Consider the following 490,457-nt stretch of genomic DNA (forward strand, 5'->3'; position numbering starts at 1 on the left):
GTGTCTCAGATATCCAGGTTTAAATAATATAAATTTCATTTAAAGAGGGTCCCATACTAGTTGCGATTACAAGAACAGGAATATTATATTACATGTAGTCCCAGTTAGAGAGGTTATGAATGTATGTATCTCAGTTACAGAGGTAAATTTATTTAAAGTTTTATTTCAATAATTTACAAGAGTTAATTAAAACATAGTTATTGTCTCTGCTATAGAGATAAATACATTAGATTTCTCAATTATAGAGGTAACATTACCATTCCAATATATAATAAGAATCCCATTTAAAGAGGTTTGCTTTGTCTCACTAACAGACGTAAACAAGTGCTAAAGTGCCGGGACCTCAGCATGAGACCCAGATATGGAGGTTTCCCACTTATCCAGGTTTCACTGTATTTTGAACCAATCTAACTTAGTACCTATCTAATCTAATTAATCTGTTTTACAACATCGATATCGATCAAAACATCGCACCGCCGCCGCGAGTCGCGTCGAGTCTGTTCATTACGTACTTACCTATAGCTTCTCCGACGACCATAATAATTATAATAAGGAGAACGATGAAGAAGATATTGCAGTGTTTACAAAATCTTTGGCCGTTCCAGTCTTTGCAGAGATAGGCAAGCTATCTCTGTTTCTTAAGTCACCCTTTGAAGTTGATGCAGTCGCCGAATGGACAGATGTCTGCCAAGCAAAAGTCCTTGCTGCCAAGTTATTATAAGTACCAAATGGAAATAATCGATCTGCAAGAAGATGTGTCTTTACTCTTTGCAAATATGTAAAAAGGTGTCAACTGAAGAATTTTGGGTCAAACATGTCCCAGAAAATATCAAACTTGCCATCAATTTGACGACTATGTTATGTAGGACATACATATGCGAAACATCTTTTTGAAAATTTTCAGAATTTTTTAAAAAAACGACTATTGTTTGAGATTAACAGACGCTCACTAGGGTGGATTCGTCCAAACATCACGTTACACGAGAATAACTATACCGGAATTAAAATTATACGCGAGTAAATATCTAGGATAAGTACATTTGCATTCTACCAAGTTATACCATGATTAAATTGAATGAACGAGGAACGAAACTGTAATGCAACTAAAATAAAAATAGCTGCGTTTCAAAGCATGCAATAGAAATGACATGCCAACTTAGTTTGAATGGATTATAAAAGTATGAAATTGTTTATGTTTTAATATTTTATTCGCTGTTGTTATTCTGAGACTTTGCCTTTTAACGTACTTTTGTTTATGTTTTGACAGATGTGTTTATATGTCATTATGACGTTTTTCTAATCAGCTGATGTGCTGCCGCCATTACAAAATTACTCTCGGATAAGCTCGTTACACGGTCAATTTTGGCGGTATAACATTTTATTCTTGGGATAAGCTAGTTATCTTGGTTTCAGGTTTGGTAGAATGCAAAATCTGCTTACTCGCGAGTAACTGGTACTTTACTCGTGAGTAAAAAGTTACTCGACGTTGGCCGAATCCGCCCGAAGGCAATCTTCGAATTAGCTGTTCCAAACTATAAAAACCTGGCTCAAGACCACTGATGCAATTTATCTCACTAATTTTAGTAATAAATATCTGTACTTACTTAATTATTATCAGTTGATTTTTTTTTTCTGGACCTTTTAAAATTTTGTCGACTAGTATCCGGACTCTACCTGAAACTACTTGCCGACCCCTGGACTAGAATATTATAACTGGAGAAGAAGAAGTCTGGTGAAGAGGCAGACTTAAGTATTAGATTCTCAACAACTATCACTCTATATTAATTTTTAGCGATGGTAAATAAAAATTAGTACCTGCTTCTGTGAAAAAAAAAGTTATTTAAAAGAATAACAAATCATTATTGAAATATGATACCGGTTTCCGGTTTCGTAACGATATCATCCGGAATACCCACCAACGGCCCTGAAAGGTCTCTAGTGGTTACCTCTCGTCGTATAGTTGGTAAACTCGCTCCAATAACTTCTGAAGTGGTCAAAGTAGGTACTATTGTACTGTAACAATAGCACTAATCATAGCGGGTACGAGTTCCTGTAAGTTTGTCTATCTCGACTTATTCAACTTCCATTGCCGACTGGATTAAAAGCTGATTGGAAATTAGGTAGGTATCTGCATACCAAATGTTCAATCAACATAATTATATTATGTTATTATTATTAATCCTAAGTAATAAGTTTGTAGATCGATTTGATTTATAATAATATTATGTAGTAGGTACTTAAAAAATATTTTTGGTTCAGAACTTCCATATATAGTCTGTAGTAAAGTAAACCAGTGCCGATGTGAGCCTCTAGACACCTAGCCAGTCCGTTACCCTGTGATATACTTAATAGTCACAGGGGATGCCCCAAATATGGAACCTGCACTTGAGCACGCATGAAACCGCCGCAAAATTACATGTTGATTGTACAGGGTAAAGTTTTATCAGTAAACGACCCGAAAGCTGACCATTATTGAAGATTGATCGTCTTTTCTCACCAATATTAATGAAGAATTGAATTTACACCCCCAAAACAAAATATTTATAATACCTGACATTAATTACGATCCAAAACAAGATTTATTTAGATAAAGTGTACAATTCAATTAATAAAGTGTAAAATATTAGGTAATTTGTCCGCAGTAACCAATTAAGAGAAGGTAATTAAGAAGAAAAGCGTTTTACTTTGTGTCGAGGCGGCGGCGGCGGCGCGGGCTCCACGCAAACAAACTATAAGTACTCGTCATTAGTAAGTTAAGTAACTTTATAAAATAAACTATAAATATACCCAAGTACTTACTTATAATATAATACCTATACAGGGTGTTGCAAAAAGGGTATACTAAGCCGAAACCTACATGTGCAGCATGGTATAACTAAGCCCGAAACTGAAATCAGAATTTCAAAATTCGCGAAAAAAAAATCATTTTCCATAGAAACTTTGGTCACGTGACTTTTTACTATGGAGAATTTTTTTTTAGCAGCTGAACACAAAAGAGTAGAGATTAATGTTTTTGGAACTAAACAGATTTAAACCTGGCAATAAAAAAAAACTTGTGATTTGTGGTCTGTTTCTATGGTTTGAATGTCAAACTCGCCCTGTTCCTGTATAAACAAATCGAATTTTGCTTAATTTTGGAGTTTTGTGGATTGTTGAGTTTGTTCACGAAGTGAAAATGAATAAAACCATTCGCAGCGAAGCTAGACAGATGATTTACAGCGTTTACCTACGATGTTTGGCGGAGAATGAGGCTGGAGAAGTATTAGTCAATATATACGATGTTTATGAAAGAGCAGCGTTTTATACTGGTGAGTAGGTACTTAATTTCTAACCATTAACATACATTGCTTATATTTCTTGTAAAAAAGTACTATTTTGATGTAATAGAATGCCTTTCAATGTGTATTTGTTATTCTTATAGAGGTTAGAAAATACTAGTGTCAAACGTTACATGACATCAGGGTCTGGATGCTAATGTTGTCAAAACATCAGGTCTAGATACTTTTTTACTAACCCCCGACTCAAAAAGGGTATCGATAAGTTTTACAGCTGTAGGTGTCTATGTGTGTCGGTCTCTCCGTGTAGAGTACCTATTGTAAAAATATGTGTAAGAATATGTAATGCCGAGTTGCAGCAAGGGACTTTAAGCTAATGTGGACATTAAATCTATGTCTGTCTCTTTCTGTCCGTATACTGTCAAAGCAAGGCAACAATACATTTAATGCCGACATTAACTTAAAGATCCTTTCTGCAACTCAGTGTAAGAGTCGGTATAAATTCTCCAGGGGAACACCCCAATATTCCGAAAAACATTTTTCCGAATTTGATAACCCCGAATATGTAATTTACGAAATATTGCAATACCGATTTTTTTAAATACCGAATTGTATTAATCACGAAAATTATAATTTCGAATATTATAATCACGAATATTGTTATTACGATTGTTAAAATATACGATTACTTTAATATACGAAAAATAAAATACCGATTTATTATAATCTCGAAAAAGTCAAATCCCGATCGGAAATATGATAATTCGTGATTTTGACAAAAAAACATAAACGTCTTTAAAACTTTAGAACCAAAACCAAAAGATAGGTGCGACGACGAGCAAAGCGAGGAGGAGCGTGTTAGGTGCACATAGATATCGAAAAACAAAGCGGAGCGCAGCGAAGCGGAGCGGAGCGTTTCAAATTTAGAGCAAAACAATTGCTAGGATTTTTATGGTGTTTAAACTTAAAAACCTTAGGACCTAAACCTAAAGATAGGTGCGACGACGAGCAAAGCGAGGAGGAGCGTGTTAGGTGCACATAGATATCGAAAAACAAAGCGGAGCGCAGCGAAGCGGAGCGGAGCGTTTCAAATTTAGAGCAAAACAATTGCTAGGATTTTTATGGTGTTTAAACTTAAAAACCTTAGGACCTAAACCTAAAGATAGGTGCGACGACGAGCAAAGCGAGGAGGAGCGTGTTAGGTGCACATAGATATCGAATAACAAAGCGGAGCGGAGCGGAGCGTTTCACATAATATAGCTTAAAAAATATTGTTTTTATACGCATTATGCTGCATTATTCATATAACCATTTTTTGTTATCTAAGAAACATTCGGGAATTCGTATTTTCGGAATATTAAAACTTCGGGATTCGTAATTTTAACAATTCGATATAATAAAAAATCGTACTTTTGAAACATCGAAATAATAATATTCGGAAAATTGACTTTCGTCATTTTAATAAAGGTGTTGTTTGAAATTTCGTTTATAAACTATTCGTGATTTTCGTTATTCGGAAACTTAAAATTCGGGATTGTGAATTATTCGGAACTATGAAATTCGAAATTTTAAAAATCGTTATTTTCATATTCGTAAAAAAGTAATTCGGAATTATGTAGTGTACCCATTCTCCAGACATAATAATTTGCAAGTCACTGCTTTTCTGACCAATTAAATAATTTGTTGCAGGAAAATCGGTAAACACAGTTTTAGAAGAATTGCCGGGGCACATTTGAACTTTTTCCTGAGCAAGAAAAAACTGTAATAAAATATCGATGTGTGATACTATCACTTTTCTCCTATAGTAATTACATAATGGGATAACCAACACATGTTTCAGTGCAAAAAAACATTATGAAATACACAATGAAATAAAAGTTACAGTTGATTTGATTTAATGAAATTCATTCAAGACTGCCCCCCTCTCCCCTACTAATTTCTTCTCTTAACATAAACCTCCCCAAAAAGTCGCATTTTATAATTAGTAAATATTTGAAACATTTCTCGTTTTGATTTTTTCTGCTAAAGTATCGTGATACTTTTGTCCGTTTTCTATACTATAATAGTGTGGCCACTTTCTTAGATTGCAACGCCCTCAATTATTCTCTACTCTTTTATGTTCCATTGTAACTATTTTATTCTCTGTCCTTTATCTTCAAAATAAGGTTCTTACGAGAAATAATCATCAACACGTCTTACTTTGAAAAGTAAAAATTAGTGATTCTGAAAGCATATATTGAATTTTGCTTTCGTTGCATAGCATTTGCGTATGTGAAAATAAGGAGGTAATTTAGTTCCATCATTATTAGGTATAGTACGTACCTTGCGAGCGGTGGTAGCTCAGTTGGTTAAGCGCCCGCTTCTCACGCCAGAGATGCGGTTTCGAATCCCGGCGCTGACACGTACCAATGAATTCTTTGAATTTAAGTAACAATGTATACCATCGCTCTTACGGTGAAGGAAAACATCGTGAGGAAACCTGCATATCTAGATTCAGCACATCTAGATATGTGAACCCACCAACCCGCAGTGGACCAGCGTGGTGGGAAATATTCCAAGCTTAGGAAGGCAGTTTAGACCTTGGGGATATGCACAAAGGTTCCACTCGAGAGAGCTAGGTGCAGGTACGATCAGTCCGTACAACCCGCTTGTGTTGGCCTCTGAGATCAGCTTTTTTGTGGTGGCTATCTCAGTGCGCAGTAGAGCATTCTCACGCTCCAGAATCTCCACTCTAGTATTAGTATTCCCAAGGTCCCGCTTCATATCATCTTTTTGTGCAGACAGAAAGTCTGTAGTTTTCGTAAAATCCACTTTTAACTCACTTATTATAGCATTCAGCTCCTTAAATTTGACATCAAACTTGATATCCAGCTTAGAATCTAGCAGTCGAGCGAACTGATCGTAGCTGAGGTCTACATGCTGCAGGTCTGGGGCGGCCTTGCGTGATCCTGTCACTGGCGGGGGTGTAGTGACATTTGAATAGTCGCATGGGTCATCTGCTTGGTTTTGCCCGTTGTCATCGAGGGACATATTAGTGTTTTCAGTCACAGTACTCACAGTGGGAATGTTGCACACGTCGACTGATGAAGCCTCGTCATTTCTTCCCTTACGAGCAGTTACGTTCACACACATATGGCATCTCCAGGATGTTTGATATTCCCTTAAGTTATCATGGTAGCGTGCTTTCGTGATGTTGAGGCAGGACAAGTGGAAGCACACCTTGCACATGGTACATTTCACGGCGTCGCTTTTATATTCAATAAGCAGGTTGCATGAAGCGCAATTATTATTGCTCATTGTGATTAGAGCCAGAGGAATTATTACTGCAACAAATTCCACAAACTATTGATGTGAAAAGCAATGACGCACACCGGGTGATTTTTAGGTTATGTGCCGAGAAAACAGTTTTTATAGGCAGTATTCGGTCTTCACACACTTTTAGCACAATAAGATATTTACTAAACTGATTAGTGATTTATATTTTAGCACTTAATGTTAGTTTAGGAAGCTTGCAACGGAACAGAAAATATTACTGCTGAACAACAGAAAAACACTAATTTAATGACGCCTTCTGCAATATTTAAGCACATGGAACGGTGCATCAGAATATTATCAACTAAAAACGTAAATATTTTTTTAAAATTTTCCACGAAATATTTAAAAAAAACGCGGTTATTTGGTGTCTGCATTTTGTAAGCGGAACTGTTTCTACTGTACTATAATGGCCGGTTCATAAAAAACCTATAAGTAGGTAACTGGCCCATTTCATTATACCCATGTATAAAAATTACTACTAAAAATAGAAAATCGTTTTAACAATAATAAAAACCGAATATAAAAACTAGGTATAAAAGTTAATTAATTAAGTAATGTCGAAACACTACTACGCGTTTGGCTTAGCGCTACGACCCTCGCTACGAGTCTCGCGTAGCATCGGGCGTAGCAAAACCGAGCGTAGCGGGGACAAGTGAAATCCGAGCCAACTTCCAAATTGATTGTCCAACCCAACCACTTGAAGCTAAATTATTACACTCGCTTTGCACTGAAAAAGTTCCACCTGCCATTGATGTTCTTAGATGTGTCAATGTCAGTGGAACTTTTGCATTGCTCGTGAGTGTTTTCAGTTATTATCTCGACTCTACTACATACTAACGTGAACAAAACATCACATATTACCTAGATGTTTTAGTTTAAGTTAGGGGCCTCTGTCCCATCATCCCATCATTCATAATGGGGCTAAATCTGTATTACATACTGATAGGTGATTGTGTAACAAATTCATCGTTTGGTCATCGTTGAATCCTAACAACTTCAATGTGAGTACATAAAATATATGAAAAAGTCATGTTTTAATGTAGGAGCATGTACGGAACATACTAGAATCGCGTCGCATGCGTCATCCAAACAAGATTAGCTACCTATATCAACTAAGACTTGGCACAGTTCTTAATTCATGCGTCGTAAGAGTCAGTTTGCTACTGAAATTCAGCCATATAGGCAACTGTACTCTATGCACACTGTACGCTGTAAGCATGTAAGTATATACGAAGAGTCATCAATCTAGACTTTCTTTAGAAAACAACACAAAAGGCAATGGAATTAATCCACCGATTACTGTCAGAGTCAAGGTGAAGAGTATAAATCATGATTATGTTTTAGATATCGAAAAGCGACATAACGTAGAGTTTATTTTCGTTATAGGCATATAAAACAGCAAAATCTCTGAAAAAAATTACAAGGTCCTGTATTATTTTTTTCCTTGAACGACAAGAGGTCTGGGACAATATGTATTTGCCGTTTCTTTTCTAAGCCGAGTTTCTGAAGACCCTTTAAACTCAATTCCTTTTGTGAAAACATTCATTTACTTACTTAATAAGTTTGTTTTACACGTTTTACGTAACATTTTTATAAGTAAGTTAGTAACGTATGTACATATTTTTTTAAAGTACATTACGTTTTAAATGACGTGATTTGCATTAAAGAGTGTAAGTTATTAATTATTTATAACATTAATGAAATACCCCACAGGAACCGCAGGTACAAAATAATTGCTTTCCTGTAATAAAGACAGACATTTCAGTCACTTATACCTTTTCCTTTCCATACGTTACCATTAAAGTATCCTTTTATGGACCCTCCCCGCACTAATATCCCCCAGTGAATGCTAAACTGTATCTACACGCGTAGAAATAAGAATAAGGTAAAAAGGAAGGCAGACTTATGACCGGTGAGAGTCAACTTTCCACTACTTACGGTACTAAAAATACTTGCAGTTGTTTTTCACTTAAGAAGCCTAAAGTTTTATTTTTACATAGTTGAATTATAGATGCTAAGATTGTAGAAAATACTTAAACTTATTTATATTACATACAATAAAATACATAATTTTACAGCCATGAACGATATTATGCATGATATTATAAATATGTTATTTTGGAGCCGGAACAGCCGTAATACTCCTTATAATTTGATTACATTATTGTCTGTTTACACGACAATAAGCATATAGTCAGATATTGATTAAATAGGAATTCAGCGGATGCCCTCCTGCTCGCTCTAACGTTTATTTATTTTGGCCGTATCAATATTGACTTGCTGAATCATTTCATTTGCTTTATTCATATTAGTAAGATATGCTTGAGTAAACGTTACGACAATCTCAACCGAAGTAAGAGAACAATAATTTGGATTTTGGATAGTTATTTATACTTACTTATTACTTATACGCTTTATAACTTTATAAGCAGGTAAGTATATTAAGATACAAATACTTACATAACATTTTCAGCATTACAACAACTAATACGTTTTCTTGGAAGGAGACAGCTTATCTCTCTATCATTTATTGTCATTCAAGTCTTACAGCAGCGTAGACGCACATTTGACGACCGAATGGTGTAGCGGTTAATGACCGTGACTGCTATACCGAAGGTCTCAAGGTGTTCGATTCCCGGCCGAGCAGATATTTGTGTAAAGACAGATATTTGTACTGGGGTCTTTTGTTTTAATACGTATATAAAATTTATCCATCTGACTAAGTATCTTTGTCTATTTTCCGCCCGATACCCATATTTCAGGCTCTGCCTATTTTGGGGTTGGATGGCCGTGTGTGATATGTCCCCAGATAATTATTATTATTCTAGCACTTCTTCCTTAAATAAAGTATAGTAAGTAAGTTACCACAACCACACAATTTACAATCAAAAGCCAGTGGGGTGACATTTTGTGGTCAGCATTAACTCGATCGTGTTTTTTCCCACTTTGCGGCGTGGGCTGCGATTCGTGCTTTAATGCTCTTATCGCGTCGACATTGAGTCGATTACTATATTTTCCTAATGGAAATCGATACGCCCGCAATCTTGTGGAAGGCATTTATTCACTCGAGCTGTGCAAACACTCACCGCCGGCCCGGCTTTACGTGGCTTTGGTCAACAATTAACTTTTTGGGGAAACGTACACAACACATAAGTAATATGTATATATTTCTCGTGTTCTTAGTAATTTCGCACGCAGCAGTATTTTTTTATTTGCGGTCTGATTCTTTTTTAGTTAAGACTGTTGATTATTTAAGTTAAAAGTAGAATACATAATACATTGCGGTAAGCATAAAAACTGGTTACTTGCACCAGTATTTATAATTTTGGTATTATTAAACCTCATCGATATATTCATTCTACGTGACATGACCCGCAATCTAAGCTACTAATCCCATGTATACGACACGCTACATAAGTGCCTCTACATAGATTACAACCAGCATCTGTTATGAAGACTGTTTAATTTTAATCCGCGTCAGGTTGTCGGCTTCACAAACGAGAAGCGCAAGCATGTGTGACAGACGCGCCACGATGTGCTGACGCCTATTGTGAATGTATAGCTTTACAGCTTTAGTGCCAATTTCTCCATTCTCAGTTAGAGGGGGTAGTGGTTAACTTTTGACACATCTGTCATGAATTTTATATGGAGATGACGTTTAATTTATTAATCAATCCCTGTCGGTTAGATAACCGACAATTGAGAAATTGGCACTTAAGTTTGGTTCCCACGGGGCGCAATTCAACGGATCCGCACGCATAGCGAATGGCCACGAATGGCAAGCACGCTGATCTAGTTCCTGTGCTAATACAGACGAGACTCTTCGACAGCCGTGGCAAGCAACAAAATTTATTTTCTCTACATCTAGGTTCAATCATCTCATAAACTTTACATGTTACAAATACAATTTTGGCGGTATTCCTGTACCCTAACACGTAACCTAACAGCGTAGGCTTTGCAAGAGGCACAAGCAGACCGTCTGGGCCTCCTCCAAGGCAGGACAGATGTTGTTATTTGTACTCTGGTAGAAATTGTAGAGCTTTTGTAGAGTAAGTTTTGACGGAATACACACGTAATACTTCATCATCAGCCAATAATCATCCACTGCTGGACATAGGCCTCTCCCAAGGAGCGCCACAACACTCGGCCCTCGGTCTTCCTCATCCAACCACTACCCGCCACCCGCCTAAGGTCGTCAGTCCAGCGGGCAGGAGGGCGTCCCACGCTGCGTTTGCCTGTTCGTGGTCTCCACTCGAGAACTCGTCTACCCCAACGGTTATCGGTTCTTCGGCAGATATGACCAGCCCACTGCCACTTCAGCTTGCATATTTTGACAGCTATGTCGGTAACCTTAGTCCTCTGACGAATAACCTCATTTCTGATACGATCCATCAGAGAAACCCCAAGCATAGCTCTCTCCATAGCACGCTGGGCGACTTTAAAACGTAATACTTATACTTATGGAATTAATAAATGAAATAATTAGTAAACTCGCAAATTCAAAACTTACCTCTAATAAGCTACCCGTGCTGCAAAAAATCATACTTAATTGGTTTATCGTTTTAATGTTCGATCGATGTTTGTGTCGACCGTAGTGGGCCGACACTTCTGGGCCTATAGGTACCTCCACTGGACTGGGCTATTTACGAATTTACGACTGCAATGAGTTTCCATGTGTTGCCGTCGACTGGACGGAGTAGTGGTTTCAGACCCTCTATACCGAACTTGCCGAAGGACCCGAGTTCGATTCCAGATACTTGTTTAAAGAAATTGTTCTCGGGTCTTGGCTGTTAAATATTTATCAGTGTGGTGTGATTAGGTATATCTAAAACCCACCTAAAAAGCGTTGAGATTATAGCAATAACCCTGCAGTTTTGGAGGAGGCCTAAGTCATGCACAGTATTATTAATTATTACGGGCTGTGTGTGTATACTGTGTATTGCATGTAAGGCATTCTACAAGTCAGCCCCCGTAAATTATCCTCTTATAACTATCATTGGACACCGCTCGATATCTCTCATAGTGTGTCTAATTGTTAAGGTTTAAATAAAGCCTAACTATCACGAAGTCTTCATATCAATCACTGTACCTATAACTACCTGAGGGTGAAAGTTTGTATTTAGTTATCAAACCAATGTGTTGCTGAAGTGTAACTTTAATTATGTTAATCAAACAAAACCAACCTAATTAATAAGTAACTAGTAGAGTTAATGTAAACCAATCCATCCAGACTTGGGGTGCATGAGTGAGACAACATTGATTAGGTACATACAACTTACTACAAATATAGAAGGTATTGCAGAACGTCAAAAAAGAAATTCTAACAGAAAAGAAAACTCCTCAATCTAAACAACGTGTCGTTTTAGGACGTTTGGATACACTTTCCGTACTTACACTTTATTTACTCAGAAAGTGACTGACCTCTGGAGTAAATACTAATGACGTCAGCCCTTGATATAGTATATTTGCGAGTATAATTTGTTGTAAGGAAGATTGTAAGGAAGTGCGGCCCACGCTTCTTTATGCACGAACGAGATTTTGGTACAATGTAGAGGTGTATATGCCACAGTATATATATATATATATATATATATATAGGTACAGCAGAAGGAAAATTCTTTCAGGAAAGATCGTATCTGCTCATAGGAACAGCGCATCTATTTGCTCGTATCTAGTGTGTACTATGTCATAATCAGTCCACTGCTGATGATATTAGGTATATTTTTATTGTTGTTAAACACAAAATAACACAGAACTTATTAAACATTAGAAAAACTGTACCTACCTAAAAGACCTACATCCTATTACATTAGCTTGGGACTCGTATGCCTGCCCCGCACGGGATTACAAGGGTGGGTTTTCATTTAAACCTTTGTTATCTAGGTTGTTAGTGCGAGAATCCATATTTCAGCTCAGCAATGCAGAATGTGGGGCCAACACTCGAACAAAGCTATGTCAACATGCGAAGCCGCTGGCAGGTCATTTGCGTCGGCATACAAGCCACTTTGATCCCCATTCAAAATTGAAAGGCGCCTCTCCGCTGGTCTGTGGCAAATGCCAGTCGATAGTTTTGCTTAGAAAGGATAGAATGGACACAAACTATGAACACACTTAGCCTGAAAATTTCGAATACAGTCATGTTTCATGAAGTGTTTCAGAATTGATAGAGTTGAGCATTTCACTTTTCCTGTAAAGACCTTAACTAGGTTCTTGGGAAATTTATTATACATTGGCGCTTCAAAAAGGTTCTAAGTATAATGTATTAATAAGGAAAAGGAAGGACGACGGAAAACTTTTCTCAAGTAATTTTAGCAGAGCATAATATAATTAAAAAATATACCTAATAATAGGCCACCTTTAAAATATTAATATAGGGAGATGTAAGTGAAAAAGTACAGAAATGTTATGTTTCCCTTTGATAAATTCGTCAGCAAATTTGAGAAAACCTACCAAGTTCGAGTTAGCAAAGTCTGGGTTCCGTTGTATCGATCGAAGATTTAACAGTAGTTCTTATATTAGATAGATATATTAGATATAATATTTTTGTACACAAGAACAGAATTTATAAAGCTTATATACAAACACACAGGTACAAAAAAGGCGGTCTTATCACTAAAAGCGATTTTTCCAAGACATCCTTTGGGTGGAAGAATATTTATGTTCAAATAGGGTCAAGTGTACTAAAAAATTTACGAATAATATTGTTTAAGAATTATTAATAAATATACCTACAAACTAAATAATATACTATATTCAGTTGTATATCTACGCAACGTAACTTGAAATTATGTATACTTAACAGGTTTTTACTCACAATACTAAATTACTACTGTTCTAGTTTTTTTTTTTTAGAATGTAAGTAGGTATTATCCTAGCACATGTACCAGAGTATCTTACCATATAAACCTAGAACGGTTGAAGGTTTGACTGAGGTGTAAATAATTAAAGCTAAAAGTAGAGGGCTCCTCGTCGACAGAAACGCGCTGATGTTGCAGGTGTCCATTTGCGAAATTAAAATGCGACCTCCGTTTATTTGTCCGCCAGATTCTGCCTCCGAATATTTCAGATATGAGATGTGTCAGCAATATCTAGGGGTCAGTCTTTCTTCATATTTTTAGTTTATCTTCATTTTCCATTGTCCTTCACTTCATTTATAGTTTTTGAGTGCTTATGAAAATGCATGGAAATCACGTTTTACTTGCTTGTTGCTGAATACTATTTAATTTCTAAAGTTATAAAAGTCACCTATAAAAATATAATAAAAAATACTCGTTTCATTTTCCAGCGAGCTGCATACAAAAAAGCGCATCAAGCGAGGCCGCCAGCTAACCTGCTTAGTAGGCTGCAATAAGCGCTAACATTACAGATTAGGGACGTGAAGAAGGAAACGGCTCATACGGCTGTAGCCATTACGTGCCGCGTCGGGAGACCGTAATGAGGATGTAAATTGTGAGGCAGGAGGTCGCGGGGGTGCGGGCGGGGGGGGGCGCGGGGCGCGGGCAGCCCGGGCCGCCCAACCTGTGGCGTATCTGTTGCGCCGCCCGCCGCGCCGCCCGCCGCCGCCGCGCCGCAGTCTCGCTCGCACTCCCGAGGCTCGCGCCGCCCCGCGCCGCTCCGCACAGCGCACTCTCCAGCAAAAGCGCGCCAATTTCAACACGTCTTTTGTGCGCGCACCCGAACGAGGGCACGTGTTTAATTGTGTTAACAGCATCAACCTTTATCTCGTGACGCGAGTGTTCCGCTAAATTTTTCAGTGATTTCCAATTAATCTCCAAACATTTTTGTTTGTAGTGGAACGGCAGAAAAGTGAATTGAGGATTTAACTACGTTTTTTCGGTTTGCTGGTATTTTAAGATAAGATTAAGCGTTAACGAAGCCTAGATTAAGTTTATTTAAATTGTTTTCTTGTACTCACTTAACTAAATTAAGTGGGTACTTAAAACCTGAGTACTTCAATATTTGCTAAGTACAAAGTAAAAACTATAAGTTACGTTACCAAAAAACCGCATCAAATATAACCATCATGAATTTAGGAATTTTAATTGATTAATATTCCAGGATGAGATTCATGAGATAATACTAGTTAACCTCCGGAGGTTAACTGGTAGATACTCGTAACTATCTCTACAACACTGAAAAACGTTAATTGAATAAGTGTTTAATTATTTATAAATAATTATAATAATATATGTATTTTAAGTATAGTATTCTAATAAAATTAGGTAAGTACGTCTAATGGAAAGATGTTCCTAAAACTGAGAATACATTGTACCTAAGTAATACGAATTCGTCCCAAATGCTCTTAATATGGGTCAAGCCTTTGGAGCCGCGGTCATATTTCTTATATCATTTGACGAACAAACCTCTTGGCAACCTCTCTTCACATTTACCTTCACAGTATTACACACTTACCCTTTCTCTTTTACGACTTTAGTTTATATACGACGGAGATTTTCATTGCACTTAGCGTTTTCAGATTTAGTTCGGAAATGGAAATAGTTTAAGTACAATAAGTGTATATTGAAGGATTAATAGACCATTGTGTGCTTTCTGTACACAGTTGTAGGGAGAACTGCTTCTTATACGGCTTATAGGTACCTAACTGCTACTCGAAAAAATATACTGTGTTGTCTCACAAACAAATTAAAATTCTACAAAAGCATGGGGTTTTGCCAAATACAGCGCTATGTATGATTGACTCAGCTATGCAATTCAATTTGAAAAACGGCGTTCGATGAGGACCAAAAGAGAAACATATTTGTATTCAGTAAGTATATGTATTTATCTATAAATCCATATGTCGTAGTGTAGTAGCACTGCTCTTGCAAGAAATCACTCACTTTTGCTTTCGTCTAGCTAGGGAGGAATACTGAATCACCCAGGACTTCAGTTTATGCTTAGGTAGATATACTGAAATGAGAAACAGGTCCAGACTCTAGTCTAGAGATCTATCTCGGACTGGTGCTGCATACCTGCGCGACTCGCTGCAAGTCCGACTGGATTATGTGCCTTAATTAAATACCAACACCAGATTTATACGTGCTACTTGTATTAGCGACACACATATTTATACAGAATACGTGATCGTATGTATGCCATTATTTAAGTATGTATATCTAAATACATAGGTAACTACAATGACCTCATAAAGGACGGGTATAGAACCTTTTATAATAAATATTGTAGAACCTACGATGATTTTCTTACAGAATCATCTTCAATCAGCTGTTCTAGTGAACTCAGCATTTTCATGCGGTACCTACTGGATTACCATTTGAAACTTTAGGCATGAAAGTTGATATAGGCATTACAAATTTACTTTTAATGCTGAGTTATCGTAGATCACCTGATACTTTGAATACTTATCCTTAAAATATAGTCATAACATAACTCCGCAGGTTTCAACATTAACTTGTTGCGGCATCGACAACTCAACAAGAAACTTAATTAATTAAAGTCTGATTGATGAAAACTTTTAACACGGTTACGGCTTGATACACCTTCAGTTAATTGCTTCAAGTTTTGGGATTTTCTATTTAAAGGTATTGCATACTAGCTTTCCGGCCGTGACTTTGTTCGCAGCTTGCGATGTAAGTATATACTCGTATACGCAGATTGTTTTTCCGGGACAAAGTCAAACCCGTGAAGACTTAAGTAGGTACTCACACAATCTTGGGATTACCTCGTGCAACCTCACAAACTTTACGTAAGTCTTTTAAATACATTCATAGTCAAGTTAAATACCTACACTTCTGAAATAAAATGGAAAGTTATTACTTATATATAATTTTAATTAAGTGCCTACGCTATAAAAGCTGCATTATATACTGTATCTGTATACCTAGTCAAATACATACTAAGCCGAAATGTGTTTATCGTGGAATGGTTTGATAACTAGATATATTTTCATTTTTCAATCTTACTGAAAAAAGCTACAGAAAACACAAATCTTTTATGAAATAAGAATACCTAAGTACCGATGAAAGCATAATGGTGTCATTCCTTAGTACATAAGCACTTACTAGTTAATAATTACTATCTGTTTAAATGTGCATTGATAAGTAACGTGCATTACGAATTTAAGCTTAAGATAATGAAATATGACCTACATAATAAAAACTAAAAATACCGATAAGTTAATACCACATTTACCTACATAATAAAGTACATACATACTCTTTCGCGGAATAATCTACTAAAAGAATTTCGTTGAAATTTTACAGTAACGCAAATTATGAAATTTTATAAATATAGCTACTAGTTTACATGAAAATAGATGGTATGTGTATCATAAATATCATTTAGGTGCTGTATTTTATTTTATGAAATATAACATATAGACTACTTTTTCACGGGAAGTTCGTTCAAAGCGAGTAAAGCCGGTCATTGCTTTCTATTAACAATATTTACATACAGGTGCAGTAAAAATATCTACATGATAATATACTTACATAATACTAGAATAGTTACGAGGTAAGAAGGTATTTCATGGTGAAGGGGCGTTAAAAGAAAAACCTCATTAAAACGTCACTCTCGTTTCTTCACAATTAGCACTAATTACCTATTTATAGCTATTATTGGAAACTAGGCTGAATGTGGATCACCTGTGTCAGTAAATGCAAATCCGCATTAGCATAACCGATGCTGATTAAAATTGAAAAGGTATTTCCCGCGTAATGGACTCCGAACTAAACAAACACTCCTTTCCAATTCAAATTTGGCACATTAATTATATATTTACTCATTATCATTCAAATAAAACCTACTAACTATTGCGTAGTCGTAAGATCATAATCGGTAATTAGATAGTATGTAGGTAGTTAGGGTGCTTTTCCACCAGAGATGTGCTATGCAGCTATGCTGCGAAGATGTGATATCTACGCTACGAAAATATGTGACCGTTTCCACCAATACTACGCTAGGTAGCTGTGCGAGGAAGATGCGCTACGAAGATGCGCCGCCGCAAAGTAGCTGTGCGAGAAAGATCTTTCAGTGAAAAACGCGGGCATACTGTAGGTCTGCTCTGCACATACATAGCTACACCACTCGCGATGGTCCATAGCACATATCCATAGCACGCATCCATAGCACACATCCATAGCACGCATCATTCCATACAAAAAACATATCTTAGTTGAATCCGTTTCCACCGGTGCTAAGCTATGTGCACAAATAATATGATTGGTGGATATCAAACGCATCCATAGCATCGTAGCATAGCACATCTCTGGTGGAAAAGCACCCTTAAAGTGCACAAAAGTAGTGAGATTGTATTATTCTTTCTTATTTTTTATTAGAAGAGAAGTAGGCAAGTACTAAAGTATTCGTACATTTATATATTATGAAAAAATATAGTACTTATAGTAATTACCTAAGTAGGTTCTGAAACCCTGTTCCTATCCAAAACTGCAGCGGGGTACATTAAGCTTGATACATACATTGTCCAGATCTCTACATAAAGAAACTCATTTCCGGAAAAGTTATAAATCATCGTAATGCTGATACCTACCTATAACATATCCAGATTTTCTCGTGGGTTGATGTAAAAATCTTAAATATAGCCATACATTTTATAACTTTATTGGAAAATAATTTATCATTATTTTATGCTAAATATACTTTTGATGCCAATCACAATTATAAAAATCTTAATTACGTAATCATTAAAATCCGATAAAAAGCTTCCCAGATTGAGGTTCAATATGAAAGCAATTAATCCTTAGCTGTAATGTAAGTACTCAATAGAAACGAAGAGGACATCAAAGAGGTCCTTAAAATTTAATGATGCAAGAAAAACAATAAAAGTCCGATTGAGGACAGACTCCGAGTGCCTTCATTTATCTACGAACAACAACAAGCATTATCTGATGATGATCTAAAGTTGTGAGTCATTATTCTGGGCATGACCTTGCGCCGCGCGGCCCATTAGGATATCGCCTAAAACTTTACCTCTGCCACTTATCACACACACCTACTCACTATCAGGATTGATATACCAACCTACTCGTGCAAAGATAACGGCATTGCACAGATATATGAAATATTTACTGAATTTAAGCTTAGCGTAGTGAACAGGTACATTTTCTTCTATTGCAGCAAGATTTCAGGATTGAAAATATCTTCATGGGATTTTGTCAATTTAAAAGTGCAAGGTGATAGTGTAACATTAATAAAGTGAACATTGGTCTGTGTGTAAGCTGTTAAAGTGAGGAGCTGCAGTGCTGCTGCAGTCAGCTAGGTCCATGGCCGGCGGCGCTGGCGGCGCGCCCGGGTAGACCGAGCCCTGGGACACCTACTACCAACACCACTATTTCTGTAAGTATTTAAGGCATTATGCTTCTATATTTTCCTACAATAATTTTTTATTAAAATATTTATTTACGACTTCTACTAATGATCGTTTGCCCTACATATTTTACATAAGAACTCATACATTTAGTACTGACAGATGGCAGGCGATATCTGCAACTAGCCCGCCATGGTCATGAAGGAGATATGGGGCATCCTGTACATATGTTCTGTAGTGGACTTAATACGGGTTGTGTGTTAGTATTTGGACTGTCTTTTGTTCAGCGGTAGATAGTACCAGCTATCTACATCATCAAACCACAGACCCCAGTGGCTTGAAATACCTATCCAGATTCCAATTTCGGTTTGTGGAAATGGGACTCGTAAATGTAGCAGGTACTTACTTAATTACAGCGTAAAGTGAAACATTAACAAGATAGACGAATCAACGCGGCACCTCGTTAAACTAAGCGCTGGGCAAATAAAATAAACCATTTAGCTCAACTGTGTGGATTCACTGACGGAAACCTTGTTTATTGAAACTAGCATATTTTTCCTAAATAAAGTGGGATGAGTTTATTGATTGGGCTGACTAGCTCTTGCTCTTCCATTTCGGAATTTAAAGAATGGAGAAGTAACTTGTACCCAACTTGACGAGTCTACACAACAATTTAGAACTTTCTTGTAACTTATATTAATTCGATTTTCACCATGCCAAGAAATATATTATTGACGTTTGAAGTTAAATCATGTTTCTTTTCGAAGCAATCGAAAAATATTTTATAAATAACTTTCTAGAAACTCATTTACGATCAAGCTAGACGACCAATTTCACCGCTTGTGCGATACTCGTAGGTGTATTGAACTTTTGTGTTAGGTACTTCTACTGGTATTGATGTAAAATCTGAAAGAATTTAAGCTAAGAAAGTATTTCTATATTATACAATGCAATAAAAGCAGGTAATTCAGAAGATTGAATAGATTTCATGAAGGTTTAATGGCGTCGATGATGCAAGTATTGCATAATCATTACAATATTTATGTCAGAGAAGTTGATTAACGATAATAGTAAAAAAACAATAAGTAAGTATATAAAGTAAAAGTATAAGTTGAATACCTATGTCAGCAGGACCTGGCTCAAACTGTAGCTTTATGTGCCTGAAGGCGGGCGGATGGATCAATGTCCGGCTCTGAAATTAATTATGATGGAGGAAGGCAATGAAAGGCTTTTTAAAATGTAATGTATCCATCAAATTAAGAAAACATATATCATGCTCACGGCTGTATAATTCCCGAAGATATATTAGGTCAGAGGTGACTCACAATTAAATCGACATTTTATACTCACGTGATAGGTCTAGAGCAGAACTGTATACTAGACTACTGAATTTTGAATTAATACAACACATTCCTTTATTGAAAATAACTCTAAGGGACATGCTGGGATGTGGAATATAGGTAATAATGATACCACGTTTAAAGATCAAAAAATTAGTAGGCACCAACTAAATACGTGCACTCTTATTAAAATAATGGTGTAGCTATACCTGGCCCAGTGGTCGGTAATTGTTGAGTTTACGCTTTCAGCGGCGGCGGTTATCCACCAAAATACACTTTCACCAAAACACTGCAATAATAAAGCAGCGTGGCCTCTATTTATTTACTCTAAAAACTGATGTTCACTACTCGCCGCTGGTGTAGAAACATTTACGCTCGACTGCGCACGATTAATCATATTTTTACACCCTGTCCAGGGTGAAATTTTATCAGTTATGTTCCCGTTGTTAGGTCAATTTACCCGACATACTGATACTGATCAGCTTTAAACAAAATCCCCGGAAAAGCAATAGAAAAAATGTGCTACCACAATGCATTTTGGTTTATTAGATATTTCCTAGCTTGCCCAGTATGACAGGTAAACTCTTCCGGCTATGGGAGCGTCACTGAAAAAAAATCACCCTGTATTCTATACAGTGAGGACAGAAGGTTGATTTAGGGCTCGCGGTTAATAAAACTGTCCTTTAAGGTTACCTACCTACATAGAAGGTTATACCGACCTACATTGTGATTAAGTGTTTATGATTTAAAACGATGGCGTCATTAAGTAGGTAAGCGGAGAATGGCAGATTGGTCAAGTACAGCCAGACTGACCAAAGTTTGGTCAGAGTTATTCTACCTGTACCTGTATAGCAGTCAGATTGGCTCGCCTAGTCAATATTCCTAGCTAATAGTCTCTTGATGAAAATATTTTTCGCGTCGTCATTCATCATCACCTATAAGTAGATACTAAACTAAAACTGTAACTCTACGATCAAAAGCTTATGTTTGTTTTGCTATTGCTAGGTACATCGGGTGCATCCAAGAACCGAACCTTTTTTGTCTCTAATCTGGCACCAAACCTGGGTCTTTCGGTACAACGTACAAGAGTCAGCAGCTATACCTGTCTGTTGTTAAATTGAGTATGTGATTTTTATATCAACTTGACATGAAAAACCTTACTATATTTCGCTATGAAGCTTGAACTACAAAATATGCCTTAATTAAATTCTAAAACTCTCCGGCATCGTAATTCAAAATACTCAGTGCGCCTTTTCTCTCAGCGATGCGATGTCAAATTTAATCCAATATTAAAACAACAATGTATAATGCTCTTTACTAGCGAATTTAGTACAGGATTCCCGTGAAAATTCAGTTTCAAATTTTATTTCCTGAGCATCGCATGTTGTTTATTTATTAAAGGTGAACTTCATCAAACGAGCTAGGATTCCCTGTGTCCGCCGGCTGCAGACTACACAAGTTGAAGCACTTTCGAGCCAGAATTTCTTTCTGCGCGCACATGTTTAATCATTTCGGTACAGACTACGTTTTTTAAGCTCAGCAAAAGCTACATCTGGGTTCTGAAACTTCTTTTTGACTAGATACCTATACGGGAGGACTGAGCTAAAAATTCTGAACTAATTCGTGAAAATAAATCTACTCCCCATCACGTGAAGGACAAAGAATCTCCAAAATGAGACACAGATTTTTAAATGATATTGTTTTGTTCTTTCCTCATGTTTGTAATAAATAAAACCGGCCAAGTGCGAGTCGGGCTCGCGCACAAAGGGTTCCGTAGCAGCAAAATTACAGTTAAATCAACCTATCTCAAAAACTATAAGAGATACTTTGATCAAACCAAAAATCGTTGAAAGAGTTAATTAGCATGCATCACCTCTATTTTTTTTAGAATTTTATACCCCGTAGTTATAAAAATAGAGGGGGGGGGACAATATACTTTTTACGACTTTGAGAGCTGATATCTCAAAAACCGTTCACTTTAAGAAAAATGTTTTTTAGAAAACTTTATATCATTTTAAAAGACCTTTCCATTGATACCCCACACGGGTATGTACATCGAAAAAAAAAATTTCATCCCTCAGTTACATGTATGGGGGGGCCCCACCCCCAATTCTTTTTTTTACTATTTAGTGTCATATTTTTGTAGCGGTTCATACAACACATATTCCCATCAAATTTCATCACTGTAGTACTTATAGTTTCCGAGTAAATCGGCTGTGACAGACGGACAGACGGACAGACGGACATGACGAAACTATAAGGGTTCCGTTTTTGCCATTTTGGCTACGGAACCCTAAAAAGACACTATTTTAAATAAGTATAAAATTCGTGTTACATTGCTGGACGGCTGAAACGGTGGACGCTTGAATACTGCTATTAATATCGTCCAATATAAGTAATATTACAGATACTCATTATAGCATTTTAAATACAATATTCGTGTCAAATTGCAATTGCAGCTGAAATTCAGAAACCCAACCACATTAGCACTAAACTATCTCTGAATATTACAGGCGATCAAGCATATAACTACCATTACAGCATTTGTAACATATTATAATTATGTAAGTACATACCTAAATACTATAACTAATATTAATATTATTAATACGCAGGATATTCTTCACAGTATTGAAGAATATTTTTGTATGATAATACAAACTTCAGAGGTGGTGTCATGTTTCGATTTTGTTTAGAAATGTATGTACTTAGGTACCGAAGTATGAATAGTTGGTATATTGATTTGTGAAGTATTTTAGATACTAAAACGTGTTTCCTCAACGTTTATTAACAGGTTTTAGTTCGTGGCCATTCATTTCAAACTTAAATCTATGTCTATCTCTGTACAATATGAAGAGCGGCTGTAAAATTGGAATACCTAAGTAAGTATGTTCCTTAGTTCCTCATTTTACTGCAGAATCGTTGCAAATCCGCGATGAGAGCGGGCGACAGGCTCCGAGCAATAACTCATTAGCCAGGAACTCGGCAAATGAGTTTCTGTTTAGTAGGTAACCTACATGTTCGTTTACTACCAGTTTTAAACTTGATACAATGTTAACGCTTTGTCAATTTTCTGGACGGGTATTTTCGTTTCAAAAAAGGAAGTACGTACCTATTAGTTTCGTGCCGCAAAAGCGAAGCAATAAAAGAAAAGATTACTGGGAAATACGAGATATTTAAGATCGAGCCCAGGCAAGTGGAAGCATCAGCGACCGACCTTGGTCCGTCACTCTCTGTTCCGCTGTCAAGCCACTGAAGCTTATGAATTTGTTAAATATTTGGTACGCGAACAATTGAACATCTTAGGTTGAGTAGAATGTATCGGTTATCTATGTTTGATTCCTATAAATAGCGGTAGAGTAAAGTGTAACACAACGCCCCCGTAACATAATAACAAGCGTGTATAATTTGTTAACCGCTTCCATAAGTACACATTAATATCAAATTAATTCACAAGCTTCAAAATACATAACGTCCTTTGTTCTTGGGTCTGTTGGTATTTTAATTCATGAAAATATTTATTACATTTCACGAGAGTTTTCCTCTCACCAAGTGTAGGTATTAAACAATAAAACCTTTGATTTTAATTAAATGCGAGAATTTATTAATAAGGCATCTTTGACGCTGAAAATCTCATTTCAGTAGGTTTTATCTTCCTCATAAAATTAAAAGCTCTAAGGACCATGAACGAAGCAAGCCTCAGGGAAAAAGCATTTGTAAGTAAGTAATTTTTTTTATTTATATACATAAAACCGCCTAGAATCATTTAACATTGTAGGTACATCCAAATATGAGTAAGTATTTACAGCATTTAATATTGTATTCGTGGTCGGAACAACCCGGAAAGTTGTGTTTCTCATGATGCAGAGGCACTTTAGAAATGGGCAATGATAAACGGCTGACAAGATTAATAAGGGTTAGGAAGGGATAACTTGTAAATAAGACGCCGTCATAATATTATTGTTTCTATTTGTTTAAATAACATCTTTTACCAGTTTCGCCTTGCCTTAAATTTTTTTTTATTGTATGGTATTCCGGCATAAAAAGCAACGTGACAATAAAATATTATGGTGTTAGTACTTATATTATGTTTATTGGCTGAGGTATACTTCAAGGTCCTGAAAATATAGCTTGATTAGCTGACAAAGCTTTCAATAAACAAAATTTCTGAAGAAAGAGATTCATGAATCAAACATGAAATTTCTATAATCTAAATCTATAATCGGTATTTTACGCTAAGTAACTTTGCTTTCCCCCGAATTCTTGTTTGTCTTGTCGCTCAAACAAAAAGTTTTGTGAAGTTGAATCTTACGAAAAATTCAATTTGGCGTTGAAATGTGTTTCGAAAATAAGTTTTGTAATCTCCTCGAGTTGGTGGTCGCATTTCATTTTGAACTTATATTAAATAGCCAACACGAAAAATGCATTTTTGTTCGTGTTCTTTAAATCCATAAAAAATATAATTAATGTAAGTTTAATGATAAAAAACTCCGTATTTTAAATACGGAGTTTTTTATCATTAAACTTATATTACTTACGTTACGGTACGTTTTTATACAGCAAGACGTCGAAGCATATAGATCGTATTTTACTACAAAAGCATGATTTGCGCACACATACGGTAAACCATGCAAAACCGATATAAATTACAAACATCGTCTATAAACTGCTTTGTTGTCAAAGGAAACTGCACGCATTAGCTAAAATGAACACTCACAGAGAACCCAGTACAGGCGCAGGGAGCCGGTACTAAGCACCTATAATGTGGACGTTTAGCTTTCAGATTTTCAGATAGGCATTGCGTTGTAATTATGGTTCAGTTATTCTGTTATTTGATAAATAATACACCATCCATAAGTCAATGGAATTTTTCATTGCTCGTGATTGTATGCAGTGACCACTCACGTATCTGATGGCAGGTATCTGATCCTGGACTAGATAAACAGAGTGCTTAGCGCAGCGATGGTGGATCATAATTTGCTGTTGATGATGCCATTAAATTGACCAATATAATTTATACTACCGACGCTATTTTTTTCTTAACGTACTGGTGACAAACACTAAAGCTGGGCAAGAGTTTGTAACCAACACAAGTAAGCTTAGCCCAAAAGGTATCAAATACCGCACGACCAACAGGTCACATTAGAATAACAAATGAAATGGGGATTCTGCCACGTATATGCGATAAATCAACGACACTCAGATTGATGTAGAGCTTCTACCTCTAGGTATATAGCAGTCACTTGACACATCAATCATATAACAAGACACGCTGCTATATGTACTCGTAGGAATAGGCAACATAATAATATGTATATTACTCACACACTTGCAATTTAATTTCATTATATTACTTATAATATAATATGATATTCCAGATTTAACTTACCTATGTGTTAAAATGTATCCTATGTCACCTCTTCATAACTTTATACAAGTAGAGGTAGGTTCTTATGATTAACTTTAAGCTGGTGCTACAGGGCCATAACATATTGCTGAAAATGATTCACTTTATTATGGATAATAAATATAATAATATGTACGGTGGCCTGCGCCTAAAAGTATACAGGCGGAGTTTTTAAAATAGCGATCCCTGATGATGAAGGGACCAGCTACATCTGTTATAAATCCGGGGACGTGTTGTGTGTGATGTGTGTAGCAGTGGTGTTTATGTGGATGTGCTTGAGCAGCATGTGAGCTTGAGATTGCTATTTTAAAAACTCCGCCTGTATACTTTTAGGCGCAGGCCACCGTACTTAAGGGGACCCCTATAGGGAATACATACTCTAGCTATCTATGTGTACCATTTGTATACCATAAGTATCAGTAGTTGAGAATTATGGAAGACAGACTGCGTCTGGGTCCGGTCTGTATCCGGATCAGCGATGATATACCTAAATATAGAGTGGAGGTTTTTATTACTTCCACCCTAGTCCCTAGATTAGATAATATTATGAATTGGCTGATTTTCTGTCTGGTAGAGCGCATGATAAGATCTAAGGCGCGGGCGTTATTTCAGTTCGGTTACCTATGTATAGAGCGTTACTTATATTGTCTGACGATAATAATGGGTTCTATTCTGAGGAGTTATTAGCCCATAAACAAGCGAACCGCGGAATGCTGAGGTTTATAAGCTAAGCGCCAATTTTAAAATTTTATTGCCTTTGAAAAAAAGGAAACTAATTATTAGCGAATGAGTCAAGGCAAAAGCCATTGTATTCCAGAAGTTGGCAAGCAGCCGAGCTGCCGGCAGGGCTACCGGCTACCATCGAGATTTTTAATTACGACTTAATTAAACCTAAATGTTTTATTTTGTATTTACAAATAACAACGAATAAACATTGGCGGGCGTGTTTTAATTAAGCTTGCAAAAGATTCCAAAGTTACAGGGATGTCTGTAGCACTGTAGCGCTCTCTGCTAAGCATTTGTGTAATCGATTTGTGAGATTTATGTTGAGACATGAATAAATCACAAGAATTACTTTCATTTTTTCCCAATGGCCAACCCTACCTCATCGCTGTGCAATGATGCCGAGGTACGTGTTTGTGGCTATCACAGACTAAAGTAGTAAGGAGGTCTTGTCGCTGCGGTCCAGTTTACACCACGCACCTACATAGGCACTCGTATGTATTGTGTGCGGGCAGGCATCCAATAAAACCTAATTCATGTTTTACTGCATGTGGCATCGTGTCTGCGTATTGACAACCACTAGGTCGTTGAACTCCCGGGACCATTCAAAATTCATAAGAGTAATAAACATTACAGATAGTTACATCACAAATGTTACTTGACTATACTTAATACTCCACAATCAATTTCGTTGAATCTTGAACAGAGGACAACATGTACTAAATTTATATTTATTTATCATTTATGTTATATGTACAAGAAACAATATTTTTCAGTTCAAAATATCCTGATCCAAATATATTCTGATGACTGAGGAATTCCTACCCTACCTTGCAAGCCCTCAGCGCGGTAAGTCATAATCATAACTTGCCAACGAACTAGCGAGTCGGAATGACCAGCTAAGGGTGCTTTTCCACAGAGAGTGCTATGCTACGTTGCTATGGAGTTTAATATCCACAAATCATAATAATATACTTACATAACATTGGTCCATATAGCATAGCAGTAGTAGCAACGGATTTCTTCCACATAATCGTAGCATATAGCTGCACAGCACATCTCTGGTGGAAAGGCACCCTAACGCGCGGGTCGGGTGGAGTCATCAACTGGCGACCGCCGCGGTAATCACCACGGTCACATTATGTGCAACTCATTTAGTTAAACGCGGCTAGCGTTAAATAGCTTACAGTAATATTAGCAGCTTAAATGAATACCTAGCGTTTATGTACTGACAAATCTAAATGGCTTTCTGCCAACAGTTCCTGCCGGTACTGCGGAGTTAAACCCACTGGAGACTCTATTGTTCCACACTCAGATCTTTACTGTGATGTCAAAAGAAAGGATCATGTCTACCCTTTTACGTACCTTAAGTAACGTGGAATTCCCTAAGCAATACCAATAAACATAAAAGTAAAGAATACCAGAATGATAAGCTGTATCTGAAGCCTTAGAGACACATTTTTAGTCCATGCTGATTAAATAGACGAAGGTTGTACATTACTGGGTATGTTTAATAAAATTTGCATAAATTTTGAAGCCATCTTACATAACCGACTACTTATGTACGTCTAATAATCACTTGCATTGAACAGTGTGTGAATAAACCTTAATACAGCACCTACACAATACAGTGTAAAAACTACTAAAATTATGTAGGTACTTAACTACATTTTAACTACAAATTAATCCTGTTGTAGTTTACGGAAGTCACGGTCCCACTGCTGCTCGTAGTTTTCAACTATTAAGTAACAAGTTTTTACAGCCCTCAGCTCACATAGATACAAAGTATCTTCTTGCCAACATTTAACTCTCAAAGGCGAAAGTTGGTCGTTCGTCTTGTTTCGTCTTACTTCGGATTAATTAACCACTTTGTATCAGAACATTCAGGACCCGGCTATGTTATATAAAGTAAATGGAGACATTTCAGCATAGAATACTTTCAGAAATACAATGGACTTGTTAAATCGTATGCGAGCTGCATGTAAAATTCATAAATTAATAACTTACGGAATTGTGGCCCAAAATTATATAATTATATATATACCCTACTACTTAAACTTACAAACGTCGTAGGCAATACGTAGCGCCCACCTCGATTTTCAACGAGGCGTATCACCATATAAAAACCATAGGCTTTATCTAAGCCCGAAACTGAAATCAGAAATTCAAAATTCGCAAAAGCAAAAATTAATCATTCTCCATAGAATATAATACCATGCTGCACATGTAGGTTTCGGCTTAGTATATCCTTTTTGCAACATCCTGTATAAGAATAGTATCGCTTCTGCTGTAGATCCATATAGCGGGGGCCGAATGAAAATAAACTTAAAACTCCATGTACCTATATGCAAATATTGTAAATAAATGCAACCAAGTTATTATTCTGTAATGCAACGAATAAGTTCGATGTCCACATCGCATCGCAAGTGCTGCACTCGGCCGCTCTGTGACATCACATAGTACACGCGCGGTAGTTTACGAACATTTTGTTTACAAATCAGTCGCAATGATTTCCGATTCTAATAAATTTTTCTTGAAGGTAAACCATTATATTTCTTTTTTCGTACCGTTTGGTCCAAAACAGATGTTCGTCTTGAAATTTGTAAAAATAGATGTGTACATGTTGCGGTATACATGTGTGCGTGCGGTGAACGCTAAACAGTGACAAGAATAGTGTCGTAAAGTACAAAGGAAAGTGTTCATAAATCATGGTTCGCCTGAAATTTAGAAAAACGGACGGCCAGGCTGTCTATCGGTCATGATGCGGACCGGTCATTCAGAGACATCCAAATATGACTTTTCATCATTTTATATTGATTCGATGATGAATAATTGGTAATAATTGATTTTTACATTCATCTTTCCCTCACCAATATCTCTATTTATCTCAATCTCTTGTACAGAATCATATTATGACATACCTACCTACCCAGGTGGATACATATAGGTACCACCGCGCCGCCAGAAAAAATGTGGATTGGCAGCACCTAAAATAAAAAATAAGGTCCGGTACCTTCCTGTCGTGAATAACTGGAATTATTCCATTTATACTTCGGTATTTACAGAGTTTTAGGAATTTCTGTAGATTTTTGTAACTAGGTACTTATTTAATTGCTTGATAATAATACCTCTTATTCTATCAATGAAAATCTAGATTATACAAATTTAATGCATACAAATTTCCCTTAATGTAGGAATTAATTTGTTAATTGCTGATAGATATGGTGGCCATTAAACCTATTCAAAATAAAATAAACTGGAATTCTCTTTGTTTAAAAAATCCTGCCATCATTGTGCAGGGAAAACGTTTTAATTTGCGCTGTGTCGATGGCCCAGTCGGTCGCAGAGAACAATATTTTAGTTAATCGATGTCCGGAAAGCAATTTACCGGAGTGAATGAATGAAGGTTGTGTGCCGTGTAGCGCCGCTACAGCCTAGGTATGGATCTACGTATAACTCTACTTACCAGATTTCAGACAACTCAACACGTTTACCAATACAAATGGTCGTGCTAAATTGGTTATCTCTATCTTTCGATCTGTTTGGACATGTTAAAGGTCCACTTCCGAGCGGAGTGGCTCCGGCGACACTGACGCAGCGACAGTTATATTAATAATGTAGGTAATATCGATATCGGTAATTTTCGTTCAAGTTTCTCCGAGACTCTCTCCTCTGTCTATTTCCAAATCTATGAATACCAGAATATAAAAATCTTCTTCAACTAAATTCTATTATTTAAGTGCGTAAATATTAATTGAAATTTCTAGACAAATCCCATATAAATTGTGTCACCGTGAAGGTATATAGCCGCCTCCGGCTGACGCGGCAGTCGTGATCACGTGGCCACTCGATCGTGAAAGCTTATGATAAACCGTTCGATCGGTTTGGCTTCCATTTCGGGTTTTCGTCTAAAATATGTTTAAAAACGATGTAATATGTGGGGACATCTCAGACACGGCCATCCGACCCTAACCTAGGCAACATATATCTGCCCCAGCCGAGGATCGAACCCGAGACCTACAGCATAGCAGTTAGGGCTGTTAGGGTCACTAACAACTCGGTCGTAATTTTGTTATTGTTTTACCTACTGAGCCGTAGCTCGTGATATTTTATTGCAACAGTTACAATAGCAAGCAATCGCAATCACTTAGCTTTTATAAAAGTATCAACGTTCAATTATCAAAATTAGTATAAGTACATAATCGTCGGATTAATGTCTTTGTGATGTATGTACCTACCTAGCGATTAATTAACCTAGCGTTAAGCTAACAGAAATTAACTTGCTGACAGCTAATTAAGACGCGCCTGCTGAAGATCAATGATCATGAAGCTGAAGGGAAAACAATCATTTCAATGATCCTTCCAAGTGAAATGGAACCCATAATTGTGTTAATTAAAATAATTATTAAATCCTTGGATCTCTGAGAGGTCACGAATCCGGGTTCGTGACAAATCACGCAATCAGTGCTATGATTGGTAACTGGAACATTCTTTGTGGGACTGAGCAAATATTTTTTTGTCCAATCACAGCCATCTATTTAACTAGTACCTGCTTATACTTACCTAATTTATATTTTTGTTTCTAACGTGAAATAGAATATAGCTAGGCGATTCGGTGAGAAACTCATAAAGTAGTTCATGATGCATGATAATCATGATACACATTACAGGAACATTTAATTTTATGTAAACACCTGTACTTACTATAGTTTATTACATCTTACCCATAGGTACTAGACAGCGCTAAAATCTGTTTAACCAGTGTCTACTTTTAGTGGAAACACCGTAAGCAACTGAACATGTTTATCAAGCTGGCAGAAATAGAGAAGCGTGAATGGTAAAGTGGTAGCGGCGCGGGCACCCGAGTAGCCGGTCCAATATAATAATAATGAATCCTATTCGGCTAAGCTCCCTTACTAACTAGATTTACTATGGCGGAACTTTTCTCCGAGAAACCACCAGACATGTAACAGATTTTAGTACCTAAAGAAGTATTGCTATTAGGTAGGTATTATCGGTGTTAATAAAAATAAATAATATGGAAATGTAACGTGTAATGTAACGTTTATGCCTATTACAAATGTCCACATAATCATGATAACTAGCCCGATTCAAGTTAAGTTTGGACATCCATCATTGGCTTCTCTTTTTTTACAATACGTCAAAATTCAAACTCGGCGAAGTTATGGAGCCTTAGTTTGGACAAATTCTCGTAATGTGGACGAGTTACAATAGCAGTGTGTGCTTTATAATCCGCCGCGGACCGATGATCCGATCCGGCGTGACGTCATCACCGTCTTGCTTTGTAGATCTGCCAATGTTCGTGCGGATTACAATGAATTCGGCGCCAAAACAGCGATAACCCTCCCACCACACGAGCAAACGCCATCACTGTCGTAGACTCGAGCCGGAGCGCCGGTGAGTTATCGCGACAGCCTGCCCAAACAATAAACAAACTGAACACCGGACTCCAAAATAAACAGGTTTACGGGTATAAAATTATTGTATGTGGTAAAGCATAGACTTAATCATTTGAAGATTGGTAAATAGTTTTATTAATTGTATGTTTTTAGTCTTTCCTTGTACCTAAGTCGTAATATTAGAGGCAAACATAATTTATGTTAGGAGATTTACAAACTCGAAAAAGAGAAATTAAAATCTTATATTACCCACGTTCCTACATTTGAAGAGGTGCTTAGAGAAGTAAAGAAACCTCGTTGGGCGCCAAGAGAAGGCCGCTTCTAAATGTAAAGACGAAGTTTGAAAAATAATGAGTTAAAAAATACTTGCCGACTTCTCACTGAATGGTCTAAGCGTGAGGTTTGAAAAGAATTTAAATATTTCGCTCCCTTCAGGCACATTTCAGTTAGAAAATAATGACGGTAGATACTTGTGTAAATGTTTTTTCCTCGTTGGCTAATTCCTATTAGAAAAGCGAGCCAGTGCTCGGTTTGTTCATTTATTTTCGGTCTCAGAGAAATAAGGTACCCAACCGTAGCTCTGAAAATTTGCAAAGTGAAGTGAGCGATACGAGTGGAGATCATAAACAGGCCAAATGCCTGCGTCTCGCTGGACCGACGACCTAGTACGATTATTCCTGCTCCACTACTACTAGACGGTCGGGTTTGCATGAGGAGAATCAACAACCGATAGACAATGGGATGGTGTGTTTACATTAAAAAATACTGAATATTTTACTAAAAGTTTATTATCAGAAAAACATCAGTCGTTCTAGTGATGTGCTGCTACAGCAGTTGAGCTTCTAGCAACTTATCAACGTCTGTAGAACGTTTCACAAAACCTAACTAGAACTTCCAGCGAAGGTATATAATTAGAGCATCCTAAATAAATAAGAGCTATGTAGTTGTGAAGTTAGATATCAGTATATGTATAATAGTTCTAGTTACATCATGTTAAACAGTGTGAGTTTAATCTCTGTTTTCAATACCACAGTCAATATGTTTTCAATACAAACTTACTATCTTAGGTACATTTATACATATATATCGACATTTAGCTACACTAACCGTTGTTCACGCTTAGCCATTGTGCCGGGGTCACCGGCCATGCATCATACGGAATGTATAGCGAAATGTAAATCCGGCTCAACACCAGATTTACCTGTAATACGTGTATTGATTGCAGTCAGTTGGTGCGCGATTTTGTCAAAATGTAGGTTAAAGTTTTGTAGGAAGCTCCTTTCATGCACCCTGTAGGTAACCTTCATGAAAACTTACCCCCTTATTCATAGAGAAGTTACAAAACGTTTTAACTGATAAACTGTTTTGTCCCTCTCTGTCAAAGAACAAATTGTTCTTTGTTGGAGAGGGACAAAACAGTTTATTAGTTAAAACGTTTTGTAACTTCTCTATGAATAAGGGGGTTAGCTTATAGCAATCAATCTTAGATGAATATTACTTAGTAGTTTTTTGTAAACTCTAAGGGTCAATTTATACTGGGGCAGAGTCGAAGCGCAGCGAAGCGTCAAATTCTTCACAACTAAAGCAAAACCGCACGAATGGTTGGTTGCGTTGGTCACGCGTAGACGCGCGAATCGCGAAGAATGCGCGCGACTTTTTAAAATCTCAGTAGCAATGTGTGCGTTATGCTGTGGAGTTAATGTTGTATTTGTAATGTTCAGTATTGAATAGACGCTTCGATGCGCTTTGACTCTGTACTAGTATAAATTGACCCTAACTGTCACTCTAACCACCAACCACCAGAACGGGGACACATTTAAAGTCGCTCAGCGTGCTACAAAAAAAGGAAACTAAGGCATAGTTCTTAAAACCTGTAAGCTGAAGTGGCAGTGGGCGGGACACATCTACCGAAGAATCGATGAAAGTTGGTGTGTGGTGGTGGTGACGAGTTGACTGACAGTCCAACGTGGCTGGACCATCGGTCCATCGACCTTAGACGGAAGTGGTTGGCTGGTTGTGGTGCTTCTTGGCAGATACCTATGTCCAGCACTGGGCGATATCGGGTTGATGATGCTGTGACTGTTTGAACATATGTACCTACCATACCTTGAAACATTTTCACACATTTACCTTTATCTTTCTAAGTCATATAACATTGGAGTGGAAAATGTGTGGAGGTACCGCATTTTATGAACATAATTTCTTACACTCAATTGACTCTCAAAGATTTTTTGTTTTCAAATAGAAAGATACAGCAGTAGTAGTAGAATATATTAACTACTCGTAAAGTTATTATGCTGGTTTTATAAACGTAGTTGTTTTAAACGAAACCGGCGCAATATATTTTTTAAATAATGATGAAAAAGTTTTGTTTTCATGTCAAGACATATAGAATAGAATAGCACATACACCCTGGATTAGACTACGTTTCATCCCGGATTTCCCACGGGAAAATCTTCAGTAAGTAGGTTCCTACTATACTACTAAACATAAAAGATAATTGTTTTGCTTATATTTTCTAGAACACATAAAACTAAGAGCTTTTTGTTTATGTCTACAAAAATAATAGAGGTTAATATCTAGGTCAAACGTGAACTGAATTTAATACGATAAAAATGCTTTAGGTTTGTAAATTAATTTGCTGTGCCCGACAGGGTCCATAAAGTTCTTAATTTAATGTATTTAACACCTGTAAAACTTACTTATGGATGCAATAAAAGATTGGGTATTGAGTATTGAGTATAGGTACTTACTTATCTGGACTCACTAAATAATTTAATTAACACGTGTTTCCATGCGATGGCCGAGTCAATATATTTATTTATTTATGGAAAACCAACAGTTACATATAAAAAAATAATTTAGACAGAAAATTATAACTTAAACCAAAAACAGTTTCCACTTATAATATAACTTAGATAGTTAAGACAGTTTAAAACATATATATATATTACTATATTTTAATTTTAATTAACCTACCGATATACAAAAAAAAAACATTAAGAATAACTTAAATTAGGTATGTCAGTCAGTATGTAAGTTATTTTATCTATTTTTAAATAAGGTATGTCAGTCAGTACGTAAGTTATTTAATCTATTTTTGAAAACATTGCTTGATAGCATAAATAAATCTAAATCTTTACAAACTTTATTACATAATTTACTAGCTCTGATAAGAAAAGAATTCTGAGAATAATTCGTTTTAGCATTTGGTATTGAAAACGTTAAACATGATCTAGTTAACTTAGCCGGACAATTAAAGTTAATCTTACTCAATAGAAAAGGTGTATCCAACAAATTGTTAATAATCTTATGCAAGAACATAATATCACTGTGCATTCTTCGAGTTTGAAGTGAAGTGAGCTTAAATTTTTCATCACCACATAATCTAAAGTTAACATATTTAATAAATTTATTTTGAATTTTTTCAATCATATTAATATAGATGTGATACTGAGGACTCCAAATAACAGAGGCAAATTCCAGCACACTCCTTACGTATGCAAAAAATAAAATTTTGTAAGTTGCTGGATTTCTGAAGTCCCTACATGATCGGAGCACAAAGCCCAGCATACTATAAGCCTTGTTGGTTATATGCTCAATGTGGGGAACAAAAGACATCTTCTCATCCAGAATGACACCCAAATCCCGAACCCTATCTACCCTTTGTATATTTTGGCCATTGAGATAATAAGTAGTAAACGTGGTGTTAGTTTTGCGAGAAAAGGATATAACATTGCATTTGGAGACATTCAGAGACAAATGGTTCACCGAGCAAAAGACACATAAATTATTGAGATCACTCTGCAATTGGTACAATCCTGAGGCTCCCTGATTATTTTAAATATCTTTTTATCATCTGCATAGAGCAAGCAATCTGAATGATGTAGATAATATAATATATCGTTAACAAATATATTAAATAACAGAGGACCCAAATGTGAGCCCTGGGGTACACCAGAGTGGACTGGCACAAACGCAGAAGTAAATCCATTTATAGCTACAGCCTGACATCTATTACTTAGGTAAGATTCGAGCCAACGTAGAAGGTCCCCATGTATACCGACTGCTTCCAGTTTACGCAACAAATGAAAATGTGATAGTTTGTCGAACGCTTTGGAATAGTCAGTATAGACAACGTCCACTTGATGACCATCCTCCATAGCCTTCAGTACAGTATGGGTCAACTCGCAGAGATTAGTTTCCACTGATCGACCAGACACGAAGCCGTGCTGGTTGTTGATTATAGTTGGACGAATAAGGGGATAAATAATGTCGTAAATAATTTTTTCGAACAATTTTCCAAGGACACATAATTTTGAAATTGGGCGATAATCAGTGACTTTATGCCTACTACCTGTTTTAAAAATTGGAATTATGTTCGTCCTCTTCCAAATAGCAGGAAATATACCTTGTGAAAGTGATTTATTGAATATAATAGTTATAGGTATGTATAAAACACTAGCGCAGTTGACCAGAAAAAGGGGATGAATGCCATCAGGGCCCATACACTTGTTAATATTAATGTTTTTAAGATATATTAGAACCTTATCCTCATTTAGGATGACTTTCGATATATCTAACTTTGAATCAATGTGAGTGAGGTCCGGTTCTATCGACAATGGAGGAGGTTTCTCATAAACCGATTGAAAGAAATTGTTAAACAAATCACAAATACCTTGAACATTGGCGGCTGATTGATCACCATATACCATACTATTAGGTAATCCATTGCTGCTCTTTTTATTCTTAATAAAGTTCCAGAAAAATTTAGGGTCACATTTAATATTTTCTTCACAGTGGGCAATATATTCTGAGTAACATTTATTCTGCATAGCCTTTTGACGCTCACGAAGTAAGGAGAAGGTGCGATAGTCATTTAAGTTCTTATATTTTTTCCATTTTTTATGATATTTTAGTTTTTCTTTTATAATTTTTTTTAATGATTCGTTAAACCAGGTAGGGTATTTGTGTGGTTTTTTGATAACTTTAGTGGGTACGTGGAGATCAACAGCATCATACAACTTATTATAGAAATATGTGCAGGCGGAGTCCGGGTCAAGACAGGCTAACGCGTCGGGCCAGTCTGTTTCTGCCAGCCAGGACCTTACAGAAGTGTAATCAGCCTTGTGAAATAGTTTCACAGTTTTATTAGGGCATTTTAATGAGGGTTTGACATTAATATCAATTAAGATATCCAGAGATGGATGATGTCCATCCTCCTTTACTACTGGCATAGGGCATCTAGATACTGTGCACTTGACAGAGGACAAGATCAGATCTAACATTCTGGAATTGTTATTGGGTATTGTATTATATTGTAATAAATTGGTATAATTCATTAAACGATTCAGTTCTGTGACCAAGGGGGGTGATAAATTACCGAAAATTAATTTACAAGCGCCATCTGGAGACGGTTCCCAGATCGCGTGTGCAATGTTAAAATCACCCAGTAACAAAAAATCATCATCAGGAAATAAGTTTCTTTGTTCCTCGATAAAATCTAAATACTTGCTTAAGGATGTTAATTGTTTATTACTCTGAAGTATATAACAACAATAAATACGTATACTCTTAAGGCAGTTACCAATGTCAGAGTACTCTAAAACAAGTCCCGTGAGCTCGATGTCGGGTAGAGAGCGGGGGTCGGGCAGCGGCGCCGCGCGCGTGCGGAGCGAGCTCCGCGCCGCCAGCAGCACGCCGCCGCCGCGGCCCACCGACAACCGCTCGTATGGCCTATCAGTACGGTAAACTTCATATCTACTATCGAAAAGTTCTTCGTTATAAATACCAGGCAAAAGCCAGGTTTCTGTAATGCATATTAAATCATAATTGGAACTCAATATACTACATTTGAATTCACGAGTTTTCGTACGTAGGCCGCGTACATTTTGGTACAGTAGTTCCAGAGTCATTTTAAAAAGAAAACCAAAACACACAACAAATAAATACAGTTAGTTAATGTATTTGATGGGGTCAGCGGGATCCTCAGAATCAAAACATCTTGTACATAATATATCATAACATTATAAAAATTCGTGTCGAATATGCACAATGATATAATTACAAAAATTAAATTCACAATTGCTATTCTCAGACTATTCACATTATCAATAAAACTCATCATCAAACAATACACCTCATAACATGATTCAATGAAATTCCGAATACAGACAGACAGACATATTATTATAAAACATTAAATATTTTTAAGATTGAGATGCGTGCGTGGATAAGACTTGGTATTACATGGTTCTCACAACTTTTAACCGTAGAACAACTGAGTTACGAGACTTGTTTTTTTTTTTGACAAGTATTGTTTTTGATGGGATATATTTATCATGGACACATGATAAGAATTAAAAAGAAACTGTGTATGACCTAATTATTTTTCAAAATTTATGCTCACGAAATCACCACTTTAATCTCCAAAGGCTCGCAAGCGAGTAACGTCATTTGCTTTTTGCTGTACATTTGCACTCACGTGATAGGTCGCCGTATCGCCGTTCTGTAATGAGTATAGTGCATTTAGGGTACACATCTAGAAATCTAGATGTGCAGGTTTCCTCACGATTGCCTTCATTGGTACATGCCAGAATTTGGACACGCGGCCTCTCGATTGAGACTTTCAGAGTCGAGCTCTAGCTATACATTACGAGCCAACACGGCACTTTATTTTGCATCTGGATATGAATTTAAAAAGAGTAGGTAATTACAAAGAAAATTATTCATACCTTGTAAAATTTTATTTAATTCGGTAAGTACATGTTATGTTGTTGATAAGAGGCAGAAATCCGGAGTTTTCGACGGGGGAATATTCTCAAAGGAGCTTGAAATGTGGATGTGACGTCGCCTCATAGTCGTTGGCGGGAACTAAGTTCATTTGTCATCATCACTAGCACGCGGCGCGCCCCGCCTCCTGATAGTAAATAAGTAGATGCAAAAAGTATAAAAATAAAAATAAGTAGGTATATGTTTCCTTTCAGTACAAAAGCTACTTATTGATGGTAGAGTAAAAGGAAAAATAATAGTCTTCCTTATTTAAGTACTTAGTTATTAGAAATAAAATTAAGGTACTTTATCAAAATAACAATATTTCGTTCTGCGCTCTGCTCTACACATACATTTAAGTTACAATTTTTATCAGTATCATTAAGTATTATCATTTGACTTACATGCTTTAGGGAAAACACAAAAAAAACTTCGGAAAAAAAAATACTTAAGTAGGTATATGAATGTAAAATTTTGGTATATTTCACAAGTGCCTAAATTGAATCAGCAAGGCGCGGGGGGGCCGTGACGGCTTGTCTTTGACTTAAATTATTACGAGCCCTAAAGTGAGTTTTCAGAACACGCTGATCTCATATAAATCCAACGTCTTTTTGTCAGCATTTCCTTATTTCCTCTTATGACAGTTTTATATTACAATACCAGCGTTACAGCAGCTTTGTTTTTTTTAGTTCTCACGTTTGTAAGCCTTGAAATATATGTACTCATATTATAATTGTTCGTTGTTATATATTATTATAATTCTAAACAAAAGTCAAATTTCAACTACTCTCCAATACGCATTTATGCGATAAATTAGTTTTATTGGTTCTGCTGAGTTTTTTTTTTCAATAAATACGAATATTTTTTGTATCGGTGCAGAGCCTGTGAGTACCGCAATTCAGTTCAGAATTTCATATCTGTTAGAGTTGATACTTGAAGAAAACTCAAACAGGAATACCTATATGGAATATCAAAGTTTTCAATTACTTTGTCAATAGAACTCCATTGGAATCAGTTGAATTCTGTCAACAAGCTCAGAAGTTTTCCTACCTACGATTTCAAATACATTATTTCCTACTTGTCACCAATTTCTGTATACTCACGGGGTAAATTCTAAACGTATTGGTACCAATATTTATATAAGTACATATAATTATTATGTAACCGAATTCACTTACGAGAACTTGCATTGATTGAATTCAATTATATTACATGTAGTACTTACATGATACTTACTAATATCATAAGCCACACATATGAGACAACATAGTTTCACGACACAATATTAAAATTAAAATATTAAGGGCCTGTTCCACAATGTCTGGGTAGTGGCTACCTGTCGGGCAAAATACATGCTGTCACTCTCTGTTATTATTTTTTTGACAGTGACAGCATCAACTTTACCCGACAGGTAGCCACTACCCAGACATTGTGGAACAGGCCCTTAGTATTAAAAGTTACTTAGGCAAAAAATATAGTTCCTTATTCAAATATACAATATATAATACTCAAATACTTTGCATAAACTTGTGTGATATCTGAAATTGGCGACGGCAGCGAAGTCAAAGAAATATTCTACCTTTATTAAATCTCTATTTGAAATTTATATTGCATAAAAGATAAAAGTATGATAAGTTTGCTCGAAACAATAAATAAAGGCTCTTTATATTGCTCGTTAGTACCTTTATAGTATGTAATAAGTACATCATGAACCGTACTTGACCCTCCTTTGATACTTTGAACTGATAATAAGAGACTCGAGAACTCAGCTTTAACATCACACTCACAATAAGTTATAATAGATATTTATATTTCTGTAATTATGTATTTTTTTATTTATTTTTAGTTTTTTCTTCTAATGGATGTTGTTGCAGTAGGTAGGCGGTAGTTGGGTTAAGACTAAGTATTGTTAGATAAGAAGAAAGTTTTTGAGTTTCTTTCTTCTTATCTTACAATACTTAGTCTTAACCCAACTACCGCATACCTACTGTAACAACATCCATTAGAAGATTACCCACCACTAGAATCTAATCATAAACTTAATCACTAAGAATATGGAAACTTCCATAATTTTCTGCTTAGTTGATCAATTTGAGTCTATTGTAATTTACACTAATTAGTAGCGCAATTCTATGAATTCAGTGGCGCGTGTGAGCGAGCCATTAGGATCCGAGAGAAAGGCCTGGCGGGGACGGGTACACACTGAACAATAAGCGCACGCTATTAACTCATATAACTGCAATTATTCATTTTGCAGTCTATTCTTCGTTTCGCGTAAGATATGCACACCAATATTTACTAAATAAATTCGTGTCTTTGTTTAACTCCTCCGGCCGCGTGTTTGAAATTTTGAATCCCGCTCAAGGCACTCTAGTAGGCTAGCTGTTTTTATGTATCTATACTAGTTGTCCCCGCGAGCTTCGCTTTGCCTTAAAATAGGATTCCCACTTTAAAGTAAAAAGGTAGCGAATAAAAGCGACTAATGAGGTTTTATATTCGCTACCTCGGTTGTTGACTCACGCTGCATGATTGTGTTTTTGAGTGTCGCTTCAACAACAATTCAGGCCGTATTTCGAATTTTATTTACCTCATTTTATGTAGGGCACGGGGAGCGCCATCGCGAATGAAGTAGTCAGTTTATGTAATTTTCAGAATCATTTGAAGTGCCAAATGTTCTAAGGAAGTCATTACTATAACAATATACGATGAAATATATTAATTAAGTTACGGTGATTAACTTATAAACTATTAAAATGGTGATTGATATTGCTGTTTTTAGAAAAAAACTCGCTAAGATATCGTACCGCAAACTATAAAAAGTTATACCTATGCACCGTTAGCAAAAGTTTTATATGTACACATATATTTTTTCAGAAAATGCAGGATTCTGCGTATATTAAAAAAATTGATTCTTTTTGTAACCGAACTGCAGTTTTATTAACGAAGAGCTACACTACCTTTACAAAAAATTTGTGAACTAGATATTTCATGCAATCGGTATATTTAACAAAACGACATAAAGTCGCAGTTGGCGCAGCAGTGATCGCTCCGAAACTTAGCATAGAGCATAGACTAACCCTCATTCATAGACAGTATTTTAAATTTACAACAAGATCATCATCTTTTTGACTGAAATAAAGAGTCGAAATTCATGTGTTAAAATTGACATTGAAACACATGAATTTCGACTCTTTATGTCAGTCAAAAAGATGAAATTCGTATATCACAACGTCAATTTTAAAGCCTATTGTAAAGTGTCAATAAGCTCTATGAATTTGGGGGTTAGTTTTTCTTAAGCTAGAGTTAACCTCCTGTTTGCAGATACCTCCAACAGGCCAATGTGAAGCAAACACTTTGATGATATTCAATATTGATCACTTATTCGAAACAAATAAGAAGCCGATTTATACTCGACTTGAATAACAATCAATGAGCGAAAAGCTCTCAAGATTATACAATACTGAAAAACATTACATTAAATTGTATAGGGTGAATTATATCAGTGACTTTCCATCAGCAGGTCAATGTACCTGACATAATGGAAAACTTTCGTAATGAGAAATATGAACCTTAAGGTCTCGTTCCCAGTAGGGCAACTGATTCTATTTTTTCTATTCGTCTGTTTCTATGCGCGCGTACCTAAAACTTGCTAACTGTGAACACTGGGCATATTTCGCTAACTTAGTCAACGGCAAACAGTTTGCATACTACGAACGCAGTCTTAAATTTAAATAAGCTTCATTACAGTTACTAAATAATTCTAACTTGTTCGTTCGTTATAGAGCAAAGTAGGTATTCCCGCGTATTTTCTATCAATTACAATTTACTTAACATAATATTTATACAAGCTTATCTCCGTAGAAAATAAATAAAACAATTTAATGTAGAAGATAGTAAACACAATCAATGTTTTGTAAGCCGAGTATATCCTCATATACGTTGTGAGTAAATTGAGAAAATATTGTACATTTGAGTGAATGCCCGCTACAAAATAACATCTGGAGGCTCCATGGAACAACGCGGACTCGAGTATTTATACTCAATGGTATGTACCTACATTGTACATAATATCCCCTGTGTTTTTATACTGCCATTCGATTCAATTTGTTTACACTGTCATAACTTCATGAGTGTACATAATGATCTGACTCACGAGTATGAAAACTCTAGCTCCGTATGTTCTTAGTATGCTCATGGCCAGTAAAACCCCATTAATAACATGAACCCTCTAAGCGCGAGTCGTCAGATTAATAAAGAGGGTGAGCCATTGCCATATTTAGCGATCCCAGTAGGCAAACTGCTACGACTGAATTATCGGCGTAACGGTTAAGTTTGCCGAGTAGTGTTGAATGTAATGTTTACCGAGAGTTAATTGATAAAAACTCACCCTGAAAACATATAGATCGCTATTTTTTCTATTCTATTCTATTCTCTGTGGGGGTGTAAGTACCTGCACCTGGCTATCTCGAGTGGAACCTTTGTGCATGTACCCAAGGTCTTAACTGCCTTCCTAAGCTTGGTCCATTTCCCACCACGCTGGTCCACTGCGGGTTGGTGGGTACACATATATGTATAGATGTGCTAGATCTAGATATGCAGATTTCCTCACGATGTGTTCCTTCACCGTAAGAGCGATGGTATACATTGTACTTAAGTTAAAAGAACTCGTTGGTACATGTCAGCGCCGGGATTCGAACCCGCATCTCTGGCGTGAAAAGCAGGCGCTTACCCGATTGAGCTACCACCGCTCTATATAGGTCGCAGTATATGTTATAGGATACAGATTTCGCTAATAGTTGCAAAAGAAACTGACACAAAGCCGGACGCGAGGTTGTTCAAAGGGTCCTTTATAGTGGCATTAGAGACGCATTACTTGTCGCGCTAATGACAAACCTTTATTGGTCTTGCTTGTCCTTATATATGTATAGTTGAGATAATCCTATTGGTATAGTATGGATGACGGAAAGCTTAATTATACATATAGTAGGTATATACTAGTAATATAATATGTTGTATAAGTGAAACTAGATTCTTGAAACCACTTATGATGATTAACAATCGATGAAGTCTGTTGTGTATAATATATTACTGCAATATGATCTTGAATGTCCACAACGTAAAAAAAAAAACAATTTTTATAAGTCCATTTTGTATTAATTTTACATATATGACCTGAAAATTTCAATAACTTTTCACAGACCGATTTCACTGCCGAACAAATCAACTTTCTAAACAAACAATAAAATGTATGCAATATTTCATCTGAAGCCGCTATGCCAGACACACGCTTCCAATTTCCGTTAAAACTTAAAAGAAAACATAACCTACGTCCTACGTATATACAACTATAGATGTACATACGTAAGAATAAATATGGTTTTACATATTATGTGTTTTATACCTAATATTCTGACTCTTCTGTCATTGCAACTAATCCCGAGTACATGTGGCTGTATTCATAGCAACCTCTCTGAGCACATAATCTACGGGACCGCTATATAAATTGGGGTTGTCGTTATCAAGCCACAACGTATCTTGCATAGATTTACACCAGTTATTATTAAACCACTATTAATCCGAAAGGGCTAATAAAATCACCCGCCACATTTGGTGCTTAGGCTGTGTTAATTAAGGCCTCTTTAATGTGTTATTATATTAGCGAGTTTATGAGGAGTTATTTATGGCGTTTTCATTAGCTAAATATTTTGTAGATATACCTACGTATAGTTACCACATAATATACATATTATATGTATATTAAAATGAGTTTGTTTTCTCTCTAAGATGAAATATTTCATACAAATTTACATTTCAGATTCTGAATATTCATGTAACTTCACTAAGGTCTATCTTTTAGAATGTTAAATTTAGAAGTTTTTTTTGTTAAGATTATTTTTTGTAACTTGACTGTTGGTATATAAAGTTACTTATAACTGTTATAAGTGTATATGCCGTCTCCCCACGCCAAGCTGTCGGCTGGTACCACACAAAGTTTTTATAGGGTTTGAAAAGTAAACGAACTTCATTTCCAATAGCTACCGCCCCTTACGATATTGACTTCTGAAGTTGGATCTTTGTGAAATTGTGAATACAACCAACATTTTGATGCGTCCTAAAGTATACATAATATATACGTTTAATACAGGATAGTACAAAAGTGATATAGTAATTCGAAAGGGGGTTACTCAGGGGATCATCCTGGACCACTTTCATTAACTATACGACTTCTGGAAATACGCGGTACCTTTTTGCAACACCCTGTTTAGTTTACCCGCTTACAGCTCACAAGTTCCATTTACATAATAAAGGTTCTTAATAGAATGCAAACTACTGAGATAAAATAAATACAGTTTGAATAGTGTACCGCGTTACCGCGTTTTCCTACTCTAAACCAGACTTCATATATTTTTTTATAAGTATAACCTAATCAAATAGAGAGCACTTACTAAAGGGTGACTTTAAATCAACTTGATTATTCGATCGGCGGTTAAAATAATAACAGAGGGCCTAGTGGGGGTTGTCCCTCGCCGTTCAAGCAGTGAAAACTAAGTATGGAGCTGAGGGAATACAGTGCATGCACCGCTAGGCTGCTCCTGTGCCATACTTTGACATTACTCTTCACAATGTGTACAATACGTCAAACGTACAACAAGATATTTAGTCCCATGAGTGAACGCTAAGAGGATGATATAAGTTTCTCTTTAACAAAGACAATCGTCTTGTGATACTGGTAAATTCCCTCGGTATTATTCTATTTATGCTTCAAACACAAATTGAGGTTTACTTTAAGGTGTATTATTCAGAGTGGTGTTCATTTGTTTACTGACAAAATATACATCAATCAATTTAAATATTATTGACAGTGATGTACTGGTGTATTTAAATAAATATTGAGTTACAGCAAACTTATACATTAAAATGTACATAGGTACTTAGTAATTTATGCACAACTTATTTGATATTAGTACTTTTAATATAGACATAAAAGGTGCTCAACAAAAATATATTCAAAGGTTCATACGCGTAACATTTATTTAATAACCAACTTACTAGAATTTACTTCTCATGATACTTATCTTCAGTGGAAAAAGTGTCTTAGTACGAAAATATTTGACTAAGTAAGTGTGTACCTACTCAACTATTTTACAGCCAACCACATTTTCCTACATACACGAGCTTTCCTCAAAAACTTCCGCCTTGAATATTTCACCTCCACAATGTACGTTATAAATCAGATTATTACGAAAGTGTTTTAGGATTGTTTGCGTACTGAAGTGAATATGAATATTTTGATATTCACATAATACCGCAGAGAGCTCTTACTCATGTAAGTTTATGAAACCCCCTGTGGCTTATCAACTAGCTTTGAGGTTTCTTACTGTACTACGAACATGTGATGATACTACATTACTTAAAATATATTATGTGAATGTATTTTTGGCTTCTTTTGTTGGATTTTGTAGATATTACTAAAGCTAAACCCGCACTTGGCCAGCGTGGTGGACTAGGCCTAAACCCTTCCTTCATTGGAAGGAGACCCGTGCCCCAGCAGTGGGGACGTAATGGGTCGTGATGACTAAAGCTAAATGTATCAGTTACGGAAAATACCAAACGTTGTTTAAATTATTTGTTCTATACGTTTTTGATTGGATATTATTCTCTTCGGGTTATTAAATTAACTTCAAATTGCTAAATAACCTCCATTATACACAAGCACAAACATATAATATAAATTCTAGATTATATAATATACTCAATAAATTAACCAACTAAATTTGTCTTTATTACCTAAAAGTAAGCATGTACTTACGTTTATACGTTGACGTAGTACTTACTTTAATCCGGTACCCTAATGAATTTAATATGAGCTGAGGAAGAATGTAATTTACTCTTTGACTGTTCACTTTTGTTAAAGTCAAACTTGTTAAAAGACATAACGTTAGTTAGGAAGGTTATAACTTGTTTATCTCATTTTATTATTTAATGCTAATACGACGTTGTTTCAAGACATCTTCAAGCCCTATTCTACCGACTTACAAACTTTAGTCAGACAGACACTGAAGATATCTTCAGACGTGCCTTATTAAAATAAAGTTTATCAAAGAAGGGAATCTGGAAAAGGCCAGAGGAACAGTCGCATAAACATTATTTAAAATATAATTGAACGTTTCTTATATCGTTCTAATTTTTTATTCAATAAACATAACGTAATTTTACAAATACATTGTAAGAGTTCGTAACCGTATCAAAGCTTACAATTTAAGAGCTAAGTAGCCACATAATGGGAAAACCGATAACGTAGCTCTTTATCCGCTTTATAAAGTAAATAGTAAAAGTTTATGTAAAGCTTTGTTTACTTATATGCAGTAGCTTTTAGTAGATTACGGCTTCGACAAAGCTCGACGCTCGCCATCGCGAACAATGTGCTCGCAGCGCCTGGAATGCAACCTACCTATGTACCTACAGTGAATACTCACATATACTCACTCTATGCATGTACATATACGTGTGTAATTCTATATACGATGGTATGTAATAGTTGAATGGGTTGTGGTTGTGGAGCTCAGCCGGTGATTCATGGTTTGATACCATTGTTAGTTAGTGAGGAGGAGGAGGCTTATGGTTCTGTGAACAAAGCTTTTTTGGTTCACAATAATAATTATATACCGAAGTATATGTTTAGTATATTAATATGGTTTATATTATGGCTTAAGTATATTATATGGTACATGCGTAGATTGATGACGCGCCGCAGCGTGTCGAACCCCATCACAAAAATGTCTCCAGTACTTACATTTTATATGTATAATAATATGAAGTATCGCACACTATGCCGTGGCGCACCGGGCGTAATGCCGCGCACAATGTGGACAATCCGTACAAGTCGGTCCAGTTAAGTACTGGTACGTAACTCTGCAATGTAGAAAATATTTAAATCGATATTGTTTTTCTTTCGGATTCTTCGCTCAGACTATCTTTGCATCTAACAGAAACAAAAGAATCAGTTCATATCGGAGTTACTTAATGAAAATAGCAAATAAATGCTAAGGAAGAACGGAAGTATGAGCTTAAATAATTATTGTATTTCTAGCTATAGTGGCTTCTGCCTGCGAAGTTCGCATATTTTATACAATTGTCTCATGATCGTATCTAAGCGATGCGGTGTTTTTTTTACATTAATTCTACATCAATAATTTTTTAAAGAATCACATAAGTAGTTGCAGAAACCCACATTAAAATTTAAAATTAGCTATTGTGTTTTTCACGTTAGTGATATATTTATATTTTGTGATATTTTCTATGATATATAATACACTCACGGGCAATGAAAAAGTTCCACCCACAAAATCCCGACACCAAACAATCCCAAATTTTTCACAAAATAATATTATTTGAACAAAATATTATTGTTTTTAGTTGGTAATATCGTGATGCTCTGTTAAATGTACTTTAATGTTTCAGAAGGCGTCCTTAAGCTAGCCTTTTCCGTTTAGGAGTAATTAGGTGCTTTTCTCAGTGGAACCTTTTCATTGGTCGTGAGTGTAATTACCATTTTTTGATTGATACATTGTACAATTGTTTGCTTTTCCTAATAAAAATAATAATAACTTCAAGGGACAATCAATTTGGAAGATGGCACGAATTTCACTTGTCCCCGCTACACTCGGTTTTTCTACGCCCAAAATTGCTACGCGAGACTCGTAGCGAGGGTCGTAGCGCTACGCCAACGCGTAGTAGACACCCTCATACGGCAGTCAAATTCACAACTAAGCGCTCATTCGTGACCACCGATGGGAATTCCGCGTCTGACGATTTATTCTTCACGTCATACAATTTGTACACTCTCGAAAAAAACAAACGTGTGTAGGAGGGCAAATCATATTTATTTACTAGGCAGGCTGGCTGCGGCAGCCAGTTAAACATACGACGTTGTATGGGAACCCGCGCACTAGCTAAGCAGCCACGAACCAGCCTGCCTAGTGCGCGGGTGCCATAAGGGTGCATATCCACCTGAGCGGAGCGGTGTGCAAGGCAATAATCGTCCAATGAAATTGTATGAGCGGAGTTTCGGCAATTTAATTGATCGATGTTTCCTCGCACCCCGCCCCAAAACAAAACGAAAAAACATATACGAAGTAATTATATGTATACTTAGTGCCAAATTCAATATCCGAATTTGAAACCGAAAATCGTTGTCAAAACAAGTTCACGATAGGTCCACAGGTGGACTAGTGATATTCTATAGCCCGCGGCGGCGGCGGCGGCGGGGGCGACTCGCCCCGCGCTCGGGCCGCGGTGTCGACTGACACTCGTGTTCCCGCCTCCGAGACTTCTTGTTTATTCATAAACAACATCACTTTTGTTTTCTCTTGTTCCCTCCTTGTTTATTGTTTGTAGGAAAACAGTAAAAATAAAGATATTTAAAATCGTCTAAAGTACGCTTTCTCTCGTTGATAAGAGTAAAAAGGCATATCGTTTTATTTACCAAGATTAGTTCTTTTTTTCATCATGCAAGAACATTATTCTTTCATAAAAATATAAGGGTGGCATGGATTGGTACGTTACCTAAAGTTGAACCTAAAAAGGTGAATGTATTTTATATAACACGTTACAAAATGAAATCGTCCTTCAAATTTCTGGTCCTCAAAAGGAATCGGATTCGTCCTAATTAGTAGTAACCAGAATATTTAATTGAATTGAAATGTTGTAATGTTTACAAAATCATATCATAATATAACTGAATAAATAATGTATCTGTATAAGATTTGAACAGTAATAATACAACATAAAACGTTAATTAACAGCTAATAGTAATTTTACAAGTAGTTTTCTGACGTTATTTTACTTGTAATATTACATTATGGCTAAAAATGGTGTACGTAAATATCAGCTCAGCCACATCCGGATACAAAGGAAAGTCCATTATTCGAAGTCACAGAGACTCATAATAACCAGCAAGGGTCTTATAGCCGTTAAGATAATGCATTGATTTACGTGAAAAGTTATTAGATGGCCGGCAATGTGATTACAGCTGAAAGCTGAAAGAATATGGCTTACAAAAGGACGCAGCCTAGGACGCCATTAATTCATATTTACTGCTTCACATTTATGAAACATAAAATGTTTATGAGAAGGTGGATGCTGCAGGCATATTCTATCGTTTAACGTGACCCTAAGAGCTGTAATAACACCACCAGGTTGATTCATCGCGTCGCCATTTCAACTATTCCACTAGTCGCATAAATAGGTCACAAAAAAAACGAGATGCTAGAACCTAGACCTGGTGGCAAAAGTGTATTGAGCCATATGTAAATCCTCAATCAGCAGTTCATCTGATAATCACGGTTTGTAGTGAAACAGTTGGTATCAAATAACTGAAAAGTACTTAGAGGTTTGCTTCTCAATATATTTTCACTGGAACACAAATTTTTAAACTTTTGTGTTCAGTGTACGGATGTATAATTTTCAGAAGCTTTCATGAAACCTTTAATTAAGATTTGTATGTATTGTTTACATTCTTCTGATTCTGAATAATACTGGTTTCTAACGAGCTAAAAGTTAGACAATAGATGGCCTGAGTTTAACATTTAGAATTGGACTTTTCGATTATGATAATATTTAAATACCTACGGTGTAATAAATTTGAAATCCTGGGTTTACTAAGTTGTTCAGAATGACCCCACTGTTTCAGCATACTACCTTACCCATTCATTTATTATTACTACCTCTCATATTACCTTATCCATTTTTTACTGTTATCACCTGTATTTATACAAGCTTTACCAAAAAACAATCAATTTGTAGGATTCCAAGTAAATGTATCGCTGCGAATATTATCGTAAGTATATCGTCGTATAAGTATACGCATACTTACTACTAAGCAATGTGTGATAGCTTCAGAAAAGTTAAGTTTTTATACTCAGATAAAATCTTATCGTATCTGCATGGTATGTTCACATAGGCTTTTAGAGCAAGATAAACTTTTCATAAAATATTGCGTTCATATACTTACTCACAAATATTTGTTTTGATCAAACGATAATTCGTTTTCAATCGGCACGTTTCGACGCCGTAATCCAACATATGTAATATGAACGAAATACGTATGAAATGGACTCATACAAGGCCGTATTTGTGCTGCATTCGATTCAGTCGATTCGGGGAACTTCATGAATCGTTGAGGTTAGTCAATACTTAACTACCAACAATGGAATCAAATTATATTCCGACAATGTGGGTTTTCGTTGTAATGTCGGATTGCAATCATAATCTGTGCCAAATAAAATACAAAAAAAATTAGAAAATATAAATGGCTTCTTTCAGGCCAGATAATTACGGTAGGTTTTTTAACCATTAAGGCCAAGTTAAGACCCCGTGATTGACCATTATCACCTTTGTAAACTGTGCAGCAACTCAGCAAGAGAATAAAGAATGGTATTGAAAATGGAAATGGTAAAGGTACATTTAAAAAAGGCTTAGTTATGCCGTACACCGGTATAATGCGGCCAGTTTCCGGCGATCTGTTGAACATCTTCTCCCATTCTATTTTACTTTTAATAGCCTAATTTTAAAAATGTAACATGGTACATGTTGTCATCAGACGGCTGCGGGGGTGAGGCGAGCGCGCGGGGATGCCGGCGCGGAAGGGGCTGCTGGCGCCCCAGAACACCTTCCTGGACACCATCGCCACGCGCTTCGATGGCACCCGTGAGTACTGCTGCACACTGCATGTGGTGACATCTCATACACGGCCCTCCGACCCCAAACTAGGCAGTGGTATAATATGGGTATCGGACAGCTGATATATCTACACAGATATTTACTTGTTAACACCCAGGACCCGAGTAAAAATATCCGTCTTACAAATATCTGCCCCAACCGGGAATCGAACCCGGGATCTTCAGCATAGCAGTCAGAGTCACTTACTATTCGTAGTCTCAGAACTGGCTGTTCACGGGTTCGAATCCCAGCCAGGACTGATATTATAATATATAGCCCTATAACAGCGCCCATATTATGGTATAAGTAATAAATCGAGAGGGGGGAGGGGCCTGATACTTTCAGAGAGCCCGCGAGATTCTATGAAAGTATCAGAATATTCAACAAATAACTTTCTATGATTGTCATTTGTCATATTTTAAAAAATACAAAACCTAACTTAAAATAGTACTTACAAGCAATGTTTACCTTACATAGGTAAGAGTGTGACATATAATTCTGAATAAACAAAAAATGTAGAATAATGTAAGCACTTACGTATTCGTAGCGAACAGGCCCCAGTGCGACCAACCATAAAATTACTTTTTCCACCACAAACTGTATGCTTTGCTTATATACAATACGTAAGTAGAAGTTACAGATATATTTTCCTTTATTTTCGGTTATTGCGACGGTACTTACAACAAAGTTGACAATGTATTAAAATATGATATGATACTTTTATGTGATGTAACAATAGGTTTGTTACATCACATAAAAGTATCATATCAAAGCAATCGAATTTATTTAAATAAAGAACATACATAAGTACTTAATACAAAATATGGACACTGCGCTGCGTCTGTAGAAAGAAAATTATCATCTAAAGTCAGATAGAATTAAACCAATAAATACTTGTTTTCAAATCTTTAAACAAAAGAAACAGAACAGTTTATACCACCCACTATATTATTATCTCATAAATAAGACCTATAAAAGGATTTAACGGAATCTGGAATGTTCTATTAATACGGAATATCATGCTTGTTAGGTATCTTGGAAATGCATAAAGCTTGCGAAATTGTAGATCGTTTTCCAGTACGCTGAGCTTTCTATCGCATTCCAGCAGTGATGCTGTAAATCAACTGAATGTCATACTGATATTGCACAAAGTGTAATTGAAATTCAATGCCGACATATTATTTGTGGAATAAGCGTACAGTAGATATAACTTATTTGTAGTTTAGGTATAATATAAAAATGGCCTACCAAATGGTGCACAAAATAAAGAAAGAAAAACAAAAATATTTAGTCAATAAAATTGTTTCGCTTCCTATCCTTAAAGATTCAATTTATTAATTACCGGCCATCCTGTGTTTATGTTAAATTCAAGTTTTGAAAGTAGGTATGTACGTTTATAAATTACTTATAATACAATAAATATTGGCAAGCTGAAAGGCGTGAATAGAATTTCTCCGATTTATTTGTGTAAGTACAAGAAGTTGTAATAAAGCGGCGGCGGCTTCCGGCCGATATTAACTGGTGAAAGGTAGGTTTTTCAAAAGGGAAATGAGAAACGCCTAAAGAGGGCCTCATTGAATAGGCGCGACAGAGGCGCGGAGAGCCTCCAAGGGGTATTCTCAATAGGCAATCATTATTTCTTTTTCACTCAGCAAAGCCGCGGTATCATTTCGTTAAGGATTAACTCGGATACAAATACCAGCTCTACACTTACGTATAGCTTGAATGGAGCGGAAAAGGTCACATTATCCTGTAATGCGTGTATAATGGACCCTCGCGGACTCACCTTCAGGGACGCATAACACGGGACCCTTGTTGGACATGAAACATTTCACGGTAATATCAATCCCGATGACCTTGTTTACTTCCAATTTTCTAACAAAGAAAGCTTACAATAAAAATCTAAACAGTATTAGACCTAAATCGGTCTTTGTTTTACGAGAGATTTGCTAAAAGTCTGCCTTTATTATTATTTGGTCCGTGTCTCTGTTAGATCGTAATCCTCATTCAGCATATATTTTGTAAGCTAGCAGGAAAATGCGAACTGTTTCATATTTTCATTAATTTAAAAGGGAGGAAAGGAGAGGTATTGTACTGAAGCTGTCAAACAAAATCCATTTTCGTAATTTATAGGTATTTAGTACTTATCCATGAAAAAAAAACCATTTCAAAGAAATATAGGATTTTTATTGAGTTTGTAACATGCAATTTTAACCTTTAACAATATTCTAAAATATCCCAATCAAGAACATAAGAATATTATAAGAATAATAATATAAAGATAATTCTAATTTATAGCAATTTATGATTGATTTCATCGTCACTTTTTTAAAAAAGAAGGTAAAATTTTAACTGAACATATCGTTTTATGATACGCTTCTATCTCTTTAAATCTAAAACCCAGCTATCTTTCATTTCAGTGAGAGTTTCTGAACACATGCGACTACAATAACCGTAAAAGCTGAAACTTTTCCGCAGAATGAAGTTGTGTGCACAATGTTAAAACGGAAACTTATCTATAAAAATGTAGTCGTTTATTCAAGTCGGCAGCCGTAAAATTTAACTCGTTACTTGGTGTATTTTAACAACCGAACTTTAAAAACACAGTTTGTTTCGTTTGCTTTTGCCATACTAATTTATTTTTGGCTGTCTTTTATCAAAATGGCGTTTTTGTCTTAGTTGTAAGTTGCCGCTGCAAACATAACTCTATTTCGTAAGTAGCTGCATAAGTAGCTATACACTTTTGTACCTTGTCAAATTGACAAACTGTCATTGACGGTTTAGTATGTAGGTACGTGGTAGGTACATAATTTGACAAAGTACAAAAGTGTATAGCTACTTAAGCAGCTGACCGTACCTACAGATTGCGGGATAGCTATTTTTTTTTAAAGCGAGCGTAACCCACATGAGACTGAGTTACATGTACATCTAGCTATACCAACATGCTAGATGGTAGTACGGTTAGCTGTGTAAACACTATAGCACCGTACAGTCTCAAGCAGCGAAATAAAGCTAAAAGACAAATTAAAAAGCTCGCCGCAGCAACTTGCCTCGCGACCTGCGCTGTTTGTTTCAGACAACAGCTAGCTTAATATTTAACGAGGGTTCTTAGCACTTTTAATTTAAGATAACGTGATATTTGCTTAGTAAGGCATTAACTAAATTATTATGTATATGTGCCTGTACCTACATACTGAATACAATTTCGTATATTAAGGAAATTTATAAGACTCATAATATGAAAGCTAGTCTTCCGGGACAAATAAGTCGTAACAAGATAAGCTCTCATAATATTACATTACAAATAAGCATTTTACGACACATACTATAGGTACGTATTATGTACATGACATGACCATGCCGACACGAAACAGATTCTAATTAGATGAGATCTTAACATGTTCGTAATAATGGCTATTGTTCCAAGCATGCGTGATCTCATCTCATTTCCCGTGGCTGATCCGGCGGCGCCGACTGCCGGTATTTGGGTTCAGTCGCTGAAGTGCAGGCGCATTGACCGGACGTCTCTATAATTAGCACCAGATTGCAGCGATATTCTCCAGAGGTGACCGCGATCGATGTAGGTAATCGCAGAGGCGGATCATCGGCTCATTTCGTGTATGAAGCTGATCTAAATTTATGATTTAAGCGTGCATTGTTGTCAGTCAGCATAAAACACTAAGACCCCCCGCAGACTGCAGACTTATAGTCGGCCGATAGTTTGGTCGGGCTCTTAATCAAATGTCTAAGGTGATCCTTTATGATAATTATGATTTAAGTGTGTATTGTTGTCAAGCAGCATAAAGCACTAAGTATAACATACATTTACCTATATGTTCAAAACAAACGGCAATTTGCGTAAATCATTCATGCCTCTTGAAATTAATTATAACAAATTAACATTAAAACTATGTTATTTTAGGTTTTATAATTATTAAACTCATACAATAGTAAGTAAATTACTCGCCTAACGTCATAGTTATACATAAGGCATAAGTTGTTCATAACAAGAGTAGGAACTGCTAAAACGTAGGTAGGCACTTTGCTGATAAATGAAAACATTAAGTTATTCAGGTTTCACAAAATACAGGTTGTAGAGTTATACAAATTAAACACAGTATATCTCGATCTTCTTTCGTAAAGCCACTAATCCAGTTTCTGAATGAAATTATATCAGAAATGAATTGGAACATGTAGGCTCGAGCCGCGTCTTAATCAATTAAATGAAAGATTACTGTATTATACGAGTATTAGCTCTCTCGTTCGAACAAATCCCTTTGGCTCTGAATCTTATATTAGATATTTATACCTAGCAGGAATTCCACCTCTATGTTAGAACCTTATCTGTTGTGTTGTAATCCCCAAATTAAAGCGAAAAAACCCAAATGCTCTTTCTTCTTCTTCTTCTTCTTCTGGTGCCTCTCCACTACTGGAGGTTGGCGGTCAGCTCTGCATACTCCTCTCTATTCTTCGCCAAGCGCATCAGCTGTTCCACGCTGGCCACTCCCGTCCATTCTCTTATATTGCGGAGCCACGATTTTCTCCTTCTGCCCACACGTCTTTTCCCCTCTACCTTGCCCATCATAATGACCTGAAGAAGTCGGTATCGATCGTGCCTGAGCACATGTCCTAGATAGCTTGTCTTCTTCTGTTTTATGGTCAAGGTGAGTTCTCGGGATCTTCCGACGCGTCGCAGAACTTCTTCGTTCGTCACTTTATGGACCCAACTTATCCTCAGCATTCTTCGGAAACACCACATTTCAAAGGCGTCCAGTTTTTTGCAGGCTGTCTCCTTTAGGGTCCAGGCTTCGCAACCGTACATAACTACTGGCCAGATGTAGCATTGAAGCAGTCTAATTCGGAGATGAATATTTACGTCCTTGTTACAGAGCACCTTTTTCATTTTGGTAAAGGACGCACGAGCGATTTCAATTCGGGTCTTTATCTCAGGTTCAGATTCCCATGCTTCAGTCACCCATGTGCCTAGGTACTTGTACTTAGTCACTCTCTCCAAATTAGTTCCTGCTATCGAGATTGTTGGGTTGAAGTGTTCTCTTCTAGAAACCACCATAACCTTCGTTTTAGTCAGGTTCATTGATAGCCCCGCTTTTTGACTGCACTCATAAACACAATCAACTATCCTCTGAAGATCTTCTGGTGAGGATGCTATAAGAGCGGTGTCATCGGCGTATCTCAAGTTGTTTATTACTTGCCCATTGATTTTGACACCCGACTCTTTCTCTTCCAGTGCTTCGCAGATGACAGCTTCTGAGTACAGATTAAACAGGAGCGGGGACAGAATGCATCCCTGTCTCACTCCACGACATATCGCTATAAGATCGGTTTCGTCACCGTCCACTCTCACAGTGCTGGTTTGGTTCCAGTATAGGTTCTGTATTATCCTCATGTCCCTGCTATCAATTCCGATTTCCTGCAAACGACGCATCAGTACCTCGTGTTTAACACGGTCAAAGGCTTTTTCGTAGTCAACAAAACATATGATGACGTCGTTCTGCAGGTCTCTACATTTCTGGACAAGTACATTCAACGAGAACAGAGCTTCTCTGGTTCCTAGTCCAGATCTGAATCCAAACTGACTCTCAGATATTTCTGCATCGCACTTGACTCTAATCCGCTCATGAATAATTGAGAGGAAGAGTTTCAGTACCTGACTCATTAGACTGATTGTGCGGTATTCTGTGCATTTCTTAGCTGTTGGTTTCTTCGGGAGAGTAACAAACGTTGACACTAACCAATCCTTTGGCATGGCCCCAGTTTCATAAATACAGTTGAAGAAGTTGGTAACTGCATCGACAAGGTGCTCCTCTATTAATTGTAGAATCTCCACATGGATTTGATCTGGCCCCGGAGATTTACCGGTCTTCGCCCTTTTCAGGGCTTTTAATACCTCTGCTCTCAATATTGGGGGTCCAGTATCTTCGCATTGTGTCGTTGCGTTTCCTCTAGTAACATCGGCAAACATGTTTTCAACGTAGAGTTTCCATGTGGATTTCTTGCTCTCTTTGTCTATCAGAAGATTGCCACTACTATCCACCAACGTATTTGGATTAGTCCATTTCCGCAAACCAGCCATCTCTTTAATCTCTTTGTGAAGGTTAAAGCTATCGTGTTTGATGCTGAGTTCTTCCAACCTTTCACATTTGTTCTCATAGAATTTAGACCGAGCTGTACGAATTTTCCTCCTTATTAATTTGTTCAGAGTCTTGTACCTACTTAAATCTGATTGTTTATACAGCCGGCGTTTTTCCATGAGGTCTAAGATTTCATCTTCCATCCATTGTTGCCGTTTATTGTTCTGTGTCGGACCCAAAATAGTTTTATTAATATCGGCGATAGTTTGTATCAGACCAACATTCACTTCCTCCACAGATGCTGTAGTATTTATATTATTACTGGCCCAGCGGTTTATAGCATTGGAGACTTTCACTCTTTTATCCGGATCTCTTATGCTACGGATGTCCGGGCGACAGATAACTTTCGTCTTTTTAAGTTGTTTTAAATTACACGACATTTTGACAACAACCGGATTATGGTCAGAGTTGATATCAGCACCAGGATAGGTTTGAGCACTTTTAATCGAGTTTTTATATCGACTATTTATCGCTATATAGTCTATCTGGTTACGAACTATGTGATCTGGTGTGTGCATCGGTGATGTCCATGTATAGAGTCTCCTTGGGTGATGTTTGAACAGGGTATTCGTGACTACGAGGTCGTGCTCTTGGCAGAACTCAATGAGCTGTTCCCCGCGCTCATTTCTTACCCCAAGTCCATACGCTCCGATCACTCCAGGTACCTCCCCTGAACCCACCTTTGCGTTAAGATCCCCCATTATTATGTTAATGTCATGTTTTTTCGTGTATTGTAAAAGTGTCCTTACTTCCGCATAGAATTCATCCAGCTCTTCCTGTGGCCGCTCAGCTGTCGGGGCATACACTTGAATTATGTTTATGTTCTGTGGTTTGGCTTCGAGACACACAAGCATACTTCTATTGGAATGCGGTATAAAACTGCGAACAGACTTAGCAGTTTCTTTTGAAAGCAGGACTGCCACCCCGTAAGGTTCAGTAGATGCGTTATCCTTACCAGAGTAGTACAGCAATTCGCCCTCTGTGGTTGTGTACCGGTCTTTCCCTGGCCATTTAGTATCACTTATACCCAAAACTCCGATGTCCAAGCGTCTCATTTCCTTGATGACATTATGTAGTTTCCCATGCTGTTTAAGGCTTCTCACGTTCCATGTTCCTAGCCTGGTCGTATGATTTTGTTTATCGTACCCTCCGGAGATTCTTCGCACCCTTGTCCCATTTAAGGGACGCCGGAGACTCAGGGCCGTGGCAGTGTTTGTACTATCCATGATTTGTGATCAGAGCTGATCAACTAGGGAAAAATTATGACGGTGGTATCCCGTTGCCTTCCGTCATCGCAGCTTACCGCCGTACCGCTGTCCTAGCTCCGCCGATAAGTTTCAATGCTGAGCCCGTCGCCGGCCTTAACATCGTACTGGTCCTACTGCTGCCTAGCACCAGGCTGATATATAACGCTCCACAGCTGAGCTTGCCTCCTCCGCCGATGTCGCCGAACCAATCTACTAGATCTACGCCTTCACCGCCGTTAAGGTCTTCACCTGTAACCCTAGGTAGGGGACCACGTTATTCCCCGCAGCACTGGGTCCTTCTCCGAACTCGGCCATTGAACTGTCCCGAATCTACTAGAACACTCAATGCCCACCCCCGCGGCGTGGACGCGCCGGAGAAGATTTACTCAAGTGTGCATCAGAGAATGTGACTCTGATGCCCCTTGAGCCGGGTTAACGATTTTGTATGAGACCAAAACCGAAATGCTCTTTACATCGATAGATTGTATCTACTCCTGATACCCCGCCACCGCCGGCAGTTCACACAAACACCCAACAGGGAGCTTTAAACTAAAGCCTTATTGCTTCTCTCTCGAGACTTCGCACTAACTACGCCGGTTATCATTATAACAGTTATAACTTCTGTCTTTTTGATCCTTTGTAAACGGGTACAAGTTTAAGCTTTTTGTTACATCATGACGAAACTGTTTATGTTCATAACATCTCTTCGAGCTTTCGCTTCCATTCTCGAATGTTATTTTCAGAGAGAAGTAAGAAAATGTATTCAGATGTTTTTATATTTTGTTTGTGTACATGTGAAGGTCTTAAATAGGCAAATAAACATTAAACATACATGTATACTTACGTGACAAACATTACATATTTCATAATTTGAAAATATTTACGCATATTTTCACATTAAATCCCGATGAAACCTATTCAAGGAAATGGAGGCACGCCGGAGAATTTTAAGGCCATAATATTATAATACAAAGGGTATTTGATACTTCCATATAGAAAGGTTATTTCTTTTTTACTGATCACTTTCATCCGCTTTATTTATATCAGGAAGGATAAAGGTATTTTTTATACGAAAAACATAAATTCTCAAGTATTTATTTATTAATTAATTTTACTTTACCAACTAGAAATAAGATAACTTGTTGGATAAAGATATAAGTAATTTCGTAAGTATAGTATACAATAGCAAAAATTTAATTTCTGCCGAACACTTACATCTACCGTTTTACTTACCTCCCTATATTATATTCATAGAACGTTATCTTTGATATCCCTGGGGATACATGTATTCCATCCACGTACAACTTTCATATTTAATTGTTTTCACGAGTTGAATAGAGGCGAGCGAATAATGTGAGTGCCGCGGGCGGGCTGTCCGCAGCCGGTATAGCGAATATTCGGTGCAAAGCGAGCACCTTTCATTTTTTTCTACCCGTGAAACAGTAAGCCGAGCAGCGAGAGCCGTGTTTTGCTCTACACTTCTATTCTATTTTTCTAGCACCTCAGTCGGCCGGTTGAAGCCATTCATATTTCATCGCAACACTTTTGTGTATTACTTTTTTCGTTTGCCAGAGTAACTTTGTTTACCATATTATAGTCACCGTCACTACTCAAGTCAGCAGCGATTCGTATTTTCACCATCTCTTTGATAGCGACATAAGAAGTTAGCGCGGAAAAACTAGTAGATTAATGTAAAATATCATTGAATAATTCTGAATTATTTGCATTCTAAATGTGTGTCGTCAAGTATTATAGTGCTATAGTGCCGGTGCAGGTAGCACCACCACTACACCGACATTAAGTCTCTGGCAACCGCCATGTGAACCACGAACTATTTCGTGACAAAATAGTTGAGTTTGCTCGCTTAAATAGTAGAGTCACTATGTAGTTTCGCCATAGTGTAGGTTTCGGAAGTTTCTGTGGGAAATTTGTTTAATAGGGGCTGAAATGAGAGAACGAATTTCCCTCGGTTTCCGACATTTACTAGAAAGGTTAAACCGAAACCGTTTAGTTCCATAAAGTTTGTGTCAATAAGATCATTTTGATAAGTGTGGAGTGGTTCCCCTTCAAAGGTTAGTTTAATCCCGGAATGGAAGCACTTTGACTTTTATCTTTTCATTTATACCTAACCTAACATTTAATGTAAAATAGGAATAAGGGTAGAGCATCAAGGTTTTATTACATAAGTATTAAAATGTATGTTAAAATCCTTTAAAAATCTTTCTGAATTAATTTTTAACATCCATGAGTTAAAAATGAGCTTTTCCCATCAATTTAAATATAGGTAGGTACTTTTATTTTGTCTAGAATATTAATTATTATTTTTTTTAGCTTACGTTATAAGCTGATGTAAACATAGACTTCCATGATAGAATAATAAATGCCGGGCCGTAAATAATTTAATTACTGAATATGTTAAAGCTTTAATCATTGCCAAATAAATTACGTTTGATCAATCAATTACCATACATAAATATATTATCTGACGACACATTATGTACCTACGTAAAGATACAAAAGCGAACAAATTTGTATGTTAATTTTTAAGATCAGTGGCGTGATTTTGTGACTTTCCGCATAAAGGCGTAAATAGAATTAATTCAAGGATGTGAGTGACCAGGGATTTAGTAACTCAATTTTAGGGATAGGCACCTTATAGGATTACTTTGTTGTCTGTCTGGCCGTCCATTTGTCTAAAGTCTTTTATCTTGGCAACGCGTAAAAGTCCCTTGAATCCACAGATAGACATACAAACATAAATTACACAATACCTATCTCTTCGTCAGGGGTTAAAGAGAATAAAGAACTTCACTGGCAATCTCTATTTGAAATCCAGGTGAATGCTCATCAAACTCAAGTGAAACGAACAATTCGAGTGGCTTTCACTTCCCCGTGCGCCGATGAATAGGATGCCTCCACACTTTTATTTACCTTTTATTCAGATCTGAATCAGCTAATTGGACTAGACCCTGAAATATTCCATCAAAATGAAAGAGGTTTCTTTATTGAAATCTGAAATATTCCGCGAACTAGCATTATGGAATTTCATTGGGTCATTAGGGGTTTTGTTCATTCCATCGGAATAAAAAATACACAAGCTGGAACATAATGTAGAGTGTCCATAGTCCTTTGTATGGTTTATTATGATATAATTATTATAATTATAATTACGCTTAATACTTACTTATAAATGCGTAATCTAGGTGGTGAAGTGTGCAGCGGGGATGCTTGTCTACATTTATGGCACCCGTAAATAAATATAGTACTATTAGAACTCATATTACACAACCCGAGAGAAACAAACTATGTACTTAAATGAAAAATTTCCAGTAGGAAAAGTACTAAAATACACACCTTGCCGCCACATACAGCATGTGAAAAAAGTGTGGGATAATAGTAGTTCAGTAAGACCAACTGACTCACCCTTGCTGCTTGCTGCCTGCCCGTTGCTTTGTCATAATACAAAGTTACAAATATGTTTTCATTGGTACCTACTCTTTGTATGTAGAAACAACATAGTACTCGCAGCGTCACACGCTTGGTATCGCGCGGTCATTACCCGTGAACGTTACGTGCGGCCTTTGTGGCCAGACCGTAGCCATAATTAACTCTGTATTTCAGTGTTTTTATGTCATTCATTCACTGTGTTGGTGATCAAAAGTAGGTGGTGTATTATTGTAAGGCCAGCAAAAAGTAAGTAGGTCTAATTGGAGTCTAATATTTATGGAGATGCGAGATATCCTTTAAATAACATTGAATTCCATTTGTCCAACTCCAACCCATGTACTTAATGCTTATCTGATATATTATTATTAACTTTCTTACACCAACTTATTACAAATATTTACCTCCGCTACTTTGATCGAAAAATTCATTTATGAAAAAAAATATGAATTTCCTATTTGGCTGAGGCATGCATGAATAAACCTGCGCTGTCATCAATCTGTTTTAGAGGAGGTATTCTATCAATCGCCAAAGTTATCCTCCCGCTCCCGGGCGCCCTGGATTCTATGAAAACCCCTATCAATTGGGATCCGGATATTACGGATTACATTGCAAATAGACTGGAAAGATTCGCCACAATAACCGCGGTTTGATTACGTCTCGAGACCCTTTCAGATACCAATAACATTCTCGTTACTCCGCTTCTTATAATTGATTAATACAGATAAGTATTTCATTTGTAAACTCTGTTTTTCTACTCGGTTGAATAAGACAGCTGATCTGATAAAGACTGTAGATCTGTGTAAATACAACGCACCCCGGGGATATAGGAATTACCGTAAAATGTATTAGAACTGTTAAAAGTTGAGAAAGGTTATGAGTAAAGTTTGTACATGAAAGTGTTCGGTAGAAGAGCGCTGCGGGCCCCGCGTTGGCCCCCGCACGCTGGCCCCCCAGACCAATCTAAACTTTATCTTTCTACCTAACACTAGTACCTAGTGCAGAATATAGGTAGCAGCTCATCCGGGACCAAAGCTAAAGTAGCAGTAACTACTGACATCCAGGAGGCAACACATCGTGATTGAAACATAGAAGAACTTTCTTCTAAAGTTTTGATAACTTTTAACTCACTGTCGACCGTCACGATAGTAGAACCGATCAGAGTTTGTAACAAGTCTGTATTCAATCTTTCAACATCATTATGAGTAGCTGCAAATTGAAAAAAAAGTGAGGAATTGTTCTGCCGAATTCCCCTTATTAATTTAATAGCTAAAGCAAAGGTCATCGCTCTACAAATAAATCCGAGTCCGGTGACAAACGGTCCAATTTACAACCGTTTGCCATTTCCGGAAGGAGGCGTTTGAATTTTTCATCCCACGCTCAATTTTATGCCATACATATTTTATGATAAGTATAATCTACAGGAGGACTTTTTCTAGAAAGATTGCCTGTATTACATAAAGTGTATTGGAAGAATAAACTTCGCGAATAACCTGACAAAGCGGAGAAGTGAGTGCATAAATTTCACATAAGGCATACTTCACCCTCTTTATCAGTAGGAGCTTATTGTATCACCATCTAGTAGAACCATACATATACGTACTATTAGCTTCATGAAACCGTCCATGTCCAAGTGGAAACTTTCTTACAAGTACACTTTCATAACATCTTAGTTGCTACTTACTCAATTTTGTAAATTATTTTAGTTTTAGTAAAAAGCAAAAAAAAAAAATATGTTAACACATACTTACACAATCCGTTTATGAGTTCGACAAGGACCAAGACACAAAAGTGTATAAGTATTTATATACTACTTATTAAGCTAACTGTACATTTGGCGCTCACCTTGTCACCTCTTGTCCCCAGACAGCAACTTCGTGCTCGGCAACGCGCAGGTGCCGGCGTACCCCATCGTGTACTGCTCGGACGGGTTCTGCGAGCTGACGGGCTGGGCGCGCGCGCACATCATGCAGAAGGGGTGCGCGTGCAAGTTCCTGCACGGGCCCGACACGCGCGACGACCACCGCGGCCAGATCGACGCCGCCCTCGACTCTAAGCACGAGCTCAAGCTGGAGCTTATATTCTATAAGAAAAATGGTAAGATGCAGTTTAAGGGTGTGGCCAGACGAGATATAATATACGCGACTCAAAACTCTCCAAATTACGATCGTCTGGCCTCACCCTAAGATTATTACGCGGTCGGTATTCGACATTATAGTTAGCGGTATTCAAGTTTCGATGCGCGCTTGCAAACTTCTAATAACATCATATTTTTCTCATCTTAGTATCAGTATTTATATTGAGCGTCTAAGATTAGACCATAAAACCCCCTCATTAAGAGTTACAATACGCAACTTGATTTTATCCCAATAGGCATGAGATCGCTGATATGAACTTAAAAAAGAAAATCGAGTAGAATAAAGATAACATTGTTGTTGGCAAGGGACATTATCGTAGTTATTAATCCTAAATTATTCAAGCCCTATATAAATAGGTAGGTACAGTCACAAATATAGCGTAGTCCCTAAGTTTTCTCCCTACTGACCTTACAAGTTACCAGAGATTTTTGCCAATAAACAAACCGTCACGCATGAATTTGTAGAGCTCTAAATAAATCACCTCCTATGTATCGGATCGTGACTCGTGAGTAGTCCGGTTCTACTTAAATTGATTTATCTCTGAGAAGGGTTGACTGTTTTGCCGCCGTTTCCTTCGGCCGATTGAGATTAAGGTGTTTCAAACATTTGGGATTAAGCTGGCTTTTAGAGTTCCAGAAACTTCGGTTGGACATGGACATACTTTGAGATAGAACGCTTGACTAACTTTCTCGGACGTGGTCACAAATTGATGAATATTGTAAGAATGCTTGACGGGTGGTGATACTGAAACCTCTTTAGATGTCACAAAAATGTAGCCGTATTCTTTTCACTTACGATATTTATCTGATCGCTTGGTACAATCTATTGCCAGCCCTCCGTTTACTTATCGACTGGTGCTACCGTCCACACTGGACGTAATTTCATTGGCTCCTTAGCTCCCTGGAGAGGAACCGGCCACGCTCTATTATGATAAGATTAAACGCACGCCGCAGAAGTTGTTTCTACAGGGTGTTCCCTATATTCTCAAATATTATTTGAAGCGGGTAGGTATAAAAATAAGGTACTTATACCAGTCTAGTCTAGTCTTCCCAGTCTAGATTGAAGTTCAAAGTAATACTTACTTCAATAGTGTAGCGATAACTGATAGGTAAGTATCCCTCACTTCTATATGCGCATACATTTATGTTGTGAGCGGTGACGTGGACACTATTGTACGGCAAGGTGGCTCTCTGATAACGTTAGTGTAACGCGGTCACGTCATGTTAGTCTTGAGAGATGAGATTAGCTAAACCAACGTGGCTAGTCATACAGCTCGTTAGAGAACCCAAGCTCAAGGTGGTGTGAGAAGTAGTCAGGATATTTTCACCATTGCCATTGCGGGACTTAGGTCACCTAGGCTTATTTACGAATATCATCCTACAGAGATAAGTACTATGAAGCCTTCCTATTTATATATGTACATACTACAAACTTACTTTTATACTACTTATTACTCTACAGGCTCTTTCCATAGCTCGGTATGCGGTACTTATGTGACTTTTAGTTGGTAGTAAGCCCACATGTTACGAAGCATTCACTAGGAAAATTAGTTATCCTCACTGATCAAAGGGTTTTGACTTTAGAGTTTGGGTATCTGTGTTGCATTGGGCATATCAAATCCAATTAAAGAAGCCTTTGATTCCATTTCCAGTAAATTTAGTTTATTCATAATCGAACTGTAACTATACAATAACGAGTACTGTACTTGTTATTCTATGCTGTAACCAAGATCTATTAATTAGATAGCTTAGAAGCCAGATTCTCGCTTAAGAAGTCGGACGCCATTCCCACATTAATGGCATTACAAAACGTCGTCAAAGCTGCAATCGTAAACAAAAACCAATAAGGGTTTTACGATACCATTCGACAAAATTAAACTTTTACAAGTACCCGGCCGTATGTCGTCATCAGTTTACTGCCCGCAGGAGCGAGCCCGAAAGCCACTAAATCTGAAACCGCTTAACAATCGTTATATACCTACATATGCATGCATACATAATGCTTTGTGTTTCAGAAGGATGATCTGAAAAAGTTGTGTAAAATTCCAACGTTGAATTTTATTTGCAGGTTCGCCATTTTGGTGTTTGCTCGACATCGTTCCAATTAAAAATGAGAAGCGCGAAGTGGTTTTATTCCTCGCTTCCTTCAAAGATATCACCAATACTAAAATGGCCGCCATGAACACAAATGAAGACTTCGACAGCGGTAAGTCTTTCGCAGTTCTACCAACACTCTATATACAGATAATATATAACTCACTGTACGAATGACACTGAAAAATGTATTGATGAACCGCATTTTAATGTTTTAACGAGCACGAAGTTTAGTGCCATGGATATTGACTGATAGAACCTATTAGAGCCCCAGTAGCACCCAGGTCGTCGCTGCGACGACAACAGAGCACGGTAAACTTTGCTCCTCAACATTACTAGTAGTTGGTACAAGTTTGTATTGAATTGATTGATTAAATTAGTCAGTTGACTGCACAGTCTCCGTAGAATTAATTATGATCTAGGTAATCTAGGAAGTACTATAGCTATACGTAAAACGACGATCTAAAACATATTTTATAGAGGTAGCATAGTGACTATAAAGTATACGTAGTATTTGATATTATAAATAGCTGGAGAACAAATACTTAAAAAATATATATTAGGGAATTATCTAATTCCCTTAATACATTATAATTATTATGTCTATAATTAACGTGTTAATAAATAAAATTACCTACATTGTTCTTCATCTACTTAAATAATTGTATGTACTTAAGTAGCTCTAAGTTATTTTTAAATAGGTACACTTTATTAAGTATTTAAGTACTTACCTATACGTATGTAGCTGCATACTTATTTAACTGGAATTTATTATTTTAGCTAGAAGAGTATTATTAGGTATGAAGTTTTAAACCACCCTGTTTTGCTAATGTTTTCATGATCATGTTTGAATTCTATTGACCTTTCTTTATCGTAATATTTTTAAAATATTTTCCTATCAATAATTTCATGTCGCCAGTATTCCATTCCAAAATCATAATACCTACCTCACAAAAAACCTCCATACAATTACAAATTCGGTGCATCCACATTATAGTTCTTATAAATATTTAATTTGACCTACATCATCATACATTTTAGGTGTCGGTGTAATATTTTTTGCATGTTTAGTATAGTGCTTTTACCTATCCATTTGTTGCAACTGCTTGCAACTATTGGCATGGCAAGAGTATTTATCATGAATTCATCAATCATGACATGAAGCTTCTGTCAAATAATTAATTTATAATTTACATTAATTTAATTTATAATAGCTATTTGTTTACTTATATTATGTAAGACATTGACTAAGGATGGGTTGCATGATATTAAAAATACAGAGAGTACAGATTATAAATTTTAATTATGAATAACCAGTAAAACATTAAAGTACTTAATTATTTACTTGTACGGACATTACCTGCTTAACCATTTTGGTATGGCAACATGCAACCCATTACCCAACTATACTACACTGCTTTTGCCTTTATATGCTATCGCTTCAGTGCGGGCTCACCCAGCCTTCAGTAGCTATAGTGCTTTACCCGGCATTGCCTCTGCCTAGCTGGCGACATGACTACAACACGCGGCTTCCATCACTTCATACAAATATATTATCAATTTACTGAGGCAACCAGTGAAAACATTCATATTTGTGTCTGAAAATTCAGTCAATATTGAGTACGACGTGGAATATTTCTCTTATTGCTTGTCTCATCATTCGGTTAACATTCCGGTTCACGTATTTATTCCGCGAATTGTGTTTCTTATGCTGGGAAGGGAGCCGCGTGTTTGCCACTTGTATTTCATTTTATTAATAATGTAGTGTCATTTTACCTTTTAATATCTAGGTGCTTTTGGGCGGAATGGTAACAGGGTGGTTTGTGGCTACAGGAGCCGCGGTGCGGCCTTCAGCAGGCGTGGTCACTCTAGCGTTATCCCCATTTGTACCCGCAGCGGCTCTCTTGGGCGCCCGGTTCCGCGCTGAATCTAGTTGCCTCCTTCCAGACCCTAGTGGCAATCTGGACCCCGAGGCGCCCTCGCCCGCCAACATGGGCAGGCGGCGCTCTAGGGCCGTCCTATACCAGCTATCAGGACATTATAAACCGGAGAAGACGAAACTTAAGCTGAATAATGTTAGTAACTATGTTTTTTTACTGAATTTAATTACTATATTTATTTATGTTAGTTACCTATCCTGTGTATAACGAGCAGAAAATTTAAAATTAAACATACCTTCACGTCAGCCACCGATCAAAATATGGATAGGTATATTTTTAACGGACGCAGGGGTCGCAACAGTAATTTGATTGGGGTTCTAATTATTGCGACCCTGTTGACATACCTGTATTATCCTCGGTGACGATGACGATACGATAATTTAGGTCGCATATCTGGATACTGATAAAACATAAAATATATTCAACGTTATACTCAAATAAATTCCTAAGTCATGAAACACTTGAAACTTAGCCAAACTTCGTCTAACACCACTCCAAAATTTGTAGAATCTGCTTCACTCGTCGGACCCGCCTTTACCGGAATACAAAACGTCTGCCATAAAGCGGTCCCGGCTGATCATCCCGCACTACGGGGTGTTCAAGACGTTCTGGGACTGGCTGATCCTGATCGCGACGTTCTACGTGGCGGTGGTGGTGCCGTACAACGCCAGCTTCGTGGACGAGGGGCACCCGCGCATCAGCGTCACTAGTGATGTCGTCGTCGAGGCGCTGTTCATTGTTGGTGAGTCGGCGTGGAGAGAGAGGTGGGACGAAAGATTCTTAAGGAATGTAGTCGTGCAAGTGAAGAAGATTGTTAGGAAGGGTGTTTATTTAGGGATAGTTGTAGGTACCCATTAGTGTCAATTCGATCCTATAATTATTATAGCGCAGATATTTTTTTAGGTGAATATGATAATATATAATACCAGTTACCACATTATAATAATAGATACCACTTCTACGCAGTTTTCAAGTTATAACTCTGCTGAAACCATATTACGAAGTGAAAGCAGAGTTCTGAAATATTTAGTTCTCCACCCACGTAAACAGCCCAATCTAGAACATATAATTACGTATAAGTACCGAAACGAAATATTGCCTATTATGAAGCTGTAATTCAATATTTCAGATATCGTCCTTAATTTCCGGACTACATTTGTGAGCAAAAAAGGCGAAGTAGTGTCGGACTCAAAGGCGATAGCACTTAACTACATAAGGACGTGGTTCGTGGTGGACCTGCTAGCCGCCCTGCCCTTCGACCTCCTGTACGCGTCTGACGTCTACAGCGGCACGGTAAGATGCACTGCTCATTAATTTTAACCACACATATATTCAGAGTTGCCTGCTTAACATGCAGAGCTTTGAACGTTCGAATACATTTCCAGCTCCTACTGAATACATTTATGTCTCTTACATAATCGAATAACATTATACGTGAATGATTGTTGTAACTTGTGATGTAGGTGCAATATCAGTACAAACATACAAAACGTATAGCATTTTAAATTTTGGACAGGGGCGCAAAAGATGACACGACTTTGACGGGAAAAATAGCACATTACGGAGTACGGCAAAAATCGTTAGTATAAACAACCAAGAGCTCACTCAGTCTCGTAGTTAGATTTAAACATCTCTATAACTGCTTAGTCGGTAGTTCATTTAGCTTGCCTTTGTTATTTTTCATTTTATCTCATTAGCCTAGTCGAGTCTATAAAATCTTTCCCTTCTCTTAGTCAGGAGATAGTGAAGTATAAATGAGCACGCTCTTTCGCTCCTAAGTAGATCATAAGTAGAGCACTGCGATGGTTAATGAAAGTTCGCATCCAGAGTAATCCCGGTTCCGAATAGCAAATTTCACAAGTGCACAGTGCAACTTACTGTGACCTACTTGCCTTATTGTTCGGAGCCATGCTGCGTTTTCCGAATAAAAAGGCAGCTATGAAATGTTCATTTCAGTAACCAAGCGTTTGTGTCCTTCCTCACTTTCAATTTTAAACTCACCACTTATTCATAAAAAGATAAACCCTCTCTTGCAATAAGAATAAAATTGTGCCCGTGTCTTGAATTAGTTATCATGGCAGTAGAAAAGTCGGAAAATATAACAACGTACTGATCGAACAGGGTTAACTATTTATGAATAAGAGGGGTTACTCTTCAAACAGCATGTGTAGACATCCTTGGGGGCAATACAATAGGCAATAATAGCACACCATCCTCTCCAATAAACCACTCGTATTTGAAATTCGAACGCCGAGTATTGCCGCCAAGGTTCTCTCCACATTTTTTCTTAAAACATTGCTCACACGTGTGTAACCGGCCAGGAGTCGACGCACGGCAACGTGCATCTGGTGAAGTTGACTCGGCTGTTGCGGCTGGCGCGGTTACTGCAGAAGATGGACCGCTACTCGCAGTACTCGGCGCTCATACTGACACTTCTCATGCTGTCCTTCTCGCTCCTGGCGCACTGGCTCGCCTGCATCTGGTTCATCATCGCGGAGAAAGAGATAGAGCAGCATAAGGAGGATAATTGGGACTTGGGTAATTGTCTTATAATTAATAAATTACCTATGTCATGTTAAGCTACTTACTACTTAAAGTTTAACGACATACCTACTGGCATATGCATAAAGCAATAAAAAATAATTGTGTTTAGTTTATATCAAAAACATAACACTTTTATCACCTGTTGATTGACCTGAAACGATGTAAGGATAAGGTATGCCCTATTAAACAATCCGCGTCCCTCCTAATAAAGTATTGATTATCTAGCGCCACGATTAGGTTTTATGGAGCGGCAAATTTATACCAACACAAGCGCTCTGCTGCACCAACACTTTGCCAAAGCTATGTTTAGGTTGGTCCACTTTATTAGGGGGTGAAGCTTTTTCCATTTTACGATCACAACCCCAAACTCGGGCCAGTAAAATGTCCTTTTTATCAACTTATAAAAGAATCGAGAATCGAACGTAGAACTCCATTTTTATTTCCAACTGCTGCTCCGACGACTATTTAAGTACACCAATTGAACAATTATTTACAGAAAACTGTTGTTAACTAGCATATGTTATTTTCATGCTGTAGTTGAGATTAAGTATAAACCGGAGGGAAAAGTTTTTTCCTGTGTACTGTCTCCGGTATAAAAAGTTTTCCACTCTTCTCGATAGATGTAACTAAGGGTATTAATATGCTGTAGTACTCGTAGGTATCAACAAACTACTTTTTACAACAGAAACACTACATGTAAAACTTTTCTCTCAATGCAATAAGTCCTATTACAAATGTCGTGTACACCTATAATAAAGCTTTTACAACAAAATCATAGTTTTATATTGCTCTACATTTAATGTTAGTTGTGGTATTTCTATTTTTATAAATAAATATATCGCGGTTTATTCGCGACGCGTATCTACAGGGTGGATCAACAACCTGGCGGAGCGGCTCAAGGTGCCGATCGTGAACATCTCTCACAGCGAGAGCTACGTGACGGCGCTGTACTTCACGTGCTCGTCGCTCACCAGCGTGGGGTTCGGCAACGTGTCCGCCAACACGCTGCCCGAGAAGATCTTCAGCATACTCACCATGCTCATTGGAGGTAACTGATAGGTGATATAAGATGACAAAGGCCATACCAGGCGGAAATGAAATTAATTAATTATATTCTATATCCCCATTGAACAGGGAAAGATATCTAATACAAATAGAAACTACCCTTATTCGAATGTAATAAGGGTCAGATGTCTTTCCCCGTGGAATGGGATATAAGTTATATGTATTAGGAGGTAGATTGGCGATTTACTTAGCACGATTTTTTTTCAATTGGCTGCTCTAGTTTGCCATAAGTTTAGGGAGTCGTAATGAAAATCATTAGGTATGTGATGATGTGAGATATGAAAATGATTACTTTTCACCATGTGTTCATACTTTATAACTTCCTACATAAAAATAATAAAACATAAAACAATAACTTTTAACTTAACGCACAGCGCACTTATTACGCAATACTGAATCACCATGCCGCGTCGAAACACGACGCAGCAACGTCATTACTGAAGCTCAGTCAGTGATAATCGCATCATAATCGTGATTGTTTCAGCGTTAATGCACGCCGTGGTGTTCGGAAACGTGACCGCCATTATCCAGCGCATGTACTCGCGCCGCTCCATGTACCAGACCAAGTGGCGGGACCTCAAGGACTTCCTCAGCCTCAACCAGGTGCCCAAGGAGCTCAAGCAGCGCATGCAGGACTACTTCCAGACCATGTGGTCCTTGAACCACGGCATCGACATTCATGAGGTAACTCAGAAGTAATAATTTGGAAATCGAACAACTATGTGTATTAAAGGAGCCCTCTATTTAACCTCCCCCAGTGACGAATCAACTGCGTATACTTACGTGTATCCTGGGCAATCAGCCACTAAAAGTTTATTTCACTGGCTATGGCGAATTATTACCCACGCACGGTGACAAGTCCAGGCTCTAGTATTTGTCAGCGAACGCTAAGAAGAACAAAGTTTCCACCATAGAGCAATCCAATTAGCCTGTCCCTCGGTACTAATCGCGTCAGGGTTTCTCCTCTCGCCGTATATAAACATTAGTTTCGCCGCCGCAACTTGCCTCGAGTATAAAATTTCTCTTTGTTATTTCAACTAACAAGACAGTGTTTTATTGTTAGCAATTTCGCTCTTTAAAGCCACGGTGTGGGTTGCTTTTTAATTCTGTCCGTTATTATGTTAAATTAATTGCGTTTTCCCGCCGGATTAACTCCGTCAACTCTCTCTCTCAGACGAGGTCTATTTTTTGTTTTTTAGACGTTAAAAGAGTTTCCTGAAGAGCTCAGAGGGGACGTGTCTCTGCATTTGCACCGGGAGATCCTGTCGCTGCCAATATTCGAGGCGGCGTCGCAGGGCTGCCTCAAGCTGCTGTCTCTGCACATCCGGAACAACTTCTGTGCGCCCGGCGAGTACCTGGTGCACAAGGGGGACGCGCTCTCGTATATCTACTACATCTGTAATGGGTCTATGGAGGTCATGCAGAACGATATGGTCGTCGCCATTCTAGGTAAAATATCCGTATCATTCTTTATGTTGATATAACTACATAACATATGTATTTAACTCCAATAATAATTTTACTATTTCGATCACTTATGTATTACCTAAGTAACTCGTTAAGTACAGTATAATAAAATGCACTAGCGTATAAATGTACGCCATTTACACTCGTAATCTATGAACAGGAAAGGGCGACTTGGTTGGAGCTGATATGAACGCACACCTGCAAGCGCACAACGGCACCGGCACGAATCAATCCTCCAACAATGACGTGGTCGTGAAGTCCAGTAGCGATGTAAAAGTAAGTTACAATCAACATATAGGTTTGGCCTGTAAATATACTTGAATACTGGCTACATTTTCATTGATGGCACAGCACTATACTAAATCACATTCTCCACCAAAGGTGTGATACTATAAAAATTAGAGATGGGCCGAGTACTCGGTTTATACTCGGTACTCGGCGTACTCGGCGGGTTTTTTGATACTCGTACTCGGCCGAATAACTCGGTGTCTATGCCGAATAACTCGGTTTGAATCCCGGACCGAGTAATACTCGGTCGGTACTCGTTACTCGGCAAAAGTGTAATTCGGCCCATTTCTAATAAAAATCCACCAATAGGTACATTATACCTGCCTGTTGTATAAAATTATTTAAATCCCCAGGCGTTAACCTACTGCGACCTCAAATGCATCCACATGACGGGGCTCGCCGACGTGCTCCGTCTCTACCCGGAGTACCAACAGGAGTTCATCCACGACATCCAGCACGACCTGACCTACAACCTGCGCGAGGGCTACGAGGCCGAGGCCGAGTCGGACGGAGGCCACGGGCCCGCGCTCACGCTGCCTAGTATATCTGAAGATGATGAGAACGCCGATGATAACGCGCTCTCGCCTAAGAAGCCTCTGCCGCTGGCTACGGCGAGCAGTCCACGGCATGCCAAGTTTAGTAGTAGGTAAGTAACATTTTGAAGGCTAAGATACATTTATCATGACATCCGGGTAATGTAGTCCTACAGCCAATAGGAGGACCAGAATAAGTTCATCCACGACCTGACCTACAACCTGCGCGAGGGTTACGAGGCCGAGGCCGAGTCAGACGGAGCCCACGGGCCCGCGCTCACGCTGCCTAGTATATCTGAGGATGATGAGAATGCCGATGATAATGCCCTGTCGCCCAAGAAGCCACTACCGCTGGCTACGGCGAGCAGTCCGCGGCATGCCTAGTAGTAGGTGAGTATGAGGAGGAATCTGCAGAAAATTAGTTTTTTTTATAACTTACAGGTGTAAAATGTACCTACCAATAAAGAAGTAGTACTTAAGTAGGTACATTTTTGTGTTTTATATGAAGATAACTAAGTTATTTATTGCGAATCTCATATTTGCGGTAATCCCTAAAGTACCTGCCTATCCCATCAGCTAACTGAAAATACTCAAACATACATTTTCAGTTCTCTAACTCCATTTGTCCAGGTCGGACGGCCAGCGCCTCACGCACCGTGAGTTGCGCGAGCGCATCGAGCGGCAGCGCTCGGTGGCCACGCCGAAGGTGACGCGCGCAGACTCGCTCGAGGGACTCAACCTGGAGGTGCACAACACCAGGTCCTCTGTCGACCGACTGGACACCCAGGTCTCCAGCTTGCACCATGATGTCGCTACGTTGAGTATAGAGGTAAGTCTTTTACAAATACTCTTGGAATCCTTAATCCACTTGCTCCACTTGCAGTAGGTAATGCTAAACTACTGCATTGCATGGCTTTACATTAAATGGTAACATCATCTTGTCTACATCATTCCAAATAGCGATAAAGCTCCATAGAGCGTAGTCTGCCCGCGCCTCATAACATCAGCAACAAAAGTCCAAGAGGACGTCCAAGACAACTTCTTCCTACCTCATGAATTCCTCATCAACTCCCGTAGGTCCGCAACGCGATCCAAGCGCTGCAGGAGATGGCGACGGGCCCGGCGGCGGCGGGCTGGCACGCGGCGCACTCCAACCCCGACCTGCAGTGGGGGTCGCCGCCCAACCAGCTCGCGCGCAGCTGCAGCCACCCGCCTGACGTCTTCTGCTGGGACCAGGTTACTATATGAGCATGCTCAATCTTTATGCCAATATGTGATTTTGATTATTTATTGGTATTATGTGTTTACCACCAGCCATGAGTTTACTCAACTTCTTTTCTAGTTAGAAAAAACTCTTTATGGTCATTATCTTAGGAACCAATATGATCAGTCAATTCATGAAAGAACAAACAACAAAGTACCTTACCCTTTGGATCACCTCACCGCCAAGATTTTGCCTCATTACAGCAGGAACGTCCGCTCTCGCCGGAGAAGCCAAAGATCCACCGGAGCACGCAGACGGAGCCGTTCCTGCACCTCGTGACGCAGTACATCATGGAGCACCCGGGCACCGTGCTGCTGCTGCTGGGGCTGGACCCGCGCGCCGCGCTGCCGCCCGTGCTGCCGCCCGAGTACTACGAGCCGCGGCGCCGCGCCAGCGCGCTGGAGCAGATCGAGGAGGCCGAGCCCGGCAGCGCCACGCCGTCCAGCGGCCCCACCCCGCCCCCCGCGTCCCCGCCCCCGCCGCGCCTGCCCCTGCGCACGCGCTACTCCGCCAGCGACCTCTGCGAGGAGGCGGACCGGCTGCTCGCGCGGCCCTCCCTGCCCAGCACGCGCAGCCTCAAGTTCAACGTCAACAGCTAGGTCCACGTTATTCCATTTAGTCCACCCTGCTCACTAGGTAGTCCACGACTGTAACGCAGTCTTGATTGATATTCAATTAAGTATTATGTAGTGTAAACTACCCTTTTGTATTTTCATCGTTCCCTGTACTAGATTAATGGTATTTATGAACGAAATCTGTGTGATAAGTCTATCCAATAATTAGGATTTTACGATTTATAGTTATGTAGAGATGGTTATTTATAAAAGAACCGAACCCTTGTTCTATTTACAAACTTTTGTACATATCATGAGCATACTTAGCGTGTAAGCAAATCAAAGTTTTATTGTTACAGAGATACACTATCTAAAAAATATACCTACCTATGTACTTAATCTACTTTATTTATTAGTTAAATTAAGTCAAATAAAAGTCTAGTCAGTTGTTATAAATAAATAATAAGTAGATACGGGACGGGTAGAGTGGTTTCGAATTGTTTAACAGTTGTTGATTAAAAAGCTTTTATTTTTAGTATTTTTATCTATTAACATGTTGGGAATTTGTAGCCGAACTACCTCCACGTGAAAAGAAATAGTTGAATTGTTTTCTATAAAGTATCTGTTTGTGTGGTGAATCAATTCTCAGGTCTTCCCATTAATAAACGTACTATTATTCATAGTGCTCTACCTACCAGCAGCATTAAGGGCTTGCACTTGTAAGTGGGTGCACCTTGGCTCACGAAGTAAGTATCTATTACCCATTAACTAGATATCAATCCAACCTTTTGTCGATTAACTTCGGTACCTACTACCATTGGTAGGTACCATTTGATAGAATGCATTGTTGTAAAATTTAATGAGATTTTTGATGTTATTTAACTTTACATACTTAGATAGTTAAGTAGACTACTACTAGTACTAGTTCTTGTTCTAAGTGATGATGTAAAAATATGAAAAATCGGTAACAAAGATCGGATTCGGAATAAGTTTTAATACAATAACTACTAACTTAAAAAATATTTAAAAATTGAATCTATGTAAAGACATTACAGGTACAGCTTAGACTCTTCAAGTTTTTTCTGTAATGTTGTACCTACAATATTAGTAATTAAATGTAAAATGCATAAAAGTTGGCTTCAGTGGCTAAAATAAATCAATTAAAAATTATCCCTATGTAGAGTGGAGCCTGTACCTTATATAAAAAACAGGACTAAACAAATTCCACAAAATGATAATCCTATTCTTCCTTCTTTGCTATAATAGGTCCAAAGTGCCAAAGCACCTATGCGCTTATAATTACTACCTATCTAATGTTGTATAGGTTACAATTTTTTATGAACGATGGCTAGTATCGCTACCAAAAAGTGGAATTATGACGTAACGTACATAAGAACGTTATGAACTAAGCAAAAACAGTCTGTAGTCCCCGCGCAGGATATTTTTAATATCTTCGAGATTTGCTGGACGTGCAAAATACGAGTTTACCTAAGCAGATAAACCATGCCATGCCGCGGGGACAGAGAACGACACCTTGTAGGTATACATAGGTACAGGGATGTTCGGAAAATGAATAGAATAACTTTTCGAGTTTATAAAGTCATTATGAACCAACCTGAATCCTGAGTGGAAATTCACCATAAAAATATATCATACACAAAAAATACCCTAAAAGTTTAGGTATAGGGGCAGCATAGTTACCTTGAATATCTACGATGCTTAGAAGGGCCCTATTATACCCGAAAATATCCGTGCGCCGAACAGCCTGTATCGTAGGTAAAGTAATAACTTGTCTAGAAATGTACTTGTTACTAAACATAATGTTAAATAAATTACATACATTACTTAAAAATCATTGATGATAATAAATTTATATAAGAACGGAGACGCTTACTAGAATAAATTAATAGGGGTGTATGGAGAACTGTGTGATACCGACGTTGAAATAAAAACAAGTGCAGTGCCTAAATTCTCATTTCTTGAAACTGTTTTCAATGTGAATTTAAGACAAGTATTCTATTTCTATGGAAAAATTACAACAACTTATTTTGTACATAAATCTATTCTGTAGTACAAACTTTATGAATTAGTAGGTACAATACAAATGAAAGTAATAAAGACGAATTGATGTTAAAAACCTCTAAGTTATTTTTCCCTTCGTAAACCCATTAATAAAGAACCACTAAACGTTTATATAAGTTCCGTTTATAACAGTTTCAGAAACTTTATTAGTGTCATCATCGTCATCATCATCATCTTATCATCCCGTACTACTGCCGCTGTAAATTGCTGCACCACCACAACACTTTCCTAGGCCTCCCTCAACAAACTGCTACCAGCCTGTCTTCGTTTGTCCTGAAGGTCTCCAACCTCCAACCGAGAAATCGTAAAATTATCCAGTTAAGTACTTACTTATATTTTATTTTCAAAATGGCATATGGTTATAGAACGCGACACACGGCAAGAGGTAATTAATTATTTAGAGAGGTAAGGTATTAATTAACGACATTTCCAAACCTATAACGTTCGATAGCAAGTATTGACTCGTAACATCGCTACGTGTATAATACAGGTACGTAGTTAGAACTGCCACCCATGCACGGTAAGTAAGCACAGCCGTTACCTATGTCATTAGGCTAACGAGCTTCCGTCCCGCTGCCGGTGTAGGCCAGTTGCAGTAGCAGCTCGCTCGGGCTGCTCGAGTTGCACGCTCGACGCGCTGCATGATTCGATTTACTAGCTACGAACGATGTCAGCGACAGCTACGAGTTACTTAACTTCTAAATTTGGTAGGGTTTCCCTCATCTCGTTTAGCGATTCAAGATTATGCGGTAATGTACTTACTTACATATAACCAATTAGTAGGTAATTAGATAGGTATTACTATTTATTCATCACAATAAATTATTGTTATTTATAATGTAACCTGCTAGTCCTATTCAGAGTATCCACGACATATGAAAATCTGTGGAATACTTACTTATATTTAAAAAAAACTTTAAATATTCTTACGTACGCCACAAACGATAGTACCTACGATAGTAGGTGAATACTATTCTATTCTATTCTATTCTATTCTATTCTCTGTGGGGGTGTAAGTACCTGCACCTGGCTCTCTCGAATGGAACCTTTGTGCATATCCCCAAGGTCTAAACTGCCTTCCTAAGCTTGGACCATTTCCACACCACGCTGGTCCACTGCGGGTTGGTGGGTTCACATATCTAGATGTGCTAGATCTAGATATGCAGGTTTCCTCACGATGTTTTCCTTCACCGTAAGAGCGATGGTATACATTGTACTTAAGTTAAAAGAACTCATTGGTACATGTCAGCGCCGGGATCGAACCCGCATCTCTGGCGTGAGAAGCGGGCGCTTACCCGACTGAGCTACCACCGCTCTAGGTGAATACTAATAATAGAATAGAATTCATTCAGGGTTGTAATTGAGAAAATAATGAATATTTAGAATAACATTAAAAGTATAGTTCAGGAATGATTTTCGTTTTATTTGTACATTATAATAGGTAGTTATGTAACAGTACTTACTGAAAATGCAGATCTACACAATAAGCCATGTGAACATACATTGAAAATCTGCATTCTAACATAAATAAGTTTAAGTACTCACTAAAACACTATACCTATTTCATTCACAACAATAAACATAGTACCTATTTACAATTTCTTACGCATATTGATTATCTCAACAGCATTCAATAACAACAAGATATTAGTATGCGAAAATAAACACTAAGATATCCATATTTTTTCATTTATATACCTTAGGTACATCGATCGTCGATCGTTAACATGACGGTTCAAAATATACATATAACTTTAACATTGGTACACAAGCTATCCGTTACATCATTGCGAAATCGATAGATATGCAGTTTAGTAATCTACATCTTATATTATTAAAAAGGAATGCAAGAACTAAAACTACACACAGTGTACCTACGTACTTATAAATTTCATTAATTTTTTTCATTTCTAAATAATTCTGATAGAACTAAAAGTGGGTCTTTATTTTTTATTACAGTACATACTTTTAATTATGAATATTAGTCGACAAAAATAAAGATAAGTAAATCTGTATTTTAAACCACACAGCACCTATTAGAAGATAATACATTATACTTATTGAAAACTGAATTGAAAGTGAAAATAGTGTAAAATATAAATGAAGAAGAATATGATATTTAAGTAAATTTATATTTATTTTAATCCCAAAACAGTGTCGAATACTGATTATTTAATAGGTAGGTATATCAGGAGTGTTGTACATGAACTTAATACGATCTAGAATCATAGCTGTCCAATAAATTTAAAGCCAACATTACTCTGTATAAAAATAATTAAAAAAAACTAATTGTGTATTATTCAAAAATATGTATTTATGTTATTATGTATACTGCGTAGCGCTATGTACGAAGACGAAGCGTTATTCCATTGTAGGTACCCAATAGGTAAGCAACGCACAGCATGATCAACACAATAAACCGTAAACTTATACTGAGGGTGGTATACCCACTACGAGAAGTAATAACTAAAATAATTTTATTACACACCAATGCTTTGTTATATTGTACAACTAAACAGCTATAATATTTAAAATTATAGCAAACATGGTAAGTAGATGCCGATAGATTTGAATACCCATGGTTAGTTATATAGGAATAGCGCGCATCTAGAACTACAAAAATACAGGGTGCGGAGCACAGACCTCTCATAAAAATATTTTTTTCTACTACAGTGATGCAAACAATGTAGTATTTATTATTTATCGTAATATATTACGTCGATTTTTTTCGATATATTATGACTCGATTAACTTGAACAACTCTATCAATAACGTGATACACATACAATACATTACTCTAATTAACTTACCAAAGTTATCACTTAAACACAATAATCTCCCTTAAAATTGAACCCAGTTTTGCTGATTTCCGGGAGTTGTAGCTTTCTGGTCGGCATTACTGGAAAGAAAGATTTTTATTTGGTTTAAAATATTAATGAAACTGCAATATCAATGTATACTTAAATCTGGCACAAGCCTACTCCTATAATATTAAAAACGTGAATGTTTGTAAGTATAGATAAATCGATGTTTGTTACTCTTCCACAAGAAATCAGCTGGAGCAATTTTTATGAAATTTGTTATGTAGAAAGGTATGACTTGGATTAAAATACGGGATATTTTTTGTCCCGGAATTCCCACGGGAAAACTTTTTAAGGAGAGGCTCAGCTAATATAATACAAACATCAACATTTTATGAAGTTAGTAGTTACATTTCAAAACAAAAACAAACAAACCTGGCAGAGTTAAAGTCCCCCCAATCGGAATTGGCAGTGGCACCAGGAGCAGTGGGGGTGGGCGCGTGCTGCGGCGACGGCGGCGGCGGCAAGCGCGAGGACCCGGCGCCTGTGCCTCCAGGCGGCGGCGGCAGCAGCGACCCCGCCGCCCCGCCCCCGCCAACCCCGCGCCGTGGCCGGGACCCTTCGCTACCATCTTTCTTCTGCAAGTTAATGTTGACACTTATAAATGCATTGACAGGACCACCTAAAATAGCTAGGTAATGTTCTGTGGTTAATTGATGAATGAGCTGAAACTTGTGGGCATGAAGAGATTGTCACTACTGCCAAAGAAATCTTCTCAAATTCATTTATGCCTGCTGAGTGATGTCAGGTTGATGATAGAAGGTCCAAAAGAATATAGGTAAGAATGTAAGCTGATATAATGAATAAAAACTATAATGAAATGTCATGATTCACCTTTGTAGTGCAACAAACAATGATAAGGCTTCTAGCACCGAAATAACTTACAGTGATCTTCATGTTTATCTTTATAGTCTCTCCTTCTTTGAAGCCGAGGTCCAGGGTCTCGGCTTGAGGCTGCTCTCCCTCCTGCTCCTTTCTTAACCACTTGAAGTGATCTTGCAGAGCAACATTCAGATCAAACGAATCTGATCTATCTCCAAAACCAAGCCCAATGTAAGCAGCTCTTCCTGCAACATAGAAACAATATTTAATGAGAGATCCAAAATTGTACCACTACAAATCTGCCACATCAACAAAATTTTACCACTTACCATTATCATCCTGGATTTTCGCAACAAAGTATCGAGAGCTATCAGTCACGGCCTCCAGAGCTACACCCGGGTACTTGTCGATGGGGCACTTCGCGAACAGCTCTCCTGTCACCTTGTCTTCTAGTTTCATGATCAGCTCCTCCCCCTTTCCCACAAGCCTCATTCTCCCAGTCCACTGAGGTTCCTGTAAGTTCCAATCAGCAGCCCTAAAAAGAACATTTCCTTTTACAGTTCACATAACAAGAACAGAAGTAAATATTAAATGATTCATATTAAATTCAGCCTACCTGTAGCCCCTGTTTGTTGTTTTAGGGGGTATTTTAAATACGAACACTTCATTTTTTACAAGGAGTACACTTTCGTAGGTGTCCATTAGATCCATATTAACTTATGATTATGCACGGCACACCAAAAAATATAGGGGAAATGCAAACAAGACTTTTTTGATATCAAAAAAGGGGAGGTAGACGTAGAGAAAGTGAAATTTGTGACACAATTTCAATCAATGTCAAAAACACAGAACAAATCTTTGAACTCATTTATCATTATTTTATTATTTAATCATTATTCTGAGATACTACTTCTTAAATACTATTTATTTAATAAAGAACTCAACAGCATGTTGCGAAGAAGAAGTGTGACTAAGGGCTTGTTCCACAATGTCTGGTTAGTGGCTACCTGTGAGATAAAATACATGCTGTCACTGTCAAAAATATAATAACAGAAAGTGACAGCATGTATTTTATCTCACAAGTAGCCACTAACCAGACATTGTGGAACAGGGGCTTAGTGTGACAAAGCAGAAAGCCTGTTAGCATTTACCGGTGGCTGTGTGAGCATTTAATAAGCAGTAACGATAACGGAACACAGAAATGCCTAGATATCGTAACTTTATCGACCCCATGCACCCAACCCTAGTCAGGCAAACGTCATTGTCAAATCTGTAAATGCTGCCAACTTAAAGACAAAACATAAACAATCATTGATCATATTCTTTGGTGTATTATCCAATTGAATTAATTAAATAACTCATGAAATATAATCATACAGTAGTTTGATGTCGTATTAAAATACGCTATTTGTGATTTTGCCGAAATTCGAACCATTTACTGAAATACAACTACATTCCTCAAGTAAGTACCTACCTAATTCTATTAACTTATTTTAATAAATTTATTCAGCCTTTTATGATTTTATTTTATAATTACACTGCTATATACATAATATGATATTTACAGTTATGCATGGTTCCTAAAAATATGGGCCAACTTACTTTTGAAATTAATTATTGGAGAAAATTTCACAAGCAAGAATGGAGCGAAGAATACTTGCAACTCTCAACTTATTTACCTAAAATAAAGTAATTTTGTATATTTTAGGGACCCAGACATCGTATTCAGTATCACATTGAAACCAGAACTTTTCTTGCTGAAATGGCTTATGTGAGTATTCTTTGGGAATTTATTAATAACATAATAATCAATGGTCCCTGTTTAGTAGTAGTAGTAGTAGTATAACTTTAGTGTAAATAAAAACCACTGACATTGCACATTGGTGACATTCAAACTAATAACTAAAACACAATATAGGCGGCCTTATCGCTACAAGCCATCTCTTTCATGAACCCTTACATTTTATATTATAAATAAATATAAATTACAATTGAATACAATGAGGTAGTTAAAACAGTATAAACATGAGGAAGTTAAAACATTCCGAATGAGGGAATGTTTAGTTCTTTTTTAAGTTTTATTATATTTTATATATCATAGCACAAGGAGCTCTCAAATATATGCATAAGTACATGATTTCAGTTCTACAAACTAACTCTTCATGCACGCTTGTTGGTTTCGGAACTCCTTATTTTGCCATTCTTGAGTATGTCGTCTAATAACAATAATTTATTTGTGTGGTTAACTAGCAGATATCTTTCTGAAACAAATAACCACCAGTTTGCAAATCAAAATGGGTACAGCAGTCACATTTTCTAACCACTGTGATCCCACATGTTTGTTAGTCCAATGTCCAATATCCAGCGTTGGACAAATATGGGCTGAAGATAAAATGGACAAAATTCGAAATCAAACATGTGATATCTATGTTTGGAACAGTTTGGAATAAACCACCATATAAAAACTAAAAAGTGTAGTACATTGAACTAATATTAGGACAAAGGAACCTTTTATAAATATTATTATATAATTTAGTTTGTACTTAGTCACTTTGAGAACTTCTCGATAGAGCTTAGTAAATTTTATTATATTTATTCTTCTTCTTCTTCTATCTATTATATTTATGTAGAAATGTTTTAAAAATCAAACTTTTACACACTGCCTAGCTTAACGTTAAATCCTGCGTGAATGCGTGATCAAACATCTCATTTTGTATAGAAAACACGCACAATCCCACACACCAAAAACGCATAACTACACGCGCGTTAATCCAGATCACGCACATGCACCGCTGCTGCGCGTACGCGTAAGTGCGTGGTGCGTGACGAGACGCAAGGTACCTATAGCATCCCATGCGTGATTTTGAAAGGGCTTGACATGACGCGTGTTTTTGAAATGTTATTGCATTATGACGCAAAACAGCACTCCCGCAAGTACGTGCGTAGTTGCGTCGACACGCAACATGCTGCGTGATGCGGGCCATAATGTTTGCCAAGTTGTAGAAGCTGTACCCTTTTTTACGAGGCATTTTATAATATATATTTCTCAGAATAATAACGACTAATGCTCACAGAATAGTAAATTCCACCGTGTAAAGTTGGATACAATGTTGGAAAAATAATGGATAGTTGGATACTATGTTGGAAAAAGAATTAGGTCGTAATTTTGACCCAAACACATGATCACAGACAACTACTATTACGGAATTCAAAATGGCAGCCGACATTGTAAGCGTAAATATGTCGAACTGTTTTGTGAATTATAATGTGCTTAAAAACCCCTATAACGTGCGTAAATAAGTGATTCGAAGTGCCTCAAAGACATTTTACATGATGGGATATACCTGATAATAATGCAAGAATCAAGACGGTTATTTTGTGTCAATCCGTAAATCAATCAGCCAGCTATCTACCCAAATGCATAAAAATGGGAGACATGCATTTGTTATTGTTTGTAACTATAATCTTATTGATACGATTATCTTATCAAACAGAAAATGACGAGTGTCCTCACAAATGCGACTGTCTGGAGAAGTATGTTGATTGTACGAGAAAAAATCTACAGTCGGTGCCAAAAATTCCTATGTGGGTGGAAACTCTCGATCTAAGCTACAACAAATTGAATGAAAATATTACGCAGAGTTTTGAACGACTCACTAACTTGAAAGTCTTAAAACTGGAGAAGAATCGACTTCTAGCTATCCCGAATCTCACACAACAAAGCCATTTACAAGAAGTGACACTAAGTAGAAACAACATTACAACAATAGATGCAGATCATTTTTCGGCCAACTGCTCTATCAAAGTGTTGAATATTAATAGTAATCAAATACAAAGGATCAATGAAGGAGCACTGAACAATTTAACTAATCTGTCTATATTGAAATTGAATAAAAATGAGATAAGATCTTTGCCTAACCATTTGTTCATGTTTCAAGCCGCTTTAAGAACACTTGAGCTGAACCATAACAAGTTACATGTGATAAATGGATTACTATTCCAAGGATTACAAAGTTTAACTACATTGAAGATGAGATTTAACAGTATTGACAATATTATGGATGGTGCCTTTTTTGGATTTAAATCAATGAATTTATTACAATTGGACCACAATAGAATAAGAAGTATTTCAAAAGGTTGGATGTATGGATTGGAATCATTAATAACATTGTCACTTTCTAACAATTTGGTGGCACAAATTGATGTTGGCAGCTGGGAACTGTGCACCAACCTGGAAGTGCTTGACTTGTCCCATAATTACTTAACAGAAATTGAAGGACGCACATTTCAACATCTGATTAATTTGCGAACACTGAATCTAAGTGGAAATAATATATCTTCCATTTCACAAGAAGCTTTTAGTCATATGGTACGATTACAGACATTACATCTAAATAACAATAAAATATCATGGACTGTTGAAGATATGTCTGGACCATTTTCCAAGTTACAAAACCTGGTTCATTTTAGTTTGGCTGCAAACCATATAAAATCTATTCATGCCAGAGCTTTTGAGGGATTGAATAACCTTGTGGAATTGAACTTAGCAGGAAATAACATAACATCTATACAACAACATGCTTTTGCATCTATGACAAAGTTGAAAAAACTACACCTGAACTCTACCTCCTTATTGTGTGATTGCAATTTACTCTGGATTGTTAAATGGATCCGAGACAAAGCAGAACAGAGATACATCACTGCTACTTGTGCCTACCCTTCAGAAGTACATGGGGTATCTATAACTAAACTCAAAGAGGAAAACTGTGGTGATTCACCAAAACCGAAAATAGTAGAAAATCCTAAAACACACCTTGCAATTAAAGGTAGATCTGCAAACTTATTATGCTCAGCAACATCAAATCCTTTTAACAACATGACGTTTTTATGGAGGAAAAATAATGGTAACATGAGTAACCCTGTTGTGTATGAAAACATAACAATAACTACTATGGGACAACCCCGAGCCACTTCAGTATTAACTATACCAAATGTGAGCCATGCAGATTCTGGAAAATATCAGTGTGTAGTCACTAATAATTTTGGAACAACTTATTCAAGTAAAGCAAAGATCAACATTGTTACTTTTCCAAGATTTATCAAAACTCCAACTAATGTGACAGTTAAGACAGGGGAAACTGTAACCCTAAATTGTGCAGCAACTGGAGATCCTCCACCAGAAATATCATGGAAGAAAGATGGAGGCAATGACTTCCCAGCAGCAAGAGAGAGAAGGATGAATGTAATGCCAACTGACCATCTCTTTTTTATTGTAAATGCTAAAACAACAGACATGGGTATTTACAGTTGTGCTGCAAAAAATCCAGCTGGTACAATTATTGCAAATGCCACACTTACTGTATTAGAGGAGCCATCATTCATAAGAGTAATGGAAAACAAAGAAGTAACAATTGGTGGTTCAGTTGTGTTCCAGTGTATGAGTTCTGGATCACCTAAGCCAGTATTAAAGTGGCTTAAAGATGGCGCCACAATAATTGCTACCGAACGTCATTATTTCACTGCAGATGATCAGTTACTCATAATAGTAGGAGCTGAGTCAAAAGATGCTGGTACATATGAATGTGAAATAACAAATGAATTGGGTACAAAGAAAGCAATGACAGAACTAAGTGTGTTACCCCCTGTTGCTATATTAGTTAATGAAAAAGACATGACTGGTATAATAATTATAACTGTAGTGTGTTGTGCTGTAGGGACATCAATTATTTGGGTGGTGATAATTTACCACACCCGTAGACGCATGGCAAATGCAGTTCCTACATTTCCCGCCGAGACTATGAAAATGACTCAAATTGTGCACAGTGACAGTGATTCACCACAAATGTTTCCAGACAATATTTCAGAACGCTCTTCCTGTAAAGATAGTGGTACAGGTGATTCTGCCAAACAGACAAGCTTTGATGGTGTGCCTACTGATAGAAGTGATCAAGTACATTTCGAAAGTGCAGTGTGTCGAAGTTACTCCCCTGTGCAAGAGGCACATACTCTTCTTCCATCCTCTTTTAAACCAACCATCCAAGTTTGTGTTAATACTTCTGCAAGTCCTCCTACCTATAGTTTTTCTAGTCACAGTGGTAATAATAAGCTTTGCTAGGCAAAGCAACCTTTCCTAATATTCCTAATTTACGTAAAATAAATCATAATGATTAATAATATAATACAATTTGGAGTTAATATCATTTTCTGAAGTATATTTCTTTATGAGATTTGACACTACAAAATACAGTAACGTATTATGTACCTAACACAAAGAGATATTGATACTCCACATTCATGTATACATGTATACCCATTTTTTTACTAACTTATATACACTTATTCCCACCTATTAGATTGATACAAAGTTGGTGGGAGGATTGGCAGATTTTTTTTTACCTTGTACTGTTTTCATATAAATAGATATCAATAGCACTTTTAATTATTTTGTTTATATGTTTTGTATTATATTCATCCATCATGTGCAGTGAATAATATTATATTATAAGTGTGTGTAAGATAAATTATAATGTTTTCTATAAAACATAATTTACTAGTGTTCTTTAATATAAGATTAATTTCATTTTCTTAGTACAAAGTGTAACAAACTTGCCAGTATTGGTTTTTTCATATATAAGACTGAATCTGTCATTTACATGAAGTGTAAATTACATTCTTATATTAAGTATGTAGTACATAAAGTAGAGTAGATACAATTAACTATTATAAAGTAGTGTTACAGTGTACATAATTTATAATTATATATTTATATAAAATAGATGTTAGATAATTATGTTGGTACAGTTGTGGTAATATTAAGAATGAGTTAACATTTAAAAACATGTCCAAAATAACTAATACATAAAAATTCATGAACATTGCATTTACATGGATTGTCATCTGATTATGAACCTTTTTCGCTATGGTATTTAATCAGTTTATAACTTGATTTAATATTTTTTTACAATACTACAAATAGAAAATAGCTCAGCAATTTGAGACATTAGATTAGATCCACTAAATGCAGCAGTGGCCCTAAATAATGTTTTTTAGACTTTCTTATTAAATATTTTTGATAATTCAAGATTATGGGCATAAATAAGAGTTGAGCACCGCGTTAAACCGTTTTTACGCCTTCAGGCATTGCACATACAGTTTATAAATAGTATTTTTATTAAAACTTCTCATCTCTTATCTTTCCTTTCAGTGTAGAGTGACCCTCTTGCTATCAAATATAATTCTTTCAGCACATTATGACTGAAAAATGGTTTTCTAAATCTATGGTGATAATCCATATAAATTTCTAGACCTATACCGACATTATAGATGTAGATAAACTTAAAGAATTTGCCTTACTATTAGTAGGTATATGTATAATTTTCCCAGTTTTACTTTTAATAACATTGCTCTTTCAACAATATTGGTAAAAAATTACGGAAATTAAATATATTATTAAGTAGATTTTTTCGATCGAAATAGAAAAAAGGGTGGAAGGAATCTCGCTAACTAAAAACTGGGGCACCCTAAGTAAGTCAATTTCTATGTTACGACGAGCCCAAAACACACACGTTCGCCGTCGCGCGTCAATCACGTCGCACCTACGCACCCACACACTCTCATGTCGCCGCCATTGTGGTGCCTCACTGTTTTAGTAAGCCAGATTACTTCGATGCATTTCGGTATATTTTAAATCAGTTAAGCATAACGATTCTGTAGTTAAAAACCTATGTGTCTCTTATCTCATATTCTCTATAAGTATTTAAAGTTATAACAGTGATCATTGATCATATAACTAAAAACTATATACTTACCTACTTATTTGTTGTCTTCAGCAGCTAATGAAATATTACTTGATAAAAATAAAACAGAAAGAATGAAATAGTAAAAACTAAAATTCTGATCAAGGCAAGATAACATAAAAAATACCATTCAAGGTTTCCTAATTTTAGTATTGTGTAAAGTGTTGTGATTTGTAACTTGCAGCTAACTTAGCAAATTAACAACATATGTACATTAATAACTCGCACACAGAAGTATGCTTACGAACACTAACATCGTAAAAACCCAGAAATTTTGAATACCATACTTCTATCTCAACTGAATGTATGTATAGTTGTATACCTACTGAAATGAATGTAAAACTTTTAATTAATGTATTTATATTCGATTTTTGCTAAAAAAAACATAAGGTACCACTAATTTTAATGTATTAACATAACAGTCCCCTTCATACCTACATTGTTCTATGCGTATATGATACATGAGCCAATAAATAAAACCTGTAAAATATTTATCTACTTTTGATTTGGGATAAAAATGCAACGGCCTTGCATATTGAGTGTAATCGTGAAACGCCTAGAACTTCCATAGGATTCCGTAGTAGTCCCGATACCTACTAAAGTTAAACCTTTGGTACCGTGAAATGGGGTGAATGGGGATGGTTTTCAACTTTGAGTGCCAATTTCTAATGAATTTTGTACTAACAACTTTTAGTTTACCATATTAAAAGTTTAGTCTTGACCTGTATTTTATGAAAATGCATACGAAAATCTTTGATGGTCAGCCAATTTTATGTAAATTTATAAAATATATGATGTCCCTATTCATACATGTATAGGGGTTAATCGGGACGGTATTGAGAACAATAGAGAAATATAGTCATGGTTGTCACAACCACTAAATATTTTTTTTCAGTAATATGTAGTAAAATGTACACTATACCTCTACATATTTCATTGCTTTCCTAGTTAAAACTTTAAAATCAGTTTTTGTAAAATTAGGTATATATTTTAAAAAAATACCTGCAAAAAGTACCTAAATGTCCCTAAACATCGAACTAGAAAATAGTTTTTTTCTACTTGGATGTTCCTAAGTATAAAAATTTATTAACACACTATTATGTAATAAAAAAATAATTTTATTGTATAAGTACAGATACTTACTGGCGATATAGGTAAGTGACAACCCTATCAGTCCCTATCCCTATCCGTGCTTTAGTGTCCCTTTTCATACAACTACGTCCCTAGTTTATGGGACTCTTGTCCCAATTCACCCCACAGTCGTCCCAATGATATCCTGTAGGCGTCTCTATTACCCCCATTTTTAGAGAAATTTACCAGGTCTTATTAATTTTCAATTTAAACTAAAATTAATAAATAAAATCGCAGTAACTTATTTAAATTGGATAGAAAACAAAATTACTTTTCTAATTTAGTACGATTTATCTAATAAAAATAACATTTAACGTCTCTTTTTCCAAAGTTTCTGAGGAACAAAATTTCGACCTTGTGAATGGCGAACTTCAGATGTATTTTTTTCTCACTTGTAACCATCTTCACATCAAAAAAGTGTTACTATCAACAAAAATCAATTTTCTACTTTAAAAATCATAAAAAATCTGACCATTATTATTTAATTTTATAGTAGATTTTCTGCTTCAATTTCGTTCATCGATAATATCCCTATTGACCCCTGAATTCCTATTCACCCCGTTTTACGGTACAATTTGGTATTGTATTTATCTCATTTTACACTCCAACACTAAAAGGTGAAATTTACTAAAAATATAAATAATCCTTACATAGAACAATAATATAAACATGGCCTTATATTATTATAGACTTATAATATGCCTTAGAATTAGCATAGATATATTGTGTATGTACCAGTATGTACCTTTGCCTACAAGTTTATGAAAATCTTCATATTTTATACCATTATAATAATATGTATTCTATTCTCTTACCTGAATAGTTTAAGTAGGTATGTATGTGACTCTTTGTAACTCGAACTAACAATCCTTTTGTTGCAGTTATTGGTCAGAGACGTAGTACCTATGTAGATATCCTTTTTACGAAAATGTATGTATGTGCATGTACCATAAACTATAGAATAGTCCTGAGACAGCTACACGTTATATTTAAATTGAATAAATATACTGACCTACCTTACCTGTATAGATCTATTTATACTTATGGAATAAAATATTTGAATAAACGTTGTCTAAGAGCTAACCACATTATTTTAATTCTCCACCGAGACCCCAAACTAAATTCTTATATAGATCAGAAGAAGGTTATAAGCCGAAGGTGTGTGAAGTTAGCAGCCTAAAGTTAGCAGCCCTTTGAATACCCGACCAAATTAAGATGGTCACTTCAGTCATTGCATACTTTATCAATTAAAACACGTAAAAAGCCCCAAAAACATTGGAATAATAATGCTAGGTATTAATATAAACACTAAAATATGTTCTAAAATAATTCTAAAAAATACGACGTTTACTTACTGACGCTCTTGTTGGTTGATGGATATTTTGTATGGGGGCACCAAGATGCTATAGACCTGCCCGCATCTCACCTGGTGTATTATTTGTGATGTGTCATTAGAAAACACTGACAGAAGTTTCATCAACATTGAAACGGTATAGCAGGTGTCCAGGAGCCACTTTCTGACAGATTTTGGGTGAAAAATTGTCAATATTTCACGAATATTCAAGTTTGCAGGTGGAACCTGAAGAGATTCAGCTGCAAATGATAGTTCATATGAAAGGTATTATTAATACCTAGAAACGGTTTTCAGCAATTTCAGATTAAATGACTTTTGGTGACTCTTCAAGGTGAAAATCAAAAAATAAAACTTAGCAGCCCAAGATTAACATTTTGTATGGGGGCACCAAGATGCTATAGACCTGCCCGCATCTCACCTGGTTTATTATGTGTGTTGTGTCATTAGAAAACACTGACAGAAGTTTCATCAACATTGAAACGGGATAGCAGGTGTCCAGGAGCCACTTTCTGAAGGATTTTGGGTGAAAAATTTACAATATTTCACGAATATTCAGGTTTGCAGGTGGAGCCTAAACAGGTACAGCTGCAAATGATAGTTCATATGAAAGGTATTATTAATACCTAGAAATGGTTTTCAGCAATTTCAGATTAAATGACTTTTGGTGACTCTTCAAGGTGAAAATCAAAAAATAAAACTTAGCAGCCCAAGATTAACATTTTGTATGGGGGCACCAAGATGCTATAGACCTGCCCGCATCTCACCTGGTTTATTATGTGTGATGTGTCATTAGAAAACACTGACAGAAGTTTCATCAACATTGAAACGGTATAGCAGGTGTCCAGGAGCCACTTTCTGACAGATTTTGGGTGAAAAATTGACAATATTTCACGAATATTCAAGTTTGCAGGTGGAACCTGAAGAGATTCAGCTGCAAATGATAGTTCATATGAAAGGTATTATTAATACCTAGAAATGGTTTTCAGCAATTTCAGATTAAATGACTTTTGGTGAATATTCAAGGTGAAAACCAAAAAATAAAACTTAGCAGCCCAAGATTAACATTTTGTATGGGGGCACCAAGATGCTATAGACCTGCCCGCATCTCACCTGGTTTATTATGTGTGTTGTGTCATTAGAAAACACTGACAGAAGTTTCATCAACATTGAAACGGGATAGCAGGTGTCCAGGAGCCACTTTCTGACGGATTTTGGGTGAAAAATTTACAATATTTCACGAATATTCAGGTTTGCAGGTGGAGCCTAAACAGAAACAGCTGCAAATGATAGTTCATATGAAAGGTATTATTAATACCTAGAAACGTTTTTCAGCAATTTCAGATTAAATGACTTTTGGTGACTCTTCAAGGTGAAAATCAAAAAATAAAACTTAGCAGCCCAAGATTAACATTTTGTATGGCGGCACCAAGATGCTATAGACCTGCCCGCCTCTCACCTGGTTAATTATGTGTGTTGTGTCATTAAAAAACACTGACAGAAGTTTCATCAACATTGAAACGGGATAGCAGGTGTCCAGGAGCCACTTTCTGACAGATTTTGGGTGAAAAATTGACAATATTTCACGAGTATTCAAGTTTGCAGGTGGAGCCTGAAGAGATTCAGCTGAAATTATAGTTCATATGAAAGGTTTTATTAATACCTAGAAACGGTTTTCAGCAATTTTAGATTAAAAGACTTTTGGTGAATATTCAAGGTGAAAACCAAAAAATAAAACTTAGCAGCCCAAGATTAACATTTTGTATGGGGGCACCAAGATGCTATAGACCTGCTCGCATTTCACCTGGTTTATTATGTGTGATGTGTCATAAGAAAACACTGACAGAAGTTTCATCAACATTGAAACGGTATAGCAGGTGTCCAGGAGCCACTTTCTGACGGATTTTGGGTGAAAAATTTACAATATTTCACGAATATTCAGGTTTGCAGGTGGAGCCTAAACAGAAACAGCTGCAAATGATAGTTCATATGAAAGGTATTATTATACCTAGAAACGGTTTTCAGCAATTTCAGATTAAATGACTTTTGGTGAATATTCAAGGTGAAAACCAAAAAATAAAACTTAGCAGCCCAAGATTAACATTTTGTATGGGGGCACCAAGATGCTATAGACCTGCCCGCATCTCACCTGGTTTATTATGTGTGATGTGTCATTAGAAAACACTGACAGAAGTTTCATCAACGTTGAAACGGGATAGCAGGTATCCAGGAGCCACTTTCTGACAGATTTTGGGTGAAAAATTGACAATATTTCACGAGTATTCAAGTTTGCAGGTGGAGCCTGAAGAGATTCAGCTGAAATTATAGTTCATATGAAAGGTTTTATTAATACCTAGAAACGGTTTTCAGCAATTTTAGATTAAAAGACTTTTGGTGAATATTCTTGGTGCCCCCATACAAAATGTTAATCTTGGGCTGCTAAGTTTTATTTTTTGATTTTCACATTGAAGAGTCACCAAAAGTCATTTTATCTGAAATTGCTGAAAACCATTTCTAGGTATTAATAATACCTTTCATATGAACTATCATTTGCAGCTGTACCTGTTTAGGCTTCACCTGCAAACCTGAATATTCGTGAAATATTGTAAATTTTTCACCCAAAATCCGTCAGAAAGTGGCTCCTGGACACCTGCTATCCCGTTTCAATGTTGATGAAACTTCTGTCAGTGTTTTCTAATGACACAACACACATAATAAACCAGGTGAGATGCGGGCAGGTCTATAGCATCTTGGTGCCCCCATACAAAATGTTAATCTTGGGCTGCTAAGTTTTATTTTTTGGTTTTCACCTTGAATATTCACCAAAAGTCATTTAATCTGAAATTGCTGAAAACCGTTTCTAGGTATAATAATACCTTTCATATGAACTATCATTTGCAGCTGTTTCTGTTTAGGCTCCACCTGCAAACCTGAATATTCGTGAAATATTGTAAATTTTTCACCCAAAATCCGTCAGAAAGTGGCTCCTGGACACCTGCTATCCCGTTTCAATGTTGATGAAACTTCTGTCAGTGTTTTCTAATGACACAACACACATAATAAACCAGGTGAGATGCGGGCAGGTCTATAGCATCTTGGTGCCCCCATACAAAATGTTAATCTTGGGCTGCTAAGTTTTTATTTTTTGATTTTCACCTTTAAGATTCACAAAAAGTCATTTAATCTGAAATTTCTGAAAACCGTTTCTAGGTATTAATAATACCTTTCATATGAACTATCATTTGCAGCTGCATCTCTTCAGGTTCCCCCTGCAAACTTGAATATTCTTGAAATATTGTCAATTTTTCACCCAAAATCTGTCAGAAAGTGGCTCCTGGACACCTGCTATCCCGTTTCAATGTTGATGAAACTTCTGTCAGTGTTTTTTAATGACACAACACACATAATTAACCAGGTGAGAGGCGGGCAGGTCTATAGCATCTTGGTGCCGCCATACAAAATGTTAATCTTGGGCTGCTAAGTTTTATTTTTTGATTTTCACCTTGAAGAGTCACCAAAAGTCATTTAATCTGAAATTGCTGAAAAACGTTTCTAAACTTGAATACTCGTGAAATATTGACGACCGAATGGCGTAGTGGTTAGTGACCCTGACTACTAAGCCGAAGGTCCCGGGTTCGATTCCCGGCTGGGGCAGATATTTGTTTAAACACAGATATTTGTTCTCGGGTCTTGGGTGTTGATATTTATATTTAGTATCTATCTATCTATGTATTTGTGTAGATATATCAGCTGTCCGACACCCATAACACAGGCTCTGCCTAGCTTGGGGTCGGATGGCCGTGTGTGAGATGTCCCCACATATTTATTATTTATTATTATTATTATTATTATTATTATTATTATTGTCAATTTTTCACCCAAAATCTGTCAGAAAGTGGCTCCTGGACACCTGCTATCCCGTTTCAATGTTGATGAAACTTCTGTCAGTGTTTTTTAATGACACAACACACATAATTAACCAGGTGAGAGGCGGGCAGGTCTATAGCATCTTGGTGCCGCCATACAAAATGTTAATCTTGGGCTGCTAAGTTTTATTTTTTGATTTTCACCTTGAAGAGTCACCAAAAGTCATTTAATCTGAAATTGCTGAAAAACGTTTCTAGGTATTAATAATACCTTTCATATGAACTATCATTTGCAGCTGAATCTCTTCAGTTTCCACCTGCAAACTTGAATATTCGTGAAATATTGACAATTTTTCACACAAAATCTGTCAGAAAGTGGCTCCTGGACACCTGCTATACCGTTTCAATGTTGATGAAATTTCTGTCAGTATTTTATAATGACACATCACACATAATAAACCAGGTGAGATGCGGGCAGGTCTATAGCATCTTGGTGCCCCCATACAAAATGTTAATCTTGGGCTGCTAAGTTTTATTTTTTGGTTTTCACCTTGAATATTCACCAAAAGTCATTTAATCTGAAATTGCTGAAAACCATTTCTATGTATTAATAATACCTTTCATATGAACTATCATTTGCAGCTGAATCTCTTCAGGCTCCACCTGCAAACTTGAATACTCGTGAAAAATTGTCAATTTTTCACCCGAAATCCGTCAGAAATTGGCTCCTGGACACCTGCTATACCGTTTCAATGTTGATGAAACTTCTGTCAGTGTTTTCTTATGACACAACACACATAATAAACCAGGTGAGATGCGGGCAGGTCTATAGCATCTTGGTGCCCCCATACAAAATGTTAATCTTGGGCTGCTAAGTTTTATTTTTTGGTTTTCACCTTGAATATTCACCAAAAGTCATTTAATCTGAAATTGCTGAAAACCGTTTCTAGGTATTAATAATACCTTTCTAGTTAACTATCATTTCCAGCTGAATCTCTTCAGGTTCCACCTGCAAACTTGAATATTCGTGAAATATTGTCAATTTTTCACACAAAATCTGTCAGAAAGTGGCTCCTGGACACCTGCTATACCGTTTTAATGTTGATGAAACTTCTGTCAGTATTTTCTAATGACACATCACACATAATAAACCAGGTGAGATGCGGGCAGGTCTATAGCATCTTGGTGCCCCCATACAAAATGTTAATCTTGGGCTGCTAAGTTTTATTTTTTGATTTTCACCTTGAAGAGTCACCAAAAGTCATTTAATCTGAAATTGCTGAAAACCCTTTCTAGGTATTAATAATACCTTTCATATGAACTATCATTTGCAGCTGAATATCTTCAGGTTCCACCTGCGAACTTGAATATTCGTGAAATATTGTCAATTTTTCACACAAAATCTGTCAGAAAGTGGCTCCTGGACACCTGCTATCCCGTTTCAATGTTGATGAAACTTCTGTCAGTGTTTTCTAATGACACACCACACATAATACACCAGGTGAGATGCGGGCAGGTCTATAGCATCTTGGTGCCCCCATACAAAATGTTAATCTTGGGCTGCTAAGTTTTATTTTTTGATTTTCACCTTGAAGAGTCACCAAAAGTCATTTAATCTGAAACTGCTGAAAACCGTTTCTATGTATTAATAATACCTTTCATATGAACTATCATTTGCAGCTGTACCTGTTCAGGCTCCACCTGCAAACTTGAATATTCGTTAAATATTGTAAATTTTTCACCCAAAATCCGTCAGAAAGTGGCTCCTGGACACCTGCTGTACCGTTTCAATGTTGATGAAACTTCTGTCAGTGTTTTCTAATGACACAACACACATAATAAACCAGGTGAGATGCGGGCAGGTCTATAGCATCTTGGTGCCCCCATACAAAATATCCATTAACCAACAAGAGCGTAAGTAAGTAAACGTCGTATTTTTTAGAATTTATTTATTTTAGAACATATTTTAGTATTTATATAAATACCTAGCATTATTATTCCAATGTTTTTGGGGCTTTTTACGTGTTTTAATTGATAAAGTATGCAATGACTGAAGTGACCATCTTAATTTGGTCGGGTATTCAAAGGCTGCTAACTTTAGGCTGCTAACTTCACGCAGGTATAAGCCGATAGGGAGTGATAAGGTGATCACGAACAGTCTCTAGTCACAACGAAAGTTGTTTTGGTGGAAGCACACCCCTTCTGTTCTCTAACTAAAGATGCGTACACACCGGGCCAACGAACGCCAACGGTTATCCCAACGATGGATATTTATCATACATAATACAGGGCAGATTGCAGAAACGAAGGCCAACGAAACCCGTTCGTTGGGCCGGTCTGTACGCAGCTTAACTATACCATAATTTTTAATCCTTTGTATTGACTATAGAAGCGAGAATAATTAGGTAGAAGCTCAAAGTGATTAGTTGTTAGTTAGTCTATGGTTGGAGATAGACCTACGTATCCAATAACTGATATGGGTACCTATTGTAGGTAGGTAGGTACACGAGCAATGCTACCACTCGATAAACAAAACAAGTGATTAGATCAAGGTAAAAAAGTGTATCGAATGAACAAGAGCTTTGATAAACAATAATCTAAGCTTGAGTGTTTTACCCATTTGTAAAGTGTAGTTAAGTACCTAATTAGGTAGGTAAATGCAGGGGGGGGTCACTGCCTTAATGGCTGAACTTTTAGTAGAAGGTAGCGGCATCTCTTTATATTACTCTTATTACCAAAAAAGATGTAAGATGGCGTTATGAACAAGACCATAGAACAATAACAAGACACATAGATAAGTAGTATTTGAATGTCAACATTGTCATGATCTATGGCTATTATGAAGAAATTGCGTGTCAGTGTCAGTTCAGTTGTCTTACAATGTCTCGCAAATAACATTTTTGTAATAAAAGCCTATACTCTCGATATACTTATCGTTATTTATAAATTTTATATACCTACAAATAAAAATAAACATGGTGTGTTAAGAAAAAGCATCTTTATCCACAAAAAGTGTTTTTATGAAATTCTTGTGACCTGACAGATTCCATATGGATCCAGGTTCCATGTGGTTCCACGGCACTGGCAAAGAGCGATCGACATCTTCATATCCGCTGAAGATTAGAATACTATGTGTACCAAACTGATAAATGTCGTCAAAGATTTGCCTCGCGAGGATAAATGATGCACTATTGGACGAAATGACTTTATCACCACAAGTGACAAGATTTGCTTCTCTTGGGAAACATAAACTAGCAAAACATGAAGTGGTTTTCATGGTGAAAGGAATAAAAAAGGTATACACACACCCACTCGCATATTATTTTACAAGTGACATGAACAAAACTGAACTGAAACATTGTTATATGCGAGGTAATAAAGAATTATATAATAATTTGTTTTTTATTTATTGTTGCATGTAGGTAGGTACATAAATAGATTGAACTTACATTTAGCTAATAAATGTAATAACTGTTGTGTGGTGTAACTACGTTAAGGCAAATATGTCTTATATCTTTATAGATTGAAGTTAATAGCCGGATCCCCACCAGACGATCCAACGCGATCCGATCGCGCGATCCAAGAATTCTTACATACTAAACTTCTTGGATCGGGTGATCGGATCGCATTGGATCGTTTGGTGGAGATCCGGCTATTAACTTGTGATAACAATATCTATATATATATACATACAGGGTGTCCCAACAGGGCACCCTGTATGTATGTACAATGAGGCTGAGAAATATAAAGAGATGGCGTGGCGCTGTTCAGTATGACGTATAGAGTATGACAAAAAACTCCTCGAGATGCCACTCTTTTCAGAATTGTTTATTTTTTCTCTATGGGTAAATGTCGAGTATCGTAAACTCTGGATGAAATTTACATTTTGTACTGACAGGTGACTAAAACTAAAAGGTTTAACTTTTGTAGAAAGTCCGACAAGGATTATTAAAACTTAATTATACTTTGTTTCAGCAAGGATACGGACAACCAGCTGGCTACGGCGGCGGGCCCCCGGGGCCTCAGCTGGAGATGGGCCACGGGCCGTATCCCTCGATAGGGCCGGGCGGCTCGGTGTCCCCGCAGGTGCAGCAATGGTTCCGCGCAGTCGACAAGGACCAGTCCGGGGCTATCACTGCCAATGAGCTGAAAGCGGCGCTCGTCAACGCGCAAGGGCAAACGTTTTCCGAAACTGCGTGTAACCTCATGATCGGTAATTATTACATAAGAAATACAACTCGCTGTAGAACATGGACCTTCTGCAAGCCTGAACATACGTACTGGCCATAATCTCCAGGAGGAGCGGTGGTAGCTCAGTCGGGTAAGCGCCCGCTTCTCACGCAAGAGATGCGGGTTCGAATCCCGGTGCTGACATGTACCAATGAGTTCTTTTAACCTGCATATCTAGATTTAGCACATCTAGATATGTGAACCCACCAACCCGCAGTGGACCAGCGTGGTGGGTAATGGTCCAAGCTTAGGAACTTGCACAAAGGTTCCACTCGAGAGAGCCAGGTGCAGGTACTTACACCCCCACAGATAATAGAATCCCGTCTGCTTACATACCTACCTAAGAAACCTGAGAGAAATGTTTTTTTTTACTTTTACAGGGATGTTCGACAAGGATCGATCTGGTACTATAAATGTAGAAGAATTCGACAAGTTATATACGTACGTGAACCAATGGCTAACGGTATTTAAAACCTACGATACTGATCAATCTGGCCACGTTGACGAACAGGAACTGACTAAAGGTAATCTTCAATCAATATATCACTGTTTGAAAATGGCGGCCGTTATTTGACTCGACCTTGACGACCGAGCTAACTAGAGCAAGATATCTCGAGTTCGTCCGTCGTATTGTTTCTTTATTCGCATTCTCTCCTTCGTCTATATTTAAATTTCATAGTGTCTGGACACAGTGAGACTTTATAAAAGTGTGTGTCATCATCACCCTATAGCAGTCCACTGCTGGTCGTAGTCCTCTCCCAAAGCACGCCACTGGATGCGATCTATAGCCGATCTAGATCGAATCATTACCAGCCTTTCGCAAGTCGTCACAACTTCTAGCCGAAGGGCGTCAACCTACGCTTATGCCTGCAGATCTGTATTTACTGAACTGTAAATAAAAAAAGATTTATGAATAAAGTCATTTATTGTTTTTTGTTTGTTACAGCATTTACACAAATGGGGTTTCGCTTCACTCCGGAGTTCATAAAGTTTTTGGTTAAACGTTGCGACCCAAAAGAAGGCAAGATCTCAGTGGACCAGTTCATTGTCCTCTGTGTCCAGATACAACGTTTCACGGAAGCTTTCAGAGTGCGGGATACGCAACAAAATGGAACTGTCACTATTGGATTCGAGGACTTCCTGAATGTGGCACTAAGTTGTTCCATTTAAACTGGCGCCATTCCCAAGTTTCCACTCCGTGTCAGAACTCTAATGACTTATCTGCAAAAGAAACATATTTTTATTACGTGAGAAGAGTATTACAATGAAACACGAGTGTCAGATTATTTTCATACAAGGCGTTTAGGTACTTGGCCGTGTTTGATTTGCTTTGGCCCAGCTATGGCCACCCATACCAATTAATTGCAGTTACAATATTTGATTTCTGAATCTCGCTTTAATTAAAATACACCGCTGACTTTTTATATCAATAAATTGCTATATTTTTGATAAAATTTAATTTTATTGTTTAGTATTTAAACCCATATAGAATTATCTCTCACATAAACCTTTCACATGAGTACAAAATTAAATGTACAGCATGGAGGATGGCTCGCTTGCAAGTCACCTCTGACTACCTTGGGGATTACAGTTGTGAGCATAATGTATGTGATATAATCATCGTTCTTATTTTTAATTTAGTCACAAAAAACTTACTATTTTCACTTTTTCTCCTGAGTGCTTCAGTCTTTTCCAGTGAAAATACTACTTCTTGGAAGACCTTCACTGCAGTCCTCATATTTGCTTGATGTTTAGCATTCTCAGCAGCACTATCATCCAGTAAAGTGTAAATAGTAGGGATTTCATCTAGATTCATGTTCTTTGCATTGTTAGGTTTAAATGCAACTGATACTTTTCCAGTCTTTGGATGAATACTGAATGGAGATTTCAGCAAATGGTTGAATCCTTTTGTTACATTGACATCCAATCTTGGATAGCAATATTGGATCTTTATTTCTTCTATAAGGTATTTAAATTTACGTGAAAAAATCCCATTCTGTAAAGAAAAAATATTTACAAAAGTTAGGTAATATCCGCACATAAGTATCACAATATAAGCAAAGTAATCAGACATTAGCTACCTCTCGACAGTGTGATTCAAAGATGTTTGTAAGAGCCTTAAACCGTTCTACAGAGGAATCTGGCATTTTCTCTAATGTTTTCTCTACTAATGATTTAAATGCTTCATCTGGTATCAATGCCAAAAGTTTTTTCAACCCATCTGGATTGGCAAAGAATTCTTGATCTTGTAGTATATCCAGAAAATATTTATCAATGACATTGAGGGCTCGCCTGTAAAATATAAAATGAGTGTTATTATGATTTATTTACAAATAAAAACAATTGATTACTCCACCACCTTCCTCTGCCATAGAGGAAATCATACTATGAACATCATACCTGATACTTGTGTGAAGATTATCACTTCCTAAATGGACTTTTTTACTTTGATTGTCTCCACCCATGATGAGGCAAAGGTAATCTGCAACAGCTCCTCTCCCGGGGCTGTCCAATGTGCGTGCTTCATAGTCTGACACCCAACAATGTACACCTCTTCGTCCAGAAAACACCCAAAGAATGCTTTGGAATCCGAAATCATCTGAAAATAGCAAATTATTTGGTAAGTATATGCAAAATTATTGAAATTTGTTAGCAAGTTTATTACTTATTTATATGGAACAGGCCCTGTCCAGGAAATCAACCTAGGTCCACTAGGCACTAAACTGAACTTAAGGAATCTAACTTACAGTGCATTTCACATAATTTCTAGAGGTTAGAAAACATAATACCAACCTTTCAGAGCCACGTCAATAATTTCACATGCTATAACCATAAACTTCCAACATTTTTCACAAACTTTGGCTTCTTGGCAACATGTTCTGACTTCATCATAGTCTGTAAGATCTATGTCAAAGACTAATTCTCGAGATAGAACTACTGAGCCATGGCGAGCTATCGAAGGCCTGAAATATTAAGACTATTAAAAAATTGTAATAATGATCTCCGCAATTAGTAAACAGGGGATCAAACTACACTCCCTTTGATGCAGTTTGATTAACCACTTGCAGCCTGGTGACCCATTGGTACACCAGCCACAATAGATTTTTAACTGTCTCTGATTTCCCGGGATGTGAAGTGAAGTTGTGGAAGAATAACTCTTCAGCAATAACAATTTAAAAAGACATAAGTAAGTACCTTGTATTATACACTGCCCCAATATCAAGTTTATGTGGACACTTCTTCTGTAGTAATGTTTGAAGCTCCTTCTGATTGGATATAGACAGGTACCTCAAGTACACATCATCAGCAAGAGTAAATGATAGCTCCCTGTGTGCTAAAGGCTGGGGATGACTGCCACAACCCAGCCATCTACAGAATATGTTTTGAGGGAACAGTCTCGTATAATATATGGGAAGCATATCGGAGAGTAGATTCTGGTCATATTGAGCCTGTAAATTGAAAATGTATTATCAATTTATTGTAATACAATTCCGAATGGTTCCCAGTAAATTCTAGACAAGTAGCTCCCAGGACATACCATAGTGGTCCAGCAGCTAGTTTTGCGTAGATCTAAATTTGGAAGTACACGGTTGTACACAAAATTATAAATATCAATTCAAAGTGTGTGAAATATTTCGAAGCTTCTTGATATTGTGTACACAGTCACAAACTCACAAGTCTTACTAACATTATAATAGTATTTTAAACACTACACTGCTATACACTAAAGCAACTGTCATACAAGACAGTTGTTTCCCGCGCTAAACCTCAGAATAATCCACCAACCCTCGTGCGAGCTCAAGGAACATAAATACTTCCGACCGCTATTATTCTGAGCATCCCAGCAAACTTATTTTTTTCAATCATTCCTATTTGTTTGTTGTTTAATCCGGAAAAGGGTCAACTCGCCACACACTCCACCACACTCATTACTTACTTTATTGCATAAAGTAATGGAATGGATTTTAATTTTGTTAACCGACCATTATTTTGAAATAGTTAGTTTTTTTTCTAATAACTAAGTACTAATATTTGCAAAACATTCGCACAAAATTATGCGAATATGCAAAAATGGTAATATTCACGAATACGAATATTCGTTAAATCACTAATATAGGGTCATTATGATATGGGAAAAATCACGGGAAAATAAACAAAAAAGTGCAGGAGGCGCACAGGAACGCCAACATAATTATACCTCCTTGACCATGGAACAAACTAATAACTACGCTAGTAATATTAGTGCAATGTACTTGACAGACTGTAAGCGGTCCATACTTAGAAAGATAATACTAGGTTTTGGTTCAATGTCAGTGGAATGAGGGTAGGATAATAATATATAGTTAAGTGGTACGGTACGGTAGTTAATTAAATTTTACTCATTCGATACAGAAATAACATAGAAGGACTCAAATTTATTTAATACAGTATCAAACAGAAAGATAACTTAAACAAGGATGGAAATTAATATCAATAATGCTTTTTACATGGCAATAAAGTTTTCATGGGGTAAGTTCAATATAGTATACATACACACCATTATGAACAGTATAAATATAACAAAACGTGACACGTTTTTATTCGTATTGCATTTTAAAGTTGCTTTTGACAACTCCTAGTTGTCAGTTCGTTACAGTCAGTTACAGTAATAGTTTGGCTCGAATCTCGAATAAAGCCTAATAAAGCAGTTTTTTAAAACGTCATGATCATAACGTGAACCGTTTATACGCAAATTGACACACAAGTCGGTTTTTAAAAATGTATTATTCTGACATATACATATTAATATAGTGCCACAAACTTATCTGTTCCGGTGACAGCTCAAATAAATCTCTAATATTTCTTAATTCTATAAGATTTTAAGTTTGCTCGTATTGTTATTTCGCTCTTGCGGTGTTAATAAACCCATCTTATGTTTTAAAATATACAATTCATTAGTAAGTAATGAGATATGGATCAATTAAGTTCGCTGTCACCGGAACAGATAAGTTTGTGGCACTATACAGTTTTCTCCTTACTGAATACAGGGTGTTGCAAAAAGGGTATACTAAGCGAAAACCTACGTGTGAGGGCTTAGTATACCCTTTCTGTAGATACTTATATCTATAAAAAAACTGTTTATAAATCCACGTTAAATACCTATAGTGCCACAAACTTATCTGTTCCGGTGAGAGCGAACTAAATTGGTCCATACCTCATTACTTACTAATGAATTTCATATTGACATGACATAGATTATATGGACCAATTTAGTTCGCTCTCACCGGAACAGATAAGTTTGTGGCACTATACGAAGCACGTACTTCGTTCTTTTTTTTATTTACTCACTTTAGTCTAGAATCTTTATGCTAGAACCTAGATTACAAATAAAAAAGTTTACTTTATTGCAGAAATAGATGGCGCTGTCAAAACGAATAAAAAATATCAAACCCTCAGAACAAAGATTTTGTGTTTATTCTGAGAGGCTGACAGTATTGTTCTTCTTTTGGCTATCTTTTGACTAAAACTAAACTCTCGACTAGAGCATTCAAGGAAAACAGATTATTAAAATTTTAAACAATGTTTTTTTTGTTTCAGCTCCATACTATTCGTGCTATGGAACATTAAAAGATGGTACCAAAATATTAACTGACAAAACAGTAATTTTTCTGTTGCAGCGACCTGCTTTTACAATTTTTATTGTTTCAATCGTGCTATTGTTCTTTGTTCCAGTTATTTTTGTATCACTATTATTATTTAGTGTTGCATCATTGGTATTTTTTTTTCTTTTAATTATAGAAGGTACATTGTACATTATTTATTAATATTGTGCTCCAGTTATAATATTCTAGTCTATGATTGTACTTATAAGCCTATACTCTGTATCTTCAGTGTCATAATATTTCATGATCCAATAAACATGGTACAAAAAGGCATAGAGGAAGTTAAACTACGTTTAGGATATGTAACCAAATATTATTCTCATAAATAACGAGGTACTTATTTCATTTTTTAATTGCTGCTTTTTTGTTTCAGGTTTGGCTATTATAAGTGTACTCAGTTTTATCACTGCAATTTTTTCTTTGATAACCTTTTTATTCGTTTTTGTTAACCTGAAAAATACTCATGAATGAAGAAAGTACACATACAGTCAATATTTTTTGGAGCCACCATGTTCAACTTTTTGTACACACAGTCACACACCACACATATTATATGGCATTTTGAAATCTACCTACAACGCATTTTTCCATTTAACTGCAACATAATTTTTTCATGAAATAAAGATTTTATGATGTTAAAATGAGATATTATTTAGCAATTTTCGTTCCAAGAAACTAGCGAGGAGTTGCGTGCTTAACTTTTAATGTAAGTTGCATGCTTGTTTAAGTTTTAATGAAAGTAGAAGTCATAAAATAAATGCTTTCCCTAAATAAATAAAATAAAACAAACACAGACTTTATTATTAAAGCTACGAAGGATTATAAGGGACATGCGACGCCTTAGATTGGACAAAATCTGTGTTCTTAGCGTTTGACAGTTTTGTTCAAATCTATTTCTCCATGTAAACTTTCATAAAAACCAATTAAAAACCCATAGCAGCATAGACCCCATAGACCCTACACACAAAAACCGTAAAAACATTGGTAAAGTAAAAACCCATAGTACCTACTAAAAAAAGTTTGAAAATTTTGAAATACCCAGAAAAAACTAATTTTCCACAGAATGCAGTGCAAGTTCTGTCAATCTTTCTAGTCACAGAGTAGTCTATTCTTCCACCTCAGTCAGTCCACAGAGTACACTATATTATTCTGAGTCAGTCACAGTACTTTATTAGTTTATTTATGGTTTATTTTGTACTATTGTTTTTTCAATATATTTTGTAAACAATAGTAATTTATTTTCGTCATTCCATAAGAATGTTGAATAAAGTATTGCTGGCTACGGACGTGGCTTTGGTGTGTCTACAGCATGCACTATCCACAGAAAAAGAAGAAATTATGGGACTTCTTATAGGCGAGGTGGGTTTGTGTAAATTCTGTAAATATAACATAGGTATCGACACTACCTAATATGTTTAATAATTTATGTATTTGATATCAGGTCCTTAACGATGGCTCCATAGTGTCAGTTGTATCCTCTGTTATTTTGCGACGTTTGGACAAAAAGCCTGATCGAGTTGAAATATCCGAGGAACAGCTTGTGCAAGCAACCATGAAGGCAGAGGAGTTGGCTACAAAATTCAGACGGCCTCTGCGAGTCGTTGGGTGGTACCACTCCCATCCACACATAACTGTGTGGCCTTCCCATGTTGGTAAGACAAAAAAACTATTTTATATTGGCATTTTTGGGCTTTTTCATTTAAGTTAAATAACATATTTTTTCCTTTAAATTAAAAATTTATTTACAGACTTAGCAACACAATCAATGTACCAGAGGATGGATGCTAGCTTTGTTGGAGTAATATTTGCTGTTTACCTGACTGAGCAGACAACAAAGGCCCCATCGGTAATGATTTTATATTATTAATACAATCACAAAACTGGGAAAAATATAAGTAGGTATCCTAGACACAAAATGTATGATACAAAATAAATGTTATTAGGCTTCAGATGTATAATTTTATTGTTATGTTAAAATAAATCAATTGAAAATGGCTATAGGTAAGGCAAATAGATGATGATTGTAAAATTCTATTTTACATTTTGTGTTCAGAATTTAACAAATGAATAATAATATGTGGGGACATTTCACACACAACCATCCAACCCCAAGTTAGACAGAGCTTGTATTTGGGTATGAGACAACTGATACAATATATTAACACCCAATACCCAATTAAATATAGACAAAAAAAACTATATGTAAAGTATTAATAGCTTGTTTTTTTTCAGGCCCAAATAACATGTTTTCAATCAATTAATGAGGGTTCCAGCCAAAGCAGACGGGAAATTGAAATGGAAATTGTGAACCAAAATGATTCTTTATCAGCAACCAACTTTAGCGTAAGCACTTAAAACTGCACATAAGTATATATATTTTTATTATTTACAATAAAATTACTATCCTATTAAATAAAAGTATGTGTCAACAGATGCTAACCCAGCTACCAACGATATTGAAAGAGGAGGAGGATGAAGCATATAACAATGAAGCGGGAAGGGGTGTTACAGACGACATCATCATCAAGCAGCACAATGCAGCGGTCCGCACAATCGCCATAGGCCACATTGTTGAAAAAGTGAGAATTAACTTTTATGCTATGTTAATAGCACTTATAGAGTGTCCACTGTGTAATTGTATTTTTGACATTTCCTTATGTCTGGTAAGTAAAGTTGGTTTTTCTTTGTAGTCGTCAAATATGTATGGGATTTCGAATGTCAAAAAAACAATAGTATAATGGACAGAGTATAGTTGGAGAATGATAAGATACTAAAGATTTTTTCATTATAAACATGACAGATCACAAAGGTAAGATGATATTAAAGGATAAACTAAAACTTTGTAGGATAGGGATCTATAAAAAGACAAACAACCACTTGATGGTAAACAGTGCATTTGTATGGACTGATGATAATGATGATGAAGCATGTTAATGTTAACTCTAGCTAAAAACCTTGGGAGAGGTTTTAATTGAAGATATTGTTATGATCCTCTAATTTCAGTGCAGAACAATAATTTTACAATAGCACTTATATACAATTTTGTTTTCAGATGTCAAGGCCGATGTTAGAAGCTCTAGTGGCACGCAACGCCATCCAACAAGTCCGATTGAAAGCATTAAAAAAACAACATCAATACCTCATGTCTAAACTGGAGAATATGTCTTGTAATGTGTAAAATCTACAAGTAAATTAAATAATAAATTATATCGATTGAGTTTAATTTAAATAAATAATTCAACTTTTTATAGAAGGTCACTCTTATCAATCATTTCAAACCCATCAGTAGAGTCAACACTAGATATGCGTTTGCGCTTTTTATCATCCAATGCCGACGGTGCTACATAGACACTGGCCACAGCACCAGATATGTTTCGAAGAACATTAAAAGCCGAGGAACCCCAGTTGCCTGCTGGTTGGACTTCTTCCAGAGTTGACTGCAATTGATCATTTTGCTTGACTGAAAAAATATGAAGCATAAATTTAGTAAATTCTCAATAATATGAAGTCAAAACTTGAAAATAATGACAATGCAAAAAATGTTTATAATATATTATGTGTTTGTGTACCTACCTAAAGGAATATATTCATCATCACTTGAATCTGAACTTTCCACATCTTTGGGCAATTTTTCCATTGATAAGTTAGTAACAATAGAACTGCTATTATCTGAACTGTCGCTCGCATCATCTGCTGCCAAGTCTACAGGTTTCCAGTAGTCTGATGATAATAAATACATTTGCATTAGTGTTATTATGGCTTACGTTAGTAGTCAAATAATTGCCTGGTCCCATTCATTATTATTTTTTTATACTGAAACTTACCAAGACTTTGTTTCTCATCCTTAATTGGCTCTGGCTCAAAGGACAACAGTTTTAAATCTACTTCTGACACATCTGGTATTAGGTTCTCAATTTCATTGTCTGATTCTGAAAATTTTAATAGGTTTTATTAAAAAAAAAATATTGTGCTCACTTCTATTTCAGTCAGTAGGTACACCCCTACACTATCCTTTTATAATAGTAAGCTAGTATCACAGTAGAATTAGCACCTATTCCAATCAAATGACTTAAAATATCTCTATTTGCTTTCATTTATGCAACATGGAACTAACCTGCATTTTGTTTTATTTTCTGGCACACCCTGTATACAGGTGGCGCTATTTTGTGAAATGTAAATGCAAGCATCAACACACAGTAAATGAGAACATATCCATTTATAAACTGGCTCATAATAAATACAAGACCAAGTATGATATTAGCCAGTAGAAAAGCCTGAAATTTAAGAAATTACATCAGTAAATTTGTATAGTCAGAAAAAGATATTATGTGAGCCACCCAAGCACAAACAGTTTGATCCTAAGATGTGTGAAAGATAGATAAATCAAATAATATTTTATTGATACAATAAATCTTTCATATCATGTAGGAACAGTATGGGTCATAAGATTAAAGTGTTAGTGCTGGGGTGGCATTAATATATCTTTACTGATTGTACAAGTAGTTATGTACTAAGTAATGATGTTTAATTAAATTATTAAGGTAAACACAAACAAATATAAAAGGTAAAAGTAAGAATATGAGATGGTTGACTTCCCACTTTACTATATATAGTCTGATATGGGTTGGTTATCATTAGGTAATGAGGTGGTGTTTGCCTTATTCCTTACCTTAGTGTGATTAGTTTCTCGCAAATAAATAAAGTTCGATAGTTGATATTCCATCCATGTTGTAGCTTTTATAATATTGTTGACCAATATGGAGCCATCCTGTATTGCAAGTTTTTTCAGAAAAGATGTCCTATGTTTGTATATTAGCCAAGTCTCAAATGCATCGGCCATAATAATAAATATAAATAGTTTAAGTACAAATTCCAGAAAAGTTACTTCAAAGTATGATAGGGTTCTGAAAAATAAAATATAGTTACCATAAAACTTAAAACGTATTGATTTAATATTGTTGTGTGTCCGTATTTCTATGTTCAGTCAAGTACCATAAAATATAATCAGAAGTACTTACAAAACAACAATGTTGACATATAAAATACATAATAAAGTAAACCACGATTGTCTCCAAAACAAAGCTTCTTCAAGTGCCCCCATAAAAATCTTCAGAAGAAACGAATTGTGAATAATGTTTGTATCTGAATTCTTTGTTGGATTCCATTTTAATCGTTTTACAATTTTTTTCGCAAATGAAAGCATTAGACGTTATTTTATACAGGTAAATAAAAATATTTCTTCAGTAAATTTTTTTCAGTATCATGTTTCTCTGACATAAGCATGTGTCATCTGTCAGTGTCAGAATAGTCATATGTCATAGGCATAACTACAGATTAAAATCTCGAGCAAATGCTTATTTGCTTGGCTGTAAAATCAAATATATATTTATTATTTTATTAAATACCACACTATTTGATAATCTTGGATAAGCTCGCTTTCTTCTATTTTTACAGAGGTAAATAAGCCATGTTTTCAAAAGTTTATACACAATATTTAAAACTATTCGTCTGTCAGCCCCCGTATGAGGCGTTTGTTAAAAAAAAAAAAAAGTTCCTTTTTGGAGAAATAGATGGCGTTGTCTGGGGTTGTACCAACTTTCAAACCCTCAGAACACACTCAGATCACAATATGTTATTCTGTGAGGCTAACGAAATGTGAAAGTGACGTAGGTAGGTAGAATTGTAGTATTATTTTCTCTATGATGTCGATGTCACTGTTGCTTCAGCGTTCAGTGCGATTGTGCGTACAGCCGTTCTTTTCAAGTTTTCTCAGTTTCCTTGTGTTTCTCCTGTATTAATTGAGTTGTAGTTGAGCTATCTGCTCCTCCTCCCTTGATACTGTAGAGTTAGTGCACTTGAGATAGTGACTCTTTTGAGATAGTTTGAGTTTGAGTTCTTATTCTGAGTTTAGTACTCTTTGCTCTCTATGTAATTTTTGACAGTTGATACACTGCGTTTTCACGCCATCTATCCTCTTACCCAAAAGCTCAACTGACAGCTGTCAAGGAAAACGGCTCATTGTGTAACTCCGAGTGGGGTTGGTTGGTATAAAATGGCTGACAACTTAGAACATTATTAATTAATAACTTTTTACTGACTTATCTGATTTCACAAACGTTTATGTTGAATGTAAGGATATATTGGTAGGCTTCTTGCATATTTGTTTCACTAAGATTTTTGGTGTTTTCGGTTAATAAGTCTCTAAGTTGATACCAATTATCACCGGTTGCTAACTCTCAAAAAGTTACAAAATACGGGGGCAGGACATGTCGGTGTCCAAAAAGTGTGAATAGTTAATAAGTGCTGCCTGCCCCTACACCATTTCAGTGAACAACTGTACTTGCCACTAAACTTACTATCCATAAGCGTGTACTATTAGCTGTTCTGTGTTCTGTACTCATTCATTGTAGAACTGTGTGGAAAAGCATGTTGACCAACGTAATGAAAATAATAAAACCGATTTCCGGTTATAATTACATTTTTTAGCTACAGGTTTAAATATTTATTCATTTATCTAATTAATTTATTTGATTTATTATATTCACAATTTGTATTGAACGGACATTACTATACAAATACAAGAATCGGCCTTCCAAAACAGTTCTCAATTTGACTTAAAATAAAAAGAACATGGCTGCTACTACGCTTCACATTGAAGATAATTCGAATCCATTGAACCTATAATAATTTCCTTTTAGGATTTTTCAAATGTGTCTTGTTGTTTTTATTTAGTTGTGCGTTTCACACTGTTTTCCAGTATACATACATTTAGAAATTTTCATTGATTTTGGTAATGCAGAATCGACATGGCGGTCTGGTAATCGACCAATGAGAAGCAAGCATCAAAGCGTTTCAGAAAATTGCTTGTATTCATTTTCGCGTCACAGAGGTTTCGTTTCGAAGGTTTGATTGCCCAAAAAACTATATCGAACTTTAGTGGTATTTTTACGTTATTATTACTTTTGGTGAGAGTGAGAAGTGTTTATTACAGGACATTGTGAGTGCAGTGAGTGAAGCACGAAATAAGACAATTTATCATAATGGCTTTGGATTTAGGATGAATTGAAATGCTATGAAATTGTGTTGTTTTGTTTTGGTAAACAAGACTATGTTCGCGATAGAGAGATACACACGTGAATATAATAATTGACAGTTCATTTTAGAATGACGGGGAGGGGGGCGAAAAAACGCGGGAGACCCCCTAAATCAGGGAGCTTTGAAAAAAATAAGAAATTTCAGTATCATTTATTGAAAAAACCGAAATACTTACAAGCACAAAATATTGGATCGGGATCTCTGGCAAGCACGCCAACTGCTTCGAGGGCTTCCTCGCCTCAGGGTAGCGACATCAGCCGACGAAGTACGAGGAAACAGAGAGGAGGAAAAGCTCATAAATCGAAGCGTGGTGGATTATCCAGTGCTTATTCTAGACGTGGATATAATCCTCATGCTGCTGAAGATCATGAATCTGAATATCATTATGGATCCGATTTTGGTGATGAATACAGCGACCGATCAGAGCCCGAGGAGGAGCGTGCGAGCGAGAGCGGGTCGGAGGCGAGCGCCGCCGAGGCCGCCGCCAGCGACAGCGACTTCTCCGTCAGCAGCTTCAGCACCACCAGCGGAACACCCAGGAAAATGGCCTCCAACCCCCTCAGGCCACCAAGTCCAGATCCACTCTGGCTACAGGACGAAAGAAAAATACCCCCCCTAGAGTTACCACCATCCTCTGATGACTTGATAATGCCCCGAGAGCTTGTATTACAAGTTGTTGGAATATATGAAGTGCTAAGACGATTCAGACATTTAGTAAGGTTGTCTCCATTTCGTATTGAAGACCTCTGTGGTGCTCTTTGCTGTGAAGACCAAAGTAATTTGCTAGTGGAAGTGCACATGATGCTACTGAAAGCTTTACTGAGAGAAGAGGATGCTCAACAAACTCACTTTGGTCCCTTGGATCATAAAGATAGTGTAAACATTACATTGTTTCTATTGGATGTCATGACTTGGTCAGAAATATTAAGGATATACGTGGAGAGTGATAAATCATTTGATCAGAATGTTGTTAAAATCCTCAACTCATGTGAATATCCATTTACTAAAGTAGAGGATCGAGTTGCTGTTCTTCAGTTTCTTTGCAACCAATTCTTGATTACAAATCCTGTACGAGATGATTTATTGAGTGAAGGTAAGAAACTATATTACATAGGTATTATTTGTACCTGCTTGAAGTTAGTCTAACAAAAACTCCATTCATAATAATGTTGAATCTATTTGAAGATTTAGAATTTTACTGTGAAGCTGTCTCTTCATTGCCTCTCTCTGATTGTGCCTTTCATATGATTTGTTCTTGTGTTTTTTCTAGTTCCTATACATTATGATGACCACTGTCGAGTCTGTCATCGATTGGGAGATCTCTTATGCTGTGAGACATGTCCAGCAGTGTATCATTTGGAGTGTGTAGACCCCCCTCTGGTGGATGTGCCTTCAGAAGACTGGCAATGTGCATTATGCAAGCTACACAAAACCACAGGAGTGACAGATTGCTTAACTGATGCAGAGAAGCAGGGCTTGTTGTGCAGGCATGAGCACTTGGGATTTGATAGACATGGCAGAAAGTATTGGTTTATTGCCCGTCGCATATTTGTGTAAGTAATTTGATATTTTATTAACTTATTGATGTTCTTATTAGTAATAAATAAATATAACAAAGTATTTCCTATTACATGTGTATATCCATTAAGTTTATTAATTATTTGCTTCTAGGGAATCAGAAACTGGTGATGTCTGGTACTACTCAACTGTATTACACTTTGAGGAACTGCTGGATATCTTAGATTCTAATGAAATGGAGGCTCCACTAGTCAGAGAACTGCTCGAGTTAAAACATGAAATTATGAGGCAAATGGAGTTAACTGAGATTTTGACAATTCAGGCCAAAGGCAACCGCAAGTCATATTTAGAGTTAGAAAATAGCAACATAATGAAACAACGAAAATTAAGAAAGGAACAGAAAAAGAAACTCACAGGTGCATTAAAATTAGATGATACAGAGACATCCATGTTGTCCGATGGAGAAGTCTGTAACGAAGTGACTGTTGCTAGTGAAGATATGACAAATGATGAAAGTTTTGACATGGACACAAAAGAAGAAAATGATGATGAAAAAAGATTAAAGAATAATGGAGCAAACAAACTCAAGATAAATTCAAAAAGAAGTGATGATGGTATGTTTCATCTCTAATTACTTTAACCCAATATTATGGTATATTGGGTTTAAGGTCCACTGTCGGAAATTCTAAAAGTAAATTTTAATATTCTGTTTCAGGTACTGAAAGACTTACAAGACTAAAATCAACTCAGATTTCAAATGGAGCATTTAAGCTGGGAAATGAAAATAATTTCAAAACATACACAAATCAGTACACCATCAATCCACTGGCTCTGAACAAGCCACAGAGAAATGAAGAGAGAGATAAGAAACGCTATATGTCACATAAATTCTCCTTATCATCAGCTCAGGACTTCAAATGGGTTGGAATGATGAATGGTAAATATTTAAGAACATAATGTAGTTTTCATATTATGTTACACTTTTTAAGTTTATTTTTAACATTATTTCTGTATTCCAGCTACAAAAACCATGTTAGTGTCGACCATGAGGCAAACACTGCTGCAGTTGGAGTCCAACATTGTGGTGCAGTTCATGCACCCCAACTGGCCGCTGCTGCGGAAGCCATGGGTCCACGCTGTGCAACTTTGCCAAGCCCCCAGAGACTTTTCTCGCGCCCTCTGTGTACTTCAGGTAAGATTCAGTTAAATAATAATTTAACTGCTTTCAGGCATGCCTATAGTCATGAGACTAACCACATATTTGTTATTGTATTTGCTTAGTACTTCTTCAGCCTATGTCTACCCACAGCTGGGTAAAGGCCTCACAGTCTAAACTAAAAGTTGCTGATAATGGCAATAATAGATCTGTTAGTGCATTACATCAAATACCCCTGATAAAATTGAAAAAGTATCTAATCAATACTATTATTACTTATATTGCAGGCCTGTATTAAATCCAGTGTCTGGGTGCCCGCCTGGCACGAGCAACTAGGCCACGTCAGGTTACTACGCACCACGGCTGCTGAGCGGGAAGAACGTAAAAAACTTGACAAGAGAGAAAAGAAAGAGAGGGAAGAAGAAGAGGAACGATATCGCACGGCGTACAACTTCGTCAAGTATGCACTTGGCCTGAAACATCAAGTAAGTATAAGCGTCAATTCACACGTACCACAACCACACCACGTCGCAGCGACAAAATGTGGTCAAGCTGTGGTTACGTGTGAATTGTGTGACAGCGGCTTTTTGCAGTTGCGTTGTGGCAGCGACAAAATGTCGATGTGGTTGCGTTGTCGCTGTCATTGCGATGTGGTAACCACGTCGTCGTGTGCAGTTAATACGGAAAACAGGTTGCCGCGGTGCCGCCGCCGCGTGGCGACGTTGCCGTTGCGATGTGGTTGCGTTGTGGTTGCGATGTGGTCGTATTTCACAGGTGGTCGATAACAACGGCAAAATGTGGCACGTGTGAATTGGATTATTCATTGTCAATACAAAATATACGCCCGACCACATCGCGTGGTTGTGGTGTGGTTGTGGCTGTGGTGTGGTTGTGGTACGTCTGAATTGACCCTAACCTATATTGTGTATGACATACACATACACTGTATGTAATATCATAGTACAATTAGATAGTAATTACAACATACTTCATGAATAGGGGTATAACAGCGTAAGGAAGGTCAATAAAATAGTTCAACATTGAAATGCTTGTTATTCCCCAGGTTTGGAAACAGAAGGGAGAGGAATACCGCATTCACGGGCAATGGGGTTGGCTGTGGAATTCAGCCACGAGGAAATATAAGAAATACAATGCAAATCATAAAGCTACACTATTAGATGGCCCAGCGAAAATAACCGTTCGAGTGAAAGAAGGAAATATAGTGAAAGTGTTAGCTGTTGAACCAAAAACATATGATTACCTCATGTCAAATGATAGCAGCAATACCGAAGTTTTGGAGAAGTGTAAGTAAAGTAGCTCTAAACAGATGTATGCTATTATTTTTGGATAAATTACCAGATGTTATGACTTAATATTACTGTTATTATATTATTTATGTACAATATGTTAAGTATTATTTATTCTACTATTTCAGTGCCACCGGCAATGCGTAATTTGAAGCTTGAGAAAGAAGATGAAGACTTTGAGGAAATTGATGTCGAAAAAGCGTTAAGTTCTTCAACAAGAAGGTTTTATCCAAAAATAGCGAGAAAATCTAAACTGGATGACTACTTAGCTCGCCGAACTTACTTGAAATTCATGGAAGAAAAAAAGCTAGCAAATCTTATTGCTAATGTGAAAAAAGAAGAAAGTGACATAAAGTGTGAAGAAGATAAAAATATAGATGTTGAGAATGATGAACCAGAGCCAGAGGAAGCAACCATGAGTGACATCCACACTGAAGTGAAACACAAGGATTACTCAGACCGCACTAACAAAGTAAACGCCAATATTGATTCTCTAAGAGATCAATATCTAAAATTAACGCGATTATTAAAACATTATAAATGTTACTCCTACACATGTAACAATATTGACATTGCAAAGATTACACAAAGTAATTTAAAAATTAATTGCTATTCACCTTTGTGCATACAGAAAGGCAATATTCTATCAAAATTACTAAATGTATTAAAAACGAATAATACTAGTAACACCATTACCGTTACAAATAAAGGAAATACGAACATGTCGATACTGGAGCAGTGCCTACTCGGAAAGAGTTATAACAGTTCGGAGTCAACAAGTGAGAACATACTAAGCGACTTGCTGTCGGCCGTAGCGTGTGCGCAAGAGTGCGACAACAAAAATACTGACTGCTTTGTCAAAAGAAAACTATCAAATGACTCCGATACAACTATAAAGACTGAAAAATCGAATAGTTTAGATGGTATTGTTAAATCCGAGACCACTCTAGAAGAGTGTGCTGTACCGGCTGTGGGAAATGAAATGGACATTGACATAAGCTGCAATAACAATGAGGACAATGTAGAAATAGGTCCACTCAAAGAACTTACAGACCCAGAACAGGAACAAGCTGCTGAGAATACAGTAGACGTAGATACAGACGAACCTCGACCACCAATACCAAAATTAAGAATAACTAGAGGTAAATCAAAGTCCAACCAAGAGGCTGCTTCTAAAGCTGCAGAGGCAAAAAAAACTGATTCTTTCAAATGCTCTGTCCAAAAAGATAATAAACCTAAATATAGAGCAACAGTCAACAGACGCTTTGGAATGCCGAGAACTATTAAAAGAGAAGACAAAACAATTAAAGAAGAGAAGGTGGAAGGTGGAATTGTTAGGGTTTACTCTGCAGAAATTCCGCGCGGTAAAGTTTACTTGAAAAGAGTACAGACATCTGCAGTGGAAAAGAAAAAGAAAAGGACCCCAGTTAAATACCCTCCATGCTCGACATTCCATACGAAAAGCAAAGCCAAGACGGTTATGGTCTTACCTGTCCACGAATTACGTAAGATGTGCAGGCAGGCCGGCCACAGCTCAGTTGCTGGATTCAGCCATAGCGCCAAACCGAATCAAGCTGTGTGGCCGTACCCTTGTGCTAGACCGCTGTTCAAAACATGCTGGTTGTACAGGACTGTCAATTTGCAGTGGCTGACTAGTGCTGCCCTCCAACTGCGGATCATGTGGGCCTGTCTGAGATGGGACGACATGGCCGCCAAAGCTGCCACAGCTGACGGCAAACATCAACTCACCACTGATACGGAGATCGTATCCCTGGAGCTGTTAAAGCATCGTCACTTGGGTCCTTTCTCGGAGCGCACCCAATATTTACGTCGACGCGTGGTGATTCCTCTGGAGCTGCCGAAAACGGTTCGCGAGGTGACTTCGATCCGTAGCGGTTTGAGGAAAAGGAAACGTGCGGAGTCTCCACAAAACACTGAACCACAGGTGGGTCAACCCTCGAAAGCGTACAAATTGAACTTAATAATTTAGACAAGAACAAAATGTGACATAATATTTGCCGCAGGTGTCGGAGGAGTGGGTGGACGAGGAGAAGCTGGAGCTGTGGGAGGTGCGGCAGTACGGCGAGCGCGCGGACCGGCCGGCGCCGCAGACCAGGCAGAGCACGGGCAAGCTGCCGGCCCGCGCGCCCGCGCCCGCGCCCGCCGACCTCAAGGAGCGGCTCGAGGCGCAGCTCAGGGAACAACGCGCCGCGCACCAGCAGAAGCGGGCATTAGAGATGGCAGGTCAGTCTACCACACTTGAATTATTCATTAGTGTACAAATAAAGAGTAATCTATCTAGCTATCTTTATTTTGTGGACGCTCTTTTCTGAGTTTACAAGTTCCGTTATTACTGTAAACTGGTGGGAATAAATAATTCATTATCATGTCTTTTTACACAACAGATAAATCAAAGGGGACGCCGAACCAAACACCCGGTAAAAGCACACTCACGTCTCTTCTCACTGCCGATGCAACGACTCCAACAGGGCAGAAAACTGTTATTGGCACGCGGCGAATAATTATGACGAAGGGTGCCGACGGAACCACTAGAGTCGTCACTCAACCTATAGGCAAAGCTGGCGCCATTGACTCTACGCCAGGAAAATCTGGAACACCGACTGGCAAAGATGGACCTCAGAAGGTTCAAATTATACGCGGCCCGGACGGGAAGCTCACAGTGAGGGGGTTGCTGCAGGGACAGCAGCTCATCCAGATGCCGGACGGCAAGCTGCACGTGGTGATGGCGGGGCAGCAGAGCGGCGGGCAGCTGCTGGGCGCCGCCGTGAAGCCGGCCGACGACGCGCCCGCCAAGCAGGACGAGGTGAAGGTGGCGCCCGCCCCGCGCCTCGCGCCGCCGCCTGCCGCGCAGCAGATCATGGTGCAGGGCGGGCGGCAGCTCGTGGTGCAGGGGACGTCCCCCGCGCCGCGCCCGCGCCTGCAGACCGTGCTCGTGCAGGGGCAGATGACCCCGCGAGCCGCCACGCCGCGCGCCGCCCCTGCCCTGCGCCCCCGCGCCGCGCCCACCCCCGTCGTGGCCACGCCGTCGCCCGCCGCGCAACAGATCGTCGTCAACAATCCGGCGCTGGTGCAGCAGATCGCCGCCGGCAAGATCCAGCTGGCCACGGTGAACGGGCAGCAGGTGCTCATCCGCCCCACCGGCAACAACCAGGCGCAGATAGTGGCGCACATCGGGCAGGGCCCCGGCGCGGTGGCCAGCGTGCTGCCCGCGCCCGCGCCGCGCGCCGTCGCCCCCGCCCCCGCCCCGCCGCCCGCGCCCGCCCCGCAGCCCGCGCAGGCGCGCCCCGCGCTCACCGAGGACCAGATCATGGAGAAGCGACTGTTGGCCGGACAACCACCCGGCACTGTCATCAAAACTGTCACAGCACAAGTAAGCTTTCTGGTTTTACCATTCATTTTGCTGAATCGGAAGCTTATTATAATTAATCATTTTAATTATATAATTATTTTTTTCAGGTTATGCAGACGAGTAGTGGACCGAGGATAGTACTTCAAGGTCTGCATGGCTACACATTGACCCCTCAACAGTTGGCTCTTGTGCAGCATCAAGTAAAACAACAACTTCTGAAAGGTATGTTCCTTATGCGCTTATAATACAACCAGTGTAATTATCTAAAGGTCCAGATGTGATAACCGATTCAATTTTTCAGCTCAAGAGTGCACGGGCAAGCAGGGAATGTTGGGTCCTACTAAGATGTACCTGGCGGTGCAGCCAGCGCCGGGCGCGCCGCCGCCGCTCGCGCCTGTCGCGCCGCTGCTCGCCGCCGCAATGGCGCCGCCCATGCCGCCGCCCGCACAGGTAATCTATTTCTACTAGGCACCGAAGCGACTTTGTACAAGCTTAAAGAAGTGGTCTTGCAGTGGGGTCGAAAGCGTTTCAGGGCTATATTAACAAAAATACCGTTTGGAGACTGGCCTGTGTGTGTCATGATGTATATCAGCATTATAAGTACTCCCTGTGGAAACATTTTCGCTACCCGCTTCTGTGCGCCATGGGTTTTAAACAAGGTGGCGTTGCAATAGTAGCCACGGTGCGCGCTGATATATTGTATTAGTGACGCAGGAGCGAGCCCCGGATTTTCGTAAGCGATGCATTTAAAAGTTTTGTAATTATTTTGTCGTTATTAGAATGCAATTTGTTGTGGAATACGTCCAATTACAAGTATAATAAGTTAATAACGGATGCGCTGCCCCAGTAAAATAGTCTTGTAAAACGATTTGTGAGCGTTTTTTTATACTCTAATAAAGTAAATAAGTAAACCTCATGTTGGCGATTATCTCTGGCCTGTCCGCCAACTTTCCATAAACTATTGCCTACTTGTAATTAAGTTATAGTTAACTTATATTAGCATGTTTCTAAACTTACGAAATAAAGCATTATGGATTCAAATACTTTGCTTGCCTGGTCCATTACCTATGTTCCTAAGCTCAGACTTGACTTGAATTCTGGAAAATCAAAACAATACTTATATTGTTTGTTCATCATTATAGAAAAACTTGCTCAAAAATATTTGACATCATTGAAAAAAATTATATAAAATATGTATACCAAAATTAGTCCATTTTTTGAGAGCTTAATTTATTCAATATTCACCTAATAAATGGTTGGAATATTTCGTGGTTGGTTACCAAAACCTGGTAAATAACACTAACCACACTAAAGGCCTATTTTATTGATACAAAAAAGGGAACTACTGAAACTGAGGTTTTGCTGTGAAAATCTTCTTTGCCTCCAAAATACACCAAAGATAGAATAGTTTCAATTAAATTTGTGAAAAAAAAACAATTTATTAATATAAAATCTACTAGGAAATTATAATAAGTCTCTGGTTATAATTATAAATAAGTAACTACTTATTAGTGGATGGTGTAATATCCAATGACTTCAATATCTAATTACTTTTATATTTTTCATGTATGTACGACATCAATGTAAGTCATAAATTCGGTTCTACCTTTTTTGGCATAAGATTTTTTTGCCTAATCTCGTATTGCATAGTAACGTTTGGTCACAGTCTCGTTACGCCGAAAATCGTATGGCATAAATCTCGTTTAGTAAAAAGTTATTTCGCATAACATTGTTTAGCCTAATAATGGTATGGCCAAATCTTGAATAGCCTAATAATAGGTTTATAAAAAGAAATAATATTTGATTGGCTTTAACTTTGACGGAGCGTCTCTCTAGCGCAAACTGGTGCCTTGTATTGTTTCCGCTGTTTGGAAAACGCTCCGCTCCGCTCCGCTTTGGTTTTGATGAACATGTGCACCTAACACGCTCCTCCTCGCTTTGCTCGTCGTCGCACCTATCTTTAGGTTTCGATCTCATGGGGTTTGTAATAATTATATTGCTCATTAACTTTCGATTTTTTAATCATTCAATATCGTGATTTTCGGGATGTACGAGAAAAATACCACAATTTGTACATTTACTACAAACTTAATATATTATTTATTAAGATAACATTAGGGGACACAAGATTATACATAGGTATAGACGAACATAAATTTGAGCAAACGAAACTTAGGTGTTTAAAGATTGTGCCTAAAGAGTTTTAGACGAAACGAGCCTTATGCCACATAAGTCTAGGCAAAGTGATGGTTCGGCCAAAAAAGTTTTGACCATACGAGTTATGCGAAATGAGTTTTGGTCAATAAAGATTATGCCAGATGAGCGGAACCCCATAAATTCAGGGGCATCATGACTTTGGATATGTTATCGCCGATAGACAAGTCTGTTTTCTAAGACCTTATTTCAATTGAATACTTGGTGGTGGCATTTTAATATGGAAAAGCATTAACAAAACTGCTGCCTGATAATGATGCTGATGCTCCTAGCGTCCGCTCAACGTCCTCAAACATCCCATTACAGAGGTGGATCTCTCTGCGATAACATTTACAAAGCTATGTTTATTACTCGAATTTAACCAAGACTAGTCCAAATGAACTAACCTTCGTTAAACTCAAGTTAAATTCGTATGTCAACAAAATATCATATAGGTCAGATAAGTTTTAAAGAATGCATTTATTTAAGTTCGAGTTATTTATTATTTATATTGCCTACTTGTTTTAGTCACGTACATTTATTGTGATGCAAGTAACACATAATTATTATTACTAAGAGCCAGTAGTAGACGGGGTACTCTCATACACACATAGTAATTTTTCTAATAAATGTGGCTAATAATTTCACGAATCTTAATTTCATATTAAAATAAAAACGAAACTACGTTTGTGTGCGAGTGGCCCTCTTCGTAAAGTCCGAAATTGTAGGGAACTTTCATCAGTATACCTATGGATAGATTGTTAATTTGTTTCAGTATTATTTTTTGTAGTAAAGGTGTAATTAACTACATGATACGAAATGAAACTTAGCGATAATCGAAATTGTAACCTTTTTACTACGTTATTACATTATTTACTTGTTTAGGTAACTTTGTGATGAGTTGTTGATGGCATATTCAATTTGATGTAGTAGGACTATTTTATGTTATTGGTAATTGCTCATACACCACATGTTAAAATTCTGAATTTGTTAACCGAAGTATTTACAAACGGATAGTGCAATAATATTAGCTGAATAAAATTTTGAAAATAATGCGACTTTTATTTAGAAATTGTTGTAATATTTTTCGTTATTATTTTGATTTTTGGTATCGGTTTGTGGGGGTGTATGGGCAGTCCAAAATGAATAAAATGTAAACTTTTACACGTGTATTTTAAACAATAGTGTTATTGTTAAATCGATCACTGCATTCATCGTAAACTTGCTATTAATTACCGACATATTCCCACAAACGGATGATTCATTATTTTCGTTATTTTTTTTATGTTTACCTATATTGTATACTTGGTACTAGTAAAGCTAACGTCGAGGAAAGCCATCATATCCAAGGTAATAAATAGCATTTTTTGATAATGGAGTGATCATTAGGTTTAGCATCGATTACTAAATCTATTCCTTTTTAGGAGTCCGTAGCCGAGGACAGTGTAACCAAAGTAGAGGCGGCTTCGCTGCCCAACGGCGAGGACGCGGCGGCGGCGGGCGGCGCCGACCCCGCGCGGCCCGACGAGCCCCGGACCAGCTCCAAGACAGACATTGTAAACGCTACACAAAATGCAGTCAACGCCGCTAACAAGTTCGTGCTGACGCCCGATTACATCCAACAAAGTAAGTTTCGAATTAAACCGTGAAAATGTTACTTGGAAGAAGTAAGAATGGATTACCTAATCAAACCCCTACATTTTTTTCAGCAATAAAAAGTGCCTTGAAACAAGAGAATCTAAACCCCGAGATAGAAGAGAAACTGCTACAGCTTCAGCGCTACCAGGAGAAGCGCATGAAGCCGGAGCCGGCGGTGTGCGCGCGCGAGGCGGAGCGCGAGCTGGAGGCGTCGCCCCCGCCCCCCGCGTCCCCGCCGCCGCCGCGCCGCCGCCCGCCGCCCGCGCGCCGCGACGACGACGACGAGTGGGTGGACGCCAGCCCGCGCAAGCGCAGCCGCGGCCGCGCGCCCTCCCCGCCCGCGCCGCCGCCCCCGCGCGCCGCGCCGCCCCCGCCCCGCCCCGCGCCCGCGCAGCCGCCGCCGCCCGCGCCGCTCTCCTCGGTCGAGGAACGGCGGCGCGCGGCCACCAACCACTCCAGATTACAGATGCTACTCTTCAAACACAAAGAAATGCTTAAAAAAGATATCATCAAAAAGCGAGGGTTACTTGAAAAGGAGCTAGGAGTTGAAATACAGGTATATTATTATATATATTTTTACTGATAGTGAAACTACCTATGAAGCAAACATACCTTTTAGCGTATTGTCGCAAAACCACCCCATTTAAATTATTGTCTTCATTTATTACAGAAGGAATTATCGGCCGAGCTTGCGTTGCGAACGCGGGCGGAGCGCAGCAAGCAGGAGGAGGTCCGCGGGGGCGGCACCGCGAGCGCGGGCGGGGGCGGCGGCGCGGGGGGCGGCAAGAAGCGCTCCACCTCGAGCTCGCTGCAGTCCCCGACCACCCCCGGCTCCGCGCGACGGGGCGCCGGCAAGAAACCCAACAAGAAGGAGAAACTGCTATGTGTCTGCCGAACTCCATACGACAACACCAAGTAAGTCGTACTTACAAAATCCGACTTTGATCCGACCATTTCATTTGCCAACCATGATGAAGAACAATTCAAAAACATAGAGCGCCTTATCTTACACCCCTTCAGTCATTCATGGACTTTGATCTGTCACCACATTCGTGCATTCCTAACAAGCAACTATATTTGTCAGGTTCTACGTGGGCTGCGAGCACTGCAGCAACTGGTTCCACGGCTCGTGCGTGGGCGTGACGGAGGAGATGAGCAAGAGCATGGAGGAGTACGTGTGCGCCGAGTGCCGCCGCGCCGAGGAGACGCAGGAGCTGTACTGCCTGTGCCGGCAGCCCTACGACAACTCACAGTCAGTGACATTGTGTTTACTATGTTTTTTAAAGTATGGCGTTGATAGAATGCGTTTTTGACTTTTGAAATCCTTTTGATATTTTAATACTGCAAAGGGAAACCAACTTTACTTACCAGACATAAGCTAACGACAAAAACGCATTCTCTCTACGGCTATACTATATTTTATTTACATGACGTGGCCGTAGTGAAGAAATGTGTATAACACTTGTGTCTTTTACAGATTTTATATTTGCTGCGATCGTTGTCAAGATTGGTTCCACGGTCGCTGCGTGGGCATCCTGCAGTCGGAGGCTGACAATATAGACGAATACATATGCCCTAATTGTCAAAAAAATAATTCTGTAAATTACGCTAACATGAAAGAACTGACACAAAAAGATTTCGAAAACTTGAGAAGGCTTATGAAACAGATACAGTCACACAAAAATGCGTGGCCCTTCATGGAACCCGTGGATCCGAGGGAAGCTCCCACGTACTACAAGATTATAAAGGAGCCAATGGGTACGTATATTCTGTTCATCTTCATACAAATATATTTCTACAACATTGTTTGTATATAAAAATAGCCAATAAGATTTTAATATTTACAATTTATCATTTCAGATCTACAAACAGTGGAACGAAAAGTGAATGAACAGACTTACAGTACATTGAGTGATTTTATTGGTGACATGACAAAAATATTTGATAACTGTCGGTACTTTAATCCTAAGGATTCAGAGTTCTTTAGATGTGCAGATAGCTTAGAAGCATTTTTTGCACAAAAAATTAAATACTTTCGTGAAAAATTATTTGAAACAAATCAATGATAGTGCCAGTGTACAGGACGTATTATTAAGTAAGTTTATGAACTGAAGAAGACATTGCAGTGCTTGTTTATATGTTGATCTGTATCGTCTGTATAATATACACTATGTGATGTAATTTTCAAAGAATAATTTAAAATTAATTGCTGCTGGGTTCTAAAGAGTATATCAATTTTGTTTCCACTTAAGTATTTATTGTATATTTATTATACGTTTTTATATAGGATTAATGAAAGCTGATGCCTTTAGATCTAGAATATAAAGCATGTATGTATAGGTACATTTTTGTTAGATCATTTACTGATATGGTAACCTAGCATCTTTAATTTACTACAATACTATTTAGACTAAGTAAACTTATTGTATGTAAGTAATAAATTTTGAATAATATTTGATTCTATTTCATTTCATCACTCAATTTACACGATAGAAAGCATAATGAGCTAAAGCCTCTGTATTGTTGATCCACGCTATCTCTGCTCAAGTTAGCTCCGGTCAGACTGAAAAATGATTTTGTTACGACAAATCTATTACCATTTCGTCATAAAGTATTTATTCCATATTCAAATATAATACTTATTCCCAATTTCCGCTGGGGAAAGGGCCGAATTTAAATATAATGCTGCAATGAAATAAAAAAAATGTTGAGTTGTAAATCATCTATTATAAATAAATAAATAGCCAAATGTGGTAGCAGCATGTGGTCAGTATATTCGCCAAACTTATAACCGTATTTATCCACCAGCAACACACGGAAGTTTAGGCAAATACGAATAGCGAAATGGGGTATCTAGCAGCATCATGCTGGCACCCCACTTGGCTTTTCGGCGGTAACGAGCGAGGGTGTGTTCCAATATCAGCTGTACTGTAAATAAACGCATTTTAGCTTCGCTCCGTGGTCCGCGTCACTCAAACCGATAACCGCGTAGTACTAAAATAGCCTAGAGACCATAGACAACATTTGGTACCTTTTTTTACTAAAGCCATAAATGACCATAGAGATGACTCGCAATATTTGACGGAGACAGGTTTTCGAGGTTATGTTTACTGCATTATTTGTCGAGTCAGTTATCTAATTTTAGTCTTCAAACTTGTGTATTATCTGAAAGTCATTTGCATTTTGCATAAAAATGTTGGTTACTCTAAAAACTTTGCAACAGCAGACATTTCAAATTGAAATAAATCCAGACGAAACTGTCAAAGCCCTCAAGCTCAAAATTGAAGTCGAAAAAGGTAAAGACTATGCTGCCGACAATCAAAGACTTATTTATGCGGGTAAAATACTTGTTGATGATAATAAAATGAGCACCTACAACATAGATGAAAAGAAATTCATTGTTATCATGGTGACAAAACCAAAAGTTCCTGAAGCGGCCGCTTCAGCGTCGGCGCCCGCTGCAGCGGAGAGTGCATCTACTGAGAGCGGAGACGGCAAGGACACCAAGCCGGCGGAGGAGGCCAAGCCGGCGCCCGCCGCCGAGCCCGAGCGCGCCCCCGAGCCCGCCGCCGCGCCCGCCAACGAACCCGAGTTTGAAGCTACTGTTCAGAGTATCATGGATATGGGTTATAGTCGCCTACAAGTGGAGCAAGCCTTGCGAGCCTCTTTCAATAATCGCGAAAGGGCTGTTGAATATTTAATAACAGGTATACCGGAAGATCTACTCCAAGAACATGATATTGAGGAAGGTACAGATGAAGATCCATTGGCATTTCTTCGTGATCAACCTCAATTCCAGCAGATGCGATCAGTCATTCAACAAAACCCAAACTTACTCAATGCAGTGTTGCAACAGATTGGGCAAACTAACCCGGCCCTGTTACAGGCCATTAGCCAGCATCAGCAAGCCTTTGTCAGGATGCTAAATGAACCTGCTGTGGCATCGTCTGGCGGCGGCGGCGGGGGGGCGGCTCCTGTTGTAGAAGACAGTGCTATGGAGGCCTTGCAACCTCCTACACAGCCACAGAATGTAATCCAAGTTTCACCCCAAGATAAAGAAGCTATTGAAAGGTTAAAAGCTCTTGGGTTCCCGGAGCATATGGTAATACAAGCTTACTTTGCCTGTGAGAAGAATGAAAACCTTGCAGCTAATTTCTTGCTTTCACAAAATGACTGAGTCGTTATTTCTATTAATTAAAGCTATTGTTTACAGTGGAGAGGTAAAGATGTATGTATGTGCTAAGTTACATCAATAGAAATAGTTCACTGCTCATATAATTTCTCTTATATTTTTACAGAATTCAAAAGTTATTGGCTGATAAAATTCTTATTGTTCAATAAAACTTTTCTTTGTGACTACATTTGTGTTTTTCTTCAATTCCTTGCAAACATGTTACTAAATAGGCAGCTTCCCAAGAACTTGGCATCACTGAGGCAGAAGAGAAGATTATTAGGAAGTATAAATAATTGATTTATGTATAGAATTGACGTTTTTTCACTGCATGTTCGGAAAGTCATATTGTCCATGTTGAAGGCATCAGGCAGGCAACTATGCAGTTGCTGTTAGGTATATAGAGTTAATTTGTTTAGTTGGTGAAATATGATACAACCACCCACCATAATTAAACTATGTTGGAGATCTCAATGATGATAAATTCTATGTTACATACGTTATACTGTTGAGTAGGTATGTATGACCCATAAATTCGAATATTATCAAAATCGGTTCAGAATTAAAAGCTTGTGAGAATGATTGATTGAATGAATAGGAGATTTGTGAGTTAGAGATGGTACAAAAGTGTATAGCTGCTTTTGAAGCTTACTGTACCTTTGGTTCCTACACAACAGTTTACTATTCAAAATCACCTAATTACTGGACATAATAGGCCATGGAGAAGGTCACTAGTTCTATTTCAGACTGTACTTTCCTTTAACGAAATGATAAAGAACAGAATGCACTATGCTAATCATCATCTATGTGATTTGTTAGAGATAATTAATACAATATTTATTTACATCAAACAATAAATTTTATTAATAGATATAAATAGCATTAAGTTAAACATAAAAAGCTCTATCAGTATAAACTTTATTCCTTCTAATTAAAGGCACTTCCCACAATGTCAATCTTAACTTGCCATGGCTAGACCATTTTATTGGACAAATTATGCAATAACAATATATTTTTATAATATTTTAAAGTTTTAAACACTATGAAACGTACCTACATTATGATTTATCTTACATCTTCATCAGTTTAAAATTTGGTTTTAGTCAAAAATATTATTCGAGATATTTAATTTTTATAGATTTAGCCATGGCAAGTCGATATCAATTTATGATATTTACATTTAAATCTATCGTAGTCAACTAAAATTACCCTTTCACAAAAAATATATTATTTTTCAAATTCTGTGAAAATAATTATTTAGGTAAAATCTTCACCTATTCATAACTCAAAAACGTGCACTGATTACATTTTATCCTTCTGAAATTTCTGATTACAAATCACGGTTTAAAGTTATAGAATAGGATCCCAAGATAATAACTGGTATATCGTAATTATTTGCTCATGGTCGGTACATCGCATCCAAACCAAAATATGAATATAATCAGATAAAGAACATTCAATTTGATATCCGCATATAATGAGAATAAAATATATTCTGAAGGCAGTAACAGTAATTTAGCTGATACTTAATTAATACAAATTTAAGTGTTGCTGTGCAAAATGACAGAATTTAGAAATTTAAAATGCCCTCAGATAGCCACTAAAATGTATTTAAAAAACAGATGCGTCCTATAACAGCGCGATTTCCAAATGTATCAAATCTTTCACACAATTCATTTCTTAATAGACATTTATTGATATGGAGTGGCTTCTGAACCTTACAATTACAATCGATGGTGTTATTATTGTTTCTAATAAAAAAATATTTTAAATGGAAATGCGAGATAAACCATTCCTCCCCCCTTAGACTTTTATTTACAGAGAATTTCATTTTATTTTTACACATACTTTACATTAATTTTATATTATCTATACACAATGTACATTTATTTCTTGTGAATAAAACTTTCACGAACAGCAGGAATACATATCTGTACACCGCAATATACTTATTGCACAAAAACTAAACATTTAACTTTGGCTTACCCATTAGAACACCTGTCGAGGTGATTAACACTATAAACGTCAACTTATGTTACAGTGAAATTCATTTCATTACTTCTTACTGATTAGACTCCACAATCTTGTAATATCTACGCGAAGATCAAATTAAAACATAACTTTAATAACAAAAAATATGCTTTATGAAGTATAAATCATGTTTTAATGAATACAATTCTAGTTACTGATTTAAGTAACAAAGTTAAAAATAGTTTATTATAGTTGAGTAGAATTGTGTATTTTGATATTATACAGCATTACTCATACCTACATAACAAAAAGTAATATGTGTATACATACAGGGTGGGATATATTACCAATGATCAACCATAACCATTACATCACTGATAAAATTTCACCCTGTACGTTTATTTGAACAGATCTGACCACACATACTCTATTCGTGGTATAATGTTACAGTTGCTAAAGGTAATAGAAACTCTTATTGTAAACAAAATACATAATTACTAACAATTCAAGTTGAAACATTCCGTGTTCCAAAAAGACGATGGCACTTAACATTACCGATAACATGTCCGACATGATAAGAAGTGGAATGATCTTCCCTATATAATGAAAAAAGAAAATTGAAACTTAATCTGATGGATAGTGAATTATGAAATCTATTAACAAAAGAAATGTATAGGTACATAGAGATGTAACTATTAAACATATAAAAATCTAACAATACTTGCAAACATTAATGGTAATCAACATTTGGACAACGTGAGTTGCCTCGTGGCCGCGCGGGGGGCGGCGCGCGGGGGGACTCGCCGGGGCGCTGCGGCCGCCGGCTAACCGGCTGGGCCTCAATCCGTCTTCTGTTGACAGTACAGCTCTTTTAAAGCTTTCAGTTCGTCAATGAGTGCTTTGTTTTGGTTCTCGAGCACGGCCACTCGGTTCTCTAGACACTTTATGTACTCCTTCTTCTTGCGTCGACACTCCCGCGCCGCTTCGCGGTTTTTCAACAGACGCATCTCACGTTTTCTTGTTTGATCTTCATGGACAGGCCCTAGAGACAATGAGATCCATTACTTTTTAAGCAGAGATATTTACTTGTACCTATGCTAACGCAGTGGTAAATGAGATAGTTGATATTAAGCTAACAATGGTCCACTGCTGGACATAGTACCTAATGCCTCTCCTATACACAGATAGTGTGTCTTTCGATGATGACAAGTGCATAGTCCCAAGGCACCCAACACACACATGAAACACAATATAGACCTGTGACAGAGCATGTGTGGACATGTCTCCATTCCATACATCCTTCGCTGGATCTATAGTGTGTACTTTATGAAAGTGGCTCAGTATGGCTGTTACATTCACCTGCTAGGTAATAGGATAAATCCCTCCAAAACTTTTTTATAGGTTGTCACATGTCCCACAGCTTCCACTGCTAGACAAAGGCCTCACAACTCCCATTGTTTATTCGACCTTATAATCGATTATTGAACACAATCGGAGTGCGATGCTCTTACCGGGCACGAAGAACTGTCCGTCCTGGTTGGGCGCGTACTGCACGATGGCGCCGCCCGCGCCGCCCGACACCGCCAGCGTGTGCAGCCCGCTCTCCGACTGCAGCGCGCCCGCTGGAATCACTACCGCTGCTAACATTAATACCAGGCCTGGGGGGAACTTGCGAGTGAAGTTTTGAGTAGGGGTGGGAACTGTAGAGCAGCTGAGTTAAGATTCGGAACGCTGCTGTGCTAACCACGACACGACGACAGCTCCCGTTCGTTAATTATTTTGTTCGTGATTTTTTAATTCGTGAGGTCATGGGTTCGAATTCCACCAATGAATTCTTTAGAAATAAGAATTTTTAGAGCATTTACAAGACAACATCATGGGGAAAACCTGCACATGTCGATTTCTAGATCAGTTCTCTGAGTGAATTGTGCTCCCAGAATGCTATCAAAGTTGTTTCTTTTTTGTCTGGACAAATTTAATTCACATGTTCACTGACATGAAAGAAGAAGAAGACCAAAACAACGATACGGCCGCAACCTATCACGTGAGTGCAAATGTACAGCGAAAAGCGGGTGGCTTGCCAGTAGTTGCGAGTCACCTCTGACTACCCTTTATGGAATTACAGTCGTGAATGTGTGTAATGTATGTTTTACCCTCCTCCCTCCTGATCCTGACATGTAATCGGTACATTCGCAAGCAGATGAAGTCGTGGTTGGCTCAGCAGCGCATCTAAATAATTATAATTTTCGAGAAACTTCGAATTACCGAGTGTATGGTTTTGGGTTCGATTCCGAGCACTTAGTAATAAAGCTCTTGCCTCTTACTGGGATGTTTGGAATTTAGCTAGATGTGTGGCAATATTGCAAACGCCCTTTCAGTGATTAAACTATACTTAAATAAATACAAAGATTGTGCTTTATCATTTAAAACAATACAGTTACAAAGTGCGACTTTTCTGCTTTTACCCGATTACGAAGTACCTGGTAGTATTGTAGCGATGTTTATTTTGTCGGCAAGCAACACAAACGGTTTACAATATTAAAACAAAAAACTTTTTTTTATCATAAAGATGTGATGTTGCATAATTACAACTCAATAATAATTTCAAATACAATGAGTTCCAAAAGCGAACAGCTCTCTAATAAATATTTAACTTCGTTGGGTAAACTAATTATTTGCGTATTCTTTCAGTTGCACTCGACCTTATAATGCAACTTGTAGTTCAAAATGCCACTTACGATCCCTTGACAAACATAGAAAGTTATAAGTTCTCAACGAAATCCCACCGCCACTGTACCTACCTACTTTTAACAAGTTTATAGTAAGGATTCAATCATTTTTTACAACAGAAGCCTTTGAAACTCTTTAATATCGAGAACTTTAATGTTTCATTTGAAACTTACTTGTTTCAAAAACAGTGTATTGTTTCTCAAAAGCAATTAAACTGGTTATTGTGCTATGATGCCATCAGACTTGCAATGACGTCATTCCAGAAACATCGACTACATTATACGAGTAAAGGCAGTTTACACCTACAGTCCTACATACATAACAAATAAAAGACAATTTAAATGTATTTATGTATAGTAGGTAAAGTATAATTTCTAAGGACAAATTTTAAGTGGTTTTTATTATTAATAAAATTATAGTCTATACTAGTAAAAAAGTGTTTGTTTTTTACCACATTACTTTTATCACCAATACCAAACCTTACATGTATCATATGAGTGTTAAATATTGCAAGATACAATTGTTAATATCACACTTCTTGTAAATAGTATTCATGAATATGGTGCAAATGTCAAGGACTAAGGCAAAACTACATGTTCTTCATTAGACATTGTTTTGATAATGATTCCCCATCCAAAATGAGTATTGAGTTATTTTAAATTAAATGAAAGACTAGCATGTTGACCAAAGCCAGTGAAGAAATTAAATGATAATCTCACAAGACAGAAAGATGAAGAGAATTGGTGATGATTAACTAAGTTATTGGATTGCTGGTTGGTTAGTGACATGTAACACACAACACATTGAGGTGTCAACGGCATCACATTCAACTGACCTGGAGTAAATGATAAAGGGGATGGCATCAACAGTTCTGCCTCACATGCTGCTTTAGATCCCATCCGTTCTGCAATGTCATAGGTAGCTACTTGTAAAATACTTCTATTCTCCCAAGATTCTAGTATGAAGCCATGTTTGTGAACTAAATGTGTTCAACATTCAGATATACATTTGAAAGTATCTCATAAACATTAGCCCGTTGAGTTTTTCACTCTTGCTTGCCTCTAATAATATGTGTGTATGTAATGTGTTTCCAAAAAATGCCTGTTTTTACAAGTGAATATAAAAGACACTTTGGCAACTTTAAGAACCCTAGAGACCTACTTTACCTTTAAAAAGTCTAAAGATGAATAACTATTAACTTAACTGATTGTATGCCATAATAATTAATATAGTCTCCAGTCAAGGTATGCATTACAGTTTACAGAAAATCAGAGGTTAAATGTGATTAGTCAATCAGCACAATCTTTCTTTATATATAAAATGGCAATAAATAAATCCCTCACCTGCTATTTCAGCTCCTCCAAGATCATTCAATATTTTGCGGTATGATGGCCGGCGAGTCAGCATTTCCCGGTATTTTGATCTCTTTGGACTGTCATCGTCACTGCAGCTGTCATCACTGCACGACTGTCCTTGACTACTCAGTAAAGCAGGTTCTGGCTTTATCTATAACATACAAGAAAACCATTAGGTTAAACATACATTCATTTACATTAAGTACAACAAAATAGTAATCAAATTATACATACTTGTAATGTTTGTAAAGTCCCTTGAGTGGTGTGAATAACAGAGCTTGGTTTACTAACAAGTATAACATTTCCTTTTGGCAACTGTACTGATTGTACATTGGACGCGGTCTGTATGACGGATTGTTGGTTTGGTTGGATGACTGACTGAACCTGAAATTAAAATAAGGTCTAATGTAAACACAGTGTTAAGGGAGTTCAGTAAATATTTGAGATTATATTGTTTGTAAATAAGCATAACATTTTATTATTAAACAGTCTTGGAAGCCACATGTTTCATGATAGTTTGATACAAGTGTGGGTTGTTGAAGTGTGGTATAAACAATGGTGGTACCTGTGCGGAGGGGGCCTGCGCCGGCACGGTGATCTGCACGAGGCTGGCGGGCGCGGGGAGCGCGGGCGCGCCGCCGCCGCCCAGCTGCTCCGCGCCCGCGCCGCCCGCCGACCCGTTCTCCTCCACCATTCCCTCCATGCCCACAGAGGCCACCTAAAATAGTCAAGGTCAACTATCTGTGTCCAACTCCATGTCACTTCTAACAAACGGCAAATGCAAGAATAACATTAACGTAAACACACTACCTAATCATTATATCGAGCCGTATACAACTGGCTATGTAACCCTATCACGGTATCAGCTCATTAAACTTCTAGATTTCACGAATTGCGTTTTATATTTTGTAAGCATAAACGCAATATATTTTGTCATGCTACTGAGTGTATTGGGAGTCGTAAGTTTATCTAAACTGGGTGATACGTCCATAATTATTGTGGACCCGAATGTAAACCACCGTGACAGGTCACAAGTTTCGTCTTCGGTACAAGCACTCACCAGTTACGTATTCCTCGTCACCGTATATGCTGCGTCCGGAGTGGGCGAACGGGATGGTACGTAGTAGCCACGTCAACTGCGAGAGGACTCGTCACTGGCGGAGACCTCTGATCTTGAATGCGTCATAACAATATGGCCGAAAACTGTCAGACGCATGCGCTCTTCACTTTAGCTACAAAAACAAGCCACAGTTATTATCACATTGCATTCTACTCCTTTGGCAAACGCTCCATCAAGTGGAAAAGGATTTCAAAGACCTATTTAAAAAAATTACCAATAGCGATGATGTCATCGATGATGCACTCATCCCCTCCCTAATCGACCCCTTCCTTTCCTTTTCCTCTTTTTGACTCTCTGTTTTTGACTTACACACAGAATAGAATAACATTTCAAAATTTATTTGACTTTTGATCTTTGGCCATAGATAGCTCCTCTCCGCGCCTCCGAGCTCCGCTTCGCACCAACGTGGCAGCAACTTCCGAAAAAACCTCCCCGAGCTTTGACGCTGGAATGAGGAATCTGAATGAAGCATCAATGCTTAAGTAGCTCAACCAACTCAAGTGATGAGTACAGTCTTCTTAGCACACTTTCATTAAGAGTTTGTGGCGGCCAGTATTTTTATTAGCTTTATGCAGTATAAAAAGAGAACTAAAAGGGATAAGATAAGTACATCTTCATAAGTCAAAGCCACCATTATACCATTATTTTTAGAGAGTGCTGAGGTTAGTGTTCTTTTTCCTCAGTGAGATTGGGTATGAAATCCAATTATTATTCGGAGATTTGAATAATGAGCAGCGATGAAACTTACCCTGTGTAACAACTGTCATCAGTCAGTGTCACTTACATCTGTCAATTTTATTTAAAAAAATATCCTCCTCTCCTTCGATTTTACATCAAAACAAATGTGAAAATTTATGTGCTGAATTATTAAATGAATAGATAAGCTAGTGAATTTATAGTTATATTTAACAATAACATATAAGCTATGTCTAATGATGTTTACGAGAAATGTGGGAACACGGGTCACACCGAGGGTGCTCGACCATACAAATGTCGGGACTACCCAAGCAAAATGTCTACGAATTTACACCATTTTAAAAGGGATGGAAGGTTTTGTGACATAGATTTAATATCTGGAAGTACAAAAGTGAAGGTATTACTGTCGCATATTTACCACCATAGCTACGTTATTCTGACTGTTATGTTTGTGCAGACTAATCAAGACTTGATGTTTTGTAGGCGCATCGGGTGGTGCTGGCAGCTAGCTGTGCATATTTCGATGCCATGTTCAGTGTTGGTCTGCAGGAAAGTCAGAAAGGACATGTTTCCCTCCCAAGTGTTCCACCAGATATTCTTCCATTGATTATTGACTTTATTTATACAGGTATGTGAGAAAGTATTATACTAATTTGGTTGAAATAACTTGTAAATACTTGGTAAACAAAATGTTGAGATCAGTCTATAAAAATTTATAGACAAGTATTGCACATTTGTGCTGATTGTTAAATTTCCTAATTTAGAACTTTAAAGTCAGAAAAAGTCAACTATCTATATCAGTTGTACATTACATTAACATATATTAATAAACTGAATGTGCACAATTTCCAGGAGAAGTGTTAATAGACAAGGCGACGGTGCAGCACCTGATGATAGCGGCGGACATGCTGCAGCTGCGGGAGCTGGTGCGGGGCTGCGGCGAGTACCTCAAGAGGGAACTGCATCCATCTAACTGTCTTGGAATCTTTAGGTAACTATGGTATAATTTCTATGCTTGCATAAAAGTAATTGATTTGAGTAACATGTAATAACAATATTGCCTGTTGAGTTGATAATGAAGGTTACATAAGTTGGACTGTGATGCTGCTATAATTTTAATAACACTCCTTTTGAGCCATCCGAGAATTGAATAAAACCAGCTAAAAGCAGTAGTGCCTTAATGAATTTTGTTTGTTGTAGGTTTGCAGAGGCCCACAACTGCACAGAACTAGCAGAAGAAGCCCTGGCTCATGCACAGTCTAATTGGAACAAAGTAGTGAGCGGCGAGGAGTTACTGGAGCTCCCGCTGCCGCAGCTGACCACATTGATATCATCAGAGCTTTTGAGTGTTGACAGTGAAGCTGAGGTATGTACATACCTCACACTGATCACTGATATAATATAAATATGATTTTATTTTTGCTTGTGTAGTAAATAAAATGTGATAAACAGGCTCCTATGTATTGAATTTTAAAATACTGCTGAAAAAATTCATAACATAAAAAGAATAGAATACAATTCATGAAATCCATCCTAATTACTAACTTTGATGACTCATAAAACTAAGTTTTTAGTCCTTTCCTTGAAGATTGCGTTATTTAATGTTTTACCTACATATTGTAATTTTTCAACAGGTGTTATACCCAGCATTGAGATGGCTAGAACATGACCCCACATGCAGAAGGAGGCATTGCTTTGAAGTATTAAGTCACATTCGTCTTCCGCTGATATCTCCACAAGTCTTAGATGAAGCTCTTAAAAATGTACAAGACCCATCCATTGCTGTTGCTTTGAAAACTGTCAGAGTAGATATGGTAAGCAATATCTATGAAATGATAACTCTGTTTCCTTTTTTATGAGTAAGGCTGCAAACCCAGTAGGCAAGAGTTTGCCTATTTCTTTGTGAGTAATGCTGTAAATTGGTTGGAGCAAGCGCAAAACTAGCATACTATCAACACTTGGAATAGTATAACAATTTGTCTCAAACTCATCAACAAGCTTGAACCCTACTTGATATGACCGTCGCAATCTATTGATTGCCAGTAGCTGCATACATACATATAAGTATTCTTCTGATGAAGACTTAATGTCGTCTAGACATCGACTTAACTACATAACCATTATTTCTCCGTGCTACAGAAGACGGGCCGCGGCGCGCTGGTGGCTCTAGGCGCGGAGCCGCGGGCGCGCGCGCGCCGCGTGCTGCTGGTGGCGGGCGGCTCGTGCCACGACCCCGCCGCGCGCCCGCCCAACAACGCCGACAACTTCCTCGCTAGTGTGCTCAAGTTCGACCTGCATAAGAGGTGAGCATTGTTTAGATAGATAGATATTCTTTCTTTGTACACACGGACAGGAATAATTCAAACATATCTAGGTACAAAATGCGAAATAATCATGCAGAGCGATTACTTCCAGTCAACCATTGGGTGTTGGTTTAGTTGTTTACTCAAGGTTCACTTTGGCGGTTACTGCCACTGCCTCGTAGCTTCTTTTTTGCCAGCGTACAAGAGTAGTCGAAACTCGAAGTAGTTGAACAAGACGTAATTTTTTTCTTATGTACGAGTATATTTCCAGTTTATGCTTCATAATAGATGAATGTAGAAAGAAAATGCTCCAAAAGTAATTGGTTTGCCCCTATGGAATTTAAATACCTAAACTCAAAGTTATTGCAAATCTTTCTACCTCACTTAAACTATGTTTATATATAACTGTGGCACATGTTGCAGGGAGTGGTCGGAGGTGTGCCCGATGCGCATCGCTCGCATCCAGCCGGGCGTGGCGGCGCTGGGCGCGCGGTTGTACGCCGTGGGCGGCGAGCAGGGCAGCCAGATACTCGCCAACGGGGAGGTCTATGACCCACAGGTAGATTCCACAGATATATGTAGTACTGGTAGTTAGTGTTTTTTATGAACGCAGGATTGTTGTTACTACAGTATACATAATACATAGATATAGCATAGGTAGCTCAAGTATCACTTTTCGTGTTGAAACCAAGCTCAATGGCAGATCCAGCCAGCTATGTAAAAGAGAGCATGCGATGGTAAACTACCTAGTTCATTTCCGTCCGAACATCCCAAATATGAGTCGGCGACTAGGCAAACGTAGTGTGGGACGCTCTCCGGCTAGATGGGGTGACGACTTGCGAAAGGTGGCTGGTTATGATGGGATGCGGAAAGATAAAGATCGCATCCAGTGGTGTGCTTTGGGAGAGGCCTGCTATATGATGATGATTATCCGAAATATTATTGGAATCGTCATTATTATAATTAGACATCGCCATCCATATAGCAAATGCAAATTATCTTAGCGAATCAAACCTAGGGTTTACCACTTTGGTGAAAAGATTGGCATGTCAGCTTAGCGTCTGCTGACTCGCTGACTGACACCAAAAGCTTCTATCTACATTTCCATTTCCAGACAGACACGTGGACGGACATAGCGCCGATGAACGAGGCGCGCTCCGAGTTCAGCCTGATCGCGTGGAACGGGCAGCTGCACGCGTTCGGCGGCTGGGTGGGCTCGGACATGGGCGCGTCCATCGAGGTGTACGACCCCATGCTGGACGAGTGGACGCTGTCGGGACGCATGCCCGAGCCCCGGTTCGGCATGGGGGTCGTGCATTTTGAAGGTGAGTTTATACTAAAAATATAAATATAACAACAGCTACCGTGTCACCACCGACACATTAGCAGCATCACGTATCTGTCAAACATCCGTCAGATCCATATAAGTTAGATCAGATTTGACAGATAAGCGATGCTATTTGAAAAAATCTATTGCCAATTTCCGGTGATGGTAACCCCACAGTTCTTTTTCGGTCTCTGTCGACCCATTTCTGGGTTTATTTGAATAAATGCACGCGTTCGGCGGCTGGGTGGGCTCGGACATGGGCGCGTCCATCGAGGTGTACGACCCCATGATGGACGAGTGGACGCTGTCCGGACGCATGCCCGAGCCGCGGTTCGGGATGGGGGTCGTGCACTTTGAAGGTGAGCGGTTTTTGTAGTGCTTTACACATTCTTGAACTTTTCTCTGAATGAAATTTTCGACCACGACACATAAATGGAACGAATAACTCGTTTTTGCAGCACACAATTTTTATTTATGTCAGCCGCTCGGCCCGACAATAGAATTCCATAAGACATTATAATATTAAAAAAATAACACACCCAAAGTACGGTCAGCTGCATAAGTAGCTATACTCTTTTTTACCTTGTCAAAGTGGGTACCTACTAAACAAAACGTGAACGTTTGAACGAATGGATTATGATGACAGCTTGTGAGTTTGACAAGGTAGAAAAGTGTATAGCTACTTATGCAGCCGACTGTACACCAGTGGTATCTTTAATCCAACACCACTCTCCTTGCAGGTCTAATCTACGTAGTGGGCGGTTGCACGCACACGCGGCGTCACACTCGCGACCTGCTCTGCTACCACCCGGCGTCGCGACAGTGGCGCTCGCTGACCCCCATGCGCTACGCCCGCTCCCAGGCCGCGGCCGTCGTGTTGAATAACTATCTCTATGTGATAGGAGGGAATGCGCCGCGCCGCACCGTGCTCAGCTCGGTGGAGAGATATAGCTTCGATGATGTGAGTTCTTTATAATCTGTCTGTGGCCATAGAGGCCATTTTATTTAACGCAATGGCTACAGAAGCTATTAGCCCGCGTCGCGACAGTGGCGCTCGCTGACCCCCATGCGCTACGCCCGCTCCCAGGCCGCGGCCGTTGTGTTGAATAACTATCTCTATGTGATAGGAGGGAACGCGCCGCGCCGCACTGTCCTGAGCTCGGTGGAGAGATATAGCTTTGATGATGTGAGTGCCGATTGTGTCTATGATGTTTTAAGTCTATGATGTCACAACCTTGGACACAAATTGGTATTCTGGATAGAGCAATAGTATTATTCTATGATCTATGAGAAAGAGTTTCAGTGGCTACATAAGATAAATATACCTATTAGGAAAGTATGTTTTTCTAGGTAGATGTAATGCTACCACCCTGGCGCCATAAGATACTCAGGCAGGCGCAGAAGTATAAATTTCAAAAAACTCACTTTTAAGAGTTTTATGATACCTAGGGCCACTTGCACCAACATATTAAATCTAGATTTAGTGTCAAATCTTGATTTAAGAAACGTCAATCCATATAAAATTTGACACTAAATTGTTGCGAAGCGGGACTGTATACGCTTGAATTATACGCTGATTATGTATTTTACTGCACTTTTATTAATTATTAGATGATTAACAATGCACACACGTAGGTAGGTGGGTAGAGAGAGAGAGAGAGAGAGTATTGCCAGACGACAAAATAACAATATTAAAAATATACACTGTGTTGGTGTTGCCAACATGCTGCCGCCTACAATTATTTGCTAACAAATAGTTAATGAAAAACCATTTTTAAAATCTGTACCTACTACTTACAGTTAGGTTACACTTAAGTTACAATAGAGACATTGACTTATTGGTATGTACGGTCTATACATGAGACACTAAACACATTAAATTATTACACATAAGGAAAACACACATTAAGTACATAGTAAAAATAACAATTATACATCTAAAGGAAGAGCACACACTTTTAATATTGATCGAGTATGGGTTTTCCCATTAGCAGTTTTTACTTCAACGGCCCTAACGTGGCCGTCATGACCAGGGTATGTGTTTACCACTCTAGCCATTGGCCAGAACATGGAGGGAACATTATCCTCCTTTAAAATTTCCAATGTACCTATCTTAATATTAGGAGCAACATTTAACCACTTAGGTCTATTTTGTAACACATTGAGATATTGTTTGTGCCACATTTTCCAGAATGATTGCTTTATTTGCGTACATAACTGCCAAAATTTTAACCTGTTTTGTGGAACATCTGTTACATCATTTTCTGGGTACATTGTGAGGGCATTTCCTATCAAAAAATGACCTGGGGTCAGATAACTATAGTCATTTACATCACTTGAAGACATTGGTAGCAAAGGTCTAGAATTAAGTACACATTCTATCTCTACTAACACAGTATTCAACTGTTCATAGGTTAGTTGGTGACTCTGTACTACTCTTCGCAAATGGTATTTAGTACTTTTTACAGCACCCTCCCAAAGGCCTCCGAACGTCGGTGAACGACTGGGAATAAAATGAAAGTCAATCCCTTTTTCAGCTGTAAATTGCATAACTTTACTTTGGTGGTCTTTGGAAGAGAACAACTTATAAAGTTCAACCAACTGGTTCCTTGCCCCCTTGAAGGTGCTAGCATTGTCAGAGTAGATTTCTTTCGGCAGGCCTCTTCTTGATATTAGTCTACGTAGGCACGCGAGATAGGTATCGGTTGTGAGATCTGAGGCTAGCTCTAGATGTATTGCCTTAGTGGCAAAACAAACAAACACACAAATGTAGCCTTTACCTATGACTGATCGTCTCACGCGCGAGAGCTTTACATTTATAGGTCCTGCGAAATCTACTCCAACTTTCTCGAAGGGACGGCTCAAAGCAGTCACCCTGCCGGCCGGCAAGGAACCCATCAGCTGCTTGGAAGCTGTGGCCTTCTGCCTGAAACATTTTATACATTTATTTGTAATTTTCTTAACATACAATAAGCCGTTAGTAATCCAGTATTTCTGGTTTATATTTGACAATAACAGCCTAGGTCCGGCGTGTAGTAAGCGTTCGTGTTCTGATCTTACCAAACACTCTGTGACGTACGATTCTCTAGGTAATATAGCCTGATGTTTTTGTGCGTACGGTATACTAGCGTGGTGTAACCTGCCGCCTACACGCAAAATACCTAGGTTGTCTAGAAACGGATGCAAATTTAATAACGAGCCTTTGACGCATTCATTTTTCTTTAAACTTTCAATTTCATCTTTAAAATATAACTCTTGTTCATACTTAATGAGCAACATTAGCGCAGAGTTTAATTCTGTACTCGACAAAAAGTTATGCGAGACCCTACTGCCTTTTAAATTATTAATAAATCTTAACACATAGGCTAAGACACGTACCATTTTTTGGATGCTAGAATATTTGTGTATACCTTGCAATATGTCGGTCACTGGACGAGCCGCAGACCCTACGTTGGAGGAGATCGCTGCGCTGGCTCTGCTCTCAGGTAATTCTGCAGGTAACTCTATATTTTCATCAAACTTGTACTTACTGTCATGCATAAATCGAGGCCCATGCCACCACATATCGCAGCCACTAAGCTCGTGTGGACTGACGCCCCTGCTTATATAATCGGCGGGGTTCTCCTTGGTGTTGACATACAGCCATTGACAGTCAGCAGTATTGTTAGTTATAGCTTTCACTCTGTTCGCCACATAAGCCGTCAACTTCATCACTTCAGTCCGTAACCAAGCCAACACGATTTGGGAATCAGTAAACAAGTAAATTCTACTTATCTTTAGTTTCAATTTAAGCGTGTTTGTAACCTTAGCAATCAACACAGACAAGAGTAGCGCAGCGTTTAATTCTAAGCGTGGCACGGTTAGGTTTTTATTCTGGAGAGGGTTTATGCGGGATTTCGAGCAGAGCAAATGCATATGTACTTTACCTTCATTGTCGGTGACGCGCAGATACACACAGCAGCCGTATGCAGTCGAACTGGATGCATCAGAGAAGCCTATGAGTTCAACTGTATCTGAATCAGAGAACTGTACATTTCTATTTATATAAATCGGATCCATTTTAGCAAGACTAGATAAGAATTCTGTCCACTCTGATTTAATGTTATCGTCAGGCGTGGAATCCCAGTCTGATTTGCTGGACCATAATTTCTGCATTATAGACTTAGCCTGTACAACTATAGGTCCTACAAAACCCATCGGGTCATAGAATTTTCCTATGTACGCCAATATTTCACGTTTCGTAATATTATCTGCATGGCATGATTCTGGACTTACTATCTTAAACTTGTCCTGATGCACAATCAACTGTAAACCTAAGGTTTTTATACTACAGTTGTCATTTTGAAATTCTAACTCGTCAAAATGCCGTTCAGTTGAGGGAATATCTTCTAATATTCTACTGTCATTTGCTGACCATTTATGTAACTTGAAACTGCCTTTTTTCAGTAACTGCTGAAGCTGTGATTTTGCTTCTACTATCAAGTCTAAATCACTATTTGAGAACAGTACATCATCTACATACGTGCAGTTGTTTAAAATGAACGAAGCCAAGGGCAGTTCGCGCTCATTATGCATAGCAAGTTCTTTCAAACACCGCGTAGCTAGATAACTAGAGCTCTTCAGCCCGTAGCTTACTCGATCCAGCCTAATGCACTTGATGGTCTCGTCGGGGCTGTCTCTCCATAGAATGTTCTGTAAGGAAGTATGCTCAGGTATTACGCGGATGTTGCGGAACATTTGTTTTATGTCCGTAGTGAACGTATAGTTACCGAAACGGAACAAGAGCAGTATGTCGAAAAGATCTCTCTGTACGGTCGATCCGTTTAGCAGTAAATCGTTAAGCGATACCTTCTTGTTTGTTTTCATTGAGGCGTCGAAAACAGTACGCAACTTAGTGGTCTTACTGTCAGGCTTGAGTACCGCATGATGCGGCAGAAAGTACACTGCGTCCTTACTAAGCTGGTAGCTCTCAATGTCTACGAAGTGCCCGTGATTTAAGTTTATGTAATCGTGTATAAACTTCTGATACTCTATGAAAAGGTTGGGATCTTTGTGCAATTTCTTTTCGAGGTTTAAAAACCTTTTTAACGCGAAATGAAATGAATCTCCGAGAGCATCGTTTACATCTTCTAATGGCAGTTTCAAGGGCAAAGCAACCTCAAAACAATCATCCTTCAACTGAACAGTCTTTTGAAATACATACTCGCAGAGCTCTTGCTCTGAAGACTTTTCATTATAAATTTCTGGAACGGACTCACTCTTCCAAAAATTCGTTAAATTTTCATTAATATCTGACTCACATGTGCATTTAAAAACTGCTACCTTATTGCAGACTTGTGTAGGCAGGCTTCCCCCGATTACATAGCCGAACTGCGTGTTGATGAGCTGTGGATGCCGGGCACCTGGCGCCGAGGGCTGCGCTCCGCTAGGCGGCGCTGCAGACTCGTAGATCGTCGACTCCGGTGGCAGCATAGCCTGGAAAAAACAGTCCGCTCCCATGAGTAAATCGATTTGACTGGGGATGTTAAAGTCTTTATCTGCCAGCCTCACATATGGTGGTATCACAAAGTCTGAGATATCAAATTTTCTCTGTGGCAGCTCACATGTGATCCTTTCGACTACATGACAAGTAGTCGATAATTTAAATGGATTGACTAACGAGTGTATATCGACTGGCACACAGCGCTTCACGCTGGCCTGAGTGTTGACAATCCCTACTATATTAATATTACTCTGCAGGGGCTTTAAATCTAGCAGCTGAACGGCTCTTTCAGAAATGAAAGAGAGCTGCGAGCCACTGTCTAGTAAGGCTTTGAAAATCATCTCTGTGCCATCTCGAGCGAGAAGCTTTACTTGTGCTGTGGGCAAAAGTACACTATTAGCATTATTTTTTTTATTTGCCGCCAATGAGGCGGGTGACGCAGCGGCCTGCGGTCCCTCCACTTTATCATTATCGCAGTGTAGCAGAGTGTGATGTTTCTGTTTGCACTCTGCACACCTAAAGTGGAACCTGCATTTTCCTGAATGCGTACCTAAACATACATTGCATATTCCCTTTTCCTCTGCAAACTGTACCCTTTTAGTGGCAGGCATTAACTGGAAGCTCTTACATAGATATAACTTATGGTTTGACTTACATAGTAAGCATGATGCCTCCTGCGCTGCAGTGTACGCTACCGGTTTGCCCGTGGATGCTGGACGCTGCTCCTTGTGCTGCTGCTGACTGGTGTGTCGTGGTGGTTGTGACTGGCCACAGGCCGGCCCCACATTCTCCAATGCCAGTGCTTGCTTGTCAATAAACTTGAGCAGCTCCTCCACGGTAGGGTCCATGGTGGTGTCCCTCTCCATTTGGTAGGCTCTCGATGTTAGGAGATCTAATTTGCGGCAAAGTATACACAAAATTATAGCATCCCAATATTTAATGTTAGGATCTAAATTTGTTAGAGCAGCAATCTCTTGCCTAACATTTGAACCAAACTCCCTGAGACCTGTCTCTGTCGACTTTGTTAGAGGCCTCAGATCCAACAGTGTGCTAATGTGCTCATTAATTATCCTAAATCTATTGTTATATCTATCATCTAACAATCCTAGTGCTTTTTTATAACTTTCGTGCGTCAAAGGTAAGTTTTTGATTAGTTGCAGGGGCTCATCCCTGAGATATGCACGCAAATAATACAATTTTTGTACATAGTCTATTGACTCATTGTCATTTATCACTGAGTTGAACAAGTTGATGAATGGTATATACTCAGTAAACTTACCACTAAATATAGGTACATTGATAGGTGGTAGTTTTAATTTGGAAATTGGAGCAGATGGAGCTGAAGGCTTTGGTTCCTGGCTATTGCGTTTGTTACATTCTGCATCAAGTGTGGCTAAGATGTGAAAATACCTCTCCTCCACCACAGAAACTTCCTCATCGTCCTTCTCGTCAAGTTGTAAAATATCGACATTGCACTTTTCATAGCTCGAAAACGATTCCAAAGCACGGTTCTTTTTGACGAGTAGAGCTTCGGTTGTGGAGTTTGCCACATCTTTGTCACTGCTAACAAAGTTATAAAGCCTAGTTATGTTACCTTTTGTGTAACGCCTTCTTGACACAAGCTCTTGTAACTTCTCCATTTTTACTTATTTACAAACAACAGAACACAGTTAAATCTTTGGTTATAACACAAATACTTAAGTTCTGAACAAATTTACACAATATAAGTTACTTTTTCAATGATTTAAATCGCAAAAACTAATAAATTAACTTCGACGCAAAGTTGTTGAATCCAACGAGAAATTTTTTGACAAGTGAAGTGAAAAAAGTAAACCGTCAGAATGGCCGCCGATGTTCGCCGCTTGGCCGCCACGCGTAGTTCCAAGGCTCGCCGCTGGCGCTAGTTGTCGAACTTGATGTCCCTAGCGCTCAGAATATTCACCCTGCTTGCTTGACGTGTCGCGTTCACAGACTATGAATATGAACCTCGTAACTTGGCCGACACCACTAGCCGACACGAAATAGCGCGTTCGCGCCGATTCACCGTCGTAATGGCGGGAACCTAATGATGAGCGCGAAGTCGTCGCGTCGTCAACTCTGCCAGATTTGATGTCTTTGTATGATCGTAACGGCACTAACGCACTGCACTGTCTAGTTTTTTATGCACTGGCTTGCTGGACCGACACGAAATCGCGCACTCGCCGAACCGAAGACCCGTAGAAATAGTGGCGGGAACGAGTTGGTGAGCGCGTCGCGCCGTATTTGTTCTGCCAACAGCTCGTGATTTGTGTATCCCCCGTTGGATCCTTTAAAGCCGAAGGACCATGTTGCGAAGCGGGACTGTATACGCTTGAATTATACGCTGATTATGTATTTTACTGCACTTTTATTAATTATTAGATGATTAACAATGCACACACGTAGGTAGGTGGGTAGAGAGAGAGAGAGAGAGAGTATTGCCAGACGACAAAATAACAATATTAAAAATATACACTGTGTTGGTGTTGCATAAATCTAGATTTAATTTGTTGGTGCAAGGGGCCCCTAGAAAGCAAGTTTGTAAATCTCTTTCTCAAGATAACTCTTAAACCCACACTAAACCCCAATTTCCCCCTCCAGCAATCCTGGGAGGAAGTGACGCCCCTGCGCACGGGGCGCGCGGGGTGCGCGGCGGGCGGCGGGGAGGGGCTGCTGGTGGTGGCGGGCGGCGACAGCGAGGGCGGCGGCGGCGGCTCCGCGTTCTACCGCGCGCGGACCACGCTGCCCACTGTCGAGCTGCTGGACGTGGCGCATGGGGGGACTTGGCAGGTGGGTGCTGGTTCATTAGTTATTAGTTACTAGCTGTTCCCGCGAGCTTCGCTTCGCCTTAAAAAGTTTTCCCGTGCGAATCCCGCGACAAAAAGTAGCCTATGTTCTATCTCAGGGTCTAGACCACTTATACCAAATTTCATTCAAATCCGTTCAGTAGTTTTATTTGGCGTAAAAGAGTAACAGACAGACAGAGACAGTTACTTTCGCATTTATAATATTAGTTAGGATAGTTGGTCGAGCTGCTGGACGTGGCGCATGGCGGGACTTGGCAGGTGGGTGCTGATTTGTTAGTTGATTGTAGACTGATTTTGTAGTAATAAACAGTGCTAGTTTATTTCTACGGCGGGGAGGGGCTGCTGGTGGTGGCGGGCGGCGACAGCGAGGGCGGCGGCGGCGGCTCCGCGTTCTACCGCGCGCGGACCACGCTGCCCACTGTCGAGCTGCTGGATGTGGCGCATGGGGGGACTTGGCAGGTGGGCGCTGGTTTGTTAGTTATTAGTAATGATTCTAACTATTCTAACTAATATTTGTAAATGTGAAAGTAACTGTTTCTGTCTGTCTGTTACTCTTTCACGCCAAAACTACTGAACGGATTTGAATGAAATTTGGTATACTAAGGTCTATCCCCTGTGAAATAACATAGGCTACTTTTTATCCCGGAATTCCCACGGGAAAACTTTTTAAGGCGAAGCGAAGCTCGCGGGAACATCTAGTAGTGTATAAAACTATTTAATATTTTTTAACCCCAGTAAATCAATTCACAAGCAAATATTAATATACGATTAAATGGGACGCCCCGCAGCTACGCTGAAGACGTGTGTGAATAGTATCTAGTATCTGATGCACAGACACTTGTAAGTTTTTGAGCGTCAAAATTGATGCGACAATTTATGGATGAAAAAATGTGCTCTCGAATTTCCCCCTTATATAGTACTCTAGATACTAACCCCCTTATTCATAGAAAAGTTACAAAACGTTTTAACTAATAAACTGTTTTGTCCCTCTCCGACAGGGAACAATTTGTTCTTTGACAGAGAGGGACAAAACAGTTTATTAGTTAAAACGTCTTGTAACTTCTCTATGAATAAGGGGGTAAAACTGTTGTTTCTTATCCAGGAGGGTCCCCCGCTGCCGCACTCGCGCGCGGAGGCCGGCGCCGCGCTGCTCTGACGCCGCCGCCGCGCCTAGTCAGCGTTTAGCGCGCCCCGCTCGCGCTTCCATACCGTCACGCGCATAGAGAACACGGCCACTCTAGAACTGTACTTGAAGCTGCATTCCGGACGAGCCACGTATTGCTGTGGTACTGTGGTGCCGCGGCCGGTTAACAGTGAGGGAGAAATTGATCCGGAGACAGATGTAGTAGGTGATGTATTGATTGTTCTGAGCGTCATACATGGCAATGCCCACAAGTGATTGTAGTTGGGATAGATAAGTTGGTATTGTATGTTGCGCGGCGTCACATGTCAGGTCATCTTAAAATATAGCGCGGGTTGGATAGCGATGACATTTTTGTCACAACATGTCGTGCGTTCCATGCTGCGGCACCATGGCTGCTATTGTATACTATATGTGCACGCGGTAACTTCATGCTAAAGAGCTAAAGAAGAAGGTAGTGTAAGTACACGGAACTCTTTCGTGGGTGCCGTAGGGAAAGACTCAAAACAAAACTCACCTCAGCAGAACGAATACTATGAATGCAATTAAATTATTTGCCCCTATCTGAATTGGCAGGCTTCGACTAACATAAACGAGGAGCAATTCGCGTTTAATAGTTTCTTGGCAGCTAAAGAACGTTATTCAGCCCAAGTATCATGGAGCGCAGAACGTGGGCTGTTCATAATTTGCCGATCCTTTCTGTAAGAAGGTAGTATGAGTAGAGATTGGAAAGGATATAAGGCTGATGAGTACTCATAGAATATGCTACTGGAAATAGATGCTAAGTTCATCGTCATAAGCATGTGACTTTGTAGGTAATTAAATGGATGGTGTTTGTGAGTAACAAAGTATGATTGATTTATATGGTAAAATATAATTATATTAAAATAGAATTGTGCCGTTTTGACTGCATGTCTGTCCAAATTTTCTAGGTCTGTCGTCTGAATGTTATGTGAATTAAATGGTTCAGTGTTCACCATATCTACCCGTAGCTTGTTCAGCACTACTTGTATGGTGTTATGTATGAATTAATAAATTATTATAACGGGTAGACCCTGTAATTACCCCAATGTCAATACAATTACGAGTAATGTTAAAAAGTCCAAGCTTTCGTTTCAATTATTATACTTATGTACATAGCCAAAACAGATGTTATTCTCCTTGCTTGACTCAAACAATATCGACCTCCATACCTAATCTTCCTAACTTATTTAATATCACAATATTTTTGTATATTTTACTCGGCGTCGTAGGTGTAGACTTGTATTAGAATGTCGTGTCGTAACTCTCGGTGTCGTTAATCTTTCACCAAAATGTTTATTGAGAATTTTAATATGTTGTTAGTCTTTAATTTGAAATTATTATTATTAATTAAGGATCACATAACCTATTTTGTTAGATTTATAGAATAGTCTATATAGGTGTTTTATACACTTTCGTTAATTAATAAGTTGGTAATATGAACGATTACATTGGCTTGAAAACATGATAACAAGCGTTGTGATATATTTTGATCTTATTTTAAATTTAATCATTTACAATTAATTTATGTAACAAAACTGTAGTAAATGACTACTTACATCTCTTATCACAATAAAGTGACCAGACTAACCAAAACGTTTTCCCGTAACCTAGTTATGTAATTGCAAATATTTTTACAAGCATTGCATTTGTAAGTATATTCAATAAAACGATATTTCAAATTTTCATTATGTTTTATTTTCCAGTCGGTTACAAAATGTATCATAAATTAACAGAAATCACTAATATGCCAGCTATTGCATTGATTACTATAACAACCAGAGAAAGAGTCGAGACTTTCAATAAGTAGGTAGTTAAAAATAATCTGTGATCTTTCCTTCAAGCACACACTCCGCATCTTATCACAGTATTTAGTTAGTAGTCTCGTTTGTGCCAGGCTTTTAGGATATCCGTGGAAAACAACATGCCCGCTCGCTCTTCGGATATCAGCTCAACGCAGCTCTCAGCTCTAATCACAGTTCGAAGGCGGGGAACTTGGCCGTGTCCACGTGGTTGAGTTCCTCGGCGAGGTACAGGCGGCCGGGCAGCCCCTCGAACAGCGAGGCGCGGCGGTCCGGAGCCCGCGCCTGCGACCCCGGTCGGGCGGACACGCACCACTCCATGAAGCAACCCGCGCGGTATAGGTGGACGGGGTCCTGGGAAGAACGGTGTTGGGATTAATATTTATGCGTTTTGTTTTAGAAATACTTCAGCTGAAGTGTATTTAACACAAATCAAATAAAAAACTGAAAAAGGCCTTCTGATGAAACAGATAGTATAAACAATTTACTTTCTTTAGCGACCGTGCTTTACTCGATCAAGTTATCTTAAATTGGCGCGTAAGTGTCGCCATCTAGCGGTACCGATTAGCTCCATAGTTTTTGGCTCTGACAGAGTTGGTGAGTTGAGTAGTTAGTTTGTAAGTTTATAAGGTATAAAATAACTACTCGGTAAGTATAGTGGAAACAAACCTTGGTGGCTTGATACAGCTGTATGAAGGTGTAGGCGTTCCCGGCGACCCCGTGGCACAGACTGAACCCCTTCGCGCACAGCCCGCGCCGCCACACCACTTCACCGCATTCCTTGGCGATTTTCAGGTATTTATCATTTTTGAAATACTGGAAAGAAAGATATAATGTAAGAGTAAGACATGAATAAAATGTACGCCTGGGGAAAAGAAACCTAACCCCTCTCAGAGTGACAATGCTACCTGAGAATGGTAAAATGTATTTGCAAATAGCGACGAATGCCTCAATATAATATATGAGCTGAGTACCGCATAGCATTCTGTAATGGCCGCATTTTTAGGGCGCCTTCAAATTAGTCGCTAATTGTCGCGCGGAAGCAGCGCTGCTGTCTAAATTCCATATAAATTATTAACGCGCGACTGCAGCGCTGCTGCGGCGCTGCGATCGCGCATCTTTTAAATTACAAAATTTATATGGATTTTGACAGCAACAAGTAACTGTAAAACTTTATTCTATTCTATCTTTACCTGATGCGCCAGTACACACAGCGGCACGAACCCCGGGGCGCCGTGGCACCACTGCACGAGGCGGTCGCGGGGCGAGCCCAGCGACGACGGGTAGTTGCCGGAGCCCAGCCGCTGCCGCAGCAACCACTGCAGCGTCGGCTCCACGTAGTCACTCATGTCTAACGGGTCTACGTAGTCATGCGCCTGTGGTTAAATATAAGAATATGTTTTATTTTTTTGGCAACAAAATATTTAATTGTCTTTTTTATAACAATGCTGAATGGTAATGGGGAAGTAGAACTTTACAATCTGTCCATTTGTGAATTGGTAGGTATTAGGGCAGAAGAGACCAACTGCCAGAGTTCAAGAGAGGAAAAAAGGGGAGCTTAAGGGCTAAAGTTAATGGGGAATTAAGTTAAGACGGTCGAATGGCGTAGTGGTTAGTGGCCCTGACTGCTATGCCGAAGGTCCCGGGTTCGATTCCCGGCTGGGGCAGATATTTGTTTAAAGACAGATATTTGCTCTCGGGTCTTGGATGTTGATATTTATATTTAATATGTATCTATCTATGTATTTGTGTAGACATATCAGCTGTTCGATACCCATAACACAGGCTCTGCCTAGCTTGGGGTCGGATGGCCGTGTGTGAGATGTCTCAACATATTATTATTATTATTATATTATTAATTCTTGAAGCTATGGGGTATAACTTGCACTGCAACATATTACATACCTATCATACTTTAAAGTTTTGTAATAAGTATAGGTCTCTTGGCATACCTGCAGCAACATGTACAAAATTCCGGCAACTCCGTGGGCAGCGCCGAGGTACACTTTGTCATGCCACTGCCAGAGAAGTGGACTTTCAGACCCCACTTGGGTCGAGTAATGTCGGCCAGACTTGATTATAGCTCTTACTACCTGAAAGATAGTAGACCATTAGATTTATTCAAGGATGAAAGGGTTGTTACACAGTTAATTGTGTAATAACAGAAACTATTAGGAAACCCTATTTTATGTTTTAGAAAATTGGTATAATAGGACTGAATACCTATTTACCTTTTTTATGTGGTCAGGTGGTATCACTGTATCATCTGGTATGTATTTCTTAACAAATAGCAATGCATATAGGTATCCTGCTTTGCCATACAGAACCTCATCAGGGCTTTCACTAAGCAAGGAAATCAGTGCTAATAACCTGAAAAAATATTAAGTATATTTTATGTAGGTAGGTATGTTTATTTTTTTTATTTTGATAATGTAATACTCATGTTTTATTTGTATGGCAGTTCTTTGGTATCTAATAAATAAATGATTGTTAACTATTTCTTGGTGTACAAATAAAGAGTACTCTATCTATCTATATTCTACTCCGGACCATACTAGGTTGTATTTTTTAAAATTCAATATCTATTGTCTTACCTTTCAGCTATAACTGTGTATTCTGGTAATCTATATGGTTTTTTGGTGACTCTATTGCCCAATTTGTATGATATAACTGTAGCGAGAGCCAGGGGTCCCGCATCACCACACAAAAATGAGATTCTTTTACCTTTCAGCTGTTTTTTTATATTTATATAGCTCAATGATTGCTGTAAAACAATATTTAAATAAAAATGAAACTTGCTTAACTTCTCTTGTAGGACAAGCAAAAATCTGTGCAATGCATAATCAATTAAGTTGATATCATAGAAGTAAAACTATTACCTTCAAAAGCTCATCATTTTCATCTGTGATTGCACACATGAAGTAGAACAAACCAAACCCGGCAGAGCCAGTGTACACAGTTGTGTCATAAAAAATATCATTTTCCATTTCTGTATTCATGAAAACTAACTTGTTCTTGGTAAAGGCTTGCAGGGTTTCTTGAAATGAGCTGGAAAGCTGTAAAAAATATCCAAATTGATCAGTAGTGCGACGATGTTATTGTATAGCTTACTGGATGATCATCATAAAACCCAGAACTTACTTACCCCATTGCGACCCTCATTGAGAATTGATGGAACCTTACTTGGCGAATATTCTTCATAGGAGTTTTTGAGATAAGAGCTTTGAGAAGCCATATCTGAATGAGTTAAAAATTTAAGTGTGCGAAGACGACTTACAACAGAAAGTAGATGAATAATTCCATTACGTAGAACAATATAATGCTTTATAATAATTTATTTTTGTGATTTTTGGTTTGAATTTTGGTTGGCGTTTTGTTTGTTTTTAAACTTTGGCCATACTTTGGCACTTTGGCTGCTTTGGCAGCCTTCTGTCGCTGTCATATTACCCACAGATCATTTTGCGCGATTATTCCGAGACCAGTATTTATCTGTGTCAGTTGTCATTGTCAGTGTCATCTGGTGTCATCATATTTTTTACAGGTTCGGTTTCGGTAAGATTTTCGAGTTTTATTCTTCTCATCGTAAATTATCATTAGAAATGATGTACCGTATGAAGAAAATAATCACTTACGATGAAGAAATACCACTACCAAAGTGCATGTATATGATTAAACCCATAAACGACCCGATCGACAGTCTCAACCAAGACGAAGAAATCAATATCAGCCAGCAGGTTATCAAGTTTCTTCAGGTTTATTTAATTTTATATGAAAAGTGGATTGCTTTGTTTATTATGCTATAAAAACGTGGTTTCACATAAATAATTGTTCTATTATCATTTATTACAGGCTCCTAACAAAGAAATGGCTGAGTTAGTAACACGTCAGGATCAGCTTCTCCTAAAATTAGACCTTCTCTACGAAAAAATAAAGGCTATAAGTTCTTCATGTAAAGCGTCTTCCTGCCAGCAAATCAAATCGAAGCAATTAAAACCTGTGAGTTTGTACCATTTAAGATTTAGCTAATGAAATTTTGTTGCTGTGATTTTCATACTAACCTATATTCCCCTCTGCAATGTTCATAAACATCCTAATCACTTTATTAATCCTTAGAATGTAGGCACAATATAATTAATTTAAAATTGAGTCTGATTTCCCAGCAAAGAAGCTGTTAATAGATTACTTTGTAATTTGCGAGGCTAATATAGTTACATAGATTCATACTAACAAAATCTCAAATGTTTGTCAATCAATTAGCAAGTAAGGCACATTTGTTTAGAAATAGGATTTTGATTTGCATTGATTTGTTTTAGGATATAACACCTGATGAAGTTGTACTTACTGCAAATGCGGAGAACCTTCCATGGTACATTCATATAATATTGAAGAAGATCTCTGCGTCAGTCAAGATTTATTGGCACATCCACTCATCTGTACCTACTCAGAAAGTGCCCAAAATCAAGTCATTTGTTCAAACATTACAATCTGCTTCAAATAACTCTGGACCAGTTGTAAGACTGATATTTGTAAATGGTGAGTTGTACTGTACACAATTTTGATAAAAAATATTCAGTTAATTGTAATCCATGCATGTTAAACAAGAAACTTATTTTGTAGGAGATAATAATATGGTTTTCAAAACTCAGCTACCATGTGTAGTTTGAGCTACCATACTATTGAATTAAGTTTTCCAAAACTTTACCTTAAATGTTTCTATTGCAGATTCAGCAGACCCAGAATTAAAATTATCATCATTATCTCTGCCCATAGTTGGCAATGTAAACATATTGAGGTATCTATCACTGGTCTTTCCGAATGAAATACCATATGACAATGAAGACTTCACTGCTGATGCTTTACTGGACATCTGCCACAGTCAGTTGGAAAGAGCAAGTGAGAAGAACAAAGAAACTGTAGTGAAGAAGCTGTTTGCTGAGTATGATGGGTGGGTTTACAGCAAACAGTTTACTATTGTTGACTTGGCAGCATTCAATGTAATCAAACAATGGAGGAACTGCCCAAAGTATGTACCAAAAGAATGGTTTGATAAAATGAGCCAATTGTAATACAGTTTTTTTTAACTATGTTCATTGTTTTATTCGTTCTGCTAAGCTACCTAGAGTATTGGTATGTTATTCAGATTACATAATAGTAAAAGTAAGTTTGTATATAGGAGTGTAAGCTATAGGTGTGTAATCTCTCAATCTAGTGACAAACTAAAACATCCCCATTATATTTTGTGAGTTGAGTAAAGCAACTCCGAAGCCAGTCAATATAATAAAACCAATTTTAATTGTTACTACCATTTGTCCTTTATTTCAACTAATATTATCAAAATGAAGTCTTAAATCTTCCAGAGACTTCAATGGCACCTACTAAAAGTTAAAATGTAGACTTTTAAATCAGTATTTATCAAAATCAAGTCAGCTTGAATATTGCTTAACTATATATTCATGAAAAAAATACTTGAATTACTGTATAGTGCATCTTATTACAAATATATAAACCTATTTCTTATTAGTAAAGTATTGAAGTTAACATCTATTATGACGAAAATACCCTTGATAGATATACTAAATATAGTAGAAGTTATGATAGATCACAGTTTTAAAAAAGAGTTGTGCCAAATGTATTTGTTCAATCATGATTAAGGTAATTTATTTACAATTAAAAATATAAATTGTATAAAACTATCAGTCAATTTTCTATATTATATACAAGGAATAAAGCTGCCTAACTTAAAATTATATTATGACTACAACATAATATTGAACTGGATATGTTAAACAAGTTTAACAAACAATACTTGTTTCAATATACTATCATTTCATTCAACAACACCTACCAGTAAACTGTAAATTGCCATTTCATGAAGATAACTTTATATAGTTTCATAACGGTAAACATACGATAGAGCTGGTTTCTAATATACAACGTAGGCTATCATATATTTCTTTAAGAACGGAAAATGTTAACGCAAAACTTATGGTCGTAAATTGACATAGGTAAGTACCTACGGAAAAAATCGACGGCGGCCTGTAAAACAAATATTGTGGCGTACATAGGAAACGAAAGCACCAGATTAGAATAAATCGAGGTTAAATGTTCTTTTAAAACTACTTATATGACACAATTTAGGGAATTGCATTTGGATGAATGTAAATCGATCGAGATCTCATATTTTTATACTATAAAATAACCTTAAATCTAAACTAAATGCGTCAGCAGTGGTTAAAATACAAGTCGTATTGTAGTTATTATGACAACAGTTTAATTTGAACACAGTCACTTCTCATATTTTGTGAGGATTGTGACGTAAAAAGTTAAAGCTATACGTAGCTTTCAGCTACAGTGGATTGGCTACAGCAATTGAATTACCCTAAAAAGTTAAATAGTATTACTTAACAATTACTGCCTTGAATTTCATATTATACAAATGTGCTGCCGTTATTAAGTACAGTATCGTTTAAATTCTAAAAATAGGTGTCCTTAGCCTATAATACGAAAGTTTATTATAAAAATCATTCTAAAATTAACTGGAATATGGGAACAATAAATTAAATTAAGTAGGTACATTACATATAAAAATGTTGCTAACTCGATGGCAGTGTTGGGTGTGGGGAGCGACCGTTTAATATCCAACGTATTTACACCAGAATCGAGTGGTGATAAGTTGGATACTGGAAACGGGCATAGTTGACACGTCAGTGTGCCGTGGTGAGTGGCTGCAGCGTGGCGGGCGACAGCGCCGATTGCTGCTGTCATACGAAGGAGGAGAAGCCGGGCAGCGGCGCCCGCGAGCGCGCCATGTTGTTCATGACGATCTGGCCGCCGTTGAGGCTGACCACCGCGCTGCCCTCGGGCTCCGAGTCGGTGTAGCTGGAGTAGTTCCTCACCGGCCGCTGGCGCTTCCACGACTGCCGCAGCGTGTCGTTCACGTTGGCGTAGTGATTCACGAACGAGTGCGGCTCCGAGCGCGCGCTCTCGTTATCGCTCTCCGAGTTCTGTAAATGATTTTAGCTTAGTTTAGTTAGAAGTCTCTTAATTTTGTACCTGGACTAATGGTTATGAAATATTATAGATATTCAATAATGTTACTTTTGATTTAAGATGTGTTTGAGTATCTACATGATTGGTTAATTATTAACAGCCGTAATCATTGACTTTTATGTTTAGTTATAGAAATCGACATTATAATTTGCTTCTGTAGTCTTTATAAATTTAGAAAGCATAATATGGATAGGCAAATAATATTTACAAAATTAGCTGATGACTAAATATATTATGTACGTGGGAAGACTAAACTTACCTTTTTAAACCCTGGTCGAATCGAATTCAAAACGTGAAAGAAATAGAACGATCTACACGGTGCTGATGTAAAGCGTGGACAATTAGAACATACAGACATATCAGCGGTGGTGTGATGTCGTTGATATTTACCGTCGCGTTTTCCGATCGTTAGGTTAGTGGGGGGGAAAAAATGGTTATTAAATAAGGCGAAGTACGGCACACGTGAGTATTAGACGACGCTGATCTTGATGGTGATCACCTGTGAGTCGGAGGAGCTCATTTCTGAGGGTTTCTCGGTGAGCGAGGAGTCGTCTTGTTGGTCCTCGTAGGCTCGTAGGCTCTCCTCGTCGCTGTGGTAGGCGACGGAGGCGGGCGCGGGGCGCGGGGGGCACTTGCCGGCGGCGGGCGGCTTCCCCCCGCGCCGCAGCGTGCCCCCGCCGCCGCCCAGCCCCGACGCCGAGCACGCCGAGTTCACGCGCGACCGGTACAGGTCCATCGCCAGCGAGCCGCGCTCCTCCGTCTCTCCGGCTAGAGATTCTTCTAGTGTCTTCTGCGCCTCTTCTGTTTTAACATGAATAAAAATGATATGATAAATAAATAATAGGTAATTATGTTATATTCAAATTGCTACTTTATGATATGTAGTAGATACTTACTTTTATACTTATAACTCTTGCTCTTGACACAAAGTATGGCGATGACCATGATAATGATGATGACGGAGGCTGCAGCGAGGGCCACCATGAACCATGGGCTGCGGTAGAACGGGTGGTACTGCAGGTACCCATACTCGAGGTACAACTTGGAAGGCGTCACCACCTCCTCCTTGGCATACGCCGGGGTGCTGATGCCATACATGTTGTAGGCAATCAGCCGGATCAAGTAACTGGTAGAGGGCAGCAGACTCTGGTACGAAATAGTGAATTCTTCTAGAATGCCGTTCGTTGTCTTCGTTATCGGCTCCCATCTGGGTTCGTCTGTCAAAGATAGTGTAAATAGTTAGTTCTTTGACCTCTAGGTTGTTTTAAATAGAATACGAGGAACATCAGACTTACAAGGTAGCCACTCATTTTCCTTGGCTGCGTAAAACATACAAAAATATTACTTTCAAATGTTTTAAATACTTTATTTGGTAGTCGCTAAAAACCTTACCAACACATTTTACACTAACTCGAAGTTGGATCAATTTTAGCACCCAAGCCCGCGTTGTTCTATGCTTGAAACATTTTTTTTTAGTAGCCATATTAGTGTCCCACTGCTGGGAAAAGGTCTCCCCATGTTTACTCCACACGTCTCTGTTGTCGACCACCTGACGCCAATTGGGCAAAAATCTGTCCGTCGTCCCGCCATACCTCATCAAACATAATTATAAGTTACATTTTCATGTAGGTAGGTATAATATCAAATAGCAGTACCTTTCTTCCTGGCCTCGATGTAGTATCCGAGCAGCGGTCCCTTCCCCGAGGCGCTGTTCTCCCAGCGCAGGTGAAAGGCGGCGGGCGCGCGCTCCAGCTGTAGCCCGCGCGGCTCTGAAGGTGACCCGGCCTGGGGGTGGCAAAGGAGCGTTGTGAAAACATCATCGGTTTATAAATTATAAATAACTAGCTGTTCCCGCGCGCTTCGCTTCGCATTAAAAGTTTTCCCGTGGGAATTCCGGGATAATAAGTAGCCTATGTTCTTTCCCAAGGTCTACACCGTATGTATACCAAATTTCATTCAAATCCGTTCAGTAGTTTTGGCGTGAAAGAGTAACAGACAGACAGACACAGTTACTTTCGCATTTATAATATTAGTAAGTAAGGATAAGGATGATAATAACAATAGGTATGTATAACAGTGCTAACGTTACCTTGACAGACTGTTGGTATTGGGTCTTTATTTTACTACGGTTGCTTACACACTATAATATTCATTATAATTTGCGCGATTATCCAAAAGGACCGTAACTTGTGTAATATCAGAACTTTCTGTTTTCTTGTAAATTATAAAAGCTAAATGAAATATCATATGAAAATACCTGAGGGCCGGTGATGACTCTCGCCTCGCTGGGCGGGCCGGGGCCTATCGTGAGCGCGCGCACCGCAAACACGTATTTAGACCCCTCTTCCAATCCGCCCACTTGCAGGCGACGCTCGCTTACTTTCTGCTTCACTTGCTTACTGAATTCTGTTGAAAAACGGAGCATATTATAGCTAGGAATGATTAGATTGTTTTTTTATTTAGTATCATATTTCACAAGTACATCATCATCATCAGCGTATAGCAGTCCACTGCTGGATGTGCGCCTCTCCTATAGCACCCCATAGGATGCTATCTATAGCTTTCATTTGTACGAAGATTTCACTTGGAACTAATAAATCTACAGCCAAAAAAAAAACATATTGAACCAATAATCAATAACCAACTCACTCTCATCCTGCTCAACCGTCTCATAGGTCACCAAATACGAGTGCACGTGTCCGTTGCGGCGCTGCGGGGGCTCCCACGCCACGACCAGGCTGTTCATGGTGATGTCCGTGAAGGTGATGTTGCGCGGCGCACTGGGGAGACCTTGGTGCGTGCGGACTAGCACAGCGGATGAGCGTGGACCGTCGCCCGCTGGGTTGAATGCTAGCACCTGGGGGGTGGAAGGTTGAAGTTGAGGATGGTTTTGATGAGTTCGGTGGTTTACATATAATATTGTGTATAGATAGGTGCGATAAATTGGTGTGTACCGGTGTTGCCCTTGGAAGAGCTAGGTCACAGATACCTTTATAAAAACTTTAAAAATATCGCATTTCGTCAGACGAAACTATATTAAGGTAGTTCTGCAACTTGGTGATGGTTTTTCCGATTGATTTTGACCATGGCTCCTACGCTACCTTCGCTGCTGGCACGTGTACACTTTCTGATTGTCAATGTATGTAAAATGTTTCACCTACATATATCAGACATATATCTAGCAGTTATCTAATAAATACTGACCTGTATCCGGTACTGCGTGTACTTGTCGAGGAACACGAGCGAGTGCGCGGTGGCGGTGGCCGGCACTACTTCTGTTTCTTCCTCCGCGCGCCGCCCCGCCTCCTCCGGCTCCTCGGGCGACTCGGTCATTAGGTAGAATATCTGTAGGGTGGATGAGTGTTATGGTTACATTACGTACGTGGTTTAAGTAGTATGTGTCTGTTTTTTGGTATTCAATAAACCTGTGCAGCGATTACAAGGTTTTCGAAAATCCGTTTACGTTGCGTATCGTCAACTGTCACTGTCAAAATGTAAGGTAAATTATGTTAGTTCCAAAAGTGACTGTTGGCGCTCTTCTTTTTCCATATGTTTGTGTATTATGAAATTGCCACGTTAGCCCGTGATAGGCCCTCTGATAATGATAGTGATTATCAAAACGATATCCAAATTACGTCACCCAGACGCCATCCATATAGGTCATAGCTCTGAGTGTTCAACAATGGCAGCCAGGCGCCTTATCAAAGTGTAAGGCTTATAATCGAAGACTTTATCCCTCATTGTCAAAAGAATGCAGCATAAAACGTAAGCAAGTAAAGTACTTGTCAATTTATCTATCCACTCACCTTATACCCCAGCAGATCCCCATTCTGCTGCGCCTGCAGCGGCGGCCGCCACGACAAGGCCACCTCAGTAGGCGACCTCGACTCGGCCTCCACGTGCTGCGGGGGCGCGGTGGGCACGGCCTCGCCCACCCACACCACGGCCGGCGTGCCCGACGGGCCCGAGCCTTGCGAGTTGACCGCGTAGACGCTGATCTCGTAGTTGCGGTCTAGGGCTAGGTCGGTTAGGACCACTTCTTCTGTCTGTGGATGGAGAGACAGGGTGAGAGTGGTAGAGATGGGATGTTATTATGGTTAGTTTGCGGGTTTTGGTTTGAAATCTGTCATGGTCTGACACTAGATATGGAATACGGGGAGAGTAAGACGGAGGTATCTCGAGCCAGCTATGAAATAAGCGATCGGGAAAGCGGCCGATGGCCTACATTAAAACATAGCTCGCACGACAATTCGCACGGGATATTGTTTTGTAATCGGGCCAGGAGGGTTTTCCTCGATGGTACAACCAAGTTCAAGTAGTTTAACCCCCAGTACCTCCAGCTGCAGTGGGGTGGAAAAAACTATAGTGTTCTTTCATAAAATTCACACAAAACTCTCGCAACATGTACCTTAATCCCGGGCACCTCCTGCTTCATGGTCTGCTGCAGCCGCGTTTGGAAGTCAGAACGCTAACAGTAATACCTACTGCAGCCTCCTTTACCGACGCTCATAAGAAAACAACTCCAATAATTCTCGCAATAAAATAATTACCTTAATCCCGGGCACCTCCTGCTTCATGGTCTGCTGCAGCAGGTCGAGAAGTCAGATCGCTAATAGACACACAACAGCCTCTTTCACTGACGCTCATAAAAAACCAGCCACTATCACACTCGCAACAAGTAGGTACCTTAATCCCCGGCACCTCCTGCTTCATGGTCTGCTGCAGCGGCGTGGGGAAGTCCGTCAGCGGCTGGTAGAACACTCGGTAGCCGCCGGTGGCCGTGTCGCCGCTCAAGTGCTGCTCCGACAGCGGCGACCACTGCACGCGCACGCTGCTCGGGGTTATCGGGACTACGTGCAGATTCTCTACGGCTTTGCTTGGCGCTGCGGGTGGTGACCCCCTTCAGTAACATTGTAACTCTGGGATGCGATTCTTTGCTCCAGACTTGTATTATCAGGAAATCAGCCAGATAGCTATACTATAGAAAGCTATATCCTTCTTTCCTAACATTCATAAGAAACCAACCCCTATCACTCGCAATAAATACCTTAATCCCGGGCACCCCCTGGTTCATGGTCTGCTGCAGCAGGTCGAGAAGTCAGATCGCTAATAGACATACAACAGCCTCTTTCACTGACGCTCATAAAAAACCAACCACTATCACTCTCGCAATAATTACCTTAATCCCGGGCACCTCCTGCTTCATGGTCTGCTGCAGCGGCGTGGGGAAGTCCGTCAGCGGCTGGTAGAACACTCGGTAGCCGCCGGTGGCCGTGTCGCCGCTCCAGTGCTGCTCCGACAGCGGCGACCACTGCACGCGCACGCTGCTCGGCGTTATCGGGACTACGTGGAGATTTTCTACCGCTTTGCTTGGCGCTGCGGGTGGAAACGTGATGGTAATTGAAATCAGTAATTTATAAGAGGAAAAAAGTTGACTAACTGCGACGTGAATGGCGTATTTTGAATTTCTTACTGATAGATTGCTTTAGAGCAGAAGTAAGTTACTTATAATGAATTCTTCGCAAATGCATTAAGTACCTTCAATACTAAATATTATAAACGTTAAAGCATGATGTATAATTCAGTAAATAAATTGTGATATTATTATGGTCTGGTCACACTATACTTATGTAGGTATGTTGATGCTGATGAGTACCGAACCTCAATAATCCAGCACCAAAAAATTTCATAAAAGCACAGCTAAGGCAGTCACTACACAAGTATACATGTATGTAGGTATGTTAGATACTCTGCCAATATCTTTCTCACATAAACAATAATCAACAACTTACCGGCCGGCAAAGTCCGTACGCTTTCAGTCGAATTACTATACCGACTGGGCCCGATGTCGTTGGTGGCTCGGATGCGGAACTGGTAGCCGGTGTACGGCTTCAGCCCCTCCACAGTGAAGGAGGTGGCGAAGGGGTCCACACGCTCGGGGATCGTTTGCCACGTGCCGCCTTCTTCCTTCTGTTGTACTGTGTAGTATCTGGAGATGGGAAAGGAAAATATAGATTTTGGGTTTTGCTTGCGACTGAAATAAACGTTACTGATAATAAATTGAAAATGACTCACTTTATTCTGCCTACCGTGTCGGAGAAAAACATATGGCATGGCTATACTAGGGTTTGTAGCTCAATGCTACAAACCCTAGTCTAGCCCTTATGTTTTTCTTCCCTTTCTTTTTTTTCGCGAATTTTGAAATTCTGATTTCATTTTTGAACTTAAATATACCATGCTGCACATGTAGGTTTCGGCTTAGTATACCCTTTTTGCAAAACCCTGTACAGGCGCCAATAGCACACAAAGGTATGTCTAAAAGTGCGTACCTCAGCGGCGCGTATCCATCGTCGCCCGGCGTCCACGAGAACGTGATATGATGCGGCTGCAGCAGCGACCTCTGAACTAACGCGTGCTGCGGCGGCGCGGGCAGCGCGCGGTTCCCGTAGTGAGCACTAAAGCTCGAGCAGTGCCGCCCCAGCCGAGCTGTGTTTGCGTACTCACCGCGAATAAGCATAGCATAGGAAAGCCGACGTCCTTTTAGCTTCTAGAAGACTTCCTTCCATAAACAAAGTCATCAATTGAGCTGCGTACAGACCGGCCCAACGAACGCTTAACGATGGATATTTATCATACATAATACAGGGCAGATTGCAGCAACGAAGGTCAACGAAACCCGTTCGTTGGCGTTCGTTTGGCCGGTCTGTACGCAGCTTAACACAGTAGCAGCACGAACCTCAGCGGCGCATATCCATCATCGCCGGGCGTCCACGAGAACGTGATATGATGCGGCTGCAATAGCGACCTCTGTACTAGCGCATGTTGAGGCGGCGCGGGCAGCGCGCGGTTGCCCGTAGTGAGGACTAAAGCTCGAGCAGTGCCGCCCCAGCCGAGCTGTGTCTGTGCGCGGACTGTGAACACGTAGTAGCGCTCTGAGAGCAGCTCCAGAGCTCTGAAAGGGAAATTATGGATTAGTATTCCTCAAATTACGAAAAGGGATACTGGATACAACATGGCTAGTATTTTTTTTTAATATTTTGCTTTTAAACATAAATTTTGGCAAAATTCTTAAAAAATCTTAAAACTTAAATAACTCAGAAATGGTTGAATTTCGGATAATGCATTATGGGGTTCAATCGACTGGAAACGCCTTCATCTACAACCCCTTTAAAGGAATACATCGACTTTCCAGTCACCCTGTATAACTTACTTGTAAATTGTGATTATTTACGCACCTAAAAGTCCTATCAGAAGACTGGAAATCCTTGGAGTACTGGTGTTGAGCGGTTCCGTTGAGATGGTACGTGACTTTGTAGGCGAGGATCTCTCCGTTGGGGTCCTCGGGCATGTCCCAGATGATGCGCGCCGTCGTGAACGTCACGTCTGGGAACGACACGTTGGACGGAGGCCCGGGCGCTGTCAATGTAGAGGAGATTTAAAATAGCTGAACATAGAACAACGCGGGTTCGGTTTTACCCTCTGAATGATTTTAAGTTTTGTCCAATGAAAATCAGACACGTCATGGAACGTCTATCTATTGTGTTTATGTATTTTTATAAGACTTTTTAGACCTTGAACTGTGTACTTGTGTAGACTTAAATCTCATCCGGACTATTAGTAGAGGAGCCTCCGGAAGGCGTATCAACACTGCCTTATACACGTACGGCGTACACTGGCCAGTCAGCAACTGATAACTAATCTGACTGGCTATTCCTTTAACCGCTCTGTGACAAACACTAGTCCAGCTATACATATTGTCACCGAGGCGCTAAGAAGACAGAAACTATTTGATGACCTTTCTAAGTTTAAGCAATATACAGATCAATTTACTTACTGTCTTCAAAAGTCCGCACTTGAATAGGCGGGTCGCTGAGCGCTCCATCCCCTAGCCTTGTGTAGGCCAGCACTTGTATCTGATACACTACGTACTTTCGAAGTTCCGTCAGAGTGATCGTGTGCGTCTGGTTTGAAGGTATGGCTTGACATTCCACCTGGAATTTAAAGGTTTTGTGAATTTGGGCTTATGCCACGAAAGCCTTGTTTTTTATACCGCAAGGAATTCTAGTTTAATACAAGTACAATATACTCAACATAATCTTTATTCAAGTTACCCCTTTCCGATGCTGTTAACCACTAGCAATGTGTTAAATCAGACACCATTAAAAAGCCATCGAACCTACAAATGAGTCGCTGGGATGTTAGACGATTTTAGAAGCTTATAAAAGAACAAATTAATTACACACACCCTTTTGTAACTTTCATAATCTTTAGTTTAAATAAATATTTTTTCATTTCATTTATCATTTTCAATTAATGTAAGTAATAAAAGCTCACCTTCTGATGGTCCTGCCTTGGCGGCGGCTTGACGGCCGCGTAGCACACCTTGTAGCCCTCGATGAGGCCGTTCTGGTCCTGCGCGGGGATGTCGCCCCACAGCACCACCACCGTCGTGGACGACGTCGCGTTGGCCGACACGTCGGATGGTCCGCGCGACGGCACTGGAAGAAGGGTGGGGTTAGGAGGGCCTATATCTTCTTAACCAATCGAGCAGTGAGAATGTCGCAGTATGCCGCGTAGCTAGTGCAAGAAAGTAAGGTACATCCCGCCCGGATTTAACTAGGCACCTGGCCAGCTTAACCTGATAGTATGTCAGATGTACAGGCTTGACCTTTGGCTCAGTTTGAAGTTGCCAGTTGCCAAGTAAATAAACCCAGGTTATACTCGTAGGCTTATAAAATTTAACACGTCTTAATTACAGCTGCATCTCTATGTTTAACGACAATTCAAAGCTAAATACGTACTATAAAATCTTTATTATTTTTTGCCTAATACTTATAGCTATTTCCAGTTTTTAACCGACTTCAAAAAAAGGAGGAGGTTCTCAATTCGTCGGGATATTTTTTTTTTTTTTTTTTTTTAATGTATGTTCACCGATAACTCCGCCGTTTATGAACCGATTTTGAAAATTCTTTTTTTGTTGTATTGGGTTGAGCTTCCAGGTGGTCCCATTTTTTTTCAGAATTTTATCTCATCCCTAAGGGTGGGTAAAGGGGTAAAAACAGGGTATGAATTTCCATTTTGGACACATATTAACCGATTCTAATGAAATTAAGAACGTAAATATAGTTCTTATAACAATAAAATATGATGGTGACCTTGAGCTGATCTGATGATGGAAACGGAAGGCAGTCAAGGGAACTCCTCAACGGTATATAGCAACTACCTCGTGTATAGGCTTGAATGATTCGTATTGATTAGTAGGACTTTTTGGTATCATTTGCATCTTACTTTTGATTAAAAATTATTGCAAATAAACTAAAAACTATAAAATAAAATAATAATTTAAAAAAATAAAAAACCGACTTCAAAAAACCACTAAAATGTAAGTAATAATTTAAGGTTTACACAAATTATATGTGACAGTACAAATATACCTAAGCAGGAACTGTTCTTTTTTGAAGTTGGTGCCATATTTCTTCAGATTACTTTGTCACTGCACCAACATCAAAAAAGAACAGTTCCTGCTTAGGTATATTTGTACTGTCACATATAATTTGTGTAAACCTTAAATTATTACTTACATTTTAGTGGGTTTTTGAAGTCGGTTTTTTATTTTTTTATTACCTACATATGACTCTATACATTTCTAGAATGGAAATAGCTAAATCTCAGGACTTCAACTTCACGGCCTCTCCATCACAATAAGACTTATTTTATAACTTATCAGTACACATACCCGACTCCCTGGTCCGTTCATTAGCCGTGGGGCTGGTGGCGGACGCGCCGACCTCGTTGATCGCCGTCATGTGTATCTCATACAACGACCACTCCTCGAGGTTGGTCAGCACGTGTGAGTTCGCCGTGTGGTCCTCGATGATGCTGAATAGCGTCTCGTTGCCGCCGCAGCGCGAGTACGTGATGTTGTAGCCTTTAGGGTTGCCGTACCATTCCGATTGTTGGAGCGGCTGTGAGGGGAATATAATAAAGTTACTTTCTGTTGAGTTAACATACCACAGTACTTAGTTCAAATAGCTCGTGTTAGAGAACAATGACTGCCAATATTTATTTGCTTTTAGTGACGATAGATTAAAAAGATGTCCATATAGAGGAATTTCATTTATTGTCATTGTTTCATGAAAACAAGGATATACTTATTCCTAATTATTTAGGGAAGTATAAACCTTGAAAAAAAAAACACAAGAATACTCACAATCCACCGAACCCTCAAGTTATTCGCGCTGACAGCCCTAACAGTGACGTTTCTCGGCGGGTGCTGCGGCGGCGCCTGTATGGTCTGGAACTCGGGGCAGGGCTCGGACGGCTGCGACGACCCCGCCACGTTGCTCGCTATGAGACGCAGCTGGTACGTGGTGAAGGGAACCAGGCCAGTGACCAGGATGGACTGGGCGTCGGGAGCGTTGACCTCGTAGATCGTCATCCAAGATGTATTGCGCGCGGTTTGGGCCTGTGGGTTTGATGGGTGTTATTTTATGTCGTTTTACAGAGCACAGTTTGGAATCAGAGGAATTTATTCCTATAGATAATTTAGGTATGTTTATTTACAGTTACAGCATAGTTTTTTTTACAACAGAGCTTTGGAGTAGGTATGTGAAGGCGTTTGCCAATAGGGAATATGCAAGAGGTTCAAATAAAGGTCAAATATTATTTATAATAAACTTTGTTATTTCATAACTACGCCTCCATCAATATTTTTGATTATAATTTATTTTTGAGCAAGTAAATGAAGTTGAAAAGTACAAAAAAACTTCGGTAAATTCTAACTTCAGAGAAACGTCACCCATTTTCTTAGGGCGGTTGTGACGTCAAAATTCTTTATATATCAATCTCAGAATAATAACTTCTTTGCGTTTACGGCGGAAGTTAAATAAATGTCAAGTGTAAACAAAGAAATGTTAATGTCACCGAGTGTTTGTGATGCTCGTTGTGATCAGATACGATGGATCACATAAAAATTCTTCCAATAGATCCTAGCCTCCTATAACCTCTCCACTTCTTGTTTGATATGCTTGTTTGTTTGCAAAGTTTAGGACTTTATATATATTTTTTTGGTAGTGTATAGGCTGCCACTAGTTGTTCTATTGTAATGAGGCGTAAACAGCCATTCGCTAGTCAACGAGCCACTCAAATATGCTCCATATTGCAACACAATAAAATTAAATTTGTATTGTAAGTATTATGACATGAACATGACACAAGTTGCTCTTTCTACTTCTTTCTACTTTTAGGTTATAATGGCAGTCGTTAGTATATTTTAAAAGTTGTTATTTTTTTCTAAATTAAGTTATGGAAGAATTCTCGTAATCAGAAGAACTGGACACATTAAATTTATTACGCAGTATGAACGAGTAAACTGTGGCCAGCAGCGGAAAATATTATAATAAATAAAAGATAATATGTATGTTATACGTTATTATTTTTGTAGAATTAAATTCGGGGATAATCATGTAGCATGTGAAAGAAAACATCGTGAGGAAACCTCAATATTTAGATTAAGCACATTTAGATATCATTCCGCAGTGGACCAGCGTGGTGGGAAATGGTCCAAGCTTAGGAAGGGGGTTTAGACCTTTGAGATATGCACAATGGTTCCATTCAAGAGAACCAGGTGCAGGTTCTTACACCCCCACAGATAATAGAATAGAATGACCCACTAACCCTAGCCTCTCTTACTGAGAACCAAAGTTACAGTAAGTACTTACATACAATACAAATATTACTATTCATATTGCCATAATAGCGTAATATTGTGTACAAAGGTCCTCTGGTTTGCGCGCTCCCATTTTAAAAGAGCTACTAGTAGCTATTTACGAGCTCCCATTACAAAACAGCCACTGGTCACACTTTATTACCATTACAAAACAGCCACTGATCACACTTTATACACTTCCTTTTTCGTTTGTTACCATGACAACATTGGTTTGTTGAAAATACAAAAGTACTCTGTGATTACTTGATTAGGTAAAAAATCTATGCCGACTGACAAGACTCATTATTCTGAGCCGTGAAATTAAAAGATTATGACGTCACACCAGCCCGCCATCCTGACGGGAATTTCAAAGTGGTCGTGATGGTTGTAATTTTTTAACTTTCTTTAAAATACCTTAAATTACTTATTTTGGCGTTGAATTTTTTTTTACTATAATAAAGTGATGTAAAACTATCCAATAAAAGTATTAAAAAAATTTATGCATATTCCCTATTATATTGGTACCCAAATCAAACTTATAATTTAAATCATCATCATCAGCCAATAGCAGTCCACTGCTGGACGTAGGCCGCTCCCAAAGCATGCCACTGGATGCGATATTTAGGTTTCCGCATCCAATCATAACCAGGCACCTTTCGCAAGTCGTCACCCCATCTAGCCGGAGGTCGCGGCCTCCACTCCAGGTTCCACAACACGTTTACCCCATCGGTCATCGGTTCTTCGACAGATGTGACCAGCCCACTGCCACTAAAGCTTACTAACTCGGTGAGCTATGTCGGTGACTTTAGTTCTTTGTCGGATTACTTCGTTCCGGATGCGATCTTTCAGAGAGACTCCAAGCATAGCTCCTTCCATAGCTCGCTGAGTGACCTTCAGTTTGTGAACCAGTCCCACTGTAAGTGTCCACGTTTCAGCCCCATAGGTCATAACCGGTAGGACACACTGATCAAAGACTGTAATGTAAATATCTTTGCCTAAACCAACCTGCACAGTCCACAGCGATATCGAAGAGTTTCCATCAAACCCGGGCGTGAACTGCAGCAGCACGGAGAAGGCGGCGATGTTGGACAGAGCGAGGTTGCGCGGCGGGTCGGGCAGCACTGGTTCGACTCCCGACTGGATCACCGCCTTCCTGGGAGCCCCTTCGCCGACCGCAGTCAGTGCGCGCAGCCAGAATGTGTAGTGGGTTGTCGCCTGGGAATTGTACGTATGATATATTATTATGCATATGGTTGGCAGGTTAAAAGAGATCCTGAGATTGAGGAAAGATCTGAAAGGTATTTGATAAAGATTTTGTTTTGATTACGTATATTTTTTAAAGATTTTTCTCCGAAATCGTCTTTTTTCTTTGAGGTTCTACTGAACAGGTACATTTCTATGATCTACATAATTTAAATACATATATGCATACCTGTAAATGCTCCACTCTGATGCTTGTAACATTGGGAGGTAGAATTTCTTCCTTGAACGTATCATCCTTCTCTTTCACTTGGTATGAAAGTTTGTATCCAATCAATATACCGTTCGACTTCTTAGGAGGCGACCAGGATACTCTGACGGCGCGATCAGAAATATCGTCAAACAATAGATTTGATACTTCATCGGGTACTGAAAACATATTTAAAATTAGACATCAGTTTTACAAAAGCTTTTAATTAAATGACTAAGGCCAATAAAAGTGCCGTGAAAGTACCAGCCATGTTTGCAAGATACAGGCATGCCAATTAGCGTATACACAATGATGAAGCTGGTATGCAAGTGTGCCAGCAACGGGCATGTGTAGCCGCTGAAACTATAATGATGGCACAAAGGAAAATCGATAAAATAAGCAAATAGAACTCACAATCTTCCTTAGTCCTAACAAGCACGAACTCGCTGCGCGGCCCGTCGCCCGGCTCGGTGAAGCACAGGACTGATATATTGTACTCCGTGAACTTCTCCAACCCGCCGATAACGGCCGACTGCTCCGTCAGAGGATCCAGGAGGTTCGGAGGAACACTCATCAGTTTTTGTTCAACGTTAGCGTTCTCGGTTTCATCCCAACGCCATGCTTGTATTTTGTAGCCCTGAAATTATATTTTTTGTAAAATATCCGTACATTGAAGATACTGTGAAATTGAGGTTTTAATGGAAGCGCTACGTACCTGATTGATACCATTAATATTCTGCGGATTAGGCGGTATCCACGCCACGCTGATAGCGGTAGAGTTGAACGGTTCGCACTTGACTTCATCAGGCGCAGCTTCAGGTACTCCCTCCTTCGTCTTTATCGTGTAACTGTCTGTAAACACCCCTACTCCTTTATCATTGTACGACGCGATCTGAACGTTGTAATCCTTCCACGTGATCAGGTCTTGTATGAGGTAGTTCCGCTGCGCTTCGTTGGTGATGTTCTGATTGGTCCAGGGGCTGTTGTCGTAGCCCTTTAGGCGGTATCTGATGACGTATCCGAGGATGTGTCCATTCCTGTGTTCTTCTAGCGGCGGCTGCCATTGGGTGATGATCTCGGACGAGGATCGCGCCGAGCCCATGAAGCCCACGGGAGGGCCAGAGGGCGCTGCAGTCATTAGAGTAAAAGTTAATATGATTATAGTAGAGGGGAAAGACACATGCTTACGTATGAAAAAGGTGTATCTAGATGTTTCATGCAGTTGCTTACGGCTCTCCAGATGAATGATGTAAGTTGGTTATCATTGTGTCGTAGAATATTTTAAACTGGAGGACTTTGTTGGCAGTTAAATGCGATTGGACAGATATATGTTTATAAGCATTTAATTGCTAACAGCAAACACTTATACATACATAACACTTAGTTGATAAAAAATCGTTGCAGCCAACTTAATAATAAAAAACCAGTAACTCAAATATCATCAAATAAAACACATTCACAAAACATTCAGAACCGATAATTTCACATACACGATCAAACAAAACTGGTAATTATCACCTACTATCAAGTTTTTCTGCATACCTTGGCAGCAAATTAGGTCGCTGGCTGCTTGATAGTACAAAGAGAACATTTTAATGTGATGAGGAACAACATTCACATGATCAAGATTATGTTACAAGTACATCAAATATTTAGGTGTAGATTTGTGCAGAATGAGTCGAGCCAATGTAAGTGTGTGTACATTTTCTTGCCAATGAGAAAGTGATATTTTTATGAAATTTTTATGGTGACATCAAATTGTATCTGATTAGCACTGTCGATGTAATGAAATTATCTAGATATATAGCTAGATTACCTACACAGTACGCATAGGGGAGTGTATAAAGGGATTTACTGCTGGACATGGGCAATCTCTCACAAATAATAATATAAGTAGGTAGAGCGAGTTGCTATACTTCTACAATGTTGATTTTACTGAAAACCTGTGCGCCATGTTCATTCACTTAAATATTTAACATTTTCGAGGAATTATGCCGTTTTCTATTAACATAATTCAACAAATGTTTAAAATTAACATCACATTATTTATCACAGAGGCAAACATCGTCAGAAAACCTGCATTGATTCTTAATTTGCATAATAATTGTTTCCTTTCGCAACGCAGCACATATTGAATTTGAATACAAATAACTAGCTGAGGTATCACACCTGGGGATTCATCGATCATATTTACAACTGACTATAGCAGTATGCTACTTAGCAGTCTCTATGTCTAGCTGATTTTAACGGTCAAACTACATAGAAGAGTCTCAATATCTTGCTGACTTTTAAGATAACTAATTTCTATCTTGCAGTGTTTGTTTCACCGTCAATCACATCTCATCATACCTTCTTGCGGCAGCGTGAGTACATCGGTGGGGTCGGAGGCGGGCCCCTCGCCCACGGTGTTGACAGCTGACACTCGGAACTGGTAGGACGTGGCCGCCTTCAGGCTCGTGAGCAGCACCCAGCGCTGCGTCGCCGATACGTTCATCGGCTCTGTCACCCAGTTGAGCAGCGGGTCTGGGGTAGGACCTGTAGGGGGAATTATTGTTATGTTTTTATGAGTCAGAAAAGCTGGAAAGCAGAGCTTTGTACTGTAAATATCACTGGCTATAGCCACTTACGAAAGATATGTTGTCCCAACTGGTCCAAAACAAACGATTTATAATAACAAGTTTTTGAAATTACAGAACCTTGGCCCCTGTATAAAGTTGAATAAAAGCTTACCAAACTCAGGCACAACACGCCGCTGCACAATAAACTTCTGTATCGGCGAGTTGCCGTCAAAGCCCGGCGTCCAGGACACGTTGACCGCTCTCTGGGACACATTCTCTATCCTCGATGCCCGCACGTTGGTGGGCGCGAAGGGTAGCTCTATGACGGAGAGGAGCGCGCGGCGAGTGTGGTTGCCGCCCGCTGACGTCACGATGCATGTGTATTCTCCGGCGTCGCTGGCTCGTACGGCTTGTACTTGCAGCGAGCCGTCCGCGCCCACCCACACGCGGGAACCCACCGTCATTGGCCTGGAGGGGTGAGGATAATGTTAGGGGTTTATTCATGTATCAATGGTTGTATAGTTGGCCAAAACAATTATAGTTTGTACTAGTGGCGCCATTTTAGTAAGTAAACTTTTTTAATTTTCGCTAACTACAACTGTACAGGTTTATACTATAAACCCTTTGTACGTTAAGTTCGGATAGAACCCGGATGAAATTGTATTTCGGGCGCATCGTCATGCTATATTAGTATTACTAACAATATTCCTATTCTGGTGGAGACTGACTCATTCAATTTACTGTCATGAACAGCTACATGCTCTAGATTAGGCTTTGTAGAGTAATTATATCATCGTATTACGTTACAGCTACTACGCACGATCGATCACACATAACATTATACACCTGTTTGAGTTGGAGCATAATAATAACAACACCACACCTAGGTAAAGGTGAACAATACATTAAGGGCAAAGGGAATCAGAATAGCATGAATTTTCACTCATTGGCCGAGGTTTTTAACTTCGATTATACAATACACTCACGAGCAATGAAATAGTTCCACTTACAAAATAACCCCAATTTTTTTTTACATTTAATTTTTATCATTGAATTTTATCAAAATATTTACGTTTTTAGTTAGTAATATTCACTTTTTCATTGCTCGCGAGTGTATTTATTCTTTATTTTAATATGTAAAACTAGTAGGTATGTAAGTAGGTATTACTTACTGTTTGTTATGGAACCAGTCGATGTTGTATTTGACATTGGGGTCGCTGGATACTTTACACTGCATGGTCGCGGTGTGACCGAGCAGTACCTTCGTGTCCACCGGAGGAGCCACAATTTGAGTCCTCACTGCGAAAAAAAAAACCATAATTATTTGACTTTGAACTATAGTTGTTTAGAATGACGACTTTTGTCACTATCCTTCGGATGTGCACTTTATAGTGGGACACCTGTATATTCCTAATATTATACTAAATAATAATAAGAAGGAAAAAATATGGTATCTATTACATTAATAGCAACTAAAAGCTTTGCCCAAAAATATTCCTATGGTTAATTAATGTAAAGATAGTTCATATTATTCAATGTAAATGAAGTCAGTTTGTTTCAACCTGTTTGAATGAAAAGATTAAAGAAACAAACAAACTTTAACGTTTATAATAAAATATTATTATAACAAAAGGAGCACTTTGACTGGTAAGCTACCTCGTTCGAGACGATATTAAAAAGCTATTCATGGTTGAGTTAACAAGAACAAGCATTTTACTCCAGGGGACCCACTCTTTAAGTATTTTATTTTATAGTATCGAGATAATTTATCAATGACCTGGTTAAGAACTAATGAAAGCATTCCGTATTTAGGTATCGGTTGGTTGGTAAACCGATTTGTTTGAACAACTCGGATTATCTTTGATGTTACGAGATCCAAATTCTGTGTAACATCTTTTTACGACAACCGTGTCGGTTTCCGGCAGTATATGTAACTATATGTATGTACCCTGATTATGTTTTTCTATGATCAACGATCAAAGCTTATTATAAAAATAAAATATGTAGTCCTATTCCTAACAAAAAACCATCAATGTTCATTCGGTTAATTTTTTGCTCCTTTTTTTATACACTTGATAGTGATAATAATAGTAGGCTATGTTACCAGGCACTTTTTTACACGGGATCAAAAAATACGGTTGTCCCAAGTGATATGTCGCAGGTAGCTTTAAAATAGATGGACCAATTAGACTGGTTTTTACATATATGCGAGACGAGTTTCTCGAGTGAGTATCGGTCACATTTCACTTCGGTTTTATTCATTTGTTTCAAAAATCTAAATAAAGCCTCTCTGAAAGATCTCATCCGACAGAGAGCTAAAAAGTCACAGACACCGAATTCACCGAATTAGGGATTGGTCACATATGTTGAAGAACTGATAACCGATAGGGTAAACGTGTTCTGGAGTGGAGACTACGATAAGGCAAACGGTTATAGGCTGATGATGACGATGATGATGAAAATCAAATCTACATCTCCCCACACATACATACCAAGAAGATTAAAGTAAGCCCACATATGGACACACAGTAAATACTTATCACCTAAAATAAACCAACATATTACACATACCTAGAACAGTAAGGTAGGCCTCCCCGCTGACCCGGCCCGCGTCGTTGGCGCGAACACACGAGTACTTGCCGGAGTCGGCGGCCGTGGCGCTGGTCACCAGCAGGTCGCCCTCGTCCAGCGCTTGCAGGCGACCGGAGAAGTTTATTATGAGGGAGTCTGGAAGGATGGTGTGAAATTATAGGTGGGTACTTTAGTTTTGTAGGCGTGTTTGGGAGGTTTCGTTGAGATGTTGACATTGAAGTCAGTCGTGGATCGGGAAGCGTGAGGATTCTGAAGACGATGGAAATCCTAATGACTCAAGTACCACAGGTCACGGGTTTGTCTCGGCCGGGTAGGGCATATGTTTACTGATAGATGATGAGGGTGTGTTTCTGTGTAGACTATGAAAAGGCGTTCCGATGTTCCTGCTACAGTTTCAAAAACTCATTGTTTTTTTACCGTTGGGTAAAGAGGGGTTAGGAGCAGTTGAATTGAAAATGAAAGGAAATATTGCATCGTGAGCTGGTTCGAAAGTAGTGCGATCTCGCTCACTCAAGCCGAGACCAACGAAACAGAAAATGCTTGTGGTTTTGTTGTTAACCGCAAGCACTCTATGCTGATGGCGCGAGCTCACCGACGATCGATATGCATTACACCTAATACTATTTTACACTGTAAAGTGTCTGCATTGGATTGAAGCATCTCGTTACACGGTACAATATAGGTAATATCATCAAATTGTATACAATAAAATTTAAGGATGTGCATTTGTACAATCATCTCACTAGTTTCTAAAGGGGTGATCAAATTCAGCAATAAATTTGAATCAATATTTTTGTAATAAATCTAATTATATTTACACATCTATCTATGTTAATAGAACACAAAAAAATACACAAAGCATTCACCGTTTCACTAACTCACCGTTGAAATACCAGGTGATATTAGGCGTGGGCGCGCCGATGGCCCGGCAGGAGACCGTGGCGTCCTTCCCGTCCAGCACCGTCAGGTTCGCCGGCGCCGCCTGCATCACCGGCGACGACGCTACGACACACGCACGCACACACGTTAGTTAGCTCTAGCTGCTACGGGGTATTACACTATACGGTACTAGGTATACAAGCTTTTTTTGTTCTATTTTTGATTCAAAAATATAGGGTAAAATGCGACTATAGTTGGATATGTGCATGAAAAAAGGTTTGGTGTTTTTGTGCTTCTAAATTTATGAATGTAAACTGCCGTTACTGTCGCGATCATTAGTGCTATTGTACACGCGAGCTAAGCGAGTAAAGAGGGAAACTTTGATATGGATAATATGCACTTTTGACCCCGACTGTCGATCGTAATGGTGAAATACGATCTACAATATAAGGTGATCAGATCAGTGATCATGATCACCTAGCTCCTATTATTTATAAACACTTTATTGTATAATAATAAAAACAGTTACAAAAATGGACTTAAAAGTAGTAAGTATATACAGAGGCGGGCTTATTGCCAAGAAGCAATTTCTTCCAACCAACCTTTGTTTGGTGGAAAACTAAAGATTTTAAGTATTATGTATAGTGATTGAGATTTCTTCTATGCTACAGTACTGAGTCTGCATTTGTATCGGAACAGATTGCTACGGATTAGTATGCAAAAAACAAATTTAAAACATGTTAGTAAGTAAACTCTCAAATTGCATGCAAAAAATACTGTTAGAAATATCTGTCGAAAGTGAGAATTCTAGTCGCATGCTTCATACGATTTTCTAAAATGTCTGAGTATTATAAATGAGAGAATAAACGGTATCTATTAAATTACCATCAGACAAAACTACCTGCAAAAGAAATAGTGAAGATACGCAATTACAAACTAACTGGAAACCTCAACCAAGAAACAATAGAATAGCAAAATTATACAACACACTGTGCAGTAAAAACAAAACTGCTATAAAATGAAGTGCACAATGACGACAACTTTATTATCCTTACTGCCAGTATCGAATCGGAACGTTTTAGCCTTTTTATCTGCGGTCCTCATTCTTATTAACTTCATATGACTGCGAGGAACTCGCCTAGTTTCCTGAGCTGTACGACAGTGACAAGCAACAATGGATGAGTCAGTATACATTGAAACTATACACATTAAAATCTATAATGAAATAAATAAAAACAGAACTCACTTTTGATCTTGAGCCAGGTATGCATAGAAGAATCGCCAGCCTCATTGCTAGCTATGCACTGAAATATACCCATGTCTTGCACTTTGAGGTCGGTGATGGCGAGCGAGCGGTCGACCTCGACGCGGTAGCGGCCGCCGCCGTCGTCCACGTCGCCGGCGGGGTCGCCCGCGCCCGCGCCCACGCTCGCGATCTTCCTGCCATCCTTGTACCACGTGATGCTGGGCAGCGGGATGCCCTGCACGTCGCATTCCAGCTTTATAGACGTGCCGAACTCCCCGAACGTCTCGGCCTTGAGGCTGGTCTGGAAGACAGGCTTCTCGTACACGGTGACGGTGGCGGAGGCGGAGACGGTCGCGAAGCCGCCGGTGCGCAGCCGCGCCTGGCACGAGTACTGGCCGCTGTGCGAGAGGTTGGCGGAGATGAGCCCCAGCGTGCGGTTCCAGGGGTCGTTGAGGTCATACGTGACGCCCGCCAGGTCGATCAGCAGCCCGTCCTTGAACCACAGCGTCTCCAGCTCGTGCAGAGGCCGTGCGTTCGCGATACAGTACAAGTTCGTATTCTCTTGCCCTTTCACTATTTTCGTGTTTTCAGGCTTAATTATTATTTCTGGCGGTATTTCTTTATTATCATCTCCGAAAACGTTAAGTTTTATGTATGGGCTGTTTTCTACTTTTCCTAGTTGCGTGTTTATTGCTCGTACCCTGAAAACACAATACATAAACGTAACAGAGGAAAGTAGCCTGCAAAGTAATTATTTGAAGTTTGTTATTTGGGAACTTATAATGCTCGCATTAAAGTCCTTTAGGTGTGTGATATGTTGAAATAAGCTACTAAATGGCTCAATATAGCCAACAATAACATTCTAATCACCGCACAATGCCCAGTCAGCTTTTTATGGTTCGACGCATCGTGAAAATTATACGGTTTCAACATTTGTGAGGTGTCATATTCCGTACAGTAAACTAACTCTCATATAACCGTGTAACCGCGGCAGAGCTTTCGCTGTTATCTACGAGAGTCGACGTGATGAGATGATTCAACTGTCATTACGACATTTTCGTGTGAGTACACCATAATGGGCGACAGTGTTCCGTAATTTGGGTCAACATGATATTATTTTTATTATTATCATCATTATCACATAATACTGCTTGAAAGTAACAGTTTTAAGTAAATTATCTTTGTAACACCAACATAAGAAACTAAAACTTAATTACATTTAAACAATGCTACTGCGTACCTGTAGGCCCTTTCGTCGTCTCTTGAAGCGGACAATATCACAAGCTGATGCTTGTCCGTGACTGCGTACTTGTGGTCGTAGCGCAGCGGTCCGTTCTCGTCCTGCCAGATGACGGAGGGCGGCGGCTCGGACTCTATGTAGGGCAGGTCCAGGATGGCCGCGCCGCCCGAGTCCGCGGTCACCACCGTGTCGCCGGCGTCCTCAAATACGCCCATATCTGCAATACCATTACTCTTGTTAATCCGGGAACGATAAGAAGGCTGTATCGGTGTGTCTCTGAACACCTAGCACAAAACGTAGCGTAAAATGACTCTTTTTGTAAAAAAAAACGAATTCTAAAAAGTCGTATAACTACCAAGTTACCATGGAAAAGCTTGTTCTTGCAAACTTAAAAAAAAGTTCTTGAAAAAAAGTTGTTCAGAAATACCCCTGCGTCACCTCATTCATGACAACCTGTATTAAAGTAAAATTTGTGTATGCATTTTACAGTTAGATACAGTAAAAACCGGCGGCCTTGTCGCTTTATGCGATCTCTTCCAGGTGGCCTACAAAACCTATCGACGACGCGTTCCGTTGCTTCCAGAAACGAAGGCTCGTCAATTATTCACAGAAAAACCGTTTGACCGAATGCCGCTTGCAACGTTGGAGACAGATCGATGTACTACATGCATATGTAATAATTTTCAAAGTATTTACTGGTGCATGCATATCGATCCGGGGATAAAGCTTATTAGCCAGGGTTCGTATGTAGCTTGTAGCGTTATGCTTCAGTAAGCGAATGCGTAGTGCCTAATGCGAATATGTAATATATTTTATGACAAATATTGTCGTTTTAATAGTAATTTACATTATAAAGCCTTTTTAAGATGACGTAATTCTTGTTTGCAGCGGCGGTTTCGAACATTGAGCATTGGCATGGCTAGTATTTAGGTACACGTTGTTGCAACACGATTGGTCCAAGGTCAACAATAGGCACAGGTTCATAGACAAAGGCGAGAGAAACCGTGGACCGTGAGTAATTGTAACAGCTAACGGTTCAATCCCGAGAGTGTTACCAACCACATACCAGTATCAAATTCATACGCTACTTTACTTTTTCAGCGATTGAAACAAGAAATTCCATGTACATTTTGCGCGTAGTGAGAACCTATGTTACAATAGGCACAATGGAATCGAGAGGAGAGTGAAAAGCGGAACATGTCCGTTAATAAGGCCAGCCCAGTCGTGTTTCCAAGCTTTAAAACAATTAGAGAAATTTAATAGAACAACGAAAGAGAAAAAGGCCGGAATGTTTCTGACATGAATGCCCTCGCTCGCAGTCCTCCATCAGCCTCCCTTATACGCTTGTTAAAGATAATGTCGCTTCACTTTAATTTATCCACTTTACATTTACTAAGTTTTATATCATTCCATAATTGCTTTAGCTAAGTGCCTTATCCTTATGCTTACCATAGATTGTCTGATATGCGTAGTCAATAAAATACTTAACGTAATTGGGAAAGACGTTCCCCTTTTCCTGATACAGTTCCTCTAGGGAGTTGTTTATTCAAGGTCGAGCGTTTAGCCGGGAAGGTACTATGTTAAATGAATGATAGGGGTAAGTGCGTGGGTACTCACAGGCCACTACAATTTGATTCTTCTCGCTGTAGACGGCGCCCACGTCGTTCTTAGCGATGCACTGGTAGGCGCCGGCGTCCTGCCGCTGCGTGTTGTGGATCTTGTAGAACAGCTCCGACGAGTAGTCGCCCAGGGGAACCCCGTTCTTCAGCCATCGGTACATCGGTTGCGGAATTCCTGCGATTTTCAACAACTGTTCATATCTCTAATCTTGCCCGAGCATAAAGTTAAGACATGTGAGTGGAAATTACTGCGTATTTGTTCCGAATAGCAGGTATTAAGATACCGACTTTCAGTTCCCTGGAGCCGCGGCGAGCGTCGCCCGTTGACTTACATTCGGTAAAACGCTCTCAGCCGGCTATAAACTTATTAAGACATTACGTATTTATGTACGTTTCGATGTTGTTTTACATCCTCTTTTCTGAAAAGAATACTTGTATGTGGAATTTTGCGAATATTTAGTAAATATTTTTCTTATAACAAACCTGTAGCCGCACACTGTAGTATCTTGGTGGTCCCTTCTCTGACGATGCTATTCGATGAAGACGGCTGCATACTAAACCGTGGTGGTTGCATTTGAACTGAAACAAAAATAAAAATAGTTTTAAAAAACAGGTAGGTAGGTAGTCACTGTCTCAACATGGCCTACACCAAGATAACATCATGACGAACGCCTTGTTATCTAAAACAGTTGACCTAAATACACTTGTAAGATCTTACGGAATTAAAGATAAGCCTGAGGTGGGTTGTTAAAGGAGTTATCATATAACTTGCCCCATAAAGCCGCATCTTGAAGTGACAAATTTAATGAAAGGTGTAAATATACATAGAAACTTGATCAGTTTGCCGTAAAGCGTAACTGTACCAAGAGCATCCGACGCCATTGGGTATGAAAGCCAATTTGCGGATAATGCTGGCCTAGATGTCTCGCCTAGGTTGAGGTAGCAATCCTGATTTATTATGAAGATACAAGATTAATATATTGTTATAATTTTATTACAAACAATAGAAAGTATTCACTTCCATTTTAATTTAAAAGGGTACGAAAACTATCTCAAACTAACTTGCTGAAGATGAGACTCATTGAACAATAGATATTTTATGTAAGGTCTTCCTACACTATGTGTAGTATGTACTTACGACTTATTAATGTAATTTTTTGGACATATTATTATTTAAAAAGAATTACAATATACAGGTTTATTTAAAAAATAAATTTTATTCATCGGTACACGATAATCTTAGTCAACAAAATATTTTGGGCCAAAGAATGAGCAACATGCAAGTAGTAAGTTAAACTTTACGAAGTGGTTGAACTGCGGCGTTAGTCCGCATAAAGTGCACGTTATATCTAAAGTGGCTAAGACTCGAGAGACTTTAATGCTCATTTCCCAAGGCTGCTAAAAGCCTGAAACCACGCGGGCCGTTCATTCAAAATAAAACCGTGTCATTAGAAATTATAATTTATCAAGTGATAACGACAATCGCAACGTTTGGGCGCGGAGCTCGTTTAATGATTTTATCAGATTTCAAATGACTGCAATGCCCTAAAATTTGTATCGAATCACCGTCAATAAATGTAATGGCATTCTTTCATATATTTTAGCCAAGCAACTTTTTTTGGTAAGTGCAGTGGCGGTCTTGTTATTTGCTAAACATTATGGATTCCCTGAGCAACTATCGCAATTCGTTTAACAGATTCTCATCCAGGTAACTTCTTAACACCAAGCAAAAACAAAAGACGCTTCTTGAGAAATAAGTAACACAATAGACATTATAAGTGGAGTACATTGTTTTTAAGATGTTCCAAGACTTTCAAGATATTTCTGCAAGTGTAAGACTTTTATTGAAAGGAAAAAATGACTCCGCGTTTTTCTCTTAATCTTTTCAAGCCAGTTGATTGTAACAAACAGAGGCGTCATTGAAAGGATTTCAAAGATTTAACCCTTTTCCACTATAACTGCCCCACTGGGCCCACTGGGATATCTCAAAGGGAGTGTGCGTACACATAAATCTGTACGAATCCTTGTGGTATTAAGGTATTGACATTCAAGAGCAAACGGAAATTTGAAAATACTATTCCCCATTTAGTAACTGCTAACGTTTTGACATCAGAAACTATTTCATTCGCGGTTGGAATAACTTTAGTTGGATTAGAATAGTGCCATTTAATTGAAATTTTGTCGTTTATTGTTTTATATAACTCTACTGGGATGTTCCATTTGCTCTGTGATTAAAAGTTATGCTGTAATATCGGCGGGAATCATTACTATTCTCAGTGGTAAAGTTCAGAGAAATTTACGGTAAAATGTTTATTGGAGTTGTCCATTAGCGGGTAGATGGAACAGGGGTGGCGGGAGAGTTATGTTGGGGGCATTATAAAGTAATTTAGTGTGCCTGTCGCATCCTCTCCGTTACTCAGCAGTCCAGCGCCGGTACATCAGCTCGTATTCAGAAACAATGACTATCAAAACTCTACCTAATGGAGTTCAGTCTTTTCGCTCGTTTTGCATTTTTGCGCGGCACTCTGCAGCTTTGGAAAAAGCTTTGAGCTTTTGCTCTGTGAAATATAGCTTGTTGAAATTGTTATAAGTAATTTATCATTAAAGCATATTTTCTTATTGATATTAAAAATAGATTTCTCCAAATATAATTTATTGTACTGAGTTTTGTATTCCATTCACACGTACACGTATCTAAATTAGTTAATAAAGAAAAAAATATAGTTCATGATTTCATGTAATGAAGTAAGTAGAGGATGAGGAAGTTAATGCCAGGATGTAGACTCTTGTTTATTTTTTAACGTGAATCTGACAGCCTATAACAAAGTTGCCCCAGTTAACCGCACGTGTTTAGTATCATGCACACAAACGGGTTGATAGAAGGCGTGATTTCGAACTACGCGTAAACATGTTCAAAGAACAGCCTAATTTAAACCCAATTATAGCGTTACATCTGCCAATGTGGGGCGTGTTTCTATCTAGCACTATGAATGCCTGGGGGAGCGGTGAATAACCCCTTATCCATCCACCCTCGGCTCTATCGTGGTTTTTATATTATAATTGAACATAATCCACTGGGCACTTCAGTTGCGTTTTATAATAGCTATTGCCATTTGTCCCAGTTGCTGCATGGAGAAACACAATTGTATTAAATTACACAAACCCGGTCCCAGATGTTTTCTTATAAACTTTAGAACAAGTGCCGTTAAACGGGGCGTACCAATTCTTGTAAAGATTGAAGATATTGGGTCGTTCTTCGGTAACACTCAAGGTAAATGTAGGGAATGCATCAGGCAGTAGACATCAATCTCGAAGCAAGTTGTGTTTCCGTTACGTGACTCACACCTATGGCACGTCTTCGGAGCTACGGTCACTAACATACTAATAGAATGAGGCTGGCTGGCGCAACGTTTTTTTAGTATTCTGGGAATCCACCACGAATCAACTTGGGAATAATAAATGGGCGTTTGAAATCGTTATAATAATAAATCAAATAGCAACGATTCGTTGTATGATAGAACTAAGTTATACCGTTCACGTGGTACGAAAGTTATGCGCTAAGAGCTAAAACAGCTAAAGTTTGTTGTTTCGACACGACACTCCCACAAATGCTTACTTCCGTTTGCGTTGTGCGGAGCCACCGCCTCGGTCTCGGTTCGACAGTTGGTCTGCCTGTAACATGAAACTTGCTTAGTAGTTAAGCGCAGTGCTCCGGGAAGCCTTTCGTCCTTCTAGCTCTCAGGCGGCGCTCGGCGCTCGATTTGTATAAAGAAACCTTGCAATGCTCGCCGGCCCCGCACGCCGCTTGGGGATTATTCATATTAATCATCCGTTACTACTTAGGTCATCGAAGACGCTTTGTTTTTAACCCTCGATCGTAAAAAGGGGTCTTATATTTTTTATGATTGCATCTATCATTATCGTTAGTGTTTCATATAGGCACTAAATTATTATGCTAACAAACCTTCATTACATCATTATTATGCTAACAAACAAACTTGCATTACGTCTTTGTTAAAAAATAAGTTCTTTAGTTTTTAATAAAATTATTATTAAATAAGTTTTTTAGTTTAGTTTCTGGTTTTGAAATTTCCATTCAGTTCCATTTTAAAGATCATTATTTAGTATAGTTAATTAATTCTTTCTATATTCTAAAAGAGGATGGGCAAAAATATATGGGAGCTGGGACCACCCTCCAATAGCAATAAGACTAACATCGTTGGATAGGTCTTGTCAAAAGGAATAACTTTTGCTTTGACAGCTTTGTTGTCACAGTTGTCCGTTCAGAGATATATGAATTTTAAGTTCCGATACTCGTCAGTTCATCTTACTGCTATTGGAGGATGGACCACCCTCCAATAGCAGTAAGACTAACGTCGTTAGATAGGTCTTGTCAATAGGAATAACTTTTGCTTTGACAGCTTTGTTGTCACAGTTGTCCGTTCAGAGATATTTGACTTATAAGTTCCGATACTCGTCAGTTCATCTTACTGCTATTGGAGGCTGGACCACCCTCCAATAGCAGTAAGACTAATGTCGTTGGATAGGTCTTGTCAATAGGAATAACTTTTGCTTTGACAGCTTTGTTGTCACAGTTGTCCGTTTAGAAATATTTGACTTATAAGTTCCGATACTCGTCAGTTCATCTTACTGCTATTGGAGGATGGACCACCCTCCAATAGCAGTAAGACTAACGTCGTTGGATAGGTCTTGTCAATAGGAATAACTTTTGCTTTGACAGCTTTGTTGTCACAGTTGTCCGTTCAGAGATATATGACATACAAGTTCCGATAGGGGGTTAATTAAATATTTTCTTGGGAAATAATACACGGTGATTATTTAATTATTTATTATTATAATTACACTATCTACACTATCAGACGAGATCTGGGCATATTGGATGACAATAACTGACGATTAAAAGCAAAAAGGGCCGCGGTGGAGGTGTATTCAGCCCGTAACTTCTGTTACGTCGTCTGATAGTGTAGATAGTGTAATTATAATAATAAATAATTAAATAATCACCGTGTATTTTATTTTATATTTTTTATTTTCCCAAGAAAATATTTAATTAACTCCCTATCGGAACTTATAAGTCAAATATCTCTGAACGGACCACTGTGACTACAAAGCTGTCAAAGCAAAGGTTATTTCTATTGACAAGACCTATCCAACGACATTAGTCTTACTGCTATTGGAGGGTGGTCCAGCCTCCAATAGCAGTAAGATGAACTGACGAGTATCGGAACTTATAAGTCAAATATCTCTGAACGGACAACTGTGACAACAAAGCTGTCAAAGCAAAAGTTATTCCTATTGACAAGACCTATTCAACGACATTAGTCTTACTCCTATTGGAGGGTGGTCCAGCCTCCAATAGCAGTAAGATGAACTGACGAGTATCGGAACTTATAAGTCAAATATCTCTGAACGGACAACTGTGACAACAAAGCTGTCAAAGCAAAAGTTATTCCTATTGACAAGACCTATCCAACGACATTAGTCTTACTGCTATTGGAGGGTGGTCCAGCCTCTAATAGCAGTAAGATGAACTGACGAGTATCGGAACTTAAAAGTCATATATCTCTGAAAACGGACAACTGTGACAACAAAGCTGTCATAGCAAAAGTTATTCCTATTGACAAGACCTATTCAACGATATTAGTCTTAATGCTATTGGAGGGTGGTCCCAATCTGCCCATTGTCATTTATTAATAATCAAAACTATACAGCAATAGCCTAAAAAACTATTTGGGTAGCAATATTGAAACTCAACCATAATACAATATAGAATAGAATAGAATAGAATAGAATACTCTTTATTTTGCACTTGCCATATAGTTATTCAACAAACGAATAAAATGTTAAATGAACGTTTGCACACCAATATTCCCGCCAATGCCAATTAATATTTAGCCATCGGTAAATTTTAAACGGGTCAGGCTGTTGCTTCAGTTTAATCATTGCATTTTTGCGAAGGCATTTTTAGTAACTGACCTAACGAATACGGCCTTTGCACTTTCCCAATTGATTGTAACCGCTTTGCATGAATCAGCGCTCAGTTGTTCGCAGATGCTAATAAACTGTTGGAATGAGAGGCAATAAGGCGAGCCACAGTGGCCACAGTAAGAAGGCACGCAATATTGTGCATTCTCTTAATGACGTCGGCCCGAGTTCCCGATACTTGACCGCTCACCCAAGAGACCACAACCGGTTCGTAGTACACCAAACTGGCATAGCGATAGCAGAACCACATTTACTTATTCAGTTATAAAGATGATAAAGAGAGTTGCGTCAAATTGCCTTGTTCCATTTTACACGAGCAATTTAAAGGTAAAAAGCGCGGGCCACATTTGTAAAACTTTCTTGGAGCGGAACGATGCTTCTCTACGGCTCGATAAGACGCCTAAATGCCGGAGGGAAAGGGCTTAGTGCAAACGACACTCTTTTAAGCAAAAATCGGAGCTGGTGTGTTCGCGTAATTAGCAGGAAATGAACAGGAAACAGCGAAATGTTTGTTGTAGCAACAAGGATTCAAGTTATTTGTATTTTTATTTCAACTTTAAAAGCGAGCTTTCTGTACGAGCTTCTGTTGGCAAGTTTCGAGACAGACGTGTAACAAACAATAGAAAATATAAATGTGTGGGAAAAATGATAGCGCATTGCCATCCTTGAAACAATGGAAAACGAACATTTTGTTACTCCTAAATTGTGTTGGATGGGGCATTTCTTTAAAGCTGGAATAAATAAAGTTACCTGATTGAAACTCAACTGTGCTTTCCTTGCATAAAGGATGTAAAATCGATCGCCAGCCTTGGTTGAAATGTGCTACATACTAGTTATGTATAGACAGTGTACTATTGGACAATGCAAAACAAATAATTGCCGTCGGTTTTGCCAGCAAATAATGAGATGTGGTAGTAAACTAGTACTGGATACAAAAGAAGCTCACATACAAGTAAATGAACTGGTCATAATTAACTCAAACGAAAGAATAAATAGCTACACATGCACATGCAGTATGTAGTGAGTAACTTAATACATTTAGTAATGCAACGCCGGCTGGCGGCTCTTACCCGGGGCGGTGTGTGCTTATTTCACAACCGAATGGGACATGCGGAGTCTAATCAAGTTTTTGTGGCGTCCCCGCGGCATTCTCTCTAGGGCATGCTTTTATCTTGCCCAAGGCCATAAACTAGATTCATGGACGTGCGACGCACGTCATGCCAGTTCTTATATCCGCACACACACGCAGTAACCATGCTTTGTTCTATAATGGACTCCCTTGCGGGGTAGGCAGACGTGCGTTGTGGAAACTACTTTCCGCCTGTGCCATGTAAAGCCCAAGTCATTGCTTGATATCTTTTTCAGTGCCATTCATACAAGTTTTTGGACCCGAACTCCAGACTTTGCGAAAAATGCAAAATTCAGGTTGTTTATTTTGAAAATCAATTTACTGGAAATGTCCGCCTGCGTTATCGGAATTTAGGAAGTATCTGGAGATCGTTTAGCAAGTAAAATGGAGATTTTTTGCTCTGCACTCATTGCTTTGCGTTTGTTTGTCCAATCAAAAATTGATCCGTATCACTTCAAAATTGGCAACATTGTATCAAATGACCGTTTTTAGGGTTTCGTACCTTTTCACTCGATTCCTGGTCCATCTATGTATCTAGAAGTGGACTCAAATACAACGGATATGTTGATTAATTATTTACTTACATGGGACACAGTCCGCACCTGACGCTGAAGTTGATGGTAAAGGTTAACTACCGAACTACTGTGATGATACCCTATGTGGACGAATACGTCCTTCCTGATTTATTTTATTGTAGGGTACTTTCTACATAAAATAACATAACTAGGTACATAGCAGATCCTTTTTATAATTCAACGAATAGTCTATACCAATAGCAAATCAAAAAAAATATACAAGTTAACCTAACATAGTGGGATTAATTATCGACTTATGGCCCTAAAACATCAATTTAAAAAATAAATAACTCTTTAAATTAATATTGTGTGCACAAAATCAATTTGCTACCTCAATTAATGAGTCGACATAATGTAGCATTTTATAACAGCAATATTAAATTGATTGTAAGTAATTTTTTAAATCTAACACAGAAATGCTTTCAGAAAAGTAATAATTGTTCCTGGATGTCCTTTATTTCCCGAGCTAGGCTGGCGACGGGCGAGCTGTACGGTGAGGTATAAATAGAATTTAATCGATCCTTTAAACCATGTCAGCTGCTGCCCCGTAACCTAATCAGGACCCGGTTGAATACATCATACCTGGGCCCGGTCACGAGATGTTAGCGCGCTAACCCTATTGTGTTGGTTTATGCACTCTTCGAGCTACTAGAGGTACATTCCGGTTTACTGACAAATTATTATATAAGTACTACAACTTTTTTTTTGTTTTCATTGGATATGAAGATGTAAAAGAGGGTCGTTAAGACATGAAATATGATATCCTTATCTTCCTAAAACTCAAACAAGTCAACCTATGAAATCATTATGCGTGATAAACTTAAGAAGATTTTTCGTTACTACAAGCTTCAAGTATAATTAAAACGTCCTGTAGTTGGCCATCATAAATATTTCGTCAAGAACATTGTTATGATCCCGCTCATGACTCTAAATGATTTATTAAACAAATTATAACAGCATAATTAAAACTCCTTTAATTAATTAGTCCGTTTGGCGTTTCTAAAGGATTGCTATTTAGCGAGGAACATGACGGAGGAAAATCGAGAGCTCAACGAGCAACTAAGTTATTAGAAACATTTAATAATTTATCGTCGATTACTTACGCACTCGGGGAAATAGCACACGTAGCGAGTGCCGTAAACTTCAGCGAGCGCCGCGTGAGCTCGATCCGCTTCTTACAAAGTCTTATTACCAGAAAAGGTAGATTACTAATTCAGTGACAGAGCTTTACGTACCCTTGGTGAATTTTGTTTTTTGATACATATTAAAATTCAGTGTTAAATTTCTTCGTACGATGTTTGCGTACATTTTGAATGTGGGAGAGATTCAATCTGAACGCGTATGCGGTCGTGGTGGCTATAAAATCACGGATTTCGGTGGTGCTGCTGAATAATTAAATTAGGGTCACACACAAAATGTCATCTCCACTTGTAGATGCTGTCACGCAGAGGAATCAACGGTACTGTCCGTCGGGTATACCGAAATGAACCCAAACATAAAACAGAAAAGTTACGATCAGAAATCTAACTTTCTATTATTAGATCAACTTATTTTTGTCAACTTTCATGAATACTTCTGTCACATGGGGTTTCAGCGGTTTCAAAAGGTCATACGTGAACACTTTTAGAAAAGGATAGGTAAGTACTTCCAAAATATTTTTGTTCAGAAAGTGCCTATGTTTAAAAATAATGTTCTAAATAAAATATTAGCTCGGTTATCCTCCTTCTAACGACTCTTTTTTTGTATCATACATTTTACACTTATGTACATTAAATTATGTATGTATATGTGTTAGTTTGACTCATACTCTATTACTACTCATACATACATATTATACATACATACTCCTATACATTATTTTTTTATATTATCCTATTTAGTTTCCCACTGCTGGGCAAAGGCCTCCCCTTTTTCCTTCCACACCCTTCCATCCAGGGCACTCTCAGCCCAGTTATTATCAAACTTATCCAGGTCGTATCCTATACATAGTGATAATAATTATTTAGCTCTAGTATTTACTAAATAAGCCATTGAACTTCCATACTACAGAAGGACCGAGTGGTGCAATATTCCCTTATCACGTCGCATGTTGTTTTCATCAATCGTGCCGTGCTCGTGCTACACCATGGTTTTTTAATACATTGTATAAGGGGTCATATAGGGGTCACAGTAAATTGAAATAATACTTATTGCACTTTGGAAATGTATACTGCATGGCAAAAAGCCGAACAGCTGGGGAGGGGGTATAAATGAATAATGTAAATTATTAGACCTATTCAGCACTTCAAACAATCGCCCACTGCTGGACATAGCTCTGTCAAGTTAATATGTAGACGTTATGATGCTCCTTGGCAGAAGCCTTCTTCTTAAAGACTTATGTTGAGGGAACTACGATGAAGATACCATATACATAGCTAGAAGAAGGCTAGAAGATCCCTTTATTTGTTTTGGACAATCTCCCAAAAGTATGTCCATATTAAAAGAAAACATAAACTTGAGTAATACCTACAGCGAATACGTATAAAAGCAAACGAGATTTAATTATAAAATTTCACTGGACAAAACATATTTTTGTGTTCGATGTATTAACAATGGTAAGAATTCGTTTTTAACTGGACTATGGAAACAATAGCTCACTTGGTTGTTGGTTTACCGGTCTACATTTCAGTTTATTCAGCTGAACCTCCCTGTACATCGTTTTGATTGCCGTTTTATTTTTTGTTTTGATTTATTTTCCTTTATGAAAAAAACCTAACTATCCGCAACCATCATTAACTGAAACTGCTGATATTGAATATTACTTTTATATATATTATATATACTATACTGCTTTTCCGTTTAAGATTCGCTTAAAAGTTCATCTGTGGAATTTTCGAAAAAAAATATCCTACTCCTTTTAATTATTTAAATATTGCAATTTAAGCTTTACTGTAGAGTTAATTTAATTTACTTTGCTTAGTTGTTTTTGGAATTTACACAATTTTGCATTAATATCGTATTGAATAAACATTAACGATTGAGAAGATTATTTATTTATTTAACTCTTTATTGTACAAATATTAGAAATAAAAGTACAAAGGGTGGACTTAACGCTAAATGATTATCGATATAATATGTTATGTATATCCAGTCCTGCCCCGCTATCGCGAGAGCGCATTAGGTGTCTAAAGATGCAGCGCACTGAGGCAATGAACCTCAGCCCAGTGTGTTGTGAAGCGCAGCGGTTTCATTGGCACTCGGCGTGCCGGCGTTTAATATTTATAACCCCATACAAGAGGAGTCCTGCCTCAGCTCCTTGGGCCGTGTGAGCCGTGTTTGTGTTTACCCTCGACTCTCGACCTACCGCCGTGTGCAGCCGACCGATCCTCTTTAACAAAGTGGTGTTATAAGTTTGTCGGCTGCAACGGTTTAGCGATGGAGGCCTGGAACGGGTTTCTTGTTTCAATCTTACATGTCATGCGATGTATCTTCATGTATTTTCGATTCGTTAATACAGGTACAGATATACGACTAAACATAGATAACTAAACTTAATTGAAATATATTACATGCAGTTAAGTAGTTTTTCATTATTTCAGAAGATACATTATCACTTATTTATAAATGTAATTTAATTTATCAGCTAACATAAACTATCGTATTTTTAAGACCTAAAAAATACAATTGACAACTTACAAGCTTTTCCACTTTTCATTTAGTGTTCGTAGGAAAGGTATAAAACAAATTAAATGAAAGTAGATTTGAAAATGACTTTCCTTTTAAATTTGAGTTTTTTTTTCAGTTATATTCATGAATTCTGCGCGACATAAAAAATACATAGAGCCATGGTTTCCGGTAGAGACGAGGATAATATTTGCATGCGTGTCCGTGAATGCATTTCCCATGAAAACCTCTTTAGTACCTACACTCATGCCCTCGACGAAAGAGACGGCGGCGGCTGTAGGACTGAAGAGCTCATTCACGGCGAAAATACTCGCAATATCCGATACCCGTAAACATACTTACTGTAGGTACCCATAATACGCAATATGAATGTTGAGTTACGATTATGCGATAAGAAGATACAGTACAGCATTAAATTTTAAAAGTATTTCTATTTACTATCGAAAGCTCAATAAACCCGAAATCCTGAATGAAATTATAATATTGACTGAGTTGTTGAACGTATAATTTTTCATAAGTTTTCAAAAACATTTTTTTAGCTTTTCTTCCATTTTTTACTAGCTTCGGATTATATTTTTAGGCAGTTATGCCATAAAGCTTTAAAGCAAATTACAATATATCACGCTAATTCTACTTAATACAATCTCCGATTAGGCACCCTTTACGGTGGAAATTAGCGGCCTTTGTGGAGCTGCATTTGGCATTCAAAATTATTAAAGTTAAAATTATGTACAGGTATAGGTCGCGGTTAACTAACTTTGTGTGCTCTGGCAAATTATATACCCTGACGCTTTCGTCATTCAATATTTAGTGGCACTCTAACTTGGCCGACTTCATTAAAGTCGTTGATGAGTTGTTTTCCTGGATCTATCCAGCCGGAGTTGACGCTCAAACTTAGTCGGCTGATCCTTTCGCTCAACTAAATACTGTTACACTTTGCGGGTTCTCACTAAAGTAATGTCCGCAGATATTACATCAAAAGATGCTCCATTTGACCAGATATCTGTATTAAGTACAAGCATCCAGCTATACTTAGATATCATAGAGCCCACCCGGCACCCGACCGGACTATTTCGTCAGGCTTCGGTACCTTGTACTATAACTGATGGTATCATAACAAGTAAATACTTGTATTTACTCTATTGCGTTACATTATATAGAGGTATGGCAAGGCGTGTCTCTGCATCTCCTCCAGCAGGCATCTCAGTGGTGACATAACCAGTTAAGCTGATCAAGTACATATTACTTTGTACTTGTTTACTCAAAATTTTATAATACTTATAAGACAACGTTAACATTTTTTCAAATAAAAGTGTATGGTTATTTTTCGGGCAAGAGAAGACTTTAATTTATCGGGTACTAGGGGGGTTTATGATCTAAGGGTGCTAGCTTCGCCTAAGGCTTTTCCGTAGGAATTTCAGGATAAAAAGAAGCCAAGGTGTTAATCAAGGGTGTCAGTCAGCTCATTACATACAAAATTTCATTAAAAATGGTCTCGGCGTTTTCCCGTGAAAGAGTAACAAAAATCGATCCATCCATACTTACGAACTCTCATGTTTATAACTTAAGTAGGAAACCACATTCGTGTATGTAGTATGTACATACTACATTATACAATTTAGGTGTAACTTAGAAATACTCTTTCCTTAACTTGTCCCTTTGTTTAAAATATGTAGCACACGAAATTGCCGTAGTTAAAACGAAGTTTTCATACAAGCAACTTCTCGGTGCTAAACGTGGTAACAACTCAGGTAATTATATGGTGGCTTCTTGGTTTTATTTATGAAACTAAAAACATCACACCTGTTACCTGCAGGGATGGCTAGTGTATTAGGTGTATGTAATGCTGATGCTCACGAATTTTACAAACGAAGGAAAATAGGTATACTGTAACCTAACATTTTAAGGTCTTGTTTATAATTGGAAGTCGCGGGCGTGGATTAACACGTGATATGAAACTGTTCACATCAAACCGCGCGTGCGGTCTTGTATGTGACTGCGCCCGCTACCGCGCCCGCTTTTTCCATATTTTATGTTCTATACAATATAATACTGAACATACATACCTACTCTACTTAGAACTTACTATGTTTAGAACACCACTAAGAACAAGGACTAAGGCGCAGCATGTTTAGTTTTTAGTTTTAGTTTTTAGCAAATAACTTTTAAAATAATTATGCTTGCTTGAAAATCTTTGTGAATCATTTTACCTCCATAAAAAAAGGCTTCAATATAGGGCCCCAATTATTTTTCAAAGTTGAGATATTTTAGTAAATAAGTGCGTGTTTAATTTTTTATAATGTAAGTACAATATTATATTATCATGAACCTACCTCTGCCCAGCCATTAATCCTTTATAACCTTTTATATTATGTCGATTTTTTGGGTTTCGTAGTCTACTAGGAACCCTTATAGTTTCGTCATGTCTGTCTGGCTGTCCTGGCTCGTTCTCCGCCGTTTTTTAAATTATCGAAAAATAATAAGTTTTTACCTACCTCTCCCATACAGCGAATAGTTAGTGTGACTTACCCCATTGTGTGGGGTATCGGTATTGTTAAAAAGGTATCCTTAAATAAAACAAAAATTGCCTTGAAACCATGTGAAACCCCCCAGTCTCGAGATATATCAATACAAAGTTAAATTTAGAGAAAAAATTTAAAAATGTGCTGTATATAGGGAATGCAATCTCGTCTCGCCGAGATCTGGATCTCGCGAGATCACGGCCATATTTTACGAGATTGAATCTCGTCAAATTTTGTACGAGATCTCGCGAGATAACGAGATCGAGAAATGCAGCGTGACGACGTGTTTTTCATGCAAAATATGTGTTTTTTGACAAGCCATTTTCAGACAAATAACTTGCCTTTCCGTACCTTGATAAATTCATCTTCTACTTTAAACTTATTGTATTTGATTAATACGATCTCACAACATTTATTTCAAACTTGTGAAGTAAAACTTTTGTTTTTATTTATAAACAGTAATGTTGTACTCTTAATTATTGAAACTAAAGCAATACTTAATATAGATCATTATTTTGTTACCAATATTGTATGAATTTGAATTTATTAGCTACAGTAGGGACTTATAATAATTAGGTATATACATAATCAAATGTTATTAAAGTTACCGAAGAGACGACCGAATGGCGTAGTGGTTAGTGACCCTGACTACTGAGCCGAAGGTCCCGGGTTCAATTCCCGGCTGGGGCAGATATTTGTTCTCGGGTCTTGGATGTGCCCGTAAAATGGCAATAGGCCCCCCCCTATTACATTGGGACTAACATAACACTCTGGCGAAAAGTGGGTGCAGCAATGCACCTCTGCCTACCCCGCAAGGGAGTACATTAGTACAAGGCGTGAGTGTGCGTGTGTGTGTATTAGAGTTAGAGACAAAATAATAAGTACTCTGCTGTTGATTTTTAAAAAAAAACTTACATTATTTTAAGAAATAACAACCAAGTTTCTATTTAATTACAAATCATGTCAGTTAGTAGTTCCTAATACAAGCATTTGCATAATGTTTTTATTGACATTCTCCCAGCGAGATCTCGCTAGGTGGAAATCTCGTACGAGATTGCATTCCCTAGCTGTATAGCTTTTAGTAGGTAAGTACTTTCAACAAAATGAAAATTATAGTAGACTCTATCATACATAGTAATTTATACACTTATTTATATACATGTATACAACTCAACCAAGTTATGACGTGCAGTTGCCACAACTAAATGGTAATGTATGGAATTTATTTTTGAATCAAGCGGTCAGTCCATCTTATGGCTATGGAACCCTTTCATGTGCATGTCTGAAACGAATATTGGGTGGTGGTTGACTTTAACTTCCTGTGTTCCCACTCTACTACACAATGCTGTTCAGTGCAGTGGCACAGGGCCTGGGGTGGCCAATGTCATTCTTTGGCTGACTATTAACAACTCTCAGCTTTCTGTTGCCATATGAGGTACATTAATCTGCTATCAGAGTTGTCAGTTGTCACTATAGTGCCACAATCTTATCTGTTCCGGTGACGGCTTCGCTGTGTTCGAATCCAGTGATGCCATCGATTAAATTTTGCCTATTTGTGGTTTAAACGACAATGCATTTCTGCTATTGCCTATTTTATAATTAGGTACATTCATAAGTATAGATCATGTATAGATAAATCAAAATATTGGGTTGATAGTAAATGAAACAGGATATTATACCTATATCAAACGACATTTGTTGTACCTATGGAAAATTTGTACACGGCGAACATAAATAAAATAAGCTCTGTAACGAAAAGTTTAGTTCCCATAGTGAAAACTAGATGGCGCTGGTGTAACGTTTCTACATCGCGGTATGGTTTCGTTTACGAATTAACTTATATGGGCCGAAGAACATTTTGTTTATATCGAGCTTCACTTAGATACTCACTCTTCTATAGATATTTTGTGCACGGATTTGCTTCCTCTGTTGGAACGTTTTCGGGCCAGGTACCTATACAAGAGTGCAGTCTAACTTGCACAGACGAGCGCATCGCCTCGGCGGTCCCTTCTGGGCGGTTCTAATAGGTATCCGCGTCATAACTTTGTCAATACTCTTATCATTCAGTAATTGAATATAGTTCATAGTATCCGTAGCCACCGTCTTTCATTGCTCCCGAAGCCACCCCGTTACAAACTGGCGCACAACGTGAGGGCTGAAAAAGCAACATACGTAACGAAGTCTGGAAGGGTAGCAACCACCGGTGGAACGACGACAAAAATGGCCACAGTAAATCTATCCACGGAGCAGTTCGAGAAACTGTTAACAACTCTCGCATCGAAGAGAGACGGCTCTTTCAACACATGTAGAGCTAACTTCAACGGATGTAGAGACTCTGGAAGGGTAGAGGCGTTCATATCGGCGATCGAGGTGTTTAAGAAGACAGAAAACATCTCCGATGACGATGCGTTGATGGCAATACCTCTCGTACTCTCTGACGAAGCTGCGGTATGGTGGGAAGGAGTTAAAGAAGATGTCAAGAAGTGGGAAGACTTCATCACAAGGCTGAGGCATGCGTTTGCTCCAAAGAAGCCGGCTTACATGATATATCAGGACATAGTTGGTAATAAGCAAGAGCCTGGGACCTTAACGGAAACATTCGTGGCAAACAAACGATTCTTGTTTGCCCAACTGCCGCCTCCAGCTCACTCCGAATCTCAGCAGATTGATATGATATTCGGACAACTTAGTCTGGACATTCGGAAGAACCTACAAAGAAGCAGCGTTCAAACTTTTAAAGAGCTACTTGTCGCAGCACGCGGGATTGAGCAGTTGGCTGAGGAGACAGGCCAAACCACACGCGCACCTGCTCTACCTGCCGCAAATCGCCGAAACCAGAATAGATGCCTGTATTGTAGAGTACACGGGCATACAGCTGAGGAATGCAGAAAAAAAATGAAAGCCGAGTCACGACAAACCGCGGTCGCGATGCCTGTACCTACTGGAGCTGGTACGGCTACATCGGCTCTACCAAAAATTACCTGCTACGGATGTGGGGCACCAGGCGTAGTACGGAGCAAATGCACCACATGCTCGAGACCTCGACCGACCGCAAGTGAAGATATAAACTTCTGCTCCGTATCGGTGAAATTGGACGCCCGACCACGACCGATGGTAGTAGTAGAGATCGAAGAGGGAATCACGGGCACTGCATTTTTAGATACCTGCGCTAAGATGAGCGTAGCATCATATTCACTTTATGTAGAGCTACTGAAGCGCGGTCATGTGTTCCAAGAAGAATTCGTCAACGTTGTCCTGGCAGACGGCATTCCCAAAATGCAAAAAGTAGAGATGATAAAATTAAATGTTAAACTCAGTGGACGGACTATACCCACCACATTCATTGTCTTGCCTGGGTCTAAGGACAATAAGACCTTGCTGGGCATAGGCTTTCTCCAGGATGCTGGAATAGCACTAGACCTAGCCCAATACACGTACCATTTTGTAGATGAGCCCGGAAAAGTTTATGAGTTGTACCAGGAGAACTTTCTGGTGTTTGAAAACGATGTATCTGCTGTGGGAGCCGCATCACCCTATTCTATCATGACCTCGCTGACAAAAATGAAGATAGGATCAATGCCACCTACATCCGAGTATCGTTCCATGTCAGGAAAAGGTGTTCCTGAAACGGCGAAAATACCTTACCGATCCTATAAACCCATGGTACCACCACAAACGATGGAAGGTGCTCATACGACCCGGACTCCGCCATCTGAAGATGCAGCCACAGGAATAAAAAGAAGTAGAACCTTGTTTGATGGATACCAACCCCAGTTTGCTGACTACATGTTCCACGATGCTCAAAGCGTGCTTTACAGCTCTGAAAATTGCCTATCGCCTCGCTCAAACAGCCTATTTAACGAATCCGACTGGCATGTGCATATTGATTCTGTGGATTTCCAAAATCCTTCAATGTCACTAGATGCTGAACAGCAAGGAAAATTGGATGCACTACTAAAAGCAAATAAAGATATTTTTGTGTCAAATGGGCAACCCACACACGAAATAGAGCATTGTATAGACACAAAGAATCATAGCCCAATATCGGTTCCCCCATATCGTCTCTCCGAAATGAAACGAGAACTCGTAAAAAAGGAGATTGATCAAATGCTGCAAGACAAGGTTATAGAGCCATGTTCATCGCCATGGGCAGCACCTGTTGTGCTAGTACCAAAGAAAGATGGCAGTATGCGTGTCTGTGTGGACTATCGGAGACTTAACGCTATCACAATTCCAGATACGTATCCACTGCCGCGAATTGATGACTTGTTGCATGAAGCCAAACCAACACCGTTCATGTCCACACTCGATCTTAAAGCTGGCTACTGGCAAATCAAAGTTAGAGATGAGGATCGGGAGAAGACAGCGTTCATAACACCTTTCGGCATATACAAGTTCAACAGAATGCCCTTTGGACTTCGTAACGCGCCCGCCACATTCCAAAGATTGATTGACAGGTTCAAAATCAGCCTGGATGTTAAAATGCTGGCCTATTTAGATGACCTTATTGTGTTCTCGGCGACTTTTGAGGCACATCTGACTGATTTGCAAGACGTTTTCAATAGAATGAAGGACTTCAACTTGACGGCTAACGAGAGAAAGTGCCGATTTTGTTGCTCCTCCGTCAAGTATCTGGGACACTATATTACTCCACATGGCTTGGCGGTAGATCCTGAAAAAACCACGGCTATAACAGCACTTCCTCCGCCCTCTAACATTAAACACTTGATGTCCTTCCTTCAAACATGTTCATGGTATAGAAGGTTCATCTCAGACTTCTCTGCTTTGGCAGAACCCTTGACAAGATTAACAAGGAAAAACGTCCAGTGGACTTGGGAAAAAGAGCAAAACGATGCGTTCAATGAATTGAAGCGCCGACTAACCTCCGCTCCTGTTTTGAGGCAGGCCGACCTAACTAAACCCTACATCATAAAATCTGATGCTAGTTCCTATGCCATCGGAGCAGTTTTAGTACAGGGGGAGGGTGAAGACGAGCACCCCGTGGAGTATGCGAGCCGATTACTGACGTCTGCTGAAAGGAATTATACTACCACCGAGCGAGAAGCATTGGCAGTAATTTGGGCTATCTCCAAATTTCGCGGCTACATAGAAGGAGTACCGACTATAGTGGTAACCGATCACCAAGCCCTCAAATGGTTGATGAACTTAAAGTCCCCGACGGGCCGACTTGCTCGATGGGCATTACAACTACAGGCTTTCGATATAACCATAAAATACACACCTGGCAGAACTAACGTAGTGGCTGACACGCTGTCACGACCCTGTTGCACACCTGATACAACTGCAGAATGCGGTATTTGCACGGTGAGCGTAGATATGCCTACCCGTAGCCCTGCCGACATCCGACTAGAGCAACTAAAGGACCCCGATGTCGCTAAGATCATAACTGTCCTGGAATCCAACGACGACGATGAAAACGCACGGTACTGGAGTAATAAAGGATACCTCATGCACAATGGGTTACTGTACCGAAACTGTCCATATGTGGAAGCCGATGATGCGTTACTTGTCGTGCCATCTCACGAATGGGCCAATGTTCTGGCCACATATCACGATGATGCAAGAGCCGGACACTATGGGGTTGAGAAAACATTTCTCAGGATCTCACAAAGATATTTCTGGAAAGGAATGCGGAAGTATATAGATAGTTACATAAAAAACTGCTTAGCATGCCAAAGGTATAAACCTTCAAATACAAAACCTACTGGACTATTGCAAACAAACCCACTAAGCCGAAGATTTGAGATAGTTTCCTTTGATTTGTTTGGTCCCTTACCTGAAACCCATGATGGGAAAACCTGGATACTGATAATCGAAGACGTGGCATCCAGGTGGATAGAACTATTTGCATTACATCAAGCTACCGCTGAAAATTGCGCTAACGTGCTTATTAATGAAGTGTTCCTACGCTACGGAGTCCCGCGAAGGCTTCTAAGTGACAATGGCAGCCAATTTGTTAGTGCCGTAATGCAGCAAGTAACCTACTGCTTCGGAATAAAACATACCTTCACCCCAGTCTATCACCCCGAGGCAAACCCAGTAGAAAGAAAGAATAGAGAGTTAAAGACGCAGTTGTCAATACTAGTCGGAGAAAACCATAGAAGTTGGTCTGAACATCTCCCTACTATCCGATTCGCGATGAACACAGCCAACTGTTCTTCAACCGGATTCTCTCCTGCATACCTAACGTTTGGACGAGAATTACGGACCCCTGAAGACAACGTACATGACTTCAAGCAGATAGTAGCCACTGAGAACTTCATACCTGAGATTACGCCAAAGTTGCGAGATATGGCAAGAACCCTTCAAATAGCTCAGGAGGTTCATGAAAATAAAGAAGAAGCTAGAAAGAAGTATGCGGACAAAACCAGAGATGAGAGTGTAGCCTACAACCCAGGAGATATGGTGCTAGCTACTATTCACCCAATCAGCAGAGCGGCTCGTGGAATTTCGGCAAAATTTTCTCCACGCCGAGATGGCCCATACATAATTTTCAAAAGACACGGCCCTGCTTCATACGAAATTGCAGACCCAGCCTTCCCAGATAAAGTCATTGGCGTATATCACGCCTCAGCACTGAAACCATTCAGAGGAGAACCTGAAAGAGAATCGCTGCCTGCTCCTATCCAACCCATAAGAAGTCGCGGAAGACCAAGGAAACAAACAGAACCATCTGCAAATGTAACCCAGAAGCGAGGACGGGGAAGACCTAGAAAGAACACGTCCAACTAAACTGTCCGCGCATCGGGACGATTTTCCGGACAGAGGGGGAGCCTGTAACGAAAAGTTTAGTTCCCATAGTGAAAACTAGATGGCGCTGGTGTAACGTTTCTACATCGCGGTATGGTTTCGTTTACGAATTAACTTATATGGGCCGAAGAACATTTTGTTTATATCGAGCTTCACTTAGATACTCACTCCTCTATAGATATTTTGCGCACGGATTTGCTTCCTCTGTTGGAACGTTTTCGGGCCAGTTCATAGTATCCGTATCCACCGTCTTTCATTGCTCCCGAAGCCACCCCGTTACAGCTCTAATTATGTTCTGATATAGGAGATTAAATCTAGATTACAATGGTATAGGTTATATCAGATCTGTGGGTCGTGGAAATACCGAGATAGACAGACTTAAAAAAACTATTAGGTAATTATTATTTATTTATTTATGAACACTTTATTTTACATTTTCTAAAGTAACCAGAAATAAGAGCATAAAATTAAAAGAAATTCAGACAATGTACAAAGGCTAATTGCCAAAAAGCAATTTCTTCCAGCCAACCCTTGATAGGTTGGTAGAAGATGTCATTAATCATCATTATTTCGTCTAAAATCGCTGCAGGAGCGCGAAATTCTTCTTGGTATACTGCCTATGATTTAAAGTGACATGTCACCTGTAATCAAAGAAAAATAAAGATTATATACTTTTCATTATGACCCATCCCGTCCCCACTGCTGGGGCACGGGATGGGGTGAAAATATTAATAAAATTACATGTGAGTATATGGGTAAAATTATTCGTCATATTTGGCAGCACTAACCTGTAGCCGCTGCAACTCGTTCTTCCAATTTTTCAAACGGAATTTAAGGCGTCTGAATATGTTATTCTTCCTGCATAAAAGCCAATATATCTAGTATTACTTTTCTTGCATCACTTTTCAGCGTTTTTGGGATTATTTTCAGGCAGAAAATCACTAAACAAATTAAATAACGTAGCGTCAGCCTCTTCGCAAAATTGACAACTCAAATAACGCACAGAGTATGAAATGACGTTTGATAATGACGTCTCGTTAGTTGCACATTTTGACCACCGGAACAGATAAGATTGTGGCACTATAATAAAATTCCACCCTGTTTTTTACTTTAACCTCAGCCAAATTAGACATAAACACAATAAAAAATCCAAATTGTCATATCCACGCAGTTGACACTGGGTCCTGAGCATGAGATAGAGAAAACAACAAACCAAGTAAGAGTGGACTAGGCAAGATGGGTTCTGTACTGTACCATTATCTATAGACGAAATAATAATTCACTCTTAATTTCTACAAGGGCAAACATTACCTACCTAGAAGTTAGTGAACATCATGATCAATCACAGCTCACCAGAAAAATCGAAATAACACTTCACATTTATTTCAGTTAAGGCGATTGGGCTGAATCACCTGCACGAATTTTTTATGCACAATTCATTAGTCCAACCAAAAAAACGGTTGATTTTGTAAAAGTTAAAAAGTCATAAACAAAGGTTAAAAGTGTGTGAAACTTGTTATCATCACATAAGATTCAATTAAAACTATACACATACCTGTACTGTCTGCGGCTGCGGCGCCTCGGAGCGCACACAGCAAAAGTATTCCGCAAACGGTCCTCATTGTGTTCCACCTTTCCATCTCTTCCATGACACTGATTATTTACTTAGAACTTCTGTTACCCTCTGTAACAACCGCATTTTCTTTCACAATATATTATTTATGCCTTCTATGTATAGGTCCTCATACATACTATGGTTCAAAAACATCACTAACTGGTTGCTATGATCCAAGTGGCCACAACATTCACTTCTTCATGCACTACACCTGTATGACTTCATTGTATTCACATAGTAGTTATTTTCACTTAAAACATGAATTTTAACAGATTTGCTAACGGTATTTTATTTCGGATACACTTTAGAAGTCTTTTTATAACTTTTAACGTACTTTAAAACTTTGTTGAACTTAGTTCTCAATCACAAACAAAATGGTAAAGCAGCGGGCGACGCAACCCGACGATGCGCAACGAACGAATGAATGGAACGAACAAATGAATGAAAATAATGAATAAAAAAAACTGCCTTTGGTGTGGCCACAGTGCCTACCAGCTTTATCTCAGTATTATAAATTGAACAACCATTGATAATAATCATAACCATAAATTAAAATAAGTAACTGTGATTCTGGCACCAAAATTGAATTAACCAGAACCAAACTAATAAATCTTTCTTTAAAAATAGAGTTTAATAGAGTCTATTAAGTGTTTTTCATGTGCCAAAATGTATCGTACCTTGCAAAAAATTATGTTTGTGCCTTTTAAGAATAGAATATTTAAATATTTAGTCAAGAAAACAAACTTAATGGATAAAAACCTAAGACACGAATGTTCACCTAGCCGAGTTCTCTTAAGTATTTTTGTCTGTTTTGTTATTTTGATGTCCAGTATAATAATAGATATATTTTATTCTAACAACTAACCAAGGATAGTATAAGTTAATATCGCATCTGCATCTATATAATAAATGAACATTTGACTAATATTTAGATATATGTAGTACAAAACCCCCTTCAAAAAGGGCAAAATACCATAAAACTGGCAGCATTAATAATGAGTGAACGAAAGAGAATTCATTCATTCCCTATCACAGACAAACATGGGAAATATAAATACATACTTATTTCCTCAGAATAATAACGGTTTATTTGACTTCTCCTTTCGTGTCCCCTAGATAATAAAATGATATTGCTTATTAATAATGAATAACTGTTGTACCTAGCATGAATAACCAACTTTAGATCGGGTAATACAGTGAACATGAACATCAAGCATACACACTTGAAATGTCGCAAGTGGATAAACTCAGTTAGTAAGGATACGGTTAATTTCCAAAATATCTCAAACCATAACGAATAAATTTAATTAAGAATAAATACCCATTTTAATTTTAAATACTTATTTTCAAGGCTGGACCTGCATCTACAGTAAAAAATATTGTTTCTTCTGAGGTATGAAAACTTTTAGCCCTTCTAGGTGAGTCTGTGACGATATGTGATTCCAAAAATTGTTCTTTTCTCTTTGAACCTGTCATTCATATTGTTGAGGCGGGTTTTAAATCCTAGGTAATCATTGTTTTTACACCAAAAAATATGAATTAAGTGGTATAGTTTCAATTCCGATGCACCCCGTTTCGTATAGAAGACATTATTTCAGTGAAAAGGCCATCAAATACTGTGATAACCTAACTTGTTTCATGGTGTTTTCGTTTGACAGTTGTTCGTGGGATATCAGTGACCGTAATATTCTAAGTTAATTCTCTTGTCTGAACAGTTCTTACTTTATGTTACAGCCATGGTGCGCATGAACGTACTGAGTGATGCTCTAAAATCAATTCACAATGCCGAGAAGCGCGGCAAAAGGCAAGTCCTTATCAGGCCGTGCTCTAAGGTTATAGTCAAGTTCTTGACTGTGATGATGAAGCACGGCTACATCGGAGAGTTCGAGATTGTTGACGACCACAGAGCTGGCAAAATTGTGGTGAACCTCACAGGAAGATTGAACAAATGTGGAGTTATTTCTCCCCGTTTTGATGTTCCCATCAACGACATTGAAAGGTGGACTAACCTGCTACCGTCAAGACAGTTCGGGTGAGTTGAGGATCTACTTTTTATTCATATTCGCACAACTACCGCGGATCGCCAATAGTTCTTGTTGGTCGGCATTTGATATGTTGTGCTAAATTAATATGATATAGTTCATGCAGATGACATCTTTTGATGCTCATTGTTTGCGTTATATTAGACAATATTCCAATAGCTTCAATTATTTTTTTCATAAAGTTATTCTAAGCCATATTCCAAACATTGTATGATGTGCTCTACATAATAGTATTCCTCAAATTTACATACCCTGATTTTAGCTTGGATATGTCGCAGGCATCTGGATTAATCTCCTGTTTGATTGAACCGCTAGCCCGTTCATTGGATGACGCTATTCAGTTGTATGACTAAAGAACAACTCGTCAAGTGGTTGACTGTAACGTCCAATGTCTTGACTGAACGTTATTCAGCGAAGTCGTTAAATGGGATATAGTATAGCAACTTTGTAATGTCTGGTTAGGATGAACATGACCAGACAAGAGTCAACAAAAAGACTATGTTAAAAAGCTCTCATCTCACAAATTAACTAAACAAAAACAATAAACGTACCTTGATATTGTTGTTCATAATTATCCAGTTTCAGCACATTTTTTTCTTTGAAACTATCCGCCGGCAGTGTAAGGATAGGTAAATCCATGTTGTCACACTATTTTAACATAATTAACGCACTTTACAGCTAATTTATTTGCACAAAATAACAATACAAGTGCTTTTTGTGTCAGCTGTTCGCTGTTAGACGCCATATTTGTTTTATTCACCACCTGACTGATTTTAAGTCCGCTAACTAGTTGGACGTTTTGTGACGCTTGTACAATCAACGTTCGGCCTAGTCATACAACTGAGTAGCGTCATCCAATGAACGGGCTAGCGGTTCAATCAAACAGGAGATTCAACCAGATGCCTGCGACAGATATAATTATAACATATTTTCCAACACATGTCTACTACTAACGAGAAGCTTTTCCAAAATAAAGAGTCAGTAGTCTCATCCTAGTGATTCTCATCTGTAATCACCGAAGGGGTATTCAGATGTTGCTCAACAAGCGAGACAACCACTTTTTACTGTAAATTTATACTCCTGAGGTCACAAGTGCTATTCCCATTTTGTAATGAGTAATGCAGTAAGGGTAGACATCAAAAATCTAGATGTTCATATTTTCTCACAATGTTTACACAACTCTTCTCTTATACAAGTTTACTTTAATTAATTGTAAAGAATTCATTGGTTTTTGTCACATAAAATACATAAAGTGGCCGTGGCTGGCCACTGGTGGCTGTGGTTGGTGGCCCAATTTGCGCCGAGCCTTATCTAAGTACATCATATTCACAATCATTTATTTAAATCACTAAGTTTTGTGCATTATTTCCCAAGGGAAGTTGTTTATTGAATAATGTTATTATTTACCTTATTTGAATTTATGTATCAAAAGATATCTTGATCATATATGTTTAATATGTTGAAATATTATACTTTACTGTACATCTATTAAGTCATGAAAATATTGAGTGTATTTTGCAAAGGATCAGTTATTTACATAGCATACCATTTCATAATCAAGGTTAGGTGATCCATATCCATTTTCATGATTTATAGATGAACTGTATGTCTACACACCAAATATGAATTACCAACCAATTTAGAAATTGAATACAATTAAATAGGCAATTTTTTTAACATAATTAGCTACAAATGACCAAAACTATTGTTTTAGTCCCCTTTGATAATATAAAACAAAGGGTTTTCAGTAAAGTGAAATCAATTTAAATGTTCTTAAAATATTTCTTTCTTATTTCCAGGTACCTTGTTCTTACCACCAGTGGTGGTATCATGGACCACGAAGAAGCCAGGCGAAAACATCTCGGAGGCAAGATCTTAGGCTTCTTCTTCTAAGTAAAATAAACATTCTAAAAATGTACCCATTGTGTATCAATCATCTATTCACCGTATTATTTCTATACTACGATATTAGTTCTAACTTTTAGTGCCAATTTCGCCATAGCGGGATAGATCATAACCAGGGATTATTGCTTGACTTTTGACACATCTGTCAAAAATGTAATATGGAGATGACATAATTGGACGTAGTTACGCAGAAAGGACTCAACCCACACAAACCTAGTTCTGAGATATAGACGTTTTAAGTTCTAATCGGTATTCTTCAGCAATGAAAAGCATCTTATATGTGGAAATTATCTTAAATTATGCATATTTATTGTTATTTTACTATTGCAAATCATGGTGTAGCTATAACGAATATTTATTGAGTTATTAATGAAAATATGCACTTGGATCCTTTCTCCTAAATTGCTTTTTCTATGCAAGCAGGGAAATTCAACGTTTCGCAGAAAGGATCCAACCAAATATTTATTTTTATAAAATATTTTTTTTTAATAACAATATGGTTTTTAAAGTAAAATATTTATATTGTAGACACAAGACATTACTTTTTTACACAAAATAAAAATTATATATCAAAAGTAAACCTATTATTAAATAATTTATATTGAAATGTAATCGGAAACAACATTTCACATCTATATAAAAATCTAACCGGAACTGTATTCCCAAGCGCAAAACTCTGGATCAACTTAACCGATTTTGATATTTTTTTTACAAAATAGAAGCCTACGTTTTTAGTGAGTATCTACGACCCGTTTGTATCCCATAATTTTCAGGATAAGGCATTTTGACGGAAAGCAAACCTCATAGAAAAAAGTTGGGCATGAATAAAATTCTAACCGGAAATGTGTTCCCAAGAGCAAAACTCTGGATCAACTTAACCGATTTTGATATATTTTTTTACGAAATGGAAGCCCACCTTTTTAGTAAGTGTCTACGACCCGTATTTATCCCATAATTTTCAGGATAAAGCAATATGAACATAAGCAAACCTCAAAGGATAAAGTTGGACATAAATAAAATTCTCTTTTACTCTAACTTCACTTCATCATCCTCGGTATATTGCAACTATCCTCCTTTTTATGCCTCCGTAGGATATCCGTCGTTCCCTGTGCTTACCATACGATCGCTGAAAAGTGGGATTTCAGCGATCGTATGGTCCGTATCACTTCGACTTAACTTTGCGGTTGGATATTAAAATTTATGTCAAGATGCAGAATAATTATAAATCTCATAATCATTAACCATCATCACATCTCCACTGCCGGGGCATGGGTCTCCTTCCAATGAAGGAAGGGATTAGGCCTAGTCCACTACTCTGTCCCAGTGTGGGTTAGTGGACCCCAACACAAGCAAGCTTGTGCTGACAGAGTTGACGGGTAATTGGGCAACCCGACTGTCAGATGTTTTCAAGCTGCCCGAAGGTCTCTGAGTAGGCTTAACGACTGCTATCGATTTTATTAAAATCATAATGCTTACGATTATGCTTCTTGACATACATCAAGATCTGAATATACAAGATGCTCCTGGTTTATTGAATCTGCATCCAACTCCTCAGATGCAGACGTACTCAGATGGTTTAGATCTTTAAAAACTTCGGCAATGTGGTCATACCATCTTACAAGTCGGTCTTCCATAGTAACAAGGAGATATCCTGGGGTTTGTTGCAAAGTTTATTTGATTCTTTCTATAGATCCTTCATGGCAGCCGCTGTTTGTTTTCTCCAAGATATAGAATCAGACTAACAGCGTTGATCCTTTTTTAAATTACGTTAGTTATTTTGTTCACAAAGAAAATATTCGTACGCAACTCGTGCTTCTTTAGAATGGTAGTATAGTTCGATGTTAAGTCTTCCTTGGAGAGTTGATCATATGCCATGTTCCTTTAGACATCCATTCTTTCTTTAAGTGTTCCTTGTGCCTTATTATTTCTTCGCAAGTTTTTTAAAACATGTCTTTAATGCCAGTGCAGTTATCTTTGATTGAGGCGCGTCGCCCACACTTAATAGGTTGATGGTATTTGTTGTGGATCTGGATACTAAGTTATCTTCTGACTTCTGGGTCCTGCAGCTTATTTACAGCGACATCTTTGGCAGATATTGTGGCCTGCTTCTGAGCTCCCGCTATCGTGAAGCAGATTTTTCCAACCACTAAGTGGTGATCACTCTTGACTTTAGCAACCCTTCTTAAGTATTTCTAACATCTAGAAGTGAATGTCTTCATTTTCGAATAATCAAAATGTGGTCGATTTGGTTCCCGGTCCGACAGTCGTGTGAGAACCAAGTCACCTTGTGACATTCCTTTGGAGTTACCACCACCGAAAATTAGCCATTAACAATCCTTAGGCATCGTCACTCGCTTATCAAATCGGGCGTAACTTGTATGAATCTGATAGATGTTTGAGAGTCGACCGACGCTGCTTATGGATTGTTAATTGCTAATGTGACTTGCCCACACTAATATACGGTGCCGATACATGGACGATGACCAACGAAACTGTGCACCGAATCAGAGTTCCACAAAGAGCTATAGAGCGAGCCATGTTAAGTATTTCGCTTAGACGTATTCCCAACGTGGTGATCCGTCAAAAAGGGGAAAATGTTCAACGTCGGTATGCGGGTCGCCGAACTGAAATGGGAGTGGCAGGACACTTGGCTCGTGGGGGGACGGAAGGTGGAAAAAGTGACAGAATAGTGGCCAAGAGACGGAACAAAAACAGTTTGAATCCTTTCTGCCAAATAAAATTTGAACTGTTTTATTAAAAACTTATATTGCTAAATACAAATTGACTTCTTCAATCAATAAGTATTTCGCTAAAACGACTCAAGACGGTTTGAGTCCTTTCTGCTAAATACAAATTGTCTTTTTTCAATGAATAAGTATTTCTCTAAAACGACTCAGACGGGTTGAGTCCTTTCTGCTAAATACAAATTGTCTTTTTTTAATGAATACGTATTTCTCTAAAACGACTCAGAGCGCTTGAGTCTTTTATGAAAAACTAAATTTTTCATGGTTTCATAGGAAATGCGTTTCTGTAAAAGGACTCAAACAGTTTGAGTCCTTTATGTGAAACTAAAAAATGTGTGTTTCATACAATGTGGGTTGGTCCCCCACATCAAAAAAGTATGTTGTAGTTGGTTTTTTACTGTGTTTGTTTTCTTGACAGGTAGACCCTACATTAAATAGCATGTTCTAGTATATAACTCAATTTTGACGAAGTTGTGGATTGAGGCCTTTCTGCGTAACTACGTCCAATTGATCAACCTTTCCCTGGTCACCATCTAACGGGGATCTAACTGACTATGGAGAAATTGGAGTTTAGTGCCAAGTTGTCCATAGTCGGTTAGAGCATAACTAGGTATTAGTGATTGACTTGACACATCTGTCAAGAACTTTATATGGAGATGACGTATAATCGATTAACCAATCCCTGGTCGGTTAGATAACCAACTATGGAGAAAATGTTTAATTAATCATGCTATTCATGCCATTTAAAAGTGGATGAAATGGGACATTCGCATTATCATAATGCGATTGAAATTGTCAATAGCAGCATGTGATATTTCAAATAAATGATAATTATATGAGATTTCAAAGCAATGGATATTTCCGCCAAAATATTATTTTCCCATAACGTCTGTATATTCTATACCCCAACTACATTACGACATAAAACAAGTATATTCTATATGACTGTCGAATGGTGTAGTGGTTAGTGACCCTGACTGGGTAAGAGAGCGGAGGTAGCTCAGTCGGGTAAGCTCCCGCTTCTCACGCCAGAGATGCGGGTTCGAATCCGGCGCTGACATGTAGGTACCAATGAGTTCTTTGAATTTAAGTACTACGCATACTATCGCTCTTACGGTGAAGAAACCCGAATCGGACTCTACATAATATACATACTTACTAGGATTCTCCACATTATCAAAGCGTAAGCTTTTTGCTATTACAAAAGTATGAGGCGCTACAAAAAAATGTACTACACAACTGTTAGTCCTAAAACTCCTAATGTAGGATGTTAATAACTAAGTAAGTATCTTAATAGATGCCCGTACAGAACGGTGCAGTTGGTAGTTACTAAAGTTCTTATTTACATTTAAGCGCTGACGTGAAGTACATACTCCTTTGGATTATCCCGGGATTCGATGTCCGGCCGGCTCAGACCTCGGGTTCCAATATGGTGATAGGCCTGCCCCCTTTTACATTAAGACAAATGCACACTGCTCAGTGCTCACACAACGCCCACGAAATGTAGGTGCAGTAAGTGTATAATTCTGGCTAAACAGCAAGGTACGTAACGTATAGATACTTATGTGTCCTAGAAATTCATAAGAGTCTACGTAAGGATATTAAAGAAATTTTCAAAATATGGAAATAAAGCTTATGGTCGCGTCGGCGGCAGCTCTGCATTCCGTCACAGTGACATATTCAAAGACTGGGCCACGGGAGGTGCGCGCTGGCCGCGGCCCTCCATTCTCACCGCCTCACCGCGAGCCGCCAGTCGCTCAGTCGCGAGCTATACCTCCGCCCCGCTCGACCAATCTCGCGCCAACCGCGTCAAGTGACTCAAACATAACAGTGACAAGTGCTTGAACAAACTTTGTTTTTAAAAGTTACGAGGTGCAAAGGATGATGGCTCCCGAGACCGTAGTAACGGTGGAACACAACAAGCCTGCGGGCCCGCAGCAGCCGCCGCCACAACAGCAAGGCGCGCTAGACTGGATTAAAATCAACATTGACTATTTCAAAACTCCACCCGGCTTATTAAAAATCATTCAGTTGGTAAGTTTCTTGATTCAGTCAGCTATGTATTTGCATAAAAACTAGATGTTTACCTATAAGTATCTCAAGAACTAGGTACTTTGTTTTTATATAAAATACCAATGTTCTAATAAGAGACGATAGTTAATTATTTTCTTAATTACTCACGTAAAAAAATAAAGATGACGTCAGATGCTATATTATGTCTACATAGTAGGTACATAGCTACGCTATACGAGCTATACGTAGGTAGATACACAATACTCAAGTAAGTACATGCAGTGTGTGCATGTAATCGAGGTCGTGGTGCGATGCATTCTGCTAAGTTACCTCTGGCTGGGTGTCGCCAGCACCGGCGGCGGCGGGCGAGGTCAGCGGTGGGTGTGGACTCTGCGACTGCGACGATTCAGCTTCAATCAGCACTACCTCTGCTGACTGAGCTGACATACATAAGTATAACTCCACAGCTCAATTCTTTGCAGACCCATTATGCCGCAACAGGAGGAAATCAGTTCCTACTAAGTCACAAGGCCGCTTTTTTTTACTATGGCGATGCATTTTTTTAGTTTGCTCGTCTCGGGTGTAGGTCAGCCAGGGCCAGATGGCAGGTAAAGAAAGCCACTTATTCACATTCCATTAGACAAAACGGCTTCCTTCTCCCGATTAAAAAAAGTTAAGTAATAATTATCCATAGGCAAGCTTACCTAATGCTAACAAAATAAAAGATTTTTAGAAGTTAAGTTTATGTTGAAGGTTTATTTCTATAATATTCATATTTAACTCTGGGTAGCTTTTATCGTCTGTTAGCTACTAGTATTAATTACTTACCAGATCTTTTTGAAACCTGCTATTGTCCAACATGTACATAGTTTCCAAACCAATTTAAACCCGAAAATCATCGACATTTATGAATGATTCTACGAAAATTTTAATAATTAGGTAGTTACAGACTTGAGGGAGGCTAATATCATAATAATCAATGCAGATGCCCGATAAAAGTCGGTATAGAATACTGTGTAAGATGAATTATTATTGATGACCTACCTACTTGCTAGCTATTTAATTGCTACATGTACTTATGTAAGTACTCAACTCAAGTATACAGTCATACATAAATATCATTGAATTTTGAACCGCGCTTGAGCTACCTAAGTATATCTTAAACGAACTCTTATAGCTATAGCTAGATTTTATATTTGCCCCACATTCAGATTCAGATTCTATCTTTAGTTTTATTCGCCCACACCACACCCATACGTATGACCGACCATTCTGATATCATCATATCCCTAAGTCCATATTAGGAATCTCAATATACCTTGCCATGATTACGGTTCAAATAAATAAAAGGCAGTCTATTAGGGCTGTGCCAACAACAAACCTACCTACGTTCATAAGTTTAGTGTTAGCGATACAATACAGTATCTTAAAATGATTAATTTGTCCCTTTTAATGATTTAAGAAATCTCTAGCGTCTATTAAAGTAGGTATATTTAATTGACCTTTATATTCGTGTTAATGGTGGGCCTAGCTCGGAATTAGACCTTTTTAACCCCACTGTATAACGTTTAAGTAGCCACAATGACCTGCCTCCTGATCTGCCTGCCTATGATGTACTTACTTACATTCTGCCAGAACGATTCGTAAACCGATCCAAAATTAAAAGGATAGACCCGATAACGGGTACTCCCCAACTCAATCAATAATTTAAATAAACTTAATTAAAAATATCTTCACGATTCACTATCTAATTAGGTACAGGATATGACAGCTATCTTTGTTGTTTTATGGCTATTTTAAGAATTTTGGTATTCCCCGTCTATATTTAGAAAGCAGATGTGGCTCTGTTACCAGGGGATCGTCCTATGGACATAATTTGAGCGCATTATGTGTTGTGACACCGACACAGCCTTGTCTCTCGACTGCTACACACACTCGTGAACGAAGAAACAATGGAACAGCTAAAGATAACTACGACGAATAGTGTGTTTTATCTGTTGAAGTTAATGTGCCAGCGGCAGCGACCAGCCACGACGGAATAATCAGCCGAAAGTTGACGTTACCGCGTAATCATCACTAACTATCTCTACAAATATTATGTATTATCCACGGTTATGTATGAGAAACCTTTTAAATGTTTATTACCATCAAAAGTAAGGTGTAAAATATACTTAACTATTATTTTCAAAGCGGAAAGATGAGACAGAAGGATCATACTAAGAAATTCCTAAAAGAAACTCGGTAGACACTTGTTTACACAGCAGACAGGCACTTATGCTAACCGCAACTCTCTTTTGCAAAAGTAACATCGTATGTTCGTTTAATTGCTTTCTATTGATTCAAAACACGGCTCGTTTAGTTCATGGCCGAATTGCAATAACATTTAGCGTTTCGATTAAAAGTTTGCATTCGTAGATTTAGTTGAGAGCGGCATTGGGTGAAAGCTGGTCGAAAAGAAAGTAGTTCTGTCGTTAACATGTGGTCCGGTCGTGGCCGGCGGCGGCGGCGTCCCGGCGACCGGTCCTTGCCAACCTGTCATTTGCTGGACTTTTCACCACTCATCGAAACTTATCAGAGTCTTTGAAGCCACCATAATTCATACAAAAACACCTGTGTTTAATTTCAATTTGCGTGTCTAAAATTGAAAGAGCTTTTGCAGCGTTAAAGTTTAGTTAAAGCTTTAAAAAGCTTTGCGTCTGAGGGTTTAGGTTTTAGGAATCCAGATTATAAAGCATAGGTTACAGGAAATATACTTATGCAATCCGTCATCATTGTATAGGTAAAATATATCTAATATTTGTATCATGCCGTGTGAGTTACTATATTTCAGTATCTATAGATGCTTGTATTAACGTCGTGGTGTAACAATTATCAGTAGTAGGTATATTAATCAACTGTGACTTTGTATGTATCACTCGTGGTCGCGGTCTCACGACGACGAGATCAAGGACAACATGCATATTACCCATTTTAAGAGCTTTTACAAGACGAGCCGATGTACAGTCAGCTGCATAAGTAGCTATACACATTTGAACCTTGTCAATCTAACAAACCGCCTATCCATTCATTGAAGCATTGACGGTTCGTCAGTTTGACAAGGTATAGAAGTGTATAACAACTTATGCAGCTGACCGTACTTCTACTGGTATTTATACATATTGTATAGTATAAATGTATAAGTGCATAAGAAAGGCTAATTATAGAATAAGAAATCCTAATTAAGTATTTAGTAAAGCGATTTTCTGAGGTAAATATTAAAAAAATTAAGTACGCGTGGGGAATTTTACATGCCTTACATGTCTTACATGCCGCATGTAAGACTATTTCGTTCGTTGGAATATAAATAGTGACCAATGCAATGTTTACTGGAATTTCGTAAACATTCTACAAAGCGAGAAAATTGTTTGAATATTGGTGTTCGCATAACAGCTTGTTCCATTTCGATTGTTGAAGGTATCTATACTTACCTATAGTGATAGTTATTCTTGATTCGAGCTACGAGATGGTTGATTTCGAGTTAAAAATATAAATTCATCGCATCGTCAACTGGCTTTGCTAATAAACACTGGCCTTGAGCATTCAAACTGAAAGATACTGTGCTATTATACCACATACACGTAGGTTAGTATGCAAAAATTTTTTTTTTTTTGTATTGGTACCTATATATACCCAATTAACTCTTTAAAGTCAACTCTAAAAAAAGCAAATGCATTCCAGTAGGTACCTTAGTTAGTTTTTTTTTACTAAATGTTAAGGGTATCAAAAAATCTCCACTCCCACACATAAAGTTTGTCTACGCCTCTACGTCACCCCCTTGAGTCCAGTGAATCAGTGGGTCCACTGTAGCGTCTGTAGCAGAGGGGAACACCCAAATATTCCGAAAAACTTTTTTCCGAATTTGAAAACACCGAATATGTAATTTACGAAATATTGCAATACCGATTTTTTAAAATGCCGAATTCTAAAAATCACGTAAATTATAATTTCGAATATTATAACCACGAAGATTTGTTATTACGATTGTCAAATACACGAACGTTTAAAAATACGATTACTTAAGCTTACGAAAAATAAAATACCGATTTATTGTAATCACGAAAAATTCAAATCCCGATCGAAAATGTGATAATTCGTGATTTTGACAAAAAAACCATAAACGTCTTAAAAACCTTAGACCCAAAACCTAAAGATAGGTGCGACGACGAGCAAAGCGAGGAGGAGCGTGTTAGGTGCACATAGATATCGAAAAACAAAGCGGAGCGCAGCGAAGCGGAGCGGAGCGTTCCAAATATAGAGCAAAAAGATTGCCCGGAATTTTATGGTGTTTAACCTTAAAAACCTTAGGACCTAAACCTAAAGATAGGTGCGACGACGAGCAAAGCGAGGAGGAGCGTGTTAGGTGCACATAGATATTGAAAAACAAAGCGGAGCGCAGCGAAGCGGAGCGGAGCGTTTCAAATATAGAGTTAAAATATTGTAAATAGAAAACTATTTGTAGTATTTGTTGTTAAGTAACACAACAAAGCAATAAAATTGCTCGGATTTTTACGGTGTTTAACCTTAAAAACCTTAGGACCTAAATCTAAAGATAGGTGCGACGACGAGCAAAGCGAGGAGGAGCGTGTTAGGTGCACATAGATATCGTAAACAAAGCGGAGCGCAGCGAAGCGGAGCGGAGCGTCTCAAATAATATAGTTTAAAAAATATTGTTAAATTGTATACGGATTATGCTGTTAATAAACACACTATTCTTAATAACTATTTCTTGTTAACTAAGATGCATTCGGGAATTTGTATTTTCGGAATATTAAAACTTCGGGATTCATAATTTTAACAATTCGATATAATAAAAAGTCGTACTTTTAAAACATCGAAATAATAATATTCGGAAAATTGACTGTCGTCATTTTAATAAATATGTTGTTTGAAATTTCGTTTATTAACTATTCGTGATTTTCGTTATTCGGAAACTTAAAATTCGGGATTGTGAATTATTCGGAATTATGAAATTCGTAATTTTAAAAATCGTTATTTTCATATTCGTAAAAAAGTAATTCGGATTTATGTAGTGTACCCGTAGCAGAGATATCACATCTCATTTTACATCTCGTTATGGGAAGACTTCCTAGTTGGTCTCTAGCCACTACTAATACTCCTGCAACGTGTATTTTTGGATGACACGATCTTTTATTTTCCCTGTTAAAAGGCCGTCTGCTGAAAGATCAAGGAATCGGGTCACGGCAACTGAAATAACAACGTTATTATGCTGCTTTCTCATTAAACGCATCAAATATTAGTGAATGAAAACTTACGTGATACTTATGTGATGACATCATCATCAATAATACCAACCATTGAGTTTTTCAACATATTTGTGATCTATACTTGTAGGAATGTACTAGATTGTAGATACCCTGCTGTCGTGATCTCAGCCGAAGCGTCATTCCACTAATTGCGAGTCAGGGGTCATTCAAATCTGCCGTTGTAGCCGCTGACACAGGCACTACTAATAATCTTGAATGCTGTGGCCTAATTTGACCAATTACTTTCAACATATCTCAGTACGCGACGGTTTACATTTACACAGGTGTTAGAACAAACAAAATAAAACTTAGTTAACAAGTACTGTGTGTTAGTTACACAAAAGAGAATTACTGTTATTAAATCGAACTCAACTTATATTAAGTGTATTTTGATAAAATCAGGATTAATGATAGGAAAGGTTCGTATCATACCACTTTCCATATGCCGCCGGAAAAACCGAAGCTAAGTACTAGAATACAGAATGAACAGATATTAAAAAAATATTACATTTCCTATAAGTCGCAGCGCTGTTGAGACCTTGAATTCGTTACAGACGTTATCGTAAATACTTGCTATATTTCCATATTTTTCATTTTATCTTACAAATTAACCAAATTTAAACAGATTTTTACGAACCACTTTGTTAGAATTACAACTTACACTCCTCACAGATAGAGAATGAGATTCATATTATACAGACCTACCTACAAATACTAAGGTAAGCACTACATAAAGTAGACCTACTAAACCTCTGCGCTGATCCGAAGACCTTCGACAAGTAGCAAGTAGAGGATGAACGAGGAAAACAGTGTGCGGTGGCGCTCCTAATAGCCACAGGGGGAGGCCTATATCCAGCTGTGGACATAGGCCTCCCCCTGACGACTGATGTATTGCTGAAGATGATAATGATTAAACATTGATACTCTCACTTAATTCCGTGTCTTACTCGCGTAACAGACTAGTGGATAAAAAAATTAAACTGGGCCAATGAAATAAAAAAAATAACTTTCATTGTTTTCTACTTTTCTTTTCCGTTGATTGAACCAGAGTTAGTGTGAAGTCATGCCCAACAAGGTCGCTAGGTTGAAGTGACCGGTAGATATCAATTTTACCTTCATCATATAGTTGTTATTATTACTTATAGTTACCGGTGGGTGTTGAAGCAGAACTTGTGGCTGGCCATAATACCAATCAGCGATATGTAGTAATAGGATAGGATATACTTACTGCTCTAGGTAGACCTATACATGCTTATATCTTATTTTTTATGATAGCAAACTCAGAAATATTTTCTTTCATAAACATCCTACTCCTGGCAATAAAAAAAATAAATTCACTAATTCACGCGTAGTCATGAAGTCATGAGTTTCATGACTAATAGAAATAGAGATTCATAAGAAAAAGAGACCCTGACCAGCCAAGGGTTTGGAGAAGGAACGGGATCACGCGTCTTAACCATACACGAAGCACAGGGATTGACGTACGAATCCGTCATTATCATAAAAACAAAAGACAAAATAAAGTTGCACGATAGCATACCTCACGCAGTAGTGGCGCTGTCGAGGCACACCTCCGCCTGCACCTACTATGCGGATGACACCGAGGACGCTATCGGCAACCTCGCTAAAACGGCAATAACAGCACCGAAGAAACGGATCCTCGAGTACAACCTAAAGATGGCAATAAAAAATCGGGACAAAGAGGTCGTTGCCCAGCAATCAAGGCTTTTGGCAACGCAAAATGGAGCGGAATAGGAGAATTTTGATTTTAATTTTATATTGACGGCCAAACAGTATTGCATGTTTTTTATAGTTTTGATATGTATAGTATATAGCATGTATTGTATAGTTTTGATATGTAGGTATTGTATAGTATATCATGAATTAATATTATCTGTATAAGAACTAACCAATAAAATTAAGATAGTTTTAAGAACACTGTCACACATTAACACCAGGCAAAACAACAGCGATGACAAAAGGAGTGTGTGGCCACTGACAGGCGTCTGTTAAGTTCTCTGAAGACAGCTGACACTGGCCCTACCCTTCAAATGTTTGTTGCCATTATAATTGTAAGTGTGACTGTGTGAAACAAAGAAAAAAAAAAAGAAAAAAAAAAAAAAAAAAACAAGAAATGCACAACTGGGGGTTTTTAGTCGGTTAAAGGCCGACACTACCTGGGTCCCCTTCCCAGGTGTCTGTGTAGATTTTCCTCCAGGAGTGCAAAAAAAAAAATATTATTAATAATATATAGGTATATATATATATAAAAGATAAAATATATATATTATAAGCTTCCACATTGAGTAGTGAGTAGTTAAAAGATGAAGATAAAAAACAACCAAACTCTCACAATATATTGATCTCTCAAAAAGGCACGGACATAAAGTCTGTGGAGTGATAATAAAATCTTTAAAAAAATAAATAAAAATAAATAAATAGAGATTCATTTATAACATCGGGGATGCTCTCTTTGGTTCTTGATACTTGATAGTTCCTAAGTATTTAAATGATTATTAGAACGGATTGTTTTGTAGCATTCGGTTCGTATGTAATGTTTTCAGTCAGCAGGGTCTAGATAGAGTTAGAGAGATAGAGTACTTTATTTGTACGTGCACCATGAAATAATTAACAAACGAAATGAAATTTTAATCAAAACTTATTAGTCTAATACGTTACATGTACATTTGTACAATACTACAAATCATAAAAATGTAGACCTCAGATGCTTTACGTAAGTTGGTTTGCTTACTATGTAATTCAATTAAAAACTTTTTTAAGTAAATGCAAGCTGCCATGAACTAGCTTTTATTGGTGAGTTGGTTTTAATTTTAACCTTGGTCCGTATAGGTCATGCTGAGCTGTATCTGTATGCTGATGTCATGTCTTTGTCGTGACTCAAAATATCATGAAATAATACTGCATAATTATATTTTGACTGCACACATGTGAGTGGATATAAATCTCGTTAGTCCTTTGATGATACAGAATACGAATTCCTAATAATAATGTAAGTATCTTTACTCATTTGCAAAATACAGCGTCCCTAATAAAATTTACATTTGCATTGTTATTTCTTGCCAACGTATCCCTCCACGTATCGTTTGAATATCAAGGGCCAATATGTTTTTTTATCAGCATTTAATTTCGGGCAGGTACTTAGCTAGGTCGGTTATTCAATTAATACATGGCCCTATTCCTTCCAGCTTTAATCGTAACAAATGGCTTTCGTTTAACAACGTACCTATATCTTATCTTTCATCGTGCCTTTATTGATAGAGTCGGGTGTAGACTGCGGAAGAGTGAGGCCGAGACTCGTAGCAGCTGTTGGGTATAGGAAGTCCAGGAGGGTCATTCTAGATTTACAAAATACTATTTTTCGGAGCGCTGCCGCTGCTAAGCTACGCTAAGCGTACTGATGGTATGACAGCTCTCTGAGACTTCGCATTTCGTGAAGGAAGAGTAGCCCTCCAGGAACGCAGGTCGTCGACCCGGCACGCGCCGCTGCTATAGGCGGCCTATTCAGGCTAACGGGTGCGCGGGCGCAACTCTGTAATTGCCTCGCCTATACTCGTTCTTCAACTAAAAGGCAGCTTTGATTTTTGGTCTAGGTAGTACAGGTTGGACTCAGTAATATACCCTCAACTTATAATTTACACAGTACTGCATAGCATATGTATACATGTACATGACGACCGAATAGCGTAGTGGTTAGTGACCCTGACTACTGAGCCGATGGTCCCGGGTTCGATTCCCGGCTGGGGCAGATATTTGTTTAAACACAGATATTTGTTCTCGGGTCTTGGATGTGCCCGTAAAATGGCAATAGGCCCGCCCCCTATTACATTGGGACTAACATAACACTCTGGCGAAAAGTGGGTGCAGCAATGCACCTCTGCCTACCCCGCAAGGGAGTACATTAGTACAAGGCGTGAGTGCGTGTTTTTTTTTACATAGCATATTGATTTATAGGTAAGTACTTATTATCTCTGTAGTACCTAATAACAGTATTTATGTGCATTGTGCACTCACACTATGACAGTTAAAAAAATAAAACTCAAGCTCAAATGCTTTTTATTCATCGTATAAATAAATATTATTTTTTCTGATGAACGTTAATTTTAATAAATAAATATAAATATTTTATTTAGGTACAAAAACGACGGCCACTCAAAAATTCAACAATACTACACGACTTCATGACCTTTTTTTCCCACGAGCGTACCTACATGATATTATTTAGGTAATAAATTAGGCAATTACTTAACTAAATTGAAATTTTCCTTGCTTATACCTAATTGAAGTTACTTATTTAATTGAATCCGCACATTAATTAAGTAATTAATTAATTTTGAAACCTAAAGAATAATAGACGTTATTTATAATGTTAAGTCGACCGTATCTTCATAGTTAAACTAGGCTACAAAATAATACTTTTTGTTATTGCATTGATTTCTAATGATTACGATCTATTACAAGTTACGAGCACTTATGTGACATATATCATATGAATGCCTAAAATAAGAAATTGGAAGATGACTCCTATACCTCGGGTGCGCCTTTAGGGTGCTGTAAACTTGCAAGTTAGAGATAACTACATTCGTACAATGCTCTTACCGAAGGGGTAGGGTAGTGCGAGCCTCCTGGAATAGGATATAAATTTAGACCGACCTTATCTGTTACGCCACCACGACTCGACCTTAGTTGGAGATGCATGCTCAAAAATACTAGATATTTAGGTACTTAGGTACTTAATTGAAATTGAAGTGAATAAGGGGTTTGCCTAGAAGGGTCTGTAATTGTACAGTGAACGTTGTAATTATCGACTGTGAATATGTAGATGGGGAATAATTAAGCTGACTACGTTTCCGAGACAGTGACGTCAGCAGCCGAACCCATCACTGTTCCCTTATCTGTGTGTTAGTACACCGCCACCGCCACCAAGGCGTGGCGATCTATGGTGGGACCCGACTTTCGCTGGCGCATACATTTGCGTATTGTTGTATCGGAAATCCGGCCACAATTTGTATTTGGAGCGCGACTGTCACGTTTGAAATGTATGGTAATGGTGCAACCGCAGATTTCATTTTAACTTTAGTTGGCTATGTTTGTTTTGCGCGCTCATACAAAGTGCTAATAGGTTGTTAGAAACCAAAGCATACAGACGGTGTGACACGCCACACGCCGCAAGCCTCGACAGCCAGCCATACCCGCACAGTAGCACAAGTAGAAGTACCTCAGGTGGTGCGAAGTGTAATGACCTAGTGGCCGCGGAGTCAATGGTATCGGTGCATCGGCATATGGCGCGCGCGTACTCGCGAGCTCACGCACTTTCCCCGCGCTTGTCACTTGACACAGATTGTGTCGACGGAGTCCCCAGATACGGCCGTCCGTTTCACCATCTTGTGCCGCAGGTGTATTGTATTGGATGTATGAATAGTCTGCGAAAGATATGTGTTTCCTCCACAGCGCAAACGCTTTAATTTTTACATCCTATGTTGATAAGTGATAGGTCACAAACATGAAAAACACTTACGCCATAGAAGTAGGTGTAGGTACATGATTTGATTTGATTTCCCAGGCTCGAAATCTTAGTTAGAAAATGCTAGGTAATTAGTAAGTATTTAATACACTATATTATTCTGTTGGCCACTCTCCAATTGAATGGAATACCCATGATGGGTCTTCTTAATTTTAATGGTTCGCTTCCTCGTCAAATTAAGCGGCTAGATTTATATTGTTTCGTGGGAATCTCAGTTACTGTTTGTGTTGTTCGTTTGAAGCAATCATTAAGCTACGTGCAAAGTTCAAGAATCACAAGAATGTAGAGGTAGAATGTATCAAAACGCTCTACAAGAGAATCAAACACCAGTGATAAGCTATATTACTTAATACCTAAAAGATTTAGTATCTAAGTAAAATAATAGTGCCAATAGCGTAGCGGCTGCAAATTACGTCTAATAGTTTTAGCTGTGCAAATAATGAGTATTGATTCATGAAGGAGCACCTGTCTTGTCCGCGTGGGACCGTTGGAGCGGCACCATGGAACCGGTTCTTCTGGAGGGTTACTCTATATGACGAAAAACCAAGTTTAAGAGCGCTGCTGCGCGAGCCACAACTCTATCTAGGGCTGATTGTACGACAGTTCTTGTTCGTTAGTTTTTCGTCTGTATAGAGTAACCCTCCTGTGTCGAACGGTACGAGTGTTGCACCTCGGCAGCTCGCCACACGTTTGCCCAACACGGATCGCCTTGTCCAGACTACCGCTATCGGGTTCACTGTGCTACAATTACTTTCAACGCTTTTATACTAATCGTTTTGAACGACACAGATAATCGTGGAATCGGCATTTAGAGATTTAAAGGAACAGGATGTAAAGATAGTATGGTCGGTATAGTATATTGTACAAGATGATATTATGCCTGCGTTTAGCTCACTGTCATGTTGATGTAATAGGTAGTCGTACATAGGTTAGAGATCATTTAGATATATAATAAGATGTGTTGTGTGATGTTATGATCTATCTAACATATAAGTTTGTACCTACAGGTGTAATACTTAAGTTAGCATTCTTTTACAAGGTCACAACCGGTTTGCCTACAGTTTCTACGACATTCGAAACATGGAAGTTGGCTCAAATTGGCAGGAATTGATTTCTAATATTACTTAAATGGAGTTAAGTGGTGGAAAATTTCCTGCAAACATTTCGCGCCAAATCTAATCCACAATTTTACCAATAAAAATATGATTTAGGTTTTCCTGTCCGAACCGAAGCATGATATTATTGTGTATTGTATTGTGTTATGATATTTTACGGTGTGTAGCTACTGAAATATTATTGTAGCATGGTGCCTGTGAATGATTTTTTCAGGTCTTGAATAATTAGTACTTGTCATTTTAAATAATTCCCAGTACCTAACTGAAGGCTAGAATATCACGTCAGCATCAGGAGCAAGAAAAGACGTTTTCTTGATGCCGAACTATGTATATGAAGGGGCATTTTTCAAATTTAGGACTTCCAAAACGTAAAAAAATATGTTTAAAATTCTTTAAATTTTTTAATTAGCAGCACGTACAGCCATAGCACAGCGGTCAGATCGAGTATGTATTTAACACGGTGTGCAAGTTTTTCTTCTGAAACATGGCGAGTGGTTGCGTGTGCCACAACTCATTACATAATCGGTTCTTGTTGTACACAATGCCGGCTTTATATTTCTCTTTGTCCGATGATGGCGCGGTTTTAAGGGCCATGCATAAGTGTGTCATGCATGTTTTCCCACTTTTCCTTTACATAACATTCAAATATGCCATGTCTATTTAGACATTTGTTATGGCCGTTGTGTAACGCTGCTTCTGCTTAGGCCCGGGTCTCCTATTTACTACGTAGGTCGCGTCAAGTGTCACCGCCGTAGGCCGCGTCACAATGCTCATTATGTCTACGCGCCAACGTCCGCGTGTGAGAGAGACCGCATCAGTACATTTCTATAGTGAGCATCGTGACGCGGCCTACGGCGTGACGCTAGACGCGACCTACGGCGTAAATAGGAGACCAAGGCCTTACTTAGAGACGCGAAAAATTCAACTTACAAACGTAGTTTTTTTTCGATTTCAAAACGGTAATAGTAAGGTACCTATCTAGTATTCTACAATCAAAATGAAAGAACCTATTAACTATTATTTATAATCAGCAATGCCTGGATAGATAAACATTGATTTTGAGGTTTTATTTAAGCCTACACTGGGCAAAAGATTAACTTATTTTACCTAAGTATAGATTCGTTTTCTTGGCTATTTTGTTGAACGCGTTTACTTACCTCTTCGTTGGTACGTACACACTATGTTATCTTTAAATTGTATTTTAATGGATACATGCATTAATGGACATGTTGGAAACGTCTCTATGCTCTGGAAATCCGGTTTTCTTAGCTTTGTGAAATTTCAATTTACTTTTGCTTTGTCCATCAACTAAGCACTTAACTTTTACTGCGTGCAATAATTAACGTGCATAAAATAAAAGTATATTTCAAACATGGTGCTGTAGCATTTTAATAAGGGTCTATCGGTACGGGAATAAATTAGAATCATAAACCTCTAGAACGTGGTTTATTTGTCAAAGCCTGGAACATAACATACCAAATACCGTTTTCAAACCTTTTTTTTCATTCTATAATGTTTTTTTTTCTGATTTCACATAACATACAAAACACCCATTTAGTCAAAAAAAAACTTTTCTCCCTCTTATAAATGCCTTAACTCACTTCAAGGTCCTCGTCCTGAACTTGGCCACCCTCTACTACACGACTCATTTACCTGTCAGAAATTCTTTTTCTCATACTTACCAATTTTTCCATTAATTCCAGGTGCTGGGCCTCCTCTGCATGATCCTAGCGACCCCCTACTACTCGCCGTGGTTCGTGTTCGTGGCGGTCACGTCCTTCATCTCCACGCTCATGTGGAGCTTCGTGTACCTGCTCAGCATCAGGGAGGCACTGCGGATCCCCATCAACTGGGTGCTGTCGGTGAGTTTTGGGAACTGTTTCAGTAGCTTGGCATGTCATGTCTGAAGGTTTTTTTTGTGTCAGTAGGTTTGGAGCTTCGCGTCTTGTCCTAACTATTGTCTTAGAATGACAGAGTAATAAACTGGGCAAGAAGTGGGGTAGTGGGTAATGCAGAGGATTTGCATTTTCGCTGATTTATTGACTTACGTATTAGTACTGAATTCTTTGTTAGGAGTATTACTAATATGAACATGTTATCTGTTGTTTAGAAAAATTACCGTTAACAGAAAAACAAAACCGTTGAAACTGTACTAATAATAATAATAATAATTTAGAAAATTATTCACCGATTAGCATTTATAAATAAAAAAAAATATTCTTATCTATACAAATGCTTTATCAATAATACTAGAAAACCTTTAGAAAACAGAAGACCAAGTTGTACAACCTGCGACTTAACCTTTTTCTCTGTACATTCCAGGAGCTGATCTGCAACGCCATCCAGACGGTGCTGTACTTCATCGCGTTCATCGTGCTGTTCGCCGCCACCGCCTACATACACTCCTACCAGTACGGCGCCAACGTCGCCGCGGCGGTCAGTACCTAATGCACTAACACAGGGCCCGGACATCACTGCTTTGCAACGTCGCATCGTAAAAACTGCGACAGTAGTCAAGCATTTGCCCTAAAAAACTGTCATAACCGTCGACAGTAGTCATTTGAAAAACTGACAAAAGAGACTCAGATTTTTATGCAGCAACATCGCACGCAGTCGTGAAAACATATCCTTCCCACTCGCAGGTGTTCAATGGGAGAGAGTGGTACGAACGCTAGAATAGGATTGGATAGTCAAACAGTATGGTTGCTAGCTAGTGGTTGGATAAGGAAAGCTGAGATCGCGATGTAGTGGCCATCTTGAAAGGTCTATGTCCAACTGTGCGTGATTATTGAATAGACAACGTGCACCACTTAAACTCAGTCTCACACAGTATAATAAAGCGTAGAGTACTAGTACAACTCTACATCAGCCTAGACAGAGACGGGAGAAGCGTTTATGTTATGTTATTAAAAATAGAGCGTCTGCTTTCACCATGTGGCCATGTGCAGTACCGTGGGCCGGAGTCGAGGCTGTGTGGATAAACATTGTTGTGCATCAATGACGACATTTAAAGCAAAACTAAGCCATTAAACGGTATCTCACCAATTTATAAATATTTATAGGAGAACGGTAGACTTATTTCAATTGTAGTTTGTCTACGAACAAGAATTTGGATTGGAATGATTAAGTAATTTCTATCGTCATTATTACAGCCAGATTCCTCTAGGCAAGTTTAGTTGCCCAAGCGACTCCTACAGTCATCCTACACAAATGCCCGCATATAAAAATTTATCGTTTTAAATTGGTGATAGGAGCTGGGGCCGAGACCAGCTAAATATGGTGACGCGGCGATTTAAATTCTATTAGAAACAGGAAAAACAAGTTCTCAGTGGCCGCGTATGCTGAATGCGTTATTCGACACTGTGTCTCATATTTTATTATCGTACTTAAACTTGGTTGATAACCGATAAAACCGCTGATAACGTGTTCTTGAAAAAATGGATTCATTCATTTTGAAAATATTTGTCCTTTGTCGGTTATTAGCACGTTATTCCCCGAAGTAAGTACATACGTGATTCTGATAGTGATGTGTCATGTTTCAGGTGTTCGGTATCTTCATAACGGTGGCGTATGCGGCGGCCGCGTACTTGCTGTACCAGGAGCATAAAAGCGCCCCGGCGGTGGCGGCGTGAGGCTGCGTGAGTCGGCGTGAGACGGGGCGTGAGGCGCTGCGGCCAGTACCCCCTACCTTCCCCCAAGTTAACACGTTGCCATAGACCTCAGTCATGTGCACCGCCGTCTCCGTCTTCAATGAACTGCCAGAGCTGCTCGAAGGTCTACTGAGGGCCTCGTCCATTAAGTAAACAGTTAAGGATAATAATCACTTTTTTCATTAATTTATCAAGTCTAGACTCAATAACAATGTGACGGTTATTATGGGCCTACGTAAGTAACAGGCAGGTAACAGATTACACGACTTCTGTATTATACATATAGTGTGGGTAAGTTATACACACATAGGTACCCACTACTTTGAGCACGGGTCGTTTTTACGAACAGAGTATTTTATATTGAAGAGAACAATATTTTATATAAGTAATATCATCATCATCATCACTAGCAAACAGATGTCATTATTGTAATTGAATTTAAAATTTTAATTGAAATGTAAAATAAACATAAATTATTTGTGAAACCGTATAAGCTGCAGAGATTATTGTGAATATATGTACAAAAGAATTAACCAAACTGTTATATTGTGTTTCACAGTTAGTGTACACATATTATTCATAAACCTATATGACATACTAACTGCGATATGGTATCTTTGTCAACAAAAATGATTCACTAACCACCTTCCCTGAGTATTAAATCTACAAGTTTGTTTTTCTCTACCTAGTCTTAGCATATGATCAAAACAACCTGTGAATGTGTTTGTGTTCGTATCTTAATCTTGGCACTATCATATGATGACTGATCTGTAAGAATTAAAGCTAGAATTTTCATTTATATCCTAAAATTTACTTGTATATCGTTCAGTATTGAATTGAATATAAAATTATTTATAAAAATAATCTGTATTCTCGAAAATAAAATTTCCATTTTATGGACACTTATATCTATAATTTTATATTTAAAATTATTTTAATCACTGCTGACTATTTTAATTTCTCAACGAATCTTAATTATTATGAGAAAGATAATTTTATAATTGTTAAGTTCTAAGATGTTTTAAGTTGCGTTGGATGTTTAGGAGTTAATATAAGTTGTGTTATATTAAACAATGTTTGATTTAACCAAAGTTTTATTGTATAGGTACATCGGTATACTGGTTTTCTGAGAACTTTATTTTATGAATGAGAGAACTGAAAAATCAAACTTTGTTTAATACAACATTGAAAGTAAGATAAACTTTACACACAAAGTTAATTTAACAAATTTGTAAAAAGGTAATAAAAATAACAGATACAAATTTTTATTTTATTTTTTCTTGGTGTTTCGGTGGGATAAGTACCTAGATATCGTTATATGGTTTATCACCAAGGCGACACTATACTCGTATAAACGCAAATGCTGGTCCTTGAATTTCATGCAACCCAGTCGTTATTTCTTAAAAAATCGGAAAGGAACAAACTAGGTTAAAAGCTTTGCCAAACAAACTGGATGTAAATATACAAATATTTTTACTCTTAACGTGTACTTCGGGATATAATCCTCCCCCAAGGTACGCCACATCACTCTGTCCACGGCCTCCCTATCCGATTCTTGTCGGATACCTCTCTAAGGTCCAGCGAGCTGATGAGCGATAAGTCACCATTACAAAAATAGTTACACCGCGGTACTTTGTCGATTTAAAGCACAAGATAAACTACTTTCATCTTTTCATTTTGTGTTTAGGATATGTATAGCCCAGCATACACTTCACATCAGTGTACAAAAAACTAACGTATACATTTCTATACGAAGGACCTTTTTAATGTGGACGATAAAAAATATGATGATTATTTTTGTTGTTGATTTTGATATTTTACCGGCCTACGCGAGTGCTACGCCAAGGCTACGCAGGGTCTCGTAGCACAGGACGCGCGTAGCACAGGAAGTCGTAGCAAATACAAATATCTGTAAAATTTTCTTTTACGAACGCACTTTCTATCATTTGTTTACTTGGTTTCTTATTCTTGATCAGATCAAGATAAATCAGTGATTATAATAAATAGTTAATTTACACAAGAGCGTCGACTAAGTATAGCAGAGTTCAGTGCGATGCCGCCGCCGTTGATAATTAGATAGTTTTTTATTTAAGTACTTAGGAGAGGCTGTTAGTCCTGCAGTTTTAATCTCACTGTTTATAAGCACAATAATAATACTCAAATTCATTACATTAGTACCGCTGAAGCGGCAGCACATCATTGCAGTTCTAAAAGAAAACAAGTAAGAATTGCCACAAAATATGAATGGTGGAAGATTTATAATTATAATTACGATACCTTTGATAGAACCATCTATCACAATAGACGGCGAAATACTTTGAAGTTTAATGAAACGAAAATTTATAAATTAATTGGATCTTCGATTACTTGGGCAAAATAACAAGAACTCAAAAGTATGTTGTAAATGAAACAGCAGGATAACATGACACACAAGTCACAACACAACACATACAGCTGAAGGGCAATTCTGTAGAGTACAAGGCACTGTCGCACGCATGAGGTTATAGCAGTGAGTCAGCGGCCGCGCGCTCGCAGTCCGCGCCTCCCGACGCAAGGAACGCGCGTGTGTCCACGGGAAAACATTTTCCTGCAGTTTCCATTCGATTCGAAATCCAAACCGATAAACACAGCGTAAGTTTTTTTCTACAGATATTTTAGAACCTAACGTTTTTTTTTCTTGCTAATATCGAGTGTAGAGTTTTATTACTCAAGTGATTAAGTAAATAGGTTTGTTTGTTTGTTTCAAGATTGCATTTAATGGAAACATAAACTGTATGAATTATGAATAATGCAGATTTTATTATTAGATCTTAACGTCATCGTCATTCATATTTTTAGTTTCCGTGCTTCATTAAACGTACTTATAAACATTAAATCTATTAACGTATGCTCTAAAGTAAATAATAAAATTGAAGGAGGAAAATATTTGTGTCATACCTATTTCAGTTTGTCGAATTGTTTTGATAAACCATACAGGATATAAGTATTTTGTTAAGCATTCGTACACAATAGTAGCTACACTACATAGTGTGTGTAATAAAGTGCGACCCTCCCCTAAGGGTGGAGATGAGTCAGAATGACGTCAGAACAGTCTCGCCGCTGCCTGTGCATCGACTTTCACTGAAAAACTTACAAAGGATATTATTTTCATTCTTCACCGTTCAAGTTACATATTTTTATTCCACAGTTTAATATTAAGTACTTAATTTTATTTTATAGGTATTGTATCTTTTACTTTAACTTTGTTAATATAATTTTTAAATTTTAATACTTAAGTTAATCCAATATTACTTATGCTGCAATTTTTCAGAGACTCAGATTGTTATTTCAAAAGATTTTAAATCAGAATTAGCTATAGACTTCTTTAGGTACGTATCTTATCTAGAATCCTTTGACCCAATTTCCCTTACTTTCATGATCAGTATTTATTATTCGCGTCGCGGTGCATGAGCGGCGCACGCGCAAGTTATTCGCGGCTGCGGCCTCGGCACACTGAGCGAGTGACGTCATGACTCGTTGACCTAACTTGCCGTTTTCGGAGATGATTCAACATTTACTCCATTATTATGTCACTAATCGACCTCGCCCGAGGATACCATTAATCGATTGTGTGAACAATAACATTAATTTGGCCCTAAAGGTGTAGGTTAATAAACAAAACCGTCTTTACCGATCAAAACAGCATCCGCGTCCCACACTGAAAGTTGTACTTGAATACTTAAATCAACGGTAATCTTCAGAAGTAGCCAAACAATTTTACCAAAAAACCGAAAAAAACGAAACCATTTGGTTTTATTACTTCTAAGATCGAAACAAAATTTCATCATACTCGGTTAGATCATAACCAGGGATTAGTTTTTGACTTTTGACACATCTGTCAAGAATTTAATATGAAGATGACGTATAATAATTGATGAATTAATCCCTTGTCCTATGATCTAACCGAGTATGATTAAACTGGGGCTAAGTCAACTTATGAAGCTAACCGTACTACAGTTTCACCATCAGCTAAAACTGCCCTTCTCACTTCCATTCCAGCAGCATGTCTCACTCGGTGACCATCACGCGCACCACCACCACCACGTCGGGCACGGCGCTGTTCGTCAACAGCGGCTACCTGAAGACGTTGCCGGGGCTGCTGAAGGTGGCGGAACTGGTGGGTACAGCTTGGCTCTGATTGTCTTGTCGTTCTCTGAGGGTTTTCCTTCGGTAGGTAACATACAGTGAATTAGTTTGTGAATGAAACAAGAAAAAAACACTGCTGAATAAGAATGGAAGATAATGCAGAAAAAAAAAACTTTTTGATATGCTATGCCCCAGTTTCACTATACTCTGTTAGATCAAAACAAGGGATTATATGTATAGTTATTGACTTTTGACACATCAGTCAAGAATTTAACTAATATAGAGATGACCTATAATTGATGATATACTGTAAACGGGACGTTAATGATCTAACAGACTATGGTGAAACTAGGCATAAACCTCAATAAATACAGTGACATCTAAAATAAAAAGAGCTTTTTGTAGGTATTTCTTGCGTGAGATTTAATTCCTTCTTATATTGTTGCTAAAACAGACAGTGATCTTGATCCACCACCTGCTGTTTTTTTACGTCATCAGTCCAAAGCTTAACTTCTATAATGTGGTTCCCTTGAGAGCAAAGCTCACCATAATTATGTCCATAAGGATTTAAGGTTGAACCTTTTCTGTTAAATTTATTCTTTTTGTTAGTTTCATCATGATAAATACAATAAATTTATACGAAGCTCCAACTACCAAGTCGAGGAGTGGAATACCAACACACTGGCCTGAAAAAATTATGCCATTGCAACCAAGTTTTACAATGAAATCGCGCGTTTTCAGTCACACATGTAAGCTTAGGTATAGTAGTTATGTTATTTCATTTGAAAAAATAATCTTGTAAACTCATCTCATCACACAAAAATCCGGTTCCAGTCAGTGATGCGTTTGACCCAAATTCTGTTACGTAAATAATTCCCAGAATATCGTGATCAGAATCAAAACAAGCGAGCCCTTTTGTGTTGGAGCAATGATTTACCAACCCAGCTACGAGATATTTTAGTGCTAGCTTTTGGGTAGGTAGAGTTCTGTACAAACGAAAATCACAGTTTATTGTACAATGTACTCGTACCTGACATATCTCTGACCTATATACACTGAAAATCATTGTATATTTCTAACTATGGGTTGTGTGATTCCGCATCGAGACGTTAGCAATAATGTTCATATGTAATTAAATTATCCTTATTTAGGTACATACCTGTGCTAATTAAACAAATGAATTAGTGAAGGTGTTTTTAAATGTTTAGACATTTGAATGAAATGGTTTTGTAAAATGGATATCTATCTTCCCACCCAAGATGTGGCAAATAAAAAATATGTTTATTGTTCTGAACATTCCTAAATTTAAATTTCCTGCATGTGTTGAGAGACTCATAAAATTTATCTTGCAATCATGCGGCCACCTACGCTTAACGTCTTTATGTTAGTTCAATGTTATTTATACTTCCTTAATTCATAGTTTTTTTTTGTCTATGCCTACACCTAGTATGACTATTGTAAAGGTCTCATTCCTCAACCTCCGATATGTCTAAGTTGTCCTTTGTAATCGTATGTCGGTTCGGTTGGTGGACCCCAACACAAGTGCTGTTGTATGCTTACTATAAATCGATTCCCTCTAACAATATTTCTATTTTAATCTTTTATTTTAAACTCTCTTCCATCCAAAGGTTGTTTGTCTGGTAGAGATTGCTATAGGCAATAAGGCTTTTTGTACTGTTTTTATTGTAGTTTCTTTTTTTGTGCAAAATAAAGAGGATTGTACTCGTAACATTTCCAGATCCTGGGCGCGGTGGCGGTGGGCATCATCGGCTACTACTGGAGCCACTACAACTACCGCTACACGTACAACAGCAAGCCGGAGCTGTTCTTCTTCCTCATCTCCGTGGCCTTCCTCATCGGCACCTTCTGTCTGCTCACGGCGTGTCTGCTGTCCTTGTCCTCCGCCTCCATTATCTCTAAGACCCTCTATGTGAGTAACTTGGCTTTGGTTTGCTGAATATGTGATGCCGTGAGTCTGGGTAAGAAAGGAGCCCACAAAAACTAACCTCCCGAGTGTCAAGAAATCTACAAATGCTATTACTTCGTTGGGAGTAACACATTACAATTACCTGAATAAAGTCGTTATAAGTTCTAAAGCCATAGAATAAATTTATAAAGCAACTAGTTACACCGATGAATATTTGCTTCGACTGAAAATAAAGGCGATTCTATGTTTTATTCGATATTTAAAACTGTTGCTTCTGGTTAAACTTCAAAAGTTTTATTATTGTTTTCATTTATTCTACAATGCTTCTGATGACTAAACACTATATTTAAGAGCGCTTGTTAGCACGCGTCCTTGTACTCGTAAACTAGAGTAACCTTTATGATCGCACCACAAGCGATGGGCTTCAAACTTATCTTCCATTGTACTATGTTTCAGGAGGTGATATTCCACGGTCTGGCGTTCATCCTGTACTTCGCGGCGGCACTCACGCTTATCATAGAAGTCAACCACTACAAGAACTCGTATGGCAACAACTATGAACCTTTCCTAGCGGCATCGGTAAGGATTAAGTTATTACATATTTAAATTGTGTTTGTTGGAAAATCACTGGGATGAGCGATAATATCAATGACTGAATTGAATTGGGAGGAACTTAGATACATATATGTACATATTTTCTGTGACGCTATAAAAAAATATCCCTTTACTTACTATATTTCTCGGAATCAGGCCACTCATGCTTACTTGGTTGTTTAAAGTTGAATTATCGAAATCGTAATATACGAGTATTAACATAGAACAACGCGGACTCGGGTGTACCCTCGGGAAGCGCCATAGCGATCTTTCTTGATACAAAAAAGTCTGCCAATTTTTGCGGGGGGAAATTTTACCGTTTACCATGATTATGTCTCATGGGACATATCATTATGAGTTTTAATTCCCTGCAATAAGGGTTACGTGAAGTAACATTTAATAGTGAACACAGTGTCTCCATTTTTCTTGCCAATGGATGTAACAATTATCGATAAGTGTTATCGATGAATTCGAGAACATGGGTTAGAAATACTAATTTCAAATTAATTATAATCGTTTGCAATAGAATCCAACAATCATGTAAACAAATATGGCGGGCTGACATTGACAGCGTATTGTTTATGCCCATAGTGATGTCATAGTGTTCTAATTAGATTAAATATACATATAAGCCATAGACTATAAAATAAAACTGATTATATATAAAAAAGTGTTTATTAAAACAAATTTAAATCTTCGTCTTCGTCATCATCACTATCAGAAGTGTCGCCGGTGACCGTAATTATAAATGGAACCACTGTGTCATCGCTTGCCGTGTCTAAAATGCCGTCGAGCTTTTTCATTTCTTCCTCTTCCTTTTTTCGTTTTGGTTAATTATATTAAGCTCTTGAAAAAAAATATTATTGTATTCAAATAATATTAAATTAAAATAATTTATTAAATTAAAAATAAAAGATAACTTCAGATTACGAACAACACTAACTTTTCAATGACTTATAGAGTTCGATGAGTAAAAAACTAAGATGACAGCTTGTCAAATACTTCGAAATTTTTACGTTGCAAATGTTTTAACAAATTTAACTTATAAATACAAGTTAAACCGTGTTGAAGATAATGTGAAAACAATGGTGCGTTCATTGAAATCAGACTATGTTCATAATTGGTCGTCAAATGTATGTGATTACGGAGTAATCGTGACAATTTGGTTTGTTTACATGATTGTTGGATTCTATTGCAAACGACTATAGGTATAATTAAATTTTATTAGGAATGATTAATAAACGAAGTCACCCGCTTTTTGCTGTACATTTATACTCACGTGATAGGCCGCGAGCCGTATCGCCGTTTTTGAATGAGCACAATGCACTGAAGTTGTCGAGTAAGTGGGCAACCCGACGGTCAGATGCTTTCAAGCCGCCTCTTCGGGCGGCCTCTGACTAGGCTTAACGACTGCTGCCGAAGCAGCAACCGGGACCCACGGCTTAACGTCCCGTCCGAAGCACGGAAGCGTCCAGAAAAGAACCATTTGAAATCGATAACTCATGCTGTACCTACCAATGGCTGACCGTGTCAGTTGTTGCTTAACCTCAGTGATCAGTTACGATTACTGAAGCCAATTCGACTACGGACGCTTCCCAACTATGACCTTTTTTGTCGATTAATACATATCTACATACCGGTACATCACTATTGCATTTTTTGACATTGGTTGCTAGGAAACAGCTAATAACAATAAACCATGACCAAATCTGTGATCAAATCCGGAATCCGGATATTCTATGAATTGAAGCTGTCATTTTAGTATGTAAACAAATCATTTTCTATGAAACGAACGCTTTGCCAACTAGATTGAGTCTAGTGAAAATTGAGACTGCAACTACTTTTTATAAATTGGTGGGCCTTTCTGGCCTACCACCCCGCCAGAGGGGAACGTCTGCCTATTTCGTCTCCAGACCATTCATACTCAATGAGTATTAATGACAATTTAAAACAGCTACTAGCAGCTACCGCTCAAATAATCGTTTTATTTACTTCATTAATAATTCAGTGTTGAAGATTATGTTCATCTCGACCTTCAGCTATTACGTTCATCTCAAACAATGACATGTTTTTTTCCTAACAACACAACAATGACTAATACAATAAAGATTTTTTATGTTTACGCATGGTCTTCACCGTCGTAATACCTACCTACTAATTAATTTCACAATGTCAATGTAGAAAACGATGGTGTTCTTCACAATAAAAAGTGCCCAATGCCCATTGCATTGATTGATTACATTTTTTAGTTATTTAATACCTATTCTTAAAGGAACTTACAATTAATTAATAGCACTTAGTCCAGTCAATAAATGACTCAAAATGAGGTGTAGAGTTCGTGAGCAGGTAACTAAGCGATTCCTTCAGAAACTTGTTCAGGGGGCTTAGGTTGTTAACATACAAAAAGTCCTGACTCCTAGGTGGTGAGCGGGGGGGAGGAGGGGGGGATAAAGGTACGAATTTTTGGTTTTTAGCTTATATCTCGAAAACGGTGCATCAGAGAGAAATATATTCAACTAATAAAATGGAGCTCTTAAAATTATCTAAAACTTTTATATCATATGTTTTTTTCTAATTCCTAACCGTTTTCGAGTTATACCCTCGGAAAAAGTTGAAATTTACAAGAAAAAATTATTCATGTCAAAACATTCATAAACATTGCTTCATATTGTCTAAACCTATTCATAAATGAAAAAAATAATAGGAAAGAAGTTGTAGATTTTTAAATTCCCTTTTAGAATATATATAGATATGCTGGTTTAGGTTCAACCCACCTAAAGTTACAGCTATTTTTAACTTGTATTTTGAATCGCTTAGTTACCTGGGCTAGTAGCATGGGGCGCATTTAAGACGTGACATAAGTTTTGCATTGCAACTCACTCACATTGCGGAGCCTCAAGAGCGAGCGCGACGGAGAACTTTTGTCACGACTTAAATGCGTCCCATACTAGCCCTTCTGCTCACGCACTCTACACCTCATTCCTTGACTGGACCAACTGTACAATTTTAGAGAGAACTCTAAAATAGAACACCCTTTAAACTTGTTTCAGATAATCGGTTTGGTGCTCGCCGGCCTCTACTTGATCAGCACCTTCCTGGCAAACAGGGCGTACAGGGGGATTTAATTTAACATAAAACAAAGTATAATTAATATAAGTTTACAAGTTCCACCAGTGTTCCACCGACAAATACATATTATAATAATATGCCTTTAAAGTTTACGTATATTTTTGTAATAATTTATACAGGACTTCGTCTACTTTTCTACTACACCTAACCATGAGATAAATAGCTGTGTCTAGACTTATTTTCTGAATACATATTAGTGGACCATCTTGATAACGACTGTAACATGATTATTTTTTAAATATTATCTACGCCTAAAATCTATACGTATGCTGCTAACTGATATAAATAATCAAGTTCGTTAATAATAGTAATGGGTGGAATTGTTTCAATTAATGTAGATTTAAAGTGTTAGACAGTGATTAATTTAAGTAGGTACTTAACAATTATTTTTTGTCACTGAAAAATCTGAAAAATTTACACTGTACAATATTGCCAATAAGTACCTCTCCATAAAAAGTATAACTAAGTACTTATACAGAACTTATTAATTTTAAATTTTTGTTGAATGTTTCTTTTTAAATATAAAAAGTATACCTACTTACTTAGATTTCACGAAGAATACCGGCAGACTTGCATGTTTGTTTTTTGTTATTTATTTTTCTTTAGATTGTAAGTTGTGATGTTTTATTTATTTTGTTAAGTATACTTTGTTTTGCCATAATAAAAGCTAGAACTTTTCATAAAAAAACAACACCATTAAAATCATTGAAACACTATCGAATTTATACAATTGTATTTAACATTATTTTTCTATCGATTTTAAAATAAATGTTTATGTAAATCAATGTATATTATTTTATTTCAGTAGATACATACCTACAATAGTACTACTTAGTACACTGTACAGAATAACCGAGTGTGGTGATGATGATGCGATTTTTATACAGGTGGTTTCAAATGTTATAGGTCCTCCTGAAAAAATAATTTATGTCCCCATAGTTAAAATAACGTAACGTAACCCACAGAGTTTCTATGGAAAAGCAACGTTTTCTCCATATTTCCAATAAGTCCTTCTAAATGATGAATCAATGAAATTACTACAACGATGAAATTCATTCATTTTAATTCCGTAGTTTTTTTAAATCTTAACTATTTACTATTTTTTGTGAACTCTGTAATCATCCTATTGTTTGAAGTTTAAATAAATACATAATATATCGCACAAAGTCAATGAAACTTCCGAGTACCAGTAAAAATTAGGCTTTTGCCGCCATATAGGAAAAAACAAAGGAAACTAACTATAGGTACTTACTTTCTCTATATCATTACCGGTATAGTAAACAGTGGCCGAGAATAGATGTCCCCCTCAGCGTGTGTGTTATTGTGCTATTTATACTCCTCCTTGTTCCTTGCGCACGCGCAGCACATGGCACGCGCGGGACACATCCATCTGATCACTACTGTCGTCTGGTGGTGTGAAGTTCCTGAAAATATAAGAAAGTGTTAGGACATTATTATTCATTAGAGAAAAACACAACACTCATAGTAAATTCTAAAAATATTTGGGTATTTACATTGATACTTATGTATACTTTGTGTTAGAATGTAAAGTGTGCCAGACAGTCTAATATCAAAATCGACGGTATTCGGGTTTTGCGGCTGAAGTTCGGTGAACTTTCATTAAACCCGTCGGGAAACGTAAATAGCTAAAAATATTGTGTTGTGACTAACGCCGGGTGCGAATTGTGAAGATTCACTCCATACATCCTGTCTGCGGCTCCAGTCTGAATTCAGGAGGGAAAGCTAACAACGCTATAAAAGTTGCCGCAATAAACGAAAGTGATATCTATAAATTCTGAACATCGTGTGTTTAAATTCCTATCTGTGTTAAGTAATTACATACAGTGATCGCAACGATAAGACTGATAGTTAAATTACTAATCGGATTGGTTTCCTGTAAACAATGACTCGGGGTCCGACGGTGATCCGGGTGCCCCCCGGCGGGGGCGGGGGCGGGGGGCGCGGCATCAAGTGTTGCTGCTGCCTCTGCTGCCAGTGCATCAACTTCGGTTATCTCACCTCGCAACATGGACTCATCAAACTGGCTGAGGCGGTATGTGTGTTTCTCTACTGTATGTTATTAACCATTTCGTACGATTGGGTAAGCACTATGAAATTGACATTGTTTTTCAGGGGGATAGATTATTAGTGTCAAAAGAGCAAAAAAAATGATTGAACAGACTAAAAACACAAAAGATTTTAATACTTTCAAATAAAAATCTCTATTTTAAATTTTATCGTTATGTTTATGTTTACGGAAGGCATACTAGCTTTATCATCAGTTAGCAACATATATCTTTGACTTACACTTGCATTCTGCTGCATTGTGTAGCCATAAATAAATGTTTCAGGATTTGTTAATTGAAAATCTGTGTATGTTTCGCCATCATTGCAACCAATATATCTTATCATTTGCAGTTCGGCAGCTTGAAACGATATATCGTATAAATGTTACAATATAATCTAACGTGATCAGATCGGTCATCAGGTGATCAGTATCCGATTAATTTAAAATTTTATCAGTTTATATCATATTTATATTATTACAGTTGCGGATGCCGACTGAATTACGTAGGAACTAGTTGTTTCGACAGGATGTAAGCATATCCGGATTGATTTACCTACAATTGATACCGACAAGAAAGCAATCACAGCAACAGCTGCTAAAGAATGTGATCTGATAACCTATTTTCATTATGCAATATAGTCATTGTCACCGATCCTTAGCAACTAAAACTACACGATATATCCAATATTTTTATAAACGCGAAAGTTTATATAAGTACATAATAAGTATGGATGTTTCTTACTCTTTCACGAGAATCGGCTGGATTAAATTTTATATAATTATAATAATCTGAAACCGTGAACTATAGACATATAGGACATAATAATATATAGGCTACATTTTGTCCCACAAATCCCACAGGATCCAGTCTCGTACACAATAACATGCTTAATAATGTGTATCATCCGACGCGGTATCTCCATTCTTGTTACCCGTCATTTGTTTCCACATCCCCAGATGCTGGGCGGTCTCTGCCAGAGCCTGCTGGTGCGTTACGGCATGTCTGAGGCCAGCAGCATGGGGTCGGCCTTCCACGGGTTCCTGACCACGGCCAGCGCCTGCCTGCTCACCACGGGGCTGCTGATCGCCTGCTATGTGCTGTCCGGGAACTCGCAGAACTTGATACGGCAGTCGATCTTTGTAAGTTGGGTGGAATTGTGATGTGAACTCTTGCCAACCATCGCACTGCCAATCATTTTCTCGACATCATCATCATCATCATCATCAGCCTATGTCAACCCACTGCAGGGTATACGACATCACCAAAGGTTAACTGGTAGAGAATGCTACTAGTATTAAGTTCGACTTTAAGTATATATTTTTTATTATAAAAGAGTTTAATAATAATAATGTGAAAGAGATGTCAATGTGTATAGAAAGACAAGTCGAGTATACAGTGCTTTATATCGTCTTAATTATCAGTTCACTTACAATCAGCCATTACGTCACATGAAACGAGCCATCGTCTGTTTGAAACATAGAACAACGCGGACTCGGGTGTACCCGCGGACTCGGGTGTACCCTCGGGAAGCGTCATAGCGATCTTTCTTGATACAAAAAAGTCTGCCAATTTTTGCGGGGGGAAATTTTACCGTTTACCATGATCATGTCTCATGGGACATATCATTATGAGTTTTAATTCCCAGCAATAAGGTAACCCTGAAGTGACATTTAATAATGAACACAGTGTCTTCATTTTTCTTGCCAATGGATGTAACAATTATCGATAAGTGTTATCGATGAATTCGAGAACATGGGTTAGAAATACTAATTTCAAATTAATTAGGTATAGTTAAATTTAATTAGGAATGATTAATAAACGAAGTCACCCGCTTTTTGCTGTACATTTATACTCACGTGATAGGTGGCGAGCCGTATCACCGTTTTTGAATGAGTACAATGCACTGAAGTTGTCGAGTAAGTGGGCAACCCGACGGTCAGATGCTTTCAAGCCGCCCCTTCGGGCGGCCTCTGACTAGGCTTAACGACTGCTGCCGAAGCAGCTGGTAACTCATGCTGTACCTACCAATGGCTGACGTGTCAGTTGTTGCTTAACCTCAGTCATCAGTTACGATTACTGAAGCCAATTCGACTACGGACGCTTCCCAACTATGACCTTTTTTGTCGATTAATACATATCTACATACCGGTACATCACTATTGCATTTTTTTGACATTGGTTGCTAGGAAACAGCTTAACAATAAACCATGACCAAATCTGTGATCAAATCCGGAATCCGGATATTCTATGAATTGAAGCTGTCATTTTTGTATGTAAAAAAATCATTTTCTATGAAACGAACGCTTTGCCAACTAGATTGAGTCTAGTGAAAATTGAGACTGCAACTAGTTTTTATAAATCGGTGGGCCTTTCTGGCCTACCACCCCGCCAGAGGGGAACGTCTGCCTATTTCGTCTCCAGACCATTCATACTCAATGGTTTGAAACGTGTCTTAGAAATAGTAATGAGTGTTAACATCCATTGGTTTCGGTTATGTGTATGTACTACCTATGTTGTTAAGCGGATATTATTTTTGGTGCAAGTAACACATTTCATATTACTGTTACACTAAACTCTTCTCTCTATTTTCCAGGAATGTCTGTTCAACGCGACCGCCTGCTTCCTGTACCTGTCGGCGTCGTCGTACATGGGCGTGGCGGTGAACTTCTACTTGTACCCGCGGTACGCGCTCGTCAACATGTACGCCGCCTACCCCGCCATGACCGCCGTCTATGTACGTATGTGGAGGGTCAGTCTGTACTGGTGAAAAACGAACGAACGAGAGCATTCGTGCTATCGGCTCGTTTAACACAAAGAGGTAGAGTAGAGTCGTGGCACGCGCTCTGAAGCTTTGTACTCTATATCATAAAAATGATATAGAGTGACCACGCTGTCTCTTTCTGACACTTACCATCTACATATCGATCTATACCTACTGGTTTCAAAAAGCTGACCAAAATTGTGTGTACAAAACAACAAACGTGGTATAACGTGCATTCTGCACAACTTTTGTCCTATGAATTCTTATAGTTACAGGTGACTTTTTTGTCTGTTTGTTAAGATGCTTTATATCGGGAATTTGCAAAGGTTCAGGTCTCGTTTCAAGTGAATATTATAACCCTTCATATTATAACACTTATAAATTATAATTAACTAGCTGTGCCCGCGAGCTTCGCTTCGCCTTACAAAGTTTTCCCGTGGGAATTCCGGGATAAAAAGTAGCCTATGTTCTTTCCCAGGGTCTATACCATATGTATACCAAATTTCATTCAAATCCGTTCAGTAGTTTTGGCGTGAAAGAGTAACAGACAGACAGACAGACAGACAGACAGACACAGTTACTTTCACATTTATAATATTAGTTAGGATGGTTAAAAAAGTATACTTAAATAGGTATCTACCTTTTACCGCACAATCATTTTTTTCTGATTAAGTATACTGTTTGTGTAACTTAATAGGCAATTTATATCATCCTGATACTTACCTTCTTCCTGTATTTTATGATTACTTAATGAATATTAAGTATTAATTAATGGTTTTGTTTTTTTCAGTACATTGGCGTCGTCTTGGGGATCCTACACGGAGTCGATGCTTACATATCGTATAAATATTATAAAGGTTATCGATGATATATTTTTTGTAATGTTCTGTTTATAAAGAACTACTCTTATATATTAGTATACTAGTAAGTACTACTTATCTATTATATTTATCTGGTTACCTCAATTTACAACACAATCTGTAAGTTCAACTGATAATCAGTTAATTTTAATTTGTGAATGAAACTAACAATCCTCTTAGCTTTAATTTTAAAACAACTACAATTATAATTAATAATATTGAAGTGATTAAGTATATGTAAATAATAATTTAAGTTGCTTTTATCTTTATAATAAATTAAATTGTAAAAAAATATCTAATTAATATTTAGTTTTATGAACCGTACAATATATATTATCACAATATAGTAAGTGAATATTGTTCAAAGTAATAATCTCCGCACGTACTATCTATGTAATTCTGCCTATAATACACTGACGTGGGTAAGTGTCGTGATAGTTCAAGCATCTGATAAAACAATAGCCTGTTGGCTCACACGCTCATAAAGATTAAAGAAACTCAAGTTTTTAGTAAGTATAGGTAATTTAATATAAAATTAATGAAGAACCATTGCAGGATTATGTGCCTACAAGAAATTTAGTGTTTCAAGAGGGCTCTTAAAAGTAAGTACTTCCTTGTTCATACGTATATCTACCTTAGCAATTATAGATAACAGCAGAACAGTTTATGTATTTGGTACATTTTAATCATGCAGAAACAGTGAATCATGAAACGATAAACACACTAAAACGATGATTTTGGTTCGTTTACATTGTTACCCATACAATGATAAACTCGACAATGTACCTAGCGCCACTCCCATTCCAAGTATCGTAAACAATTTTCATTATTGAAAAAGACTGTCACATTTCATTAAGATAAACGAAGATAAAAAAGACCATGAAATTTGTATGAAGTAATGAGTAATAATCATAGAATTATAAACTTATGAGGTTTATAGGAGGATAAGAAAAGTCATAGGAGGATCACCACAATATACGAATACTTACCTATTCGAATATTACTAATATCAGGGTAATTTTACGCGAGTCAAAGACAAATTTCATTAAAAATATTGTCATCGAGTTGCTGAAATCTCTGCAATCCAAGGCCCAAGATCTCCATAGTTTCTCCACCGGAGTGCGGAGACTGCGGAGTCGACCAACTTTCAACATTGATCTTTACTGAGAACGCATAATTTGTCACCTGGATTTAGATCGCCACCATAACATCTTGAGACCTTTCTACTGTGAGGTTAGAGACTAGTTTTGATGAATATCCGTAACAAGTTATACCGAGTGGAGTGTGGCGGATGGCAAGAGGGGCGGGAAAGTTGTGCAAGTACAACCTGTACTAAGTAGTCTAAGTACATACGAGTACGGGGACTTTACTATTTTAATTGATGAGAAAGTAAGTATATATCTAATCAGATATAAGTGGCCTTTATCCATAATCGTTTCTAAAGGAATCCCCTGACCGAATTTAATTTTACGAAAACATAAATTCTCTTGTGTGTTATGAAAAAGTCTATGAAGGTTGTTAACTTAAATGTTATCTTAAATGCACTAATCTTATCTTGTTAGCTACTACCTAGCACCAGAGGACCAGATTCGTTATACGCACCTTTCGCAACTCTTTTTCCGGATGATGCAAGAAGCTTAGGAAAAAGTAGGTTGGTTTGGTAATTTGACTATGAAGTAAGTGTGTAGATGTTTATATTTTTTGTTTTTCAAGAGGATAATAATGATTCGCAAACTTAAATAGAATCAAGAAGAGACCGTTGCGGATTTCCTACTTTTTTTCCTACGATTAATATTGGGTAGATATTCTTACTTACTGCATGGACTTATTTATTAAGTACATACTTTTACCAATGAATAACAGAACCGTAAGCACATGTGCCATTGCATGATCATATTTCCAGAATAATAAAAAACAAGGTAATAATTATGTCTGTTGATAAAATAATGACAATCGAGGAAACAGGGGGCGGTGCCGGATCACAAACACAACTAGGTTTGTACTTTTTTTCCTATACGTATGTATCTACTTACTTACCTATGACTAAAGTAATTTAAACTTGTAAATAAGATTAGTGCTTAGTATAATAACTGCGCAATGCTGAGTTATCTTCATTGCCTTTTCACGAATGATAAAGGTAGTTTAATATTACAGGCCCGATTACATTGTTTCAACAAGAAGTATAATCCTCTTTCATAGATAAGAAATTACTTAGTTATTTTGGTATTCCATGATAAGTACCTGAATGTATTTCCTAACTTGTGTTAAAATTACACTAAAACAAGTTAGCCTTAATGAAATGGAGGTATTTGAAATTAACGGAACACGACAGGATCTGGAAAATGCAAATTGGTCAGGACAAGTGACGGGCAAAGACTGCAAGAATAGTTTCCGAGCAAGTTGTGTTGTAGTAAGGCTGGGTTTGGCTTGGCTGATCTCGGTATTGCCAGCAGTTCCTCTCGTGCGGCCGAGCGCAGTGCGCGTGCGCCGACCCGCGACTACCACGACCTTAAACATTCACCGACCAAACATTAGCGAGTTTATAGCATTAATCAAGTGCTTCACAGTGATACCGAATTGAAGTGGCAATATCACTCGGATCTCGTGCAGTGAAAGGCTCCTCGCGTCACGTCAGTGTTTATGTAAGTTCGTCATGTTCTGGTTCTTGTATTCAAGTTCTTGTACTTGGGTATTTACTATTTACCTTATTCATAAGTTTAGTGGTTCTAATTTCCTGTCCGATTTGTTGTTGAATTACGAAACTGATATAAACTTTCCATTAGATTTTGAATGTGTCGGTACTTTGAGGTTCTACATCTACATACAAGATTGAAATCACCGGAAATAAAGCAGACCCATACGTTGGTATAACACTTATAATAATCTCGATAATTACAATGACACACGTCATTGGTAGGCTTACCACAGGTGAGTTGTTTGTTTACCAACTCGTGCTCGGCGAGGTTGCAGCAGCACTGAGGAGGCCGCACCAAAGCAGTCACGTGACCAGCGGGGTCACTCTCTTATCTTAATCGAACTCGATATCTACAGTCTACACGCTTCATACAACGATATACCTAGGGCCCCCCGGCTCGTTTGTTCGTTAGTCGATAGAGAGTGACCCCCCTGCGGCGGAGGTGGCGGAGTGGAAGTTATACAACATTAAAACAATTCCAATCGCTAGCACCTCGCGCTCATCGCGGGCCTCGGTCTTGACACACTATTTGATGAAGCTGTAGTTAATTATACAATCACTGAATATGAATAATAGAAGTACTTATGCATTTATTTAATAAATATAGGTATAATAACCGTGGCAGCTTCCTGATCTATTCAGATTTTTTCTAACTTAGGAATCATTTATTAAGTACTATGGACTTCTTTTATGAAGATATTTGATATTTGAAATCATGGTGATTAAATCTACAGTTATATTAATAATAAAATTATCACCTTCTAAATAGAGTAAAATTTTATTTAACGGCTGTTAGCGGATAGCGGTTACCGTTACAGCAAGTAAATGTTTTTTGATGTCACTTAACAAACCTGCATAATTTACAGTTGCTATCGTGTGTTGTGACTTTCCTATTGTGTTTAGGATACGGATACCACTTACAATAGTGTTAGTATGTAGAAAGTCCCTGATTCTCAACCAATTTATATGTCATGTCCATGTCAGTGGCGTGTCATAAATAATTCAATAATGTGTCATTTTTTTAAAACCTATAACCTATTCCTATCGTTTACACCAATAAACAGGTGATTCAAGGATGGAATATTCCATAAACAAACATTTTTTTTAATGTTTATCACCGTCCCGTAACTTTTTTTTAATAATTATGGTGATCAATTTTAATGATCCAATTTGTTAATTATGACAAAGTAGCGTATTTAAGTACTTAAGTATAATTACTTAGAAATGAAGCTAAAAATATTGTGACTCAGATAGGCTTATTAGTTTACATTTCATATGTTACCTACATAATAATATGTTTTATTTATGTGACTAGCCTATAATTATGTTAAGCAAACAGCACTACACTTCGGTTATCCCTATCCCTATCACACTGAAATCTGAAAATATACCTGCGATTATAACAGTTACTCACTTTGATTCGATGCTGTATTCTATCGGATAGTCTTTCTTTTTTAACCGGCTTCAAAAAAGGAGGTTCTCATGTTAGTAAAAGACGGCCCAAATAGGTATAAAGATCAAAATTTACACTTACGACATAAGGATTAAGAGCGGTTAAACTGAAAAGCCGGTTTAATATCAACATTAAACAAAGCTACCTGCGTCATGCTCTTGGTATTTAGTGGGTATTAAAGGTAGTGCAATGCAATACGGTTTTCTGAAACACACACAATACGTAGTGATAAATTAGTAGGTATAGCAGTAGCAGCTGAGATCCTTTGGCCAGGAAATCCGGGAATCAACACGTTCATGATGACGTACGTACCTAAAGCATGAATCAGTTTCGGCGACTCATACATATTCACAATACAATTATTATCTACTAGCTGTTCCCTCGAGCTTCGCTTCGCCTTAAAAAGTTTTCCCGTGGGAATACCGGGATAAAAGTAGCCTATGTTCTTTCTCAGTATTCTTTCACAGTATACCAAATTTCATTCAAATCCGTTCAGTAGTTTTGGCGTGAAAGAGTAACAGACAGACAGACAGACAGACACAGTTACTTTCGCATTTATAATATTAGTTAGGATTAGGATACAGGGTGTTGCAAAAGTGGTAGGTATAGTAAAGCTGATAGGGATTTTTCGGTTTAGGCGGATTTATGGCCTGTTGACATGGACCAGGTTGGTATTTACATTATAATATTACTTATATTAGCATCAGTCGTTAAAATGTCATGTAGCGTTGTATATTTTGAGTTTTATGATAAGAAGTGTGGTTTTGTTTTTTAAACGATTGTCACGTTTAACTGAGATAGGACATAAAAATAATAAAATAGAGCTAGACAAATCTGGACTTTTGCTTTTGCTTGTTTGTTGTTAATGTAACGAAGTATAAAATAAGTATTGCCTATGTATAAATTAATGCCTCATTAGGTTTAATATTGGATTAGACTATATAATATAGATCAGGTACTTTAGTACCAAAACTAAAAACACATAATGATAATGAATTCTGAGTAAATAAAGTTTTTATATATTTTACGACTGTTGTGGATAGATATGAATCAATCTCCAAGTCCATTGATAGTATAATTAATAATATAAAGAATGTCGTGTGATACGTGATATTATAGTGATTCTATTTATTATAAGCACCGGGGTAGTATATAATATGTAGGTACTGTATTATATTACGGGGTACTGTATTATATTTGCAAGTCGTATTCATCATCATAACCGTAATCGTTCCATGCTGGACAATGGACATAGGCCTCTTCCAAGGAGCGCCACGCCGCCGCCGCGTCACTCTGTCTTCGGCCTTGTTCATCCTGCAATACTGGCTGGAGCGTCCGTCTAGCTAGAGCTTTACGAATGATGAAATTTCGTTGCGCTGCTGCGCTACCAGCGATCCTCCCTATATCGTGACATAAACCATTCTCTGATCCCCCATCGGTATAGCGTACGAGAGGCCGCCCCCATACTTGGTCTGCTCTCCCTCAAACTAAAATATTTTTTTTTTCACAGATGCAAGCATCTATACGGCGAAATCGACATGGAGCAGAACGACATTAAAAGCACACTTTGGAATGAAGAAGGTAAGAATTAAGGATTATCTACAACCGACATAAATCAAAATGCATTCTTAAATCTTATGTTCATGCATAAAATTTATGTAAAAATTATGCCAAATGTTTATGACTTAGGCCCGGCACCCATTATCGGCATTGGAAAGGAAAAGGATCCTTCGGCATCCTACATGCAAGCGCACACTATCGGCAATTATGCTTTGGCATGCCGCACCGTTCTGTAGCTTGCCAAAGCGTTTCAATATCATATTTCTCATCATGAACAGTCTCAGAGTTGTCACAAGCTAGTTGAGATCCCCCGAGTGTTGCCTCGGCGCTGGCGGCGTACCGAAGGATGCCGAAGCATCCCGAAACATTCTCAAGTCTGCCGATACAGCAGCCTCAAGCATACCGAAGCGGTATTTTTGTTATTACGACCACATATCACTGAAATTTCTACTTTATTGCCATTATGTTATAGTATATTGCTATTTGCCACCTAAAATCATCAGTCGTACCGATGCCGATAATTGGCGCCGGGCCTTAATCAAAGGTAAATTATGTTTTCAAAACAATTGACCTTCACTCTTTATATTATTTACATGTAGGTATACTGCGAATTTTCAAAAGTTGTAATAAAAAAGTGATATTAGGTCATTCTATAATGACCCCTGCGGCACTCTCTTTTTGCAACACCCTTGTTATTTTCCCACTCCAGAGCTATCCTCGGGTACGTCGGGCCCCGCGGTGTCTGCGCTGGGCGGGTCCACGCTGCCGGTGGCGAGCATCGCGGGGCTGACGGTGCTGGTGCTGGTGGCCATTGCGCTCGTCTTCCTGCTGGGAGTGTTGATCGACTGCCGGCAACAGTCAGTACATTAGTATTTAATTATACTATTAAAACTATAGAAGTGGCATAAAAACTTTGACACCCCTTTTTACCCTCTCAGGGGTTGAATTTCGCAAAATCCCGTCTAAGTGAATAAAAGGAACCCCCATTCTAAATTTCAGATTCCTAGCACCTGTAGTTTCTGAGATTTCGTGATAGTCAGTGTATACGTGACCTTTCGCTTTTATTTATGTAGATATATGTATTATGTATGTATATAGAAGATAGATAAATTAATTTAATGTCACAGAATAATATCTAGTTACTACAGTTAATAGCTAAATGCGAAAGTCGAAAATTTATCTTTACATAAACGTATAATTTATACTTCGGAATTCCCACTGAAATCCTTGTAAAGTTTGTAGAAGACCAAACATACATACCTATATGTTTAAAAATACTCTCATATTTCAGGAAACTTCTTGAGAAGAAGATGGGAGAAGTGAAACGTCTGAAAAATCAGCGCCGGGTCAACACGAATCCTGAAGGAGAAAGCGTCAGTATAACCAGTAACATGGAAGAACCCGGATTAAGCATTCCCCCGTCAGAGATATTGCGGACCGTACCGTGACCTTAGTATCAATAATAAGTGTACCTTATAATATAAAATGGGTTCACGTGACTTCCTCAATAATTTACTCTAGTTTAATTGGAAAAGTGTTATTATGTTATAATTATGTGAAATATGTGCCGTAATCTCGAATAGTTATAATAAGATACAAAGGATTTCGTGTAAGTCTAAGTATAGAGATATCTTCGTACTTTAAAAGTTTTTATAAATAATAATGGAGTTTTATATTTTACTATTTAGTACCAAAGGGAGTTAGTTATGTAAGTACTAATATACCTATTACCTTAATAAGTCGTAAAAATTATTAAGTACTTAGGTTTTATTTTAATGAATAAGTATTTTCTTATAAAATGTACGGATATATACATATCAAATTAAATCAAATGAATATATTTTGTAAATACATAATGGCTTCGTACTTTCCTTTTTACATTCAATTTATCCATACCCTTTACGTTTACTTTATTTATATATATAAACAAGTAACTATACTTACATAAAACGGTTTTATAAAAAAATACATTATACTAGCCTAGGAGGTAGCCAGGTTAAGCAGATATCTTATATCTTTGCCCATATCTTGTGAGTAGCTTAATACCAGAAAGCTTTATTAGTTTCCCACTTTATCTAACAACCGTTAATATTTTAATGTATTTAATTCATAAAATGCGGTTTGTGATTTAACAAGGGACAAAAGTGTATAGCTACTTATAAAGCTGACTGTACCAACAAGCAGCCAATAAAAAGGTGTTACTTTCATTCATGAAAGAAACACCGCAAGCAAGAACAGATTACGTTCTTCAGAACGTAATCTGTTCTTGCCCGTCTATACATCTAATCAGTCACGAAAATAATACTACACATGCAATGCAACGACGTGACGACACAAGTCCTTCACATTAGATAAGTGCCCATCGATGGTCTGACACTGATAGGAGCATTTGAGATGCTATCTCTCTTTATTGACTGTAACAAGTGCTAGAATGTAAATAACTAGGTGGGTAAAAGTAATTTCTACATAATATAAAACTAGTTAGTCACCTATTCGCACTTCTTTATGAAATTAACATAACATGCAGTGATGTAAGAACTAGTGAAGCACAGGAACAATGTTGTTGGGCGAGTGTTGGACACGGCGAGCGCCCTAGTGCAGTAGCTGGCCCGGCACGCTCCGCCCGCCTGCTTCAAAAATAAATCACGGCAAATCAATTGATTTCATTCATCTGATAACAATCATTATATTTATAATACCGCAATGATAACCGCTATTATCTCTCATATAAATTCTATCAGTAACGATTAATCACCAGTGTAACAATTAGGCGGGCTATTGCACACACTAACTGTAACGTACCGGATATTTTTTCAAAGAAAAGTTAGGTGATATTCCTTTGGTGTAATGTGATCATATTCAAGCTAATCTTTAAAAGTGGGTGACCGTTACTATAAACATTTACGTACTTTGACCGGTGAAGTTCGCGATGGGGAATTCGAATACCAAGAAGACAAAGAAGGTGCCGGATAAATTCTTCGAGCGCGAGCGAATGAAGGAGCAGAAGCGAGAGGCGCTGAAGAAGAAGAAGATGAATCCGGCGAACAAGCGCACGGCAGCCAAGGAGGGCCCCTTGGGGACTGCAGGGCCGCCGCCGCCCCCCGCGCCCCCCGGCCCCGCCTCGCCCCCGCAGCAGCGCACCTACCACTCCGAGGCGCTGGCGCGCATGCGCTACCAGCTCGACGAAGACGCAGACGCCTTCCTGCTCAACAACATACTGCTATCTGTACAATTCTTTGAAAACTACGAGAGGTAGGTCAGACATTCATTGTATATTCGTAGCAATGCCCTTCAGTCTGACTAGTCTGAGTCATAAAAAAAGATGTGATACAAAAAAGTCCCGTATCTTATCGATATTATTATATACTAGCTGTTCCCGCGAGCTTCGCTTCGCCTTAAAAAGTTTTCCCGTGGGAATTCCGGGATAAAAAGTAGCCTATGTTCTTTCCCAGGGTCTATACCATATGTATACCAAATTTCATTCAAATCCGTTCAGTAGTTTTGGCGTGAAAGAGTAACAGACAGACAGACAGACACAGTTACTTTCGCATTTATAATATTAGTTAGGATTGAATAGGTAAATAGGAAATATGTAGATAACTGGCAGTGATTGGAGTTGGACCATTCGCATCGTGAGTATCAGAACGATGTCATCTTTTGCCAATTTCTGTAAAATGAAACATTTTCTTTCCATTCTTAGTCGAAATAAAATGAGCCTAAAATAATAAGCAAGTATAGATATTGATAAAAACTGAAACATTTTGTCTGATTTTGCAACATCCTAATAAAAAACATACCATCTTTGCCTTGTGGTAGAATTTCGCAAAATTATCTATACCATATCGGCTACGGCTAGCGCCATTCAGGACTCAGGACTGAGCAAACTTTAGTTAGAAGACATCTAAACTAGTAATAAAATTGTACACTGACGTGCAGGTACTTTTCGTATAAAAAGCTGATTAATGCCTGCGAGTCGTGGTGGATTAGGTCTCTGCTCTCATTTAGGAGGTGGGTTTGAATCCTGCCATTGCCATGTACCAAAACAATTGTTTAGATATAAGGAAATGGGAGAGTATAATGAATCCTTGCTATGCATAGAACAACGCGGACTCGGGTGTACCATGTGTCTAAAATGCCTTTTCATCGATATCTACAATCAAATAATTGACTATCCTAATGATGATTAATTATGCTTATTAATTACATACGTCAATATTGAGCAGTGATTTTATTATGCTGGGTGCTTTACTTCCTTGAGATAGCGTTTATTTATATAGCTATTAGGTACAATATGTACCTTCCCCAAATTCGTTTAAACTTTAAATGCACTTAAAATTTTAATAGACAGATCTACAAAATGTTGTTAAAAATATATATATAGAGCTGGCAGTGTGTCAGAGGGTTATTCTAAATAAATTTTACTCCCAAAAAACTTGTTACAATAAGTATATTGCTTTCCTTTCATACCATTATCACCGAAAGTTTGTATGAAATGATTACGACGATTTTTTTTATCAGATTGGGAAAAAGTTGGGACCTTCATTGCCATAATGATTTATGACCTATGTATACCTAATAGGTACTACACAGTACCTATTAGGTATACATAGGTCATAAATCATTAGAGCCACCCAACTCCAACTCCGCACCACCCTGCCTCGTAAGGGTAGTATTCTTCATTCATATGAAGTTCATACTTGTATGGATATGCGCTCACTACATCAACTACGTAGCATCACCGCACCGCCTCTGTCGTCGCATCGCATGCCATCCACGTGCCTACGGCGGGTGGACCACTCGGTGGACCACTAGCTCGAAAGCGCGCTGTCCGCGAGTGGTTTACGTGAGGACAATAAACGGAATTCCTGGACTAACCGGTGTCTAGTCGTAGATCACGCGGCGTCCACCAGCGGCCAGCGCGGGGTCCACCGGTTGACGATGCGAGGTCCACTAGTTGACCGCGCGACGTTTATTGGTGATAACACGGTATCTACCCGTGGACCACCTGTCGACAACGAGTGGACGCCGAGGCGGTGCGGGGTGGGTGACGGGTGGTTCTAATGAGCTATGACCTTTAGTCTGCGTTAATCAAGTGGCGCTAACAGACCCAACCGTTGAATTCCAGGGAGGTGCAGCACATCAAGAACAACCCTATAAACGAGCGCGAGCACGAGATCGACCAGGCGATGGTGGCGCACCACAAGCACGTGTTCTTCGCGGACCGCGTGCGCGAGAGCGTGCACGAGCGCGTGCGCGTGCGCGGGCGCGCCGGCCTGGAGCCGCTGTCCGCGCCGCGGCTCTACGTCATCTACGACAACATCGAGGCCTGCGAGCGCGGGGACACCTCCGACTACAGCGCCGTGCTCGACGCGCCCTTCTACAAACTGGAGGTCGAAGACTGCAGGGAAGCAGGTCAGCTAACATGAACAGTACTTACTTACAACTTGGCACCTGGCTGAATACAATCAGATGTTATGTTAACTAGCTCGGGGGTACCCGTTGACCTCTGGTTCTTGTAGGGCCAGGTCCATAGTTAAATCTAGCGCGGATAGAACTTTAAATTATATTGAATTAACATTTTATTTTTCAGGCTTTATAAAACTGAAGAAATTGGAAGTTCTAGAGAGTGAAGCCACAAAGATTAAAGAAGTGGCCTTGGAGAATACTCGAAATAGTTTATCAGAAGATAGTTTTTTTACCGATTCTGAGAGAGAATCTTATGATACGGATGATGATCCTTCAGATATTGTATCAGGGCAAGTATTGTTAGAAAAACTTAAAAACAAATTAGCTGACCCGCGTAAAGACAATTTCAAGATACGAAAACCTCTGAATATGAAACTGAACAGTCCCACCGACACTCCAGGTAGAAGACGCAGTGGACCAATTAGACAGTACAGCCCACAGGCTAATAAGAGCAATATATCAAACATAAAAGAAATATCAAAACACAAATCACCTGTGTTGGAAGAAAAAGAGGAACCTTTACTTGCAGATGATAACCACAATGATCAGGCTGAGTCAAAAGCTACTAAGTCAATCCTAAAATTATCTGGTTCAAAACAATCAAATGTTTCGCTAACTCAAATTTATTCCAACGGAAGCGACGACACTGAAACATCAGGATATAGATCAAATTCAAGTAGTCGACAAAATGAGAGTGAAACAGAATCAGAATACGGTTACGCGACCATTACAGAATCAGCTACCCCTAAACCAATAGAATTGAGTATCAAATCAAATATATCTGCAAACACAGGAGTTTTGCCTGATGAGTGTTGGAGTTTAATGCGTGTGCAAGCTGTCGACAGCGTGTCGGACGAAGAAGAAGAAGACGATGATGATGATGAGTCAAGAAAAGATTCGAATGAATTAGAGGTTAAAAGCTTGTACGAAAATTACTACTATCTTAACTCCATCACTTTCATGACAAATTTTGTCGATAACTTTATGTTAAAGCTTAAATCTGGGCTTGGGGTATCTGAAGAATCTATTGATAATGCACTTACTCAGGGCGCCAGTATATACTGTGAGTGTGTAAAAAAAGATATTAACATGTCTTTCGAAATAATACCTGCGCTTTTAGCAGCTTGGCCGAATGCTGCCAATCAATGGATAATAAGAGAAAGAAGAATCATCCAAAATCCCAGGACGAATATAAAATACCAGTGGCCCACACGATACATGGTTAATAAGGCTGTTGGCTTCGGTTGCTTACTTGTACCAGTCGGGTTTAGACCGAAGAGGGGTTCGAACCCTGACCAGCGGCTACAATGGAAGATTTCATTCCCGGCTGCAGAACGCTACCTAGAGAGCTGTTTAGCTCACGCACAAATGAGGTGTTACTTGTTTGCATTAGCACTGCATAAATCTTTTTTGGAGAATGAATCTACCAAAATTGGAATCGATGCTAGTCATATAAAAAATCATTTGTTTTGGCAATGTGAGGCTGACTACTCAAAATGGCCAGAGGACCGACTTGGAGAAACTCTGAGGATATTTTTGCAAACATTTTATGCCCATTTTGCCCAAGCAAAGTTTCCCAATTATTTCATCGAACAGTGTAATGATTTCAAAAGCATCCCTCAACCCTTGTTGTTAAAACTACAACGGAAGCTTGCAGACATTTTAGAAGCTCCTGTGATGCATGTTCTAAGTGCGGTAGGAAAGCTTAAATATATGAAGAAAGATTTCTACCCGAAATTTAATAGCCAAAAGCTCTATTACATACTAACGTGCAAAAATCCATTGAGGGTAATAAACCCAAACATACCAGTAGCTAACACCAATGACAGCACTGATGACGATGAAGACCCGGACGCTGGCACAAATATTTGGGAAAGAGCCAAAAAGCACGATAAACATTATCAGTGGAAAATAAAACAACAGCAGCAAAAACAAGTTGAAAAGAGAAAGGCTGCGCTTCTGCAATCCAAAAAACAGAAAGCCTCAAAACCAGCAGGAATACACATTAATCCGAAGGTAACATTGAATTATTATATGTTCATTAACTTGCACTCACAACCATTCACCAATTATTTATATATTATTTATTTTATTTTTTTCAACCGTTCATCAATTTGTCTTGATTTGTTTCTTTCTCTCCAACACGACTTATCTTTGTAAAAGTAACATCACTTTATTTTTCAGGTCATGCTTCCAAAAAAATTGGACGTGGAGAGACGCCGGCTAGTACTGGAATTTTTCATCCCACATTTCATTGCGATGGCGCGGTCGAGCGAAAGATTTGAGTCAATTAGGCAGGCCTTGATATATTTAGAGCATGCCCAACTGCTCTGCCATCTACTGTTGGATGAGGCTGCTGGGGAAATGACAGCTAACGAATACTTGGATGTAATAAGAGACAAGCTGGCAGACTGCCAGCGGAAACTAGTGAACCAGGGTGGCTTCAATTTGCCTGAAAGAAAGGAGCGACCAGTATCTCGGAATAATTTGCCTGTGAGAAAACAACGTCCAAGATACCCCAACATAGTGAACCAGGACTCCCCCACGGACCTCCGCACTTCGAGCTTCACCTTCGTGGACGTCCACGCCGCCGGGCCCTCCTCACCCAATAGAAGAGCATCCAGGTTCAACATCAATTTCGAAAATGACTTTGACGATGAGGAAGAATCGAAACTGTAAGAAATTACAGAAATTCATCTTGATTCGTTTGGAAATTTCGTAAAACAGTAGAATCTCCTTGTTATGTCCTGAGTTTACTTTTATGTAAGACCTTAATATAGGCAGGCACTTCATTAATATTAGATCTTAGTGACCCTTAATTATAGTATACTATGAAAATTACTTTGTTAAAATTATGTATATGTACCGATCGTAGTATGTAATTTGAAGTAATTGTTATTTACAGTAAGTAGGTATTATTAATGGATTCTACAGACACATCAACACACTATCGCTAAGCGATAAATTCCTCGAAATTATTTGTTTTTTTCAAAGATAATAAAATTAGTAATTCCTGTTTTAAAATATTGATTACATTTTATGTATAACATAAGTAACGTCTAAACAAAGTAACTGATTATAATCTAGATCTACCAACAACAACCTACCGTGGGGAACCGTGCTAAGTATAGAAGAAAAATATTTCAAAATTTGTCAGGAGCTCGGAAAAATCCGGGTATGAAACTTTACTAAGTTTAAAAAAAAAACATTTTGATGTAAATATGACTTATATACTTACTTCATCTATAATTAGCTACGATGACTGTTTATTCAAATAAATATAATTATATTTTATCTGAATATAATCTAAGCACGTGTTTTTATTTATTCCTAAGTATCAGCCTATATTTGAAGAAAGATTTGAAGTCTATCTATCTGTGTCATATTCAAAATGACTTTCACCATTAAACATTCAGCACTCTAATTTGTCCCCCCAATCCCATCCCCAATGGGATAACTTTTTAAGGCAAAGCGGAGCTTGCAGGAAAATCTAGTTTAATAAAACATAGATGTCGGCTATGAATAAAAAAGCAAAATGACGACTGCTGCAACATTGAAGTACATTTAACAGAGCATCAGGATATAACCAACTAAAAACGGAAGTATTTTGTTCCAATTTCAAATTAAATATTTGAAAAATTTGGGGTCGATTAATGGCGCCATTTTCTGAGTGGAACTTTTCATTTCCCGGCAGTGTATTATGTAAGTATATGGGGTTTAACAACTAGTGAAGCACAGGAACAAGGAAGGATGTTGTTTGCGACTTGGCATGTGCCCCAATAAAGTTGCTGGCTCCACAAGCTCAGCCCGCCTGCTTCACAATTAGGTAAATCGCGACAAATTAATCTGTTATCAATCATTATAAGTATTTATTGCAATGATAACAGCCAGTTATAACTCATATAAATTCTATAGGAAACGATTAATACCCAGTGCAGTTTGACAATGGCGGGCTATCGGGCACACAAACTATAAGGAAATATATAAATAAAGTTCGGTAAACACATGTTAGTATTTGATCAAATTTTTAAAGTGGCCTTACGATAAAATCGTACTTAGACCGGCGAAGTTCGTAATGGGGAATTCGAATACAAAAAAGACAAAGAAGGTGCCAGACACGTTCTTCGAGCGCGAGCGAATGAAGGAGAGGAAGCGAGATGCGGTGAAAAAGAAGATGAACAGCCCCCTGGGGTCCGCGGGCCCGCCGCCCCCCGGCGCCTACCACTCCGAGGCGCTGGCGCGCATGCGCTACCAGCTCGACGAAGACGCAGACGCCTTCCTGCTCAACAACATACTGCTATCTGTACAATTCTTTGAAAACTACGAGAGGTAAGTCAGACATTAATTATATGTATTTTCGTAATACTGCTCGTTGTGAGTCGTAGAAATACCTTCTGATACAAAAAGTCCCGTATCTTATCAATACCAATGACGTTTTTACCTCTACTAGGGAAATGCAGCACATCAAGAACAACCCTATAAACGAGCGCGAGCACGAGATCGACCAGGCGATGGTGGCGCACCACAAGCACGTGTTCTTCGCGGACCGCGTGCGCGAGAGTGTGCACGAGCGCGTGCGCGTGCGCGGGCGCGCCGGCCTGGAGCCGCTGTCCGCACCGCGGCTCTACGTCATCTACGACAACATCGAGGCCTGCGAGCGCGGGGACACCTCCGACTACAGCGCCGTGCTCGACGCGCCCTTCTACAAACTGGAGGTCGAAGACTGCAGGGAAGCAGGTCAGCTAACATGAACAGTACTTATTTACAACTTGGCACCTGGCTGAATACAATCAGATGTTATGTTAACTAGCTCGGGGGTACCCGTTGACCTCTGGTTCTTGTAGGGCCAGGTCCATAGTTAAAACTAGCGCGGATAGAACTTTAAATTATATTGAATTAACATTTTCTTTTTCAGGCTTTATAAAACTGAAGAAATTGGAAGTTCTAGAGAGTGAAGCCACAAAGATTAAAGAAGTGGCCTTGGAGAATACTCGAAATAGTTTATCAGATGATAGTTTCATTACCGACTCCGAGAGAGAATGTTATGATACGGATTACGATTATTCAGATATTGTTTCAGGGCAAATGTTATTAGAAAAACTAAAAAATAAATCAGTTGATCCTCGTAAGCACAATTTCAAGATAACAAAACCTCTCAATATGACAATAAACAGTCCCACCGATACTCTAGGTAGAAGATGTAGTGGACCAATTAGACAATACAGCCCACAGGCTAATAAGCGCAACATATCAAAAATTAAAGAAATATCAAAACACAAATCACCTATGTTGGAAGAAAGAGAGGAACCTTTACTTGAAGATGATAACCACAATGATCAGACTGAGTCAAAAACTACAAAGTCATCCGGTTTGAAACAAACAAATAACTCACTAACTGAAATTTATTTCAACGGAAGCGATGATACTGAATCATCAGGATATGGATCTAATTCAAGTAGACGACAGAACGAGAGTGAAACAGAGTCAGAATACGGCTATGCGAATTCGGAATTAAAATCAAATATATCTGCAAACACAGGAGTTTTGCCTGATGAGTGTTGGAGTTTAATGGTTGTTCAAGCAGTTGACAGCGAATCAGATGACGAATATGATTGTAAGTCACAAAAACATTCTAATGAATTAGAGGTTAAAAGCTTGTACGAAAATTACTACTATCTCAACTCCATCACTTTCATGACACATTTTGCCGATAATTTTATGTTCAAACTTAAATTTGGTCTTGGGGTATCTGAAGAAAGTGTTGATAATGCATTAACGCAGGGCGCCATTAAGTGCTTTAAAAAAGCTATAAACATGAATTTCGAAATAATACCTGCGCTTTTAGCGGCTTGGCCTAATGCTGCCAATCAATGGATAATAAGACAACGAAGAATCATCCAAAATCCTAGGACGAATTTAAAGTACCAGTGGCCCACACGTTCCATGGTTAAGAAGGCTGTTAACTTTGGTTGCTTACTTGTGCCAGTAGGGTTTATACATAAGAGCGATACGAGCCCTAACCAGGGGCTACAATGGAAGATTTCATTCCCGGCTGCAGAACGCTACCTAGAGAGCTGTTTAGCTCACGCACAAATGAGGTGTTACTTATTTGCATTAGCACTGCATAAATGTTTTCTTGAGAATGAATCTACCAAAATTGGAATAGATGCCAGTCATATAAAAAATCATTTGTTTTGGCAATGTGAAGCCGACTACTCAAAGTGGCCAGAGGACCGACTTGGAGAAACTCTGAAGATATTTTTAGAAACATTTTATTCCCATTTTTCCCAAGCAAAGTTTCCGAATTATTTTATTGAACATTGTAATGATTTCAAGAGCATCCCACAACACCGGTTGTTAAAATTGCAACGTAAACTCGCAGACATTTTAGAAGCTCCTGTCATGCATGTTCTAAGTGCGGTAGGAAAACTCAAATATATGAAGAAAGATTTCTATCCGAAGTTCAATAGTCGAAAGCTCTTTTACATACTTACGTGTAAAAATCCACTGAGGGTAATAAACCCAAACATACCAGTAGCTAATACCAGTGATATCACTGATGACGATGAAGACCCGGACGCTGGTACAAATATTTGGGAAAGAGCCAAAAACCACGATAAACATTATCAGTGGAAAATAAAACAACAGCAGCAAAAACTAGTTGAAAAGAGAAAGGCTGCACTTCTGCAATCGAAAAAACAGAATACCTCAAAACTAGCAGGAATACACATTAATCCAAAGGTAGCATTGAATTATTCTATGTTTATCGACTTGCACTCACAACCATTCACCAGTTTATCTTCAGTTCGTTTCTTTCTCTCCAACAAGACCTATCTATGTAAAAGTAACGTTACTTTTTATTTCAGGTCATTCTTCCAAAAAAATTGGACGTGGAGAGACGCCGACTAGTACTGGAATTTTTCATCCCACATTTCATTGCGATGGCGCAATCGAGCGAAAGATTTGAGTCAATTAGGCAGGCCTTGATATATTTAGAGCATGCCCAAGTGCTCTGCCATCTACTGTTGGATGAGGCTGCTGGGGAAATGACAGCTAACGAGTACTTGGATGTAATAAGAGACAAACTGGCAGACTGTCAGCGGAAATTAGTGAACCAGGGTGGCTTAAATTTTCCTGAAAGAAAGGAGCGACCGAATTTGCCTGTAAGAAAACAACATCCAAGATACCCCAACATAGTGAACCAGGACACCCCCACGGACCTCCGCACTTCGAGCTTCACCTTCGTGGACGTCCACGCCGCTGGGTCTTCCTCAACCAGGTTCAACATCAATATTGAAAGCGACTTTGACGATGAAGATGAATCCAGACTGTAGGAAATTAGTGTAATAATTCATGTTGATTTGATTGAAAGTTCGTACAACAGTAGAATCTCTTTGTTCTAGTTATGGTGTACTGATGTAAGAACTTAATGTAGGCACTTAATTAATGTTAGACCTTAGTTAACTTAAAATCTTTAATAGTTTTGTGGATTATAATTATTTTACTATAGAATATAGGTATAATGTCAGCAAATACAAATACTCATAGATTGATTGTACATACTCACTTATTCCTTATTTTTTCCATTGACAAAATGAAACATATTGATGCAAATAATATATTTTTTTCGGCTTAAATTTGAAGGCTACTGGAATTTGTACTTGTATGAAGTATAATATTTATGATGTAGGTATATCAGTTGTTATGATCATCCGTGTGATGGATGGAGTTAACTTGTTACCATCGTAAAATTTTATCGATGTGAGTGAGTTAGGTATACCTATACATAAATAATTACTTGAAAATAATAAATTACTACCGTGAAAGACAGTGTACATGTGACACATACTTGGTGTAAATAAAATCATATGAAATTAAATCAATCATAATAAACAAACACATAATAACGATAATACCATTTATTAAACAAACGATATTAAATTTGATGGCACCTTACTGTCACTGTCACAAAAAAGTCCTAGACATTTATTTAGATGAGAGGGTTGACGCCGGCGACCATGGCTAGCAGCGCCATGCGCACGTACATGCCGTACTCGGCCTGGCGGAAGTAGGCGGCGCGCGGGTCGGAGTCGAACTGCGGGGAGATCTCGTCCACGCGCGGCAGCGGGTGCATCACCACCATGCGGCGCCGCGCCAACGTCATCAGCTGAGGCGTCACAACTAACACGCCACTCGCCTGGGGAAAGAATGCGTGAAGGTTAGGGGCATACTTAGTAAGTATGTACTACAGTAACAATGAAATGAATTTGTGTAATTTACATTACATTTTAGCTGCTGAGTAGCTATAAGTGGATGCACGAAGTGACTTAACAACTTGACTCTAATTTATAAAGTGTCGGTGACCAACCCTTGTTTGTCTTGATAAGAAGATGAAAAAAGTATTTTAATAAGGTTTTTTTGATTAACACTGACCTTTTGATATTCCTCGTCGCTGTCGAATCTTTCCCGTTGTATTCTAGTCATGTACAATACATGTGTCTCGGAAAGCACATCTTCCAATCGCTCGTACACTTTTTGCGGTATGCCCTTTGAAGCCACGAAGTCCATAATATGTTTGGGCATCCCCAGGCCGGGAGGACTGACGTATTGCAGCTGAACTTGGTACAATGTCAGGAGTCGTGCCAAGGAATGAACGGTGCGTCCATTTTTAAGATCTCCAACCATTGTGATTGTTAAACCGTTGACGGTACCAATCTCTTCACGTATCGTGAAAATGTCCAGTAACGCTTGGGTTGGGTGCTCTCCCACTCCATCTCCAGCGTTAATAATTGGCTTTCGACAGTGACGTGCTGCACGCTGGAAAGAGAAAATTTAAGAGTTTTGTTAATATTAAAACATGTTTGTCAATCTCCAAATACCAAAGTTATTCTGGCCTTCCCAGGTGTCTGTGTAGATTTTCCTCCAGGAGTGCAAAAAAAAATATATTATTAATAATATATAGGTATATATATATATAAAAGATAAAATATATATATTATAAGCTTCCACATTGAGTAGTGAGTAGTTAAAAGATGAAGATAAGGTTAAAGTTATTCTGGGCTAAAACTTACTGCAACTGCGCCAGGCTCCGGGTGTCGCAGCACGACCACGTCCGAGTAGCTCGCCATCACGGCGACGCTGTCCTCCAAGGTTTCCCCTTTCTTGGCGGATGAACTGGTGGCGTCGGTGTGGATGACGGACCCGCCCAGCCGCTGCATGGCGGCCGCGAAACTGCAGCTCGTTCGCGTACTCACTTCATAGAATACCGAGGACATCACTTTACCTCGTAGTATGTCATCTAATACTCGTCCTTTGCTAACGCTGGTCTTCATAAACTGGGCCAAGTTGAATATGTCGTTCAAAGTTTCTTTACCGAATAGGTCAACAGTGAGGATGCTCTTGCCGTATAGTTCGCTGCGTTGCCTGGCGCCGTGCGAGGTGACGGCGGTGGGCGGCGGGTAGTAGGACGAGCTGTCGCAGCGCTGCCGGCCCGACGTGGGCTGCGGCAGCGGAGACATGCTCCTCATCTCGTTAAAGTGCACATTCAGCTTTCCTTGCACATCCGATTTACTGTGCTCAATTTGATCGATTTCTAAGTCACTCAATTTACTCAATTCTGCGGAGTGATCTAATGCGGAGTTAGGACGGCTGAGTTCTTTTTCAATCTTTTCTATCGCAAATGATGGGAATGACTGCTTTTTAGGTGCTGGCCATTCCCGGACATTCTGTCCAAAGCCTGGTGGTACAAGAATTTGTCCTTCCACGTAAGCGATTTCTCCTCGCAGTGTGACGCGATGTACCGCCCCACAAACCTTCATACCAGCAAAAGGTGTCCATTTCGACTTTGTGAATTCCATAGCCGTTGGTATCGTCCATTCGTAGTCCATATCAACTTCAACGTAAGTGTTTGGCTGTTCTGGTAAATTGAATATCTTTCGAGGGTTTCTGTGGAATTTGTTTATTAGATCTTCTATTGTCATGCGACCTTCGTGAACAGCATTTAGTAGTAGAGGAAGAATGGTTTCTAGACCCGGGAAGCCCGGGGGAGGTTTCTCAGAGTTCTTTTCATCAACGGAGTGTGGAGCATGGTCGGTTGCGAAAACATCAATCACGTCCAAGTTTTTCCATAGAGCTGCCTGATCCTCAGGACTGCAGAGCACTGGTCTGACCTCTGACCGACCCATTCCAATTCGGTCCAAGTCGTCGGTGCTCAAGAACAAATGATGGGGACACACTTCACAAGTTACTTTTAATCCACGCTCTTTAGCAGCTTTGACGATCATTATCTCCTCTTTCCTTGCAAGGTGGCAAATATGTATCGGACGATCCAACAAAGATGCCATCAAAATAACAGCACCAGTTTTTTCTCGTTCTGCATGAGCACACACTGGCATTTTTTTAGGCCAATTCTGAAGGTGGCGCTGCCACACTGTCATGTCGTCGAGTGTGAGAGTCGTGAATGTTTGATTGAGATACATTTTCAACGATGCCGCTTGAGGAGCTAGCTCTGCTGCTGTATCACAGTTACTGGATGATGCACCGACGTATAGAGCGTAGTCACAACGGGCACTCACCCTGGCTAGAGCTGACACATAATCGAAGGAGCCACGGTCAATTAGCGGTGGGTTAGTGTTGGGCATGGCGCAGATCATAGTGACACCCCCGGCGAGGGCTGAGGCAGTACAGGACGAGAAGTCTTCTTTGTAAGTAGCTCCAGGCTCTCTGACGTGGACATGGACATCAATGAAGCCTGGAAGCTTGATGATGTTCCGTGAAGTCATGCAATCGGTGTGCGTTTTCATTAGGGGAGCACCGCCACATCTTTTCATAGCCTGTTGAAGAAAGTTAGCACATTAATCGCGAAAATCACGAAATTTTCGTTATATTTTTTCTAGTCAAAAATAACCTTTACATAGACTTCAGATAAAAAAACACGTGATCCAATGTGGTCCCAAACCTCAACAAATATCACCAGGGGGAGGGGGGGGGGACAAAAAATGAGAAAAACGACCTCAGGTGATTAATGGACGGCCCCTAACCATAAATACAATAACGTTTAAACATAGTATCAATAAAAACCTTACCTGGACTAATAGCTTAGCGCACTTCACATCAGTGACCAAGGGCACCGCGTAGTCCACAGCCAATCTTCTCGTCCTGTAGCCATGAGTACTGAACGAGGAGACTCTCCTGGCGGCCCCGCGCATGGGCAGGTTGATGACCAGGTCCAGCTGCCGGCGAGCCATGAAGTCTGCCAGGTGCATCAGCTCCCCGTCCGAACGGTCGTCTTCCGCGTCACCGATGTGGTCGAATGTCCATTGTACACTTTCTACCTAAACATCAAGAGATTTTATTACTATTTAGAACTGTAAAATATACACTTTTGAGTCTGAAAATAAATCGGATGTGTTGTTATGATATTTTTTTATACCTACTACATAGCACAGCAAACAACATACCTCTATCCCATGTTCCGTGTAAAAATCTCCGGTTCCCATACTAGCGTAAAGTTTATATCCCATTTGGTGAAGAGTTCGTACGCTTGGTAGTAAATCCATTTTGTGCTGAAAAATAGTTTAAAAATTTAAATTATATAACCACACAATTATAAACGTATCGAACATACCTATGGTTAATATAATAGAATTTATTATTACCTTGTACGTTCCAACTGATAGCAGAATAGCTTTTTTCGGAATCCTAAATCCTGTGCTCATTAGAGATTTCAAATATGCTTCATAGCGATTTTCACCAAAACACGCTACTTCTCCAGTGGAAGCCATTTCTACACCAAGTGTAACATCAGCGCCGGCCAGACGTGAAAACGAAAACTGAGGAACTTTAACACCGACCTTCCCACAACCACCCATTACATTAACTGGTTCCACGGGTAGTCCTAGAATCACTTTAGTAGCTATCGCCACAAAGTCGTGGTCCAAAGTTTTCGATACAAATGGGAACGACCTTGAAACTCTCACATTGCACTCTATTACTTTCAATTCGTTATCTTTGGCTATCAACTGCATATTGAACGGACCAGTAACATCCAATGTTTCGGCTATAACTCTTGCGATTTCAGTGATTTTCTCCAGCGTTTCTTGGTTTATATCTTGTGGAGGCGTAACAAGGGTGGCATCCCCTGAGTGCACGCCTGCATTCTCAACATGTTCCGAGACAGCCATACAAAGAATAACTCCGTCAGCAGCAACGACATCGACATCAATTTCTTTTGCATCCATTATGAATTTCGATATGACAACTGGATGATCTTTGCTTACTTTACTTGCCGATTTAAGGTATGCTTCCAAGTCCTGATTTGAAGTTGCTACATTCATAGCAGCTCCACTCAATACATAGGAAGGACGGACTAAGCACGGATATCCCACTTCCTCACAGAATTTTACAGCTGATTCAAGATTTGTCAATTCCTTCCATCTCGGTTGCAAAATTCCTTTACGGTCTAGCATTCTTGAAAACTTGAATCTGTTTTCGGCACCATCAATCATATCTGGTGAAGTTCCCAAAATTTTTGCTTGTTGCCTATGTAAGTCCATTGCTATGTTATTTGGTAACTGACCTCCCATACATAAGACGACTCCATCTGGGTGTTCCAAATTATAAATGTCCATAACAACCTCGAAAGATATTTCTTCAAAATACAACCGATCGCTCATATCGTAGTCAGTACTGACAGTCTCAGGGTTATAGTTGACCATAATTGTTTTTTTGCCTTGGTTTCGTAATTCTCTCAAACACCCAACTGCACACCAGTCAAACTCAACGGAACTTCCGATTCTGTAGACTCCAGATCCTAGGACCATTACTGCATCTCCCGGAAAATCGATATCATGAGTACTGCCATTGTAAGTAACATATAAGTAGTTAGTAGTTGCTGGCCATTCTGCAGCCACAGTATCAATTCGTTTCACGAACGGAGAAATCTTGTGTTCCTCTCTTAGTTTCCTTACTGCTAACTCTGTACTTTTAATGGCAGCAGCTATTTGTTTGTCAGAAAATCCAATCTGCTTTGCTTCCTTCAGAATTGCAATGCTGATTTTGTCATGACTCGAAGCTTCCAGTACCGTATAATAATCAATGATACGTTTTAATTTCACCAAAAACCATCTGTCTATTTTTGTTAGTTCGTAAAGCTTTTCAATCGAGTATCCTTCTTTTATAGCTGCTGCTAAAACAAACATTCTTTTATCTGTTGGTTCTCTCAGTTCATCGTCGTTAACCTTTTTTATGTTGGGGTCAAACCCATTCACGTTTTCATCAACCATGCGAAGTGCTTTTTGAAAAGCTTCCTCAAAATTACGTCCGATAGACATGACTTCACCCACACTCTTCATAGAGCTTCCAATTTTAGTGCTTACTCTGTTGAACTTAGCAAGATCCCATCTAGGTATTTTAACCACACAGTAATCTAAGCTAGGTTCAAAGCACGCTGTTGTTACTCCAGTAACGGAATTTTTGATCTCCGGTAACGGGATTCCGAGAGCCAGTTTAGCCGCAACATACGCTAACGGATACCCTGTTGCTTTACTCGCTAAGGCTGAACTTCTTGATAATCGGGCATTTACTTCAATAATGTAAAATTCTTCTGAGTAAGGATTTAATGCATACTGAATATTGCACTCTCCTACAACTCCAAAGTGGCGAATTACTTTGATAGCCGTGTTTCGCAACATATAATATTCCCGGTTAGATAATGTCTGACTTGGTGCCACAACAATAGATTCTCCTGTGTGAATTCCCAAAGGATCAACGTTTTCCATGTTACAAACTGTAATACAGTTATCATATGCATCTCTAACGACTTCATACTCTACTTCTTTCCACCCTTTTAGTGATTTATCAATAATGAGTTGATCAGAGTGTGATAATCCCTGATGAGCCAGAGCTCTCAATTCTTCTTCGTTGTTAGCAAACCCTGAACCCAGACCTCCCAATGAGAAAGCCGCCCTAGACATTACGGGATATCCTATTTGATTGGCTGCTGCAATAGCTTCTTCTACACTTGACACAGCAGCGCTGGGAGCTACTTTTTCTCCAATAGCATTAACTTTTTCAGCAAATATTTTTCGGTCCTCTGTATCAATAATAGATTGAATTGGTGTTCCCAAAACATTTACATTATATTTTTCAAAAACACCTGATTTTTTCAGCTGCACTCCACAGTTCAATGCAGTTTGACCTCCAAATGTAAGTAGCACACCAGTCGGGCGTTCTGCTTTTATCACTTGTTCTACATATTCAGGTGTAATCGGAAGAAAGTACACTTTATCAGCCAACCCCTTTGAAGTTTGTACTGTTGCAATATTGGGATTAATTAACACAGTTTGAATCTTCTCCTCCTGCAAGGCTTTAACACCCTGTGAGCCGGAGTAGTCAAACTCACCAGCTTGTCCAATAGACAGGCCACCTGATCCCAATATTAACACCTTTTTAGGTCTCTCATGCACGGTCGGCACAAACGTAAGTAGTTCGTTGATCATGTGGTCGACATTGCATTTCTGGTTAGATTTGTAGGTCTTAACGGCATCTACAAAGACATCGAAGAGACACTCGAGGTCGGTGGGGCCGGCGGTGTGCTCGGGGTGGAACTGCACGCTGAAGTACGGAAGCTCCTGGTGGATGATACCTTCGTTTGTTTTGTCGTTCTCGTTGGTGAACAACACTTTCCACCCGCTCGGTAAGGACTCGGCGTCGACGGCGAACCCGTGGTTCTGTGACGTCATGAAGCATCTGCCGGTGCCGCTGTGAGTGCAGGGCAAGTTGTGCCCACGGTTTCCGTAACTGAAATTAAAATGAAAACATGTTTTACTTACAAAGTTTTTAAAACATACCTATACATTTGCATTTTTACTTGTTTAAATAAAACTCACCTCATCTTGAAAGTGTTACATCCAACAGCTGTTGACAATAGTTGATGTCCAAGGCAGATACCGAAGACCGGCTTTACGTCGTTCTTATTATTTATCACAGTTTTAATGTTTTCTACAACTTGTTTGCATATTTCAGGGTCACCAGGACCGTTGCTGATGAATAAACCATCGAAACTCTTGGGGTCTAGTGGATAATTCCATGGCACTAATATCACTTTCGCATTTCTCTTCGTCAGACATCTTATCTGATTGTACTTTAATCCGCAATCTACGGCCACAATAGTAAATTCCCCCTTTTCATTGAATACCCTTGGTTGCTGAAAAGAGAAAATTAGGATTATAAGTAGTTACTTAGGTAAATAAAAATAATAGATAACATATAGATAATTTAAACTTAGCATTTAGGAATATTGACTATGTTGAAAATTTTTTCGCACAACCACATTCATGTTAATACTTTCATTTCAATTTGTCCAGGTTGGCAAGCATTCCTCTTTTTATATCTCCAAATTCGGTCTAGTTCTCCCGTCTAGGCTCCCTTCGTAAAAAAGAAACATAAAAATACCTTGATAGAAACTTCAGCGACCAAGTTCCGCTCATTGGGATCAGCCAACGGCGGGAGGGGTCCGAAGGGCGGCACACCTCGCACTATCCTGCCCAGGGTGACCCCGGCGCGCAGGCGCACGCTGTGCTATTATAGTCTGTCTCTCCGAATTGAGACTAGTTGTCCCGTCTGGGCTCTTTTCGTGCACCTCAGGGCAGGCATGCAAAACAATTAAAAATAAACTAAAAAATACCTTAATAGAAACTTCAGCGACCAAGTTCCTCTCATTGGGATCAGCCAACGGCGGGAGGGGTCCGAAGGGCGGCACACCCCGCACTATCCTGCCCAGGGTGACCCCGGCGCGCAGACGCACGGTCAGCGCGCGAGTGTCGACGCCGCAGACCCCGGGCACGCCATGCCTCGCCAGCCACGCGCCGAGCGAGCGCCGCGCGCGCCAGTGCCACACGCGGGTGCTGACTTCGCCCACGATTAGCCCGGCCGCCCAGATGCGGCTTGATTCAAACCATCTGTGGGGTTGAAGATGGGGATTTAACGGCCTGCTTATTAGGTGCTACAAGTAATTTATTTTGAATTCGATTAATTTCGATCGTAGAAGGGGAAGGCATTAGAGGGGATGGGGACAGAAAGGGAACGGGACTGATTTCGCTAATTTTTCATGAATGTAGACCGTGAATGGTTTAAGGTGATTAAATATGGGAAAAAATACTTTACAAGGAAAATCTTTTAAGGTAAAGAGTAGCTCGTGGGTAAAAAGTGTTCTAAAATCAAGATATCAAAAATCAGGAAACGTATTGATCATAATATATTATGTTTACCTACTTAGCAGTGAATGATTAGTGATGACGACAATCAATTCATAAATAACTACAATTAATTGCATGATAATCAATAGCTACACTTACTTAGGCAGTCCATATTCATCCCTATCCTCCTCATCGGGCACGCCGTAGTTGCCCACCAGCGGGTAGGTGAGCACCAGCAGCTGCGCGCGGTACGACGGGTCCGTCAGCGACTCCGGGTAGCCCACCATGCCCGTCTGGAACACTGGAAACAACGGAAGTGGAAGATTGTGAGTTTGTGGTGTTTCTTTTTCTTAGTTTGATCCATCCTGTTAGCGACCTGTCCATCTCGGGTAGGTATTTTGATTTATAATTGACAAATAGTAGACGGTAGACGCGTATTATTATAAGTAATTTGAAACTTGTATTATAATTTAATAAAATATTATAACTTATATGTAATGAATTTATTGAAAAAATAAACCACTTTGAATTATAATCAGCAGATACACCTGAAGAAAGTCTCAGATTTCGAATTACAAATACAGTATTACAGTCGCGAAGCACACACATGCTCAGACATATAAATACACTTGATTGTGATGAAGTTGTGACAACATACCGACTTCCCCCTCGACGGGTTCATCAGCGCCGAAGCTCCGTCCGGGGAACACGGAGCCGTCGGCCAGCACCAGCGACACCGCCGCGCCCACCGAGCAACTCATCTCCTGCTCGTCCATGCTGAGGATACAATAATATTATAAGTTAATAATAAGTAAAAAAAAAAAATTCACGAGATGTGTATACTAATGATGTTAAAATATGCACTATTTACACATACTTACATAAAATTTGAGTATCTTGGATCAGTGGTATCCTAAATAGGTTTTTTGGGAAGTGGATTAGTTTAGTGGTCGTGATTTCATGTACTTAAGTATATATCTACTATATCACGATATGTAAGGAAATATTCGTTTTATTTTCAAATTCCTAGGTCCTAAAAATAAAATAAAAATACCACGATGTCCTCTATCACCGAATTTGGTCATGGTATTTTTATTTTTTTAGTGGCTTGCTCGTTACAATAATGGAGAAACTTTGACCTTGCTGAGATCAACCCTAATTTTGTATTCTCGTTTTAATAAAATAGCTGGCTAGCAGACCTTCGGCTAAAAATGAAACACGCACACTGCACCATACGAAGCAAGTAAGAAGTAGTATAAAAGATGGAACTAATATTTAAGAGCCAACAAACATCAGGACCTGCACAAATAGGTAAACTTACCTAAAATAGTTAGGTATGCACTTACTTGTACCTAATTTAAAAAATAGATATCATCACGAAACTTCGGAAATAGTTCATCAACCTGACATCGGATTCTATTATCTTGTAAGTACCGTTTATAGCGAATTTGAATATTTCCGCGATATTAAAACCGCATAGCAACGATCTCTCTCAGCTGTCAGTCTCAGCTGATCGGGTTTAAGATGTTCATATACATACAAGGATAGTTTTACCCAACTGACTGAGGCTGAGCAATAGCAAAGTTTAAAAATATAACTTATAGGTACCTAATAAGAAAGTATATTTACTGTACGATTAACTTGTTGTATTTAAGTAATGGTAAGTTAGGACTGTAGATACAACTGTGCCATTCAAGTTATACGGTTTAGTGGATCCAGGTATATTCAAACATTGCTATAAGTAGGTATTTAATTTTATTAAGTGCGTAAATCATATCTATTAAGGTGGTTTAAGCAATAAATTTATAACGCAGTTCAGTGCCGGCACTATAACTGAGATGTCTATAGTAATCAAATCAGTCCGGCTAACACTATTGAGTTCAATGTCAAGTACCTACCTACCTATGCCCGTATCATAATCATAAGATACGCGTTAGTTATAGTTATACGCACTATTCTAAGAATGAGTGCAACTGAACACTTGTATAATAAAAATTTTGTATAGAGGTAATTACCTAAACCTATTTAATAAGTTCATGGTAATACTACTTACATGTATTTTATCTAAATAGATACCTAGTAATACCTACATAAAACATCATACATAAACTTCATCAAATCATCATACAGCTGATCAACTCCATAAACTTTGTGGAAACTCTTTTAACTTCATCAATTTGGTAAAGAAACTAATTGTTAAGTGAATAATTAACCTAACTCAAATCTTTAAGCATCAGACTTTAATTCCACACTAAGTGGCACCATAACATATAGCACCAAAGCGGTTTAAAGAAAAGTTTGAATTACTCACGTAATTTTTAGGTTCGTTTAGTGAGCACGTGGTATTAATCTGCGTAGCTGGAAAACGGACCAGCGCTGTCGGCTGACGCAGAACGACAGACCGCGGCGCGGCGCAGCACCCGGCTTATCGCCCTCGGCCCTGAAGTGCCACACTTTGTCAAACGACCTCAGCCTGTCCCTCTCGCACTCACTACCTCCTCTATAGCACCATCTCACGACACTGAGCGGCATGGTTAACCGACTGAAGTTAGGTTCATGAGCATACTTAGCACGTTCATGTTACAATGGGTTCATTCCATTCCATCTCATTCAATGAATGACAGCTTCGCAGTCAAGTTCATGGATATCCTGACAGCATACTTAATTTAATATATGTATATGTAGTTACTATAGTCTTGGTTATTGATACGTCGCATGTGTCTACCATACACTGAGAGTTTTTTTCTTTCATATAAGTAGGTCACATAATTAGTTTATCTATCGTGTGAATGACCAATGACCGGAATGTATGTTATCAGCACTATCAGTCTAATCCAGTGCAAAAGTCTATTGACATTAGATTACTACGACTATGTTAAGGCAGGTACAGCTAGGATACTCATGATAATCCTATTTTAGGGTTCGGTCGTTTTGTTCCGATTCCTGTTTTTATTCTTGTTCCACCCAAATCTGTTAGGGAAGGGGACGAAAGGACCCACTTTTGTTTGATTTTACTGCTAGCCATTATACTTAAACCTCTTAAAAAACAAGTCAAGCAGTGGTGGAAAACCATACGTACCTTCAATGTTCAAGCTCATTTACCTTAAAACTACCTAACACCTATACCGTATACCTGTTTAATAGAAAGCCTGGAATCGGGAATTAGCCATCTATAGTGTACCTATCGACGCTAGTGCCCACAGTGTTCGCAATACAAGTCCGACCGGTTTGTCGCCTCATCGACTTTGAAGAGCTGACGTCCTAACATCGGTTTTCATAATGTTATAGCTGAATGTGCGGTTATGATAATATATGATACTACCGTATGATATTCTGTGATGTAGGAGTAGGGTAAGGAATATGGATGGTGAAATTTCGTAAGTAGCCTGAAGGTAGTCCTAGTCCTATTTACCTAGTTACTTAGTGTATAAATAATTATGATGACTTATTATGACCACCCTTAGCGAAAGAATTCAGCAATTTCAATGGGAATCATGAATCATGTCTAAAGTAGGCATGTCAATTAATATTGTTCTGTAGGAAACTATGGTTATTGTATTCTACCATGCCATGAATATAATTAACTTGCCTGCATGTTTATACGTTATAATACCACAATTTGACAACGATTTTTTATTTCCTATCCATTTCCATACCCTGTGGCTGGAAATCGATATGAATACATATTAATCGTAGGCGCTTTATTTACCAATCTATTGCTAGGTATATACAATTTACGGTGTAAAAATCCTAGTGGGCAACAAATTATTATTATTAAACATTTATTTCCAGATATATCATCCATAGTAAATTAGTAAAACATGTCAAATAAAATTGTTAGTCAAAATATAAAAATCATAAGTACATGCAAAAATTAAATTAAATTAAATCAGATCAGAAATAATAAATAAATATACTTCAATGTCATTTTAAATGTGAAATAAATTGGATTAAATAATATGAAATAATAAATTGAATAAATTAATTGAATTAACAAATAAATAGTTAAGTACATTCATTTCTTATTTCGGTCAAGGTGTACACCCACGCACTGCCTCACAATTGGACTATCCATCCTATCCGCCAACACACTGAGGATAGCATTCGAGCTGCTCCGCGTACGTGATAGTAAGGAGGCTGCTCGCTTACGCATGACGGCAAAGAAGTCATCCACTCTGGCTTCAGCGAACATACCTGATGCGGAGCAGAATCTCGGCAGCCCCAACACGATCCTCAGTGCGTTATTGTACTGGACGCGCAGCGCGCTGTAGGCCCGGCGCGTGTAGTTGACCCACAGGCTGCACGTGTAGAAGGACTGACAGTACGCTCGGAACAAGGTCAGCTTGACTTGTCGAGTACAGCGTGCAAACCGGCGAGCCAGCATGTTGCACCTGACCGCCAGCGCCCTGCGCTCCCGCTCCATGTCCAGGTCGTCTACGAGCGTCTCCGTGACCACGTGACCCAGGTACTTGAACTCGGTGACTCTGTTTAACTCTACTCCTCCTAAGTAGACTGAAGGAACCAGTCTCTTTTTTATATTTGGAGCCTGAAACACTAACAGTTCACTTTTTTTAGTATTGTACCTAAGTCCGTGTGTTTCCGCATACGACTCGCAGACTGCCAGAAGCCTCGTGAGACCGTTGATCGATGGGCTCAGCAGCACCATGTCATCTGCATAGCTTATGTTATTGATCATAACGCCATCTATTGAGCAACCAACTTTGGTGCTGCTGAGCTCACCTATCAGATCATTCATGTACAGGTTAAACAATTTAGGGGAAGACAAACCCCCCTGTCTTACCCCACAACCCAACCTATACTCGCCACTGCTGGAATTAGACCACCTAACTGTGTTAACTTGATTGTCATACCAGTAGCGAAAAACTGAAACCAACTCCTGTGGCATTTCTTTCGCAAGCTTATCCCACAGAATGTCATAGGACACCCTATCGAACGCCTTTGAAAGGTCCAAAAAGCACGCATAGACCGGCGTCTTTCTACTAGTGTAGTATTGAACAGTTTGCTTAAGACACATAATGGCGCTCTCAGTCGACAGCCCTGCGCGGAAACCGAACTGCCCGCTGTGCAGCCGCAAGCATTTGTCCAAGTGTTTATTAAGCAAACTGTCCAACACTTTGGCTATTACAGTGGCTAGCGAAATTGGCCTGTAGTTGTTACTGTCACTCAAGTCACCTGTTCTGTTCTTCACCACTGGCACAACAATAGTTTTCATAAAATCCCTAGGCAGATAAGAGTGTCCAATTATAAAATTAAACAAAAGCGTGAGTACTCTGGGCAGGTGTACACCTGCATACTTCAAATGTTCGACGCTCAGCCCGTCATGTCCTGGTGATTTGCCTCGTTTCATACAATGGATTGCAGACGTCACATCTTTCACAGTATACTGTATATGAGGTGTATCAGCAGCCACATCACGGGGATGATCGCCTTGTTGAGTCATGTAGTTCACAGATTGTGTAGGGGGAACAATAAAATTACTTTTAAACAGGTTTGCAATATCTGTACCATCGGAAATACCATCTACAGTTACAGGAAGGCTCATCCTGGGACTCAGTCTGTCAGTCTGTTTCCAAAATTTACTAAAGTCTTTGTTTTCATGACTTGTTGCAATGATATCCATCTTTATCTGATTCTCATTGTCTTGACACCACTTCAACTTGTTCTTGAAGACCTTTTTGGTGTTTTTCATGTAGTCATGTATGTAACCAGATGAAGGTTGGCCATACAGCTGCCAGGTCTGAAAGGCCAGCCGAGCCTCCCTGTGCGCCTCCGATACATGTTTGTTCCAACCAATTACATATTTCTTACGACTACAGATCCTTATCTTACTGCAGTGAAGTGCGGCTTTCTGCATAATCATAACAATATTTTTGTACATTTTATCAATGACTTTCTTATGTTCCGTATTGTTACACATTTTACCACAACAGTTACTCATCTCAGATGGAAAATCAATTAATCTTAATTCTGAATGACAAATATTATGATACTCATCAATTTGTGACTTATCCCGCTCACCCCACAGTACAGAGTTACGCAACACATTGCTTACATTACTACTTGGTGCTAGTATTGAAAAGTCACAAGCAATTTGCAAAGGGAAATGATCCGACCAAGAAACATCATATTTTACCTCAATACTAGAAATGGATTTGTACGCTACAGTGCTAGTAAGGCAGTGGTCTAGCCAACGAGTACAACCATGGGCGTCACTAAAAAAAGTGTATGTGCCCGAGTCTAAGCCCAGATATTCAAAATCCGCACAAATCCATTTCTGTTCCGAACAAAATCGCAATAACTCATTACAGAACAATTCACCAGGGTGGGAATTAAAGTCACCTAAAACAAATACATTTTCTATCTTCAGGTCGTCAATAATAGCATTGACTTCTGCTAGGCACTCAGTGAATTCCGGTAGGTTTTTTATTGAGTCGGTAGGCATATACACAGAAAACACAAGCACAGAAAGGCCATTCACTTTGCAATTTATTGCCACTATTCGCGTATTTTTGCAGTTGACGATACACACGTTATCAAAGGCACCTTTTCGCCACAGCAGCGCCACCCCTCCGTAGGGCCGGCCGCGCACGACGCCCGCCGCCGTGTCCACCGCGGAGGATCCCGTCGCCGCGAACTCTGGCTCGATGGAACTGAGATACTCGAGGTCGTGCGGCATAAGCCAAGTCTCCTGCAGTGCGATTATGTCGTTGTTTTTTACATAATTCCTTTACATAATCCGTAGCTCTCACAACAGACTTACAGTTGAAGCTGACCAGCTTGCATTTATTTATAGTTGTACTATGCATTTTTGGTTATAGAACTATCCGGGACTTCAGTTCCTTGTCTAAATACAATATACCGCCGGAAATATATACCATAAGGCCACAAGTCATCATTTTCAAATAGTTCTAATTTATGTTTTGGTATAAATATTTTATACGAATCAGAACTTTTTGGTTCTTTAGATGGAACTTTCACCGGCCATACTTTAACATTTGTTTTATTAAGTATGTATTCCGCGATATGACTTTCTGTGGTCTCTGTCGAAACATTATAGATGTAAAGTGGCATTTTAGCCTCTGCTGCCTTGAACTTAGAGTTCTCATTAACGGGCGCTTTACCCTTTCTCCCAATAAAACGCGTTTGCTTTGTTTGTTTACGCCTTATCACCTGCGTCCACTCTCCGGTGGTGCCTTCTTCATTTGGTCGGATAGCATCTGTTATCTTAACTTGGGCGGGTGCGCATCGGGGTGTTATTATCCGATCGGTCTTAGCACTCGACGTTTTGGCAGTTGAAGTAAGTTCATGATGATTCATTGCAACTTTTGCGTACGACAAAGAGAGCGATACTTGTTTATCCGGGGCGGCGGTGGTGTTAGAGGGAGATGTAATAGGCGTTACTTTCAACTCGTCATCATTTCTGAGGGTAGGAGACAGCAACATACCCATCGGGCCGCTATTGCAGTCATCATAACTATCCTGTAGACAAAAAGCTCCTCTGCGTACATTAACGTAAGGTTCATTATTGGCAGGCATAGACTTTTTTAATGTATCCAATTCAAATTTTAGGGCTTCAAACTGTTTAACGGTCGCATATTGAGATTCCGAAGCATACACCTCCTGGATTTCCCTAAGTTCTTTCTGAATGAGCACGATATCTTTCAGCAATCTTGTGACGTCAACATGGTCAAAGGTTACCGGTGGCAACCTATGCAGATCTCGTGCCACAAATATAGGTAATTCTTCAGGCTTTGTCTCTTTTATCAGGGTGAAGATGTCGTCTAGGTCACGCAGGTTTTTTCCCGTTCTTTTCCGGATGGTCTTCCGCTTAGACACTGACTCGAACAGCAACGTCTTCGCTTTGCCTATCTCATCAACCGAGAAAGCACTAGAACACACACGCAATAGACTTTCTTCATCCATTATATCTATTTTGTTTTGCACAAATGCAAGAACTTCACATATGACAATATTGCAGCTCGAACACTTCAACAAATTCGGTGACGACATTATTAACAACGGTTCAGTGACCTCTCGCGTCAGCTGTGCGCGCGAAACTGAGTAGCATAAATTATGATAATAATAAAACTATGGCACCTTCAGGACCATCGAGTTGAATTCCTGTTATGTTGAGTTTTCTGAATTAGGCAATTAGTCCAATAAAAAAGTACTTACTAGAATTACAAATCACTTGCAAACCTATGTAGATAGGTAATTAAAAATGAGGTACCTAAATAAATGAAATTTACTCTCTCCCTCATACAATTAGTGCAATTACTTATTACTATCGCTGGTAAAAGATATTCACACGTTCCAATTTGATTCTATTCAATAGATGCACTTTCTTGCGTTTCTTATTAATACTAGGAAGTAACATAATTCTTGTTTTTGTTATAAGAATATTAACGAAGGTGAAAACAAACTTATTATTTTGTGCTAATTATAATTTTAGAGCCGAAATTTCTGAAGATTCAACCCAACATCAACATAAAACCAGCATTTTTTTCAAAACTGCAACTTTTCACGCCGTCCTCATATTAATTCAATTTTTTAAAACCTACCTCCCAATAGTCTCAATACCCAGTACCTAGTATGTAGAAGGCTAAGTAACAAACGAAAAAAATGCCGTTTCTGGCGGAAACAACTTAGAATACTACACTAGTGGATTAGATATGCCGAGGATTAGAGTGTTGTGGGGGATGTGGCGCGCTCCATGGCAGGCCTTATGTCCGGCAGTTGGCGATCACGGCAGACTATGGAATGGGAAACCAATATGTTGGAGGTAAGTACACGCCAAATTGGCGATTGGCACAATTGTTTGTGTTTATTCTTATTGAGTGGGAAACAATATCGGTCACCCATTCAATAAGAATAAACACAAACCGTACTTAAATACATTTACATATGTATGCTTAGAAAGAAAGGTAATAATTTAGTAGAAAATTGTTTGATATGAACAATCATATTGCGTCGCGTTTCACCGTCAAACGGTGAACATTAGGTATTAGTGCCGCGCGCCCACACCCCCGGCCTCGCGCGAGGTGACGCCAACCGTACAACTTGCACTACTTTTCACCTCATTATGGTCACCCTTGTGTAAACAAAGCCTCGGAAAATGTGTACAGCCGACGACGTACCATATTCCTCACTACTGCTATCAGCGGAATAAATAGACTAGTTACAATCGCCGAATGGATATTTTCTAAACCGTTTTGGTTTTTCCGCTGCGATGTCCTGCTTCAATGGCTTAGCCGTACTCTACTTGCACTTTCACGTTAGAGTTTACTTAGGACTAAACTACAAAGTATCTACATAAACACATTCCAAAAAGGTCAAAGTTCAATGTGAAAGCACCTAATTCCAGTGCAGGTTGCAGTTGCAACAGTAGACGCTAAATATCGCTTTAGAGATGTCTCTGTTAGATAGCATTTTATAACGAGGAACAGACACAATCTCAAAATGAAAAATGTGAGTTCTTGTTATCATAATGCACAATAATAATTGTCGATTGTGTTGTAATTAACACACGTCACCTTTTCCCACCCGTGTTCACACCTTGATGTAATATCACCAGCTAGATTGGTTGGATGAAAATGGGAACCATAGTAAGTATAAACGTTGGGGGTTTATGTGTTAGTTTTCCTGTATTTGGTCTCGGGTGGTAAGACAGCTCGTTAGATGGAGAGTAGAGTGGGTTGAATGCAAACGGGCGGGTTGACCTAGTGCCATGGTGCGGGCGCATTGAAAGCGACATGAGCGCATAATGACGGTGGCAGGGAGGCAGCGGCGGCGGCGGCGCGGCGGCGGCACAGTGCGCGCGCAGCCCGCCATGCGCACACGCTCGTCACATGGCGCGTGGCCTGGCGCTGCTCACGCTGCTGGCCGTCGCGGCTGCCCTGCGCCGCCGCCCCGCCCGCGACCTCGCCCGCTCAGACTCCTCCGACTCCGACTCCATGGACCCCTTCATCCTCCTTGACGATTATGACGACTCGTATGAACCCGTGCCCACTCAGCGACCCCAAATTAATAGTGCCAAAGTGATACTTCGGGCCAAAGGACCCAAAGGAAACTCGACTGTGAAAAACACTAAAAGTGAAAATAAAAAAACTGTAGTTAAGCCTATAAACTTTACTCGAGTAGCAATAAGTGAGAAGCCTCCGCGGCAGCCGTGGAGCAAGGAGGAGCCGCGGCCGCTGGTGGAGGTGTCCCCGCAGTTCGTGCTCATGGACGCCAGCGTGAAGTACACCACGAGCGCGCGCCCGCCCCCGCGCCGCCCGCCCAGCACGCGCCGCCCGCCCTCCACCCGCCGCCCCACCACCACGCGCCGCCCGCCCTCCACCACGCGCAAGCCAGCTCGCACCACACGCAAGCCGCAAAAAACAACAAAGAAACCACAAAAGAGTACAAAAAAGCCGTGCCCGCCAAAAAACACGGGCTGGTTCTCCTCTTTCTTTCAGGAAAACAAAAATAAGAATGTACAAAAGAAGCCATCAAAGCCTTCCTGGTATTCAGGTAAGCAATTTAGAACGTACGTTATCACTAATGCGGATGACAGAAAACATTTTAATGAATTTTTCGTGATTATTGATTCTGTTTTTTATAAATTAAAAATATGGCACCGAACGGAATTCACAGGTTCAATTATCATTGTAGGTATTGAAGATATTTAACCGTTTCAGGCAAGGTATGCGGCACAGTTATAAAATATTAGTATGAGATAAAAACTTAATAAGTACTTAGGTATCTATGTACATTAAATTTATCCAATTAATCTGTTGTTTTCTTCGAATAACTGACCGACTAAATCGCTATAAGTACCTATTGGTCGTTAATCAGTTAAAACTTCCCTTCGCTTACCCGTATTTGTGCGAAACTTTTGTATAGGAACGCGACACCCTAATTGAGTTCTATACAGTGTGAAAAGATGAATATTATGGAGTTGCTGGCCCCTATGTAATATTTAGTATATTATCAGTACCCCATTTCTCGCCGTAGACCGCGTCCTCTTACGAATAATTATTATGATGAACGTAACTACATTTATTTAACTTTGGTTAAGAATGCTGTAATTTTACAACGCGTAAAATTATTAATTTCTTTATATTAAGTATTTCCTAGAAAGCATTAATAAAATAGATAAAATTCACACATAGTGCTATAAAACCCCGTTTAATGTCAGTTGGATGTTGGCCATATGAAAGACATCAACGCGCTCACTCACTCAATTGCGTTCGACACATTCATTGGAAAACGTTTCATACAAACTTTAATTTAGCCTATAAACTGTTTGTAACAGTCTTTTATATATTAACCGGTAATCACTCTCAGTTTGATAAGACTTATTTTGTGTTCATTGGCTTATCCTTAAACACGTCAATTACACCTCAGTAATTTTGGAATCTTATTTATTTATATAGACACTTCATTGTATATTTAAAAAAAACAATTCACAAAAACAGTTATAATTTGTACGACTAGTGGCTTATTGCCAAAAAGCAATTTCTTCCAGCATTTTAATTCAAAAAAGTTACGGAGTATAGATACACCCCTTTGTCCGTGGGTATCGTCGGCTTTACTCCGTATTCATATAAACGTATATTTTAGAGATATACACTCACGGGCAATAAAAAGGTTCCGCTGACAAAAGCACCAAATTACTCCAAAAAGGAAAAGGCTACCTTAATGGTGCTTTCTGCAACATTGAAGTACATTTAACGGGCATCTGGATATAACCAACTAAAAACGGTAATATTTTGTTCAAATTTGTAATTAAATGTTTGAAAAAATTTAGGTCGTTTGGAGTCGGCATTTTGTGACTGCATGGAACTTTTTCATTGCCCGTGAGTGTATAAAAGATTCTCTGTCTTGAAAAACGACTACAAATAAAATACTCAATTAAGTTTTGGTGGTGTCATCTAGCACCATAAGAGTAAGTACACACAGACCGAGTGTCTGTTCAGATGATACTCGCAATGTGTAAACACGTGATCACAATGACAGCCAGTCATCGGATCATCCTAATCCTCACTAATCCTAATCCTAACTAATATTATAAATGCGAAAGTAATTGTGTCTGTCTGTCTGTCTGTCTGTCTGTTACTCTTTCACGCCAAAACTACTGAACGGATTTAAATGAAATTTGGTATACATACGGTCTGGACCCTGGGAAAGAACATAGGCTACTTTTTATCCCGGAATTCCCACGGGAAAACTTTTTAAGGCGAAGCGAAGCGCGCGGGAACAGCTAGTACTATATATTTTCATGCGAGCGGGCTAGGACTGAGCTTACTCGCATTGTGTAAACGGCGCTTAACTGTATGTTAATTATGAGTTCGACTCCGTCACGATCTTGTGGCGGATTTACTAACTCATATGTGTGAACTCCCAAATAAGATACAATAAACATGGAGAGATCATCATCAAGAGAGAAATCTTATACCTACATTAGCCATTAGGTGGTTTTAGCGGAGTTTGTAAAATTACTTGAAAGAATAGAGGTACAAAAGCAAAACAAGTTTAGGCACTAAAAACAATGCTGTGGTTAAATTCCTTCTGCTTTCTAATATAATTTAATATTAAGTAGGTAAGTATTTCAGCTGTCAAATTCCGACAGTCATGTCTGTTCATCCGTCAGGTAAAGGATGGGACGGGTCGCCTTCAATCATACCAAAATCAAATACAGCACATCATGACATAAATGTGCTTAGCGAAGAATAAAATAATGCTTCAACTAAAACTAGACAATGTAAAATAAGTTTAATTATGCTGTATAATTAAAAGTAATGCAACAAATCATAAATGTTTAACATTAACTTAATTGTTTCGGTGTTCACCGCACACTCGTAATGAGTTATTAACTTATTATTCTTACGGAACGAGGTAAAACGATACGGTTGCAGTGGTGGCCTCATCTCTGTTTTTCTGTTTAAGTTTAATAAACTTTTTTTACGGTTTTGGTGTAACCACCAACCCTAGTGGGATATAATAAACTGCTATCGTGAGACCTCTGACCCCAGTCTCTTCTCATAGCCTTTAGGGCAGGATACCAACATACCCAGGTTTGTGACGACTACATTATCCACAGTATTAACATATTGACGAGGATGACAATATCTCAGAATTTATGTAGTTAATTAGCTACATAGAATAAGATATCTGATATCTTCATTACGCCGTACAAACTTATAATGTCACAAAATGTGCACGACGTTTTCAGAGACCTACTTATATACTGTACAAGTAGGAAGTATCTAAAGATTACTTAAATAAAAAAACACTTTTATCTGAGATTAACTGAGTCTAAAAATAAACAATAAGCACTACTCGGGTTAACACACTGTTATTAAGTACACACTTAGTTTTAGCTATGGTTTATAAATCTACATTAGCACACAATAACAAAATGAAGTTCTCGACATCAGAACCAAGAGGGCCGATGTCCACTTTTTGCGAAAATCACTTTTTAAGAGATCTTATATCAGTTTTTTGTCCTCTTTCTTTTAGTCTAACTCACGTATCTCTATCTCTTTTTGTTCAAAAGTTCAATTTCTTAAAAGTGGTCGCATATCCACAGTACACTGGAACCATACAGACTGTTTATAATTTCAGTCGTCATGGCTGTACAAATATGAAAATAATGTTATTTTTTACGGTCGGTTGTAAACAACAGTCCAGAAGTACTTGCAAATAGTTGATCTCATATCAATAACGTACCCTTTTGTCCAACTAAATATCACTTCTATGCGGTCACATTTTCACATCAGACCTTATGGTTCGAAACATATTCAGTTAAGTTCATAAAACCCCGATAGATAAATAGACGACCGAATGGCGTAGTGGTTAGTGACCCTGACTACTGATCCGATGGTCCCGGGTTCGATTCCCGGCTGGGGCAGATATTTGTTTAAACACAAATATTTGTTCTCGGGTCTTGGATGTGCCCGTTAAATGGCAATAGGCCCGCCCCCTATTACATTGGGACTAACATAACACTCTGGCGAAAAGTGGGTGCAGCAATGCACCTCTGCCTACCCCGCAAGGGAGTACATTAGTACAATGCGTGAGTGCGTGTGTTTCATAAAACCCCGAATTAAAAAGAGACAGCACTAGTTTTTTCACAGAGTATGAGCGAGACAAAGCATAATGCCATCAAAAACATAACTTGGAAAAAAGCCTCGCAACCGTAAAAAAATGGTGGTTTCACGTACTTAATACCAAGTAAGTTTATTTTATCAGTTTCTACTAAAGGGTTCTCCTATTTTAAGTTATAAGCAAAAATCTTGTATGTCTTAAATAATTAGATTGACTTGAAAACACTATATACCTCACAACTAATATGAGTTTATTAAATTACATTGCTTAGTGCGATTGCCAAGTCAATCTGGTAGATAGGTGGAAAATCTCTCCACCTACCTGCCTGATTGACTTACTTTAAGTAATAAGCCCACCGATTTTACTTATCCTTGTTCGTGAGATATATAGAATTCATATTAATACATACAAGATTTTTATATTTAAATGGTCCCTACAGTACGATACTTTCAAAGAAGCCGCTTCTGAGGTCTTGGGATACCTAAACATGCAGATAGGAAGGAGACAGGATAAATAATAAAGTTGCAATTTCCTTCCTTCAAAATAATAAAGGAAGCAGAAGTGTTCCTCTACCGACTTGATCTTGTGGTCGCGGGTGATGACCTCAATTCTAACGTACCATTCGGCCCCGACGATAGTCCTCAGAGTCAGGGTCTGCTGTACCTGGAGCCTGTTGCAGTTGGTCGTCGAGCATAGTGAGTACGCCGGAGCGGCGTTGTTAATACGGAAACGCATATATGTTTTAAAGATCCCCAGGTTCGTGCGCAGAAGGAGTCGGGAAGCCAACATGAGACAGAGCATAGCCCATTCGGCCTTCGCCTGGTAGACTGTGTTGACCGCTTGCACACTCATGGTGAGCGTGCGCTCAATCGTCACCCTCAGGTATACTTCACTGAGTTGATTGACTGAGGATCTTAAGACGACGATATTACTTCGGGGTTGCAGCTTCTTAGCCGGCGTCCAGGTGTGGCTGGAAAACATCGCAGTGCCCACGTTGACCACCATGCCCCACTTTTCCAGCAATTCCGGCAGGTGATTCAGTTTTTGATACGGCCAGGTTTGCTTTCTGAGATGAGAAGAACTACACACTTTTAGCCAATAAAACCACGTCGTCTCCACACTTGCTCACCAGTGTTAGGATATCGTCTATTTAGGCCACGTAGAGTCAGGCAGCTGCTCTGAGGAACTCTAGATCTTGCGCAGGGTGGAGTCGGCGTCCTTGACTAAAGCGTAGAAACACCGTTCGTCCAGGAATGAAGCCGCTGTCTGCACAATTGCCAGCGACGTGGTCGTCTGAGACAACTTGTACAGCAGTCCCGCATGCCACACACGATCGAACGAATGTGTTCGGCCCTTGTAGCGTTTAAAGCCATAAGATGCAGGAAGCGCTCAAGCTGCAGCGTTGTGGACTACTGTGGAAACCAAACTGCTCCGCACGATAGCGTGATAGAACGATAGCTTCGCGGGTATCGGTAGTCCTTTCTGGTTATCGGTAGGATGATGACTTTCCTCAGTTTCCAGTCTAGTCCGGGGAAATGTTCTAGGCCTTTACTAATGAATTTACAACATCTTGTCGATAAAAGCGTATTTTTTCTTAAGATTTTCTAGTGCAATACGGTCATAAATATAACTAATTAATGCTGGTAATGATGCTACCTATCGCCCGTTTTCTTTTGGACCACGACTTACAGGGCCACCATTTGTTTTTGTCGTTTTATTCGTTATACATACCTGTTTTACAATTTCTATTTTTTAAATAAAACCTTCAAACATTTATAATTTCAGAACCAAAGAGTCGTATATAAGACATATTTGGGTCTTTTGTTTAATTTTCTTGAATATAATAAATAATTTCAGAGCCAAAGAGTCGTATATTACACAAAATTTGGCCATTTGTTTCATTTTCTTGAGTACAATTTTATTTCAATTCGAACCAAATAGTTATAAATTAAGGTATACCGTAGTTATTTTTTATTTTTTAGAGCCATTGAATCTTATGTAGACATATGCAAGCCAAAAATCAACTTAAATACTATTTTCCCCGAACTATACAGTCTGTTGTTATAATAGGTATAGGGATTTTTTTAAAGTGATATTCTTTTTTCTTGAACTAAAAGGTCCGATGTTAACAACGGCTTTGATTTTTGGTCTAGTGTTTTTAAAATCTATACAGCCGTAAGGTCTTTTATTGACGTGAGCCTTTAAGTTACTATTTACAGTCGAAAAATGGGGCTGATATCCATACTCAAAGACACAAAACTTGATTTTGTCGCTAATATAACATAGGAATTGTTTTCAAATCAAACGCTTATGTATTGTCATTAACTAGCCGAGCGAAATAATGTATTTGGACTCCAAAACAAACATCTGTGTTTGTTTTATACTGAGTTAAAAGTTTATTTTCGCTCTACTGAAAAGTTGCAAAAATGGACATCGGCCCTCTTGGTTCTGATGTCGAGAGTTGTGTTCACTTGTGCATAAAAAATGACAAGTGTTAATGTTAACATTCACTTTAAAGCTAATAAAAGTTTATCAAGATTACAATGAACTTAATTTAATACAATATTAACATTAAATCTTAAAAGTTCGCACGCAAATTTTCTGTTTTGCCAGCGCTATCGTTGCAAGAACTTACTTACGGTAGTATCTTTGAGGTATGAGGAAAAACTAGTGGCACTGGTTGTAATGGCCCGTATCCTGTCCCATTGACAGCGGACTTTCCTCGTGACACTGCGGACACGGCAGACGGCGGAACCAGTGCAGCATCGCACGCGCCACTTTTTTATGATAACTGTCGGGTTTTAAGTTATCTGTGAGGTTATCTTGTTTGCGGGGCTATATTTTTTTGGTACCTACTTAACAACTGTTTCACACGATTTATGGGTACACTTGTGCAGTCAACAATCATATCGGTTACTATACTACTCATAGTAGAATAATTTGACCATTGTCGTATGTAAAAGACATTGTGAGATTTGTGAGCTGAATAGTATAGCTTATGTGGAGCCATACAAATTTTGTATCTGTATTTTATCAATGATGTGATTGAAGTTAATAAATAATATATAAATTGTTTGCTCTCTTTTTCCTAGGTCACATTATAACTTTTCAATAACTTTTAGACTTTCTTTAGTAAAACGTAAAAACAGTCTATTGTTCTGTGCTTAATTTAGCTCCCATAGTTTTGTTTATTTCAAACTATTGTTATAAACCGAGATGTTAGCAGCAGGTGAACCAGTAATTTAAAATATTTAAATATCTCAATAATTGCATACTGTCAAAGAATTCGTGTCAATTACACGTTATTCACAGCAATTTGAACCCAATAACGATAACTTCGACGTCGTAATAAAATACATATATCGAGCACATTAATGGAAAGGCGCAATCACAACACCAATTATTCAATGTCAGAATTTATAACCATTGGTAAAATATCATTGGAAATATGAAATTTTCTCTTCTTCTATCTTTTTTTTAATTATAAATCCTTAAATGATTCCTTATGGTATTGTAATTTAAATAAAAGTTATAGTTTTCCTTAACTGTACCCATTGTAAACGTTATACTTATTATTATGTACAAAGTTGTATCAAAGAAAGTTAACGCTTGGACAGCTTATGGAGCATAAAATTGTCATGCTTTATGTGTTATGTGTCAAGTTACTGGGTTATAAAACTGATCGATCTGACGAACGTGACGATAGTCGCATCTCCACTTTGTGCTATGTATTCCCGCGGTTCAATGATTCCGGTCTTAGATTTCTTCGCTTGGGATGGTTCATTGGTACCTATTTATAGGGCCAATTTCTGTATAGCCGCATATTCTACGAAGACTGACGTCGCGGCTCGGCGGCGCCAACAGAGCGTGTAGACCTTAATTGACTTTCTACCCTAAAACATGGGTTAAAATTAGCCCTATGTAGTTTTTTACTAGCTAAATATGATAATTATAAGTAGTCATCTTCTTAGGTGTACATGTATATAGTTTTATTTTTCTAAATGTATATGTTGATCATTATTGTCCTTTAAGGGTCAGCAAGGGGTAATCGAGGGTTGGCATTGTCATAGAATTATGTAGTAAACAATGCTCTACAACCTTGAAAAAAATCACACAGGTAGCCGAAGAGTCTAGCTAGGTGCTGAATGATTCGAATTCATGTAAATACTTATGGATAACTGTAAATAAAATTCAGAATATCACGCAAGACCAGAAAATCACACTCCCGTATTGTAACAACTGTGTCGTAATTATCGAGAATTTTCATATGATTTTTATCATATTATAAAGTTAAAGGCTTGGACTAGGCGCTAAATACCTTGTTTTTTAATAAACACACACTTATTTTGTGTAAATTAATCCCAAACTTGAGCAATTTTTTTCCCTCAAATCTTCATACAAATATCTATGGCGGCTTTCTGTGTTATAAAATCATAAACACAAGTGACGTTTGACTCAGTTGGCCGCTGGCCTCCAAAGAAGGGTCACGTCGGTTTAGGCAGCACTGACAGCTCGCGATCTTATCGTGTACAGATACAAAATCACTGCACATTGGTTGTCATTGCACTTTTTCAACTTTTATGACACCAACATAATTTGATTTGAAATTGAGGAAGCATAATTATTCCAGTATATTCAATACATTAAATTAAATTAGATAGTGGGCAATGTTCTCGCGTGACATTACAGTCTCGTAAAGGTCCGATGAGGAGCAGGAATATAGCGAATGGATCTAAGTGATGACAATACGTAGGAACATTAGGTTAGGATTCATCAAATACAGTCTCATGGTACTGGTTGAGGAATGGTCTCGTGAGGATCTGATGAGGGCAGTAACAAGGTGGTGACTGAATTTTATTTCAAAGATGTTAATAGCTAAAAGCATCGAGTTTGGGCTATTAAGTATGTTTTTCAGAGAGACAGAAAGATATCTTAGGTTTCCTCTGGATTAGTTAGGTTTACTGGGTTTACTAAATTCATTCGTAACGTAAAATTGATAATGACGGAATTTCTTCTATAGACAGTAGTTACTAAAAAACCAACGATAGATGGCGTAATTTGCAGAAGTACCTATCTAGTCACCCTGTCACGGGGTGACTTCGGTTGGTAACTCAGAAAAAATACTATATGTTATTGCATCAATAATAAAAATATCAAGAAAATATTCAAAGTTTCCATCCTCGCACACAAATCACAAACTCATGCCCTGTTCTAGGAGCAGGGTCTACCCTAGTGCATTTTCATGACCACTTTTCGGTTCTACCTTTTTTGGCCCAAGATTTATTTGCCTAATCTCGTGTTGCATAGTAACGTTTGGTCAAAGTCTCGTTTCGCCGAAAATCGTATGGCATAAATCTCGATTAGTAAAAAGTTAATTCGCATTATCTTGTTTAGCCTAATAATGGTATGGCCAAATCTTGAATAGCCTAATAATAGGTTTATACAAAGTAATAATATTTGTTTGGCTTTAACTTTGACGGAGCGTCTCTCTATAGCGCAAACTGGTGCCTTGTATTGTTTCCGCTGTTTGGAAAACGCTCCGCTCCGCTTCGCTGCGCTCCGCTTTGGTTTTGATGAACATGTGCACCTAACACGCTCCTCCTCGCTTTGCTCGTCGTCGCACCTATCTTTAGTTTTCGATCTCATGGGGTTTGTAATAATTATTGTATGTGTATTATAAATGTATGTTGTATTGCTCGTTAACTTTCGATTTTTTTATCATTCAATATCGTGATTTTCGGGATGTATGAGAAAAAATACCACAATTTGTACATTTACTACATACTTATTTATTAAGATAACATTAGGAGAAACAAGATTATACATAGGTATAGACGAACATACATTTGAGCAAACGAAACTTAGGTGTTTAAAGATTGTGCCTAAAGAGTTTTTGATGAAACGAGCCTTATGCCACATAATTCTTGGCAAAGTGATGGTTCGGCCAAAAAAGTTTAGACCATACGAGTTATGCGAAATGAGTTTTGGTTAATAAAGATTATGCGAGATGAGGGGAACCGCCACTTTTCACTTGTGTCCCACCGGTTTCGGAGCTCAGCGGAATAGCACCATTAACCATTATTATTCTGAGATATCATCACTTCTTATTCTGAGTTACCCAACATAAAAACACGCCATCTATTGAAATCATTTTTTAATTAGGATTTCTCTATGGTGTGGTCCCCAAATTTAAGGGTAAAAGCAAAATAATTATATTTTAACCTTTTTTTATACCTATTATATTAAAAGACCAATTCAACGATACCCTACCTACACCATCAAAATAACCGGAAAAAATATCAGCCCCAATTTACTTGTATGGGAGAGGGAGTACCCCAATATTTTTTTGGGGTACTCCCCATATCTATGCGAAACATCAGCTTGATATCTTTACCCGTTTCTGAGAAAAAGGGCGGTGACAGACAGTCAGTCAGACAGACGGACAACAAAGAGATCTTTTAACGGTTGCTTTTTTTCCTTTTGAGGTACGAAACCCTAAAAATAAGAAAAAATATTATTCTGCTACCAAAAAATATACTTACAAACATACAATCGAAAAATATTACCCTCCTCCTTCGGCAGTCGGGTAAAAACAAGTGAGACAGGGGGTCATTCTGAACTTTTGTTCTACGAGTTTTAAAAATTAACAAAAAAAAACCTTTTTCATAGAAACTTTGATGACACGTGACTTTTTACCATGGAAAACGAATATTTTTTTTCGCGAATTTGCAAAACTCGTAGAACAAAAGTTGTTCAGAATGACCCCTTGAGTTGAGTCATCCCCTTTCGGCTTAGTATACCCTTAGTATCTACACTTTAATACCTGTAGTTACCTTTCTACAAGTAAGTAAATACTACATTTGTTTAGAAAGCTAATCGGGTTCCGAGTATGGAGAAAAGTGGCACCCCTGTTAATTTCTACTCTTTCCTGGTGCTTGAAAAATGAAAAAAGAAAATGAAAATGAAAAAATCTTTATTAAAATTTAAAAGTTTAACTTAAATAACAATACACTGTGATCCTCACACTAGGTAACACCTGTATCGTGAGAGATCAGGTTCGAACTTACACAAAAACAAGCCGTAAAACACAGTTTGTCACGCAGGACGCAAAATAAAAAGATTTGTTGTATTAAAATTATTTAGGCATGCATATAAAAAATAAAAATATAAGTAATTACGTATGCCAAAAGTACAATATATATAACATATGGAATACATAGATACAGAAATAATAAAAGAATAATATAATATATATCATAATAAATAGCTAATAAACGCACATTAACATGTTCTCTGCATCGGAGTAGGATGATACGGTCAACCAGCGCAGGACTACCACTTTGGCTTCTCTATCGGATAAATGTTTGATATTACATTGCCTGGCGATTTCATTAAATATGTGAGCTGTTATAAAGGGTGCAAAACGCCTTGCAAAAGCAGTTTTAACTTACCAGCTTACCAGTGTAATTAAAAATTATACTTACCCTCAAATCACTACTTGAAAATAATTGTCAATAAAGTTGGCGAGTAAAAGTTTATGACCCACTGTGCAAACATACATGTGTGCGTGTCACTGCGTGTGCTGTGTGAAGAGCATTGAAAACCCAAATTTGGCGGGGCACGTCACCCTGTACGGGCCCTTAATGATTTTAATATACCTATAATATTGTTGTAACACTTAGGTTTTTATACATTTTGGCTTTCTAAAGTGAAAATCAATATTTTAATATCACAACTTATTGTTAATTGTGTCATCAAAATTAGATAGTTGTAAAGTTGTTAATATTCCTTTTTACTGCTTCTCGAATGCCTTTAGCGTATCAAAGACTGACTTCACCAATGGACATATAAGTATGCTAATGATTGATGAACTAATTGCACACACATCAAAATAACGGACTAAAATGATCATACATGGCCTACCAATATTCAAAATTAAATGCTTTTCTTCCTGCCTATTACTTACACGGGTTACGCTTCAACTAAATATGAGAGTGTAACTAGCTACCAAAACGTGAATTTCGGACGCGAATGGCGTTGATAATTTTATATATTTCAAATGTCTTAAGGGAGAACGATGTAGGTAATAGAAAAAAATTGACTGAGTTCTTTATTTATTCATTGAAATTAATAATTGCTAGGCTTCTACTTCGGCATGCCATACATATTGCATACTCGTGTGTACGAAGATATATTTTTCAGTAGGTACGCAAGGTGTGTCTCGGTTCTTCTAAAGTTCGTGTGTCAAAAACATAAACATCATCGGTGTCGTTACCTTGTAGAGTAAAACGCACAGACTGTAAAGAAACAGACTTGTTCGTCACAGCAATTAAGCGAAAATATCACTTTCACAAGTTTGAGTTAGCTGCTGCTTGTCCACAAGTCTGAAAAGAAAGATTTAATAGCCCGCTGCCTTGCAACTTGTTAATGCTCATAAAATTTCCTTCATTGTTTGCAACAGTTTTGCAAACCTAAGCAGTAGCAAATGTTTTCTAATAATATATGTTACCTAAATAAATTGCCCAGCAGTGAGACATTGTAATGGCTACATAAAATAAATAACAGATTCAAGAACGTTAACAATGTAGGTATCTATGTATCGTTATTGATAATAGTTGGGATTTGGTCCGCCACTCGATATTAAAGCGTAATTATTCAATTTGTGTGGTGTTAATTTATTCACCTCTTGTTTCTGGCCATCTGACAGAATTGAAAATGTATCAGTTTTCCATAGTTTATAACAATAATGTAAGATAATAATCATAAAACAAGGATAAGTTATTGTTAACGGTTTGCAAAGATTATTAATATTATTACAATGGCATGCCATCGAAAATAACTCTTTCATTGAAATACCTTCAGTTGATACAAAAAAAGAAACTTGAACTACGCGTTGAATTCTTTTCTATGGAGGAAATTTGTCGCACACTGTGCGGTGTCACCGCCAACGCATTATTTTTTAAGTTGGTGCCATAATGATTCGGATTAATTTTTTACTTCTCTAACGCCAAAAAAGAATACTGCTGAGGTATTTTTTGACAGACACATAGAATTGGTCTCAAAATTAAATTATGAAAATTTCGACAGGCATCTTCACAAAACTATACAAATGGATTTGGGGCTCCAAGTCGAACAGTGCCCAAGGGACCAGTAGCGGATGGTTCAGCGGAGCGGCGGCCTGGCTGCAGGAGGAGCCCGCGACCACGACCCCCGCCCCGCCCCCCGCGACTACTGCCCCCGCCCCCACCCCCGCGCCAGCCCCTGCCTGGTACAACAACCTGTTGGACTCCGAGGACGACGACGGTGCCTACACCGTCACCACCACCAGTAAATATCATCATCAGTCAATAATAGACAGATATATATCTATATCTAGCTAGATAGATCAAACAAAGGATGTGATAGATACAGGACAGTTAAATCAAGAGGCGAAATGTGTGTGTTGAAGCATAATCATCCTCTATAATGAGCATAATAAGCCACTCTCCCAAGGAGTGCCACAATACTCTGTCCTCGGCCTTTCTTATCCAACCACTACCGGCTAACGAGCGGCGGTTCAACGGACAGGAGGGCATCTGCCTGCTCGTGGTCTCCACTAGAGAACTAGTAACGATATGCCTCATTACAAATACATCTCCACTCGAAAGTGAAACATTATTGCCACATACGTATTACAAATATATCGCACTTTCCATTTCTTTCTAACTTGCCATGTACCTACCTATAAATCCATTAAGAGCACGGTATCATCATTACGTGTGGAGTATATTGCTGCAGATTGGTTATGCTAAGTAATTAGCTTATCAAGACGTATGGTCTAGTTGACGACCTGTCTTTGTTACGTAGTTCGACCAAGCGAAAATATCTTGAATCTTATACTTTTATCTAAATTGTTACTTGTTAAGTTAACTATGTATATAGGAGTACACAAACAAGGTATCATTATACCACTTTAATCACAGAATAAATGTTTTTTATAAACATAGCCTAACATATACATACCTAATTATTTAAAACCTAAAATTGCTGCAGAAAAGACGCCCAAAAAAGCTGCGAAGACAACATACAAAGGGTACCAGTTGCTGCGCGCATACCCCGACGCGCAGTGGAAAGTACACGAGATGTTAGACCTCCAGGATGAGGCCTCGGACTCTGGGCTCAAGTGGTGGACGCAGCCCTCCATCAACGGCTCCACCGACCTGCTGGTGCCGCCCGACCTGCTGGCTGATATCAAGGACCACCTCAAGTCACTCAAGATCGACTTTGATGTCGTCATTTGGGATCTGCAGGTTATTTATTAGCTTTATTATTTTCGAGTATTTTGCAATGTTATTACAGTACAGGAAACGAATGAAAGACATCTCAAATGGACTAGATTGATTAATCAATTGATCTAGAAACCTAGGTAGCGATTATAGATGCCATTGAAAACGCAATTCATGCATCGAAATTAGTTTTCACAGCTCCAATCTCTTTCAGAAAGCGATAATGTACGAGAACCCGCGCTTATCCAAGAAGCAGAGGATAGAGCTGGAGCAGTTAAGAGGACACCCCATGACGTGGCGCCGCTACCACCGGTATGCGGACATCCTGCGCTATCTGGAGTACCTGCAACACTCCTATGCGGACCTGGTCGAGCTTATCCCTCTCGGACGCTCCTCGGAAGGACTGCCTTTAGTTGCCGTTAAGGTATAATAATGCTTCATAATTAATTTCGCAATTTTAATTTAACATAAAGCAATTAATAAGTCAAAGCTTTCTATTCCCAGGTGGCTTTACCTAAAAACGATACCCAGTACAAAGATTTAAGTGCAAAAGGGTACAAAAAGAAATGGAAACTACGATCCCAGATGAAACCCGCCGTGTGGGTCGAGGGAGGGGCGCACGCGCGAGAGTGGATCGCGCCGGCCGTCGCCTCGTGGATGCTGCATACCCTCGTAGAAGGAGAAAAGGGGCTAGGTGAGTGCGAAATTATTCAATCTTCTCAAGAGATAGTTCACTTTCTTTGTGTTAGTATGCAAATGATAGAGTTGCATGTTGAATGCCTATCTAATGTCGTTTAGGTCGCAGACTAGTTGCAATACAATGCATGTCTGACGTTTGACACGTATGAATATGAATTGTTGTTCAGGCACGGAGCTGGAGATGCTGCGACAGGCGGACTTCTACATAATGCCGGTGATGAACCCGGACGGGTACGAGCACACGCACACGCACGACCGCCTGTGGATGAAGACGCGCTCGCGCCACGCCGACGCCGCCGACGACTACTCCAGCTGGTCAGTGCACGTAAACCACGGCCGCACGTAACGGTTCATTTGTACCCACTAGTGCTGGAATTGAAACATAACACGACACTGCGCCAGTATCATATTATATCGGTTCATTCCCGTTGAATGCCTAAAACGATACTAATCTTAATGGGTAATATTTCTGAATTTCACACTTTTATTTACTGTGTGCGTCAACCGTTAGACACTTGTTTAACTTGTCAATACAGTAATTCATATTATATTTTTATATTTCATCACTACAGTTAAGATGAAAACACATTCAATGGGAACAAGCCAATAGCCAAAAACGTTGGTAAAGTGAAATCTCCGCAATTACATGGTCAAATTCACATGGGCAGTCTTCTCGACTGTTCCACTTCACTTGCTGTACGGCGTAGTTACACTTACACAGACCGGGTCAAAGGTATCACGCAAATTAGTCATATAATATACCACGGAACGTAGATTAAATATATAAAAGCTGTATTACGCCACTTTAAACACGCTTTATACAGTAATTGAATACACAGACCCACCTTTTTCAACATAAGATGATAGATTACTGTATTATTAAATTCCAAATTGTTGGCATGAAAATGTGCAAATTTACAAGTAGTAAGAACCTAGGCAAGGCTTTAACAAACTGGACTATAGCCTACGCTACGCTTATCAAACCACAACCAGTAGTGTAGATCTACAGAAATTGTGGCCGAGCCGCTTAAGCGTGCTTTGTACAGCCATCAGAGATAACCTCCTAACCCTCAAAAATTAAGAGCGTCTTCACTTCGGGAATGGGCTTCAAGTATTTAACACAAAAATCTGGTGAATAAGGTATATAGTCCTTTGCTAACTAACTACCACCAGTCTCTCAAAAAAATAGGTAACTACAAGCAAAGTGAGCAAGCATAATGTCACGCAGTCGGCTCGGTCACCAACGCCGCGGTCTATCATACTGGCATCATCCGTCTAGATCTTGCAACCCCATGTCTGCCCATGTGCTGAATCCCTGCCAATATAGTCATCACAGTATAGCTAGGTATTTTAATAATACATAGGTAAGTATTTAGTTATTTGTAAACGCATCGACGCTTTAATTACGATTATTTTTCTCAGTTCTTTATGAGTTAACATTAATATTCAAATCTCTGTTAGTTCCTGCTTGCGCTTCTCTTTCGCTTACGGCTCTAGGTATCATTAAATATTTTGAAACCTATCTAGCTATCTTTCGATCGACAGATGTTACAAAGTGCATTCACTTATTCTACTTTCTATATTTGATGCAAAAGTTAACATGCGATTGACTGATTGATTAATGATAATAATTGATCTATTCATGTTATTTATTCTGCTTACTTACAACTTTTACTGTGCAGTAAATTCAGTAGGAACTAGGTGATTCGCAGCAAATAGAGGTTCTTATAGTAATCACTAGCCATTAGGTAGACCAGAAAATTATTCAAATAAAAAATAAAAAGTAGATTTTTACTATTACATAGTTACTTAAATATCGTATTATAACATTAGGCTAGGTCCTAGGCCGCTTGTATGATAATAGAGTATGCTCCGATTCTGTCTGGTTGTCATTGGATCCCGTATTTACAGGAGTAGCTTCCGAAAAGTTACTCGGTTCGCTTATCACGTACACCAGACTGAATGGCCAGTCCAGTGATGGCATCGGCCTAATCTTTCCGGTCGTCAACGTCAAACACGTTAAATCACGGCCAGTGGCCCGAACGAGAGGAGAATGCTTTCTTGACGCACACGCTAATTTAATATGCTAATCGTAATTCGCAAAAAATATATTCAGTATCGATTTATTCTAGTCACGAATATAAATGATAATGCTATTTCTGTACATAAGTTATAAATAACTGTCTATAAATACTTAACTGTTCTACGAGAGTATTCTAGGTTACAAATACTGAATAGAAACCGAGACTTCTACATCTATATCCTTAAAGGTACATAATATATTATAAGCATATTACTATCAGTAACTGAAACTTTTATGGTTAAAATATAATACTAAATATTATAAAGGGGAAAGTTTGTGAGAATGTTTGTTACTTTCACGTAAAAACTACTGAACCTAAAATTTGGTATGCAGGAGGCTGAAAACCTGAATTAACATATAGGCTACGCTTTTTGTCCCGTTATTCCTAGAGAAAATATTGTTAAGGCGAAGCGGACATCACGGGAGAGAACCTAGCCTTCTATATCTACACTCACGTGCAATGAAAAAGTTCTACCTGCCATTGACGTTCCATATGACCATGACGGTCGAATGGCGTAGTGGTTAGTGGCCCTGACTGCTATGCCGAAGGTCCCGGGTTCGATTCCCGGCTGGGGCAGATATTTGTTTAAAAACAGATATTTGTACTCGGGTCTTGGGTGTTGATATTTATATTTAGTATCTATCTATCTATGTATTTGTGTAGATATATCAGCTGTCCGACACCCATAACACAGGTTCTGCCTAGCTTGGGGTCGGATGGCCGTGTGTGAGATGTCCCCACATATTTATTATTATTTATTTATTATATGTCACTGGAAATTTTGGAGTGACATAATGGAAAGTCAGTGGCAGGTGGAACTTTTTCATTGCTACTGAGTGTATCCCGATACCAAAATATAGTTCTACCCCCAGGTTGCCGTGGAACTGGGGCCGCAGCACGGACTGTGTGGGAGTGGACGCGGACCGCAACTGGGACTACCACTGGGGCGAGCGGGACGCCTCGAGGGACCCCTGCGCCGACAACTACGCCGGCCCGCACCCCTTCAGCGAGCCCGAGACACGCGCCGTGTCCGCCTTCCTCGCCGAACATAGGGACCGGATTAAGGTAGGACATATTACGTTATACGTTATGGCCTCAGCTGAAACACCAGCGCAGTGTCCTTAGCTATAGCCAAAGGCGCTGCATTAGCTGAGGGGACACCTTTTTGGCGGACAGCAAATTAAACCTAACTATAAGCTACCAGTGTGTCAAATAAAGTTTTTCTTTCTTTCTTTCTTTTCTTACACACTCACGAGCAATTTTATTAAAAGTTCCAGTGACATAGCGCCAAATTACGGAAACTCCTAAACGGAATAGACTAGATCAATGACGCCGTCTGCAATATTGAATTAGGTACAATGACATACATACATAACAAGTTGTTGTTATTAACAACCAACTAAAACTAAAAATATTTTGATGGAATTCTAAAAAAGTTGGGATCATTAATTGGTGTCGATTATTTGTAAATGTCCTCGTGAAGTGCCTAGACAAATTGGTTTATTCATACACTGATTTAATATGTACTTAATTTCTTTCCTATTGATATTAAATATGTTCTAATAGCGACTTTTACTTTTTGGTTGGTGAAAATGATTTATTACCGACTACAGTAGAGGATACCTTCGTATACATAGATCTCTCTTGAAGATGTTAATCGTTGCGCTTAGTAATATAATATTTTATTACTTAGTTTACTTACTATGTTCATGAAAGTGACAAGTCTGTGTAACTACACATTATACAATGTAAACAAAATTTACCGGATAGAGTTCGAATTAGGAACAAATTCAAAATTGATAAAGGTTTTTTTTTCTTTATCCTATGTAATATTTCCCAAAATTCCGCTTAAGCAAAAGAATATATACCTAGGTTATGTCTCTGAACATAATCGATGAGTGATAGTGATACCTAGTAGATTTATAATCAAGAAGATACGAGTGTTTTACTAGTATTCAGTATTTCATATTAATTGATTCGTTTTTATAATTCACAGGGCTTCTATTATTAACATGGTAGATAGATAGATAACTAAGTTGACTAGTTGGTAAGTTAGACCTGTCTCATAGAAACATCGTCGCACGAAGATAAATAATTATAATTAAGTAGTTGTGCTAATTGTCCATTTTAAACGTGTATCTAATCACTCATCGACTAGTTCTCGGGATCCACTTCATAAGAATGTTGAGGGGTTTCTCCATTTTCTTTGCAAGTAATTTTCTCCTAGAACGGCGTGGCAAAACTAGGACCATGGCCACTAATGTGATTATGTACCTATATAGTTGCGAATACCTAGTCTACGGTTACTTAGCTAAGGGAATCAGATTTAGTTATAACAGGATATAATGTTTGTCATATTCCGTTATAAAATTTATAGTTTCCGTTGTATATATGTATATTATACTCTATGGTAAGATCTTACTTTCTTACCCTATGGTAAGGAAACTCTGTTAATATTTAAGTATAGGTACCACAGAGTTACTCTATCTATTTTATTTATCAGCAGCAGCTACAATAAGAAAGTTTTCCCCTGCGTTTACTATGGACGTATTATTGTAATTATTTGTGCTATAGATCTATATGGCCGTCTATCCCAGAGCTTTCACGATTACAACTATAGATTCTCACCAATAAACTTAATAACCTGCCTACAGGTGGAAGACTGTAGTTGGCGTTATTAGAATTAGCCAAGTTTCTTTGTTCCCTATGAGGTCACTCAAATTGAATAGATGACTCAGGAGCCGATGAGCTTATTTGTCCAGAGTAGGTAATTAAGGTGTCCGCCTGTAAATATCGCACTTTATTTAGTCACAAAGGCTGATGGCATATTTGAGAAAGTTGCGTTCTTTGATTGATGAGTTAGGTAAAGTTAAAGCGTTTGGTGAGTGGTGTGTTTTATAAATTTTCCATGCGTGCGTATTTGAGTTAAATTTTCCATTCGTGCGTATTTGAGTTAAATTTTCCATGCGTGGGTAGGTACCTGGTGGCCTGCGCCTAAAAGTATACAGGCGGAGATTTTAAAATAGCGATATCAAGCTCACATGCTGCTCAAGCACATCCACATAAACACCACTGCTACACACATCACACACAACACGTCCCCGGATTTATAACAGATGTAGCTGGTCCCTTCATCATCAGGGATCGCTATTTTAATAACTCCGCCTGTATACTTTTAGACGCAGGCCACCGTACAAGGCAACAGTACATACAGGGTGTCCCAAAAGTCAACGTCATCCCTTAAAGGGCTGATAGGTCAGCTCATGAGAGGCCAGAATATCACAATATGACCTTAGTAAAAACTCGATAATTTTCGAGATACTGACACTTTTATAAATTTGCTGAAAATCGACACCTTGGATCAGTTTTTTGGGTGCCGCCGGTACAAAAATCCATATTGTTAGAATTTGTTTGGTGTTGCATCACCCTGTATAGCCCTGCTATTGATCCCAGTCAAAAAAAATATCGAGTAATGCTTTATGTTTAAAAAAAACCCGGTTTTCAAAGTCATAAAAGGTAATCGTATTTTTTTATAAACAACTTTGACTCTACATATTGTAAAAAAAATATACCACGCAAACCTGGCACCTTATTTAAAAAGATTGCTCATTTAATGCAGTTTCCAAAATGGTATGAAACGTTGCTATTGTTTCAATTAACAAAAAAGTTATTGCTATTTTAGTACAAAACGACCTCGATGTAAAATTGTTTGAAGGAAATTTATCTGACTGAATTTATTAAGGGTAATTCATGTTGAAATAAGTAAAAGTAAAATAGGAGGTGTGGCCGGGAGTGGGAAAAGAGACAACGTTGTCACAGTTAATAAAAAAAACGCATTTTGAGTATCTTTCTCGAAAAAAGTGGACTATAGCAACTCCACATTCCCCATAAATGTAGCGCATGGTAACGTACATTCCTGAGTAGTGCTAATGTGTGATATTGTACAAGTAAAACGCTTACACATGTACATTGTACACCCACAGTATCCAAAAAAGGGACAGATCAGTTTGTCATTAACATTACCTCTAATTACTTGTTATTTATTTTAAAGTTATTGTTAAACAAAACCAAACTCTCAAAATTATGATTATGACCATTAATGAGTATTATTTTTAGCTGATTATGTACTTAATATAATAATGTGTTGTTATAATTTTGAGAAATAAAAATAAAAGTCAATAAATGTTTGTTTTTTTTAAATAAGGTGTAAAAAACACAAAATATGTTTTATAAGAGTTTGGTAAGTTTTTTCTTAGCTATTTTTGCGTCATCTATGTTGCCACGGCAGACCCCACCACCTATTTTACTTTTACTCATTCCAACATGACTTACCCTTAATAAATTCAGTCAGATAAATTTCCTTCAAACAATTTTACATCGAGGTCGTTTTGTACTAAAATAGCAATAACTTTTTTGTTAATTGAAACAATAGTAACGTTTCATACCATTTTGGAAACTGCATTAAATGAGCAATCTTTTCAAATAAGGTGCCAGGTTTGCGTGGTATATTTTTTTTACAATATGTAGAGTCAAAGTTGTTTATAAAAAAATACGATTACCTTTTATGACTTTGAAAACCGTGTTTTTTTTAAAGATACAGCATTACTCGATTTTTTTTTGACTGCGATCAATAGCAGGGCTATACAGGGTGATGCAACACCAAACAAATTCTAACAATATGGATTTTTGTACCGGCGGCACGCAAAAAACTGATCCAAGGTGTCGATTTTCAGCAAATTTATAAAAGTGTCAATATCTCGAAAATTATCGAGTTTTTACTAAGGTCATATTGTGATATTCTGGCCTCTCATGAGCTGACCTATCAGCCCTTTAAGGGATGACGTTGACTTTTGGGACACCCTGTATAAGGCAGAGAAATCTGACCCCTCTCGGAAGCATTGTTACTATGAGAGGGACCTAATTAACCCAGGTTTCTCTGTTCCTGACCGTACCTACCTATTAGACGGCCGACTGGTTTAGTGGTTATGGTTAGTGACATTGGCTGCTGAGCTGAAGGTCCTGGGTTCAATTCCCGGCTGGGGCAGATATTTGTTCAAAGACAGATATTTGTACTCCGGTCTTGGGTGTTGATACTTAATATTTGTCTATCTATGTACTTGTGTAGATATATATATCAGCTGTCCGATACCCATAACACAGGCTCTGCCTAGCTTGTGGTAGGATGGCCGTGTGTGAGATGTCCCCACATATTTATTTATTTATTTGAGTGTAATTTCCTGCAGGTGTACATCTCGCTGCACGCGTACTCGCAGGCGTGGCTGGTGCCCAGCTCGCATGCGCACGCGCAGTTCTCGGACGACGGCGTGCTCATGGAAATGGGGAAATTGGCGACGGCCGCGCTCGCCGACCTCTACGGCACTAAATACCAAGTGAGCTAATTTTAAACTTTCCACTGTTTTGCTTTGATTGTGCCTAAATTTAATTGTAATGAAGGAAAGTTTTAATTTGTTTTAATTTTAGATAGGCAATTTAGTAAGTTGATAGGTAAATTTGAAAATTAAAGTTGCTAATAACTCTATAAAATATAGGATGGTATACGAATATTTATTTATTTATTTATATTTTGGCGACAAACAGTCATAATTACAATAAATTTTACACATAGATAGTGGTATTATTATAGACCTATAGTGCCGACAATAATCACAAACAATTGATTAACTTATAGCTAGTTGAAGTTGGGTGAGGTAGGTAATTACAGTCCGAATAGTACAAAAGATATTTATAAACTAGGTAGGAACTATACCTACCTATTGTTATTTTCAATCCACCGATGATAGCTCACTAAAAGCTCTATCAAAAACTTATCAAAACACTATGAAACTTATACGAGTATGAAGTTATCAGAAGTGATAGATCTACTTACTGCCAATTTCTATGACTTTATTTAGGTACCTACCATCTATTTACCGATGACTGGTAGTTAATACTATCGTACGATTTTAACAGGTTGTAATTTTTAGTGTGTCAAATTAGTATGAAAGTAGGTCAATACCAGTCATCGGTAGATAGAGTTATTAAAACTACACCTAGGTGTCACAATGTAGGTAAAACGATCTTAGCCAGGCGTGGCCGGGCAAACATGAAGTCTTAAAAATGGGTGATCCAATAATAGATACCTAAGTACCTACTAATCCTAACTAATATTATAAATGCGAAAGTAACTGTGTCTGTCTGTCTGTCTGTCTGTATGTTACTCTTTCACGCCAAAACTACTGAACGGATTTGAATGAAATTTAGGTATACATATGGTCTAGGAAAGAACATAGGCTACTTTTTATGCCGAAATTCCCACGGGAAAACTTTTTATGGCGAAGCGAAGCGCGGGGGAACAGCTATTCCTAATAAAACCAAACTTAAAATCTTACCTGTAATCTTCCAGGTGGGCACAGCGGCGGACATCCGGCAGCCGGCGTCGGGCATGTCGCACGACTGGGCCAAGGCGCGCGCGGGGGTCAAGTTCTCCTACCACGTGGACCTGCGCGACTCCTTCGGGCCCTACGGCTTCCTGCTACCCGGCTCGCAGATTGTCTCCACCGCCAAGGAGACCTGGCAGGCCATCAAGGCCATCGTCGACAATCTAACGCCAGGATAGAAAATTATTTAATAGTAGTTAAAATAAATGGGATGTGATTAGTTATTTATTCTGTAGATTACTTAGGTCCTAACCTTACAAATGCTCAACATATTTTAAAGTAGCCAGTAGTTATACCTCTTGTAAGAAAGTACTTTAATAAAATACGTGAGCAATAAACTTTTTCGTTGACTTGATTCTTCCAATTTCCAAGACTTTTTTTCCCTCCCATATTCCCGTTTTTTATAGTTCAGTTACTCACCAAAGTCACCAATAGATGTCACACTATGAGCCGTTTTCCTTGACAGCTGTCAGTTGAGTTTTTGTTCAAGCCGATAGATGTCGTGACAATATAGTGTACCCAACGTCAAATATTGCACACAGAGAGCAAAGAGGTTGAAGTATTAAACTCAGAATAAGAACTCACTACTTTTAATAGTACTTCTATTTAGTCTAATTTACAAGTTCAGAATGTTTATTTTTCAAGCGTCGTTGCTGTAGAGAACGCCTGAGGGCAGATATAGAATTTCCTCTGTGGAAATAAAATGTGAGCTGACACAAAATCTGTGTTCTGAGGGTTTGACAATTAGTACAACTCAGACAACGCCATCTGTTCCTCCATTGGTTTCTCCCAAGTTTCTCCAAAAATGAATATTTTTTTTTTAACAAACGGCTCATTATATAAAGCCACTAAAATAAGTATAATTTTTTTTATTGCATTAGCGTTTGATTGGGTTAGATTTAATAAAAGATAATAAATCGGTATGTAAAACTAATCACTTCATTATTCATATAACTTTATGTAATCTTACATGTATTAAATAAATAAACATAAAAAAAATATGTCGTTATTATTCCAGGGTGTAAAAGTACAAATTTTCACAAAACATTATCTGTGATCTTATAATGACAGAAGCATTTGACAACAGCCTGCTGGCGTGTGACACTGACAATGTCATGTCAAGTAGTAACTGTCAGTGAAATAAACAACAAAATATATTGGTTTTGAATTTTTATTTTATTATCTATTAAAAATGGATATTACCGGTGAAAACACACCACAACTCAATGCAAGTTCTAGTAAAATAAACCCTTCTGAATTTGATGTTACAATTACGGCTTTGCTAATTGGCCTAGGAGCAGAAAAATACATCGACATCTTTCGGTAACTTTTATTTATAAAAAGTAGAAATTGATAACAGCACAGTCTCAAAAACAATAGTAGGTAACTAACACTGTTTTATATTTTCTAGAAAGCAGAACATTGGCCAGTGCACACTAGCCGAACTATGCGACGAAGATCTTATAAAACTCGGTGTCGATGATTCCGAAATTAGACAAAAAATATTGGATGAAGTACAAAATCTGCCAATGTACGAGGAGTCTATCGATGAGTAAGTGCATTTAAGTAACATCTCCAAAGTATTAAGACTACTAAATTGTATTTGTTTACATAATTACTGTCAATTACTTATAATTTTAGGGTTAGAAGTATTCACAATCTGGGTCTAAGAGAAATAGGGGAAGTGCTTGAAGAAAATGGGCAGCATTTGTACAAAATTCATTTAAGTATGGTAGCTAATAATTTAGCATTGAAGAGAACGAAAAATATATCAGATTGTCTTTTAATGAAAGATAAATATGCCTCAGAAATAGCACTAACAACTCTACAGGAAATGAAATCTATACTCAATTCAATGGATAAGGCTATTCACTCTCAATTGAAGGTAATTTGTAATGAATCCTGCTTTGAAAATGCAGATAAGTTTGAAAATAAAATTACTTAAGTAATTAAAAAAACACTAAATCAACATTTTTGATTCCAGGCATATGCAGAGGAACCAAGATCTAAAAAGAATAAGAAAATTATAGTAGGTACTGTGGGAGGTGTGATGATTGCTTTGTTAGGTGTGTTATTTGTAAGGTCACTGAAACAACTAAAATGAAAAAAAAAATTATGATTAGCTGACCAATCTACCTCAGGTAAAAAAATACTATGCACATAATTATGATGTTGTGATTTCGCCAAAGGCCATCCAAAAATTGTTGCCATATTATCTAGTTGCTCTTGTTAAATAAATGTCTGTAATATGTTTAAGAATAGTTGTGTTTATTTGCATTGATATCATCATGAGGCAGAATACAAAAATGGATGCAATGTATGCATGCATTATGGTGGTGCTTCCTTGAGGATTCACACTGTACCTCCCCTCTCAACCATACTGATGCTTCCTTAGCCCATTTGATTCATTTTCACTTGGATCTATAGAATTCAGTGTTATCCTGGCTGTCCTACTATTGAACCATTTTTAAATATCTGAATCAATACATACACAAAATATGAGAGATTAAGCATATTTCCCGCCGACTGCCGAAATAAAAACAGGAAACGTTTCCAGTTTGCACAATAGGCAAATCCAGAGTGACCCAATTGTTTCGGCCTCACCAATTAAAAGGCGTAAGGTAAACGATGAGCAAGCGTCGAAGGCGGGCGCGCTCCGGAAGCGCCGCCGGCCGTCCTGTGTCGTCACTCACTCAGTGATCGACGACCCTCGACCACGGCTCGACTCATCGCTCGCTCGCCACACCACTACGACAATTGAAGCGCGTAATACACGCGTCCGCCCACAGTGGGCCTAACTAAACCGCGCGAACACGTACAAATATGTAACTTGATAAGTTACAAAAGTTTTTATCCAAGTTACCGGTGCTGTAAATAAATTATGAAGAGATTGCAATGTTCGCTGTGGTTGCTAGTGCTAATGATCAATGGTTGCCGCGCCGACGATATCTTTGAAACTGGTAAGTGAAACTTTTATTTATTTGTATGTGAGCTTCGGAAACTTCGAATATTTTCGAGGATTACTGATAATTACCTATAGTAATATATGAGTATCCTGCTGACCTACCGCACGTTCGGCCTCACCTGTATCGAGGGTCCGCCAAGGCCAGTGTTTACCAGATGAGTCCCGGTGCACGCACAGCCAATAAATAATCCACTTGTGTGCTAAGCTGTCTATAACTGTCATTATTTTCGAGAGGAAATCCCGTGGAAATCCTGTTAGTTAAAACTTCTACTTAGGTCGGTACTTTTATACCTAGGTACCTTCCCAATGTTTTATACCGAGTATGTTTATAGAGTACCTATAGTATATCATCGTAGTACTTATAGTATCTTTTACATGATGGAATGTCCCGAAAATATGTATTTATAAAGATAATTAGCTGGTTGAGTCCCGTGAAACCAGACACAACTAACAATTTATATTGGGTTTCGCCCATGCACGGAGTTGAAGCTGGGTTTCGAAGTGTTAAGCAATAAGCATACCTACATCCACCATTAGAAACTTGTAAGCTCACTCGAAAACCTTTCTGTGTTTTCCTGAATGTGATAATTCTGTTGCGGCGGCAGTGGAGGCGGTGGCGGGGCAGAGCGTGGAGCTCTCGTGCAACACCACGGCTGAGCGCGAGGGCGACAAGCTCAACGTGCTCGCCTGGTACAAGAACAGTTCCGGCGACGCCATCTACAGGTTACTGTCATTTTACAAACCGTATTAGTTAATCGACCTTAAGCGGGTAGCCGGTAGTGCCTGGATGAAGAAGGCCGCGGGCCGAGTACTGTGGCGCTCCTTGGGAGAGGCCTATGTCCAGCAGTGGATGATTATTGGCTGATGATGATGTCTTTTATTAGTTTACAGCCTGTAGTAGTGATGCAAAGGATGAGGACAGAAGCTTTTGCGGCTATCCTTGGCGGAGTGGACAGGTATACCTATGCCTAGCAGTGGAAAACTATAGGCTGGCGATGATCATCATGTCTGTACTTCTGTAGTAGTAGGTGTTCGATTAACCAACCGTCCAAAATCAAATCAGTATGAAGCAATCCAATCCAACTGATATAACAAAGTCAACAGCTTCTCGTTAGAGAAGTACCTATATAATACCTACTTAGGTAGGTATATACCATATGTTCCTTGGTCAACAGTATCAATGAACATTGACCCCCACTCTATACCGTATGCATAATTTGCATAATACCAACCAACAGACAGTCCTTATGCTCCTTTCTCTACACCTAACCCTGGTACCCCTGTGTCAGCAGCCGCGACCTCCGCGACGACTCGGCGTCTCCGGGCAAGTCCAACAGCTCGCGCTACCGGCTGGTGGAGGCGGGCGGCGAGGCGCGTCTGCTGGTGATGGGGGTGCAGCCGGGGGACGCCGGGTTCTACTCCTGCCTGGCCGACTTCGCTAGCAGCCCCGCGCAGAAGACGCATGTTAATCTGGTTGTTATTGGTGAGTTTGTATACCTAAAAAAAATATTTTTTTATCTCATAGAAAAACTTGGACTATTATATTTTTATAAGTGCCTTACCCCCTCAGCCTAATTGAAAGAATGAACCTAATAAACCCTATTAAACTCTAGCGATAAGGGATGAAAACTGTTGATTAAATGTTACGTAAGGCCCAACAACTCAGCACCATTAATCAAAATATTCAGTTCCTATAGCTAAGTTATTTTATCTTTTTTTAGCAATCGGTGAAGTTGATGAAGGTAAAGCCTACTTTTAACAAAAATATAAATTTGTACCCATAATAAGTATCAATATTTCATTAAGAAAGTACCTCCTACCTAAGACTGTAGATATAAAATAGATATATAAATATGTCACACACGGCCATCCGACCCCAAGCTAGGCAGAGCCTGTGTTATGGGTATCGGACAGCTGATATATCTAGGTACACAAATACATAGATAGATACATATTAAATATACTAGTGCATACAGCATTTCCGATCTCGAACCAATAAATTACTAACAAAACAATTGCAGACAAACCAACAAAAATGCAAACGTAAAGAACAAACAGCGAGCGGTGCACAAATTTACCTCCCTCCTGAAATAGCCGCCGCTGCCGACGCCAACTAATTGGCGCGCTCTTAATGAGGAAACAGCACCGGAACAATTCACATCAATTCATCTAACTATTATGTCAAGCAAATATTAAACAAAATACTTAAGCAAATTCATCATCAGTTAACCAGCCGCTGTTGAGCATTCAAAATATCTAAACTATCTAGGCACCGTATAAGTAGTTATACATTTTTGTACCTTGTCAATCTGAAACCGCCTATCCATAGGTAGGCAGACAAAGTTATTAGGTACAAAGGCACCCATCGGAGATATTGCCGTGTCACAACACAATCACACATGCAGGATCTTTGCAATATTTCATGTCATTTACTCTTTCGATGCATGAATTATGTCCTAATACTTAAATGCCAACCCCAATTATAGCCTATATACATATTTACCAACAACCCCAATTTGTCCCTCGCCAGAGCCCCCGCAGCGCGTGTGGCTGGTGCACGAGAACGGGTCGCGCGTCGCCAACGCCACCGCGGGCGCCAACGCCAGCCGCGTGCTCGGGCCCTACTACGTGGGCGACACCGTGCATCTCTTCTGTGTGGTGTTAGGAGGTATGATCCGTTCAACTTCAATCCTATGTCGTTTCCCTTCATTTATATTTCACTTTGTTATATGAACTTCGAAATGAAAAAAGTATAATTTTATCAAATACCTATATACCAAAACAATCCAGTCCAATCGAACATACTGACTTAGAAAGCTTACAGCATAGTGCACAGGACGTCACTAAAAAGAGTGTCAACAACTCAAGAAAAACACTAAGGGCTAGTTTATGTACTTACCTTAAATGGAGGACACATCTAGCATCGTATTCAAGATTGCAGACTGTGCAATGTTATAACAGCAGCAGCAGCTAAGAACCCTCTTTCTCCATTCAGGCAGGCCTCTCCCAGCGCTGACCTGGTGGGTGGGGGACCGCCTCTACAAGAACACCTCCACGCCGCTGTCCGAGCAGCGTCTCCGCAGCGACCTGATCTACGGGCCGCTAGTGCGCGAGGACCACGGGCTCGTGCTGTCGTGCAGCGCGCATAATCATTACAAGACTGTCCCCGTGGTTGTGGATGTCGTTGTTGATATGTTGCGTAAGTGTTTGTGTCTACCTAACTACTTGTCTACGTTGGCTGTTATCAGACTCGCCAGAAAAAATATAGCCAATCTTGTACAGCCCCCCAAGAAGCTTCACCATTTATTTAATTTCCTCATCCAATCACGATCGGCTCCCTATCTAAGGTCGTTGGTCCAGAGGGCTGGAGTTCGTCCCTGGATGTTTGCCTGCCAATGTTTATCGGTTCTTCAAAAATACAGCCAGCCCACAGCCACTTCAGCTTGATGCAGCTGAGGTGGCTGTGGCACTCGTTTTTACTACTCGGAAACAATTGAACGAGTTAATCACTTGGCGATTTATTCCTAATCCAGTACATTTCCACAGTCCCTCCAGAGCTAGTATCAGTGCGCAGTGTGGACGACCTGCTGGACAGCGGCACGGCGCGGCTGCGCGCGGGGGAGCCCCACGCCCTGCAGTGTCGCGTGCTCGGCTCGCGGCCGCTGCCCGGCATCATATGGAGGATCAACGACGCACAGCTTTATAACCTTGAGCAGAAGATCACTGTGAGTGCCTTTTAGTTAATACCTAACCTTAGAATTTATCCTATCAATCCTTGTGAACTTAGTTACATTGCCACTCATGGCACCACCATGGACCACTTTTAATTGGGATTCAAACTGAACTAGATTTAATAAGTCAAATAGAGGTGGCCTAGCTTGTGTGAGAGCTTTTTAACCCTGCCGCTTGTACTACATGTAGGTACTTACGTACCCTTTTAGTATGTTGGAGAGTCTGTAAACAGAACAATATCACGCTTATATTATGTACAGAGAAACCTGACCCCCCCTCTCATAGTAACAATGCTTCTGAGAGGGGTCAGGTTTCTCTGCCCCTTACTACTACCGTACTATGACTACTTATTCTCAGGTGGAGCGTTCCCAGCGCCTCTCCGTGTCGGAGGTGCAGGTGACGGTGGGGCGCGAGCACGACGAGGCGCGCGTGACGTGCTGCGCGCCCGCGCACCGCCGCGACGCCGACTACGTGTGCGCCGAGCCGCTGCCGCTCACTGTCGTCTGTGAGTCATTTACTGCCAGTTTCAATAACTCTATCTATCGATAGCTGAAAGTTACTTTCATACGATTATGATAGAGTGCAACTTTTTGTGTGTCAAAATGATGGTACTTAACTGTGATTGATAGAGTATTGAAAGTGGCAGTTACCACCTCTGCTGCGTTGAGCAACCGCTTGTTTTGTTTTTCTATATACATGCCTCCACCGCCGCATGGGGTCTGGCTTCAGCGTCAGCGCAATCAAAAACCACTCCGCCACGGTCATTCGCTCCTGGGGTGTTCGTTCAGCGCAGCGGTACGGTATATGGACAACTCGGTGGCCTGTTTTCCCCACTGGAGGGATGTCAGTATCGTCTGAGTCACTGACATGTTCTACTTCTGCTGGGAGGTGTATGAACGGGTGATCTGGTTCCCTTCATAGAGGGATGTATAAATTGTTTATGAGTCACTACCTACACACAGTGGTATTTTACATGTTACACATAAGTACCCTGTACCTTCCCTCAATAAGTCAGCTTGATAACATCAATTACATGTCATAAAGTATAGTATTTTTTCTAAAAATCAACCTGATTCTAAATACCAATATCCACTGTTATTTCAGTCCCGCCAGTGCTGAGCGTGGTGACGTCAGGCCCGGTGGTGAACCGCACCCTGGCGGTGGTGAAGGGCTCGAGCGTCACGCTGAACTGCAGCTACGACGCCAACCCGTCCATCTATGAACTCATCTGGTATGCAGAGGTCAGTATTTGTTATGCATATTTTCTATTCTAAGTAGTGTATCTGTTCATATACATGTTTTCTTATATTGAGACCCCACTGCATTAGTCCGTTAAAGGCGTAGATAAACGTTACATATATAGCAATCATCTATATATATGGCGCTGTGATTCGTGGAACGAGCATTGAACGAGTCGACTTCGAAACGGACCCTTGCCACGGGGCCTGGTGTAGCCTTTTGACAACCACCACCTATTATAACCTTATTTTTATACTTAGACTTGAGTCCAAGAGTCTTCCAGCCCCACCTTAATAGCTTCTCGTAATAAATCTCGTAAAAACTATCTCCGTACCAGCATATCCAACCGTGTCTACTTCCAGGACGAAGTGATAACCCAGGAGCGGCAGGTCCCGGGCTCGCTCGTGGAGCCGGTGCTGCATCTCGCGGCCGTGGCGGAGGCGGACGCCGGCGAGTACTTCTGCGCCGCTTCCAATGCAGAGGGCTCCACCACCAGCGAGCCGATTGTTATTGATGTCACGTGTAGGTTTTAGGGTTGCGACTCAGTAAATGACGATGACGTGGAGCACAGTTACAATCTTGCTTATACTTGCTTCATTCGCCAAAGTAGTAAGTGGAAATAATTTAAAAATCCATAACAAGTCAAACTCCAAAAAGGTTCATTTGATTGAGAAATTTATTCTTACACTTTTTCTATTCTATTCTCTGTGGGGGTGTAGGTACCTGCACCTGGCTCTCTCGAATGGAACCTTTGTGCATATCCCCAAGGTCTAAACTGCCTTCCTAAGCTTGGACCATTTCCCACCACGCTGGTCCACTGCGGGTTGGTGGGTTCACATATCTAGATGTGCTATATCTAGATATGCAGGTTTCCTCACGATGTTTTCCTTCACCGTAAGAGCGATGGTATACATTGTACTTAAGTTAAAAGAACTCATTGGTACATGTCAGCGCCGGGATCGAACCCGCATCTCTGGCGTGAGAAGCGGGCGCTTACCCGACTGAGCTACCACCGCTCTACACTTAATACACTCATGAAAATCTACAAAACAAAAAAATATATTCTAAAACTTCCAGACCCGCCATTCTGTCAAGACCCGACGCCAGTAATATACGGCATCGCGGCATTCGAGCCCGTGAATCTGACGTGCGAGGTGTTATCCAACCCGCCCCCCACCACGTACCGCTGGGTGTTGGTCGACGAGGCCGTCAACATATCGACCATCAAGAGCGAACAGGCCTGCACCACGCTCGAGACTACGGTCAATGTGCTGGCGTACCAGAGGTCTAATGAGACTGCCATCAGTAAGTGCCTTTAATTTACGATTTAGTTCTTCTGTGAAATGCATGTTACTAACTTAAACCGTGTCTTCTAACAATCTCTGAGTAACTTACTTGAATAAATGAATTTAATTATTATTATTATTGCTTATTTTGCAGTGAAGTGTTCTGCATGTGCCCAAGTTGCAACGAAAGTAACACTAACGAACATACCAAGTCTCGATGTATCATAATTACACTTAAGATTGAATGCACAGAGTGGAATCCTGGCATCGCGTATATCTATATATAAATACTACCCTTAATATTTTCATAGACATTTTTAAGTACTACATACATAATATAGCAACCCAACTAGTTGGGTAATCTAAATACCCGGCCTATTTCCAGCGACAATATTCTGCTGGGGCATCAACAGCGTGATCAACGACTCGCACACACTGCCGAGCACGCCCTGCACCTTCGTGGTGACTGACGAGACCCCGCCGCAGCCGCCGGCCCAGTGTCAGGCGGTCAAACACACAATGAAGGATATCACGGTCAGCTGCCAGAAGGGACACGATGGCGGGCTTTCGCAGGTGAGGTATTATAACCTGTAAGCTTACGAGTATGTCATTAACCTGTTGGCTGGTTTCTGGCCAAAATTACTAGGAACCACAAATTAGGAGTGAAATTATGGTCTTCCGACTAGATTTCGGCAGGTAAAACTTGCAGATCCGAAAAATTACATACTTTATAATTTATGAAAATAGTCTTAAGAGTCGTGCCTTCTTTTGTTACAGAAATTCATATTCACAGTCCAGTCGTTGGATTCGGAAAAGCAACTTCTATCAATAACAAATTTAGAACCACAGTTTATAATACAAGAGCCGACCGAGGAAAACTACAAGTTTACAATTATATCGACCAACAGAAAAGGAGACAGCAGTGTTGTTGAGATAAATAAGGAAGACATTATCATTCAGGAAGAAGGTAATCAACTTTACATGTAACCAACTAACCACATAAGCATACGAGACGGTTCTACCTTTTTTGGCATAAGATTTATTTGCCTAATCTCGTATTGCATAGTAACGTTTCGTCAAAGTCTCGTTACGCCGAAAATCGTATGGCATAAATCTCGTTTAGTAAAAAGTTATTTCGCATAACATTGTTTAGCCTAATAATGGTATGGCCAAATCTTGAATAGCCTAATAATGCTATGGCATAGGTTTATACAAAGTAACAATATTCGTTTGGCTTTAACTTTGACGGAGCGTCTCCCTACATAGCGCAAACTGGTGCCTTGTATTGTTTCCGCTGTTTGGAAAACGCTCCGCTCCGCTTCGCTGCGCTCCGCTTTGGCTTTGATGAACATGTGCACCTAACACGCTCCTCCTCGCTTTGCTCGTCGTCGCACCTATTTTTAGGTTTCGATCTCATGGGGTTTGTAATAATTATATTGGTCGTTAACTTTCGATTTTTTGATCATACAATACCGTGATTTTCGGGATGTAGGAGAAAAATACCACAATTAGTACATTTACTACATACTTAATATATTATTTGTTAAGATAACATTAGGAGAAACAAGATTATACATAGGTATAGACCTGTATAGACGAACATAAATTTGAGCAAACGAAACTTAGGTGTTCAAAGATTGTGCCTAAAGAGTTTTAGACGAAACGAGCCTTATGCCACATAAGTCTTGGCAAAGTGATGGTTCGGCCAAAAAAGTTTAGACCATACGAGATATGCGAAATGAGTTTTGGTCAATAAAGATTATGCGAGATGACCGGAACCCATACGAGACTGAGAACATGAAATTATTAAATTGTGAAATTCGTCTTCATCAATATTAACAAATACCTACAGTGAAACTATTAATTCATGAAATTAATGTTTGAGGAACTAAAATTTTCAGGAGCCTGGCACCATTAGAAAAGAAACATAAAAGTCATAACAATTGTTTATGGCAGTTGGCGATTGGCTGTTTCTTCAATTATCTTATTAATTATTAGGATAATCTAGATAAAAACAACTATTTACGCTTGTTTGCAATTAGGAAGAAGAAGAAAAATATTCGTAGTCAAGCTAGGGAAGTTATTTATCGAGTTTTTATACAATGTTTAGCGGAACATGAAGCTGGACACATTTTGTCGAATTTGGAGGATGTTTACGCTCGTACAGCGTCTATAACGGGTATGTAACATTGTACAAATTGTAATAATTCATTTTGTATCAGTACCAACGCTTCATTTATCGATAAACCTAGGTTTAGAGCCCTAGTCGAACATTGTTTACATACCGCTGGTTGTAGGTTTGGGCTGGTTTAAGTTGAGTCAAACCATACCATTTTGATACTTGAAGTTATATTTTTTGTTTACTTACTAAATTCTCATTCTGTACTTATTTCTTAACTTAAGGGTAGTTTCAAATAAGCATTTTTTATTTTATTTTATAGAAGTATCGGACAGTACCGTCTGTTATATTGCAAAAGAGGGCTCTATAATGGAATATTTCTAACTCCTGGAAGAAACAGAACGGCGGTCTAAAAAGATAAATTGATGATTTTACTATGTGTGCCCTTCGTCAACAAATCCTGATATTTTATGCAGTTGTAATAATGTTATCTAAATAAATATTTATTGGTTTCACTGTTAGCCTTCATATTAACTCCTTCTAGCTTAAATAATGAGCTTTTATGTGGATGGTAAATTGTTTTTAAATACAGAAATAGGGTAGGTATTCACAGGCAAAATTTCAAGTATCAAAGTTAGTTTTGTTTCGCTATATAGGGTTGCTACATGAAAGATAGCTGCGCCCTTATTTAATTTCAGGACTTTATAGTTTCACTGTATTTTATACGACAAAATACCACACAAGCTACCTCAATAACCTTCTAAAACTATCTCCCATCAAAAGTTTGTCTGGTACGAGGGCGATACCGAAATGATCGGGAATAGAAAAAAGTACAAAGATATCATAATATTATTTACTTTTATTGTTTTTCAAAGTAGTCTCCGTGACATTCAATGCACTTTTTCATTCGATTAAACCAATCATTGAAACAGTAATTCCAGTCTGAAGTGGATACTGTCAAAACAGCTGATTTGTAAGCTTCGACCGCCTCTTCTGGGCCGCTAAACCGTTGACCACGTAGCATATCTTTAATTCTTGGGAATGTAAAATAATCATTGGGGCTCAGATCAGGGCTATACGGAGGATGGTCCATCAACTCCACGTTTTCCATATTTAAAAACGTTCTTGTTTTGCGAGCGGTATGAGAGCTTGCATTATCGTGGTGAAGGATTATACGACGATTCGGGTTAGTTTTACGAAGTTCTCTTACGACTTCCGGCAAACAAACTGTTGTGTACCAATCAGCAGTAACCGTCCTTTGTTCTTGTAATGGAATCGTAGCCACATGGCCAGTTTTCGATACAAACGAAGCGACCATTTTTTTCGACACGCTGCGTGAGCGAATAACTTTTGTTGGCTTGACCTCACCTTCGAAGACCCAAACTGCCGATTGATGTTTTCTTTCGGGCTCATATGAATAAATCCACGATTCATCACCAGAGACGATATTGTAGACAGCATTTGAACTGCCTCCATTGAACCGTTGCAGAGCAGATCGACACCAATTAACACGAGCCGACTTTTGTTCCTCGGTCAAACGGTGGGGCACCCAGCGCGAAACTTCTTCTTGACACCCAGTTCTTCATGTAAAATGGTTTGAATGGCTGTCATACCAATGCTGAGAGAAGCCCGAATCTGCTCGTATGTCACATGTCTATCTTCTTTTATTAACTGGCGTACAGCATCGATGTTATCTTGTGTTACCGCTGTTTTTGGCCGACCAGTAGAAGGGACTGTTGTAAGAGAGGAACGTCCACGGCGAAACTCAGAATACCAACGATATATAGTCGTTTTACTTGGTGCTTCAAGTTTATAAATAGAAACAAGCTCGGCGAGACATTGTTCTTGAGATAAACCTCGACGAAAGTTGTGAAAAATTATTGCACGGAAATGTTCCCGCGTAAGCTCCATTTTTTACACCGACTTGTCAAATTCAAATGGTCAATACTCTTTTATTTTTTACTTTTTTTAAAATTCGAAAATGGAATTATGTTTGAAAAAACTCTACATTTGATACACCAAAAAGGTTTCACTCTAATTTATTCCTAAGTATTCTATTCCCGATCTTTTCGGTGTAGCCCTCGTATAGATGGCTTTTTAAGATATTATGTATTCAATCAACTTCCTAACAGCCGTAGAAGAGTCGATAAGCGCCGTGCCCGACATCACGACACTCGCCCTGTCTCTGTGCGGCGGCGTGGCGTTGCTAGCACTGGTGGCGTGCGGGCTCGTGCTGTGTGCTCACGAGCGAGGCGAGCGCTCAGAATTAAGGGGGTCCAGGGAGCCCGCTATACACGCGTATAATACTGATGGTCAGTATTGTACATACTTGTATTTTATACATTTAGCATAAACAGCTATAGAAGACGTCGGCACGACATTCGCTCTGTCGCCGTGCGGCGGGCGTAGTGTAGCTGGCACTAGGGGCTTACGAATAACTTTTATCATGATCTGCTCTTGTGGTAGGTACTTAAACAATAATCTAAATTATTTAATGACAGAATCCAACTGCGAAACCTACAACGACAGCGACGAAGGCAGTGAATACAACGTGAGGCGGACCGATTCATTTCGCAAAGCTGTATCGCGGTATCCTTCGAGAAACTTCGACGTGCGCCGAACGTCTTCCTTTCACTCGGCACGATGTATGAATGACATAGACGAGGCTCTGGCGAAGACGCCTCGCCACAGCGCGGCCTGCCGTGTGCACTCCATGCAAAATATACACAGGAAGCGAGACATGGACTTGTTGTGCGACCATCTCGTCACACATCTGCCGCCGGAGATTAATTACAACATGCCTAGACCGGTAATTTGATACGTTATTTTGAAAATGTAGTCTTCAGAAGTTTATGCTTCTATGATTAAAATGTTCTTAATGTTTTAGGTCAATACATTCTACACGATACCAAGAAAAATGCGTCATAAAATGGCAAAAGAGCTTAGCGATGAAAACTCAGAAATCACACAAAACTCTGACGGCTTCTCTCTGCCGCCGCCTCCAGACGAATTCGGAACTTATAAATCAGCTTCACGTATAAGTAACAAAGATATTCCGTCTAGTAAAACCTCTGTCGGCTATGCGACTGTGAGGAAGAATGACCCTAGCAAACCAACGAAGAGTAATTACAACAATGTAATAATATCTCCGATGAACACCGTGGGCTTGCCTACCATCAGCGGAGGGAGCAACGTGTACGCCTACCCGGACGAGGAGCCCCAGGTAAATACCAACCCCTTCGACTCCGACTAACTTTGTCTACCCTTCATTAATCTCTTCTTATTTTATTCGCTTTCAAAGGACGCGCAGAGGAGACCCCCGTTATCGACATTCAAAAGTGTTTTTTCTAGTCCCAAGGAATCAGGTCTTTAAATTGTATAGCTAGATTTGTTGAAAAAATATTATTTAGTATGTTTTAATGGGAAACTGTACTTTAATTAATATTTTATATAAGATCTTCAGTAGGCATGCTAATTAGAAGTAGATAATTAAATTATTTATTAATGTAAGAGTCAAAACCAAATGTTTTTTAAATATAGCATTTATTTACAAAATTAGAAATTGAAGACACTTCTGTAACTTGCTTAGTATTCATGCACATGATTCAAATCAATGTAAAAATATTGTACTAAATTATTTTTATAGAACAAAATCAACTTTATTATCACTGCCATAGCGAGAATGTTAAGATACTGTATAAATAATAAAACTGTTCCAAAAATATTTTATGGTTTATGTCTATCTCTATTGGAATAATGTCTACAATTATTATTATGATAATGTTACAAATTTTAACTTTAATTATACATATTTTGTTTAACAATCAAATCCATTGAATATTTTTCATCTCAACTTCATCATCCCGAAATAACCACTTAAAATTACGACGATGCAACAAATAGGAATAAAGTAAACGTTTTACGAATGTTGTGCGCCGTCATCGGCTGAACTCACATTTAGCTAATGATTAATTATTAACATTACCCACGGATTTGAACTCTTCACTCAGTCCATGCGGTCGAGATGCGCTTGCGCCACTGAAATTCTATCGATGAGCCGCTGAGTATTTGGACGAGCCTGTAAAAAGAGAAAATCCTCCATTATTCGGTATTTTCGATTATAATCTTGCTATTTACCTATTTCCTGATAATATTCTGATAGGTATTCAACACATTCAAAGTCAAACTTGTATACGACCACTGACACTCCTCAGCAGAGACTAAGGGCTTTTAGACTGTTTTTCGAATTAGCTGCATCTTTGAAAGCCCGCAGAGGCCTATGACCAGCAGTGGATGATTATTGGCTGATAATGATGGTGATAGGCAATAGAACATAGTATTGCCTCCAGCACAGCTATTGTACAGTCAGCTGCATAAGTAGCTGTACACTTTTGTACCTTGTCAATCTGAAACCGCCTATCAATTCATTGAAAATTTCAAATATTGACGGTTCGTCAGTTTGACAAGGTACAGAAGTGTATAGCTACTTATGCAGCTGGTGTACATACCTGCAGCGCGGACAGCGCGGCCTCGTGCAGGTCCTTGGCGCGCGCGAGGCAGCGGCGGCGCGCGGCGGGCGGCAGCGCGGGGGCCAGCTCGCGCGCCGCCTCCAGCAGCAGCGCGCACACGCGGCACACGTGCAGCTCGTCGCCGCTCGCCAGCCACGCGCGCTCGTTCACGCTCACCAGCCTGTGAGGGTTGTAACGTTAGTAGATGACATCATCATCAGATGAAAATCTGTCTATTAGGTATCTTGTCCAACAAAAAGTAGTATTATTTTCCGCAGACATTTCGCCCAGAGGAGGTCTTGTATTACTGAAGCATTTGAGGAGGCTAGAGCTGTTTAAACACTGCACACTCGATAGTCTGCTAATGGGTGGAGGATGGAGCTGGATTTGGCTTCTCTTCATATGGCCAGTTAAAAAACGTTCAATTCATGCCATCCGGCCACATGGTTTATCTAATATCCAGTAACTGCCGGTAAGTATATCTGTATTATTGTTCGTTGGATTAGATTACAATTATGGAGTTAATTGAAACTTACAACTCTTGTGTATAAAGTTACTTACTTAATGTAGATATCCAGGACTAGTTCTAGTGATACGCCAATGTTCAACACGGCCTTGAACACCATGCGGTGGTCAGCTTGCAGTTTGCAGCTAGTTATTTCAAGCTGTCGCACGATGAAATCTGAAAATGAAGAGAGCTTACTGACATGTCAAGTATGTATGTATAGGTAAAAACAAAAAGTACTGGATTTAACTAAACTATACATACAATTAGATTTAGATTTGTGTACAGAGCGGTATGCAGATGTCAGTGGCTCATACAATTTGTTATCTGTTAGGTCCGACAACACATTACGGTTAGCTTATGACTGTTATCCCCGAAGGGGTACGGCTCTATCATAAGTTAATTAATCAATAAACCAACTCACACAACGGGAAGCAATGCCCAGTGTTGACATACTCCTTGGCCAATGTAGTCAGTTTGCTCAACATAGAGTCCAATCTCTCATCGGCCGTGGCGAGCGCGCGCGCCGCGCCCTCCGCCTCGGCCAGTATGTTGCTCCAGATGTTCTCTACGAGTAGCGAGTCGTTGTGGCCCGAGCACTGCACGATGGCCAGCTTGCACTCCCACAGGTTGTAGCGGTCCGCGTACTCTTCGTATAGCTGGAATTATGATTGCACTTATTACATTGATAAACGTAGAAGCTATTTGTTGAAAAGGAGTTAGTATCACTACTTAGGAAATACTAGTTGGAAGTGGCAGACGATTCTGTACGATGATGATGTTCACAACACTATAACTATTGAGTACCACAAGTAGCATCTTTGCTTTTTCGCTTCGGCTGTCGGTTATTATAAAAACCTAGTTATCTAACAGCAACATTGAGCACGGTGTGGCTCTAAATCAGCACCTCAATTTATATCATTATCCCCATGTTGCTAAAACCCGTGCTGAGACGGCGTTTTCCGCCCCACCATCCATAGATCCTTATCGCCATCTTGGATTCCATCCTTTATTTGAAAAAGTGTTTGTAAATAAACAAAAGCCGCTCACCTGAGTGATCTCGAGCAGCTCGTCATCCAACCGCTGCATGGCGTGTGGCGGCGGCGCCCGCATATTGGGCAGCGCCGCGGCGCCGCGCGCACGCCCCGCTGCACGCGCGCCACCTCCCCCGCCTCCTCCAGCCGCCGGAGCAGCGCGTACTTGCTTGTCCCTTACTATTAAACCTAGTTATCTAACAGCAACACCTTGTGTCTCTAAATCACTACCTAATCTCAACTGAATTATTTTCATGTCGCTAAATGCCGTGCGGTGACAACGCCTTCCGCCTTCTCCGTCTGTATAGTAGATTCTTATTGCCGTCTGGTATTGCATATGTTACTTTAAAAGCTAAAACAAAAGCCGCTCACCTGAGTGATCTCGAGCAGCTCGTCATCTAACCGCTGCATGGCGTGCGGCGGCGGCGCGCGTATACTGGGCAGCGCCGCGGCGGCCGCGCGCACGGCCCGCTGCACGCGCGCCACCTCGCCCGCCTCCTCCAGCCGCCGCAGTAGGGCGCCGCCCCCGCCCCCCGCGCCGCCCGCGCCCCGCACGCAGACTACGCCGGCGGAGAGCCATGAGATGCGCTGCTCGAGGGTGGCGCCGGAGCTGGAATTATACGAGATTGTTATAGATGTCCTCTTACTGCAAGTTTCAATAACTCTATCTACCGATGACTGGTAACATTCATCGGTAAATGAGTTATAGAAACTGGCAGTTAATGATAGGTTTCTTGTAAGAGATCGCTTTAAGCGATGTGAGCGCTTGCACATAGATAACCATTCCTGTAAATGCGTACATGACAGATGTTTATAATACTTCACCAGACTTCTCTTTAACCTTTTTTGCTTAATCTATTCTTGGTAATGGCAATACGTGGTAATGGTGGTGACGTCTGTCAGCTAGGAACATTACGTGTATTGACGTAACCATGCACCATATCACAGCGCGAAAGAAATAAAGACTGTCAAGCTGCTTGGAAACGTATCTCAATGTGTGCCAGTAAAATTGAAACAAAAGAGGTTTAGTATAGAAACAACATTCCACTCACCCGGGCCTAGTAGCCAGTCCCTCCAGCACATCAGCGGCCGCGAGGTGGTCCCCAGACTTCTCCAGAACCTTCCACAGCAGGTCCAGTAGATGCAGCGCGGTGGCGGGCGGCGCGCCGCGGGCCGCCGCTTGCAGGTACGTGCGGAGAGAGGCGGGTGGCGCCGTGCCTAGGGATACTAGCTCTGAAGGAGGAAGAGGTAATGTTATTGTGACGTTTTGAAGTAATTGTTGTAGTTATACTTTCAGTACCTCAGAGATGTACAGTAATAAGTCCAGTCAAGTTTTTTTTACTCTGTTGAGATCGCATGAAAGAGCCCTATCACGGAAGTGCAAAAAAGAGACAAAAAAAGTGGACTTATTACTGTTTAACTCTGAGGTTTGTATCATCATGATATGTGAGATATGACGTTTGAATACTGCATTTGAACTTGGCAAGGAAGGTTTTCCCAAAGGTCACACACGCAAAACTCGTGATGAAGTAGTCGGGAGTTCAATCATACCTGAGCCAAGTCGTTTGGTGACGAGCCACTCGTAGACTGCTACGTGTAGCAGCTCGTCGTCGCGGGAGAGGCACTCCCACACTAGCTTTCTTCCCTGCAAATAAATATTACGATAAAAAACGTATAAATTCGTATAGTGTATGACACATAATTATCTAGATGTGCTAAATCTAGATATGCAGGTTTCCTCACGATGTTTTCCTTCACCGTAAGAGCGATCGTATACATTGTATGTACTTAAGTTAAAAGAACTCATTGGTACATATCAGCGCCAGGATTCGAACCCGCATCTCTGGCGTGAGAAGCGGGCGCTTACCCACTTTAATTCAATTTTAAAAAGGAATATTCTTATATATAGGCCTACAGTTTTATCCCGCGTTCAGACATGAGCAGTTTTAGACATAAAAGTACAACAATGTTACCTGGTAGTTGGCCTGAGTGGGCGACATGGTGAGCGCGGACTCGGGGCGCGCCTCGCCGCCGCCGTTGCTCTGCGCCTCGTACAGACGCTCCAGCGCGCCGCACACCTCGCGGTATATCTCCATTCTACAGACAGAAATATAAGTCTATGGACTGACATAAGTTAGACCTAATCATAACCTGTTTCTGTCGGATAAGTGTGAAAACTGTAGACTAAAGTACAATACCTATTGTTATTCAATAACAATAACTGACCTACGGCCGCTACAGGGGTTCGTTATCGACGTCGTTAAACTCGTCGGCGATCACGATATAGTGACCTTTATCTACTTGTAAAAACACCTGGAAAACTTATGGATGCAATAAATTGAGTAACCCCCTCAGAAGCATTGCTATGAGAGAGGGGTCAGGTTTCTCTGCACCTGACCGTACTTCGATAACGAACCGGGGTAGCGGTAGCAGTGACCTCCCCCAGCCACAAATTTAAATGAGTAACGTTGATTATGTGTATAAATAAAATAACGGACCTCCTGTAGTAGGCGAGATGCCCCTCGCGGTCCTGGCTGGGCTGGTCGCTCCTGTAGTAGTGTATGGCCTTGTTCTGAGGGTCCAGCTTGTTGGCGCACGCCACGCACAGGTCAACGACCCCGGAGAAGAAGCCGGCCGCTACTAGCTTGGAGCACACTACTGGTAGATTCACGTTCGGTGCTACGTCCTGGAAATATGCGACCATTTTTATTTTGCCCCTGCGACCATTTCGTTTATTTTTTTATGGTAAGATGTTTTTGGGTTGTAGTATTAGGTATACATGTCAGTGATTTCGTGATACTTTTAACTTATAAATAATATTCAAGTACATATTGGAAAAGTTGAACAGAATTCAGGTCGTTTAAAATATTCGCTTTTAATAATAAAAACAAACTCACCATGCATAGTTTCAGGGCGTGTTGAAGCATTTCATCTCGTTCAGCTGGATTCTTTTGCTGCTTGGCGAATATTAGCAGCTCATTTGCCTGTAACAATTAAATATCAGTATTTAATATTTATACATAAGGATATAATTAAATTTCACAGAAACTATGTACGTTTCTAAAAAGATTTTTACCTTAGAACACGTGGCGTCTTCTTGTCTGTACAGAGTGGGGCACAGTTGTCGCAGCTTCTGCGAGATGCCGTCCACTGAAGCATTATCACGAAGGTATCCCGCCACGAGCGCTCCGAGTAGCAGACAGGCCACTTCTTGACCACCGACCAATAGCTCCCTAGAAAGATTATATATGAAAAAAACGCAGTGTAAACTTTATGGTATTTAAAGTTATGAAATAATGAATAAATAATGAATGTTATGTTATAGAATAGAATACTCTTTATTTTGTACCATTAAAGACACATTACAATTCACAACTTATACAGGGTGTCCCAAAAGTCAACGTCATCCCTTAAAGGGCTGATAGGTCAGCTCATGAGAGGCCAGAATATCACAATATGACCTTAGTAAAAACTCGATGATTTTCGAGATAATGACACTTTTATAAATTTGCTGAAAATCGACACCTTGGATCAGTTTTTTGCGTCCCGCCGGTACAAAAATCCATATTGTTAGAATTTGTTTGGTGTTGCATCACCCTGTATAGCCCTGCTATTGATCGCAGTCAAAAAAATATCGAGTAATGCTGTATGTTTAAGAAAAACACGGTTTTCAAAGTCATAAAAGGTAATCGTATTTTTTTACAAACAACTTTGACTCTACATACTGTAAAAAAAATATACCACGCAAACCTGGCACCTTATTTGAAAAGATTGCTCATTTAATGCAGTTTCCAAAATGGTATAAAACGTTGATATTGTTTCAATTAACAAAAAAGTTATTGCTATTTTAGTACAAAACGACCTCGATGTAAAATTGTTTGAAGGAAATTTATCTGACTGAATTTGTTAAGGGAAAGTCATGTTGGAATGAGTAAAAGTAAAATAGGTGGTGGGGTCAGCCGTGGCAACAGAGATGACGAAAAATAGCTAAGAAAAAACTTACCAAACTCTTATAAAACATATTTTGCGTTTTTTACACGTTATTTAACATTTATTGACTTTTATTTTTATTTCTCAAAATTATAACACCACATTATTATATTAAGTACATAATCAGCAAAAAATAATACTCATTGATGGTCATAATCATAATTTTCAGAGTTTGGTTTTGTTTAACATTAACTTTAAAATAAATAACAAGTAATTAAAGGTAATGTTAATGACAAACTGATCTGTCCCTTTTTTGGATACTGTGGGTGTACAATGTACATGTGTAAGCGTTTTACTTGTACAATATCACACATTAGCACTACTCAGGAATGTACTTTACCATGCGCTACATTTATGGGGAATGTGGAGTTGCTATAGTCCACTTTTTTCGAGAAAGATACTCAAAATGCGTTTATTTTATTAACTGTGACAACGTTGTCTCTTTTCCCACTCCCGGCCACACCACCTATTTTACTTTTACTCATTCCAACATGACTTACCCTTAATAAATTCAGTCAGATAAATTTCCTTCAAACAATTTTACATCGAGGTAGTTTTGTACTAAAATAGCAATAACTTTTTTGTTAATTGAAATAATAGCAACGTTTCATACCATTTTGGAAACTGCATTAAATGAGCAATCTTTTCAAATAAGGTGCCAGGTTTGCATGGTATATTTTTTTTACAGAATGTAGAGTCAAAGTTGTTTATAAAAAAATACGATTACCTTTTATTACTTTGAAAACCGTGTTTTTTTAAACATACAGCATTACTCGATATATTTTTTTGCTGAGATCAATAGCAGGGCTATACTGGGTGATGCAACACCAAAAAAATTCTAACAATATGGATTTTTGTACCGGCGGCACGCAAAAAACTGATCCAAGGTGTTGATTTTCAGCAAATTTATAAAAGTGTCAATATCTCGAAAATTATCGAGTTTTTACTAAGGTCATATTGTGATATTCTGGCCTCTCATGAGCTGACCTATCAGCCCTTTAAGGGATGACGTTGACTTTTGGGACACCCTGTATACATAAAATAGTACAAAAAGGCGGCCTTATTGCTTAAAGCAATCTCTACCAGACAACCTTTGGATGGAAGAGACAATTTTAACATAATTAATGGGAGTAGAGGTGCAAGGTATACTACTTAAACTGTACATACTATATAAATAAATAAAATAATGCATATAATGAATATAGTTTGATAGACGAGGAAATAATGAATGGTGTCAGCCAGACAAACTACTGAGATGTAAAAACAACTACTAACTGCATTTGATACTGATGTAATAACAGAGATTTGAGGACGAAGTGACTTTCAAATACCTGAAGCCAGCTGCTTGCAAGGCGCTCTGCTGTTCCGGCGGCAGGTTGGCGGCGATCACGTGGAACTGATGCTCCGACAGAACCTTCCAGAGGCTCAACATCTCTATCGCCATATCTGCAAGGGATATAAACATGTTTACCTTAGAACTATTACATGAAACTAATATTATAAAGGCTAAAGTTTATGAGCAACGCCTTTATTTAGGCAGATGATACCCTGAATTAACACATCCTATCCTAACTAATAATATTATAAATGCGAAAGTAACTGTGTCTGTCTGTCTGTCTGTTACTCTTTCACGCCAAAACTACTGAACGGATTTAAATGAAATTTGGTATACATACGGTCTAGACCCTGGGAAAGAACATAGGCTACTTTTTATCCCGGAATTCCCACGGGAAAACTTTTTAAGGCGAAGCGAAGCGCGCGGGAACAGCTAGTACTCAATTCAATCGGTGTTAAACGGTAGAATTACAAACGGACTGGACGCTAATCGTAATAATAATTTATCTAATCGACTCAGAGAAAGACAGCCAACCGAATAACATACGAGCGGTATAGGACCAAGCATACTCTTATTGTGTAACCCCCACTTTATCCCGGATATCCGCACGTGCGCGCAGTCCTCGCCCGTCACTGTGCTTGATACAATATATCTGAGTGTACTCACTAGTGAACACGGTGAGCGCGTGCAGCGAGGCGTGTTCGTCGGAGTGCGGCGGCGCGAGCGTGCGCTGCATGAAGGTCACTGTGCTTGATACAATATGTCTGAGTGTACTCACTAGTGAACACGGTGAGCGCGTGCAGCGAGGCGTGTTCGTCGGAGTGCGGCGGCGCGAGCGTGCGCTGCATGAAGGTCACTGTGCTTGATACAATATGTCTGAGTGTACTCACTAGTGAACACGGTGAGCGCGTGCAGCGAGGCGTGTTCGTCGGAGTGCGGCGGCGCGAGCGTGCGCTGCATGAAGGCGGCGGCGCGGCGCAGGCGCTGCACCACGTGCGCGCAGTCCTCGCCCGTCACCGTGCTTGACATCTGTGATGGAAAGCCGTTATCATGTTCCGTTGTTGAGTAGTTTTGTTTTCAAGCGCGCGGGTATCTGTTAATGAAGTTTCTAGGGAGGACACATTGCGTGGCGTAGTATAGTGAAATCCTATATATTTATACCTATAAGTTCTTACATAGTGAAATCCTTTAATGGCATTATTTAAAAACAATATGTACTTACAAACTATGTTAATTATGATGCTGTGGATTTTTTTTTCATAAATAAATAAAAAATAATAAAAAATACACGTTTTTACAAGCATTTTGTTAGTCAGTGCACTCCACTCGAGTATGTGTATACCAAGAGCTACTTACAGAATTGAAAATCATACTCACAAATTCCTTACTATCCGATACAGACTTCGACACGCATTTCAGATTCCAAATAGGTGCCAAAATCCGTCCAACATAAATATAAAGACCGTTATGTTTCGCACTGAACTCGACTTGAATAGGGCCGTTCGGATCTCTTTGCTGCTGAGTGATATTTCCCTGGAACGAGCTCTGGTTGAACGGCGTCGGACTCATCATGTTGGGATGGTAGGGGGACTGTCCGGCGTGCGACTGGTTGGGAGAGCTCATGTAGGACTGGTTCATCTGCCCCTGCTGGTACTGCTGGCTGAGGGTCACCGGCCCGAGCGGGCCTCGCATCGTCATGGGCGTCGACATTTGACGCGGCGAGAACTTCGGTGAACCTGTTGGAAATATAATACTGTATCGTTATTTGATTCATTGTGTAATGCTATTAGAGAACTTGTGGTAAACAGATAAAGATTTTAAAAAGATATATTTCCATATACAAATTGATTATGCTTTTGCATTATATTATTTGTGAAGGAACCTTGCACTTGACTTACTCAAATACTAAAGCCACCCCCATAACTTCCCAACAAACCAATCAATCTCACCAATAGTGCTAGTCATCTGCATAGACTCCTGTGGCTGGTAGGGGGCGGGCTGCGAGCCGTGCAGCAGGAAGGCGCGCGCCGCCCACTCGCCCAGCCTACCTTGGCTTACTCAAATAGAACTCAATATTCAATCGTTTATTGGTCTGCTAACTGATTGTCTTTCTTTGAAATACACATACCTTGGCTTACTCAAATACAAATAGAACTCAATACTCAATTGTTTATTGTCTGCGAACTGATTGTCTTTGTAATACATCATATCATAAGTTAGCTGAATCCGCTTACTATTCCCAACACAACAGTCAATCACACTCACCAATAGTGCTAGTCATCTGCATAGAGTCCTGTGGCTGGTAGGCGGGCGCGGGCTGCGAGACGTGCAGCAGGAATGCGCGCGCCGTCCACTCGCCCAGCCTACCTTGGCTTACTCAAATAGAACTCAATACTCAACCGTTCACTGTCTACGAACTGATTGTCTTTCTTGGTAATACACCGGTTTCACAAGTTAACTGAATGCGCTTACCCAACACAACAGTCAATCACACTCACCAATAGTGCTAGTCATCTGCATAGAGTCGTGCGGCGTGATAACTTCCAACACAAGTAACACAACAATGAATCTCTCACCAATAGTGCTAGTCATCTGCATAGACTCCTGTGGCTGGTAGGGGGCGGGCTGCGAGCCGTGCAGCAGGAAGGCGCGCGCCGCCCACTCGCCCAGCGGCTCCGCGCCCGCCTCCTCGCACGCTAAGTACACTGCGCACGCGCACGCTTGCTCCACGTTCTGCAGCTGTGGCGGAGAAGTAGGTTATTAGAATTTTTGTTAGATACATACTTAGGGGGAGCCCTAAAAGAGCACATCAATAGACGACTTTGCGTCGTAAAAACGTCTAAAAACTCTCGAAGGTCTTCAATGGGAGAGAGTAAGAGAGTGGGTAGCGACTAGGGCATGCAATACCGGAACTATTTTCAATACCGGTATTGAGTTCCGGTATTGCAACTCAATACCGGGATCCCGGTATTAATACCGGTATTAGATTTCCTAGTAATAAATGGCATATATTGTGATTAAAGGTCGTATAGGTCACAATAAAACGAGAAAAAGCAATGAAATTCAGTTTTTTGTAATAGATTTTTACGAGAATTGAGTATTAGAGTTTAAATTTTACAATAAATTATTATTTTTACATCCAGTGTCCGTTTACGCATGGACAACAGTAGATATCAAACGGCCGAAAACTGCATGAAACGGTTGGAAACAAGTGCGCTTTCACAGTACATAGGAATACTATATCTTAATCGCTTTATTATAGCCTAAAAAAGTCCGATTCCGGTATTACTTCAATACCGGTATTAACTTTCAATACCGGTATTGAAAAAAGCGTGAATTTTGTCCCTAATACCGGTATTACGAATACCGGTATTGCGGTATTGCACGCCCTAGTAGCGACCCACTCTCTCACTCTTATGTCTTTTGTGTTTATGTGTTTGAGCCCTTAGGTTTGGCTCCCACACATGAAACATGAAACGTCGTCGCGTCATAATAATACCCACAAGTGTTCAATGGGAGAGAGCGAGTGAGTGCCACAACGCGAAGACGTACTATATTATTTATTTGTAGGATGAAATTGTATCTGGTACAGTGTTGTCATCAAGGACGCGACAAACAGTTTTGGAAAAAAATACAGCAGACGGCCTTATCGATAATATCCATTTCTTACAGAGACACAGACTTCAAAGACACATTTGAGCTATGCCATCATGGAGGTAATAACTAAAGTAATCAACTTACCTGGAAGAAGTCCTTGACCGGCTGCGCGTCGGGTCCGTGGCAGTCTCTCAACAACGACCGCAGCAGGTCCGGAGCGGCGCCAGCTGTCAGCAGCGCAGCGCCCGCGCCCGTCACCACCGCCCAGCGGGATAGGCTCCATACTTCTGTAACATATTAGATAGATTTTAACACTTTCTTGATGTCTCACCAAGTTAACATAACCCACAAAGCATTAGTAAAGAATTTCGAAGATGCGGACGAACACTGAAGTTATGTTTATTTGTGTTCAGCCTGATTGAATAAAAGCGTCATACAGTGATCACAGTGATATTCACGTAAGCTCCAGGCGAGCGACAGGTAAGACACTCCACAACAAAGGACACATTTAGGGTCTCTGCGACCTAGTAATCAGCCAGCCTTAGCACCAGAGGTTTGTTTAGAGACATATGACGTATGTGTCGTAATTTATCAGAAGAAAGTATTAGGGCCGTTGCCATTTCCATAAAAACTTTGTCCTCTTTGTAAAGTTTCTACATTACCTCTCTTAGCCATCAGCGCGGGCGACAGATGGTTGGCGTGCGCGGGCGGCAGCGGCGTCAGCGCCCAGGCGGGCCCGTCCAGCGGCAGCAGCGAGTGCGCCTCGCTGAACCCTGCTCCGGGCAGCGCGCGCGACAGGCACCAGAGCGTCTCCGCCTCCGCGCCGCCCGATGAGCACACCATTAGGAGGGTGCCTGAGGGTCGTAGGGACGGGTTATTTGGCTTGTAGAAACATTTATATATTGGGTGACCGGAGTGAGTCATTGATCGGCGGTATTTTGATTTAACATAGCTTAAACTATTGAAATACAAGTAAAAATTTAAGAACAAATCTTATTTGAAATGGTATGATTATAATATGCAAATTCTGAATGAAATTGTTAATATTTTTAAAAGAAAAATATTGTAACGGTAACGACCTAAAATAAATAGGTAGGTCGAGAAAAAATCTTACCGTTTTCGTAAACTGCACTATGTACTTGTTTCGGTTTTAGTACAGAAGCATTAGGCGTGAATCCCGGTGGCAATCGCACATGCAGTAGGTTCAAATACTGAGGTCTATTCGATGGCCCTCCTGGATTCGCACTGAAAATAACACAATCATAAAGTTATGCTAATGAATCTGCTCATGCATTATAACTTAAGCTACAAGTTTGGTCCCACAAATGAGGGCAGTGACTAGACTTGCACCACAGCGACAACCCCAAGAGAAACTATGTAATTTTTCATCAAAATGCTAAGAAGTAGAAAATGACAAATAACATGAAACAGTAATATAACTCACTCTCCGCTTCCTGTACTAAAATACAGTCTGGCCCCCGTCTGAGTCACCGCTACCAGGTTCAGGTGTTCCGACTCTGATTCATCTACAGCTGATATTGCTATCACAGGTTTGAAATTATTGCCTTCTAGCGTCCTGAAATAAATAACATATTAAGTAACTGATTGAAGTTAACTAGAGAATGTGGAAAGAAAGTAAACATAAAAAATGAACTCACTTTACAATATCTACAGCTAGTGATACAATCTTCCCTTGAGTCAGTCGAGCAACCTTTGTGAGCCCTTCCCCATCAGAGCCCAAATCAAACACTTCAATACAACCTTTTTCAGTCAAAGTGTACAAAATGTGGCGGGAGTTATCCACTTCTATTTTCACAATGGCATCCTCATCATATAAGGCAGCATTCAGGAAGGCGGGTACTAGGAATGATAGCGCACTTGTGGAATGATTTACTTTTTTACAATGCTTCCCAAACCAGCCTAGTTGTGCCTGAAAATGTAATGAAAATTTAATTAAGTTCTATGTTTTTTCAAGACTTTATACCTGGCGCATAGTTAATATACATTTTACAATACCTTATATCTGATTATGGAAAATATGTTACCTTATAAGTAATTTCATACAGACATCCATCTTTACCACCCATAAAGATGCGACCATTGCTGGTGGACTTGACCGACATCATGCAGATTCCGTCGTTGGGCATCACAAACACAGGTTCAGGCACCAGGTGCATTTCTTCAAACTCGGTGGACCCATCAGGCTTGCTTGATGAAAATGTTACACCTGTAATAGAATATTTTATTAAAACATTAAATACTTAGAGCATGCTAAAAATAGAAATGGTGGGATCTCCTCAAACAGTTCTATGACTAGATGTATAACTGACGTTCAGGGTGGCACAATTGAACCAAGATGTGTGGACTCAAAAGGGTCTTCCCAGCAGTGGGACATTATGTGAATTTATTTTATTGCTTAAATAGTAATTATTAAAGCTATAATATTAGAAGGGCCTAGCTGGCCAGGTCTGCCACATACACCTGGACCGGTGGGCCAAGATAGAGACCAAGTGGGTGCCAGGCGACGGGTGCTGGCGGAGACGGAGGTGGCAGGCAACCTTTTCAAATATTTGCCGTATTCGGAGGTAGCCGCATTGGATCACGATGAGTGGAAAATTAAAGGGGAGGTCTTTGCTTAGCAGTAGAAAAACACATTGACTATCTAAAAAAAATTAGAAGAAAAAGCTTACCAAGAACCACAATTTCAACTGTAGTAGTCAAAACTAGAAGATACTTGACAAAGCTTTGGAATACTCCAGGTCTTGGTTTGACGAGGCCCACGCTCACAATTGTCTCTCCCAGTCCGTCAAAGTATGCCACATCACTGCCATGCTCAAATGCCCAAACATAGATATTGCTATCTATTGTAAGCCAAACTCTACTAATTTCTGGAAATACTCCCATGAGACAATGACATTGCATATCTGATAAAAAGATGTAAGGAATTGGTATTTTGCATTTTATAAAATTGATTTTCACCAACAAGTACCCATGAACATGAAAGACAAAAAAGAAGGGGGGTGCATATGTGCATGTCTACCCACATATTCACTGTTTTCATACTTTACAAATAAACACTTTATAATATTTTGAAAAGGATACGGGCAAAATGTTCCATTATTTCAGGAGGCAGCGGAACTTTGTTCACAGTTTTCAACTGTGATAAATTTTGATGATTCAGAAGAGCTGCCAAGTTCTTGTAATCTCCTGTGTTCAATCCACTGCATGTTGGAACTCTTTGGGCTGCAATTCCTGTGATCTGATAGAATAACACAATAGTATTATGTTACTGTTAACGTCAAAATAAGTTAGAGTACATTGTGTGTACATACTTGCAAAATCAACAATACAAACCTCTAAAAAGGAAGGCCTTGAATTATCAGCACAAATATACCGGTCCAGAGTGCATCCAGCCGTTTCCAAACACTCTAGCTGCATTTTAGTGCCGTCTACTGGAAGAGGCCTCTGTGCACTGCTTACAACACTGGGCATCTAAAATTATGAGCACAACACAATCATTTTAAAATACAACACAACTAAAAATGATTATATATTTTTAGGTTATGTACACTTTTGGTTTGACTTCTGCCAAAGCCGATAGGTCAACCAACCTTCTTATTATTATTTTATCCCTAACTATTACTCTTATAGGTATTTGGCGTTAAAATCAATTTGAAATACGAGTTTAGAAGGCCGCCAAATGTAAATTATTTCAACTACAACGGACCGCAGCATAGCCGCGTTTCAAAATCAACTTTTATGATGAAGGAAAAATCTGTGAAGTGAATGAACGATGCGCCACTCACGTCACAAAAGTCCACAGACTAATTGTTGTACGTCTGACTCGGTCTGACATTCTACCAAAGATATTATTCTGAGATCATCAAATGCGGATGAGTGGACGTTTGCCTTGCGTGCCGGTTTCAACTTGTACTGCCGCTGCCGGAAATGTCCTAATTTTTTTATTAAGTTTGTTATTACGTTATTACAGTCTTTCATGAATCAATTGATAATTTCATTATTTTCATGCCACGATATTTATATTTTCCAAGCAGCGACATCTAGTGTCGAATAGCTGAACTAAAGAATGTAAGTAAACCGGAAATGTAATTTTAGGATACGGAAGTGACCTGTAGCTACAGCAGTGCAAAAAACAAATCCGGAAAATTGAGGAAAGTGGAAGTAGTCGTTTAGATACTTTTTAACTGTAGGGAACCGGAAATGATGTTAAGATAAAACAGTCCCAAAAGCTGAACAAATCCCGGAATTAAGGAGACGGAAGGGTTACTGTAAAAGAGGCCCTATGATAATACAGTGCCAAACACTGAACAAATCCGGAAAATAACAAGAAAATAAGGACTGTGTATCAAGGGCGTACCCAGGATTTCAGCTAGGGAGGGGCAGCTCATACCTGTTTCGAAATGATGGTCGGTCGGGTATATTTAAACAAAAAATCATGAAAAATTAATTTTATCATTAGTTTGAGTCAATGTATCATTAGTAGGTAACATGCTATCACCTTAAATCATAAACATCCTAACTCCGCGCGAGCAAATTTTACAGAAGACACAAAAAAATGTACTTCTACTTAGGATACCCCCTAATGTTTTTTTGTTACTAGACTAAAAAAGTGGTTGCGGATTCAACGGCGTTATGAAAAATAAGCTATTTTACTTACTTTTACTGACTTACGATCTTTGGCCAATCTCTATGTGAATACTTTTATTGGAGATACGTGTTTTTCCTGGAAATACGAGTTTTTCGGACTTCAATTATGCAAAATACTTTTCTCTATGATGGACTTACGCTGTTCAAATATAGATAAACCATACCTTTTCCTATTACTTAAAATTTTGAGTATTATTGATGTATCTACTTATTAAAATGATTATATAATCAGCAATCATCTTTATAAGCAGTAGAGATCATAAATCAGTACTAGTACTAGGCAAGCTGAGTCCATGGTCCCGCCGTCGCTGTTGAAACCCTAGTGGTAAGCACGCTGTTTCCTAGGGACTAGGAAATGACGAGCAAGGAGTGACAGATCGAGAGTTGGAACGGAGCGTAAAAATAGTTCGTAGCCCCGATGGCATACCGGTTTGTCTGTCAGTTTATCTGTCTGTTGAAACGTAGCCTGAGTGCCAGTGAAATCTCCACTGACTGGAAAGAGGCCACGTTAAAGCTCTTGAAGAGACAGTACTGCAGATTCTTCTTCTGTATACCGTAGTTCCACAGGGGTCGGTTTTAGACACCTCTGCGATTAAACTTGGCATACAACACTGTCCTGCAAATCAAGCTCGCAAACGGTATTAGCACAATGCATTCTGGTGATGACTCAGAGAAGGTGGCTGAGCGTCCTCCGAGGATGACATCCCAAAGACGAAAGTTTCCGTATTCGGCATGGTCCACCGCCTAGGCCTAAAAACAGCGCCCCTCCTGACACCATACCATCTCCTAATGAGCAGGGAGCCACCAGATCGGTCATTCGCGGAGCATTTCAAGACGTTCCCCTGAATCAAAAAGTAGCTGGTACTCTGCACGCCATGCATTGCACGGGCTACTTACAAATCTGTGGGCTGGCAGGCAAAAATTTGACTTTAAATTGACCAATAACAATGTTAAGTACTATAACCTAGTTTTATTAGAAAAATCTACGTTTAGGGCGCCTTCAAATTAGTCGCTAATTGTCGCGCGGAAGCAGCGCGACTGCAGCGCTGCAGTCGCGCTGCTGTCTAAATTCCATATAAATTATTAACGCGCGACTGCAGCGCTGAAGTCGCGCATATTTTAAATGACAAAATTTATATGGATTTTGACAGCAGCGCGGCTGCAGCGCTGCAGCCGCGCTGCTTCCGCGCGACAATTAGCGACTAATTTGAAGGCACCCTAAACGTAGATTTTTCTAATAAAACTAGGTTATAGTACTTAACATTGTTATTGGTCAATTTAAAGTCAAATTTTTGCCTGCCAGCCCACAGGCGCGTAGTCTCGCCTACATTGCTCGTTGTATGGGAGTAGGAGTTACGAGGTTTTTTTATTTAAAAATCATGACTTGGAGTTAGGAGAAAAAAAGAACCTTATTTGCTCTGAGTTCAGTTTTTTATCGATTTACGAGTACTTAATACGAAAAGATGCGCCTTGAAAAACCGCTTCTATTGATACCAAAAAGTCTTTTTCGCCAAAAAGTGAAGTTACGAGGTTTACAATTTAAGGTGCTTTTATTAATGTGTTACTTTATTAACGTTTTAAATTTTAATTCCAACTTGGCAGGAAAATTTAAGTTATTTTATCTTCTAGGGGGGGGCAGCTGCCCCCCCCTGCCCCTACCTGGGTACGCCCTTGCTGTGTATGTATATACTTACTTTGCTTACAACATTTTTTGGACTAGAAACTCATCGAAATAAGATACATCCTTTTTGATGGCTATTTTTAAATTTAGCGACATCTTCTATTGAATAGCTGATCTAAATTTACTAGAGGAAACGGTAGCACCTAAATACAATGACATAATAATCAATTTTAAATTTTACTAAACCCACTGATGAATAAAAACACTACGTTATAACTAAACCCTTTAGAAACAACTTTAGCATACAAAGCATATTGTTAATTCATCTTTGAAAATGTATTTAATACTATTCCTACAAACACTAAAATGTTTAAAGACAAATTCACGATTGCTTCGTGGTTTCCGGTTCCCGCCATTTTAGATTAATTGTTAACGTTTTATCGGAAAAGTTATAACATAAAAAATATGATTTTGATTACTACGACGTTACTACAAGACCTACAGCCTCACAAGTATGCATTGCATAATCATAACAACGCGGACTCGGGTTCATAGTAATACGCAATGAAAGTATGTATTAATATATAATAATATTAAGAAAACAGGGTCAGCAAGTTTTATTATGTTTATTATGCTTTACTATACTTGTACGTTATATATAATGTTTACAACATACCTATGGAGTAAGTATAAAAACTACTAGGCCCTGTAGGTAAGTACTTAATAATCCGATATAATCCGTAAACGTAAACAGCATGGTAATAAGGGTTATTAATTAACAATTGTTCATAATTTGCACTTAAACATTATTCAACAGCATATTTCCTTTGGGATCTTCAATAATATCGCCCTCAGAGTAAATAAGTCGTCCACGTAGATAAGTTTTCTTCACAACACCTCTTAATTCCTTTCCAAGATAAGGAGTTAGCTGTAAAAAAGGAACAATCACGTACTTAAATTTTTCGGATTTTATCACATAACATATATATAAGTACATAAGTACCTACGATACAAGTTAGTCTTTATTGCAAAAAATTAAGTTGTTGCACCTATCAAAATTTGTTTTAAAATCAACAATAATAAGGTACAAACCTTATTTTTATGCCGTATCTTTTCCACAGTAACAACAAAAGTGGCTTCGGGATCGAAAAATATGAGGTCCGCATCCAATCCTGGCTTCAGAGACCCCTTGCGGTGCTGTAGGCCGCATAAATTGGCGGGCCCCATCGAGAGGAACCGGGTTATGTGCTCCAAACCCAGTCCGCGGGTCACGGCCGACGTCCAAAATAAAGGTAATCCTGCAATAAATTAAGGTAAAATCTTGAATGTTTTTGAATTTGCAAGGGATAGGTACTTACAGTGAGTGCAAGTCTTGATAGGCGGTAGGTACGTTAACAGTAAGCTGAGTTTTTTTTTTTAATACGAGTAGGTAACTAAGTAGGTAATAATAAACCTAGTAATCCGAGTTATCTGAGTAAATCCTGGGACCGCAGCAGATTAAATTGTCCAACGCACACAAGAAAATCAAGATAACGAAATATAATGTAACTATGAAAAAAAAAGCTTACCAAACTGCACAGATGAAATGCCTCCCCAAGCCTCTAAGTTATTTGCGCATTTCAAATCGGGCGTGCAAGGTGAATGATCCGACACCACAAGGTCCAGCTTGTCTTCTAATAAATATTGCCATAACTTCTCCTGGAAATTGAACCAAACGATATAAACGTGAAATTTGGGACTGATAAAATTTCGTATAGTCGCTCGAAAAGTCTTAAAGTCTCAAAAAACCATTAATAATAATACGATGACCAAAATAAAACCGACCTTATTCTGGTTGTCCCTTATGGGTGGGGCGCACTTGAACTCGCTGTGACCCCTGGGTATGTGTTCGGAGCTGAGTGAGAGGTAGTGATGGCAGGTTTCGGCTGTCACTCCATCCCGCCAGCCGCCGTGGCCACCCTGACGCCGGCTCTTCCGAGCGTCTTCCAACAACGGCACCACTGCCGCTGAAGATACATGGACGATGTGCACTCGAACACTGGAATAAAGCAGAAGAGCTTTAGTTACAAAAAAATATACGGTACTGGAAAGCATTCTCTTACGCACAGGCATTCTTCATCATCATCAGTAGGTACATAATGTATTACATTTCTTTCATTTCTATTATGTATTAAGGTAGGTACTCACTTTGTTTTAGGCAGTAAACTCTTTATTAATGACACGGCATTCAGTTCCATGTCTGGTGGACGAGATTCGAGATAAGTCGCATATTCCGCAGGGTCTAAAATAAACAAAATTCACCTTAATAAGAGATATCTTGTACATTTACAAAGTAAATTAGTCTGGTTCTTGTAAAGTTGTCTGTTTCTTTTATACTAACCTTTTTTCGCATTTGAACTAGTAACTGTACCTTCACAATCCATCTCTGCATGGAACTGAAAATGATTAGTTACTCATGTAAATAAATCTATTTAGATAGGTATGAGTTTGTAAAATGCAAAATATTCATTAAAGTAATGTTTATTTATACTTACTGCGAGTACCGATCCTGTCCCTTCTAAAGCCTCGAATGCTTTTACTAAATCTTTTGGCCCCACATTCGGGAACTCGTCGACACCACTGGGGCAAAGAAAACATTTGAACCCGACCACTCCGGCTTTCACAAGGTCTCGCAGGGAATCCTGGAATCACATTTAAAGCACAGTTATTTTTATTTGTCATACCACCACAGTATATTTCTAACAAAGATATTTAAAAGAAGATAGAGGGATAGATAAACACTAGACTTACTAGTTAGCAGTAATATTGTAATACTTTAACATATTTATTTCAAATTCATTTCAACAAACCAAATAATCAACAAATCCAAAACTCGTTTGGAATAAATTGAGCATATGAATCAATTCAAGAAAGCAGTTCATTATAGTTTATTATCTATAAATCTATTTTTTTTGGAGAAAAAGAATACAGCGATTCTTTTAGATATAAAACCAGTCAGGTCATTGTACTTGATTAAAATAGACGCTGAAAGTACCTACCTAATGCAGTATAGCCGCTAACATAACATTGTAGCATATTCACATCTATAGTATAATTATGTACCTATGTATGAAGTGGATTGGAAAATATAATAAGCACTTAGGTGTATAAAAAGAACTCACTTGGTTTTCAGGAATGACTCCGCCCCAAAATCCGACATCAGTATAAATGTTTCCTTTCGCTGAAGCGGCTTTGATTCTCAAGTTCTCCAAAGTAGTGGTGGGTGGAATAGAATTCCTGAAAAAACAGCAAAATTAAGGATCGTCATTCATATGATAACAAATTATAACATACAAATTCGAGTTAAAGATTCCAATCTTCAATTATGATAGAAGAATCATTCCTCCATTCACCCAATCAATCGATAAAGTTATCGTAGCCCCTAGCTAGTGAACCGCTTGCCAAAATCTCATCTACTAATATTACACCACCCTAATTATCCAATGCTCATGATCTCGAATAATGAACGGCTAGCAATTGACCCAGTGCTCGGCCGAGGATACTGTCTGGGCCACTCTACTCGGTAGGTAGAGTGGCCCAGACAGTATCCTCGGCCGAGGTGTAATCAGGGTTTAAGGACCCTGCATGAGAATCCTGGGATGGTATAGTTATCTATTGATGCTATACTTGAACTGATCGCATTACATACAGCGGCATATCAACAATCGTGGTGATGCCCCCCGCGGCGGCGGCGGCGGTGGCGGTGCGGAAGCCCTCCCACGCCGTGCGGCCGGGCTCGTTGACGTGCACGTGCGAGTCCACCACCCCGGCCAGCAGCGCCAGGTTACCGCCATCTACCACCTGGAATATAAACACTATATACACTCACGAAAAATGAAAACGTTCCACCTGCCAGTGAGGTTCCATAATTCACTGGAACTTACTCAGAACAGTGTTGCTTTTAGTGTGCTGTACAGGCTAGTGGTGATGACGATGATGCTGGACGTAAACATAAGGTTTTATCATGGTACTTCCATTCGTACACCTTCCATAAGAATTTAAAAATAATACTTAGTTACAGACCAACACTCAAGAGCAGGCACCAACAATATAAGTATCCTACTATGGATTATAAAATCATCTAAATTCGTTATTCCTTCAGTATTTCAGGAAAACTATTGAGTAACTATATTTAAATTTTCGATAAAGGTATTATGTTTGTTAAACTAAACACAATAAATAATAAGTCATAGGTCAATGTACCTTAATTGTTCCCGCATTTTCAACCAGCAGCCGCTCAGCTTGATCTCTGGTGATAATGCTATCGATCACTCCACTCCCGTTAACCAGCACTCCTCCATCAGATACCCCCGACTCTGTAACGAGACGTCTACTCAGAAACAATTGACAATCACTGGACGCCATCACCCGACCGGTCGCTGTAGCAACTCAATCGAACTACTCGATATGCAGCGAGTTAGGTCAATCTCCAATCAGTACAGCGATTATTATTAATTTATCTACAGTAGTTACTGTGTAGTGTGCATGTCTAGTCTTGATAAGGATGTTGTTTACATTGTATGTTTATTTAGGAGTCTTGTCTGTATAACTAACTTAATGAGTAGCATCTTATATGAGTTCGGATTATTTAAAATGCTAACTATTAGATAATTAGGAACCTAAATATACCTAGAAATGTTTTTTTTAAGTATAAAAGCGCATCTAAATAAAATTGAGTAACCTACGTTTCATTCCAATGTTAATAAATACCAATATACCTGCTAGTATGTAGCAAAATATACTAATAAACAAGAGACAACGTTTAAACCAACTTTATTTATCAGCAAGTACAATGTTTACCAGCGTGGAAACGTTTACACGGGTACTTTAAGGGCCCGCAATAGGGAATCGAGGGTTGGCATTGTCATAGAATTATGTAGTAAACGATGCTCTACAACCTTGAAAAAAATCACACAGGTAGTCGAAGAGTCTAGCTAGGTGCTGAATGATTCGAATTTAAGAAAATGATTATGGATAACTGTAAATAAAATTCAGAATATCCCGAAAAACCAGAAAATCACACTCCCGTATTGTAACAACTGTTTCGTAATTATTCAGAATTTTCATATGATTTTTATCATATTATAAAGTTAAAGGCTTGGACTAGGCGCTAAATACCTTGTTTTTTAATAAACACACACTTATTTTGTGTAAATTAATCCCAAACTTGAGCAATTTTTTTCCCTCAAATCTTCATACAAATATCTATGGCGTCTTTCTGTGTTATAAAATCATAAACACAAGTGACGTTTGACTCAGTTGGCCGCTGGCCTCCAAAGAAGGGTCACGTCGGTTTAGGCAGCACTGACAGCTCGCGATCTTATCGTATACAGATACAAAATCACTGCACATTGGTTGTCATTGCACTTTTTCAACTTTTATGACACCAACATAATTTGATTTGAAATTGGGGAAGCATAATTCTTCCAGTATATTCAATACATTAAATTAAATTAGATAGTGTGCAATATTCTCGTGACATTACAGTCTCGTAAAGGTCTGATGAGGAGCAGGAATATAGCGAATGGATCTAAGTGATGACAATACGCACGAACATTAGGTTAGGGATCAAAAATACAGTCTCTTGGTGCTGGTTGAGGTATGGTCTCGTGAGGATCTGATGAGGGCAGTAACACGGTGGTGGCTCAATTTTATTTCAAGATGTTAATAGCTAAAAGCATCGAGTTTGGGCTATTAAGTATGTTTTTCAGAGAGAGAGAGAAAGAGATTTTATTTTTCCTCTGGATGTGTTAGGTTTACTGGGTTTACTAAGTTCATTCTGTTAATGGCATCAAGTTGTTAGTTGTTCAGAAAGTTAGCATGGCCAATTATTTATTAACAAAATGCTGTTGGTTCTCCACGAAAATGTAAAAATAAAAATAAAATAAATAAAAATAAATTCGTAACGTAAAATTGTCAGTGACGGAATTTCTTCTATACAAAAAAAACAAACGATAGATGGCGTGATTTGAAGATAAAGATACATTTATTCGAAACATAGACAGCAACAACAAAAAAATACAGATTTAAAGAAAAGAAACACATACTTATACAAAACAACAAAGAAAAAAAAGGATAGGTACACATCAAAATAACTGGAAAAAATATAAGCCCCAATTTACTTGTGTGGGACAGGGAGTACCATAATAAAATGGTACTCCCTATCTATGCGAAATATCAGCTTGATATCTTTACCCGTTTCTGAGAAAAAGGGCGGTGACAGACAGTCAGTCAGACAGACGGACAACAAAGAGATCCTATAACGGTTGCTTTTTTTCTTTTGACGTTCGAAACCCTAAAATTAAGTAAAAATATTATGCTGCTACCAAAAAATGTACTTACAGGTATTGAAAAAGCGGTATATAGTACTAAACAAATTATAAACAAACAAAAGACCCGACTGCACGCTAAAAAGATGAAAACAAGTCCCAATGTTAATGGAAAGTATCGTAGGCGAGGACCAGCAGAGGGTTCACCATTTAGCTGAATGTTACTTAGAAAACGGCCTTGAGTGGCGTCAAGTTATTTTATTTGTAACTTTTTAGTTGTTTTTATTTTATGAAATTTTACGTCAGTAGTTCATGATCATTTTTTATTTCAATAATTTTGGTGTTGTTATTTAAATACCTTCAATATGCATATTTTTGTAATGTGAAAATCAAGCCTTTTCATTTGATACCTTACACGGCAAAGTTGAATTATTATTTTTTCGATCATCACGTTATGTCCTCTAGAGGGCGCTATGTACATTTTAATGGAACGTCACATAGCCTATAACCATCGCGCCATCAATACGCTTCTAACAATACCTCATACATCAAAATCTATCAAACCGTTTAGGCTACAGGAGGGAACAAAGAAACAGACAAACATACATACATACAATCAAAAAACATTACCCTCCTCCTTCGGCAGTCGGGTAAAAAGGAGTAAGACAGGGGGTCATTCTGAACTTTTGCTCTACGAGTTTTGGAAATTAACAAAAAAAAACCTTTTTCATAGAAACTTTGTTGGACACTTTTTACCATGGAAAACGAATATTTTTTTTCGCGAATTTGCAAATCTCGTAGAACAAAAGTTGTTCAGAATGAGCCCTTGAGTCATCCCCTTTTGGCTTAGTATAGCCCTTTTGCGACACTATGTATTTACTTTGCTTTGTCGTCGGGGTTCAGTTGGCTGGAGGATGCCCGAAACTTATTATCTACACTTTAATACTTGTAGTTTCTACAAGTAAATACCACATTTGTTTGAGAAAGCTAATCGGGTTCCGAGTATAGAGTAAAGTGGCACCCCTATTATTTTTTACTCTTTCCTGGTGCCTACCAGTGTAAGTAAGAATTATACTTACTTACCCTAAAATCACCCAAAATGTACTTGAACATAATTGTCAATAAAGTTGGCGAGTAAAAGTTTATCGACCCACTGTGCAAACTTACATGTGTGCGTGTCACTGCGTGTGCTGTGTGAAGAGCATTGAAAACCCAAAATTGGCGCGGCACGTCACCCTGTACGGGCCCTTAATTGCTACATGCTCCCAAATCATCAAATCGGGCCTCAACATTCAAGAGGCAATTGTCTTGTCATTATTGAATTACAAAAACCCTTTTAGCATTTAATAAGCTGCCATGAAGAAGAGTCGATGATACGAGCAGCGTGATGTGGGCGTCCGACAACGAAGCTGACAGATCGCCCAATAAATGCCAACGGACCGCCTTGAACTTGGCCTCTGTTCTGTGGCACCAGTAAGGGCCTTGCAAACATGCATTAAACGCGCTAAGCATCCGAAGACCTAGTAATAGTAAACACACCGACCGACCGGTTCTCTCTAGGCCATCTTCAAAGGGCATACAACCAGCGATGGAATCAAACGCCATACTGGTTTCACTTCAGTCATGCCAGACTAGACTAAGCGACTTCTATTCAGACAGCCACCCAGTTTTATGAATAGCCGGGTCGTTGCGATGCATCAAGTTAATTAGCTTGTAGCGGAAAATATTTGAAGAAGCTAGGCCATATGTTCAGGTCTTCTCTCAAAACAAGGGCAATGCCAATTTCAGGGTCTCAGTGTGTTGGGTGTACAGTTATCCGGCGGCAGCGACGGCGAGGAAACAATGCGCGTGCGACATTGGCGGGAAGAAAGGAAGGAACGCCGCGCGCATAGTAATGTGCGGCGACCGGCCGCCGCCGCCAGTGCCTCGGCCCGCACCTGCCACGCAACACTACTGAAATAGCTCTGATTAGTTATTGTCATTTATATCAAAGGCATAATCCGACCTGTGAGTGATTATTGATCTAATGACTAATCTGATGATTATAAATTGATGAAAGGAATTGCCGTGCTAAGAATAATCGTAAATATTATGTTTCGATTCTATTCAACAAAATTACCTATGCTGTTACTTTTATATCTTACCATTACAATGTTAATTGGTTTCATTAAATGAAATGTCAAACATGAAATAAACAATTTCAATAACAGTCGTTAATACCTATAACCCAAAATATTATTTCAATTCAAGTTAATTAAAGTTGATGAACTTGAGATTTGAAGGTCATAATATCATAATGAAGTTGAGGTAGCCCACCACCACCACCGCTTCCTATAGGACCTAGATCTGCCACATTGTGGAAATATGCCCTATTATACGTCTATATTATGACTCGTAATAGTCGAGATGAGTTAAAATTTATGATGTAGGTGGTCTACTTCGACGTATTTTTAACTAAGTACACTAAATTATTTAGGTAAGTACCTAAGTACCATGACCTATTAATGTAAGTACCATTGGCCTAATGGTAGTTATTATTTCAAACAGTACTGATACTTCGCTTTAGTGTTTCGTTGAATGTCTTTCACTGCTTTACCGTGGTACTTTACATCGGAACGTTTCGTGACACTAAAAAGAAAAATAAGTTTTGGTTCCAAATGATTAATGTTGCAATTTAAACAAACCTGCATTTTAATATTATCGCCGCAAATCAATTTTGGAGCGTAATGGGCAGGTACTCAAACTGTGTATCACTTCACTTGTGTTTGTCCTAAATATGGGAAAAGTCCCTCACAAAACACCCGAAAATGTTATGTTACTCCGGGATTAGTAAGGAGATAATAATATGTTTTACTTTAAATATTTACAAAAATAACTTTAACTATTTTTACCCTTACCGCTAAATCGCTAAACCACCTATAAAGTTTGTTATAAAACTCATTCAGGTAAGTATTCAATCTTTCAGGCAAAAGAAAGTTCGCACACGCGTTGATGTCTTTTGTATGAAAAAGTTATTAAAGGTTTTTTTTCTTTTTTCAAAGATAGGTATAATACATATTTTAAACCACGAAACAAAATATTGGGTCGTAAAATATTTGGCAATCACAATAAAAGTTAAAAATAAGAACTTTGCCGTACCTAATATTATCATGTGGGGTCCACTTAGCGTGGGCGTCCCCGCTAAGTGGCGAGGCGCATGACACGAGCTGGGAAGATAGTGCATACTTATTCGTTCGGTCGGTCTCATCTCTAACGATGCTTAGTTGTGAGTCATAAAGGCTATTTCAGGTCAGAAGCGTTTAGGCAGTAAGTTTGTGCGCGTGAGTTTAACACTAGGCGACGCCCGCGCCGGCCGCTCAGTCGCAAGCAGAAACCGCGACGCCGCGCAGCCCGCACAGTGCAACCGCTATACACCGGCTATCAATACAAACAAACTACATAGCTACCCGGTAATTTGTTTTTAATTTTTTTTTACTATACTGATGATACTGACTACATAGTTGTTTTATTTGAATATTTCCAAAAAATATAATCTTTTTAATGACATACTTAATTATATTTTCATAATTATTTTATTACCATTTTATCATTCTAAAATTAGCTTATATATTTTTTACATTTCAGGTAAAGCAAAGCAGTGAAAACTTTGAAGAGAAGTTAAATAGCAGGTCCCCGTAATGGGGCATAACATTTATATAGGGGTAAGTTATTTTGATATGTTGTGATACTAAATTATCAACAATGAACAGCTAAAATAGTATTAAGTCAACGAAATAGAAATTAAAGGTGTAATCATAGGTAAGTTCTCATCATCCTAACATATAAGGAAAATTTTATACACCTCTTGTTGATATTCCTGAAAAACCTGCAGCTTGTCTGGTAGAAGATACATTTAGCAGGAACTGTAACTGATTAAATAGTAACTAGATTAATACTAATATTATGTTTACCATTGCTAGGAAGGTTACTAGTTACTACACCAATGCCGGTTATCTGAATCAAAGCTAAATGCTACCTGTTATCAATTTCAAAGTAATAGTATCACGCATCATAAATCGATTAGTTAAGGGACAATACTAATTATTTATTTCATCTGATATGCTTCCGAGTATATGAGACGGACAGATTGCAACATACGTTTAATTATTAGAAGGAATATTCCACGAATATTTCCTTCAAATGTTAACATGTACCTATACACTTATATTAAAAAGCAGTGAAACTTATAATCATATGTATTGTCAAATTTCGTTAAGAACACTTTATATGCGCAGGCGCATGCTGAACTGATTTATTAATGTAGGGTGCCTGTACCTGTCACCCGTCAGTCCTGTCAGTCGGTCTGTAGGGCAGTTATTATTAGAAATGCTTAACTAACTATATTTAACGAAAAGTTTCATCTAGAAATCGATACTGACTTTATCTATCTACTCAAGTATTTGCATTATCTATCCATCCTTATAGTGTTATCTATATCATCTTTAACTCCCTCATGAGACTATAAAATTATACTTAGTCTGCAGGAGTACTGCAGGCAAAAAAAGGTTTTATTAAAATATAAATGTTTTAAGACAATAAATCAAATATTAATAATTTCTCGCACCCCTATATGCTACTCCTCTTTAACGTAATTGAGATTACGTATGTTTATTTATACTTTCAATACGGAACCCAATATATTTAAAACCGTGCTTTGAGTCAAGTTACAGTAAGTTGGCAAGCATTATGGTATTCTATGCACGCGTTGCTGCCGCTTGCCGGCCTTCCTACCTTCCCAATGTCATATAAAGTTACTCCAAACGCCTTCCTGACACCAAACCCTGTGTGTATTGTAGTGTATTCTTCCAGTAATATTACTCTTTCATTAAAAAGTTAAATAAACAAAGTAATTGGAGGGCAGGCAAGTTTTGGAAGCGCGGTCTACTTACTAAGTACATAAGTATACTTACTAAGTCGAGTCTCACTCAACTGTGGCTACCTTTTTGCAAAAATAATTTGATCAACCCAAACAGGTAAACTCAAACCTGTCGCATGCAACATAATCCTATCTCGAGCATAAAATTACTTTTGGGATGCGGCTAAACAGAATGTTATAAACATTAAAGGGCTGATATATTTGTTGGCTTAATGTCACGAAAACCTTTTGGACTGGTTTGCTGGAGATGAGACGACGACGACCTCAGCTACCTGACACCAAAGGCTTGTATGCAAATTCGGTTCTACCTAGTTGTGTTTAATATACTTACGACAAGTCAACGAACTCTATGTGCGAAAAGTGATTAATGTTTTTTAGAATTGAATAAATGATTTCCAATATCTAAATAAAATAATATTTCAGATTACATAAGATAGGACACATCAATATGGATAACACGCCTTAATATGAAAACAAAACAAATGCATATCAATGATGTTGATGATGATGACAAAGAAATTAACATTAATAGCCTATTACGGGTTCGATGCTATAAGGCTAGAGGCAACGTCCTGTCACTGACCACCAAAATTTTGTCGAAAAGTAGGAAAATAAATACCAACTTTTTAGTGAACCGGTCCCCGGTGTTGATCTTGACTCTTGTCGAGTTATGTAAATTACGCAAAGATTGAGTGCGATTGTTAATCGATCGGTCATCGACCGCCGCTTCCCACAGTTGAGGAGCTTACGACAACAATAGCGCCATCAAATTAAACCAAATTCCAATATGTCATCAAAATTCGTTCATGCACATCAAATCCCTAGTTCAAGTGATGAACGCAACAAAACACATTTAGTTTTTATCCGATGTTTTTTGCATCTGTAACGGTGTGGCAGATGCCCAAATTCGATTGTCCTACAGTAATTGATATGTCTTCCCATTGTTGCTCTGAAGTGCTCAACTTATGCAAAGCTCTTGAAAGGTCAATAGCCGATGGCCTTTGTTAGAAAATCAGTTTACACGTTCGAATCGTGATCGATCCGTTTAATGAATATTTAGGCAAAGTTGCTTACATGTATCTGATGGGTTTTCACCAGGACATGTACCTCAAGACCAAAACGTACACTCACGTTTTTTTTATGTATATCATCAGGATCATGAATTATGAGTATCTAATATACTCTCTTCATACCAGGAGTCACTGTTTTATAATGATTGTTTTTCCGACTAACATCCTCCTCAAGTCAGACTACCCGCTCATAAGACGTCTAATGTACCTATTTCTGATTAATCATTTAATATCTAATTAATAATTAACTTTGTTTCCAGTGCACTTTAGCGTTGGTGCTATGTGTGCACATATCCGCCGTACCCTACGCAGACGAGAATGAGTTCCTGCGCAGCGCGGTGGAAACGATCCCGCCGCACCACCACTTAGCAACCCCCGTGCGGGCTTCTGTTGAGAGCATACCCCCGAGGTAAAGTACCTAAAATCTGCATAACAAGACTTTGCATAGAAACTGTGTTTTTGGAAGTCTGTCCTTTTTTCATGCTTCAAACATAGATTGGTCCTTGTGAAATAAACCGCGAAGCTATATATACAACTAGCTGTTGCCCGCGAGCTTCGCTTCGCCTTAAAAAGTTTTCCCGTAAGAATTCCGGGATAAAAGTTAGCCTATTTTATTTCTCAGGGTCTAGACCATATGTATACCAAATTTCATCCAAATCCGTTCAGTAGTTTTGGCGTGAAAGAGTAACAGACAGACAGACAGACACAGTTACTTTCGCATTTATAATATTTGTAAGGATACACGGCTAAATTAAGATATTTTTATAGCTAGAGTTACATATTATATTTTTATGTAGAATTGTAAAGGATGATTTTTATAGAAGAAGCCGAAAAATTAAAGTTTCACCACAATTTGTTTAATTTAATAACGTAATTTTCAGGAATCTTCGCGATGAAGGAGACGAGAGGTTGCCGCTGCGTGATGCGGTGGAAAAGAGACCCATAAACACTCCCGACAGAGAGTCGCTGTACAGATTTATAGAGGTTGGTTGGATTTATTCATGCGTTGAACGCAAAAAAAAAAACAATGAAAAATCCGAGCAAAGCGTTCTTTAGAGTTTTTTTTCTTTTTGCGTGCAGCTTTTCGGATTAAGCTTACTTACTTATCCACATTTTAATCAGTGCAAGCTTTTAAAAAACCAGTTTCCTCAGTTGATGTTTAATAAATTATAAAAATTAAGCGACATGTGAAGTGAAGACTTGTTATAATTAAAATACCAGGGTAATTCTTTATAAATAAGCGTGTGATGTTTTTATACAGGATGCGGAAAATCTTGGGGAAGATATTCCCGGCCTTAGAAAATACTACGGAGCTGCTACGTATCTCAATAGGTAGGTACCATTAATGAACGTAATGAACGTATATGTATGTATATTCTACAATCATGAATTCTAGGAAAGAATACATAATTATGCACATGTCTCATACACTTTTTCTTTACTTTTGCAGTGGCAACAGAAATGACGAAAGATTACAGCAAGGAAATGCGAATTTGCAAGGTAAAGACATCATCATATTACAAAAAGCCGTTTTCTATTTAAAAAATATTACATTCCTTGCATCATTACTACCAATAGTACCAATATACCACCGTGATCCGAGGATATGTTGTGTATTTACCCATTTAAAAAATACCCTACTATTAAACATGAAACTTTGTAAGAATGGAGTAGGTACATGTTGTTCTTCACCCTTGCTCACTCTTTCACGTAAAAAGGGTTAGTAATTTTTTATGAAATTTGACATCTATTAAGCTAACACCATAGTTAAACACACACAAACACCATTCATAAAACTTCCTCCTTCCCTAGAGATGCAACAAACAGCCTCAGGGCCGGCTGGTCGCAAGCTCGTGGTCTGCTACATGGAGTCCTGGGCCGCCTACCGAGCGCCGCCGCTCGCCTTCACCGCCGGCCTCGTGCCCAAGTCCTGCACGCATCTGCACTACGCCTTCGCGACGCTGCATCCCCATACGTACACTGTGCTGCCTACTAATGAGGACTATGATATTATTAAAGGTAAATAAATAAAGACTATGATGGTAAGTCTTATTGTAATTGTTTTTAAGCTAATTCAATAAAGAAAGGTACGTTTGTCGATGGTATCTGTCTGTAGCCATGTAACTCCGATTTGAAATAATCTGATAGGTAATATACATGCATGAAATGATAAATACGTTTAGGTTTACCAATTTAGTCAAAGAAACGTAAATTGAAAATGCATGCATATTGACGGAAAATATAGGTTTGACCTATTCTGATGACAAATTACATAAATATTCTGAATGCTAGAATGAATTTAATTTTCTACAGAAGACAGGATGTTTGGTGTATACCATAGTAACTTGCATTTATTTCAGGTGGCTACCGTATCGCCACGGGTCTGAAACGACGCGTGCCGGGTCTGAAAGTGCTCATCAGTGTGGGAGGCATCGGCACCGGCCGGCTGTTCAGTGAAATGGTCAAGACCCCTACGAGGAGAAAGGCTTTCGTCGATAGCGCCATTGACTTCCTGAGAGAACATGACTTTGATGGGCTTGACTTGCATTGGAAATATCCCGGTATGTTATCATTTTGTCTACATTAGGGATGTTGTCACTATTTCACGTCTCAATATTAACGATAGAGAGATCGGTAGATTGGAAGCTGGAAATATTTCGTGAGGAAATTACTTTTTGAATGCTACTAAAGCGAGGGCCAGTAAAAAATAAGGCGATGTAATGTGGTTGTTTCTAAATTCAGGTGAAAAGGATGAAAACGAAAAGGATCACTTGACGTCTCTACTTTACGAGCTGAGAGAGAAGTTCTCATCATACGGCCTACTGTTATCTACAGTGCTGCCACCATTCAGGTAACACCTATTACAATACAAGCTTCCGTTACCGGTACAGTGTCGTTTATTTTATACTTAAAGTAAGGCCTAAGATAAAGAATTAAAACAATGTGAATAATAACTAGTATGCCGTCACTGAGTTACTTTGTGGTAGCGAGCGATTATCGGCTTTTACAAAATCTTGTTAGTGACGAAATCAATAGTAGCAGGATACGAATAAGCTTCACACCCGTCTACTACAATCACGTGTAATGAAAATGTTCCACCTGCCGTATGTCACTGGAACTGTTCCATTGCTCGTATATAATCTCAACTGATTACAGGTACCAAATAGAAGACGGCTACGACATAAGCGCGGTGAGCGGCGCCACGGACTACGCCATCCTGCAGGGGTGGGACATGACCCACCGCAACCGCGACGAGGCGCCCACCCGCGCCCACCAGCACAGCCCGCTGCACCGCGACCCCGGCGCCGACTACCGCGACCAGAAGTATGATAACATTGTGAGTGGTCGTGCGTTGTTAGATTATACAAGGTGTGGAATAGATTGTGAAATTCACGAAAAAGTACTGCACTTTGCATACTAAAATGTAACACAACCATTATAATTTTTAAGAAGAATTCAAAAAAATATTAGCGACTTTCGCTAGTAATATGTCTATAAAATATGTCAATGGAATTCCGCAATTTTCCGAAGGGCAAAAGTACATTAGAATGACGATTTGAATCACCTCCAAACGGGATAAAGTGTGAACGTTATCGACGATTTTTATAACACTTACAGGGTGTCCAATAAGTGAATATTGGACACCCTGTAAGTTTTATAAAAATCGTTGCAGCGGAAAGGGCGTGTTCATGTTTTCATTTGCTCCTCCAAACGAGGATAAAATGCTTGATCATACTTGGCTTTTGAACTATCAATAATAATATTATTTGTGTACTTACTTTAATTGTCGAGGTGTAAAATAAATGGTAATGTATAAAAATTTGTTGCACTACCACCAGCAGTACCTAATAACACCCCTCTCTTTCAGGAGTTCATGGTCCGCCTGATAATCCGGCGCGGAATGGCGGCAGAGAAGCTGATCCTGGGAGTGCCGCTATTCGGCAGGAGTTATACTCTCTCCCCGGACACCGCGCCGGCGCCGGGAGCTTCCGTTAGCGGGTGGGGGGATGAAGGGAAATATACGCAGACTAAAGGGTTGCTGGCTTTCTTTGAGGTGAATATTTTTTAGTAATCATAATAGCGCTAGGACACAGATTTTTGCAAATTGATGGAAGCAACTATCACTTAATTTGCTGGGCAGAATTTTCGACTTCAGTAACACCAAAATAAAATTTATGTTTTAATCAAATGCTTTAGAGAAAGTTCATTGCTACATTTTGAATATAAATTTCAGATATGTATGATGCTCCAAGACGGCAAAGGATCGAGTAGCATAGATGAAGACGGCAATGCGTACGCGGTATTTGGTGATCAGTGGGTCAGCTATGACTCTCCCATCACAGTCGTAGAAAAGGTAAATATTTACCAATTTTAAAACTCATCTTATTTAATTATACACGTATCTGTTACGTACATGTATGGAGGAGCGAAGGTGTTGCCACTCCTCCATTGAAAAGGGAGGATCCTCCGACCAAGCTGGGCGGTTTAGCTTGGTGGGCAACTGCCCGACGGTTACATGTCGGGATTCTGTATATATACTGAGTAGCTGTAATTCTTAGATACCGCGATGTAGGATTTGGTATTTTTGCTTTCACTCTTCCATGCCATCTGTTGGTCGTCCTTGATATCTCTTTGCTGGATCTATATCTTGACTTCTATGCTTTGCGCGTATTCATTATAGATGTCGCCACATCACTCCCCCCCGAGACCGTAGGTCGATATTCTTCAGTGCTTCTGATACGTCTTGTTCACCAGGCCAGATTGCCGCTAGTCCTCCTTTCAGGACTATCTGCGGTCTTCATTCGCCGTAACCCCACTTCGTCTTCAACCGGGAGAGTTGACGCTCGATCGTACCGGCTTGAAGAGTAGTGCATGGTTAGGCGCGTGGCGATGTCCCCAATCCAGCTCCAACCGGGAGAGTTGACGCTCGATCGTACCGGCTTGAAGTGGACTGCAAGGATCGCTCTGCTACTGACTGTTCCGGTGCGTTGCCCCAATGCTTCTTCGACCAGGAGAGGTGGACCCTGGACCGACGCTGCTACGGCTGGCCGAAGTGCACTGCAAGGTCGCTGCAGTCTGTCTGCTCGAGGGTGTGACCAGGCTCGCGCATTTCCGCTGCAAGCTGGTGGTCACGGTGCCCATGGAATCTGCATGCTGGTTGACTCGGGTGGCTGCTGAAGGATGCTGTGGGGTTGATGGTACTGCTGGACTTCATCTTGTAGCTGCTGGAAGGTCTGCTGATCGTCTGTGAGGTCATCGACATGGTGGGAGATTTTCTGCTGCTGCTGCTCTGCATGGTCATCGTCAGGTCGTGTTCAGGTTGTAGGGGTCACCAATATGGTGGAGCGAAGGTGTTGCCACTCCTCCATTGAAAAGGGAGGATCCTCCGACCAAGCTGGGCGGTTTAGCTTGGTGGGCAACTGCCCGACGGTTACATGTCGGGATTCTGTATATATACTGAGTAGCTGTAATTCTTAGATACCGCGATGTAGGATTTGGTATTTTTGCTTTCACTCTTCCATGCCATCTGTTGGTCGTCCTTGATATCTCTTTGCTGGATCTATATCTTGACTTCTATGCTTTGCGCGTATTCATTATAGATGTCGCCACACATGTATACGTTTGCCAGAAATGCATAGATCAGTGACCTAACTAAGATTATCTAACAATTGTTTACAATTCACAGATGAAATTCGTAATAAGCTCAGGCTTGGGTGGCGCAGCAGCGTACGCCATCGACATGGATGATTTCAGAGGACTCTGCGGGTCTCCCTTCTCGATACTTAGTGCCATCTCTATCAGCTTAAATGGTATGTTACATAAATATGATTCAGTACATTTATCTTAAAATTAATATGAACAAAGAAACTCACCTTTAACATGATGTTTTCTTCCTTAGGAGAAGCAGTACAATCAGATCAATCCTCGCTCAAGATTGGTTCGTGCGAAGCAGACGGAGCATATTTGTCTTCAGACGAAGTGTCCTGCGCTCACTTCCACTTCTGTACCGGAGGGACCAACTATAAGCTGGTGTGTGAAGACGAAAGACTCTATGATCCTTCCACTGGCTTCTGCGGGTATGAAAAAAATACAATCAATTACCAATATTGGTTCAATAATTATGTCGATTTGTATGTTAAAGGTGATATTTTCATTCTTATTTATAGACATCAAGATGTGGCTAAATGTATACCAGGACAAAGCCTACGAATAAGTGTGGATGATGCTACTAGATATTTGACACAAGCATACGATTCAGACTTTGAGGTACGTGTACTTAACTATAAATATTACACAAGTACCTAATTTTTATGTTATATAATGCTTTATCTTAATTGTTTAGTGGAATGGGCAGACGATTAAGGAAATAATGATGAACAATGAACCAGGACGTCTTAAAGATGAATATGGGGAGCTAGATACGAAGAAAAGTAAGTGATGTACTAATTTACCAATAGGCTTACGGTATCCTCCTTCAACTTTATTTTTTCTTCTTCTACTATTTTCAATCTTACTTCACAATCTATGCCAATAATCTTACTATTTATCGCTTTATAGCAAGGAAGAAAAGATCAAATTGTGATGACGATTACGACTGCTCTAATCATCAAGATCTCTTATCCAGAATTATTAATGCCACAGCTATGCTTCGAGACTTTGCCGACGCACACTTTCGCAAGCTTTCTAAACTTCAGGAAGATGACGCAAAATATCACTCACAAAATAAAGAATTGATCACCGATAACACAAAACAAAGTCAGGGTGCCATTATAAATTATGGAATAGAATATAACAAACATCCTCAAATAGCAGCTGATTACTTAAACCAAAACTCCGACAATAGTAATAAAAAGCCAGCACAATATAATCCAGGCGTTATTAAACCTCAAGCAATTCCACAAAAAGATATCTCTCATCAGGCTATTAATATTAAACCTAGTAAAACGGGAAAACCTCCAATCTCTAATGGAAATAAACCAACTACAGTTCATAGTAGTGCCATTAGAGAAGGAGATTCAATTTTGAATTATGGCATCGAATATTATAAACATCCTAATATTGCAGCTGATTACATGAATATTAACAATGATAATATACAATTTTCAACTATAAATAGTAACAGTCAAAATGTACCAAATAAACAAATGGATGAAATTAATTTTCAAACACAAAATAATAAACCGAAACCTATAATTAATAGTGATAAAGTGCAATCTTTCCAAACACTTGTAGATAAACAGAAGGGAGACTCCATCTTAAATTACGGCATTGAATATTATAAACACCCGGATATCGCCGCAGATTATTTTAATCAAAATTCTTATTCTCAAAATGAAAATAAATTCCCACAGCAAGAGGTAGAAACAAAACCCAAACCTACAATTGAAAGTCAAAATACATTAAACAATATTCAAAAACCATTAAATAACCGGCCAGTATTAAAACCACAACAACAAGTGCAAAATAATAATTTAAACATCGATAAACCAAAACCTTCAAGCATTCAAAACAGTATGCTACAAGGAGATTCCATTTTAAATTTTGGCATCGAGTATTACAAACACCCAGAAGTAGCTGCAGATTACTTTAATCTCAATGCATCAACAGGGAATAATGAAAATCAAAATCCAGATGTGATACAAGATTTTATTAGTAATCTAAATCCAGATAGTAATAAAGAATTAGAACCTTTAGTTTTGCCTGACAAACCTATGATAACGGCAAACAACAATATTCAGGTTCCTGTAAAAGATGTAGAAAACCCCAAGCCTCACTATAATAATAATAATGAACTAAGCGGTGATTCTATCTTAAACTATGGGATTGAATACTACAAACATCCAGAAATAGCAGCTGATTATTTTAATCACACATATTCGCCTAATAATAACAATGTTCAATCAGATTTTTCTATAAAACCAAATATTAACATAGAATCAAGTGATCAAAATCCAAATGATTTTACAACTCCTAACGCCCACTTCCAAGGGAATAACCAAAATGACGATTTACTTGAAACGTTAAAGCCTCCACTACCGCCATATTATCCTGAAGATTCAGCTAATTTCCCAAATGTTGAGATAACTAGCTACGACCAAGCACCTTCTTATGTACAGCATGAGGATTCTGTTCAAATAAATAATGATGAAATCCCGCAAATTGAAGATGTCGTCCAACAATCAGAGGTAGATGCTTCCGTTGGTAAGCTTTCTCCCGCTTTTTCCTCTTCTTATATATTATTTTAAGTATCTAGATGATGTAATCTGTTATAATCTTTGTGCTTATCTCCTTATGCACTTCAATTACGTAATTCACTAACTACTTTTTAATAATATCCAGCTAATGATGTTTTTAATATCGCATAGGTCGAGACAACGACAAACGGTTAGTTTGTTACATGACTAGTTGGTCATTCTACAGAAGAGGAGATGGTAAATTTGTACCTGAGCACATTGATAGTAGATTATGTACCCACATCGTGTATGCCTACGCTACTTTGACTCCTGACGAGCTCGTCGCGAAGGAATTTGACCCATGGACCGATATTACCAATAGTAAGTTTCATTCAAATCTTTCAGTGACTTTGATACACCTACTCCTTAGACGTTAATTTAAAAACAAATGCATTTTTTACAGATTTATATGAGCGAGTAACATCCCAAAAGGATGTCAAAGTACTGTTAGGTTTGGGCGGTTGGACTGACTCCGCTGGAGACAAATACTCTCGTTTGGTATCTTCGAGAGCTAACAGGTCCAAATTTATCCAGAGAGCCATAGCATTCCTGAGGAATAACAACTTCAAAGGACTCCATCTTGACTGGAACTACCCAGTTTGCTGGCAGAGTAATTGCAAAAAGGGAGCCGTTTCCGATAAGGCTAACTTTGCTAAGTTTGTTCAGGTAGATATTTATTATTAAAATACTGTTGAAATATTATTATATTGTACTAATTAAAAAAACTCTTTTTATCATATTGTTTATATTTCCAGGAACTTTCAAAGGCTCTACATAATGCTAACATGGAATTGGGTGTCTCACTGTCAGGATACAAAGAAGTGATTGATGCAGCGTATGATTTGCCAGCTATATCAGACGCAGCTGATTTCTTGAGTACGATGACGTATGACTACCATGGCGGTTGGGAACGCACCACAGCCCATCACACTCCACTGACATCTTCAGCACGGGATCCTCTGGGATATTATTCAATTGTAAGATATTTCATGTTTTGAATGGAAAATTACGGGTACTAAACATTTAAAAGATTTGTAATAACATTGATTATTTTTTCAAGGAATACGCGATCAAATCGCTCATCAGTGGAGGAGCTGACCCAAAGAAGATACTTTTAGGGTTATCTTTTTACGGTCAATCATACCGCCTGGCTGACTCTCAGGGATCTAAGGGCGTCGGCGCGGCGGCGGCTGGCCCGGGTGAACCTGGAGAGTTCACGAAACAACCGGGAATGCTTGCTTATTACGAGATCTGTTACCGAGGTAAAGATTTTAATCAGAAAAACTTTGATATAACTGAAGCTTCTGAAGTATAAACGAATAACTAACTTGATTTCTTTGTTCTAAGTGAAAAATCTACGTTGGAAGACTGATCGTCAGGACAAAGCTGGACCTTTCGCTTATTCCGACAGCCAATGGGTCGGTTATGACGACCCACAATCCATCAAAGAAAAGGTGAGCTATTCTAACTTAAACATGGACATGTTTGCCAATTTCTTATTCAGTGGGTCATAGGTCAGACATAAAAAACCTTCATCCCTGTTATTTCCAACATTAACATCAGTTAAACTATTCACAACCCAGGTGGAATGGGCGTTACGTCAAGGCCTAGGCGGAGTGACAGCGTGGGCGATGGACTTGGATGACTTCAACAACCGTTGTTGCAACGAGCCGTCGCCTCTGCTCCGGGCCGCTGGCAGGGCTCTGGGGAAGTCCGTGCCGCCGCCGCCGACGTCCGCGTGCGAGCGACCGCCCCCGCCCGTGACCCCCGCGCCGCCCACCACTACCACTGTTGCTGCTGATGGTGAGTTGTGGGGTCTCCTTGAAAACTGGATTATCTTAGATCATAATCTCAATGCTTGATCGCAAAGGCACAATACAAACAATTGACGTCCGAAACAGGAGAAACATCTAAAAAAATAATGTCCCTTGATCTTCAGCACAAGAGTCAGTGTTTTTTAGCATAAGATCCGGTCGTCATCCATCAGGGTAAGGATATATTATGCGAAAGCTAAACTCACAAGCTCCGTTAGTTTAATCCTAATCTCTCAACCCAGGTTCAATGGGCGGTGCCGCGCCGGGCCACGACCACGGTAGTCACGGCAGCCACGGCGACCACACCTCGACCACGTGGCCGAGCTGGAACCCCGAGCCCAGCACCAGCACCACGCCCAGCACCGCCATGACCTGGTGGCCTCAGGCCAGTACCACCACCACCACGACTACTAAGAGACCGACTACCACTACAACAACCACGACGACTACTCGAAGACCTACCACCACGCGGAAGCCTACTACTTCTGCTGATACTGGTGAGTTATTCATGTTTACAGATTTATTGGCGAGGGCGCTATAAAGGTTGAATAGAGTCACCTGGAGTCCATACCAACCAGTTTTTGATGAAAACAGACTTTAACGTCATCTTTTATAATCGATGTGCCTAAAACAGTATTAAATAACCAATGTGCGCGATATTATGTAGAAAATAATCGTCATTATTATTAACATCTAAAATAATTCTCCTATTTACAGGCATAGAAGGTTCATCATGCCGCGCCGGAGAATACAAAGCGGCGCCTGGTGACTGCGAGTCCTATCTCCAATGCGAGGGCGGACAGTGGAGGAAGAGCCGGTGCGCGCCCGGCCTGCACTGGTCCGCCAAGGAAACCCGCTGCGACTGGCCCAGCTTCGCTAAATGCTCTGGTAATATTAACCTTCTGTTATGTATTTAGTTGGTCGTCAAAGCAACCTATGCAGTGCATTCAGTGTTTTCTTTATAACGACAAAACTGGCTAACTTACCGAAATTATTTGTTAAGAAACTCAAACAATTTGTTGAGTATTTTTCTATTCTGCTTCGAACTCCGACAGTGTACTCTAATTCAAATGTTTTAATCTTCCAGAGAGTTCGACTAGTCAATCAAGTCCAGCAACTAGCACGCTAGCCCCGATGACGTCACGGCCTCCTCCCCCGTCCACCACAACCAGGAAACCTACCACTACAACTACCACCACCACTACTACTACCACGAGAAGGCCTTTCACTACTACCACCACAACGGAATCTGCTGCTGTTGGTTCTGGTAAATTATCACTTTATACAATGTCATTTCTTTTTACTATTATTTAGTTATTTTGAATAATGATATCGATTCTGAAGGCAGAAATTTGAAATTTAGCGATGTCAAAACCTTAATTTCTTTGTTTAAAATTCGACTCCATGATTGTTTCCGTAAATGTCATTTTATGCTAGCAATTTTTTTAGTTTGACAGCGTTAAAATTAGAATTTCTGCCTTCAGAATCAACATCAATATCCGTTTAAATCTTCCAAAGAGATGACTCAAAGTATACTATTAAATTAATATAAGCATATTATCATTACAAACAGATGGAGCGGCAGAAGGCGAACCCTGCAGCGGTCAAGGTCAAGACTACATCGGAGTAGCCAACGACTGCAACGCCTACCTACACTGCGACGGCACTTGGAAGATGCAGAAATGCGCCCCCGGCCTTCATTGGAGCCAAGCTCAGAAGCACTGTGATTGGCCCAAATACGCCAAATGTGAGGGTTCTGAGGCCACTAGCCCCAAGCCTATTCGGCCGCAGAGACCTTCCAGACCTACTACTAGTAAGTATTAATCGTACCTAGTGGGAAAAGGTACGATTTATACATGTGTCCCAAAAGTATTAACCGTTGCTATTGTTATAATTAACAAAAAAGTTATTGCTATTTTAGTACAAAACGACTTCGATGTAAAATTGTTTGAAGGCAATTTATGTGACTGAATTTATTAAGGGTAGGTCATGTTGGAATGAGTTAAAGTAATTAGGTGGTGTGGCCGGGACCGGGAGTGGGAAAACAGACGACGTTGTAAAAGTTAATAAAAAAACGGACTATAGCAACTCCACATTCCCCATAAATGTAGTACCTGGGTAACATACATTCCTGAGTAGTGCAAATGTGTGATATTGTACAAGTGAAACGCTTACACATGCACACAGTGTACACTCACAGTAGCCAAAAAAGGGTCAGATCAGTTTGTCATTAACATTACTTACCTCTAATTACTTGTTATTGATTTAAAAGTTATTATTCAACAAAACCAAACTCGCAAAATTATGATTATGACTATAATTTTTTGCTGATTATGTACTTAATATAATAATATGCTGTTATAATTTTGAAAAATAAAAATAAAAGTCAATAAATGTTTATTTTTTTTAAATAAGGTGTAAAAGACGAAAAATATGTTTTATAAGAGTTTGGTAAGTTTTTTCTTAGCTGTTTTTGCGTCATCCATTTTGCCACAGCTGACCCCACCACCTATTTTACTTTAACTCATTCCAACATGACCTACCCTTAATAAATTCAGTCAGATAAATTTCCGTCTAACAATTTTACATCGAGGTTGTTTTGTAAAATAACAATAACTTTTTTGTTAATTAAAACAATAGCAACGTTTCATACCATTTTGAAAACTGCATTAAATGAGCAATATTTTTAAATAAGGTGCCAGGTTTGCGTGGTGTATTTTTTTTTACAGTATGTAGAGTCAAAGTTGTTTATAAAAAAATACGATTACCTTTTATGACTTTGAAAACCGTGTTTTTTTAAACATACAGCATTACTCTTTTTTTTTTATTGCGATCAATAGCAGTGCTATACAGGGTGATGAAACACCAAACCAATTCTATCTTTCGTCTATTCTACTTTTTTAAATTGTTTGATAAAAAATATTCTCTGAAACTTTCAGGCCCTTCCAACAAGCCAGTAGAAGACGGTGTTTGCCAATCAAGCGACTCACACGCATCTTCGAACGCCTGTGACTCTTACTTGCTTTGCGTCAGCGGCCGGTGGAAGAAACAGAACTGCCCTCCCGGCCTGCACTGGGACGATAGGAGCAAGCGATGCGACTGGGTCGAGTTCGCTATGTGTGATAGTAAGTATTAACGATTGGTGGATAAATATAGCATCTGTACTGTAAGAAAGGAAATGAGTGTCCTAATCCCCTAGACTTGAGGGAAAAAGTCAGTAGGTACTTATTTTATTTATGAGGACTTACGCAAATTTATTGTTACAGTGAAAACAAATCCGACTAAAACACCTCTGACAACGAGACGTCCGTCTATGAGACCAACGACGTCTACCAGAAAGCCTGCAGTGCAAGCCGATAACCCCATGAAACCTGGCATGGTAACTTCATCATTACTTAGTAATCGGATTATTATTAATCAAATTTAATCAACCCATACTTCTTATCTTTGCCCATAATGTGCCCTCACAAAAACTATTCTTCTTTAGAGTTGCCGCACAGGCAGTTACCACGCGCACCCTCGCTGCGACAAATTCCTCGTGTGCGTGAACGGAATGCTGGTGGCCCAGAGCTGTGCCCCAGGCCTGGTATGGAACACCAAGGTTGCCCAATGTGACTTCCCCAGCTCCACCTCTTGTTCCGACAAGAGACTCACCGGAGGCAGCCCTGGCACCATGGAGCAACTTAGTGAGTGGCTTATCTGATGTAATTAATGTATGTACTTAATGCATTGCTCTATCTTACCTCTTTTAATAATAATAATAATAATAATAATAATAAAAACGTTTATTCCGTGCCATCGCACACACACAGAAAAAAAAAAGAAAACATAATGAAAAACAGTAATAAATGAACACAAAGACCTTATGACTAAACAAAAGAAATAAATGTAGTACCTCTTAGTGGTCGGTGATTTTTGCATGTGCTGTGACTGTGAGTTGTGATATTATAGTTGTACTAGCTGTTCCCGCGCGCTTCGCTTCGCCTTAAAAAGTTTTCCCGTGGGAATTCCGGGATAAAAAATAGCCTATGTTCTTTCCCAGGGTCTAGACCGTATATATACCAAATTTCATCCAAATCCGTTCAGTAGTTTTGGCGTGAAAGAGTAACAGACAGACAGACAGACAGACAGACAGACAGACAGACAGACACAGTTACTTTCGCATTTATAATATTAGTTAGGATTGTAGCTTTTATATTGGTAGTATTTACATGCTACATAAATTGTATTGTGCTTGACAATTAATTGTATTTTCTGTAAATAGTTGTACCTAATTGTAATCAAAATAAATTATATTAACATACTCTGACTGTTATTTTATTTTCGTTCTTCTTTCTTTCTATCTAAGACTTCTTCATACTCTCTCTAAAGATGTCTATTTCTATTCCTCTTTTTTAAACATATAACTAAGTTATTTTTGGGATGTGCATGGTGAGTAGTTTGTTTTATTTAACCTTACTTATATTTACTTTGGTAGGCAAAAAATAATAATCATTCCATTTTATAGCAATGTGCGACACCGGTTCATACGCACCTTTTCCTGGAGAATGTACAAGATACAGACACTGTTTGTATGGAAAATATCAAGAGTTCTCTTGCAGTGCCGGTCTTCATTGGAATCAGGTATAAAATACATAATAATTTAATCTTTCAATATTGAATTAACTAGGCAAGCAAATGTAATAACAATTATTTCTCGTTATAGGAAAAGCAAATCTGTGACTGGCCTAAGAATGCCAAGTGTAGAAAGAGGGGCAACACGAAGCCATCATCAGTGAATCAAATATTAAGCCCGCCGTTGAAGCCACAACACGTGCACGAAACCAAACCGGCCGTTGTCAAACCTATAGCCACTACCACGTCCACCACTACCGCTCCATTTGAAGATGAATATCACAACAGTTTATTAAAATGTGAGTATGATATTATATCAAAATGTTTATATATCGAATATTTAAAGCATTATAGGTATTCCGCATACTTCATCTTATGCAACTTACATAGCTATTAAATAAAAGTGGCGCCGAGTGAGAAACCTGTGGTACGCCATCTGATTCCATCAAAAGATTGCAGAAATTAACAATCATCGTCTTTCCCTCAGCTCCGTACAAACTGGTGTGTTACTACACGAACTGGGCGTGGTACCGTCCGGGTCTGGGCCAGTATGGGCCCGAGGACATAGATCCTTCGTTGTGTACTCACATCGTGTACGGGTTCGCAGTTCTAGGGGACGATGGGCTCATCACCGCTCACGACCCTTGGGCCGATAATGATAATCGTAAGTACCAATTGTTAAACTTTGAGCATATGGATAAACTTCGAGGAAGCTAATATAAATAATTAGATGGAAAATGTGCATCTTGTATACTGACTTAACGGGTGAACATTTTCAGGATTCTACGAACGTGTTGTTGAATACAAAAGATACGGCATCAAAGTATCACTTGCATTAGGAGGCTGGAACGATTCAGCTGGAGACAAATACTCCAAGCTGGTAAACAATCCGGAAGCTAGGGAGAAGTTTGTCACTCACGCTCTCGATTTCATACAACAATATGGATTTGATGGGTTGGATCTCGATTGGGAATACCCCAAGTGTTGGCAGGTTGACTGCTCTAAAGGCCCAGATTCAGACAAGGAGGGTTTTGCGTCATTAGTGCGAGAATTGTCAGCCGTATTCAAACCTAAAGGACTTCTGCTATCTTCGGCGGTTTCACCGAACAAGAAAGTGATCGATGCTGGGTACGATGTGCCAGTACTAGCTAAACACTTGGATTGGATCGCCGTGATGACCTACGACTTCCATGGCCAATGGGACAAGAAGACTGGCCACGTCGCTCCACTTTATTATCATCCTGATGATGACACCACTTACTTTAATGCCGTAAGTATCTTACAATTCTTTTTATTTGAATATTATAAAAGGATTTTATAATTTAAAACATTTTGTTTTGTTTCTAGAACTACTCCATGAATTACTGGATGCTGAAGGGAGCTCCAGCATCTAAATTGATAATGGGCATGCCTATGTATGGTCAAACATTTACGCTCGATACTAAAGGGAGAAGAAATGCTACCGGATTGAATGTACCAGCAATTTCTGGTGGTGAAATGGGTGAATATACTCGAGCTAAAGGATTCCTTGCTTATTATGAGGTAAAAACTAAAGATTGATAAAACATATAAAAAACCTATATAATATACACTGCCGGGCAATGAAATAGTTCCACTGATATAACACCAAATTACTCCTAAACGGAAAATGCTAGCTTAATGACGCCTTCTGCAATATTGCAGAATATTTAATTGCGCATCAGAATATTCCCATGTAAAAACTTAAATATTGTTATAAAAATTTAAATTAAATGTTTTTAAAAAAATGGGGTATTTGGCAAATAAAACAAAGTCTGTAATTATGCGTTTATTAGGTGTAAACGTAGTATTTTGATAACTCAGTACTTGGTGTTTCCTCCAAGTGCTCTCAATACAGCTTCTACGCGATAGGGCATGCTGAATACCAGATTCATCAGCATATGCTGAGGAATGTTCTCCCATTCTTTGATGAGCGCGTCTTTCAAGCCACGAAGTGTAATTGGAGGTGGATCTCGGTCTCTCACAGGTCTGTCAAGCTCGTCCCAAGCATGCTTAATGGGATTCAAATCGGGGCTCCTAGCTGGACACTCCATTTTGTGGATTCTTACGTCATGAAGAAACTCTTTTACAACTTAATTAGTGTGCGCCCGTGCATTATCATGCATGAACATGGCATTCTCGCCTATATTGACCAAAAACGGACCAGCATGTTCATTAAGGACCTCATTGATGTATCTCACAGCAGTTTGGTTGCCGTTCTCGATTGGAACTAACGCCGTTCGACCCTCTGCAGAGATTCCCGCCCACACGTGAAAGCTGCCTCCACCGTGTGCCACTTTTTCTTCAAAACATACTTGTGAAAAATGTTCTCCTGGTTGTCGGTATACTCTTTTCCTCCCATCATGATGGTACAGCATGAATTGTGACTCACCTGAGAACATCACTCTGCCCCATTCGTCCTCACCCCATTCTGTATGATCACGGGCGTATCGCAATCGGGCAACTTTATGATGCCGTTCCAGTTTTGGGCCAATTGCTGGCCTGTAAAGCTTTAATCTTCTTTCGGCAAGACGTCTCCTGACTGTCCACTCGCTTATTGGCTCCCTTCGAACTTGTAGAAGTTGTTGTTGAACGGGTACTCCCGTCTGATTTCGATTTCTTAACATGATTTCCGCAATGAATCGATCTTTTCGGACTGTTGTGCACATTGGCTTGCCAGTACCTGGTCTTCTCAGGTTTAATCCAGTCTCCCTAAACCTTTAGATCACTCGTCGTTCAGTAGTATGAGTCACACCCATTGTTCTGGCCGCATTTCTTTGGCTGGTTCCCATTGCCACCATGGCAAGGGCGTACCCAGGTAGGGGCAGGGGGGGGCAGCTGCCCCCCCCTAGAAGATAAAATAAACGTAAATTTTCGTAAACCTAGTTTCCGCTCTCGACGAGAAAATCAGAGCCATCTAGGATTAAAGCATATAATTTGGAGAAAACAACATCTACAGTATACAGGGTGATTGGAAAGTCGATGTATTCCTTCAAATGGGTTATAGTACTTTCGGCTAACCGTGTTATCGGACAAGCAATATTTCGGTTAAGCAACCTTGTCGCCGATCTGTGCTTTTGAGGAACCGCTCTATCGGAGAACAATAATTATTAAACGGTTAGGAGCTCTACAAAATCCAGTTATAAGACATTTAATACCTTAAAATTGGAACCAAATCTTGTTCGTTTATCTACTGAGGTTTGTCCGCCTATGCGGTTGTTTTGGCTATATCTTGGTCATACCTTAATCGATTTTAGATTGAAATATGTCATTTTAAAGCTTATAAATTGACTACGTTTTTAAGTTGTAGTGCCTGAAATTTTTTCAGATAAAATTCTTTTTTAATTAAGCGTTTTTGTTTTTATTTTTTGAAACATTTTCTTAATGTTTCAATTCTTTTGAAGCACTGTGTCTAAATTAAGTTGAATATTGCGAATTTAATTATTATAATTAGTTAACTGATGCAAAACAATCAAAAAAGTATTAATAAAATGGTTAGTTTTTTAAATATTTGGCTTTTAAACATAAATTTTGGCAAAATTATAAAAAAAACTAAAACTTAAATAACTCAGAAATGGTTGACTTTCGGATAATGCATTATGGGGTTCAATCGACTGGAAATGGCTTCGACTATAACCCATTTGAAGGAATACATCGACTTACCAATCACCCTGTATATAAGTGTATAGAGCTTCCACTATGTTATTGTATTTTAGACGTTTCCTTATGTCTGGTAAGTAAAGTTGGTTTTTTCTTTGCAGTCGTCAAATATGTATGGGATTTCTAATGTCAAAAAACCAATAATATAATGGACAGAGTATAGTGCTATGTAGTTACGGACGATAGTAATTTTCCAGTAAATAGAAATAGCATCAATTTATACGATCAATAGCGACATCTTGTATTGAATAGCAACACCACGAAGAACGTTCTATACAACCTATTCAACTTATTCTGAGACAAAATGTAAACAATCTCGATGTGTCTCTTTAATACGGCTGTACCATTTCAAAACCTAGCCTAGTAAGTGCCATGTTTGAAAAAAAACCTACTAAACCTGCTAAATAAAAAAAAATTGCAGAAAAACCATTTCAAAAACCTAGTAAGAGCCATTTATTTATTTTTAATAATATTTATGTATTATTATAGGATATATAGGTATATATTTATTATTAACTATGTAGGTTTTATGTATTATTATACGTAGGTATTTATATATCGTTTATACTTTATATTAATGTAGTTTATAAATATCTCTTGTTTTCACACGATACCCATTTTCTTACTTTCTATTTCCTATCAATTTGGTTGTCTGGAAAAGATTACTTTTAGTAATAAGGCCGCCGATTGTGCTATTTATTTTCTTTTCATGTTTGTAATACTGTTTCTGTTTGTGTGCAATAAAGAGTATTTTATCTTATCTTTATCTTTAAGAGCCACCAACCACTTTAATCTTTACTTTACTCACTATGTTTTAAAATGGTCAATGGCTCATACTAGTTTTTCAAATGGTCAGCAATTTTAAATTTATCTTATCTTTATCTTTAAGAGCCACCAACCACTTTAATCTTTACTTTACTCACTATGTTTTAAAATGGTCAATGGCTCATACTAGTTTTTCAAATGGTCAGCAATTTAATTTATTACACTTTTTTCGAACAAAATATCAAATATTTCACAACCCTCTTTGAACCAATGAGTCCTAGAAAGTTGAATTAAAAGTACCATAATTAATAACATTAACATAACATTACGGTTAATTAAGGAGCATACTTTGAAGGTGATAAAATAAATTTGGGTGAATAACAAACATTTAAAGCCATGTCAAGCCAAGTTTCTGCCGCTTCTTTTAAGCTGACATTCGTTCAGATATGATCATAGTTTTACCAGGGTATTGAAATGAAGGGACAAAATTTTTTTTTGGCTCTCCTGAACATCATGAACTGTCTCATGGTTCTTACTATGTTTTAAAATGGTACAGCCGAATAGTTTTTTTTTTAAGCATAAAAAAATAAACATTATTACCGTAATGTTATGTTAATGTTATTAATTATGGTTCTCATTAGTTCTCTATCACATTTTTAACATCACGATTTTTCGTTTCTATATACCCGACCAAACATCATCTTGAAACAGGTATGAGCTGCCCCCCCCTAGCTGAAATCCTGGGTACGCCCTTGCACCATGGTGATGATTCTCGCACAATCCTCGCGTGATACAGTACAGGCAAGATTTATGGGTACGAGAGCCGTAAGACTTTACAATTTTATAATTCTTTCACAACGACAAAAAAAAGAATGAAATAAAAAGCAAAACTAAAAACGAAGCAAATGTTTTCCTTAATTTTCAAACCCGAAAAATTTCCGTCTTATCTTTTATTACCCATGGCTTCGAAAAAAACACTATTAAAAAGAGTTTGCATGTAAAAATGTTTGCATAATAAACTATATTTCATTAAACTTTTTAATTCATGAAGCTAGGTTCTATATCTTAGGAGATATTAAGGTGTTTGTCGGCATTTTGTGGGTGGAACTATTTCATTGCCCGGCAGTGTATTATGTTCTAAGTACTAATAAAATCATTATTATTTTTAGATTTGCGAACGCATTAAGGATAAAGGTTGGATGGTTCAAAAAGATCCGTTAGGACGCATGGGACCGTATGCTTATAAGGGCGACCAGTGGGTATCATACGATGACATGGATATTCTGAAATCAAAGGTTAACTTAATCAAGACAATGGAACTAGGCGGAGGCATGGTTTGGGCACTTGATTTGGATGACTTTAGAAATAGGTAAGTTACCTCTGATGTTAAATAATACTTGCACGCATAAATGGCGTCTCTAGATTCATAGTTTAAAACAAATATGTAATAAATATTTCAGATGCGGACAAGGCAAGCACCCGCTGCTAAACACAATAAAGCAGGGATTACTGGACCCTAAAATATACAAAGAAACCATAATCATGTCCAAACCAATCAACAACTTTTTGAACGATGACCTAGAAGACATTGAAGTAATACCGAGCTACACCAAGAAAACAACGACCACGCCGCGGCCAGAAGCCACCACGCAATTAGCCCCGATGCATACCACTAGGAAACCTGTAAAACCAGCTACTGCTGCTACTGAAGAAAGATACAAAGTAGTGTGCTATTACACTAACTGGGCTTGGTACAGGTAATTACACTGTTTTATCCATCAAGTGCCATGATCTTCGATAATTTACCGGAAGCATCAATTATCGTCATTTATTTAAATTTCAGACCTGACTCAGGAAAGTACAGTCCGAGCGACATAGATCCCTCATTATGTACGCACATCGTTTACGCCTTCGCAGTGCTGGATAGCAGTAAATTAATAATCAAGCCACATGATGTCTTCTTGGATGTTGAAAACAGTAAGTTTCCTTTACCGATAGCTAGTCGATCCCGTTTAAACACTCCATTAGTCAGCAAAAATTAAGAATGTATATTTTATTGCCTACAGAATTCTACGAAAAAGTGGTGGCACTGAAGCGTCATGGTGTAAAAGTGCTGCTAGGACTTGGTGGTTGGAACGACTCGGCCGGGGACAAATACTCGAGGCTAGTGAACAGCCCTTCGGCTAGGAGGACCTTCATTGTGCACGCTCTTGACTTTATTGAACAGTTTGAGTTTGACGGACTTGACCTCGACTGGGAATATCCTAAATGCTGGCAGGTAAATACAGTTACTCTTGATTTTATCATTTTCGTATTCTGTAGTTGATGTCTTCCTATAGCTAACCCTGAAATGTTAATTTTTCACTCAGGTTGAATGTGAAAATGGCCCAAGTTCTGACAAGCAAGGCTTTGCAAGCTTGGTGAAAGAACTTAAATCTGCTTTCACACCCCGAGGACTCCTACTTTCCGCTGCCGTGTCTCCCAGCAAACGAGTTATTGACGAAGGTACTTCATTTTTCAAATTCTATTTGACACATTTGACAAAGTAAATCTAACGAATGATCTACTATGTAACTATTACCTATTTCAGGATACGACGTTCCAGTACTTTCCAAAAACTTGGACTGGATTGCGGTTATGGCATACGATTACCATGGTCAGTGGGATAAGAAGACTGGCCACGTGTCTCCTATGTACGTCAGCGATAAGGACGAACACAAAACCTTCAATGTGGTAAGCATCAATCATAGTCAAAAACAATAAACTGGGAAAAGACAGGAAACTGAAAAATCTTATAACATCAAACATTTGTAAATGTACCTAATCGATAAGGAAGTAAATACTACGTCACTGTTCTCCTGAGTCGGTCAATTTCCTTACAATCAACCTACCTCCAACATTAGCTGAAGCAGAATAAGAAAACCAAACTTAAACACCAACAACAATCATATCTATTTATCTTTTCCAGAACTTCACGATGCACTACTACATGCAGAAGGGCGCGTCGCGTCGCAAGCTGATCATGGGGGTGCCCATGTACGGACAGTCGTTCTCTCTGGTGGAGCACGCGGGCGCCGGGCTCGGCGCGCCGGCGTACGCGGGCGGGGAGGCGGGGGACGAGACCCGGGCCAGAGGGTTCTTGGCTTTCTATGAGGTGGGTGGAAGATCTACTGAGCCTGAGAGAAGTGGTACTGAGTCGAGAGAAGGCGACTTCATTCATCTCTTTAGAAAAATTAATTCGATAACAGAATTTCACGAGTCTACATAATGGGACATATCTCTGCGCTTTTTAATCCGAAACCACTGAATAATCTAATTAATTACAGCAAAATAAATACTGTTTTTTTTACGATATATCTACAATCCCCAGATTTGCGAGCGCATCAGAAGCCGTGGATGGAAAGTGACGCGCGACCCCGGCGGCCGCATGGGCCCGTACGCGACACTGGACGACCAGTGGGTGTCCTTCGACGACGACTCGATGATCCGACACAAGGCTGAATACATCCGGGAAATGGGACTGGGCGGCAGCATGATCTGGTCACTAGACCTGGACGACTTCACGGGGAAATACTGCGGATGCGGCAAGGCACCGCTGCTGCAGAATATCAACCATGTGCTGAGAGGAAAGGAGGCGCCACCGCATTGCTCGCTTAAAGAAAGTAAGTACCGATTTGAAATGCCATTATAGGTGCATATAATCACAAAATCTTACTAAATCACATCCATAGAAAAGCGTATGCACTTATGATTATCATTTTGCTCAGTCATCTCATCTATTGTCTAAACATCTATCACATAAATCATGGTATAATAAAAAAATAAATCACCCGTAAATGTTCGATAACAGTTGAGGTACCTGAGTCGGAGCAGTCGTCGATGGGCGTCCCGGCGAGCCGGCCCGAGAGCTCCACCGAGCGCGACGAGCCGGAGCCCGAGCCCGCGCTCCCCGCCGTCGAGGAGGTGCCAGACGTACCCGACACTGAAGAAAACGTAAGATTACTATTTAATTACTCGTGTATTTTTATTTATATGCTATATTATCATGTAAACTAAACGAAACTAAACGGTATAGCACGAAAAAGAAAAGACGAGTTAGAGTTTTCACTTATAGTCCTACTATGTCCCTAATTTGATAAAGGATATGTAAACGTGATGATAATTTTGATTGGAAAGAGATGGGTTTACAAAAGTGCCTACGTCCGGCAGCGACCTAATGATTTGTCACAAAATTAATTCAGCAGGGTAAAAGCATGGTTGAAGACGATGAAGATGAAGACTTTGGGTACTTATATGTTATCTTCTGTAACATAATTATTATAGCATACATAATGCTTGTTCACAGGAATTATCACTAGACGGCAAACAATGCTCAGGGATCAGGTTTGCTGCTGATGCCACCCAGTGTAATAAATACTACCTGTGTATGGCCGGCCATTACGTGGAGCTAACTTGCCCAGAAGGAATGTATTGGAACAAGGTAAACCACATTAAATTGATTAAATAAATTTATTTATCCTTGAGAGTTGTATCCTAATACCTTTCTTTATATTTTTCAGAACCATTGCGATTTGCCATCAAACTCAAACTGCAGAAGTAGAGCCCAACTCAGACTCTCTAATGAAGAGAATGCGGAAGAAATTGTAGAGAAACCAATTATTGCTTGCTACTTCACAAATTGGGCTTATTACAGGTAAAGCTCCACAATCTTGTATTAATTATCATAAAAGTTGTGTAGACAGATAATCATGTAAAATATTATTTATAAAATAAATGGAATGTTTTATCAACAGGGAAGGCAGTGGCAGGTATGGTCCCGAGCAAGTGGACGCCACACTGTGTACCCACATCATCTACACCTGGGCTCATCTAGACTTTAACTCCAGTGAAGTTATCCCAGGAAACCCTGAACTGGATTTAGAAAACGGTAAGTAAAAATTTAACGATAAGGAGATTGTAGTAGGTACATTGGAGAAGGGTCACTTAAAATAACACTATAAGCAGATCATAAGAAGGTATTTTCTACTGTCTATTATTTCTGCATTGTTACTATTTTCAGACTTCTACGGCAAAATCACTGAACAACGCTTAGCAGGCGTTAAAGTCATTATTGGCGTGGGAGGCCTAGAGGACTCGGAAGACAATGAGTGGAGCATGCTGGCGCAGATGCCGGAGAAACGGAAAATGTTCGTCGAGTCAGTCATCAGATTCCTGAAACGATGGAACTTTGACGGCATGCAATTGGCATGGCAGTATCCAGTTTGTAAACAGGTGAGCATGCTATATTTTAGCAAACCGTATTATTTCAGTTCTATCGTCCTACATCTTTCATACCTAAACAACTCTTTACCTACCTATATCTTTCAGGTGCCATGTGAGACCGTGGATTTAGAGGACAGGGATAACTTCAACATGCTGCTAGTCGAACTTGCCAAGTCGATGCGTCCACTCGGCTACGAATTATCAGCAATGGTAGCTGCGTCTCCGGAAATAGCTGCGTTAGCGTATGACACGGAAATACTGATGGCGTCAGTCGACTGGGTGGCGGTGGCGGCTAATGATTACTACGCTTCTAAAACGGGAAGAACTTCGTATCTGGTATCGCTGGAGTCGAGGGAGGATAGCAGTGTAAAAAGCTTTGTAAGTATTCGATCTAAATGGGTTATATGTATTATTAGATTTAAGACTTGACGCTGTTTCACAAAACCGCAAATCAAAGAGTTATACCTTTTCGAATTGTCAATAGATATGGAGACATTTCCGCCAGTGAAGCTTCATTTATTTCAGTCTACTATGTACCACTCCAAACTACACAACTAAATGAAAACATTAACCAATTCTTCCGCAGAACTCAACCCTAGCCTACTGGCTGAGCGTCATGCCTCGTCGCCAACTAGTAGTAGGCGTGCCTGCCTACGCTCGCAGCTACACTCTGAGACGCCCCTCGGCGGGTGCCGCGCCGGGCGACGTGGCCAGCGGGCCGGGGCAGCCGGGGCCGTATACTGATGTGCCCGGGTTCCTCGCTTATAGTGAGGTATGATTAAGTTGGTATTTCTATAGGTAGTTTTCCCCAACTAGAATCGCAACGCTAGCCAAGTAACGAAGAAAAAAAATGGCTTCCCTTCAGATTTGCTCTCAGCAGTGTTTGTAGATGGCATTGAATATAGCAGACCTTGAGTCTAATAAGAAATAGTTCACGAATAAATCTTTCATCATAAAACTAACAAACACACAAACCCCACAGATCTGCACCAACATCAAGTCACACAAATGGACGGAAACCCGCACCGCCGACGGCACGTACGCTCAGTCATCGTCACAGTGGGCTTCTTACCTTCGTCCAGAGGAAGTGTCCCGTATCGCCGAGTCCCTCCACGCGGCGAGGGCCCGGGGCGCCGCGCTGTGGGCGCTGGACCTCGACGACTGGCGCGGCCACTGCTCGTGCCGCTCGCACCCGCTGCTCCGCGCCCTCAGGCGGGGGCTGCTGCAGATAGACACGGAAATGTGCTGATAGTCGGATGCGAGTGTTTGTGATTGTACTGACAATCTGACGGAAAAATCTGCGGACGGAATAAGACATTGTAATTGGTAACTGGAATAAAAGCCAAATGATTTATAGTTTATACTAACAGCTGTAGGTAGGTACTTTATCACTCAAAAAGCAAACTGACTATTAATTGTGTCTACCTTTATTTTTTTACCTTTTGTCTTTGTGTTTGCGTTTGAAATTTCGTCTAGGCGCAAGATCCGCAGATATTTTCGCCAGATTTCTTCTACCTATAGGTTTCAAGTTCAATGTGTTGGGCTTGTTTGTGACTGTTGATTTTAATGAGGTGATACTCAACTTAAAGATAAGTAATTATAGATACTTAGGTTTATATCGAACAGTGAACTGATGCATTTGTAAAAACATTAGAATAGTTATAACGATAATAAAATATGTACTTAAGTACTTTAAACATGAATTTTTAAATTACCTAGTTACCACCAGATGCTTACCACTTAGCTATTTCCGCACTGAAAATTTGCTACTTATAGATATTCTTTTAAATCCACCTCAACAGATGACAAGAAAATAGCACCAGGCAGCTATAGTCTAGGGCAAAGGAACCTGACCCCGCTCCTGGTAGCATTGTCACTTTGCCAAAGTCGCTTTGGGTGTGATCAAGGTTTCTTTGTTCCAGATTGTAGAGGTACTATACTAGAACTTTACTGAAAACCCAACCTAAAAACCATTCACTCCACAACAATAATAATAAATAATAATAAAAATAATATAGCCGTGGTATCTCAGTCGGCGAGATGCGGGTTCGAATCCCGGCGCTGACATGTACCAATGAGTTCTTTGAATTTAAGTACAATGCATACCATCGTTCTTACGTTGAAGGAAAAATATGGTGAGGAAACCTACATATCTAGATTTAGCACATCTAGATATGTGAACCCACCAACCCGCTGTGGACCAGCGTGGTGGGAAATGGTCCAAGCTTAGGAAGGCAGTTTAGACCTTGGGGACATGCACAAAGGTTCCATTATAGAGCGAGCCAGGTGCAGGTACTCACACCACCACAGAGAATAGAATAGAATAGAATAATTGCTCGTGCCCATGACTTAACGATGTGGTAGTCAAATTAGTATTGGTATAGAATTTTATTAAATATGATCAAACTGAGATGAAACTCTATCTTTTAAGTAATAAAAAAAACCGGCCAAGTGCGAGTCGGGCTCGCGCACAAAGGGTTCCGTAGCAGCAAATATAATAAACTTATTATGTCAATTTATACACCTATCTCAAAAACTATAAGAGATACTTTGATCAAACCAAAAATCGTTGAAAGAGTTAATTAGCATGCATCACCTCTATTTTTTTTAGAATTTTATACCCCGTAGTTATAAAAATAGAGGGGGGGGGACATACTTTTTACGACTTTGAGAGCTGATATCTCAAAAACCGTTCACTTTAAGAAAAATGTTTTTTAGAAAACTTTATATCATTTTAAAAGACCTTTCCATTGATACCCCACACGGGTATGTACATCGAACATGTATGGGGGGCCCCACCCCCAATTCTTTTTTTTACTATTTAGTGTCATATTTTTGTAGCGGTTCATACAACACATATTCCCATCAAATTTCATCACTGTAGTACTTATAGTTTCCGAGTAAATCGGCTGTGACAGACGGACAGACGGACAGACGGACAGACGGACATGACGAAACTATAAGGGTTCCGTTTTTGCCATTTTGGCTACGGAACCCTAAAAACTCTCTGCGCTCGGATCATAGAGAAAAAATAAATAGTTATTAGGTACTTATACAAAGTCCTAGCTTGTTCAATGGAAATACGTGGGAAATACTAGCTACTCATCAATAGATGTCGCTTGGTATGATCGTCTGACTCATGTGTGACTCTGAGACTCTAGAATAGCCGTGACATCATAATATCATGTCTGACTCATTTCCGACTACTTATTCTAAGGGCGCCTTCAAATTAGTCGCTAACACCCATATTCTAAGTCATTTCCTTCACTTAAGATTCTACTTCACTTGTTGAAGGATGCCATAAGGGATCTCTCACAGAACACTTCAAATCGGTATTCTAAGGGTGGGTTGCATCAACATCCCGGTTATCGTAATAGTTAAGGTTAAACTTAGCAATGACAGAGTCGTTACAGTTAACATTTTACTGCAACGCGTTGCACCATCAAATCGTCGGTCATTGTTAATGTTATTAGGGTTGCTAATCGTTTGAGACATAATTATCCCCAAAGTTATTGTTGGAAACGTTTTTATGTAAGGCAATACCAAATCTAGCTGTCGGACTGAAGCCGTCACAGAGTACATTGTAGCCGTCATTCTCTGTCAAAGCACTCAAAGTCAACATGTCATAGGAACTAAGTCTGTTGTTCCTCCAAATATTGACCAAAAGATTATCATCAATAAAACCCGCGACAAAGTAGACTAATAAGCCTTTATTAAGAGCGGTGGTAGCTCAGTCGGGTAAGCGCCCGCTTCTCACGCCAGAGATGCGGGTTCGATCCCGGCGCTGACATGTACCAATGAGTTCTTTTAACATAAGTACAATGTATACCATCGCTCTTACGGTGAGGGAAACATCGTGAGGAAACCTGCATTTCTAGATTTAGCACATCTAGATATGTGAACCCACCAACCCGCAGTTTACCAGCGTGGTGGAGAAATGGTCCAAGCTTTGGAAGGCAGTTTAGACCTTGGGGATATGCACAAAGGTTCCATTCGAGAGAGCCAGGTGCAGGTACTTACACCCCCAGAGAATAGAATAGAATAGAAGCCTTTATTATTAATTATCTTATTAATTAATTCTTAACAAGTTGAAATAAAAACTAACGATGTAATCTATTAAAATAATTATTTATTGACATCCTTCGATTATGCTCTTCATTCCTGTTAACTGCATAGACAGGTTCCTCTTCATCAGATGATGAATCATCATAAAAAACCTAGCTGGTGGTACAGCACAGGGTCTCTATTTTGTTTACATAATATATAATGCAGCTATGCCGTAGCCACAATAATGGGCTGCACTCTTCTTAGTTCTGTCCTTATTTTCATTGATATATTTCTGTATTTGAGTGATTGCAAAATTTCTGAAAACAAGGTTATTCAATTAAAGAGTTACGTAGGTTACTTTGATATTAGATTGCTGCGCTGGACCGGCAACCGGCCAACCGGTGGTGGTAATGTCGAAACGCCATATCTCCAATGTTTAACTAGGTTTCAGATAGGCTAGATACATAATATGTCATTTTTATTTCAGGAAAAATGCGTCTATTATGTAGTCTGAGCCTATCTGAAACCTAGTTAAACATTGTGAGATGTGTTTATTATCGCATGGTGGAGAGAAAACCAACTGTGACCCATAAGCTACTGATGCGTATATCAGTAGATAAATATTTGAATCTAAAATTTATAATGCATAGATTTCTAGGTAATAGATATACTAAAAAGAAAGGTATAAGTATACATAAGACTTAAGTACTTCCTTATTATTCCTGACTTGTCAGAAAGTTATGGAAGGTATGTACCTATACATATAGGTAGGTATTTATACATATGGATACACACAGTGCCTCTTCGAAAGCAATACTTATAAGTAATTATTTATCAAAATCTTGTTATTGTCAAGGCAATATTTTTAACATACACTAGCCGAATGGATGGAACCAGTGAAATACTTTTCAACAATATTTAAAAGCTGTAAAATGTAGAATATCGATCTAGGCCGCTGGGGCTCAGGCCAGCACATGCTGACTAGGGTATGTAATTCTGGACTGACCTCAGAAATGCAGCAGCCGACCCTGGAGCCTCGAGGACCTGCTCAGTCAGCCCTGTACGACGACACGGCCTGCAACTCCTGGCGCGGCATCTAGTCATTGGAACGAGGAGTGGTGCTTGAAGGGAAGATAATTTTACTAAATATCTCAGCCTCATCAGCTACTGGAAAAGATTAGATGAAGGCTGTGACACTGGCGGATAACTATAGCTCGACAACTTCGTGCGCGACCCTCCTTGCGGGGTGACAGACGCGGAGGGGACGAGGTACCCAAGACGACAGCGGGTAGCGGGTGAGGTAGAGGGGAAGGGCAACGCGTGCTATGCACGTCATTATTACGGCAGTCTCGGCCGAGCAGTCGAGGCGGCCACATGTGTTGTAAAATCTGTCATAATCTGAGTTCGACGCACATGAGACCACTGATCCTGAGACCATTAGTCTTAGGGTGCTTTTCCACCAGAGATGTGCTATGCAGCTATGCTGCGAAGATGTGATATCTACGCTACGAAAATATGTGACCGTTTCCACCAATACTACACTAGGTAGCTGTGCGAGGAAGATGCGCTACGAAGATGCGCCGCCGCAAAGTAGCTGTGCGAGAAAGATGCGCATCTCGAGCTATGCTATGTATCGATAGTAGGGAAACGACGGGGGCGGCGGCGCATACTGTAGGTCTGCTCTGCACATACATAGCTACACCACTCGCGATGGTCCATAGCACATATCCATAGCACGCATCCATAGCACACATCCATAGCACGCATCATTCCATACAAAAAACATATCTTAGTTGAATCCGTTTCCACCAGTGCTAAGCTATGTGCACCAATAAATATGATTGGTGGATATCAAACGCATCCATAGCATCGTAGCATAGCACATCTCTGGTGGAAAAGCACCCTTAAGATGAGTGTTGAGGCCGGAGCCTCCACAGTTGGAATATTTCTTTAGGTATCTTTTTAATATTATCATTATATTATTATTAGGTATCTATAATTCGTCAACAAAATAACGTTAAAACAACAAATCGTATAATTTCTCAAATTAAGGGGCTTCTTGTAGAACAGCGTACCAAAATTGAAGGTGGAAGATGATAATCTTCTTCATTAAAGAAAATGGAAGTCACTAATAATTACTGAATGATTCTGGTGAAATCGAAGTTGTGGAACACAAAAAGACATTGTTCGATAGTGTAATAATCTCTGCAAATAAAATATACACATGTGAAGAGAATCAGAAAGTATACACGAATAATAAAGACATAAGCTTCGCCGAAAATAGTGCTGAAATTGATAGAAACATTCCATGGTAGGAAGGATGGAGGGAGAGGATGACCAAACAGCTACTGCGACTCGGAAGTGGAGGCCAACAAGGACGGCTTCCTATCGACCCGTTGGACCAGCCAGATGAAGTTGCGATATTCCACATCGTAAGGATTCCGGAAGTGATTCCCGAAGCCTACAATGAGTTCCCTGAAAAGTGACATGCAGCAGTGGCTAGAACGCCGGGGTGTTCAGCATGATAGCTTTATGCGTAAATGTGATTTAATGAAAGTAATTGATGAGCAAAACACAGAGAAAAAATACAAAATTGATGAAATTTTGAAATAAAATGGTCATATCGTGCTTCGCCTACCCCCATACCACCCGGATTTAAATCCTATTGAACTTGTGTGGGGGTACGTGAAAGGCGAGCTTGCAAGAACGTCGATTGACTCTAACTTAGACAAAAAGATAAAAGACTTAGAGTTGCTTTTCTCTAATTATTCGCCTGAAAAGTGGAGAAATTGTGACGACCATGTCATAAAAAATGAAGACGAATATTATAAATCTGATAGAGTATGTTGGATAAATATATTTAATAAAATAAATATTATATAGGTTTTTGCTCACGTGATGATTCAAGGTCCAAAGCTCGGCGTGGAGGGCCCTCCCGATGCTTGAGTAATCCGTTTTAATCTTGAGGTTCTCACACACAAAATCACATGTCCACTTATAATCGTATACACAAATATAATGCCTAATAGCAGCTGGTAATATTTAACCGAAAATACAAAAATTGCGAATATCGAGACCGCGCCGAAATACAAGAGCAGATAACCCGACGAGAGGCTGCCAACGACTGAGTAGACTGTCAAAAATAAAAGAACCTACCCACATACAATTATTAAAGTGTTCGTCGGTACCGAACAAGTATTTGACGATGTATTGGACATGTATGTTATTGTTTATTTATAATTTAATGTAAATTAAACATGAAATATTATAGTTAGGTATACACTGAACTAATATGACTTCAAAGTAGGTATAATGTTTTTTTTTTGTTTTTGTTTTAGATTTATAATTGAAGTTAATGAAAACGACAATGAAGATGAGGATGACGACGACGATGAACAAGTTCAAACAGAGAGTGAACATGAAAGTGACATGGAAATTGATTTATAAAATAAAACACTTTAACATTAATAAATTCAAATTGGTAGATATTCTGAAGGTAGACATCCTAATTTTAATGCTGTCAAACTATAAATTTTAAGCTAAATATGACATTTACGGGAACACTCATTGAATAAAATTTTACTTACTCTTACATTACGTCAGAAATAGTTACAAGCTATCGCGAGATTAATCCGGGCACACTTTTCTACGTGTGTAGCATGTCGTGCTACCTCGCCCCCGCCACGTCTCTCACCCCGCAAGGAGGGTCGCGCACGAAGTTGTCAAGCTATAAGTATTCAGTTTTTCAAAACATGATGCAGGTCACTATATTCATATTCTAGATTGACAAGTAACACACAGTCTAATTTTGTATTCTAACTAACTCGGCGGTTAACGAGTTCCTGTGCAGTCCTACTAGGAAGGAAAGTTATTTTATAAGCCTTTGCACCGATTTTGTGGGCTACTATCATTCTGTATCATCATGTGTGAATATTATGAGCTCTGGCAGCATTCCTTGGTAGATGACATCAATTAATAAAGATTGATTAACACAACTATATAACTATTATAATAGTTGATAAATGAAACCCGGCTAACATGTCCTAACTGGGTAAGTAAATGATCAGTCATGCCACCAGGATAAGTAAAATGTTCAGTACTTCATATGAAAAACATTAACAAGGTCACCTTTAGGTATGTTCGTCAACACTAAGGGCAGGTCTCGGCCAAAACCTTAAGGCTTCGCCTTGTTGCAACTTCAAAGGTACGTAGGTAGGTACCTACTTACATTGTTGTAGGTTCGATTTTGAAACCATTAAGTCAACCTAGATAAAACAAAATAAAATAGCTCGATTAAATAAAGATGGTACGTAAAGATGTTAGTTGTACCTGATCAGACCTGATGCAACGACAGCCAACATAGACTCTCTAATCTGAGGAAGCAACAATCATGGTGGCGGGAACATGGACAATTGGACGAGCCACCTCGAGCCTGACTTATCAATCAGAACTGACAGTTCGCCAACAGCAGATAGCTTGCGGCTATCTATAGGTAAACTTAGGTAGTTAGCTATACCCAAGAAAAAGTCCTTGGACATCGATATGACAGTGGACATTCTTTAAAACAAAAAGGCTTGTTGTTGTTGTCCAGCTAAGGAAGGTTACCTACTTCAGCGACCTGGCATTACATTCTAAAAGAACTGCGAAGAGTTAATATTATGACTAATAATTATTACTTATTTAGAAAGTTTTCAGCAAACTCTAATAAATCAAGCAGCTACCACGTCACCGCTGCCCGGTTATAACTCTGTACTAGCTTAGTAGACATATATACCAGTTCTAGCCTTCAGCTAGAGGCCAGAGAGCTCCTAAATGAGATGCGAGTACGAGCATGACACAAGTGATCTTGGTAACTAGTTACTAACTAACTGAAAGATCCATAAAACAGTTGAGGATTACTCAAAATGGAATGAGCCGTTTTCCTTGACAGCTGTCAGTTGAGCTTTTGGGTAAGCCGATAGATGGCGTGAAAATGCAGTGTACCAACTGACAAAAAATACATAGAGAGCAAAGAGTACTAAACTCAGAATAAGAACTCACTAGTTGTGATTAAATGTCGGGTGGTAGCGCGAGCCATCCTTCCGAGGCTCAGACTGCATGTGGCTTGGGATAGTGCTAAGTATTCTGTGAATAGTTCTACCCGCGCCGTCACATAGTGTTCTTTTCTCTATGCGCGCCGTTTGAACGGGTGCTGCGTGCGAGAACTGATTTTCTATTTTTATTTATTGTATGATCCTAAATAAGATCCCAAAGAAATACTTACCTCTGAACCAAGACGGCTTTCCGTCCAGTTAGTTTGGCATTCCGTTTTCGTAACTCTATCTTCAGATTGGCAAGGGACCATGATCCATAGTCCTTAGGCATTATTACAGTATAGCAGTCACTATCACAAGAGTCACTATCTCACAAGAGTCACTATCTCAAAAGAGTCACTATCTCAAGTGCACTAACTCTACAGTATCAAGGGAGGAGGAGCAGATAGCTCAACTACAACTCAATTAATACAGGAGAAACACAAGGAAACTGAGAAAACTTGAAAAGAACGGCTGTACGCACAATCGCACTGAACGCTGAAGCAACAGTGACATCGACATCATAGAGAAAATAATACTACAATTCTACCTACCTACGTCACTTTCACATTTCGTTAGCCTCACAGAATAACATATTGTGATCTGAGTGTGTTCTGAGGGTTTGAAAGTTGGTACAACCCCAGACAACGCCATCTATTTCTCCAAAAACAAACTTTTTTTTTTTTTAACAAACGCCTCATTGTGAAAACGGCACGTCTGCATCTTAAGGGCCCGTACAGGGTGACGTGCCGCGCCAATTTTGGGTTTTCAATGCTCTTCACACAGCACACGCAGTGACACGCACACATGTAAGTTTGCACAATGGGTCGATAAACTTTTACTCGCCAACTTTATTGACAATTATGTTCAAGTACATTTTGGGTGATTTTAGGGTAAGTAAGTATAAGTAATTCTTACTTACAATGGTAGGCACCAGGAAAGAGTAGAAATTAATAGGGGTGCCACTTTACTCTATACTCGGAACCCGATTAGCTTTCTCAAACAAATGTGGTATTTACTTGTAGAAAGGTAACTACAAGTATTAAAGTGTAGATAATAAGTTTCGGGCATCCTCCAGCCAACTGAACCCCGACGACAAAGCAAAGTAAATACATAGTGTCGCAAAAGGGCTATACTAAGCCAAAAGGGGATGACTCAAGGGGTCATTCTGAACAACTTTTGTTCTACGAGATTTGCAAATTCGCGAAAAAAAATATTCGTTTTCCATGGTAAAAAGTCACATGTCCAGCAAAGTTAATTTCCAAAACTCGTAGAGCAAAAGTTCAGAATGACCCCCTGTCTTAATCCTTTTTACCGGACTGCCGAAAGAGGAGGGTAATGTTTTTTGATTGTATGTATGTATGTTTGTCTGTTTCTTTGTTCCCTCCTGTAGCCTAAACGGCTTGATAGATTTTGATGTATGAGGTATTGTTAGAAGCGTATTGATGGCGCAATGGTTATAGGCTATGTGACGTTCTATTAAAATGTACATAGCGCCCTCTAGAGGACATAACGTGATGATCGAAAAAATAATAATTCAACTTTGCCGTGTAAGGTATCAAATGAAAGGGCATGATTTTCACATTATAAAAATATGCATATTGAAAGTATTTAAATAACAACACCAAAATTATTGAAATAAAAAATGATCATGAACTACTGACGTAAAATTTCATAAAATAAAAACAACTAAAAAGTTACAAATAAAAAAATACAATTATAAACAAACGAAAAACCCGACTGTACGCTAAAAACATGAAAACAAGTCCCAATGTTAATGGAAAGTATCGCAGGCGGGGACCAACTTGACCGCCACTCAAGGCCGTTTTCTAAGTAACATTCAGCTAAATGGTGAACCCTCTGCTGGTCCCCGCCTACGATACTTTCCATTAACATTGGGACTTGTTTTCATATTTTTAGCGTGCAGTCGGGTTTTTTGTTTGTTTATAATTTGTTTAGTACTATATACCGCTTTTTCAATACCTGTAAGTAAGTAATATTTTTTGGTAGCAGCATAATATTTTTAATTAATTTTAGGGTTTCGAACATCAAAAGAAAAAAAGCAACCGTTATAGGATCTCTTTGTTGTCCGTCTGTCACCGCCCTTTTTCTCAGAAACGGGTAAAGATATCAAGCTGATATTTCACATAGATGGGGAGTAACCCAAAAAAAATATTATGGTACTCCCTGTCCCACACAAGTAAATTGGGGCTTATATTTTTTCCAGTTATTTTGATGTGTCTCCTTTTTTTTCTTTGTTGTTTTGTATAAGTATGTGTTTGTTTTCTTTAAATCTGTATTTTTTTTGTTGTTGCTGTCTATGTGTCGAATAAATGTATCTTTATCTTCAAGTCACGCTATCTATCGTTTGTTTTTTTTGTGGCTACTGTCTATAGAAGAAATTCCGTCATTGACAATTTTACGTTACGAATTTATTTTTATTTATTTTATTTTTATTTTTACATTTTCGTGGAGAACCAACAGCATTTTGTTAATAAATAATTATTACTTATGAACACATAACAACTTGATGCCATTAACAGAATGAACTTAGTAAACCCAGTAAACCTAACACATCCAGAGGAAAAATAAAATCTCTTTCTCTCTCTCTGAAAAACATACTTAATAGCCCAAACTCGATGCTTTTAGCTATTAACATCTTTGAAATAAAATTGAGCCACCACCGTGTTACTGCCCTCATCAGATCCTCATGAGACCATACCTCAACCAGCACCAAGAGACTGTATTTTTGATCCCTAACCTAATGTTCGTGCGTATTGTCATCACTTAGATCCATTCGCTATATTCCTGCTCCTCATCAGACCTTTACGAGACTGTAATGTCACGAGAATATTGCACACTATCTAATTTAATTTAATGTATTGAATATACTGGAAGAATTATGCTTCCTCAATTTCAAATCAAATTATGTTGGTGTCATAAAAGTTGAAAAAGTGCAATGACAACCAATGTGCAGTGATTTTGTATCTGTACACGATAAGATCGCGAGCTGTCAGTGCTGCCTAAACCGACGTGACCCTTCTTTGGAGGCCAGCGGCCAACTGAGTCAAAGTCACTTGTGTTTATGATTTTATAACACAGAAAGCCGCCATAGATATTTGTATGAAGATTTGAGGGAAAAAAATTGCTCAAGTTTGGGATTAATTTACACAAAATAAGTGTATGTTTATTAAAAAACAAGGTATTTAGCGCCTAGTCCAAGCCTTTAACTTTATAATTTGATAAGAATCATACGAAAATTCTTGATGATTACGACACAGTTGTTACAATACGGGAGTGGTTTTTCGTCATATTCTGAATTTAATTTACAGTTATCCATAAGCATTTACTTAAATTCGAATGATTCAGCACCTAGCTAGACTCTTCGACTACCGGTGTGATTTTTTTCAAGGCTGTAGAGCATCATTTACTACATAATTCTATGACAATGCCAACCCTCGATTACCTATTGCTGACCCTTAACCAGTCAGTCTAAGTAGTTTCAGCAGATACAGTGTTGAAAAATAGTTATGAAACGTTTGCGCCAGAATCGAATTAAAAATACATTTTCATTAGAGAAGCCGTTTAGCCATGAACTTTCACACTTTGGATTGTGCTCCAAATGATAAACTTCGAAATTCATAGAAATTTAATGACGACTGCCATTGTTTATTATCTAGCCCCGTACATTGAGTAGGGCTGCGGCTACACGTGATGTGATACACAGTACACAGTAGGTATATGCATGTTCCCAGAATAGTGGAAGTTATAATTTTACCAAAAGGTAGTCGTCTCGTGCAAGAGCACCGTTACTCGATTTATTCGATAGACAACTAGTAGACAGCTGCTGCGTAGGAGGTTCACGCATTTTTCAACAAAGAGCTTGGATACACACTCACAATCCACTGGGACATAAGGAAGACAGCTAATATGGTGCCACTCAGAAACCGCGATGTCACTCCGATCATGATCACCCGACAGTAGGATCATAATAAATTCGGTAACTTGTGAAGCGGTATGGTATAGCAACAGCGACTTTCACGAAATCAGGAATTAGCTCAGTGCTTTTAGGTTGAACACTCGCCGGTGGGATTCACTTTGCTCACAGCCGAGAAAAGAAGACTCAAAGCTGGAATCTGCCGATGTGTCATAACACTTAAGATAGTGTCTGGGGGGACACTTTATATGACGAAAAACGAACTTTCAGTGCACTGCGGCGCGAGCCGCTCTATCTGTTTGTATGTATTAAACGTGCCGATTGCACGACAGCTCTCGTTCGTTCGTTTCTCATCAGTATAGAGTAACGCTCCTGTACTTACCGTGCGTCACCATTCCCACGAGCAGTCCAATGATCTTTAGGCAGTTTAGAACAAAAGCTGCATTAGACAATTTCTTCAGCAGAGACATCGAAATAAAAAATTGATTGCACAACTATCCCCAGGAGCAGTCTACAGGTCACTTTGGGCAGTTCAGAAGAAAGCTGCTTTAATAGAATACCCTACCTCAGCGGAGGCATCAAATTGAAGTGCTATAACACTTTTAGAAGCGGTGCACGTTAAACGATTTGTCGTCATCCATGCCGATGCGGCTACGGCGACTGCAGGTGGTTACTCAGGCTTCGTTGGTGTGCCCTTGTATGGCTAACATGACCAACCTTGGCAGTAAACGATCGTCTGCATATGCCAAAATCACTGACGAATAGCGCACGTTACTCGATACCTTCTAAATAAGTCACTCATAATGATGGCTGATGATGATGATGACCGTGCTAGCAATAGTGCAGGCGGTTCCGCTGAGCATAAAATCTCTTCCCAGACAGGGGGCGTTTGGATCTGGCAACCAGAACAGGAGTGCCAGGTGTGCGCAGCGATGCAGGTGGGACAACACAGCCGCCAGGGCAGGAGTACATGGCTGGGTCTATGCAGCGATGCAGGTAGCACAAACCGGTGGCCTGGGCCAGGACCGGGTGTACGCTGCGATGCAGGTGGCACAAAACGGTGGCCAGGGCCAGGACCCGGTGTACAGCCGCCAGGGCAGGAGTGCATGGCTGGGTCTATGCAGCAATGCAGGTACCACAAACCGGTGGCCAGGGCCAGGACCGGGTGTACGCTGCGATGCAGGTGGCACGAGACGGCGGCCAGCGCAGGAGCACAGGGCCGGGTGTATGCTGCGATGCAGGTGGCACGAACCGGTGGCCAGGGCAGGAGCGCAGGGCCGGGTGTACGCTGCGATGCAGGTGCCACGAGACGGCGGCCAGCGCAGGAGCACAGGGCCGGGTGCAGGTTACACGAAACTTCAATTTCACCGAATCGGCCTGCCTACCCTCAGCGGGTAGGTACCGGCGGATCACATTACTCGCCGCACATGCCACAATGTCCCAACATACTGAAACTCGGAGCCACGTGCTTCCTGTAAAAAATCCTATGACGGTCCTGGAAAGCTCCTATTTGTAAAGCCTTACATAAGCTATAATCAAGTGCATTATTGTAATAGCAAAGTTTTTATCAACTGTTTTCTAAAAATATTAGAAATTGAGGGTAGAAAAATATATTTTTATTAAAAAAAATTTTTCCTGTATAAAATTAACATATGCTTTACTTAAAGCGGTCATTAATGTAAGTATCTAGCTCAAGCGCCACTAGTAGGACCGGAATATGTGATCAATCATCACCACGACTATTGAATCGGACCCTACTGCGTGGGATAAAAACCCCAAGCGCCGGAGCATAATGACCAGTGGCTGAGCTTTTAAAAGCAGTAAATAATAGCATTTTACTCACGGCTTATCAACTCAAACCTTCGTTGCGAAATCCTCAGCAATGGCTGTGTGCGCAGCAGCCGGCAGGCCCCGCGCCGCCTGGTCCGCATCACGCTACAGCTCCCGGCAGCGAGGACTCCGCAAATTCAATATTATATTTTTCCCCGTCGGAGCGAAGCCGACGAGAACCGTGGCTACATTGAGCCATTTTGCCGAAGTGTTCACTTCAAAAATCAAAAACCAACTAAGGCGCGCGGGCGACTCACTCTATTTATATAGGCACCCGCACCTTGCAAACTAAAGGTGGAGAGAAAAATGGACTTTATTTAACTGTCACTGTGACCCTTATGATGCCGAACACGGAGAAAGTCGAAACGCCATATCTCCAATGTTTAACTAGGTTTCAGATAGGCTCAGACTACATAATATGGATAAATGGTAAGTATTACCTATGACTTACTTGGAAATTTCCGGTAGCATAAAACCGTAAGGCCAACACAATTTGCAAAGCTGGCGGCAGTGGAAGGCCTCGGCGATTTCTATTATTATTTACAAATAATAGAGGCATCAGCAGATTTATAACACTCGCTTTGCTAAATCGAAACCTTCCCTGAAATTCCGTATAGCTGAACACAAAAGAGTAGAGATTAATGTTTTTGGAACTAAACAGATTTACACCTGGCAATAAAAAAAAACTTGTGATTTGTGGTCTGTTTCTATGGTTTGAATGTCAAACTAGCCCTGTTCCTGTATAAACAAATCGAATTTTGCTTAATTTTGGAGTTTTGTGGATTGTTGAGTTTGTTCACGAAGTGAAAATGAATAAAACCATTCGCAGCGAAGCTAGACAGATGATTTACAGCGTTTACCTACGATGTTTGGCGGAGAATGAGGCTGGAGAAGTATTAGTCAATATATACGATGTTTATGAAAAAGCAGCGTTTTAAACTGGTGAGTAGGTACTTCATTTCTAACCATTAACATACATTGCTTATATTTCTTGTAAAAAAGTACTATTTTGATGTAATAGAATGCCTTTCAATGTGTATTTGTTATTCTTATAGAGGTTAGAAAATACTAGTGTCAAACGTTACATGACATCAGGGTCTGGATGGCTAATGTTGTTAAAACATCAGGTCTAGATACTTTTTTACTAACCCCCGACTCAAAAAGGGTATCGATAAGTTTTACAGCTGTAGGTGTCTATGTGTGTCGGTCTCTCCGTGTTAGAGTACCTATTGTAAAAATATGTGTAAGAATATGTAATGCCGAGTTGCAGAAAGGGACTCTAAGCTAATGTGGACATTAAATCTGTCTGTCTTTTTCTGTCCGTATACTGTCAAAGCAAGGCAACAATACATTTAATGCCGACATTAACATAAAGATCCTTTCTGCAACTCAGTGTAAGAGTCGGTATAAATTCCCCAGACATAATAATTTGCAAGTCACTGCTTTTCTGACCAAATAAATAATTAGTTGCAGGAAAATCGGTAAACACAGTTTTAGAAGAATTGCCGGGGCACATTTGAACTTTTTCCTGAGCAAGAAAAAACTGTAATAAAATATCGATATGTGATACTATCTCTTTTCTCCTATAGTAATTACATAATGGGATAACCAACACGTGTTTCAGTGCAAAAAAACATTATGAAATACACAATGAAATTGAAGTTACAGTTACAGAAATGAAAGTTACAGTTGATTTGATTTAATGAAATTCATTCAAGACTGCCCCCCTCTCCCCTACTAATTTCTTCTTTTAACATAAACCTCCCCAAAAAGTGGCGTTTTATAATTAGTTAATATTTGAAACATTTCTCGTTTTGATTTTTTCTGCTAAAGTATCATGATACTTTTGTCCGTTTTCTATACTATAATAGTGTGGCCACTTTCTTAGATTGCCACGCCCTCAATTATTCTCTACTCTTTTATGTTCAGCTATATCATTGTAAAATTCGAAAGGGTTTTCAGCATCCCTTATGTATCGCCGTGCCAAGAAATTATATGGTTCTCCTAAAACATATTCAATAAATTCGTCAAACTCCACCATTTCTATCCTTTGAGTATCTATAAGGTAGCTCAAGAGGTACCTTCACTTTGACAGTTCATTCCAAAACCTTGAGTAAGAAAATGCTTAAGTGAAGGAGACTTTTTACGACTATAGCTACCGAATTAAGGAAGAAACCTTAAGTCAAGGAAATTATAAGGAAAGGAAGTGACTAAGAATATGGGTGTAAGTGTCGCGCGGCTGCAGCGCTGCTGCAGCGCTGCAGTCGCGCTGCTGTCAAAATCCATATAAATTTTGTAATTTAAAAGATGCGCGACTGCAGCGCCGCAGCAGCGCTGCAAATATAGCAAGACTCCTATGACGCTTGATTGATAGATGCTTATGCCTGGTGAATAAAGTTCATTTTACCTTGCAAACCAATAAATGAAAGATAAAATGTATGGATGACAGCTGCTTTTAACAAAGTATACCTAATAATGACAAAATAACCAACACCACAAACAATCATAATAAATTATTATGAAAGAAACTTAAATATACTCCTACATTCAACATAAACGTTTTTGAAGTTAGATTAGTCAGTACAAAGTCAATAATATTGCGCTAACGCTGAGTTACAGAAAAATAATATCGGAATTATATCTATATCTGTCTCTTTCTGTCCGTATACTGTCAAAGCAAGGCAAGCTATACAACGCAGCGTTAGTTGACACGTTGACAGCTATTTGATATCAACTCTTTGCTATCCCACTCGGATAAACAGAATAGGGCTGCGAAAAGTGACAGTGACAGTCAGTACTGACTACTGACACTGACAGTACGGTTTTCTTGTGGTTTTCTTTTTGATTTTCATTCATAACCAAAACTAAACCATTTTAGCCTGAGCTAGGTAAAATTAAATCGTTTTAAAAGAACCGTGATACTAGAACAGTGATTAGTTACTTATTGCTATGATTAGTAAAAAACCTACTCATTTCAAATAGGTATGTATGTATCCTATTAACTTAGAAGATTATTTTCATACCTAATCCATCAGTAATATTATATCTTACTGCAAAGCAAGGCGATAATTAAACGTAAAATGCTTATGATATTCATTAACTATAATTAGTTATTAGAATAAAGCCCCGAGAGTTTAGATTTCTTCATATATTTCCATAATACAAATGAATTGCATCATTCTACTAATATCCTTTATCATTTCAGATTTCAGAATGGCAAGCAAAATATTTCAAACGCTAGTTTCAAGGTCCAAGGCCAGTAGATCGTTATCTGCTATTCAGCTCATTGCCACCAACAAATTACATACAGTAAGTACAAATAATAAGTAAGTACTTTAACAGAAAGGTAGGAATTCTTATTATTAATCACTAAATATCAATACCAATAAATGTTCACTACACTTGTTATTTAAAATGAATGCTGGGCAGTAAAGCTTTTACACTAGAAGTCAAAAGAAAATGAAAATGGAATATGAGCTGTGATTGTAGAACAACAAAGTACATGTACCACTTCAATCTGGCTAAGGAGTGATCATTCAAATCTGAGCAAGTTATCTGTAAATAAACTTCAGACCTTTAAACTGCAGTTACTGGACTTATCACCATCCTTGGTGCTAGGAGCTCTGTATACATGCTAACCTCATTATTTTCAGTCTCAGGTGCCTGTTAAAGAAATTCAAATACCAACTCAATGGGGACATGTGGCTGCAAAATTATGGGGAAATGAAAACCAAAGACCTATACTAGCTCTTCATGGCTGGCAAGATAATGCAGGCACTTGGGATCCTATTGCACCAATGCTAGCCCAAGGCTGCTCATTACTAGCCATTGACTTCCCTGGTCATGGACTGTCATCTTGGTACCCTCCTGGTAAGTACCTTTTTACATAATGTAGATTACAAATATGAATGAATGAATTGTTGAAAAACAGAGTAAAATAAGTAATACTAGATTACTAGATGCATTACTTTGGCATGTAACATTGATAGCATTTTAAAAATACTTATCTTTTATGATTAAGTAATCAATACCATCAGTGATTGGAGTAGGTACCTACCTAGACTATACTGTAAGCTGTATCTATTGGATTTTTAACTTAAGTTTTTTTCAGGTATGCATTATTATCCATGGGAGCTACCTCGGTTAATCCTCCACTTGAAAGAATACTTTCAATGGGATAAATTGTCCCTTCTTTGTCATTCAATGGGATCCATAGCTGGGCTACGATTTGCTAGTTTGTTTCCAGATGATGTGGACACCTACATAGCTATTGACAGCCTTATTTATGATGATTATGATCTGAATTTCGTTGTTGGGAAATATCAAACAAATTTGCAAAAATTACAAATTCAACAAAAACGCCAACACTTGGAACCTCCGTCTTATTCAATGGAGGAAATTACAAAACTCTGGCATTTGGGAACCAACAAATCTGTAGATCTGGACAGTGTACAGCATCTCCTCAAGCGTGGCGCCCTGCCATCTAAGAAGGATCCCCAAAAATTTTATGTCAGTCGGGACGCTCGACTAAAATATACATTGTTTACTGCAGAAGACAAAAAGTTTGTAGAGAATCTTGTCCTTAGGCTGAAATGCCCGACTTTGTATGTAAAAGCTATTGACTCGCCTTATGCATCAGATGAGTATTCTGTAACATTGCGAGAAATCATTGCTAAAAATAATGACACGTTTGAGCTTCAATTTGTACCTGGCACTCATCATGTGCATTTAAATAACCCTGAAAAGGTAGCCAACCTTGTAATACCTTTCCTTCAAAAACATGGATTATTTAGTGAAGAACTAACCAAACAAAACAATTAATGTTAATTTATGAACAGATACCTAACTACCTAATTAAATTCAAATTATAATAGTCAATACGTATTTACTTACTGCTTTTTAGTAATCAGCATTTGTACCTGTGATAGCAATGTATTTATTAAACCAAAAACTGTAAAAACGAAGATAAAATCTTTGTAAAGGTTCAATAGGGGAATGAAAACTATTTGTGCATTTTGTAATAAATTGACGATATTCTGAATCTTTTCATTCCTCTACTTTACCAAACTGGTTTCTATTTATATTTTATTTACTTCATTATTTTTACAATTTTTATAAGTTGTTTTGGTTTGGAAAAAATGTATGACTGTGAGTTACCTAACAATTTGTAATAAATATTAAATAAAATTGCATTTTTTTTAATTACTCTGGTAAAGTGAATAAAATTTATTGATGTCTGAACTTCAATGTTTTACAATATAAATAGGTAGGTACATATAAAAATCAATAGAAACTATTTAATCCAAATTTTGTACCTCACTTGTCTTATAATCACTATCATTGCTTAAAGTTAGGTTTGTAGTACATGTACTGTCCACTGGCGTGTCACAAACAAGAGCCCCTTTCCTTTCTGGCAACACCTTCAGCAATGTATCTTGCCAGGACATACCTTCTGAAATCTTCAGAACTATTTCAAACACTGGAACAAAAATTTAATATATATTCATTATTATTTTAAGTCAGAGCTTGATATCAATGAGGAGAAAATCAAAAAGCTAATTACATTACAGACCGGGTTGGTTCAATCGCCATTTTTTCAATAATGGTCGAACCTGTAAGGCACACTCGAATGTGCTGCCAAAGCTTCACTTGGTTTTCTTGTTATTAGGAAAGGTTCCTATCATACATGAAACATGCATACACTATAGGAGATAAATTACGTTAAAATTATTCACCATGATCTATAGTGAGCACTTTCCGTGTCTTCATGTTGACATACTTATCCAATGGCAACTGACCATGTTGGATACCTTGCTCCTGTGCAATTTTGTAACAGAGACCCTGAAAAATGAAATAAATTTTATTATTTACACACACTATTATATACTTCTTATAGTTCTTTATGCTACTGTGTAGATATATGTAGATAGTTTAGAATTTTTCATTCATACCTATAGAGCACAAGCACATGACCTCATTACATTAGGATTATCATGAAACCAGCAAAAAGTTGATGAAGCATGTTTGTAAATAACAAGCATTTATAAGTGTAATTTTACCTTGTGTTCATTGTGATCCACCAGGCCTCCTATGATGTAAATTGTATCATCATCAAAGCTTTCAATAACATTTTCTGATTCACTTGTTAAATAACATAATTTTTCCTTGGGAAATATATCTAAATATGGTTTTTCATAAAACACCATCTGCAGACAAATCAAGTATTAAAGTAAATAAAAAACTGCTATTTTAAAAACAGTGGCAATCCCTTGATCAAGCTTATAGCATTTTTATTTATAGTTTTGTTAACTTTAGAGTTTCATTAATCATGCTAAAGGAAGCTGAGGCTCTAACCTAATTAATAAATAGAATATCATGATTATATACATACATCCCAGTGTTCATAACCATTATGCCTTGCTATTTCCATTTTGGTTCTCTCCCCAAAACTAGTTACATACATTTGAAGAGGTGTTTCTGATCTTCTATTAATAGAATAACATCTAAGTATTTGTTTAATTACTTTAAATCTATTTTTTTCTATCATCAAATGGTCAAAACTTAAGTCTATTATTAGTCCAATATTTTTTTTTACTTTTTCCATTTTCATTTTCTTTAGGCATTTTCTGCTTGGACCTAAGTCAATATTAGAAATCCGTGCTTGTGCCCTTCTTTCTTTAGCACGGGCTTTTTCTTTAGCTCGTTTTTCAGACTTTCTATTTTCCCATTTAACTTTTTTCAACCATTTTCGCATCTGACTCTTACTGTAGGGCCTTGGAAGTTCATTGCCTTCATCATCTTTTAGGCCAGGATCAATGGAAATATCGAAGAGAGAAATTTGATGAACATTCTTTTCATCTTCCTCGGATACCTTATGTACCTCTTCAGTACCAGAAACGTCTTTATTTTCTACCATAGTGGAAAATAGAAAATGAAAACTTTGTTCTATCACATAACCTCAACCTCAACAAACCTACATGTGTATATCGCACAGTAGTTTGCTAAAAATCACAAGAACATCTTGGCGATGCTACAATCGTATAAAAGGATAATTTATAACACCAATATAACATTTCCGCAGAGAAAAAAATAAGAAGGCGGGCTGTTTTTAGTTTACAAAGTCGTGGGCCATATAACCTATACTGAATGACAGTGACAGTATTGAGATTGACACTTTGACAGGCACCGGTCCGGCGCGGCGACGGCGGCGGCGGCACTCTGTGAATTTTACACCGAGGCTGTTATTATTCTAAGCTATGTTACAGTTCTGACGACCGAATGGCGTAGTGGTTAGTGACCCTGACTACTGAGCCGAAGGTCCCGGGTTCGATTCCCGGCTGGGGCAGATATTTGTTTAAAGACAGATATTTGTACTCGGGTCTTGGGTGTTGATATTTATATTTAGTATCTATCTATCTATGTATTTGTGTAGATATATCAGCTGTCCGACACCCATAACACAGGTTCTGCCTAGCTTGGGGTCGGATGGCCGTGTGTGAGATGTCCCCACATATTTATTTATTTATTAATTTAGTTCAGTATAAATACTATAAAATAAAAAATAAATAAAAAGAAATTTTATTGCACAAAAAACAGTTTAGGTACATACATTTTCCGTTAGGTACACTAATATTACACTATAATTTGCACATGTCTTATTTAAGTTATAATCTTAGTTAATAAAGTGGTCCCCAAACTAGGCTTTGCCCGTATCTTGGGGTACCATAATTTATGTAATCAAAAACAGTTTAAAATAAGAAATTTCAAATAGATAAGAACAATTTAAACTAAAAAAAAAAAAAAAAATTAACAAAAATTAAAAATAAATTATGTCTCTTTTGCTCAAACAACATCATAACAATATCTACTATACTTATTTATATTTACTGTTTATTTGTTATTTACTGTTTATTTGTTATTTACTAGACCGTAATCAGCACGAATAAACGAAATTTTTGTAATAGGTACATTTAAGGTGTATTTACTTTATGTCGTAATTCAAGAACCGAGAGGTCGGAAACACCCTGCCATAACATCTACGTTTAAGTAGCAAGAAGCAAGACCAATGAACCGGAAATAGAAAAGCGACATCTATTGGTGAGTAGTAACTTAAAAACATATAAACGGACTATACCATTTTCCAGAACCAATGATATGGGTGACACTTTAAAATTTTCCATTTAAGGCATCAAGGCATGAATACTATTGCAAAATCTGTCATTTTATTGACAACGACCACAGATAATATATATTTCTTGAGTACACACTTTGGTAAAATGGAACGTACTAGAGACGGGACACATCAAAGTCGACGTTCTGAAATCGATAAAATATTAGAATTTTTTACATTGTATTATAGTAAGTAGGTATATAGTATTTCTTACTTACTTTCTCATCAACAGCTTTAAAACAAACTATGATGTTTTTAATCAGAGTGCATCTCTCTCATGCTGTTTGTTTGTTTGTTATTTTGGTCAAAATGCCGAGAAAGGCTGTTTTAAACTCGGAATGTCGTGAGTTTGTAATTCATTTGAGTTTGGTTGATAGAACAAAAAGAATTATATTACAGGACTGTGACTATTTGGCTCGGATACATTGTTTGCAAGATGAACTGATCATCAATGTCGTTGTTTAATCTGACACATACAAATTGACCCGTACAAATATCGATAGGTACAAGTCGATAGAATTTTACTCTCGGACATCTCTAAAACTGCCAAACTCAAAACGTCATGAAAACGTCCCCCATATCATTGGTTCTGGAAAATGGTATAGTCCGTTTATATGTTTTTAAGTTACTACTCACCAATAGATGTCGCTTTTCTATTTCCGGTTCATTGGTATATAGGTTATATTATAGGTACAGTGAAACTATAAAGTCCTGAAATTAATGTTTGAGGAACTAAAATTTTCAGGAGCCTGGCACCATTAGAAAAGAAACATAAAAGTCATAACAATTGTTTATGTCAATAGGCGGTTGGCTGTTTTTTTGAATTTTCTTATTAATTATAAGGATAATCTAGATAAAAGCAACAATTTACGCTTGGTTGCAATTAGGAAGATGAAGAAAAATATTCGTAGTCAAGCTAGTGAAGTTATTTATCGAGTTTTAATACAATGTTTAGCGGAACATCAAGCTGGACACATTTTCTCGAATTTGGAGAATGTTTACGCTCGTACAGCGTCTATGACGGGTATGTAGCATTGTACAAATTTTAATAACTCATTTTTTATTAGTACCAACGCTTCATTTATCGATAAACCTAGGTTTAGAGCCCAAGTCGAACATTGTTTACATACCACTGATTGTAGGTTTCATGTGGTTTCAGTTGAGTTAAACCTTAACATTTTGATACTTGAAGATATATGTTTGTTTACTTACTAAATTCACATTGTGTGAATTTGGGGGGCATTGTGTAACTCAAAAAGATTTTTTTATTATATTTTATAGTTATATCGGACCAGCGTGCCAAAGAGGGCAAAATATGGAATATTTCTAACTCCTGGAAGAAACAGAACTGGCCGTCCAAAAAGAGAAATTGATGTCTTTACTATGTGTGCCCTTCGTCAACAGATCCAGTTTTTTTATACAGTTGTAATAACGTTATCTAAATAAATATTTATTGGTTTCACTATTAGCCTTCATATTAACACCTTCTAGCTTGTATAAGAGCTTTTTTTGTGGATGGTAAGTTGTTTTTAAATAAGTACATAAATAGAAGTTAACCGGCTAAATTTCAAGTATCAAAGTCAGTTATGTTTCACTATATTGGGTTGCTACATGAAAGATAGCAGTGCCCTCATTTAATTTCAGGACTTTATAGTTTCACTGTACAACCTATTACTGTGCATCAATCCATTTCCGCTTTTTTGGCCAACAGTTCAACCATAGTCCAACTATAAAGTTGAAAACGGAAGTGGATCCTAATTCCTAACTAATTGAGGGGCCAAGAAACATATTTAGGGCCCCTTGCACCAACAAATTAAATCTAAATTTAGTGTCAAATCTCGATTTAACAAACGTCAGTCCATATAAAATTTGACACTAAATCGAGATTTAACACTAAATCTAGATTTATTATGTTGGTGCAAGTGGCCCTAAGATCGTTATTAAACTATTATTAAAGGACGAATCCGTTAAAATCCATCGTATGTGTTATTTTCTCTATGATTCTTATTTGTTTCCGGTAACGCTATGACACCTTAGTCCTGCAAACGGAAGTGGGTCCTAACTAATGGTTAAAAACCTATTTATTGGTAGGTATATATTATATTTTCAATAAAGAACAAATCCTTTGTAAAGCCATTATCAATTGGTATTTCGTTTTTAAATAGTACCTACATAATATATGTGAATGTAAGTAAATACCTACCTTAGCAAAATCGCACTCTTTATTGACTATTGTCTTGACTTTATAGTTGGACCCAGTTATATATAATATTCTAGTCTATGAGTTGGACTGCCGACTGTACAGTGCCACAAACTTATCTGTTCCGGTGAGAGTTTACATAAATGTCTAATATTTCTTCATTCTATATGATTTTATGTTTGCTCGTATTGTTAATTCGCTCTTGCGGTGTTAATAGACCCATCTAATCTATATCAATATATAATTCATTAGTAAGTAATGAGATATGGATCAATTTAGTTCGCTCTCACCGGAACAGATAAGTTTGTCGCACTTTAGCAATAAGGGCCACTTTACCAAACGCTAAACGTATTTAAAATTGTATTTGAATCAAATTTTAAATACATTTTGTACTATTTGGATGTGCCTGTAAAATGGCAATAGGCCCGCCCCCTATTACATTGGGACTAACATACACTCTGGCGAAAAGTGGGTGCAGCAATGCACCTCTGCCTACCCCGCAAGGGAGTACATTAGTACAAGGCGTGAGTGCGTGTTTTTTTTTGTACTAACTGACAGCCGTTTGACATGCGACTAAATACGTTTAGCGTTTGGTGAAATTCCACCTAAGACTGGTAAAATAAAAAATATAACATATTTTCCGGGAATCTTTCTACAAGAAACCAATTTTGAACATCTTTGATCTATGAAACTTTAAAATCCACAGATTATTCATAAAACACACAACTTTCACCGGCACCACCGGTGAAGAAGGAATACTTACCTACCTTACCTAGTATTGGTAAGAGAATACAGTGAAACTATAAAGTCCTGAAATTAAATGAGGGCGCAGCTATCTTTCATGTAGCAACCCTATATAGCGAAACAAAACTGACTTTGATACTTGAAATTTTGCCTGTGACTACCTACCCTATTTCTGTATTTAAAAACAACTTACCATTCACAAAAAAAGCTCATTATTCAAGCTAGAAGGTGTTAATATGAAGGCTTATAGTGAAACCAAAAAATATTTATTAGATAACGTTATTACAACTGTATAAAATATCCGGATTTGTTGACGAAGGGCACACATAGTAAAATCATCAATTTCTCTTTTTAGACGGCCTGTTCTGTTTCTTCCAGGAGTTAGAAATATTCCATTATAGAGCCCTCTTTTGCAATATGCCAGACGGTACTGTCCGATACTCCTATAAAATAAAATAAAAAATGCTTATTTATTTTTACGGTAGGTTATTTAGATAGGTAGTTTCAAACTACCCTTAAGTTAAGAAAATCAGAGTTACAGAATGAGAATTTAGTAAGTAAACAAAAAATATAACTTCAAGTATCAAAATGTTATGGTTTGACTCAACTTAAACCAGCTCATACCTACAACGTGCCTACAACTAGCGGTATGTAAACAATGTTCGACTTGGGCTCTAAACCTAGGCTTATTGATAAATGAAGCGTTGTTACTAATAAAATATGAATTATTACAATTTGTACAATGTTACATACCCGTCATAGACGCTGTACGAGCGTAAACATCCTCCAAATTCGACAAAATGTGTCCAGCTTCATGTTCCGCTAAACATTGTATATAAACTCGATAAATAACTTCCCTAGCTTGACTACGAATATTTTTCTTCTTCTTCCTAATTGCAAACAAGCGTAAATAGTTGTTTTTATCTAGATTATCCTAATATTTATTAAGAAAATTGAAAAAACAGCCAACCGCTACCTGCCATAAACAATTGTTATGACTTTTATGTTTCTTTTCTAATGGTGCCGGGCTCCTGAAAATTTTAGTTCCTCAAACATTAATTTCATGAATTAATAGTATCACTGTAATTATGATATCTATTATGTATTATAAAAAAACCCGCACAGATCACATTGAAGAACCAAGTAATAATAAGTAGATTAAGATCTCTTAAGACTTCTCTCAGATATTCACATTAAAATACTGGTTTTAGTTCGCCTACATAAAGTAATTATAATTAGATGTCCAAAATATTTAATTGTCTTTGAGGTCGACATGGCGGCTCATTAATGTTAATAGGTATTAAGGTAAACAATTGTTTTAAAATAGAACCAAAAAAATATTTACTCAAACTCGTTTGCATTGTAGTAGGTGACCGGAACGGGAGAGGTCACGTGTGCGGCTGGACTCCGGAGGCAGTCGCAGTATAGTGCCACTACAGCCACTAGCCTGGCGAGACCGCGAGTAGCACACGGGGACCCCCAGTGAACACACGCTTACGCCACACATCTAGTAAGTTCATCCATACATCTTTATGCTACTAATTTTAATGGCAATGTTTGCACCTGAGACAACATTAGGTACTTAGCACATTGTTAAAGAGTCACATATAATTTATCGCGATTGAAACCCATATTGTTATTATCTCACCTTTTACGTGAGATACATACGATGTGTTTAATGAATAGAGGAGGTCTCTCAGGTCATCGGCGCGAGAGCCGCAGTAATTAACAACCAGTGTTCGCGAACAGGCCGGTTATGCTGTGAGTGTCTCAAGTTCAATTAAACTTGAACTTCACTGATTATGTATAGGTAATACTAGTTAATAATTGTTTAATGTTACGATCATTTATGTTTACATGGCATGTAATTGTTAATTGTTGTAACTAATGCAGTGGTAATTAAATTTAATGTAATTATTATTAAACATAAGTAACTGTGTAATTAACTGCATAAATACTTATTGTACTTAAGTGTTGGGCTGCTAACTTTGTGCCTAGGGATAGCGATTGTTAAAGTTGATGGCGCTATCGAATTCCAAACAAACAAATTTAAATATCCCGTAATAGGTAAGTACGATCAAGTTACACTTATGGGACCACAACCCAGATGTGTCGTTAAAGTAATAGATAAGAAATTAAATTATTAACGTGTCGTGTACCTAAATAAGTATCTCAATACCTTGAGAAGCTCGTAAGTATGTATATGGGTATTAAATGTACCTTTATAAGTTTGACTATAAAACGACTTAATATTTTTTGTGTTAGTTTTACTAACCTAATTCGGTATTTGAAGGATACTAGATAATCCATATGATAATCTTATAAAAAAGTACAAAAACCATAACCCGTAATAAATACCTCTACAAACATAGTACAAAATTAATTCCGGTCATTGTATGTTAATTAGGAAGTCAGTGATATGTACAAAATTAACACTAGTCGGCTGCAATATGTAGGTGACGCTGTAGCTATAGGTACTAGTGATGTAACGAATGTGTGTTTTTGGACATTCGCGAATGCGAATATCTGATATCGATATTCGCGAATGCGAATGCGAATGCGAATATTCAGTTTGTGTTCAAATTTGGTGCCATTTGTATGGTATGGTGGCAGTCTCGTACTGAACGAAGTACGTTCCTTTCTAGGCGCATTCCGAATCAGACTAGCCAATACTAGTCGCAGTTTTTTTTTAAAGTAGTTACACTTTAGTTAGCTCCGTAACTGTTACGGTACAATGCGACTGTGTGCGGTTTCTGAGGACGACTTACACGAAACATTTAAGTAAACGTATTTAAATCTATGGCTGTCTTGCTCTGACAATACAGGGCTATTGGCAAGCAGACCCGATCCCTTGATCTGGTCTACTTGATATCTTGAAAGCAAGAGGTGATAGAGGAAGACATTTCCAGTCGATCGAACCCCACAATGCATCATCCGAAACTTAGCCACCTCTAAACTGTTTAAGGTTTTTTTTATTTTTTTCCAAAATTTTAAGCTTAAAACCGGAGATTAAAAAAAACTAGCTACACTTCTATAACTTTCCCGGTTCCCCTGCATAAGCAACACCCCCACAAACGAATAAAAACAATCAAATGTGCATTACTTGACCAAAATTAGACACAATACCTCAAAATAGTTATCAAATGTGCATTACTTGACCAAAATTAGACACAATACCTCAAAATAGTTAAACATTTTTAAAAATATATTCCAAACGTTCAAACAAATAAGTTAAATTAAAAAAAAGAATGTCATATGACAATTTTTTGTCCACTTCAGCTTAAAACCATTGTCAACTTATAAGCTTTCAAATAAAATATTTCAATATCAAATCGATTTAGGTATCATTAAGATGTGGCCAAAACAACCATACTAAAGTAAACAGGCCTGAAAACAATCACACTTTTTTAACTTTAAAATGGGCTAATCTTGTTAGTTTTCCTATTGAATTTTGTTTTGAGGTATTGTGTCTTTGTGTCTATCTAATCCAAGTAAAACAATTGACCACTTTAACCAGCCTATCAAGGTGTCACCTATGCAAAACAACAAAAAAAACACTAAAATATGGCTAGTTATTTTTTTTGACTAAATTAAAAAAAAACTTAAATATTAAACATCTTAGAAACGGCTAAGCCCCGGACAGTTAATGCATTACTTAGGGTTCAATCGACTGTGCCCTCCGCTATCACCTCCTGAAAGGATCAGGTCTTCCCGCAAACCACCCATAATGTCAAAATACGCTTTTTGTTTGTTTAAAGAGTTTATTTATGTTTAGGTCCTATGAAACTATTTACTATGATATCAAAAGTTTCATTTCCCAAAGTAGGTAAATACTTAAATAATACCAAATCATAAAGTAAGACTGGAAATGTGATTAAGAGGGTAACTTGTAATAAAAAGGTTATAGACTAATGGATTTTGATCTTGTTAACCTACCATTATTTTTAAATAGTTTTTTTTAATAAGTACTGATATTCGCAAAACATTCGCACAAAATTTTGCGAATGCGAATGCGAATGCGAATATCCAAAAAAGTGCGAATATTCGCGAATGCGAATGCGAATGCGAATATTCGTTACATCACTAATAGGTACCCATACGTTACGCTGACTGGCTAATCCTTTCATCACGATGACGAAATGACTTCTCTGAGTGACTTTATATTCAGTTTATATTAGACTGGGCAGTCAGTGAGAGTCATAATTCCCTATCTAAGAAGTGTCCTTTCAGGTGAACAGTTGGTAAGATAAAGACGATGATCTATATACAAAATATACATGTATGTCCCTTATTCTAAGCCCTCATCTTGTTGGTTCAGCACGACGTGAAGATGTCAAGACCGTCATGTTGGGTGGCGCTGGCCGCGGCCTGCTGCGTGGTCGTCCTGGCTGGTGCGGGCGTCTCCACACCTACCGTCATCGAGGCTGACACGGTAAAATTAGGTTGACTACTATAATATTCTTACATAGGGCCTTTCCACAAAAACTTAGACAGTATTTAACAGATGTTTTGTGCTATCGAACGCCTACAAAATCTGTCAAGTTTCGTTTTAAACACTTATTAAACAGTGTTTATTAAAGTTTTTTTGTGGCAGGCTTTAAATTCAAATTTCGCGAGAGATCGCCGGAGGCAATCGCGATCTACTATACTATATGAAGTCGTACGAAGTGTTGGATTCATAACAAACTTACTATAATAATAATAGCTTTAACCATTGATTTATTTCCAGGTCGGCCGTAAGATCTCGATAGAGGGCGATGACTTCATGCTGGACGGTCAGCCGTTCCGGATCCGCTCCGGGGAGGTCCACTACTTCAGGACCCCCGCCGCCTACTGGCCCGACCGCCTGCGCATGGTCAAGGCCGCTGGTCTGAATGCTGTGGCCACGTTAGTATATTTACAGCTCTTTATAATTCAATACTATGTGGGAGGTCCTGCGTAAGAGAGTAGCAAAGATAGGTAACCACTAGTTTATCTTCGATCAATAACATATTACTTACTAATATTAATATCTATTATCTAGTGGCATGAATATTATCATAACTAATCGCTATAGTTTCACAATTTAATCATTTTATAAATGACGATGATGTTTTTTTTTAAATATCGTAACTAAGTTATCCCCTAACTAACTAAGTTATTATAAGTATGTGTAGCCTATTGTTTCATTTTTGCATGCCTTGCTTTGCGGTCACGGTATTATATTATCCATAATAAGTATACTAACGCGTAACGGATACGGTTTTATACTCATAGAAATTGTAAATACTTAAATTAGATACTTACCCAAGTATTTTGTATTTAAGTAGGTAACTATTAAACTACTAAATGCCTGCCACCAACCCACCAACCCGCACTGCACGGAAGTGTGGTGGACTAGGCCGACCTATATAACCTAATGCCTTCCTTCATTGGAAGGAGACCATGCCCAAGCAGTGGGGACGTGATGGGTCGTGATGAATGCCAAGCTTATTTACTCACAATTGACGACGCCTTAATCTTATGCTGAGGCACAGTAATTTATGAAGATATAAGTCCTAAAACCTCAGCTAAAGATCAGCATCGTTTATACCCACACCCTTTCACCCTCAGCTACGTGGAGTGGATGTTCCACGAGGGCGTGGAGCGCCAGTACCGCTGGGACGGGGACCGCGACCTGGCGCGCTTCGTGAGCCTGGCGCAGCAGCAGGGGCTGTTGGTGCTTCTGCGCCCCGGGCCCTACATCTGCGCGGAGCGGGACTTGGTACGTAGGTAGGCGTCTTGGTAAGGGGAGAAGCGGTTCGGATATGCAGCCGTTCTAAACTACTTTTGCTAATTCGCGATAAACTTATTGAACTTCTCATTTATCTAAATACTGATTATTCATAATTTTAAAAACTATTATGTACCTACATCCTGCATGTAAGTGTTAGCAGTAATTAGTTACGTTGAATATAGATTAATTATCTTTTTTTTACAGGGTGGACTACCCTACTGGTTAATGGGGAAGTATCCAGACATCAAACTTAGGACCTTGCAACCAGGTAGCTCTTTATGAAAATACCTCCACTTATGTATAATTTTAGCTTATAACGGTGAACCGTTATATAAGGCGTCTTTTCTTTTACTTTCAGAATTTATGTCCGAATCAACAATATGGTTCAACGAACTGTTCAAGCAAGTGAAGCCACTTCTGTATGGAAATGGCGGACCAATTATTTTAGTTCAGGTTTGTACCATACATTCCTATTTCCCATTTCCTTTACACATTTCAGACTCTAGATAAACGATCACATTTGCAATCCACAGAACTCAAAAACACAGCCCGTTATAGTCCTCTGCAAGACAGGACTTGGCAGGCGTATTGGAGTTATTACATAACACATTAGGTATGTGTTATGTAATACCTAACTCCATTCCGCCTGCCAAGTCCTGTCTTGCAGAGGACTCGAAAACAATTTTTGTCTACTATGAAATATCTGCCCCGACCGAGGATCGAACCCGTGACCCTAAACTCATCAGTCACTAACCACTACGCCATCCGCCACCACTCCCAGGTAGAAAACGAGTACGGCAGCTACGGCTCGGACCACGCCTACATGAACGCGATGCGCGCGCTGCTACACTCTCACGTGGGGGACCACGCGCTGCTCTACACCACCGACGGCTTCTCGCGGAACTTCTTCACCAGGGGGTACGCGGACGGGGCGCTCACTACCGTCGACTTTGGAGTTAGTAAGTAAAGAGAGTTGGGAAGTTGTTGGTTAATCTATTGGTGCGGTGCTCTAGTAGATTCGGAGAGAGAACCCGAAGTTAAATTAGATGAGTAGGTACTTAATTATACTTAACCTTCCTATTTATCAGCGATATAATCCTTTAACCACGGTGACAAACACTAGTGCTAGTCGGACACGCAAATTGAAGAAAACAAGTACTTAGGTAGTTATATGAAACCACTTTGCACTTTGTAAAAGTCATAACGTTCTTTCTAACTTTAACACCCTTAACTGTCTACTGTCCAACAGCTAGCTCCCCCGTCAAAAACGCATTCAAAGACCTGCGCGAGTTCAGGCCGGTGGGTCCGCTGATGAACTCGGAGTTCTACCCGGGCTGGCTCACGCACTGGGGCGAGGGCTTCCAGCGCGTGGCCACGGCACCCGTCGTCGCCACACTAGATGATATGCTGAGGACCAACGCCAGCTTCAACTTCTATATGTTCCACGGAGGAACGAACTTTGATTTTACTGCTGGTTTGTACTTTTCTGTGATGGCTTGTGAGGGTGATGGAACGTTGCTAGCGAGGTCCAATTAGGTTCTATTTGTAAATAATTAAGTTATATTCCCAAAGTAAGTTTTTTGATTTTCAATAACACGGAGTATAAGTAATACAAATTCTCAGTAGGCTTCACCTTATGGAAACTGCGAAGTATAGTGGACCTTGGAAAGTGACAAGACTATTTTTTATCGTAAACCCTTATGAGGCGAAGCTCACTAAACTTTATGACAAACTCATGTTTCAGGTGCGAATTACGGACCAACTTACCAGCCAGACATAACATCTTACGACTACGATGCCCCGCTGACCGAGGCTGGCGATCCCACAGAGAAGTACTACGCCATTCGAAGCACTATTGAAAAGGTATTTATAAGTAGTTTAGTTAAGTAACTATACTAATTCATAATTGAATTCGACTGAAATTAAGAAGAATTTAAGTAATGCATCTCATAATTATATTCCATTTCCAGTACTATCCACAAGTAAAGGACATACACTTGCCTCTAGCCAGTACTAAGGCGGGCTACGGGAGTGTGCCAGTGGTGGCCAAACTCCAGCTTCTCTCGTCCGAAGGCCGCACAGCTTTGGGCAAGAAGGAGACGGTAGAAGGCTCCTCTCTTCCCACCTTCGAGCAGCTGCGGCAGAGGGCCGGCCTCGTGCTGTATGAGACCACGATGAACACGGACAGTGGTGATGTGGAGGACACGCGGTTGCTCAGCATCGCTAAGCCGAGGGACCGCATCTATGTTTATGTTAATGGTGTAAGTAGATATATTTAGTTAGGTAGATATAACTCTAAAGTTATATCACTCCTATAAAATGGATTTAAATTGAATTGAAATGTTACTAAACTGAAAGTAATTTTTAATTAACTATTGCAGGTGTTGAAGGGAATTTTGAGCAGGATGCACAACATATTGTCGATACCACTCGTAGTTAAGAACAACACGGTGCTATCACTTCTGGTTGAAAACCAAGGCCGGATTAACTTTGGCGACAAACTGCATGACAAAAAGGTACTTACTTAACTATGTTGTAATTATCTAAAGGAGAGCATGGCTAAACTGCAATAAACGGAGCTCAATCAACATTAAACAGCGCAATAAACATATATGTTTGAATTGTTTCTCCACAGGGTATCCTAAGCTCCGTATTGCTGGCGAATAAAGTTCTCAACGGCACGTGGGAAGTCACTGGCTTCCCTCTAGAAAAGGTAGACGTGACTGGACACGACAATCCTGAGTCTACAGACAGAGGACCGGTGTTGTACGAGGGAGCATTCGCCCTGCCCAATAATACGCAACTACTTGACACGTACTTGAACCCTACCGGCTGGGGAAAGGTAGGTCAACCTTTACCTAATTGAGCTCAATTAATGTTGATGCTAAATTGTTTTGAACTTCAACCCAGTGAACTAAGGGCGAAAGCCAATGCTGCAATGATAAATTTAGAGTTAGGTATATACTTGCTAAATCGGCGTTCCCTTTGCTTGTGGCAAGTGGCAACCTCCATCGTCATGAACCTACAGAAATGACCTAGGTATTGTTAGACGAAATATTATGGAGATCGTCTTCCACGGAAATCCAGCCGTTATACATATAACATTTAATTTTCATCATCATCATCAGCCTTCTATCGCCCACTATTGGGTATAGGCCTCCTTATTTCCTCCTTCCGGTCCTGTGCCGCTCTGGTCCACTGCTTCCCTGCAACCTTGCAGATGCCATCGGACCATCTAGCAGGTGGTCTGCCAACCGCTCTTCGTCCGTCTCTAGGCAACCATTCTGTGACCGCCTTTGTCCATCTTCCGTCCTCCCGACGAGCCAAGTGTCCCGCCCACTCCCATTTCAGTTCGACGACCCGCATACCGACGTCGAACACTTTGGTCCTTTTGCGGATCACCACGTTGGGAATACGGTCTCTAAGCGAAATGGCTCGCTCCATAGCTCTCTGTGCAACTCTGATTCGGTGCACAGTTTCCTTGGTCAGCGTCCATGTTTCGGCACCGACAATAAAATATTTAAACTAATAAAATACCTGATTGTCACAGGGTTACATCTGGATCAACGGGCACAACCTGGGCCGCTATTGGCCGCGCGAGGGCCCGCAGGTGACGCTGTACGTGCCGGGGGTGTGGCTACAGCCGCCGCCCGCCGCCAACCGACTACAGATCCTGGAGCTGGAGGCCGCAGCCCCCGGCCTCGATGTCACCTTCGTTGACACCCCTATTCTCGGATAGACAATAAACGTTCGGGGCGCTCAATGTGTCAATTCCGATCGTTTTTATATCTCATATTCATTGACACCCCTATTCTCGGATAGACAAGAAACACTACGGAGCACTCAACGTGTCAAAATGACCTATCGTTTTATATCTCACCATGGCCAGTAAAATTATTGTGTAACTACCTTCGATGACAAATAATTGGTAATTGAAGCTGGGACCCCGTAATTTAAAAAGAAACTGTTATACCTATGTGAAAATATCTGATCAAGAAATAAAATTCTTTACATAATTTTTTAAGTGCGATTTTTCAGTCTACTTGTCTAAAATTTGAATTTATTTTTATCTACTTATGTGAGATCTCACGAATATTTTTTTTATAAATAATTAAATAGATAATGTACGTTTAGGTAATACAATAACTGTTGGGGGTGGACTGTATTTGAAAGTCTCCTTCAGGTTTTCCAGTGTTCTTTATTGTTCCTCTTCTGTTTCCTGAATGACAATTTGCGTACCAAAATGACCCTACTTAAGTACTTGGAATTGGTCACGCAACCGATAGCTGATAAGGTGAGATACCTAACTCTAACCAATGACATCAAAGTATAACAACTTACGAACTATGCTATACAAAACTATTACTTATACATGTTAATCTAATTTTATGCTAGGTTTTCGTCGTGAACAATAACAAATAAGTATTGTAAGATTAGCCAGTAAAGTAAACTTGAGCAGTGCTCGGCTCGATGCCTGTCGATGACGACTGTCGTAGGTACACGGACCGTACCGCATAAACCTGCTGAAAGATGCATTCAAGAGGTTCAATTTCTCAGAGAAAATTTCCTTTGGGAGAGACGTTGATGTTGATAAGGTAGTCAACGTATACCAAACAATAAAATGTCTAGCCGTCATGTCGCCGGTCACGATCGCACGATTCTAGTAGAGACAGCCGCTGATAACAAGTCACTTTTGTTAGATTTAAGTAGGTATTTATGTTCTTGTAAATAAATGAATATAGGTGATTAAATTAAAATTTTACTAATCTGTTTCATTTGTGAATATTATAGACTCCCATCATAGTTATATAAGTAATCAGAAAGTAACTTCAGCTTGTCGTCTAGGTATGTTGGTACCTTCGGTGAAACTTGCACTTAGTCACTTCGATCAGCTGATGATAGAGGTATACACAGTAAATATGGAAGTCAACTGATCTCTCTATTGACCTTTCTCTGAGAGTGGTAGATAACAAGTACTGTGTAAGGTACACATTACTGTAGTGTAGATAATTACGCTATCCGAATAATAAACATCAGTTTATTGTTTCGTTTCTGAAGAGACACCCGTGATAGCAATGGCCACTGTAAGTAGAGAAATATAAGTTCACCTGATTATTAAATCAATTTAATTAGATAAATATAATATTTTTTTTAAATAAAAAACTAAAAAAGAATAGATTACTTATGTCACTACCGGGGATTTAAACTATTTAGCGTTGCATATTTGTATTCAAAACAAAAGTTTTCAATCAGTACGTGTTGCCAGTGATGACTTACGGAGCCGAGACGTGGTACTTCACCAAAGGGCTTATCCACAAGCTCAGAGTTGCTCAGCGTGCTATGGAAAGGGCTATGTTAGGCGTGTCCCTGCGAGATAGGATTCGTAATGAAGAAATCCGCAGGAGAACTAAAGTTACCGACATAGCCAAAAGGATTAGCACGATGAAGTGGCCATGGGCTGGCCACGTAGCCCGCAGAACCGACGACCGCTGGAGTAAAAAGGTTCTGGAGTGGAGACCCCGTGTCGGCAAACGGCGTGTCGGTCGCCCCCCAACCCGTTGGTCTGATCTGCGGAAGGTAGCGGGAAGCCGCTGGATGCAGATGGCGGGTGACCGTCTGGGGTGGCGATCGTTAGGAGAGGCCTATGTCCAACAGTGGACTATGGAAGGCTGAGAGAGAGATTCGTATTCATGTATTTCCTGAGAGAGAGATTCGTATTCAAGTTTATCTAACAACGTTCAACGATCGTCGCTGAAATCAAAATCGACACGGTAAATTTTATAAGTTTTTCATCCACGCTCTTCAACTTGGGAAACACTTTTAAACCTTTCCAAGCACCGAGCACCAACCACGTTTCTCCAACCCTAGGAGAGCTACAAGCTGTGGGGCGGCATGTTCTCCGAAGAGCCGTGCTCGGCGCTGCGCCGCCTCAACGACTCGCTGCCGGTGGACTGCCGGCTGTACCGCGAGGACCTCCGCGGCAGCCGCGCCTGGGCCGCCGAGCTGCACGCCAGTGGCCACCTCACTGCCGTCGACCATCGGGATATACAGACGGGACTTGATAAGGTTTGTTCATTAGATACTAAAGATGACTAAAGTAGAAGACAAACTCAGAATTTGATGTATGCAAAGAAGGTTCTGACATTAATCGTGTAGTCCTGAGAAGGGACCGATCGTATATTATGATAAGAGGCCACTGCACTGAGGCTTAATAAACAAAACATCTGATATGATAACAAACAATAATAATGAATCACATGATGGTAATGTCATAAGACTCTTCTCATACTCATAAATAAATAATAGTTACGAGTTTATAAGTGCCGCCAAAAAATAATAATGATACCAAATAATCAATTTCTTACACTAGGCCAGATATAGAGAATATAAAACTTTTATAAATTTTCTGTGTGGGATTAAAATACCAAAACCTTATCGCACCAACAATAACCAACCTCTCTCATCCCAGGTGGAAGCCGAGCTAGAAGCAGAGCTCTCCCGACACGGGCGCCTGGTCGACAGCGCGGAGGACATCCACTCGGCCGTGGAGGGCCGGCTGCGCGCGCACGCGGGGGCGGCGGCGCTGCGCCTGCACACGGCCAGGAGTCGCAACGACCAATCAGCGACGGACACCAGACTGTGGATGCTGGGCGCACTGGAGGCGGTGCAGCGGGAGTTGAAGGATATGATCACGGTATGGTTGTTGGATGGATTGTGGTGTAGTAGCTGAATGGTATTAAAAGAAAAGGTGGCATATGCAAAGATTATATACCAGAGCTATGTGCACTTATGCACATGAGTATCTCCCTTTACTCAATGGTTCAGACAGTAAAATGTTTATTACAAGCAGGATTGTGTTTTTCTGTAGATATTTATCTTGACAGATATAAGCGTTTGTATAAGGTAGACCGAGTTATATTACTAGTTCCTATGCTTTTCAGGTGATGCTGAAACGAGCGGAACTCGAAATAGATATAATAGCGCCCGGATACACGCATCTACAACGCGCGCAGCCCATCCGATGGAGCCACTTTCTACTTAGGTACTTTTTCATACGTACCTTATCACTATAAAATGAGCCCTTTTCTTACAAATGCCTTGTAAGTTCTTACGCCTATCTAAGCATTCTGCAAAGGCAGATAATGTGGCTCTCATAATTTTCATAAGTGGAAGTGCAATATTAAATTCAGATTACACTTTTTGGTTTTAAAAATTATATCGGTACGCATACCAACTTACAAATTACTGCACCGATACGATTATTCCACACATTCCAGTCACATATGGGCCCTGCGCGACGACGTGGCCCGGCTCAAGGAGCAGACCGGCCGCGCCTCGCGCAGCCCGCTGGGCAGCGGCGCGCTGGCCGGCTGCGCGCTGGGCATAGACCGGAGCCGCCTGGCCCAGCGGCTAGGGTTCCGGGACGTCACGCCCAACTCCATGTATGCCGTGTCTTGTCGGGACCATGTGGGTATGTAGACAGACATTATCTGAAAGCACGGGCGCATTTAAGACGTGACTGCATCGCGCAGCCTCAAGAGCGAGCGCGACGGAGTAGTAGCGCCCCGTGCTAGCCCTTCAATATCGGACAGGCGCTTTTACATCAGCTGTCAAAAAAAAAATATTTATGTGTAACTAGTTATAAGTTAATACCACGTTACCACGTTAAAAACTTTGTCGTTTCAGTTGAATTCCTCAACACAGCGTCACTCTGCGGCGTTCACCTGAGCCGATTAGCGGAAGATTTAATCATCTACAGCACGCAGGAGTTCGGTTTCGTGAAGTTCACTGATGAATTCTCTACGGGCTCCAGTCTCATGCCACAGAAGCGCAACCCTGACGGTCTAGAGCTGGTGCGAGGGGCGGCCGGCCTCCTCATGGGAGATGCCTTCGCCTTCAGCTGCGTACTGAAAGGATTACCGAGCACCTACAATAAGGATCTGCAGTCCGATAAAGAGCTTCTGTTTAGATCATACGACAAGCTGATGCAATGTATTAAAGTTGCATCCGGCTGTATCGATACTATGAGCGTGAGTCCAATATACAGATTATTATTTTTTACATTCGCATGCCTATGACTGTTATTTAGGGCGGGATAGTCCCTCTGTTCACTACATTCTCGGTGTTACGTCTCTTCCACATAACCCCCCTACGTTAATATAAAACTACTTTGTAACACAGTATTTATGGCCACTTTTTCCAAATCGTTGACCCTATCTAGAATACCACACCACGTCTGCCTATTCCATAATTTGAATCATTTAAACCACACTTCCAGGTAGACAGCGACAAGGCCTTAAGCTGCCTCGAACCCAGCATGCTGGCCACGGACCTGGCGCACTGGCTGGTCCGTCGAGGGGTGCCGTTCCGCGCCGCGCACCACACGGTCGGGGCGGTGCTGCGCAGGGCCCAGGAGCTCGGGGTGGACCTGCAGGCGATGCCGCATGCAGAATATGTCGCTATTTGGTATGTTTATCTAGCTATATAGGTACCTAGTTGGAACAGCAGCATTCGATTTTGCTCGTGATATAATTTATCATGCCATACAGAACCTGCAATAAACTATATGAGCACGAGCAGAATTCTTAATTTGCAACCTGGCCCCTAAACAGACCTGCATGCCTCTAGAAGACCATTGTTTCTTTTTAACAATTCCATTTACCCGTACCATTCCATGTGCTTACAGTCCCGAGTTTGGTAGTGAAGAGGAGCTGCGGTCAGTGTTCAGCTGGGAGGCGAGCGTGGAGCAGTACACCACCGCCGGCGGCACCGCCCGGGCCGCCGTGCAAGACCAAATAGAACAGCTCAAAGCCTGGCTAGCGGAATAGAACTAATGATGATGATGATGAACTGATGAAATATAGTTGTATATTGAAGTACCTACTGCCTTTTAATCATCATTATTCATATCATAGGTATTCCAATATTTATACTATTGATCGACAAAAGTGTCGAACCCGTACCTAAATCAGTTACCATCAACCGAGTAACGCAATTTTCCTACATAATTAATAAAACAGCCATTGATAAAACCAATCGTTTTACACACTAACGTTATATGAACGAACGTGAAGACGTGCGTAGGCAGTTTATGAATCAGTTACAGTTACCGTTATTAACATTTAAATATTCATGTTAAAGGTAAAATGCCTGAAATAGAGCGGTGTCAGTCGCGTCAGTATCGAAGGGGTTGGAAGCTGTCACTTGCAGCGATCCGCTCGGGTGAGCCCGAGACCGCCGCCCCCGCTCCCTGCGTCGCCGTCTCAACCCTTCCATTCCTCTATCAGCCGCACTGATAACCAGCCGATACCTCCTTATCTACCCCGTCAGTGTTAACTTTTTATTACCGTGATCGTTTAATAATTACTTTATACGTGCGGGTGAAGCTTTCGCGCGTAGGTCAAAAGTGTAATAAGTTTTAAGTGGGCTCGACCGACAAAGGCTGCCTCTAATCTCGTGATTAATTAAACACGAATTTCGGTAGATACGTCAGTTATTTAAGTATAACTTGTGTTGTACCTATAAATTCAGCACAGTGCAGTTTACATCCAAGCGTATCAAGCATAGTCAAGCTCAAATTTTGTAAATCTGTATACATATTTAGCAAATTCAAAATGCTGAATGCAATGGTCCGTGTGTTTAGTATTCTCGTGTTGGTCTCTGCTCTTTGTACTGCATTTAATATTGAACGAGTGAATGGAATCGAATCGTTAGCAGCAAATGAGGAGGTAAGTTTTAGAAAATTATGAATTTTAGACGACCGAATGGCGTAGTGGTTAGTGACCCTGACTACTGAGCCGATGGTCCCGGGTTCGATTCCCGGCTGGGGCAGATATTTGTTTAAACACAGATATTTGTTCTCAGGTCTTGGATGTGCCCGTAAAATGGCAATAGGCCCGCCCCCTATTACATTGGGACTAACATAACACTCTGGCGAAAAGTGGGTGCAGCAATGCACCTCTGCCTACCCCGCAAGGGAGTACATTAGTACAAGGCGTGAGTGCGTGTGAGTGCGTGTGTGTGTGAATTTTATTCATATCAAAGTTCTTATTATAACTGCAGGAAGCGAATGAAGCGTCTTATTAGAAATCATTGAAAAAGGTCCGTTCAATAAAGTGAATTGAATTTCCCTACCAGTCTAAACCATTTTCTTCTTCATAAAGTGAAAAGTATGAAGTTCAATTACTACAAGATTACTAAAAATAATATTCGGCACCTTTCTAAATCACCTTTATTAGCAGACTTTTATGTTGTACAATTATTATGATAGTCACCATCTATAAATACCTAATTATGTTTTTCATTGCAGTATTTCGGCGACATCCACCCACTATTCGAGGCTTACGGGGACGCGGGGGCGGGCGCGGGGTACGGGGGGAGATCGGACTCAGGGGGGTATGCGGGACGAGGGGACTACTATCGCGCGTGGAAGAGAAACGCTGACCTCATCAACTCTCTACTCACTCTACCCAAGGGAATGAATGATGCCGGCCGCTAAATGTACCTACTATTACTGATTACCGTGATACTATGCCATAAAATATTGTAGGATTTATAAATATGTGAAGTCAAATAAAAAGCAACGTTTTGTCAAGACAATGTATTGTACCATTGGTTCATAATTAATAACTATTACTACTACCTTAAACTGAAGTACATATAACGCTAAGAATTAAAACTGCTGAACAGATAATTCGTATTTACATAATATTTTTTTTGCATTCCAAGTGAATCAATATAACTTATGTACATGTTGAAAAGCCGTTACGTATACGGTTTCTGCACTTTGGATGAATTTAAAGCCACGCAAATAGATTAAAGTTATGGCAGTCTCCGGCAATAAGTAGTGTGATGTATTCTTTATAAAAATTACACACCTGTTATACTCTATTGGGTTTATCCAAAAATATCATTGATACAAAAATAACTAGTAAATCTTTCAAAACGATTATGCAAGACTATAGTGTTTTACACATACATGTTTGAGGAAAACTTTACTAAATACATAATTGTGAGTTGCCCGCTAGTCTCATTTTGCAAGGTCTTACAAGGATTTACATTACAAGTTTTCAGTAAAGTGTAGGTATTCATTAGATCGATCACAGTGGAAATTTTAAGTTTTTAAGTTAGATTATACTAAAAATAACGACGGTACACTTCGGTTCACGAAAGTTTATCAAGTTTACCACTGTTCTGTAGTAATATTGCTCCTAATAATATTTACTCGGCATGTTTTTTTCAGCCGGCAGCAGATACATGCAACATGCTGTCAACACAAACATGTGCTGTGTTGGTATCACGTGCTGCTGTGCATTTTATTGAAGGTTTTTTACAACAATACAACTTTTCTTGTTTCTGTCATCATTGAAATCCTCACTCAACATAAAATAATTCTGTAACATCCTAATTTTGCAAAAAAAAACTTACTGACATTGTTTCGATTTCCAAAAGAAACCCTTCAATTCCGATTGCAGAAAAAAAGTAACTAACTTAAATTTTTCAAAAAAAAAGTTGAATTCTCAATGCACTTCTGCCTACCCCGCAACGGAGTACATTAGTACAAGGCGTGAGTTTTTGTTTTTTTTAATTCTCATTATCTATCGTGAACCGTTGCACACTGACCGTACTAGAACTTGAGCGAGAAGCCGGGCGCCACGTTGATGGAGCGCGGCTGGTGCACTCTGAAGCCGAGCGCCTCATCCGAGTCGGAGCGCGAGTTGAGCGCGTAGGCGGCGCCGCCGGCGGGCGGGCGCGGGCTGTGCGTGGCGCGCCGCCCGCCCTCCGACTTGGCCGGCCACGTGGGGAACATCGCCGGGTCGATCGCCACCGGTTGCTCCTGGTGACCAAATATTATAATTATAACTCACGAATTGCTAAGTAGTCAAAAAGAGGTAGGCAAGTAAAAGAAGTTTAGAGTCCATTCGAAGTAGGTAAATCAAAAATTCAATGGGCGTTGAATGGCAGAAACTTATGGCTAGCAGCGGACGATTATGAGGAAATGATGAAAGAAATATCAATCCATGAGCAAGAACAAGACTAATCTGACTGCCCAGGATCCTTTCACCACGATAACGAACCCTAGTAGATCTACAAAGAAAAATCACCAAAAAAGCCTAACACACAAACTAACCTTGAAATACGCATGATCGAGCGCCGCATCAGCAGTGATCCTGTTCGCCGGGTCGTACGTGAGAAAGCCATTGAGCAGCGCGAGCCCCGCCTCTGACAGCAGGTCGGCGCCCACGCGCTGCCGCAGCCCGCCCGCGCCGTGCTCTGCGAACGTCATCTTCTGGACTGCTGGGAGAGCGCTGTAGCCGCGCCATATGGATTCGGACGGCGTGCCTAGGTCCTGCGGAGAGATTGTGGTGGTGATAAGTGAAAACCAGCGCTATGGTCTATCATAAAAAATAAATAAATATAAATATGTGGGGACATCTCACACACGGCCATCCGACCCCAAGCTAGGCAGAACCTGTGTTATGGGTGTCGGACAGCTGATATATCTACACAAATACATAGATAGATAGATACTAAATATAAATATCAACACCCAAGACCTGAGTACAAATATCTGTCTTTAAACAAATATCTGCCCCAGCCGGGAATCGAACCCGGGACCTTCGGCATAGCAGTGAGGGCCACTAACCACTACGCCATTGGACCGTCATAGCACCAAGCTGAGCTCATTTTCCCTTACTTAAACCTCTTTATTATTTGTTTTATAATTTATTTTTGTGTTGTTTCCGTGTGTGTGTGAAATAAATGTACATATTTTCTTTCTTCCTTTTTTCAAATGGTTTAATGACGCAAGAGGTTAGTTGCTTGAAGAGATACGCTTCAAAGAGTTTTTGTGCAATCGGTACTCTGTTACCGCAGCAGTGCTCCGAATGTCGTAACCAAGCAAGAGTAGTACAGCTGGAAAAGGCACCATTAAAATATTTTGATTGAGTTAGGTACCTATTAGTATTGTTAGTAACTACAGCTGGCTGCTGTCGACAAACTGCTCTCTACGTCACTGAGGGGGTCATAGGATACAAAGAAGAAGGAATGCTCGTCTATTAAACCATCGATGATGTAAGAAAGAAGTAAAAAGCTATACTATAAATAAAATAAAATATACAAAAGATCATAACCAACCTTAAATATCCTATTCAACTGGTCGACCTCAGACTTGCCAGGGAACAGTGGGTTCATGGTGATAAACTCTGCGAATATGCAGCCCACACTCCACATGTCGATGTGCGTGGAATACTCCTTGCAGCAGAGCAGCAGTTCAGGCGCGCGGTACCAGAGGGTCACGACTATGGGTGTGTACTGACGGAGCGGTGAGCCGTATTCACGGGCTAGACCGAAGTCGCCCACCTGGGGGTAGAGATAGTGTTACAGTAACTGTAAGGAAACTATCAAATAAAGTTGCAGTAAGAAATATTGACATTATAGACATAAGTAGCAGGATACACTACAATACGTAAATTACGTAAGGACGCGTCGCTGACACACCTTTATATATTTTCACGTAAAAAAATGTATAATATCGTCGCGATTCTACGCAAACAGAAATTGTAATAGTCTTACCTTCAAAACTCCTTTGTGCGAGAGCAACAGATTACTCGTTTTAAGATCTCTGTGCAATATCCAGTTGTCATGTAAATGATGAACTGCTTTTAATAGCTGAGTCATCAAGCATTTCACTTCCCCTGAAACACAAAAGTATTTCTCTATAGCACGTTTCAAAGCCAACACCAGTTAATGCCAGTTTTACAACCAAAGCATCGAATCATAATCTACATACAACTTTACGGACTAGCAGGTTCTTTCTAGACACAGGAAATAGAAAAAAAATGGCATGAAGGTTGTCACTCTATGGTCTACTTAAAACATGCACAGTAAAAAACAGAAGAATGCCATACCTGGTAAGAAGACTTGTTTCTTCCCGCGCATTGTCTCCATAAGGCTCTTGAGGTCGTGTTCCACGTAGTCCATCACAATGAAGATTTTATCCATATTGGATCCCACGACGATCTCCCGTACTGTGACGATGTTGGGGTGTTGACCCTGCAACAAGCGACCCGCCTAGTTAGCAACCCTAGCCGCCTACGCCGGCGCCTACCCCAATTGTGACAAAATAACTCAAAATTTCACTAGCTACTTTTTTATTTTTCTATTTGTGCTATATGATAACTATTAACTATAAGCGAAGTCTTTATGAGTGAATCTCTCATTGCATTAATCACAGAAATCACTTAGTTGATGCAATTTCATTGTAAAATCATTCAAACGGTGGTTTAGTATAAAATAAATATTAAAAAAATTACAAATAACAATCGATTATAAAAAAATATATGTGCTAACTACTTTAAAATCATACAACATATTATAATACTGACTTATAATATAGATAAGTTTTTTTTGTAAAGGGTTTGTAAAGCTTAAATATCGTGGTAATATGCAGAGATGGTTAAAATATTATATAAAAAATCTTATTTTTTATTTATTTATACAGTATTGCCCCTCCAGCAATCTTCATTTTGCAAGGAATTACAGTTGTAATCTACAGCACAAACCAACTATTTCAAGCATTAAATTACAGTACATTTATAAATAATACTTACGGCTGACAGCGATCTGCCCATACAAACGTAACAATAATAATTATAAGAGACATTTCTGCGATATGTAGTCTTAATTTCCTATACTCAAAACAAAAACACATTTTGCAGCGAAATAAACATGGCTTGCATGTTGTAACATTTTTCATTTTTGGTTTGAACGTACAACACAGTACAACATAATTAATAATTATACACTAAGCTGAAGGTAAGTAATTTTTTTTTTTGCTTTAGTACTATAATTTGATTAAAAAATGTTTCATTAGTCAGAGGCTAGGTCGATGATGATGATGTCGATTCTGTATGCACAAAATTTTATTTTAGCGATGTCAAATTATAAATTTTGTCAATGGAAAATTGAGTTGAGATTTACAGAAAACATTATAGAGTCGAATTTTATACAAAATTATTTAAGGTTTGACAGCACTAAAATTAGAAAGTGTTCCTTCAGAATCGACATCAACTAGGAAGGCACACAACAGTAGATTTAGCCAAAAATAGATTGCATAGAAACATATTTTTTTACTCCTGATAGATTTTTTGTTGATGATTTACTCGAGTTGACAAATAAAGAAACACAGATATAGCAGAAATATTCTCATAATGTTGGTAAGTATTACGTCTATATGGGCATATCGCGGCCCGGAACACTACCACCATGGTGCAACACCACCAGCATAAAAAACATAAATTTCCTTTACAATTCGATATCGCATCAAACACTTTTAATAGGAAGCACAATTATTTACATACAGATAGTTTTTTTTCATTGCGGGTAATGCTTTAATTTAATTAAGGGCTGATTTTTCAATAGTTAGATAAAAGTTGTCTTGGGAATAATTTTGATGCTGTCGCGCCATATTTTTTGTATAAGACGGTGACAGCAACAATTTAATTCCCCAGGTAACATTTATCTGACTATTGAAAAATCTGCCCTTAGAAAGCAGGCACACCAAAGGCTTCAATTGTAATTTTGATAGTATACATAAAAAGTGATTAAAATAGCTCAAGCACCAATAAAAAATAGATGATAATTTTCAGTCATTTTGTCACATTGAAGCATATATTTGCGGCTGAATTTAATTCATGAAAATAGCGTTAAAAGTACAAATTCTCAACAGGATGTTGGTAAAAATCTGAGAAGTAGGTAATAACTTTCATATACAATTTTATAAATTTGAATAGAACATTAAAATAATGAAACCTATACCTACATATCATTAACATTACACTACAACTTATCTCTACTGCCTGAATAATAGTGAATAGATTGGCACATTTCATGAGTACCTAAATTAAAAAATATTTTATAAAATTATGGTAACTTGCTTATATTTGAGATGGTGATATAAATACAAAGAGGTAACCTACACCTTATTTGCAATACGACTTAGCGTAAAATGCATCATACATTATAAATTATTAGTTTATAAAAGCTTTAATAAAAGCTTAATCTAAATTAGGACTACATTGCACCTTACGGTAGTTAAAATATTTATTTGAGTATATGAGATTGTGTACAAAACACGTGCAACGGGTTTACAGAAAATACCCCTTTGTGTAATACTTATAAGTATATCTAGATATTCTAGATGGTGGAATGTTATCGGACAAGTTTACGAAGGCATCAGATAACCGAAATAATGCACACCAGTATTCCTGTAGCAACCCTGATAATTATGTGCGAATCGGCATTTATAGTCCCAACTCGAAAAGCGCGTAAAAATGACTCCTGCCTCACCATTATATTTGGAACAGATGTTTTTATTTTGTTTGAGTATTTATTCATGCAACAGGCAGGGTGGAAAGGACAGAAAAGGTAGCAAGCGTGGAAACCATAACTGTAATTTCCTGGTGCTAAAACGTTTATGGTAGGTACCTGACCTTGCTGCCCCCATATAATTGTTTTCTACCCTGAGTAATATTATAACGCCAATAGAATATTTTCTGATAGCACATTTTTCTATTTTTAAGCTATCAGAAACTCTCATTACCTATTGAGTTTTTTAAGCGGTCAGAAAATGTAGTATGTACCTATTAGTAGCATTTAGTACGTACCTATTTTACAATGTCCGAAAATCTTCGCGTATTTGAAAATATCGGTGCTTCTTCGCGATATTTTAATACAACAAAGCCTATTTATAAAATAATAAAATATTTTTTCTGCCCCTTTGTATTAGCTAGATTTCTGTTATTTATAAATGACAAATAGTACAAGGAGTCGTGGTGGTGTAACGGATAAGACTCTCGACTTTTATTCGTTAGGTCGTGGGCAAGAATCTGCTCTTACTGTGAGGGCAAACATCGCAAAGAAACCTGCACATTTTGATGTGAACCCTCATTACATCGTATCAAAAACGGCGATACGGCTCGCGACCTCCCGTGAGTGCTAATGTACAGGAAAAAGCGGGTGACTCTCGCTTGCGAGTCACCTCTGACTATCCCTTCAGGGATTACAGTTAGCAATATTTTTAAGCTAATCGGAAAGTACACCCGCCATCGCCATCCTGACGCACACGTTAATAGGCGTTTATTCCATTAGCTGGCACCGTTTACGTCCATACACATACATAAAAGACCAGGCTGAAGGTTTGTTAATGAGCGATGAAGTCTACTTTGTGTGAAGTTGACGCACCGAGTCAGCATCTCCACACTACGCTGCCAAAGTCACATACACGATGTTGGGTGTCGGAACCCCGAAGCTCAAATGGAACAGGAATTGGTTTCTAGAACACACATAGTAGCCATAAACAAATTAAATCAGTTTTTCTTAATCTTCGCAAACGTCTATGGGGGTTTCATTTCTACTAGGGAAACATCAGGATATCGAATGAACTGGTAAAACTAGTGAAACTAGGTGAGACATCACTGACAACGGAGCCCTAATAGCGAGCGTACCCACTGAATTGCCTGAATACTCGGTACACAAAAACTTTTTTTTTGCTGATGAAGTGTCACCTACCGGTCGGTAGACACAGATAGAAAACAAAATAACGATTAATTAGCAACTTTAGTTTAAACCGTTTTTTATAGCTCTTGCATATAAAAACATTCATTATACCGAAGTCATTTTGGACAATAACAGAAATCAAGCTACAACGAGGGTAGTGTCATTGGAAGTCCACGACTTCTAACTTTTATTGAGCAAGCGTAACTAATTAATTAACTATAAAGTATGCCTTCCATGGTCTGTTTTTAACATTTGTTAGATATTTTTTCCAGCTTTCCACCCTCCTAATTATTTTCCTAGACAGATATAAATGTTGAATACGCTTGTAATTGGCATATCATATCAGACTTTATTTATATTAGTAAGACTTAATTCAGTGTATCTTACTGTGTGTGTAACTGTAATAACACTGTATTCTGTTAGTTTATCTATAATAATAAATAACGTCAGAGAGCATAAACAAAGTCTAAACTGTCTTAAAATCATTTAGGTATATCTAAATGCTGCCATTTAAATTTATATTTACAGTAGTTACTCTTGCTCGCTAAAAGTTAGAAGTGGCGGATTTCCGCGACACGTGGTTTACCATATTATTGGGTAGGAAGTTGGTTGGCCAGGCCGGCGCGTTGTGATTGGCTCGCGGCCTCGCGCCGGTCGGTTACACTTCGTTCTGAGACCGAAGATGACGGATGAACAGTTGAATAGCTCTGGAATATAGAAGGAACATCATATCTACTTTGATGATAATTGCTTATCCTATTAGCAGTTATCATCAAAGTCTATGGAATGCTATGTATACAGCGTGGTTAACCGTTTATTTAAGTATTTGGTCACTGTTATATGTGGCACTTGTCTCATTCATCTCGTACAGCGACGAGCGGTCACGAAATGACGGTGTTACTTTTTTGGTCCACTGTAAAATGTCACAAGTTACTACTGTTTGACCTCTATCCACATCTGGGGGCACGGCAGTGCTCCAGCCAAGTCTCGAGCAAATGGAGCACGGCCGTATTCTCCGTACCATCTTCTCTCGATTTATTTTTACCAAAAATTGGTTGATGTATTAATTCTTAAATTTATTAAATTTGGAGGAAGAACCGTTGCTTGGGCGAGACATTTTCTAGGCTAAAAGTTCATAGGTCAGTTGATTATTGATGAATCGTTTTAGTCTCGCAATCATCTGAAGTGCCAAATAAACGGGACAAAAACAAGGGAAAGGCATTAAATTTTACTGGTGCTCTGTTAGATGTGTACTAGAATTAAAACAGGATGGAAGAAGTTATTTGATAGAGACTGGGGGCAGTGATATATTATAGCAGAAAATTTCAAGAGTGTAAACCCTACAATACAATTTTAGGCCGTGAATGGAAAAATGGCAAAATATTGGAACAGAAAATCAATTATATGCTGAAAGCATGTTCGGAATGCCAAAAAATGGGCCTTGTTTCCAACAACACTTATATCTTGTTTGGTATCAAAATCGGCCAACTCCATTCTAGCTTATGGCTTATTTTTCATTAATCAGATAAATATTATCTGAGGAATAATTGTTGCTTTCACTGTCTAATATTTAGATGTATAATAAGGTAGAATGTAGTTGGCCGATTCTGTTTTGGTACAACTCAATTTAAGAAACTGTAACTATTTTAATTAATACCTAATCGGCTAACCACGCCTTAACTAATTTAATCGTCCAATCATCTACGATCTCAAAACTGCGTAAACACCAAATAGGAGCGAGACAGCAAAGCGCTGCGACGATCATTATCAGCTATTGGTTTAGGTTTTCCTTACACGCCGCTCATCTGTCTCGCATGCCTGATGGTAACGCAGTATTATAACAATCATTAAATTATACTTAAAATTTATGAATGCTTTTAACTATAACTATGTTATAAAAAAGTATATCATAATGTTTATGGGCAGCAGACTTATTGTAATTTTAGTCACAGTCAAAAGCATTTCATAAGAGGTCTAATTCTAAGAAACTCTTAACTACATGCATAAAATACAAACCAAACCTTTCATCTATGTTAAAGTCAAAACATAATAACATTATGTGTGTTCCACGGCAATGCCACATAAATAGGAAGTGCCTTGCTGAAGACAGCTATTTTGGATGAAAGGAGACTTATTTTTATGTTAAAAGCAATAAAAACTGCATTAAAAGACCCAAGAAATAAAAATCCACTTCTAACTTTAAAAAAATATACAAATTAAACAAAAAAATGAGTCTCATTTCAGATCAAAGCCACATCTTCAGAATACAGGTATGTCCCCTTTAGTAGCATCGCCATGGGACACCCTGTAAATAAAGTAAAGTGGGTGAGTTTTTTGGAATACCCTGTCTTCATTGGAGGAGAACTGTGCCCCAGCAGTGGGGACGTGATGGGTTGTGATGAGTGGGTTTTAAGTTTATACCAAAAGCAATTAAAGAATAACCTCCTTATTTATAGAAAAGTTTCTTCTCTCCCAAAGAACAATTTGTATTTTGACAGAGAGAAACAAAACAGTTAAATAGCTAAAACGTTGTATAACATTCCTATGAATAAGGGGGTTACAGTGTAACAAAATCAAATTAGTCTTTACAAAAAAGTTGAAGCATATTTTTAGGTCTGTTTTAACTCGATATAGAACAGGTTTGGTAGTATTACTTTTATACACTTGTTTGGAATGAATAAATGAAGTTTCTTAGTATTTTTGGATGTAAATTTACCTTGTGTTCATATTATGCATCTCTTTATATCCAGAAACTTCACTTACGAATGTACAACACCTTAAAATTAAATAACAGTATATTACCTCAGTTTTGACGACATGAATCTTCAATCTTTGAAGTCTTCGGCGGTAGTTAAATATGATATTGATATCACCATCTCAAATTGCGTTAATTTATAACGTAGGTTTTATTATTTTAATGAACTATTCGAAGTTAATTTATTTGAATATGTAACTCATTTTCGTACATGAAATATCAATGATAAAGCATTGAAGATTTCCCCCTGGAATAAATTCCTTATAAGATACTTAGGCCCGCCCGTGTATCGAAGTTGTTAACCCTTGCAATTGGGTCACACCTCTAGCACTACCCTCTTGCAGGTAAGAGGTGCCGGGCCTGTAGGAATAAAATACATGGCATTAATTAATTGAATTACACACAAGAGCCATCGATTGCCTCACGGCTACCGGCTCTCAGAGCTGCAAACATTTACAGACAAAAGACTGACAAAGTACCTCGAAAACAGCTAGCAGTGATACATTATGATGGCTCAAGTGGCTTAGTCTATAAATTAAACAAATGCTGATCCTACCTTCAATAGTGTATTGATCTCTCGCAAGGATGTGATTGGGAATCCTTCTTTTTCCTTCTCCATTTTGAGGCGTTTCAAAGCGACTATCTCTTCAGTTGTTTTATCGCGCGCTCTGTAAACAACTCCGTAAGTGCCTTCCTCTATTCTGTTTAGACACTGAAATTCCTCAACAGAACGACAGCCCTGTAAGAAATATATTATTAGTATTGTTTTAAAACTAAAAGGATGGTGGTTACCTTTAATAAACAGTAACGGCGCATCATATGAAATAGTACAAACCTGTAGGGCAGGGTAATATGGAGGTAGTGCGTTAATTTGTTCCTCTCTCCTCTTGGCTTCCTCGTCATCCTCCTCCTTGGTGGTCTCATCGTCGGCGGTGGGCTTGCCGTTCTCTCCGGGGGGCGGGGGCGAGAACGAGTGGGATCTACTGCGCGACCTCGACTTAGATCTAGAAAGTGATCTGGATCTGAAACAAAAATCATCATATTTGACCTGTACCTGAAGATGCTGTTAACACTTAACTATACGAATATGGACAACTAAATCAATTTGCAGTATAAAGCATGAACCAAATAATAATCATACCTTCTAGATCCATTGGTTGAGGGTGAGTCATGGGCAGATTTTTTCTCAGGGGAGTTCGACCGTGGCCTGTCATTGACGCCTTCATTGTCGTTTTCCTCATTCTCTGATTTGTCTGCCTCGTCTTTTTCATCTTCAGACTTGGATTCTGCTTCGGAATCCGTGTCCGTGCTAGAGCTTTCATCTTCCGTGTCATCGCTCTTTGAATGCTCACCTGAAAAACAAAGCAATGTTTAACTAATTTTGTGTTTGGCAAAAAGTTTTTTTTTTCGTATATACATATAAGGCAATTATACTGCTGACAATGTTATATTGCATAAGTATGTTAAATACTTTACCTTCTTCTGGCTCCGAGTTATTTGAATCATCACTTTTCATTTCTACGTCACTAGCATCAGACACGGTTACTACGGCTTCTTCGAATCTTGGAGATTTTTCAGTCTTATTTTTTTTATTAGAGGCTTCCTCCGGCTCCGGAGTCACAGAGCGCTTCAGTCCGCGGCGGCGCCTCTCCTCGCGTCTCGCTTGAAGCTCTGTTCTAGATTCATGTTTACGCTTTTCCATTTCTCGATCTAAAATTTGAATGAAATACATTAGTATCTTTCTTATTATGTGTTACCTGTGTATATATTTTAATTATAAAATAATTACAAATTATGTGACATGGCAGTATATGAATTAAGTACCTATCTGTAATGAACTACTTACTAGCTTCCAGAATTTTCTTTCGACGTTCCTGCTGGTGCTTATCTAATGTTGGAAGTCTTTCCGACTTACTCTCTTTTTCCGAATAATCATGTGTTTTCCTAGAATCTCTAGTTGTACTTTGAAGTTCTTTAGTAATTCTTTTGCTAAGTAACCTTGACCGCAAATCTTCCAATTCTTTGTCACCAGATGTCCTGTCTCGATTTTCTTTTTCACTATGCACTGGTTGACTGCCTTCTTCTGCCAGCAACCTCAATCTTGATTCTATGCGATCATCTTTCCTTGGTTTTCGTTCTGGCTCTCCATATCTAGGTTGAGCTTCTCGCGCTAAATATGCTTCTCTCTCTCTCTGCCCTTCCTTTTCTCTGTATACATCTCTTTGTCTAGGGACTTCCCTGTATGAAGCTCCATCTCTATATAATTCTCTTTCCCTGTAATGATCTCTCTCTCGGTACACTTCTTTTTCTTTATAAATACCTTCTCTTTCCCTATTAATTTCTTTATCTTTATAAGCCTCCTTTTCACGAACATTCTTTTCTCTGTATACTTCTTTCTCTCTAGCTTCTTTCTCCCTGTACAATTCTTTATCCCGTTTATCCCGATAGATGTCTTTATCTCTCCCTTCCTTTTCACGATACATTTCTTTGTCCCTGGCCTCCTTTTCTCTGAAATATTGTTTTTCTCGGTAATATTCTTTAGCCAGTTCCTCACGATCAAGAGGTTTCCCCATATCTCTTTTAGATTTTTCTGGTTTATCCCGGTCCCTGTAAAAACACATGTAAACTATCTTACTTATTATTTTATAAATAAATAAATTTTATACAAATTCTTTAAAATTACAAAAACATTAATGTTACTTCTTCATATTTTCAGCCTGGTTTCATTTATTGCTGGACATAGGACCTCTGAGAGAGGTCTTTGGGTATGTTTGCTAGGGTTAGGTTTTCAATGGTTATCATGCAAGTACAAAATTTACTGCAAAAAGTGGAAAACATGGATCAACCAGCAAACAAATAGTTAGAACTCTGACTGAAGCAAGAAAGGCCTTGGATTGGCCACCGTATTGGATGTTGGTTTAATAGCTCTCAGGTCTTATGTGCCAGAATGATGGTAATAGGATCACCACCCATTGGAGCAAAAAAGCACTGGTAAAAAGTGTGTGATAACTCCCTAATTAGCCTGCAGAGGAATTATCAGATCAAATACCTACTTATAATTAACATTATAATTTATGCAAAAACCAACCTTTATTTTATTTCTGTAAAAATTACAATTAGTGGATAAGGGTATCAATACACAAATTGGTACAGTGTTAATAAACAATGTCACATTACCTGAAAAGATGTTTCTTGTCTTTGCGAGAAGTTTCCCGTATTCTGTCTTTGTTAGATTTTTTGTGAGCTCTTCTATCCCTGTGTGAGGGGCGAATAATGGCCTGAGGGGGCTTTATCACCAGCGAATCTGCGTTGTCTCGATCTTCATCAGACAAACTAAATGAAAAGTAATCATGATTTATAAAATTCACGAGATAAATGATTTTAACAGTGATTGAGCAAGGATAAAATAAGAATACATACGTAAACATTTTAGCTCTTTGGAGTGAAAACATGAACCAAAAAAACCTCCAAAGCGCATGTCATGAAAGCAACATTATAACATTATCGACTACGATTCGAATGTTGTTCAACACACATAACCTCAATACTCTTCAGTTTTAAAAAAAATAATATTTTAAATAATTTTCTGCTATTACACTGCATAATATTATACTTGAATCAATTATCATGAATCCATGATAATTCACGCATATAATAAGGAAAAAACAAGGATAAATAAAGCTATGAAACAATGTCATCTTCCGTTTTCGAAAAATTATGTCGCAATCCTTGTGGTTACGAAGAATATTTATCAATGTTCTGGAATTGAATAACCAATAAAAGCATCTGTTTCGTGAGAAAAATAAAATATAACTAAATGAATACCTGAAATCCAACTCATCTTGCATAGGACTACGAGCCAATTCACCATCCTCACTTTGATCGTCTTCGTAATTGCTCATTTTCACACGTTTCTTATTACACTACTTCAATACAAATCACTAAAACACTAGCAAATGCAGGTAGCTCAAATAAAATAAAATAAATTTATTGGTATGGCGTAGAATTAAACATAAAATTAGTTTGAAAAACGGTGTAATAAAACATTGGCATCCGCCATATTAGATTTCTTTCCCACGAAAAACGAGGAACGATTTGAATGAATGAATGAAATGAAAGGCGGTCACAGAACAAATATCTGTGGTCAGCAGTCGACAATGTTATGCTACCACCACAAATCTTCCATTAACTATATTTTACCAAAGTGCTTGATTTTTCCAAATAGGCAAATTCGGCAATAAGTTTGGTGAATACACTGATCACACATGGCAGGTCTGGCGCAGTACCGGCGCAGTTCAATGTCACTGTACGAAGATAGTTACCATAGTTTAGGAGTCAGGAATCTTACCTTAGACCGCGTCCACTATGCCAGCGGGTGGTGCGGGTGGTGAGCGTGGATTTCATACAAAAACTGTGGTACATCTGTACATCTGTAGGCTTTAAGGCATCGACAACCTAGCGGACGCGGCTTACGGACGCGGCTGGTATCTATAGGAATATTGTATATAAAGTCCTGAAAACTGTACAGACCATATTTAATCGATGTATTATATTTATTAAAGGACAAATCCGTTAATAATCCATTGCGAAACGGTATTTTATTTTTTAAATGTATGTAAATGTAAGTAAATAACTGATAAGTAATGATAAAAAGTCTTTGCAAAATCGCACTCTTTGTCCTGACTTTATAGTTGGACTGTAGGTAAGGAAGGTACACTACGCTGTTCAAACTATCGGATGTAAGTCGCGGACGTAACCTTGGGCTGTCAGCTTTCAGACGCCCGAGAGCGATCTGGCACGAACTCTCCCAAAAGATTGTGTGTGAAAGTGTGCACACTTATCTGTCGCGGCTGACAGCCGCATCCGTAAGCCGCGTCCGCTAGTGTGTCGGCACCATTACACTTCACCAATGGCTCAAATATTAGCCGATTATTATAAATCGGTAGCACCTTCATGAGCTCGCATGGGCTGATAACTCTCAAAACCACCATAGCGGATTATTAAAACCAGTAAAAAAGTAGTGCTGTTAGTATGAAGTATTCTCTAGCGCCATCTATAGTAGTTTTTTAGAAGCTATTGTCTATGTTTGAAAATTTCTCATTCGCAAGCAGTGACATCTAGTATCGAATAGCTGAACTAGTTTATAGAGATTGCGGAAGTGATCTGTAGGTAAAGCAGTACAAGGTACATAAGGGTCTGTCTTACCATTATTAGTACTTCCGTTTACTTACTATTTCTGTTTCCATATTTCCGGATACGTTTGACCATTTGACACTGCTTTATCATTAGGTAATTTCCGGTTCCGGAATATAAACGGAACCAGTATCCGGAAAATAAACGGAAGCGGAAATACTACTAAATAATTTTAAATTGTACGTTCGCGCCAAGAACTTTGTTGGTTCGCGATAAATACCTAACTATAAAATTTCGTGAAAACGGAAGTGGATCCTAACTAATTGTTTAAGATCGTATTTAATCGATGTGTTTTATTTATTAAAGGAAAAATCCGTTAAAATTCCATAATCAATCGGTATTTTATTTTTAAAATGTATGTAAATGTAAAAGTAAGTAAATCATCATCATCAGCTGATGATCATAAAAAGTCTTAGCAAAATCGCACTCTTTGAGGTAAGGCTTTATAGTTTGACTGTATGTAAAAAATAACCTTGTTTCGCATTCTCAGGAGAATGTGAAAAGAGAAGAAGAAACATGTTATAAAAGCAAAATAGAAACGCAAACGTTATTATTATTTTGATATTATCACACAATCCACCGATCACAGAGTCTCAGAGTATGACACTGACAGAAGGATGATGGTTTTTTTGTCTGTCTTGTGTCTTGTATCTTGTATTATTTGCTCAGTGGTAGTGGTAAAATGATAAAATCTGTCACACAAAAATAACACAAATAAATCTTGTGATTGCTAAATGTTTATTTATTTGATTAAAATATCATGTGTTTCGTAGCTACCAACAAGAGCTAGTTCCTCTAGTGGCTTTTAGTTTCACGTATTCTAACGCAGACAATGAAACGGAGGTCTGATAATGATGGTAAGAAAAATAATTGTATTTACTTAAAGTACTCAAGTTTCTAAGCTGTACAAATGTAACCACCTATATTTTTATACTTAAAAGTACACCATTTTCAATCCAATGTCGAACCCGAAGTTGTAAATTATAAAGCGATTAAAATATTATCTGCAAACTAACCAACTGTGTCTGTAATCATAATTACTATATACATATTATTACTATAACTAACATAAAATTTTAATTCTTAGAATAATAGGCTTTTAAACACCCTGGCTAATGCGATAGACAACAAAGAAGAGATTAAAAAAAGAACTGAGAATGGTGCCCAAGCAATGCAGGAATTACTATCATGTGTACAAAATTGTCAGAACAGATTTGGTGGAAAATCAGAGCTAGCTACTGAAGATGATATAAGGTAATGATAATTAATATATTATTTGTGCTGGCTAATAGTATTCGAATAATAGAAGAATTGCATTAAAAACCGAAATCAGAACATATAACTTCATTTACATGCTAGAATGTAAATAACAGCTGGCTATATACATTTAATTATGTTTGCAAGGAGGTCAATATGGTACATAAGTAATTTGTTTATTTTCTTACAGAATATTACAACTATGTGAGAAATGGGAAAAGGTTCTTAGTCATGGTATAAAAGCTAACTTATCAAGTTCTACTATACAAAATCTAGTCACAGCTGGGTTAAATTTTACATTCAGTATAGTCAATGTTGGTAAGTATTTGTTAATTAAGCACATCAAGAATAATGTGAGAATATCTATTATCCCCTTAGCTTAAAACATAGTTCTGGTCTAGAACTGTCTTTACTGATGTGTATGAAATCTCTGGATGAAAACAAGATATATTTACAAATTTTTTAATGATTGGAATAAAAAGCGAAAATTTTTATTTGCTTATTTACATGCAAAAACTATTGACAGTTAGTCTAGTATGCTGTAGTACAAGGACAGTCTTGAATAAAGACCATGCTAAAGTGAACAATTGCGGGCTTGTTATGTATATTTATTTAATTATACAGGGTCCTGCAAATGGCTATACTACTAAGCCGAAAGGAGGTGGCTTGGGGGGTCATTTTCATAACACCCTGTATACTAGCTGTAGCCTGCGAGCCCCGCTCTATCTTAAAAAGTTCCTGTAAAAAATCTGGGATAAGAAGTATCCTATGATTCCTATGTCAGGTCCTGGTTCATAGCTACCAAATTTTTTTTTATATTGGTTCAGCCGTGTTTGACTAAAAAATGGTGTATCTTACACAACCGTGACCCATAATTTAACATAATCCAGTAAAAAGGTGATACAATTCAAAATTCTTAGCTACTTTGTTCTTGGGAAAATTTAGATATAAAAAATTAAACTCCACCTGTAAAGGCATAACGTTAACTCATGGTACAAACTGTATATAGATGTATTTGAGCTTTGTTTGTTTATTTTAGGTAATTCTCTTTGGAGCTATTGTTGTTTACACATGACGAAACATGAGAAAGAAAGGTTTAAAATCCTGTCCAATATTAATACACCAGTGGGCTACTTCAGGGCTTTTCTAAGAGCTTCATTGAATGAAAGATCATTAGAAAGGTAAGAATTTCATTTAATTATTAAAAGATTTTAAGCTTGCTCATGGTGGATACTCTGACTGAAAATTTCATATAGAAGCTTACTGAACATTTCAAAAACTACTCCAATAGTATTTTAAGTTTAATTAATATAATATAGGTATACCATTAATTATTTTCCTTTTTACTAGTTTTCCTGTACCTCCTGTAGGATAGCTGGTAGAAAATTCTTTAGCATTAAGCCAACTTTTTGTACATTTATATCTAATAAATTATGTGCAATAAAGAGTTAAAATAAATAACGTTATTTTTCCGATAGATATCTTCATAGTTGGATAAGTCATGGACTTTTAAAAGAGTATTACGATGAAGGTGCATTGATCAGGGATGCCGAGGCCTCCAATTTACTTCCTAACATGGCAGCCGGTATGTGCGTCGCAATTTTATTTACATTTATACCATGCGATATCAAGAGTAGAGTTTAAAAAACCGGTTCAATTACCCACTATCATGTTTCAGGCTTATCATCTGTTTTGTTTGCTTTATCAATCGACAGAGCTGAATTGAATGAAACGCAACAAGCGAACCAGCTCAGTAGACCGGAGCTCGTGATCCCGCTGCCGACGCCGGTGAAGCCCGCGGGCCATTCGAGGAGGAAGCCGCTGCGGCAGGTCATCTCGTTCGACAAGAATGAGCAGACGAGCGGTGAGATGAAGGAGAAGCTCGCGTCGCTTGGAGCGGGGCAGGAGGAGGCGTGGCGCAGCGCGCCGGCCACGTGCCTGAGCTCGCCGGACCCCGCGGCGCCCCCCGGCGGCGGCGGCGGCGGCAGTGAACCCACCAGCTCTGACGTCAGGAGCGGCATCCGGCACTTCTTCCCGGACAGCGTGAGCTCCGCGCAGATCCTCACGAAGCTGTCGGAGCGCGCCAAGGAGATGTTCTCGTCGTCGCACAGCATTGACGCCGGCGCCTCGCAGCGCGACGACCGCAGCGCCAGCAACCTGCGCATCTCGGAGAGCGACAGCGAGGAGGCGGCGGCCAGCATCGACGGCTCCACGTCCTGCCTCGAGCTGTGCTTCGACGACGACGCCGACCCGCGCGCGCTGCACTCCGCGCTCGAGATCAGAGAGAAGGAGTACTTGGCGCTACAAATGAAGTGCAACGAAATAGAATTAGGCTCGAAAGACAAGATTTCCAGGCTAGAAAAAGTGGTATTAGATCTGAGCAAGTAAGTTGACGAGACTCTTTTGTTTTGTGGGTTGTATAATTTTATGCGCTAAATAGGCCTCTTATTTCAGGGAGAACGAAAGGTTGAAAGAACAGCTGCGACAGTACATGTCGGCGGTTGAAATGGGAAAAGCTCTCAAGAGTGGCGACGGTGATACTGAGGTTAATGAATATGAGAAGAAACTTGTGCAAGTGAGTAATCTGATAACTACTTTTATACTACGCCTCATATAATTCATTGTTTTTACGATGAGCTTATTGTCTTTCAGTTTTTCAATATTTTTTATGAGAAAAACTCGGATTACTCCACATGACTATAAAAATTCTTAATTTTGCCACAGCTAGACACACCGCAATTTAGTTTATAGACCCTTAATTTTCCTCCACGGCTAACCCATAATTTTGCTTCTCCCCCAGGTGGCGGAGATGCACGCAGAACTAATGGAATTCAACCAGCACCTGCAGCGGCGCCTGCAGGAGGCCGAGGCGGCGGCGGCGGCGGCGGCGGGCGCGGGCGAGCCAAGGACAGACTGCAATGTGAAGGCGTACATCCCCGCCGCTTTCCTCGTGGGGAAGAAGACTAGGACGTATCATGTTTATCAGGTAATAGAGAGATAGAGTACTCTTTATTTGTACACCAAGAAATAAGTAACAATTTTACGTAAAGAAGTACAATAAAAATACGTTGTAACTTTTGAATTTTGGTTACATAAACACCATAGACACTATGACATAACAGCAAGACCATATTTGAAAATAACAAAGGGTTTCATTATTTCATAATATATTTGATCTTTTCATTGTGCTGCTATAAAAAGATATAAAACACATATTACAGATATTCCTCAAGATTGGCGCCGAGGAATGGAACGTCTACCACAGATACGCCAAGTTCCATGAACTACACACTCAATTGAAGAAGAGTCATCCAGACATCGCCAGCTACAAGTTTCCACCTAAGAAAACTTTGGGGAAACGGGTATGTAAAATGTGCAGGGAAAGTTCTTGTGACAAGTGTAATAAGTGTAATTTTCGATGATCAGGTTTTTAATGCACCCTTTATCATCATTGTCAGCTAACCAGCGTCCACTGCCGGGCATAATATTCTGTCGTAAGCCATCCCCTTTCACTATAAGCTACCAGTTTAAGTTGACAATCTGGCGAAGCGATGTTTTCCTGTATCTCCACTCGAGAGCTTTACATCTTTATCGTTTATATAAGTGCTAATACCGGGCCACTACCTACCTTTTCAGCTTGCATATTAAAACAGGCTGTTACTAACAGCTATGTCGTAAAACCCGAGAACCTATATCTCTATCACATTCGTACAACTGCAATAACTATGATTTTAGATTTCGTACCTTACACTTGTTATTCTATGCTTACACGCACTTCAGTAAAGCTGCGTACAGACCGGCCAAACGAACGCCAACGAACAGGTTTCGTTGGCGTTCGTTGGCCTTTCGTTGGGCCGGTCTGTACGCGGCTTAATAAGCATTTTATTTTTTCTTGTTGGCCTCGTGACTCTTACTCCGTAGTAATAATAATAAGGTTTATTTATTCTTCCCCAGGACGCGCACCTGGTGGAGCAGCGTCGGCTGGCGCTGCAGGCGTACCTGCGCCACGTGCTGAGCGCGCGCGCCGACCTGCGCGCCGCCGCCTCGCGCGCGCAGCTCATCACCATGCTGCCGTTCTTCGGGTAATTGTACTTGTTGTAACCCATTCCATGGGGAAAGACCGTATCAGAAAGAAAGTATCAGATGATACAAACAAAAACTACCCTTATTCGAATGTAATAAGGTTTCTGTCAGATGTCTTTCTCCATGGAATAGAATATAGTCCATTCCAATGAAGGAAGGGTTTTAGGCCTAGTCCACCACGCTGGCTGGCACACTTGTTGTACAGTCTGGGGCAAGCAAAACTTGACCCTTCTCGGGTAGTTTGGTCACTCTGAGACGTTTTATTTGTCTCAGACTGTATATTCGCCATATGATGTGCAACGATTAGAAATTGTTAATAGTTTGTCTTTATAAACCTTTATTTTCGATTGTGACCTGCAACGAGGAAGTCTTCGAACAATGTACTTACCCATATCTGTTTTCAAATTGCAGAACATCTTCAACAGCTCGAGAAAATGGAACCTTCAACACAACGGTGGCTCGTGATCAAAACATGTCCAGTTACGCAGCTTTGTAGTAGCATATACTTTACCTTCATTGTGCGTGTCTATAGTTTTCAATAGATATTTTCCGATAGAGGCGGCACTTAGCATACGTGAAAACGTTACTTTGTTTGTGTTACCTATCATAGTTTCTGCTAACTCCAACCTCCTTCCAAAACTGCCATTTATACACTAAACTCTATGTGCTAGCTATTGAAAAATAATAACATCCAGAATTCCAGAGTACCGATTGAGCATTAATTACATGTGCCTGTAAGCTGCCCCTGGCACTTATAAAGTAGGTACGCATTTGTACAAGTAGGTATATTATAACATTTCATCGAAAGAAGTATTCAGCATCCATCGAAATATAACATATTATTTAACATTCCATGACATTATTATTTGCAATACACAAAGTGTATGTGTAGGTTGAAAACTCCCTATGTTAATGAATTATCGTTATAAAATAAAAAAATATAAGATGTATTGTTTTAGTTGTATGTGTATAGAGGTCAGATAATAATTATTTAATCCGAATAGAGCAATTATTATTTATAATCAATTTAATGTACGAAGTTATTGTACGGCAGGATCAATAGTATTTTTAACAGTGCACCGTAAAATATGTAGATTTCAATAATCTCTTAGTCTGTGATATATATAGTTAAATATTTTAATTATTACAAAACTGTAAACTCATTCATATCTAAGATTGATCATTGATCAAATATATTAGGTACTTATTTTTATATATTGACAAGAAATACAGATCTGTATTATCTTTAACATAAGTATTATTGAACATAATGATTTACTTTACATTAATAATGAAGTTGAAGTAGGAATCCTATAATTTTAAACCTTATCATTCAGTAAAAAAGTGGGATGTATTTTGTTTTCTTTTATTTAACTTGTAGCAATTGTCTGATAGCAGGTATAATGATATCTATAGAAGTGATACACGAAATATTTAAGGATCAATGTACAATTTCCAACAGCCAAAGTTTAAAGGTACAATGAACTGAAGAAGTTGATAAATACTGTAAATGAGTAAACACGATTGCTTATTTTATCGTCATTTAACACATTATATGTAATAACATTAATTAGTATTTTATTATGATTTAATAAATTATTATGATTCAAACAATGACTTTACTATTCTCCTATTTCTCGTGCTTTGATCATGATAGGGGGTGAGACAAAATAGGTTCACAAAATAATAAGACTCTCTAGCAAATTAAATTCATAATTTTATTTTGTAATAAATAAAAAAATCAAGAAAACGCTCTTTTTGAGAATTTCCCATATATTAAATACATCATACAAAAGATGTCAATACAAACTAAATCACTTGGTGCAAAGGCAAGCCTGTCGGGCAGCCCGCCCTGGCGCCGGCGACATCAGTTTGAGCTCTCTGTACAACAGGCGAGTGAAACCGAGGATAGCCTCTTGTATTACCTACACTTTAACAAAACAAAACAATCTAAACTTAAAGATTAACAAAGACGCAATCAGCTTTACTGCACTATTGCATCTCTGTGAAAATCTCCCAAATTTTTAAAGAAAATATATGCAATTTGATCATGATTGTAAAATAATGTAAAAAGAGGTATGTAAAAAAGCGTACAACACTTCAAAAGTGAACCGAGAGATAATTTTGGTTTATGAAAATACAATAAATAAAAATATAAATCGATCATCTAACTTAAGAGTGAAATAATTTACTATAACTTTACACCTACTAAATGATATAAATGTATTGCAACACAATAAGGAGTTTTGGAACTTGCAATTCTGGGTACACGGGGGTGTAATTATGTATATTTATTTGTGGAATAAATCTATGAATTGTGATTTATCTTTGGTTTCCTGACAACTTATTTAGCCATGGTTCCACAACTCCTCATAAAATGCAGTGCTGGGGCCGGCGACGTCCACACTGCACACTCTTGTAATATTTATAAGTACTAATGTAAGTTACAGATCTACCATGAAAGCGGATGAATTGGTTAGAAGCTAATAGAGAACTTTAAATCAATACAAGGGTTTATACAACCGGCTATAACAAACTATGATAATCGAATATGTGATGCTGAATCATTTGTGTCCGTTTACAATCGTTAATGTACGTGCCGCGATCGTAACTTACAGCTAATTACAATCGAGACATAGCTACACGAGAATCACAAACGAGAAGTGGTATAATGGGATACTAAACAAACATCACAGCTCACAAGCAAAACGTGAAGGTGCTCGCGCAACGCAGGGTCAAGCCAGGGATGCAATGAGTGATCACATGACAACACACAATAACTTTAATCTCGGCCAAAATGTGTTAAAAATGCATTGGTATTTTTACATGACAAATATTAGTATTTAGAAACCAGATCCAATGTTATTAGTTGAAAGCGACTTTCATGCTCGGGGGAGTACAAAAATCGCCCACTAATTTAGTTTAGTGCAGTTCCGGTGGCTCGAATCGAGTCTGAGAGCGTGGAACTTGCTAGAGCCAGCAAGTCGCCCAGACACACACACACGCGGTAACCAATGCTAGTGACGGGCAGTGCTAGGAGCCGCTCTAAACTAAATTCAATGCTGTCAAGGTGCTTTCATAGTGTTATTTTATAGCATGTAACGGCTGTCAGCATTAAATTTAGCATACAGCTGAAGCTACCACTGAATGGCGGAAGTGAGTTATACACATTATCACTCATAGCACCTTCTGTAATGGAAGGTCTAAGCTCCGTTTAACTAATTAAATGCTCACATATTCGCATAACAACGCTTATCACAATATATAAAAATATATATTAAAGAAGCTTAAACTACACCTACACATCGAAAGATGCACACTGGTTTGCATTTGCCACCACACGTGGAATACGAAGGCATGAAGCCGTCAGCATATTTTTTTATTATTTTTTAGTTTTTTTTTGTGCGGCAGCAGATGCTTGTCTGCAAATAATTCACAGCGTAACCTTAAACTTTAGGTAATATTGCATCTTTAAAATGAAAAAGTCAAGGCATAGGAAGAGAATGGGGGCGGAGTGACCCGCGGTAAGTGGTAACTGGCTCGGTATTACTTTGTACTCAACTTATTCACTCTTCCAACACCGCCCCCATTTCTTTCAATGACGATCTAATTATTAAAAATATATTTTATTTTAGCACAGAATGCATGTAAGCACTTAAGTTGGGAAAATAAAATTTAATCCTTTTTTGTCATTTCATAAAAATATTCTTCTTTTTTTAAACAGCGACATCGAAGACCATAAGCTTTGGGCCTGTTCGTAATAATTATAATACTTTTGCATAACCTAATGATTATAGATTGTGAATTTACATGAAACCTACAACCTGACCTATTTTTAAGTTGCGAAAAGCTATTTCCTAATCCATGTGCACTTATTGATGTTAAGGTTATTATTAGCTTGAAAGTTAAGCCTAAAGAAATTCTACAATAATGTATTTAATTGTTGTAGCTTATATTAGGCTTTAAGATAAACATGAAGTTATAAATCGGTTATAATTCCCCACAAAAGGTTTCGCTGTAAGATAGGTACATCTACGAAGTTTCATTATAATTCTCTATGTCGTTTGGTGATCTCTTCAACTTTCATCTGAAAAGAAATAAATTGCATGAGGCAATGGTCTTTACCTACTAACTAAAATGTATTCAGGTAACTTATTAGTAGCGAACTTACCTCGTCCACCGACAATGATAGATTTGCGCTTGATGTCCTGCGCCGGCGCGGGTCGCACCACGCCCGGGGACCCGCCTACAAGATGGCCGCCACCGGCACGAATCGGTTTTGCTGAAAACAAAAAAGTACGTGAATAATTGTTGAATAATACATCTTTAAATACCAAAAGACCTAGTCATGAATAATGGAACATGGCACTTAGTATGTAAAAAGTAAAATATTGTATCGACAAAGACAACCAACAGTCTGACATAATTGTAGTCGATTTTATACAAGGCGAGACGCCGACGAGAGCTTTGCCCGCCGCGGGACTAATATACGTAACTATGCAGTTCATACACTCGAACCTCGATACAGCTAACTTTGCGTAGCTGTCGTGTGCGTGAGTATTATAAAACCAATTTCATACATTATAAATAGTATAACTCACCGATCTGCGCCTGTGGGCCGCGGCGCGCCAGGTTCTTGGCGCGCACCGCCTCCTTGATCCGGTCCACCTCGAACTGATACCGCTTGCGGTCGCGCATCGCACCCTCTTTAGCTTCCTGCAAATTTAAATAATACAAGTGTTCATAAGTAAATGATGCTGTAGCTACATTACAAGGTTTTGAAAATGAATGTTTAAGTCTGATGTCGATGTTAACACTTTAAGATTTTATGACATCACATCATCATCAAAGTTATTAACGCATGTACCATCAAAAACGCGAGCCATGTTCGAATGTGGCAAACATGTCCGAGATGGCGCGAGCGGCGGATCTCCAAATGTTTGATGGTTTGCCGCGCTCAATCGATACACGGCTTCAAGCGCTTCGTTTTCATAAGATCTAGTTACTGGCTTAGACGTGCCAACCAAGACCGAACTGTGTTCTAACCTTTAACAAACATACCACAAGCTGTATTTTACCTTGAGTGCGGTCTCGAGCGCCTTGACCCGCTCCATGGTGGCCCGCAGCCGCTTCTCCAGCTTGGGCAGCTCGCAGCGCAGGTCCGCGTTGTCGCGCACCAGCTGCTTGTGCACCTTCGTGAGCTGCTCCAGGTTGTTCTCCAGGAACGAGATCTTCTGCTTCTGCGCGAGCGACCCGCCCTCCTCCTCGCCGCCGTCCTCCGAGTTGGCCGACTTCTTTATCCTTGCCTGAGGTTTGAAATGGGTTAGTAATGCTGGTAGTGGTAAAAAAAAACTGGATACAAAGTTTGTGTACCGCTCAAGTAAATCGGTTTATTTGTATGGGTAGTATGGATAACTGTACCTGTAGGTCTTGCACGAACAGCTTGCGCAGGTTGTGCAAGGTCTGCAGTTCCTTGGCGACGGTGTCCTCCAGCCCCTTGAGGTCGGCCCGCGCCTGCTCGCGCCGCTCCACGCTTTGTCTAAACAAACACAAGGAAATGATAAACCAATGTAACCAACCAAACATAACGTGATGAAGAATGAGTCTGAGCCAATTACCTGCAAGTATATGTGATTGAGTTATCATGTCTTCCGTCACACACCCATCCATAAACAACGCCGCCTCGCGCTCTCGGGACGAATGTTTAGAGAATGCCGCCTCCGGGCAGAATGAGTATGAATGGGATTCGTGCGGAATAAAATGACAACTCAAAATTAAAAAGCGGAAGGCATTACAAGACCTCACACTACGTCTACTTTGTACTTACATCGACTACTAAACTTTGTACGTATACATTAATAGTACATTTAATTGTACTGTCGGGCTGCTTCGTGTCTTGAACCATTTAATCTAGATAGGGTCTCCATTATGATTTTAAGGTTGGAAAGAGGTAACAAACAAAAATGTCTAGATTAATTGGCGACACATAAGTCAAGGCACCGAGTGCAAGTCTCATTTGATTATAAATGATGATGAGTACTTGCTACAGTCCAGAGACCGAGTTGGATGCTCTTCGGCATATCGTGTGCACACAGACTTGGAATAAGCGGATATGAGGAACTAGCGACAACTTAAATTTGCAAGGACAAGGGAGTAGGTACCATGCAGATAGAAATGCAATATGCGAAGCAGTGGAGTGATCAGCTGCCTAAATGCTATAATTAATACTGTCATGATGAAATGGAATGCTTTGTTAAATATTGCTTAAACATTTACTTATTCTATATACTATATGTATACTAATCTCGTAATAAGCCTTATAACAGACCATCAACTATTAATCTAAATATTTAACTATTTAGGTACATTTCTAGGTGTTCGAATGATTATTTGCTAATTTCAACAAGTGCCTTATTTCACGTTGTGAAATAGTTGTTGTTGTTGAGTTGTAAGTTATTAGGTTATTATATTAGAAAAATATCTTAATAAAAATATTTTTAAAACTCTCTATACAAAATTTACATACGTTAGTTATTTACTGATATTCATACAAACAGAGAGCTAATGTAAATGTATAATTATGTTTGTATTAGTATTGGTACTAAATAATTAATACATTAGTTAGTTATAAGAGTAGATAATTAATTTGAGCCAGAAATATTTAAATGATGATAATGCTTTTGTTTTGATTTGATTAGTAAGCGATTATTCTTCAAATTTTAATATCTTTCTATAATATTAATATGTTGTATGAGGAGTTCCAAACAGTTCTGTAATATTGCTATTGTTTTTTAGTACTTTGAATAGAAACTAGAAAACCTTAGGTCATTTTCTATAACACAAAATCTTCTACATAGCTTAAGGCAGTGAAAGTCTACCACGACTCAACCACACTTATTTACTTTGCTTTTACAGTCTTCTCTATTTATTGACGACCAAACAGATAAACCTAATGTCCAACTAGTTATTGTATTTGTTAATTATGGTTTATGTAGTAAAAATATAAAATTGTTTTAGCTGCCATAGTACTAATATTTTATCTTTGGTCATGCAGTATCTCAAATAACTCAATAACTAGTTTGACTAGGACTTATTCCTTGCCGTATTATCAATATAACCGAATATTGAAAGCTTCATTCATACTTCAATCAACCCATGCTAGTTTTTACGAATAGCACAGACATACGACGACTAGGCATGCAAAATGAGCTACACCCAACCATCTTAATATTACAACTAGACATCAAAATTGCCTATGAAAAAATGGGTAGAAAATAAATGCTTTATGACTAGCATTATGAACAAACAATGTTACATAAAATTAGTAACAACCAACATCGAAAAATAATAAACCAAAAGGAACGCAAGAGACCCTCTATCAACGAGGGTTTCAGGAATGTCATAATATGTAGTTATAAAAGGCACAGTAACAAATATTGTCCCTCGCGCGGACACACGCGCGGGGTATCACAACACAACGACAGCAAGCTTAAACCAAAACAACTATCTGCGGATAGCGATGCGTGAGGAGGATCATGGTGACGGAGATAAGCAGGTGTAACTGAAGGGGGTGGATGTTGCAGGAGAGGCGGGGGGGACAGGGTTTCTGGACAGCCGAGAGCGCCTTCTCGTCCCTGGACGACTTCTCGTGTAGGCCGATGTCGTAGGCCAGCTTATCTCTCTTGGGGGGTATGATATAGTCGTAGGGCTCCTCTTTGAGGGCGGTGGTGAGGTTGGCGGCCTCCTTCTCGGCCTTGTCGAGGGGGCGGCGCGGCACTAACATGAGCTCCTTCAGCTTGGCGGACTTGTCGGCCTCCTCGCGCTTCAGCTTCTCGTAGTCGTCCTGCAGCTGCTGGCGCGCCAGCGTCAGCTCCTGGTACGAGCTGGTAGGGGGAAACACAAACATATTAGCATTGCATGTTTCAGGTAAATCAGAGTAGAACAAAACTACATAAATAACTATTATTAAAAAAGATTATTCGGTTAATTGGTTACACATCTGACAACCCCATCAGGGGTTACTATCGTAGATGCTCTCACAAGTCTTACTAGGTACTGAATGGTTCTTGATTGACCTAAATAGCCCATAATTCATCCGCTGAATACTAAATCATCATGGACCCATCACGTCCCCACTGCTGGGGCATGGGTCTCCTTCCAATGAAGGAAGAGTTTAGGCCTAGTCCACCACGCTGGCCTAGTGCGGGTTGGTGGACCCCCAACACAAGCAAGCTTGTGCAGAGAGAGTTGCCAGGTAAGTTGACAATCCGACTGTCAGATGTTTTCAAGCTGTTTGAAGGTCTCTGTAACAAAAGCTGATCCAACACTTACTCCTTCATCTCCTGGTGCTGCCGCTGCACGGCGGCGAGCTCGTCGCGCAGCGCGGCCAGCTGCGTGGCGTGCGTGTCGCGCAGCTGCTCCAGTTGCACGTCCAGCGCGCCGCGCAGCGCCGACCCGGCGCGCTCCTCCGCCGCCGCCGCGTGCACGCGCTCCGCCGCCTGGGGGAGGGAATTGGTATGAAAATAGACACATTGCTAGTGATATTTATGAAAAACAATATATGTGAATATTTCATAATCATCATCATCATCAGCCTATAGCAGTCCACTGCTGGATGTAGGCTGTTAATATTTGCAAAAAACAAGAGTTTTTTTTTCTAAGAGCTAACAAAAAATCTTTATAATCATTACTTATAAATGTTCGGTCTGTTTGCATGGATATTGATTTTGTGCAATATTTACAAACAGCTCAAAAGTGAAGATGAAAATAACCTTCATTTACAAAACAAATACAGTTCAATTTCGAGAAAAGATAAACAAAAGATTTGTATGTGACCTCATATAAAGCGCAGTAAATCGTAATACTGCATCAACATTGATAAGAGTTCAGTATTATTTCTGATAAACGGTATATTTCTTATCAATAGTTATTGATTACGTGTTTAAAACATTATTGTCATGATTTCATAACAATACATACGCACGCACAGACATACCACACTCTTATAACATCACCCAGATTGATAAATTGCAAAGGCACTCTAGAAATATTATTCAGACTTCCAGGCAGACATTGATTCTGTGTAAAACTTGACTATTTATAGTGATGACGATATTGGCTCGATGTTCTTTTACAAGTGCATGATCAGCCCCCCCCTACTCTTGAAAGGCAATGTATAGCGTATGTCTTGCGTTGTCAACATTAAAAAAATCATAACTTCTCTTCAAAATCGATTACACCCTGTACCACATAATGTTCTTTTATCCCGGAGTTCCCGATCAACCCCTTTTACAGCCAAACTTGCGAGAAAACCTAATCTCCAATACATAATAACACCCAATAAATAGTCTCCTACAAACCTGTAGCCGGGCGCACTCTTCACGCAGCGCGTCGGCCGCCTCCTCCAGCTGCCGCTTCTTGTTCTCCGCCTCGCGCATGGACTCGGCCAGCGACGCGCAGCGCGCCTCGTGCTGCGAGATCAGCAGCCGGCACTCGCCCAGCGACCGCTCGTATTCCTCGATCTGGGGGTGAGTGGATTGGTTGTACATTGTTGTGATGATGCAAAGAAGCTCATTTGAGAAATAGATTGATAAGTGGAAGGAAATTCTGGATTTGTGCTGTCGGGTCCACACGATCAACTTGTGGAAAACAAGCTTCCCCTTAGATATAACACTCACAAAACTCATTTTCGTAAAAAAATATGAGTATTTATAAAAAGTATCAGTACAGAATCAATTGTGTTTTGATTACGAAAAAGGTTATGTTAAAAAGTTTGTACACAAACAAATACAAGTAACAAACCTTCTGGTTAGCGTCAATGTTGGCGGTCTCCAGCGAGTGGCAGCGCTGCACGATGTTCTTGACCTCGCTCTTCATCTTGCTGATGTGCAGGCGCGCCACCGTGAACTCCTCCTCGAGCTTCCCGACAGTGTCCACATTCAGCTTCAGGTCCAGCTCCGACCCTCCCACGGCCGCGCCGATCTCTGCCAAGTCGCGTAGAAGGTTCGAGAGCAGTTCGGCGATACGCTTGCGTTGGTGCGCCGACATGTCGCGAAGTTGTTGAAGCTCAGCTGTGGCGGTGGCCAGGGCGGTCTGAGAATAAAGGATGAGTTACTTGTGGCAAGATATGGTATATGTAAAGATTGCAAGGTATATTAGGTGTGCAGACCATGAAAGCTACGTCTATTAGGTAGTCTATCTACTGATATTTATCTCTAAGTTCAGACAAACAAGACTAGTCTTATGAAACAAAACGGAATATCGTTTCTGGAAAGAGGCATCAACACACTTTGATAAGCATCATACCTCTTGAAAAGTTGCTGGCATCCCAACCATAGTATCATCACCATCAGCTGTAATAATGTTTTATTATGTGAGTGTTACCTGTTTAGCGGTGAGGTCCTCGGACATTTGGTCGCACTCGCGGCTCTTGCTGTCCACCTCCTGCGACTTCTGGTCGTAGTTGACGGCGAGCTCCTCCAGCGCTTGCAGAACCTCCTTCACCTCCTCCTTAGCTGCCTCGTTCTCTTGCTGGATGCGGTTCATGTCGCCTTGCAGAGCTTCGTAGTCGCGTCTGGAATTATGGGATACTAAGTAGCTGTTGTTGTAGCATGTGTTAAAGGAAGAGGTTTACTTAGGAGGTAGGTACTTAGTGACACAACTTGTGGAAATCATGAATTTGAGATGTTGGCGACGCCATGGAACCACTTGCATGCAAGAAGTATGCCGAAGACAAAGGGGCTGTGCTTTCTTGAGCTCCTATGTATAAATTAGCTCAGTAAGATGAAGAACAAACTGTCTATATTAGTAAGATCTTGGGCGGGTATTCTAATATTCTAAAATAGTATCGCAGTGTAAACTTTACGGTAATCGGCTAAGTGCTATTAACAAGCGCCTCCAATTTGATGTTATCTGTGTAATTTGTCAATTGCCCGCGAATTTCATGGCAATTAAGATGGGTCTTTATAACCGATAGGAGAGTACTATTTGCTGTACCAAATTCGTCAATATTTAGAATAGTACTAGATGTGAAAAAAAAATTACATAGATTTCCCGCCCAGTAAACGCCCATCAAATATGAATCAGTCCAGTTCACCCCAACTATCCTTATTCAACCAATCTTTGTTGCAGAAAACATTATATGTATTAATCTAAGTAACTTTTCAAGTGTGACTGTGTGTGTACAAATAAAGTATATTCTATCTATCTCTATTTATTCTAAAACAAGCACCATACCTGGTGCAAGCGATAAGCTCCTCCTGCTCCATCATCTGGTCCTTCAACTTCTCTACGAGCTGCGACTGCTGGTTGATCTCCTCGTCCTTGTCGTCCAGCTGCTGGTACAGCGCCTCCAGCTTGCCCTGCATGGCCGCGTCCTCCACCGCGCTCGATACTGCCACTGGCACCGGCTAGAGAGAGATTGAAAGATATTTAGTTACAATCAGTTTATTTGTACCAAGAAGAAAAAAAACTAAAACTTGAACAGTACAAAGAGGCGGCCTTATTGCTTATATCAATCTCTACCAAACAACCTTTGGATGGAAGAGAGTGAGTATATTTAAATTGATTGTACATTATGTATATTTAGTAAATGTACGGTGGCCTGCGCCTAAAAGTATACAGGCGGAGTTTTTAAAATAGCGATCTCAAGCTCCCATGCTGCTCAATCACATCCACGTAAACACCACTGCTACACACATCACACACAACACGTCCCCGGATGGGGAATAGGGATCGCTATTTTAAAAACTCCGCCTGTATACTTTTAGGCGCAGGCCACCGTACATAGACTCACACCTGTCTTCCAGAGGGGTATGCAGAGAATATGGATTTTCAAACGCCACGATTGCAATTGCCTCCTGACATACTTCTTTCGCTTCCTTTACATTTAGTTAAAATGTTACTTATTTTTTTTAAACCTACAGTGCTACTTAATGCTCGGTTTCAATAAATATTAGGTGTTGGTAACTGGGCTACAATTCTAAACGCGCGCCTTTCGCGTAGTGTTGAATTCGTTGCATAAATGGTCATTGTTTTTATTGCTTTATGACATGCCACTAATTGTATTCGACTTCAAAGGTGTGTGCCCGGAGTAAAATAGCGTTTCAAGAACTTGCTATACTTAGTCAACTACTCCAAAATTGCTTGATATATTCAACAAAAATTAGGTTAAAGTTATTTACTTCGCCATTTTATTGATAATGATAAGCAATAATGGCTATCATCTTTTAATTAGCAGGTACAGTAATAGGCACGTATCAAATCTGAAGATTAATCAAGAATAGTTACATAAGTGAACACAATATATCGGGGCAATTATCTGGAGATGCAATCATCGGATGCATCGCGGCCTCATTACCGGCTGGAATTTTATTGCTGGTGGTATGTTTAGTTGCGAATAACGCATCCTCAATAAATTATTATACTTTTATTATTTACCAAGGCCGGTATGTTATGTTATGCCAACATTTTGGTAACTTGCGAACAAAAGTAAAGTCATGTTTTGGAGCAATTTGGAGCAACATGATGTGCCTTATATAAATAAATAAACATACAGAAGTGTAACATTGCAGAAATATCTCCGACTTAGAAAGAACCAAAGCAAAAAGAGTGTATCAGTATACAAATAATCCCAGCAGTATTACAACTAATGCAAAGTAAAATTTCTAAAAGCAGTTCCTAGAAATTACATAACGGAAACACAATATTTTACGTTTTAAACAATTAGCTATGAATGTAACCAAACATAAGGTAAGTTACTGAAATTGGTCATAAATCATAGTAAAAGTACTCCCGACTCCTGAAATGACTACTTACCGGGACCGGCGGCTTCTCCTCGATGAAGGAGGTGACGGGCGTGACGGCCTCCAGCTCCAGTAGGTTCACCTGCTCCTCGGGCCGCACCGTCTCGCCCGAGCGCCAGCGGTTCACCTCCGCCTCGAGCTTCTCAACCTGGTGATAGCATACAAGGTGTATAGTGTACATAGAGATTTTGTGTATTTACACAAGTGGCAGTCCATACAAGTTGTGTAATGTATAGGTTTGGAGTATTTAATTATGCATTTACACGAGTCGCCATGGAATCGTCACGGTCGATTTTAGCTGCGCGGCGAATCGTGGAGTTATGGTCACCATAATATAAACGGTTCATTAAATGGGAAAGAATTAGATAAGTAATAAAGAAATGGGCGGGTCATATAAAACTCGAAAAGTGCAAGTGAACTTAAAATCGATGTAGCTCTTTTTTGCGTCGCCAAATAGGTTTTGCTCTGAATGTATGTGGTACTAGCAACAGTGGTAAAATCTCTCATTGGGTATCAGCAATGTAAAATACCAATAATGTAGAATACATAAGTAGTAAATGTCACATATTGCACAATACGCATTGTATGAATGATTAAACAAAGTAAGGGTAAGTTTCCAGCTGTGTACACAAACCTTGCCCTTGAGCCTGGCGACCTTCTCCTTCTCTCTCTCGTATCGGCGCTTCCACTCCTCGGCCGTGAGCTCCTCGTTCACGCAGACCACATTCTTGACCGTCTTGGCTCTGAAACCACAAAAATTAGGTTAGCCGTGACTGATTGCGTCATTGTGCAACTGTAAATTGCGATCACCATTCAGACGTAATTATAATGCTTTGTTTAGAGAGTACAATAAGAATGAGATGATAAGTTAGTTGTGCAGTTGTGTAATATGGTCATGTTATCGGTTGCGTAATGGTTTTATTACCTTTTACCGAAGTCCAGCGTGCTTTTGGTTTCGCTCTCGTTGAATGAGGCGGGCGAGCAGCAGATGACGATGGTGGTCCTCGCGTTTCCTCCGAGCGACTCCTGGAGGATACGCGTGAGCTTCGAGTCTCTGTAAGGGATGTGCGACTTGTTGCCGTCAGCTAGCGCCGAGATCACATTACCCAGGGCCGACAGAGATTTATTGATGTTCTTGGCCTCGTCCAGAACTGTACCCTCAGCTCCAGTTTTGGATACCTGATAAAAAGTTATAAAGCTTTAGTAAAAACAGTTTTTTAGTATATTATAATTAATAAAGAAATGATTGATAGGTGCTGATAATTTACCTTTTCTGAACCAGCCAAATCTACGAGATATAGTTTCCCAGAAAGTTTCTTTTGATTTTCCAGATTCTCTTGTTTCACATTGATGAGGAAGACAGAGTGAGATCTAGATGAGTGCTCGTTCATGTCTAGATAAATAACAAAATGGTGGTTATAAAATACACATCAGGTAAATAGTAATAAAAACAACAGTAGATTTGTACACATGTAACTTACTTGTGACAGCTATATGTCTATTTGACTTTCCCTCTTCAATTACTTCAAACACTTCCTCTGGGCTGGAGACAAACCTTTCCGTAGCACCTTTTACAAATGGAACTCTGTTTTTGTCTTCATGTACACTAAGGTTTACTTTTGACACTGTAAAGAAAAAGTGATAATGTATTTTGATATTTTCTGTTTACTTACACAAGATGCAGGAATGCTAATGTTTGAAATAAATACAAACCATCTAATAAGTCTCTGATCTTGTCCATGTAAATTTCAAAATATGAGACTTTGATATGGAACTCAAGATTTTCTTCCATACCATAGATGTGATTGAAAATATCGTTGACTATCCGTGGTATTATACCCTGTTTTCCTGGATCACCTGTAGATAAAAAGAAGGTATATTAATATTTTGTCTCCTGTTGGTTTTAAGATTACTTGACAACATACATTATTATTAAAATTTACTTTTTAGTGTAAGTTGTGTACATGGAAATAACATTTTTCTTTCTTTCTATAAAGTGAGAGCCACCTACCTATGACACCTTCCATGGTATGTGTCTTTCCAGAGCTGGTCTGTCCATAGGCAAATATGGTTCCGTTGTATCCCGCCAACACATCTGAGACAATGCTCTTGGCTGCCTCATTGTATACTTTTTCTTGGGTGGCATTAGGTTTGAAGACTTTGTCAAACAAATAAACTTTACCCTAAAACAATAACAATTTGTTAGTAATCTAGATAACCTAGTTGAAGTACAAAAACATAGATCATTTATTACAGTATAATATTTTGATTTTGTATAATAAAGATATAAGGTTACATTTTATGGATTATATTTATCGATTGTATATCAAAACTAGTTTTTATGCAAGCTGACTGAAGGTGTTAAAATGGTGCATGCTGAGCTGGCAGGGTGATTATAACATCTACTATCTTGAAATTAATTCTATGCAACCATATATAAGTACCTAGATTGAATCTTATAAGAAAGTTGTGTTAGTTACACTTACACTATAACTCAAGAACAGCTGAATTGATTTTGCTAAAAATCGGAAGGGTGGTTGCTAAGAACCAGGAGAAGGACATCTATAGGATAATATTTAGTACTGAATAACTTTTTAAGCTTTTAGGCAACATCTAGGTGGAAATATACAACAAAAATTGTCTCAAGCCTAACTCGCTACAAAGATTTTTGTAATTTTTTAAAGATTTTAAGCTATTTTTTTGAAAGAGATGTTATAATATTCACATAAATATTTCACATGAGGCATCTTGTTAGTCTTCATGTAAGTATTGTGGAATGTTGTGGCAGTAGAATTACAAAGGCTATGAAATTTACAACAACAAATCAAACAGTTGATCAAAAATATGAAATATGAAAGCTGGATATTTCATGACTGTCATAATCATAAGAGTAATTAATACCTGTATGTCTTCAAGATACCATGTAAAATTTCTAATTACCCACAAATATGGCATACAAAATAATATCAATGTATGACTGCCTAAATCTTAAAATTGAGAAGACAAAGGAATAATTTTAGTCTTATTGGAATTTAGTACTAAAAGATAATAATAGCTGTGGGAAATTCCATAAATAATTGGTTTAGGGTTATGATTTTACTAATCAATTGCAAGATAATTTCTTGTGGTAATATTCATGCAATTAGAATCACCAGATAAAATATGTTTATTGGAATAATAAAACGTAAACAAAAACATGAAATTCAGTAAAATATTTGATGGATGGGTCAAGGTCGAGTAGGTTTTTGTATTGATTTTCGACCAACAAAGATTCAATACAAAATCTTCAAGCGCAATAAAATAAAACTCCTAAATTTTCATGATCGCAATCATACTCACCGAAGCGGAATGGAAAAGAAAGGCAATTTCGTAGCAGGTGAACAAGTTGAAATGCATGCATTAGTCATCATGATCTAATTTAGGGCGATGATAAAACAACCACAAGGCTTTAAGATACATTGTCATTTACGTACCCCTATTGAAATGCAATTATCATCCTGTCCAGATGGAAACTTGACGATGAATTTGGAACCAGCTTTTTCCTCGGAGTCATTCAGTGGTCGAAATCGGCACACGACTCGAATGCTGTCTTCAGCAGCAATCTCTCGATCAGCCGCCATTTTTCAATTATAAAATAACTTACACTAAAACAACGTCTAGGCGATTAAAAAATAAAACGTTTTGGGAACTTAAAACCGTGCATGAAGAGCTACAGATAAAATTTTGTCACTGTAAAATCTTCATGACAGTAATATCAAAATGTCGGCCATATTCCTGCGAAGAAAGGCCAAAATATTTTTCTATTGGTTGAAATGAAAAATCAAGCTGCCAACCTACTAATATAATAAATCGATGTATTGCCAACTTAACTACATTGCAACCATCCATAGATACACACACACACACGCACTCACGCCTTGTACTAATGTACTCCCTTGCGGGGTAGGCAGAGGTGCATTGCTGCACCCACTTTTCGCCAGAGTGTTATGTTAGTCCCAATGTAATAGGGGGCGGGCCTATTGCCATTTTACGGGCACATCCAAGACCCGAGAACAAATATCTGTGTTTAAACAAATATCTGCCCCAGCCGGGAATCGAACCCGGGACCATCGGCTCAGTAGTCAGGTCACTAACCACTACGCCATTCGGTCGTCATCCATAGATACATTCTCAGAATAATAATACTTAATATGGTAGGCGTGTTGTGCTGCGTGCGACAGGCGTTTCAACAGCTTCGGATATTCCGAATCCTTACTGGATAGGCCGCATATTTTTGATCTCTTATGCTTATGAACGCATAATTCATAACTTCGTGGTCTCATCGCTACCGTGGTTGACTGGTCAACTAAACGTGCCAGTGGCCAGTGCAAGCATAATATTACTTCTAGACGGCAAGTGCCATTGATACGACGTATAACGTAATGATCCTTGCATGAGGCACAAGATCGAGACTCATAGAAGTATAACTATTTTGACGAGACCCAAGTCCGCGTTTTTCCATGAAATGAGCAAGAGAACTGTGTTGTGCAGCAACAACGAAAAATCACCCCAATCCAAGTCCAAGCGCAACAAACATCAGATCTCTAGTCCAAGCGCGAGGCAGTTATTATTCCGAGACAGACAACCTCAATATTTTATTTTCAATATGGTAATCAAGAGATATTTTTTTAATATTCTAGCTAGCAAGTAGCAACATCAGAAAAAAAAACATCAAGTGAGTAATCAGTCAAATTAGTTGCTGTGTTTTTTAACAAATTTTATTAAATTTATGAAATATAATGTAACGTAGCATAGTTTTGTGCATATTTTTAAATCTCCTTCAGAGACTTCAAAGACTGGTAAGTTGGAATTTTCAGTTCAAACCACAGTTACCATTTATGGAACATCAGGGTGTTCGGCCCACGGGCGACCTTATTTCGATAGTTTGTTTGAACTATTTATTCATTGGCTTGGTCCATAGCCTCAGAGCAAATTACAATACTATCCACCTTTTCTTTAACATAACATAGTTAAAATTTAATAAATATACTATACTGGGTATTTAAACTCCGAAATGAGTAATGCAATTATATTATCAATATTTACCAGAGTCAATAATTTATATCAAATATCAAGCTCCTCAAATATCCTGTTTTGTAGTGAGAACTTTGGTGTACATACAAGATACATAGTTATAATTAAAGCTTTCATTATACATATATGGTTCAATATATAGTCATGGTGCAGCATGGAGCAGCACTCCAAAACTTTATTATTTGTCATACACAGTGACCCCCTAACTGTAATCAGGGTGTCCACTATCTGGAAAGTCAGGGAAAGTCAGGGAAAAGTCAGGGAAGCTCTAGGTGGTCAGGGAAAGTCAGGGAAATTGATGGGCCACCTGGAAAGTCAGGGAAAAATGTCGTTTTTCTAGCAAAATGGTTAGTACTTTCCTTTAGTAGTAATACTTCTTTTTTACGTGAAATACATAAGTCATAAAATAAAATCTCGTTTAGTTTTGGAATATTTTTGACTGATCCTTACTATTATACTATAATAATTACTTATACAATTAAGTTTTTTAAATCTACGTGATTTAATAAAATATCATCATAACGACCCATTACGTCCCCACTGCTGGGGCACGGGTCTCCTTCCAGTGAAGGAAGGGTTTAGGCCTAGTCCACCACGCTGGCCAAGTGCGGGTTGGTGGACCCCAACACAAGCAAGCTTGTGCTGAGAGAGTTGTCGGGTAAGTGGGCAACCCAACTGTCAGATGTTTTCAAGCCGCCCGAAGGCCTCTGACTAGGCTTAACGACTGCTGCCGAAGCAGCAACCGGGACCCACGGCTTAACGTGCCGTCCGAAGCACGGAAGCGTCCAGAAATGCACCACTTGAAATTGGTCACCCATCCAATGGCTGACCGTGTCAGTTGTTGCTTAACCTCAGCGATCAGTTACGATCACTGAGGCCCGCTCGACTACGGACGCTTCAATTCAATAAAATATGACAGTTGTAAAAAATATTAGGATTTCTAAAAGATTAGCTAGATCCCAGACTCAGCTCGTATATATACAGGTTAATGCAAAAGAGGGTGACTCATCTCACCATTCAAAACCAATTTGGTTTAAAGACTTTTAGAAGTTTGTGATAAAAACGTCATTTTGTTGGTGCAGACGCGCTGCAGCCGCGCTCATTAACTGACTTGGAAAAAAGGAGGAGGTTCTCAATTTGCTAATTATTTTATACGTCAGCGAGATCGCATACGCTGTCTCCTCGCGGCGTCTATTAATCAATAATCTATTTTTTTACTAATATAGCAGAGCAAAAATTTATTCTATTTTGTACTACATGTTTAATCAAAGTTCATAAAACACAACTAAGTAACAACTTTGTCAGGCAGGAGAGAGCCATACAAAAAAATGGTTCTGTTTCAATTTCTATTTAGATTTCAATTTCTACTTTTATGGTAGGTAATCAGTCAAATTTAGGTCAGACTATTAAACTAGGCAGTATAGCAACTTGGACTAAGGAAGCTGCAAGGCGGATGCGGATGATGATTTTTTTCGGAAATTTTCAATACTCACACAACAAAAGTTGTTTAGAATGACCTCCTAAGGCTCAAGAGGGAACCTCGAGAAATAGGTATTTAGGAAAACGTTTGCTATCGTTTGTGCACTCATGCCACGGGGCTCGGGTGCTATAGAGATAAATGTAGCTCGTGACAAACATGGTACTTGCCTTGATAAAATTTCAGGGGAAATCGTATTACCAAGTAAATATCAACAATTTTTTTATTTTGATGTCAATCGTTTCAGCATAATATATTCTAGAAGGTAGGTTTCGCCTTTAAAAAATACATCGTGTTTGTTTAACAACGGCATGATTCGGCGCAGTTTTGATCACAAAAATTGCGTTGCTTGATGCTTGAGGTGCCTATAAGTTTGAATTTTTAGCAAATTTAGAGAACAGAAATAACTATAAACCTAGTAATTTATTGTATCGTTAATATCCTAAAAAATTAGATTAGATAATATTTCGAAGTAGAACAACGTTAGTGTGTGTTAAGTGCTTTACTTCCCTATTAATATACCATTTTTGCCTCTGTATACATATTTTACGCAGTCAACTTATAATAAGTGTGAAACAAATGAATGTAAAACTTTGAAATCAAGATTTTGTCTTCAAATTACTTAAATTTGGTTTATATGTTGATATTTGGTCAGGGAAATTTTCTGAAACGGTCAGGGAAAGTCAGGGAAAAGTCAGGGAATTTTTTGGAGCATTCCGAGTGGACACCCTGGTAATGAGCATTTTGACAAATAAATCTTAGCCGTACTAGGCCCCTAAGGCCTTAAATAAAAATTTAGTATCCAATATAAAAGAATATTAAATCTCCAATACAAAACTTACAAGTGCAATTAATGTCAAGTTGAATAAAATCTGGTATTCATATACCTATTTGCATTTGTCAATTTAGTTTCTAAGATAAAAGAGTAGACTTACGTGATGTAGTTAATACCAGCGGCCCTTCCTCCATACATTTTATTTGTTGAGTATAGTTACATTTATTATCTGAGGTTTTCATTCATTTATTTACATCAGCAAACTGTTTCTTACAATTATTAGCCGCCCCTAATATATGTATTGCCAGCTTGTACTATGGTGTCAGACAGCAGATTTTTGTACTAAGCTTAGTAACTTTTTTGATAAATTAACATAAGGTGAAATTTTACAACAAAACCTGAGTTGTATAGATATTATCATTCTGAAAACTATGGCTGTTGAGCATAATGGTAGAACAAAAATTTTTCCTCACAGAGTGATGTGTAATGTGTCACCCCTTGTATTTTTCACTTATCATATAATATGTAGGGACATCTCACACACGGCCGTCCGACCCCAAGCTAGGCAGAGCCATCACCATCAGCTGACACTGAAAATTCTACCCTTAGAAAAATGTATAGGTACTTATCAGTGATGCCATGGATCTGATAATATAGACATTCCTATTTAGTGAAATAATAATTCAGTTGTCTTACACAAGTGTAATTCATCATAAATAAACTAACCATACCACAGTAAATAATACTTTTCAAAGCTTACCAGAAAATACTTACCTACATATTGTAGGTAAGTATTTTCTATTAAGGTATAAATATATTTATATTTATCAACGTCCTCATTACGAGATAAAATGATAAGAGGTTCCTTTGTCGGCATCGCGGCGAGGCGCCGGCGCGCGCGCAGCCTGGAGCTATTCGGGAACAGGTCATTAACCTTGCGTATTGCACCCTGTACTATCTATACGGCAACCGTTATTGTCGCTATATGGAAACTGGTACGAGTTGCGCGGGACGCAGGACATACTGTTATGTATTTTTTGTATGTCTTAAGCCGGTTTTGACATAGCTGCACATATAATTCCTAGTTCCAGGCGTTACAACTAACTGCACTTCAGTTACTCGTCTAGGAGTATGTCTGTCTGTCCGCAAATAGAGGCCGAGGGCAAGCTCGACGATCTATAATCACAGTTAGATAAATATGAATGAGACGCAATCTCACAGTTATGCTATCAGTTTCTTCGTCCTTTCTGAATTAAACCTCCCAGCATCTGGTCAGTAACGTCCACTTCCACCACCATATGCATATAATTTAGGCCCACCACGCTACTTGAGTTAATTAGCATAGTGGTATGGCTAGCCACTGCCACGGATTGTGTAAGCAAGGAATGCTGACGGCAACACAGCTTGAATCATCACATTATTGATTATGACGTAATTTTGCGGACGTCCTACAACATTATTTACTTGATAAATACAAGTTTTTATACAAGGCTAAAAGGACAAAATCAAATGTTATCATCTTATCAATCAGTCTTTTCCTCCTAGACTAACACTGAAAATGTTGGACACTGCGATCGCATTGTATTTTAAGCTTCCGAAATCACACGCTTTTCCCGCTACCATGACCGGTATGATGATGGCGCCTATAGTAATACAGGAGTTTGCATTTGACTATATCGCATGGGGTTTGGTTAGGTCAGTTATCAAGATTCAAGACTCTTTTTTCCTTCTGAGTCCGCCAGTCAATAAGAATATTGGTAATTATCAGTCGTTTATTCTGAGAAGAGGTGACGGTGCCGTCATATAGTCGTCTGACTGGGCGGTTATTTCTGCAGAATTAGTCACGGCAGAGTATCCCCGATGCGCGGCCGGATGCTCAGCTCGCACTCGCGATGTTATTTTGGAACAAAACAGCCCACTTTTACAAATGAAATTCGTTTAAAGACACATACAAATGATAGTGTGAAATTTGTGCAGTGCAGTTGATATCAAAATGTAAACAGTCCGGATGTGTGATCAATGTTTATTGGACGCTGTTGGTGAGATAAGCGAGAGTGTAAACAGACAGAGAACCGTGTTTCTAGAGCAACGAAACGAAAGTTGAAATTTTGGTAATTTGCCTTTTACATTTCATAAAGGTCAGTTTTAACGTAATGCACCAAAATCTGTAATACTGCAAGTACACACTGGTAAATTACGTGGCTTGATGATTTCATAACAAACTGTTTGTACACAGAGGTTGATGGATGGGATAAAAAATACACTTTACTTAATCCGTTAAATCGAAAATTAATTGAAGGTAATCGTATTATCGTTCATGTCATTCACATAACGCTTTAGTTAAAGTCCTGAATGTTTCGACCGGTCCCTTGACCCATCACGTAAACGTTCGGCTCTCGACCATCGCGTGCCTAGTTAAGTAAACAATACGCAGGGCTTTGACTTGCAGTTGGGGACTTCTATTGTTCTGTCTGTTACTACCGGCCGGACATAATAATGTTAATTGGCAAGGAAGAAACGCTAACCATTCTATCCCGGCTTTCTTTTCCTATCTCGTTTTGTATTATTTGTGCTTTTACATCTACCACAAATGTATCCAAGCACTGTTGTAAACTATAAATATCCGTTTACGACCTTTACTTTGAGTGCTCATTGCATTCTCCAGTAAAAGATCGAGACTAAATTTAAATAAATGCACGCATCTTTTCCCTAGCTATGTGCTTGCGTAAGTTATTTTATCTCTAGGTTTCTTACAAGCAAGAGTACTCTGATAGAGATTAAAATTCTCAGCTAAGCTTTCGTTGTTGAAGATCTTGATTCATATCTGTAAATGGGAGATGAATTGTTTGTTGCATAAAACATTTATACTTAGTATATTTGGTGCTATATGTATACCTGTAGGATATACTAGTACTTAACTGAAATAATTATTTAACTTATTAATGACCGACAGTGTAATAAATGCGATAATAAATTCGAAAAAAAAAAACCATAGCCATTCTATCAAATGCGATCTGCAAAATAGAAGCAGTAAATACAAGTAGGTATATTCAGTATCGTTGTTATTGGGCCGCGGTCTCGGTTCCACTGCGCTGGCCTCATTTACGGCGGGCGTGGGCGGGCGCCCTTTCTCGCTCCCGCCCACAGGTGAGCGCGCCGCCGCACGTGTCGCGTTCTTTTAGTTTACGACCCACGAGCTGAACTCATTGATAACTGCTTGCTGTTGATGGGAATATTGTCTGCACTCGGTCATAAAGATCTACTGTGTATTATCTGTTTCTGTGAATCAATGTGAATAAGCGTGGGTTCTTCACACGACCTTGACTAGCAAATAAGCTTGCCGGTGTAAAGTAACCGTCCGTTTCCTCTTTACAGATTACGATCTGAAACAAAAGAACTCGATATGTCGGCGACGAGGGGTCTTGTGCTCCTGTGCCTAGTCGGCGTGGCGTGGTGCCAGCGGGCCGAGCAGCTGCTGGCGCAGAACCCCTGCTCGAGTAAAACTACATGTAGCGACTGCATGCGGACGCCGACGTGCGCGTGGTGCTTCCAGCCCAGCTTCAAGGAGCCGCGATGCTTCAACCCGGCCATGGAGGGCGGCACCGGCGGCTGCGACGAGGCCTACATCTTCAATCCCGACAATCAGCGGTCCATCGATCCGATGTACAATAGAGAGCTCAGTCGAGGTTGGTTGGTTGTCATTTGTTTTGTGTTTGTGTCTGTGTGTGTTTATTGGTTCAGAATCTATTATTTCAGTCCAGTTGTCGACATACATGCGTTAAACATTAATACCAAAATAGCGTAGTTATTATTGGTCATATAGATTTTCCCATTTGATTACATCCGTCGGTTTATTTCCTGAAACCGATTGCCTATCGAACTGTGAGTGTAGAAATAAATCACATTAGCTCAATATTTTATGTCGTAGGTTGGGTTACGATATTAGGTGCGGTTAGTTTGGGCGTGATTCATAAATATACATAGGTACATTGTCATAATCAATACGACATTCTGAATCACAACTAAATTCATAAAACACGCTATACACGAGATTACTCCTATAATAGTTCATCTGGCTAACCTATGTTTTGAACAAGGCATTTTTCCAGCTCCCCTAAAGCGCTCTAATATAACTCCAATATATAAGGGTGGGGATAAAAATGACATAAGCAATTATCGGCCTATTTCTGTTTTAACTGTAGTTTCAAAAATATTGGAAAAACTTTTAAATATTAGACTAATAAACTATTTAAATTCCTTTGAAATAATATCTGAGAGTCAATTTGGTTTTAGAAAAAATATCTCCACAGATGACGCAGTATTGTCCTTAACTCAACTTGTTACAGAACAAGTGGACAAAGGAAAAAAATGCCTCACTGTGTTCATAGACCTTCGTAAAGCCTTTGATACCGTATCTATCCCCATCCTCCTGAAGAAACTCGAAATAACTGAAATTCGTGGCCCCCAACTTTCAATTTTCAAAGACTACCTATCAAACAGAGTACAAAGGGTGAAAATAGGTGATTGTTATAGTGAGGACATTGGTGTGTCATACGGCGTACCACAAGGAAGTGTCTTAGGACCAACCTTATTTCTGATCTATATCAACGATCTTTGCAATATGAATATTGCCAGTGCCAAAATTTTCTCGTATGCTGATGACACAGCGATTGTCTTCTCTGGAGAGACTTGGGGGGAAGCTAAGGAATCAGCTGAAAGAGGTATGAGACAGGTCTCTCTTTGGTTAGAATTAAACCTTCTAAGTCTCAATACAGAGAAAACTAATTTCATATGCTTTAGCATTTATGATAAGTACCAACCACCTGCAAATTATAAAATTAAAATACATAACTGTCATGAACAGAGCACTGACTGTGGCTGTCCTATAATCTCCAAAGTAAATAAAACCAAATATCTTGGTGTGATGATAGACCAGCGCCTTTCTTGGTATCCACAAATTGAGTACATTAGCAGTAGAATAAGGAAATTTATATGGATGTTTAGGAACTTAAGACATGTTGCGTCAAAGGAAATATTGAATAGTATTTACGTAGCTCTGGTACAATCCGTAATTTCCTACTGTATCCCTATATGGGGTGGAACTTTTAAAACACGTTTCCTAGAAGTGGAAAGGGCTCAGCGATCGTTATTAAAAGTTATGATGTTTAAAAAAAGACGCTATTCCACTGAAAAACTATACGAGGAGTGCGGTCTCCAGTCTGTCAGAAAACTTTTCATAACACACACCATTTTAAAATATCATAAAATAGTAAAACCTAATGCAACCCTCAAACTAAAAAGACGGAAACATAAAATTGCCATCGTCCCAAGTACTAAAACTAAATTTGCCAGTATACAATTCCAAACACGTTCTGCCCAACTATATAATAGGTTCAACAAACAGCTGGACATCGCGGACAAAACATACAAAGAATGCAAAATTTCTGTAAGCGAGTGGCTAGCTAAACTTAATTATACGGAAACAGAGGAACTTTTATCGGAATTGTCGTAATATTACACTTACAGTGACAATTAAGCACACTCAACTGATACACAATTACACACCTTCACACACACACACTCACACACACACACGCACAAACACACACACACACGCGCACACTCCACGCAGGTACTTTTATATTTATAATTAATCAATTACGTACACATTCTGAATTGTTATTTTTAATTTTTATTTTTATTTTTTAATCTATTGCATGCAAAACCAAAAATTGTTAATCAGTAATAAACGCTTAAGTTTAAACTAGATGATATACAGGAAGAGCGGAGTCTCCTGGCACAGGCGTTTCCAACGCCTAAAAGGAGGCTTCAAATTACTAGTTATTAAGAAATCTTTGTTAAGACAATAAACAATTTTTGTATTTGTATTTTTGTATTTGTATTTTGAATCACAGTTAACATTGTCTAGTGTTTTTTTTCAAACCTAAGCCAAAGTTTATCCTGGAAGTGTTTTCTATGCATATTACTAAAGAGACACTGCTGTCGGTCGCAGTCAGAACATCATCTCCTCATACTGTATAACATAAAAAAAACAATCAGCTGATTGAGTGTAATAAATGCGATTATATGTTATGTTCTAACAGTTTTTTTATGCTCGCTTCATTTGGTTTTAGGCCTTCAGATTTTCCCAAGTGATAATATTTGTTTTCAAACTATTACTGCTTTTCCAGCGCACGGCCGCGGCATGAGCGCGTCATCATACGAGGAGTCTCAGAGCAGCATGAGCGGCAGCTTCGGGGCCGGGGGCGCGGCGGGGGCTGCGGGGGCCGCGGGGGGACTCGTGCAGGTCAAGCCGCAGAGGGTCAAGCTGCAACTGCGCATGAGTAAGTCATGTGTTTCCGTCATTAATGCGTCATTTACAGCACTCGTTTGATTTATAAGGATCGAAAAAAAGCGGAGATATTCTTGAGCTGTCTTTATCCTGATGTGTGTTAAGGCAAGTTAAAGAAAAAAGAATAGTAGATGACTATGAATTGAATTTGAGAGCGTATATGTTACGCTCGTTTAGGCAATTAAAGATTTGTTTGCATATCAATTGTGAGTCAATGCTACTCTCCCAACTCCGAATATAGATTTCAATTAATTCTCGTTCATAATAAACCACAGCTATACGAGTATACCGTTACTAAAGCAACACAAACATTAACAGCCCATTCACTCCACAGACCAGATGCAGAAACTAGACGTCGCCTATTCCCAAGCCCAAGACTACCCGGTGGACCTGTACTACTTGATGGACCTGAGTCGCTCCATGAAGAACGACAAGGAGAAGCTGAGTACATTGGGCAGTCTGCTGTCCAGTACCATGAGGAATATCACGTCAAATTTCCGCCTTGGGTTCGGCTCCTTCGTAGACAAGCTTGTGATGCCCTACGTGTCTACTGTGCCTAAGAAGTGAGTCGGTTGTGTTGATGACCTTTAATTCGTCTAACCTTTAATCTAAATCCCATGACCTGTAATTCGGTATGATTAGTCCAAATCCCATGTTATTCCACCTTTAGGACAATGATGAGTATTGCTATTTGAATGGTTATATAAAACTACAAGGTCTACAAGTACATAACACTTCATGATCCAATTTAGTGCGAAATCATATATAACGCTATAAATAACCAATTGATATTGATGCAAATTAAGTAGTAGTTTACCATTATTAAGCACTAAAAGTTTATACTTAAAGCATTCCCTTGTCCTCACACTGAACACAAAATGACCCGTAACAAGACGTTTCTAGACAAAATATAAAAATATTTATTTTATTTCAGTTTGATATCTCCTTGTGATGGCTGCGCGGCCCCCTACGGGTTCAAGAACCAGATGGCCCTCAGCATGGACACTGAAACCTTTGACGTAAGTACCTATATTTCACCCAAATGTTGTATGGAAGAGATAGCTATAAGCGATACGACCAGTCTTTGTACTCTAATTAAGTTATCTAACATTAGTTTGTACATTTATTATCTTGATTATTTCTGCATGGTTACTTTATTACACTGTAATAGTTTCTATGGTATTCTAGTGAATTTCATGATTATGTTTATACACGAGTATGACACAACAGGATATACAAATAGATATAACAATAGCTGCAATACATGATTAATTTGATTTTCTAGGCATCTAGTGAATGGTCTACACATTACCTATCGCAATAAAACAATTCAATGACGATTGGTCATGGTCATTGGTCATTGAGCCAAACTCAATTATGTAGATATTTTTTCTTAACAGAACATCCCTTACTCCTTTAATATAAAACTAACACTAAATATAGTTCTAGTTTAAACCCGGGCTACTGATTTATATGAAATCTCTGACTGTAACCGGTTCTAAACCAGAACTATCGTTAGTCTACATTTTATACTAAGGGGCTTAAAGACAAAACCAAGCTCACGGTAACAGCAAGAACAGTATAAATCCATCATAACCATTGTTTGAACATACTTATCTCCATAGGACGCGGTAGCGCGCGCCGACGTATCCGGCAACCTGGACGCGCCGGAGGGCGGGTTCGACGCCATCATGCAGGCCATCGTGTGCAAGCAGCAGATCGGCTGGCGCGACCAGGTGCGCCGTCTGCTCGTGTTCTCCACGGACGCCGGGTTCCACTACGCCGGGGATGGGAAGGTGAGCTGAATCTTAAGTTAAAAAAGTTTTTTTGTGTTCTACTGGTTCTGTAATAGCTAATATCACGTCTACTTATTCAACAGGCCTGTAGATAACTATAGGTAGGTAATTTATTTTCTTATTACAAATCGATAGTCGTTGGACATTTCCCTCTAGCTGCAACAATTATGGTACTTTGCTCTTGAATTGCAAGCCTAATCTATCTCTTACACTGTCTTCTGCGGCGTATTTTTGCGATAATTTAATTTATTGAACACCTGTAAAACTTATGGATGCATTGAAATATTGAGTATGTCGATGTCGGCGACGCATAATTCTAATTCATTTTAAAGCAATAATGCGGCTCATTCAGACTCCCTAACTCCACTATCTGCAATATTTACACCTCGTATTGTATACAGCTCGGTGGCATCGTGCAACCCAACGACGGCGAGTGCCACATGGAGGACGACAGCTACACGCACTCCACGCTGCAGGACTACCCCAGCATCTCGCAGATCAACCTCAAGGTACACAATATTTACTGGCTGCATGTCGACAACAGCAGAGAGCGAGGGAGCGGAGCGGTGTGCGACGCTCGATTCGACCAATGAAATTACATGAGCGGGGTTTTTATGCAATTTCATTTGAGTATTTTTACTCTGCACAGCACTCTGATCATGTGCGAATTTAATCATTGATAGTGACTCCTCTAGAGACAATAATATTAGTTTATTTATTTCTATGAGATAAATCTATCACAAGTTAGAGGTCACTATCATGAAATGTCCCGATAACATACATTTTTCCTCTCAATGTATGGACAATAAACTGCATGCATTTACTGCGTCCAATCACAACGAATGTCGACAAATCAATGTTGACTGCCGCGCTTAGTTTTACGCACCTTTACCTCTAATTTAATTTATATTTACATGCTATAATAACTCTGGCAGGCCCGCGAGCACTCGATCAACGTGATATTCGCGGTGACGAAGGAGCAGATCTCCGTGTACGAGGAGCTGAGCAAGCACATCGAGGGCTCCAGCTCCGGCGTGCTCAGCGAGGACTCCAGCAACGTCGTCGACCTGGTCCGGGACCAGTACAACGTGAGTATTGTTACTTTTATTGTAGAGCTTAAAGTGAATTTTCCATCGAACGTCTCTTTTCCATTGGGAGAGATACGAGAGACACGGGTCACGGTTGTTGCGAGCCAGCATCGCAGCATCGCGGCCATTTGTACAAGAATTAATCGGCGGCAAAGCAAAAGGGTTTATTGAGTTGGGTTGGATGAAGAAGTTATATAGCATATATTATTATATCCAGTACAGAATGATTATCGTCTGATAATGATGCAAAGCTTACAATGAGATGATGAAATATCAAGAAAGACAAACGACTTTTATGAACAACAATAAAATCAATGTTATAAATCGCTTTAAAATAAAATTATTATGATAAACTTCTAATGTGAAATTCTGATGTCCATAATTTTGTTTGCAGAAAATCTCGTCTTCCGTGGAAATGAAGGACAACTCGTCGAACGCCGTGCAGATCGTGTACTACTCGTCGTGCCTCGGCGACAAGAACAACGTCATACAGACCAACAAGTGCGACGGACTCAAGGTTACTTCATTATCCTTAATTTGTTTCAATTTATACTTAAAATCATTAACATTGACCTAAGAGGAAAAAGTATTACTTACACGTATGGGTCATGGATTTCGGCCGAGACCAAAAAACTATATAAATTCCTTTAAAAGTGGCATAATTGATTAATTTGTTACCCTAAACCCAACGATGACGCTATGCATGACCGAACCTATCTCTTACATTTAAAACAATTCTACTAGATCTATCACGCTGTTTTGTTTAAAATTCTCGGTAAAGACGGTCGAACCAACCCATTTTCTAATTTACAAAATCTTGCAGAACATTTACAATCCGCCTAATATACAATTTAACCAAATCCTCCTCCCCCCTATCACAGGTAGGCGACGTGGTCCAGTTCACGGCGGAGATCACGCTGAAGGAGTGCCCGGCGGACCCGCGCGAGTGGCGGCAGCAGTTCCAGATCCACCCCGTCGGCATCTCCGAGAGCCTGCTCGTCGAGCTCGACATGCTGTGCGACTGTCCGTGTGAACATAAGGGGCACCATGTGAGTATTGGTATTATGTATTTTCCGAGAGCCAGGGGTGTATATTGTATATGGGCCACTCCTGTGAAATAGCCGAGCATAGCTCCAGTGTAAATGTCTGTAGAAAGCCAGACAGCTATTATCGAACAGCTGAGACAAAAAGCTTTTTGTATTAGCGAGGGATTTATATTGAGTCTCTTATGTGAAACCTTTGTAGCATAGCTCAAGTGTAAATGGCAGTAGCAAGCCCGGATAATTCTATAGCTAAGCTACGAGAAGCTTTAGGAAGTTACTCGCAAAATACGGTACAAATTTATTGTTAGTGGGACTGAAATCGGATGCTGTGTCCATCGGACATCTTATTGCATGAAGGCCTGGGACATTCTAATTGGTCTCAAACAACAAAAACTGCAAACAAACCTCAACATTATTCATTACCGAAGCGATAACTCTCTAAGCAATAACTTACCTTACTCCCAACCCCGCAGGCGTACGACGACAGCCCATCAGTGTGCAACGGCTTCGGCATATCCGCGTGCGGCGTGTGCCTGTGCGACCCGGGCCGCTTCGGCAAGGCGTGCGAGTGTTCGGCGCAGGGCGGCGGCGCCTCGGCCGAGCAGGAGCGAGGCTGTCGACCGCTAAACTCTACTACTGGACCGCTGTGCTCTAATAGAGGAACGTGTTTTTGTGGACAGTGCGAGTGCAATAAGATGGATGACCCTAGTATGGTGAGTTAGGTGGTATTACTGCTATGTTTAAGAAGAGGTTTTTTAAGCAGTAGCTAGCCATTTTACAATCCTCCCTTCAGACATTGGTAGCCTGTGGATTTGTCGTGCGAGGCGCTTAATGCAGTCGGTTATAGCAACTGAATAGTTTGCTTTTCTACCTAAGTTTTCGAGACCAGTGATTCTTCAGTGACCCTTTTCTACACCAAAGAATTTCGTCAGCAAAAAGATAGGTCTCGGGTTTAAATCAGTTGGTTATCCCTACCATAAACTAGCACAAAGACACATCCAACCATGGATCTTTGAGTGGATAGACAGTTAAATAAATTTTATCAATTCGCAGGTGATCTCAGGCCCGTACTGCGAGTGCGACAACTTCACGTGCGACATGAACAAGGGCCTGATGTGCTCGGGGCCGGACCACGGGCTGTGCGCGTGCGGCAAGTGCGAGTGCACGGACGAGTACTCGGGGCCCGCGTGCCAGTGCCTCAAGAGCCAGGAGCCGTGCCGGTCGCCAGGTGGGTTCCTTAGATAAAAAAGTAGCTGATAGACGTACAAGTGAGCACTTGTGGGTATTTTTTTTGCTCGTGTGGCACCTTAAGTAGTACTTCACTAGCAAAAAAGATCGTCGAGCCATCGACTTTAGAGTGTCGGTGACTAATACTGGACTTTGGCTGACGAGTTTTTTGATCCAATCTGTTTTTATACCAAAGTTAACCTGTTCAGCCGCGTGAAAGATGGTTGAAATTATTAGCTATTTAGATTAGTTTGTATTTTTTAAATGAACTGTCACTGATCAAGAGAACCATTTTATTTAAAAAAAAAAAAAAAAAAAATATTTAAAAGGTCCTATAAATAATATGAATGACTTTTATTTACAGAAAACGGCAAGATTTGCAACGGAAACGGCAAGTGCGTATGCGGTAAATGTGTGTGCAACGTCAACGATGACCAGAAGTACTCCGGAACCTTCTGTGAGAAGTGCCCGGTAAGTTTATTATGGAAACTGTATATTTGTTATTACATTTTCTGTCGCTGAGATTTTTTTCGGTTGCAAATAATTATAGTAATATTAAATAAATAATAGGGCCTGTTTTGCCTTTACCGTATTTCCGGTCACTTTACGTAAAGTTACACTTCCGTTTGTTTATTTTCGATTATGCTAGCCTTTGGCCATGGAAGTAATAATACAACAGGAATGCGCACTGCACCAAAAAAACGAGCCGACAGAGATAGTCAGCACGGAGCCCTCCATCTCTTTCTATTTTTGGTGACCATAATTTTAGGTAATTCATGAGACATCACTTCTAATCTATCATGTCGCGAATAGGTGTCGATGGTCACAAAGTCACCTATTATTCGAATACTAAATTCGATTGCAATGCACGTACGAATGTATTTTGGTGATATGACAATTGAGTAAACAAATGGGGTGAAGGTAAAATTTGTATAGATTGTCAAAACAGGTTAACATTAAAAGCAACTATGTAGTTACCTAAAACGTGTTTACTCTGTGGGTGTTCCGTTTACATAGTCTAGTAAAGTGTAGTTGATGAAAATCATAAGATTTCAAAAAAAATATCTCAACCTAATTGCTTCCGCCGGTTTTAAGCTTGATAAATTATTATCTTATAATACTCATATCTATCACCAAAAAAATCAACAGCTCATAACTCTTTACCAGCCTTATAAGATAACAGTCACAATAATACCTAATGATACTTAGGTATAAAATAAAACAAAAAGTTGAATGAAACAGGTCCTAATTAATGGAAAGTGATTCAAAAGTATGAATGAATGGTCACCCTAACCATAACGTCTCTCACAACAGTATAAACGTCATCCGTCATCTTGACAACTTCGGTCTTGTCGTAAAGTATTTAGAAAAACTACCAATATTTTTTATGAAATTATTATTCATACAAATACCAAATATTTAATTAAAATTACATGTTTATAATGATTTATTATATTATTTGTTTTTGAAAATGATATGAAATACAGTAGTCTATGAGTTAATTTAATATTTTTTTTGCATAGCTCTCTTCGTACAAAATCTACTAAAGTTTACACAACTAAATCCTGGCAATTGTTAGAAAGAGAGGAAGGGCTCTGTGGTAACCCTCTCTATCGGCTCGCGGCCTTTTTCACTTCAAATATAAGTCTTAAGGTGAATACGTTAGGTCTTTTTTTGTTTGCATCATTTTGGTGAGTGCGCATTCCTGTTGTATTATTACTTCCATGCCTTTGGCACTGTTTTATCTTTTCATTTTTTTAAGTCCCCTACACAATTAAAATGTACAATTTAAAAGTATCTAAACGACTACTTCCGCTTTCCTTATTTTCCGGATTGGTTCTGTTCGTTGCACTGCTTGACCTACGGGTTACTTCCGTTCTGATTTCCTGCACTGTTTTACCCTAAGGTCATTTCCGGTGCCAAATAGTATATGTATAGGGCCTGTTTTACCTTTACCGGATATCCGGTCACTAAAAGGATACTTCCATTTCTTTGTTTTCCGAATTTGTTCTGTTGGCACTGTTTTATCATTTAAGATGATTTCCGGTTCCCTCCAATACAAGTATGTAAACGACTACTTCCGCTTTCCTTCATTTTCCGGATTGGTTCTGTTTATTGCACTGCTTTACCTACGGGTCACGTCCGTATCGTTACATTTCCGGTTTACTACATTCAAATGTTATTTAGTTCAGCTATTCGACACTAGATGTCGCTGCTAAATAAATATCGCTATTAGTGATGTAACGAATATTCGCATTCGCATTCGCGAATATTCGCACTTTTTTGGATATTCGCATTCGCATTCGCAAAACTTTGTGCGAATGTTTTGCGAATATCAGTACTTAAAAAAACTATTTGAAAATAATTAACAAATCAAAATCCATTCGTCTATAACGTTTTTTTTTACAAGTTACCCTCCTAATCTCATTACGTAATAAGTCAGTTATTGTAAAGGAATTAAGAGTCACGAGCAATGAAAAAGTTCAACTAACAAAATGTCGACACCAAATGATGGGGACTTTTATAAACATTTAATTTTTAATTTGATCACATTATTTACTTCAATATTGCAGACGGCGTCATTAAGGCGTTATTTTCTGTTTATGAGTAATTTGTATAGCACCAAATTACGTCACTGGTTCACTGGTGAAGCGGCCGTAGTCGAGCAGGCTTCAGTTATCGTAATCTGATCACTGAGGTCATTAAGCCTAGTCGGAGGCCTTCGGGCAGCGTGAAAACATCTGACAGTCGTGTTGCCCACCAACTCCGACTACTCTCTCAGCACAAGCTTGCTTGTGTTGGGGTCCACAGCCCGTACTAGGCCAGCGTGGTGGACTAGGCCTAAAACCCTTCCTTCGTTGGAAGCAGACCCGTGCCCCAGCAGTGGGGACGTGTTGGGTCGTGATGATGAGGTCTCTGGAACTTTTTCATTGCTCGCGACGCGAGTATAGTAGGTATTACTTTTATTTCATATAAATAATAATGCCTATCTGGTAAACTAATCATGTTTAGTTTCAAGTGCTCGCACTTCCGCTTGGAGCTTGAAAATATACAGGATTAGTACGCAGTGGTAACTACTGCAGTATATTTTCAAGTAACAATGTTGGCCCAACTAAGTTGAAAATATACGTATACCTATATTTTCAAGTAAAATATATATTGTTTATTTTGAATCTACTGCTATCACACGATGGGTGCGTTTTGGCCTTGTATAGTTTCAAAAGACCCCACCAAACCATACAAATGGCGCCAAATTGGAACACAACTTGAATATTCGCATTCGCATTCGCATTCGCGAATGTCGATATCAGGTATTCGCATTCGCATTCGCGAATGTCCAAAAACACACATTCGTTACATCACTAATCGCTATGGCATGAAAATTTAATGTGATGATTGGTTTTGAACAGGCTTGCACCGGCAAATGCAAGGAGTACAAGGACTGCGTGCTGTGCGAGGTTCACAAGCGCGGGCCGATGTTCGACATGGAGGCGCCGCCGGGGCTCGAGTGCGGAAACTGCTCGTTGAATCCCGTCATTGAAGAGGGGAAGATTGAAGGTGATTTTCATTTGATTATGTGTTGACGATTGCAGATGTCGCCACTAGCGATTGTAGGAATTTTCATTTTCGTGTTTCATAGCTTTTTTAATTATTTTTTTTATGAATGGCATCTTACAAGTAAAACCGTTTAGCCAACAATCAATTTAAAGACCAAGAATTAAAAGTCCGTACTTTCCCGCTGCCTTGTACCTATTTAAAATATTATTTCGTATGGCTAAACAAATATTAATGGTCACAATTACAATTGTCACCAGCGAACGAGACGCGCGGCGAGTACCTGTGCAGTTTCTACGACGACGAGGACTGTCTGTACGTGTACGTGTACTCCTACTCGTACACGCAACACCTGAATGTGCGAGCGCAGAAGGACCGGGACTGCCCGCCTAAGGTACGCATTTTTTTACCTATTGTACGAAACGCACATATAGATTTATACCTACATAGCTAGCTATAGTAAACAGATGTATAGCATATATGTTAGTATCTGTAAGTAGCTATAGATTAAGTTCAGTTACCTCATTACCGCGGTCGCATTAACTTCTCATGTACTTAGCCTAGCCAAATTAAATAATTATTTGAATACAGTCCACTTAAAACGAATTTATATGTGAGTTTAATTTACCAGCCCCTCACACCTATGGGTATTAGTTTTACTTGGGTTTAGAGAACGAAATATTTTGTTTAATAGGTGACTTGAGAATGCTTAGGTGTGATTCTTTGAAATCCGTTGGCTCATTAAAAAGTAATAAGCACATTCTTTTTCTTCTTTAAACGCCTCGAATATTTTGTTCATCATTACCAATGAAAGGTGAAAATTTACGAAAAAAAAGATGTTTTACTACAAAAACCCTTAGCATTTAGCTAAGGGTATTACTACAAAAAACTTGATAGTATTTAACAGATGTTTAGCACTTCAACACTTGTTAAACAATGTGTAAAGTTTTTTGTGATAATACAGAAAGTGTTTCTTAATACCATCATATTAATAAACCAAAATGTTCCTTAGGTGTTCATCCTGGGCATCGTGCTGGGCGTGATCGCGGCGATCGTGCTGGTGGGGCTGGCGCTGCTGATGCTGTGGAAGATGGTGACCACCATCCACGACCGCCGCGAGTTCGCGCGCTTCGAGAAGGAACGCATGATGGCCAAGTGGGACACGGTGAGTTGGGCCCTCCTTTATTAATAATAATTTAATTAATTTATTCAAGTAACAAGTGAGTCACTTACAGCGATTGTTAGAAGACACGTTAAGTTAGTAACATTAGAATGTAACATTATTGTAGAGGGTATGAAAAAAAGTATAGTATGTCTAAAAAGTTCATGCAGTTTTTTTTTAAAAAAAACGTACTCGTATCGTACCATTTAATAGTACATAGTATATAGTGTATAACGTACATAGTATATAACGGTAGAGCAATAGTTTCTCAGCATGATAAGGTGTGTTATTCCATGTTTCAGGGAATGTTAATCAACTAACTGACTGTATAAGAAGTTGCCTATAATTGCTCTCAGGGATTAAGGCTGCCAATTATTTATTCCTCACAGTATTATAATGTTGGAAGTTATTTTAATGATCCTTATATAAAAGTTTTACTTTTCCCCATATGTATTCATGGAGATTTAAAATAGAACCATGACTTAAACGAATTATTTTGTTGCGCAGGGTGAAAATCCGATCTACAAGCAGGCGACGTCCACATTCAAGAACCCGACGTACGCTGGCAAGTAAACTAGTAAAGTAATAGACAAATGTAGTGATAACTGACTTGAAATCTCACAGCTAATTTGACAGAAATTACTCGAAATCTCGCCTACGACATTTTTGTTATCAGTATTTTAAAATTTCGAAATTTGTAGAATTTTTATACGTATAAGTAACGAAGTAATACGTCTTCGTACGAAAAGTATTTGCCTTTTAACGTGCCTTCGAAGGTGACTTAGAAAATCAGATAGTCTACAGAGAAAAGCCGCCTGCCACCATCTCTTAATAACTGAAAACTGATTCAAGAAAGCTGTCGAATTCGTACAAGTTTCTGCGTACAAATAACATAAGTATTTACAATAATGGTGGTACGGTGGCAAGTATAATTTATAGATAAGTTAGACTTTCAATGTTGGTGTTTGTGTACTTATGTGTGAGTGTGTGTTGTGGATGTGTACTTATTGTAGTTTATGGAGGACATCAACCGTTACTAAACGAATGTAATACAAATTATTAATTATGATTATGTTTTGGATGCTTCAGTAAATAATCATTAGTATTGTGTGCCTACGTTATATGAAATGAAATAAATAACTTTTATAATATATTATATCGGAAATAATTTGTGAACGACGAAACGAGTTGCGGTAAAGAAAATTTTATAATGTAACTATCATATTAAGCCGAAATTATGTTTATTTACTGACGAGAATATAATTACAAATTGATATATAAATATCACTATTATCAAAATAATGTGTAACCGTGAAAATATAATTAGGTACTAATGCCTAGCAATGTTGTAAGAGGCTCTCACTGCCAAAACTCTATAGGTATATTGATATTAATTGTATTCGAGTTCCGACAACAGCTTCGACATAGTGCCTTAAAACAGTAATAAATTGTGCCATTACTAATATATAAATATACTAAAAGTGGTTGTTTATTTATTTTAAGAAATTTAATAATTCTTAATGACTAAGATTTTAGATTTTATATTTTATTAATTTTTAAGTGTACGTTTTCTAATCATCTTATTTTATTTTCTCTTTCGAAATATTTTATCTTTTGTAAATGCATTTAGTTACTGTGCAGGCAATTTTTATACTACGTTCTTCAGATACAGGTCTTTCTCATTTTTAGTAACTTTGTTTGTACATATAATTATAATTAAGTATTGCGATAAAATAGCACATGTGGCCTGTAATCGTAGCTAATAAAATAAAATTAACCCTAAACAGTTGTTTCACTTAAGCGACCCTTATTTTGCCGCTTTTGCTGAAAATCTGCCGGTTTGCAAGAATAAATTTGCAGCACTTAACACACTTCACGCTTGGTATATCCCGACGCTGCAGTCAATAGCCGTGATCAGCACATTAGCAAAGGATTCCATGATATTCATAAAAATTATAACTACGGCTTGAAAAACACTCCATGCTACGTGCTACAGCGTGTATCTTGCACCTCGCACAAATCTGTCATGAATACATCGGGGTCTATACTCGGGTCTATAGCTCTATAGCCGTCGCCCGCGGGTCGGCCCGCCCGCTAGTGTGTTCGTTCATCCGCGCAGTCAAAAGAAGGAGGTCAAGCGGAGTTCACTCTATACTCTATGCATCACTACGGCCCGTCTATTCCGAGTAATGAAGCGGCTCTACAGTAACAGTGAGTACAAACGACGTCGTAGAGTGGAGCGGTAGCTACGTACTTTGTTGCATGCTGATCCGTAGCAGGGTATACCGACGATGCGATGTTGTTTTTTTTATTTATATAGGCCTGAACAAGCGGCGATTTATAATTATATATCTGTAAAATAGCTAATTCAAAAATGTTGTAAAGTTAAATAGTTTCTAAGAAATAATAAATTTCCTTGTAGCTCAGCATTGCTTCGATAACGTATCGTTGTCCTGAATAGCGCTTCAAGTAGGCTATTTTAAATATTTGGTCGCTTTTGAGTGTCCGCCACGCTCTCGAGCATTGATGCAGGGTGAAGTCTATCGCTTTGGAAGCGTTTCATTGAAGTGAATAGAAAAGCTGTACTCATGTTGGTATGTGTCTAGGTCTAGGCAGCGATGGTACGACGCACGTAGGTGTATTGTGTTGTGTACCGTTCGTCCCTATGTAAATTAATATTTGGTGCTGCGGTTAGTTGGATACATTCAACGCAAATGGAAATTTCTAATGAAACCTGCGCGATTTAATGAGATTGTTATAATTAAGTACGTGTACTATTGAATTACATTACTCGTATGTGGTTGTTTATGAATATAATGTAGGAGCTATTTGGTTGGTTAATTTCATAGATAAGTACTCACATGGATTCATCTGCTAATTAATGTGTTCAGTTTCATTTAATTTTATCCGCAATTATTGTCTTGTTTATTTGTCAGCTCATTATAAACAAATAACATGACATTAAGTTTGGCCACATAATACTGTTTCAATTAGATACCTAACCTACAGTATAGGTAGTAAATATGCCGGTAAATAATAATAAGGTGAATGTAAATGTGGTTATCTTCTTGATCTATTTACTCCGTATGCCAAAGTTGTTAGTGACCTTAGTTTCCACGAAGCGCTGTAAGTAGATTTCTTGAGATATCAGTGCCTTCATTTTATAAAGAGTCCTATTCTAAATCCATAAAGACAATGTTTGTTATCGGAAGCTTTGTGTAAACTCCGTTCAAAGAGGAAATTAAATGGATATTTTAATTCTTTTACAAAAGTTTTGAGATTCTTTTCGATGTAGATAATGTAGGAATTTAAATATGTATTAAGAAGGGTAGGTAGTATACAATGTTATACGGTTTAACCATTGGTCATCATTTATCATCTTAATGTGGTTAAATTTATCAGTATCATTTCATTTACACCCTGCAGTGTATGATTTTCAGCATTAAATTCACCGTACCTCATAAAAATACTATTTACATGAACACTATGGCACTATAACTATAAAGAACGTAAGTAATATATAGTTTAATAAAATATGTAAGTACACTATTATTTTATGGTTTCGTAACCGTTCATACAGTGATAAGGTGTTTGTTGCGGGCTACAAATATTATCAGTGTCGTAGGGTGCGCGGTGCGCTGAGCTTGCAGTTTTTATTATTTTTCTTCTTTTATTTTATAGCCCTATCGCGGGCCGCCGCCGCGGTGGGTAAATGGGCCGTAAATTTTAAAATGTCTAGCGATTCGACAAGAGATATTACTGGATCAGCCCTGATTCAGATTGCTTTAGTAAATAGACCCATTATTGTTATTGGCCATCAGCAGTAACTTTCGCAAACATGTTTGTATTCAGGTTTCTTAGGTAGCCAAGCGGTACAATAGACGCATTTTTCCTGAAATAAAAATGACATATTATGTATCTAGCCTATCTGAAACCTAGTTAAACATTGTGAGATATGGCGTTTCGACTTTCTCCGTGTTCGGCATCATAAGGGTCACAGTGACAGTTAAATAAAGTCCATTTTTCTCTCCACCTTTAATTTGCAAGGTGCGGGTGCCTATATAAATAGAGTGAGTCGCCCGCGCGCCTCAGTTGTAATATCACCATGCAGAAATGACTAGGTTTCAGATAGGCTAGATACATAATATGTCATTTTTATTTCAGGAAAAATGCGTCTATTATGTAGTCTGAGCCTATCTGAAACCTAGTTAAACATTGTGAGATGTGTTTATTATCGCATGGTGGAGAGAAAACCAACTGTGACCCATAAGCTACTGATGAGTATATCAGTAGATAAATATTTGAATCTATAAATTTATAGTGCATAGATTTCTAGGTAATAGATATACTAAAAAGAAAGGTATAAGTATACATAAGACTTAAGTACTTCCTTATTATTCCTGACTTGTCAGAAAGTTATGGAAGGTATGTACGTATACATATAGGTAGGTATTTATACATATGGATACACACAGTGCCTCTTCGAAAGCAATACTTATAAGTAATTATTGATCAAAATCTTGTTATTGTCAAGGCAATATTTTTAACATACACTAGCCGAATGGATGGAACCAGTGAAATACTTTGCAACAATATTTAAAAGCTGTAAAATGTAGAATATCGATCCAGGCCGCTGGGGCTCAGGTCAGCACATGCTGACTAGGGTATGTAATTCTGGACTGACCTCAGAAATGCAGCAGCCGACCCTGGAGCCTCGTGGACCTGCTCAGTAAGCCCCGTACGACGACACGGCCTGCAACACCTGGCGCGGCATCTAGTCCTTGGAACGAGGAGTGGTGCTTGAAGGGAAGATAATTTTACTAAATATCTCAGCCTCATCAGCTACTGGAAAAGATTAGATGAAGGCTGTGACACTGGCGGATAACTAAGTATTCAGTTTTTCAAAACATGATGCAGGTCACTATATTCATATTCTAGATTCACAAGTAACACACAGTCTAATTTTGTATTCTAACTAACTCGGCGGTTAACGAGTTCCTGTGCAGTCCTACTAGGAAGGAAAGTTATTTTATAAGCCTTTGCACCAATTTTGTGGGCTACTATCATTCTGTATCATTACGTGTGAATATTATGAGCTCTGGCAGCATTCCTTGGTAGATGACATCAATTAATAAAGATTGATTAACACAACAATAACAATTGTAATAGTTGATAAATGAAACCCGGCTAACATGTCTTAGCTGGGTAAGTAAATGATCAGTCATGCCACCAGGATAAGTAAAATGTTCAGTACTTCATATGAAAAACATTAACAAGGTCACCTTTAGGTATGTTCGTCAACACTAAGGGCAGGTCTCGGCCAAAACCTTAAGGCTTCGCCTTGTTGCAACTTCAAAGGTACGTAGGTAGGTACCTACTTACATTGTTGTAGGTTCGATTTTGAAACCATTAAGTCAACCTAGATAAAACAAAATAAAATAGCTCGATTAAATAAAGATGGTACGTAAAGATGTTAGTTGTACCTGATCAGACCTGATGCAACGACAGCCAACATAGACTCTCTAATCTGTGGAAGCAACAATCATGGTGGCGGGAACATGGACAGTTGGACGAGCCACCTCGAGCCTGACTTATCAATCAGAACTGACAGTTCGCCAACAGCAGATAGCTTGCGGCTATCTATAGGTAAACTTAGGTAGTTAGCTATACCCACGAAAAAGTCCTTGGACATCGATATGACAGTGGAACGGCGAATAACTGTGACACTCTTAAAAACATAAAGGCTTGCTTGTTGTTGTCCGGCTAAGGAAGGTTACCTACTTCAGCGACCTGGTATTGCATTCTGAAAGAACTGCGAAGAGTTAATATTGTTAGCTTTTGTAGGCTTTTATATCATAATTATATGTTTTTATAGTGTACATTACTGATTGAATTAATTAATGATTAGTTATACCATCCCGGCGCTCACTCATTCGGTCTACATCATTCATTCATTTCATTAAACAACTCAAGTATGCTTGATTCCTATTACGTCGACAAAGGTATAAAAGCAAGACCGTAGAGTGAGCGCCGGCATTCGCTCTCTGACTTCGGAGCAGTGAACATCTCAGTGAAAAGGTTAGCATAATTATTATTTGAAATAAATAGTTAACCTATAATATATCTCTTTTATTTTTCCACTTCTGACAGTTCAGAAGTGGGATCCTACAGAGAATTTTTGATATTTTTTCTAAAAATTATAAATAAATAAATAAAAAAAAAAACTCTGTGGAGAAACCCGACACCCACGAAAGGTATGTACTCTTGGTTACTTTAATATCTTACTATTTAACATATTAATTAAACACATTAACATTAAATTCAGCCACATTAAATTACATTAAATTATAATTTACGTCATATAAAGTCACATTAAGTTACATTAATTTACATTAAGTTACATTAAATTACATTGATTTACATTGATTTACATTAAATTACATTAAATTACATTAAATTACATTAATTTACATTAAATTACATTAATTTACATTAAATAACTTTTATTACATTAAATAACTTTAATTACATTAAAATACATTTAATCACTTAAAAAAAAAACGTGAAAACGTGACCAGTTGGTTTCTAAGAATATTTTATTGCTTGAACTAATTTTCATTTAGCTTTAAAAACATGTTTACTTGTTCCCAATATTTGTTTTCAGCACAATGGAGAGAGGTCGGTCTCGCAAACGTACCGTCGAATCATCGAGTGATTCCGATACAACGGTGCGTGACCGCAGCCGTAAGCGACGCAGACGACTGCGCAGCCGCAGCCATAGCCGCAGCCGCAGTCGCAACTCCAGGCGACGCACTCGCACACCCAGGAGGCACAGGCGTCGCAGGTCGCCCACGAGATCACCTCGACGTGAGAGGAGTCATCGAAGCATCGAGCCACCGCCAGGTGACAAAGAGGCACCACCTCCTCCAACCGCATGTGGTAACCAGATTAATAATCCTCTTAATCCGACACCAACTCTAGACGGCAACAATTTAGTGCTGGTACTCAAAGAAGTACTAACTTCAATAAAATCCGATGGAAATAGTGATCGCTTTTCCTCTATTAACGTCATACCAGAATTTGACCCGTCTAAGAGAGATCAAACTATAGATACTTGGCTACTCAAAGTCAACGAATGTGCGACTATTTACGGTTGGTCAGAACGGCAAACTATTCATTATTCTCTACCTAAACTAATTGGTGTGGCGCAAAAATGGTATCAAGGGTTACCAAGCTTACTACATTCATGGGAGGAATGGCAAAGTAAATTACGATTAGCGTTCCCTAGTAACGAGAATTATGGACTGTTACTATCGGAGATGCTTGCTTGTAGGGTGCGATTTGGTGAATCTTTGGAAAACTATTTTTATGAGAAAATGGTGTTCTTGAATAGATGCAATATAAGCGGTAAAAATGCAATTGATTGTATCTTGTTGGGCATCGACGATCGATCGGTGAGGACCAGTGCAGAAGCAGCACAATTTACAGAACCAGATAAATTGTTAGTGTATCTCAGAAATGTCAGGAGTACAAAACAACCTGACAAAAATATCGCACCATTACAATCAAGCAACTCTGACAAAGGACACAGTAGCTCATTTAGAAATACGCGTAATAAATCTGACTCTAGATTTCGTAAATGCTATAATTGCGGTGCGAATGATCACTCTTACTATAAATGTAGCCAGCCCTTAAAAAAGTGCGATCATTGTCATAGAATTGGCTATCTCATAGGCGAGTGCCCTGTTAAAGGTATAGCAAAAGAAAAAACAGTATTACGCATTTCCCAAAAACAAGACAATGATCTCAAATATTTTAAGCCGGCTAAAGTAAATGGCCATGAATTAGACTGTTTTATTGATTTCGGAAGTCAGTGTACAATGATACAAGAATCAGTAGCTAAAAATATCTTAACAGAGTGGTCTGAAGATAATTTGCCGGTTTTGAGGGGTTTCGGTAATTCCATAGTGCATTGTATAGGTAAATGCGAACTACAAATAGAAGTTGACACAGCTAAGGCTAATCTTGAAGTCTTTATAGTCCCAGACAAATTCCTACAAATACCTTTGTTGGTTGGACAAACTCTTACGGAACAAGATCACGTTGTAGTATACAAAACGAATGATAAATTAAAAATAGGGACAAAGTTAGAAGGTTCAGACAAAATTAAACTATACGTTTCTGACACGACAACAATAAAAGATCTCGCGGAAATAACAGTTCATTCAGAACCAATATTTGATGGCGACTTATTTATTGATTCCAGCATATGTCAATGTCCTAACAAACAATACGAAGTAATACCAAGCGTTGTTAAGATTGTTAATGGTGAAGGCAAAGTAGTTATTAAGGGTTTAGTCGAAACTGGACTAACTTTTCAGAAAAAACAACTCTTGCTACGCGCACTCCCACTAAAAGAAATTCAAACTTACGCAGTTAATGTTGTCCGCGAAAAATCCCAACATAATTCTCAAATTGACGAGACAATGATTAAAACTGATGAAAATTTCGACAAGACTGACCGAGAATCCTTAATATCTTTACTAAATGAATATAGGGATTGCTTTGCCTTCTCAACAGAAGAGTTAGGATGTGTAACAGGCTCTGAAATGGAGATTAAATTAAATGATACTACGCCTGTAGTTTACAGACCATACCGTTTGGCTCATACAGAGCGTGAGGTAGTTAGAAGCATGGTGAAGGAATTGGAAGATTCTGGCATAATACGGCCGTCTACTTCAAATTATGCCTCACCTATACTGCTCGTTAAAAAGAAAACTGGCGATTATCGCCTTTGTGTAGATTTTCGATCACTAAATAAAAGAACAATAAAGGAACACTATCCCTTGCCTCGTATTGATGATCAACTAGATAATTTATCGGGGTTTAAATACTTTACTACGTTGGATCTAGCCTCGGGCTATTATCAACTGCCTATGGCCGAGACATCGAAATACCTCACTGCATTTGTGACACCCGACGGTCACTATGAATTTAACCGAATGCCACTTGGACTCGCTAATGCTCCGTCAAATTTCCAAAGGGTAATTAATAACATCTTGGGTAATGCTAGATTCAAAGATGCATTTGCTTACATGGATGATGTTATTATACCAAGCAAAACTATAGAAGAAGGACATCAGAAACTTCGCGAAACGTTAGAGTTGTTTCGTACCGCTGGATTAACTCTCAAATTAGCTAAATGCAATTTCTTCATGAAATCGATCGAATACCTCGGTTTTGAGATAAATGAACAAGGAATAAGACCCGGAACAAAAAAAATTAACGCTGTAGCTAATTTTCCAACGCCAACTGACCAACACCGCGTGAGGCAGTTTATTGGATTAGCATCATTCTTTCGGCGGTTTATTAGAGGATTTTCTGCGATTGCAAAACCACTTACGCGGTTATTAAAAAAGGACGTGAAATGGTGTTGGGGAACCCCTGAGGATGAAGCATTTAAAAGTCTTAAGAATGAGTTAGTTAAGAGACCAATTCTCTCCTTTTATAACCCACAATATGAAACTCAATTGCACACCGACGCGTCAAAAGCAGGAATCGCTGGTATTTTGCTTCAAAGACCTAATAAAGACGCCCCCTTTAATGCAGTAGCATATTATAGTAGGCAGACCTCGCCTGAAGAGTCTCGGTTTTCTTCATACGATTTAGAAACCCTAGCTGTTGTAACTTCGTTGCAAAGATTTAGAATCTACCTATTAGGATTGCCGTTTACCATTGTCACTGACTGCAATTCGTTAAGAGCAACATTTGAAAAAAGAGACATGCTACCTCGTGTGGCTCGATGGTGGGGTATAATGCAGGAATATAACTTCAATATCGTATATAAACCCGGTACTTCCATGGCGCACGTAGATGCCCTTAGTCGCAACCCTGCCACGACAAATAGTCTTGAAGTGAGACACCTAAACACTGATTGGATAGCAACAGTTCAAAATAATGATTCGGAATTACAACGCATTATAGAAATATTAAAAGATGAAGAAACTGATTGTGTTTTAGATATTAAAAATAACTACGTAATAAAAAGGGGTCTATTGTACAGAAAATTACCAGAAGGCGACAGGTGGGTCGTGCCCAAAGGTGTCAGATGGCAGATACTTAAATCAAACCATGATGACATAGGGCACTTTTGTTTTGATAAGACTTACGATCGTGTAAAACAAAGTTATTGGTTCCCTAAAATGCGAAGATTTATAAAAAAGTACGTTGGGTCGTGTTTGGAATGTGCTCACACCAAGATTCCATCTGGGAAAAGGGCGGGAGAACTACACCCGATTCCAAAAGTTGATCGCCCGTTCCACACACTCCACATCGACCATCTTGGCCCATTCGTGTCTAGTAAAAAGAGGAATGTCTATTTACTTTTAATTATAGACGCATTCACAAAATTCATACAATTGATCCCAGTAAAAAGTACAAAATCTGTTCACTCAATAAAAGCAATCAAACAATATTTTCACACGTTTAGTGTACCAACACGTTTAATTTCGGATCGCGGAACCTCGTTCACATCGAAATGTTTCCAAGATTATTTACGCTCGTTGGGGGTTAAACATATTTTGAATGCAGTCGCTACACCACGAGCTAATGGGCAAGTAGAGCGCTATAATCGTACTATTTTAGCTGCGCTTACTGCCACTAACCATGGTAAACCAGAAAACATGTGGGACGAACATGTTTCGGAGATTCAATGGGGTTTAAACAATACCACTAATAAGGGCACCGGTAAGTCCCCTGCCGAAGCATTATTTGGAATGAAATTAGTTGGCACTCCTGATGCCCTTCTCCAATTAAATATATCAGATAATGAAGAAATAAACAAGGATATTGAAAATGTACGAAATGAAATAACTAAAAAAATAACAGCAGATCAGGCAAAACAAAAAGAAAGATTTGATAAAGGAAGAAAATGTGTGAAATATAACGTTGGGGATTTAGTCCGCGTAGAGAGGGAAATTCCGTCAACCGGCAAAAGTAGAAAGCTAATTTCGAAACTTCGGGGTCCATATCGCATTGTTGAAGTTCTCGAGAACGATAGATACGTAATAGAAGATACTCCCATATCAAGAAAAGGAAATAGGGTTTTTACTGGCACCTTCTCAGTAGATAAAATTCACCCTTGGATGGTTTATGAAAGATCCAACGATTCTGATAGTGATTGTGCATCGGCTTCCGATACAGATGATTAATATGTTATGTACTATTTAATTATTTTAAATAAAAATTGTTGCATGAATATTAGTAGTTAAGAATACACATTCAATTGATTATATGTACATATTTTATTGTTTAAAGATACCAATAATACTGAAAATTACAGTAGATCGGGATAAGAACAAGAAGGGTCTTAACCGATATTGTTATTAGATCGGGATAAGAACATGAAGGGTCTTAACCGATATTGTTATTAGATCGGGATAAGAACATGAAGGGTCTTAACCGATATTGTTGTTAGATCGGGATAAGAACATGAAGGGTCTTAACCGATATTGTTGTTAGATCGGGATAAGAACATGAAGGGTCTTAACCGATATTGTTGTTAGATCGGGATAAGAACACGAAGGGTCTTAACCGATGTTGTTGTTAGATCGGGATAAGAACATGAAGGGTCTTAACCGATATTATAAATAAGTGAATTAGTTAGTTATTATAAATAAGATGCTTATTAATATTATGATTAATAATCATATCTAAATATTAACTGATGTTGTAAATTCTTATTGATATGTGTTGCAAGATGATCTAATGTATAATTATGAAAATAGAATTCTTAAGTATTTCAAACAAGATTTCACGAGACGTGAAAAGGACAGGAAAGGCCGACTGTTAGCTTTTGTAGGCTTTTATATCATAATTATATGTTTTTATAGTGTACATTACTGATTGAATTAATTAATGATTAGTTATACCATCCCGGCGCTCACTCATTCGGTCTACATCATTCATTCATTTCATTAAACAACTCAAGTATGCTTGATTCCTATTACGTCGACAAAGGTATAAAAGCAAGACCGTAGAGTGAGCGCCGGCATTCGCTCTCTGACTTCGGAGCAGTGAACATCTCAGTGAAAAGGTTATCATAATTATTATTTGAAATAAATAGTTAACCTATAATATATCTCTTTTATTTTTCCACTTCTGACAATATTATGACTAATAATTATTACTTATTTAGAAAGTTTTCAGCAAACTCTAATAAATCAAGCAGCTATCATGTCACCGCTGCCCGGTTATAACTCTGTACTAGCTTAGTAGATATATATACCAGTTTTAGCCTTCAGCTAGAGGCCAGAGAGCTCCTAAATGAGATGCGAGTACGAGCATGACACAAGTAATTTTTTACTTGGTAACTAGTTACGTAACTAACTGAAAGATCCATAAAACAGTTGAGGATTACTCAAAATGGAATTGTGAAAACGGCACGTCTGCATCTTAACCAGTCAGTCTAAGTAGTTTCAGCAGATACAGTGTTGAAAAATAGTTATGAAACGTTTGCGCCAGAATCGAATTAAAAATACATTTTCATTAGAGAAGTCGTTTAGGCATGAATAGGTACTTTCACCCTTTGGATTGTGCTCCAAATGATGACCTTCGAAATTCATAGAAATTTAATGACGACTGCCATTGTTTATTATCTAGCCCCGTACATTGAGTAGGGCTGCGGCTACACGTGATGTGATACACAGTACACAGTAGGTATATGCATGTTCCCAGAATAGTGGAAGTTATAATTTTACCAAAAGGTAGTCGTCTCGTGCAAGAGCACCGTTACTCGATTTATTCGATACACAACTAGTAGACAGCTGCTGCGTAGGAGGTTCACGCATTTTTCAACAAAGAGCTCGGATACACACTCACAATCCACTAGGACACAAGGAAGACAACTAATATGGTGCCACTCAGAAACCGCGATGACACTCCGATCATGATCACCCGACAGTAGGATCATAATAAATTCGGTAACTTGTGAAGCGGTATGGTATAGCAATAGCAACTTTCACGAAATCAGGAATTAGCTCAGTGCTTTTAGGTTGAACACTCGCCGGTGGGATTCACTTTGCTCACAGCCGAGAAAAGAAAAGACTCAAAGCTGGAATCTGCCGATGTGTCATGACACTTAAGATAGTGTCTGGGGGGTCACTTTATATGACGAAAAACGAACTTTCAGTGCACTGCGGCGCGAGCCGCTCTATCTGTTTGTATGTATTAAACGTGCCGATTGCACGATAGCTCTCGTTCGTTCGTTTTTCATCAGTATAGAGTAACGCTCCTGTACTTACCGTGCGTCACCATTCCCATGAGCAGTCCAATGATCTTAAGGCAGTTTAGAACAAAAGCTGCATTAGACAGTTTCTTCAGCAGAGACATCGAAATAAAAAATTGATTGCACAACTATCCCCAGGAGCAGTCTACAGGTCACTTTGGGCAGTTCAGAAGAAAGCTGCTTTAATAGAATACCCTACCTCAGCGGAGGCATCAAATTGAAGTGCTATAACACTTTTAGAAGCGGTGCACGTTACCCGATTTGTCGTCATCCATGCCGTGCGGCTACGGCGACTGCAGGTGGTTACTCAGGCTTCCTTGGTGTGCCCTTGTATGGCTAACATGACCAACCTTGGCAGTATACGTTCGTCTGCATATGCCAAAATCACTGATGAATAGCGCACGTTACTCGATACCTTCTAAATAAGTCACTCATAATGATGGCTGATGATGATGATGACCGTGCTAGCAATAGTGCAGGCGGTTCCGCTGAGCATAAAATCTCTTCCCAGACAGGGGGCGTTTGGATCTGGCAACCAGAACAGGAGTGCCAGGTGTGCGCAGCGATGCAGGTGGGACAACACAGCCGCCAGGGCAGGAGTACATGGCTGGGTCTATGCAGCGATGCAGGTAGCACAAACCGGTGGCCAGGGCCAGGACCGGGTGTACGCTGCGATGCAGGTGGCACAAAACGGTGGCCAGGGCCAGGACCGGGTGTACAGCCGCCAGGGCAGGAGTGCATGGCTAGGTCTATGCAGCGATGCAGGTACCACAAACCGGTGGCCAGGGCCAGGACCGGGTGTACGCTGCGATGCAGGTGGCACGAGACGGCGGCCAGCGCAGGAGCACAGGGCCGGGTGTATGCTGCGATGCAGGTGGCACGAACCGGTGGCCAGGGCAGGAGCGCAGGGTCGGGTGTACGCTGCGATGAAGGTGCCACAAGACGGCGGCCACGGGTGCAGGTTACACGAAACTTCAATTTCACCGAATCGGCCTGCCTACCCTCAGCGGGTAGGTACCGGCGGATCACATTACTCGCCGCACATGCCACAATGTCCCAACATACTGAAACTCAGAGCCACGTGCTTCCTGTAAAAAATCCTATGACGGTCCTGGAAAGCTCCTGTTTATAAAGCCTTACATAAGCTATAATCAAGTGCATTATTGTAATAGCAAAATTTTTATCAACTGTTTTCTAAAAATATTAGAAATTGAGGGTAGAAAAATATATTTTTATTATTTTTTCCCGTATAAAATTAACATATGCTTTACTTAAAGCGGTCATTAATGTAAGTATCTAGCTCAAGCGCCACTAGTAGGACCGGAATATGTGATCAATCATCACCACGACTATTGAATCGGACCCTACTGCGTGGGATAAAAACCCCAAGCGCCGGAGCATTATGACCAGTGGCTGAGCTTTTAAAAGCAGTAAATAATAGCATTTTACTCACGGCTTATCAACTCAAACCTTCGTTGCGAAATCCTCAGCAATGGCTGCGTGCGCAGCAGCCGGCAGGCCCCGCGCCGCCTGGTCCGCATCACGCTACAGCTCCCGGCAGCGAGGACTCCGCAAATTCAATATTATATTTTTCCCCGTCGGAGCGAAGCCGACGAGAACCGTGGCTACATTGAGCCATTTTGCCGAAGTGTTCACTTCAAAAATCAAAAACCAACTGAGGCGCGCGGGCGACTCACTCTATTTATATAGGCACCCGCACCTTGCAAATTAAAGGTGGAGAGAAAAATGGACTTTATTTAACTGTCACTGTGACCCTTATGATGCCGAACACGGAGAAAGTCGAAACGCCATATCTCACAATGTTTAACTAGGTTTCAGATAGGCTCAGACTACATAATAAATACCAATGTTAAGTCATATTTTTGTTAATAAGTTCATTATTATTATTATTATATATAATATTGACGGTGTCTTTCCTTAAGTTTTACTGTTTCATATAGCAGCTGGTGATAGTAGGTGCGTATTTCAGGTTTCTTAATATAATCCATTTTGGACACTACCTACCTATTAGGTAATTCCTACAGGTACCTAATCCATAAATATTTAGGTATACCGACTTACTGGTTACATTTCGAAAATGTAAAAGTACTTGAAGTTGCACTCCCATATTCGCAATGTTTTTCGCAACAATGTGTGTAGGTAACCTAGGTACTTCGTTAATTGCGCGATAAGTGATCTGAGCAGCTGAATCCAGGGCTCGTCCATCAGGCCCGACGCGGCGACGGATCAGGCATCGTCCGTGATTGCACGTGCGGGCCGTATCTCTCTTCAAACAGGCCCCGGAACACGACAGGCTTTTAAAAGAAAGCTGTTTTAAAACCCTTATCAGATGGTATCCTTTACCACTTGTGTTAAGTTTTAGTTTCATGGAAGTGAGGTAATCACAGTTTATACGGGCCCAATAAGGGTTATTATCGTATTATTGGCACGCTCGAGTCCGGTCTAACTACAGTTTGTTTTACAAGTGCCTTGGCCATACTGACTTAACCTACAGGTAAGACCTAAGTACCTCGGTACTTTTAATAACATACGATAGGGTCACCCGCGAGCCACGAGCTTCTCAAAAGGTTCTAGATTGTCATGTAAGCAGTTATATCATAAACAAACAGTTAGTAAATAGTCCACTGCAGGACATAAGCCTCCTCCAAGATTGAAGGGTGCGATATTCTCCACTTGGCAGACGGGTTGGACAGTGGCAGTTAGGTAAGTATTACAATATTAGAGAACAAATATCCGTATTTCTTAAAACAAATATCCTGGCCTTAGCCTGGCATCGAACCCGGGCACATTACTAACTTCATCCGGTCGTAGTCGCGTGCATTCACAAGGATATATTCTAGATATATATTCTAATCATCATAATACGCAGCAATTACTTTCTTACCTGATTGGGACCTACTTACCAGGATCACGTGACAAGAGAATATGTTAATTAGGACTAGATACGTATCTTATCTAAGTATGTAGGTATAGTTCGGTAGTTACCACGACCGAATTAATTAGCTACGGGTCCTACGAAACATAAATAAGATACCCGATTCCTAATTTAAGCCTACTAATTATTGCTCGGTTGTATCTTAAATATAACTTATACTTACTTAATCTTAATATACCTACTGAAGTCTAAATAAAAAGAGAAGTTTATATACTCACAAGTTATTAAAGCCAACAAAGCAGCCAAAAACAATATGTCTTCATCGTAGCCATGAAATGGCTTTTGACGGTATCTTCGCAGTTTTCCCTCTGCGCCAAGGTTTGACAGACAATCCAATTTGATTCGAGTTTATCAGAAGACCATGTTTACAGATTCGCACTTTTACGCTACTTTTACTTGTTGTTGCTTCAGGCGAGAGTGGTTTAAATGCAGAACACGTGATTTTCTTGTAAGTATTTCTATCTAGAACCTAGGAATGTATCTTAAGACTTTATAGACTCTATGGTTCCTACCTCCCTTTAAATTAGAAATTAATATAACGTGGGAAGTGGCAAAAATTATGAATGAGTTTTCTTTGTTCAACGAGATCTATTTGAAGTGAATATTACGAAAAGGTGAGAAAACGCCTTACTCCATCTTCAATTTTCTGCGGTCGAAATAGATTTATATTTTTATCTATTTGCACGATAGCTTTCTTTGTCTCGGTGGAGACTGAATTTCCAAAATATTGTCATTTTTATATTTACTAGGATTCAGTAAGTGCTCAGAAATGGTTCTGTATGCTATTCTGTTTTCTATAATTATCGCAGTAGGTATTTGAGCATGCATATTGTAACACAGTAATGAGAGCGTTCGTGTCAAGGCGCCTCCACACAGCGCGGCCAGCCAAATGTAAATTATACTCGCTAGCTTCCTCACTTTAATTAACTTGATCTTGCACAGAAAATACCTAGTGTCTTGAAACTAGGCTGCGGGGCCTTGTAGGTACTTATTGGTGTAAATTATAATGATTGCAATATTTACTTCTTCCTAAAATATAGGATTAAGTAGTTTGTTAATGTTTATTAAGCTTGTGTTAAATGGAAAAAAAAATCCAAGGGTAAGTACTTCGAATAACCTTGAGAATATAACCCCCGTATTCATATAAAAGTTTAGGACGTTTTAGCAATTGAACTGTTATGTCCCTCTCTGTCAAAGAGCAATTAGTTCAAAACAGTTCAATAGCTAAAACGTCCTGGGTAACTTTTCTATGAATAAGGGGGTAGGTAAGTTTCTATGCAATTCGTAGCCGTGGTAAGTAGTGGGTAGAAGATATTTAGGTTATCTCTTAAAATTAATTATTATTGAGTCGTCTATTCTAAAAGGACCCTAATCCTGGTACTAGTTATTATTCTGTGCCCTAATCAAGCTCTGCCACAGAATAATAACTAGTACCAGCTGGCTCTGCTAAAAAGAAGTCCTCTGTTGCAAATTCTACTTTAGTAGGTTGTCGCTGTCCGCAATCTATTTTCTCCATACGTTAACGATGCGTCGGTACGCATAGATAATAGGTACGTTCAGTAATGGTGGCGTTGACTCAACACTTTTGTTTAAAATGTTAAATGACGCGTTAACTTAATAACAGCAGAGTTGCTTGATTAATAGAAT

General features: G+C 38.8%; 38 protein-coding genes and 2 long non-coding RNA genes across 65 annotated transcripts; 26 read left to right on the forward strand and 14 right to left on the reverse strand.

Annotated features, from left to right (window-relative positions):
• The first annotated feature begins 18,258 nt into the window (after positions 1-18,258).
• Positions 18,259-76,385, forward strand: LOC105395686 (potassium voltage-gated channel subfamily H member 8). Of its 6 annotated transcripts, none has more exons than XM_048623398.1 (17): positions 18,259-18,905; positions 51,139-51,245; positions 63,967-64,197; positions 66,306-66,443; positions 67,112-67,129; positions 68,165-68,406; positions 68,779-69,013; positions 69,401-69,564; positions 70,593-70,809; positions 71,684-71,863; positions 72,365-72,564; positions 73,080-73,329; positions 73,508-73,623; positions 73,989-74,281; positions 74,799-74,997; positions 75,246-75,404; positions 75,636-76,385. In XM_048623398.1, the coding sequence occupies exons 2-17, from the start codon at positions 51,170-51,172 to the stop codon at positions 76,029-76,031; spliced, it is 3,114 nt and encodes a 1,037-aa protein (XP_048479355.1). In that variant the 5' UTR covers positions 18,259-18,905; positions 51,139-51,169; the 3' UTR covers positions 76,032-76,385. The 6 variants fall into 6 exon arrangements, with proteins under 6 accessions (XP_048479355.1, XP_048479357.1, XP_048479356.1 ...); XM_048623400.1 differs by having other exon boundaries at positions 68,228-68,406; XM_048623399.1 differs by lacking the exon at positions 67,112-67,129 and having other exon boundaries at positions 18,260-18,905.
• A 3,085-nt stretch (positions 76,386-79,470) lies between these two features.
• LOC105395685 (NECAP-like protein CG9132) lies at positions 79,471-82,580 on the reverse strand. The gene is made up of 5 exons (XM_011567645.3): positions 82,368-82,580; positions 82,081-82,286; positions 81,815-81,996; positions 81,305-81,507; positions 79,471-80,967 (listed from the first exon to the last, which is right to left on the reverse strand). Exons 1-5 carry the CDS (start codon positions 82,460-82,462, stop codon positions 80,910-80,912), a joined length of 744 nt encoding a protein of 247 aa, XP_011565947.2. The 5' UTR covers positions 82,463-82,580; the 3' UTR covers positions 79,471-80,909.
• Positions 82,581-83,022: 442 nt separating this feature from the next.
• Positions 83,023-101,581, forward strand: LOC125488424 (peflin-like). The gene is made up of 5 exons (XM_011567643.3): positions 83,023-83,213; positions 83,460-83,522; positions 99,871-100,108; positions 100,506-100,649; positions 101,072-101,581. The coding sequence occupies exons 2-5, from the start codon at positions 83,514-83,516 to the stop codon at positions 101,293-101,295; spliced, it is 615 nt and encodes a 204-aa protein (XP_011565945.1). The 5' UTR covers positions 83,023-83,213; positions 83,460-83,513; the 3' UTR covers positions 101,296-101,581.
• Positions 84,596-90,039, forward strand: LOC105395683 (leucine-rich repeats and immunoglobulin-like domains protein 3). The gene has a single exon (XM_011567642.3). It carries the CDS (start codon positions 85,179-85,181, stop codon positions 87,864-87,866), a length of 2,688 nt encoding a protein of 895 aa, XP_011565944.2. The 5' UTR covers positions 84,596-85,178; the 3' UTR covers positions 87,867-90,039.
• Positions 101,032-103,832, reverse strand: LOC105395684 (DNA primase small subunit). The gene is made up of 7 exons (XM_011567644.3): positions 103,664-103,832; positions 103,321-103,574; positions 102,919-103,088; positions 102,526-102,724; positions 102,207-102,417; positions 101,782-102,121; positions 101,032-101,346 (listed from the first exon to the last, which is right to left on the reverse strand). The coding sequence occupies exons 1-7, from the start codon at positions 103,664-103,666 to the stop codon at positions 101,327-101,329; spliced, it is 1,197 nt and encodes a 398-aa protein (XP_011565946.3). The 5' UTR covers positions 103,667-103,832; the 3' UTR covers positions 101,032-101,326.
• Positions 103,833-104,353: 521 nt separating this feature from the next.
• LOC125489080 lies at positions 104,354-106,266 on the forward strand. The gene is made up of 3 exons (XR_007266732.1): positions 104,354-104,634; positions 105,703-105,906; positions 106,141-106,266. It is a non-coding gene; the product is annotated as an uncharacterized LOC125489080 (long non-coding RNA).
• A 683-nt stretch (positions 106,267-106,949) lies between these two features.
• Positions 106,950-108,976, forward strand: LOC105395681 (lys-63-specific deubiquitinase BRCC36). 2 transcript variants are annotated; one of them, XM_048623603.1, is made up of 6 exons: positions 106,950-107,126; positions 107,209-107,419; positions 107,516-107,613; positions 108,000-108,110; positions 108,200-108,382; positions 108,518-108,976. In XM_048623603.1, exons 1-6 carry the CDS (start codon positions 107,025-107,027, stop codon positions 108,539-108,541), a joined length of 729 nt encoding a protein of 242 aa, XP_048479560.1. In that variant the 5' UTR covers positions 106,950-107,024; the 3' UTR covers positions 108,542-108,976. The 2 variants fall into 2 exon arrangements, with proteins under 2 accessions (XP_048479560.1, XP_011565943.2); XM_011567641.3 differs by having other exon boundaries at positions 108,200-108,346; positions 108,820-108,976.
• On the reverse strand, positions 108,972-111,056 carry LOC105395680. Of its 2 annotated transcripts, XM_011567640.3 has the most exons (6): positions 110,786-111,055; positions 110,437-110,671; positions 109,882-110,041; positions 109,592-109,696; positions 109,341-109,487; positions 108,972-109,227 (listed from the first exon to the last, which is right to left on the reverse strand). In XM_011567640.3, the coding sequence occupies exons 1-6, from the start codon at positions 110,968-110,970 to the stop codon at positions 109,013-109,015; spliced, it is 1,047 nt and encodes a 348-aa protein (XP_011565942.3). In that variant the 5' UTR covers positions 110,971-111,055; the 3' UTR covers positions 108,972-109,012. The 2 variants fall into 2 exon arrangements, with proteins under 2 accessions (XP_011565942.3, XP_048479558.1); XM_048623601.1 differs by lacking the exon at positions 109,341-109,487 and having other exon boundaries at positions 110,786-111,056.
• Positions 111,057-112,251: 1,195 nt separating this feature from the next.
• Positions 112,252-126,497, forward strand: LOC105395679 (nucleosome-remodeling factor subunit NURF301). Its single transcript, XM_038117514.2, has 18 exons — positions 112,252-113,955; positions 114,133-114,415; positions 114,534-114,994; positions 115,096-115,317; positions 115,400-115,572; positions 115,824-116,021; positions 116,600-116,840; positions 116,972-118,788; positions 118,868-119,087; positions 119,249-120,234; positions 120,321-120,435; positions 120,515-120,663; positions 123,831-124,032; positions 124,116-124,600; positions 124,715-124,959; positions 125,129-125,296; positions 125,522-125,802; positions 125,905-126,497. The coding sequence occupies exons 1-18, from the start codon at positions 112,932-112,934 to the stop codon at positions 126,108-126,110; spliced, it is 7,476 nt and encodes a 2,491-aa protein (XP_037973442.2). The 5' UTR covers positions 112,252-112,931; the 3' UTR covers positions 126,111-126,497.
• A 599-nt stretch (positions 126,498-127,096) lies between these two features.
• On the forward strand, positions 127,097-128,403 carry LOC119693655 (UV excision repair protein RAD23 homolog A). Its single transcript, XM_038117622.2, has one exon. The coding sequence runs from the start codon at positions 127,238-127,240 to the stop codon at positions 128,219-128,221; it is 984 nt and encodes a 327-aa protein (XP_037973550.1). The 5' UTR covers positions 127,097-127,237; the 3' UTR covers positions 128,222-128,403.
• A 1,181-nt stretch (positions 128,404-129,584) lies between these two features.
• Positions 129,585-135,745, reverse strand: LOC119693657 (cyclic AMP response element-binding protein B). 7 transcript variants are annotated; one of them, XM_038117628.2, is made up of 8 exons: positions 135,606-135,745; positions 135,332-135,503; positions 134,837-134,989; positions 134,506-134,655; positions 134,260-134,422; positions 133,752-133,820; positions 131,698-131,817; positions 129,585-131,213 (listed from the first exon to the last, which is right to left on the reverse strand). In XM_038117628.2, exons 3-8 carry the CDS (start codon positions 134,972-134,974, stop codon positions 131,026-131,028), a joined length of 828 nt encoding a protein of 275 aa, XP_037973556.1. In that variant the 5' UTR covers positions 134,975-134,989; positions 135,332-135,503; positions 135,606-135,745; the 3' UTR covers positions 129,585-131,025. The 7 variants fall into 7 exon arrangements, with proteins under 7 accessions (XP_037973556.1, XP_037973554.1, XP_037973555.1 ...); XM_038117626.2 differs by having other exon boundaries at positions 129,585-131,228; XM_038117627.2 differs by having other exon boundaries at positions 131,698-131,823.
• Positions 135,746-135,911: 166 nt separating this feature from the next.
• LOC105386488 (actin-binding protein IPP) lies at positions 135,912-150,872 on the forward strand. 3 transcript variants are annotated; one of them, XM_048623558.1, is made up of 13 exons: positions 135,912-136,484; positions 136,571-136,715; positions 136,940-137,078; positions 137,288-137,453; positions 137,722-137,901; positions 138,227-138,390; positions 138,814-138,949; positions 139,505-139,600; positions 139,962-140,076; positions 140,458-140,678; positions 147,819-147,893; positions 148,370-148,483; positions 149,127-150,872. In XM_048623558.1, the coding sequence occupies exons 1-13, from the start codon at positions 136,317-136,319 to the stop codon at positions 149,178-149,180; spliced, it is 1,773 nt and encodes a 590-aa protein (XP_048479515.1). In that variant the 5' UTR covers positions 135,912-136,316; the 3' UTR covers positions 149,181-150,872. The 3 variants fall into 3 exon arrangements, with proteins under 3 accessions (XP_048479515.1, XP_048479514.1, XP_048479513.1); XM_048623557.1 differs by lacking the exon at positions 139,962-140,076 and having other exon boundaries at positions 139,505-139,715; XM_048623556.1 differs by lacking the exons at positions 139,962-140,076; positions 148,370-148,483 and having other exon boundaries at positions 139,505-139,715; positions 147,819-148,007.
• On the reverse strand, positions 141,251-147,020 carry LOC125488482. The gene is made up of 3 exons (XM_048623555.1): positions 146,794-147,020; positions 145,855-146,091; positions 141,251-145,192 (listed from the first exon to the last, which is right to left on the reverse strand). The coding sequence occupies exon 3, from the start codon at positions 145,187-145,189 to the stop codon at positions 141,647-141,649; it is 3,543 nt and encodes a 1,180-aa protein (XP_048479512.1). The 5' UTR covers positions 145,190-145,192; positions 145,855-146,091; positions 146,794-147,020; the 3' UTR covers positions 141,251-141,646.
• LOC105381875 (lanC-like protein 2) lies at positions 150,862-154,377 on the reverse strand. 3 transcript variants are annotated; one of them, XM_011551677.3, is made up of 8 exons: positions 154,134-154,377; positions 153,868-154,044; positions 153,583-153,752; positions 153,220-153,358; positions 152,941-153,081; positions 152,182-152,364; positions 151,658-151,804; positions 150,862-151,342 (listed from the first exon to the last, which is right to left on the reverse strand). In XM_011551677.3, the coding sequence occupies exons 1-8, from the start codon at positions 154,221-154,223 to the stop codon at positions 151,160-151,162; spliced, it is 1,230 nt and encodes a 409-aa protein (XP_011549979.2). In that variant the 5' UTR covers positions 154,224-154,377; the 3' UTR covers positions 150,862-151,159. The 3 variants fall into 3 exon arrangements, with proteins under 3 accessions (XP_011549979.2, XP_011549980.2, XP_011549981.2); XM_011551678.3 differs by having other exon boundaries at positions 154,130-154,377; XM_011551679.3 differs by having other exon boundaries at positions 154,266-154,376.
• Positions 154,378-154,527: 150 nt separating this feature from the next.
• On the forward strand, positions 154,528-156,072 carry LOC105381876. Of its 2 annotated transcripts, none has more exons than XM_011551680.3 (4): positions 154,528-154,740; positions 154,838-154,984; positions 155,302-155,521; positions 155,711-156,072. In XM_011551680.3, exons 1-4 carry the CDS (start codon positions 154,588-154,590, stop codon positions 156,052-156,054), a joined length of 864 nt encoding a protein of 287 aa, XP_011549982.3. In that variant the 5' UTR covers positions 154,528-154,587; the 3' UTR covers positions 156,055-156,072. The 2 variants fall into 2 exon arrangements, with proteins under 2 accessions (XP_011549982.3, XP_011549983.3); XM_011551681.3 differs by having other exon boundaries at positions 154,528-154,722.
• Positions 156,073-156,280: 208 nt separating this feature from the next.
• LOC105396506 (protein sidekick) lies at positions 156,281-204,026 on the reverse strand. The gene is made up of 31 exons (XM_048623315.1): positions 203,551-204,026; positions 181,813-181,908; positions 181,328-181,504; positions 179,711-179,927; positions 178,471-179,171; positions 178,280-178,375; positions 177,228-177,347; positions 176,325-176,480; positions 174,926-175,052; positions 173,926-174,221; positions 173,545-173,730; positions 171,911-172,323; positions 171,610-171,832; positions 171,178-171,374; positions 170,751-170,960; positions 168,249-168,503; positions 167,775-168,003; positions 166,373-166,536; positions 165,873-166,029; positions 165,274-165,454; positions 164,775-164,990; positions 163,831-164,027; positions 163,218-163,414; positions 161,845-162,084; positions 161,243-161,383; positions 160,688-160,895; positions 160,296-160,444; positions 159,694-159,823; positions 158,935-159,255; positions 158,538-158,839; positions 156,281-157,992 (listed from the first exon to the last, which is right to left on the reverse strand). Exons 1-31 carry the CDS (start codon positions 203,642-203,644, stop codon positions 157,750-157,752), a joined length of 6,639 nt encoding a protein of 2,212 aa, XP_048479272.1. The 5' UTR covers positions 203,645-204,026; the 3' UTR covers positions 156,281-157,749.
• Positions 204,027-205,008: 982 nt separating this feature from the next.
• Positions 205,009-207,570, forward strand: LOC105396505 (40S ribosomal protein S15Aa). The gene is made up of 3 exons (XM_011568505.3): positions 205,009-205,117; positions 205,345-205,642; positions 207,452-207,570. Exons 2-3 carry the CDS (start codon positions 205,347-205,349, stop codon positions 207,543-207,545), a joined length of 390 nt encoding a protein of 129 aa, XP_011566807.1. The 5' UTR covers positions 205,009-205,117; positions 205,345-205,346; the 3' UTR covers positions 207,546-207,570.
• A 4,436-nt stretch (positions 207,571-212,006) lies between these two features.
• LOC119693677 (CKLF-like MARVEL transmembrane domain-containing protein 8) lies at positions 212,007-229,186 on the forward strand. Its single transcript, XM_038117784.2, has 4 exons — positions 212,007-212,335; positions 225,978-226,136; positions 226,597-226,710; positions 227,817-229,186. The coding sequence occupies exons 1-4, from the start codon at positions 212,183-212,185 to the stop codon at positions 227,904-227,906; spliced, it is 516 nt and encodes a 171-aa protein (XP_037973712.1). The 5' UTR covers positions 212,007-212,182; the 3' UTR covers positions 227,907-229,186.
• A 1,214-nt stretch (positions 229,187-230,400) lies between these two features.
• Positions 230,401-238,482, forward strand: LOC119693686 (CKLF-like MARVEL transmembrane domain-containing protein 8). 2 transcript variants are annotated; one of them, XM_048623702.1, is made up of 5 exons: positions 230,401-230,555; positions 231,966-232,080; positions 233,788-233,979; positions 234,433-234,555; positions 237,621-238,482. In XM_048623702.1, the coding sequence occupies exons 2-5, from the start codon at positions 231,967-231,969 to the stop codon at positions 237,693-237,695; spliced, it is 504 nt and encodes a 167-aa protein (XP_048479659.1). In that variant the 5' UTR covers positions 230,401-230,555; position 231,966; the 3' UTR covers positions 237,696-238,482. The 2 variants fall into 2 exon arrangements, with proteins under 2 accessions (XP_048479659.1, XP_048479660.1); XM_048623703.1 differs by having other exon boundaries at positions 230,402-230,555; positions 231,963-232,080.
• A 637-nt stretch (positions 238,483-239,119) lies between these two features.
• LOC119693685 (protein singles bar) lies at positions 239,120-243,675 on the forward strand. The gene is made up of 4 exons (XM_038117886.2): positions 239,120-239,752; positions 240,725-240,907; positions 242,362-242,502; positions 243,320-243,675. Exons 1-4 carry the CDS (start codon positions 239,603-239,605, stop codon positions 243,395-243,397), a joined length of 552 nt encoding a protein of 183 aa, XP_037973814.1. The 5' UTR covers positions 239,120-239,602; the 3' UTR covers positions 243,398-243,675.
• A 2,034-nt stretch (positions 243,676-245,709) lies between these two features.
• On the forward strand, positions 245,710-250,953 carry LOC105397723. The gene is made up of 4 exons (XM_038118200.2): positions 245,710-246,031; positions 249,048-249,118; positions 249,807-249,954; positions 250,389-250,953. Exons 2-4 carry the CDS (start codon positions 249,076-249,078, stop codon positions 250,543-250,545), a joined length of 348 nt encoding a protein of 115 aa, XP_037974128.2. The 5' UTR covers positions 245,710-246,031; positions 249,048-249,075; the 3' UTR covers positions 250,546-250,953.
• Positions 250,954-251,577: 624 nt separating this feature from the next.
• On the forward strand, positions 251,578-257,873 carry LOC119693667. Its single transcript, XM_038117669.2, has 4 exons — positions 251,578-252,349; positions 254,223-254,509; positions 254,688-256,579; positions 256,748-257,873. The coding sequence occupies exons 1-4, from the start codon at positions 252,027-252,029 to the stop codon at positions 257,240-257,242; spliced, it is 2,997 nt and encodes a 998-aa protein (XP_037973597.2). The 5' UTR covers positions 251,578-252,026; the 3' UTR covers positions 257,243-257,873.
• A 405-nt stretch (positions 257,874-258,278) lies between these two features.
• Positions 258,279-262,065, forward strand: LOC119693668. Its single transcript, XM_038117670.2, has 4 exons — positions 258,279-258,892; positions 259,014-259,300; positions 259,479-261,304; positions 261,430-262,065. The coding sequence occupies exons 1-4, from the start codon at positions 258,639-258,641 to the stop codon at positions 261,895-261,897; spliced, it is 2,835 nt and encodes a 944-aa protein (XP_037973598.2). The 5' UTR covers positions 258,279-258,638; the 3' UTR covers positions 261,898-262,065.
• A 399-nt stretch (positions 262,066-262,464) lies between these two features.
• Positions 262,465-273,216, reverse strand: LOC119693751 (CAD protein). The gene is made up of 11 exons (XM_038118163.2): positions 273,071-273,216; positions 271,418-271,536; positions 270,919-271,060; positions 270,249-270,522; positions 269,452-269,768; positions 266,221-269,362; positions 266,023-266,127; positions 265,648-265,896; positions 263,635-265,395; positions 262,997-263,380; positions 262,465-262,760 (listed from the first exon to the last, which is right to left on the reverse strand). Exons 2-11 carry the CDS (start codon positions 271,533-271,535, stop codon positions 262,554-262,556), a joined length of 6,699 nt encoding a protein of 2,232 aa, XP_037974091.2. The 5' UTR covers position 271,536; positions 273,071-273,216; the 3' UTR covers positions 262,465-262,553.
• A 7,067-nt stretch (positions 273,217-280,283) lies between these two features.
• Positions 280,284-304,697, forward strand: LOC105382031 (carboxypeptidase A2). Its single transcript, XM_038117950.2, has 9 exons — positions 280,284-281,292; positions 293,959-294,198; positions 294,904-295,160; positions 295,351-295,560; positions 295,641-295,830; positions 296,003-296,150; positions 298,792-298,984; positions 303,163-303,309; positions 304,323-304,697. Exons 1-9 carry the CDS (start codon positions 280,629-280,631, stop codon positions 304,533-304,535), a joined length of 2,262 nt encoding a protein of 753 aa, XP_037973878.2. The 5' UTR covers positions 280,284-280,628; the 3' UTR covers positions 304,536-304,697.
• Positions 304,698-305,468: 771 nt separating this feature from the next.
• On the forward strand, positions 305,469-306,615 carry LOC105382007. Its single transcript, XM_011551824.3, has 4 exons — positions 305,469-305,679; positions 305,768-305,908; positions 305,998-306,241; positions 306,341-306,615. The coding sequence occupies exons 1-4, from the start codon at positions 305,549-305,551 to the stop codon at positions 306,458-306,460; spliced, it is 636 nt and encodes a 211-aa protein (XP_011550126.3). The 5' UTR covers positions 305,469-305,548; the 3' UTR covers positions 306,461-306,615.
• Positions 306,616-306,803: 188 nt separating this feature from the next.
• Positions 306,804-319,421, forward strand: LOC105382030 (nephrin-like). Its single transcript, XM_048623720.1, has 15 exons — positions 306,804-307,316; positions 307,927-308,044; positions 308,614-308,804; positions 309,852-309,989; positions 310,317-310,520; positions 310,868-311,046; positions 311,411-311,558; positions 312,158-312,294; positions 312,655-312,814; positions 313,370-313,597; positions 313,964-314,151; positions 314,356-314,545; positions 317,830-318,009; positions 318,199-318,506; positions 318,585-319,421. Exons 1-15 carry the CDS (start codon positions 307,238-307,240, stop codon positions 318,948-318,950), a joined length of 2,814 nt encoding a protein of 937 aa, XP_048479677.1. The 5' UTR covers positions 306,804-307,237; the 3' UTR covers positions 318,951-319,421.
• On the reverse strand, positions 319,411-334,440 carry LOC105382029 (nuclear pore complex protein Nup154). Its single transcript, XM_048623718.1, has 25 exons — positions 334,279-334,440; positions 334,022-334,159; positions 333,770-333,926; positions 333,358-333,591; positions 332,713-332,894; positions 332,326-332,597; positions 332,112-332,243; positions 331,782-331,912; positions 331,330-331,521; positions 330,812-330,954; positions 329,647-329,809; positions 328,448-328,806; positions 327,961-328,099; positions 327,066-327,180; positions 324,821-324,977; positions 324,642-324,728; positions 324,243-324,430; positions 323,718-323,841; positions 323,296-323,389; positions 322,797-322,977; positions 322,117-322,354; positions 321,135-321,369; positions 320,767-320,887; positions 320,206-320,386; positions 319,411-319,775 (listed from the first exon to the last, which is right to left on the reverse strand). Exons 2-25 carry the CDS (start codon positions 334,157-334,159, stop codon positions 319,704-319,706), a joined length of 4,035 nt encoding a protein of 1,344 aa, XP_048479675.1. The 5' UTR covers positions 334,279-334,440; the 3' UTR covers positions 319,411-319,703.
• Positions 334,441-337,573: 3,133 nt separating this feature from the next.
• Positions 337,574-341,581, reverse strand: LOC105382028 (allantoinase). Its single transcript, XM_048623710.1, has 10 exons — positions 341,199-341,581; positions 340,645-340,796; positions 340,118-340,232; positions 339,491-339,637; positions 339,337-339,391; positions 339,144-339,237; positions 338,781-338,994; positions 338,525-338,654; positions 338,049-338,254; positions 337,574-337,884 (listed from the first exon to the last, which is right to left on the reverse strand). The coding sequence occupies exons 1-10, from the start codon at positions 341,358-341,360 to the stop codon at positions 337,756-337,758; spliced, it is 1,404 nt and encodes a 467-aa protein (XP_048479667.1). The 5' UTR covers positions 341,361-341,581; the 3' UTR covers positions 337,574-337,755.
• A 4,828-nt stretch (positions 341,582-346,409) lies between these two features.
• On the forward strand, positions 346,410-375,313 carry LOC105382027 (probable chitinase 10). Its single transcript, XM_048623717.1, has 50 exons — positions 346,410-346,713; positions 346,889-346,965; positions 349,510-349,658; positions 350,131-350,233; positions 350,511-350,581; positions 350,700-350,749; positions 351,062-351,268; positions 351,610-351,810; positions 351,992-352,100; positions 352,406-352,586; positions 353,118-353,303; positions 353,484-353,603; positions 354,936-355,059; positions 355,149-355,326; positions 355,417-355,516; positions 355,593-355,680; positions 357,616-357,804; positions 357,887-358,149; positions 358,239-358,460; positions 358,544-358,745; positions 358,831-358,937; positions 359,067-359,286; positions 359,540-359,794; positions 360,015-360,185; positions 360,385-360,564; positions 360,871-361,110; positions 362,237-362,422; positions 362,564-362,676; positions 362,785-362,983; positions 363,805-363,920; positions 364,003-364,210; positions 364,399-364,575; positions 364,691-365,181; positions 365,259-365,453; positions 369,524-369,723; positions 369,815-370,111; positions 370,198-370,331; positions 370,421-370,632; positions 370,724-370,859; positions 370,945-371,087; positions 371,323-371,508; positions 371,725-372,016; positions 372,205-372,347; positions 372,700-372,834; positions 372,914-373,047; positions 373,148-373,281; positions 373,414-373,625; positions 373,722-373,994; positions 374,203-374,388; positions 374,599-375,313. Exons 2-50 carry the CDS (start codon positions 346,942-346,944, stop codon positions 374,863-374,865), a joined length of 8,709 nt encoding a protein of 2,902 aa, XP_048479674.1. The 5' UTR covers positions 346,410-346,713; positions 346,889-346,941; the 3' UTR covers positions 374,866-375,313.
• A 15,975-nt stretch (positions 375,314-391,288) lies between these two features.
• Positions 391,289-393,689, forward strand: LOC105382006 (serine hydrolase-like protein). 2 transcript variants are annotated; one of them, XM_011551822.3, is made up of 4 exons: positions 391,289-391,484; positions 391,708-391,811; positions 392,156-392,372; positions 392,614-393,689. In XM_011551822.3, exons 2-4 carry the CDS (start codon positions 391,716-391,718, stop codon positions 393,321-393,323), a joined length of 1,023 nt encoding a protein of 340 aa, XP_011550124.2. In that variant the 5' UTR covers positions 391,289-391,484; positions 391,708-391,715; the 3' UTR covers positions 393,324-393,689. The 2 variants fall into 2 exon arrangements, with proteins under 2 accessions (XP_011550124.2, XP_011550125.2); XM_011551823.3 differs by having other exon boundaries at positions 392,162-392,372.
• Positions 393,690-393,798: 109 nt separating this feature from the next.
• On the reverse strand, positions 393,799-395,664 carry LOC105394188 (tRNA methyltransferase 10 homolog A). Its single transcript, XM_011566035.3, has 4 exons — positions 394,894-395,664; positions 394,562-394,708; positions 394,238-394,343; positions 393,799-393,981 (listed from the first exon to the last, which is right to left on the reverse strand). Exons 1-4 carry the CDS (start codon positions 395,416-395,418, stop codon positions 393,800-393,802), a joined length of 960 nt encoding a protein of 319 aa, XP_011564337.3. The 5' UTR covers positions 395,419-395,664; the 3' UTR covers position 393,799.
• Positions 395,665-399,964: 4,300 nt separating this feature from the next.
• LOC125489089 lies at positions 399,965-400,428 on the reverse strand. Its single transcript, XR_007266738.1, has 2 exons — positions 400,370-400,428; positions 399,965-400,059 (listed from the first exon to the last, which is right to left on the reverse strand). It is a non-coding gene; the product is annotated as an uncharacterized LOC125489089 (long non-coding RNA).
• A 541-nt stretch (positions 400,429-400,969) lies between these two features.
• Positions 400,970-410,133, forward strand: LOC105382026 (beta-galactosidase). 4 transcript variants are annotated; one of them, XM_038117897.2, is made up of 13 exons: positions 400,970-401,126; positions 403,935-404,048; positions 404,346-404,503; positions 405,209-405,359; positions 405,576-405,639; positions 405,730-405,824; positions 406,153-406,330; positions 406,621-406,845; positions 407,116-407,234; positions 407,342-407,632; positions 407,753-407,887; positions 408,007-408,213; positions 408,922-410,133. In XM_038117897.2, the coding sequence occupies exons 2-13, from the start codon at positions 403,947-403,949 to the stop codon at positions 409,108-409,110; spliced, it is 1,914 nt and encodes a 637-aa protein (XP_037973825.2). In that variant the 5' UTR covers positions 400,970-401,126; positions 403,935-403,946; the 3' UTR covers positions 409,111-410,133. The 4 variants fall into 4 exon arrangements, with proteins under 4 accessions (XP_037973825.2, XP_037973829.2, XP_037973828.2 ...); XM_038117901.2 differs by having other exon boundaries at positions 400,978-401,126; positions 403,915-404,048; XM_038117900.2 differs by lacking the exon at positions 400,970-401,126 and adding an exon at positions 401,232-401,377.
• A 168-nt stretch (positions 410,134-410,301) lies between these two features.
• On the forward strand, positions 410,302-414,250 carry LOC105382003 (argininosuccinate lyase). Of its 2 annotated transcripts, none has more exons than XM_038117902.2 (8): positions 410,302-410,455; positions 411,240-411,437; positions 411,841-412,065; positions 412,313-412,413; positions 412,649-412,842; positions 413,058-413,401; positions 413,650-413,837; positions 414,058-414,250. In XM_038117902.2, exons 1-8 carry the CDS (start codon positions 410,447-410,449, stop codon positions 414,197-414,199), a joined length of 1,401 nt encoding a protein of 466 aa, XP_037973830.2. In that variant the 5' UTR covers positions 410,302-410,446; the 3' UTR covers positions 414,200-414,250. The 2 variants fall into 2 exon arrangements, with proteins under 2 accessions (XP_037973830.2, XP_037973831.2); XM_038117903.2 differs by having other exon boundaries at positions 410,323-410,455; positions 411,207-411,437.
• A 633-nt stretch (positions 414,251-414,883) lies between these two features.
• LOC105382025 lies at positions 414,884-416,064 on the forward strand. The gene is made up of 2 exons (XM_011551842.3): positions 414,884-415,099; positions 415,681-416,064. The coding sequence occupies exons 1-2, from the start codon at positions 414,986-414,988 to the stop codon at positions 415,867-415,869; spliced, it is 303 nt and encodes a 100-aa protein (XP_011550144.3). The 5' UTR covers positions 414,884-414,985; the 3' UTR covers positions 415,870-416,064.
• On the reverse strand, positions 415,957-429,783 carry LOC105382001 (cyclin-dependent kinase 11B). The gene is made up of 12 exons (XM_038117739.2): positions 429,511-429,783; positions 428,863-429,018; positions 427,532-428,292; positions 427,162-427,395; positions 426,827-427,037; positions 426,521-426,707; positions 426,242-426,424; positions 419,282-419,426; positions 418,947-419,068; positions 418,509-418,733; positions 417,502-417,720; positions 415,957-417,207 (listed from the first exon to the last, which is right to left on the reverse strand). Exons 1-12 carry the CDS (start codon positions 429,585-429,587, stop codon positions 416,998-417,000), a joined length of 2,730 nt encoding a protein of 909 aa, XP_037973667.2. The 5' UTR covers positions 429,588-429,783; the 3' UTR covers positions 415,957-416,997.
• A 1,738-nt stretch (positions 429,784-431,521) lies between these two features.
• Positions 431,522-439,702, forward strand: LOC105382000 (sorting nexin-29). Its single transcript, XM_038118154.2, has 11 exons — positions 431,522-431,735; positions 431,966-432,132; positions 432,326-432,453; positions 433,175-433,316; positions 433,614-433,720; positions 433,814-434,519; positions 434,590-434,710; positions 434,936-435,121; positions 435,357-435,497; positions 436,090-436,217; positions 436,630-439,702. Exons 1-11 carry the CDS (start codon positions 431,730-431,732, stop codon positions 436,712-436,714), a joined length of 1,917 nt encoding a protein of 638 aa, XP_037974082.2. The 5' UTR covers positions 431,522-431,729; the 3' UTR covers positions 436,715-439,702.
• On the reverse strand, positions 437,916-452,817 carry LOC105381999 (kinesin heavy chain). The gene is made up of 19 exons (XM_011551815.3): positions 452,495-452,817; positions 451,033-451,204; positions 450,735-450,878; positions 450,503-450,646; positions 450,290-450,414; positions 449,947-450,200; positions 449,656-449,764; positions 449,035-449,169; positions 447,454-447,626; positions 446,602-446,791; positions 446,020-446,310; positions 445,578-445,739; positions 444,550-444,716; positions 444,000-444,101; positions 441,640-441,757; positions 441,297-441,524; positions 440,820-440,934; positions 440,390-440,500; positions 437,916-440,305 (listed from the first exon to the last, which is right to left on the reverse strand). The coding sequence occupies exons 1-19, from the start codon at positions 452,639-452,641 to the stop codon at positions 440,295-440,297; spliced, it is 2,898 nt and encodes a 965-aa protein (XP_011550117.2). The 5' UTR covers positions 452,642-452,817; the 3' UTR covers positions 437,916-440,294.
• A 908-nt stretch (positions 452,818-453,725) lies between these two features.
• On the forward strand, positions 453,726-474,353 carry LOC105394193 (integrin beta-PS). Of its 2 annotated transcripts, none has more exons than XM_038118181.2 (17): positions 453,726-453,859; positions 459,722-460,032; positions 462,538-462,690; positions 463,033-463,261; positions 463,633-463,717; positions 464,324-464,494; positions 464,896-465,003; positions 465,430-465,582; positions 465,977-466,099; positions 466,464-466,631; positions 467,099-467,338; positions 467,679-467,853; positions 468,217-468,323; positions 471,263-471,410; positions 471,668-471,801; positions 472,420-472,572; positions 473,077-474,353. In XM_038118181.2, the coding sequence occupies exons 2-17, from the start codon at positions 459,750-459,752 to the stop codon at positions 473,140-473,142; spliced, it is 2,496 nt and encodes an 831-aa protein (XP_037974109.2). In that variant the 5' UTR covers positions 453,726-453,859; positions 459,722-459,749; the 3' UTR covers positions 473,143-474,353. The 2 variants fall into 2 exon arrangements, with proteins under 2 accessions (XP_037974109.2, XP_037974111.2); XM_038118183.2 differs by lacking the exon at positions 453,726-453,859 and adding an exon at positions 458,181-458,457.
• The last annotated feature ends 16,104 nt before the right edge of the window (positions 474,354-490,457 follow it).

Source organism: Plutella xylostella, chromosome 10, assembly GCF_932276165.1.
Source record: "Plutella xylostella chromosome 10, ilPluXylo3.1, whole genome shotgun sequence".
Classification (NCBI taxonomy): Eukaryota; Metazoa; Arthropoda; class Insecta; order Lepidoptera; family Plutellidae; genus Plutella; species Plutella xylostella.

What these genes read in the sequence shown, in the direction of transcription:
- LOC105382028 (XM_048623710.1), bottom strand. Translation starts at nt 341,360, where the DNA reads ATGGCGTCCAGTGATTGTCAATTGTTTCTGAGTAGACGTCTCGTTACA. An exon ending in GGACAGGATCGGTACTCGCA is followed by an intron (nt 339,392 to 339,490) that starts GTAAGTATAAAT and finishes AATCATTTTCAG; the next exon opens with TTCCATGCAGAGATGGATTG. An exon ending in TAGTTCAAATGCGAAAAAAG is followed by an intron (nt 339,238 to 339,336) that starts GTTAGTATAAAA and finishes TGTTTATTTTAG; the next exon opens with ACCCTGCGGAATATGCGACT.
- LOC119693751 (XM_038118163.2), bottom strand. Translation starts at nt 271,535, where the DNA reads ATGGACGAGCAGGAGATGAGTTGCTCGGTGGGCGCGGCGGTGTCGCTG. An exon ending in GATGAATATGGACTGCCTAA is followed by an intron (nt 270,523 to 270,918) that starts GTAAGTGTAGCT and finishes TCAACCCCACAG; the next exon opens with ATGGTTTGAATCAAGCCGCA. An exon ending in CGGAGCCTGGCGCAGTTGCA is followed by an intron (nt 263,381 to 263,634) that starts GTAAGTTTTAGC and finishes TTCTCTTTCCAG; the next exon opens with CGTGCAGCACGTCACTGTCG.
- LOC119693657 (XM_038117625.2), bottom strand. Translation starts at nt 134,974, where the DNA reads ATGGAGGGAATGGTGGAGGAGAACGGGTCGGCGGGCGGCGCGGGCGCG. An exon ending in CGCAGGCCCCCTCCGCACAG is followed by an intron (nt 134,656 to 134,836) that starts GTACCACCATTG and finishes TTTTAATTTCAG; the next exon opens with GTTCAGTCAGTCATCCAACC. An exon ending in TGGAGGAGCTGAAATAGCAG is followed by an intron (nt 133,821 to 134,259) that starts GTGAGGGATTTA and finishes ATGACATTGCAG; the next exon opens with AACGGATGGGATCTAAAGCA.
- LOC105382027 (XM_048623717.1), top strand. Translation starts at nt 346,942, where the DNA reads ATGGGGCATAACATTTATATAGGG. An exon ending in AGGAAATGCGAATTTGCAAG is followed by an intron (nt 350,750 to 351,061) that starts GTAAAGACATCA and finishes CTCCTTCCCTAG; the next exon opens with AGATGCAACAAACAGCCTCA. An exon ending in GGTTCTTGGCTTTCTATGAG is followed by an intron (nt 371,509 to 371,724) that starts GTGGGTGGAAGA and finishes TACAATCCCCAG; the next exon opens with ATTTGCGAGCGCATCAGAAG.
- LOC119693667 (XM_038117669.2), top strand. Translation starts at nt 252,027, where the DNA reads ATGGGGAATTCGAATACCAAGAAGACAAAGAAGGTGCCGGATAAATTC. An exon ending in CGAAGACTGCAGGGAAGCAG is followed by an intron (nt 254,510 to 254,687) that starts GTCAGCTAACAT and finishes TTTATTTTTCAG; the next exon opens with GCTTTATAAAACTGAAGAAA. An exon ending in GAATACACATTAATCCGAAG is followed by an intron (nt 256,580 to 256,747) that starts GTAACATTGAAT and finishes TTTATTTTTCAG; the next exon opens with GTCATGCTTCCAAAAAAATT.
- LOC105382030 (XM_048623720.1), top strand. Translation starts at nt 307,238, where the DNA reads ATGAAGAGATTGCAATGTTCGCTGTGGTTGCTAGTGCTAATGATCAAT. An exon ending in TGTTAATCTGGTTGTTATTG is followed by an intron (nt 308,805 to 309,851) that starts GTGAGTTTGTAT and finishes GTCCCTCGCCAG; the next exon opens with AGCCCCCGCAGCGCGTGTGG. An exon ending in AACTCATCTGGTATGCAGAG is followed by an intron (nt 312,295 to 312,654) that starts GTCAGTATTTGT and finishes GTCTACTTCCAG; the next exon opens with GACGAAGTGATAACCCAGGA.
- LOC119693668 (XM_038117670.2), top strand. Translation starts at nt 258,639, where the DNA reads ATGGGGAATTCGAATACAAAAAAGACAAAGAAGGTGCCAGACACGTTC. An exon ending in TTCTTTGAAAACTACGAGAG is followed by an intron (nt 258,893 to 259,013) that starts GTAAGTCAGACA and finishes TACCTCTACTAG; the next exon opens with GGAAATGCAGCACATCAAGA. An exon ending in CGAAGACTGCAGGGAAGCAG is followed by an intron (nt 259,301 to 259,478) that starts GTCAGCTAACAT and finishes TTTCTTTTTCAG; the next exon opens with GCTTTATAAAACTGAAGAAA.
- LOC125488482 (XM_048623555.1), bottom strand. Translation starts at nt 145,189, where the DNA reads ATGCTGCCACCGGAGTCGACGATCTACGAGTCTGCAGCGCCGCCTAGC.
- LOC105395680 (XM_011567640.3), bottom strand. Translation starts at nt 110,970, where the DNA reads ATGCTTTCATTTGCGAAAAAAATTGTAAAACGATTAAAATGGAATCCA. An exon ending in TATGTCAACATTGTTGTTTT is followed by an intron (nt 110,672 to 110,785) that starts GTAAGTACTTCT and finishes TTTATTTTTCAG; the next exon opens with AACCCTATCATACTTTGAAG. An exon ending in GGATGAGAAACAAAGTCTTG is followed by an intron (nt 109,488 to 109,591) that starts GTAAGTTTCAGT and finishes TATTATCATCAG; the next exon opens with ACTACTGGAAACCTGTAGAC.
- LOC105395685 (XM_011567645.3), bottom strand. Translation starts at nt 82,462, where the DNA reads ATGGATCTAATGGACACCTACGAAAGTGTACTCCTTGTAAAAAATGAA. An exon ending in GAAAATCCAGGATGATAATG is followed by an intron (nt 81,997 to 82,080) that starts GTAAGTGGTAAA and finishes TCTATGTTGCAG; the next exon opens with GAAGAGCTGCTTACATTGGG. An exon ending in AGATAAACATGAAGATCACT is followed by an intron (nt 81,508 to 81,814) that starts GTAAGTTATTTC and finishes ATTAACTTGCAG; the next exon opens with AAGAAAGATGGTAGCGAAGG.
- LOC105396506 (XM_048623315.1), bottom strand. Translation starts at nt 203,644, where the DNA reads ATGGAAGAGATGGAAAGGTGGAACACAATGAGGACCGTTTGCGGAATA. An exon ending in TCAGAGTGGAGCATTTACAG is followed by an intron (nt 170,961 to 171,177) that starts GTATGCATATAT and finishes TACAATTCCCAG; the next exon opens with GCGACAACCCACTACACATT. An exon ending in CAAGAGTTATAAGTATAAAA is followed by an intron (nt 158,840 to 158,934) that starts GTAAGTATCTAC and finishes ATGTTAAAACAG; the next exon opens with AAGAGGCGCAGAAGACACTA.
- LOC119693685 (XM_038117886.2), top strand. Translation starts at nt 239,603, where the DNA reads ATGACTCGGGGTCCGACGGTGATCCGGGTGCCCCCCGGCGGGGGCGGG. An exon ending in TCATCAAACTGGCTGAGGCG is followed by an intron (nt 239,753 to 240,724) that starts GTATGTGTGTTT and finishes CCACATCCCCAG; the next exon opens with ATGCTGGGCGGTCTCTGCCA. An exon ending in CCGCCATGACCGCCGTCTAT is followed by an intron (nt 242,503 to 243,319) that starts GTACGTATGTGG and finishes TGTTTTTTTCAG; the next exon opens with TACATTGGCGTCGTCTTGGG.
- LOC125488424 (XM_011567643.3), top strand. An exon ending in TGCGTGTAACCTCATGATCG is followed by an intron (nt 100,109 to 100,505) that starts GTAATTATTACA and finishes TTACTTTTACAG; the next exon opens with GGATGTTCGACAAGGATCGA. An exon ending in CGAACAGGAACTGACTAAAG is followed by an intron (nt 100,650 to 101,071) that starts GTAATCTTCAAT and finishes TGTTTGTTACAG; the next exon opens with CATTTACACAAATGGGGTTT.
- LOC105382029 (XM_048623718.1), bottom strand. Translation starts at nt 334,159, where the DNA reads ATGCCCAGTGTTGTAAGCAGTGCACAGAGGCCTCTTCCAGTAGACGGC. An exon ending in ACGCCCTGAAACTATGCATG is followed by an intron (nt 324,431 to 324,641) that starts GTGAGTTTGTTT and finishes GCATATTTCCAG; the next exon opens with GACGTAGCACCGAACGTGAA. An exon ending in CATCTCGCCTACTACAGGAG is followed by an intron (nt 323,842 to 324,242) that starts GTCCGTTATTTT and finishes TTCTGTCTGTAG; the next exon opens with AATGGAGATATACCGCGAGG.
- LOC105395679 (XM_038117514.2), top strand. Translation starts at nt 112,932, where the DNA reads ATGACGGGGAGGGGGGCGAAAAAACGCGGGAGACCCCCTAAATCAGGG. An exon ending in TCAAAACTGTCACAGCACAA is followed by an intron (nt 120,235 to 120,320) that starts GTAAGCTTTCTG and finishes TATTTTTTTCAG; the next exon opens with GTTATGCAGACGAGTAGTGG. An exon ending in AGCTAGGAGTTGAAATACAG is followed by an intron (nt 124,601 to 124,714) that starts GTATATTATTAT and finishes CATTTATTACAG; the next exon opens with AAGGAATTATCGGCCGAGCT.
- LOC105381876 (XM_011551680.3), top strand. Translation starts at nt 154,588, where the DNA reads ATGATGTACCGTATGAAGAAAATAATCACTTACGATGAAGAAATACCA. An exon ending in AATCGAAGCAATTAAAACCT is followed by an intron (nt 154,985 to 155,301) that starts GTGAGTTTGTAC and finishes GATTTGTTTTAG; the next exon opens with GATATAACACCTGATGAAGT. An exon ending in AAGACTGATATTTGTAAATG is followed by an intron (nt 155,522 to 155,710) that starts GTGAGTTGTACT and finishes TTTCTATTGCAG; the next exon opens with ATTCAGCAGACCCAGAATTA.
- LOC105382003 (XM_038117902.2), top strand. An exon ending in GTCTTGTCGGGACCATGTGG is followed by an intron (nt 412,843 to 413,057) that starts GTATGTAGACAG and finishes TTGTCGTTTCAG; the next exon opens with TTGAATTCCTCAACACAGCG. An exon ending in GCAGAATATGTCGCTATTTG is followed by an intron (nt 413,838 to 414,057) that starts GTATGTTTATCT and finishes ATGTGCTTACAG; the next exon opens with TCCCGAGTTTGGTAGTGAAG.
- LOC105382025 (XM_011551842.3), top strand. Translation starts at nt 414,986, where the DNA reads ATGCTGAATGCAATGGTCCGTGTGTTTAGTATTCTCGTGTTGGTCTCT. An exon ending in CGTTAGCAGCAAATGAGGAG is followed by an intron (nt 415,100 to 415,680) that starts GTAAGTTTTAGA and finishes TTTTCATTGCAG; the next exon opens with TATTTCGGCGACATCCACCC.
- LOC105382000 (XM_038118154.2), top strand. An exon ending in GGACGTATCATGTTTATCAG is followed by an intron (nt 435,122 to 435,356) that starts GTAATAGAGAGA and finishes CACATATTACAG; the next exon opens with ATATTCCTCAAGATTGGCGC. An exon ending in ACCATGCTGCCGTTCTTCGG is followed by an intron (nt 436,218 to 436,629) that starts GTAATTGTACTT and finishes TTCAAATTGCAG; the next exon opens with AACATCTTCAACAGCTCGAG.
- LOC105382001 (XM_038117739.2), bottom strand. Translation starts at nt 429,587, where the DNA reads ATGAGCAATTACGAAGACGATCAAAGTGAGGATGGTGAATTGGCTCGT. An exon ending in TAACTCGGAGCCAGAAGAAG is followed by an intron (nt 427,038 to 427,161) that starts GTAAAGTATTTA and finishes TTTGTTTTTCAG; the next exon opens with GTGAGCATTCAAAGAGCGAT. An exon ending in CATATTACCCTGCCCTACAG is followed by an intron (nt 426,425 to 426,520) that starts GTTTGTACTATT and finishes TATTTCTTACAG; the next exon opens with GGCTGTCGTTCTGTTGAGGA.
- LOC119693686 (XM_048623702.1), top strand. Translation starts at nt 231,967, where the DNA reads ATGTCTCACTCGGTGACCATCACGCGCACCACCACCACCACGTCGGGC. An exon ending in TTATCTCTAAGACCCTCTAT is followed by an intron (nt 233,980 to 234,432) that starts GTGAGTAACTTG and finishes ACTATGTTTCAG; the next exon opens with GAGGTGATATTCCACGGTCT. An exon ending in AACCTTTCCTAGCGGCATCG is followed by an intron (nt 234,556 to 237,620) that starts GTAAGGATTAAG and finishes AACTTGTTTCAG; the next exon opens with ATAATCGGTTTGGTGCTCGC.
- LOC105396505 (XM_011568505.3), top strand. Translation starts at nt 205,347, where the DNA reads ATGGTGCGCATGAACGTACTGAGTGATGCTCTAAAATCAATTCACAAT. An exon ending in CTACCGTCAAGACAGTTCGG is followed by an intron (nt 205,643 to 207,451) that starts GTGAGTTGAGGA and finishes TCTTATTTCCAG; the next exon opens with GTACCTTGTTCTTACCACCA.
- LOC105381875 (XM_011551677.3), bottom strand. Translation starts at nt 154,223, where the DNA reads ATGGCTTCTCAAAGCTCTTATCTCAAAAACTCCTATGAAGAATATTCG. An exon ending in TCAATGAGGGTCGCAATGGG is followed by an intron (nt 154,045 to 154,133) that starts GTAAGTAAGTTC and finishes TATTTTTTACAG; the next exon opens with CTTTCCAGCTCATTTCAAGA. An exon ending in TACACAGTTATAGCTGAAAG is followed by an intron (nt 153,359 to 153,582) that starts GTAAGACAATAG and finishes ATATTTTTTCAG; the next exon opens with GTTATTAGCACTGATTTCCT.
- LOC105395684 (XM_011567644.3), bottom strand. An exon ending in AATCTTCACACAAGTATCAG is followed by an intron (nt 102,418 to 102,525) that starts GTATGATGTTCA and finishes TATATTTTACAG; the next exon opens with GCGAGCCCTCAATGTCATTG. An exon ending in CAGGAGAAAAAGTGAAAATA is followed by an intron (nt 101,347 to 101,781) that starts GTAAGTTTTTTG and finishes TTTCTTTTGCAG; the next exon opens with ATAAGTCATTAGAGTTCTGA.
- LOC105382006 (XM_011551822.3), top strand. Translation starts at nt 391,716, where the DNA reads ATGGCAAGCAAAATATTTCAAACGCTAGTTTCAAGGTCCAAGGCCAGT. An exon ending in CCACCAACAAATTACATACA is followed by an intron (nt 391,812 to 392,155) that starts GTAAGTACAAAT and finishes CATTATTTTCAG; the next exon opens with TCTCAGGTGCCTGTTAAAGA. An exon ending in GTCATCTTGGTACCCTCCTG is followed by an intron (nt 392,373 to 392,613) that starts GTAAGTACCTTT and finishes AGTTTTTTTCAG; the next exon opens with GTATGCATTATTATCCATGG.
- LOC105382031 (XM_038117950.2), top strand. Translation starts at nt 280,629, where the DNA reads ATGGCGCGTGGCCTGGCGCTGCTCACGCTGCTGGCCGTCGCGGCTGCC. An exon ending in AAAGCCTTCCTGGTATTCAG is followed by an intron (nt 281,293 to 293,958) that starts GTAAGCAATTTA and finishes AAATTTCGACAG; the next exon opens with GCATCTTCACAAAACTATAC. An exon ending in TCTACGGCACTAAATACCAA is followed by an intron (nt 303,310 to 304,322) that starts GTGAGCTAATTT and finishes GTAATCTTCCAG; the next exon opens with GTGGGCACAGCGGCGGACAT.
- LOC119693677 (XM_038117784.2), top strand. Translation starts at nt 212,183, where the DNA reads ATGATGGCTCCCGAGACCGTAGTAACGGTGGAACACAACAAGCCTGCG. An exon ending in TATTAAAAATCATTCAGTTG is followed by an intron (nt 212,336 to 225,977) that starts GTAAGTTTCTTG and finishes CATTAATTCCAG; the next exon opens with GTGCTGGGCCTCCTCTGCAT. An exon ending in GCGCCAACGTCGCCGCGGCG is followed by an intron (nt 226,711 to 227,816) that starts GTCAGTACCTAA and finishes GTCATGTTTCAG; the next exon opens with GTGTTCGGTATCTTCATAAC.
- LOC105395686 (XM_048623398.1), top strand. Translation starts at nt 51,170, where the DNA reads ATGCCGGCGCGGAAGGGGCTGCTGGCGCCCCAGAACACCTTCCTGGAC. An exon ending in CATGCCAAGTTTAGTAGTAG is followed by an intron (nt 74,282 to 74,798) that starts GTAAGTAACATT and finishes CCATTTGTCCAG; the next exon opens with GTCGGACGGCCAGCGCCTCA. An exon ending in ACGTCTTCTGCTGGGACCAG is followed by an intron (nt 75,405 to 75,635) that starts GTTACTATATGA and finishes GCCTCATTACAG; the next exon opens with CAGGAACGTCCGCTCTCGCC.
- LOC105394188 (XM_011566035.3), bottom strand. Translation starts at nt 395,418, where the DNA reads ATGGTAGAAAATAAAGACGTTTCTGGTACTGAAGAGGTACATAAGGTA. An exon ending in ATGGTTATGAACACTGGGAT is followed by an intron (nt 394,709 to 394,893) that starts GTATGTATATAA and finishes ATTTGTCTGCAG; the next exon opens with ATGGTGTTTTATGAAAAACC. An exon ending in TGGATCACAATGAACACAAG is followed by an intron (nt 394,344 to 394,561) that starts GTAAAATTACAC and finishes TTCATTTTTCAG; the next exon opens with GGTCTCTGTTACAAAATTGC.
- LOC105381999 (XM_011551815.3), bottom strand. Translation starts at nt 452,641, where the DNA reads ATGGCGGCTGATCGAGAGATTGCTGCTGAAGACAGCATTCGAGTCGTG. An exon ending in ATTTGGCTGGTTCAGAAAAG is followed by an intron (nt 450,201 to 450,289) that starts GTAAATTATCAG and finishes ACTTTTTATCAG; the next exon opens with GTATCCAAAACTGGAGCTGA. An exon ending in ACATTGACGCTAACCAGAAG is followed by an intron (nt 445,740 to 446,019) that starts GTTTGTTACTTG and finishes ACTCACCCCCAG; the next exon opens with ATCGAGGAATACGAGCGGTC.
- LOC105386488 (XM_048623556.1), top strand. Translation starts at nt 136,317, where the DNA reads ATGTCTAATGATGTTTACGAGAAATGTGGGAACACGGGTCACACCGAG. An exon ending in AAACTGTCAGAGTAGATATG is followed by an intron (nt 137,902 to 138,226) that starts GTAAGCAATATC and finishes TCCGTGCTACAG; the next exon opens with AAGACGGGCCGCGGCGCGCT. An exon ending in AGAGATATAGCTTCGATGAT is followed by an intron (nt 140,679 to 147,818) that starts GTGAGTTCTTTA and finishes TTCCCCCTCCAG; the next exon opens with CAATCCTGGGAGGAAGTGAC.
- LOC105395683 (XM_011567642.3), top strand. Translation starts at nt 85,179, where the DNA reads ATGGGAGACATGCATTTGTTATTGTTTGTAACTATAATCTTATTGATA.
- LOC119693655 (XM_038117622.2), top strand. Translation starts at nt 127,238, where the DNA reads ATGTTGGTTACTCTAAAAACTTTGCAACAGCAGACATTTCAAATTGAA.
- LOC105395681 (XM_011567641.3), top strand. Translation starts at nt 107,025, where the DNA reads ATGTTGAATAAAGTATTGCTGGCTACGGACGTGGCTTTGGTGTGTCTA. An exon ending in TGTGTGGCCTTCCCATGTTG is followed by an intron (nt 107,420 to 107,515) that starts GTAAGACAAAAA and finishes ATTTATTTACAG; the next exon opens with ACTTAGCAACACAATCAATG. An exon ending in TATCAGCAACCAACTTTAGC is followed by an intron (nt 108,111 to 108,199) that starts GTAAGCACTTAA and finishes ATGTGTCAACAG; the next exon opens with ATGCTAACCCAGCTACCAAC.
- LOC105397723 (XM_038118200.2), top strand. Translation starts at nt 249,076, where the DNA reads ATGGAGCAGAACGACATTAAAAGCACACTTTGGAATGAAGAAG. An exon ending in CACACTTTGGAATGAAGAAG is followed by an intron (nt 249,119 to 249,806) that starts GTAAGAATTAAG and finishes TTCCCACTCCAG; the next exon opens with AGCTATCCTCGGGTACGTCG. An exon ending in TTGATCGACTGCCGGCAACA is followed by an intron (nt 249,955 to 250,388) that starts GTCAGTACATTA and finishes CTCATATTTCAG; the next exon opens with GAAACTTCTTGAGAAGAAGA.
- LOC105382007 (XM_011551824.3), top strand. Translation starts at nt 305,549, where the DNA reads ATGGATATTACCGGTGAAAACACACCACAACTCAATGCAAGTTCTAGT. An exon ending in TACGAGGAGTCTATCGATGA is followed by an intron (nt 305,909 to 305,997) that starts GTAAGTGCATTT and finishes TTATAATTTTAG; the next exon opens with GGTTAGAAGTATTCACAATC. An exon ending in CTATTCACTCTCAATTGAAG is followed by an intron (nt 306,242 to 306,340) that starts GTAATTTGTAAT and finishes TTTTGATTCCAG; the next exon opens with GCATATGCAGAGGAACCAAG.
- LOC105394193 (XM_038118181.2), top strand. Translation starts at nt 459,750, where the DNA reads ATGTCGGCGACGAGGGGTCTTGTGCTCCTGTGCCTAGTCGGCGTGGCG. An exon ending in TGGACACTGAAACCTTTGAC is followed by an intron (nt 463,718 to 464,323) that starts GTAAGTACCTAT and finishes TTATCTCCATAG; the next exon opens with GACGCGGTAGCGCGCGCCGA. An exon ending in GGAGCCGTGCCGGTCGCCAG is followed by an intron (nt 467,854 to 468,216) that starts GTGGGTTCCTTA and finishes TTTTATTTACAG; the next exon opens with AAAACGGCAAGATTTGCAAC.
- LOC105382026 (XM_038117897.2), top strand. Translation starts at nt 403,947, where the DNA reads ATGTCAAGACCGTCATGTTGGGTGGCGCTGGCCGCGGCCTGCTGCGTG. An exon ending in GACCAATTATTTTAGTTCAG is followed by an intron (nt 405,825 to 406,152) that starts GTTTGTACCATA and finishes CACCACTCCCAG; the next exon opens with GTAGAAAACGAGTACGGCAG. An exon ending in ACAAACTGCATGACAAAAAG is followed by an intron (nt 407,888 to 408,006) that starts GTACTTACTTAA and finishes GTTTCTCCACAG; the next exon opens with GGTATCCTAAGCTCCGTATT.